Here is a 576,716-nt window from a genome sequence, read left to right on the forward strand (position 1 = left end):
TTACTGATAGAGAGTTCAATCATCCAATCCACCAAACAACTCAAAACAAGAGTCAATACCAACAGGAGAATACACTGTTTACCATTGACGGAGCATTTTGGAACATTTTTCTTGGGCGCTCCCCACATAATCAGCTGTGCTGCTCATCCCACAAATGCATGATCCTTACAAGTTGGACATCATTGCGAAGGTAAATAAACAGGCTTTCCAACCATGTAAAATACAATGCCAGTTAGCATTGTAACAACAGAGAAATAATCGACCAAACACAAGTTTCCGAACTTTGTTTTTCCAGTTTATATATATATATATATAGACTCAGAAAATGTCAGTCAATGAACGTTCAGCCGAAACCAACGTTGATATCTGAGAGTTTAAAAATCCAATAATGATTTATCTAACGAAAGTAGTTTTTTTTTTCATAAGCACATAACATAAACATACATTTTTGGTAAGGATCCTTTATATTCGATTTTTCAAAGACTTGTGACCAATATATGTAGTGAGCGGTGTAAAAATCAGAGTCCTCTGGTGGACAAACTATGTGCTTGTGATACTGTTTTTAAATGACCTTAAACATAATTTAGCATTTCTGTGGTGACATTTCTTGTTGTGTATCAACCTCTGTTGTAAGCTAATATCAGCTAATATATTGGTCTAGCTCTAGTGTCAGCCACTTACTGTGTGTATCATGTCAACCATACAGTATGCTTGTGTCGATGCATGTGCATCCTTGTGTGCGTGAAGGACAAAACGGGGCCCTGCTCACATAAACATGAAAAGCACCACTGATTGTCAAAAAGTCCACAGCGTCCCTTTAAGAATAAAATGTTGTCATCAGTATGTGTATAAGACAGATGTATATTATCCAACAAGGACCTTTACATTTTTTCAACACTCATAATAAGTTAACACATCTGAATGTTTAAATATTAGCTATTGACTTGAATAGATTTAATTCATGACATAATGATTGAGCTCTTCTGTTGAGGCCTGACTTTAACCCTTTAAAATAGACTTAACACCATTGGGCTACACTAATGATTTCATTGTCTAATATTACAACTGAACTAGAGTCGATGGTATACATCAATGATTTAACCTGACAGAGTTACTAGTCTTCATTAATTAGCTCATGCACTGTTTCACACCCAGCATTAAAATCTGTATTTGTGAATTTCAAATGACTCCAAAACCTCTGAAGGATGAGTTCGTATGACTTTAAATAGTTGCAGGATTATTCTGACAAAGCAGGAGCGCTCTCTTCTAATCTTCAGCCGCTCTTTGATATCTACCGTGCATATGGATCAGAAGAGAGCTCTAGCAATGAAATATTATCCATCCCATCTTTCCACCAATATCTTCAAATACGTACGCTCTACACATGGAGGAGAGGAAAACCTGCCACCTTAGGATGAAGGAAACAGGGGGTCGGAACCACGGATGTATAAAGAGGGCTGGATACAGCCTCGGAGTCAGGGCCCCATTCATTCCTATGAAAGCTGCTCAGTGGCGCACGGGTATAAATTTACCCGGATCTTCCAGCGATCTACCGCATCAGTTGGGCCCCGCCTACTGCCCTCGGTCCAGCCTCGGTCTGGTGCTCATTCACATGAACCGATGAAGGGAAATAACATATAAATAAAATATTTTACATGCATTTTATAACTTTTAGGACCTAATGATTAAATAAAGGCTATTCAAGTGTTCATACTGGGAAGTTGATTCACCTAAAAAAAAAAAAACTATCCTCTGAGCTACAGACGTCTCTTTCCCAATGTAAGTCTATGGGAACAAGTATTTTTGGGCCCAATGCATCACATGACAGACACAGAAGTTGTAGTACCCCTGTTTGGGCACTATGTAAAATCTGCTTCAAAGCCCAGCGCTCCTCCTGGGGGCATGGTCGAGACACAATGCTGGCTCAGGATGGAGGACAGCATTTAAAGAAAACTAGAATTACTGCCTCAGAGTTGTATGTCACCGCCAACCAGCTGAGTTGCAGTTTAAATGTCATCACCTCATCATTTCATCCTATTAGACATTTGACATGTTAAATTGGGATAATTAGCATATGAATTATTGAGTTAAGGTCAAAAATGTGTTTTGTGAGGTCACAGTGACCTTTGACCACCAAAATCTTCAGTCCATCCTTGAGTCCAAGTGGACGTTTGTGCCAAGTTTGAAGAAATTCACTCCAGGCGTTCCTGAGGTATCATGTTCATGAGAATGGGATGAATGGACAACCCAAAAACATCATGCTTCCAGCCGCAGCTATCGCCGGCACGGAGGCATTAAATGACACTGGCATGGAAGGCAGGTACATCAATAGGTGGGCTGCTTTAGTACAGCTCACTATCAAGCCTCCTGAAATACTATCTCATACAAAATCAATAAGCTCAGCTTTAAGCCGCTGGGAGAGCCTGATAACTATAGCAAAAACCAATGTAAGCCTATTCCTCACAAGAGCCCGTGCTTATTTGGGCCTTAGCAACACCATGCACGTGCCAGCCTTTTTCACTCTTAGTATGGCATGATGTTCTATCATTTCTCTAATTCATGAGTAGGCTTGTCGCAATTATTACATCATCGCCTCGCCTGATCGTGATTACTTGAGCTGACCACGAACATTTTGTATAATCTTTGGGTTCCACAATGTAAAGCCAATGTTACAATTGTGGCAACAAATACAAAGTGAATGAGCATATTCATCTGCTGGGTAAATAAAGTGTTTAACTGGTTGGTTGTCTAGATCTTACCGGACAGGTTCTTCTTTTTCAACTCATATGACCATATTTCTTCCAGCCAAGGCAAGAGCAAATGAAATGTCGGAGCTGGAAGACCCACCTGCGGGGTCCCAGTCAGCACCAACAGCAACGGAGCGAGAGTCGAGTATACAGGGATTAAAGCAACAAAAAAAAAATACAAATTCTGGCCAAGTCATATTCCCCATCTATGTAATTTGGCAAGCTATCCAACTAACATATCCACTCAAAAAGATCATATATTTTGTTAGCAATAATGTTAGCAAGCAAGCAAGCTAAGGTTAGCCTGCTAGCTGTAACTTAGCTCCGCTGCATGGATCTGGCGTTGGTTGCTTTTTATCGTTTGCTAATAAATTCATTTGCAAACGACAAGCCATCCAATTTACCAGTCAGACCAGCCCCGGGAGTCTGAATGAAACAGCTGACGTTACAGATGCCCACTGTTGGTGCTATAGGGGAGCTGAAGAGAGGCAAGGCACTTGGGAGTGCTCATAGACGTCACATCCTTTGGGTGTTCCCCGAAAAACCATCCCTAGTCCTTTACATAGAAATCAGTCAACGGGCTATCAGAAATCAGTCATCTCCTGTCCTCTCCCCTCTCTGATCACCTGTCTCTGTCTCTCCATCTCCCGTCCTCTCCCCTCTCTGATCACCTGTCTCAGTCTCTCCACCTCCCGTCCTTTCCCCTCTCTGATCACCTGTCTCTGTCTCCCATCTCCTGTCCTCTCCCCTCTCTGATCACCTGTCTCTGTCTCTCCATCTCCCGTCCTCTCCCGTCTGATCACCTGTCTCTGTCTCTCCATCTCCTGTCCTCTCCCCTCTCTGATCACCTGTCTCTGTTTCCCCATCTCCTGTCCTCTCCCCTCTCTGATCATCTGTCTCTCCATTTCCTGTCCTCTCCCCTCTCTGATCACCTGTCTCTGTTTCCCCATCTCCTGTCCTCTCCCCTCTCTGATCATCTGTCTCTGTCTCTCCATCTCCCGTCCTCTCCCTCTCTGTTAACCTATCTCTGTCTCCCCATCTCACGTCCTCTCCCCTCTCTGATCACCTGTCTCTGTCTCCCCATCTCCTGTCCTCTCCCCTCTCTGATCACCTGTCTCTCCATCTCCTGTCCTCTCCCCTCTCTGATCACCTGTCTCTCCATCTCCCGTCCTCTCCCCTCTTTGATCACCTGTGTCTGTCTCTCTATCTCCCGTCCTCTCCCCTCTCTGATCACCTGTCTCTGTCTCCCCATCTCCCGTCCTCTCCCCTCTCTGATCACCTGTCTCTGTCTCCCAGTCTCCCGTCCTCCCCCCTCTCTTATTACCTTTCTCTGTCTCTCCATCTCCGGTCCTCTCCCCTCTCTGATCACCTGTCTCTGTCTCTCCATCTCCCGTCGTCTCTCCTCTCTGATCACCTGTCTCTGTCTCTCCATCTCCCGTCCTCTCCCCTCTCTTATCACCTGTCTCTGTCTCTCCATCTCCTGTCCTCTCCCCTCTCTGATCACCTGTCTATGTCTCCCCATCTCCTGTCCTCTCCCCTCTCTGATCACCTGTCTCTGTCTCCCCATCTCCCGTCCTCTCCCCTCTCTGATCACCTGTCTCTGTCTCCCCATCTCCCGTCCTCTCCCCTCTCTGATTACCTTTCTCTGTCTCTCCATCTCCGGTCCTCTCCCCTCTCTGATTACCTGTCTCTTGTCTCTCCATCTCCCGTCCTCTCCCCTCTCTGATTACCTGTCTCTGTCTCTCCATCTCCCGTCCTCTCCCCTCTTTGATCATCTGTCTATGTCTCTCCATCTCCCATCCTCTCCCCTCTTTGATCACCTGTCTCTGTCTCTCCATCTCCCGTCCTCTCCCCTCTCTGTGACCTGTCTCTGTCTCCCCATCTCCCGTCCTCTCCCCTCTCTGATCACCTGTCTCTGTCTCCCCATTTCCCGTCCTCCCCCATCTCTGATTACCTTTCTCTGTCTCTCCATCTCCCGTCCTCTCCCCTCTCTGATCACCTGTCTCTGTCTCCCCATCTCCCGTCGTCTCCCCTCTTTGATCACCTGTCTGTCTCCCCATCTCCCGTCCTCCCCCCTCTCTGATTACCTTTCTCTGTCTCTCCATCTCCGGTCCTCTCCCCTCTCTGATCACCTGTCTCTGTCTCTCCATCTCCCGTTGTCTCCCCTCTTTGATCACCTGTCTCTGTCTCTCCATCTCCTGTCCTCTCCCCTCTCTGATCACCTGTCTATGTCTCCCCATCTCCTGTCCTCTCCCCTCTCTGATCAACTGTCTCTCCATCTCCCGTCCTCTCCCCTTTCTGATCACCTATCTCTGTCTCCCCATCTCCCGTCCTCTCCCCTCTTTTATCACCTGTCTCTGTGTCCCCATCTCCCGTCCTCTCCCTTTTCTGATCACCTATCTCTGTCTCCCCATCCCCCGTCCTCTCCGCTCTCTGATCACCTGTCTCTGTCTCCCCATCCCCCGTCCTGTCCCCTCGCTCAGCCGAGCCAACCAACCTTGTGACGTCACAGACCAGAGGACTACAACATGGCAGCTCTCTTGTCACAAAAGATGAAACAAAGCTTCTTTATTCACTTAAACGCTGACATTTGTCATGTTTGTTATATTATAGTTCATTAGAGTGGAAATCCATTTAGTAAACCAGCTTAACTTGGTTAAACGTTTCATTTCCTCTTTAAGGTCTAGGCAGCCAAGCTAGAACATACACAAATTATTATTTGATTCTGTATGACAATAGAAAAAGAGAAATGCATTAATAACCTCCAGACCTTCAGGCAGTGAGTCTGTACAGCTCAAATGAATCTCTTTTTTTTCTTTTATCTACATAAATGTATATTTGGTATTCATGACTATTTCAAATAGTCAATCCAAGGGGAGTTTGTGTTACCATGGAGATGACCTGGTTGCCATGGGGCCGTCTCACCTGGTGGGTAGCCAGTCCTGTCAGGTGGGATGCTGAGGAGGGAGTCGACGATGGCCGCCCTTCGCTGGAGGAGGGTGGAGATCATCTCCAGCCCCTCTGGGCCCAACAGCTCGAACAGCTGGAGGGAGAGAGTGTCAAAAATACAGTCATCTACAGCAGCAGCAAACATACCACTGCGCACACACACACACATCCAAACATGTATACACATCCTATGGCTCACCAATACCCCCAAACACACTGCTACTGCCAAGGCTGAGCACCTGGTAATTACCATCCGCCTGGTACAGAATATGCTCTGCCGCTTAGCCTCCCAAACATAGCCACCTGGCACTTAGCAAGTGACAGAAAAACAACAACAACTAGATATCCTGTGCACAGCAGCAGCAGCAGCAGCACACAATTAAAACCTTAGTGGGGACAGCGCTGCACAGACAGTCATCAATATCATTGTGAGACGGAAGTGATGATCAAGTTTGTGCTCTCTAATTGGAAAATAGTAGACCTGAAGGCCCAGGGTGTGTAATTTGAACCTGTAAAACAATGCAGTATTTGTTACCTCTCCTTTCAGGATAGAGGTTCGGCTTGCTCTTTCAGTCTGTCCTCCCTTGGGAAGGCAATAGTTAGCACAGCAGGGAACTAAAACAACAGACACACTTTGATGTCAGGTCAGCCAGCGTCTTTGTTGGGGTTATCTTTGTTTCCCTCGGTGGTCTCTTTTTTATCTGTTCTAAACTTCTATCGGTCTCCCTGAATGTCTCGGTTTTATTAGAGTTGGGTGGACTGTATGCCAGGACTGGGTGGGAGGTGTTAGGGAGGGCTAGGGTTTCACTTGCTCAAAGGGATTTATTTTTTTTAATGAACTCTCATGAATTCTGTCCTTGGAGTTGACTGATTAGGTGTGGGTTCCGCTGGGACGGAGAGGCAGAGTTTCTCCTTCAGATGGATTCTGTACAGTCCACCATCCTGCAGGCAAGCCCAGCTCCAAAGCATTAACTGTATAATAACTCCACATCGGCAAGGCCATAGGTCAGGAGTGTAAATGTCTGTGTCCTCTGCTCCTTCATCGGTGATTAAATATTCAGCCTTGCCTACTCAGTTTTTCAGCCGGTAAATGGAACGACTAAAGCATTATCTGAACTGAGTCCCCACTGGGCAGGGCTGTATCTGTCCTCAGACCAGTGCAAAATGAAACCCAACTTGGAAAAATGCACCTTAGATCCTTAATAAGTATTCAAATATTCAGTGCAGTTACATTCATGATACGCCATATGACGAGGCACAATATACTAGGATTTGGACGTCTGTGGCAGAGGAGGTAGAACGGGTCATCATTCAATCACAAGGTTGGTGGTTCGATCCCCGGCTCCTACTGTCTACATGTCGTAGTGTTCTTGAGCGAGACACTGAACCCCGAGTTGCTCCCTGGGAGCTTCACAGCAGCCCACTGCCCCTAATGCCTCGGGCACACAAGCAACGTCAGGAGCACGTGGCAGCTGCGTGATTCACGCGTCGGGCGTTAACACCAGCTGCATTTCAGCTGCTTGTCTGCTGCATTTCTGCTGCTGCAGCTGCTGCTGTCAGCCCTGCCTTTCTACATAAAGTTTGCCTTTTAATGGCCATTTCATTTCATTATAAATATCATTTATATTTATTTTAGACCGAGGAAGGTTAAGAAACGTGTGGTAATTTGTAAATAATAGTAATAATCCACAATTAAAACCCCGTACTAAATTCATTCATTGAGTTCTCCAAGTCACTCTATGTTCTAGAACACTGTCCGGCACATATTTCAGAATAAAAGCCTTGTGTTAACAAATGAAGGAATTTTGTCCACAGAAAAAATGCTTGAGGGCTTTTATTTCGAAATGAAAGCATTGATTTAAACCCCATACTTTATCAATTCATGTAGCTCTCTAAGTCACTGCATGTTCCACAGCACTGACTGCTCATATTTCAGAATAAAAGCCTTGTGTTAACAAATTAAGGAATTCTGTCCAGAGAAAAAATGCTTGAGGGCTTTTATTTTGAAATGAAAGCAGGAAGTGTTGATTTAAAAATAAGTCTTTATTTTTTTTCTCTCCGTAACATATTCTACAGATAGACATCGAGACTGTAGTAATGTAGCGGATATGATGATAATATACTGTCAATAGATCACCTTCACTGTCTGTTGCTGCTGTGAGACGTGCACGGCACGCGTCAAAAATAGGTGAGACCTCTATTCTCAAGAAGAGACGCAGCTGAGACGTGCGTCTCACGCGGGCAGTGTGGCTGCTCTAACCTGTTAACACGGACGCCGAAATAAAAAACAACAGGTAACACAGCCGCCACGCGCTCCTGACATTCCTGGTGTGTCCGAGCTGTAATGCTGAGGATGGGTTAAATGCAGAGGTCACATGTCACTGCGTTGTGCTGTGTACGATAGTGTGTTACCGTAGAAATAAAGTTTTCTGTTTTGTTTCTACCATGCATTGGCCAGTGTTTGTGAAAAGAAATGTTTAGGCATAAAGTACATTAAAATGGAAAACAATAATAACAAAAACTCAGTGTGGAATCTCATTATGACAGTATAAAAATAAATATATGAATAACCTTTTCAAACAGAGCATTTATTATAAATAATGGGCTACGTCTCTGCTCATCCACAGGTCCCTCAGTGCAAGATGCTGGTTACAGAGCTGACTACTGTCATATTTGAATGTCTTAATATTTCTTGAGTTGAGAGGAAACTAACTAGGCTTTTGACTAAACATGCCAAAATGTAATTACAACACTTTGTGATGAGTTATTAACATATCTTATACACACAATGCTAAAGCCCTTGTCCAACTCACTTAGCCTGCACAGTGACCCTGACCTTTGACCACCAAAATCCAAACAGTTCATTCTTCAGTCCAGGTGGATGTTTGTGCCAAATATGAAGAAATTCCCTCTATGTGTTTCACGTTCACAAGAATGGGCAGACGGACGGACGGATATTTGTAACAACTGTGCATTTTGCGATAAAAGCAATACATTTGGTACAGATGTAGGTTTCTGTTGTGAAAAGATATAGATATCGGGGCGCTGACAATTTGGCCCCTGAGGGCTGTGGCAGCCATATTTCGCTAAACATTCCAAAATTTTGCAGAATACTGATTTTATGACACTTGATGATGTCCAAGGTGTGTTCAAGCTGATTAGATCAGATGTTGAGAGATGATTCTATCAAAGTTCAGTATCGCTTTAACTGTGATTGGAGGTTACTGGAGACCCAGAAATTTATCCAGCAATATCTCTCTCGATTTTACTACTAATGAAAAGCTGAAGATCTTGCCATTCTAACGGTGTATTGGTTGTCATTCTATCATGAAGGTAAGCGGGTAAAGTTTGACCTTGAAGTGACCTTTCTCCTTTTATTTGGTTTTTGTGTTTTTTCTCAGGTTAAAAGCTTTCAACAAGCACTCCTAAAAAATAAAGAAGTAAAGAAACCTGCCCGTGATCTTCTGACATCCAATCTGATCAGCTTGAACACACCTTGGACATCATCAAGACTCATAAAATCAGTTCTCTGCAACATTTAGGAATATTTAGCGCCTATTTGACAGCCATTTTGAAAAATGGCTGCCACAGCCCTCAGGGGCCAAATTGGCAACGCCCCGATATCAATATCTTTTCATAACATAGAAAACCTACATCTGTACCAAATTTTTTTGCTTTTAATCGCAAAATTCACAGTTGTTATGCTTAACTGCCCCGCTAGAAGCCCTTTTTTCTTGTTTTGGTTTAACAAAAGAAGAGAGATGATTCAAATGTTAAATGTCTAAATATAAGCAACCAGCTGTTCAGTGTTGAGACGCTCTACACAGGACACTAATCAATCAGTCCATTAATCAATAGAACTGTCTATGAAGGCTTCACTTGCTTTTTTCTGTGCATAATACAGTGGTTGTGTATTGGTCTGTGAGTGCTCCTGAGTCCACAGCTGTCCTGTGGCCGAACACTTCCAGTGGGACCATGATGGAGGCTGACATGCTGCTTTCTCTATGCAGCCTGTGTAGATCAGCTGTTACTGACAAATGGGATTTTCCTAAAAAACTTTAATTTCCGATCATTTAACAAAATGAGCCAAACTTCTCAAATATTTCAGATGCAACACAATTTACAACAATATATGTAGTAAAAATGAACAAAATCGTGGCTTATATCAGATAATATCTGCTGAGAGCAGAACTAGAATTCAATTGTCATGTTAGCTACAGTATGTTTTAAAATGTTATACAGTATGTCAGGAGTCAGGATGAGGTTCCATTACCTGACTCTTATTTGGCAGATGCTTTTGTCCAACACAACTTATAATAAGTGCATCCAAACTCAAATATATGTAATAAAAAATTGGAATTGCAACCCTTCCAAACAACAAATAGGCCTTTTCCATCACAGGGCCTTGACGTGTCGTAGCTTAAGGTGTAGCCGGTCACGGGTTCTGCTGTTGTTTTCACTGTGCTCCCCCCTCTACGGAGGACAGCTCCTCTACGGAAATTTAAAGTCATGTACCTCCCTCCACCCCGCGGCGAGTCAGATTGCCTATAGACGATCTCGAATAACCACGATTGGCCGATATGAAATAGCAAACGATCGCCCAACCCCAGTCAGCAATGAGAAATAATAAGAAGCAGGTTGTCTCCATTCTCAGCTCTAATGGCACCGAGTTTACACCTTTACTCTCTACTGGGGACTCTGGAGTCACACAGAGGGAGATGCATGGAGAGTCTGCAGGTGCTCTCTGTCTCACACACACACACACACACACACACACACACACACACACACACACACACACACACACACACACACACACACACAGGGCATTCTACATCTAAAGATGTCAGTGGGAGAGTTCGCTTCCAAATGTCAGCTACGTGAGAAACATTGGAACGAACTGTAACCAGCTGAAGTTGTACAATTCTGCACAACTTCTATGTCTTTGTAGAGAGAGAGAGAGATGCTGCAGAGGAGCAATATGGACAATATAACAGCCTTGGAGTAAAAGGGAGACAGAGAATGGAAGTGGGTGAAAATGCAGGAGGACAGAATGATGGAGCACTCTCCTGATTCATAAGTAAATGTAAAGGATGGCAAATAACTGCTGGAGGTCTCAAGGTCTACAGTGATCCTGAGCCTGACCTTCATTTATATGTCTGTCTATCTGTCTGTTCTCTGTGCTTCACACAGGGAGATGATGGTGTCATTTTCGAGCATATGCAGATGTATAAAAAAAGCAATGCTTTATTGGTAGCTGTCCTTTTTTAAACTCACATTTGGCAAAACATATTTGTTCTTCCATTATTTTCTCCAGTCTGAAAGCTTCCTTGTGAGCTGCTGACTGTCAGCGTTGCCTCACCCAAAGACATATAAACATGTTATACTTATAAATATCTGGCATCCCTTCAGTTTTTCAAGATGCAAGATCATCGAGAGACACAAATTACCGGAGTCAAAGTCCTTGTTTGTGCATGTACACGTACTTGGCCAAGAAAGCTGGTTCTGATTTTTTCTTTTCTTGCATTTGTTTGGAATAATTAGACAATGTAAAATAACTCATAAGATAAATAAAATGATCATACGTGAAGTGATTAATATTATTGAATTAGCACCCAGCCCTACTCTATCCAGCCCCAGCCCATCTCACTGCCCACTCCCCACAGAGTATTAACACCATCTCATCTTACCTTTCTATCCTCGACACTGTCTTCAAGGTTGAACTCTGCTTTTATGTGTTCATGTTGTTGAGTTGCTAATAACCCCAAAGGTACATTATTACCAATGAAGGTCAAAGCCAGGCAGGACGTTGGATGTCTAAAAAGGTCTGGAGGTAAAGGCCAAGGATGACCAGGACATGATAAGTCCAGCATCTGGATCAAACCCAGAAGACCTGCTGTTGAAGGTCAAGGTCACCGAATCAATAGGGGCCATTAAGACAGGTCAAACTTCAGGTCATAGAAATACCATGTGAATAATTGATTCCTCATTTTTAAGTTCAATTTCAAATTGATCCCTAAAGTTCTTCCCAAGGTCTTTATCAGAAGGAGGGCTGCCCCCTCAACGTTGATGATTCCAGAATCAATGCAAGGTTTGTTCACTAACAAAGGATAACAGCACGGCTATAAACCTTTACAAACCAAGACTTAGACAGAACTACTTGACTGCAAAACTAACTGTAATGGAAATAGAGAGGTGTGAAGGAAACAGAGGGCAGCATGTCTCCTTTCTGTTGGCTGCTCCAATTCTCTCAACTCGTTGTTAGCCATGGTGTTAGCTAAACCACTTCTGAACTAGACCCTGGTACAAACTCCTCCACTGCAGTCCACACAGGGCTGTCCACAGCCAATCAGCCAGGAGATTTTAGAAGTGAACTGAGACCAGAGCACACACTTTTTACTTCTCTGACTGCCTGGAAATCTGATGTTTTCACATCACAGATGATGAGCAAAGGCATTAAAAGGTGAGTCTTACAGGTAGAACATGAGACTTGATTAAGTGTGGAGCTGCTGCTCTGCAGGTGTGCTGGGCTGGACTGTAACTGGGCAGATGAGTGACATTAATAAAATGTAAAAACAAATCAAATATATCTATAGATAGGAAAAGGCAAGAAGCGCAAACACATGACAAATTAAAACACAGACATTTTGAAAATTGGAATATTCAGCCAAAAGCATACTTTGGTACAGCCATCTTTCTTTCCCATCAAGATTATTTTATCTATGATTCTGATTCAATTCACTTATTCCAGTTTGTAATAATGTTAACATAAAGGATTATTGTTATTAAAAAAAAGTTATTAAAAACCTACACCCCTGTGTAAGTCGTGTAAATTCTGTGTCAGGAATTGATTTAAGCTATGATGTTTTTTTTTCTTCAATGTTACAGATAAAACAGGTGTGAGCCGCACTAAGCACATTTGAGCGTGTTTAACATGTGTAAAATGATTCCCAGGAATAACTTATCTGATACAGTATCTCTATATTAGATTGCATTTCCCAGTGACACATACCTCATTCTGCAGCTCATCGTCGCTCTTGTGAGAGGCCAGCATTTCAAACAGGGAGGTGCACAGCTCCTCTGGGCTGGATGAGATCATGTTTCCTCCATTCAGATACTTCTCCACCTCTGTTCTAAGGATGCCTCCATCCCCAGAGCTCAGACACCCTCCTGAGCTGGACACCCCCTCCTCACTGGCGACCTTCCTCCCACTCTGCTGGTTGTTGAGGAAGTTGATAAAGTCGAGACTCACGTCCTCCTCCTGGATGCCAGAGCAGGGCAGGTCCTCCAGCGGGTCCAGTGCATAGAAGTCATACGAGAAGGCGATATTGCGTCCAAAAGTAGAGCCTCGTTGGGGGTCGTTACGGGAGCACAGGCTCTGGATAAAGTTCTCAACTCGGGAGTCTCCGAGTGGAGCCACCAGCCGAGCGACACAGGCACAGGAGACTTCAGCTGCCGATGATGGAAAGGGGCCAAACATCTGTTTAATGGCCCGGGTCTCCTCTGTGCCCACATGGTCTTTGTTGTGGAAGGTCTCAAACAGAAAGACAGCAGCACTTTCGATGGCCGCCTGACCATGTTCAGTCCCCACTGTAAAACAAAACACAACCTGTTTACACTTTGAGGTCCTGATTGCAGCAGCCACAGGCAGATTTAGTGATTTGTGGGCTCTTGGCAAACCCACACATGGGGCCTCCCTCTGTGGCTTCTTCTCAGCCTTTCCCTAACAGCATCGCCCTGTCGGGGATTCTTTCACAACAATGACCGGCTCACTGTAAATTATCCCTTACGTACAGTATGCATCATGATGAAATGAAAGTAGATGAAGGAAAAGCGCATTATCAGCATCTTTTTAGCAACTGTAATACCAGCTGTCAGTATTCTTTTGTGCCAGGTTGAGAGGTCTAAAGAAGAATCCTACTTCAGAGTCAATAGTTTGGAACAATTTGGTATTTTGGTTTTAAAAATGGAACTCAAAGCTGAGAACATATTTCCTCCTCACTTTGGGACCTACAAAATAAAAAAAAATAGAAGAAGAAGAGAAGAAAGAAGAAAGGTACTTTATTGATCCCCGAGGGGAAATTCAATTTTCCACTCGGTTATTTACACAGTACATAGTACACACAGGCCCGAAATACACACACACACATGCACAAACAGGACCTACGTGCATTAATGGAGAGATGTCAGAGCAAGGGGGCTGCCCCTGACAGGCGCCCCGAGCAGTTGGGGGTTTGGTGCCTTGCTTAAGGGCACCTCGGCAGTGCCCAAGAGGCAAACTGGCATCTCTCCAGCTACCAGTTCACACTCAGTACTTGGTCCTTGTGGGGACTTTAACCAGCGACCCTCCGGTTCCCGAGCCAAGTCCCTATGGACTGAGCTACTCCCGCCCAGGTTCCTGAGTTGCAATGCAGTGATGATTTGATTATATATATCACATTTTCTATCCATTCAAAATGTACCTAAAGGGAGATTTGTTAAGTAAACTGGGAAAAAAAAGTTTGGAAACTTGTGTTTGGTGGATTATTTCTCTGTTGTAACAATGCTAATTGGCATTGTATTTTACATGGTTGGAAAGCCTGTTTATTTACCTTCACAATGATGTCCAACTTGTAAGAATCATGCATTTGTGGGATGAGCAGCACAGCTGATTATGTGGGTAGCGCCCAAGATTTGCCAAAATGCTCTGCCAATGGTAAACAGTGTATTCTCCTGTTGGTACTGACTCTTGTTTTGAGTTGTTTGGTGGATTGGATGATTGAACTCTCTATCAGTAACAAGGAACAAACAAGACATATTGGCTATTTTACACTTTATTTATTTAATACAGCGTCGGGAGCCTCAGTAGCGGTGGAAGATCCATACGCAGCCACAACAGCCTGGCACCTCCTCCTCATGCTGGTCACACGTTGCTGTGGGATGGCGTTCCATTCCTCAACCAGGATTTGTTGCAGGTCAGCGTGGTTGTGTTGGTCACTCTAACACGTACAGCACGCCCAAGCTGATCCCACAAGTGTTGAATTGGGTTGAGGTGTGGACTCTCGGCAGGCAGTTCCATTCTCTCTACTCCCACATTGTGGAGGTAGTCTGTGATAACCCTGGCTCTGTGGGGGTGAGCGTTGTCATCTTGGAGGATGAAGTTAGGTCCCAGATTGTGGAGATATGGCTGCAGAATCTCATCCCGATATCTCACTGCATTGAGATGGCCTTCAATGATGACGAGCCTTGTTTTGCCAGTTAGGGAGATGCCGCCCCACACCATGACACTGCTCCCACCAAAAGCTGTTACTCCATCGGTGCAACAATCAGCATAGCGTTCTCCGTGTCGTCTCCATACTTTGACCCTGCCATCCAACTTTCACAGACAGAACCTGGACTCATCACTGAACATGACATTGCCCCACATGTTCAGGTTCAATTGTCTGTGTTGTCGACACCAGTTCAAACGGGCCTGACGGTGAAGGGCAGTCATTGCAGGCTTCCTGGTAGCCTTATGAGAATACACTGTTTACCATTGGCAGAGCATTTTGGAACATTTTTCTTGGGCGCTACCCGCATAATCAGCTGTGCTGCTCATCCCACAAATACATGATCCTTACAAGTTGGGCATCATTGTGAAGGTAAATAAAAAGGCTTTCCAACGATGTAAAATACAATGCCAATTAGCATTGTAACAACAGAGAAATATTCCACCAAACACAAGTCGGCCCGTCGGGTTTCTAAGAGGTCAAATAAAAGTTGCAAGTTGCGTTAATGCGTTAAAAAAATTGTGGTGTTAAAACGACTTTGCGTTAACGCATTATTATCACGTTAACTTTGACAGCCCTAATACATAGATAATACACACAGACACACACATATACATACTGTATATATGTATAACAACAGTGCTGTTTGCATGGCCATTAAATCTGGGCTGTACACACTATTCATAGCTTCAGAGAAGAATCAGCAACCATTCCTCTGAGCAGTAACGGCTACAGCATGAGCTCACAATTTAGGGTCCCTGCACCTTATTTAAATAATATTCCAAACAATTCATGCTTAACCAGAACTGCACTTAACAAAAAGGAATACAGAGTAATTGTCCAATTATAGTAAAAAAATGTCAGAGAGACGGAGGGAGAATAGAGTGAGGAAGGTTGGAGAGGCAGAGAGAAGTGAAAACAGATGAAAGGGATTTAAACCAATTAAAATAGTCTAAAAGCATCAGACTGGTTGCTGCACGTAGCAGAGCAGAATGGCTGCTTTCATCCTCTCCAGAGTGTGCTTAAGAGTTACTTTTTATTTGGATCCAGCCGCATTGTCTGAGGGCAGGTTCAACAGATAAAGCATTGGTGGATCATCACAACACCAAACACTGTTACATTGACTGGCCAATGAGAAGAAAATATACTGCCATAAACGGAGAGGAAAGCAAACCAAATGAAAATCTTCACAGGCTTTCATGAGAGAGCTCCATAACTGACTCATGAACTTGAGCTAACACTTGAAGTGGTAGAGGGAGGATTGTAGCATGTAAAGCATGCTGTCAAACACCTGTTTCTGGAGGAAATCTACCAGATTTGCAATTGTTGGGGAGCATTTTCAAATGAGATGATACTTCTAAAAAAACACACATTTATCTCTGTATTGTTAAATACACATTTATGAGCAAATTATATGGACATCCGGTCTGTGCCAGTAGTCGCTGTACAGTCGTCCATTAAAACTATGCATTTTGTACTGACTGGGAAAAATGCATTGTCCTGCCAGCTGTAAGCCTACCTGGGTTACCATGTCCCATCAATGGCTGCAAGTACTTAATGGTTGCTTGCAAACATGATAAACATCATGGGTACTGCACTGACTGTACACACCAATTGAAAAAGTGTTACCTTTGTGCATCTGAGAAAGGGCAGGTGATATAATGAACTGGATTGGGTTGCATCAGCTATTCCTATATCCACCACTAAGGGTGTGTGTTAAGGCCTTCCTAAATTCTTAGCGACTATTTGTTAGTTTCAAACTAGTCATTCATTAAATCAGACAGCACCATTAAAACTGGTAAAAACTTTAATAATGTGTAAATCAACTGCTAGGAAACACCTTTAGGATCATGCAATCAAAAAGCAACCGAAAAGTCATTGTAGCAAGCTGTAGCATAACTTCCAAAAGAGTAATATTCAGGGGCCAAGCAATATGTTAAATCTTTGTAAATGGATCTCACTATGACTACAAACGCATCCATTTTCTAGATTTATGGATCATTAGAGAATATTACATTATATACAGATCTGTACTGCTAGAAATACTTTACTAAGTGTAGACTCTGATCATCCCTTACCATTACAAAAGTCTTCCTTTTAGTCAGTGTTGAAGATAAAAAACAGAAACCAGAAAACTGAGGATTTTGACAGGAAATGGAAAACTGTTTTCAACAAAGACGATACAATAAATCAGTCCAGACGCTGCCTCTGTTGTCAACTCAATGATGCATTCACAGAACGATTTCTCATGGTATATAAAAAAAGTAAAAACCCGAGAGACCACCTGGTACACACTTGTATTTACCGTCTCTTCAATCAGTACCAGCTCAAGCTACTTTAGCACCTATCCCTGAAGGCAACCGCCACTGTGGTTGCTGCAGTCAGTGTAATTATACTTACCGTTGGAACAGTTTTAAGCATCCCACATGGGTAAAGAGATCTCTATAAAAGGAATTATTTCATGTCACACTAAGTCTGTCATTTACCTCATCACTTGCCCTTGTGTTAAGTCATATGTTGGAAAGACGTTTAGAGCACTGAAAACTCATATCGCTGAACATAGATGTAAAAACATCAATTATCCAGTAGCAGCACATTTTGTTGAATTTTATCATTCTATTTCCTCTCTAAGATATATTGGGATTGAGGAGGTATCACTCCCCCTAAGAAGAGGTCATTTGGAAGTTTTACTTTCCAGGAGGGAACACTATTGGATCCATCGTCTGAGAACCCGTCACCTCATGGATTGAATATAGATTATGACTTGAGGTGTTTTCTGTAATGTACCTCTACTTATTAAATATTTAGATAAAGCTGTTTATGATATTCATCTAGAGCGGATGTTGAACTTTTGCAATATATCTATTAAAAATCCATTCAATGTGTTGTCTCTCAACACATTTTTGAATAAATCACCAAAAACTAGGATGTAAAATTGAAATCTCCATATGGTATGATGAGACATAGTGTCTCTTGTCATGTTGTTTGAAGTAGTTTGATTGGCTGTAGGTCCCGTCACTGTTTGTTGAAGGTTTTGATTCGCTGAAGGCCTCTTGCTTGTTTTTCCTCACCCAAATGGTGGAACATGATTATCTACTGACCAGCAGCTGTGTGACTGGGGTCCGTTGTAGAGATTTGGGGAAACAAGGACTGGTGCATAACAATATAAACCAATCAGCCATCACATTAACATCATTCAGACCACTGACAGGTGATGTGAATAACATGGATTATCTCGTTACAATGGCACCTGACAGTGGGGGGGGGATATATTAGACAGCAAGTGAACATTTTGAACTTTGAACTTTGTTTTGGAAACAGAAAAAATGGGCCAGCGTAAGGATGTGAGAGACTTTGACGAGGGCCAGATAGTGCTGGCTAGACGACTGGGTCAGAGCATCTCCAGAACTGCAGCTCTTGTGGGATGTTCCCGGTCTGCAGTGGTCAGGACCTACCACAAGTGGTCCAAGGAAGGAGAACCGGTGAACCGGCAACAGGGTCAGACCCGAGGCTCATTGATGCACTTGGGGAGCGAAGGCTGGCCCGTGTTGTCTGATCCAATAGAAGAGCTACTGGAGCTCAAACTGCTGAACAAGTTAAAGCTGGTTCTGATAGAAAGGTGTCAGAACACACAGTGAGGAGCATTTTGTTACGTATGGGGCTGAGTAGCCGCAGACCGGTCAGGGTGTCCGTGCTGACCCGTGTCCACCGCCAGAAGCGCCTACAATGGGCATGCGAGCACCCAAACTGGACCACGGAGCAATTGAAGAAGGTGGCCCGGTCTGATGAATCACGTTTTCTTATACATCATGTGGATGGCAACGAGTTCCAGGTGTTGATTCGGCCTCCAAATTCTCCCGATCTCAATCCAATCGAGCATCTGTGGGATGTGCTGGACAACTTAAAGGATCTGCTACTGACGGCTTGGTGCCAGATACCACAGCAGACCTTCAGAGGTCTAGTGGAGTCCATGCCTCGACGGGTCAAACAGCTTTCCAAATACATTTTATATAAATCATTTCAAACGCTTGTCTCTGAGTCTGACCAAAAGCAAACAAACACAGTAGTCCCCTGGAATAGCCATCATGGCTAACTGCATAGGGAACTACATCCAACATGGCAAGGCAATGTGCTCTGATGTAATTAATGTTAATTTCCCCTGTGCTTTTCCTTCTACTGTATGGCAAGTCAAAATATCTGCTGTGAAAAAAGGTCTTTGGTGTGTTCCTTTAAGGACACCAATCAGAAATGGGATTCATACTCAAGCATTTTCCTGGAGCCATACCAACTTTTTACTAAAATTCCTTAAACTCTTAATCCAGCAGATATACAGCATACTGTACTGTGGGTAGACTGGAAGAATGATCTGTAAGCCTTCTGTACTTCAGACGTCCACCTCTTCTACAGACCTGCTCTGCAGCTTGGAAGAGCTGAAGTTCAAGGCTGTAGACGCATTCTGAAACAAATTCACTGACTTCTTGTGCTGATGTGGACAGATCTTTCTGTTGGCAGCGTGTGCATGTGGCGAGGCTCAAGATTTTTAATTAAGAATCACAACTCTTCATTTAGCACAATAAATGTCATGTTTTCTTCGTTATCAGCCAACACATGTTGGTTGTACAACATTACATATGCTTTTGCATGATTCTTCAACAAATGTTTGAGTATGAAATACCTCAGATGATGGCAATATTGGCTTTATGTCCAACACACTTTAATGAAGTCCTACTGTTGTTATCATGACATGTTGCTACTTCTCTTTAAAGCCGTGGACACACATGGAACGTCAGGAGCGCGTGGCGGCTGCATTTCAGCTGCATGTCAGCTGCGTGTCTGCTGCTACTGTCAGCTCTTTCTTTCTACATAGAGTTTGCCTTTTAATGGCCATTTCATAATAAATATAATTTATATTTATGTTAGACAGAAAAGGTAAAGAAACGTGTGGTAATTTGTAAATAATAGTAATAATCCACAATTAAAACTCCGTACTAAATTCATTCATGGAGCTCTCCAAGTCACTTTATGTTCTAGAACACTGTCCGGCACATATTTCAGAATAAAATCCTTGTGTTAACAAATGAAGGAATTCTGTCCACAGAAAAAACGCTTGAGGGCTTTTATTTCTAAATGAAAGCAGGAAGTGTTGATTTAAACCCCATACTTTATCAATTCATGGAGCTCTCCAAGTGACCGCAAGTTCCACAGCACTGACTGCTCATATTTCAGAATAAAAGCCTTGTGTTAACAAATGAAGGAATTCTGTCCATAGAAAAAACACTTGAGGGCTTTTATTTTGAAATGAAAGCAGGAAGTGTTGATTTAAAAATAAGTCTTTACTTTTTTTCATCTCCGTAACATTTTCTACAGATAGACATCGAAACTGTAGTAAAGTCTTGCTGGTATGATGTCAATATACAGGCAATAGATCACTTTCACTGTCTGTGACATATTCTACAGATGTCTAGACATGGAAACTGTATTAATGTTGCTGATATGATGTTAATATACTGTCAATAGATCACCTTCACTGTCTGTTGCTGCTGTGAAACGCGCGCGGCATGCGTCAAAAATAGGCGAGACCTATTCTCTAGAAGACGTGCGTCTCACGCGGGCAATGTGGCTGCTCTAACCTGTTAACAGGGACGCCGAGAAAAAAAACAACAGGTAACGCAGCCGCCACGCGCTCCTGACGTTCCATGTGTGTCTACGGCTTAAGGTAGGTCACTGACACTCAAAGGTTGGTATTTACAGTATATAGAACGTCAAGTTCATTTTCTCAGCAGTTTGTAACATATCAACACATTAGTTTTATTTTTTCCTTTTCCAATGTCCAATCCAATGTTTTTGGTTGTTACCAGATCATTACTAATGCCAAATGTCAAGTGCACCGTTATAATTTAGGTTTAATAGGGTTTCTGGTTAACATCATTGACTCAACTGTCACTTTGTAAGTTGCAGAAATGTGTGTCTCACTCCCATGGGTTAAACATTGGGAGTAGAGAGTGGGTCAGTGCCAGAGACCTACTGGATGCCAAGAGTGTCCATATAGATCAGACATAATTAAAACCCCTGATGATCTTTTAAAAGATTCCACCCTTTAAAGAAAGTGCTTTTTTAAACAGAATGGTTTATAACATACTGTCCCTTTTATCAATAATTCATATCAGTTTTACTCACTCGCTTAATGGTAGAGACACTGGGACAATGTGACCTTGCTAGACACGGCTTGGGGCATTATAACATAAGAAGATGAGGCTGTTTATACCCATATTACCTAAATTAAATATGGGAAAGTGAAAAGAAAGGTGAATGTATCAGTATTGTCCATTAATTCAATGATGAACCAGATAATAGCTCTGCACACCAAAAGACGTAAACATACATCTTTGTTTTCACTTAAGTGTTAAAGGGTCAGTTCGCCCAAACTATGAAAATCACATACTGATTGTCATGCAGGATGTTTTGGTTCTATTTGTACAGGTTTTGAGATGTCTGTCTCTGAGACTTCATTGTAGAAACAATGTCCAAGTTATTCTGGACAATCTTGAGACCTCCCTGAGAGGTTTTCATAGGAACTCAGCGTTCTTGCACCATTTTTAATTTAAAATTCCATACTTTTTAAGACCTTTTTAAAACCTCAACAAATATAATTTATGACCAAAAAATATCAAAACAATTTAATTGAGAGAAAAAAGAAGAACTTCTTAAATTGTTGTGCAATCTCATCATCTGCATTGAGAAAAACACAAGCACCTTATTTGTAATATTTTCCAATTAAATCCATTAGCTCTTGTAGGGGTGGGGAAAAAAATCAATTGACCTATGAATCAAGATTGTTGTTTTTTTTCAAATTTGAAATTGATCCATTAATGCCAGAATGGATATATTTGCTTCATTTGAGTCTATGTGGAGGTAGAAGGAAGTTACTGCATTTATTGTTGTAGTCTGAGTAATGTGACATCATATCTGTTCCGTATCCGTCAACCAAAACAAACCGTAGCCAGCAGCAGCTAGCCAAAACTAGAAAGTATAAAACGTTGGAGGTTCAGCGTGGATACGACCTGCACCCTCCCATGTTAAATCCAGCGTGGTAAACACTACACATCCAGTAAAGGATGGAAACACTTTGGGTTTCACACATTGACAGGAAAAGCAGAGCTAGACATCATGGCTAAAGCTGCATGCTAACTCTGTCACGGACAGGAAACGTTATGGTATGGCGGTAACGTGGCGGTGGAGCCGGCCGTCGCTCTCCTCTCCGTGGTCAAATGGGCCGACGCTACGACTGTAGAACACCCATATACTGCCATTTGTGTTCTCTGCATTCAAATGGCCCCGATGGAGCTGACCATGGATGGATAAAGAGAACAGAGCTGACTGGAGAGCTAGAGACCACCTTGGAGAAGTTAGAGGAAGTAGACACGTGGGACTACGTCCGCTTTTCAAAATAAGGTGTTAACAAAAGGAACTGTATATACAAAATACATCTATGGAAATAAGATTGATTGGATTATATTCAACATATATATAAAACATTACATGTCCCTTATAATTTAAAAAGAAAATACCACTAATCTGTGAGGGAAAAATCAAACACACAATAAATCGTAATATCGAATCGCAATACTTGTAAAATCGCAATACATATGGAATCGGCACTAGGCTTGTCGCAGTAGTCTGTGTTACCGGTGTTACACGGTGGTCGGGCACACACCGATTACATTACGTACCCACCGTCATTTTGCTTCTTTTACAGAAATAAAACCCATTTCGACAAAACGATGGCAGAGGATTTGGTGTCGAAGCGAAAAGCAAAAGCGCCTATTTGGCAATATTCCAGATATAAACCCAATGCTATAAGGGAACCATAATGTTTATGGGGTAATCGCCATGAGGAAGATGGAGCGGTCCCAGCCGGTGTGCGCAGCGGGGCAGCGCCGGGTGGAAACCTGCAGCCTCGCAGCGAAAGCTCTAACAGAGAGCCCAGACACACCGCCATCCAACGTTAAAGATCAAAGTAAGCGCGCTACTCATATTGACCACATCTTTTTTTGTAAAAGGTCCAGTGTAATCGGTAACACCGGTGTTGTCACAAGCAACGCTGTCGGTGTGGACACTACACGCATTAGAGACGCAGCGGTTCAGTGAGGTAGCCACCACGTGCTGCTCAGGCAGGCATTGTGGCCCGGGCATTAGTCAACTAATAGCCATAGAATGTCTTTGACGCTGAATATTTGTTATCCAGTATTATATTATCCATTAATAGATGTATGGAGTCATGTAGCGCAATCGCTTGTGCAAAAACAAGGACAACTTTTTTTTTTCCAGCAAACAACCAACAATTAACAAGTAAACAGATTCACTTAGGAGGGGAGGCCCATTATCAGAAGAAGGGCTGTGTGTCATTTGAACATCTTTCATACCAGTGCCTAATACAACACTTGACTTTTGGTACTGACACTGAAATGATGCTATTTTTGATAATGTGCTTTTCACATTGTAGTTACACATGCATCCTCAGTAGTTCTGTAGAAAAGTCAGTGTTAATAAGAATAACGTTTTTTATGTTCTGCCATTAAAGCAGTGAGGTATTAAATCTGAGCAGGTCTGACAGTTCAGGCTCTGAGGTCAGGAGAAGCATTAACACAATGACTCCATTACAATCCGCATCTCCAACACAAGCTGAGAGATAATCTCAGAGTGACTTCAGACATCTTTTCCCTGGAGAAGCACTTTTTATGCTGAGAGGATTTAACTGGAGGTGAGCCTGGTAAAAGTGAACGGCTGAATATGGCTCCCAATTTCATTTCAAGTCTCAGGAAGAGGCAACTCATCTGAGAAACAAATCACTGACACGGAGTGAAAAGATAGGATATGAGCAAGATAGGATAATGACTGGCAAGGTGGTAAAATGGCAAAAGCCAAAAAAGGGTATGAAACAGGTAAAAACCTCTGAAAGCAAACCATTAAAAATGGACCAAACCCAGAAGAACCTCACCCAGATATTGTCCATCGGCAAGCAGTGGACATTGTGTGACAGGTACAAGATACAGGACAGAAAACTGAGCTGAAAGGAGAGCAGCGGCGCTCAAACCTCCTCCTCACAAACAGTCTGATGTTCACCAAATACCCTTACACCCATTCTACTAACATTTTTGATAATAATACTAATAGTAATAAATAAACAGCATATGAGGGCGCCTGGGTTAGCTCAGTTGGTAGAGCGGGCGTCCATGTATCAAGGCTTGGTCCTGACTGCGGCGGCCCGGGTTCGAATCCGACCTGTGGCCCTTTCCGCATCCACTCTCTCTCTCCCCCCTTTCCAAGACTCTATCCACTGTCCTCTCAATAAAAATGGAAAATGCCCCCAAAATGAGGAAATGTTGGGTTTTCATCAGCAGCAACTTAACACGACTCCTATGCAGCTGAAAAGCGAAACGGTATATATATATATATATATATATATATATATATATATATATATATATATATATATATATATATATATGTATATATACATATATACTATATGTGGACATAAGAAATGAACAACTAGCCTGATGTGTAGCATAGGCCAGGGAATCTTTGGGCACCTTCTCTAAATGTTATCTTGCTGCTTTCCTCAATGTCTTTGACTAAATTGATTATTTTAATCAAGAAATTGCCATATTTTAGATGTCAAGTTATACTAGCCTATTATATTGCAGTTCAGCATCCAGTGTTGAATTTTATCATTGAAAACATAGACTAGTACGAGTCGTAACAAAGGTCCGTAGCCCTAACATATGTTCTTAGACATAATAATTAAAATATAGTTAGAAATCTGAGATGATTTTTCCAGAGCATATAGAAAATAAATCTCATGTGTAATTTGAGTGACCTGTCCTTTTAAGTGGACCATTATTAAAACCAGACGAAGTGCTCTTCCTTTAAACTCACAATGATTTCTAATCCCGATCTACCAGAGGCATAAAACAATAACATGATCATTTCAGCACCTGCTAAGTGTATCAAGCAGTCTAAAAACAGAAAACGGCAGTCTGTTATTTTTAACCGTGTTAAAGTGAAACACAAACACATGAAAATAGATTGAAAGAAATGAAAATGGATTTGAGGCTGAGGAGTTAATTACCAATTTCCTTGGCTGCCAGAAGGAGGCTCTTCAGTTCCTGACTGGCAGCTTGCTGTTCAGCTTTGTCCTGATGCTCAGAGCAGAAATGGACAATCTTCTGCCACGTCAGACCCTCTCTGGCAAACAGCTCCTGTCTCTTCAGTCGTTTGGTCTAACATGAGCGACAGAGAGAAATACAATTACATTTCAAGAAGGAGAACAGCAGCACTTAGTGCTCTTACAATCACAGGCATTTCTAATGGCCCACATAGCCTTGGATAAGACTAATGTTCCCCGACAGTTTGCCAATGTATTGTGCAGATATTTTACCAAAGCAGGACGTGGTGCTGTCAGTGTGATAAGTCAGTGAGATAGTGTAGTTCATCTGACATGTATTCCTGTCAAATTAATCCAGACTACACCTGCTTTCTGTGCCATGTATTCAACCCAAAATGATTCTTGTACATCATTTTGATCACACTGAAGAAGTTTTGTTGCTGTTTATACCACTTAATTCATTCATTTCATGTCTTTATCCATAAGGACAAGGCACAGCAGCATTTCTGTAAATGAGCTGGTGTTAGCCAGCCGGCAAATTCCAGGCTTCAAAAACACTGGATGCTTTCCTATAATGCAACTCAATAGCCTCTTTTCATTAGACCCCCAATGCCTGGTAAATGCTGAAGTCTTCACTAAACTCTACACCCCTCTGGCTTTCTGTTAAAACTTTGAAACAGAACCTGGTGACATCATCAGGGTTATTTTCTCAGACATGACAAAGGTCATCCAGAGCCACAGAATACATTACATAACTGCTTTTACAGGTTGAGTGGTACACACTGATCATAATGTGTAAAATTGGTGGAGTGCTCCTAATACGCCCCTATAAAATTGAGCTTTGTTGTCATTGAGGGCAGATATTCATCCCAACAAACCTAGAGAGCCCCTGATGGGACTGAAACGTTAGGGGCTCCAAGGAATAGAAGTTGGGTCTCATATGATTTGTGTTAATGTATTGATTTCATTCAAACATGTCTAACATGACAACTTCTAAGGATAGATGTTTAGTTAGTATTATCACAGTTAACCATTTGTGTCAATATGGCATTTTTCTCAGGCAGAAAAGGGGAGCGCTTCAACCCAGGCCTTCATCAAAAAGCATTCCCACTGCGCGTGGGTTTTGTTTCTATGACAACAATATCTTGACAACATATCACCACTCTAACTGCCATTGTGTGATAGACTAGCATCATCCCTTTGCTGTAAATTATGTATTTGGGCTATTATCTTTGTTTGACATTGTTTTTTCACCATGAGCATCAACCGGAGGATTGCCTGAAAAGGAGCGTCGGTGACGACACCAGCACCTTTCTGAAAAGTTCAACTAAAGTTTCAACAGTTTCAACTACAAGCGGTCAGAGCAGACGCACAAAAAAGTTGGAGCGCACTAAAAGAAGACGATGGGTGCAGTGTTTTCTCTCTAGGCGGCCACAGCATATGCCCAGTGCGTGTACATTGCGGAACCTCTTCTTTTTTATCTCGGCGTCCATGTTAACAGGTTTGAGCAGCCACACAGCCCACCTGAGCTGCGCGGCTCAGGCACAGCTCGGCTGCATGTCAGCTGCATCTCTTATAGAGTTTCGAGGTCTTGCCTACTTTTTCTGTGTGTGTGGTGCTGTGGTTCACAGGTTGACAGTATATTCACATTACTACCAGCAACATTACTACAGTTTCAATGTCTATGTCTGTAGGATATGTCACAGATATGAAAAACAGTTACAAATGTATTTTTACCTCAACACTTCCTGTTTCTTTTTCAAAATATTTTTTTATAGACAGAATCCCTACATTTGTTGACACAAGGCTTTTATTTTGAAATATTTGCAGGACAGTGTTGTGGAAAATGCAGTGACTTGTACGGCTTCATTAATGAATAGAGATGCACTGATCCACTTTTTTCAGTTCCGATCTAATTCCGATACCTGAATTTGGATATCTGCCGATATCAGAGCTCTTTTTGCTTAAAATTTGCATTGCAATGAATTTTGTATTAAATGTATTCCAAAGCAATTTATTTGAACTGTAGGTTGAGAAGGCTTCAAATACAAACAGGTGTCGGAGTGCTCTGGTAACTCCTTTAATGTTTTGAAAAGCTTGAACAAATCAAGTGCACAGCAACTATCAACTACTAGTAGATTTATATATATGAGTTCAAAAGTCATAAGAGAATTTCAAAGAAGAGTGCAATGGCAAATTGACAAATCCTTCATAAGGTTTTCAAAGGGAATATTTGAAATAAAAGTAGCTTACAAGAACTGTGTAGAGAAATATACTGTATATCTACATTAATAAGTTCAAAACAACAATGTGTGTGACTGCTTCTTCAATCTGCATTGTGATGTTTTTATACACACAAATTCATTTTGATCAAGTAATAAAAGGCGAGGCCAGAGGTCTGTTTGTGTCAGACGTTGAATAGAGGATGTGGTGAGAGGTTGCTATGGTTACCAAGCAGAGTAAATCAACTGGAATAGTAGTACGACCAGCTAGATTATTAATACCTGCTAGAAGTAGCCTAAATGTTGAATGGTTCATTGAGAGCACCGCGAGTGACTCTCACCGTCCGTTCAACGAGCTGACAGACCGTCACTGTGATAAAACAACCTTTACTGTGAAAATACAAACGATAGTAAAGTGTTGTATATAGGGCTGTTAACGATTAATCGATGATCGAATTTGATCGAGCACATGAAATTTAATCCATCTACTATCAAATAAAAATCTGAAATATAAACAACGTGTAATTACATTCTAGATATCAGTTAGGAATGCTCACTTACAATTTTTTTTCAGACCGATAACAAACCCCTAGTTAACCGATTATTAACCGGGTTATGCATAAGTGCTGTGGTTGTAGTGTCTAACAAGCCGCCCAGCTGCAACGATAAGCCGATACACAAACAGGTTAAACCATCATTTATCACCAGCTACAGTGTTTGAGCACAACAGACAACCGGGAGAGTTCACCTGTCCGGGAGAGTTACTGTAGCAGCCATGATGCTGCGTGAGGTGTCGTGGACACATGCAGCCTCTTTCCCAGTAAAAGTGTCCACCGCATCATTTAGTTTAGCTGCCAGGTTGTCAGCTGTGTGTCAGCCCAGCGTAATGTTAGCGAGAGACAGAGCGCGTGTGACGATGGTGAGTATGAAGTTATCAGTAACGTTATAGCTGTGAACGTAGCAGTGCAGTGTGTGTACAATTTATTTGTCGGTGAATAAATGCTACAACTCCTCAGACCCGAGCCATGCTCCTGAGTCTTGCTGGCCAGCCAGCAGCTCAGGCTCCCTTAAGGTGGGCTGTTAAGGTGGACCAGTTATTCTCCTGTAAGTGACAAGCTGCTCCTCTGAGTTTCTCCTTATTAATACATTTTTAATATTTCTTTTAACCGTTTAAATGATAGCATTTATTGGTCAAAATTCTTATTATCGGTTAATGGTTAAAGGGTTAATTATTAACATCCCTAATATCAGCTGAATGGTGTATTTTCAAAGCATGTTTCAATGACTCGTACTTGCAACCAGGGGGCGCTGGGTGAGGCGGTGCAGGTGGCCTCCCCGAACCCACATGTTGAAGGTGATGCGCCCGACAGAGACGCTCAGTGAGCAGCGTCGGGAGCTGCATCTGTGCATCAGGCCTCCGCCATGGCTCTAGCTCTGATAAATAAAACAGGACTCCCACTTCTAGAGAGTGAGTACCTGTAATGGGTAATTTTAACTTTCAATTCAGTTCAATTCAATTTATTTTTATATAGCGTCAAATCATAACAGAAGTTATCTCGAGACGCTTTCACGTTAATGATGCTACCTCTAAGGCTGCATCTGAATTTCTAGATATTACTAAGTCTTTTAACTTTGTACAACATGTTTCTGGGTCCACACATACAGCGGGGCATACTCTGGACTTAGTTTTTTCACATGGTCTAACTATTGGTAATGTTAGCCTGGCAGATTTCCTTGTCAGCGATCATAAGTGTGTTCTTTTTGATGTTTCTTGTAATTTGGAACTTCTGCCCGATAAACGTTTGTCTTGCAGGCGCAAGGCATCTTTAACCATAGCACAGCTGAAAACTTCACAGCTATGTTTGACCCTGATGTGCTGTTAAACTGTTTTGATGTGGAGACCTTGGTCCAGTTATTTAAAGAACAATGCTCCTCTGTATTGGATATAGTGGCTCCCTTTAAATCCAGACAAGTCTCCAATGTCAAATCCTCACCTTGGATTAATGAGTCAACCCGCAGTTTTAAGCGAAAATGTAGGAAGACAGAGCGCTTATGGAAAGCCACCAAACTAGATGTCCATCGGCTGCATCTTAAAGAACTTTCAATCAATTTTAATGAAATGATGAGGGCTGCTAGGTCTACTTATTTTGCCAATCTTATTTCAGTTAAAAAGATAAATTCAAAATTTCTCTTTGAGACTATAAACACTATTGTCTCTCCTACCGCCCCACAAATGCCGGTGTTCTCTAATACTGATTGCAATAACCTTCTTAAATGTTTTGTGGAAAAAGTCAGCGATCTCAGAGCAAACATCCTCCCATCATCAATCCATCACTCCATTGGTGCTTCCTGCTCGATAATCCTGAACTCCTTTTCTCCTGTTTCCTTGGAGGATATCACTACATTATTGCACAAAATTAAGCCTCCATCTGGCCCCCTGACATTATTCCCTCATCTTTGTTTTTAAATGTTTTTAACTCAATTGGCCCCGCTATTGTAGCCATGATCAACCTCTCCCTTTCAATTGGCTCTGTCCCTAGCCATTTCAAACATGCCATTGTTCAGCCTTTGCTGGAAAAAACTAATTTAGACCCTTCCCTCCCAACTAATTATAGGCCTATATCCAAGCTGCCTCTTATGTCCAAACTGTTGGAAAAAGTTGTCGCCGAGCAGCTTACAACTATCCTAGACACACATAGCCTGCATGACCCCTTTTAATCGGGTTTTGGTAAACTGCACTCAACAGAAACACCTCTTATTAAAGTCACTAATGACATTATGATGGATGCAGATGATCGGAAATGCTCATTTTTGGTGTTACTTGACCTCAGCTCTGCCTTTGATACCGTCGATCAAGTTATTTTATTAAATAGGCTAAACCAGCAGGTGGGTATTTCTGGGTCTGCCTTGGACTGGTTCTCATCCTATCTTGCTGATAGGAGCTTTCGGTCTCAGTGGGTCAGACACAGCCCCTCTGTCATGCAGTGTCCCACAGGGTTCTGTTCTGGGTCCTCTGTTGTTTTCTTTATATATACTGCCTCTTGGACAGATTATTAGCCAATATAGCAGCATCTCTTACCATTTTTATGCCGATGACATTCAACTGTATTGTTCTTTTAAACCTGAGGAGAGAAACCAACTCTCCATTTTAATTGAATGTCTGGATGTCAGGATGGCTGACAACTACCTTCAGCTAAATTCAAAAAAGACTGAAGCACGTATAATTGCTCCCGAAAATCTTATTCCGGATATAAAGCAGAATATGGGGTCTTTAAGTGCTTGTGTCCAGCTTAACCTCAGAAATTTAGGTGTCATATTTGACCAATCCCTGTCGCTGGACAATCATGTCAGCCAGCTTATTCGCTCTTGTTTCTTCCAACTGAGGAACTAAATTAAGATCTCTGGTGACCAAGGCTGAGATAGAGATGATCATTCATGCTTTTATTTCTTCTCGTTTAGACTAATGTAACGCTCTTTTTACCTGTTTAAATCAAACTTCTTTGAATCGTCTTCAATCGGTCCAAAATGCAGCTGCTCGGCTTTTAACTAGACATAACAAGAGATCCCATGTCACCCCTATTTTATCCTCTCTGCACTGGCTTCCAATGCAATTTCACATCCATTTAAAAATGGTTCTAACCTTTAGAGCCTTGCATGGTCAAACACCCCAGTATATCACTGACCTCCTCCTCCCGTACACACAAAATCGGGCTCTTAGGTCTTCTGACCAAAAATTACTGGCAGTCCCCCAAAACCACTACAAAACCCGAGGTGACCGTGCCTTTCAAGCTGTTGCACCAAATTATGGAATGCCATCCCCCTATCGCTGCGTTCCCTAGAGTCCTGTGACATTTTTATGAAGCAGCTGAAAACATTTATATTTAGACTATATATAACTGCTCCATTTTACTTATTGCTTTTATTGGCCTTTTATTGACTGTTTTCTGAATGTGTTACTTGTTTATGTGTCTCTGTCCTCATTTGTTTGTTTTGCTGTGATTTTAGTTTGTCAGCCCTGCGCTGTCATCGCGACTCTTAAAGGGACTATTTGTAACTTTCAGAAATGCTTGTTAACAGCGACACCTGTGGCCTTGAAATCAACGAAAGTCAGCGTCGAGCTTGCGCTTGCTCGCTCTAAATAGACATGAACGAGCATCGCTCAAAACAGTGAGGCGACACACGTCAGCTAAAAGCACAATATCACTCTATATTTCAGCTGCTTGGCAGTAATGTTAGCTGACCAGACGAAGGTCTCTCCATGAATCACTGCTGATACTGTGTTTGCTTCTCCTGCCTCAACGCAGGCTCAGGCAGCGGGGCTCCTCAACGAGTTACGTTATCGCCGGTACCCGGTCGGTAACGAGACGACAACGTAACACGTGGAGGAGCCCCGTCACTTCACAAGACACGGAAAACCTCTGTTGGTCTGGAGGAGCTGCAGCATTTATTTCTGCACAAACGTCCCCTGTACATTCACTAGATATTCTCAGAGCTAAACCAACTCTTCTGCAGTGTGGCGTAAGCGCGCGTTCACGTCTAGTGGTGGAGCGAGTACGCGAGAACGCGCGCTCTGTCTTGAGTGAAGGTAAGCAGGCAGCGGAGACGAGGCTCCGGCCACACGCGAGCGCGCATATGCGAAAGCGCATGTGTGCCGACCCGCTACATTTATATGCTTAATAAGTTACAAACAGTCCCTTTAATATTTGATGTATTATTTTTATTAATGTAAAGCACTTTGTGATTTTAGTTTGTCAGCCCTGCGCTGTCATCGCTTTAAGCCATATTTGTTGGTGTTTCGTTTTTCAAAAACAACATTCACTGTGGTCAAAAACTGTTTTCTACCAGTACACATCTGCATTAGGGATGTTAATAATTAACCGTTTAACCGTTGACCGACATTAGGAATTTTAACCGATTAATGCTATTGGTTAAACGGTTAAAACAAATATTAATAATTAATTAAAAAGCTGAACAAAACTTAGAGGAGCGACTTGTCACTTAAAGGAGGAAAGCTGGTCCACCTTAACAGCCCAACTTAAGAGAGTCTGAGCCGGCGTTGCAGATACAGGAAGTCAGCTCGTGTCTTGAGCTAAGCAGTTGTAGCATTTATTCACCAACAAATAAACTGTACACACACAGCACTGCTACACCAACGTCCACAGCTAGAACGCCACCGACAAACCCACACTCACCGCCGCCACACACACACAGTCTGGCGGACACTCGCTAACATTAGGCAGCGCTGACAGACCATATGTATTTGACAACGGCGGGCACGAGGGCAGGAAGCCACAAGCAACACTACATCTGTGAACGTAGCACAAACACACAGGGTCTGTCGAACACTCGCTAACATTACGCCGGGCAGACACACAGCTGACAACCTCTTAACTAAACTAAATAGTGCGGTTAAGTGGCCGCATGTGTCCTCGACACTACACGCAGCACCGTGGCTGCTAACTCTCACGGACGGGTGATCTGGAGACTAGGTTATCTGTTTTGCTCATACAACACTTGTTCGTGCCACACTTATCTTGTCGGGTAACGGTTAATAATAGTCTAGCAGCAATCTAACAGCACCGTCGGGACACTGTGAGTCTGACATATTTGTTAGGTTCTACTCTCTTGTTGCAGTGTTACATTTAGTTGTTTTTGAGCAGCTCTTATAAAACTAGGCAAGGATGTTAGGGTAGATTACTTTTATGAGCGCGCTCCGCATGTAATCTGATATTCAATCTGTTTATGTGGAAATAAGGCTTTGATTGAGGAAAAAAAACGCATCTGGTATTGTGTGGTATACGCACAATTTGTAAAAAAAATTTAATTACGATTAATCGATTGATTGATCATTGGTGTTACCAATGATTGATTAAGGAAAGGGCTTAAAATTTCTATCCCTAGTAGACCTGCTGCGGTGGTCGGTTGTACCGGTGTTACACGGTGGTCGGGCACACACCGATTACATTACGTACCCACCGTCATTTTGCTTCTTTTACAGAAATAAAACCCATTTCGACAAAACGATGGCAGAGGATTTGGTGTCGAAGCGAAAAGCAAAAGCGCCTATTTGGCAATATTCCAGATATAAACCCAATGCTATAAGGGAACCATAATGTTTATGGGGTAATCGCCATGAGGAAGATGGAGCGGTCCCAGCCGGTGTGCGCAGCGGGGCAGCGCCGGGTGGAAACCTGCAGCCTCGCAGCGAAAGCTCTAACAGAGAGCCCAGACACACCGCCATCCAACGTTAAAGATCAAAGTAAGCGCGCTACTCATATTGACCACATCTTTTTTTGTAAAAGGTCCAGTGTAATCGGTAACACCGGTGTTGTCACAAGCAACGCTGTCGGTGTGGACACTACACGCATTAGAGACGCAGCGGTTCAGTGAGGTAGCCACCACGTGCTGCTCAGGCAGGCATTGTGGCCCGGGCATTAGTCAACTAATAGCCATAGAATGTCTTTGACGCTGAATATTTGTTATCCAGTATTATATTATTCATTAATAGATGTATGGAGTCATGTAGCGCAATCGCTTGTGCAAAAACAAGGACAACTTTTTTTTTTCCAGCAAACAACCAACAATTAACAAGTAAACAGATTCACTTAGGAGGGGAGGCCCATTATCAGAAGAAGGGCTGTGTGTCATTTGAACATCTTTCATACCAGTGCCTAATACAACACTTGACTTTTGGTACTGACACTGAAATGATGCTATTTTTGATAATGTGCTTTTCACATTGTAGTTACACATGCATCCTCAGTAGTTCTGTAGAAAAGTCAGTGTTAATAAGAATAACGTTTTTTATGTTCTGCCATTAAAGCAGTGAGGTATTAAATCTGAGCAGGTCTGACAGTTCAGGCTCTGAGGTCAGGAGAAGCATTAACACAATGACTCCATTACAATCCGCATCTCCAACACAAGCTGAGAGATAATCTCAGAGTGACTTCAGACATCTTTTCCCTGGAGAAGCACTTTTTATGCTGAGAGGATTTAACTGGAGGTGAGCCTGGTAAAAGTGAACGGCTGAATATGGCTCCCAATTTCATTTCAAGTCTCAGGAAGAGGCAACTCATCTGAGAAACAAATCACTGACACGGAGTGAAAAGATAGGATATGAGCAAGATAGGATAATGACTGGCAAGGTGGTAAAATGGCAAAAGCCAAAAAAGGGTATGAAACAGGTAAAAACCTCTGAAAGCAAACCATTAAAAATGGACCAAACCCAGAAGAACCTCACCCAGATATTGTCCATCGGCAAGCAGTGGACATTGTGTGACAGGTACAAGATACAGGACAGAAAACTGAGCTGAAAGGAGAGCAGCGGCGCTCAAACCTCCTCCTCACAAACAGTCTGATGTTCACCAAATACCCTTACACCCATTCTACTAACATTTTTGATAATAATACTAATAGTAATAAATAAACAGCATATGAGGGCGCCTGGGTTAGCTCAGTTGGTAGAGCGGGCGTCCATGTATCAAGGCTTGGTCCTGACTGCGGCGGCCCGGGTTCGAATCCGGCCTGTGGCCCTTTCCGCATCCACTCTCTCTCTCCCCCCTTTCCAAGACTCTATCCACTGTCCTCTCAATAAAAATGGAAAATGCCCCCAAAATGAGGAAATGTTGGGTTTTCATCAGCAGCAACTTAACACGACTCCTATGCAGCTGAAAAGCGAAACGGTAAAATAAAGCAGAGATACAAACAGGAAGCAGGAGATTCAGTTAGAAGCTACAAAAGTACTGAAAGCTGAACACACAACGTCTTTCTCTCTGGTCTCCTGCACACTGGTTGAGGGGGAGAAGGGGGTCGTTGGCTATTCTTTAGTTTTAATCCAAACAAAAAAGGAGAGCCGGAGAACATGAATGAATGAAGTGATTTGTAAACTGTGTGATAAACAAGTCAGGACTAAAGATGGAAATGCCACAAATCTCCGCTCATCTTAAAACTCACCACCCAGAATACGCTAGTCTGCCACTGACTCCCTCCACAGAGGGCAGCAGGACCAAAACTCCTCCCACGGTGAGCAGTCAGCCCTCAATCAGAGGTAACAACATATAAACGGTGGAGAGACTGTACGAGGACAGTTACTAGTCACCAGCTGATTGATCTGAGTTATTAATCTCAGCATGTTATTGTGTAAAATAGCGCTAGCTGTCTATGCATTGTGGCTACTTATGTACTGCAATGTATGTGTCTCCAGTCCATAGATATTTATATCTACGTTCATCTCTCTTAAGACAAGTTTAATGAAGAGTGCAAACATTTTTAAAGCTCATTAGTCTTTTAGCTTTGACATGTGTTCAGAGTTTAAGTGTGTGACTTCATAGAGGTGGCAGACTGTTGGCTTTGGCTGGAAAATGCATCACGTTGTAATGTGTATAATAATTCAGAGAAAAATAAGATAAAGTCACTAACAGGTGTGCAGAATCTCTTTTGTCATGATCCCCTGCAGCGGATAATAAATCCAGTATTGACACAGTTTTGTATGAGTTGAGCTTTATATACACTTCAGGCATCTAAGAGAGAAGGAGTTTTTTCAATAGACATCTGGCATACATTTAGTGTCTGATATATTTCGATCACCAACAGCAGGAATTTTCCAGAATATTTCCAACCCTTTTCAACCCAAGTCTGAACTGCTTCTCCGATGCTTGAATGGCTTCAGAAACCCCACACCTGTGTGGAGGGGTCTGTGTCTGACCATTTCTGTAACTCTACCAAACCAACGATCCGACATTCACACCCACTTCACGCTGTGATTGGTCAACTGTGGGGAGGTGAGGAAGGAGCCAGGGTTTGAACTTCTCCCTCAGCTCTTTTTTCAGAACTACAAAAACTTGATGTACTTCAGTTTAGGGTTGGTATTAAATATCACAACATATATTGTGAGGTAATAGAAATTTGTCAACTGAGATTTTATCATATCTCTTTATTCCTAAAACACCTCAACATTAGCCATTGCCTGCAATGGTGAGGTAAAGGGCAAGCAAAGATGAGCAAGCAATGAGTAGTGAAACAATTCCTGTCATATATTTCTAAGAGATTATGTTTGAATAAATTGGTATAATGGTGAATGTAATCAATTTCATACACCTTTGGTTACCTCCATCCTGCAAGGAGAAATTAAATTCCAGCATCACATCCAGTGGCTGTTTAGTGGTGGAACAGAATTTTAACATAAAAGTAGAATAAAGAAACAACACTGTACTGCTGTGAAACGTTATGTTGTTGTTTTTTTCTTTGGGGGGGTTGCAAACTAAACTCAACATTGAAATCAATGTTGTGACAATATGAATTCCCAATGATCCACTAGCTGGCCTCACCTTCAGATCATAGAGCTGCTCAGTAAAGTCCTCCTTCTTGCTGACATTGGAGAAGGAGCGCAGTGCACCTGTGAGACGGGGAGGAGACATTGTTCTCTGATGCTCTCATCCACACACGGCTTCTCCAGCTTCTTTCTATGGCAGACACATACAGTTACAAATAGTGAACGGAACTTTCATGGCAATATGGTTTCTACATGACAAGCCTATCAATTTCACAGCACGTGTCTATCTAAATACATGCTAAAAAGCTGTCAGTTTAAAGTTGTCTTTCTAAACGAGTCACACACATAAGGTAGGACATGATTAGCACGTTACACATCGTTGGGGTCTTGTGTTGTATTTGGCATACAATGAACCCCTCAGAAACACCTAACATGAGTTAAAGATCTGAGTGGACTAGCTGGAAGGCTCACTGCGAGGAGGAGAGTTCACGTTGTGTTGGTTGAAGAGTAACTGGGATATCTGGAATAAACGTCGCATGACTTGGGACACAAATACTGCTTGGTAGATTGAAGACTGGATACTATCGATTCATCCAAGACCCCAAATCATCTTGAAAAACAGAATCTTCTAGTATGCAATGATGTGATCAAACTAGCTGCTTTTAACCACCATTCTCTCGACAGAGCTAATATACCACGACTTACTATTATTATTATTATTATTATTATTATACTAAAGATTGGATTATCTTCCGCCACTTTTACTAACTTCAAACATGAGAACATGAAAGATGCTCACTAACGTTGGAGAAGAGTCGGTGTTGTTGCTAGCTAATGTTAGCTGCCTTCCACTTCCCTAGCCGTAGCACTGTATTACTGTACTGTTAGCTTTGGCACTGTGAGGAACTGTTCATATGAACGAACAGCGACCATGAGGAGATGTTAAACTATAGATATATATAAACTATATGTCAACAGTGTACTGAACCTTCAGAAGCTTCCGCAGAGTGGACTCTGAGGCGCGTGAGACTGGCCTACCGGCAGATGTCAACAGAAGTCGCGTGTAACCTAGGAACTATGGGTATTGTAGTTTATACGACAAATACATGTCTCGATTCAGCCTAAAATGACTACATTACCCATGTATACACAGGAGTGTTACGTCACACAGTGAAACGGCGTACACCGGAAGCAGACAGGCGAAGCCGCTACATCATGGATGTATTAAATGAAAACAGGGAACGCCAGTGGTTGCTGGAGTTGATGCGGTGCCACCAAAACTGGGTTTTGCGCGTCGAAGTCTTCTCCGTGTTGTGGAGTTGTTCGCAGCCCCAGGGTCCTTTTACACAATCCTTAAAACTACTAACTCCACACAGCCCGAGCGCCCCTGTGGATATAACGAGCGCAACCACAAAGTGCTGTAGGTGCTAGAAAATGAAAGTTATTGAGAGCGACTGCTGCTGATGATCAGGCCAGTAGGCCAGTAGGCCCCTACCTGTTGAACATACTGCAGTCATATACGGTACATATGCTGAGATGATGTTGCATAAATGTTTTTCATGAATGTTGTAATACCTTATCCACAGAGGATGTTGTCAGTCGTTTTACAGAGCAGGGTTGTGCAGGGATAGTAATCTGGTTTCATGATGAACTTTATGCTACCAGCAATTTAGAATTTCTCACCAACATATTAATTCATGACAAGGTATTTTATAAGTATATTGGTGAATTTTCATGAAAGAGGACAATAAATATCCACAGCACTACATCTTTACTGTCAGACCAAACTCTTCACTTAACATAAAATATTAAAATCCACTGAGTTGCCATGAAATGTATTTTCCTCCCATAATATGCTATTTGCAGCCGACCCGCGGGCACATATTAGATACTATGTGTGTAAGTACTGTAGCCTATTTTTACTAAACCTAACCAAGTAGTTTTGTTGCCTAAACCTAACCAAACTGAAAATAATAATAATTTTTAAAAAAACAGAAAATAATAAGTCAAGTGTAAAAACAGGCATTTTATGAGACTCAGGCCCTGGATTTGTGGGTGAAAATCCTGAGTTTGACTCAATACTCCACCACGACCTACTCCCTGCACATACTTTGTCACTCTTTATATTACTAATACTATTACTTACTACTACTACTACTAAATCTTTCTGCTAGTAAGGACTTTCTGGCAGAAAACCCAATTTGGCTCCTTGCATGGCAGCCTCTGCCATCAGTGTATGAATGTGTGTGTGAATGGGTGAATGCTGACGTGTAAAAACTTTGAGTGGTTGGAAGACAAACATTTACCATTTACCTTCGGCTAGCTATTGTTAAAGGAGCTCAATACAAGATTGGGAGCATTTCTATTGCGGACAGCAAGCTGTGACCCATATACAGTACCCGCTACGGTATTCAATCATTTAAGTGGAAGTAGACAATATGCAACCCCCTATTCCCCAACTTCCCATCTTGTTCCCTCGTAGCCTACGTAGGACTAGACCTACTGTAGGCCTACTCGTAGGCTTCACCATTAGTGTAAAATGTTTACTGTAAATTGGGAAGAATTATACTGCAGCCTACGTAGGACCCACTGTAGGCCTACTCAGGCTACACCATTAGTGTAAAATGTTTACTGTAAACTGGGAAGAATTATGCTGCAGCCTACGTAGGGCTTACTGTAGGCCTACTCAGGCTACACAATTAGTGTAAAATGTTTACTGTAAACTGTGAAGAATTACGCCTTGGCCTATGTTGCGTATCGTATTCTAAAGTGTTGCCACTAATTTATAAAAAAGTTTGGTGAGGCTGTTTATTTGATCAAATCAATCCAACGCTACTTCAGTCATAATTCTACTGTGTCTCATGTTGTAGCTACATGATCACATCATATTTTAAAATGTGACAGCAGCGTTTGCTTCGTAATGCATTTCAAGAATAAAACATGAGGCACTGATTTTCTTTTAAAGGGACCGTTTGTAACTTTTTAAGTGTGTAAATGTAGCGGGTCGCCACACATGCACGCTCGCATATGCGCGTTCGCATGTGTCCGCTACCTCTCCTCCTCTGCCTGCTTGCCATCACTCAGACAGCGCGCGCATTCTCGTTCAGCTCGCACCACCTCTAGACGTGAACGCGCGCTCACTCCACACTGCAGAAGAGTTAGTTTAGCTCTGAGAATATCTAGTGAATGCACAGGGGACGTTTGTGCAGAAATAACTGCTGCAGCTCCTCCAGACCAACAGAGGTTTCCCGTGTCTTGTGAAGTGACAGAGCTCATCAGCGAGTAACGTTATCGTCTCGTTACCGTCTCGTTACCGTCTCGTTACCGTCTCGTTACAGTCTCGTTACCGTCTCGTTACCGTCTCGTTACCTACCGGGTGCCGGTGTCTCCCTGCTCTCTCCGGCTGTGGGCGGAGAGAGCAGGGAGACATGCTGCAGAGCCCCGCTGCATCAGCCTGCGCTGAGGCAGGAAAAGCCAACACTAGGATCAGATCTAAATCATGTTCATGGAGAGACCTTTGTCTGATCAGCTAACATTACTGCCAAGCAGCTGAAATATAGAGTGATATTGTGGTTTTAGCTGACGTGTGTCGCCTCACTGTTTTGAGCGATGCTCGTTCAGGTATATTTAGAGCGAGCAAGCGCGAGCTCGATGCTGACTTTCGTTGATTTCACGGCCAAAGGTGTCGCTGTTAAGAAGCATTTCTGAAAGTTACAAATAGTCCCTTTAAGTAAGAAAGGAGGCTGTGACACATAGAACACACACATTGCGCCTGATCAGGTAGCTCGCTGCCATCTGTGTAGCCGTGCGTAATGGCACTGCGCTTTGACGCAGCACTTCTCAAATCACAGGCTGCAGAGTTATCAATGTAGCCTATCTGTTCTGCTGCCTTCTGGCTGCAGGGATTTAATGAACTGAAGGAGACATTTTTCATGTAGTTTGACAATGGTATTTTGGTGGAAAATTAAAGCAAGTGTGAATAACAGACACTGTAAGAATCACTCATGTTAATTTATGTTTCCTGCTTTATCTACATTAAATGTTTCTTCATGCTGATCCCTGGCTGTACTGTCAAATGACTTTATTCACGTGTTGAGCATTATTCTGTGGTTGCTGCACACAAGTAGGCTGTTTTGTGTGCTTTTGTCGATACTGCTACTGTATATTCACTTGCTACCTGTTCTTGCCTCTGCCCGAAAGCTTGCTTATTAAAAAGATTTCTGCACAGATTTGACTATTATTTACTGTGCGGATACTTTTTCCATTAAGTTTGCTCTTGTTGACAAAATCATCAGCAGATTGACACTGTCAGGAACGGGCGTGGTTCTGAGATGGCTATTCTCAGGTTAAGACCCATTTTCCACCAAAATACCAATAATTCACTTTGTGGTGCTTAATCTGAATGCACCGCCAACCACCTGTTTACACCTCTCCTCCCACTTGAGCATTATGCACTCTGCACTACGCAAAATACCACATAGACGGACAAAGCCATTAAGAAGATCAGGAAAATGCCAGACTGTCGAAGCGCTGCTTGTGCTGGTCATTGCACCACCATGAAAATAGGGCCATATCTCTCACTGTCTTACAGGCAGATCATCCATACTGTGGGATGTAATAAACATTGCAAATTATAGAGGCCATTAGCAGATATTTAGTAACATGCATTTCAGATTCTCAAAGGATGCTACATATCCTTTAATAATGTATTTTGCCACACATTGATGATTAAAGGGACATATCGTGAAAAACTAGGTATCTGGAGTCTCTACCAACCCACAGACTGTGAAATAAGACAACCAGTCAGTTTATTATGGACTGTCTAGATCAGGAAACGTGATTCAACTAGCCAATCAGATGTGGCTCCCCTTCCTATGTCACACTATGTCACATGCAGCCTCATTAGAATATACCGCCCACAGCGGAGAGAACTACCTTTACAAAGGTGAACCATATTGTTCTCTAAGCCAATCAGAGCCGACTGGGCTTTTTCAGGAAGGGGTCTTAAAGAGACGGGAGCTAAACCGGAGCGTTTCAGAGGGTGAATACAAGAATATTCCGACAGACAGGATGAGAGAAATAATGTGTTTTTTGTACATTAAAGCATGTAAACATGTTCTAGTAGAAACCAAGTATGAACCTGAAAATGAGCATGACATGTGTCCTTTAAAAGCAGCCTTTAATCTGCATTCAATTAGTCAACCTCATTGTAATTCATAACTCACCTACTGTGACTTCAACCTGAGAAGAAGGTGTCTTATCAACTCTCTCACTTCATTTGCTTTATTCCTCTCTGCGATTTGTCCTCTTGGCCAGGTCCCTCCCCCTCCACACACACACACACACGCCACTTCATGCACTGTATGCATGAGTGGTGTCCACTGAACTCTGGGTATGCCGCAAGAGAGCTCTGCTTCAGAGAATAGTGAGAGTGAGAGAATGATTCACTCTCATTTTGTGTGTCTCTCTCTCTCTCTCTCTCTCTCTCTCTCTCTCTCTCTCTCTCTCTTCTCTCTCCTTTACACACACACACATGCTCTCACACACATACACGACAACAACACACATACACAAGTCCCTGAGGCCACACTAAAGGGCATGACTTGTAAAATACAATGCATCACTTTGAGTTTTATCTATGTGAATTTCTCATGTTTGACTTGTCATCCCTGATATTGTTGTATCCAACATAAACCACATTCCAAGTGAATATTTTGTGGATGACATTACCACGGGCAAAGACAAAGTCATATAAACCAAACTGCAAAGAAAAACCACTGGATCTACATGTCATGTATAGAGCATTACTGAACTAAGAAATGCAGTGCTAATATAAGCTCAGCAGTTAGTGGTTACATTGGAAACAAACGGACATCATTTTGTTAAAAAGTGAATGAGAAATTTAATGACAAATAATGAATTCTGCAATCAGGTTTGGGTACACTATATTTACATGCTATTATGCTGAAAATTGTTATATTCATAATCATTGCAGTTTATTCTGTAATAATACACATTTGTATCCAATCAAGAGTTGAAATTGTTATTAGTCACCATAAAATGCTTTGTCTGGGGATTGTTGCAAACAGCAAACTGAACAAATGTTTTTTTTTAAAATCATTTTAAAATATCTCTTTGATATAAAAACCTCTCTTCACACGATCCGCTCCAGATTGCTTGGCACCTGCAGGGTCCATTGTTTAGCAGGGAAAATGTTTCCAATGTTCAACATCACAGTTTAGCATGTTAGTATGCATATTCACTAAAAAAGACCATGCCAGTAAGGGTATGGGTCTGGAATAGTTTATTACATACTGAGATGGAGGGGAGCAAGGAGGATGTAGGAGGAATGGGTCAGGAGGGAGGATGAGGGAGGACGGGTGAGGGTCGAGGGATGAAGGGGGAGGGTCGAGGGATGAAAGGATGAGGGTGGAGGGATGAAGAGTGAGGATCGAAGGATGAAGGGATGAGGGTGAGGGATGAAGGGTAGGGGTCAATGGATGAAGGGACGATCGGATGAGGGTTGAAGGATGAAGGGATGAGTGGATGAGGGTGGAGGGATGAAGGGATGAATGTTAAGGGTCGAAGGATGAAGGGTGTGGGTCGAAGAGTGAAGGGATGAGGGTCGAGGGATGAAGGGATGAGAGATGAAGGGATAAGGGATGAAGGGTGAGGGTCGAGGGATGAAACGATGAGGGCGAGGATCGAGGGATGAAGGGATGAGGGGATGAGGGTCAAGGGATGAAGGGATGAGGCATGAAGGGATGAGGGTGGAGGGATGAAGAGTGAGGATCGAAGGATGAAGAGATGAGGGTGAGGGATGAAGGCTAGGGATCGAGGGTTGAAGGGATGAGGGATGAAGGGATGATGGGATGAGGGTCGAGGGTTGAAGAGATGAGGGTGGAGGGATGAAGGGATGAATGGTAAAGGTCGAAGGATGAAGGGATGAAGGGTGAGGGTCGAAGGGATGAGGGATAAAGGGAAGAAGGGATAAGGGATGAAGGGTGAGGGTCGAGGGATGAAGGGATGAGGGTCAAGGGATGAGAATGAGGGTCGAGGGATGAAAGGATGAGGTATGAAGGGATGAGGGTCGAGGGATGAAGGAATGAGGGTCGAGGGATGAAGGGATAAGGAGTGAAGGGATGAGGGTCGAGGGATGAAGGGATGAGGGTCAAAGAATGAAGGGATGAGGGTCGAGGGATGAAGGGATAAGGGATGAAGGGATACGGCTGAGGGATGAAGGGATGATGGGCTGAGGATTGAGGGATGAAGGGTCGAGGGATGAAGGATGAGGGTCGAGGGATAAAGGGTGAGGGTCGAGGGATAAAGGGATGATGGGATGAGGGTTGAGGGATGAAGGGTCGAGGGATGGAGGATGAGGGTCGAGGGATGAAGGGTGAGGGTCGAGGGATGAAGGGATGATGGGATGAGGGTTGAGGGATAAAGGGTCGAGGGATGAAGGATGAGGGTCGAGGGATAAAGGGATGAGGGATGAAGGGTGAGGGTCGAGGGATGAAGGGTGAGGGTCGAGGGATGAAAGGATGATGGGATGAGGGTTGAGGGATGAAGGGTCGAGGGATGAAGGATGAGGGTCGAGGGATAAAGGGATGAGGGATGAAGGGTGAGGGTTGAGGGATAAAGGGGTGAGGGTCGAGGGATGAAAGGAGGAGAGTCAAGGGAGGAAGGGATGAAGGGTCGAGGGATGAACGGATTGAGGGATGAGGGTCGAGGGATGAAGGGTGAGGGATGAAGGGATGAGGGTGAGGATCGAGGGATGAGGGTCGAGGAATGAAGGGATGAGGGTCGAGGGATGAGGGGATGAGGGTCGAGGGATGAAGGGTGAGGGTCGAGGGATGAAGGGATGGGGGATGAAGGGTGAGTGTTGAGGGATGAAGGGTGAGGATCGAGGGATGAAGGGATGAGGGTCGAGGGATGAAGGGTTGAGGGATGAGGGGATAGGGATGAAGGGATGAGGGTCGAGGGATGAAGGGATGAGGGTCGAGGGATGAAGGGATGAAGGGATGAAGAGTGAGGGTCGTGGGATTAAGGGATGAGGGTGAGGATTGAGGGATGAAGGGATGAGGGTGAGGGTAAGGGATGAGGGTCGAGGGATGAAGGCTGAGGGTCGAGGGATGAAGGGATGAGGGTAGAAGGATGAAGAGATGAGGGTCGAGGGATGACGGCTGAGGGTCGAGGGATGAAGGGATGAGGGTCGAGGGATGAAGAGATGAGGGTGGAGGGATGGAGGGTGAGGGTCGAGGGATGAAGGGATGAGGGTAGAAGGATGAAGAGATGAGGGTCGAGGGATGAAGGGTGAGGGATGAAGGGATGAGGGTGAGGATCGAGGGATGAGGGTCGAGGGATGAAGGGATGAGGGTCGAGGGATGAAGGGTGAGGGTCGAGGGATGAAGGGATGGGGGATGAAGGGTGAGTGTCGAGGGATGAAGGGTGAGGATCAAGGGATGAAGGGATGAGGGTCGAGGGATGAAGGGTTGAGGGATGAGGGATTAAGGGATGAGGGTGAGGATTGAGGGATGAAGGGATGAGGGTGAGGGTTGAAGGTTGAGGGTCGAGGGATGAAGGGATGAGGGTTGAGGGATGAAGGGATGAGAGTCGAGGGATGAAGGGATGACGGGTGAGGGTCGAGGGATGAGGGATGAAGGTTGAGAGTAGAAGGATGAAGGGATGAGGGGATGAGGGTCGAGGGATGAAGAGATGAGGAGATGAGGGTCGAGGGATGAAGGGATGAGGGGATGAGGGATGAAGGGATGAGGGGCTGAGGGGATACGTATGAAGGGTTGCAGGTGTATGATGAGGGGAAGAGGTGTTGTAGAAGGATGGATGGAGGAGAGTGACGATAGATCGGTGTCGGCTCGAGGCGGAGGGAACCGGGGGAGTCAAGACTCAGAGAGGGATAGTCGTCTCAAAGCCCCTAAGAGTGCTCGGGAGGAAAGGTAAGAGTAACCCTCGGGAGGAAAGGTAAGAGTAACCCTCGAGAGGAAAGGTAAGAGTAACCCTCGGGAGGAAAGGTAAGAGTAACTCTCGAGAGGAAAGGTAAGAGTAATCCTGAGAAGGAAAGGTAAGAGTGACCCTCAAGAGGAAAGGTAAGAGTAATCCTGAGAAGGAAAGGTAAGAGTAACCCTCGGGAGGAAAGGTAAGAGTGACCCTCGAGAGGAAAGGTAAGAGTAATCCTGAGAAGGAAAGGTAAGAGTAACCCTCGGGAGGAAAGGTAAGAGTGACCCTCGAGAGGAAAGGTAAGAGTAATCCTGGGGAGGAAAGGTAAGAGTAACCCTCGAGAGGAAAGGTAAGAGTAACCCTTGGGAGGAAAGGTAAGAGTAACCCTCGAGAGGAAAGGTAAGAGTAACCCTCGGGAGGAAAGGTTCTGTGTAAGCGTTTCCGATGTCGTTTGAATCATTGCGGGTGTATGAGAGGTATGCTGGAGAGGACCGGCGGCTAAGACGTTTAATGATGTGGACGCAGATTCCATGACTAGAAATGGAGGAGGCTGCTTGGATGTAGAAGGAATGCCCGCCATATAGTTCAGGGGATATTCCAGATCTGGATAAGATTTAGATTGCGACGGTCTTTATGACCGTTCGTGTCCCCAAAGAATGGCACAAATGTTTTGCAGATGGTGGAGGAAGGAGTGAGATATAAGAACTCGGGCGACCACCAATCGGAAGGTCGGCGGTTCAATCCCCAGCTCCTCCAGTCCACACGTGGAAGTGTCTTTGAGCAAGAAACAAGCAAGTGTATTAACGTGTATTTAGATTAGATCCTGATGGGCAGGTTGGCTCCTTGCATGGCATCCTCTGTCATAAGTATATGAATGTGTGTGTGAATGGGTGACATGTAGTGTAAAGAGCTTTCAGTGGTCAGAAGTAGGAATGCTCATTTTGAAAAATGTTCTTAACCGATAACCGACCCTTGTTAACCGATTATTAACCGTTAACCGACAACATTTGTGCCTCGCATGCAGCGGTGTACCAGCTGCAGGAGCTCAACAGATATTGGTTGACGGGAGTCTCCAGTTCAGCGTCCGGGAGCGTTAACTTAGCAGCTACGATGCTGCGTGTAGTGTCGCGGACATGCAGCCACTTTCCCAGTAAAAGTCTCCACCACACATTTAGTTTAGTTTAGCAGGTTGTCAGCTGTGTGTCTGCCCGGCTGTGTCTGAGTGTGAGGTTGTTGGTGGTGTTCTAGCTGTGAACGTAGGTGTAGCAGTGTGTGTACAGTTAATTTGTCGATGAATAAATTCTACGAAACTAAAATTCCTTCACTCCGTTCAAGCGAGCCAGAGACCGGAGCCGACTTCCTGTATCCTGCAACTCCGGCTCCGCCTCTTAAGGTGGGCTGTTAAGGTGGACCAGCTTTTTCTCCTTAAAGTGACGAGCCGCTCCTCTGAGCCGCTCAGCTTTGGAGTTAATTATTAGCATTTCTTTTAACCGTTTTAACTGATAGCGTTAATTGGTTAAAATACTTAATGTCAGTTAATGGTTAAACGGTTAGTTATGGACATCCCTAGTCAGAAGACTAGAAAGGAGCTATATAAATACAAGTACGTTTACCATTTACCATTTCTTGTGCAGTTGTCTAAAAGAGTGCAGCTGCTCATTGGAAATAATAACCTTGCTCTGTGCCAAACTTGGGAATGAAAGCATTATTATCTGTAGTGTAACTACCAGTAATGTTTGCATTGGAATACAGTGTTTGTCCTGGGGGTCCCTGTGACGGAGTAGCCGTCACTGACTGTGGGCAGCGCACACACATCACCTCAGGCCGCACACCAACATTTCTTTGCCGCTGGCCCACTGGCTGCAGGCAGCACACACATACACACACACACGCGCCAAACATTTCTCCGCTCCCTTCCTGATTCACTCCGAAGTTAAAATACATCGCGACATATCCCTCTCCCCTAAACTGTTTGTCAGTAATGCGACCAAAGGTGCACACTTGATTGTTCTGCTGTTTCCTATACGGATATATTCACACAAACATTATTCTCACTCACCAGTTGCTGAAACGCTGCCTGTCCATCCTGTCATGTCCCATTCATGGGTTTGACGAGCGAAACAGGGCCGTAACAAGTCCCCCCATTAAAAAAGGCGATCTCGCGCGTTTTTGAGATCATGTGATCAGTTTAAATATGTTTATTATTTTTAATTGTGATTTTGTTGCAAATTGACTTGTTTTGGTTGGGGGGAAATGATTAGACAGAGGTATAGAATTTATATGTAAAATATGCCTAGGTTAAAGGGGATATAAATATCTTCTCGGCTGAAGAATGTTGTTAATTGTTATTTTTCTATGTAAGTAATACGCCCAGGGGAGGGGCTATTAGTTTAAAAGGGGGTCATCTTGGCCTGGTGAAGTCAGTCTTATCTTGAAGTGGTTACAGAGAAGGTAACACTCAGTGAATGTACAGATTGCATTTTGGATTGTTTTTTTGCCTGTTTCTGACAGAAAAGTATGGAGTTATTGAAAAACTAAATTTTCAGTGCTATTTGATGTTTTTGTACATAGCTTATTTTCTATTTTTTCACCTTTTGTAAATATTAAGCACTGAGTGCACTTTGGGAGGCCGACATCATAAAAGGGACTAATACAACGTTTTCCGACTACACCAGTGTTTTCATGTTGTACGGCGTTTTAAAGTAGAACCCCGCGACAGTCCCGAAAGGAAGTAATGTGTCAAGTAAAGTGTCATTAAAATCAAAATTCAAAGCAGTCTTCCTATTTACAGCCACTGGGCGAGCAAAACTGCTATCTTAACCCTGAAAATACTGAGGGGGTCATCTGAAATCATCCTCTGAAACAAACATCATGTCAATCTAGCCAGTTGTTGTACAGTACTAGATATCCTAGATAGCTCAATAATAATGAGAACAAGCGGATATAAAATTGTGTCTATTTCCAGGTGCAAAGTTTTCCAGTGGTGTGTATTTACAGTCCTGCCTACTGTACAGTCCTATTATTTCTCTGTGTCCCACAGACACAAAGCGCTGTGTGCAGGGCGTGCAGGGTATGTGGGCACATTAAAGGAGACTTGGTGCTATAGAGTCTAACAGAGAAGCACTTCTGGCTCTCAGCAGAAACAATAAAGGAGCTCCTCGGTATCTCCTGTGGCATACGGGGGCCATTTGTTTTTGTCAGAAGGCTGCTCGACACCCTGCTAATGTGCTTCCAGGATGCTGCTACCGGCTTCTCCCTCAAGGCGGAAATCCATCCTAATTATTCACATTTTGAAGTGAGCTCCATGGTGAAGACCTTCTCCCACGGTGCAGCCAGCGTCACATACATCTTAATAACTCACCTCCCTGAAAACTGCAGCCAATCTGCCACACACTCCCAACAACTCTTTACAGTATGTGTACTGTCTATTTATGGATGTGTGTGTGCATGTGTGTGTGCGTGTGTGTGTGTGTGTGTGTGTGTGTGTGTGTGTGTGTGCATACATGCATGCATGACAAATTGAACAACCTAGTGTGCAAGAGGAACTGGGTAAGTGTGTGTCTGGCCACATGTATGACAGGTCGTTCAGCCATAATTCATTCTGGGCCTCTCATGGCAAACAAAGTCAAGTATCTACAGAAATAGACATAGAGAGAGGACTTAGCAAAACTGATGATAAGATCACATTCAAACTTCTTCTGGAATGTCAAACTCAAGATTTGATCAAAACAATAGGCAAACTGTCAACACATTGGAGTGTTTACTAAGAAAAAGAAGCAGGCCTGAGAACAGTTCAGTCCTGGTGTCTCCATCTCTCTTGACATCTCAGAAGACCCTGATACAGTATCTCACTATCTCCTCCTTCCAAGGTAACTGGACCAGAAGCTGCTGCGGCTTCACAGCCTCTGTTTCTTCTACTGTACTCACTCTGCTTCCACTATCCTCTCATAAACGTTCATTAGTTTACATACATATGTATTATATTCATGAATACATACATTCTTATCATACTTGCATATTGTCGCTGTCCAATGAAAACCAAGTATCTCCAAGGAAACAGGAAAAAGCATTCCTGGTTTTCCATTACAGTAATGTATATAGTAGTAGTAGTAGTAGTATCCAATCTGCTCAGATTCACATGTTAAAGTTATCACAACATAAAAACTAATTTTGCATTTACATTGTTAAAATGAACATACTTGGTTTGCAGATGTGAAATGTGGACATAAGTGGTTTAATTACCATGAATCATAATGAGCCGCAGTGAATTGTTACCTCCGCCAAGGCCGAAGGCCTAGGAAGGAGGTTATGTTTTCACCAGCGTTGGTTTGTTGGTTTGTCCGTTGCACTTCTAGTTATTACATTCAAGGTACGATTAAAGTGGTTCAGTTACCCATTTGTTGGAACTCACCATTCAAGATGGTGGCAATGACAATGAACTACGCTTCCCGGGATCCTTGAGTCCTTAACCTCCACCCATGGACTCAGTAACCATGGTTACTGTAGCTTATGACTCATTCACACCTACGTGTGAAAATGGATTCAATAAAAGCAAAAGGCACTCCTTTGTTCTCTCTCTCTTCTCTTCACCTCCAGACCAGAAGCTGTTGTCCTGTTACCAACAGACATAGAAACACAAGAACTTCTCTTCTCTTCTCCGAAGGCCTGCCTGCAAGTTTAGTAACAAGTTTAGCGACCGGGGCTACAACAAAGTCTGCCAGCTGACTTAACAAGCACAGGAACAAAGCAAGTTAGTGACTAGTTTCCCTCCAATCTGCACAACAGCATTTGAACACAGCAAAGACTGCATCCTTTGACACCGGAACTTTAAACCTTTATTATCTTGTAAATAAATGTTTGTGGAATATACATGCTGGTCTGTTTAATGTTGTACAAGAGTGAATAATGCCAACCTCTGCTACGAAAAGAACCACAAAATCGTTCAACTTTTACGAGCTATTGATATGGTGAATTATGGTTATAGTTATTGATTTAATTATTAATCAGAGTTCCAAATTGATAGTTCAGTATATTTTACTTATTTATAAGACTGTATTAATTAGCAATCATTTTCTCTTTCTTTCAAAGAGTGGTGCCCCGAGGATGATTTGATATACATTAAATCATATTATTCAATATAATTAATAATTATTTTGAAAATTATTAATTACTTTTGATAGCAATTTTAATGTCTTTTGTGCATATGGACCAACATAATTTGGTGCCCCATTATTATGAATATATATTGATAATTTATTAATATTAATTTTATTGATATTAATAATTATCTTTCATATTTTCTAAGAACTAGACTAGCTCCTATCTGCGTCCCCAACACTTTATTAGAATAGCATATCACAGGAGAGGGAGGAGCGGGGGGGGGGATCTGCATGGAACAAAACTGTTGGAGGACCCTGCAGCCAGGTGGATCATGTTGATAAATGCTACTCATCAGACCCAGTTGATCAGTCCCCTCCTGTAGGGGTGGGGGCTGTTCTAAAGTAGATCTGACCCGCAACAGGCCAGCCCCCTCCTATGGGCCTAGAGACAGCCTAAAGCAGAGGACATCAAAGAAAGAGGTGAAGGAGCAAAAGAGGGGAAAGGGACAAAAAAAATTTATTAATCAAGCAGACAAAAAGAAAGAAGTAATAAATAGATACATAAAAGTCTTCCATGGCCCAGTTGTCCTGGTCACTCCCAGATCCACCCCGGCGCCTCAGCCCTCAGGGACCAACCAATGATATCTTTCAAGAGCATTGTAGCTATGTTGTTTATTTATTCACTTATTAATTACTTTCATTTCTCTCTTCCCATTTACCTTTGATTATTGCTGTGCCCCAACCCCCTGTGTTCTATTCTGACACTTATTTATCCACTTATTCTGTCATCTCTCTCTACTATATCCTTCTCACACATGCGCACGTACGCGTGCACGCACACACACACACACACACACACACACACACACACACACACAAACACACTCACACATACACGCACACACAACTTAACACTAGCGTACTATAATAAGGAAATTGAATCCCTATTTTGTTGTTGTTGTTATCTGGATGCTGTTGTCTCAAGTCATTGTTGCCACTTCCTTTTCTGACTAATGTGATTCTAGTTCACTGGTTTGTCCTTTGCTATATCAGGTGTTTGTTTGTGTTTGTTTTTTTTCTTTCCATGTCGATCACTTGTACTGCTCTATTTGTAGGTTGCGTGTAATGCACTATTTGTTTTCACTTTGCCCACTTGTATTGCACTTTAACTTAAAAAGTAATAATAAAAAAGGAGATGGGGACCATGGGGGGTTGGATGGATCTGTATGGAACAAGGCTGTTGGGGAACTCTGCAGCCAGGTGGACCACCTTGGAGATGGGGACCATGAAGCTCACTGTAGGAGCCAAATATTGAGAAAGTATTAGTTGAATTCCTTATTATAAGAGAAACATTATGTTGATAGTAATTGGTATTTTTGCCCCATGTGGCCAACCACAGCATTGAATTGTTTATAAATTTGGCACCAGTTGATGCCGTCATCCTGTTGCCGTCATCCTGATTTAGTATCAGCTGTGGAGAGCGCAGCTGTTTAAGGACGCCAAGAGCCGAAATAGTTTTTTAACGGGCTTTAATATAGTTTGTTCATTTCAATAAGACAAAGTTTAAGTTAATCTTTTTTCTTTACTTTGGGTTGCCGCGGCATATCCTGTTTTGGGTTGTTTGGGTTGGTTTATGTAGTTTAACACACACGCACACACACACACAAAGGCTGCAAATCAATCATATGCATCCAATGACAGAAAGGACATCTAACCGTGAGTAAACCCATGAATGAGCGCAACTTTATTTAGTAGATGCCTTGTTGACACGTTTTCTTGGCGAAAGAAATATGGCTTAGAATAGAAATTAGAAGGAAGCCATAATACTCACAAAGTGGGGAGGGGGATTCTGGGAGGTGTGGACATTGAAGGGGGCTTCCACCAAGCTGCTGGCGATGCAGGTATGAGCACGACTGGTTATTCACAAATATTAAAGATAGTTATTAATATCAATAAAAATTATATTAATACAATTATCAATATATATCAATAATAACAGGGCACCAAATTATATGGGTGCAATAGCTCAAAAAGGCATTTAAATGGCTATCAAAAGTAATCAGTAATTAGCAAGATAATTATTAAATATCTTGAATAATATTATTTAATTAGCATCAAATCAACCTCAGGGCACCACTCTTTGTAACAAAGAGAAAATCAATTAATGTAGTCCCATAAAATAGTCTCATAAAATATGCTGAACTATCAATTTGGAACTTTTAATTAATTATTAATAATTAAATGAATAATTATAACCAAAAATCATCAATAGCTAAAGTTGAAGGATTTGGAAGTTCTTGTCATAGCTAATTGTTGCTAATGCCCAGTTAACGTTACGTTAACAGAGAGATGTTACATTACATGTAACCTCTGTTAGCTTAGCGTCAGCTGGCATAGCTTCTGTCGTTGTGTTAGATGAACCAGCAGAGAAGAGTTGAATATGTTGAGACAACATGGTTGCCGGAGATGGACACTGGCCCTGGACAGAGAGCTGCTGGATCTGCCCACAGATCAGAGATGGGCCTGTACCGCCAGTTGTTTTGTGCACCGGATTGGAGTCCTCTGGGTCCTTACTGGCCAGTTTGTACTGTAACAGCTCAGCAGAGAAATAGCTTTGAACCCAGATACACGATTAGGAGACGGACTGGATATGTTCACGTTTACTCATGGTCTGGCAAAAGTCAAAACCAGGCAGGAAGATGAAAACAATAGACTTATCCAAAAGGGGTCAGGCTGAGGGGTAAAAGTCAGATGGGCAGGCAGGGGATCATGCAGGGAAAGTCAAACAGACAGAACAGATGGCTGGAAAGGTAAGGAAATCTGGAAAAGAGTGAATGGGAATGGGCCACTATTTACATTGCAGGGCTGATGCAGAAAGAGGAAACAGGTGTGCAGGCAGGCGGGGGAGGTCAGGTGATGGGGAGTAATGGTAAAAATGGGTTACTGCAGGACTATATATAACCAGGTATACCATCAAAAAACAACAACAACAAAATAGTAGTAATAGTGTAGTATAATCGTCATTTTACATGCATAAAATCTAGATTAGATCAGAACCAATTCATTTAAAAAAAAAAAAAACAGAATCACACTTTTTTTTAAATTTTCTTTGGGATGTATACCAATCCAACTTGTTTTAACCTGGTACCAATTTTAGTGTCATAACTGAGAATATCCGCTAATACTGAGTGTCCATCTGATATCAGTCCACAAATTAAAAACTGCATAGAACTCAATAGGATATTTGTTATGTAAGGCAACACGAGACCAGGGATGCTGCCGTCCTAAGAACTGAGTCATTGGACTGCTGTGATTGGACGAGTGTAACTGACAGCACAACACAGAATTGAATAATGGCACCGACAATGAAACTGAATCAGATGTGGATCAGTCACATCTGGCCTCACCGGATCCTCTTACTGTAAAAAGGTGTGTGTGTGTGTGTGTGTGTGTGTGTGTGTGTGCGTGTGTTTGTGTGCGTGTAGAGGAATGTAGTATCATCCAGCTTCTTCTGTTTCATTTATTTTCCTCTTCTACATGGTTGTAGTCAGCAGCATCCCATATACTGTTAGGTCATTTAGGTAATGTACAAAAACACATTCAAAGTACTGCACTGTGATACCGGATCACTTATCACAGCTGAACTATGAAGTAAAGGTGATAATGCTGAACATCAACCAGGTTTTATGCTACTGTATGTGCACAAATGCTGTATATCTTTGGGGGCATCTTTGTGTGTGTGTGTGTGTGTGTGTGTGTGTGTTAATTCTCTCTGACTCTGGACTCTCGGTAATTTGTTGGCAGCTTGTTCAAAAGAATGGGCTCTGAATTATTCACTTTTTCTCTGTGAAGAGGGATTTTTTTCCCACTCCTGGCTCTTAGTTTCCAAATTGAATTCTCTGTGGGAGCACTTGATTCGACTGGAGGATATTTTAATATATTGGAAAATCTATTTCAGATAGAACTTAATATGACAATCAGTGCAGTAAAATAAAAAGGAAGGCAATGCGATATGACTCAGTGTGCCAGAGCTTTGTGAGGAGACTCTTGGTGCTCAGTCCTCATCACAGACACACGGGATGATAAAGGTATTCTTAATTTAGCTCAGCCTCCAACGACAGACATTTCAATAAGGGAAATCATATCTTCAGTCTTCCAAAATGGAAGATCAATTACACAACGCATCATATACTGTGTACTGAAAGCTATAGGCCTTAAAGTGCAAGGTTTTGTTCGTGGACTACTGTACTACTACTGTATGCTGTGGGTGTTTACTGCTTTGAATTATGTTTTTATATTCATTAATTTACTTGCACTCAAGTCAGTTTCACACCGCCGGAGACGGAGATGTAGCTGAAAGAAGGCTGAAATAGTCACACACGCAACATTGTTGTTTAAGGACATAATGAAGTGTAATCCATTCACCCATTACAATAGTAATAGCTATTTATATATCACTGCCCCATCTAGACGACTATATCTGACTTTTGAGTATTCCGTTAAAGTCTGTTAATTTACACATTCACACATCTGCAATATTTTCTTTTGCCAGCTGTTCTTCCTGCATTTGGCAGCCTCAATTGTGTTACTATTAGTGATTATGTGTTTAACTTCTTCATATTTGTCTGATATTATAGTTTGTTCTTGGTTTGTGGCGCTCTGCTGAAAGTAGACTTGTCCATGTCTGTGATTGGTCAGATGCTACAAACACCGCCCCATTTATGTGAACATGCTCATATCCAGATTGAGAAACCTTACCGAGTTGATAACCACCGTCGTAGGACCGCTTAGCGAGATCTTTGTTGTTAGGGTAAGTTAAGCCAGATAAGGAGAAGATACCCTGGGTATGTTGAACTCGCTTCGTAGTACAGGCCTCTGGTGCAGTCTATAGACTGGGGTAAACTCAAGTACAGTGTGCAAGGTCAAAATATATGCCTTTTAGGACAAAGAATATTTGATGGCCGGTTTTTGTATTGTACATCACCACTTGATTGAAGTTCACTTTTGTTCTCCGTTTAGTCTCATCGACATAGAATGCCAGTTTATGAAACCAAACAAACTACAACAGTGAAATGTACTATATGGCCACATGTGTCCACATGTGTCTAAGCATGAAATTCCTATTCTACATCCACTTTTTAGCTTTTTCTGAGCTTTCAAGTAAGGCTGGGAGGTATGGTCAAAAAATAAAGTTCTTTACAAGCCTGGAAAGAAGTTAATGGAAAGCCTGGTGCATCTCATACCGATGCTAAAGGGTGCCTTGTGTGTCGGTATCACACGCCGACGGCCTTTGAGAGGAAGGGTTAAACCCTCACAGGTAGGGTTTTAACCCTTCCTCTCAAAGGCTTGATGTTGATTATGGACAATCACAGGAACCTTCATTTACTCATAAGGTATTTCTGTCCAACCTACATGGACATCTCACCCTTGTGCAAGATGCTTCCTCTCTCACTTTGGGCCAAAACATTGCCTCATTGCCATCTGCTGCTCACACACAGCCATCACAGCTGCAGCACCACTCCGCTCCACGTACTCTCATACAACAGTTCGTATGATATCTTCAGAAGTTATTCCTCATTTTTCGTGTGATTTCCTATGAATGTCCAGCGTCAATTTCCCGCTCCAGTCTTTTCAAAATAAACGTACATCTTCACAGGAATCAACTTGATTAAATTTAGGCAACAAATCGACTTAGTTAGGTTTAGATAAAGATTGTGGTTCAGTTACGCCACACTGGAAGTGGCAAAACGTAAGTGGGGAACTTCCGTTACAAAAACGACTTAGTTAGGTGTCGTAAATGATCATGATTTGGGTTCAAATAACACTGGAAATGGCATAACTTTAGTACGGAAGTTACATGACAAATAAATCAACGTTGACTTCTGGTTTCACACGGGACAAGGACACTGGTCTCATGGGCAAAGGTCCGGTATTTCTTATGGCTTGGCTAACGTGAGCAAGTCATTTTGAATATACGCATCCAGCAGACACAGAGCAGCATTAGCTCCAATCATTTGGAGTTGTGTTTCTGACCACCAGATAAAAGTCAGTCCGATATTCACTCTACTTTTAGCTCTGGTTTGGTCTCTACCAACTCCTGAGGAAAATATCTGTGTCTTTAGCTGCTAAATGCTCCACTATGTTCACCAGCTAGTCTCACTGTCTATCTGCTGTGAGCTGCTGAGGAGATTTAGAGTACAGTGGGTTTATCAGAGCTATTTCACTCAAAACAGCTGCCTGCTGCTGCTGTTTCACCAGGTTGATGAGGCATTGGGAATTAACAAAAACAGTGATCAAAACAACGAGCTAAACGAGGCTAGAAAGCTCTATAGAGTGGGTTCGTTGGCAACGATGTAACAACCCGTCCTCATCTGTCAAATACGGCCACTTTGTATCTGACAGATCTAAAGGGGGACTTGTGCCTCGGTATCAGACACAGAGGGGCGTGACAAAGCAGCGGTATTTGACCACCTGAACGGGCTGCACACCCTGCGCTCTGTTATTGGCTGGGGGTTACACCCCCACATGGAGCCCAAAGGCTGTTTGCTGAAGTCCTGAAACGTCCCAAACACAGCAAATGAGAAGAAAAGAGAAAATCCAAGCAGAGGGCTGCAGGTTCTCCTAGTTGTTCATAAGTGATGACTGAGAGGGATTATTTTAGTATCAGTCTATACATTGTTTTTTTTAGGAAAACCCTGCATATTATATCTGTAAACCCCAAATCTCCAGGAAGAATAGAGGACATGATGACCTTGGTGTCCTGCAGCTGAGGTCTGTTTGCGTTACTGCCCAGTTTAAACAAAGATCTTGATTGATGGATGGCCAAAGGAGAAAAAAATTTATTCAAAATGACCTTAAATGTAATTGATTTGCAGCCAAGACAAAAAGCCTGGCATCAGAAGTTTTCTCTGTGCTTATCTTTTGTGACAGTTTATCTGACATATTTAGCGTGACTGCCTCTGAAAGCAGAGGTAGCGCTGTGACGCTAGTCACCGTGCTTGTGATTTAATAGCAATGTATTGCTGAGGAGAAATCTGTTTGCATTTTCAGATGATCAATTTGACAGAGACTAAATAAACAGATTGAGCCAGACACCACTGCACTGAGAAACTTCATCCATCAACGGGCACAATTGCTTTCTTTGCGTGTCGCAGGTAAGACACACTCCATCACCTGCCACAGAGAGAGCAGTCACACTATCAACTGCAGGCTGGTGCACCCACTCCACACTGCCCGATACTGGCTGGGATTCAGACAGACTGCACAATCAAAGCAATGTCTGAGTCATTCATTAAACCACAATTTACAAAGATTCAAAATATCACTGACATTCGACCATGGGAAGGCACGCATTCAAAATGCTCTGTTTTGTATGGTGAAACCAATACATGGGGGTGATATTGTGCCAATATGGGGCCTTTTATTGAAATTTTCACTTGCATTAAACCATCAGGATGCTAATTTTACACTTGCAGCTCTAGGGATTTCAATGTTAGTGGTTAGTTGGTCAGCCCACAAGATTGAAGTTGAAGATCTCAGCAACTAATGGGTTGCTGTGAAATTGTATACAGACATTCATGCTCATGGTCCCCAGAGGACTTTGGTGATCCCCTTAACTTTTCAGTTAGCCCCATCTTTGTCATTATAAGCATGGTAGCATGCTGACACTAACATTTAGCCCAAAGTGCCACTGTACCAGGGCAGCCTCACATTATGAATACTGAATTTTCCAGTTTAAATGTGTCACTTCCCTGCCAGCACACTAAGGGCTGGATAACACGTAGGCATGGGGTAACTGTGTGGGTCCAGTAAAAGTAAGATCCAGGTCCCATTTGGGTTCATAATGACTATATTATCAGCACTTTCAATTCCTTAAATCGGGCCAATCATAGCCTTTTGGGAACTTATTTCATCAAGCACTAAATGGATCAAGCTAACACATTAGGCCAGTTACATATCCATATAAAGCCTTATTAGAAGTGGGAACCAAACGTGAAATATCTTCCACAGATATAAACAAAACATTAATTTTGGACCCACCAAAATTCTTAAAATGATTAATTCACCAACATAATAAGCCATATTTTTATTTGTCACCTTTCTAAAGGCTCCGTGGATGTATTATTTAAAAAAAAATATTCATCTACATAAAACTTTTATCAATAAGACCTTTAACCATTTTTCTGTGATTGGATGGCGAGCACTTGTGTTGTGTAAACTGCTCAGAAACCCCCTTATTGTCAGTCTAGCTAGGAAAGCTATCCATCCTCTGAATGCTCTAGGTCTCTAGTTTGATCCCTCCATCCTCTGAATGTTCTAGGTCTCTAGTTTGATCCAGCCATCCTCTGAATGCTTTAGGTCTCTAGTTTGATCCCTCTATCCTCTGAATGCTCTAGGTCTCTAGTTTGATCCCTCTATCCTCTGAATACTCTAGGTCTCTAGTTTGATCCAGCCATCCTCTGACTGCTTTAGGTCTCTAGTTTGATCCCTCTATCCTCTGAATACTCTAGGTCTCTAGTCTGATCCATCCATCCTCTGAATGCTCTAGGTCTCTAGTCTGATCCATCCATCCTCTGAATGTTCTAGGTCTCTAGTTTGATCCAGCCATCCTCTGAATGCTTTAGGTCTCTAGTTTGATCCCTCTATCCTCTCAATGCTCTAGGTCTCTAGTTTGATCCCTCTATCCTCTGAATATTCTAGGTCTCTAGTCTGATCCATCCATCCTCTGAATGCTCTAGGTCTCTAGTCTGATCCATCCATCCTCTGAATGCTCTAGGTCTCTAGTTTGATCCATCCATCCTCTGAATGCTCTAGGTCTCTAGTTTGATCCATCCATTCTCTGAATGCTCTAGGTCTCTAATTTGATCTATCCATCCTCTGAATGCTCTAGGTCTCTAGTTTGTCGCTGTAAAGTTTCATGAGGCTGTGATTATCCTAGAGGTCACCACAGGTCATTTTATATAGGGAGGTCAAGTTTCAATCAAGATTCGGTCAAAACCGAGTATATGTCTGGACCGTGTTTGGTCGGTCTGTGAATTTGTGGCTAAATTGTTACACAAATAATCAGTGGTCATGTCTATAATGTTAAATCCAGCCATACATGTCCACCAGGTCCGGCGAGGACACTAGGGGACGCGTTAAAACACAACCTCAAAGCTTCTTTTCTAAAAAGGCCAAATAGGCAAACTGTTAATGATAAAAATCATTTTGCATTGACAAAATAAGAGCTGGTAGCTACCACCTCTACTAGTGTGTAACTTCTACTACTGAACTCTATTAGCATTTTAAGCAAGGGAGATGGACAACCTGGGAGACGTTAATTAACAGGGCTGTTACCTGGGCGGATATGTGGAGGATGCCTCAAGCAAGGCTCAGCTTGCTGATCAGGGCCACGTACGATACCCTTCCCAGTCCCCAGAACCTGCACCTCTGGTATGGCTCAGAGGAGAACTGCCAACTCTGCAACTCCAAGAACCCGAGACTACAGCACATCCTCTCCGGGTGCAAGGCAGCCCTGGCGCAGGGCCGGTACACGACGAAATCCTGGAGGCACGCAGGCTGGAGGCAAACGGGGCCAGCCCAGTAACATCACAGCAGCTGATCCGGTTTGTCAGACAAGGGGGCTAGGCTCAGAGCTGCAACACGAGGGAGTGGTCTCTCGTCACCTGGAGGCGAGTGGAACATGAGAGCTGACCTCGACCGCCAGTTGAAATTCCCACAGGAGATCACCACAACCTCCCTACGGCCTGACATCGTGCTCTGGTCCACCCCCACCACGACGGTCATCATGGTGGCGCTGACTGTCCCATGGGAAGAGGGGAAGGAGGCTGCCTTCGAGAGAAAGAAGGAGAAGTAACCACAGCTGGCAGCTGTGTGCTCACAGGCAGGGTGGAAGGCATTCATCTACCCAGTGGAGATTGGCTGCAGAGGCTACACTGGAACATCCACCCAGCGGCTCCTTAAGTCGCTGGGGATCACAGGCTCCAGGCTGAAGAAGGCTCTCAAAGACCTGGTGGAGGAGGCAGAACAAGGGAGCTTCTGGCTCTGGCTCTGAAGAAAGGACAAGGCGTGGGGAAAACAAGGATCCTAAGGCCGGCTGCAGAGAGACATCCCTGCCGCTGCTCCACCACCTCGAGATGTTCTAAATGGACTAAAGGAGTGAAACATCAGTGAAGGGTGGCTCCCGGCTGACAACCCTGCAGCCGGCACAATGGCACCGTCGGAGGTGCGTCAAGCAGAAATGCCCAGCAGGTAAACCTACCTGTGCTTTACACTGAGTACACATGGGTTTTATACAGTCTATAGTTTCTTTTCTTTATATTTGACTTAACTACTGAACTGCTGTGCAACTGAGCACAATTTACAGCTGTCAATCACAAAAATATCAATTTCAACATATAATTTGGCCCTCAGATATGTGTACTCCTCCTGCAACAAATTTGTAATGTGAGTGACTGAACACAAGACTGAATTTATTCTAGATTAATAATGTTTCATGTAGCAACTGTCATGCATCAGTTGTCACAGTGAGTCTCCCATCTGCATAAACAAAATACCCCTGCCAATTAGATAGACAACTGGCATTTCTCCCTGCAGCCATCACTGTGAAGCCCTGCTCCTTCCAAAAACAGAAAATACTAGAATTCTTCTACTGTATGAAAAGTGTATCACATGCCTATGAAATATAATAAAACTAGATTAAACTTGAAAGAATCCTTTCCCCAACATTGCTCTTGTTACTAGAATTCAAATTTGACATGGAAAGTGGTAATAGTATAACAGTTTTGGACTGAGTATATATTTATATATTTTAATATCTTCTAGAGTGATGTGAATGTGCGTGTGTGAGTCATTTGATCTGATTTTCTTTTCTAACTTTTATGAAGATATATAAAATGTACACCCATAGGGCTGTTAGCTTTTAACTGCTGCAAGTATAACTCACTTTGAAAACAAAATTGTTCTTCCAATGACCATTTCCAGCATCATAAATGTTTAAGGGAGTGGAACATGAACCAACTTACAGGTCTGTTGCCTGTACAACGCTTAGCGTTGGGACGTGTTTTGCAAAGGTGGCAGGGAGAAAAGAAATGTAGTTGGAATTTTAAGTGACACAAAGTAATACTGTAAACTCAGTAGCTACACAGCAGGGCAGGTAAAGCAGCACACAATACAACAAAGTCTCTGACTACCCGGTGGGCTCATCAGGCCGAACTGGAGCGAGAAACAGGTGAGTGGGCGGTGACGTTTGCCCTCACACACACACACACAGTTCAGTTCAGGTAAAGATACAGTACCGTAGAGGAGCAGGCAGGAGACGTAGTCGTGGAGGCCGAGGATCTGAAACCAGGTCAGCAAACAGTCCAGCAGACGAAAAAGTAGGGGACAGGCAGAAGGTAAGTCGAAGCCAGGCAGAGGATCAGGAAGCCAGCAGGTAGGTACTCACAGAACACACACACATGATGACGAGTGTGGTGAAATGGTGAAAGTCTCTGGACCTCCGGGAACCACAGGTAAGTAGACGGGAACACTCACACTGTAGCGTCGTCGTCGGACGGGAACACCGAGCAGCCACAGGCAAACAGGAACCAAGAATACAGAAGCAGATCTCACGGTCGGGGTCAAAAGACTGGTGGGTTTACAGAGAATCAGACGAGGCAGGTCGGTCAGAGGCAGGCAGGGTCGGCAACAGGAAATCAGTCTGGAACGAAGTGCTGGAGAGTCTTGAATGGGTGGTGAGGGACAAACTGGCAAAGTGTATCTGTGAGGCTGGAGTATATACAGTATATACTGGCTGTGAGCAATGAAGATCAGGTGAACAGAGTTGCCTTGATGAGGTGGGCTTGACTGAAGCTGAGGAGCAGGAAAACCAGGGTGAATGGAAAATGACTGAATGGGAGGTGGATGACATGTAGAAATGAGCAGGTGACTGATAATGTAGAACTGTGACAAATACAGAGTGTACAGGGTCACACTGGCCTTATACAAGTCAAACTCAAACTTTTTCTGCCATTCCCCCTTTGTAGGAAGAAAGATGTTCAAACCCTAAAACTACTGCCTTGTACAATCCCAGCAAAAACACACAAAGACACTTTTGTTTTTCTTTTTGAACAGGATGGGACAACAAATCAGATACACTCTACGGCAGTGAGAGACAGGACACATGCAATACAAACAAGGTAACACAATTATATGCTTGACCTTTAGGTCTAGACAACTGAGACTGAGATTGATAAAAAGAAGTCAATAGAAAATAAATATCTTCATTGGTAAACAGCACTGAAAATACTGGCAGATGAAGAGGTCATAGAGTATCACATGTCACAGGTCGAGATGATTCTTACGCCGGTACACACAGGGAACGTCAGGAGCGTGTGGCGGCTGTGTGGCGTGGTGGCTCCGTGATTCATGTGTCAGGTGTTAACACCAGCTGCGTTTCTGCTGCTGCAGCTGCTGCTGTCAGCCCTTTCTTTCTACATAGAGTTTGCCTTTTATTGGCCATTTTATTTCATTATAAATATCATTTATATTTATTTTAGACAGAGAAAGGTTAAGAAACGTGTGGTAATTTGTAAATAATATTAATAATCCACAATTAAAACGCCGTACTATATTCATTCATGGAGCTCTCCAAGTCACTTTATGTTTTACAACACTGTCCTGCACATATTTCAGAATAAAAGCCTTGTGTTAACAAATGAAGGAATTCTGTCGACAGAAAAAACGCTTGAGAGTATTTATTTTGAAATGAAAGCAGGAAGTGTTGATTTAAACCCTGTACTTTGTTAATTCAGGGAGCTCTCCAAGTCACTGCATGTTCCACATCACTGTCCTGCACATATTTCAGAATAAAGTCCTTGTGTTAACAAATGAAATAATTCTGTCCACAGAAAAAACGATTGAGGGCTTTTATTTTGAAATGAAAGCAGGAAGTGTTCTACTGATAGATATCGAAACTGTAGTATTCTTGCTGGTATGATGTTAATATACAGGCAATAGATCACTTTCACTGTCTGTGACAAATTCTACAGATGTCTAGACATGGAAACTGTAATAATGTAGCTGATATGATGTCAATATACAGTCAATAGATCACTAGATCAACGTCTGTTGCTGCTGTGAGACGTGAGCGGCATGCGTCAAAAATAGGCGAGACCTCTATTCTCTAGAAGAGATGCAGCTGACACTCACGTGCGTCTCACGCAGGCAGTGTGGCTGCTCTAACCTGTTAACACGGACGCTGAAATAAAAAACAACAGGTTACGCAGCCGCCACGTGCTCCTGACGTTCCGGTATGGATGAGGCTTTAGGGATCTGAGCCAATATCATATCTGCGGACAACTCATTCTTATCCCAACTCCTTACATACCACTCCTTGGCGTGGCGCCCCTTGGCGTCACTTTAGGATTACACAACAAAAGCACTACAGTTAGATTTAGGAGAGAACTACATGGTTGGGCTTAAAACTACTACGTTTGAACAGTGAAAATGAAACTGAACGTTTGAACACGGGACATGAACGAACAGCTGATTGTAATGTGACACATGGGAGACAAACTGCTGAAGAAAGCCTTGTGTTTGTTGGACCCACCTAACTCCCCTCCCACCCATCCTATGTGTGTCTTTTAGCTCTCTAAACTACATCACCACAGTCACTCCCGGTGCACTTTCTCTGAGTGTTTACTGTTGCTGCGGATGGGTTTACATCGTAGTTAATGGAAAGCCAGAACTAGAACCACACCCTTGCTGGTGGTGGGGTGATCGCCTTCCACTCTGTGTCTATGAGCCTAAGGGATGTCTGGACCTAGTCCGCCTGCGCTGCAAGGAGGGCTTTTAGAGGGAGAGGACCACTCAGAACAAACAAGCTTGGGCAGAATGGGATATCGAATTTAAGGATCAGTTTGATATTCTCATGAATAGATCTCATAAGGCTAATAATGTATATGTATTTTATTCTGTGTGCCAGTGCCACGTGCACAGATTTGTTCAGGTGGGATATGACTCAATCTTCCTAATTCAATATACAAACTGTGTGATGACAGGCGTAACCTTGTAAATGTAATTCCCAAATAATCTTCAATATATGATCTACTATTTGTATATGGCGGATGGATAGTTAGTTCAGGGTTTAGCTACAATATGTCTTATATTTGCTTCCCTCCTTTCTTGCACCTTTTTTAAGTAGTTGATCATCTCACCTTGGACAGCACTGATATAATCTGTCACTTCATGACATGATTCTGAGTGCATAACCCAACAGATCATCATGCATATCAATCTTCCTCTTAAATAGGTTTGTTTTTCTCGTACTACTGCACTGATGGAAGCTCTGCCTCTAATAAACAGGTCAAGTTGGGTGTGGAGGTCCTCACTCCACACAAAGCTTTTACCCCTGCCATGTAGAGAGTCTCAATGGATTTTAGAGACAATTGAAGCCTAACATCCAATCAAAACAGCACAAGAGAACGCAGCTTTTCTTTAATGACAAATGGTGTGTGTCGTAATTTATTGTCAAAAAAGGTGAGTTGGTTTTGCTTTTTCCTCTACATGTAGTGTCAGTGAGATCAGGGTACTTCCATGGAAGGTAAAGATAAGACCAAGATCACAATGCCTGCAAAAAAATCTGTTACGTGCTGTGTTGCATGTTTGTTGTGTTTTTCTGCCCTTTCCTCTGTCTCCTCAAGTGCCGCCCTCCTCCCCTGTGCAGCTGCAATCCAGGGAAGTACACGGCTGCAGTTGATCAGTAATCAAGGCGGAGAGTATAAAAGAGCAGGAGAATGGAGGAGAAGTTGCCCAGTGCCAATCTGCGGTATCTCCGAGACTGTGTGTTGCGTGTTTGCGTCTGTGGAGCAGTTGATTTAAGTTGAGTACCTTCGGGTTGCTTTGCGCTGCAGTTTTAAGCAGTAGCTTTAATTTGATTGTTTTATTCTTGGTTACGGCCATAATTATTTAGTTGTGTACTTACCTCCCGTTTTTGGTTAGAGAGTAGTTTTCATTTGGTGTTTGTACATTTTTGTTATCATACTTTTTATTAATAAATTGTATGATTATTTTTCACACAATCCTGTTGCCAGCGTCTCTCATTCCTGGGTTTACAAATTTATTTAGTTACTCCCTCCATCCCCTGGACCTTAAATGGCGGAGAACGTAACAGAATCAAAGTCAGTTTCCTTCTGATCTCCATCAGAACCCATGAACTTGGTTTTCTTTACACAATGTTTTCTACAATAAGCTTCAAGGTATTCAAGTATTTTCAGTGAATTTTCCTTTTGATGTTGCCAAAATGACAACCATTAGCATTAAAACATGATGCCATTACAGGAAACCATCTTCTCTACATCCTTGTTTCAGCATCCTTATTAGTATGTATGTCTAAACACGTGGTTAATTGAAACAAAACAAAAAAACTCAACATCACCACTTCATTAGGTTTAGGAAACAAAACTTCCTGTTTAGGTTTAGTAAAAAAACATCATGGTTTGGCTTAAAATGACTACGTATGTTGTGTTATTGATAATAAGTGTACGTTGACTTCCAGTTTCCCACTGGGCATGAACAGCAGCCTCTTGGGGGAACGTCCTGTGTTAGTTTGTAACGTTATTATACCACGTCACTTTAATCTGCAACAAAATACGTTTCCCTCCAAACATAACTGAGGATGCAGTTTAGTTGTATGGGGCCGTATTTTTTACTAGACAGGGCTGTCCTGCTGGATTCAGAACAGAACAGAACCGCCACTCCCCCTGTTCGGCTCTTATGGCTGTTTTAACTACAAGAGGGACATCATTCAGTCAGGCTCTTGTGATCTCTGTCAGCACCACTATATCTTGGTCTTTCTCCATCGCAACACCTTCTCCTGTTCAAGCTTACTCAGGAGCCCATTGATGTTCTAAGCCTAATGCCAGGTACACACTAAACAAGAATTAAGCCGATTTTTGGCCCGGTTCCCCCCTCCTGGCAATCGTCAGTAAAGCCATGATTTTCTGATGGTTCTACAGATTATGTTACCAGATGTTCTTGTGGTGTGAGGTATGTTAAGAGTGTTTTTTTACATCCACGGATCTGCTCTGAAGTCCATCCTGGTCGCACTGATTTCAAATCGTAAATATTAAACATGTTCAATATTTACTATGATTTGATGTCCTGTTGTGTGTGGGGAACCCCGAGGACAGCCGATGACGCAGTCACGTGGTAAAGAACGATAGCCAATAGAGAACCAAGCTGACTGAAGAAGGAAGGACAACCATCGCGGTTATGGCGGCCGCGGCTAATGCATGTGCTAATGCTAAACGCAAAGCATAACATAGTAGTAACTGCCCGTCGTCCGCCATGTTTATTTACACTAAAGTCACGTTTGATCGCCAGACATTTTGTGAGATTTCTGTTTTATTTTTTAGTGTGACTCTTGTTGTTGATGAATGAATCTGTTCTGGTGTTTTGGATGTTTGGGCCAAATTGTTTCTCTCCACACACTACAGGAACAAAACTGTTAAATTGATCATAACATGTCATTATGTGTGGGCTCTCACATTTTACACATCTGTTAAGATTCTCCAGTTCCCCCTCAGGTTAACACTGTTAGCTCTCTTAGCACTGCTAGCTGCCAACCGCCGGCTCAGTCATTGCCATGTTGAGAGCTGTGTGGAGGCAATAGAACTGCTCCCAATTTCACATTTAGCACCTTTAATAAATATAATAATAAAACTGAATTTCCCCAAGAGGAATTAATAAAGTTCGTCTTCTTCTAATTGAATCTATTGTGTGTAGCAGTGGTAATGAATCAGTAGAGATGTTTGTCGAAGGCATTTAATATTTGAAATTTACTTTTTACTGCAGCATATCTGCAAATTCCATTGCCCCATCAATAAATAATGTCCCAACCCCAGTCCTAGCAAAGAAAAGTCTTTGAACGCATAAATAAATACCTAGACCAGGAGTGTCCAAACCTTTCATGCCCGGGGCAACACGGAGAAAAAAGCACATAGTAGGGAAACTCACTTCAAATAAACAATACATGCAAAGAAAGTTTGTTCCTGGCCAGGCTTTTATAGACAGTTAATGTTGCTGTGGTCAGTATCATATAAGAAGGAAGTCAATATAATCTGTCTATAATCATTTTACTGAGCTTGGATCAAATGTTAGGTATTACATTTGTCTCTAAACACCAGCAGTTGACTTTGCTCATGCACTGGGGAGCTCCAGTGTAATGCATATAACCTTCATTTGACTGGAGGATTTGCTGCCTGCCAACTAAAAGGGTATTGTCACTGACTGATATTCTGCTCTGTCTGGAACTGAGTCCATTGTTACGTCAATACAAGGATATCTGTGGAGGATTGATCAGTGATCTCACTCCTTCATCCAAAGCAAACTTTCTGTGCCTGGAGGTGAATTGTAATTACACAAAGAAAAACAGAATCTGTACCAGTGGACCTTTTGGGATTACGGTTAGGCTCATTATTACAGCTGTACTGAGCTCAAGATATTTGTGGACATTTCAAATAGTGGCTATTTCCAGAGAACCATTAAGCCCTAGTTGCCATAATCATGAAAGGATAATCACAGGGTGACATGCTGCTCTCTTGTCAGAGCAATTTCTGGAGCAGTATGATGCTAATTCAAACCCTCAGAAGGGCCCTATATAAGAAAAGAAATGGAAACGTAGTGAAGAGGAGACAATAGGGAGTGAGACGAGGAAAGTTAAGGACGAGGAGGACTGTATGTGCCAAAAGTGAAACACAAAAAAAAACGTAGCAACTAGAGCTGTCAAAGTTAACGTGATAATAACAAGTTAACGCCAATTAGTTTTAACGCCACTAATTTCTTTAACGCATTAACACAATCCATCTTTCAGAGGTTGTAACAGGCTCAGTTTTAAAGCGAGAGTGAAGATACTGGTATCATATGAAACTAGAAAACTTAATGGCTGGGCCAGACATGCGTGGAGCCTGCAGAACCTGTTGTTCTTTTATTTCGGCGTCCATGTTAACAGGTTAGAGCAGCCACACTGCCCACGTGAGCAGCGCGGCTCGGCTGCGTCAGCTGTGTCTGTTCTAGAGATTCGAGGTCTCGCCTATTTTACTGCAAGCGTTCAGAGCAACAACAGACAGTGAAAGTGATCTATTGACAGTATATTGACATCATATCAGCAACATTACTACAGTTTTAATGTCTGTATCTGTAGAATATGTCACGGACATGAAAAATACTAAAGATTTATTTTTAAATCAACACTTCCTGCTATCATTTCAACATAAAAGCCCTCAAGCGTTTTTCTGTGGACAGAATTCCTTCATTTGTTAACACAAGGCTTTTATTCTGAAATATGTGCAGGACAGTGTTGTAGAACATGCAGGGACTGACAGGGCTACATGAATGAATATAGTACAAGCTTTTAATTGTGTATTATTTCTATTATTTATAAATTACCACATATTTCTTAACCTTTCTCTGTCTAAAATAAATATAAATGACATTTATAATGAAATGAAATGGCCGTTATGAAAGGCAAACTCTATGTAGAAAGAAAGGGCTGACAGCAGCAGCAGAAACACAGCCGGTATGGAGACCACACGCGTGAGACACGCAGCAATTCAACGAGGCAGCCGTCAGGTACTGCTCATACGGGCAGTCTGGCCCAGGCGTAAGGAATAAATAACGCTCCAAACTTACACTAAATTTTGGCGAGGAAAAACTGGCATGTCCATTTTCAAAGGGGTCCCTTGACCTCTGACCTCCAGATCAGTGAATGTAAATGGGTTCTATGGGTACCCACGAGTCTCCCCTTTACAGACATGCCCACTTTATGATAATCACATGCAGTTTGGGTCAAGTCATAGTCAAGTCAGCACACTGACACACTGACACACTGACAGCTGTTGTTGCCTGTTGGGCTGCAGTTTGCCATGTTATGATTGGAGCATATTGTTTTATGCTAAATGCAGTACCTGTGAGGGTTTCTGGACAATATCTGTCATTGTTTTGTGTTGTTAATTGATTTACAATAATAAATATATACATACATACATTTGCATAATATTGCATAATATTAAATACTTGACAAATCTCCCTTTAAGGTACATTTAAGAACAGATAAAAATGTGTGATTAATTTGAGATTAATTGTGATTAACTATGGACATCGCGTTTAAATATTTTAATCGATTGACAGCCCTATTACAAACATACGTACAAACACAAGAGTAAAAACCATCATATGTATTTGAACCTAAAATGCTATGTTATACTAATGTTATATTCATTCATTGAGGAGAAGGTTTTGCTATAGTATTTAGACTATCATTTAGGGAGATAAAATGCAGAAAATAAAATAAAACAACAACAGGGAAATAAATCAATAACATGTAAAAATATAATAAAATAACCAGAGAAATTAAACTCTATGGTAGTCAGACAAACATGTCTTGGTGTTGAAGTTCCACTAAAGTAATTTGGACACTAACTATAGCCCTGAGAGAGATATGTCTCTCTCTACATCTCTGCGTCACTTTATGAATGTATTTTCTTACTCTTAGTAACTTTTTTACTCCTAAATTGGCTTTAGTATATTTGTAGTATATTTTTTTGATAAACACAGGCCCTAGTTGTGTAGGAAGCAGCAGCTCTTTGTAGTGGTTAGATCTACAAACTGAATGACCAGCACAATCCTCTGATTTTGGCCTCCTCCTCCTCCTCCTCCTCCTCCTCCTCCTTGCCCCCATATCTCATCTCTGCCTGTTCACAGCATATAGGCCTGAATTAAACATGGCTTCATATAATGTAAGAGGCGATTGCACAGGCCGGTCGATAGGCTTTTAATCCCTTTCCTGCTCTCCTCTCATCCCCATTCTGTAGTTTTAGTCTCCCAGCTAAATACAGGGTGACTCTCATCTCAGTGTCCTTCAAGCCTTCTCTCTTAGAGCACCACTTTGGCCGGCTAAACACTTTCTTTCTCTCATCCTTCCCTCGCCTCGGCCCCTCTCTCTGCCACTGCTGGGTGTCGTCCTGTTCTCCCGAGGCGGCTGCTTTGTAGTCGCTGTTATTCAGCCTCTGTGTCTGTGTTGTGTGAGCTCCACGTAGCGTGTACTTAAAAGGACACCTCAGACTGAGAAACAGTGTCGGTGTGCTCGCTCTTGAACTGCAGTCTGCCTGCCTACCGTGTTTACTTGTACGCAGTCGTGGCCGGCCTCTAGAGTCGCTACCTGAGCCACTGCTTCAGCTAACCAAACACCCCCTGGCCTTGTTTTTATATGAAAGGTAGAATAAATAAGCATAATTTCCCTGCTGCGTGGTGGGAAATGGCTGAAGCAGATGCTGTACATTCTCAGTGTAGCAGAAGCTAATAACTTCATGCTTACTATGTAGGTCACTGAAAAGGTCTCTGTCGACCTTTTTGCTTAATGAAAATACTCCATAAAGCGGTGACTTTCACACTTTGAACAACGTTGTGGTAGGGTGTAAAGCTGGTCCTGGCGTATCACAGTAATTCTTCCTCAGTTGTATGCAGATACATAGAAATTCCTTAAAGCTCCTGAAAACTTTTCTTCTCTAACATTAAATATTCATTACTAAATAAGCAACAGTCAAAGTTATGGCTTTGAAAAAAACAACACATCCTTAGTTATTACTTACTGAGAATAAACCAGGGATGTGTTAAAAGAACTGGACTCAAAGATGGTGTCCACTCACTGAGGTCACAAGCCAACAAAGTTTCCCAGTTTACAGCCCACTACTCATACACATTAGTGTTTTGTACTAGTAGACTTTCCATTGGGATGATGCCACTTTATAATAGCTGATCTAGGCTCTGGTAAACTTTTACAAATATAAAACCTCCATGGACTCAAATGTCATAATACAAAGAGTAATTGACGTTGCAGTTAAAGGTCCTATCAACTGTGTGATGATTCTGTTATTTTTTGTTTTAGGTTGTTGAATTTTTGTGTAGCTTGCTCTCTCTGTTCCCTTCCCCTCTGTATTTTACTCATGGCAGGGCATGTGTGTGGCAGGGGGTGTGGCTGGCTCCGCCTTCAGTAGCAGACGAGGCACACCAGGTTCCTATCACCTCATCAACCTCCCCATAAAAGCCTGGTCATCTCTCCACTACGTTGACAGATAAATCCATCTCGTTCGGTAGTGCACCACGTTCCTCCTTCTGAGTGTTGTTTATAGATTGAGATTTTTCTGGTGTTCGCTTGTGACTTACCTGGGTTTTTTGTCCTCTTGGCAGATCTTCCGGTTTGCCTCGCTGCTGTTGCTTCCGCTTCCGTGTCTCCAGTGACTGAGATTTCCCATGTGCTCGTGTTGTGCCCTGAATAGGGGAATATTTGTAGTGAGACTCGTGACACGATGCCTACTCTCTGGTAGTCTCATGAGAATCTTTAATTCACTTAAACAATATTAACAGTGACATAAATTCTTATAATTTATAATGCTTTGCATTTATGTTTTCACACTAGATCAAATTAACAATACCAATTACTTCTATTACTTAACATTTCTTTAGATAAACAAACAATAAACAAATTCACATCTGTCACTCTTTCTATCAAACAGGATAAATTCAATATAACAGATTAAATATTACTGCAAACAAGTCTATAAATCAATAACCATTAAATATCTAAGCAAAAATAATTAAACAAAAATATCCTATAAGACATAAATTACTCTAAATTTCCTCTGTCAATTTCTTGTCTTAAACAATCACTTTATAATTAACTCACAAATGCATCATCTTTACGTTTAAACACACATACACTTCACTGGCTAATACTACAGGTGCAGCTCAAAAAATTTGAATATCGTGAAAAAGTTAAATATTCTTCGTCAGTTATTTAAGAAAGTGAAAATTGTATATATTCTAGACTCATTACACAAAAACTAAAAAGTTTCAAGCATTTTTTTCATTTTCATTTTGATATTTACAGCCTACAGCTCTAAAAAGAAAGAAAAAACTATCTCAAAATATTAGAATATTTCATTTTGAGTTTGAGTAAATTACTATTCGTACAGTAGAAATACAGTGTATCTCTCAGTCTAGTACACGTAACTACAATCATCGGGAAGGCTGCTGACTTTACAGTTGTCCAGAAGACGATCATTGACACCCTCCACAAGGAGGGTAAGCCACAGAAGATCATTGGTCATGGCTGTTCGTCGAGTGCTGTATCGAAGCACTATCGAAATTCATGGAAAGTTGACTGGAAGGGAAAAGTGTGGTAGGAAAAGGTGCACAAGCAACAGGGATGACCGCAGCCTTGAGAAGATTGTCAAGAAAAGCCGATTCAAGAACTTGGGAGAGCTTCACAAGGAGTGGACTGAGGCTGGAGTCAGTGCATCAAGAGCCAGCACTCTCAGATGTCTTCAGGAAACGGACACAGCTGTCGCATTCCTAGTATCAAGCCACTCCTGAACCAGAGATAACGTCAGAAGCATCTTACCTGGGCTAAGGGGAAGAAGAACTGGACCATTACTCAGTGGTCAAAAGTCCTCTTTTCAAATTAAAGTCAATTTTGCATTTCATTTGGAAATCAAGGTTCCAGAGTCTGGAGGCAGAGTGGAGAGGCACAGAATCCAATTTGCTTAAAGTCCAGTGTGAAGTTTCCACAGTCGGTGATGATTTGGGGTGCCATGTCATCTGCTGGTGTTGGTCCACTGTGTTTTATCAAGTCCAAAGTCAATGCAGCTGTCTACCAGGAAATTTTAGAGCACTTCATGCTTCTGTTTGCTGACAAGCTTTATGGAGATGCCGATTTCCTATTCCAGCAGGACTTAGCACCTGCCCACAGTTCCAAAACTACTACTAACTGGTTTGCTGACCATGATATTACTGTGCTTGATTGGCCAGCCAACTCGCCTGACCTGGATCCCATAGAGAATCTACGGGGTATTGTCAAGAGGAAGATGAGAAACACACAACCCAACAATACAGATGAGCTGAAGACCGCTATCAAAGCAACCTGGGCTTCAATAACGCCTCAGCAGTGCCACATGCTGATCGCCTTCATGCCACGCCGCATTGATGCAATAATTTGTGCATTTATTCACTCAATACCAAGTATTGATTGATACCTTTTTCTTTCTTTTTTGAGCTGTAGGCTGTAATTATTGAAATGAAAATGAAAAAATGCTTGAAACTTTTTAGTTTTTGTGTAATGAGTCTCGAATATCTTAAATTTTCACTTTCTTAAATAACTGACGAAGAATATTGAACTTTTTCGCGATATTCTATTTTTTTGAGCTGCACCTTTATGTCTTCACACATACACACGCGATGAGTCGCGCTGCACTGCCATCCTGTGGCGCTATTAAAGCGGCAGATCAAACAGAGCTAACTAGCTTGAACAGTATTTCACTTCACGCTCGTAAAATGACAATAAAACGTACAAAACACTCCACATTATGTTAGCATATTAATAAAACAGAACTCAACAGCTTAGTAAACATATCTGAACGTTTTGAGTATGAAATACGTATTTCTGTACCTGAATAGGGGAATATTTGTAGTGAGACTCGTGACACGATGCCTACTCTCTGGCAGTCTCATGAGAATGAGGCACTGTAGTCGCGAGCTTCCCATTCAGGCCTCGGCAGGTATCACTAATCAATCTCAGAACAGACTTAGCAGGTAGAGCCCAGATGAGCTACTGACAGGAGATATTCTGACATTTAAAGAGGTTTTAACCAAAATAATGTTTTTAAAGTGTTTTTAATCTTTTTAAAAATACGTTATTTTCAACACTCAAACCTTTTAAATGTTTTTAACCCTTCATGGATTTCAGTTATTTTTATGACCCATTTAACAATGAATTAATCTTTTATGTCACTATAACTGTTTTTATTACTAGAAGTTTATTTATAGCTGATCAGCTTTCTTCAATCAAATTCTACCTATCACACTCGGTCCTCGTGTTCCATTCTCTACTAGCCACGAGCTGGCCAGCCCCCTGCACCTCCTGCTTGGGTTTTTTCCTAGTTGTTAGCAAATAAACTTTGTTTAATTTTTTACTTGCCTTTGCCAGTCTCTGCTTTGGGGTCCAACCTGAAAAACAAAAACTAACAAACTGTTTTACAGATGTCTCTTCTACACTGGTGGAACAGCCTACTGTAAGAGGCCACTGGGACGAACGCTGTATCCAGCTCTCTTCTAAATCCACAAGTTTAACACTCAAAAACTCAGCTCAGCTGCTTCATCAGGACTCTGTGGGTGTGTTTTGTTTTTGGTACTGGCTACATAAACTAACAACCTCACAACTTTCATCACATTTTGATTAAAGTGTTGCTCTGATTAGTGCATGGAAATACATGACATCAGCTTTTTCCAAAAGAACAGAAATACAGAAATCTCATTAAAATAATGAAAACTATTCTTCTTGTGTGCTCATGCATAATCCATAGACATATATAAGAAGAGGATGTAGTCACTGTGACATCACTCATTGGGTTGTGGACTGCCGTTTTGAATCTACGAGTTTGTGATTTTGGCCGTCGCCATCTTGGTTCTTTGCAACCAGAAGTAACAGAGAGGGTGGAGCTAAGTACAACTGAATGCTGAATAAGACATTTTCAGGCAACCTTAAATGTTATAATTAACTCTGATGAACTGAAAACACACTGTAAAGGAGATAAGTTGTAAAACAGAAACACGGACAACTGCGAGACCGGACAACGCTGTGGTAGCGACCTGTCAATCACAAGGTAGCCCTGCCCTAAAGCATCCCCTGCTTTATGGTCTATCTGACTCTAAATGGGACCATCATTTACTAAATGAACATCATGCTGTATTGAAGGAGACTTGAAACTAGAGATTGAGACCATAAACTCATGTTCACAATATTTACTGAGGTCCTCCTCACCTACAATGCGCTAAATGGTAAGGCCCCATTATATCTTAAAGGTCACATATTATGCTCATTTCCAGGTTCATAGATGTATTTTAATGTTGCACTAGAACATGTTTACATGCTGCAATGTTCAAAAAACCCTTTATTCTTCTCATACTGCAGCCTGAGTCTGCCTGCCTCAGAGCCTAATTCAGCCTCTGTCTGAAAACCACTGATTCACAGCCTGTCTCCTCCCACTCTGCTCTGATTGGTCAGCGTTTTCTGTCAATCAAACTTCCTCAACAACAACAGCGTCACCCTCCCCCTCCCTCCCGGAGAAGCTCTGGAGAGAGGAGTGGAGGGAGAGGCAGCTAGAATAGAGCTTATAAACCACTTTAAAGTTTATAAACCAGAAACTTCACCCAGCGCACGTTACCGGAGGAATCTGATCAGAAATCGGCGACACATGATGAACATCTGCGGTCCAGATTCCAGGTTTTCCTGACGGTTTCTCTCAGGTAAATAATACTATTTATAGCTCTGTTAGTTAACTCAGTGTTTACCTTATGCATCAACTCTGTAAACCGTAAACACACACTCTGTTTTACGTCTGTCTTTACAGATCCATCTGTGAGAAATGACCGACAGAATCATCCCAGAGGAGAGCAGATAGCTGAAAGCAGATGGGAGATACAGAGCTAACCCGTTAGCATGCTAACGGGTTAGCTACATGCTACCGCTATGAGACGGTGTGTAAACACAGCGACCATCAGGGTGGAAAATAGAAGATGTGAAACAGTAGTCAGTTCATTATTTCTGCTAAAAGATAAATGTATGGAAGATCAGAGTAATGGTATATTATTTACAATAGTAGCTGTCTCTGTGTTACCATGACTACAGACCACCGGAGCTTAGCTTACCATAGTTTACCAGAGCTGAAGACTTTCTCCTGTACCATGTCACATAACTAACTAACAGGTGAGATGATTACAAATGCTGTGAATAATTAATATTGTCATCTGTCAACTCAAATAAAGTTTGACTGTGAAACAGAAATGTGTTGTGTTGCTTACAAGTCACTATTTACTACCTGTACTCTGCTACATGCATGACATCAAATATATATAATATATAAATATCATCTGTTTAAACAGTGTAATTTACATAAAGCCTTTGTGAAAGAACATGTTATATTTAGATGATGGGAGTACATGAAGCCTGTTCTGCTGGTTCTTGCAGACTTTGCTCAAGTTAGGTTGAGGAGGAGAGACAGTGACGCGCTGTGGGGCGGGGTCAGCTACTGAAGGTTCTCTCTGGTTCGACCAGGAAACCCTTACATGGCTTGCATTTCTCTAATGACGTCAGAAGAGAAGGAAAAAAAGCGATTTTTTTTTCTGCACGCATTTCCGGACAAACGGAGGAGGAGAAAAAGAGAGAGGATGGTCTTTTATGATACTATGGTGGCCTGTAGACACACTGGGGACAGATATTGATGTTTAAAAGACATGGAAAAGTGCATTTTGCATAATAGGTGACCTTTAAAGAGCTCATAGTACCCTATTACCCCACTAGAGCACTGCGCTCCCAGAATGCAGCAGGGTTATTTGAGGTTCCTAGAGTCTCCAAAAGTAGAATGGGAGCCAGAGCCTTCAGCTATCAAGCTCCTCTTCTGTGGAACCAGCTCCCAGTTTCAGTCCGGGAGGCAGACACCCTCTCCACATTTAAGAGTAGGCTAAAGACTTTCATCTTTGATAACGCTTATAGTTAGGGTTGTCTTGGACCAGCCCCTAGTTAAGCTGCTATAGGCCTAGACTGCCGGGGGACTTCCTATGACACACTGAGCTCCTCTCTCCTTCTGGATATATTCATGTCTCATTCATTGTTACTAACTTAATTTCTTCCCCGGAGTCCTTGTGTTTTCTTGTCTCGCAGGTAACCATGGAGCGGGGTCACACCTGGAGCGAGGTTATACCTGGAGCAGGGGTACACTTGGAGCGGGGTTTTACCTGGATCTGGATGTCACCGGGATTGTGGCTGCATCTGCTACCGCGTCCACTGCCTGCTTGACACCAACTGCTACCATCATTCATTAATTCCGTCTGTACGAGGGACTACCAAGGCTAACGAGGGACTACCAACACTTAGTGACAAAGTGGCAGCCTGGAGAATGAGACTTCTCGGTCACTGCCAAAGACATCAAAAACTCCCAGCAAGCATGCTGGTGCTGCGGGAACCAACGCACGGGCATCGATCACAGGGACGTCCCACACCAACATACATGGACGTACTGAGGAGAGATGCTGGACAGTGCTGGCGAGCTAGACGGATGTATGGAGGACTGAGACAGCTGGAAGCTCCGCTTGAAAGCCCGTCTGAGGACGACCCAATGATATTAATTCCGATAGTTGTATTATCACTCTTTTACATCCACTACTATTGGTTTTTGTTATTAGTCCTATTTGTATTAGTTATTACAGCTGCTGGGCTATTATTGTGGTTGCCTCTCTCTCTCTCTCTCTCTCTCTCTCTCTCTCTCTCTCTCTCTCTCTCTCTCTCTCTCTCTCTCTCTCTCTCTCTCTCTCTCTCTCTCTCTCTCTCTCTCTCTCTCTCTCTCTCTCTCTCTCTCTCTCTCTCTCTCTCTCTCTCTCTTGAATAAATCAAGAGAGAAGTAGGCTCATTTTCTCATAGACTTCCATACAACCAGAGGAGTCGCCCCCTGCTGGCTGGTAGAAAGAATGCAGGTTTAAGGCACTTTGGCATTGGCTTCACTTTTCAGACGCGGAGGTTGCCCACTGGCTTACTCCCATCAGTCAGAGTAAGAAACTGAGAAAATACATATGTTTTAAGGGTTTTCTAATGTGCTGCATTGGATAGCCTAGAGAAGATGAATTAGATGAATGGTGAAATGTTATTGTTATTTTGGCAATGTAAGAAGCAAAGCAAAGAGATAGTTCTTCTGCATATGTTTTGGCCCTGTGGCTATTGTGACATTTTATCCTTGTGCATACGTCATGATGCCGACTTGGTAACATTGTATTGTTCTGTTCCCATTGGGTTACATGTATTTTGGACTGAAATGTCCCTAAAACAACTGGAAAAGTCTTTCTCAACGAGGGTATGTACACAGCAGGATTCACTTCAAAACTGAAGCTCAGCGTGTCTGTGACTCAACTTTAAACCTGGAAGTTGTAAATTTTTCCATGTTATGTTGTTTTACTGTTTATTACAACCTCATTCTGGATTACTGTAGAGTAACATTTTGATCTTCAACATCAGAGTGGCAAAGGCTTGAGAAGGGAATCATAACTGGCTACACCATCTCAGTCATCCTTTTCGCCCTCGCCATGAATATGGTGGTCAAGTCAGTGTGTTGAGGACCCCTGACAAAGTCTGGCGTGCAGCAGCCACCAATCAGAGCCTACATGGACGATCTGACTGTTACAACATCATCAGTCCCTGGCAGCAGGTGGATCTTACAAGGACTTGAGAAGCTCATCTCATGGGCAAGGATGAGTTTTAAACCATCAAAGTCAAGGTCCTTTGTGCTGAAGAAAGGGAAAGTTGTTAAGTTCCGCTTCACAATTTCCGAGACAATCATTCCAACATTGTCAGAACAGCCAGTCAAGAGCTTGGGGAAACTCTTCGACTGCAGGACACAGCTGCCATCCACAAAACCAGCAGTGACCTTGAGGCCTGGCTTGCCAAGATAGATAAATCTGGGCTGCCCGGTCGTTTCAAGGCGTGGATTTACCAGCATGCCATTCTGCCCAGGGTTTTGTGGCCGCTGCTACTGTATGATGTTCCCATGACAACTGTGGAAGCTCTGGAGAAGAAGATCAGCAGCTATCTGCGAAGGTGGCTTGGCTTGCCAAGGAGCTTAAGCAGTGCTGCTCTGTATGGGTCCACCAACACCTTACAGCTCCCCTTCAGCGGCCTCTCAGGAGAATTTGTGGAGAAACGAACAAGAGAAGCCATGCAGTATAGAGACTCCAGGTACCCCAAAGTAGCAGCAACTGGCATAGAGGTCCGCACAGGCAGAAAGTGGAGTGCTGCTAGAGAGTTGCAGGTGGCGGAGGCACGGCTAAGGCAGAAGGCCCTTGTTGTGACAGTGGCAACAGGGCGATCACGCCTGGGCTACTTTCCAAGCTGCCAGATCAGCAACACAAAAGGAAAGGAGCGACAACAGCTCCTCCAGGAAGAAGTGCGTGCAGGTGTAAAATGGTGGGACTCAGTAAGCAAGGAGCCTGGACAAGGTCGGAAAACACACTGAAGCGGAAGATCACTTGGTCGGATTTCTGGCGGGCTGACATCTACCGCATCAGATTCCTGGTCCAGGCGGTCTATGACACCTTACCAAGTCTGGTAGACCTTCAAACATGGGGCGAAGTTGAGCCATCTTCCTGCCCTCTGTGTGCTGGTAGAGGATCCCTTCAACATCTCCTCAGCAGCTGCCCTAAAGCCTTGGCTGATGGACGTTATCGCTGGTGCCACGACCGGGTGCTCAAGGCAGTTGCAGAAACAGTCACCACAGCCATTCAGTCCAGCAACACAGCCCCAGGAAGAAAACCATTCCGTTCCTCAAGGCTGGAGAGAACCCCCATTCCCTACCACAGACAAGACCATGCCGACTGTCCACAGCCCCAGACTGGCAGCTGAGAGTGGATCTCGGAAAACAACAAAAATTCCCCGATCACATCATACACACAAGACTCTGCCCAAACTTGATCATCTTGTCAGACTCCACCAAGCAGGTGATATACACAAGTGTCTATAAGTAAGTAAGTATCTGGATGGTGTACTCATAACTAGGGATGAGTGAGTATACCATTATCTGAACCTGTATCTGTTCATCCAACTAGATTATCTGTATCAGTATCTGTACTCAGAGTGGGTGGGGTTTGAACAGGACGTGGGTGTGGTTTGTATCGGAAGTTGTTATTTTAATCCTGAAATTGATCTGGGTTGATCAGAAGTTGCTATATTTATTATTTATTCAACAACTACTTACAGAACTCATAATTCAGCTTCAGGTCAATGTTTTTATCACAAAAGTAAGAGAAGTATTTAAATGCCAGAGAGAAAAAGACGGAGCGATAGTGTGTGTGTGTGTGCGCGCGCGTGCGCGCGCGCGCAGTCAAATATGTAGGCTATGTAACAGTTCAATATATGTATATAAAGTCTATAAATAAAGCCTTTATTTAAAGACTTAAACCTGCAGTAGTCAGTATATTTTTGTTAACATTGGGCAAAAATCCCATAATAACCTTTCAGCATATTGTAATTCAAGTGTTCTGAGAGAAAACTAGACTTCTGCTCCTCCTCATGGCTCTGTTTTCAGGCTTTAGAACATCTAGCCCGTGACGGGAGACTTTGACCAATCACAGGTCATTTCAGAGAGAGAGCATTCCTATTGGCTGTTCATTCAACGGAGGCAGCTGTCAATCACTCGCAAACTCTGATCAAACGGTCAAACTAGGCAGTACTGATTAAATATGAATCAATATTCTGTTACTGTAATGCCTGAACATGTTGTAGTGTACTGTTTAGCTGTAGAATGAGAATGTTTGCTCCGGCTGGTGGTGCTATTTCATCAACTGGTCTCAACATGGCGGCTGGGTCACTCTTCAGATGACTTCTCCTGATGGCATATTGATGAGCTTGCAGAACTGCTCTTTAACAAAGTCTTGTTCCACTTATTGGCATAGTGACCACAGTAGAGAAATATTCAGCTCACCCTAATCTGAAGTGGCAACGTGCAGAGCATTTCTAATTGTCAGGGTCAGCTAATTATAAATCAGCAAAAACCTTTGATTCCTCACAAATGAGAGGGAAGAGCAGGGGACAAATGAAGACAGGTAACGCTGGTAACAGCATCTTTCTCTTTGTCCATTTTGTCTCTCTCCATTCAACCTTTTCCCACCTCTCCTCTATTATTCTCCCTCTTTTCCCTTTTTTGGTTGCATTTCATCCCGTGGCTGCTTGATATTGTCAGTTGGGGACAAAGCACGGGTTGTGTGGTTGATCTGCTCTGGTATTTGGAAAGCTAACGTCAGATGCATAGCGGTGGCCCTCTGTCTCATTAAGATGGAGCCGGCTGCTCGGCTTGAACCTCCTCTGGAGAACACAGCAGTAATTGGTAATCAAAGAGGGACGGGGCACAGCATTCCTCGCCGGCTGCGTGACCTCTCCCTGCTCCTGGATGCCAATGTATGTAGACTGCTACACCTCGCTGTGAAACATGAATGAACATTGTACTTGACAAGTGGCTGGTTGTGCAACTAGAGCTGCTGGCCAAGGTTCCAGTATGGGCTGTTGATGGTCTACACAAATCAAGTCTTTTGTAGTTATTACAGTTGTTTTAATTTCCATGTGTCAATGCTCCACATACAGTTTATTGTGAGATGCTCAGTGTTGAAGGGCAGAAAAGCCTACCAAAGCCTAACATTTGCTAACCCTCATAGCTGACCACTAAAACAATGTCAAATGTTTAAAATGAGCTATATTCCTGCCCTCATTTTCTCTTTATAGTCAGGGAATATTGCTAAAATTAGAGAACAAATCTGTACCAAGAAATTTCTTCACAAATGTGTTTGTAAAGGTGACTACTAACACATTTCAGCCCCTGTAGGGTAATCCGTGACAGCTGCTGAAAGTTGGGATACTCAGAAGTAAAGTATGATTCTACCTTAAGTAGCTTCAAGGGTCAATCTAGTTTTTTTTTTTTCATGATTCTGAATCGATTGCGAGCATTTGTTTTGTACCAAAACTACTCCTTGGTGGAAACGTCCACTCTTCCTGCTCGTCGCAAACCCTTTTTGTTTGTGAGATTAAATATTGTTGGGTGCAAAAAAAAGGCAGCTTTATTATTTTATTTACTAATTTATTTGCTATGGTAACTACTTATTATTCCTGGTAACTGTTGTAGTTTTTTTCCTTTGTGGGGCATTACAGTCTAACATTATGGACGTAGACATTTTCTGACGACGCCAGCTCAGAAGCTCTCGCAGGCAGCTCCTAAAGGCCCCAACCCCAACCTGTTGGCATATGAAGAAGTGGATGAAGGAGGCATGGATTATCATAAGGCTGACATACCACTTAGAGTATAAACGTGATTTGTACAACAAGTCTGTCAAGGTCACCACGATGTCAACTGGTGAGTGTGACCTGTTTTACTGAGCAGGGAATAATGATTCACTGACCGGAACATTCGACTTTAAAATACTGGTGATATGTCATGTGAACAAACTTATAGAATAATTCACATTTCATTTATTGTAGGTGCAGCAGATGTGGAGAAAGAGTCACCACAGATGAAGAGATGACACATTTTATCTGGTGCATCTACTGCAGGCAGTTCTACGAGTTTCTGTTTTGTTCAGCTGCGGTATGACAATGTAAAGCCCGCTCATCTCTTCCCAAATCATCCAGGTTAGGTTGAAAGGTGTAACAATCATATGCAGAGCAATAATCCGTGCAACTGGTGATATTGTATGTGATGGGTATATGGGTAGTGATGAATCAATACAGTTATTATTATAAGTAGTCACATTTAGTATGGGATGGGATCACATGATCTGGTATTGAGCCCTCTCCACTCCCTGAGAGAGACTGATAGAGAGAGATACAGAGTTCCTGATAATTTGACTGTGGATGGAATGAAGACAAGCTGGCTGAAGACAGCACAGGGTCGCTAGGACGATTGGGCCAATGAAGTCACTGGCCGCCTGGAAGGGATCGATGACGTGCTAGCAGAGGAAACCCTCATTCATTTCAAGATGGTTGGTCACTACTCCGAGACTAACACCGTGTTCTAACTGGATGCATCACGCAGCATCGGACGCTCTCTGTCCACACTGAATACGTTAAATTATGCACTTCTGTTCTACGTCATGTAAGCAAACCACGTACATATCAGCTGTGTGCTCCATATCAGACTGGAGCTGGAGAAGTAACCATTTCAAAGATTGGTTAGTAGTACTTGCTATCTATGTTTGTAGCCTACTTTTGAAACAGAAAACACATGTTTTATATTATGATATTTAATAGAAATGATATAGAATATAGCTCAACGTGCGTCTTGCTCGTGTCTGGGACAAGATGCCACAGGCAGTGACACAGACAGGTTCAGAGATGCAGTAAACAGGCTGTTAAACAACACATTAATCTCACATTATCACTGATGTCTTCATAAAGTTAATAAAGACTAAATGTGGATGTTCTTGTCCTTGCTCAGCCTGCTGTATTGTGTAACATTAGTCCATTGTGTTTTCAACAATACTGAACAAAATAATCCAAACAGGTAGAAGAAGTGAGATGTAAGAGGATCACAGGATGCTTTTCTGACTCTCTTGGTCCTCTGTTGTGTTTTAATACACCCAGTTTGTAGGCCAACTTTCTCTCAGTTTTTTTTATTAAAGGTCACATATTATACTCCATTTAAACTAGTTATTATAGGTCTCAGACACCTCCAAACCATGTCTCTGAAGTTTTTTTTTCAAAAAAACAATCAGATCATGCATTCCAGCATGTCTCTATAACCTCTGTTTCAGCCCATTTCCAAAAGTGCTGATTTCTGTGTCTGTAGCCTCTGTCTCCTCCCACTCTGCTCTGATTGGTCAGCGTTTTCTGTCAATCAAATGTCCTCAACAACAGCGTCACCCTCCCCCTCCCCCTCCCTCCCAGAGAAGCTCTCTCTCTCTCTCTCTCTCTCTCTCTCTCTCTCTAGAGAGAGAGAGAGAGAGACGAGTGGAGAGATAGCAGCTAGAATAAAGTTTATAAACCACTTTAAAGTTTATAAACCAGAAACTTCACCCAGCGCACGTTACCGGAGGAATCTGATCAGAAATCGGCGACACATGATCAACATCTGCGGTCCAGATTCCAGGTTTTCCTGACGGTTTCTCTCAGGTAAATAATGCTGTTTATATCTCTGTTAGTTAGCTCAGTGTTTACCTCATGCATCAACTCTGTAAACCGTAAACATACACTCTGTTTTACGTCTGTCTTTACAGATCCATCTGTGAGAAATGACCGACAGAATCATCCCAGAGGAGAGCAGACAGCTGAGAGCAGATGGCTCTGTTTACATGGAGATACAAAGCTAACCCGGTAGCATGTAGCTAACCCGTTAGCATGTAGCTACATGCTAACGGGTTAGCTACATGCTACCGCTATGACACGATGTGTAAACACAGCGACCATCAGGGTGGAAAATAGAAGATGTGAAACAGTAGTCAGTTCATTATTTCTGCTAAAAGATAAATGTATGGAAGATCAGAGTAATGGTATATTATTTACAGTAGTAGCTGTCTCTGTGTTACCATGACTACAGACCACCGGAGCTTAGCTTACCATAGTTTACCAGAGCTGAAGACTTTCTCCTGTACCATGTTAACATAACTGCAGGTGAGATGATTACAAATGCTGTGAATAATTAATATTGTCATCTGTCTACTCAAATAAAGTTTGACTGTGAAACAGAAATGTGTTGTGTTGCTTACAAGTCACTATTTACTACCTGTAATCTGCTACATGCATGACATCAAATATATATAATATATAAATATCATCTGTTTAAACAGTGTAATTACATAAAGCCTTTGTGAATGAACATGTTATATTTAGATGATGGGAGTACATGAAGCCTGTTCTGCTGGTTCTTGCAGACTAACTGTAGGAGCTACTTTGCTCAAGTTCGGTTGAGGAGGAGAGACAGTGACGCGCTGTGGGCTGGGGTCAGCTACTGAAGGTTCTCTCTGGTTCGACCAGGAAACCCTCACGTGACTTGCATTCTCTAATGACGTCAGAATACAAGGAAAAAAGCGAATTTTTTTTCTGCACCCATTTCCGGACAAACGGAGGAGGAGAAAAAGAGAGAGGATGGTCTTTTATGATACTATGGTGGCCTGTAGACACACTGGGGACAGATATTGATGTTTAAAAGACATGGAAAAGTGCATTTTGCATAATAGGTGACCTTTAAGCTAACGCTAGATTAAAAACACAAACGTTTAACGGGAGCGGATCAAAACGAGGCTCCGTACTGAAATACTGTAGTGAGGGCTCATATTCCCATAGTTCCATAGTTGTCTCTTTTGTGTGTTTGTGTTTAGTTTGAACCATTAAAGAGGGGGCTGTTACATTCTTGACATCAGGTAACTCATAATAATGTTTCTCTGGTGGACACTACACACATTACTACGAGTATCAATGCTTGTGCTCAAAGTGACAATAATCAAGTTAATATCCTCATCTACATCCAGGACAACTAACCCGGTTTCCTCCGCTGTCGGCTGACGGCTCATTTTATCTAAACTAATCAGCCGTTCATCGTCCATGTAGCGGCGTCCTCAACGCCAGGGACAGGAAAAATAGGAACAGGGCGTCTGACAGAAGTTCAGCTCAAAACGTCGCATCAGCGTAACTCACGGCCAGTTCACTCCACAAATAATATATAAACCGGAAAAACAAAGTTCGGAAACTTGTGTTTGGTCGATTATTTCTCTGTTGTTACAATGCTAATTGGCATTGTATTTTACATCGTTGGAAAGTCTGTTTATTTACCTTTACAATGATGTCCAACTTGTAAGGATCATGCATTTGTGGGATGAGCAGCACAGCTGATTATGTGGGTAGCGCCCAAGAAAAATTTGCCAAAATGCTCCATCAATGGTAAACAGTGTATTCTCCTGTTGGTGTTGACTCTTGTTTTGAGTTGTTTGGTGGATTGAACAAGGAACAAACAAAACATATTGGCTATTTTACACCTTATTCATTTAATACACCGTCAGGAGCCTCAGTAGCGGTGGAAGATCCATACGCAGCCACAACAGCCTGGCACCTCCTCCTCATGCTGGTCACCAACCTGGTCACACGTTGCTGTGGGATGGCGTTCCATTCCTCAACCAGGATTCATTGCAGGTCAGCCAGCGTGGTTGTGTTGGTCACTCTAACACGTACAGCACGCCCAAGCTGATCCCACAAGTGTTGAATTGGGTTGAGCTCTGGACTCCTGGCAGGCCGTTCCATTCTCTCTACTCCCACATTGTGGAGGTAGTCTGTGATAACCCTGGCTCTGTGGGGGCGAGCGTTGTTTCTTTGAGGATGAAGTTAGGTGCCAGATTGTGGAGATATGGGATCGCCACTGGCTGCAGAATCTCATCCCGATATCTCCCTGCATTGAGATGGCCTTCAATGACATGCCTTGTTTTGCCAGTGAGGAAGATGCCGCTCCACACCATGACTCTGCCCCCACCAAAAGCTGTTACTCCATCGATGCAACAATCAGCATAGCGTTCTCCGTGTTGTCTCTATACTTTGACCCTGCCATCCAACTTTGGCAGACAGAACCTGGACTCATCACTGAACATGACATTCCCCCACATGTTCAGGTTCCATTGTCTGTGTTGTCGACACCAGCACAAACGGGCCTGACGGTGAAGGGCTTGCAGGCTTCCTGGTAGCCTTATGAGAATACACTGTTTACCATTGGCAGAGCATTTTGGCAAATTTTTCTTGGGCGCTACCCACATAATCAGCTGTGCTGCTCATCCCACAAATGCATGATCCTTACAAGTTGGACATCATTGCGAAGGTAAATAAACAGGCTTTCCAACCATGTAAAATACAATGACCATTAGCATTGATACAACAGAGAAATAGTCCACCAAACACAAGTTTCCGAACTTTGTTTTTCCAGTATATATAGAAATAGATCACAAAAAGAAAACAGTGTAATCAAGCTGATTTTGTCGCAGTTAGGACATGGTGTAAAGATATACAGTAAGTGATCTAAAAGATTCAGACTCAGTGAGCAAATTCAAATTCAATCATTCAAAGTTGGGGCATATTATCAAACTCTGGTACTTGAAAGTTAACAATCAGAACAATCTTTTATCCTCAGGTAGAAATGAAAGCGGATGAGGAGCGAGTGGCTGTTTTCTATGACCTCTGTGGATGGAAATACCATGACACTGGAGAGGAGGGCACATGTGATCTGTTTCAGAGATAAGAATCATTAAAGGGACTGTTTGTAAGAATCAGAAATGTCTTGTTAACAGCAACACCTGTGGCCGTTAAGTCAACGAAAGTCAGCGTCCTGTTGCTCGCGCTCGCGCTTGTGCTCGCTCTACATAGACATAGCATCGCTCAAAACAGTGAGGCGACACACATCAGCTAAAAGCACAATATCACTCTATATTTCAGCTGCTTGGCAGTAATGTTAGCTGACCAGACGAAGGTCTCTCCATGAATCAATGCTGATCCTAGTGTTGGCTTTTCCTGCTTCAGCCTCCCGACCGCGGCCGGAGGGAACAGGGGAGACGCTGGAGTTTTGGTCAGAGATGATAATGTCTCTCTCTGCGGAGCCCTGTCACTTCACAAGACACGGGAAACCTCTGTTGGTCTGGAGGAGCTGCAGCAGTTATTTCTGCACAAACGTCAACTGAACATTCACTAGTTATTCTCAGAGCTAAACTAACTCTTCTGCAGTGTGGAGTGAGCAGCATGCACGTGAGGTGGAGCGAAAGAGTGAGAACGAGCGCGGTGTGTGAGTGAAGGCAGGCAGAGGAGCAGAGTACAGCAGAGACTCCGGTCCTGGAAACCAAAGCTACGGTCTCCCCTGCGTCCTCCGACCGCGGCCAACACTGTTTAACAGACGGGCTTCACTAGATACAACCAAGAGGTTTTGGTGCTTCACTGCAGTTTGTGTTGGAGTCTGAGTCTGAACAGCGTAGCCACACGCGAGCGCGCATGGGACACCGACCCACAATGATTTATACGTGTACGAAGTTACAAACAGTCCCTTTAATGTTCAGTTTGGAGATGAGAAGACTCAGATCATAAATCCATGGCCTGATGGCACAAAAATCTGACAAAATGACAGCTGGTAACCAGAAGCTTGTCAGAGTCAAACTCAGATGTAAGCTCCTGCCATTGTGCCCTCAGGCCTCTACAGGTTACGGCTGTGTGTTTGTGATCAATTTCCCCATGGGTATTAATAAGGTAGAATTCTATTCAATTTTATTATTTTATTCTAGTATAACAGGGGTGCAAACTCATCAGGGGTAAAAAAAAATAAAATAAAAGGTGACAAAGATGCGAACCTGCATGTGGCTATTATTGCTGATCTTTGTGAATTGGAGTTTTAGCAATGAGGCTAATTTGCATAGAAAGGGGACAATTTTGCGCCAAATATCTGTATATTACCTAATTTAAATAGTTAAATAGCCCAGGAGCACCGTAGTTAGAGGTGCATTTCACCCTTTGTTGGTGTTTTGAGAATTATACAGTTTCTTTTTGTCTTATTCGTGCAGATGTAGTGGCCACAAAAGCCGCACAACCATTTTTGTGAATTTGCCTCTGAGTAACTGGAGGTACTTCCACCTGACAGGGAGCTCCTACAGCTCTTTATTTTCAATATTATTTTATTTTTATTTATCATTATTTTATTATTATTTCCATGCATTCACATCTCCCACTTTCCTTTGTCACGATTAAGTGTTTTCTAAAAGAGAAGGCACTTGTGATATTACGATGTTCTGAGGTTGTCCTGCCTACATGTTTTTTTTGTCCCTCACTTGTGAACACATCTGTGATATTGCAGCATTTAGCTGCACTTTCCACCAGGTTTTCCATCCAGGTCCACATGGACATTGTTTCTCACACACTGACTAGTGTGTGCTGACAGACAGAGATCATCCCATCAGATTAAAAGCAGGCAGGGGGCTGACGGTGACTGGAGCTGCCCTGTGTTACTTTCACTTTGATTTAACTCTTCCATTGTGCATTTTTAACGCTGGTCTCCATTATGGTGTGGTTTTTGAATGCATCAGCAGTGTCTTCACATGTTGGACTTTATCACAGCATGCTGAAATGAGTTACCAAATGAAAACACTCTGCTGTCTACCTACATTGACTGAGTCAATCATATATTTTTATTCTTAAAGCCACTCTGGGCAAATTGACATTATATACAGTATCTACAAACGTATTTCACAGAGTTCATCTTGTGATCATTATCTCAGATCACAAGTCATATGCAGTATCTGTTGTCTGGTCCTGATGTAAGAACAGAGATTCATTTTTCCGCTCCAGCCTCTTGGAAAAGTCTGCGAAATGAACTGAATTTGAGGAATTTGATATCTCTGGCTGAACTGAAAACTATTGTAAATGATATGGTTAATGAGTCCTTTTTAAACTCTCTGTGTTCTTAGTAACTTTTTATCCTCTCATCTTGGCCAGGTATTCTTTGCAAAAAAAGCTTCCAACCTTAGTGGGACTAGTGAATAAGTGAAACGTAGTGACTGTTGTCTCTCTGAAGCAGTAGTGGAAATAGTGGGACATTGACACAGGGCCACAAAAACTCCTCAGGAGGAGGTCGTGGTGGACGGTTGGGTGTCTGACTTTGACGGTGGTGACGGCTCGTCTCCCACCAAAAGTCAAAACTGGTTTCTTTTAACCGTGACCGCCATCTTTCCCTCACTGTAACCAGATACTAACCAAACCTCAGCCATAGAGGTGGCGGATCAGAAAACGCTGGAGGTAACATCCTTTTTAGTCATCTGGATATCTGATGACACCACACAGCTACTGCTAGACACCTTCACAGTTGAGTGCATGAGAGCAAGCAACGCAAGCAATCCAACATTCAGACACATTAAACAAGCAAAATAAAAGCCCTTAAGCGTTTTTTCTGTGGACAGAATTCCTTCATTTGTCAACACAAGGCTTTTATTCTGAAATATTTGCAGGACAGTATTGTAGAACATGCAGTGACTTGCACAACTCCATGAATGAATAAAGTATGGGGTTTTAATTGTGGATTATTACTATTATTTACAAATGAGCACACGTTTCTTAACCTTTTACTGTCTGAAATAAACTTAAATGACATTTATAATGAAATGAAATGGCCATTATGAAAAGCAAACTCTATGTAGAAAGAAAGGGCTGACAGCAGCAGCAGCAGAGACTTGCCACGTGTGTGGATGCCACACAAAAGACTGACAAGCAACATCTTCAACCATCATATTATTTTTGGGGATTCTTAACCAACACCATTATCGATCTGTTATATCAGTACAATTATATATTAGTCTGACTGCCATGCTAGCTACAATATTTCACTATTGTATATGTGTAACGACGGCTCGCCGTTACGGGAGTAATATAGTATGTGTAACTATAAATACTATACATATGGATTATTGAATATACTCAATGAACACACGGAGGTATTAATTAATTAAAACAGTCAATAACATGCCAAACTTACTACTTCCGGTTTCCGTCTCCCAAGGTGCGCGGGTGAAAGAGATCCCCGGGGACTCGCGCCCTATTAATAGTTCCGGGAGGGCGAAACCAGTGGGAAATGGGTGGAGGGGAGTTCGGCGGGACTGTTTTGTGTGTATTTGTGAAGGGGTAGTGTTTATGGATGTTTATTGAGGATAGTTGGGTGTGTATGTATTTGTTAAGAGGATTTATATGTGGGGGATGGATTTATGTACATAAATGTGGATGTTTTTGTATGTTGGTGTGGTGTTGTGTTTGGGAAAATGGTATGGGCCAATTGAGGGGAGTATAAAACCCATGAGTTTGGGTCCATTTGGGGGGAATACTACGGTGGAGGCAACATGTGTGACGGGTGTGAAAGGAAAAATAAATGCTTCTATGCTGAAATGCCATCCAGTTGTGGACTGATCCTCATTTCCTCCATGACCGCTCGGGGATTCTAACAAGTGGTGTCAGAAGAAAAGGCCGGACAACATATTGAGGAGAGCATGATGACTAGAGGCACAAAGAAAGATCCTCAGGAGGAGCCAGGCAGTGGGGAAGCAGGTACTTCAGCTGACCAGCAGGGGGCAGCGGCTGGTGGAAATCCTGATAAGCTGGAGGAGCTGACTGGCATGATGAAGTCTCTGGTCCGCTCCCAAACATCCAGAGATCAGCAGTTGGAAAAAGAGTCCATGCGCCAAGAGCAGAGATGGAGGAGCATGCAACACCAGTTCCAACGGATTCAAACACAGGTGACAGAGATGAGAGATGAATATGACAGCAGAGGGGAGCGCTATGAAAGTGTTGATGGTGCAGACGGGGAAGAACCGGAGGTGATGGCCGGCCAGTCCAGTCAGCGGGAGTGGTCGCCACCACCACAGAGGACCCCATGCATAGAGACCCCAAGTTGATACCACTCACTCCGGAGGATGACATCGAACACTTTCTGACAACGTTTGAAAGAATGGCCACTGTCTGCCGTTGGCCAAAAGAGGAGTGGGCCATTCATCTTGTTCCTCTGCTCACAGGTAAGGCACGTAGTGCCTATGTTCTCATGGACATCACAGACTCTGAAGAGTATGAAAAGGTTAAAGAGGCTATTCTAGCTAAATATGAGATCACAGCCGACACCTATAGAAGGCGGTTTCGTGCACTGAACATTGATCAAGGAGAGACCCCACGTGAACTGTATGTTCGACTGAAGGACATGTTTAACAAATGGATCAAACCACAGAGCTCTACGGTGAAAGACATGGCCGAGCTGATGATTCTGGAGCAGTTTTTGAGGATGGTGGACCCGGAGTTGGAGGTCTGGATCCGTGAACGGGACCCAAAGTCTGCAGAAGATGCCGCCCGGTTTGCAGAGGTTTTCCTGTCAGCCAGAACTGGGAGCAGAAGAACCACCTTCGGCCGGGACAGCTACTTCACCGGGCGCAGTAAGTCCAATGGGGGTGAAAGGGGTGGTCAAACTCAGTTTAGGCCTCAGAACAATGCTAGGCAGTTCCCTCCCAGTAAACCTAACAGTAACAAGCCCTTTTCCAGCTCTAAGCAGGACATCCGCTGCTATCAGTGTAATGCCTTAGGTCACACTCAGTATACATGCCCCGCAACCAGACAGAGTAAGCCTTCCCTTTTGTGTACAGTACCCAGACCCGCTAACCCAGTCTCTGTGCAGGCAGAAGCGCTCACAACACCGGTGTTAGTGAATGGTCAGTGTGAGAAGGCCCTCTTAGACTCTGGCAGTTTTCAGTCTGTGGTGCTGTCCAGCATAGTTCCTAGAGAACTGTGGAGTGAGACCACTGCCAATATTAGTTGTGTACACGGTGATGAGAAAAAGTACCCCACAGCTGAGGTTTATCTTACGGTTGGTGGCCAGACTTACCTCCTGCCAGTAGCGTTAGTGCCCAGACTACCATATCCTGTTATCCTTGGCCAGGATGTCCCCACACTGTTAGATTTGATTGAGCAGGCAAAAGGTAAGAAGCAAGTTACCAGTGAGGGACATGTAGAGGGCACTGTTGAGGCACCAGTTCAGGAGGTTGAGCAGCAGTTACAGCTCCAACCGGCAGTTAAAGCATGTAACGTGGTCACAACTAGAGCACAGAAGGCAAGAAATACACTTGAGGAGTTACCATTTTACCAGGTTGAGTTGGAGGCAGGTCCAGTCAAGCAGCTGAAGTCCAGAGCTCAGAGAAGGAGGGAAAAGGTTTTGGCTACGGCCAGGGAAGAGTTTGAGGGAGTACCTAAGCCCAGCCATCCTTTAGATTTTCACATTCCCCCCGACATAGCAGCAATACAGCGAGCTGATCCAACGCTAAAATCCTGGTTTGACAAGGTGACAGAGGTCGAAGGTGAGAAACAGGGAAAGGTAGACTGTTTAGCTGATGCTAGCTATGTGGTTAAGAGGGGCATTCTCTACCAGCGTCAGGGAAAGGATGAAGCCTTAGCTTTGCCACAGAGCCTTACACAGAAAGTCATGGAACTAGGGCATTCTATCCCCTGGGCGGGTCACCTAGCATTTCAAAAAACCCTCAGCAGGATTGGCAGGAGATTCGTTTGGCCGGGCATGTACACCCGGGTTAAGAATTTTTGCGCTTCATGTGAGACGTGTCAGCTAACTTCACCTAAGGGTGTAGCCCGAGCCCAACTTCAGTCACTGCCCATCATTGATACACCATTTGACCGAATAGGCATGGATGTAGTGGGGCCCCTTGAGAAAAGTTCTTCAGGAAATCGGTACATCTTGGTAATTTGTGATTATGCCACCCGTTACCCAGAAGTCTTTCCCCTCAGGTCTGTTAAAGCCAGACAGGTTGCCAACTGTCTTATACAGCTATTTTCAAGGGTAGGCATACCTAGAGAGGTCCTGACAGACTGTGGGACAAACTTCCTGTCCAAACTACTGCAGCAAGTTTATCAGTTGTTAGGTGTGAAGGGTATTAAGACCACCCCATACCACCCCCAGACGGACGGCCTGGTGGAAAGATTCAATCAAACACTTAAGAACATGCTGCGAAAGTTTGTCTCCCACACAGGCTCTGATTGGGACCAATGGCTGCCATACCTGCTGTTTGCCTACCGGGAGGTGCCACAGGCTTCAACGGGATTTTCGCCCTTCGAGCTTCTCTATGGTCGCCAAGTGAGGGGGCCACTGGACCTCCTGAGAGAGCACTGGGAGAATCCAATTGCAGATCAGGAGAATGTTGTTGCCTATGTCGTGAAGATGAGAGAGAGGCTGGAACAGATGACGGCTCTAGCACAGGAGCACATAAGGACGGCGCAAGCCAACCAGAAGACCTGGTATGACAGAAAGGCCAGAGACAGGACATTTCATCCAGGGCAGCAGGTGATGCTGTTGCTCCCAACCAGTGACTGTAAGCTGTTAGCCAAATGGCAGGGGCCTTACCAAGTCACCAAGCGCCAGGGTAAGGTAACCTATGAACTACACATGCCTGACAGATTGAAGAAACATCAGTGTTTTCACGTGGACCTGTTGAAGGAGTTTCAGGTGCCTTCACTGCCGATCCAGCAACCTGCCCAGCAGCAACTCTTCATCCGTGCTCTCGATGAGGAGGAAAACAGAGAGCAGTCGTTCCCCACCAACTCTGAGCCGACTTCAGCGGATGTGTCCCATCTCCAGCCAGCCCAGCAGAGGGAGATAAAAGCCTTGCTGGATCCAGAGCTTTTCCAAGAAAAACCTGGCTTCACAACTCTGGTCCAGCACAAGGTCCATCTGAAGGGAGAGGCTGCTCCCCGCCGGAAGAGCTATAGGATCCCTGAACGTTTGGTACCAGAGTTCAAGAAGGAGATTGAACTGATGTTGCAGCTGGGAATAATTGAGACATCAACCAGTGAGTGGTGCAGTCCTGTTGTGTTGGTACCTAAAAAAGATGGCTCACTGAGGTTCTGTATTGACTTCAGGTACCTCAATGCAGTCTCAAAGTTTGAAACCTACCCAATGCCCCGCATCGATGAGTTGCTGGAAAGAGTTGGGAGGTCCACGTTCATCACCACGCTTGACTTGAGTAAGGGGTACCGGCAGCTGGCCCTGGCACCTGAGTCCAGGGAGCTGACAGCATTCAAGACGCCCTATGGCATGTTTCAGTTCAGGGTGATGCCGTTTGGTCTCCATGGGGCGCCAGCAACCTTCCAACGACTCATGGACCAAGTGTTGAGGGAGGTGCCACAGTTTGCAGCCGCCTACTTGGATGATGTTGTCATCTTCAGCCAGACATGGGAGGAACATATGGCTCACCTGCAACGGGTCCTCCACCTGATCAAGACAGCCGGGCTAACCATCAATCCAAACAAGTGTGCTTTTGCACGGGAACAGGTGGAGTACCTGGGCCATGTCGTTGGACAAGGGGTGGTCAAGCCTCGAGTGGGGAAGGTGGATGCCATTCACTCGTATCCGGTGCCCACCACCAAGAAGAAGGTGCGTGCCTTTATGGGGCTGGTGGGTTGGTACAGCAAGTTCATCCCCCACCTTTCTGAGAGGGCAGCTGTCCTTACTGACCTCACCAAGGCCTCAGCCCCAAACAGAGTGAGATGGAATGAAGAGTGTGACAGGGCCTTCAAGGATCTCAAGAGTGCCATCACAAGTGAGTCTGTTCTACACACTCCTGACTTCTCTCAGCCATTCACACTGCAGACGGATGCTTCTGGTGTCGGCCTTGGAGCAGTGCTGCTACAGGAGGCTGAGGGGGAGAGGCGTCCTGTATTGTTCCTGAGCCGCAAACTCCTGGACCGGGAGACAAGGTACTCCACAGTGGAGAAGGAGTGTCTAGCCATGAAGTGGGCCATTGATTCACTGAGGTACTACCTGCTGGGACGTCACTTCTGCCTTGAGACGGATCATCGGGCTCTGCAGTGGCTGAACCGGATGAAGGACTCGAATACACGTATCACAGGGTGGTACCTGTCCCTGCAACCCTACGACTTCACAGTCCAGTACCGGGCAGGAAAGGCCAACCTGGTAGCAGACTGTCTCTCCAGAGTACATGAAAATTGAGGTACTGTACTCTTTGGAGAGGAGGGGAGGAAATGTAACGACGGCTCGCCGTTACGGGAGTAATATAGTATGTGTAACTATAAATACTATACATATGGATTATTGAATATACTTAATGAACACACGGAGGTATTAATTAATTAAAACAGTCAATAACATGCCAAACTTACTACTTCCGGTTTCCGTCTCCCAAGGTGCGCGGGTGAAAGAGATCCCTGGGGACTCGCGCCCTATTAATAGTTCCGGGAGGGCGAAACCAGTGGGAAATGGGTGGAGGGGAGTTCGGCGGGACTGTTTTGTGTGTATTTGTGAAGGGGTAGTGTTTATGGATGTTTATTGAGGATAGTTGGGTGTGTATGTATTTGTTAAGAGGATTTATATGTGGGGGATGGATTTATGTACATAAATGTGGATGTTTTTGTATGTTGGTGTGGTGTTGTGTTTGGGAAAATGGTATGGGCCAATTGAGGGGAGTATAAAACCCATGAGTTTGGGTCCATTTGGGGGGAATACTACGGTGGAGGCAACATGTGTGACGGGTGTGAAAGGAAAAATAAATGCTTCTATGCTGAAATGCCATCCAGTTGTGGACTGATCCTCATTTCCTCCATGACCGCTCGGGGATTCTAACAATATGTAAAAATAAAATCCCTGTAACATTTTCATAGACAACCATAGCCATACAGTTTACCACTTACACACCTGTCAAGTGCAGGTCTGGGTTTGCTTTGAAACAGAACAAAAGATTTGACTCCAGGAGGAGACTGTTTGTATTCTCAGTGGCAGTGACTCATCAGCTGAAATTCAACTCCCAAAGCACCGTCTATTTGTCTGTCTGCTGATTTGCCTTTACGAAATGAGTGTTGTGTGCCTGAAATGACATGACATGTCTGCAATCAGCAACAACAAAAATATATTTTTCACAACCTGCAATTTCACATAATTATTTTGGCTGAAGGGGCCGGGATGTTGGTGTTGTGTGTTAAAATGGTGTGGGTGGTGGTGTGGGGGCAGCGAGAGCCTTTCATCCTGAATTTCTCTAAGGTAATCTTTTCTCTGGCTCTGGGTGTTCAGGTCCTCCTGTAATCGCCAAGGCTGTGCTCCAGGCCTCATTACCACCTATGATAAGAGAGGAGAGACCACCAGATTGACAAGAAAGAGAGAGAGAGAGAGCGAAAGAGAGACATAGCATTTATATGTGATGGTCCAATTTGCTTGGACTCCATATGAAAATAATATATATATTCTTCCCTCAATCCAAATGTCATCTTGTTTATTGTGTAGTTTATTAGCATGGAGAACAAAGTTCAAGGAGAAGTTGGTACAGGCGTAATTGGAAGCAATGTTACCTTAAACACAGGTAGTTACAGCCTTGCTAGTGGCTCTGTGAGGCTGTACTTAGGCACATTAGTGCTTTGAACCAAATGCTAACACATCATATCAGAGCATATCAATTGTAGATATGCTCTGAATTTTGAATTTAGCATCTTTAACCATGACCATCGATTGAAATGGAGCAGAGCCAGCTAGTGGTCGGAACCTGGTCGAAGCTGGCCGATGCTACGCTATGATTGGCCTGTCTGCGTTTGAGGGGCGGGAACTAGCAAACGGGGAATTGTCATTTCACAATATCAGTTTGTCATTTCAATGTCCAATTTGCCTTTTCTTTTTCACATTTAATTATGACCTGATTATCCTAAGTAATACATTTAACAACATTTTCTCTTTTAATCTTCCTGTTGAATTTTAATTCTGGTTAAAAATGATCCTCAACACAAGAGTGGTAATGCTTTAAAACAGCACATTCATCATCATGGTGCATGCTCCAGTCAAACTCTTTGGTATTGTGGGATGTAACAGATACTGTACTCACTAGGGGAGTCTACTGGGGTTTTATTCTAGTTCCATAGACAACTGACACCCCTCAGTCTGCATTACAGTAAACCCACAAACTATCAAAATATCAAAACTGTCTGGGAGGCTCTGAACAGATGACTTGGCAGTGAATTTGCAGTGACATTGAGAAACCCTCCAGAGAAGAAAGACACAGTTGTTTACCTCAGTATTGGGGCTGATTTGTATGGTCACTGAGTATTTGTTTCCTCACTGATGGGCTATAAAAGCCCAGTGTTGGGGACAGTACGGTGTCGCCGCAAGCACAGACGTGAGTGTCATCAGGAGTTTGCTGTTAGATGTTGGAACAGTCAGCGGGGACAGGCCTGACTCCAAGGACATGAATGGATGCTGTCTTTGTTGTGAGACACACCAGATATACGTTCTTCATATGGAATGAATAGGGGAACAGGACAGCGAGTCATTCTAACTTTTGCTGCAACATTCCTAAATGTCATCATTTCAGCAAACTGGACTTTGATGTTGAACTATAATTGGCATCCAAATCTCAGAATAGTTCGTGGATTCACTGATGTGAGAAGGAAAACAAACAAGCAAGACAGAGTGCCCTGAAAATAGCCCTACTTTTATACTTGCATGAATATTGCACGATGCACCAGCAAGAGCATGATTAGTTATTCCAATGTACCTACAGCCAGATTGTTACTGATGATGGCTTGTTGTACTTTACCTGAGAATACCCCAAGGACTGTTCTAAGTGAGTGCTTCACACTTATCTCTAAATTTAATTGACATACTGTATGTTTACAGTGATTCTGTAATGATGTTATAGTTGAACTGACCATTGGTAGATGTCGGTGCTAAATTGATTTGATCTTTTTCTAGCAGTATCCATAGTTGCAATGGTAGTATGACAGTTTATGTAAATTTTGATATCATTTCTAGTATTACCTTGTCTATAAACAGTGTTTACTGTTGTACTGTTTAGTGTTACCATTAAGTAAGTCCAGTAAGTCAGTCACTGCGCACGGCTGCTGGTCGCAAAAAAATAGTCCCAGCATGAACTCTCTGTAAAAGCCCAACATCTTGTTTTTACACTTCAGTTTGTGTACAGATTATGTAAATGAGATACAGTCGTGGTTTGGTTGTCCAACCCTAACCATAGTTTACTCTCTGCTCCTTTACCCGAAGCTTAATCATTAGTTTGCCATGCACTGATACTTGAGAAAGAAAGAATTTCAAAAATGTCGCTGGATGTAAAAGATTTATTATTAAAATCGGGAGTTTTACAGAACCACCCAACATCGCTGTTCACGTCGGTTGAGCACATGTGGACCTTTACTCAGCCTTGTTCTGAAGCAGGTTGTTCTCAGCTCATCATTTAACCTGCAGCTGCCTGCTATCTATACCTCAAAGCTGCCTCAGGATCATCTGAAATGTCTTTGGAAAAAGTGAAATTTAAGTCGATTTCATTGAATAAAGAACTGTGAAGATCCCAGCTCCATTTAGTGGTCTGCTTACTTCATTAGCTTCTTGATTTGTTTTCAGAAACAGTAAATCACTCTCAACTACGGTCTTTGGCAGAATGGACTCTACAGGGTTGAAACAATGATTCTATTCCGTTTCTACTTCCAGCTGTGAGAGTTTTTAAAGCAATTATAAGAGTACTTTGACAGCGCCATGGACCAATTCTGTGTGCAGCTGAATATATTAAAAAGTGACCCTTTTAAGTCTGACACTTGATGGTTTTTACATGTCAGGGTGTCAGCTTGAGAGAAGTGCACTGGTGACTGCAGCAGTGACACGGCTGAATCAGAGATGGGCTGGAAAGGCGTGCAATAAGAGCACTTAACTGGCTCATTCCTCTCTGTAAATACACACCAGCAGCATTTCATTTCCACTACAGCACACCTCCATCACACTGACACACAGAGAAGGAAGAAGGAATCAAACCGTTTTCAATGAGTCACAATCATTCCATGTGTGTGTATGTAAGTGTATTTTCATGCAGTGTGTGTTAGCATTTACTGTACATGTCCTGTGTGTGAAACTGACCTTGACTGGGCTCTAGTCCCCTGCTAGTGGCCCCTTCATTCAAATGAATGTTGCTCTCTCAGAGCGGTGAACCTCACAGCAAGCAGGTCCTGGAGCTCAAAGTGCTGACTTAGTGACGTTTCCATGTTGTCCTCGTGCCTGTGAGCTTTTCTCTGGGTGCTCTGGTGTCCTGCTACAGTCCATCTGTCTCTATGTGTCAGCCCTGTGATTTGATCGACTGGTGACCTGTCCAGTTTGTACAACACCTCTCACTCAGTGTGATCATCTGACAGGCTCACATCAATCCAAATGGATGCACAGTGCAGCCCAACCCCTGTGGACTGAACATTTATCTTCCCATCAGGGGTGGCGCAGGCAATCAAAACCTGAAGTACTGTAGCAATACCCCATCACAGGTAAAAGTCCAAAATTAATAATAATTAATAATGTTAGTCTTATTAGCAAAATTGACTGAAAGTATCAAGAGTAAAAGTACTTGTACTAATGCAGATAAACTGCTCCTATTATACATTTATTATATGTCACAATTATAAGCTGATTTTAGGCTTTGTATATAAAATCTTGGTCATAAAAGATAGTAGCAGGGTCTGAGATTAACTTTTTACACTTCCTGCCACTGTGGCAGGCTAGTATTTTTCTATTTTTTGTCTGCCACTCAGAAATTGTATCTGCTACTTTTGACATCTCTGCGCTAAATGAAGGGATAACATTTTTAGATCTGATGTCATTCAATGTTCAATACATTTTACATAAAAAAACATTAAATGCATGCTAGATTACAGTGTTGGAATTACACCGTAGTTTCTGGGAGATCCCTATTTTTCTGGGGAGGGAGGTTACTGTACACAGTACTGTACTGTGTTATTGTCATCTATAGTGGTTATTTGCAGAAAAACATACAATTCAAATGATTATGATCATTTAAATATTTGCTATGATTAAAAATCTTGGCAATGTCACGGTTATGGTTTACAGGGTGGACCCAAACGCAGAGTGACTGGACAGACAGATAAATTCAAATAAGAAGCAAGATTTAATAGTGACGCTGAAGTCCAAAAACAAATCCAACAGGCATAAAAAAAACAAGAATGCAGGTAGGGAACAGTACAAGTACAAAGTACAAAGGAAAAAACACCAAAAAACTAAACTGAGAACAAAAAATACTGAAGTGGTTACAAACCAGAGAACATGAGGAACACGAGGAACACTGGCAGGACAGCAGGAGACACAAGAGCAACAAGGCAGCATGAACAACAGAACCACGGCAGACAGTGAGGGGAACACACAGACTAAATACACCAGGGGGATTAGACACAGGTGGAACAAATCAGGGCAGGGCAGACAATCACAAAAAGGTGGGAAACAGACAAAGGCAGGAAGACAAAGGCAGGAAGTAAGACAAGACACAACAGGAGTGAATTTTCACAATAAAACAGGAAACAAACTACAAAAACCCAGGAACGTGACAGGCAAGCTGCTTAGAGCTAGTGTTAGGAGGTTAAACAGGTCATAATCTATTTTATATTACTGTGAAAACGTTTCCGTCAAACAACTGGATTTATTCAAGTTTCTTATAAAAACTACATTTTACGATATTACATTTCAACACATCATGATAACGTTGCAATATACCTTCACCCAATGGTCATTTTTACTGAGCAGAGCTAATTTAACTCAGTGGAACCTCCGTTAATGTTAGTAGCTCCGGTATTTATCCAGTCAGGACTGTGCTGCCCACCTGCTGCTAACAGCTAACGTTACGAACTCTCCTCCTGTTGATTTCAACACAGATTTGTTGTTCACAGTGTTACATTTGCAGGAAAAAATAGGGTGCGTCCCCTCAGGTTTAGTAGTAGTAACGCCATGCTTTTGAGCGCTTTTTTCCCCCTCTGTGCATGCATAACTGTTGGAAAGCATCAAAGAGGAAGTGATAGTCACAGAGGCATGAGATGCCAAGGAATCAAACAACTAAGAACCCGTTCTTAACGAGAGCCGGTTCTCTATTCCCATCCCCAGTGTTTTCCAAAGTGGTGGATGGCCTGACGATTTTATCCGCCACTGCCAACAAGTTACCTGAATTAGGCGGGTGGCGGGTGCTAATTTCAGGCCCTGGTTATTAGTGTTCTTCACTGGAAAAGAGTCGGCAACACTGGGCTCGGCTTTTCACTTGGATCATTTTTCCAATCTAGTGTATACTCTTGCTAGTTTCTCAACATTACCAACCCTAGCTTTAAATAAAGCTGTCAGATAAATACAGTCAGTCTGAATCTTTCTAGCTAAGTGTGAATGTTATACTTATTTGTGGGGGGTGGGCATGTGCAGTATACAGTATTTTTTATGCTAATATTGCACCGTGATATTGCAATGTGGGATCAGTAAGTTAAACATGTCTTTTTCTGTTTCTTGTCTTTTCACATTTAGAACTTTAGCATGAGCTGGGAGTACATTTTGGGGATTATGGGATTAAAAATGCATATGTATATATATATATATATATATATATATATATATTATTGTAAATCAATGAACAACACAAAACAATGACAGATATTGTCATTGTTTTGTTTTGTGTAATGCTACTGCATTTAGCATCAAAAACATGGGGGAATAAGGTCCAGGTTGAAAAATACCAAAGTTAACCTTTAAAGAACTGACTCTTTGTTTCAATTAATGACTTCAATCTTTGATATGCTGACCTTTATGACAGAATTATAACCTCTCCTCAAAAATCTCCCATTTCTGAATTATGTCTTTCTATTATTATTATTATTGGTATTAATCTCAAACTCTTTTCACCATGTGCTCCAGATCACCATTACAAAGTGAACCTGGGGCAGTGGTGGCCTAAAGGTTAGAGAAGGTCGCTGTTTCAAAAAAGTGAAAAGCAGCTTGCCCCGCTCTCATTACCACCACTGAGGTGCCCTTGAGTAAGGCCCTTAACCAGTGGAGCTGCTCAGTGGCCAGCAGATCAGACTGTGGTGGTACTGGGCAGCTTCCAGGTGTGAATGTGTAAGCTCTCAGTGAACTTCCCCCTGAATAAATAAAAACAGAACAACAGTAGGATCTGCATTAGGAATGTATTCTGTCTTGAAAAGGTCTTTATTAGACTCTGTGGAACAGACAATATGTTTGAAATCAACTCAAAAACCATCACCAATCCACATTTACATCACTCACTCCCAGTCACACCGAACAATTCATCTCTAAAATGTCTTATGTTATTTTAGCTTATGTTATCTTATCTTCTTATCTTATCTTATGTGTACAGGGATTTCAGCCCCTTTTATGTCCCGTGGGTGAGAGTAGTAGAGCTTGTTGAATCACAGAGCTGTCATTGACTATTTATTTGTAGCCCCCACAATTCAACTTTTCATGCAGCACACTGTGGGGATGGGGTGGTGGGGGGGTGGGTGCGATCAAAGCTCCCTTTCATTTCAGATCCAGACTGTGGCCTCAGATCAGGCCTCCATTACTGCAGGGATGTGCTCCTTCACCACTAAATTGTAGATCTCGTTGCAGCTCCTTCTGTCTGATGGCCTCACTTTTTCCCCGTATTTCTGATCCTGCCTTTTGATTGGCCCGATATGCTGAAACAAAAATGAGAGGAGTGTTCGTGTTTAGTGATGAACTGCAAAAATAAAGGCTTTCTATCCTAACAAGCCACTTATTCAGGCATTGAATCTGAAGAGAAGTGAATTTGCTAGGAGATAATTTCAGTTGTTTCTATGCAAATCAAGATGTGTCAAGATTATTCAAAATTGAAAGACATTATCTCAGCTAATGTCAAGATATTGTCACCTGCTTCTCTAATTGAAACAGAGATAAGCTTCTTACCACACAGTTTCTCACTGGTTCTGAGGAAACATTTCTTACATGTTATGACAAACATTGGTTCGACTAATTCATGTATTGATATTAGGCTTTCCTATTATCCAATCATCTGCCTCTTCCTGCCTGACCACACAGAAATTAAATCAGTATGGAGAGACATTTCATTTTCTTTGCATTTCCAGCAATTCTTTTTTAATAATTGTGTTCTATTTATGTAATATTTAGGTTACAGTAAAGTTGCAGTTGAAAACCCATTAAAGTTGGACACCTTGTTTGTGATGGAGAACTGGCGATAACACATGTTCCTACAACATTAGCCACCGATTTATATGTATATTGTATGTCAGGTGGTTTGAGATAAATCATAATAACAGAGTACAACATGAAACACTAACAAATATGAGGACTGAAATCTTCATCTAGCGATACCAGCACATCATCAGATATAAGCTACTGATAGTTTAATGCTAGCTATGAAAAAATGCATTCTAGCGCCACCTTCTGGCCAACTGTAAGGAGCTAACAGAGTTGTCTCTCTATTTTATATCCATTCAAACTATTTGAGTTTAAAAAACAACAACAAAACAAATCGTAGTTTTTTAAGTAACATTTCTCCATTATGATTGGATATTTTAAAGGCCCCATATCGTGCTCATTTTCAGGTTCATACTTGTATTTTGTGTTTTTACTAGAACATGTTTACATGCTGTAATGTTAAAAAAAATACTTTATTTTCCTCATACTGTCGGCCTGAATATGCCTGTATTTACCCTCTCTCTGAAACGCTCCGTTTTAGCGCATTTCGACGGAATTGCGACAGAATTGCAACAGGATTGCGTTGCTAAGCAACAACTTGGGTCCATGTGTACTTCCTGTGTGTTGATGACATTCACATACAATGCAACCAGGAATAAACTGGGACACATTTAGAATGTTTATGTTTAAAACTGGTAAAGGGTCTAAAATATTTGTGACATCACAAATGGACAGAAATCCTGACAGCTTCAAATGCAGAGTTTCTGAATACGGGCTGTGTGTATTTCCCTGTGGATTGAGCGTTTAGATACTTTCACAGTATTAATATAGAACTTAAGCCTGCTTTATAATAAAAAAAACATGAAAATCTCACTTTTTTATAATATGTCCCCTTTAGGAAACATCTTGTGTCCGTGCCTTTGCCCCTGTACTCTGTATGGCCATATTTTGTCATTCTGACATCATCTTGCTTCTTGGATGTTGGATGTTGTGATGATGTACCAAAGTTTTAATGTATCCCTGAAACTGAACAGGTTAACCCTGCCCACCATGAATGAAGCTTCTGGTGTCCCTTAATGGTCTAACTGTTGTTTCCACCCTAACAGGAAGACAGTTCTGAGGGAAAGTTGACAGTTAAAGAATCAAGTTTTAACTCTAAGAGTTTCTAACTGTCAGCTGTGAACACCATCAGTACACAAACACACAACAACGTATTGATATTTGCATTTGCTTTCAAATACAAAGGCCTGTGTGTACCTTCGATCAGACCCAAATATCAGTTCTATTTTTACAATGCTGTAATGTTCTAACTGTGACATTCTTAGAAAGGAATGGCATACAGTCTGTACATTTAATATCATTTACCAGCAAACATCTCAGCTCTGCTTACAGCTTGTACAACTGATATGCATGTTCTTTGGCGTCTGTTTGCTTCAAATCTTCTGACAGGAAAGAAATAGTCTGAAAAACAAGTTGCATCCAATTCACTTCATAAACTGTGAGTGAATTGCTGTTGTCACAAATGCAAAATGACCTGCGTCCTGTGTACACTGATTCAGTCTTCAGAGGGAAGACGGCTGACTGAGCAGATAGTTGATAAAGATCATTAAAAAGCCATTTTCAGAAGCAACATTGATCCTCCTCTCAGGTTTATTCTCTGCTACCTGAGCATGTTTTCATCTCATAATGTTCCCTTTACGTTCTGACAATATGGGAACCTGTGAACTGCAACATTCATACAACGTTATTAGCATTTCAAAGAGCTCTCTTGCATTATTTCATTTTTTTTACAGAAATGTTCTGGATGTGACATTCTAAGATTGTTTTAATATTGAACATGAGTGATGGGAAAGAATATATCTGGATTTACAGAGGCCCTTTATTTCCCGCTCATATAAACATGAATTAATAGTTCTAGAACAGTTAACTACTAAACCCCCAGCACTGGGAGCTGTGCTCACACCTGTACGTTTTATCTGAGCCACCAAGCCTCTAAAACTGCACACAGTTTGGAGAACTGACAACACCTCTTGCTTCTCTTTTGACACAATATTGACTTCATTACTTCGGTAAACTGTTTTCAAACTGCTTTCGAACACACTACATAAACTGTGTTTCACAGTCTGTAGCTCACCACAGATGCGTCCTATGTAGAGTAACAGTCAGTAGGTTCTGATGTGATCTGTTACTTTTAATATCATTTACACTGAACCTCTCCGGACATCCCGGTAAACTCTGTTTAAACGCTTATTTGACTTGTCACAAATGCAAATTAAACTTCTGCTTATATTAAATGTGTAAAATGAAATCTGTGGCATGACCACATTCCTGTTTGATAAAGCTCATCTAATAGAGGGAACATTGATCTTATATCACACAATGTGGCGTATTTATTCAGATTCCTGACAGATCAGATCAGCTCGGGGCTCACCCGGTCTGTACATGGACAGTAGGACACTTTTACACCCAATTAGCGCTTCTGATTAACACATTGTAATGGTGCATTGCAATGGTAAAGCCTACCAGGAGCCTGTTTACTCGGAGTGCAGATGTCCACAGGGCTGTCGGTGCTGAATAGGATTGTAGTGTGCCTCAGTCCGACCTGAGACCCTCCGCCGGGGAGAAGTGCAGATTGGGTGTCGGTGAGTCCCCTGGTCCGGTGTGTGCCCCCCTGTTGCTTTAAGCAGTGCGTCCTGCCGTCCGACAGGAGGCGTGTCTCCCCTACGGCCGGAGCGGAGCGCAGCGCAGAGCAGCGCTACCAGATGCAAGTGCGTGGGAAGCGCCTCGGCTCCTCCACAGAAACAGAAACAAATCAACTTCTTTGTGCTGCTCTGGTGACTCTCCCCGGATCCAGCTCTACCTATGGTAAGACCATTCTTTAAAACTTTACATTGATTTGCATGTTTTACTTTTCTTTTTTTTTTGCGAGTTACATCTTTTCAGGAACATGTTAGAAGAGGCCGAAGTAGGAGAATTTTTTAACATCGTTTCCAGCCGGCAAAACGCGCAGAGAACACCGTTACGCACCGCACTGGGTAGGTTTGAAGTTCATCCGTGAGTTTAGGGGCAAAGCCGTTTTGAAGCTGCGCACCCAGAACCTAAATAACATTTAGGCTAAATGTGTCAGAAATAAGCTCCGACTTGTGATTTAATAAGCCTGGGAGATGTGTGACCTCCCGCGTCTTTGCCCGACCTCTATTTGGAGACGCTTGTCACCTCTTCGGGTCCCTCCGCCTTCTCCTCCTCCTGATGCTGATGCCTTCACTGTTGGCTTGAAAGACATTATGAGGCTCGTTAAATGCCACCGTGATCCGCTTTATGAATGATCCGTAGATAACGTCTCTAGTTCACGGGGCTGGACGGGAACTCGCAGAGACGAGCCGCGCATATACATTCCATAGTTGATGAGCACATTAGCTTTAAATCAACTTTATCATCAGGCAGTGGTGCTCGGTGGAGGGGCTCCGCTCAGCCGCTTTAAAGCCCTCTCACATGTTCACAGGGGCATTTGTTGAGCTGTAGCTCCATCTGTAAAAAGAGCTGAATATAAAGAATCCAGATGAGTGTATGCACTGGGGCCAACTGTGATTTTACTCCTGCCCGCCCCGTACCTTTTTGGCCGCTATACACGCCTATCCGAACTGCGGCTTGGTGTTCTGGATATTAGATATTAGATATCTTATTATGACCTCTGTGCGCCTTAAAATAGTGCGCCGATTTACTGATTGCACTCGGAGAGACAAACCAATCTCAGACGTGTGTTTTTCCGTTTTGTTCATTAGTCACATATTGGCTCAGGAAACCTACTGACAACCTCTACAATATGCGTTTAATATAGAAGAAATCAAAGTAAACCGTGTTTTAGAAACCGATAAATCAACTTGTAAGTTGTGCTGCATGTTGTGCAGGTGTGAACTGTACCCCATTATAAATGTCCTCACTATTTAATTATAATTATGACCTTGGTTCATTTTTAAAATCATATTTAGCCTGTGTATACACTTTACTTATTAGTTCATTTTAGCTTTCCAAAAATGTTGAGAGGTCAGGGGAGTTATTTGGATGGTGGCCACAAATAAGCAGGAGGTATAGTGAAGCAATATTTAACCTTTAGGCATAAACTGTATCATCTCATGGAGTCGGTCCAAACAGAATGCCCCGCCGCTAATTAAGGAGGCAAGAGCACGAGAGCTGGCAGAAGACACAGGACCATACGGGGCCGCGGAGTCGCTGTCTGTGGTGCTGAAATCTCCTCAATACTAAGACTTAGTTCAAATAGAGTCACTGTCTGTGGTGCTGAAACCTCCTCAATACTAAGACTTAGTTAAAATAAAGTCGCTGTCCATGGTGCTGAAAAACCCTCAATACTAAGACATATTTAAAATAGAGTCGCTGTCCATGGTGCTGAAAAACCCTCAATACTAAGACATATTTAAAATAGAGTCGCTGAAAAACCCTCAATACTAAGAAATATTTAAAATAGAGTTGCTGTCCATAATGCTGAAAAACCCTCATTACTAAGACATATTTAAAATAGAGTCGCTGTCCATGGTGCTGAAAAACCCTCAATACTAAGACATATTTAAAATAGAGTTGCTGAAAAACCCTCAATACTAAGACATATTTAAAATAGAGTTGCTGTCCATGGTGCTGAAAAACCCTCAATACTAAGACATATTTAAAGTAGGATCACTGTCTGTGGTGCTGAAACCTCCTAAAAGCAAAGACTGGTTTAAAACAGATTCCATCAGCTGTGGCCTACATGTGAATTGTCCATTTACTCCTTCAGTAAACGGCTCTCTTAAATCTCAATAACACAGCTGACGATATTGTTCATGTTTTCCTGAAAATACTGTTAATATTAATTTAGTGCTGACAACTTGCATTATAGACTCTTTTTATTGGCTCAATGTTTAAATCCGCTTGACCTCCATGTATGCAATATCATTATTGACCCTGTCTAAATTGTGAAGTTTAGAAAATATATATTTTTTTATAAATTTATAAATAGTTGAATAAATAAGATTTAGAAATGATGCATCAGACTATAACCAACCAGAATTAGGCGGAAAACTCTGCACGCACATTTAGCGACTTTGGAAATAATACACAAAAATCTGTGCTTTTATATCTAGAAATCCAGTAAAACAAACCATATATATACAGTATATATAAAATCCTTATGGAATTTATTTATTTGTAACTATCAGATGAAAGGCCACAGTCCAGCCCGTGGGAAAATATAGAATTTGACAGTTACATTTCTCCGCCTTTCAGAGCGCGGTCAGTAATTCAATAGTCATATAAAGGAGCCGATAAGGCACTTCTTCTTCTTCTTCTTCTTCTTCTTCTTCTTCTTCTTCTTCTTCTTCTTCTTGCGATTACAAGTCACACACATTAAATTAGAATGTGATGTTTTTGGGTTGGCTCTTATCGAACAGGCTGAGCAGTCTCAGTCGCAGGAAAAGTGGGAAATCAAAAAGTCATAATTGAGAATAGAGAGCGGTGGTGAAATACAACCGAGGCTATTCATCATGTTGAGTGTACAGTGACAGCTTTGCTTCACGGAGCCCTCACACGAGTCCAAGCTTCACTGACTGCGATCAAACACAGGCGATCTGTTCAGATTCATAGCTCGGCTCTTACACGGCAGTGCACGGCGGCGCTCCGCTGCCTGGAACGGCCATTGAACCGAACCGAGGGACAATCTGAGGGAGAGCGAAGAGCGGCGGCTAGCTGGCCGGGGACATTAGGGGAGGAGAAGGGGGGAGGAGAGCGGGAGGCAGGAGATCTAGATGAAGGGGCGAAGTGTGGTCAGCAGGAGCCGAGAAACAGAGAAACATGCCCGATCCAGCCCGTGCGCTCCCCCACTACTAGTGTTGGCTCGACGTCAGATACTGTGCGGCAGTGCAGCAGGAGGAGCTCGGGCTGGCGAAGCTGCTCTCACCGCCGCTTCACTCACTCACACTCTCACTTGGTCACGCTGGATCTCACCCTCTCACCCCCCCCCCCCCCCCCCCCTCTCCAATCTCTGCCTGTGTCTTTCACTAGATGGATCTCTTCGTGCTCTGCCCTGCCTAACATGGATGCCCAGCCACTTCCACCAGCACCACCTCCACCATCATCTTCCTCAGCTGAGTCGGAGGGTTGTTTCTTCTTGGCGCAGTGATCTGGACACGCAGTGTTTTTTTTGCTAAATGGATGTGGGGAAACCGTTGCCCAGCCCGCCGGTGGTGCTCAGCCGCCTTGCTTCACGTTAAAGAGAAAACATTTGTGGGGAATATACCGATTCAGGGAATAAAAATCCTGTGCAGCACACAAGCACCATGAAGATCACCTCCCTGCTGATCCTCAATTCGAGAGTCAGGTGCACCGTCAGGCTTCTACTGCTGCTATTACACTGTGTGGGATATTCTCATGGGATGCCACACGTCCTGAGATTTGGTGAGCTACTTCTTCTTTTTCCCCCTAAAAGTTTGATTGGTGTGTTTTCGTCCCCACGAAGTGCGTTGCTCTCACCCCGACCTGTTGGAGACTCACTTTGCCTCCCGTTCCTCACTTGTAGGAAAGTTGCTGCTCCCAGTGGTATTTGCGGCGTTTTAGGAGCAATAGCACGAGAGTTCTAGTGTATCCAAAGAGTTGGCACAGACCGGCACTGCTAGAATCCAGAGCTGCCAGAAAGACAGATGAATATAGGAGTGATCAGTGAGGAGGCAGCCTGGAGACTTGTTGCTATTTGGAAAGTTTCACATTTTAAAGGTTTGCAGACATCACACTATCCCGTGTGTGTGTGTGTGTGTGTGTCTGTGTGGTGTACAGTATATTTGGTAGTACTTTATAATAAGGGTACAAATTATATACTAAAGTAATGCTCAACTAGCGACAGGAATTCATGCTACATCCTGCATTCATTCATTAAATCATCATGAGTCATGCATTAAATAAGCATTACTTAAGTATATGATTTGTACCCTTATATAAAGTGTTACCGTATATTTAAATGTGGTAGTGTGTGTGTGTGTGTGTGTGTGTGTGTGTGTGTGTATGAGAAAAACAGAGAGAGACAGTTAAATGTTATTTATTACAGCAGCTTCATACAGCTAATTATTTTTAATTTTCAAAATAATTAGCTGTATAATTTTTCCTACTCTTCCTACATGCCTCATCCATATTTCAGAAACGTGATGAATATGCTTTAAGGGAAATTTTGGGATGGCCTTTTGAACCATAATTTTCCTCTTTACACTTCCACTTCCAAAAAACATATTTCATCACAATATGGGGATACGGTATGTTCGTCCCAACACATTGCAGCTATATGATGCTTATACAGGAATTGTTCCACCCCAGCTCCACATGTTTTCATAGCGCCACCATTTCATCCAATGGAAATATTCCAGATGTCTTACATATCATTTTATACGCAATTTAAGGTCGGTGGGTTTGAATAAGTGGACGTTTGTAATGCTGGGGCTGGCGGTTGGCTAGAGGTGAAGGCCACTGACTTGTATGTCACACAGTGGAGCTGCAACCACAGAGTGGAACAGCAGAAAGAAGGAAAAACGCTGTACAAACAAAATCATTAATGTAAAATATTTGATTTAATTTATCCTCTCAGTCATGTATTTTATCAAGAAAACATATAGTGATGCGGGCACACAAACACACATAATGCACAGATCCAGTATGCAGATTGCTGCTACTATGAACAGCACACAGATACATTCATATCCACAGACAGACTTTTTGTTGAATAATCCAACGTTGTAGAAGAAACAGTACTGATACTGCAGAGGAAAAATCCTCATTAATTAAATCCACAATGTACATTTCTTTAATTCATGAATGCAAATTGATGAGCTGCATATTGATTTTTGCGCTGATGGAGCGGTAGGATCTGAATCAAAGTGTAGAGGGATAGAGAGGTGAAATCCTCTGGCCTGCAGGGTGCCAGTAAAGCCGTAGTCGGTGACTGGCTCCCAGCTTAGAGACATTCAGTCCATGTGTGGAGGGGAATACAGTGTGCTGAGGGAAACACCCTGTACCCCATTACATCCCATCATTTCATCACAGTCGGTTAAATAGGCCCGTATTTGACAGCAGCACAGTCAGAAGGCTGACGCTGAACAGTTACAACCTGAATCAGTCTGTCGGACAACATGTCTGGTGATTCCATTTATTCCTCCTCTCTTCCTTTGCCAAGGCACTTTTATCAGCTACCACCACTTGTGTGTTGACAAATCTGTTCAGCGGGCGTCTGTGGGCCTTTAGTGTGTGTGTGCTTTTAAGGTTTCATCATAGAATGTGACAGATTTCACTTTGAATTGTGACAACATTCACCAGAATCAGATCAGTGTCTCAGGAGAGGACTCTATTGATGGAGATCAGGCAGATCACAATATAAACACGTGTAGATATTAAAGGGGAAACTTTGGAGAGACAGATTAAACAACGAAGAGGCTGAGATATCCTGACATGTAGTCCCTAGTATGGGTCAAACTCCAAAAACACTGGATCCTACACTTACCATAGTGCAACTCAACAGTATCTTTCACTAGACCCTCCCGCCCCGGTAACGGCCAATGTCTTTCAAACTCCACACGCCCAGTTTGTATGTCAGATTTCTGTTAAAAATTTGAATTCTTACGACATCATCATGCCCTGGTGACATCATCGGGGGTATTTTCTGAGACACAGAAGACACAGAATACTCAGTACTCAATAGTACTCCCTGTGACGAGTAAAGTGTAATACTGTAGTGCTCTTTTAATGACTGCTGTAACCATGGAAGGTCAGCAGGCAAGGCTACATTAAGTAGCTAATGTAGACAATTAGCATGGCTAATATGAACACTTTAAATTCTCTTTTAGTACTTTAGTATGAAATCTTTAAATCCACAAATTTCAGAAATGATTGAGTGCTATAATGAGATCAAGAGTGTATCTTTAAACAGGAGCAAGTATACACAATATACAATACTATGCAATGAGACAATGTTGTCAATCAATTCAAATATTTAATCTATTCTTAGATTCTAATCATATCATATAATATATCTAATCATATTTAATAATTGTCCATAGTTAATTGATATTAATCACAAATTAATAACACATTTTGTATCCGTTCAAAATGTACCTTAAAGGGAGATTTGTCAAATATTTAATACTCTTATCAACATGGGAGTGGACAAATATGCTGCTTTATGCAAATGTATGTATACATTTATTATTGTAAATCAATTAACAACACAAAACAATGACAGATATTGTCCAGAAACCCTCACAGGTACTACATTTAGCATAAAACAATATGCTAAAATCATAACATGGCAAACTGCAGCCCAACAGGCAACAACAGCTGTCAGCTTGTCAGTGTGCTGACTTGACTATGACTTGCCTCAAACTGCATGTGATTATCATAAAGTGGGCATGTCTGTAAAGGGGAGACTTGTGGGTACCCATAGAACCCATTTACATTCACATATTTGGAGGTCAGAGGTCAAGGGACCCTTTTGACAGGTTTTCCTCGCAAAACTTTTGCGCAAGTTTGGAGCGTTATTTATCCTCCTTCGTGATGAGCTTGTATGACATGGTTGGTACCGATGGATTCATCAGGTTTTATAGTTTCATGTGATACCAGTATCTTCACTCTAGCTTTAAAATTGAGCCGCTATAACTAGATTGCGTTAATGCATTAAAGAATTTAGTGGTGCTAAAATGTTAATTATTACCACGTTAATGTTGACAGTCCTAAATACAATACAATTATTCTTTATTGTCTACAAGGGTGGAAATCGGCCTTCAGCTCACCAAACACAGGAAACAACAACATAAAAAACAGACAAGCAGTTAGTAAAAACAAACGCAGAGACAGGTCATATTACACATTAAAACAGCTCATGTCCGTGTCGGTGGCTTAGATCTATCTAATATACTTATTGGTGATGTCTTACACCTGAACTTGTCCACTATCAAAACTGTGTTTCTTTAACTCCACCAATTGAATTCTGACTTCACAAATAGGATTTCCTCTGCTTCTGGAGCAGCTTTGATGCCGGGAAATGACATGAAAAGAGCTCTCTATTAATGCAATAATCCCAACATTAAATTTCCGGATGTGTGTTGGCCAATCATTTGTAGTAGCTATTCTTCAAAATAGGAGCTTGCAAATGGTTCAACTAATTCAGCCGTTGGAAGAATTATAGTGCAAGAGTGATGGATAGCTAAATTGGATTTTCATTTTGAAATTCAAGCACAAGAAAAAAAAAAAAAAGCTCAGAGTAAGACAGCCACAGCTGTTGTTTTTAATCCACCTGACCAGGTCCTGTGATAAAAAAAAAGAAGCTTTTCACAGATTCCCATTGTAAGTTTTTAAAAGGGCTTTGGAGCAGAGATGGTTAAGATGATATTTTGAAATAGCTGTGCATGAAATAAGGACATTGAAGCAGGGTAAGAGCTCACATGGTGTGATTGTTCAGCAGTTGTGTTTGTTGAAGACAGAGGCTCACATGCTAACATCCTCTTATGATAGAAAGCACATAACTGAATTCTCCCACGGCCCGTTGAAGATAAAGCTTGATACACATCAGCTGTAAGCAGCGATAGACTGAACCACCGCAACATGTGACCTGCCAGCTCTGTAACTAGGACTCTAGCCTGCTGGGTCTGCTGAAATGTTTGGCTTTTTGAGGAGTCGTATTGCAGACAGGTGAGGTCAGGAAATTGGATTACTTGTGTGGAGGAGAAGCCATATTCAGGGTCACTTCACAGGAATGCAGCAGAATGTATTTCACACATTCACTGCATGAGCTGGTGGTGGAAAGCAGACGGTTCCCCCCTTTAGAAAAGTAGCATTAGCAAAAAAGTTTAGGTCAAGGAAGTGGTCCAACTAACAGACAGTGTGGGAAGTCATGGATTAAATACAACATTTTTCATCAGAGCCACAGAGTCACGGACATCCACGAGTCTCCTCACATCCAAAAGAAGCGATTTTAAGCAGTAGTTGTGTATCTAAAAATGCATCAATTCATACTGGCACTTAATGTCTCTGTGCTCTCTGCAGAGTGGAGATTGAATCAGGTGCGTTGGCGCTGGCTGCCATGGTCTGCATTAGTATAAAGGTCACCGTCTAATGGGGCAGACGAGCTAAATGTTGCAGGTCAAGGCCAGAAAAACCCTCTTTGGAAAATAACTGGCTCTCTGAGAAGGCAGCCTGTCAATAACTGAACAGAAAAGTTGACATTATCCTCCAGGCTCCGGCCCCCGCCGCACTGATGACTTGAAAATAAGGAGATTTGCAGAGAAACGCGAGCTCCTTGGAAACAATGAGTGGTTAAGCGGATCATTGCGCAATATGATGGGAGGCGATAATCATAACATCCTTCAATGAACAAGCTAATTTCCCTATTTGCTTTCATGTTTATCAATGTAGCTGTAGGTGTAAGAGTTTTCTGACAGCTTGGAGATGTTACAGATTATAGTAGCATGAAGTGACAAAAGACAAAACTAAATGTGTATTAATCCACAACTGAAAATAGTCCCCAACAAATGCACTATTTCTACTTGTGTGACTGACGTTTGCTAAAAGCTTCAGGGGCCAGCTGCTTTAGGAAAATACTGAGCCATCTTTGTAAAAGAAACTGTAAACCTGTATTTAAAGATTGAAGTGTTCAGTAGAAACTAAATGGCTTGGAGCTGAGAGCCACAGACTGGGTGGGGGAGCCAAGGGGGCTGGAGCCGATCACTGACGATGACACTGAGTGAAGGCTTGCCATATACAGTATATATATATATATATATATATATATATATATATATATATGACTGATGCTGCAATAAGAACAGTCTTTCTGGACACTCAAACTGTACCAAAAATACTGTCATCAAAGCAATATAGAAATACAAAACAATATGTTATTTTCTCCTTCAGAGGCATGAAGGTAAGTCTATAACTTAGACTTACAAACCAAGAGTTATAAATTGTAGAACTATAAGGTTAAGTCCATAATTGTTCCCTGGTTGGATTTGGAGGGAAATTTGCTGGTTTGCTTTACGGCCCAAAACAGTAAGAGGGCGCTATCCTGTAAGCGCAGGCGTAAAGCTGAAGCTGTCAGAGCGTCTGGCAGTGACAGATGGTGGAGGGAGAGAAAGTCTGATGGAAAAATCACTTCCAACAAGTTGATCCACTTCAATACAGACAAAGAGGCTGAGGAGTGGAGGGAGAGGGGTGTGGGAAACAACATGCAGCCATTAACATGCACTGTTGTGTTTATGTGCACTTTCTCCTTTCTGTGCAGACACATGTGCATGTGTGCAAACATTTGTTTTATTCAATATGTATTTTCTGACATAACTTGCTCAAAACATGCATCATATGAAATGTTGTCATTGCTCAAACAATAATGTTTATTATGTATATATCTATATCTATATCTATCTATATACTGCATATCTATATAGATATATACTGTATCTATCTATCTATCTATCTATATCTATCTATCTATCTATCTATCTATCTATCTATCTATCTATCTATCTATCTATATATATATTGCTTATTTTGTGATGAACTCATGAAGTTTAGGCTCGTATGTCATCTTGACACAGAAATGATAAATATGTTTGAAGTATTTTAGAAAGAAAAGTTGCCATTACATAATATACATAATATACATAATATACATAATAATAATAATAATAACATAATTTGTTCACCAGACAGAACTGACAATGTTAATTTTACACTGTAAATGTTCTGCATTGTACATATTTTGATCAGTTTAAAGAAAACATCAAATTCAAAGGATCCATCAAAAAATTTTATGTCATGTGTTTATTAAAAACAACAACAACAACAACAACAACAAAGAGAATGTTATTATCAGATTTTTTTAAGCTCTCAAATATTTACCTGTAATGGCCAGTATCTAAGCTGAGCTGTTGCCTAAACTTAGTTCTTTGAAAATAAAAAGAAGACCTTTTGTCTTCCTTCTTGTGCCTTTACATTATGTTACTTTACAATAGTGAAGTTGGTCAATGTTAAAATGACACATTGGAGCAACAAACTTAATTTAGCTGACATATAAAATGACATATTTTAATTGCATGATGTTTAAATTGTTCAGAGTATAAAAACCAACTGCTTTGAATTTGCCGCCGTTCATTTATCTCACAGATGGTTGACTGTGTAATACAGCATAAAGAGTGTTGGCACCTGGTAACCCTACCACTATCTTACCATTATGTGCATTGGAACTGAGCTACCATGCTGTACCAAACAACACCAACTCTGTTGCGTAGCAATAATAGAGTCTGTTGTATCTCAACCCGATGAAGTTACATTACAGTATCATGATCATTTGAGACCGTTAAAATATTGGTGGGGACAATTCAGTCACCATTCAGACTGCCTGCAGCCAATTCTCTGTCTATGGTCTACGATGGCTGAGAGAAATGAAGTGAACCTTCCATATTTTACACAAATTCAAAATGTAATGCAGCACATTTTATTGACTGATAATACTGGATATTTCTCTAGCTTCAGTTTGTCAGTAGCGCTGCTGCACGGTAGACTGTGCACGGTAGACTGTGCACTCACCAGCAGAACGCTCTGCAACAAGAGAATAAAAGTGACAATAACCATCTCCATGTTTAATATTTGGACTGCCACACTTGCCGGACTGCCGTTATGTTTACTGCCTGTGTTGTCACACTTCCTAACTTTCGCCACATGGGAGGTGAAACACTGCGACATATCTTCCTTGTATTTCCCACGAGGATGATGACATGAACACCTTTTCCCAGTCAGACCTTGTTTACAGAAAATCCAATATGACATGGATGTAGCATCAGCTGAGCAACGAGCAGCCGACTAGCCCACAGTGGACTTAACACTGAAAATATACACTGTTCACTATACAGTGGCTAGTGGGTGTAGAGCAGTGTTTCCAGTCAGCTGAGATTAAATCTTGAACATAATCGATACTCATGATGGAAGAACCCCCCCTCCCCCTTTCCCGGGAGACAAACAAACACGAAAATAAGGTCTAGGTTGGGTTAAAAATGGAGCAGGTTATGGATTATGAATTGCAGTCCAGTCAGAAAGGCTCAGAAAAAAGCTCTGTGGTTGAGCATGATTATAATATGAATCCAAGCATGTTAAAGATTCAGCAGGGACCGTGATAGAAACGCTTTGGGGTATAAAAACCCAGCAGAGACATCGCACTGAAGACACACAATGCACAAGGCAAAAGATGTAATAGTAAAGTGATTATTAGTACAACATTTGGGGAAATATGGTAACAAGACAAGAGTCAGGACGAGGTTAGCCGAGTTTAGCATACAGAACAGCTAGCCTGGCTCTGTCCAAAGTGACAATATGTGGCCTACCTTCCTGTCTAACTCTAAATCGTGTTTGTTTATTGTGCAGTTACGTGATGCTGCTACACAACAGTTTATCCATCCACCCAGCAGATCTCTGGTTTATGCTGGGCAGATTAGAAATCAGTCGCCCATGAGTAATTTAACAATCGGGCTGAATTTCCTGTAGTTCTACAGTTGTTTCGCGTTTTGATTTGTTGATGCAGCGTTTTTTCAGTTTAAAGCTTCGGTCTTGTTGTTATGACAACGATTATCCGCGGGAGTAAAAATGTCGGCACAAGGTAGAGTACTTGCTGTGGCCCTTGCTCTGGATGAAGGGAAGGTTGAAGCACGTAGGGAGAGGACATATATGTGGGTTCATGAGATCTTGTGGGCGAGGAAACATCACGGCGAGTACCATCATTTGGTTCAAGAGCTGTAGTTGGTATCTGTCCCACCCCTCCTCCACTGTGATTGGACGGCTGGGTAAAAAAGTGACAGCACAGCGTTTTACCCAAAATTGTAAATTTTTTCAACTCTAGGTGCCCAGAAAATATACGCCAAACATGCACCTCTCAGCGCCTCATCATGCTGCTGCTGTTTGTAGCATAGTGTAGCCTCAATACGCAGCGCTAATCAAAAAATACGCTGGCCTCAGGAAAAAGCACTTTGAGCGAACTCTACCAGTGACTCCTGCTATTTTTAGAACGTGATGGAGATGGAGGTTGAGGTTGTGAGTTGAAAAATCCAACTGCAGCATGACTACCGTACAGTTAAACTGTGAAAGTTAAAGAGCCCTTCATTGTCTTTATGGTCACACAATCTCCGATCACATTCAAACTACTGCAGTGCTTTGCCAAAATGTGATGCTCCATTCAGCATGCACTCGATGCAGCAGACAGTCAGATCCTCACGCTCAAAATGCTGATTTTCTGGTAATTTGTTTACCAGCTCCACATCTTCCCTACTTGAATTATCAAGCTGAATCAGAAGAAGTGTTAGAAGTCAAGGTTATCTGGAACTAGCAATGGAGCTCAACATATCAAGAATCATTCAATTAGAAGCGTGCTGGTTGAACTACATTTGACCTCAATCAGAGGAAACTAATCTGATTTGATGGAACCGTGTTAAGGAGGATATTTTTTTATAGGAAGATAAAAGAGGAAATCAATTGGCTGCACTTTTTCTGTTTTGAATGGGGAACAGGTATTTGGTGCTTGAGTTATCAGTGTAAGACCAGGACACAACATATATTCACAAATGCCATGATTGTAATCTAAGAATCCCCCCAGAAAAATTAACTGAGCAGAACAGATTCTCCACTCTTTAATATCTTTAAAGGTTCTCTATCTGATATCCAGAGCATCAAGCTTAGCATAGCATCAACTATTGCCAGAGGTGGAACCAAGTCATTGTTTTTCAAGTCACAAGTAAGTCTCAAGTCTTTGAACTCAAGTCCCAAGCCGTAAACTTTGAGTTTTGAGTCTCAAATGTAATGCCATTTTAAAGGGACTGTTTGTAACTTCTTACACGTATAAATCAATCCGGGTCGGTGTCCCCTGCGCGCTCGCGTGTGGCTACGTTCTTCAGACTCAGACTACAAAACAAACTACACGGAAGCACCAAAACCTCTTGGTTAGTGAAGCCCGTCTGTTAAACAGTGTTGGCCGCGGTCGGAGGATGCGGGGGAGACCGTAGCTTTGGTCTCCAGGACCGGAGTCTCTGCTCCTCTGCTCCTCTGCCTGCCTTCACTCACAATCCGCGCTCGTTCTCGCTCCACCTCTACACGTGCATGCTGCTCACTCCACACTGCAGAAGACTTCGTAGCTCTGAGAATATCTAGTGAATGTTCAGTGGACGTTTGTGCAGAAATAACTGCTGCAGCTCCTCCAGACCAACAGAGGTTTCCCGTGTCTTGTGAAGGGCTCCACAGAGAGAAACGTTATCGTCTCTGACCAAAACTCCGGTGTCTCCCCTGTTCCCTCCGGCCGCGGTCGGGAGGCTGAGGCAGGAAAAGCCAACACTAGGATCAGCATTGATTCATGGAGAGACCTTCGTCTGGTCAGCTAACATTACTGCCAGGCAGCTGAAATATAGAGTGATATTGTGCTTTTAGCTGACGTGTGTCGCCTCACTGTTTTGAGCGATGCTCCTTCATGTCTATGTAGAGCGAACACAAGCGCGAGCAACAGGACGCTGACTTTCGTTGACTTAACAGCCACAGGTGAAGCTGTTAACAAGACATTTATAATTCTTACAAACAGTCCCTTCATCAACAGAGTAACTATTGCTCAGTGACGTAACGTTAGTTCTTCATAGTTTTCTCCTGTAGCTTGATTGGATGCTGTTGGATCGGTTCAAACTAAGTGGATCTGGAGAACTAAGTGTTAACTTGCTGGGAATGAATAGCGTTAACGTTAGATGATTCAATAAAAGAACTGATTCATGGTGGAGCAGATTGCCTATATACTGTATGTTCTTGGGAGCCAGCTAGAGTTTCATCCAACAATTTAATGTTTGAGATTCTTTATATGGTCAGTCGCCCACATGGACACATGGATCAGTGCTCCATACATTCTGTCATGAACCCACTTCTCTTGAATCAGTACCACCAAATTATCGATAATCAGAGCAACAATGCAAACTCAGTTCAATATGAGACAGTGTAGGCCTATTGGAGGTATAACATAAACCACAACCAACAAAAGAAAATGTCCTTCACAAGCAAGTCCCAATAATATGCACCAAAAACAGACTCCAGATTCAGAAATAAACAACAACAGATAGAAATTCCGTTTGTTCCGTTTTTTCCCCATGAGAATATTCTCTTCCCAAACAAATAAAGGCTCTCTTAAAAAGTAAATGAACCCAACATCTCTGAGGCTGTTGGAGTTACCTCCGGTACCAGGCAGTTGTTTGTCTTCATGCAAACACAAGTCCAAGTCAAGTCACGAGTCACTGGTGTTTAAGTCCAAGTCGAGTTGCAAGTCTCTTTGGATTTTGTCAAGTCAAGTCTAAAGTCATCAAATTTGTGACTCGAGTCCAAGTCATGTGACTCGAGTCCACACCTCTGCTATTGTCTCTGTAAAGATATAGAGGAGTAATGTCTGCCTGAGCAGAGAATGAAGTCTCCCTCCCCCTCTGTGTGTTGGAATCAACACAATCATTCTTTGTGCTTTGTTGACGTAGCCGACTACATGTGCCTTTTAGTGCATGTTAGTGCATATGAGCGTGCCCCATTGGCTAGCTCACGGCCGTCACTCTGCACTGCTCTCTTATACGGCGGTTGCAGCTGGTAACCCCGTCCCGACCGACGGCGTCGTCATGGGAGCGTAGCGCCCACCCTCTGGTTCCCCCCCACGCTCTGTCAGCACTGTTGCCTTTGCTTTCACTGTTAGCGCTGTTAGCACCATTAGCTGCGAGCCACTGTTTCAGCTGTCACCATGTTGAGAGCCCTGTGGAGGCAATACATATGCTCTGAATATTGAATATAGCACCTAAAAGAAATACATCCTCGGACTGTTGCAGATTAATGGTAAACATTCCAGCTTTTACAATCAAATGAAATTTTTTCCTATTTTAATTTGTGTCAACTTCAAAGCTCAGACTGATGGTCACCCATGAGCTCTAATTTCTAGTCTTATCTCATTGTAAAATGACAGATACAGAGATCAGACAAAAATCTGCTCTCACTTTCCAGAGAGAATGAGCACCTGTACAAAAAACAATAATGCTGAGCATAGGTCTTTTATATATTCAGACTGAAATTCACTGCTGTTCTTCAAGTGCCTTTGTGTTCAGTATGCCTCTCTGCAGTGTAAATGTAGTTTATGTACTCCGCCATCAGCACTTCTTCCACCAGTAAGTGCTCTGCAAGAGAGGTCTTTCACTCAAAGTGGTATTACAGTTTATTATAAAACATGTGTATGCATTGTGACTCAATCAACAGCAGGCAGTGTCGGGCAAAGGCAAAGGCTGCTTCATGACACTCAGATGAGGACATCAGTACAACCTTTATCTGTTGCCAAAGCGTTTAGCTAACATGTTTGGATGTCATGCTGCAGTGATGGCAGGATGGTAAACCTGCTGTAAACCCAGCTCCAGCCCTAAGTGGCATCAAGGACTCAGCTTGGGTGATAGCCTTAGTGTTTGCCTTCATTTTCCAACCTGTCTGATTGTCGACGACTCATGTTTCTTGACCCGTTGAAGCTAATTTTAGTGATGTCGCCATGCTTCCAAATCTCAGCAATTACCTCGGTGAGTTCAATGTTATATTAACTGATAGAACTGATGGCAAGAGCTATGAAAATAAAACCCAAGTCATAATAAACCAAAGTTTCTCTTTAAAGTCTACATTATATAACAGCAACAACTATTAGCTATGTGATGATATAGAGGAGTAATGTCTACCTGAGCAGAGAATGAAGTCAGTCTCTCCCTCCCTGTGTGTCGTATTCTTAGCTTCTTTGTGCTTTGTTTACATAGTCTGGCTGGTTGCGCGTGCCTTTTAGTGAATGTGAGCGTGCCCCAATGGCTAACTCATGGCCGGCACTCTGCACTGCGCTCATGCGGTGGTTACAGCTGATTACGCCATCTCGACCGACAGCACCGTCAAAGGAAGCGTAGCACCACCATCCGGTTCCCCCTCAGGTGAACACAGTTATCTCTGTCAGCGCTGTAGTGAATGTTCTGAATTTCGTGTTGAGCACTTTTAAAGCTGAATAATACCTTTTTATATTTGTATTTTGACATACCGAGAGGCCGGGCATCATGGCAGTGGATGGAATGAACAACAGGTTGATGATTTGCTGTGCAGGTCAGAGGGTCACCAGAAGCACTGAGAATGATCCAGGGACCATGCCTATCCAACTTCATTGGAATCTGACTAAGCTGCGGACCCATCTTGCTTTGGAACAAAGTGTTCAGATTGATAACTAGAGAAGCAATATTTATATTGATATTTACCTATTTGTATAAATGATGGACATCTCTAGACCCTGTTCACTAAGTGGAACACATGGTAGACAGAATGTTACTGCCTTCAACAGAAAGAGAGCAAGTGTACATCCCTTATTATACAGTCCTTGGGAACCTGCCTTCAGCCAGTAGGCATGTTTGCTGAGACGGAAAGAAGTTCAACGGTTTCACAGAATGGCAACACTCATTGTATCATCCTTCATTGAGGGTAACTCAAGCATATGATGTGTCAGTGACTCTTTTTATGCCCTTGGCAGCAGAGCACACATTCCACCATTGCAGCACTTCCCCTTCACTTGTTCTTCCAGTTTATGATGATTTCCTACTAAGAGGTGCAGCTTTACTGGCCTTATTTAAACAGATGCAGAGTGCAGTGCTCATGTTTTATAAGGTTGAGGGTGTTCCCTGCCAACCGTATGTGATGAGGAGAATGAGGATAACACTGCTTCTTGTCACAGATAATGGGGATTCAACCATGTTATAAACCTCCAGCTTTACATTGTTATAAACACATAGTTCTTGGGAAAAATGATTGCAGTGGCTAGTTAGCAAAAGCATCATAGCCATCATGGCTTAAACCTGCAGTAGGCAGTATATTTTTGGCATCACTGGGCAAAAATCCCATAATAACCTTTCAGCATATTGTAATTCAAGTGTTCTGAGAGAAAACTAGACTTCTGCACCTCCTCATGGCTCTGTTTTCAGGCTTTAAAGTCAGTGTAGAGCAAAAACAAATCTGCATTCTGGGTTTGTCACACCACAGACAAATGTGTTACTAACCACCCAGCTCAATTTGAATGATTAAAAAAATCACCAAGTATATAAAACATTTGCTTTCAAAATCATGGAAAAATCAGCAGTATTCTATAATATAATGGTCCCCGTCGTGCTGGGGTCCGGTCTTCTCGGAGTCGGGTTGTTTGGGAATGCAGGGCGTGAAACCGTTGAGAGGTAAATGGGTGGGATCCGCGCAGTCTGCCCGGGGGATTCAACTCGGCGGGTTAGGGACGGCTGCTCGGTGTGGGAGGATCCCCTCGCGGGACCTCCCCCCATTGCTGCCTGGACCCCGCCGGGCGCATCTCCTCCGAGGCAGTGCCGTGACCGGCTCTAGGTCCGTTTGGAAAGGCTCAGGGCGAAGGTGGCTTGAGGCTTCGCGGCCGCAAGCTTTACAGCGTCCCCCGCCCGGACCTCGCCGCTACCCAGGGCCGTACACAAAGTGCTTGCTTTTGTGGTCCTGGTAGTCTCAAAGACATTCGTGGCCCTGGTATTCCATACTCTGACACTTTGTCATTTTCCTGGGTTTCTCTTTTGCCTTTCAAAAACCAGGTTTGTGAAGACGGGGTCATGTTAAGGATGACTCCAGTGCATCATCGAGCCATGGTTTCAGCCCCGCCCAAAATATCCTGAACATAAAACTGCCAAAATCAGTTTAACGGACTAACTCCACAATCCAGAACTACAATGTTCACAGTCTTTTCACATGTCTTCAGACATTTTCCAACATTTATAATGTGTCTAGAAATAAATTTCTGAATTTCCTTTACAAGGCCTTTAGAACATTTAGCCCGTGACGGGAGACTTTGACAAATCACAGGTCATTTCAGAGAGAGAGAGCGTTCCTATTGGCTGTGCTCCGGCTGGTGGGCGTGCTTGGTTTTTCTTCACCAGATCTCAACATGGCTGCCGGGTCACAAACTTTCCCATTCTACAGCTAAACTGTACACTACAAGATGATTCTGAAAACATTTGAGAAGAGAAATAGGCATTACAGCAACAGAATATTGATTAATTTCTACCCACTGCTGCTTTAACAGGCGAAAGAAGAACAGCAAATTACAGAAATCTCCAAAAGTCAAAGCTTAACAAATCCAAGTAAACTGGTTTGTAGTCCACATTACACAAAACAACAAATCAGAGATTGCCTATAGCACAAGTGTAATGTAACGTGAGTGTGTAAAGATTTTAAGTGGAACTGGTTGTTGTGCTAATTTTCACATTGCAAAGGTCATTTTGGAACTGTTAACTAGTTAAGACCATTCTTGACCAATAGTAGTTTGCCAACTCAAGCTCCATTCACTAGCTATTTTGGGAGTTTTCAATCATATCAAATGGTCTTCATCTGCCTGTTCTCATTCCCAGGGCGGCAAATACCGACGCTTCAGTGCTCCTGGAGTGTGGTGACGTAGTTTACAGACTGAAAAAACACACATAGTGAAGGGTGGTGGTTTGGTCAAACAAACAGAACTTTCACTCAGGAGGATTATTTATCTTTGTGTTCACAATGTTAAGTTTCACTTTCACTTTACAAACGTAGTCATTTTAAACCAAATCATGATATTTTTTCCTAAACCTAACTAAGTGGTTGTGTTGCCTAATCCTAAGCAAGTGTTGTTTGAATTCACAACATTAAGCACGTGATTTCTGCGACCGTAGTGGAGCGTCATAGTTTGATGATCTGGGCTACCCAGTGCGTCAGTGTGTGATGAGTTGGGATGAAAACGTGTTGTCTTCATCAGCAGATGGAGTTTGCTCAATGGGTGAACTCTATCTGCAGATAATAAATATGTGATATGGTTGAATAATGGTATGTGGTCCTTGAGCTGGGATTGTTTTGTCAAACTGGACTGGACTGGATCACATGGCCTTAGGGTTGTCAAAGTTAACGTGATAATAACACGTTAAAGCTAATTTAATGCTACTAATTTCTTTACCACATTGCACAACTTGCAATTTTTAGGTTGTAGTGGGCTCAAAGCGTGAGTGAAGATACTGGTATCATATGAAACTAGAAAACCTGATGAATCCATCGGTACCAACCAGGTCACACTAACTTATTAGGCTAAATAACGCTCCAAACTTTTGGGGTTTCTTGGCCTCTGACCTCCAGATATGTGAATGTAAATGGGTTCTATGGGTACCCACGAGTCTCCCCTTTACAGACATGCCCACTTTATGATAATCACATGCAGTTTGGGGCAAGTCATAGTCAAGTCAGCACACTGACACACTGACAGCTGTTGTTGCCTGTTGGGCTGCAGTTTACCATGTTATGATTGGAGCATATTGTTTTATGCTAAATGCAGTACCTGTGAGGGTTTCTGGACAATATCTGTCATTGTTTTGTGTTGTTAATTGATTACAATAATAAATATATATACACATTTGCATAAAGCAGCATATTTGTCCACTCCCATGTTGATAAGAGGATTAAATACTTGACAAATCGGCATTTAAGGTAAGGTGTTCGAAAAATTTGCGATTAATCGTGATTAAATATTGTAATCGATTGACAGCACTATATCAGGAATTTGCACAGTTGTCATGTAAATGTAGATGTTCCAACTTTCCGTTGTGTGTGAATTTCGTTGGTATATACATAAACATTTCAACATGTAGCATCTCATGGACATATTTTTTTGGCAAAAGCTGTACAAAAGCGCTACATACCCTACTGTGTATTGCACCAATTTCTATGTCAAAGCAACCAGGTTTAGTGCATGCTTCAGGAAATTGCATGTAGCTCTTATCCTATTATTTGCAATAACCATATTCAGTATTACTATAATGGAAGATGGTCATATTATTGTGTACATATAAACATAGCCGCTGACACACCACACTTGTCTGGTAGTTGTTATTGTTGCCTAATTTCCTCTCCGCCATGTTCTCTCCATGTCTACTCATATCTGTGTTATTCTCCTTGCTGTTTTTACAAAGCATGAGAAAATGAAATATTTTACTTAAATGACTTTATTTGCCTTAGCGCTGCCAGTCTGAATTATCAGCTTTCTTAAATTGAGTTTAGCAGTGGTGGCTTTGTGAGCATTACACTGTGTCTTGGCCCACAGCCAACACACTGCTGGTAAATATATTTAAATCAGTGCTAAGCTGCTTAAAATATTCATATTTCACTCATAGCTAGTTTATAGAAATTTGAAACTATCTCAGGCTGGCAAAATCAGTTACATGGATAAACTATATATATCATTTCACATTTTCGGGGAACAAAGAGAGCTGGAGCTGGTGAGCGGCGGCGAGGCGTTAAGCCCCCGTGCACAGTGTGTGTTTTTCTGATATGGCTGGCTTTAGATGCTCTGTCTCTCCCGGCTGAGAGAGGCAGGAGGACGCATGCCATGTTTCTCTCAGGCTCATGATACTGCCACGCGTGAAGACGGTTAATGTGCCACGTGAAATGATTATTCTAAAAGCAGCTTCTCTGCATCTTTCCCTCGGCTCGAAACAGAAAGTCTATGTTGGTTTTGCCAAATGCGGCATGTATGTGGATGTAATTAGCTGAGTCTTAGATGCTGACTGGGCTGAGCTGGAGGTGACTTACCGTACGGACTAACAGTGACAGAGACGCTCTGTTCCTGCTGTACTGGAACACACTGAGAACATAAGTGACCAGATCCATTCCCTGTATCACTGTAACGGTAATACGAACCAGGACTTCTCATGATACACTGTCCTCTGCTCTGACTATTCTATCCTCGTGGTTTTGTCCTACACTTGAGGCACTAAGAGCTGCATCCTGGTGCCACGATGACTCTGTGCGCTTCAGGGCCAGGACTGAAATGAATTACATTTCCACAATCCTCTTGTTTGCCTGATTCAGAGTCATCTCTGCAAATGTATTAACCTGACCCTGTTCTTAATTTACACAAGAGCAGAGCTTTAAGAATCTGTAAAGGCATTAAAATGATCTTTTCCATATTCAATGTGGCTTCAGTAAGGCTTCTCTGCTGTCAGTCTGCTGTTCCTGGGGTATACATACATGCCAAGGCTTCGTCAGTGCTTTCCAAATCAACCCATATGACCGTTACAGAAATGACCATCTGATCTACCATCCTTATGATTAATGTTGAGTTAGGTTTAGGCAACTAAGACTACTTGGTTAAGTTTAGTGAAGGATCCTGATCGTGGTTAAAATAAACCAATGTTGACTGTTTGTAGGATCACAGTCTCCAAAGTAATACTACCATTCATCACTTGCATGACAACAAGAGGTTGCTTGTCAGGAAAACTTAGAATTAGGTTGTTTCAAGCATTTGAAGAAGCAACCGATGTTGTTTCTCAGGTAGGGGAAGTCTTAATCGAAACAGGAAATGAAGTGATGAGACATAAATCACAGCTGGTTATAATCATGGCTTCAATTCAAAGACATGTACATGACTGTATATAAGAAGTGGACGTAGTCACCGTGATGTCACCCATTGGTGTGTGGACTGCGGATTTGAAGCCTTGAATTCTGCCGTCACCATCTTGGTTTTTGGCCGTCACCATCTTGGTTTTTGGCCGTCGCCATCTTGTTTTTTTGCAACCAGAAGTGACAGAGAGGGTGGAGCTAAGTACAACCGAATGCTGAATAAAACATTTTTAGGCGACCATACTTTGATGAAGTGAAACCACACTGTGAAAGGGTTAAAGTTGTAAGACGAAAACACGGACAACTCCCAGACCGGACAACGCCGTGGTAGAGACCTGTCAATCACAAGGTAGCCCCGCCCTAAAGCATCCCCTGCTTTATGGTCTATCTGACTCCAAATGGGACCATCATTTACTAAATGAACATCATGCTGTATTGAAGAAGACTTGAGACCATAAACTCATGTTGACAATGTTTACTGAGGTAATAAATCAAGAGAGAAGTAGTATAGGCTCATTTTCTCAGAGACTTCTGTAGAACCAGAGGAGTCGCCCCCTGCTGGCTGGTAGAGAGAATGCAGGTTTAAGGCTCTTCTGCTGTCAGTACCCAGAGTGCCTTGCCTTGCTCCTACTCTGCCTCTGATTGGCTACTGGCTTCTAAAACTAAACGCTAACGGCAGGTAGCCTCGGTATGATGCTAACCGGAGTGCCTGAGCTGAGCAGAGCGATGGCAGCTCCGTGTCCGACGGTAGGTTACCCGGTCTGACCACCGTATGTTGTGCCATCATTAAAATCATTTCTGAAAATGTTTGAGGCGAGAAATCAGCTGTGTAGATTTTTAATATTATATATAGCCAACAGACTAAAGTAAGCTTGTGAACCTGTTCAACATTATACCTGCTAAACATCAGCATGTTTGCATTGTCATTCTGAGCATGGTAGCATGCTGACATTAGCATTTAGATCATGTGTCTTGAGACTTTTGCTCATGACTGCATGGCAGATGTATTCAAGAAGCCATATGAGTGTACTGCCCAGTGTGTTAGAGTTTTCCTTCAACCTAAATAAACAGCTGGTTTAGCACTCATTGTTAATATTACACTAACTGCTGACCCTATTGTAAACTGAAAACATCATTTATGGTGAAAAACATGTTAAACATGCCGACAGTCTCCTGCACAACCAGCTGAGCATAAAGCAAAACCTCTGGGTCTCCAGTATAGCTGCCAGAGGGGGCGTTCCATCACCTGCAAGCCCTCTATTTCCATCAGAGTCCTCCAGATGTCTCTATCTTTCCTCCCGCTGCCTGGGAGACAGGTGTTTGGAGACCAGAGCTGTATATATTGTAAGTAAAAGCCTCTGATTGCAAATGGCAGAGAAGCATCTCCAAGTCAATAACTCATTTGGAGAGGGTCTTGAATTAGAATGATCTTGCTAAGGGGAAGGTAGACTGCAGCCCATATCCTGCCTCGAGTCGCTGAAGAAACTGGAATAATAATCCTCCAGGAAAATCGATGGCAGAACGCAGCGCCACGGGGACAAATACCAGCACCGGCCCCTTTCTGCACCACAAAACTCTTATCTGTCAATCGGCTGAATTTCTGCTGATACGCCATAAATCTAATTCCCTAAAATGTCATATTAAAATTTCAGGCCGTTTAGATTAGCCTGTGGCTGGAGAATGATGGCTTCCCTCTCCCAGGGGCTGGGATTATATGTCAATAATGTCCTCAGTGCCAGGGAGGTTCTTTCATTAGCTTGTATTTAGATTGAAGTGTCATCCACATTATAAGAGCCTGCTACTGCGTCTCAGCAGTGTGTGTGTGTGTGTGTGTGTGTGTGTGTGTGTGTGTGTGTGTGTGTATGTGTGTGTGTGTCAGTCAGTCTTTCTCCTGCTCTCAACCTTAATAGAGTCGTCAGTCCGATAAGTCAGCAGCATGACGTGTTGGGAGATACACAGTGTGTGGAGCGGCAGTATTACAGTGTAGTGGAGGTTACAGACACCAAACTGAGACGTTACAGGCTGCAGGTCAGTTCCTCTAACTCCAAACCTGTCTGATTTACACGTCTTTAGTGACAACTAGGAATGTTCACAAGCACATAATCCATAGTTGTCCCTGTGAAAAAGTATATTTTTACACATTTTTGGCCCATGGTCTTAATTAGTGCTGAACTGTAAAAAGGGTGTGTCTGAATATCTAATATGTGATTCAAATTGAGTTTATAGTGTTAGTTACATAGCAAGCAAAATGAATACATATTACAACATACGTTTGTTCAAACTACAATCCTATTTTTAGCCATGCTAGCGGAAAAAGTTTCATATTTTCTTGAGTAACAAATCAGATCCAGAAATCGCTATTAATCACATGATGGTCCATAGTTAATTGCAATTAATCACAAATGAATCACATTTTTTATCTGTTCAAAATGAACCTTAAAGGGAGATTTGTCAACATATTTAATACTCTTATCAACATGGGAGTGGACAAATATACTGCTTTATGCAAATGTATGTAAATATTTATTAATGTAAATCAATGAACAACACAAAACAATGACAGATATTGTCCAGAAACCCTCACAGGTACTGCATTTAGCATAAAACAATATGCTCCAATCATAACATGTCAAACTGCAGCCCAACAGGCAACAACAGCTGTCAGTGTGTCAGTGTGCTGACTTGACTATGACTTGCCCCAAACTGCATGTGATTATCGTAAAGTGGGCATGTCTGTAAAGGGGAGACTCGTGGGTATCCATAGAACCCATTTACATTCACTGATCTGGAGGTCAGAGGTCAAGGGACCCCTTTGAAAATGGACATGATAGTTTTTCCTCCCCAAAATTTAGCGTAAGTCTGGAGCGTTATTTAACCTCCTTCACTACCAGCTAGTATGACATGGTTGGTACCGATGGATTCATCAGGTTCTGTAGTTTACTATGATACCATTATCTTCACTCTAGCTTTAAAACTGAGCCGCTACAACCTAAAAATCACAAGTTTCTTTAATGTGTTAATGTGTTAACGCGTTAACGCAAATTCATTTTAACACCACTAACTTCTTTATTATCGCGTTATCGTTGACAGCCCTACAAAAAACGCAACAAAGCTACTTTGTTAGGTTTAGTAAAAAACATCATGGTTGGGCTTCAAATTACAATGTTTGTTACGTTATTAAGCTACGGACATAAATTTAAATATGTGAACGTTGATTTTTAGTTTCACATGTGACATGAACAGCTGTCTCCTGGGTGAAAGTCCTGTGTTTGTTTGACCCATCCACCACCCCGACCTCCTGCCTATGCAGACGTCTGCAGACTGTTTACTGTTAGAAACCTATTTGTGATATGTGAAAAACAAACGTAATCTTTTCCTTTGAAACGTAATTCACACATTTTGTTGTATGGGAAAGTTATTTTTAGGAGACAGGGCTGTTTTTCTTCATATTATGAACAGATATTGAACCCAAGTGCTGATAAATCGAGGGCAGTACTTGACAGTAGACACTCCTGGTGTTTCTTGCCTCATCAGACCTATTGTAGTCATGTTGCTGCAGTCCAAGATCCCAGCTATTACTTTGGTGAGCGTAACGTTATTTCAATCAATAGAACCAGAGCTAAAATAAATATGTTGGTGTAGTTTCTTCTTACTTAACTTATTATCAGCCTCCATTCCTGGCGGTGGGGCCCGTGTAAAGCAGCGTGGATGCTGTGCTGCTGTTTAAATGCATTAATAGAGTTACAGAGCTGGTGACTGGTTGCCCTCCAACTGAAGTACCCCACAACACACCGTCATGTTTCCTGGGTCAGTGGAGCGTTTGGTATATGTATCCCTTTGGGTTGCTCTCTCTGTTTGTGTCATATCTGGGTTACAGGTCAAAGAATTTGGGGACCTAGTTGTCTGCCTCAGGGTGCTTTGGTGCTCGATCACCCAGAACCTCCAAGGCCATGATTTCACTGCCAGAACGCTGCTGTTTTCAAATATCTTAGCTTTCAGAATATCTATACCCTCTGTTTAAAATCATACTGTTGGATTTTCTGTAGAGATATTGTTTGAAAAAATGTGAATTTATTACCCCTGGATGGGGGTGACATGCACCTTGTCCCAGGCTGGAATCGAACTGGAGGAATCAACATTGCAGTTATGTGGCATGTACTGTAGTCTGATTCACTGGATCTAGACTGTGGGTATAAGCCTGCCATTGGCAGCGTTTTTCACGTGGCATTCTGTTCCTCTTCACCTATCTGCACTATCTATATTTTAAAAGCAAAGTCTCACTATAGAGCACCAGATATGTTGTAATCATCAGCTGAAAATAGTCCCCAACAAATGCACTGCTTCCACGTTAGAGTAACGTTTGCTAAAAACTACAGTGTGGGCTTGTTTTAGGAAATGAACAAGCCTTTAGTGAAAATAAAACTGTATGTTCATGATTCATTTTTAGATTCACATCTTCAGTAGGAACCAGTGGGCTTGGTGCTGAGAGCCACAGAGTAGACAAGTCAGAAAGTACTGCGAGACAGTCTAAATGGTAAATGGACTTGCATTTTTAGTCTTCCGACCGCTCAAAGCTCTTTACACTACATGTCAACATTCACTCATTCACACACACATTCATACACTGATGACAGAAGCTGCCATACAAGGAGCCAACCTGTCCATATAAAAATACCCATTCACACACCAATGGCTCAGCCTTCAGGAGCAGTTTGGGGTTAAGTATCTTGCTCAATGACACCAACATCGACATGTGGACTGGAGGAGTCGGGGATCTAACCACCAATCTTCTGATTGTTATACGATGTGCTCTACCTCTGAGCCACAGTCTAGTGTTGGTTGGTGTCTTTTCATGGGATCTGTTGATAATGAGAAAAATCCAGATTAACAGCAGCTTGATCCTTTAAGTAAAGTGTTGATTCTCCCTCTGTACATAAGGAGACGGTAACCAGTGGATGCCTCCAGTTAGGACATTAATCTAAAAACTGAGGATGGTAGGCTTCTGATAAATGGTCAGCAGTAGATGTTTAAGCAATTTCAATTTAATGTAAATGTTGATTTATATCAGTCAGATTTTTTTTTCAGGCAAATTGGATGAATTTCAGTTTGTGAGAGGTTGACCACTAATGCCACATAACTCCAATATGGGGTTTCTAATGCTTCAGTGCGTATTCAGTGCAGTGTTGTCCCGTTACTCGGTGATTGTACCGCCACCATTCAGAGACGTGCACAGAGAAAGTTGCTCTCTCGGAGGAAGTGTCTCACACTCTGCTGACTGGAGAATAAAGAAACACTTCAGGCATTTCTTGGAAGTGCTGCGACATCACAACCAACAGGATCACTGGTTGTGGGTGGGTATTTTATCTGCACTTCTACAGGCTGTGTGTGTGTGTGTGTGTGTGTGTGTGTGTGTGCACGCTATCTCTTGCTGTTATCTTCACTCTTTGAAACTTTGCATGTGAGATTTTTCTTGTGTGTGTTTTGTGTCTTTTGCCCCTGGTTTGCCAGGCTTTTGTCAGGTTATGATTCTCCTGATCTGTTCTTAACTCCGTGCCTCTCAAACACCCCCATCAGTTCACTGTGACTCCTCATTGTCTGCTAAGGTTTTGAGTTTCCACAAAGTGTTTGTGCGGGCTCGTATCGGTACAGTGGGAGGGGAGCCGCTTTGATTTCCCAAGACGTGTCGGTCAGGCCTCATCGCTCTCAGACAGCAATCTCTACTTAAAGAGGAGGGAAAAATGTTGGGAGGAGTGAAAGGGCAGAGAAAAGAGTGTGTGCATCGTTGCGTGTGTGTTTGAGGCAGAGCGATAGAGAGAGAGAGAGGGAGGGAGAAGATGGGATGAAGGTCAGTTGGGGAAACTTTGCAGAAAAATATGAAGACACTTTAGAGAGGAGGGAGCAAATAAATAAAGGATGTTTCCTTTGAATTAAACATGACTGTAAACGGCGATGGGGATAGGGACCTCACAGTTAGTTCATCTGAGCTGGTCAACACAACACTACGCCTCACGAGCCTGTTGGGACACTGAAGAGTTAAACACACTGCTGGCCTGGGCCGCTCCGCTCTTCTTTATTTCATGCTGTGTCTTATATCTGTGTCTGCTGTTTGTAGTGCAGATGCACCTCGTTAAAAGATTCTTTAGGTTTAGGTATCAGAACCAGCCGGGCTCTTGTTTGTGCAGTTTAATGCCATCATTCCTATTGGTATTGATAACGTTGCAGTACATTTAAATGATCTTCTTTTTCCTCTTTATTTGTTTCTTGTCTGTGCGCCTTGCCTTTCCCCCCATAAAGCACTTTAAATTACTTTTGTATGAAAATAGGCAAATGATATTTAACTAGAACTTTGGTAAGTACAACTGTTATTAAGTAGTAGAGATGATGGGTAGTTATCCTTTATGGGATTTAGGCCACAGCAAATTACATCCAAGTACATCTTTAAAACATCTGAACTTTGTGAACAACTATTGAAAACATCTTGAACTGCACAGGCTATTTCTCAGATCACATGTATTCAGACACTCAGAGAAGTGTTTTTCAGTTGGAAAACTGACCCACAAGCTCAGCTCACGGTGTGGTATTCAAGCAGTAGTAAGGTTCCATCCTTCACTCGGGTCTGAGGGGACGAGAGAACTGCCAGTCAAACTGATCTCATTGCTTTTACTTTTATCTGTTGGTTGGATGAAAACAAACTCCTAGCCCTGCTACACACTCACAAACATACACACATTCACACCTGGAAGCTGCTCAGTCCAACCACAGTCTGTGCTCCGTCACTTCCTTGTCACACGTTTTGGCCGGCAGGATGAATCTGCCATGACCTTTCAGTCTTAACAGAGAGGCAAACATTGTAGGATAGCTTACAGTTTGGGAGGAAATGTGCAACATTTGAGCATCAACATGATCTAGTCTCTATTAGCCTTCCGTAGCTAATGTCGGTGTACAGGCAGAAACATGCATCTTATTAGCTTTATACACATCAAACAGCATCCTTCTGGGCTGAATACTGCTCTGTGTGTCAACTGCTGTACTGAACATCCATCCTGTGTTGCTCTTGAGAGGAGGTCTGCTCAGTTCCTCCACTAGCATCACTTCAGAGCTGTTAGGGGCTGCAGAGGAAGTACATTACAACATCCTGAGCTGCAGATGTGCTCACCGTGTTTCAGTTTCAGCCTGGCTCTACTTCCACATTCTGCTGACTGATTGTTGGATGTATGTACTAAGACACCAATGTTACGGTCAACTGAGGTCAGGGGTATAAATATAAATAGTATTAATTGGCAAATGTATCCAATGATTTGAATCAGGGAGGTATGTTCAACAGTAAAATATATGGAAAAGGTCTAATTTAACAAGCAAGTGGGCCATTTCCCTGTGAGGGTTACAATTACCCTAATTGAAAAAGCTGGACATGGATTGAAACTGGCAGTCTAATTAATGGACTCATTTACAAGCTTCCATAGAAGCCTCTGTTCGGTACATTACTTACACACATGGGTGGCTCCATGGTAAATCTCTATGTATTCCATATTTAGCTGACATTTGTTGCTATGTATAATATGGGTGTTTTTTTACAGATATAACGATTGCATTTACGGACCTTTCTTTGTATTTATGGAGCCCCAAATGTTTAATATTAAATCAAAAAAATTATATCATGAAATAAATAATCAGATGATCACTTTGTGTAAAATATATAATCAACCAATAAATTGTGTTATTTTTTTTCTTTAGGCAATTCTTCTTCAAATTTTTAGGGGCATGTGATTGGCTGAGTAACTGATGACAACTTACAGTGAAAAAGATGTGGCATGAAATAAAAGTGTATGTAACCATTATGAGATAAAAAGAGAGATAACAGACTTCTGAAACATAGAACTAGATTAGTCAATATCAAAATCTGCAACAGTAAATATGTTTTTTAATAGGACTTGTTGGGGCTCCATATGTTTGGGGTTAAAGTTTAGAATTAAAGGTGCTAAATGGGAGATTGAGAGCATTTCTACTGTTCCATTTGGCTCTCAACATGGCGGCGGCTGAGCCGGCGGCTAGCAGCTAACGGTGCTACGGTGAAAACAAAGGCAACAGTGCTGACTGAGCTAACAGTGTTAACCTGAGGGGGGAACCGGAGGGAGGGCACTACGCTTCTGCGACGACGCCGTCGGTCGGGACAGCGTTATCAGCAGTAACCTCCGTATGAGAGCAGTGAAGAGTGGCGGCCGTGAGCTAACCAGTGGGGCACGCTCACATGCGCTAACATGCACAAACATAGAGGGGCGCCAAAGATCACAGGGAGTGACCCAGGATTTGTCTGATCTGAGGTTGTCAAAATTAGATTTGCACATATATAACTAAAATCATAATAACACACTTACTGAATAATTTATTGAAAAGTCTGTTTATAAAACTATTTAAAATGAGCTACTTAGTAGGACACGTTCTGTTTGAACCCCGTGTTTGTGCACAGTTTCAGATAAAGATCAGGTTACATCTATATTATTAGTGTTATACTATTTGTACAGTTATATTCCAGAGGTGGCTGCGTAGGATTGTTTCCAACTCCAAACATTTCCAATAACTCCAGAGCTTTCTAAAGTGCAAAAGTCAACATTTATTGAAAAAATATAGATTCAATCATTTACAAAATTCACAACGAAATATTCTGCTTCAATATGCTTTTCTCTCCTGCTTGCTACACACAAAGGGAGGCATAGCAACAATCAGTTTCAGCTCTAACACTATTAAAGGAAAATTAGAGCAGTTGTTAAAAAAAGATCATTTTATGTGTCTGCATTCACGGCAAAGACGTCATCACTTTACTGACGAGTTCTATTCATTAAAACAACACTAACACATTTACACTGTATCACCTCATTCAAATTGAGGATTCTTTTTGAGGATTTGTAATTTTTTTAAGGGTGATGACGTAGGACGTGGGGGGGAGTTATATTTTTTATTCTGTCTCTGTGTCATCTGTCGACTCCTAGTTAAAGCCAAAGGAAACTCTCAGTAGGTGTTAATTGTTTTGGTGGCCTTTTCATCAGCTCCCAGAAATGTCATCAATAATGGTTAATGGCTTCCCTGTTGTTTTTAATTTTTATGTTATTATCTTTATTTCCTGGCTCCGATGCTCAGCTCTGAGTTGTTATGCAACTGACAGTGTAAGGTCTAATTATGAACTGCTGCTCTTCCCTCAGCCTTCTTTCAGTGACATATCATGGACATATTCATAAACATACACTCTCCTGTACTTCAGATTTGATATTGTATACCACTTCTCATAGATATCTATATGCAGCCCATCGAGACCGATCCTTACTATTAACCTGATTATATATTTTTAATCCTAACTGGCAGTTTTGGATTTTGCCCTCATTGTTTTTCTGGTTTGGGGTGAAGACTGAAACACATCCATGTTTTATTTCTGTTTTACTTCTGGCTGCTGCCAACAGAGGTACATTAGGGCTGTGTATTGGCAAGAATCTGGCAATATGATCCAGGGAATACCATTCAATATGTTGTGATACTGTAAGCAAGATGATATATTGCAATTTCTTTTAAATTAAACTTTAGTATAAGTATAAAGAACACACCTCCATATGCACAAACAGTCCCTGTAACATCAACATCACAGCACTACTTTGAGAGGACAGACACACTGAGAGGACACATACACTGAGAGGACACATACACTGAACATATTATTGCGATACTTGATATTTTTGATATTTTCTTACACCCCTAATGTAAATGAATGGTGACTTAAATTATAATGAGGTCATTAAAGCTTTACCATGTACAATCATTGTCGGTGTCTGCTGTAATTTAGTTATGATTCTCTGTATCATATGGGTTCACTTTGTTTAGAATAAATAGAAGAACTCATAATAGGAGTACTAATTGTTAAGAATTAAAAAGCACCACTATTAGGAACAGTGTGTGTGTGTGTGTGTGTGTGTGTGTGTCTTGCACATACGTCTCTTTTTGAGCTGAACAGTGATAGTGTGAGCACGGGTGAGTGAGCATTTACATATGTCTGTGACTAAGCCCATTGGCACAGTACAGTATGATGCAGTGCTCCTTGCCTCGCCGTGCTGTCTGCTGTGAGTGTAGTTCTCCGTGTCCTGGTTGTAATCCGCAGCACTGTCCCCGGGGGAAGCTGCTGATGCTAACAGCAGCCAAACTGCAGGTTGCTGCTGGAGAGAACAACAGGTCAGTCTGTCCTTGCTTCCCCACGGGTTGCCACAATACTACAGCGCTATCACAGCAGTCGGAGTGATGCGGAGCACTGGGGATTCATGGGGAACACAATGAGCAGCTTCAGAGTTAGTTGTTGTTGGTTAGGTTGATATACGTATCCACCCATAGAGGATTTAATGTTCAACTGGGAAATGCTTAATGGCGCAAACAACACATATTTATTTCATTTTACCTTTATTCTACCAGGAAGTCCCATCGAGATCAGAAATCTCTTTTACAAGAGAGACCTGCAAAGTAGCAGCCATACAACACAATAAAATACAACATATACAATATGATATAGAAAAAAATCACAATAAAACAGAAGAACAGCAGAGTGGCCCCTCAAGAAAAACAACCACATGCCTCCATCACCACGCTCTTTACGAGGCTCTTTAATTTTACATCTTTTCGTCGATTATTCCATGCTGAAGGTGAAAAGTCTGAGAGATCTGTCCCAGGTAACCCGGGCTACATAAAGCAACCACTTGGAGAAGCTCAGAGAAGGATACAGAGGGAAGCTGGAAGTTTATCGCTTTGTAGATAAAAATACACTAATGCTGTAGTCTGTGAGTGGTCAATGATGTCTAACTCATCAAATCATATTGAATGCAATGGTGAGTGAGTAAGGGATGCATGGAAGCCGACACTGAACCAAGACCGCATGCATATACAATATGTCACCGCCATAAACCATAATCACAGACAGAAAAGTAGCTTCCACAAGTTTTTAAGAAAGTAAAGCTAGATTTATTTCTAAAATAAAGGACAATCTTCACTGTGAGCTCCCTGATTCCCTGACTCCCGGTCTGTCCAAACAGCGTTTGAATAACACGGTAATTTCACGTCATTTTGCGAGCAATAACAACGCCTTTGTTGCTTTGTCATGTGTACACCATGTAAACACATCTGTGTGAAGATGCTACGCTCAGAGCTAGTAATGTAGAATAAAAAGGACCACTGTTTTGTTTAGTAAATTACATTAGTGACGTTTGTCAGGTGTTTTATTTATTTATTAAGCAAACCATGTTTTTCCTAAACATAACCGTGACCATTTCACTGTAACAAAGTGGCGTTTAATGACACGCAAAAAAAATAAAATGCATTATCATGACACACGGGTTGTCCTTAAAATGTTATGTTCTTTATACACCTTCCATGAGATCAGGTTACCTAACTAGATCACCAATGTGTACATTAAATGAAAGCTGGTCGTCTCTTCATATACCTCAGTACTGGTGCGGGGGCTCCCTTTCAATGAATTTACCATCGATAAATTAATTACTGACAAATTCTATATTTTAAGAGTGCACATGGTATTGCATGTAAGCCATCACTTATGATTAGTAAAATGGCTACTAAATTATGAGCGAGAGTGCTCGGAGCGAGAGCGCAGTAAAGCTAGCGTGTTTGTAAAGCAATGTGGTGCTGAGGCACATTATCACAGGTACAGATATACTCTCTGTCAGTGCTGTGAGTGTTTAAAAGCCCCTATCATGCAACTCCAGTCTCACTGTCTTCTCTCTGACAGCTCCATTGCACAGACCTCTGCCCTCTAGTCTATGTCTTCCAATGAATCAGACAGCGTAGTACTACACAGGTCACTACACGTGGGATCTTATCTTATTCATTAGGAACATGGATCACAATTGGACACTAAATTATTCATTCAAAATTAACAAGTAGGAGAATCTCTGGCATGCGTCTCTTTCTCTCTTTTACATTCACACCCCCACGTCACGCAGTCCTGTTAAGGAAAAGGCTATTAAAGCCAGTGAGCGATACACAGTGGAAGCAGCTTTGGGGATTCTGTATGAGAGATGTGCATGGGCTCTCTACCTCATTCAGAGGTGAAAATAGGCATTGTGGATCCGCTGAGAGACAGAGTGTTGGCAGGTGTCCCATATCGAGGAGTGTGAGACAACCTCATGCTGCATGGCAGAGTGAAAGAACTAACAACAACACAGCTTGGATGAGTACCTGCATAGATCAGGGACTAAAATGTGACACGGAGGTCAGAGAGGCAGGTGTGAAGCCACTACCTTCAATCCCAGCACCAACTGGGAAAACATAACACAATACTTTATTGAGTGAAGCATTCAGTGGTCACCAGTAGACCACTGGAGCTGGACTGGGCAGGTCCTGTAATGGTTGTGTGGTTTTGATTTCTAAATACAAAAGGTAACTTTTACAAGATACATAAGGCTGAAAATATAATACCTGCTAGCAGCATTTCCTGGGGCCGAGCACAACGCATCAAGCACAGCAGGTACTATGAGGACACGTCTACCCTCCGAGCAAGTGTGATCATGATTGGACAAAGCATCACAGAGATGTGGCCACTCCCTGGCTGTTCCTACCAACTCTGTCACAAGAGGAATGGTCTGCAATGAATGACTTGTTAAATGATAAATAATAATAAATAAATGACTTGTTAAATGAAATGACAAAACAGAAAGAATGATAAGATAGTTTACTCACAAACACAGGAAACTGTTTCTGCCTCTTCATCAACAAATTTATATTTGAATCACTGCCAAACAATTTAAATTCTGTTAATAGCCATAATCAAGACATGTAATAGACGCTTCATTTTGCCCAGAGAACACTTTAGAGCTGCATGCTAGAAGAGAGGGAGATAAAAGTATGCCCGCCTCCACCACAACTCAGACCCCAACACAAACTCCACAGAAGCACAAAAAGACCAAAAAAACAGGAATGTGACCGACGTCTGGGTTATCATCAGTGTCGGGTTAACTCTGGAGAGAGCAAGCCCAGGGACACACTGGGAACGTCAGGAGTGCGTGGCGGCTGCGTGGCAGCTGCATGGCGTGATGGCTGTGAGATACACGCGTCGGCGTTCACACAGCTGCGTTTCTGCTGCTGCTGTCAGCCCTTTCTTTCTACATAGAGTTTGCCTTTTAATGGCCATTTCATTTCATTATAAATATAATTTATATTCATTTCAGACAGAGAAAGGTTAAGAAACGTGATGCAATTTGTAAATAATAGTAATAATCCACAATTAAAACTCCGTACTATATTCATTCATGGAGCTCTCCAAGTCACTCTATGTTCTAGAAAACTGTCCGGCACATATTTCAGAATTAAAGCCTTGTGTTAACAAATGAAGGAATTCTGTCCACAGAAAAAAACGCTTGAGGGTTTTTATTTTTAAATGAAAGCAGGAAGTGTTGATTTAAACCCCATACTTTATCAATTCATGGAGCTCTCCAAGTCACTGCAAGTTCCACAGCACTGACTGCTCATATTTCAGAATAAAAGCCTTGTGTTAACAAATGAAGGATTTCTGTCCATAGAAAAATGCTTGAGGGCTTTTATTTTGAAATGAAAACAGGAAGTGTTGATTTAAAAATAAGTCTTTTCTTTTTTTCATCTCCGTAACATATTCTACAGATAGACCTTGAAACTGTAGTAATGTGACGCGCATCTCACGCGGGCAGTGTGGCTGCTCTAACCTGTAAACATGGACGCCGAAATAAAAAACAACAGGTATCGCAGCCGCCACGCGCTCCTGACGTTCCTGGTGTGTTCACGCTGTAACGTTAATGACTCCGGCCCAGGAGTCTCCCCTGGTCCTTCTGTTGATGGTCGGGAGGCTGGAGCAGGAAAAGATAACACTAGGATCAACATCGGCCGGGCCTTCCGCTTATGGAGAGACCTTCGTTTGGTCAGCTAACATTACTGCCCAGCAGGTGAAATATGTAGTGATGTTGTGATTTTAGCTGCTAATGTTGCTAACGTTAATCAACATGATGCCTGTAAATCACGTTCAGTCTCGTGTGTGGCGCCTCTCTTGCTCTCGTCTACGCAGAGCGAGCACTAGCGCGGGTGCGAGCTACAGGACGCTGACTGTCGTTGACTTGACGGCCACAGGAGTCACTGTTTACGAACAATTTTTGATTCTTACGGAGAGTCCTTTTAACCGACAATAAGACAGATCCAGCTTGTCACAAGTGATTTCACACGGCAACAGCTACATGGCAACTTATCAACAAAGATGGACCACCGCATTGTCTGACAGCAGCCTGCACTCTTTGATTCAATCCAATGCACTTCATCTCTATCATTCTTACCCGTGCTGTCTACCTGTCTCATAGTTTAGGTAGCTCGGTACATATTCCTAAATAAGGTGGTGCATTGGTCAGCACTGTCATCTTACAACACGAGGGTTCTGGGTTCCCTTCTGTGTGTTTGTCTATGAGTTTGCATGTTCTCCCTGTGTCAGCGTGGGGTTCCTCTGGGTCTCTCCCACGGTCCAAAGACATGTGGGTTAGGTTCATCTGGTTAATTGTTGACTGTAATTGCCGATAGGTGTGAATGTGTCTCTATGTGTCAGCCCTGTGTCAACTGGTGACGTGTCCAGGGTGTACCCCGCCTCTCGCCCAATGAGTCAGCTGGGGTCGGTTCCTGTAAAGAAGGATGGATGGGTCTTCCAAAATAAATGTATGTTTAAGGGGCTCAGCAGTTTCCTGCAGGGTGCTATCAGTAGGTCACTCTTCTCTAACCAACTTCTGGCTGCCATAGGCTTCCATGGAAAGACAGGAAGGAAAAAAGACTCTCTTACAGAGATTGCCCTTTAATGAAGAACAACTAAAATCTCACATAAGCTTTGAGGGATTTTTACACTCATGAAAAAGTTCATTTTGGAAATCAAAGTAGTGTTTTTTCTTCAGTCTATCTTCTTCCTCGGTTTGCCTCCCTCTCTCTCTCTCTCTCTGTCTCTCTCTCTCTCTCTCTCTCTCTCTCTCTCTCTCTCTCTCTCTCTCTCTCTCTCTCTCTCTCTCTCTCTCTCTCTCTCTCTCTCTCTCTCTCTCTCTCTCTCTCTCTCTCTCTCCTTGCTTCATGCTCTGTAAGCCGAACCTCTGGAGGGCGACGGGCTAAAAAAGGAAACAGACGGTTTGGCCCTCGGCTCTTTTCTCTTTTAATAGGCCTGGTATTCCCGGTGGAGCAGGCAGGAGTTCACCTTGATGTCACATATCAGCGGCATGCTCAGGGCTCAGGGCCGGCCATCTCTCACTGGCTCACCGTTATAAAGGACGGAGGTTTGGGGAGGGAGGTGAAGAAAGAACAAATTCTTTGACCTTCTTTTATCTGCCAGGTCTACAGTGAAGGGGCACTGAGTGTGTGTGATTGTATTTAATTGTATACTGTATGGTTGTTGTCAGCCTATTGCTAAGACACACTTCTATTTCTTTGGTGACATGTCAAAGCGGTCATAAACTGGAACCTCTCTTTGGTTTGTATTGTTTGGTACTGCTGGCTTATTGCTGCAGGATGCTTCCTGTATGTACTGTTCTTCTAAGAAATCACTCAGTCAAACCAGCCATTGGCTCTGAGTATCACCGCTCATGCCAACTACTCACTTCTCATTCTCGTCATTCTAAACAAGAAAAGGAAACTTGCAGCACTTCATTGATCAGTACAGGAGTTCTCCAAGGAAATGACAACATGTGATACAGTTGTAAATAAAATGTCATAGTTTACTCTAATGGCAGAAACAAGTGATCTTGGCATAACCGCTCAATTCAATTCAGCTGCTAATGCTGACCAATCAGAGAGACAAGCACACATCTCATATTGGGCAGGGCCGAAGGAAAGCTCAGAGTAGTCAACAGAGCGCTATGTGACCGACTCACAGACACTCACAGAGTAACGGATGTAGTGCAGATAATATACTAATGTAAAGCCATGATGTCTAAGCAGCCAAATGAACTCCAGGTTAATATCTGTAGCCCTTTCTTTTTTGCACTGTTTATATATGGACAACGTTTCTGTGGGCTGGAGGTTCCCGACCAAAGTAAAAGATGGATTCCAATGTTAGGCAGCTCAACAAGCACAATAAGTCTTTTAGCTGCCAAACCCTTGTCCACACAAACTCTCCAGCTGTCTCAAACTTTCTATTCTTTTCATATTAGCTATCTCTAACAATATAATACACACAGGTCAAGTATAGAAGTGGGTATTGATGGATTGGCCACAGCAAGTTCAAGGGAAATACCACAGAAATAGTAACGTTACATGGCTATTCAGATTTTTGAAGAATCATATAAATTCCGACAGCAGATCTAATGTGCCACAACACACGAGTTAAGATTGTAATGTAAGTTACATAATCCTTGGCTGCACTATATTCAATTTTCCATGCTTCTTTGCAGTTAAATAAACACAGGACTTTCATTCAGGGGACCGGCATTCGTGTCCCGCATGAAACCAAAATTTGAGCGATCATGTGACGCTACGCCACCGTTGCAAACGGTAATGCCGGAGTGCATGTTGAAGTACATTTATTGTTTTACTGTTGTTTTTGTTCTTGGTATTTATTGGGTATCGAGAATCGTGGAAATTCACTGGTATTGGTATTGATTACTAAATTTCTGTTATCATGACATCCCTAACCAAACCAAGATGTTTTTTCGAACCCTAACTGATTGGTTTTGTTGCTGCCACGGTTTCACATTAACAACATGTTACAACGTTAGCTCAAAAAGCTGTCCCCGGCGTCGTTATAGTGACGGAAAAATATGGCGAGTATCCCGATTTAGGAGGGTGAGATACCATTGACATTGGCGTTCCTCTGCATAATGCTGTGATGATGTCTCTGTTATCTGTGCACATAATGACAACATACTAGGTAACAAAATACATATTTAAAAGCCCAGTGTACCGTAGAACATGTGATGTGTTTAATAGTTCATGAACCAGCTTGTATTGTGGTGGCAGCTGTTGGCAGCAGCAATATCAGATAGGAGCATTAGCAGTACATTGGTGAAGCAGATGATGAGATGATCTGATGTGGGTGGGACTAAAGACTTCATGCTCTTACCTCTAAGCTTTATAGGAGACTGACTTACAGTACACACATATTAGTAAGCAGGAAACAAAACTAGTTTGACTTGAACTTCCAGACAACAACAGAACTTTACTTGTGACTGTTACTTTAAGTTAAGTGAAGGTGAACCCTTTAGTGGGCTTGAGGTTTCTAAGGGGATTTTTATGGTGTCATAATATCATATACGGACCATTTTTTTCGTGTTTGTCAAACTTTCTATAAGCATATGTCAGGGATCATTGCTCTAGGACCTACTGTGGAGGAGTGCACATACTGTATGTTACTGAGTTAATCTGGACTTATTCGCCATCATTTCCCTGTCACTGTCTCTCTCTCTAACACACACATGCACGCACGCACGCACGCACGCCGCACGGCGTGTGCGCACACACACACGCGCGCGCGCGCGCGCGCGCGCGCGCACACACACACACACACACACACACACACACACACACACACACACACACACACACACACACACACACACACACACACACACACACACACACACACACACACACACACACACACACACACACACACACACACACACACTCTCTCTCTCTCTCTCTCTCTCTCTCTCTCTCTGTTATTCAGTCTCTTGCTGTTTGGACAAACACTTGACCGGAGCGTCCAGCAGGCCAGACAATCGATGGCAAATGCCCATGGCTAAATCAAATTACTTCTGCTCGATTTGTAGCCGGGGACAAAAGAAAGAAGAGGAAAATATGAAACAGTGTTATTTCCAGGGTCAGTGGCTGTCTGAAGATTTTTTTTTTTTTGTCTTTCTCAGTCTGGAAGGACACAGAGCTTTGAGTCGAACTTGAGCTGTGTAGAGAGGATCACTGCTGTGAGCGCTGTGGAGTCTGCTGGTTCTGAGCTGATGAAGCTGTAGGTGTGCAATGCACTGTGCACAGTTATACTGTCATTTCTCGAATACAAACTAGCAACAATGGTCTCAACTTATAGTCAGCACTAACAAATAAAGGCGAGTTACGCTCCAGTAAAACAAACCTGCAATGTGTATTACGTTTCGATTGATTTGACGTATCACAAATACGTTTGTTATGACAGTCTGCAGGATTTAGCGTAGGGAGGAGGTCGGGGTGGTGTCTTTGTGTTTCTAAAAAACCTGATGAATCCATCGGTACCAACCAGGTCATACTAGCTTATTGGGAAGGAGGTTAAATGACGCACTGACAGCTGTTGTTGCCTGTTGGGCTGCAGTTTGCCATGTTATGATTGGAGCATATTGTTTTATGCTAAATGCAGTACCTGTGAGAGTTTCTGGACAATATCTGTCATTGTTTTGTGTTGTTAATTGATTTCCAAAATAATAAATATATACATACATTTGCATAAAGCAGCATATTTGTCCACTCCCATGTTGATAAGAGTATTAAATACTTGAATAATCTCCCTTTAAGGTACATTTTGAACAGATAAAAAATTTGATTCATTTGCGATTAATTGCGATTGACTAGTTTAATCAATCGTCATTTCCTTGGAAATATCTAATTTGGCACAGGAAATGGGAAACAATTACAGGTGTTACTAATAAGGTTAAGTCATGACAGGTTGACAGTGAGCCAGCATGAACAACACCAGGACCCTGAAACTGAAATGGTTAAATGGAATTCAGACACCAATCATTTGATTATTTGCACTGCATGTCTTCAAAAAGACCTTTTAGAATTATGACTTTGCACATTCAGCTGAGCTGCTGTTCACTAGCTATAAAGGTTTTACATCATATTAGTCATTTATTTATTGGAATGCATTAATAGGATGTGACTCAATTGAGCATCTATTGTCTCTAGGCTTGTAAGTACAGTCCAACACATCTTTAATCCTTTGACTGATCCTTCATTCTTCTCTTTGTCTGTCCTTGTCATCATATTGTATCATCATTATTCTAGTCCATATTCTGCCTGTTTGCCTCCCTCTCAGTCCTCTCCTTCCTGTCTGCGCCCCTCACCCCTGCCTCCAGGGCCACTTTGACAATTCTTGATGCAGGTGTCGGGCTGCAGATACTAAGCTATCCATTTCTCTGTCTAATGGAGTTACGGCTGGCCTCTGTTGACCCTTAAACAGTTTGCGGTGGGGGAGGCAGCCACCGGCGGTCTCTCTTTGCCGCCTGTTTGTTCTCTGCCAGCTGATCTCATTTCACGGTGAAAAGCTGGATTTGACAAAGAAGGACCTTTAATGCAGGTGACTGATTGATTTGCGGAGAGATCTGGAGGTGAGTTTGTCGACACACGTCTTCAGGCAGAGCTGGGGTTTCCATCCTGGTTGTGGCCTCTGGGCTCAGCCTTCTAGCCACCAGCTCTGTCTCCTCTCTGATATCTGGCTGCTTTATTTTCTCAGCCACTTCCAGCTGGAAACAGAAAGGTAGTTCACATTTGCTGCATCATGCCTCTGCTTGCACCATAAAAAGTTGCTTTGTTTGAGTCATCAAACCGTCTGATATCTTTTAGAATCTTGTCAGAATTTAAGATCAAGCCTTCCTGAAGAACATTCAGAACGTGTTACACTATTGATCTCTTGTAACCAGAGGAAGAGCACAGCTTTCACATCTTCTGCAAAGGTCATGAGCAGCTTAAATCTGTCCACTGGAGTGTGAGGAGGGGTGGGGGGATCTCTGAGCACACTGGAAGGTAGTATCCTAAATGTTAGGAAAGCATGGTTAAGCTGATTTTGACATACTGTATATGCATTTACTGTGATAATTATATCCCACCTTGAATCATATATTTTAAGTTTGTGTTTCATTTTTTACCATTTCATTTTCTCATTGTATTCACCAGAGTAGTGTCTGAGATCTGGCAACATGGTGACATTAGACAGGTTGTAAACAGTGGCCAACCACGCCGTTGTCCGGTCTGGGAGTTATTGTTGTACAATTTTAATCCTTTCACAGTGTGTTTTCACTTCATCAAAGTAAATTATAACATTTTTGGTCGCCTAAAAATGTCGTATTCAACATTTGGTTGTACTTACCTCCACCTTCTCGTGTCACTTCTAGTTACAAAATACCAAGATGGCGACAGCCAAAATGCCAAACAGTTGGTGGTTGTTAACAGAGCAGACTGCTTACGCTGGGCGAGTCAAACAAACACAGGACTTTCAACCAGGAGATTGATGTTTGTGTCCCAAAGTGTTGTTGTTCTGTTGGTGACGTTTGTGACGTATTTCCACACTTATGTTACATTAAACACTAACTAAGTGTTTTTGTTGCCTAACCCTAACTGTGCCCGTTACCATAGTTTTGTTGTATAAACATAACCGCGTCCGTTTCACGGTAACGATGTGGCGTTAAATGACACGCGAAAAGCCGTTTCACAACATTAGGCAGGAAATGACACTCAAAAAGCCTAAAATGTGTTATCATGAGACACATCGTGCTATTTATAAGCTTGTCCATGAGATCAGGTTGGGTGATGAGATGCTTCACTGTCGTCTGGAAGGCTGGGTTAGTAAGGAAAGGCCTCAGAAAGATGGAAACAAGATTCACTGACCTAGCAATAAAGTGCTTAAAACAGACAAAGACAAGGCCTGGTATTGAGACTTCATGTCTGTCTCTTACCTGCAGATTCAGCTGGAGCGGAGTCAGTCTGGGCTGCAGAATGGCCTGCTGCTAATTGTGTTATTTCTGGACAGTTGAGACTTTATCCTTGCAGGGCTGCAACAGTTGCCATCTTCGGCACCTGTATATTCTCTCCCTCATTCGCCTCTTCCATAATAACCATTACATTTGGTGTTAAAATGCCTTCCCTCCTCCAGTCTAATTATCACCAACCTGTTCCCTCTCTCTACATAATGGATGCCAGGAAACATTAAGAGCTCCTGTGCAGAAATTAGCGCTTGACCCGCAGCCTCCGAACTGAGATAATGTCTGTGCGCTTATAGTAGAGGGAAAAAATCGGGGAGTGGGTGTGCTGATGGGAAAGGGGGGTTTGAGGTGGAAGACTGTGATCTCTTCTTTTGCCTTTTAAGTGCTGAGGGAATTGAGAGATAAAGTCTAACTCAAAAAGCTTGGTGTCTATAATCCAGACAGAGCGAGAAATGCGACGCAGAGACACTGAGAAGGAAAGGGATCAAGAGGGTAGGCGAGAAGAAAAAGCTGCTCTCATCATCCCTCTCTCTTACCGTTCAGCGACCGTCATTACTGCAAAATGCCTGTCTTCTTCTTCTTCCTCTCAGCATCCAGAAACACTGTTCCATTGCTCCGATAACTACTGCTATGGGAACAGGGCTGTTTCATATGGAGAGTAGGCATACAGAGAAGAAGAGGCAGGAAAAAGGAAGGCATTTACCAACTTTTAACATGAGAGAGGGAAGAGAGAAGGGGCTGCTTATACTGCAGGCTTTCAGAGTGACGCCAGTCATGATATGGGAAGTTTTCAACGTTTGATCATTTGTGACAATTACCATGCAAAAAATATTTTTAATGTTGAAAATATTTTTTAAACAACGTGCCAATAATTATTGATTTATCTGATTCATAATTTTTATAATTTAATTGATTATTTGTTCTATAAAATATTAGTGAAAAATGGTCAAGTTGACATATGCAAAATGATGAACAGTCCAAAAGCTGAAGATATTCAGTTTATCATTATAGAAGACTAAGAAGACAAACATTCAAATATAAAACTACTAATTATTAACTAATTGATTAATCAATGTATCATTTCAGGTCTGTAAAGTGTTGCACAGTGTTGATTTTTTTCTATTCTTGCCCTGCTTTCACACCAACACACAGCCTTCACATTGGAGGAAGGCTATTATTTTTAATTACGAGTGCTGCTGGTCACAACTTTGTGCCTTTCTGGTGGATAATAATGTCCTTCATCTACACCAGTCAGGCTTGAGGCCCGGACACGGTACAATAACTGCTACAGCTGCTGTTGTGGATGGTCATTTTGTCAAATATTCTGGTAGCGGTAGTAGCTCAGTCCATAAGGACTTGGCTTGGGAACCGGAGGATTGACAGTTCAAGTCACTGCATGGACCAAGTACTGAGTGTGTGCCCTTGAGTACCGCCTGTTAGGGGCTGCCTCCTTACTCTGACATCTCTACATTAATGCATGTATATAGGTAATCTTTGTGTATGTTTGTATTTTGGGCCTGAGTGTATGTTCTATGTAAAATAACAGAGTGTAAAAAATATAATTTTTAATAAAGTGCCTTTCTTCTTTCCATGAGCTCAGTTTACAGCTGGGTCAAATTTTAATAGAGTTCGGACTGTTGTTACCAATGGTTTCAAGTTAAGTCTACAATTGGTTGATAAAGGTGTCCCACATGGATCAACAATAGGTCCCCTGCTATTTACTCTCTATATTAATCATTATTTTTCATCTCAGTCTATTGTTTTTTCATCTATATCTATTGTTATGCTGATGATACCATCTTGTATGCCATTAACTCCACTGCAAACCAGAACTTCTCCAGCTGACAGTCTGTATTTGACGACCTCTAGACGTTTCTTACTAATATATTTATAGGTTGTTTTTAGCTTTTGAATGAAGACAAAATACATGCCTTTCATAAGCTCATTAAAGCCTTTTAATGACAGTACATGGGAGTTATGACAATGCCAATTTTACTGTAGAGAAGATCAAGAAGTTTGTGTGTCTGAGTTCCAGAAGTATGTAACTCTCTCGATCTTACTGAGGATTGAGTAAAAAAGCAAATCTCAACAATGACTAAATAACAAAGATTGGGGAACCAGGTTAGAAAACTAATAATGTGACTGTTTTCATTGCAATGTCATTGCATTCCATTCTAGTTAGCTGTTTTGTAGGATGGGCAATGCTTTACATAATGGTCGTCATTCTATGCTTTACATACTATGTGAATTATGAAAGATGCTTTAGAGCCTCGTTAGTGGGCTTAACATCTACAGCTACAGACACAGGGTCATTACAATCAAAAGGCTTCATCCTCCAGGTGAGAGGGTTGTAAAAAAAAAGTGCATATTCTCTCAGATTTGGCTACGGGGCACAAACATTCTTCCTTATCTTGGCATAATGACATGCCATTATGCCAATATGTTGGAGCTGGAGGCCTTGGATTCAGCAGGAAGTCTTATTAGCATAGCTTTGGCTGCAGGACATTTGCCTCACACTTGTTTAAAGGTAATGAAGAATCATCTGAGAGAGTGCGTGCTGCGATCAGGCTGCCATCTGTTACCTGCTAACACTGCTCACCCTGACAATGAGGAAAAAGCTGGAAACACTACACAGCCACACTAAGCTGTGTGTTCATATGTGAGCGCTTGTTTTACAAATGGTCTATTATCTCTTTTAAAAGGGGCTGACATTCTGTTCACTCCTCACCGTTGGCCTGTTTTTCCTGTCTTCCTATGACACTCTTTTCGTCTCTCTGATTCACTGTTACTGTTTTTGTTGACTGATAGTGAGTTTTAGATTGATATTAAGATTAAATTTGAACATTTTTATGTCAAACATCACGCCTTAAGCAATGATTTAGATCATCAAGGGACACAGGAACTTGACTAATAAAGTTCCTTTATATATTTGGTTTTAGGTATCACACGTTTATGTTATGGTTGAGTCCGAGCCACTCTCCGTAACTGTTTCCAACAGCAATAGGTAGTTGCTCTTAGCATAAAAAGGCTCTGATAAACCATCATAAATGCATCACCTGCTATGTACCAAATGGCAGACAAACTGAATGACTAGCTGGTGGACAAAGTAAAACTTGTACAGCCACATATTTTTCTCAGGTGATGAAAAGAGTTACATTCATAAGGTGGACACAACCACAACGTGGATAGGATGATAAATGTTGCCCTGTGTCTGGTGTGATCCACATTGAATATAGTTTCTTTGTCAGTTCCATGTTTTTAGTCTTCAGTTATATTCATTCAGTCACACAAGGCTGCGGAGTCAGTTTCTAGTGTTGATACCTGAGTTGGAGGACCAGAATCTGTATCTTAAGATAAGAAGACAGAAAATGCTGTGGAATCATTAAAGAGAACCTATTATGCTTTTGTGCTTTTCCCCTTTCCTTTTAGTGTGTTATCTCATTTTTTGTGCATGTAAAATGTCTGCAAAGTTACAAAGCCCAAAGTCCACAGCAAAGATCGACAATCTGTGTGTAAATGTGTAATCTGTGAAAGTAAAACACCTTCCACAAATAGATTTGTAAACTTGTAAAACATATTGTGCAAATACAGAAACAATTCCACAAATAAAAAAAAAATATCTGTGAATACATTAAATTCATTTACAAATAAAGGAAACACATTTATTTGTGTGTGAATGTATCTTATCTTATCCTAACAATTATAACTTTGGAACATTTTAGATTTGTGAATCCAGTTTTTATTTGTGATCGAAAAGGCGTTTGTGGATCTCAATTCTACGCTTGCCGATTTTTATTTTACACACACGGAGTTTTAAGACACAACTCTCCGCCCGCCTGAACAAAAAAACACTTGTAACACGTGATCGCCTGCCGATGACGTCATTTCCACATTTCAAAGTAAGAGCACTCATTCTTCTATGAGCATTTAAAAAAACAAAAACAAAAAACAGCGATAAGTAATGTAAATGCATAAGGCTATTTTATTATGTTAATGTGACACAGTGTGTGAGTATTAGTGTGTGTTTATTTGTTATGTGTATATTCTCTGGCACACGTTTTTGCATAGCTTATATGTGTGTTTGAGTAGCTCGATTAAAGGCAGGATGCTCGTGGGCAGTTGGCAGTTATCTAGCCACTGAGGGCCAGATAACTTTATATTTTTCATGTATTCTTTCAGGTGGGTAGGGTTAACGTCACAAAGCACTTCATATCTTATTAGTAGTGTACCCCTAGTGTAATGTCTGTGTAGAACTGCACCGCTATGTTAGCCTCCATTGTTTCAGTAAGTGGCAGCTCCCTGGTGAACGTCTTTGATAGTATGCTTGTTGGTGCTCATAGTTGTTTTTATTTAGAAATGTTATTAATGTAATTTAATGTTTTATTTTAATTTTATTTTGTTTATTGTAAATAATTAAATAAAGTTATCTACATACTAAACCGGCATCTGTTACTATGGCGACAGTAAACATTTATGTTGTGGACTGGGAGAATGAAAGGGTGGGGGTGCAGGGTTTTATACATTGATATGATTAAGATACATTGTAAATAAACCAGAATTCAGACCCATCAAACATGTAAAGAGAGGATTCACTCACCATGTATGGGTTTATTCTAATCATTCAGTCCATTTGCTGTTTTCAGCATCATTGCTATTTGAAGAACACTGAAGAAGCAGCGCAAGTCTAAGTCCTAGTTTGGTTCCCCCACAAACCCTCAAACAAAGCGGGTTAGAACGGAGCTGGAGCAGAGTCCAAAGAGTTTGGTTTGATTAACCAATCACAATAGAGTGGGCCAGCTGACCAATCAGAGCAGAATGGCGTTTTCATGGGTGGTGGCGGAGGGTGAAAAGAGGTGCTGCAGGACAGCCAGCATAAGAAAAGTAAAGCATTTTTGAGCACTAACGTATCTAAACATATTCTAGTATAAACCCCCAAAACAAGTATGAAGCTGAATATGAGCCTGATAGGTCCCCTTTAAAGAGGAACTTAACACAAGGGTGTTTCCAGGCCCTCTCTGGTTCAAGGTGTGGTGGAGTTGCTCTTTTAAAAGGTTTATCCCCTCAAGAGCATGAATAGTAGTTTCTGAGCTATCTTGTGTGTGATGGTGATATTGTTGCCTGTTGGCAGAATTGCAGAAAATGTCAGGGGTCACAAATACATCGGGGTTCATCCTCTGGGAGGAATGATTCAGAACACGTGATATTCAGCATTTGGTTTTGGAGATACTTGGTCATGGGCCAAAATTTTGGTCAGTGATTCATTTTGGCCCGGTGGTGGCATAGAGGAAAACATGCGATCTGGACAGAGTATCATGATATTGTACTTTGTCGTGCATCGCTATCGTTAGTCCCGGTAACAAAATAACCCAACAGTCAGCAGAGAAACAAAAAGAGGTGTTGCTTATTCGTAACCAAGAGCCTATTATTTTTTATAGAAATGTGTTACTGTGCTTTAAACAGCGAGAGGTTATTCAGCTTACTCATTTATATTTAACTAAATGGATATAATAAATCATTTTCTGACCTGATGGTCCTCGTGGTAGACCTGAAGCTGCATGGCACCGATCACATCGGACTGATTTCCATTCTGGTCTCTTAGATGTTTGTTGATGAAAGAGCATCTTTCTCTTTCCTGGCTGCTTCTTGATAATGCACCGTGGACTGAAACTGTTCTCTGGATATTTATTCATTGCTTCAACAATACTGCATACAAAAGAGCTCATCTGGTGTGATTATCATAATTATCATAATAATTAAAGGAAGAAGAGAAAGCCTGAAATATTATTACAATGAATCAACCTCTAACTGTGCTTTGGCCCGTGTGGTTTATTATTGTTTTATTATTTAGCGTCCAATCAATCGACTGAGATGAACTAACATGAAAAGTATTGTTTCTGACATGTTAATGACCACAGATCTACTGTGGCCACAACACAGGGGGGAGAGGTTGCTTCCCCACTGTTTCTTTCATTTGTGTTTGACACACCCCAAAAGACAACAGGGGAAGTGGAAGCATAGCGGTGTTTTTATGGAGGAATAGTTAGTTGGTGGGTACTTTTAGATTTTGTTGCTGTTTGCTTTGTCTTCATCCTCGGCGTGTCGTTATGGTAGATCCAATTAAACCTGCTGCAGACATGAGAAATGAGCAAAAATGAAATCAATACCATATTGAGTGTAAATTCTACCCTGCTCTATTTTGGTCTTCCTTTCAAACACGGCTGCATGCACACAAACACACACACACACACACACACACACACACACACACACACACACACACACACACACACACACACACACACAGAGCCACGGAGCAGTGAGACTGTTAGTTAACAGGAGGCTGGTATCGGGGCAGTGGGGTGGTGAATATTGATGCCAGCAGTATTGATTGAGGACCTGTAGGGTTTGTCTTCTTTTATCCAGCGAGCCGTCTGCCTGCCCAGCAGACTTTATGGAGCATCATGTCTATGCCTGGCTGCACATTATGAGAGGTGTGGAGGAAGCCCATTAAAAGAGCCGAAGAAACACACTTATACACACAGCACAGTTCAATCATAGCAAGACACTGCGTAACAGCATATAATGAGCCACAACTGGCTCACTCGTCATCATATAGACTCTAGCTGAGCCAGATACTATATCAAACTCTTTGTAACCACTATACAACCACACAGTGACAGAGCAATCACCCAGAAACAGTTAATATCTGCCATGCAAACATTGCTTGTACCCACCCAGCGACTCAGTTACTACTAGAGACATCATTATCTCTCTCTATATCTGTTCAACCAACAAAATAACCCCCTCGGTTGGATGGGTCAAACAAACACAAGGCTTTCAACCAGGAGACCGCTGTTCGTGTCCCGTGTGAAACTAAAAGTAACGTTGACTTATTTTGTCACGCCAGTCTTTAGTCACGTGACTCGTCGGTATCGTCAGTCATGTGAGTCACGTGAGACACTAGTCAGTGAAGTTATCGTCAACCACGACCGTTTCCTAACCCTACATAAGTGGCTGCGTTGCCTAAAGAAGTTTATTTTGAAAGGACACTATGCTTGTAACGAGCATATATTGACACGCCGTCCCTGGTTCGTCCAAAAGTAATGCAAGAGAGTACCCTGTGTATCGGTCTCCGATGACGAGGGGTGCTGACCAAGCGGCGGCATTTGACGAGTTTGGAGTGAGAATGTGTTGACAAAGCATCAAATTGATTTAATATTGGCATGTAAATATTTATGAAATATATTTCTACATCCTCATCCTGTACTTTTCATCTCTTTCTCTCTTTTTTTTAGGATCTAAGCTTCCCTTTGTTGCGGTGGTTTGAACGAAATCCAGCTGGGAATGGTCAGCTGTCACTCAGTGGGGGTCGGGGGTCATAATATGGCGACCGCTTTCAAATAATGTGTAGTTAATGAAACGACTAGTGAGTGAAATCAAACAGAATGAGCATTTTTATCTTTTGGCCACAATGATGTGAATGGATTTGAAGAAACTGATGCACAGACAGTAATTCATGTCCAATATCACTGTTCTTGTCTGGTGATAGGTTTGATAATTCAGTGAATCCTCCACCCAAGACCTAATGTGATTCCCTTCATCCACTGAAAATATACATGTCTGTAGCCAACATATCTCAAAAGCTAATGGCTGGATTAGCATTAAATGTGCTGAACACATCAATGCTGCCAACAGGAGGACACATCCTGATCTTACCTCTAGCATCACCATCAGGCCAGTACTGATTTAAAAACTGGTACAATTTACTAACAACTAACAGGAGATTATTAGACCCTGGAGGGAGGTCAATGCTACACTGAGTGCTTCGTGCTGCCTAAAGATACAGTTTACACTGATTGTATTATAGTGTCCAATAGTTCCTCCATACCCCAAATTTCCTCCCAGTTGTTGATGTTTTAAACTCAACTGTGAACTGTGTTGACTGTGGGGATGTGGAGGGTCATATTATGCACTGCAACTCCACCCTTAGTTGCTGTAACCTATATCATGCATTACCCGTTACATTTTCAATTTCAACATGGGCTTTGATCCTGTCAGTGGAGTATTGAGATGGGAATCATTTAGATTTAGAGACACAAAAGATAGTGTTCCTGCTAAATGTTGGACACGCCACAGTAGTTTCTGGCCATGCTACTGTAGTTTTCAGGCTTTTAGAACTGCTCCATTGTGAAGTGCTCTTTGTGGCCCTGTGGGTTGGAAGCCTCTGGATGTTTGAAGCCTTATATAACACCGCCATTCAGCATTGAGTGGTACTTATTCAGATTAGTGCAGCGCTCAGCTGAATCACCTGTTTTCACAACACCAATACCAACTGAGTGGAGAGCACCTGGGCTCTGCCAAACAGCCTTTGCATTATCTACTGATTTGCGATGTAGATTTTCTGTGATCTTAATGGCCACAAACCACCTTTTTAGCATTTGTGTTTATGTGTGTGATAGGAATGAAGTGTTTGTGTGTGCCAATTAAGGATGTAAAGATAATGTACATTCATCCAAGTATTCACTTGAAAAACGCTACTGGCAACTCAAGTTCATGAGAGAAACATTTAAATATTTTCACCTCTGTAATGTAACATTTTAAACATAATGCAAACTTAATGCATTTCTTGTTTTAGTTGTTATTTGTACAGTCGCCTTTGAGGTTTGTGGTTATCGAGTCATATACCCATTTTAATATGGTTGCTCTGGCCCAACAAGCAAAGCTCTTTCATCTGGGAACCAATCAAAAATGCCAATAAAATCATGCAAATGTGCAAACCAGGTGGAGTGCTTTGTAGTTATCGAGCAGCGTATAGCATTGCCCTAATTTCACTCTTTCAATCATTGAAATTAAACCAGATTCAGTATAAAATCCTGTCTGAACGGATTCTAAACTGTTGTGTCTTAACCTCTGATGAGCCTTTGAACTGGACTTCCTGGTTTGTATTTCATCGTCTGCCCAGTACCTGTAGCAACATGCCTACACCAGCATAGCTCCTCCATGTTTTGTGGTTATGTGGTGATGCCCCCTTGAGTGGCAACCACACTTCAGATACAGTACCACACTAAATGTTGGCTTTAATAAAATATTCCAGACTGCATTTAATCCATTCAAAAAGCACCATCAACTCTCTCAAAATACAAATTCAGTAACAAGAAGTTAGGAAACCTAACCAAGTAGTTGCATATGGTTGAATGGAAATAAATAAACAGTCAATGTAAACAATAAACGGTCAAAACATTGAGAGCGCCTGAGTATATCTTTATAAAATGGTATCATAAATGTTGTATGTTTGTGTATTTACATCAAATTTATAGTCACAGTTATAGTCAAAGTGTAGTAGAATACTTTCATTTGCATCATTATCTTTGGGATCTTTGTTATGATGGTGATATTGCCTTTGAAATTAAGATTTTATATCAGGCGAGGATGAAAATCTTATTTTTTCTTATTTTTATTGCTTCTCCATTGTAATCTCCATGGTAACATAGTTTAGTTTACTTAAAATGGATTCATATCCCTCAGCTTCTTACCATTCAAAAGAGACCAGTTATATGCATATAAGCCTTCTGTTTGAGGCGTTTCCGAGGGTTAGGGCTCAACAGGCTAAACTTGACCAAGTAGTTTCCTGTGAAAATGGAAGTTTATTTTGAAAAGACAGCGTATGCATGCACACAGTGGAAAGTGACACATTCCAAACTGACGTGAGGGGTACGTAGAGCGTCATAGGTTGAAGTCAGGGCCACTGACCAAGCTGCCTTATTGGACAAGTTGGGAGTGAGAAGGTGTTAGTGTGTCAGGGGAATATCATTAGGATGATGAGTAGTTATTAGGGTTACAGATCTCTCAGTGATCCCAGCCCATTGTATGGAGACGAGGTTTAGAGTAAGGAGTTAATTGGAGAACATGTTCAGACCCTCATTTAGACCTCGGACCTCATTAACCTGCAGCCTGTGCAATGCGGTAGGTGGACAGGAGGGATGGCTGAGTGGTGAAAGGACAGGCACTGACTGTCAGTGCAAGATGTAACAGACACTACTGCCATATTCTTCTGCTGTCAGAATTACCATACATACCGTTCATTACAACCTTGTAGGACATGTGGTATTGTTTGCTCCGACATCTCCTGCTTGGTGTTGCTCGTTCTGGAAACATAACCAGCTTCCATTGAATTCATACATTGATGATGTACATGATGATAATAGTGATATTTTGGAGGCAACATAATTCAGATTTCATGTTTTATCAGCATGATGACAAGATGTCTATGATGAATGCATCCATCCAAAGCTCCTCCTTCAGAAATAAGGTAAAGCATTGCCTCAATTTTACTGCTGGACTGTTGGTGTAGTCCGTGTTCAAACAGCCAATGTACAAACTGAATAGACTTGATGATCAGCTGTAACGAGCCAGCAACGTGCACACCAAACACATGATTGTTATTGTGTATAGAAATTTATTATTTAGTCAATGGAGGTGAATGGATATGTGTCAGTAGTGCTCTAAGCATTGTGCAATTGCATAAACGCAGCAGCAATGTGTCCTTCAAGGACAATTGATGATGGCGATACACGCACAAACACACACACACACACACACACACACACACACACACACACGCACACACACACACACACACACATATTTGTCCATCACCCAGGAGTGCAGACTTTATTTGCATGCTTGCCTTGTTAATGTTTTGTTTCCACGTATGCAGTTCCTCCGGCTGGTGAACAGGGTAGAAAGTGGAATTGGTAATAAAATGGTTGAGCCTGTAATTACTTCCTGAATTATTATACGTGCCTAATGTTGTTGATGGTGCTGCCTTCCTAAGCACCCACAGGCTTAGAGCTGAAACCACCAAAGCATAGAAGTCACATGCATGTTTTCCCCTCATGTTAAATACAGACAATGGATAACTGTAAAGTATTGATCAGATGAAAATCTGTTCCGTAAACACAAGCATTGGACAATTTACTAAATAATTAATTTTGCTGATTGGAGTTCTCTGGTAGCGTAACATGGATCCCTTCTGATTGGTGCACTGCTCAACCACCTGCTGGGTTCAGAGTACATGAAACCTGCTTTGTTATTTTGGGTCTTTAGGTCTGGCATTATATTTATATACAGTATATAAGAACCACTATACCAACCCAGTTGTCAGAAATTATTTTGTTATTGTACATTTCTGCAAACTACAGGATACGTTGAATGTCGACATTTCTGAACCAAAAAAAAGTTTCATAAATACATTTCATATCAGCCTCGTATCACGCCTGCAGAAACGGACTATGATAGGTCGTTAATATTGTGAAATGATTGGTTGGTTTGATTTAAGCAACGAAACTACTTCGTTATGGTTAGAAAAAATATCATGGTTTGTGTTAAAATAATAATGTAAGAACGAACGTTACATTAAACAATGTTACGTAAAACTCTACATTAAACAACGTTACATAAAACAACATTACGTAAAATAACATTACGTAAAAGACAACCTTACGTAAAAGAACCGTACGTAAAACAACCTTACGTAAAACGGCATCATGTGTAAAACAACCTTACGTAAAACATTACGTAAAACAACGTTATGTAAAACAACCTTAAGTAAAAACAACCTACGTAAAACAACCTTACGTAAAACAACCTTACTTTAAATAACCTTACGTAAAACAACCTTACGTAAAACAACCTTACGTAAAACAACTTTACGTAAAACAACCTTACGTAAAACAACCTTACGTAAAAAAACGTATGAAAAACAACTGTACGTAAAACAACCTTACGTAAAATGGCATCATGTGTAAAACAACCTTACGTAAAACATTACGTAAAACATTACGTAAACAACGTTACGTAAAACAAACTTGAGTAAAAACAACCTACGTAAAACAACCTTAGGTAAAACCACCTTACTTTAAATAACCTTACGTAAAACATTACATAAAACAACGTTACGTAAAACAACCTATGTAAAACAACCTTACATAAAAAACATTACCTAAAACAACGTTACCTAAAATGACGTTACCTTAAAACAATGTTACGTAAAACAATGTTACGTACAACAATGTTACGTACAACAATGTTACGTAAAACAACCTTACATAAAAACAACATTACGCAAAATAACATTACGTAAAAGACAACCTTACGTAAAAGAACCGTACGTAAAACAACCTTACGTAAAACGGCATCATGTGTAAAACAACCTTACGTAAAACATTACGTAAAACAACGTTACGTCAAACAACCTTAAGTTTAAACAACCTACGTAAAACAACCTTACGTAAAACAACCTTACTTTAAATAACCTTACGTAAAACATTACATAAAACAACGTTACGTAAAACAACCTATGTAAAACAACCTTACATAAAAAACATTACCTAAAACAACGTTACCTAAAATTACGTTACCTAAAACAACGTTACGTTAAACAACGCTATGTTAAACAATGCTACGTTAAATAATGCTACGTTAAAAAATCGCTACGTAAAACAACGTTACGTAAAACGACGTTACGTAAAACAACGTTACGTCAAACAACCTTACGTAAAACAACGTTACGTAAAACAACGTTACGTAAAACAACGTTACGTAAAACAACGCTACGTAAAACAACGTTACGTAAAAAAAACTTACGTAAAACAACCGTACGTAAAACAACCGTATGTACAACAACCTTACGTAACACAACCTTTCGTAAAACAGCGTCAGGTAAAACGGCGTCACGTAAAACCACCTTACGTAAAACCACCTTACGTTAAACAAGGTTACGTTAAAACCACCTTACGTTAAACAACGTTACGTTAAAACAACGTTACGTTAAAACAACGTTACGTTAAAACAATGTTACGTAAAACAACCTTACGTAAAATGGCATCATGTGTAAATCAACCTTACGTAAAACATTACGTAAAACAACGTTACGTAAAACAACCTTAAGTTTAAACAACCTACGTAAAACAACCTTACTTTAAATAACCTTACGTAAAACATTACATAAAACAACGTTACGTAAAACAACCTATGTAAAACAACCTTACATAAAAAACATTACCTAAAACAACGTTACCTAAAATTACGTTACCTAAAACAACGTTACGTTAAACAACGCTACGTTAAACAATGCTACGTTAAATAATGCTACGTTAAAAAATCGCTACGTAAAACAACATTACGTAAAACAACGTCACATAAAACAACGTTACGTAAAACAACGTTACGTAAAACAACGTTACGTAAAACAACGTTACGTAAAACAACGTTACGTAAAACAACGTTACGTAAAACAACGTTACGTCAAACAACCTTACGTCAAAACAACCTTACGTAAAACAACATTACGTAAAACAACATTACGTAAAACAACGTTACGTAAAACAACGTTACGTAAAACAACGTTACGTAAAACAACGTTACGTAAAACAACCTTATGTAAAACAACCTTATGTTAAACAACGTTGCCTAAAACAACGTTACCCAAAACAACCTTATGTAAAACATTACATAAAACAACGTTACGTAAAACAACCTACGTAAAACAACCTTACATAAAAAATATTACCTAAAAAAACATTACCTAAAACAACGTTACGTTAAACAATGTTACGTTAAACAACGTTACGTTAAACAACGCTACGTTAAACAACCTTATGTTAAAAAACCTTACGTAAAACAACCGTACGTAAAACAACCGTATGTACAACAACCTTACGTAACACAACCTTTCGTAAAACAGCGTCAGGTAAAACGGCGTCACGTAAAACCACCTTACGTAAAACCACCTTACGTTAAACAACGTTACGTTAAAACAACGTTACGTTAAAACAACATTACGTTAAACAACCTTACGTAAAACAACCTTACGTTAAACAACGTTGCCTAAAACAACCTTATGTAAAACATTACGTAAAACAACGTTACGTAAAACAACCTTAAGTAAAAACAACCTACGTAAAAACAACCTTACTTAAAACAACCTTACGTAAAACAACCTTACGTAAAACAACCTTATGTAAAACAACCTTATGTTAAACAACGTTGCCTAAAACAACGTTACCCAAAACAACCTTATGTAAAACATTACATAAAACAACGTTAAGTAAAACAACCTATGTAAAACAACCTTACATAAAAAAACATTACCTAAAAAAACATTACCTAAAACAACGTTACGTTAAACAATGTTACGTTAAACAATGTTACGTTAAACAACGTTACGTTAAACAACGCTACGTTAAACAACCTTACGTTAAACAACATTACGTAAAACAACCTTACATAAAAAAATACTTAAAACAATGTTACTTAAAACAACGCTACCTAAAGCAACATTACTTAAAACAACGTTACTTAAAACAACGTTACTTAAAACACCGTTACGTAAAACACCGTTACGTAAAACACCGTTACGTAAAACACTGTTATGTAAAACAATGTTACGTAAAACAACGTTACGTAAAAACAACGTTACGTAAAACAACGTTACGTAAAACAACGTTACGTAAACAACGTTGCGTAAAACAACGTTACGTAAAAACAACGTTACGTAAAAACAACGTTACGTTAAACAACGTTACGTAAACAATGTTACGTTAAACAACGTTACGTAAAACAACGTTACGTAAAACAACGTTACGTAAACAACGTTACGTAAACAACGTTACGTAAACAACGTTACGTAAACAACGTTACGTAAAACAACCTTATGTAAAAAAAAACGTACACAAAATGTTACGTAACAAGTGTAAAGTCAATGTTTACTTTTGGTTTTACACGGGACACGATCAGCTGCCTCCTGGGTGAAAGTGTAGATTTAAATATTTTAATATTATTCGTTGAACTATGAAGCCTTTTGTAAAAAAAGTAATTACATGTTCATAAATGAATGAATCTGAAAACTTTTCACGGACCCCCTGGCAGAGTGCCACGGACCCCTGGGGGTCCCTGGACCTCACTTTCGGAATCACTGTCTTACAGTATATTATTGTAGTCCTTGCATGTTAAATATGTTGGTAGGATGAGGATAAATAGAGAGCTGATATGTAAATCTGATTATATTTGCATCAAAGGGTATTTCTTTGGTAAGAGAATAGTATAATTACACATTGTCAACTGTCAGTCAACATATGGATTAAAAGAATAATTAAAAAAAAAAAAAAAAAAAAAGATTTTAGTGAGTAAGTCAAACTGATTATATTGAGCTGAGGGTGTAGGAGGGCAAACAGAGATATTTTTTACCCTTGGTTTAAACTGATGATAGTTAATATTTTATGCTGCACTAGGCAAGAATAGTAAAAAAAAAAAAAAGAAATCAGTGTGTAGAAATCTGGATGTAGGAGTGCAATAGCAAAAAAACACCCCATCTACTGTAATATAGTTGCCTAGGATTTACTGCATTCCTCCAATATTTCTGCTGTTGGTTTGGTCACTCACAGGATATTGTCTCCACACAGGAATTGATTCCTTTAATGACTAAAAATGTTGGAAAAATGGACAAATATTTAGTGACTTTGTTGTTCTCTCTGGGCTGCTGCATTTGTGTAATCGTTTCTCTTCTGCCAAAGATACAATACATTTCTAGAAAGTGCATCCACGACACCACGGTGTTTTGTTTTTTACACATTTCATAACTAAACCATGTCCAACTGTCTTCTGTTGTGTTTGTGTGTGTTTGTGTGTGTGTGCAACTCATATCTGATTTACTGAGCAGAGAGGAGACGAGCATGCACAAGCATGAAACCTCAGCGTTCCACAAACCCCCGCTGGTGAAAATCACTTAGACGAGCATGTTTTCTTGGATATTAAGTATTGAAGACAATTATATTCTTCACTCAAGCTTCATCACTCTCCTCCTCCTCCTCCCTCCCTCCCTTGTCACCACATGCTCTTTGTTTTCTTCCCCTTGCTCTCTTGTATTCTGTCAAAAAGGAAAAGCACATGCCTGTTCCTCTGCTGAAGGGACTGTTTAACTCAACAAGAACAAAGAGCAGCAGTCTCGTCTGCATTCTGTCACACAACTCTTATGTCGATTATTTTTACCTCCTCTATTTATAATCTTTCCTCTGTCCTACATCTTAGACAACTCTCCTGGGAGAGAAAAAAAAGCCTGTTGCTCTCTTTCTGTCTGCACCTTGTGAGTAGGTCAAAGAACACAGCATCAAAAGGACTAAAACAATGTTTCTCCTTATTTCATATTAAATGGTTTCATTAGTTTGTTTCGTGCGATTAGTGACTAGAGGTGTCAGGATTTCGATTCTAAATCAGAAATCGATCGAACTGAGGTTTCGATTTCAATCTTCGAAGTCAGAAACAGGATTGGTAATTCTCCCAGTATTTGTTTTCTTTCCACTCTGCCTACATTACAACACAGTGTAGCTTAGGCTGCATTCACACCAGATCAGGTGATCCACCACAGGGTTGTGCTGAGGTCTGGGCGAGTCACTTTAATAGCCCATTAACTGCACTGATTAGCATCTCTTGTTCCCTCGTGGCTGGGTTGTGCAGCTCTGGATCACCGGCAGTGGTGGCCAATCACGTTACCGGCGTGCCGCAGCTGAAACACACTACTATAACAGGTTGTAGGCTCTCAGGAGATTTTGGAGACTGCAAGAAAACAGTGCTCATTGGACTCTTTGACGAGGTCGCGCTATCTTCACTTTCACCGCTTTGTCAACACCTTCTCATCCCAACTCGTCACATACTGACACTTTGGACCCCTCAGACCCCTCGGTGTCACTTTTAGGTCTCAGTAAACACGTTCTTAATGTCGTGAATTAAACAAAAACACTTGCTCAAGTTTAGGCAACAAACCCACTTAGTTAGGTTTAGGAAAAACAACAACATGGTTGGGCTTAAAATCACTACGTTTTTCAGTGAAAATGTGACTGGACGTTATGAACACGGGACACAAACGATCAGCTGATGTAACATGAAAGTGAAACTTAACACACGGGACACGAACGGCAGTCTCCTGGATACTGTTGCCGCAGATTGGTTTACATTGTAGTTAATGGAGAGCCCGGAGCGTCTCATACCGCTGCTAAAAGGTGCCTTGTGCGGTGGTATGAGAACGGGCTGATTTTGTACAGCAAAGCATGTGGAAGCCAACAGGGACTTTATGGTGCATTCAGGTATACCTTGTAAACTCTGAAATGCTCAAGCTGTTGTTAAAAACAAAGGCCTTAAACCCTTTTTACTGGTAGATGTGTTTTCAGTCATTGTTCTAACATTCTCACATTCTAACGCGCTGGGTAGCTCAGAGCGTCCAACAAGGACGTTCCATTACGGGCATAGTAAACACGTGGTTAACGTTCTGAATTCAAACAAAAACACTTGCATTAAGTCCACGGTCCCAGGACGCAAAGAGGTCCGGGCGAGGGGTGCTGTGAAGCTCAAGGAAAGGCGGAAATTGTGCAGCCCTAGTAGGTGCATCTCCTGAATAATGCGCCCTATAAATAGCAAGAAAACGCTGCACCATTGACTTTAGACGAGGTTGTTGTTGGTCAATGGCGCAATCGCTTTCTGCTGCTGGCCATTATGCGCCTGACCACACCTCATTTTAAAAACCAATACACCCATGGGCGCACAGTTGGCCGCAAGGACATGTTCTGTTTTCACAATGTAGGCGCTAGGTGTGAAAATGACAACTGCTTTGGTCTGATACTAGCAATGAAACATGGGCTGTGCACTGTTTTGCGCCGGGTGTGAGATGGGGCCCAATGGCCTTTTTAAGCATTTCAACAGCAGCTGCTGCTGTCGTCTTACGTCAGTGTTCAGTCTTAATTGAACTGAGGATTGAGTTTGTCCGTCCCCATGTGGTCAAAGTTTTGGGGGGCATGAAAAACAAACATTTAGATTTGCACGAAAGAGCCTCAGTCATAGTTAGAAGCTGGTTAACTAGATCCCATACAGCATGATGTGTGTGTGTGTTTGATTTTGGATGTTAAAGCCACTGAGACGTGTTGGAAGCTCTGCCGTGCAGTGTAAGTGGATTGTGGATGGGGTGCCTGGCTGCTGGCTGCTTTCTTTGTGTGGCCTCCATTCAGCTGGTGGCCCTGTCCCTATGCTCCGTATCTCTCCATTGTTGAACTACCCCCCCCTCACCTGGTAATCCCCTCTGCCTGTACCAGCTCCCACAAGGAGCTCCTGCACGTCTGCCTGCAGGCTTGGCTGGCTCTGATTACACTACCTGTGGATATTCATGCCACATTCTCCTCACACTCAGCCATTTGAGGCGTCTACATCTCACAGAGAAAGTGAGAAATATTCCCACCTCTAGCAATATAACGTTTACACCCCTCTTACAGCTTCGCACACGCTCTTTTTGGGAAGGGTGTGTGTGTCCGACGAAAGTGTTAATTTGGCTTTTGAGAAAAAGCCACTGCTGCATGTGTGTGTGTGTGTGTGTGTGTGTGTGTGTGTGTGTGTGTGTGTGTGAGTGTAAGCGAGATGGTTGTAGTGTGGCGGGTCCAAGCGGAGGTGTAATGGAAAGCAGTGGTGGTATTAGTGTGGAGTGTGCGTGGGAATGCTACTCTACGGGTTGTTGTTGGTGGCTCATGTGAGACGCAGAGATGATCCTGGGTTTGTGCCACGCTCAGGCTCACTGCTGAACCGCACTGTGTGGGAGTATCGTCATGTCATCCAGACTGCTTCACTGGGGCTTCTTTGAGGGACTCACCTCCCATTAGCCAGGTGTAGATAAATAGATTTATCTAGAAAGCTAACTGTACATGGCAAAGAAAGTGAATGAATAGACAGATGGTGACCACAGAGACTCTCTTGTTCTGTATGAAACACAGAGGGAGACGACACATTCTCTCTCCCAACTCATCAAATACGGAGGCTTGGTCAGTGGCCCTAAACTTCTAACTGTAACACATAGGTATCCTTCTATAGTGTCAGGTTTGGACGTGTCAGGGACAGCGTGTCAATATACGCTCGTTACATGATAGTGTCTTTTCAAAATAAACTTCACAGGAAGTTTAGGCAACAAAAGTACTTAGTTAGGGTTAGGAAAAGATTGTGGTTGATGTTAACTTGAATGAATCACGTGATTTACGACTGACTTGACAAAATAAGTCAATGTTAACTTGGTTTTACACAGGACACAAAGAGCAGTCTCCTGGTTGACCCATCCACCTCCTCTCCCACCCATCCCAAGCAGACTTCATTGCTCTTTATTAGGGCTGTCAATCGATTAAATTAGTTATAATCACGATTAATCACAAATTAATTGCACTTTTTTATCTGTTCTAAATGTACCTTAAAGGGAGATTAGTCAAGTATTTAATACTCTTATCAACATGGGAGTGGACAAATATGCTGCTTTATGCAAATGTATGTATATATTTATTATTGGAAATCAATTAACCACACAAAACAATGACAGATATTGTCCAGAAACCCTCACAGGTACTACATTTAGCATAAAACAATATGCTCACATCATAACATGGCAAACTGCAGCCCAACAGACAACAACAGCTGTCAGTGTGTCAGTGTGCTGACTTGACTATGACTTGCCCCAAACTGCATGTGATTATCATAAAGTGGGCATGTCTGTAAAGGGGAGACTCGTGGGTACCCATAGAACCCATTTACATTCACTGATCTGGAGGTCAGAGATCAAGGGACCCCTTTGAAAATGGCACTGACAGTTTTTCCTCACCAAAATTTTGCTTAATTTTGAGCATTATTTAACCTCCTTCACGAGAAACTAGTATGACATGGTTGGTACCGATGGATTCTTTAGGTTTTCTAGTTTCATATGATGCCAGTATGAGCTCGCTACAACCTAAAAATCACACAAGTTGCATTAAAAATTAGGTCCGATTAAACAAATTTGCGTTAATGTGTTATTATCGCATTAACTTTGACAGCCCTAACAATAAGTAAACGCTGACACGAACAGCAGTCCCCTGTTTAAAAGTCCTGTGTTTGTCTGACCCATCCACCCCTCCCTCCCACTCAACCAAAGCAGACTTTATTGCTCTTTCTACTCAGTTGCTGTGAGCATCTGATAATGACATGGTTGGTTTACATTGGAGTTAGTTGAAAGCCCGGTGCGTCTCATACCGACGTTAAGAATGCGTCGATATGAGACATCGAGGGGCACTGAGCGAGTGAACGGGTGAAGGAGAAGTTACCAAATCTGCTGACCTCTGTGACCTGGTGGTATGTGTGTGTTCAGTTACTGCCAAGTGAGTGATTGTGTTCTGGCCTAATGATTCAAAATGAATGTGGCAATGATTTATTCATGTGAAAATGCTACACACTGCAACTCTAAACCAGAATCTCTACAAGAATTTAATTATTGTGAATTTCAAGAGAAAGTGTTGGTGTCCTTAATGGTTTAAATGCTGTTTCAGAGGCTTTTTCACCCAGAGTGTGATAGTAGGGTAAACATCAAATGAACATTGAGTAGATTTCCACACATACTGCTGTTGTGATAGTTAGGTGCCTGTCTTGGTGAGTTAGCATGAATACCACTAGTAAATACTCCCTAAACCACCACCACCATCATTATCAGCTCCCACAAATGCAATCAAAACATGGGCACACACCATAAAGCCACTCTCTGTCTCTCACACACTCACACACACACACACACACACACACACAGACACAGACACACACACACACTGTACGTATACCCCAGTCGCGTGGCAGCTGGCTCAGTATCCCAGCTAACTGCAGCCAGAGGTACAAGTTCCCTCAAACAGGGAACAATTTCCTCCAAATGCATGGTAATGTTTGAAATAAATAAGCTACATTATGCATAAAAGGGAAAATAATTACCTGCTTTTAAAAGCCTTCATGAATATTTATAAAATGTTTCTGTCGCAGCTTATTTGCCTTCCTTTTTGGATATCCAGTCAGGAGCAGCTAATAGAGAAGCCCGTGTTTCCACATGAAGCCAACTGGCACATTAAGGCTTTAATGATTTGGCTTTAAATAAAAAATCGTACCTTTGACTGCTGATTGAGTTTCATTCGTTATGGTCTTTTTTGTGTGCTTTCATGCCTTTTGTGTGCTTTTACATGTGAGCCTGACTGTGCATCTGTGTGAGCGTCTTTTATGTTTTAAAGGAGCCTGCAGGCATGAGGCTGTGTAGGACAGCTTTTCCCTCCCGGTAGCTGTGATTGTCAGGGTTAGTTAAAGGCAGAGGGTCCAATGTTCCCGTGGCTTTAAGGACAGTGTGATCTGGCAGTGGAGAGATGAAAAGATAGAGGTAACTCTTCCACCCATCTGAGGGGATTTTCCCTTCAAGGGCTTCGTCACGATCTCTCCAAATGAAACCATTATCCCAACATTTCTGCCCCAGGCGCTCTCACTCTGACTATTTTACTCTTTCATTCTTTTGCACACACATTCACACCACATCATCTATGCTCCCCTGAACTTTTTCCTCTATTTGGTGCAGTATTTTGGAGATGTGAAGGGAAGATGAAAGATGGAAGGTGACAGCTGCAGAGAGATGGTGGATGGTGGGAATGGAGAAGGGGGAGTGAAAGGGTGGAGGTGTCAGGGGAGGAGGAACCAGCAGGGAGGGAAGTGTCAGAGATGGAGGAGACGGTGGTGGAGTGTGTGTGACTGGAGGTGACTCCTAATTCATCCAGGGAAAGCTGAGATTTGGTTTGCGTGTCATAACAGATGCCTCAGCCTGCCCAGAGGGAAAGCTGTTCTCCACCTGCCGTGATTCAGTTTGAAATGTCTCTTAATGTATTAGTCGGCCATAATGGATCCCATGGCTCATACCTGCAGACATGCCTGCCTTTTATCTCCATGCACACACTGCAGCCACCCACCGACCCCCAAAGGAGGGAAGGGGGTAAAAAAGGAGGGAAAGAAACGACAGAGTGAATGAGAGAGGGCAGTGATCATGGTGGTAACGGAGAATAATGGCATGGCCGCAGGGCTGAAACAAATCACCTGTAGATGATTCTATTATGTGCAGCCACAGAGGAGCTGTTCACCACTGCTTGCTGCTGGGAAGCCTACTGAGAAGCTGTTCACTCAGGACACAACCAATGAAAGAATCTAATGATGTTCATCATCGAGTGATGGACATCAGTGCTGAGACATATCTCTCTGACTATTGAGAAATGATCTGGATTGGAACGTGGTTCAGAGCGGTCTGGAGCTGGAGATGTACTCTCTCGTCTCAGAGTACCTGGGTTACATAAACCTTTATTTTCTATTGTGTCTCTCTCCCCAACCGACATATTCCATATGTAGGGAACTCAACAGGACACACCAGGAGGAAACCAAGCAGACCCAGCTTCTCCTCTGGAAGCATGAACTGGCAGTTGAGACTTCACCACCACCAGATCACTCACTCATGTGCTCAGATAAAGAAACTATGTGCACACATGTCCTATAGGTGCAAGATGCCAATAAGGCTCAGCTGGCCTGGCGAGATGCAAATGCCAACTCTAAGCGGTAGAGGTGCGTTGGGTCCATCCCTAGTAAACGGGTGGAAGGCCACTCAGTCCGCCTGCCAGTTTGCACGGTTAGCTTTGAAAGAAAATTACATCACACCAAGCCAGGGTGCATTCTGGTAGGAGCCTTGGTCCCAGAGGCATGGTATGTTAACCCATAGCCTGCTGTGCTGAGCCCAGCACATGTTCAGAGAATGGACTGCCGGCTGCCACGTTCATGCAGTAGAACTTGGTGCAGGGTTGACCAAGAGGCCGTCTTATCAATCTCAGATAGAGGGGCGCCTCGCGATAAGGCCCATGAGGTAGTGGGATGCACACGCCGGCCTGCCATCTGATACACATGTTGGATTACCTCCAAAACCCGATGAGAGAGCCTAGTCTGGTTGACTGTCTGTAACAGACATATGTGTCTGATGGAGGTATGCTGTTACGGCCCTGAGGAGGCACAGCAGGGACTGCCCACTCAACCCTGCTTTACCATTCTGAAGAGGTTGCCCCTGGGTTGCCACAGCTCCATGCATTGTGGTGAGCATGGCATCCATCATTGGAGTGGTTCCTGCTTGGTTAGCTCAGCCTCGCCAAGACAGACTTGGCAGAGACGCCAAGGCCCCTAAGGCCTGATCCATGGGAGGAAGTGGTCCACGGCCAGCCCTCTCTCGTCCATGCACACATGCTGTCCATCTACATAGACCTGACCAGCTTCAGATGGTTAAACACTTTAATGACTGCATAACCAAAAGTGCTAATTGTACATACAGAGTGTATCTGGAAAATGTTCACTGTCAACATATGAACGTATAGTTTTACTACAGTGTTACATCGTGGTCACTAAATCATCATTCGTGTTTTTATGGTTCTGTTTTGGCAACTCAAGGCTCTTGTTTAGGTACATTTTGCAGTCTTAGTTTTAATATCAAAAATGTAACAGTGACAAAAGGCAGGACAAAGTTATTTTATATGTATTTAACCCAAACCACTATGTCTCTCTAACCTTAAAGGTACAGTGTGTAACATTTAGGGGGATCTACTGGAAGAAATGGAATATAATATTAATAAGTATGTTTTCTTTAGTGTATAATCACCTGAAAATAAGAGTTGTGTTTTCGTTTCCTTAGAATGAGCCCTTTATATCTCCAGAGTCCGCCATGTTGCACCTCCATGTTTCTACAGAACGGAGAAACCAAACTCTGTTAACTTTTCCTGCTAGGGCTGGAGTCGATAACGCTACTCTGCAGATAGTCCACCCTCAGTGTCGTTGGGATTATCAGGTGATGCATGAAACTGCCGAGATAATCATTTTCAAGGGGACACTCGCTGAATCCTGTCTTCAGCAACGAAACAGAGGAGCGTCTCTACTTTGTCACTTGATTACGGCGTGGTTTTGCGAGCAACCACTTTTTAAAATCTGGGTCGAGTGACTAAAAAAACTGCGGCCATTATATCGATGGTTGCTTGGTTATTTAAAAAGGCAGATTTGTGCAGGATGACCTGTGTTGTGCAAGTGACGATTCTCTCTGACCAATCAGTGGTCTGTAGCAGGTCCATTGTGTGTTTTAGTTGTGCCCTGGACAAGATGATCTCCAACGTTTTAATGCACCCGATTTATACTTTCTCTCAATTTTACCGCCTACCTCGATAAAAAACAACAACAAAAAATCCTGAAAAACACACACAAACATTAAATGGGAGCAGATCACATTTCCCATCATGCCTATTGCTGGACTGAATAGTTTGTTAACTGTTCGTGTTTCATGTGTCTGTTCAGAACATTGTGGTTTGGTATTTAACCATTAGGTAGGTGGCTGTTACATTTCTTGACACCAGGTGGCTCGTCACGCTTTTTGGACACACTTGGTCCCTCCGCTCATGACAGCGAGCATCAAAGTTCGTGCTTGGCATTTATCGGGCTGATACTTTCATTTGCAATGCGGGCCCTTTTGGGCCCTCCCTTGACCCAGTGCCTGGGAAAACTTCCCCCGCTGTCTCTGGCCCCGGTCTACTCTACTGCGTGTTAACTCCACCTTCTAGTATCGGCTCAGCTCGCTCATACCAAAAGAAGCAGCAGGTACCAGGTACTATCCACAACTTTGTCTAATGGCAAACCAAAGAAAGAGTGAGTTGAGTAAAGCTGTGCCGTACCATGGAGGGAAAATGTGGCTAAAAATGCAATTACATTTCCTCCAAAATCTATTTGGCATTTAGTCGTATGAAATGTATTTAATATGAGACAGGAACAAAGGTGTTGTTATAAGTACTGCAAAACCTCTTAGAGAGGAGGGTTGGGGTACGTTGTTAGTTGAACAATACATGTGACTTGCACACACTGATAACTTCCGATTTTTCAGCAGGCAATGTTGTTTTCTTTTAACCATGATTGTTTCCTACCCTTAACCTAGTATATCTTTTCCTCTTTTCCTTTAATCATGTTGTTTTTGTGCTTAAACCCAACCTTAGAAGATCAGAAAATGATAACATGAAGCAGTTTGTAAAGGCCATATGTTTTGGAAGGCACTGACACACAATGTTATTCTGCTGATAGGAACGACAGATTGAGACACTTGTGTAATTTTAGAGAGCTACAGTATGAGAAACAATGCATTGTGTGCTCGGCAAGCTGTAATGAAAGGAGGAAAAATCACAACTGTGTTTATCCTTTGAGTATAGAGGTCTCAGAAAGCAAGAGAGGTTACTGGAAATGTGGTCATAATTCTGAGAAACATTATCACTGACAAAGCCACTGGTATGCAACTTAATAGCACCATACACCTCTTGATTTATTGATTCTATGCCTGGACTTTGATCAACTCACAGGCTATGAGGGTTGCAGTGAAGAAAGGGTTAACTCTCACCCCCCGCTCGGTTCCGTGCGGCGGATCAAATGGAACAAGTTCATTACAGAGACGAGGCGAATCGTTCCGCTGCATCCATCATCCTTCCATCAGCCGTTGGTTCTGTCTCCCAGATTCCCAGAGAACCTTTTGGGATCCGGGAGATGAAACCAATCAGTCTCCCTCCCCCCGCTCCTGAAAGAGAATCGGAGAATTCCATGAAGCTGACCCAGCTGTGACCTTGAGGCTGCTGCGTGATTTCATTACAGGAGAAGCTGAGACAATAGAGGCGAGGCGGCTTAGGAGAACAGGGAGCCGCCCGCTAAATGGGAAGTGCACTGAAACATGATGATTTCAATGTGTTGGCGCTTAGTGAAGACGTGTACAGCAGTTGGAAACAGAAAAACACAATGTGTGCACATGGCAGACACACAGAGGTGTCAGAAAGAATGTCCCATAAACTGATAAGATCCCCAGTTCAATAAACACAACAGTCTTCTCAATTACTTCGTAAGAAAGAGACTGCCCTCCACCTTTCTTGCTCATTGCAATGAATAAAGCCGTTTAATCGGTCTGTTGAAGTACTGGCTATCAGGGTATCAAACCACCCCGTTCTCATTCCAAGGGCGTCAAATACCGAGGCTATGTCACGGCCGTCGGCGTTCTGTCGGCACAACTGCACAAGACACCCTTTAGCGCTGGTATGAAACACACCCGGTGTTCCATTAACCACAATGTAAAACTATCCGTGGCAACAGGAAATGCTCAGAGAAAGTGCTGTGGTGATGTAGTTTGAAGATTGAAAAGATACACATCAGGAGGGGAGGTGAATGAGTCCAACAAACACAAGGCTTTCATCCAGGACACCGCTGTTCGTATCCCGTGTTCACCATGTTTTAAAACCAACCATGTAGTTCTTCCCTAAACCTCACTCAGTGGTTTTGTTACGGAAATCTAAAGTGACGCTAAGGGGTGTGATTAAGCGGCAGTATGTGATGAGTTGGGATACGTTTTTTGAAATGCTCTGTTTAAATAATCAAATGAGGCATCATCTAATGCTGACTTTGGTACATTTAGGAGAAATCTATAGACGCAAATAGAAAAGTTTGGTAAAATAAACACTTAAATGTGTATTTGGGTTTTCTTTCTAGTCTGAAAGAAGAGATGTTATGGATAATATGTTTTTGCCTGGGGTGTCTCCTTTTGCAAACATTACCTGGTAAACAGCAGCATGTTAACATCTCCATTGTGAGCACGTTAGCATGCTGATGTTAAAACATTGTGGTGCAGCCAGAGTACAGCTTCACATAGCTGCTAGTATGGCTGTAGATGTTTTAGAGTGATCGGACATGACAAGTATGATGAAACAAGCTGTGCACTGAATAGCTCTTTGAGTATAAACTAGTCCCTGCTGTATCGCAGCATTCTGATATTGCTGTTATGCCCTCGCCATAGAAGTTATTCAGACATGAGACCGACATGTAAAATTGCCAGCACATTTACATAATAAAGCATGTGTCTGAAAGTGGCTTAAAGCGCCTGGTAGACATCTAAGTTGTAGTTGAACATTCTCCCTTTGAATAGCCTTGCAGTGTGACCCTGAGAGCAGCTCTAGATGAACGATGCAGCTGTGAGGAGATCAGTTTAAAAAGCCAGGCGTCCCATTCTCTGTGTTATCAGCGCGCTGCGCCGTGCTCTCCCACCTTCTGAATTATCTTTTCTTGACATTATAATTCAGTGTACACTTGACAGCGCTGTTTTCTTCCTCAGAATCTAATTTCTGTACATTTGATTTGCTCCTCTTTTTGTTTTCTCATTATCTGTAAAACATGTTGTGTACCTCTCCACCCATTTCTAACCCTCTACAGTTTCATAGAGGAACTTGCAGAAAATGAAAAGTCACGCTGCATATCTTCATATGAAAGTGCCCAGGTTCAATTTTCCTCTTTCCCCTTTTTCAAAATATTTCTAATAATAAATAGGTCTTGGCTGCAATTCTCTGGAAAATGAATTCAGAACATGATGATAAATGTGTGTAGAATAATTCCCTGGATGATAAAAGGAGGGGACTTTCTTTTTAGTGGTGTACAGAGAGCTGACTCTTTTTCCTCCATGTAGCCAGCTATTGGGTTATTGGAGAGACTCAGAGATTGACAGCATGAAAGAGTTCAATTTTTCCATTTCTCTCCTTTTAAATCATCTGTAAAAGATGTGGTGATACAGAATATTCTGATCACACTGGCTTCTTCCTTTATTTATTTATGGGCTACATCAAAGACAACCCTTCATTTCTTTATGATGGACAATGACATTTCTCTGAAGCTGAATTCATGATGCAACCTAAAGCTGCTCTATTCAACATTTATACATTAACAATGGATCAAATGACTGTGTGAAAGGGGTTATAGTAACAAACCCGCACAAAATCCTTTCACCTCATTGTTTTAGTTTAACGACCTACGTTACCGTTTAGTGTCAGCGCTGTCATCGGCCTGTCTCCAGCAGCAGCAGACAGCCGATAAAACTACTGTTAACTAACCAGCTGCTCAGCAGCAGACAGCAGACAGACACTAGCTGGACTAGTGAAACATTTAGCAGATAAAGAGACAATAGTTTTCTGAGATTCATAATCAAAGAGTGTGATATAATAATGATTTTAGATGAGAACATCAGGGTATTGTAAAATCACCATGATCTGTAATTATCACATGTACATTTTCATAATGAAAATGAAATGAAAATTAATAAAACAAAAATAAATAAAAGTTTGTAAACAAAAAAGAACCAAATTTAGTTTGAGAAACTATGAGTGAAAAGACATAAACTCAACTAAAATATTTTTGTTTTATAACACATGCAGTTTGGGGCAAGTCATAGTCAAGTCAGCACACTGACACACTGACAGCTGTTGTTGCCTGTTGGGCTGTTGCCTGTTGCCTGTTGTTGCCTGTTGGGCAACAACAGGCAACAACTATGGACAATCATACAATAATCGTGATTGAATATTTTAATCAATTGACAGTCCTAATAATATAACACAAAAGACCAATTGAGCCAGAACATGCATTTCATTTGATATTAAAACAGGAATGTGTCATTTGAACACTAAAATGTATTAAATTATTAACTCACTTTGCTGAAATTTTTTTGTATAATTAAAGCTTTTCAGATATATTAGTAAGGTTTCATTTTCATAACAAGTTTATGATTATCACTTAAAAGTGTCTTGGTAGTGGATGGGGAGGAGAACCTCACAGATCACAACACTTGTAGTGCAGAAAGTGTACAAGCAGCGGAAACATTGTGGAGCACAATGTAGAACAGAATGAATCTATTGCCTCCGTGCATGCTGGGACACACCTACCTCATGGAACCACAGTCACATGATCGGCTCTCAGACGATCATATGAATGGTGTTCATGGTTTCAGCTCTCTCAAATCAATCTGAAAACTTCAAAGAACTCAATTATTATATTATATATACACAGTATATATATATATATATTCCCTATTGTCTATATGTTGTAGTTATCTCTATCTATAGGGATTGGTGGAGGCCCAGTTTTACTACGAGTCTTTTAGGGAAACATATTTCGGGGTATATAGCGCTTCGTTGGGAGGGAGGAATAGAATAAATGAATAACAGTTTTCTTTGTGGATACTCTTAATGGAGCCTTCTTTACAACTCTATTGATCATTTTATTTTTGATATTATTTGGTGTGGTGAAGACAGTTTGTCCAGCTGCTGTCCATGTGGCCTGTCGGGACCTGCTGATGACAGGACAGCTGGTTCTCTGAGGACAGTGATGGCCGTAATGGATGTCAGTTGAATTGAATGCACCGCTGACGTCTCCCTTCTACTGTGTAATTGGGGTAGGACTGTGCTCAACAGCTTATTGACAGTTTCTGTAAACACTTAAGTCTTTGTTGGCCACGAAAAGGGAATATTGGCACAAACAATTGACTATTGGCAGCTTAAATTCTAAATCTGTTGGTCAAGCCATCAGCAGTACCGTGGAGAAAATGTGAGATATAAACGACAGAAAGGAAAGGAGGATGGATATACGAGGGAGGAAAGAGGGGGCATGTAAGATCCAAGACTCCTGTGACCTGAGGAACCCCTATTCAGGGCATTAAAGATCCATTATTGATCCCATTATGGCTGGGAGACTTTATAGACAGCTCTGCATTGGAGCCATCAAGAACTGTATACCTTAATTAATCAGAGAAGGAAGGTTGTGTTTGTGTACCTGGTCGATCATTGGCTGATGTTTCCTCCTTCATAAAATCAATGTGTCTGTCGAGACTCCTTCATATCTCATCAGAGCCCTGGCTGATCCCTTAAACGGACCGGGATCACATCACAATGGAGGGGTCAGAGGGCCTCATGCAGGTGCACCAGGAGTAAATGGCCATCTCCCTCATATTCCCCCTGTACTCCAGATAATATCACATACTCGCCTCAGCACAGGAAATCAATATGCCTCAGCTAAATTCAAAACCAGAGCTGCTCATTAAAAAGAGAGGGGGCAAACACGTTGTTGGAGTATTGGTCCAACCCGGGCGAGTTAAGCTGCAGGGATTGTTATCATTGTTAAGCAAATAGATCCACAGAGGGAGAGATAAAGGAAAGAAATAATAAGATTTACTCCCTGTGCTATTAGCAAACTGTATCTGCTTGTAGAGCGATGGGGGGAGCTGCCCCCTCGGAGCGACTGAATGCCCACCTCAGCACACAGGGAATTAGCTAACTGTTGATGTGGAGGAGGTTGAATTGTAAAGCAGAATAAAGCTGTGCTCTCTGGCTGTCCTCTATACACCTGGCTCACAGTGTGACTGGGGCAATGTTTGAGAAATAAAACGTGGTGCACTGGAAGGCTAGAGCAACCATTCTCTGGGGTTAAATTTATGACACACTTACATTTAAGACAACAACATTCTGTTCCACAAGGGCAGATTAGGGGCGGCATTAGCCCTGATCCAAGGCTGCCATAGCAGTGCTACTCCAGTTAGATGGCAACAAAGAAATCAAGCACCATCTTGGATTTGACATGCATGTGACGTGTGTTCAGAGTAAAGTACAAATATTTTTGACTTGGGTCAGTCTTGACTTGGGACAGCCAGTCTTGACTTGGGACTTGACTTGGCACTTTTCAGTCTTGACTTGGGACTTGACTTGGGACTTGTCAGTCTTGACTTGGGACAGTCAGTCTTGACTTGGGGCTTGACTTGGGATAGTCAGTCTCGACTTGGGACTTGAGTGCAAGGGGTAACACGCTTACTTGTATTAAATACACATCTGGTCTCACCTCTGCCCTTCAGTAAGTGGGATGTTGAGATTCCAGGCTAGTGGGAAGCATGACGTTAAGTGAAAGAGATGCTCACTGGTCCCTCACTAGAACACTAGAACACTAGAACCTACTGGCCCTCTCTAGCAGCAGGAAGTGTAGATGATGTGGTCTGACTAGTGAAAGAGATGCTGATTGGTCCCTCACTAGAACACTAGAACACTAGAACCTACTGGCCCCCTCTAGCAGCAGGAAGTGTAGATGATGGGGTCTGACTAGTGAAAGAGATGCTGATTGGTCCCTCACTAGAACATTAGAACCTACTGGCCCCCTCTAGCAGCAGGAAGTGTAGATGATGGGGTCTGACTAGTGAAAGAGATGCTGATTGGTCCCTCACTAGAACACTAGAACCTACTGGCACACTCTAGCAGCAGGAAGTGTAGATGATGGGGTCTGACTTGATTCTCTCTATGGGGATGAGATTAATCTAATGTTTCATTTGTTCACAGTGATTCTATCACAATACATTTGACATTGATGTATTGATCGTAAGACCTGCATCACCTTTAACACCGAACCCATTTCCATTACCCATGTGGCCAAATTTACCATATAAATGTGTGTGACCTTTGCCTTGTACGGGTGCTGATATGGGTCACAGGTCTGTAGCAGCAGAGTGGAGGAGTTTCTCTGACTCTACAGTAGATCTTTCTAGTGGATTGGAGTGTGCTGTGCTTTCTGCCTTCCAAGAACCCGCTCCCTCCCATTGTGGTTTGCTCATTGACATTTCCAGATGTGAGCAGTTCACAAAGGCTGTGACTGAGGAGAGAGGCTGACATTTTGTGTCTCTGCGAGTGCCTGACAATGGCTGAGAAGCATTGACATTTGTGAAAGTGCCGCGAGGAGCACTCCTAAGATTTTCTATTATGAGAAAGAGAGGAAAATTACACATTACACACTTATATCTGTTGCAGTAATCTGCACTCACAGGATGTCAGATCAAAATGAAACAGAAAAAGATGTGTGGTAGGGAAAGAGGAGAAACAAAGTAGACGAAGAAGGTAACAGAAATAGGAGAGACAGCTGAATAAAGGACAGATGATAAAATAAATACAACAACCTAGTTGTAATTCTCTAGTGGCTCACTGTGTCTTTTCCTTCTAAACCTCCCTCAACTGCTGCAGACAGCTCCCTGAAGTATAGAAAGCATTCTGCTGTTGATCTTGTATGAAAAAGGTACAAACTGTTCTGCACAAACAGACCATTGAATAATAATGACAACGCTCTGGGAAACAAATTCACAAGTGCCTGTACACGATTTGCACGGGCTCACAGAGATAGAACACATACTGAATAAGGAGAGCTGGAGAGTACATCTGATTATTGCACCATTCAAATGTTCAGTAAAGGTTTTAATGCTCTCCAGACCCTATTTCTCACACACTACCACCAGCGCTGGTCCAGTTACACCAGTTACACCAGTTACAACAGGAAGCCAGGCCTGTTCTAACCGTGTGTATTGTATCCACATTCAGAAATAACTATCTTATGGGACTCAGATAAACCTGGATCAGACACAATATCAAATTGATAATGTCCCTGTCCAACAGGCATGGGACATCTGGAACAAAAGCATCAGAACTTTTAGTTTTGTCCTCTGTGATGTGTTGCAGTTGTTAGACCTTCAGTAAAATTTCACCCAGTGATTTATGATAAGACCTTCATGGGGTGTAATTCATCAGGTACCCTACCTTCAGCTGGTGAAGGTTTGAGGACCAAACTGTCATGAATAAAGTCAGTACCACGTGATCAACAGTGTGCAGGATTATTTGTTTTCCTCACAGTCAAGAATTTCTGGTTCAAGGCACATGTCAAGGTTCTGGTGTGCAGGACTTTACCGTGATTTAATGAAACATTATTTTTTAGGAACTTGCACCATGTGGGCATAATATTAACTGCAATATTGATCAGAAAGGCAGGCTCTGTTCTGGAGCTGTTATCTATCTATCTATCTATCTATCTATCTATCTATCTATCTATCTGAGAGAACTACATAGTTGGACTTAAAACCACTACGTTTTTACAGTGAAAATGACCCTGAATGCAATGAACATGGGACACAAACGAACAGCTGATTGTAAAGTGAAAGTGAAACTTACAGTCACTTTGGCTCATTTTTTGAAACATTCTCTAAACTGTAGGTGTAATTGTCACTGCGTGATGGGACATCACACCTCTACTGCATGCTTGCAAAAGGTAGTAACTCACCCAAAACACTTCATTCATGCTAAATTCTCAAAGTAGTTTTGTCATGGTGTGAGCCGTACTGGTCAAATTGTTCACATCTTTTTTCACCATGACACTCAACCCTGGAAATGTTTCTTATATACAAATCTCTGTTTTGTTCTACTTGTTTGTTGACACTGACTTCTTACTGTACTATACCAGAATGTCAGTTCTGTCTAGCTGAAGGCTGTTGTGTATCGTTCTGAGCTTTTAAGATTCCCCTTTCAACAGTAGGTCAAGGTTTAATGAGAAAAGTCAATACTGTAGTACACAGAAACAGGATATGTACATGTGTGTTTATACAGTAAATGTATTTGTGTAGCAATATGTTACATGTATTTTATTACACGGCTGTGTTGAATACTTGATTCTGATTGGTCAATCACGGCGTTCTACGGTCTGTAATTTCTGTATAACAGACCGTTGCTATGTATAACACACCGTTGCTATGTATAACGGATCGTTGCTATGTATAACAGACCGTTGCTACGTATAGCAGAACGTTGCTATGGGCACAGCTCTGATGTCAGACTCTGGTGGACCGTTTTTGTGTAAAAATATTGATTTATTCAGTAAGTAGCCGTGTAATAAGCAGGATAATGTACAGCTAGCAGGTCATTGTTGTGAAAGAATCCCCTTCAGGGTGATGAGAGACCCCTCCATTGCCCTGTCAAGGATTCTTTCAAAACAATGACCAGCTCGCTGTACATTATCCCTTACATAAACAGAAAATTCACCTTTGAGCTTTCATGTAAAGTCATGTACAGTGAACAGAAAATTTACCACAAAATGACATCCATGCCAGAAACCAAACCTGCAACAGTTCAGTTCAGTTCAGTTCAGACAACTTTATTTATCCCCAAGGGGGCAATTCATTTGTACCATTTGTACATGGATGTATGGACTGGCCATACATCCATACATACAAACAACAGACAACCAATAATTAGTTAAGTCAAAGGAAACATATTAAAGGCATGGGGCAGTTGGAGTGACAAGTTACAAGTAGAACCATATAAATACATAGGATACATAGGAACAATTAAAGAAGATGCTGTAGTTCAGTAAAAGACAACTAACTGTACCGCCTCACACTTCGTAACACCATGTCATAGATATTTATGGAATATACATGTATGTCCGATGGATCATTTTGCAACAAACTAATTGTTCAGAGCTTTGAGCTTATTGATTTGAAAAAAATAATTCTCATTCGACAATTGAGCCAAATCGAATGAAAGAAACTGTAACACACAGGACAGCTGTCTCCTGGATGAAAGTCTTGTGTTGTTGGACCCATCCTGCTCCCTTCCCACCCACCCCACAGCTTCCTGGCGCACTTTCTCAGAGCATTTACTGTTGCCGCGAATGGGTTTACATTGTAGTTAATGGAAACCCTGTTGCGTCTCATATTGGTGCTAAAGGATGCCTTGTCCCTGACTCTCCATGATGTCTCCGACATGCTCCATGATGCTATAGTTGTTAACATTCATGATTCTGGAATAATGTCAGTCACCTTCTATGCGATTACCTTTACACATGATGCATGTTGTTCAAGACCACAAGCTCATATTAGTTTGGGGTAAATGTGTAGACAGAGATGTGTGGATCATGTATGTACAGTATGTACTTGCTGTCTGCATGGTTAGATCTGACAAAACTATTAAACTGAAAAGAAGTGCTGTGACTTTGAAGATTAACTGTATCCGTGGGGTTCTGAGGATTACTGTAATGCAGCCTACGAACACAAAGAATAACATCAGAGGATCTGTGCTATCGAAATTAATCCTAATCACTTATACCACATGGGAAACATCTAGAACAACATTTCTTATATTGCTGAGATCACACTATCTGATTCACCCGTCAGCTAACAACAGCACTACTAGCGATGAGTACAAGAACCCAACAGGAAATAGGTAGGTATAGTTGACACGGTGAAGTTGCACTAACAAATCAAGTATTAGATAAACCTGTATAATATCCAGCCATTTCTGTCTCAGCCAAATATTCCTTGGTGTATACACTGTTTGCCTCCTAAAGCTCCACAATCCATCACGTTTAGTCTCAAAACTAGGCAGATTTCAGTGGGAGCTCAGAGTAGAGACGCTGCTCCTTCCCATTGAAAGGGGCCAGCTGAGGTGGTTCAACATCTGATCAGGATCCTCCTGGACGCCTCCCTTTGGAGGTTTTCCAGGCACGTCCAACTGGTAAGAGGCCCCGGGGTAGATCCAGAACACGCTGGAGAGATTATATATCTGGTCTGGCCTGGGAACGCCTCGGGGTCCCCCAGGAAGAGCTGGAAAACGTTGCTGGGGAGAGGGACATCTGGAATTCCCTGCTTAGCCTGCTGCCCCCGCGACCCGGCCCCGGATAAGAGGAGGAAAATGGATGGATGGATGGATGATGGATGGATGGATGGATGATTGATGGATGGATGGATGGACTTCAGTGGGAAGTTTAACCATCCGAGAAGCACTTTGGAGTATACTGGTGCCTAAAAAGGCATACATGCTTTCTCTGCCATTACAGGAACCGCCTCCTCCTCAGAGGTCTGTGTTTGATGGAGGAATACATCATAACGGGTCAACAATGATTCTGTAAGGACATAACTGATGCAGGCTATGTGTTGTGGTCTTCAGGGTCCCTAAATCTCAAAACTGTTGCGGGAAAGTCTGACATAGACGAGACTACCCTTAAAGGATTCAATATGTGTCATAGCTCGTCCAACCAATAAACAGTATATAAGAAGTGGATGTAGTCACCTTGACGTAACCCATTGGTTTGTGGACTGTCATTTTCAAGCCTTCAGTTCTGCATTTTGCTGTCGCCATCTTGTTTTTTTGCAACCAGAAGTGACACGAGAGGGTGATGCTAAGTACAACCGAAAGCTGAATAAGACATTTTCAGGCGACCAAAAATCTAACTCTACCTATAGTATAATACTAACAATATTAGAGTAGCCTGATCTTTATCTGCAACTGTGCACAAACACTGGGTTTAAACAGAATGTGGCCTACTAAGTAGCAACAAAATACATATTTTAAATAGTGTTTTATACAGACTTTTGTATAAATTATCCAGCAAGTGTGTTATTATGATTTTAGTTATACATGTGAAAATCTAATTTGGACAACCTCAGATCAGATAAAACTTGGCGCACCACCAGAGGGGTGCCTGGACTCCAGGTTGGGAACCCCAACCCTAAAGCATCCCCTGCTTTATGGTCTATCTGACTCTAAATGGGACCATCATTTACTAAATGAACATCATGCTCTATTGAAGAAGATTTGAAACTAGAGATTGAGACCATAAACTCATGTTTACAATGTTTACTGAGGTAATAAATCAAGAGAGAAGTAGGCTCATTTTCTCATTAACTTCTACACAACCATTGGCTTCACTTCTCAGACCCGGAGGTTGCCGCCTGGGCCAACCATGTCTGGTGTTTTTAGCTGTTCTGAATGGCAACTCTGAATGGCGGAGTGAAGTCTGCCGTCATCTCTTCTGGCTGCATCCCACCTCCGTCTCCTTGATCTCGCCAAGAGCTCTGTGCATTTTGTTTGCCTTTGTAGTCTTGATGCGTTGAATCATACAAATGAGGATAACAGTGCACACCTTTGGACAATTTCTCCCCGAGGGCATTTACTTTGTACAAGCCAAACGTGACGGAAGTAGTTGTGTGAAGAATCAAAAAAGAGGGCTCAAGAGAGAAGTTCAAATCCTACTTACTTTCTCACCTTTGCACACCTGGTCAGTTGCTGCATAAATTGAGTTTGACTGTCGAATTGTCTGTTTCCAAAAGTTACAGGATGAGTTACAGTTACGAGTCCTCTCATGAATATCACTGCACTTTTCCCCGCTTTTATCTCATCATTCCCCATACTATTCACTTTGCATTCATACATCGCTCATTGCCTTTGCATGTTTTATTTTTCTTTATCACCTCCATCTGGCCCTCTTCCTGCCCTCCAACACTTCCTCTCTCCCCCCAACCCTGTCTACTGCAGCAGAGCCTCAGCTGTGATAAAGATGGAACATGCTCTCAGAGCTCGTCATGCTACGCTTCCCGTTCTGCAGCACTGATATTCTGACACTGATCACCATCAAACTGTCAACAACAGACAGGGAGTGAGGGCTGAGGTTGGGTGGAGGTGCCGGGGGAAGCTAACATATTTTTCCTCATAAATAATTTTCACTCAACAGAAAAGATGAGCTGAAGCAGGATTTATTATTAATTTCTGTCTTTTTTTGAGAGAGAGAGAAAATTGAGATGGATGAAGCCTAGTGTTTGCTGGGGCCTGCTGGAGAGACATGGGAAAGGCCAGCCTATGGCCTTGCAGGGCCCTGAGTTAAGTCATAGCCCAGTGAGGCGGGATTAGATAGGGCCTTTATTCACTTCATGGATAAGGATTAGGCTGACATGTTGTTCATGAACTCACTCGAGGGGTTCAGAGGAGTACAGAAGTCATCTTTGCATTTAACACTGTCCAGGCAGTAAACCAATCACAGCAAATACAAGGTGCTCATCTGTCCTTTGCTGTCTCTTTGAATGTAGCAGGAGATTTGTTTGCAATTTACTGTGACATCCTAAGTATTGATCTCGATGCCAGTAGTGGCACAATGGCTAGTTTAGGGAGCTGTAGCATTTATGTGGGAACAAATGTGTTATTTTTCAATGGCAGATTTGCTAAGCTATGAAAGTCCAGCATTGCTCTTGTGAGAAAATCAATTTGAATCGGGAACGCTGATATTTATATACACATTCTGTGTAAATCTGTCTTTGAACTGTGCTGAGCCTCAGAGTCTGTCAGTGTCTCAGCTCAACATGGCCTTTACCCACTGAAGGAGGAGGAGCAGGACTGCAACAGACAAACATTTTTAGCAAACAAAACAGCATTCATGCTACCAATTTGACTGGTTTACTCAGCACATTCATCAAATGGGCTGTACAGCCTTATTCTCCATCCATCCATCCATCCGTTTTCTTCCTCTTATCCGGGCCGGGTCGCGGGGGCAGCAGACTAAGCAGGGAATTCCAGCCCTCTCCCCAGCAATGTTTTCCAGCTCTTCCTGGGGGACCCCGAGGCGTTCCCAGTCCAGACCAGATATATAATCTCTCCAGTGTGTTCTGGGTCTACCCCAGGGCCTCTTACCAGTTGGGCGTGCCCGGAAAACCTCCAAAGGGAGGCGTCCAGGAAGATGTTGAACCACCTCAGCTGGTCCCTAGATGTGAAGGAGCAGCGGCTCTACTCTGAGCTCCCTCCGGATGTCTGAGCTCCTCACCCTCTCTCTAAGGCTGAGCCCAGCCACCCTACTCCTCTTGACCACATGTGTGTCCGCGATCTCATTCTTTCGGTCACTACCCAAAGCTCATGACCAGAGGTGAGGGTTGGAACGTAGATGGACTGGTAAATCGAGAGCCGCCCCTACAGCCACCCCACACCAGTGGGGTGGCTGTAGGGGCCACACTAGTGGGGTGGCTGTAGGGGTAGCTGGTTGTTTGGTCCATCACTTTAATATTTCAAAGGGTTGCCAGGGACATTTTGGACCACGTGAGGATGAATTCACTAAATATCGAACCATGTAGAGATTTGTACAAACTTGTGGACATGCATTAATGGTTCCCAGACAATACATCATTGGTTACTGGGTTTTTAAAGTGCCACCAGCAGGATGACATTTGTGCCTACCACAAAGTGTCCTGACAACTTTTGGATGGATTCATATGAAATTTGGTTCCGACATTTATGTTCCCCTCAGGATGTGCCATCATCAGGTCAAATCAGTTTGTCCGATACTTTGGTTTATGACTGAATACAGACATTAATAATAATAATTATGATGACATTTCCATCAGCCTCAGCTGTACTTTGTGTTTTCCATTAATGTTCTAACCTTCACATGGTGAACAATTAAAAATAATGACACTATATTTCCTTAATAACACTTTATAACCAGTAAGTAAGTTAAGATACTCATCTATGATTTTGTACTTGATTTACAATCCCCCTGTTATTCCCATGTAGGGATGAGATATAATTTTTTTTAATTTTAAGTATGTATTTTGAACCAAAGATAAAAGCCTTACTAGACACTGTGAATGTTCTATATACTTCTTAAAATCTTTAAATTATGACTAATAATGTACTCATGTCCTATCTGCTTTTTTATGTCCATGTCATTGTCATAGTAATGCTTGACTGCAAAAGACTGCTTCAACAGAGCATAGTGAGGACGTATGTAGCCTCCAGTGGCCATCAAGATTGAGTAAGCTCGGCTCAGGAGAAATGTGACATTGTTAACAAGTTGATTAAAATAAAAATTAAACAGTTTGATTATTGGCAAAGAACACATTTCACTGAAGGTGTGTTCAGAGCCAGTCTTGATGAACTTTGTTACAGTGCAATCTGTCACCAGATGATTGAACTGATGTCCAAGGAAAATAGGTTTACAGATCAGTTAAGACTGACTGAAAGGACTGCAGATGTAGACCCGTAGTGATTCATTCTGTCTCTACTGTACCACATACTGTGTTGTACTTTCTTGTGTAACATGAAATGCTCCTGAAAAGGAAGTACGGATTTCTGCTAATGCCAATACCCCCCTGCCAGCTCTGACTGTTATTTATGGTTGTAATGATTACACTGACTTCAATGCTACTACCATTGTCATAATTAATCGTTTATAACTTCTGAGGGGGTTCAATCGATTGAGGAGTATGGGGTGGGAAAAGGGTTTGATGCATGGCCTGATTAAGACATGGCTGTGTGCTTACAGGACATATGTCCATACAGACAGGACAGGGACTTAATGGATTCATCTCAACCGTGTTTGCTGTTTATCTTGGAGCCACCAGGGACTCAATATTCTGTGGCTCAGGGCACCTGTCAGTCACTGTGCTCGCTGGATACCAGAGTAAAGTGATATTCTGCAGACTACATCATCATTACGGCTTTAATAGATACAGGAGCCTTGTAAATACCATAGACTGCATATAAGAAGTGGACGTAGTCACCCATTGGTTTGTGGACTACGGTTTTGAAGCCTTGAGTTCGGCATTTTGGCTGTCGCCATCTTGTTATGTGGCCTTCGCCTTCTTGTTTTTTTGCAACCAGAAGTGACAGAGAGGGTGGAGCTACGTACAACCGAATGATGAATGAAACATTTTTAGGCGACGAAAATGTCATAATTAACTTTCATAAGTGAAAACACACTGAAAGGGTTAAAGTTGTAAGACGAAAACACGGACAACTCCCAGACCGGACAACACTGTGGTTGCTACCTGTCAATCACAAGGTAGCCCCGCCCTAAAGCATCCCCTGCTTTATGGTCTATCTGACTCTAAATGGGACCATCATTTACTAAATGAACATCATGCTGTATCAAACTAGCGATTGAGACCATAAACTAATTTCTACAGTGTTGTAACTCCAGAGGAGTCGCCCCCTGCTGGCTATTAGAAAGAATGCAAGTTTAAGGATCTTCTGCATTAGCTTCCTTTTCAGACCCAGAGGCTGCCACCTGGTGAATACAGATTTTTATTAAAAAAACAACGGGTTTCGCAGCCTCCATTACCAGCTGAAGTCTTGCTTTTGAAAGATTGTAAACATATTTATCCACAAAGTGATTGTCTACGTCAGAGAAATATGAATAATTGTGAGTGTAAACACAGTGATCTGCTCTTAAATGTAATTATTTAAAGGTAGAAAAATACAAATAGTTTGCAACGATACATGAGAAAATGCAATTTGTTCCTTTACACCTCTATCAATAACTAAGCCAAATTGTATTGAACTATTTGTGACAAGAGCAGTAAGCTTCTTGAACATTTGTGTCCTTTCTATATTGATTACTTTCTTGGAGCAGTCGTTCATTTTTGAGCAGCAGTTTTCCTCCACTTGGCATCCTGCCTAACATCTCCCCTTAGCATTTTTAAAACCCCTGAGGCGCTCGGTCCTGAGTGGCTTATTGCTTAAGTACTCTCTCTGATCAATCAGGGAGGCAATGTTTTGAGCGTATACGTTTAATTTTCAGAGAGTTCTCTGTCTGTTGGGATGGTTATACTTCAACAGATCCTGGGGAGAAGTAAAGAAGGTGGTGACGGCTGCGAGTGCTGTGTCCACTGTGTGTCCACTGTCATTTGATCAGATTGATGAAGTGCTGATGGATTTCTCTCTTGACTGATCACGGCTCTCTGGCTCCGGCTCGGCAGCATAAAGGACTGTTACCGTAGGAGGTTTAACATGCACTCACACACACACACACACATACACACAAGAGTAACTGACTGTTCAGCTTATTTACAGTGCCAAGAAAAAGAGAGTGAACCGTTTGGATTTACTTGCATTTATTTATGAATATGTCTTAAAATATTATCTTCATCTTACTTTCAACAATGAACAAACAAAATCTTGCAAAGCCCCCCGAGGCAAATTTGTGATTTGTGATTTTGGGCTATACAAATAAAATTGACTTGACTTGACAAACTCTTTTAACCAATAATACAAATTATTGTAGTGTACTTGTCCATATTTAATATGCCATTAAAGCGTGGTAGTTGTAGGTTGAATGAGCTTTTAGGTTAATCAACTCAACAAAAGCTTATTTAAGTCAGTAATTTGCAAACTTGATGTCAAATCAATGTAGATTACAGTTACTTTAAAAACACCATTTTAACAACATTTAAAAATGATCATTTCTTCTGTTTTATTAGCTCAAACCTACTGTGTTTATCTGTACATACATACATATGACCAATTACAGCAGCAAACCAAGTCATTTCAAAGCGTTCACTCTCTTTTATTGGCACTGTATTATACTGAACATGTTTGGATGAAGAGAGTTTCTGTAGCTGGAGCTCTTCTCTTCATTTGTTCAGCCATGTTGGCTGTTGGTGGTAACAACCACAAAAAAAAATGGAATTGTGAGATCACAGGAAAACACAGATTTAGCACCAGTTCATACGTTTCATGAACATGTTTCAAACCAGGGATACGTTTCATGAATATGTTTCATATTAGCGTCGTATCACGCTTGCAGAAATTAGGCAACAAAACCACGATAGTTAGGTTTAGGAAAGAACTCCATATTTAGGCTTAAAAATACTACGTTTGTAGAGTGAAAATGAACCTGAACGTTGTGAACACGGGACACAAACAAACAGCTGAGTGTAACGCCCGATCTGTCTCTTTTCGCTCTTTATACTACGTCACTTGTTCTGACCGAATACAAAATCATTGACATTCAGCGTATCCCCAGTTTGCAGAAACGTAGAATGCACATATTTCTTCCTAGCAACTGGGCTGCTTAAAGGGTAACGTTGGTATTTTTTTTTGCAATTTTTTAATTCAGTCCAGTATTGAGGGAGTACGTTGCAGCACCCGGCTGCTAAATGGTCTGTAATGTAATTATTGTGGCAACCTGGTGCTGTCATTTTAGGTTCACTAAAAGTGCTTGTTGTTGTCACTGACGGGCTCAGATTATGTGTCTGACAAAATTTACTTTTTGCATTATTATAATGATTATCTTTGGAAACATTTGTAAATGAATCCCAGAGAGAGGTTGGGAATAGAATTTCTACAGAGAGGTTTGGAATAGAATAATTTGGATTTTAAAACTAATCCCAATCCCAACCCAAGACTAACTCTAATTAAGATGAGAACAAGCATTGGAGGATTTTCTCTCTTTCCTTCTACACTCATCTCACTACTTCTGCTTCATTTCCATATCTCTGTGTCCATGCAGACAAGCGAACAACTTTCTCATTAGACTCCATGTGTATTCATATTCAAACTTACCTACTTAGACAGTCACCTCTCTAACACAGACTCACCTGTCTGCAGTGATTCATCTCCACACTTACAGGCCAAATTCCTTTCAATGGAGCTGCAGAGATTCTCAGCAGGAAGACAGCGTTCCTCGTGTGTGAACGGACCCATTCCAAACGTTCAGCTTTCCAATTATAGTACATCCCGCTTAACTGATGCTTATTAATTCCTTCAAACTCATTATGGCAAGCAAAATAGGGCTCTCCCACGAGATGAATACTAATGAAAGCAGAAACTTCTCGACAGTGCTGCTGCTGTCAGAGGTCTTTCTGTTTAGATGTTTGCTTTAAGCTCCAGCACACAGGCAAAATAAATGCTCCTGGAAAAAGAGCATTTCTAAAGAGTCCACTGGTGAAATCACTGTAAGAGAGCACTGATCAGAATCAGCCTGTCCTGTGGTAATCGCTTGTGACAGGAAGGACCTGCAGTACTCGTGCAATGGTGTGTATGGATTACGTCTAGACTTCAAGAGGGTCCTACAGTGCTTGTAGTTGGACTAAATAAAACTCCCTCTGACTGACACTGAGCCAGCAGGGCCAGGCCATAGGGCCAACCCAAACAAAACACTTCAATCTCTCACCGTTGCTCTCCACTGCTCCCCGAGGGCTTGATTGATTGATTCATCGGCCAATCAGAGTACATTGATCTAAGAACCCGACCCCCCCCCCCCCCCCCCCCCCCATCACCTTCAACTCCCCAGGCCTCCTCTCTCTCCATTCATCTGCTGGCTGTCAGAAGTATTCACTGGAGGGCAGTAGCTGTGGAGACCCGCACTTTTAAACACACATCTGCGGCTTTTTGAAGGAAACACTTTAAAGCGCCTCTTACTGTTATTCAAGCTTCAGTGGATCCGGTTGCTTTGCTATCATGAGGCTCATTGGTCATTCATTTATTGTGTCAGGATAGTAAAAGCTTGCTTAGTTAGACTCGAGCATATGTGGGTTTTACCTTTTTATATTTCCTACATAGACATTGTTGCTGGTTGGAACTCTTTCAAGGCTTGGATGGACATAGAACTAAACTGATTGAATGATTAGCACAAAAGTGAGCAGCTGGATTGAAAAAGAACAAGTCAAAAATAAAAACCTGTGTACTCAAGGAGAGCAGTCTAGTACCATGCTTTTTGGTAAAAAATAGGCACACTGTATAACCTCAGATGCTGGCTTGTAATCATCATTTGTAATACATACCCATACATTTATACTGTATATATATGTGTGTGTGCTGTGTTCCTGCTGTTGCTTGTAATGAGTTATTAAAGGAGGGTGTGGAGTTTTAGCGTCTGTTGTAACTCGTTTCAGTCACTAGGAGCAGCAAACTGGAATGAGTGACGACCAAAGGAGGTGCAGACTTTGAGAACGACCACACTGATGAATTTGCTAGAACATAAATTGCGGCTACTGTTGAAGATATTGAGTAGTGAGCGGAGATATGGAGGATGGTTTTGCCGATGATATTTTTATAAATGAACTGGTACCAGTGGATCTGACGCCTGGTATGGAGTGATGGCCAGTTGACTAGAGAATACAGGTTACAGTGATGAGCGTTGAAAGGGGCACCGGTGACATGGCATGGTGAATGGCAGTATGGTCGATGACGTCCAGTTTATTGAGGAGATCTTTGGTCGCTATAATCCAGGATTGGGAGAATTGTCATTTTAACCAAGGTGTCTTTTGCAGAGTAGGTAAAAGATGCTTTATTACGATATAGGAAACCAATTCTTGCCCTGTCTATATGTATATATATATATATATATATATATATATATATATATATATATATATATAAAGTATACATTTATATAACAAATTCTAAGCATTCATTAGAAATGGAGAAAGACAAAGAATGATTGTGACAAATCCTTAAAAATTTAGTGTAAAGTCATAAAGTTCCTACACTGACACACAGACACCTACCTCTATCCATTCGTATACATATGTCTGTTGTGATTTTTGCCTGTATGTCCCAACACACAATTTCAAATTCAAATAACAATCATAACAATATGACGTGCCTGGCACATTTAGTGACAACGCTACAAGCCTGTAAATTAAAAGAATATAAATCAAGAAAAAGCAGCCCAGGGCTCAAAGGGTTAAAATTCTGCCTCTAACGGTGACCTAATGTTATACACTACAGAACCCTGATCAGATATTTCTGGATTAAATAGTCAACTATTCCACAGTGTTTGAGTTCAGCTCTGACTGCCATCATGGCTAAGAGTCATTGGTGTGTGAGAGCCATCCGATATCGGGACAATGTCTGTACTGGATGATTCTGCAGCGCACAATTTACTTCCATAACCTTGATCATACCATAGTTGCCATGTGCAGAGAAATGATTTAAAAATATTGGCATAGGCATTATTAAAAGTTGGCATTGAGTGTAATTTCAGGGTTCTGCAGTATTGTCCAATATCGACGATCTAACTGGTGATAAGGTCATAAATATCACACACATTAAAAACAGTGTCAGAAAAGATGTTGAAATTCTGAAAACTAAATGGACTTGCATTTATACAGCGCTTTCCTAATCTTCCGACCACTCAAAGCTCTTTACACTACATGTCAGCATTCACCCAGGGCGGCTGTGGCTCAGAGGGTAGAGCAGGTTGTCCACCAATCGGAAGGTCGGTGGTTCGATCCCCGGCTGCTCCGGGTCACATGTCGATGTGTCCTTGAGCAAGACACTTAACCCCAAATTGCTCCCGGAGGCATAGCCATCGGTGTGTGAATGAGTATTTAGATTAAATCCTGATGGGCAAAGTTGGCACCTTAGTAGCCTCTGCCATCAGTGTATGAATGTGTGTGTGAATGGGTGAATACTGACATGTAGTGTAAAGCGCTTTGAGTGGTCGGAAGACTAGAAAAGCGCTATATAAGTCCAAGTCCATTTACCATTTACCCATTCACACACACATTCATACAACCAACCAGCCAACCTGCCCATCAGGATCTGATCTAAATACTCACTCACACACTGATAACTCAGCCTTCAGGAGCAGGTTGGGGTGAAGTGTCTTGCTCAAGGACATCCTGATTGGTGGTGCTCTACCGTCTGAGCCACAGCCGACCCAGAACTGATGATTACACCACTCCCATGTTTGTATGTTGATGAACATGAACAAAAGGGAAATTATAGTGAGGACAAATACTCCTCCCACTTCACAACTGTACTGACAATTCATTCTCCCAAACGTATTTACATGAATCACAGATTAAATGGCAAATTCAGGCTTCCTGTTATCAGTTGTGACTTTCATAGTGCAACCAGTCCAGGGTCCACAGCACCATGGGCAAACTGGACCTGCACTGAGTGCTTGGCTACTGAAGCAACAGTTGCATCAGACTTTAATTTATAATACTACAATTATTGAAAAAAGGGTGAGTTCTCTGTGCATCTCCCCAAAACCTGTAAACATCATTTACTCTAACATGGTTATCTCTTGAAAGATCTCAGGAAAGTGGTACAGCGCTCATAAATGGCAATCAATAATAGAGTAGTGCATCTTAGCAGGGGAACATCTTTGAGGTAACTGAGGGAAGGCATGTGCAGAAAGAATGCAGATATTCCAAAAATAGAAAGTAATTAGGAAAAAAATCTCCTTTACTTCATATATATGTTCTCATTATCATTACTAATATTGATAGAGTGTTTATTCAGCTATGTGTTGGCTTTTTTAGTAACAAGTTGTGTAAAAGATTACAGAAATTTAGTCACTATGGTTATTAATCCCAGTAACCCTTACGCCCGGGCCACACAGCGCGCTTCAGGCTCGCCTGACGGCAGCGTCACGTCGTGGCCGCGTCATGCCCACCTAGTGTGTTCACACTAGACGCGAGTTACCCACGTCTCGGGAGCGTCTCGGAGCTACCTGTCAGCTGTGTTTTTGCTGTTGCTGACAGCCCTTTCTTTCTACATAGAGTTTGCCTTTTAATGGCCATTTAACTTCATAATAAATGTGATTTATATTTATTTAAGACAAAAAAGGGTAATTTGTAAATATTATTAAAAACAAGCAAATAAATTCATACGTAAATATTAATATATAGCCCATATAAATGAAGAGGGATTTATATATATATAAATCCCTCTTCACTGACAGTGAGGAGGGATTTCTATGGGCTATATATATATATATATATATATAAATCCCTCTTCATTGACAGTGAAGAGGGATTTATATGGGCTATATATATAGAAATCCCTCTTCATTGACAGTGAAGAGGGATTTCTGTGGGCTATATATTAATACAAAAAAATAAATAAATACATTAGTAGTAAGAGAGAGCCTACAGCAATCCCTCTTCACTTTGACTGGCAGTTTTAAAAAAAGTTTCCAGGGGGTTTCGGGTTCCTGTTCTACAGCATTCCAGGTTGCGGCTTTTATCGAAAACGACTTAATTTACATCTGGGGCGGGACAGCAATTTACATTATAAATGCTGATGTTCCGACATCTCAGGCAACTTGGAGCTTTTCACCACCTTGTTGCTGAACTGCGCCTTGATGGAGAAAAACACCTGAAGTATTTCAGAATGATAAATATAAGTAAAGTGGGTTTTTTTTATTATTATAAAACAAAGCAAAATAAACAGTTTCGTTATTTGTTAACCTTTAGAAAACGAAAATTATTATTAAATATCTTTAAAAAAATTAAATAACACCTCTAAAAGAAAGAACAATAAAGTTACGTGGTGTTTGTTGAGAGAGAGAGAGAGAGAGAGAGAGAGAGAGAGGGAGAGAGAGAGAGAGATTGAGAGAGCGCATCGGAAAAATACTGCCCATCACCTGATGTTCTTATAACCTATTAACCCAGTCTATTATATTTATAGCATATGTAGGGTTTCTGCTATGACTACTACAGTGTTTACATAATTAAAAGCCTGTACTATATTAACTTGATGGAAACCTGCAAGTAGACAACTGCTTTATTTAGAGTATTTCAGAATAAAAGCATTGTGTTAAAGGTCACCTATTATGCAAAATGCACTTTTCCATGTCTTTTAAACATCAATATCTGTCCCCAGTGTGTCTACAGGCCACCATAGTATCATAAAAGACCATCCTCTCTCTTTTTCTCCTCCTCCGTTTGTCCGGAAATGGGTGCAGAAAAAAAATTCGCTTTTTTCCTTGTATTCTGACGTCATTAGAGAATGCAAGCCACGTGAGGGTTTCCTGGTCGAACCAGAGAGAACCTTCAGTAGCTGACCCCGCCCCACAGCGCGTCACTGTCTCTCCTCCTCAACCGAACTTGAGCAAAGTAGCTCCTACAGTTAGTCTGCAAGAACCAGCAGAACAGGCTTCATGTACTCCCATCATCTAAATATAACATGTTCTTTCACAAAGGCTTTATGTAATTACACTGTTTAAACAGATGATATTTATATATTATATATATTTGATGTCATGCATGTAGCAGATTACAGGTAGTAAATAGTGACTTGTAAGCAACACAACACATTTCTGTTTCACAGTCAAACTTTATTTGAGTAGACAGATGACAATATTAATTATTCACAGCATTTGTAATCATCTCACCTGCAGTTATGTTAACATGGTACAGGAGAAAGTCTTCAGCTCTGGTAAACTATGGTAAGCTAAGCTCCGGTGGTCTGTAGTCATGGTAACACAGAGACAGCTACTACTGTAAATAATATACCATTACTCTGATCTTCCATACATTTATCTTTTAGCAGAAATAATGAACTGACTACCGTTTCACATCTTCTATTTTCCACCCTGATGGTCGCTGTGTTTACACACCGTGTCATAGCGGTAGCATGTAGCTAACCCGTTAGCATGTAGCTACATGCTAACGGGTTAGCTACATGCTACCAGGTTAGCTCTGTATCTCCATGTAAACAGAGCCATCTGCTCTCAGCTGTCTGCTCTCCTCTGGGATGATTCTGTCGGTCATTTCTCACAGATGGATCTGTAAAGACAGGAAAACCTGGAATCTGGACCGCAGATGTTCATCATGTGTCGCCGATTTCTGATCAGATTCCTCCGGTAACGTGCGCTGGGTGAAGTTTCTGGTTTATAAACTTTAAAGTGGTTTATAAACTTTATTCTAGCTGCTATCTCTCCACTCGTCTCTCTCTCTCTCTCTCTCTCTCTCTCTCTCTCTTTCTCTCTTTCTCTCTCTATGGAGTATAATATGTGACCTTTAATGAATGAATGATTCTGTGCACTAAAAACGCTAGAGGACTTTTATTTTGAAATCTAGATAGGAAGTGTAAAATATTGATGGTCAGTGACATATTCTACAGATGTCTAGACATGGAAACTGTAGTAATCTTGCTGGTATGATGTTCATATACTGTCAATAGATCACCTTTACTGTCTGTTGCTGCTGGGAGACGCAGCCGAGAGGTAAGCGGCAAGCGTGAAAAATAGGCGAGCCTTCTATTCTATAAAATAGACACGCGTCTGACGTGCGTCTGACGCGCGTCTGACGTGCGTCTCATGCGGGCAGTGTGTCCACTCTAACCTGTTAACATGGACGCCGAAATAAAAAACAACACGCGACGTTGCCGTCACGCGAGCATGAAGCGCGCTGTGTGCTCCAGGCTTTAGTCTTTGACATTTAAGGAACCGGGACGCTAAATTACGAATCATACTATGGCGAAGGCATGTCCCGCCCTACTCGCCTCTGATTGGTTAGTACTCGTTGCCTTCGTTGGTTGGTTTAGGCATGAGGAGTAAGATTGGTTAGGGTTTAGGTAAAGCCTGGAGCACACAGCGCGCATCATGCTCGCGTGACGGCAACGTCGCGTGTTGTTTTTTATTTCGGCGTCCATGTTAACAGGTTAGAGTGGACACACTGCCCGCATGAGACGCACGTCAGACGCGCGTCAGACGCACGTCAGACGCGCGTCTATTTTATAGAATAGAAGGCTCGCCTATTTTTCACGCTTGCCGCTTACCTCTCGGCTGCGTCTCCCAGCAGCAACAGACAGTGAAGGTGATCTATTGACAGTATATGAACATCATACCAGCAAGATTACTACAGTTTCCATGTCTAGACATCTGTAGAATATGTCACTGACCATCAATATTTTACACTTCCTATCTAGATTTCAAAATAAAAGTCCTCTAGCGTTTTTAGTGCACAGAATCATTCATTCATTAACACAATGCTTTTATTCTGAAATACTCTAAATAAAGCAGTGGTGTACTTGCAGGTTTCCATCAAGTTAATATAGTACAGGCTTTTAATTTTGTAGACACTGTAGTAGTCATAGCAGAAACCCTACATATGCTATAAATATAATAGACTGGGTTAATAGGTTATAAGAACATCAGGTGATGGGCAGTATTTTTCGATGCGCTCTCTCTCTCTCTCTCTCTCTCTCTCTCCCCCTCTCTCTCTCTCTCTCTCAACAAACACCACGTAACTTTATTGTTCTTTCTTTTAGAGGTGTTATTTAATTTTTTTAAAGATATTTAATAATAATTTTCGTTTTCTAAAGGTTAACAAATAACGAAACTGTTTATTTTGCTTTGTTTTATAATAATAAAAAAAAAACCACTTTACTTATATTTATCATTCTGAAATACTTCAGGTGTTTTTCTCCATCAAGGCGCAGTTCAGCAACAAGGTGGTGAAAAGCTCCAAGTTGCCTGAGATGTCGGAACATCAGCATTTATAATGTAAATTGCTGTCCCGCCCCAATTGTAAATTAAGTCGTTTTCGATAAAAGCCGCAACCTGGAATGCTGTAGAACAGGAACCCGAAACCCCCTGGAAATGTTGTTTAAAACTGTGCCAGTCAAAGTGAAGAGGGATTGCTGTAGGCTCTCTCTTACTACTAATGTATTTATTTATTTTTTTGTATTAATATATAGCCCCCTCTCCGGGAACCATCACCTTAACGTGGTGGAGAGGTTTGTGTGTCCCTATGACCCTGAGGGCTGTGTTGTCTGGAGCCTCGTGCTCCTGGTAGGGTCTCCCATGGCAAATTGGTCTTAGGTGAGGGGCCGGACTAAGAATGGTTCACAAAAAACCCAATGACGACACGAGGCAGAGGAGGAGTTACCCGGCCCGGAGGAAGCCCGGGGCCCACGTCTGGAGCCAGGCCCAGACGGAGGGCCCGTCAACGAGCGTCTGGTGGCTGGGCTTGCCACGGAGCCCGGCCGGGGATACCCCGAAAAAGGAACGTGGCACCCCCCTCCTCTCCATCCTGTGGGCTCACCACCTGCGGGAAGAACCGCTTGGGTCGGGTGCGCTGCCACACGGGTGGCAGTGAAGGCCAGGGACCTCGACGGACTGGACCCGGGCGGCAGAGGCTGGCTCTGGGGACGTGGAACGTCACCTCTCTGTGGGGGAAGGAGCCGGAGCTTGTGCGGGAGGTGGAGCGCTACCAGTTGGATCTGGTAGGGCTTACCTCTACGCACAGCCTCGGTTCTGGAACCGTACTCTTGGATAGGGGTTGGACTCTATTCTTCTCTGGAGTTGCCCATGGTGTGAGGCGCCGGGCGGGTGTGGGGATACTCACAAATCCCCGGCTGAGTGCCGCTACGTTGGAGTTTACCCCGGTGGACGAGAGGGTCGCCTCCCTACGCCTTCGGGTTATGGGGGGGAAAACTCTGACTGTTGTTTGTGCGTATGCACCAAACAGCAGTTCGGAGTATTCGGCCTTCTTGGAGACCCTGAATGGAGTCCTGTATGGGGCTCCAGTAGGGGACTCCATAGTTCTCCTGGGAGACTTCAACGCGCACGTGGGCAACGATGGAGACACCTGGAGTGGCGTGATTGGGAGGAACGGCCTCCCTGATCTAAACCCGAGTGGTCGTTTGTTGTTGGACTTCTGTGCTAGTCATGGATTGTCCATAACGAACACCATGTTCGAACATAAGGATGCTCATAAGTGTACGTGGTACCAGAGCACCCTAGGCCGAAGGTCGATGATCGATTTTGTAATCGTATCATCTGATCTGAGGCCGCATGTTTTGGACACTCGGGTGAAGAGAGGGGCGGAGCTGTCAACTGATCACCATCTGGTGGTGAGTTGGGTCAGAGGGTGGGGGAAGACTCTGGACAGACCTGGTAAGCCCAAACGCGTAGTGAGGGTGAACTGGGAACGTCTGGAGGAGGCCCCTGTCCGAGAGATCTTCAACTCACACCTCCGGCGGAGCTTTTCTGGCATCCCTGTGGAGGTTGGGGGCATTGAACCCGAGTGGACGATGTTCAAAGCTTCCATTGCTGAAGCTGCGGCGGTGAGCTGTGGTTTTAAGGTCTTAGGTGCCTCAAGGGGCGGCAACCCTCGAACACCGTGGTGGACACCGGTGGTCAGGGAAGCCGTCCGACTGAAGAAGGAGGCCTTCCGGGATATGTTATCTCGGAGGTCTCCGGAGGCAGTTGCAGGGTACCGACGGGCCCGAAGAGCAGCAGCCACTGCCGTGACGGAGGCAAAGCAGCGGGTGTGGGAGGAGTTCGGAGCAGCCATGGAGAAGGACTTTCGGTCGGCACCAAAGTGCTTCTGGAAAACCATCCGGCACCTTAGGAGGGGGAAACGGGGAACCATCCAAGCTGTGTACAGTAAGGATGGGACACTGTTGACCTCAACTGAGGAGGTAATCGGGCGGTGGAAGGAGCACTTTGAGGAACTTCTGAATCCGACCAATACGCCCTCTATGGTAGAGGCAGAGCTGGAAGCTGATGGGGGACCATCATCAATTACCCTGGTGGAAGTCACTGAGGTAGTCAAACAACTCCACAGTGGCAAAGCCCCGGGGGTTGATGAGATCCGCCCAGAAATGCTGAAGGCTCTGGGTGGGGAGGGGCTGTCTTGGATGACACGTCTCTTCAACACCGCGTGGAAGTCGGTGACAGTGCCTAAGGAGTGGCAGACCGGGGTGGTGGTTCCCCTTTTCAAAAAGGGGGACCAGAGAGTGTGTGCCAATTACAGGGGTATCACACTGCTCAGCCTCCCTGGTAAAGTCTACTCCAAGGTGCTGGAAAGGAGGGTTCGGCCGATAGTCGAACCTCAGATCGAAGAGGAACAATGCGGATTCCGTCCTGGCCGTGGAACAACGGACCAGCTTTTCACTCTCGCAAGGATCCTGGAGGGGGCCTGGGAGTATGCCCATCCAGTCTACATGTGTTTTGTGGACTTGGAGAAGGCATATGACCGGGTCCCCCGGGAGATACTGTGGGGGGTGCTGCGGGAGTATGGGGTGAGGGGGGCACTTCTCAGGGCCATCCAATCCCTGTACGCCCAAAGCGAGAGCTGTGTTCGGATCCTCGGCAATAAGTCGGACTCGTTTCCGGTGGGGGTTGGCCTCCGCCAGGGCTGCGCTTTGTCACCAATCCTGTTCGTGATATTCATGGACAGGATATCGAGGCGTAGTCGGGTGGAGGAGGGTTTGCAGATCGGTGTGCTGAGGATCTCATCGCTGCTTTTTGCAGATGATGTGGTCCTGTTGGCATCATCGGTCTGCGACCTCCAGCACTCACTGGATCGGTTCGCAGCCGAGTGTGACGCAGTCGGGATGAGAATCAGCACCTCTAAATCTGAGGCCATGGTTCTCAGCAGGAAACCGGTGGTTTGCCTACTCCGGGTAGGGAATGAGTCCTTACCCCAAGTGAAGGAGTTTAAGTATCTCGGGGTCTTGTTCGCGAGTGAGGGGACGATGGAACGTGAGATTGGTCGGAGAATCGGAGCAGCAGGGGCGGTATTGCATTCGCTTTACCGCACCGTTGTGACGAAAAGAGAGCTGAGCCGGAAGGCAAAGCTCTCGATCTACCGTTCAATCTTCGTTCCTACTCTCACCTATGGTCATGAGGGTTGGGTCATGACCGAAAGAACGAGGTCGCGGGTGCAAGTGGCCGAAATGGGTTTCCTCAGGAGGGTGGCTGGCGTCTCCCTTAGAGATAGGGTAAGAAGCTCAGTCATCCGTGAGGGACTCGGAGTAGAGTCCTTGCTCCTTTGCGTCGAAAGGAGCCAGTTGAGGTGGTTCGGGCATCTAGCACGGATGCCTCCTGGGCGCCTCCCTTGGGAGGTGTTCCAGGCACGACCAGCTGGGAGGAGACCACGGGGAAGACCCAGGACTAGATGGAGAGATTATATCTCTACTCTGGCCTGGGAACGCCTCGGGATCCCCCAGTCAGAGCTGGTTAATGTGGCCCGGGAAAGGGAAGTTTGGGGTCCCCTGCTGGAGCTGTTGCCCCCGCGACCCGATCCCGGATAAGCGGTTGAAGATGGATGGATGGAATATATAGCCCACAGAAATCCCTCTTCACTGTCAATGAAGAGGGATTTATATATATATATATATAGCCCATAGAAATCCCTCTTCACTGTCAGTGAAGAGGGATTTATATATATATATATATAGCCCATAGAAATCCCTCTTCACTGTCAATGAAGAGGGATTTATATATATATATATATACATATATATATATATATATATGTATATATAGCCCATAGAAATCCCTCCTCACTGTCAGTGAAGAGGGATTTATATATATATAAATCCCTCTTCACTGACAGAAAAGAGGGATTTATATGGGCTATATATTAATATTTATGTATGAATTTATTTGCTTGTTTTTAATAATATTTACAAATTACCACACAGTTCTTACCCTTTTTTGTCTTAAATAAATATAAATCACATTTATTATGAAGTTAAATGGCCATTAAAAGGCAAACTCTATGTAGAAAGAAAGGGCTGTCAGCAACAGCAAAAACACAGCTGACAGGTAGCTCCGGGACGCTCCCGAGACGTGGGTAACTCGCGTCTAGTGTGAACACCCTAGGTGGGCATGACGCGGCCACGACGTGACGCTGCCGTCACGCGAGCATGATGCGCGCTGTGTGGCCCCGGCGTAAGAATATCAGGGTAAGCGACTCAGAAGCAGAGTAGGGCGGATTATTCCTTTGCCATTTGGACCGGTACAGTGGAGGGTTGATATCAATTTTATGTGTTAGCTTGGACAGGGAGGTAGCTGTTAGCTTCCGCCAAAGGAGGAGGAAACACCAACTGGTACGTCTTGTTAGCTGACTTGCCAGCCACTGGTCTACAATCAGGAATCACCTGTTTTTGTTATTTTACAGAGCAGGAAAGTGAATTTTAGTATGATGTTTTACATGTTTTGTCTTCTTAGGTGTCTTGCTAAAGGGAAAATTTGCCACCTTTTATGGATGTTCAATCAGTGCTGATGGTAAATGTAGTCCACTGAAGGTATAAATTCCCCAGTGTGTGCTATACTGACATAGAAAGCTGATCTCTCTTGCTGCGGAGCCGGGCCGGCTGTGCCTACATGTACCAGGATTAGGGTGACCATATTTTTGAACCCCCAAACTGGGACCCTTAAGTGTACTGCACGTTCATGCACAGGCACGTGCATGCGGTAATATGCATGCACCGTAGGCGTTTCATTAGGTTGGCTAACTTGGCGCACCTGTGGCTCTCTCCCCCTTTAATCACAGACTATCCCCGTCATGACGCACTGACAGTTTGGGAGTCCTTTAGAGAGTTTCCCTCAAAGGAAACTTATTGTTTTCTGGGCCTACGAAAATTATTTTTCAACTTTAGTTTTGAACCCGCATCATGTTGCTCTCCACAGCCTCACATCTACATGTAGGCTATTAGAATTAAAATGTGGAGCTCAGAGGACATTTTGTTCAGGATGGAGACACCGTGTGAAAAGGTTCACAATTTTTTGCCTACATACCTGTTGAAGGCAGAAGGAACTGTGTAGATTAATTAATCAACACAACTAATTTGATGTGCACATAAGTACGGAGAGTTCTGTGGTTATTTTACAACAGTCTGATGCTGGTTGTACAAAATGTAAAAAGCCGTGCTGCCGTGTGTAATTGTAGCTTGACCGAGCGCAACATCACTCTAGTCAGAGACTGCAGCGGTGCGCTGTGCTGCCTCTCTCTCTCTCTCTCTCTCTCTCTATATATATATATATATATATATATATACTTATCTTGTGTGCATAAATTAAATAATGAGTGGAACAGAACATGGTAAACATCTATGCAAGTATAATACTGTCATTATTTTAATTGTGGTGAAAATTTAGACAATTTGAGTGTTTTTGTTGGGACTCAAGACACCCAGCTTGAAACCGGGACATTCCCGGACAAACCGGGACGTCTGGTCACTGTAACCAGGATGCATTTCGGCGAGTTTGCTACGTCTGATAAATAAACAAAATATACTAACCAAATGTCAATGAAGGAAATATTCTTACACCTAAACAGAAAAATACAACTGTACACCTTCTGAATTCATGTTTCTCTCTTACACCGCACTAACACAGGCTTAACTTGGTCAACACGGTTCACTTGTCGTTGTGTGACTGTTTGAGGAAGACTGGTGTGCAGTTGTTATGTCTCGCTCTTGTTTTTAATCATGTAGCCACTTTAATAAAAGCTTCTTAATGTTTTGCACTGTGGCTGTTGTTAAAGCATCTTTTCCAATCAAAACAATTCAATCTGGATACATCACTAATCAGATGTGTCTCTTTCTTTGACAGGGGGGATATTTGAGTCCATTGAAAGTGGCCCGTCAGGTGCTGAGGAACTAGCCTTTAAATTTGCTTTAAACACAATCAACAGGAACAGAACCCTACTGCCAAACACCACGCTCACCTACGACATCCAAAGGATAAACATCTATGACAGCTTTGAAGCCTCCAGGAAAGGTATTTATGTGTTTGTGATTGGAAGATTTGCCTCCGGTTGTTGGCATGCTCTCGGCTGTGTGTATATATGTGTGTGAGTGAATGTGTGTGTGCACATATGCTGTGCCGTAGCTGCTTTGCATTGTAAATGTATTCCCCGTTCGAGGCTTGCGAGCTGCAGTGGCTTAGATTGTGACAATTATAATCAGGCAAGGGAGAAATGGCTGAGCACTTCAAATGTAAACAGAGAGAATTGATTGGTTCCAGGTAATGACTCAGCGGCAGTAATTCAAAGACCTGTTTGGCCCCCAGAGACAGCCAATAAAGTGCTATAATCTATCAGTTTTGTGTGTGCATCAGGCTGACATTTCAAGTCTCTTATCAATTACGGGCCATTATATCCTGTCTCAGTGATTTAGCCAACTCCCTTAAAAAGGTGATTAGAGTGCACAGTCGAGCTAATACAAAGACGTGCGGTTGTTTGTATGTCCCCGGAATACAATTTCATGAAAGCAAGCTCAAATTGGTCACACCTTTCGCTTCAGCTTTGTATTGTGGAAATGTGATGTAGTAGACATTGTGTAATCAATATCAGTTTACAGTACATATACATTCATACATTTTTATACACTACAACATGGCAAAAAATGCTAATTTTTTCAGCCACATGAGCATTAATGAGGTGGACCCCTGATGTATGAATGTATTATGTTACATATTTGTGCTACCTGTTTTTAAATGTTTACTTATGTTTTTGCTCTTTATCTTGGCCAGTATACTCTTAAGATAGTTATCATTTGTCTCAATGTTGCTTTCCTGTTTAAAGGATGAGGCTGGTGTTATTCTGTAGTTTCATGATTGTCAACAAATCCCATGACAAAACCAAATCCAAAAATACTTTGTGACTTCCTGTCTGTGGCTGTCAGATCCAAGGCCACTGAAGATATACATCTTTCATTTGGCTCACAAATGTATATTTTCATTAAATAATAATAATAATAATAATAATAATAATGGAAGCAGTTCAGTTGTTGGGGACTGGTGGAGGATTATTCCACATTTAGTGCTGTTACACACACAAGTACACAGTAGGGTTTAATCATGGGAAACGGGATTCCCGGGAATACACATCCAAACTATTTCCCATTTCCCCAGAAATACATTAAGGGGAAAATTGTAAAACTAGTTCGGGTCTAGGCGTAAACCAATATGATAAATATAGGCTACGTATCACTACAGAAATACCCAATGCCTTTACATCCTCCCGTCTGGATGCAATTCATGGACTTGGCAGGGATGCAGAACTCAGCAGCACAACAGTAACTTCTATTTGGCCCACCTAATGAATCTATTGTTCTAACACTGACTGAAGTAGGCTGCCCTGTTCTTAAAATCAGCAAATTGATGAGCATTTTGCACATTAAGCGCGCCATGGAGGCTGCTGGGATTGTTCTATATTTAACCAGATGGAAACCTCCGGTTCTGAATGTATCCGAGTTTATGGTTAATCGCTAGTTTCAAGTCTTCTTTAATGACGCATGATGTTCGTATGGTAAATTATTAACCTGGTCTCATGGGAAGGCGTATAAATACCACGACTTTATACAGACAGTCCGCATGTCATGGGTATGCATTTTAGCCTATACGTGTAGTATTTTTATGGCGCTTTTCGCATGTCATTTGTACGCCGCACAAATCCACAGTCTGTTTTAGGCAAGAAAACCACTAAATTAGGTTCCAGCAAGAAGAACACTTAAGGGTAAGGGAAAACGTCATGGTTGGGCTTAAAATTAGTACGTAAACTACGTAAAATACGTGCAAAAACAACGTAATCCAACTACGGAAAACACCTGACAAACGTCCATAATGTAACCTGCAAAACAACATGAGTCAACAATGGTCTGGAACACAGGCCTCCTGCCTAAAAAAAGTCCGGTATTTGTACCCGTCCACCATAAGTGGTCTTTTTGCTTTTTATTCTACGTCAGTAACTCTAACCGTAGCATTTATACGCAGATGCGTTTACATTACAGTCAGTACAGGATACATGGCGTACACATGACACGCAGAAATCAAGAAAGACATACTTATGGCATGCTTAACGCCTTGTGCATTATTGTGGCATTTATACGCCTTTTTGTGCAAACGGGCTGAAATTATGGTCCATTTAGAGTCAAATAGACCATAAAGCAGGGGATGCTTTAGGGCGGGGCTACCTGGTGATTGACAGGTCTCTACCACGGCGTTGTCCGTGTTTTCGTCTTACAGCTTTAACCCTTTCACAGTGTGTTTGCACTTCTTCAAAGTTAATTGTAACGTTTGGTCGCTTTAAAAGGTCTTATTCAGTGTTCGGTTGTAGCTCCACCCTCTCTGTCACTTCTGGTTACAAAAAAAACAAGATGGCGACGTCCAAAAATGCTGAACTCGATGCTTCACAAGCGTAGTCCACAAATCAATGGGTAACGTCATGGTGACTACGTCCACTTCTTACATACATTCTATGTATTTAACCAACTGTTTTGCAAATCTCACAGTATTTGAAATGCTAAAGTAAATATACAGAAATGTCCTGTTAACTTTAGTTTAAGCAGTCATCTTTATTAGCCGTCTACTATATCTCACATTGCTTGGCTATGACAGAAGGCCTGCACCAGCAGCCTCTGAATGCTAACATAAAATGGAATCCGTGTCAGCTTGATAGAATTACTTTTAAAACGACAAAATGCTTGTTTTAACAAACTTTGTTTGTTTATACAATGAAAAATTGTCAAATATCACTTCCATTAGGCTTTTCTCAGCAGACAGATCACAGACAATGACCTTGCCATTTCATATTCCTCACAACTAGCGAATGTAGGAGCCATTTCTGGAGTTTAGTGTATGTAGGACACAAATGACCCAGTTGGTGGCCCCCTTGTGTTGGGTGTTTCTATAAAGGTAGGAACTGTCATGCAGGTAATAGGTGTTGCTAGATGGAGAGGGAGCAGAAATAGTTTTTTGACCATCATACCAGGTGAACGCTGTGGTAGTATCAGTGAAAATGTTAACCATATGGAGTTTTTGGACATCGCCGGTTATGATTGCTTGCATGTAATTCATTGAAGACACATAACAGTGATAAATAAATATTCCAGCAAAAGCAAGAACAGGAGTTGGACTCTATTATTTCACAAGACACTACTAAGCGTCTGTGGCTCAGAGGGTAGAGCAGGTTGTCCACCAATCGGAAGGTCGGTGGTTCGATCCCCGGCTGCTCCGGGTCACATGTCGATGTGTCCTTGAGCAAGACACTTAACCCCAAATTGCTCCCGGAGGCATAGCCATCAGTGTGTGAATGAGTATTTAGATTAAATCCTGATAGGCAAAGTTGGCACCTTAGTAGCCTCTGCCATCAGTGTATGAATGTGTGTGTGAATGGGTGAATACTGACATGTAGTGTAAAGCGCTTTGAGTGGTCGGAAGACTAGAAAAGCGCTATATAAGTCCAAGTCCATCCATTTAAGCGATGGTGCAGTGAACACATCAATTATAAAAAAGCTGTCTATGCAGCCCCTCAGTGAGTTTGAGTTTTAGGCTTAGCTGCTACAGCAAAGTTTGTTATGTTCATTCTAATGTTGATTAAAGGGACTGTTTGTAAGAATCAGAAATGTCTTGTTAACAGCGACTCCTGTGGCCGTTAAGTCAACGAAGTCAGCGTCCTGTTGCCCGCGCTCGCGCTTGTGCTCGCTCTACATAGACATGAACGAGTATCGCTCAAAACAGTGAGGAGACACACGTCAGCTAAAAGCACAATATCACTCTATATTTCAGCTGCTTGGCAGTAATGTTAGCTGACCAGACGAAGGTCTCTCCATGAATCAATGCTGATCCTAGTGTTGGCTTTTCCTGCTTCAGCCTCCCGACCGCGGCCGGAGGGAACAGGGGAGACAACGCAGTTTTGGTCGGAGACGATAACGTTTCTCTCTGCGGAGCCCCGTCACTTCACAAGACACGGGAAACCTCTGTTGGTCTGGAGGAGCTGCAGCAGTTATTTCTGCACAAACGTCCACTGAACATTCACTAGATATTCTCAGAGCTAAACTAACTCTTCTGCAGTGTGGAGTGAGCAGCATGAACGTGAGAGTGGAGAGAGAGAGCGAGAACGAGCGCGGTGTGTGAGTGAAGGCAAGCAGGCAGGCAGAGGAGCAGAGGAGCAGAGTACAGCAGAGACTCCGGTCCTGGGAACCTTCATGTATAAACGGTGCGCACATACTAAAATGTTGCATACGCTGTGCTTCACGCTCACGCTGGGATGTATAAAAAATCAACGTGACGTGAGAATGTGCGGACCGTGCCGCAAACTCTAGACCAGTCGTGAAAATGTGCAGGTCGTCCTGCAAACTCTGTCATCTGGCAGTGTCAAACTATAAAGTACTGAAACTCGACAAATGTGTAAAAATAATTTTTCCACTCAACTTACTGAGCTTTATTTATGATGTGGGATAAAAAACAAACCCATATATTTCTTACATTCGCATAATGTTTAACATCAGAGAGGCACAACAAAAACACATTTAAACTAATGTCCCAGAGATGACATGCCTTAACCACCGGGCCTCCGGGAGCGCACGGTCAGCTGCTGTGGAGACACGTTGCGTTTGTTACTGATTCCTGATGAAAAACCATCAAATAAAATATGTTTTCTAGCTTCCACCTCAGTAACAAACACTTCAATTTCACACTGTGAAATTCTTCTTTTTTGTTGCTTTCCCAGCCTGATGTGCCATCGTTATTTGGACAATAGGTGACAGCATGGCGCGTGTTTATAGTCATTTACATAGTTATTAATAGGAGGAGACAAGGCGGACCAAGCGGCACGTGCAGCTGCGCTCAATTTCACGTTAACTGGGATGTATAAAGGAAAGGTGTGCAGGAACAGGCGTACGCACGGTTTTATACTGGTGGAAATTTCTGTGCTTACGTACTTTTCCAATTTTGTGAGTACGCCATCTTCCAGTGTGAAAGCTGCGCAGTCTTTTATACATGAGGCCCCTGGAGACCAAAGCTACGGTCTCCTCCGCGTCCTACGACTGCGGCAAACACTGTTTAACAGACGGGTTTCACTAGATACAACCAAGAGGTTTTGGTGCTTCACTGTAGTTTGTGTTGGAGTCTGAGTCTGAACAGCGTAGCCTCACGCGAGCGCGCATGGGACACCGACCAACAATGATTTATACGTGTAAGAAGTTACGAACAGTCCCTTTATCATAAATGGTGTTCTTTTGTCTTAATAATTATTACAGTAATGCCACTAAATAATACACTGTAGCAGTCAGGTTGGGAACCCATAGCTTTATGCATATTTCTCCTTGTTGCATTTAGTGTTGTTTGAACTATGACCAATGACTGTAGCTGCAGCTGTATCTTAAAAACAAGTCACTTTCCTGGGATTCCCATGATAGTGTGCTTCTGCTTCCAGGACGGAAAATGTCTCATTTTCAGGAATCCCTAGTACACAAGTAATACTAATGAGATGCTTTGTTGTTAGGTCTCGGGGATTTAATTACCACTAAGCCTTATGTCCTAGCTGCCATCCCATCTCATACACTTAATGCCTTCATTGCCAACAACAAGAAAAGTTGGCTTTACCTGAACCCTGGAGTGCTCTCAGTCGCTTTACATGTCTCCTGCAGCTTCGATTCACTGGACTGGGTGAGCGGGTCAGCCCAGTGCTCTTCTTGTGTCGCCTACCATACACTGACCTCGGTCGGTTTCAGTTCATTAAGGTTCACAAACAGACAGAAACAACAGAAACTGAACCAGAATACTTCATCATTCGTTGTCTGTCATGGTTTCATCAAAAGGGTTCCTTGCTATCAGCAACATGCCGCTGTCCTCTCGTCTTCCTTTGCGCTTTGTCTCTGTCAGACTGGGTCATGTTAGGTAAGACCCACCTTCTCCACAACTACGAACCAATCATCGGAACAAATGACAAACTATGACAGAGCTCTAGTGAGTATTGTTGTCAGCAGGATGGTGTGTGTGGGGTTGAGTCAGAATAAAGTCCAGTGTCTGTGTTCATGGTGATGAAGGAACATGTCCGCCAGTGACACAGTGAGGCTCATTGATGTGTTTTTAACAACAATGGAGCTCTATGGCTCAGAGGAAGAAGAGATACAGTATCAGGCTGCATGGCTTGGTTGGTAGGAAACATCCATTGTTGGTTGGGCTCTGCACATGGGATTTGTTGACAATTATAAAAGTATGGAATGTTGACAGACTTATATTAATAATAATAATAATAATATAAAGATTTAAAAAAAACAATGTAACTAATAATCAATCCTATTAACATATGGTTTATCCTTAATGCTGCATTGTTGCATACAGACCTTGTTTACATCCGACAGTGTGTCCTGTATGGTGGTCATCATGAACATACGCTGCATCACAGTAGGAGGAAGCTAACTAGTCAAATACCCCCCCCCTCTCTCTCTAGCCTGTGACCAGCTTTCTCTGGGGGTAGCGGCCATCTTCGGTCCTTCTCACAGTTCCTCGGCCAATGCGGTCCAGTCCATTTGCAACGCCCTGGGGGTGCCACACATCCAGACCAAGTGGAAGCACCAAGTATCGGACAACAGAGACATCTTCTATGTCAGCCTCTATCCAGACTTCTCGTCCCTCAGCCGGGCCATCCTGGACCTGGTCCACTTCTTCAAGTGGAAGACGGTCACCGTGGTTTATGATGACAGCACTGGTAAGACCACAAGCACGTCCTCTACTTTGACTACGGTTGTTTCATTTCATCTGTCCACTCCTAACTTGTCCAGCAGTTACCAGAAGGTTTTTATTCCTGAACCATTTTTATATAACTGTTTTTAGTGTTCTGCTGACTTCAGTCTACACACATTGAGTTGTAGCCTACATTTTCACATTTAATGTATCTCTTTATGTACTGTTTGATATTATTCTTGAATACTATTCCTACATGATGATTAGGGATGTACATATCCAACTTTTTCAGTCCCGATACCGATACCTGAGAACATGTCCAAGCCGGGTTTGAACCTGCGACCCTCTTGCTGTGAGGCGACAGTGCTAACCACTGCACCCTTATGCAGCCCTAGAATTCAGTATCATCTCTGTAAAGGCTCTCATTTCTCCGGGTCACTGTATATCTTATAGTCCTGAATTTTGTCACACAAATTTGGAACTGATTGATGATGTCCTCAAGACCAAATTATTACACTATGCACTGAATTTATAAAATTATTCTTTTTTTTTGTTTAATTTTCTTGTTATGTAATAAGTTAATACAATATGCATAAAACTGTTATTACGTCATGTGCTCATAGTTTTCTTACATTATGTGCTGATTATTACATCATGAGCTTTTATTACATTTAAATTATTACATTATGCACAGTTATTACATTATGAGTTGCTACATGAGCTAAGTGTTAATATCAGCAGTGCAAAATGCTCACAATAACAATGTACATGCTGATGATTACCAGGTTTAATATTTACCATAATCATCATCTTACTTTATCGTGTTAGCACACTAACATTTGCTAATTAATGCTATATACAAAGATCACGGATTTGCAGATATTTGGCCACAAATCAAAGTATTGCTCAAAGTTAGATTTTGACCTAATGATGGGGCTAGATGAAAGGTCAGACGGTCAGCAAAGTTATCACAATTCATCCTTACAGGAAAATCATATTTAATATTTCATGGCAATCCACTCAGCTGTTGTCAAGACATTTGACTTAAAACCTTAAATGCCAATCTCATGGTGGTGCTATAGAGAGAAAGTCATGGGATCAACAAAGTCAGGACTTTACAGACCATGAATGTCTGTACAAAATGCTTTGCCAATCCATCCAATAGTTTTAGAGATATTTAGTCTGGACCAAAGTGGTGGACCAACAATCAGACTGACCTTTCCATACCTTGAACCATGCCTGGCTAAAGGTAACCGTATTTAAAGGCTACATGCCTTAATGAAAGTCTTTTTCCACACATTTCTTGCCCATTTTTTTCATTTCATATAGCAAAAGCACATTAACCACCAGATTAAGGACTTGCAGCACCACTATTTGTCTACTGTGTCTCCCATTTTGACATGCACATCCATTGTAATGGAATAGATGAATACTGTAGGTTTCCTACATGTGCTTGTGTCTTCTTAGTTTTTTGTATATTCTCAAGATGAAAAATAGATTAAATAAAAATGTAAGTTTGATATATAATGATGTGATTTTGCCAAGGTATAGCCAAGGATTGTTACCATTGTAGATGCTCCATAATTCATGGGAGTCAGACAGCTTGCAAGGCTGCAGAAGACATGCTTTCCTTGTTACTCAGGGAAGAAGACCTTTTTCAAACCCTGCTATTATTGCAGTCCAGGTCACCGGGCGACAAATAAGCCAGCAGGCTGGGTACATGTACCATATGCCAGGGGTCAGAGTGTGTGCCAGCCTGAAGACAGGCTGCCAGGCCTCCCAGAGCTCCATCCAACAGACACACGGGGACCAGTTTGGCCTGGATCACAGTACTGCAGTGTGTGTTCACTGTGTTTAGAATTCAGGCCAGCTAAACCCTGCTTTTTGGAGCCATCATGTGCTATATTACAAACAAGCCAAATTATCAAGAAAATCTGCAAGCAATGTAGAATAATGCAGTTCGTGAACTCGTTCACTGTCTGTTCACAGTTATTTCTGTCATCAGGGGGCTGGAGGCTAGCTCAGCATGATGCTCTCCAGTCCATCACAGGGCTAACACACACAGGCATATATACTATATAACCAATGTGTTTATGATTGTATGATAATTGAGTACAAGAGCACACGGTTCTTCGTAGATCTAGCCTCTTAATTTTGTTCTCAAAGTGCACCAGATTGCTGCTTTTAACTTTAAAATGTAGGCTACAAAATTTCTTTCTAAATGCATGATGTTTCCAAAGTCAATGAGTAATCATGTTAACTGATCGTGATCTCAATATTGACCAAAATAATGGTGATTTAGATTTTTGCCATGATCGAGAAGCCCTAGTGGAAAAGGTCACGGAAGACAAGACACACGTACATACGCTTGTGTGGTTATTTACTTAAAGTCCCATGTGTGTCTGTATTAGATGAGCCATATTGGCCAATATCGTTTTTGTTGTTGTTTGATATAGTCATCTATAGTGTTCACATAAAAACACACAATTCAAATGATTAGGAAATAAAAGATTGTATTTTTATTGATAAAGAAATCGTGATATTAGTAGTTCTAATCATGTATTATAAGCTGCTTAGAGCTAGTGTTAGGAAGTTAAACAGGTCATAATTCCCTCTCTAAGATCTATTTTATATTGCTGTAAAAACATCTCCTTCAAACAACTGGATTTATTCAAGTTTCACACCAAAAACTACATTTACTAAGATTACGTTAGAATTTACCTTCGCCCAATAATAATTTTACTGGATAGAGCCTGAACGCACCATACTGTAACTCAATGGAACCTTTGTACGTTAGCTGCTCCGGTGATGCCAACATTACCAGCTCTCCTCCGGCCAACACAGATTTGTTGTTCACAGTGGAGCATTATCAGGGATCGGAGACAAGAAAGCATTAATGACCATCTCAAGTTCAAGTTCAAGTTTCAAGTTTAGTTTATTGATCACATACACATTGCATTGACATTGCAGTGAGATTCTTTGTTCCTGTTTGTTACTCTCTCATCCCCGTATAATAGACAATCGATCAATCAATCAATTGAATAACAATAATGAAGTAAAATATAATCATCATTATAAACATTGTAAATATAGCAGCAACAATAGAAAATTGTTCGATAAAAGTTATAAAATAAGTATAAGAGAATATACACCCACCCGCACACACGCAGGCATGCACACACACACACACACACACACACCACACACACACACACACACACACACACTCTACTCACTCACACACACACTCCCCCAATACACACATACTTATGAAGAGCTTCACAGTAAATACATAGAATTAAAAACCTTGCAAGTGTGTGGTGCAATAAGTGAAGTGTAACTGAGGATGAGGAGGTGGGTATGAATGAATGAATGGATAGAGACAGGGCTTTAGTGGGTCAGGGTTAGGGTGTGAGTCTCTAGTGAGTGTAGTGGGTCTCTAGTGGGTCAGGGTCAGGTGTGAGTCTCAGCTCAGAATCCGGATGGCCTGGGGATAGAAGCTGTTTCTGAGGCGGTTGGTTTTAGCTCTGATGCTGATGTAGCCAGGCTTCCTCTTGGACTGCTTCCTGATAAAGAGACCGTGGCTCGGGTGGCTGGGATCAGCAATGATCTTGTTTGCCTTGGTTATACATCTCTTAGTGTATATGTCCTCCAAGTTAGGCAGCACTCCACCTGTGAGCCATTGGGCCGACCGCACCACTCTCTGAAGCCGCCGTCGATACTGCTCGGAGCAGTTGCCATACCATTTGGTGACGCAGCCGGTCATGATGCTCTCAATAGTGCACCTGTAGAAGTTCCTCAGTACAGGTGAGGACATTCCAAATTTCTTCAGCCTTCTTAGGTCGTAAAGGTGCTGCTGGGATTTTTTCACTAGCGTGTTCACATGCCGAGACCACTTCATGTCCTCCAAGATGTGGACACCAAGAAACCTGGAGCTCCTGACTCGCTCCACGGCCGCACCATTGATGGTTATGGGTGTGTCCTCAGCCCTCTTCCTGAAGTCCAGGATCAGCTCTTTAGTTTTCTCTACATTAAGCTCCAGGTTATTCCTCTGGATTACCGTGTAATCCGTGGTGTTGTTGTCGGATATCAGACCAATGAGAATTGCGTCATCGGCGAACTTGATGATGGCATTGGAACTGTGCCTGGCTGTGCAGTCGCTGGTGTAGATGGAATATAAGAGTGGGCTGAGCACACAACCCTAGGGGGCACCTGTGTTGAGGGTCATGTATGATGAGATGTTGTTGCCCACTTTTACTGCCTGAGGTCTCCCCGTCAGGAAATCCAGGACCCAGCTGCAGAGGGAGATGTTCACACCTAAGGCCGCCAGCTTGGAGATGAGAATGGAGGGCACTATTGTATTGAAGGTCAAGCTGTAGTCTATAAACAACATTCTCACATAGTTGCTCTCTTTCGCCTCCAGGTGGGTCAGTGCCTTGTGCATGGCAATGGCGATTGCGTCGTCCGTGGACCTGTTGGTGCGGTATGTGTCTGCCTTGGAGCTTGGGTCAAAGGGTGGCTGTGGTGGGGGGTAGGTCGTAGGCAGGGGGGTTGTGGGGCAGCGGGTGCAGGGTTAGCTGTGTTAACCTCAAATCGACCATAGAAGGAGTTGTGCTGATCAGGGAGGAAGGTGTTGTTATTTGCCTCACAGCTTATTTTGCCTTTGTAGTTAGTGATGGACTGTAAGCCTTGTCACAGGCTTCTAGAGTTGGAGTCCTTGAATTGGTCTTCCAACTTGTCTCTGTACTGTCTCTTAGCCACAGTGATAGCCTTGCAGACTGAGAATTTGGTCATCTTGATCTCAGTAGGGTCTCTGGTTTTACAAGCCCTGCGTCTGTCCTTAAGTGCAGCCTTGACAGCTACATTTTTAACCCAGGGATTGTCATTTGGGTAGGAACGTACAGACTTTGTTGGCACAAGAGTGTCAGTGCAGAACTTGATGTAGCCCAGGACTGTTGATGTGAATTCCTCCACATTGTTGTTGGTTGTGTCTTTAAACATGTCCCAGTCTGAATCCTCCAGACAGTCCCTGAGTCTGTCCTCTGCTTCCTCTGACCAGCATTGTACTACTCTAGTAGCGGGAGCCTGTCTCTTTAAGAGTGGGCGGTACTTGGGTAGCAACAAGATGACGTTGTGGTCGGATTTCCCCAGCGGCGGACGGGGGAACGCCTTATAGGCATCTTTCTGCGTGGAATAACAGTGGTCCAGTGTGGCACCGCCTCTTGTGTTGCATTTGACATGTTGGTAAAACTTTGGAAGTACGCTCTTCAGATTCGCCCTATTAAAGTCTCCGGTTACTATGACAGCAGCACTTGGATGTTTTGATTCTATTGCTGAGATGGTTTTGTGTAGCACCTTCATAGCTGACGTGATGTTGGCGCATGGGGGGACATACACAGTAGTCAAGGCAACAGCGCAGAATTCTCTGGGGAGGTAATGAGGGCGGCACATTAAAATCATGAACTCTAGGTCTGGTGAACACATAGTCGCCTTGATAGTAACATTACTACCGTTGCACCAGGAAGAGTTGATCATCACACACAGACCACCTCCTTTAGATTTCCCACTGTCCAAAGTCCTATCATGTCGGAAAGGTGAAAAGCCCGTTAATCTGATGGCTGCATCAGGAGTGTTTTCATTCAACCAGCTCTCTGTGAAACACAGAACATTACAGTCTTGTGTTTCCCGTTGAAACTCAATCTTGGCCTGCATATCATCCAGTTTGTTGTTCAAGGACTGTGCATTGCACAAAAATATGCTTGGCTTTGCGGTACGATGAGGTCTTGTTTTGTTCCTCACCTGGACGCCGACTCTCTTACCTCGTCTCGCCCGGTGTCGGTGTTTGGTATACAATGGGACAAATGCAGGCAGACCGCATTGGGTAGGCAAACTGTTCCTTCCAACGTCCAGTAAAGTTTGTCTATCATAAGTGATGACTGTAGGTTTAATACACATACTGCTATGAAGAAAACAATCGAAAAGACAATCCAAAGACTAAAAAAAATCTAAAACAGCAAGAGAGCCGGTGAGAGTAGTCAGGAGGCGTGCTGCTACTTTAAGCACTACCAGGGTTTAATTATTATATATAATTATTATATAGGATTTCATTAATGCCCATCTCCTGATCGCATATTATTACTGAATATCGTCCGATAGCGATCGGCAGTAAAACTTTATTTCACACTATGATGGTTAAACTGTGTAATTAATCCGCGGTGCACATGCGTGCCAAACCATTTGTATGTATGTGTGTTTTTTTTTATATTATACATACATGTACACACACATAACATAACGATACCAAGAAGGAAAGGAAAAATAAATAAATAAAAAGAAAAGAAAAAAAGGGGCAGGGAGTGCAGAGCAATCACAGGTTACAACAAACATTTGAACTTATATTACCGACTGACAGCAGTCGCACAAAAATAGCCATTCCACATTTCATGTCATTTCAGCATAAACATAATTTACTCATGGACAGTCAGACTCCACAAGAGTGTGTGTCTCGCTAGTGTGTTCAGGAATGACCTGATTGGAGTCCGAGGACCTTCGAGCCCACTGTCCAGTTTTTGAAGAGTCGTGGCCGCTTGTTCCATTGAAACCAAGTCCAGCTATTCCTTAAGCCAATTGTCCAAACTGAAACAGTTTGGTTTCCTCACTTTACAGTTTATGAGTATTGTCCTCTTCACTGAGAGACATGCTCGTCCAATCAGACGTTGCATCATATTAGAGTCAATTCCATCTACCTTACTGCCCAGTAAACACAATGTAGGGGATATTGGAATATTTACACATAAAATGGAATTTAAAAAATGTATAACATCAACCCAAAATCTTTCCACTGCTGGGCAGTGCCACAATTGATGTATTAGTGTACCTGTCCCACCACAGCCATGCCAACATAAATCTGAAACATTTCGATTCATTTTCTTTAACCTTTGTGGAGTTAAATATGATCTAAACAATATTTTCAACTGAATAACTTTGTATCTCACACAATTTGATGAATAATTAGTTTGTCGCAAAATCTTTTCCCATTCCTCTGTGGTAAAACATACCTCTAGATCTTTCTCCCACTGTAACTTAATGGTTGTACAATAGTTAAAGGTGGTATGGGATAATAATTTATATATCTTAGAAACCATTCCTTTGCCATTGACTGCCTCAAACAATTTCTTATCAACAAAATCTTTATGGCCCAGGATGATGCCCTTAGTCATGTAACTCTTTAATATGATTTTAAGCTGTATATATTACAAAAAAAAGTTGTGATCATTTCATTTGTTTTTCCTTTTCAGTTCATTGAAGTCAACAATCTTTCCATCATCTATCAATAGGCTCAGTGTAATAATGTTGTTTTGCTGCCACACTTTGCTGACAATAGTTTTTTCTCCAGCAGTAAATGAGGGATTCATCCAGATTGGACATGAAGGGAGGGATAAGCCAGAGATGTTAAGACGCCTATGTAGTTCTTTGACAACCTCACATGTATGGAGGATCAGGGGATTATTAATATTTTTGTTATATTTTGGATAATACCAGAGGGAGGCTAGAGACACGTACTTATTATTTTCAGCTATAATTTTTCGTTCTAACCACCTCCAACTACCTTCTTCACAGTGTTTTGAGTACGCCCAGGATAGTGCGTATCTGCCGTTATAGTATAAATAATATGAATAAACGTCGGGTATACCTAAACCACCCAGATTTCTACGTGTTTTAAGTTTTTCAGACTTATTCTGGGTTTTCTATCATTCCACAAAAACATATTGAATAATTTGTTTATTTCCTTAAACCACTGCTGAGGAATCTTGAGAGGAATTGCAGAGGTGAGGAAAGATATTCTCGGGAGTATATTCATTTTAATTACTTCTGCTCTCCCCCACAATGAGAAAGGCATAGTCATCCATCTCTTAAGATCTTGATTTACAGTTTTCAGAAGCTGCGGTCCATTCAGGTCATATATTTTTTCAACCGGAGATCTGATAATGCTACCGAGATATTTCATCCCCTGTCTCTTCCATACAATGGGAGTAGAAGCCAAATCTGCTTGGTGTGTAAGATGGTTAAGCGGAATGGCCTCACTCTTACCCCAGTTAACCTTATAACCAGAGTACCGGCTGAAATGATCAATTACTTTCAGAAGGTGTGGGACTGAGTCATCTGGGTTGAATAATGTTAAAAGAATGTCGTCAGCATAAAGATAAGTTTTAAAATCATACCCAAAAAGGCTGATACCAGTTATGTTTGGGTTGGCTCTGATGGAACATGCTAAAGGTTCAAGTGCTAGTGTGAAAATAGACTTTTAATAAATAATCACACAAGCATATACACGTGCATCTTGTCCTTTCACGGAAAACTATGCATGTACATCCTCGACGCGATGCAGGAGACAGAAGCCCGTTCATGAGTGCCAAGTTCATGACATTAGAACATTTTGACATGTCACAGTAGGAAAAGCACCGGGGGTATATAATCAGATGTCTGAATTCCATTTAGCTGTTTCAGTTTCAGGGTCCTGGTATTGTTCATGCTGGCTCACTGTCACACTGTCATGGCTTACTGGGACACTTGAATAGAATGAAGCCATCATTCATAGTATTAGTAACACCTGGGTTGAATAGTCCTTTTTGCTTAGGAAGGTTCCTAACAGAGTGAAATGACCCGGAAGTATCTCAGTAGCAGCCATGACGAGAGCTGTTTGAATCCTCTAAATGTTGAGGAAAGGAGCTTTAATGTTTCCTTTATTATCTCCTTTAGCAGAGGATATACTGGACCAAAGGAAAGGAGAGAAAAACTTCCCACAATTCCTTGCGGCCGCAGCATTTAAAGCGACGCACCATTTGGCTGTTCATAATACCAAACGATATGCTGATCTTTCATATTATTTTCATAAGCTCATATAGTAATTGGGATTCATGTTTACAGTTTTTCTCAATTGTTTACACACAAATACTGGTACTTGACACACAATGACCACAACATGTAACTCATGCACCAACCCCCTGAACCAATTCTGCTAAACTACAAGCACAATTCCTGCTTTACACTCAAATTGCAGTTCTAAAACACACTTTTTTCAGAACACTACACACAATTCTCTGCATTTGGCACAATTTTCATGAAGAAAATCTCGTTTTCACAAGGAACACACTGTCATTCAAAATTCTAAAGTCAATTGCCCTACTATGCACACTGACTCATCACATGGGCAAACACCTGTCACACAGTGTTACAATTAGCAATCAGTTGATGCTTTTCATGGCTGGATTCGACATGCTAAGCGATATTTCCCCCGCTGCTTGGCCAGGGAAAACATTGCTTGTGATGTGGATGAGGTGCTGTGGCCAGACCGAAACAGAAGAGAGGATGCAGCATAGTTTTTTTTTTGTTTTTTTTACTGTAACTGTATACAGTAAATTCTTCTGTTGTTTTGTATGTAGACCACTGTATGTGCAACTTTGTGTTGGTTGGGATGTACACTGTGTACATTGTTTTTGTGGGGAAAATAAAATATATTTGTTACCATGTATTTGTGTGTTCTGAGTATAAAAACAATATTCTAAAATATTTTACAACACACTTATGTATGTACTGTCTGTAGTAAGTGTAACACTGAACAAAAAAAGGGCCTACGTCATTATGATGAATGGAGAAGAAGTGTTTTCCATTCATCATAGTGTTTTACATTGAGCACATCAGTGTTCAACTGGTTCTTATAAATGTCTATTCATATGATGGTTTGTGTGTGTCATTTGAAAACAAAATACCATTTTGAGAAGAAATAACATTGTTTTGAATGTAAAGTTTAATTTTGCAGGAGAATTGAGGGGTTTTGCCCATTGTGTGTGTGTTTTTTGATTTGTGTGTAGAGTTCTGAGAGTATGAGGCATGCTTTCAGAAAATGTGTGTAAACAATCGAGAAAAACTGTAATATGAATGGACAGTGACAGTCATTTGATTTCACTTTGGTTTCACTTTGTTTTTAATTAATTATTTATTTCAAACATGTAACAAATACCTCAGTAAAACACAAAACAAGAATAACTAATAAAATGAACAGTAAACAATCAATTAACAAATAATCAACATAAATAAATATTATATGTCCCAAAAGAAGTTGGAAGAAGTATATGGTATACGGTGGAGAGGGAAGAGGAGAGAGAAGATGAGAGGGAAGAGGAGAGGAGAGGGATGAGGAGAGGGAAGAGGAGAAGAGAGGGATGAGGAGAGGGAAGAGGAGAGGGAAGAGGAGAGAGAAGAGGAAAGGGAAGAGGAGAGGGAAGAGGAGAGGGAAGAAGATAGAAGAGGAGAGGGAAGAGGAGAGAAGAGTGGAGCGAAGAGGAGAGGGAAGAGGAGAGCGAAGAGGAGAGGGAAGAGGAGAGAGAAGAGGAGAGAGGAGAGAGAAGAGGAGAGGGAAGAGGAGAGAGAAGAGGAGAGAGAAGAGGAGGAGAGAGGAGAGAGAAGAGGAGAGGGAAGAGGAGAGGGAAGAGGAGAGGAGAGGGAAGAGGAGAGGGAAGAAGATAGAAGAGAAGAGGAGAGAGGAGAGGAGAGGAGAGAGAAGAGGAGAGGAGAGCGAAGAGGAGAGAGAAGAGGAGAGGGAAGAGGAGAGAGAAGAGGAGAGAGAAGAGGAGAGAGGAGAGAGAAGAGGAGAGGGAAGAGGAGAGAGAAGAGGAGAGAGAAGAGGAGAGAGGAGAGGAGGGGGAAGAGGAGAGAGAAAGAGGAGAGGGAAGAGGAGAGGGAAGAGGAGAGGAGAGGGAAGAAGAGAGGGGAGAGGAGAGAGAAGAGGAGAGGAAGAGGAGAGGAAGAGGAGAAGTAAAGAGCAGCCTCTGACGGGGCAGAGAGATTCCTGCTGAGACAACATGACCCTTTTTAACATTCCTGTAATATCTGGAGGGAGATTAGTCCTCTGTTTAGTTGCTGGAACTGAAAAAGCAGTTTGAGTAACGTAAATGTTGTGGATGAATATTTTATATTTCCCGTCTCCCCTCGTTGATGATCCTGTTTGTCTGACTTCACTATGAGCTGTTAGAATAAATAGTTTAAACCTGCAGTATCTTATAAAGTAAAATAACAGAACAGAACCAACTAAATCAAAGTTATATTTTTTGATAATATTGTAATAGTGGTACGAGTTACTTTTTTTGTCCAGTGCTTTAAAAGCTGGTTTAAAGGCTAAAGCCTGGTCTAACATACTGCAAATACATCACTTAAACCGCCGCCTACTACATACTACTGACGAACGCAGTATGCAGTATACAGTACATACTGCATACTGTTTTCGTCAGTAGTATGTAGTAGGCAGTGTTGAATACAGCCCCAACCGACGCTGACTCCAGTGACATCACTTGAGGACATTTATCAGAGTTCACACAGCTCCCTCTGGAGACACTACAGACTTTATAGACCATTTCACAGTTATAAACGTAAACCTTCCAAATGCGTCCCAGTTTATTTCCTGTTATAGATGACAGAAAGCAAACATGGACCCAAACTGTTACCTATCAATGCAATTCGGTTGAAATGGTCTATACAAGTTATCACTACTACTCCCATGTGCTGTGGTACTACCCAACACAGCCAACACACTGGGCTCAGTTTGTCCTGAGGTACATTTCTGAATGCAGGACTTTTCTATTTTTATTTTGTTGTTGTGACATTTTTACTTAAGTATATAATCTGAATACTTCCTCCTCCACAGCACATCTGTACTTATACAAACCTAATTGTCAGGAAATGTGTCAGATGGAACAATACAGTGGTTCTTAATGGGAAGTGGAGTTGTCACCTTTAACCCCTCGCCAGCAGGTGACATTGTACCAGAACCCAAATTCAAAGAGAAGACTGGAAACCAAACCTGCTTTAACAATGTGTACACATTTGATTGTGTTATTAGTAAGAGTGTGTGTGTGTGTGTGTGTAGGTCTTTGCCCTGCAGGTCTTGTAGGCAGCTTTAGAGAGGAATTGATTGGAGCTGATCCCGCCACCTCTGTTAATTAAGTTGTGAAGTGGACATAGCTGGTTCACTATGGGGTTAATAGTGGCTTGATTTTCTGTCTTGGTGATAGGAAATGAGATCCTAGCTTGACCTGCAAACAGCTTTACCTTCTCATTGTCGCCATTTACACGGATGACCTGATCGCGAGGACAGATAGCATTGATGGTGGACACTGAGGGCAAACAGACATCTGATCTGACTGGAGTTCTTGAAGAGGATTCTATTTCATTTGAATCTTTTCTATTCTTGTTTCAGTACGAGAGGCACGTTGCATGATGTACTGAGCAAAGTCAGTGCAGCAGAACATTTATATTATCATATAATTCTCATGGGTTCTCCCCTGACCCCCCACCCGCTGTTCTAAATCGTGTCTGCTTTTCGGGAATGGGATATAAAGGGGGTAGGAAACAACCTCTCTCTTTGTGCTGTTTCTCCACCAAGCGGGGAGCAAACAAGCAAATCAATAACCATAATGGGACTCCTCTAACGGCTCAACTTTATAATGGCAAAACTGAGATGGCAGCAGCATGTGTTATAGCTCTCCCAGCCAGCCATAACATCCATACAACTACCTGGAACACTGCTGCCGTCACTACTGCTGCTGCTGCTGCATAGTTTGATTAGGCCATAAGGGAGAACAGGCTACTATACAATAAAACACTGGCTCAGATATAACTGCTTCTCTCTGCTGTTCACAGAATGGAGTCCATACATACCTCCATTTGTCAGTAAGCAAACAATGCAGTCGAGGCTTTCAGCTTCTCAAATGAGAGGATTTGCTGCCTTTCTTTGTCATAGATGACAGTAAATAGAAACTACAATAGACGGAAATACAAATACAAATTAGGTTTTGGACTGTTGTCCAACAAAACAAACAAATGGAAGACATCACATGGGGGGAAAAAGGCATTTTTTCACCATTTTAGAACATTTTATTGACTAAGCATGTATATTGAGGACATTCTTGAAGAGATCATGTCCTTGTTATTAGGCTGATTACAGTATTTTTAGACTGATCGAACAATAAGGTCAATAAGAAATAAAAAAATATGAATCAGAATTCAATTCGGAAATACTTTATGATGCAGGTTTATAACTTCCTAATAATTCCTACAAGATTTTTTGGAAAGAACTGTGTAATCTCAAATTACAGGGACAAAGGGACAAAGTTCTATGACATGTTAATGGTTTAGATGTATAGAGTTCATTTCGAGACAAAATTCGGCCCCGTTGAAATAAAATTTGCAGAAAATAACGTTGAACAGCTAACTGAGTAAATGAACAATGGAGGTCGACCGCTGATGTTGGGTGATGAGGTCTGGCTCACCAGTGGTGTTTCAGTTCATTCCAAAGGTGTTGATGGGGTTGAGGTCAGGGCTCCATGCAGGCCAGTCAAGCATTTCTTTATGGTGCTGGCTTTGTGCACGGGGACATTGTCATGTTGAAACAGGAAAGGATCAAACGTCTAAAACACCATTGTATGCTGTATTTTCTTTCATTGGAAGAAAGGGGCCTCGACCAAACCAAGTCAATCAACATATCTTATTTCAGATGTCTGGCCTTAAAGATCACTACCTTAATGATAATTCTTCATGGAAACATTTTGTTTTTCTTCTTTTTTCTTCTTCTTCTTCTTAACGGATAATGGAATAGTATCTCATTATGATCTGATATTATATTTTGGGATTATAATTTTTGGACATTAAAATTTGGACTACATTTCAAGTTAAATTGCTTCAATTCAATGACAGACCAATGAGGAACATGTTAAAGGTGTTGCTGTTCTAAAAGCCTTAGTAGTGGTGGGGCTATCCCCATGGCAACCAGTCGTATGGGCTTGAGTGCAAAGCTGACATTTTGTCTTCAGAGTGGCATCAAAGGAACGGCTCTAAAATGGGCTAAAATTAAAAAAGAATTCATCTTCTGGGGAGCATGAATGTGTTCAGTAAATTTAATGGTCATTTGTTTCACACATAAAAAGACAATAAAATACAATTCACATGAAAGGAATGTAAAATACGTGTGAGGGTAGAAACCTATAATGGCTTCTATAAGAAAGAAACACACCCAAATGACAAACAATAGGCAAAAATACTATCATGACAAAAATCACCAGTACATTTGAGATATGAGTGTTGAAAGCAGTTCACATATAAAATGATACAGTGTAAAGTGTTGGAGTAAAGTTCAAACAAAACAACAAAACACAGAGAAGCAGGAGTAATCGCCATATTTACAGTTTCTAAGAGTCATCATATTATCCGAGGTCAAATGATTTTGTCAGCAGAGCATTTCTACGTCTCTTTTTATACACAGACACAGAGGAATCCATTAAATGGACATTTTAATTCCATAAGATAACTTCATGAAATATTTTATACGGAGGAAGATGACGATTCTCAGCCTGTCTGGTAATTATGGAATTGAGAGTTGTCAACAAAATGACAATGAGGTAAATCTGCATTCATATATCTCGCCTTAAAGACAAATGTTGATGTTGATGTCAAATATAGACAATAACATACAATTTGACCCTTTCTAACCCATCCTAAGCATTTTAGGAGCAGAAGGCTGCTGTAACAACAGCAGAGTAACACATTCCTGCCCTGCTAAAAGTACCTCTGCCCAGTTTGTTTGGTGTTTCCTTTGGGTGAGTTGTGAGATTAAAAACAGATTAGCTGTCATTTCTGTGTATGCTTGCTGCAGAGGAAGTAGTTGCTGCAGTAGTTGTGGAAGATTTGGCCTGGTGGTTGTGCTAGTGGAACGATTGGGGGTCAAGCTGATTTTTAGTAATGCTGCTAGAAGTGCAAAAACATCTCAAAAACAGTATCAGCCTACTCAACCCCTTTCTGTTTATAGCCTGGTTTCTATGGCAGCAGCATCCTGAGGCCGTCCTTGAGGTGGCGGAGGAAAGAAAAGAGATGCTGTATTACCCCGGCAAATCACATCGCCATTCACTGTGACTCAGCTCAAAGTCATTTTTAATTTTTCTGCAGTGTTTTACTCCTCGCTGTTTTTCAGCCTTGGAAACTTCTCGTGAGGCTCTGCCGCATGCTTTCCTCAATTAAATGATAACTTACGGTGAATCTTTATCCCTCTTCTTTCTGGATGTGGTGGGGGCTGTGGGGCTTGAAGAAAGGTCAGCTTGACGGCATGTTCACTACAAGTAATATGGATGACTGCATGGTGTAATTCCAAAGTGGTCATTTGAGAGAGGCACAGAAATGATTAAGAGCCATGTCTGACAAGCTGAGTTGGTATTTAGAGGGAGGGCATGTCTGATCTTTGTACATCCTGGTGGGACCTTAATGGGAATTAGAAGGCTTGAAGCAGTAACAGGGACACTAGTAAGAGTAGTAGGTCAGTTAGTAAAATGTATTTATATAGCATTTTTTACAGACATACGTCACAAAGTGCTTAACAAGAGCATTAGTAGTAGTATTGCAGTAGTATAAAAAGTATTATTATTAGTAATAGTAGTTGCATAGCACTAGTTCAGACAGAGATACTTAGGTCAAGACATTTACCGTTTGTAGCAAATGGTCATACAGATTTTGGGGGAAAAGGCTCTCAATGGAATCAGAATCCAGTTCTCAATGGATCCAGGCTGGACAAGGTTTCTGCTGAGAGAGCTAATCCCCAAAACACAAAAGTATTGCTTCCTGCTTATTAACCGAGAGCGCATGAGACCCAATCAACAGAGCCACTGCCATCTGCCATCATGAATATATGCAACAAGCATGTTGACATTTCCCTTGAATGCTAGCAACACCCTTCTCATCTGAGACGAGCTCAGAAAACATCCTGGCTAGACTCAGATTACAGCCTGGTCTCCTAAAAGATTATGTGCCCATACAACGAAACTGCATTGTGAATTACATTTTGGGGGTAGCATATTTTGTTGTGGATTATGGAAATATTCTGAACTATAATGTACCCAACCTACCCAAGTACTTTTGAAGTACTTTTATATTAGCATATGGTAAGACACTAATAGTATCATGATACAAGGGATCTATTCTAAACTAAATAGACCTAATATGAAAACAATAAACCAGGTTTGGGTAAAGTATTGTTCGGTGATCAGCGGAAGCCATACCAAGAATTCATACTTGTTACAAATGGAATCCAAACAGCAACCACAGAGCAGCAAGGCTGAACCAAGGAATAGCCAAAATAATGCAGCCTCATAGCTTACTGACATCGACGAGCAAACACATCCTGTACTTAGCCAAAAACATGCAATGTCACTAGCAATAAATGAAGGAAAGCACAAGCAGCAAAGCAGCAGATGCTCAGCTTGGACCCCGACATAACGGCGAGTCAAAGTCCGGTGAATTGACCATCTTAACAAAGCTCAAAAGAACCAACCAGTTCTCACTCTCCACTCGTGAACTACCACCGTTCGGTCATCGGAAACCGACGCACCCTTTAACAGCAGTATGTGACGAACCAGGCTTTCAATTAACTCCAATGTAACCCCCCCCCCCCACAGTGGTATTCGACGGTCAGAGCACCTGACCTAGTATTAATCTGCTAAGGGTGTGTGGAAGTTGTGGTGGATGGGTCAAACAAACACTTCACTTTCAACCAGGAGACCGCTGTTTGTGTCCTGTATGAAAATAAAAGTAACGTTGACTTTTTTGTCATGTCAGTTTTTAGTCATGGGCCATCCAATGTACGCCCAAGGCGAGAGCTATGTTCGGGTTCTTGGCAGTATGTCGGACTCGTTTCCGGTGGGGGTTGGCCTCTGCCAGGGCTGAGCTTTGTCACCAATCCTGTTCGTGATATTCAAGGATAGGATATCGAGGCGTAGTCGGGGGGAGGTGGGTTTGCAGTTCGGTGTGCTGAGGATCTCTTCGCTGCTTTTTGCAGATGATGTGGTACTGTTGGAATCATCGGTCTGTGACCTCCAGTACTCACTGGATCGGTTCGCAGCTGAGTGTGAAGCGGCTGGGATGAGGATCAGTACCTCTAAATCTGAGGCCATGGTTCTCAACAGGGAACCGATGGATTGCCTACTCCGGGTAGGGAATGAGTTCTTACCCCAAGTAAAGGAGTTCAAGTACCTCGGGGTCTTGTTCGTGAGTGAGGGACTATGGAACGTGAGATTGGCCGGAGAATCGGAGCAGCGGGGGCACGGTGTTGCATTCGCTTTACCGCACCGTTGTGACAAAAAGAGAGCTAAGCCGGAGGGCAAAGCTCTCGATCTACCGGTCAGTCTTCGTTCCTACTCTCACCTATGGTCATGAGGGCTGGGTCATGACCCAAAGAACTAGCCTACAGGTACAAGCGGCCGATATGGGTTTCCTCAGGAGGGTGGCTGGCGTCTCCCTTAGAGATAGGGTGAGAAGCTCAGTCATCCGTGAGGAACTCGGAGTAGAGCCGCTACTCCTTTGCGTTGAAAGGAGCCAGCTGAGGTGGTTCAGGCATCTGGTAAGGATGCCCACCCCCTGGGCGCCTCCCTTGGGAGGTGTTCCAGGCATGACCAGCTGGGAGGAGGCCACGGGGAAGACCCAGGACTAGGTGGAGAGATTATATCTCCACACTGGCCTGGGAACGCCTCGGGATCCCCCAGTCAGAGCTGGTTAATGTGGCCCGGGAAAAGGAAGTTTGGGGTCCCCTGCTGGAGCTGTTGCCCCGTGACCCGACCCCGGATAAGAGGTTGAAGATGAGTGAGTGAGTTTTTAGTCATGTGAGTATCATCAGCCCTGTGAGTCACGTGAGTTGCTAGTCAGTGAATTTAACGTCAACCACGACCATATCCTAATGCTAACTAAGCTGTTTTGCCTAAACCTAACTTCCTGTGAAAAGGTTATTTTGAAAGGACACTATGCATGTAAGAAGCTCATAATGACACTCCGTCCCTGGCCTATCTAATAGTAACACTAGATGGGTACGTCGTACGTCGGTCTCTGATGCTGAGGGGCACTGACCAAATGGCGGTATGTGACGAGTTGGGAGGGAGAACGTGTTGAAAGAACAGCAACGTAGAATCGACTGGAATTAATGAGTCAGTGGAAACAGTATTTCTTAAAATGAGAAAGCCATAGCCATAGGAGTTGTAAGTATGATATAATTATCTTGCTCTAAAGGAAAAAGTGCTGTGGGTGTGTATGTTATACTGAAAATATCAAGACAACAGATTAAAATGGAGGAATTATTGAATTTCCATTACCAGTAACGTCACACTTATCGGATGAGTAGCAAAGTAGAATGAAGTGGATCTAATTAGTGACTGATAACATTATTTTTTACTGAATTTATCGAGACATTATGGGGGACTGCATTAATGGCAAACGGCGTAAACAGCAAATTAACATGGAGCTGCTTGATAAAATATAATTAAATATATAAATTAGAGACAATTAGGAATAAAAGCCTGTCTCTGATATAAAGCTGTTTTAAATAAAAGCCCGGTTCTCTCTGCAGATCCTGAAGAGGTAAACACAGGCTGGTCACTATCTGACAATGTACTGCAGTATAGAGTGGGCCTGTTCTTGTAAAGAGAGTATATATAATATACATATACTCTACGACTAAGAGTCCTCTCAGAGTACTTCAGAGTCAGTGTCCCAGGACCCCTCCAGTAATCTGTTTCAATTTGATGTGTGTGTCTCCACACCAGCAGTCCCAGTCCCATCACACGCTCCACTACCACTCAACAGCCTGTTTAGTGAAGGGCTCACTGACTCTTACTGTTCACCATGCTAATCCCACTGTTGCTGTGCTGGAATGCTAATGGCAGCTGCAGTGTTTTCCGTGCTCTGATCTTTTTTATTATTGTCTTATGATTTTGTTATTTTGAGAGAGTGGGGGTGGTATTGTCAAATCAGCCTTTTTTCAGCTGTTTCTAACCAGAAATGTATTTGGTCACAAACAAAATCCGTAATAATCGTACCAGTATGAAAGAAACGGACATTAAGCAAGTCAGAACTAAAAGTCTACCTTTTAGTGATGAGTGACCCAAGTATTGCAAGAATATTGACTGATTTCTAGCAGAAATATGAATAATTAAGTCACACAACAGACTAATTACAGAAGAGGTCCAAAAGAAACAGCTTTAATATTCAATAACTTCAGTCTTATGGAGTGTAGTGCCACCAAAATCATTTCACACATTGATGGTCACTTCATGGTTATACTTCATCATTTGTTTTGGAAAAATTTGATTTTGCATAATTTTGGTGATTAATGGAAAAAATATTCGATAACTTCAGTCTTATGCGGTGTGGTGCCACCAAAATGGTCTTTTCCTGGTTATACTACAATCAGTGTAGTTTATACAAAAATGTGCCCGCTACCATGGTCTCTATGGCAACGGTACACATTAAAATGTAAGTAAGTAAAGCTTTATTTATATTGCACCTTTTAAAACACGCCATTACAAAGTGCTTCACACACAAATGAAACAAAGAAAACAAAGAATGATTTCATTATGAAACACAGAAACAATGAGAGACAGACCAGACTGAAACAGACAAACACTCATGTGGATGAGGCCTATAGAGATGTGCTTGTACATCTATGCTATAATGACATGCATATGTACATAGACACTGCATGTCTATGCATATGTATACCTATGTGCACATCAAATAAACGGGAAAATAAAAACATGGATACAAGTCAGTGGTCTTCAGGAATGTACCATCTTCCTTGAGAGGGAGGATACAAATAAATTAGAGGGTTCAGGCATTTCCTGTCAGAGGTCTCTTGTGTCTTTTTGGATGAAATGACTCTGCATCGAGTGCTGACGAGTTGTGAGGACAACACACGCCATGCCAGATTAATGATGGGGGTGGTCTCTCAGTTTCACTCATTCATGAAGGTACTGGAACATTTAGGTAAAACTTAGAACATTATTTTTAAATGTTGTTCACTCCATCTCTTTCCATAATCACATCACATTTTATTCCTTTTTACAAAGTCTGAACACAATCTCTTCCAATGAGCATTTTCTTTCATATTCCATAAAAAAGTCTTTGCTGATTGGCTGTTGCTTTGTTCTGAATGAGTGAAACAGCCAATCACAACACTGTCTCTGCTGTTGTTTTTATTGATTATTAAATGAACCCCTGGCACTCATCACAGTTAGATGTGCCCGTTGCATCTGTGGCCTTTTGGTCATTTTGTGGCAGGCTTGCCGTGCGCACCTGTGGCACACTTGGGAAGGGGATGGGAACTGAAATAATACATTATCATAAAGTATAGATGATCGTGTTAGAGGTTGAGACATTCACTTACTGTCATCCCCTTTAACCACAGGTCTCTCCCCTTCATGACATACAGTATACGCTACTGACAGTTTCAGACTCCTCAGAGGAAACAGATCATTGTCTGGGACATGCAGGTTGTCACATATGAATACAGCAGCTATGTCCTTCCAAGAGCAGATATATCTCCTTTATCACACTGATCCCTACAATAACCATCTGCCCTGAAATACCACCATGGTGCCAAATACAAAATAAAAGTAGAGTAAAAGATGTGGTCTAGTTTTTTCCATGTTGTACTTTGATTCAGTTACATTTGATTTGTACATGCTGACAATAAATAGCTGTCAGCTCAATCTTTATATTGCAACATAAATATAACCCTGGCAATGATCATGAATAAATTAACATTTTTGAAAAATCATTTTATTTCAGGGAACATCATTATTATATTCTCTCTATGACATTATGTTGCTCATCACAGCCACATGTCTACATGTCTATCTGTATTGTGAAGTGCGTAAAGACACTTTGACCAGACTGGCAGTCCAGGATGTTTCGTGAGTTGAGTTTTAAAATATAAATGGATAATTTCATGATAATATCATCATTTATTCATTTATTAAGTTTTTTTGTGCTACACCCCTTTTTTTAGGACGACATATAGTAACCGAAGGTAATTGCTCCCATTCCCACATGAATTACTTTGAACTCATTTTGTGGCAGAAGAAGAACTTTTCATGCCCACTGTACCGTACCATGTGGCAGAGTAGATATGTGAAGGGTAGAGTTAATTGAAGAGAAATAGAGTGGTGGTTCAGGCAATGGACTCTTTTTAGCACAAATGATTTAGAGCAAGGAGAACTTGTGCAGCTAATAACAAAGACCATTTTTACTGTTGTGACTGGCCCACATTCACACACGGAGGTTTATTTATAGCGAGGGAACAGCAGCATGCATGTTCTGCCTCCACATTCCTGAACAACTGGGAGAGCCTTTGACTGCAGGTCTGCTTTAATCTTTCTCCAACGTGTTACATGCATTTAATTGAACATAAATAAGCAAGCCGATGTGGCGAGGGTCACATTAACCTTGACCCCAGGAGTCTGCAGCTCAGTGACTGATCAGCCATTACTCCCATCATGCAGCGCTGCGGATCGGCCGTCTGGGGGAATCACTTTAACGTCTATGTGACCGATAATGATTGAGCAGCCCAGTAGAAGGAACTCTTCTTCCTTGTCGCGATGCACTCGGAGGGGAGCTGGGGAGGGAACGCTTGAGGGGCCGTTTCCTTACAAGGATATTTATCACAGGCAGGCCGATCTGTTTTACGCTCAGGAGACTCCCAGACGGCCCCCTAATAAACGCTTAGAGGGGATGAAATATTCATGCAGAGTTAAATATGGATCCTAGAGCAGTCGCTGCACATTAAACACTGTCAATACTGATCAGCGCTGACACCCCTCTTTTCTCCCACTTCAGTATTTTTACCCTCTAGATTTCTCGACTGTGCTTGTAGATTTTGGAAAGGTATGAAGGAAGATTCAGCCACGCAGAATGGAGAGCAAGACGTCTTCGGGGTGAGAGGGAGAGCTAGAGAGCTCCAACATGTGTTTATGATGAGCGAGTGCAGCAGTCAGATGTGTCGGGCTGCTTTTATTGATGTTAACTAACTAACCGTAAAACAGCGATCGCTGCTCCAGCAGAGGAAGCTGTTTTTCTCCTAAGACAGCTCATGCAACATCAAGCCCTCATATGAGATTGGACTGGAGTCAAATATAACACACAAACACACACACTTTAGCTGTCTCATACACTTGTCTACATGCAAATGAAGCCAGGTAAAATGTTGGAGGACATCCACTCATACTACTTTGGCACATCACAAATTTGTCAGGCGTGGTGGCAACCCCAGTGGAATCATGGGAGGGACTAAATGGATCAGCATGGGTCCATCTGTCCATGCGTCTCTCCATCTGTCATGTACAGTAAATCAGATGCCACTCGCTGGATCTGTTTTTAAGATTTAAAGAAGAACTTGTGCCAGTCCTTTGTTCAAAATTCTCAAAATTCATTGGCCTACCGTGGATCAGATCTTTCAAATGTTGTTGGAGTTTACGTCTAAACTGAGTTGCAAGTCTTTGTTGATCATTTGGACTGTAGTCATCAGATTCATGTGAGTTGAGTCTACAGCTCTGGCCCTTTGCCCACACTGAGAGATATTTCTTCATGCAGCACAGAGAGATGAAGGGTGCCAAGAGACAAGTAGCTGAATGTGTAAGTTAATAGTCAAATAAGAACAGGGCCCTGGCGTATTGTTGACAGAGAGTTCATTTCCTCCGTATTGTTTCTGGCAATTACAATTACACATTTACACAAGGCTGACATTTAGAGTCACTATCTGCTTCACGCAGAAATATAGAGGAATTCAATTGATCGGGGTAAAAAGTACATTAAAATAATGTCATGTTAAGCACATGATGAGATCTGAGCCACCTCCATTATGACTGAAAATATTGTACTACCTATTCCACTCCACCCAAACCCACCAAAAACCCATGTTTGTCCTTCGGGTTGACAGAGGATCCTTAGAGGGAGATAGCAGGTCAACACTATACTATATGTCACAGAGAAAGCTGGAAACCTGAAGATTAGATTGAGATACAGCTCAGCACGGTGTGTCAAGTTGTTCTAGTCTTAAATCAGAACTAAACATGAATTAATTCATTAAAATGAATAGTGAGAGTCTACCAGGGCCTAGAACATTATGATAGAAGTATGTGATGGTCATTCCCATCCTCACTTATGTCTCATAAGTTGTTGCAGCAAATTTTTGGTTTGATACCATTTGTTACACAGATTTGGTGCTAAATTTAACCATTTTTCTTACCACTGGAGAATTGATAAAATTATCAATAATCCCTCCAAATACCACATTAAGACACCGAGACCTTGAGGAACACCACAGAAAAAGCCATGCTGTGATTTGGGATCAAAAACTTTTGACATTTGGAAATTTCAAGAATTTCATTTTTTGCCGATTGGATGGCGAGTACTTGTGTTGTGTAAACTGCTCAGAAACCCCCTTATTGTCAATACTAAAGCAGTACCCGTTCTGAGCATGTGCCTGCCCGGAAAGGGCCGATTGCTTGGCCCCCAGTAGTGCTGCTTATACCCGCCCTGTAAGTTGATTGGCTGAACTGTTCTCGAGATATGTGAATGGCAGTCATACATACATAAAAACAGACAGACAGACTGAGAATACTTCTTTTATAGTTAGATGCTGCTGCTACAGCATCACCTATTGGCCAAATGGCACCACATTTGCCATGGTCACTCAGGTATCATATCTACACATGTCCACCAAATTTGGTCGCAATTGCACAAAGCATTCAGGACATTTTTAATATAAGCCCTGCCCACAGCATTTGAGCTAACTTTGAGGGCCAGCTGTAGCAAAACTGTATGAAACATCAAAAATCTCAAAATGGAACTTTTCCAAGGCTTGGTCCAGAGATGTTCTGTTCCAAACAGGAAAAATAATTTTAACCCCGAGACTTACGGTTCAAAGGTTACAGGCTAAAAGATTATAACGATAGTTCATTGTTATAGCGCCACCATCTGGCCAAATTGCACCACATTGGACACTGCACCTCTTTGAGTCCCCAACAATACACCCGCAAACTGTGAATTATATCGGATGAGGGGTTCTCGAGATATGCAATAACACACAGAGGGACAGACAGACAGACAGACAGAGATTCCTTGCTTTATAGTTAGATACCTAGGAAAGCCATCCATCCTCTGAATGCTCTAGGTCTCTAGTTTGATCCATCCATCCTCTGAATGCTCTAGGTCTCTAGTTTGATCCATCCATCCTCTGAATGCTCTAGGTCTCTAGTTTGTGGCTGTAAAGTTTCATGAGGCTGTGATTATCCTAGAGGTCACCACAGGTCATGTTATACAGTGAGGTCAATGACATGTCTCCTATGGGGACTAACATCATCACACATGAACCCAGTTGGGCTCATTGGATCCACCAGAGTCTCAGCTTTACAGTGATACCCAATTTATGGAATTCAAGACTGTTTAGGGACCCCAGGATGCAGAAATATTCAGATACACCATTTTAGAATAGGAGAAAAAAATAACATATCTAAACTGCATGTAAAAAACTGCATGTGATTATCATAAAGTGGGCATGTCTGTAAAGGGGAGACTCGTGGGTACCCATAGAACCCATTTACATTCACATATCTGGAGGTCAGAGGTCAAGGGACCCCTTTGAAAATGGACATGACAGTTTTTCCTCGACAACATTTAGCATAACTTCGGAGTATTATGTAGCCTTCTTCCCGACAAGCTAGTATGACATGGTTGGTACCGATGGATTCATTAGGTTTTTCTAGTTTCAGGTGATACCAGTAGCTTCACTCTAGCTCTAGCTCTAGATGTAGCTCTAGCTCTAGATGTAGCTCTAGCTCTTGATGTAGCTCTAGCTCTAGATGTAACTCTAGTTCTAGCTCTAGATGTAGTTCTAGCTCTAGATGTAGCTCTAGCTCTAGTTGTAGCTCTAGCTCTAGATGTAGCTCTAGCTCTAGATGTAGCTCTAGGTCTAGCTCTAGATGTAGCTGTAGCTCTAGTTGTAGCTCTAGCTCTAGATGTAGCTCTAGCTCTAGTTGTAGCTCTAGCTCTAGATGTAGCTCTAGCTCTAGATGTAGCTCTAGATGTAACTCTAGCTCTAGCTCTAGATGTAGCTCTAGCTCTAGCTCTAGCTCTAGATGTAGCCTGCTACAGCCTCTGAAAGACAGTAAAGTTGGCGTGGAAGAGGTTAAAGAGGAATTACAAAGATGTGACCTCTTCACACCTTTAACCTCTTTTCATAACAAGTAGCCATTCTATTTTTCTAGTGTACATATACATTTGGTGCACTGGTTGGTGCATACAATCCACGTGGTCATACATCTTGGCCACGGTGCAGTCATGCTTTCTCAGGCAAACATGGGAAGTATATATTTGCCTTTTGTTGATATTTCCTTTTTCTATGTTTTAACCAGTCTTAATCCTTCATTCATAAAAAGTTTTTTCTGCGACATAACTACTTTTATTTACTTAAAGTATGCAAGAACCAACTATCATTATCACTATCGCATATAATAGACATATTTGTGCACAGCTATTTCTCCAGTAGCCACGGTTACTGGGAGCTCTGTGACACATCTTCATTGTCTGCTTGGTTTCTATTATCCATAGTAGTGTTTCTGAGATGTTGTGAGCCACAGCAGAGGAGTCACTTTGTCATGAGATGGTTAAATGGAACACTGCCAGTGTCTCACAGGTCAACACTCTAGGGATATCCTCATCAGTGTGCGACAGAGTGTTTGATTTAATGGAAACCAGCGACTGGCTACTGAAGCTCCAGCAGACTGCAGGCTGGTTTCCCACAGTGCAGTGCACTCATCTGGAAGCAGGAAGTAAACAAATAATGCCACAGGCCAAGCAGCTGGGGACGGTGGGCTGCGGGCAGAGACACAGGACTGCTGCGCCGCTTTAGACCCATGTGCCTGTTTGGAGATGTGAAGACTGATGCCTGACTGGTATTTAAAATAGCATTTGGTCCAGTCAGTGTGAATTCACATGTGATAAATATAGTTTGATTAATTACCTGTGATCACTTTTAGTTTTTAAATTACAGTCAGAGTAGAATGGCAATAACTCGGCACATCTGTTTTTCATTATTTAATATTACGAAAGCACATGTAACTTAAAATGATCTTATTTTAAAATGTCTAGTGTGAATAAAAAACACGACATGATGTTATTTAAAACAGAGTAAGTTGGAATGGATGTGGAGGATTTAGAAATGGATGAAACTTGAGCACAACTAACGCAAAATATTAACAAATAAACCGTTCACTGTTCATTTTTAGACAAGATATTATTAATTGGAGTTATATTTCTAGAGATTCACTTTATATAAACTAGGTGGTATGAAGTCTGTCTGGTTTCCTTTTAGAGGCCAGTTGTCTATGTGAACTTTTTTCATTGACACTTTCAGGGGGGGGCACAGAGAAAATCAGGGGGGCCTGTCCCGTCCAAGACCAAACATCTACTTATAAGATTCTGAAAGGCAGATGTTGACCAAAATAGTTTAATCCTACCAGCCTTCTACATCGTCATCAGAGGTAATGTTACTCCTGACATGCATATTTATCTTCTCTCTTCACTCTTGTTCAGATTCGAACATAAAATAAACCCAACAAACAATAATAATGAAATAGGCCATTAGTCCATAACTGTACATGATCTTACTGTTGATGATTCCAGCGGGAGACAACGGGGCTTCTTGGTGTTGAACACTGAAATTACTTCATAGTCTCTTTCAGAGGTGAGCAGGGACAAAGAGTGATGATGTGATGCCCTGATGCCAGTCTTCCACCAGTAGGCCTTGTTATGGGAGGGGGGATGAGGGGCCTGTTACGCCCCCGCCTAGGGGGTAAAAGGACGTTCCCTCCTCGGTCCCCAAACTACAGTCTCAGGACTACATTTTAATTTTAGTGAAAAAGATTTATTACTAAAAATCAAGTTAACAAACAATAAAATGAAACAATATAACTCAGGGTGAACAAAGGCCAAAACAACAAACTAAATCATTTATCTGACTAACCCTGAACAGAATGACAGGTACTAAACCTGGCTCCCTAGGATACAGCAGAAACAGGAGAAAAGAGGGCAGTTCACCTCAACCACTGAAGTCTATCTTTAGCAACAAAGAAAACCTTCAACAAGTTACACAATGACGAAGCCAACCAGGGCTCTAAGGCTACTGATTCAACTGTAGATCACAGCTTTAAAGGGACTATTTTTAACTTTCAGAAATGCTTGTTAACAGCGACACCTGTGGCCGTGAAATCAACGAAAGTCAGCGTCGGGCTCACGCTGGCTCGCTCTAAATATACCTGAACGAGCATCGCTCAACACAGTGAGGAGATACACGTCAGCTAAAACCACAATATCACTCTATATTTCAGCTGCTTGGCAGTAATGTTAGCTGACCAGACCAAGGTCTCTCCATGAACATGGTTTAGATCTGATCCTAGTGTTGGCTTTTCCTGCCTAAGTGCAGGCTGATGCAGCGGGGCTCTACAGCGTCTCCGCAGCCGGAGAGAACAGAGGAGACACCGGCACCCGGTCGGTAACGAGAAGACAACGTAACTCTCTGAAGAACTCTGTCACTTCACAAGACACGGGAAAGCTCTGTTGGTCTGGAGGAGCTGCAGCATTTATTTCTGCACAAACGTCCCCTGTGCATTCACTAGATATTCTCAGAGCTAAACTAACTCTTCTGCAGTGTGGAGTGAGCGCGCGTTCACGTCTAGAGGTGGAGGACGCGCACGCTGTCTAAGTGAAGGAGAGCAGGCAGCGGAGACGAGGCTCCGGCCACACGCGAGCGCGCATATTCGAACGCGCATGTGTGCCGACCCGCTACATTTATACGCTTAAAAAGTTACAAACAGTCCCTTTAACACAAAAGTTTGGAGGCCGAGGACAGAACAAGGCTGCTGTCCCACTGATGTCAGACTACCTGAGCATTTTAAACTGCAGAGATTATGGTTGGACCAATCAGCAGCCGACACACCCCAGACCGATCCCACACCTGCAGCCAATCAGAGAGAGAGCACCTAGATGGGAAACAAAGATCCTCACCAGACAAAGACACTCACTCTCACACAAAACACAAACACATTTCAATATACTATATATACTACATTCTATACTGACTGTGACTGATAGCAGTTAGCGTACATTTTCAGAATTTCAGGGTTACCAACGGTGTTCGCCAGCAGCAGTAGTCTGAATCCCTTCAGCGGCTGTGTGTCTCAAATAGTCGCTGCCTTGATAACTAGCTGCACACGGACCACAGAGAGATGTGCCCAGGCTTTTCAGGTCGGTAGAATCTAATGTTAACGTTTTCTCTGTTGATCCAGCTGGTTAGCTTGCTTCCATGGCTGCTGAAGGCTGTGTAGTGCTTGAGTGCCAATTTGTTGCATAATGTGGTAATAGGGGTGTTGAAATGGTCAGTGGACGGGATCATACCGGCCACAACAAAAACAGACGTTCCGGACCGGAATGGAAATGTCAAAGGAGAACATACTGGCTGAAGCATTGTTGTCGGAGAAGCCACTATTTCAATTTAGCATGTTTGCTTAATCTCTGATGACATATCATGGTCATTTTATGATTTATTACAGTAAATATATGACACATTTGTCCTTTAATGCATAAACCATTAAATCCATTCTGAATAACCTTTCAGAAAGTATATACTGTATATGTATATATTCTTCTGCTGCAACACAAAAATGATTGATCAGGAAATGCTCTGATTGAATATTACCGTGGACATGTATCTGTCAAAATTAAGATGTTTATGATTCTGTTGAAGTCCCAGTCAATTTCTGCAGCATGCTTGACTTCACAAATATCCTATTCACAACAGTGAGTGGCCTATAGAGGAAGAGAGGGATCAATAGTGAGCACACAATCAATGTCATCTATGATGAATGATGACTGTCAGGTAATGTACAGTATTGATATCTTTCTGTTGTGTTTCTAAGAATATTTGTATAGTTGGATCAAGGTTTGCTGATACGAAGGCAGACTGTTAAGATGTGCTGTGGATAATATGAGAGAGGAAAGAGGAAATAGAAAGACACTGAAAGAAAAAGATTGTGTTTAGGACAGAGAATATAGGAGAGGGTCGGGGGGCTGTCGAAGAGAAACGGATTTCATTAGACATAAAGTGACAACAGGAATATATCCCTGCAGCTTTCTTATCCTCACTCTAATTATAACCACCACCGCCAAATGAATCAGGAGGAGCTGTTACCTCAATTACTGTGGAAATGTATGTACATATATTTGAAATTTCTTATTAGGAAATTCATTGCCCTCACGGGAGCAGGACTGTAGCCTACCAGTTGTAATCGGGTACTTTCCAAACAGCAATGACTCTTCAGGCAAAATAAAACTTTTAAATGTTGTTTTTCTTTGTTGTTTTCCCTACAGGTCTGATTCGGTTGCAAGAACTTATAAAGGCGCCGTCCCGGTACAATATCCGGTTAAAGATCCGGCAGCTGCCTGCAGAGACCAAGGATGCTAAGCCGCTGTTAAAAGAGATGAAGAGAGGGAAGGAGTTCCACATCATCTTTGACTGTGGCCACGAAATGGCTGCTGGGATTCTGAAGCAGGTGTGTGTGTGTGCGTGCGTGTGTGTGTGTGCGTGTACATATTTGTGCGTGTAGCTCTACACACGTGTGTTCTTACATCCTTGTGAAGGTGGGAAATACAGCAGGAGACAGTTGTGAGGGTCTGAATAGAAGCAAAGGGCCAAGAAGACAGCGTCATCTAAAGCATACTTCCCTGTGATGCTTGAAACTGCAGCTTTACACGTGTGTTAACACATTTTGTACCAACAATACATGCAATTGTCTGTATGATTATGTGGGATATGTTTCAGTCCTTAGGGTTCAACCATAGAGATACAATAGGAGTAGAATGGATGTTGAAATGTTTTCCGTGGTCATTCGACTAGTACAAAAGAAAATGGCAATTGTTGTTAATTGTTATGGTGACAACAGAACACACATCAGTATTCACACATCAATTTTGAACGACTCATTTTATAGTCGGACCGAATTTCAGCTTCTTCGGGCGTCGTTTGCCGTGCAGTGTACGGGGGAGGGACCGAGGACCGATTAACTCCTCCCGACCAGCCGTCAGACGGTCGAATGAATTTCTGACATGTCAGAACTTTTGGTTGGCTGTCCACAGGCTGTCACACAGTTGAAGCAGAGCCACAAGCTGCCTCCCCAACGTGTCTGTTTTTCTGCTTTTCTTACAATAATTAGAGCGTAGCTATCAAGAGAACAATGTATAATAGATATAGCTAGTAAAGCCTAGCTAGGTTAACCTCCAACTCTCTGCAAAATGGAAAAGCCATACTGTCCACGTCTTCCTCGCCACCTGCGAGTCCATATACGCCGGCGCCTCTTTTTTTCACGACGTGTCCACACAGGAAACGTCAGCAGCGCGTGGCGGCTGCGGAACCTGTTGTTTTTTATTTTGGCGTCCATGTTAACAAGTTACAGCAGCCACAAAGCCCGAGTGAAGGTTAGAGTATTTGTGATGCCCTGTAGCTTGTCTAGAGTGATGTACAGTATTAACATATATGCAGGGTAGCCTGCAAGGAAAAGCTTGTACATTAGACTTTAGCTTTCTTTTCACAATTCTACACAAAGGCTTTTCCATGCAGCCCAAGAATGTCATCAAAAGAAGAACTTTGCTATGAGTAACTCAATTAGCAAGCATTCATATTTTTTCTGCTTGCAGGATTTATCAAATATTAAAGACAACATGATTCACCCCCAGGACTCTGTCACTCTCCTAGGGTTTTTAATCAATGCCTGAGTGGTAGATTGCTGGGGAAGGTCAAGGACTATACTCTCATTAATAATATCAGAGAGAAACCCTACTAATGGGTGCTAATGAAAGACTTGACTGTCCTGCTCTGATATTCTCATTACATGACACACCCATAACTTAGAGATTGTAAGTACTCTTCATCAGCTAGCAGCCTTTACCCCCAAAATGTAGAAACAACAAGGAAGAAAATCAGACTGAGAATCAATATTAATGTAATTTCTGTGTAGCCTACACAGAAATTACAGTGTCTGGTAAAGAGATTGTAGCACAACGACTAGCAGGGGAAATACTGTGAAATATTCAAGAATTAGAAAATGGTCTATTTAAATGCGTTATATTTAGGGTTCACACATCACAAAAAGCGAGAAATGTATTGAAAATCAATAAGGAAGGTAAAATACAGCGGAAAATTGGAGTGAACAGTCAGGAGAGAACATAACCTTTTGATAGTGAGGACATATCATTTGCGTAAAACAATTTGAACAAATCTGCTACAACCAAAAAAGAGGTAAACGTTCAACATTTTGGGTGTTTACAGCTGCATCCAAACTGAGAGCATAACTTTTCCGATTTTTCACTGCGTCCAGTTGTTGTTAAAAATATAGTTCCAACGCTAACAGTTTACAATGCTGAAGGAGGCTTATTAACCAAAACGTACAGTCAACAATGAGTGTTCGATAATAATTCGATAAACAAAAGAAGGCTTTTCATTTTGAGCTAATGACCAGGGAACTGGTCAGCTCAGAAGATGACTGTCTCTTGTTGATTTCATTATCTGTAGCTAGCTGGTGTGAGCTTGTGTTGGTTGAAAACTGTCCCCAGCTGACTTCACTTTTTAATGATTTCAGCTGCTTTTTTAAAAACAAAAATCCTATTACATGGTTTTAAATATGCACATGATGGCACACAATACCGTGCTAAAGGCTGAGGCTAAAACCGCATGTCCCAGCCAGAGAGTCAGCATGCATCCACCAGCTACTAATCCCTAGAACATAGTAATAAAGGAGAAGCATTGTTTCTGTGTTTCATGGTCAAGCTAGTAAACTCTATTATAGTACAGTATTATAATAATAATAATAATAATAGTAATAAATTGCGATGTAACCTGGATGGTTTGGATACTGCTTACTATTCACCTCATTCCACACTGCCCACTTTCAATAGTTCCCCTGTTCCTCCGTCTTTCATCTGTCACATCAACTAGGTTAGCTAGGTAGTTAGTTAGCTAGGTAGTTAGCTAGGTAATTGGTTAGGTAGTTAGTTAGCTAGGTAGTTAGTTAGCTAAGCAGTTAGCTAGGTAGTTAGCTAGGTAGTTAGTTATGTAATTAGCTAAGTAGTTATGTAGTTAGTTAGCTAGGTAGTTAGCTATGTACTTAGCTAGGTAGTTAGTTAGTTAGCTAGGTAGTTAGGTAGTTAGTTAGCTAGGTAGTTAGGTAGGTAGTTAGCTAGGTAGTTAGTTAGTTAGATAGGTAGTTAGGTAGTTAGTTAGCTAGGTAGTTAGGTAGGTAGTTAGCTAGGTAGTTAGTTAGCTATGTAGTTATATAGGTAGTTAGTTATGTAGTTTGCTAGGTAGTTAGTTAGCTAGGTAGTTAGCTAGGTAGTTAGTTAGCTAGGTAGCTTAGCTAGGTAGTTAGCTAGGTAGTTAGTTAGGTAGTTAGCGATCTAGTTAGCTAGGTAGTTAGCTAGCTAGTTAGCTAGGTAGTTAGTTAGCTAGTAAGGTAGTTAGCTAGGTAGTCAGCTAGGCAGTTAGTTAGCTAGTTAGTTAGCTAGGTAGTTAGGTGGTAGTTAGCTAGGTAGTTAGTTAGCTATGTAGTTATATAGGTAGTTAGTTATGTAGTTTGCTAGGTAGTTAGTTAGTTAGCTAGGTAGCTTAGCTAGGTAGTTAGCTAGGTAGTTAGTTAGGTAGTTAGCGATCTAGTTAGCTAGGTAGTTAGCTAGTTAGCTAGTTAGGTAGTTAGCTAGGTAGTTAGTTAGCTAGTAAGGTAGTTAGCTAGGTAGTCAGCTAGGCAGTTAGTTAGCTAGTTAGTTAGCTAGGTAGTTAGGTGGTATTTAGGTAGTTAGTTAGCTATGTAGTTAGCTATGTAGTTAGTTAGCTAAGCAGTTAGCTAGGTAGTTAGCTAGGTAGTTAGTTATGTAATTAGCTAAGTAGTTATGTAGTTAGTTAGCTAGGTAGTTAGCTATGTACTTAGCTAGGTAGTTAGTTAGTTAGCTAGGTAGTTAGGTAGGTAGTTAGCTAGGTAGTTAGTTAGCTACGTAGTTATATAGGTAGTTAGTTAGGTAGTTTGCTAGGTAGTTAGTTAGCTAGGTAGTTAGCTAGGTAGTTAGTTAGCTAGGTAGCTTAGCTAGGTAGTTAGTTAGGTAGTTAGCGATCTAGTTAGCTAGGTAGTTAGCTAGCTAGTTAGCTAGTTAGGTAGTTAGCTAGGTAGTCAGCTAGGCAGTTAGTTAGCTAGGTAGCTTAGCTAGGTAGTTAGTTAGGTAGTTAGCGATCTAGTTAGCTAGGTAGTTAGCTAGCTAGTTAGGTAGTTAGCTAGGTAGTCAGCTAGGCAGTTAGTTAGCTAGTTAGTTAGCTAGGTAGTTAGGTGGTTAGGTAGTTAGTTAGCTAGATAGTTAGCCAGGTAGTTAGTTAGGTATTTAGGTAGTTAGTTATCTAGGTAGTTAGCTAGGTAGTTAGCTTGGTACTTAGGTAGTTAGTTAGCTAGGTAGTAAATTTGGTAGTTAGTTAGGTAGGTAGTAAATTAGGTAGTTAGTTAGGTAGTTAGCTTGGTACTTAGGTAGTTAGTTAGCTAGGTCATACATTTGGTAGTTAGTTAGCTAGGTAGTAAATTAGGTAGTTAGTCAGATAGGTAGTAAATGAGGTAGTTAGTTAGGTAGTTAGCTTGGTACTTAGGTAGTTAGTTAGCTAGGTCATACATTTGGTAGTTAGTTAGCTAGGTAGTTAGCTAGGTAGTTAGTTAGATAGTTAGGTAACGGAACTGTTTCCTAAACCGGACTGTTTTCTGCTAACATTAGCGTTATTCTGTTAAGAGTTATAGTAGAACTACAAACATAAGTATTCATGATTGAAATGGTGCATTGTTTTTAATCAAAAGACACATGACTAGAGCAAATGATTGAAAAGAGGATAAAAAATATTTATTTAAAAGCAACAAAAATAAGATAGAACATGTAAAAAATTAAAATACATAAATTAAAAATTAATTTAATTAAATATCTGGACACAAATTACATTTAAAATAATCATAATCATCGTCATCCAGCTCCTCGTCCCAGTCCACGCACATGGTGTGAAACCATGTGTGGCAGTTGTCGCACTGGACCCACGACACCAATCCCTCCGAACTCCCCGGAGGGTCAGGTTCCCTGCACGGGACCGTGGGAGGCACAAGAGGGGGCAGAGGTGGGTGAGGGACCGGCGGTGGAAAGGCCGGAGCTGGTGGCTGGAGCAGCCCGAGGGGCACTGTTCTGCTACGGCTGGGGCCGCCAGGCAGGGTAGAGGAAGTGGTTGCTGGACTGGTGTCTTCGGCCCGCTGCTGCTGTCTTCTGGCCAGAGCTTGGGCCTCCCGACTTGCAGCACGGTCCTCCGCCTCCTCGATGACGTCGGACATCTCCTAAGCCGTCAGTATCTTGGCCTCGGTGGTGTTCCTCCTGACCTTTCCGGTGTTTCGATGGTAATTTATTTCGGCCACGAGGTGGGCCAGGTCTACTGTGATTCGGCCTGATGTTACCAGGGGATGGGTGAGGTAGGGATTGGGAGGAGGAGGGGCAGGTGGCGGTGGGTTCTGGGGATTGGGGATAGGGGGTGGTTGACTCTGGGGCTGGGGGGTCAGGACAGGGGCAACTGGGGATAGGGGATGTTGGGAGGGGTGGGTAACATCAGGCACGGCTCAGGAAGATGCCGATGGGGTTGGCGGAGGTGGTGCGGAGGAGGTCCCACGCCGCGGCCCGGACGGCATGACCCGTGACCAGTCGATGGCCATTGGGTCCAGAGGGTAGAGGCCACACCTCCTGAACCCAGCCACCACCATTCTCCGATCCTTCACCCTCTTGTAGGAGTCTCTTAGGACCCTTGAAAACTGTGGCTCACTGCTGACAGATCTCCTGCAACACCAGAGAAATCTGTCTTCAAGGGTCTAAAGAAACTCACATCCAGAGGCTGAAGGATGTGAGATGTACTGTATGGGGTAGCAGACACAGGAGGATGACCCCCTCCCTCTGTGCCGCCCGGACCACCTCTGGATCCAGGTGGATCCAGAGGTGGCCTGCCTATACGCATGTTTGGTCCCCTGGGGCACGATGACCTTTTTATTCTTGCCGAGTCCAGCTGAAACCCTGTCTCGTTGCAGTTGTATATTTGACGGGGTTTCTCCCTCAGCCCATGCTCCTCCAGGGTGGTGGTGAGGAGCCTGAAGTACTCCTCGATGGCCCCCTTCTTTGCACAGGATGCCCTCCCACAGTCAATTATGTCTGGGTACTGGGCTGTAAGGCGATGGTGGTGCCGCTCCCTGAAGTTTATCCACCACGTCTGGCCAAGTGGGGTCTTTAGTGCGTCCTGGTAGCAGAGGTTGTATATGGCCAGAGCGTGGGCCAGGACCTGAGGCTTGAGTCAGTGGAAACCCGTGACTGGCAGAATACAAACAGTATTCTACCAGGGAATACTCATCTGCAGGGGTGAGGAGAGTCCTCTGACCTTGGACACAGTCAGATGCCACCCTTCCACTGACTCGCTCACTCAGGCTGGACTTCGGGACCCCAAACATGTGGGCTGCATGCCGTATACTCCGCCTGCCTGCTTCCACCTCCTGGCGGGCCTGTTCCATGGCCTCCTGGGTCAACTTCCTCGTCTTCCTCTCCCTCTTCCGGATCTGCCGGATGTTGGGCATCTGCAAATGCACATTAATTTTTTGCACAGTCAGATATAAAATTCAAAATTAGGTTTAAAGGCAGATTTCATGTCTTGAATAAGGTTGATAAATTCTATAAACTGTCACATTACCACATGTAGACATGCATATTTACCACAGGCATGGACAAATATATACTGGAAAAACAAAGTTCGGAAACTTGTGTTTGATGGATTATTTCTCTGTTGTTACAATGCTAATTGGCATTGTATTTTACATCGTTGGAAAGCCTGTTTATTTAACTTCACAATGATGTCCAACTTGAAAGGATCATGCATTTGTGGGATGAGCAGCACAGCTGATTATGTGGGGAGTGCCCAAGAAAAATTTGCCAAAATGCTCCGTCAATGGTAAACAGTGTATTCTCCTGTTGGTGTTGACTCTTGTTTTGAGTTGTTTGGTGGATTGGATGATTGAACTCTCTATCAGTAACAAGGAACAAACAAGACATATTGGCAATTTTACACTTTATTCATTTAATACACCGTCAGGAGCCTCAGTAGCGGTGGAAGATCCATACGCAGCCACAACAGCCTGGCACCTCCTCCTCATGCTGGTCACCAACCTGGTCAAACGTTGCTGTGGGATGGCGTTCCATTCCTCAACCAGGATTCGTTGCAGGTCAGCCAGCGTGGTTGTGTTGGTCACTCTAACACGTACAGCACGCCCAAGCTGATCCTACAAGTGTTGAATTGGGTTGAGGTCTGGACTCTTGGCAGGCCGTTCCATTCTCTCTACTCCCACATTGTGGAGGTAGTCTGTGATAACCCTGGCTCTGTGGGGGTGAGCGTTGTCATCTTGGAGGATGAAGTTAGGTCCCAGATTGTGGAGATATGGGATCGCCACTGGCTGCAGAATCTCATCCCGATATCTCCCTGCATTGAGATGGCTTTCAAAGCTGTTACTCCATCGGTGCAACAATCAGCATAGCGTTCTCCGTGTTGTCTCCATACTTTGACCCTGCCATCCAACTTTGGCAGACAGAACCTGGACTCAACACTGAACATGACATTCCCCCACATGTTCAGGTTCCATTGTCTGTGTTGTCGACACCAGCGCAAACGGGCCTGACGGTGAAGGGCAGTCATTGCAGGCTTCCTGGCAGCCTTATGAGAATAAACTGTTTACCATTGGCGGAGCATTTTGGCAAATTTTTCTTGGGCGCTACCCACATAATCAGCTGTGCTGCTCATCCCACAAATGCATGATCCTTACAAGTTGGACATCATTGCAAAGGTAAATAAACAGGCTTTCCAACGATGTAAAATACAATGCCAATTAGCATTGTAACAACAGAGAAATAATCGACCAAACACAAGTTTCCGAACTTTGTTTTTTCCAGTATATTTACCTTAGCCACAGCAGCATTACAATTTCTACATCCATCTTTTCTTTTTGACATCTTGATGCTCCTGTAAAGGAAATTAAAAACTCTCTCCCACACAGACACACATGTTACCTACCTTCACTTACATTAACTGTTTCTTTTTCTCTGTTCTGCTTTTCTCTGTCTCTTTCTCTTTCTTTCTTTCTTTCTGACTCTTTTCCGCTTTTCACTGTCTCTTTCTTTCTTTCTGGCTCTTTTTTGCTTTTCTCTGTCTCTTTCTTTCTGTCTCTTTTCTGCTTTTCACTGTCTCTTTCTTTCTTTCTGGCTCTTTTCTGCTTTTCACTGTCTCTTTCTTTCTTTCTGGCTCTTTTCTGCTTTTCTCTGTCTCTTTCTTTCTGGCTCTTTTCTTCTTTTCACTGTCTCTTTCTTTCTTTCTGGCTCTTTTCTGCTTTTCACTGTCTCTTTCTTTCTTTCTGGCTCTTTTCTGCTTTTCTCTGTCTCTTTCTTTCTTTCTGTCTCTTTCCTGCTTTTCACTGTCTCTTTCCTGCTTCTTGCTTTTCCTTCTTCTTGCCCTCTTCCTTCTCTCTCTCTCTGTTCTCTATTTTTTTAGCCAGGAACATAAACCATACAAGAGAGAACGTTGAAAGGCAAAAACACAAATATATATATATATATATATATGTATATTGGAGGTTAATCTATAACTAATATTTCCAATCATAAGCTTTCAACACATGTACAGAGACAGTTAGTCAGTCACTCTCTCTCACACACACAAACATTATTTGCATTATTTATTGGATCATTATGCATAAATATACTTCATGTAGCCTGGCTTATGAACAAGAAAAATGTTAATGTTATTTATGTCTGCTGTCATGTTTCAGAGCTAAACACACAAACAAAACAGCTGCCTGCCTTCACTAATGCTACGGGATCCTTTCTTCGTCTTTTCCCGCGGCCACAACTTTTTTTTCAGACATCCAACATTTCTGCCACTCTTCACTTGACAACAGATTATGTCACACATGATCCTCTATCTTCATTGGCTAGACAAAGCAGGGTAAAGCTAGCTACGAATTGCGCTCATAAGCTAACTCATATTAGCAGTACAGTGAAAATACAGACACACTTTTCAGGGGAAAGATCGTCGCCCGAGCGCAACTAAAGTGTTCTTACTGCATTATCTCATCAAAGTCACTTTCCTGTAGTAATTCAACATGTAAACGGCCATACATATAGATGAAATTTGACACATAGACATTTGGATATTTATAAATTGATTATACTTACACTTCAGTTGCAATCTCCGAAGGAAATGACCGCGAAAAGACCGGAAAATGGTAGTTAGCTAGGTAGTCAGCTAGGTAGTTAGCTAGGTAGTCAGCTAGGTAGTTAGTTAGGTAGTTAGCTAGGTAGTGTAGTTAGCTAGGTAGTTAGCTATGTAGTGAGGTTTGTTTGGTAGTTAGCTAGGTAGTTAACTAGGTAGTTAGTTAGCTAGGTAGTTAGGTAGGTAGTTAGCTAGGTAGTCAGCTAGGTAGTGTAGTTAGCTAGGTAGTTAGCTAGGTAGTCAGCTAGGTAGTTAGCTAGGTAGTCAGCTAGGCAGTGTAGTTAGCTAGGTAGTCAGCTAGGTAGTTAGCTAGGTAGTGTAGTTTGCTAGGTAGTTAGCTAGGTAGTTAACTATATCAGAATCAGCCATTATCAATTATTGGACAAATGAACACCCCGAGAAAGGGCTGGGCTACGATGCTGCGCTAAAGAAGTCCCGTTGTGAGGTTGTCAGATTCAGGTCATTGCTGGTTATAGCTTTGTGTTTGATGACTTGTTAGCTAACGCTAGGGGTGACCCACAACAATCCACTAGTGTATCTAAGGAGGCTGATTCCACTGTCAATGGTTAAGAAACAAAGGATCATTCCATTTGGGCTCTATGGGGTTAATGCATGTCTGATTGGACCAAAGCACCAATTTCACGAGCTAGTTAGCCAACAAGCAGTTGAACACATAGCTAGCTAGCTAGCTTACCTGAATCTGACAACATCTTCATCACCCGACGTGACTTCTTTAACGGAGCATCATGGCCGAGCCTCTCTCATGGTAAAGGTGTTCCATAGCTATTAGAACTGAACAGGATGCAAGTTATCTATTGATTTGTTTTCATTGCCCATAAGACACATACAAAAAATCGGAATATAAGCTCTGAAAGGTTTCCGGCACTCTTCTGTTATCACAAGGTCCAGGAAATGGCACTATGTGAATCACTAGTGAGTGGGCTGCTTCTCAGACAGAATGCTGGGGGCTTTCTCAAGGTTTCCCACCTGGTAGCAGCAGCCATTATCACATCCTGCCTGTTTAATCATCCTTTCCACACAGTCCTAATCTGTGATTCATATTGATTTAGTGAGTCTCAGCACGGCAGGCAGGACTTTGACACCACCATATAGTGCCATACATCTGGAATGGGGTAGCACACAGCCAGCACACACACACACACACACACACACACACACACACACACACACACACACACACACACACACACACACACACACAGTCTGGATGATAATAGAATAATGTCGAGAAAGGTTCCACTTCAGAATCTCATCTCAGAGGTGCATTTTTAGAGACAGATTGCCTTGGTAATAGTGCAAATGAGTACATATTCCTCACTTGGTAAGATGGATGGAAGTAACAGACAGATGACTAAAGTGTGACTGAACGTGAACAGGGAGGCAGTCATGTAAAATTACATTGATCTAATCAGCTTAAAATAGAAAATGAAGTGTGAGTAATAGTAGAGTATAATAGTGTTGAGTATTGAACCTCAGTACTCTTTTTGTACTGACTCTTGCCATACCAAGAATCAAAAACGTTTGCCACGATTGCCACCCCGACCTCCACACCCTTACTTTCCGTTTCCCTACATAAAGGACGTACTACTTCCCACGTTGGCACTGCATGTAAATCGTTATGTGCAGAATTGTCAAATATTGACATAATTCCTAGGATAATGGGCTGCATTAACATATCCATCTGTGTGGTGATCTAACACAAAACACAAACCCTGGCACATTTACAGTGATTGTTGCTATACATACCACTCTGGTGCGTGCACTTTTCCTGGTCGACATTGCCAATAAAGTCTGTTCCAAACAGAGCCAGCACTGGAAGCATCATATTACACACCATGCTTGTATTTTCACACATTCAAATCAACAGCATAAGTATCACACCTCACTAGCTGTTTTTTTAAATGTTAACACCAGCTTCCAAACAATCTCCACCGTGGACCTCATTATTGTAGGATGACTTCCCTATATGTGTTTCCCAGATGTCCCACATCTATATATTATCCTCCATATTTCCTTACATATGCCAAGTGATGAGACTGAGCTCTGTCTTTTGCTTTATTTAGCTGTTTTTCTTTCTGGTGGGTGTTTGTTTCTTATCTGTGAGCCTGTGGCTGCAGCAATGGAGCAGAATGTATGCCTCTTCACATTACATGGTACTACAGCCATTAATACAGCCACACAAACAGACACGTCTCTGTGTGTGCATGTGTGCAAAATATGACAAAATATTGTATCTGCTTCTCTATTCATTTATAAATCTCTCCCTCTCCCAATCTCTCTCTCTGCCTCCTTCTGTCACTCTCTTTCTTAGGCTCTCGCCATGGGGATGATGACAGAGTATTATCACTATATCTTCACCACACTGGTGAGTAGAGAACGAGGCTGTGCTGCACAGTCGCTTTGTCATCAGGTCTAACTCAGAGCTCCACATTCCCATGAAGATTTGTTGCATCCCAAAGAACGAGATTACGCTGCTCTTCAATCTTCATTTTCTCAGCTATTCATTTTATATCTATTACCTTGGATCGTTCTTTTTTCCCTTTAATGCCTTTTCCAGAGTCTAAGATAATAATAGCGTGGTACTTTGTGACATCAAGATAACTGGTATTTTTTTTCTTTTTTTCTTTTCGTCTCCTTCCTTTTCTTAAAGTTACTATGAGGAACTTTTATCTGGTTATGGAACAGTCTCAATTTAATACCGATGCTGCCTGTATATGACCTATATAAGCAAACGAGACCATCAGTGAGACGATTGAATATTTCTACATAATTATTCTTAAAGGTACAGTGTGTAAACTGAGTGCATATATAGCACATTTATATAGCGCTTTATTCAATGCAATTCATGCCAGGCACTGGTCTTACTATCAGGAGCAAATTGGGGTTCAATGTCATGCCCAAGGGCATTTCCACATGTGGACAGGAGTTGGGGTTTGAACTGTCCCATGTGATTAATTCAATTCAATTCAATTCATTTTTATATACAGTAGCAGTTATCTTGAGGGAAGTGGATAAACAATTAGTGGACAAACTTCTTGACCTACTGAGCCACGGCCACCCTTTTCCCGTAGAACACCATTATAAAAGAGACAGCTGTAAAATAAACAAGCTCAATTGTTACTCTTTGTTACCTCCATAACCTCCTTCCAAGGCCAAGAGCCTTTTTCACCGGGGTTGGTTTGTTTGTCTGTCTGTCTGTCTGTCTGTCTGTCTGTCTGTCTGTCTGTCTGTCTGTCTGTCTGTCCTACTGTTAGCAGGATTACTCCAAAAGTTTGCGATGGATTTAAACGAAATTGTTTGGAGGGGTGGTGTGTGGCACAAAGAACAATCCATTAGGATTTGTTTAAGGAGTCCGATCAGCCTGAGCATTAAAACCACAGGGTATAACACATGCGCAGTGTAACTGATGATGCGTTGATGACACGTGACCCAGCCTCCTTCTGAGAGCAGAGAGACATGTGTGTGGATGTGTGTGCGGAAGCCACTGTTCGTCCGCGGTGAGAAAGAACAAAGCGGTAGATGACGGGATGAGAGACAACGTAGTGTAACGTTATACAGACATAACAAGGCTGCTGAATGAGAGAGGCATCCGCCGACACGTTACACAGAAACACACCGTGTTATCAATAAGCCGACCACCCCACGGTACCGCCAGCTGGGAGCTGGGATCTGTTTTTAGAATCAGGCACCTTGGCGGAGGTCTGCGCTCTCAGAGTGCCATTCTAGTATTATGATTTTTTTTCAAACCATGAAGCTTTTATATCTGTAACATAAATAATATTTTGATGTAAAACATTTTTTGTCTACGTGCCGAGCAGGACCGAGCAGGAGAGGCCAGGGAAAGAGACACTAGTGAGCATGTGCAGCAAAGTAGGAAAAGAGAGAACTTGTTAGAGTATGTTGTATGCTGAGGAAGGGTGAGAGTCATGTGTTTGACAAAGACAGCTGAAGACGACAGCAGGCTAGCCCTGCTAGGTCATCTACTTGTATTGTAAGAAGTTAATTAGTGAAGAAGCTCATAACACAACTGTCCTTGAAAAATGAGTCAAACTCCACAGCAAAGGGACATTTGTAGTCAAGCTTTTAATCAGCCTGCTGTGTTCTTAATTCTTTCACCTCTATTTAGTTTTGACAAGCCAAACTCCCTCCAACATATGATATTATACCTTTATGAATATTCAAGCAAACATAACTTCTACTTCATCACTCTGAGAACGCAGACCCCCCCCCCCCCCCCCCCCTCCCCTCTCCGTACAGCTTGCGCCATCATCCACGTGTATTTCTGTTTATGCTGAGATCAGCTGTACGTAGCGGAACATCGTAAAACACTTCATTCAAACTGGACAGAAACAAAATAAAACTCTCCTAAACCATCGTTAATACTCTTTCCAACATTCACCCAGTGTGCTTTGGTTCAACTCAACTGTAATTTCACCGAGTTAAATGTGAGAAAACGCCGAATCTACAGGTGTCCATCCTTCCCTCCACCCCCCGCTCTCTCTCTGTACCTCTGCAGGCAGAAGGAAAGAGGCTGGTGACGCGTCATGAACTCATCATCAGTTACACTGCGCATGTCCTAAAGCCTGTGGTGTTAATGCACAAGCTGAGCGGAGTTATTAAAAAAAAATTCCCAAAGCCGGATCAAGATCCGGATCGCCACCAAAATCTAATGGATTGTTCATTATGCCACACACCACCCCTCCAAAAAATGTAATTCAAATCCATCGCGGAGATTTGGAGTAATCCTCCAAACGCACAAAACAACAAACCAACAAACAAACCAACAAACCAACGCCGGTAAAAACATAACCTCCTTCCTAGGCCTTCGGCCTTGGCGGAGGGAAAACAAAACACATTGAAGCACCCCTTCAATGTAAGTTATACCTTCCAGTTTCTGCTTTCCATGTCCAATATCCCAGAATGTTTCTTCCATCAGCTCAGTTTAGAATGAATAACTGGAGAAATTTCACATAATGAGGAGGGCAAAGTTTAATACCATAATAGACAACAAATATGTTACAAAGACAATAAGTTCATAATTTAGGTTGCACCAAACATCAACAGACCACCTTCTCTGGTACATCAGGAACAATTAATGCTGAGCATCATAGATAAAATGAAAAATAAAAAATAAATGAATGATATAGATTTCTCCTCACTAGTCCAGGGACGTTAATGAAAAACCTAATTATCTCTCGAGTCACTGTTCAAGCATATTCACCAGTCTCTTCCAAAGACGTTTGGAGGTTCCCATCCCACATCTATAAGAGGACATTGTAATAATAGTGTTCTAGTGCACTAATTTTACTAATATATTAGCTAGCTCACTAGCAGGCGTGCTAACTTGGCTACCCCCATCAGTCACATGACCATTTCCTTATAGGTCAAGTTCTCAAAATACTTCCATGGTCTTCCTTTTCTCCCTGCTCTTTATCTCCTCTCCCTTTGTGTCCTCCACCCCTTCTCGCTCTGCCTCTTGTTATTACTATTGTCAATATTAATCAGCAGCAGTAGTATGGAGGACGGAACCTGCCAAAATAAAAAATCAATCAATAAATAAACAATGATAAATAAATAAATATTATTAAATGCAGCTAAAATAATATTAAAAATAAATGTAGCAATTTATCAATTGATAAAATGTGACAAAATAAATGCAAAAATCAATCAATATATAAACAAATGGCTTGATAACTAAATAAATGTCATAAAATGTAGCAAAAATAATATTCAGAATACATGTTGCCATTAATTAATTGATAAAAAGTGACAAAATAAATGCAAAAATAAACAAACAAATGACTCGATAAATAAATAAATATGTAATTAAATGTAGCAAAAATAATATTAAAAATACATGTAGCCATTAATTAATTAATAAAATGTGACAAAATAAATACATAAAAGAATCAATTAATAAATAAATGACTCAATTAATAAATATATTATTAGATGTAGTAAAAATATTATTGAAAATAAATGTAGTCATTAATTAATCGATAAAATGTGACAAAATAAATAAATAAATGCCAAAATAATAAAAAATTAGTTCATGCAAAAAATAATAAAAAATACATACATGAATAAATAAAAGGGAACATTAAACAGAAGAGTAAATAAATAAGGGAATCAATACAAAGATAAATAAATAAAGAAGCAACTTAAAACAGAAATATCAATTTATGTCACATTTTATCAATTAACTTATAGCTAAACTTATGTTTAATTTTATTTTTGCTACATTTAATGATATATTTATTCATTTATCGAGTACTTTATTTATTGATTGATTGATTTTTTATTTTGGCAGATTCCGTCCTCCATACAGTAGATGCCATAGTAGTACTTATAGTAGTGTTTCTTTGTCACAGTGGTGACAGACAGTTTGAAATCTGTTAATACAGAGTGTCATCCACAGACTGATAGCTGGCTGAACAGCATCACAATGAAAGCATAAAGAGTAAAGAGAGGTGAGGCAGAAAACGGTGTCACTATTTATTTTTCACCTCAATGTGAAGGGCTGATTCAGAGTCTGTAGCTCTTCTGATATTATGTGGCTGTATCAGTGACCTTGCCTTTAGTTATCTTAGGATAAAGTCCCCTTCAATATGTAACACAACACACATCTACATACAGTATGTACACACACTAGTGAGCATTAAGTCCGTGCATCCAGTCAGTCCATGTTCCACGTTAAAGACTTGACTCTTATTGAAGTCCCATCCCACTCTCATCCTGAAGAGGCTGCTTGTGTTGCCCACGATCAAAACTCTGTCTCTCTCTCTCTCTCTGTGTCCCGCCTCCTCCCCCCCCCCCCGACCTTACTTTTTTAATGTCAAGTTCCTTTGAAAACGGAATAATTTCTGTGCTTTCCATCATGACGGCTAAAAGGCATTATTTTCAGTTTGAAATGAAACATCTAAATGTGCATGCTTTCTGTCTGCAGCCACTCGGTGTGGACCAATTTACGTGAGATAATTAAATGTCCCTGTGGTGTTTTCAGGAGGATGAGAAGTAAAATAGAAACATGAAGGAGGCAGGGGAGGTACAGTAGTAGTTGTCATTTCCCACTGTTGTGTTTGGCAGACAGAGTCCAGCACTGACAGCCTGATTCTCCCAGCAGAGTGAACAAACCAGCCATACTGAGGCTACATATGGCAGCCATTTCCCTGCCAGATTTATTTTCTCTTCACTTACCATGTGTTAAGTGTTTGGTCTAATACTGTATGGAAGGTTTTGTTCAGTATGTGCCTGACTAAAGGCTCACCACTGCCATGTTTAATGCAATCTGCTAGTTTTCATTTTATAAAACTCATATCACAATTGACTATTATTATTCTAATAATGAACATAGTACGAGATATTTAACAAACACTTATCGGTTCTTTGTAACATGAAAAGATGGATGTCAATGTCATGTCATGGTAAGTACAGCGCGGGAGTGTAAATAACAGATGAAACAGCTATAGCTTATCTCTATCCAACGTTCAAAAATCAGCCCTGTCTCCAAAAAATTACATTCAGGGAAACGGCATCGTAAAATGACGTTTTGACGTTTGTCTTGACATATCAGAAATACATTTCCAGTGACATACCGCGGAAGTCCACAGGAGGTCGGGGTGGTGGATGGGTCAATCAAACACAGGACTTTCACCCAGGAGGGCGCTGTCCGTGTCACATGTGAAACTAAAAGTCAACGCTCACTTATTTTAATTTATTTACATAACTTATAATAATAACGTAACATACATAGTCACTTTATTCCAAACTATGATGTTTCTATTAAACCTAACCAAGTAGTTTTGTTGCGTTTTTGTTTGTTTAAAACTGTGTCCATTATCAGGGAGAGAATTGTTTTTTTCTTGAAACAGAATTGAGAATGCAGTTTAATTGTATGGGAACTAGGGCTGTCTATCGATAGAAATATTTAATCGTGATTAATTGCATGATAGTCAATGGTTAATCGCACATTTTTTATCTGTCCAAAATGAACCTTAAAGGGAGATTTGTCAAGTATTTAATACTCTTATCAACATGGGAGTGGACAAATATGCTGCTTTATGCAAATGTATGTATATATTTATTATTGTGAATCAATAACAACACAAAACAATGACAGATATTGATCCAGAAACCCTCACAGGTACTGCATTTAGCATAAAACAATATGCTCCAATCATAACATGGCAAACTGCAGCCCAACAGGCAACAACAGCTGTCAGTGTGTCAGTGTGCTGACTTGACTATGACTTGCCTCAAACTGCATGTGATTATCATAAAGTGGGCATGTCTGTAAAGGGGAGACTCGTCCGTACCCATAGAACCCATTTACATTCACTGATCTGGAGGTCAGAGGGTCTGAGGGTCTCTGACCTCCAGATATGCAAATAAAAATGGCCATGCCAGTTTTTCCTCACCAAAATTTAGCACAAGTTTGGAGTGATATTTAGCCTCCTACACAGCAAGCTAGTATGACATGGTTGGTACCAATGGATTCCTTAGGTTTTAAAACTGAGCCCACTACAACCTCTGAAAGATCGATTGCATTAATGCGTTAAAGAAATGAATGCCGTTAAAACAAATTTGTTTTTAACGTGTTAACGTGTTATCTTTGACAGCCCTAGTTTTTTTTAAATGATTGTGTTTCAATTTACAACCTTGACCACGTGTTTAAAACTGTTTACAACTGCAACCTTAATATATATGTTTCCCTCCAAACGTAATTAAGAATGCAGTTTAGTTGTATGGGACCGTAATATTGTATGAGACAGGGTAGTCAAAAATACACCTACCAACACCTTTAATTTAAAGCGGACTGATTAATATTCTGTATGTTGTTGAATCAGTGTATACAACAGAATCTACAAATAACAGCTTGTGATTTTAGTAGAGTTATGTGCTCTAACACAACAGGTCATCATTCACCCAGTACAGTCTCTGCTATAGCGCCAGCTAACCCTAACCCTAACCCTAGGGCCCTAACCCTAGGGCCCTAACCCTAGGACCCTAACCCTAGGACCCTAACCCTAGGACCCTAACCCTAGGGCCCTAACCCTAGGGCCATAACCCTAAACTTAGGACCCTAACCCTAGGGCCCTAACCCTAGGACCCTAGCCCTAACCCTAGAAAAAGATCTATACACATGCATTAATGGAGAGATGTCAGAGCGAGCTTCACTTGATACTGCTTTGACACTTTGTTGTTTGCAGTTGTGAACAAAACACATTTTATCAGGTTTCTGCAAAGTGTAATCTTTAGCTCAAGCTCCATGTTGGCAGAGAACACAACAGAATTTGAAGTTAAATGACTGGATGTTTCTCTTTTGGAGTCGTAGCTATCTTCTCTTGTTACGTTTTTACGTCGACAGGCTGGTACCTTTGACTTCTCTTATCAAATAACCAGATATGTTCTAATACAGTTGTTCATCCTTTGTACTGACTATTCAAACAGAGATGGGGAAACTGAGGAGATGATTGGGACTTTTCCTTCTGAAATAACACCTCCTACTTTGCTAGCATGTACAGAGTAGGTGTTTAGACATTACCATAAAGCTCCAGGCCTTGCTATGTCAAAAGTTATTAAAAGCCCAAAAACGTTCTTATCTTTGTGGGGTTTTAGATTTTTCTCAGTAACTTTCAAGTACATAGCTGTTGATTAATGGAATCATAGTGTGTCTGTCTCTCCTCTCTCTGATGTATTTTCCTTCTCTCCAGGATCTGTTTGCGCTGGACGTAGAGCCTTACCGATACAGTGGTGTGAACATGACGGGCTTCAGGATCCTCAACACTGAGAACAGCCAGGTGGCCTCCATCATCGAGAAATGGTCCATGGAGCGGCTGCAGGCTCCACCCAAACCTGACTCTGGTCTACTGGACGGCTTCATGACCGTGAGTCTCTGGACAACATGAATGAGTAGCGAATGAATGAATGAATCCCTCCGTCCTCTTTGTCAGATGAGTTTTCATGACATGGCATTCATCTGCTCAGTGGAACAGAGGTTGTTCCCCGTTGGTCTGATGAGAACACACTCCAGTAACGTCAATTTGCTCCAATGCTTTGTCTTCTGAGGATTGTTGCCTTTGAGTTCTGGTCCATTTCGTGTTCACACCGACTTATCACAAATGAACCAAGAGGTATAACCTGACAGATAGACTTGGTGGCTTCAGTGTGCCTCATGGGTTTATTCATCTTCGTGGTTGTTCAGGAGCTCACAAAGAAGCTGGTTAGAAGACATAGTCAGAGAAACTGCATCCAGACCACATATGTCACAAATCTTTTCTTGTCTTTATTCTCTGTAGTTTCCTGGGGCAGCATGTGTCTCTGACACTTGATATTCACTTGAGAATGTTTCTAAATGCCTATATTTATATACAATTGCCATAAAATTAACATTTGATGATACACTTTATTTTTTACCTACTTAAACATTTTTACTTTTTAGACAAAATCTGTGAAGCAGGAGAAGGAAGGCAGCAATGTTCCCTCTACTATTCAGGAAAGAAGCAGAGCAGAAACATCAGCGCCCAGCGGCAGAGCTATGCGTCCGCCATTTTGGACTGAAAGCGACTACCAGACGCCAGCAACACCTCCGCCTACAAAGTGCCGTACAAAAGTAAAATTAAATTATTTCTACTCATATTCTACCGACATGGCTGGTGTTGAACAATACAAATATTATAATAATATAAAAACACAATAAGTGTTTTCAGTATAAAATGGTGGCAACAGCTGTTGTTAAAAAACACCGTCGTTTTGTCTCTTTGATTCTATACTCTTTGGTTCACTTGCTTCCAAGATGCATGGAGAAGTGAAAAAGTCTGAAGAGGTCAAAACTCCAGCAACACTTAGTATATAGTATAGAGAAGAGTATAGTATACACTAGTATATAGAAGAGTATAGTATATACATAGAACAGTAGAGCATTTACTAGTATATAGAACAACTTTACTGGGTTTAACTATGTAGTAGTAGCTCAGTCCGTAGAGATTTGGCTTGGGACCGGAGGGTCACCAGTTCAAGTCCCAGACGGACCAGGTACTGAGTGTGGACTGGTAGCTGGAGAGGTGCCAGTTCACCTCCTGGGCACTGCCAAAGTGCCCTTGAGCAAGGCATCGAAGCCCTAACTGCTCGGACCCATCATTCTGTCATCTCTCAATGCAATGTGTGTGTAAATCAAGAAAAATAACAACGGAATGAAAAAAAATAAAATAAATCATTTCCCCAAGGGGACAAATCAAGTACATTATTATTATTATTAATTTTAAGACCAACACGGCCTTCATCAGAGTCATCATGAAACACATTACAAACAGCATTTAAATAGGGTAAGTATAAAGGAAAAAAATTCAAAGAGGTAACAAAATATGAAAGAAAGACAAGCAATCATAAACATCTACACACATATCAGCCAATGGCACACCTACCTGGTCATGAGAGGCATGGGGAGTGTCCAATAAGAGACATGGGTGACACCATTTTGGTAAATAAAAGGAGAAGTGCAACTAAGGGGTGGTACTAAGTTGGTACTGAAGAGGCCTTAACACAAAATGTGTCTATTTTTATGTAGCAGACTTTAAAAACACTTCAATTAAAAACATTTGAATAAAGGGATATATATATATATATATTACTCTTTCTATATATATATATATATATATATATATATATATATATATATATATATATAGAAAGAGTAAAAGGAACAACAATATACATCATAAAAAACATACACCATAAGAAATACATTACAACAGAACATAAGAGAGCTATTACTAAACAGTGATCAGTGAGAGATATTAAAGTACCACTATAAAAAGTCCTCATTCATGCCCCCTGGAAAAACACTTTGGAAATATAAAATCCCAAAAGCTTCTCTGTTTTTCCTGATAAAATTGACATTACCTCCTCTTTGGCTTGATTAATCCCCTCTATGCCTATACAATATAAAGATGCAACAGGACTGGTTACATCATTCCTCTTAACGGAGCTCCTACTGTATGTCAGTGAGATGCTCTTTAAGGTAAAACAGGATGTGTCACCTATATACAATATACTGTACGTATAATAGATAATATAATAGAAATGACTATATAATATATGCATATATAATAGAAATAGGAAAGCTTGATGTTGTACAGTGATTACACTTAAGTATAGTATAGTATATAAAATTGTCTGTTACCAGATGAATCATGAATGAGCTGCAAACATGTGTTCAATATGTTTATGAAACATATCATTGTTAAAATCATTGTTAGTTTCAGACCGACACAATTGTCCTATTCATGCGTTGTGTAAGTAGCAAATACACTTGCGCCCATCTGTGCACCCATGGGTGTGTTGGTCTTTAATGAGGTGTGGTCAGGTGCTTTGTTGGTGCATTGCTATCTTCAGGCAGCACAAATGATTGACCAATAAAAACCTGGTTTAAGTCTGCTGCAGTATTTTTCCTGTTATTTAAAGGGTTCATTATTCAGATAGTAAGATGCGTCTACAGGCAAGTTCACGATACGCGTACACTCTGTTACACACACAGTTCAGCACAGTGTCGGCTCTAGAACAACGTTTTTATTTATGTGAAGGAAAACACTAAATTCAGGCGGCATGTGATGATTCAGATTATAATGAATATAATGAAGTAAAGCTCTCAGACATTCTGTAGTACTCAACTTGCAGCGCTCTCAGTGCTCCTCCTCTGAGACCACAGAGATCACCGCCAGCGACAGAGACACCAGCAAAAACCCGCTCGCTTCTCCAGTTTGCAGAATCTGCCATTTAAATAGCGATGTGCTAATGCGCAGGCACACCAGGCTAATAAAGGGAATGGAAGAGGACCCTCTGATTGGTTTGATTCCTGTTACGCTCAAAACACACCTATGATTGATTAAGAGACTAAATACAACCCCTTTTCCCCTTGCGCCTCACTTTGTGCCCAGATTATGAGCCGTTTAATTAGCAATAGTGGAGTTGGACACGCCCTAAATGTACTTTAGACCATGCACTATAGATCATTTAAATAGGGCACAAAGTGTGTCAGTAAAACAACTCCAAATAATCCTGGAAATGTGGCTGTTAGAGAACAGAGTGCTTTAGATAATCTGAAACACTTTCAGAGGACTTTGGAACCGTAACGGAGAAGTGACGCAGCCATCAGCCGCTGCAGCCGCGTCCAGTGGACATGAGGGGTAACCATGCAAAGGAAACAATGTAGAATTAGAGCATAAACAAATGGAAGGGCTGGTGTAGTGTTTAGTGTGGAGTCAGTGTAGATTGATGGATGTGTAGAAATAGAAGTGTATCTATCCTCTGATGGCAGTGTTAGTGGATCAGAACCTTGCTGCTTAAACCCGCTGAAACACTGTCAGTGATATGAGGCACATGCAGTTCTTATTGAAACAATCCACCCAAAACTTTGTGAATTTCCAGTTTGCTTCTCCACTTTTTCTCTGCTGCTTGGCTGTTTTCTCTAAACATAAAGTCAGTGAAGATGTAAAGCACTGTTCTGGACATAGCAGAGCTGTTACAAAGGGTGTGCTGTGGCATCCCTAACTGGAACTCTCCAGTTGTCCTGTGGGAGTCAAATGGAGAGCCTCGGTGCCCAGAGTTGTGAGCCCCGGGTGTGATAAGAAGAGTCTCTGTCACTGTGATCTGAAACCTCTCTGATCAGAGCACACTGCCTGTAATAACTGTTCCTCCACGCTGCTTTCATACTATCTCTTATCTGGGAACCTTGCCAAAAAACGTCAACCCACCAGAGACATGGAATGGGAAGGAAAAGAGAGTAATGGAGGAGATAGGAGAAATGAGATGAGGGGGATGACTGAAAAAGAGAAGAAGGAGAAGGACAGCGAGTGGGTGAAGGGGAGGCAGCAGTGAAATCAGAGTCCTTGTGTTTTATTCCCAGATGGAGTGTTGAGGTGTTAAACGTTAGGCCGATGCAGCCGCTTGGTCTCATTCCAGTTGGAAAGCACTGGCGGCGGCAGCGGCAACATGTTGGCTGCTGATTGAAAACAGTGGCTTACCTCTGGGGAATAACAGATTCCTTTTTTTCTAAAACAGCGAGATCTTGCTGAGTCATGTTTCTGGATTGATATCGGAGAGTGGGTGTTACTCAGTTTAAGCCCCTTTTGTTAGATTTGTGGCTCAATCAATACTGTTCCCACTTGAGACCTGAAATGGACTGTGTGTGTAATAACTGTACCCTTTCAGAACACAAAAAGCTCAGAGTGCCTTTATAGCTACGAGCTTCCAGCGCAAGCTGCTACATGGAGTCTGAGACTCCAGTTGATGTCTTAAGTCCACATACAGAAGAAGAAACCTGGCAAAGTAAAAGATCTGTCTCGTCGTCTTTGTGTTTTATGCACCTCTTTTCCTCTGTTACGTGCTGAGAGAGTCATCAGAGCTGGCTGGTTATTTTTGGATCAGCGACAGGCGAAGATTTATGTGTGTGAGGAGTGTGCTGTGACCCTGCTCATCAGTGAATTAATGGCATATGAGTTTGAAGGTGGGGATTGATTAATTAGACAAATGGCAATCAGTCAGCAGCTAATGCATATTGACATGGTGAAAGGTTCCGTAAACGTTTGATTAACGGCTTAATTTGTGTGCTGTATTTACGGTTTTGTGTGCTGAAGTAGTGAACTGCTGATGTGCTGTAACTTATGAACTCGCAGATCATGACAGATTGCACTGAGTGAGCAGTCCAGAGACTTCACTTTCTCACACTGCTTCTCCATTTAGCACCATTCTCTCACATTTAGTGGTTGGAATAGCAGTTTGAACAGAAGAATAACAATAATGTGTTTGGAGCCAAAGTTGCTGCAATGTTTGAATTTAAAACAAACAATTAAAAGTTGCTATTTCCCCTCAAGTTGTGTTCTTGGCAGCTGGCAAACACCTCTGGAATAACATTTAGTTCTACAATAAATAGCCTGTGATGATACGACTCAAATGACTGTAAAATCAGTGTGTTCGTCTGAAGGCTCGGTCAAACCAGCATTTCATACTTAGTCGCTGCAATCAGTGGACTCCAGTTCAAATTTGGTGAACCTTGAAATGAGTATAAGTGTTGTTGACCAATTGCAGTGTCACAAGAGTGCTGACCTTTGATTGAGTCCACAATGGAGGATGCTATCTGTCTGTCTATCTGTGTTTCATCGTTCTATTTTAGATACTGCTCTAAAACTATAAACTGCTCCACAAAAAAACATGACATGACTTTGTTGTGAAAGGTATAATATGCAAAAGCTGTCAGTTGTTGTTTGTTAACACACAGCATTCAAAGTTGGCTCCTCATCCTCAACTCAACTAGAGAGAGAGGGAGATTACATTTCACATTTGCAATATATTGTTGTTAATTTGTTTTTTATTTGTTTTGTTTGTTTGTTTTATTGACATAAAAACATAAATTATTTCAGTATTGTTTTAAATATCTACATATTGTAATTTGCTTAATGAATTGTATATATGTATATACAGTATATGTTTTTGTTTTTTTTCTCATTATTGAATTGACGCTTTGGCAATATTGTTCACCTAACAGTCATGCCAATAAAGCATATTGAATTGAATTGAATTGAGAGAGAGAAAGAGAGAGAGAGAGAGACAGCAGCGATGGTGGAGCAAGCTATAGAGTGAATGAAGAGAGGGAGCAGCGTTAGTTAGAACAAAGCAGTGGATCAGAGAAATAAAACGTTATTTTTTTATTGTTTCATGGCGGTTACAATCTAAAACACACACACAACTAACGCCGCACAACCCTGAGGGAAGGTGCCGAGTTGCTGCATTTTGAATGAATGCAGCCAAAAGGCAGGCTGTCCTCTCTGCCTGGTGCTTAGCCTCGGTCAAACTGACACAGTGATAGCAGCACACAGCAGAGGAGAGACGGAGGAACAGGGGAACTCACAGCGATGTAACAAACCCGTTCTCATCCGTCAAACACGGCCGCAAAGCATCTAAAGGGGGACTCGTGACCGTCGATTTATAATGTTTCTGCCTCAGTATCAGAAGTCGAGAGGCGTGACACAGCGGCGTCATTTGACGACCTGAACAGGCTGCACACCCTGTGAGCTGTTATTGGCTGAGGGTTACACCCCCACATGGGGCCCAAAGGCTGTTTGCAGACACCCAGAAACGTCCTGAGTAAAGCAAAATAAGAAGAAAAGAGAAAATCCAGGCAGAGGGCTGCAGGGTCTCTGCAGATACAGAAGCCACACTGCTAGTGGGGCATAGTGATGATTAAGAGGGATTGTTTTAGTATCAGTCTATACTTTGTTTTTTAGGAAATTCTTACATATTATACCTTTAAAGCTGCTCTATACGATATACAGAGCATTAATATATCATCATCAACTATTGTCTATATAAAGATATAGAGGAGTAATGTCTACCTGAGTCTATGATATCAGTATTAATATATCATCATCAACTATTGTCTAAATAAAGATATAGAGGAGTAATGTCTACCTGAGTCTATGATATCAGTATTAATATATCATCATCAACTATTGTCTATATAAAGATATAGAGGAGTAATGTCTACCTGAGTCTATGACATCGCCAGCCGGCAGGGCATTCCTCAGTGCATGTTAGTGCATGTGAGCGTGTCCCTCTGGCTAGCTCACGGCCGTCGCTCTGCTCTGCTCTCATACAGCGGTTACAGCTCATAACGCCGTCCCGAACTCATAACACCGTCCCGAACAGTAACAGTAGCACCTTCCCTCCGGTTCCTCCTCAGGTTAACACTGTTAGCTCTGTCATCAGTGTTGCTGTTGTTTTCACTGTTAGTGCCGTTAGCTGTGAGCCGCCGGCTCTGCCGTCGCCATGTTGAGAGCCACGTGGAGGCAATAGAAATGCTCCCAATCTCCCATTTAGCACCTTTAATAAGTCATAAGGCAAGAATGGATGGTACAAATGCTTTTCAGTAACTGTTGACGTGTTGCACGGTTGGTAATGGAGAGCCCTTTATTTACTATCACTCCCTCCTTCACTCATTCAGTACTCCCTCTGTAACAGACACTCAGCAGTTTCTCTATAGCGAGCAGTAAATTGAGATTTCAATGTCTGAATCATCATCATCATCATCATCATCATCATCATCATCATCATCATCATCATCACAGGTGATTTTTGCATCCATAAAATGCAACGGATTGCATTGTGGGATTGTTAGCAGAACGTACTGTACATGGACTCTATTGTTTTCCTTGGCATCGAAGGAATCTTTATAAAGAGCATACATTTCATACTCAAACTCAAAATGAGCCGATAGTGCACAAAGTAGTAAAACGAGTGATTTCAGACTTGACCTATATCACTAATATTCCTCTACCTGCCAGTTTGTCTCACTTTCTCACCAGGCACTAATCCTTGAAGTTATTTGGAGAGATCAGCAGTTTATGTATCAGTGGACTTTGACTTTAAATTGTGTCCAAGTCCATTTTTGCTGGCTAACTGCTGACTTCATATAAAAGCACAGGTTGTGCTGGGCAGTTAGTAGTAGAATCAGTACTATCGTACTGTATCATGCTATTTTCAGGTTCATACTTGTATTTTGGGTTCCTACTAGAACATGTTTACATGCTTTAATGTTCAAAAACACATTCTTTTTCTCATCCTGTCTGTCTGAATATCCCTGTGTCTGAAACGCTCCAGTTTAGCTCCTGTCTCTTTAAGACCCCCTCCTGAGAAAGCCCAGTCTGCTCTGACTGGCTAGAGAGAAACATATGGTGCACCTTTACAAAGGTAGTTCTCCAGCTGTGGGCGGTATATTCTACTGAGGCTACATGTGACATAGGAAGGGGAACCATTTGTCTGGCTCATCTTTCATCACACCAGGTAGCTCATCATGTCTGTTGTACTTGTGTCAAAGCTTGTGCGTAGCGTGGCTATTAGCGAGGTAATATCTTCGTCAACTCTTATTCCTTAGACAACTGACCCCGCTGTCTGCGGCCCTGGATATCTGATTTGCTTGTTGAATCCCATGTTTTCTGATCTTGGCAGCCCACAAAACACTGACTGGATTGTATTATTTAACAGTTTGTGGGCACTGAAAAAGTGAGTTTAAGTGTGTAGCGAGGTGTTGTTAAAACTTCTGCTGTTGCTGATATACTGTATGTATAATTAAACTAACACCCTGATTTTTGATATGACAATCTGACACCATCCCAACACCCACTGCTGAAGTTTTGAAACTCCCGCTGTTCACTGCTGAGTTCCAAAACGGCAGTGAGTTGGAAGCGTGTGGGGGCACAGTGACAGACCATAACACAGCCAGGAGGTATATCATCAAGGCTTTGTGAACACATGATTATAGGATCTTTGAAATTATTTTAATGGCTTTTTTTATTTTTTTTATTTTATTGTGCACAATTCTCCAACTGGAATTGCTAAACTGGATGTTTATGATAAATTGCATGGGGTTACTGAATTGAATATTTTTTTGTTAATCCATGCTATGTGAAAATGACCTTAGTGTTCATTAACACAGCTCTGCTGAGGGTACAAGTTCATTTTTAGCTTGACAAGATCATTTCTAACTCAATAGTTGTTTTATAGAGATTCTCAACCACATCCCACATTAGTGAAGACCAGAAGCCTGAAGACATGTAGGATGTCATCCTTTCACTTGTACTGTTTCATTCTCACCTTGCTTACCTGCCTGATCAGCGAGTCTTCTCACACCCAGCCGGCTGTCCAGCTACAGCTTTTCTGCCTGCAGCCCCAAACTGTATCAAACCATGAAAATGATTCAATAATCCTCTGAAGTTTGGTCCAGATACTTTTTTCTATTTTCCAGAACATGTTTGTGACAAATCAGGTAAACTAATTCTGCACCTCATTCCTTTATGCGGCCTTCAATTAATGTGGCGGTGGCGAGTCCCTGCCCCGAGTCGTGGCTTAACATGCACGACGAGAGTGACCTTACAAGCTCCACGCTCTCATTACCATAATGTCTCTCCTTGTTAATTGCTTAAGCTGCTGTCTGATTCATTGTGGGCCCTGCTAAATTGAAACAGGTTAAAAAAAACACTCAGGCAGGACTGTAATTTCTGCATTTATCTCTTTGTCGTAAGTTGGAAAGCCGGAGACGTTAACTTTTACCTTCGTCCGGGCAAACGGGCTGACCCTTTAGTCATCAAGGTCGTCTCTTTGTTTGTTGCAGCTCCAAAACACAGTTGGTATTCAGAGCCACAGCACTGCCGCCGAATCATTTCTATTCCCATATTACCATAAATATGCTACACCTGTGGGTACATTTAAATGGGGCAGTGATGGAAAGCTATTTCCTTTTTGACAGATATCATTTAAAGTCGGATCCAAACAGAGTTATAAAAAAGTGTCACACAGACATCAGACATATTCCAGGATTCATATTATCTGAGCATCACTCAAACAGGCATATGGTGGACACCGTGGAAGGAGAGGATGAGTCACATGAGGAATATGTTATTAAATAGCAGGAGGCTCTGCTGAAGGCGTACCCGCCAGAAATCTGTTAGCACTTTGCAATGATGGTGTGGCTGCCAATAAACTTACTTACATTTACCTATACATATTTTATATTCATTTCATTTTGATCAAGCATTAAAGACCATTCATAACATAAAAATGTCATCTGCACAAGAATACATACATGGCATACAGTAGGAACTAATCCTCTCCATTTAACAGTCTATGTATTGTCTGTCTGCAGAAAATGAGCTGTTTCTTTTCTAGTTTTGGTCTAAATTTTGTATTTTTATTGTATTTTTTTGTCGCTGAAATGTTTCCTGCTATATAAGTATATATTTTCCTGCTATGAAAAGTACATTAGAACTGTCACAGTGAGAAAATATTAGTTTAACATATCACAAAGTCCACTTATTTAGTGCCCTTCATCAGTGCCTGTATGTACGTCAGCTACCACTGATATTATGTAATCATGTGACCAAAGTATGGAATTTCAGTCACATGATGACAATGAAACAAGCCATATTTATTATTATATGATGTCACATGTATGACAATGTCTGGTAACACTTTATAATAACCATCATTTATATGGTCAATTAATTAAAAAGTTGATTAATGATTAAAGAAATAAATTTTTAGTAAACGGTCACTATATCCTGATAGTAGTGCATGAGACAGGTAATCTGAAAAACAAATCCTCCGGTGTCCTCCGGTGCTCCTAACGGCATCTGCAAGATTTCACAGACCGGAGGAAAACAAGCAGTCAGAGCTGATCTGGAGTCTGTTGTCTCTGAGCAGCTGTCAAACTAGGCAGCGCTGATCAAAATTGAATCAATATTCTGTTACGTTAATGTCTATTTCTCTCCTCAGATGTTCTCAGAATCATCTTGTAGTGTACTGTTTAGCTGTAAAATGAGAAAGTTTGTGACCTGGCAGCCACGTTGAGATCAGTTGAGGAAACATAGCCTACTTTAACAGTGCTTCGTTTGTAAATAATACTTACAAACTGATAAAAACAAAAAAAATTAAAAGTTATGTTAAATCTTATTTCAAACATTCTACAATACAAGTAACCCAGAATTAGAGGCATCCTCTGCAGGATGTTTGCCTGTCACTGTGTTTCCAGGATCTCTCCTGTTTGCTCTGGCAGTCCTCATGAAGAGATCAATTGTTAAAGAGCAATTTATTGGCAGAAAAAGAGACGAGTGAAGTGGAATAAGACGAAGCCGGAGGAGGCATCCAGAGATGGGTTTTTCTTCTCTATCCTGCCTGTTCCTGTTCCAACCTGTCAGTCATGCTGTCTCGCTGGAGACCTCCCTGAGTGGCAGAACATGCAGGGAAACATGGCATGGCTGGTTTAAGGGGCGAGTGAGTCAGTGGGGGTGCAGGCTGGTCTTGGGGTTGGGAGGGTTTGTGGGTGCTGACCCCGGGCAGAGTTCAGGTCTGGAGCAGTGGGGGCTGTCAGAGCACACAGCAGTATACAAACAGCCAGCACAGGGCAGGGACCTGCCTGCTTGAAACCCAGATCATGCTCCACTCTATGGCCTCACTGTTATCCAAGACGCACAGTCTTTGTGCTGCATTATGGGATATGCCCTGATGAGGCTGGTGCTGTGTCTTTGAAAGGCTTCCAAAGCTGTTGTCTGGAGTTGGAGCTGTTTGAAGGAGTTCTCATTAGGAGGAGGCTAATATTTGGTTATTCCACATTTTGGCTGGGGCCCCAAACTCGGCGCTGGGATGATGCCGTTGGACCATGCCCTTCTCCGCCTCTTAGATGGGGCTTCTCTCAGCTTAGTTTATGCCATCTGCTTCTCTGTGTGCATCAAGCCATCACTCTGTCTCCCCCTCTCTGGCTCACAGACTTGGATCTGGCTCTGGTATTGTCCAAATGTTGGGGAAGGAACTTGGCTGTGACGTGTTGCTGGGACATGAATCCGGCAGCTGGCGTTACTTGTGCAGAGGCTGGCGGTGCTTGGCAGAGCTGGGGAGGATGAGGAGCGGTGACTCCGGGGCCACAGAGTTCACCCAGAGAGCCACTTAGTGTCTGCAGGGGTTTCTGAGAGCCCAGAGGACTGTGGCAGACAAGTCGCTCTCTTCAATGCTGACTTGAAGGGGTTGAAGTTTGCACTTTTTCATTTATTCACATGACGGGATCTAGGTTTTCATTTGTGCAGTTTGTACAGCAGCATGTAAGAGTTTCTTGGCAGGCCTGTTGGAGTGGCTGCTCTGCCTTTGTAGCCATGCTGTCAGTCTAAGGAGTAGTACCAGGTGATATTTTAATTCTGAGCAATAGAACGCTGGATACAGTGTTCTATTGTGTTATGAAAACAAGCATGGGGAGGGAAAGTGCTACATGCATAACTACAGTAGACTAGCCGATGAGAAGCAACTGCAGTACTTTCCCCCACTGGGAGTGGGACTCTGAGGTGATGTTGGTGTGACTTCCACGCTCAATGAGGAGAGATCCATCATGTCTTTGGTCTCATTAAAGGTAAAGAATTAATTTTCAGTTGAGTGGACTGGAATAGCAACATCAGTTGTAGCTGACAGTCAACATACATATGGGGATTACATAGAAAGAAACAGTAACCCATGTCCTCACAGGCCACCATTGATGTTTCAAAACGTTGGCTGCTATTGGGTGGTATGACAAACTCTGAGAGGGTATGTTTAAAGGACCAGTATGTAACATTTAGAGGGATCTATTGGTAGAAATATAATATAATATGAATACGTATGTTTTCATTCACCTGATAATAAGAATCATTGTGTCTTCGTTACCTTAGAATGAGCCCTTTATATCTACAGAGGGAGCGGGTCCTCTCCACAGAGCCGTCCACCATGTTTCTACAGTAGCCCTGAACAGACAAACCAAACTCTGGCTCTAGACAGGGACATTCACGTGCTCACGTCGGCCACAGTAGTTCTCCTACACACTCGACACACGGGAGAAGTTTCAGTTGGTTGCAATCTGCAACCTCACCACTAGATGCCGCCAGATCCTAAACACTGCTCCTTTAAATAGTAACTATAAAGTATCTGAATAGTTGATATGAGTAAAGAGTAACACGAGAACACAAGCAATAAAAGAAGAGAAGGAGATGATTGGCACCACACTGTATTGGCTTTATCAATGGTTCATAAATCCTTCATTAATTCTTCATAAATCAGTTAGAAAAGCAGTTAACAAGAACAACTTTTTAGAGCTACCTTTATCTTCCTTCACTCTTGTTTGGTCTGTTTAAACCTTTTACCCTCTGGGGAAGTTACACATGTTTAGACTTGGTGGACTGAAACCCTTTTCTAACAAGGCCCCCCTACTTTACAAGTAGTAATGGCTTCATTCATTTATAATAATTCATTATTTCTCGATGATAAATAATTTCTAGTGCTTAGGACGGTGAGAATGTGAAATAATCTATTTATGGATTACCAACATGTACAACTCCACTATTACCAAACACAAAGGATAAGCACCAGCTAATGTCAATTAGGTTCTTGTCTAGACGGCCGTCCCCTTAAATGGGTCAAAATACAGCCATAATCTGGCAATGCTGATTTACAACGCCTGTCAATACACCACCACTGCTGCCATAATGCCTGCCCACCTCCTCTGCTGCCACATTCTTTAGTCTTTAACATGTAAAAAAAACGGTCCAAACCCATGGATATTGTATATACAATTATATAAAACAGAAAAAATCCAAAGAAAATCCTCAAATAATGTGGATCCAGTAAATGTCTGGCGTTTTGGCTTGACAGATCACTTCAATGATTGATCAATTATTATATTTCTCTATAACTGAGTGGTGCATTGTTGATTATACTGTTTATACAATGACCTAACCATCAAAAGTTTGATAAAAGTTTTTATATTTTGGGATGGTAGTATGATACGTTGTTGGCCCATTCAGCAGAAGACACTGTACACCATCCACTGTACACCTCCAGTTACCTTACAGCTGCATGGTAATGGAATTTAAAGTACAACCTCATATGCAAAGCCCATCATTAATTACATCCTCCAAGAGCTTATGTGTTTTCAGTTTGGTTTGTTCCTTTGTCTGTTTGTCAGCAGGATTATGGAAAAACTAGTGGCCCGATCATCATGAGGCTTGGTGGGCCAAGGAAGAAGCCATTACCTTTAATGGTGGAGCCCAATCATGGGACCGATTATTATTTTTCACTTTGGTTAACATTGTGTAATAAGGCATTTGACCTTGGCGGAGGTCGGCCCTCTCTGAGTGCCCGTCTAGTTTATAATGTGTTCTTGTCAATGAAACTGAACTGGTCAGAACATGTAATGCTGTGTTTACAACAGCACAGTCAGGTTTATTCTTCCTCGGGACACTTACAGCATATTGGGTCATTAGGAAGCTTTAAATGTTTCCTATCCAGGTCTTGTGGCCAGTGCCGTGTTCAGGTATTATGCTGGAGATGAATGAATGATCAGAATAGGATTCAAACAGCAGGTTCTATACTTGGTTTTACACCTGATTCATTCACTAATCTTGGAGAAAAGAAGCGGGATGCTGTATGGTACGGTGTTTGTAGTAGTTTAAAAACTGTTGAGCGAGTTAAAGACGCCCAGATGTGCGACAGCGAACAACTGTATAACAAAATTTAAGACACACAACAATATTTTACAGTATCCTTCAATTTCCAAACATCACCTGAGCTTACAGTCGATGATTTAAAACTCAAAATAAAGTTGGATTTTGGAAATTTGTACATCAACACATCAGCAGTGAGCTGAGGGGAAATAGAAGATTTGTTAGGTACTAAAGCAAAATCAGGGAATGAATGTGTCTTTGTTATTGGACCATTAGTGGGAGTGTCGAACACACTGACCTCTGATTTTATCTCCAACAAACACAAATCCTTTCCCTTCCATCACAAACCCTACTATGCACACAGTTAAATACATTTTCACTATTGTGAGACCTATATTGTACTCTTGGCTTTTAATAGAAGATGTGTTGGGTAAATGGGATCTTATGGCCAGTGGACTCATCTTTTAACTTCTCCTTTCCAGCGGTTATGGGAGTGACATACCATACTGTCTGTAATGAGCTGGTTTCAGCTTAGTCATTGCCATGAGCCATCATTAAATCTGTTACCCATGGTGCAATGCTCCTGCCTGTGTGCAGCGGCGGTCTGACCGAGCTCCATGCAGTGGATCAGAGGTTACTGACTCACAGTGGTGGAGAGGGTGAAGGAGTGGTGGTGGTGGTGTCATGATTGTTAGGAAGAGAAATAAATTTGAGAAATATGTTCAGTTCACAGAATGTTTTTGTGCCAGCTAGATGCACACTAGAATCGGACTAACCTTCGGTCTACTTGTCCACAACCTCTGGAGAGTGTTGGAAGCTGATGAATGGCTGCTGGACTACGCAGCACTATGTCTACTCTGGCTTTAGGTCACTGTGGGCTGCATTTCAGTAGTGTCTGTTGTTTCACTCACATTCAGATTCTAGCACACTCGCCATAATAAAGCCTACAGCTAATTCTTAACTCCTCTCATCACACAGTGTACACACTGCCAACGTCCTGATCCTGCCCAGGCTGAGAAAGTTTGCAGACGTTCCGAGGGTCCTCATAGCAGATTCCTTTCTCTGCTCATTATCTGCTTGCTGGGAAAAACTCATCAGATTCACTTGAGTGTTAAGACTATTAGTCCTCCTGACAGTGTGTCTTAGTCACGGGACAGTGCCTTCTGCTACTAAAGCAATATGGCAGAGCTCTGCTCATAGTCATGTCTACAGTCCATTCAGGGCTTGGGCATTAGTATGCCTGACAGAGTAGGAGTCGTTTTAATTAGCAAAGCTCCGCTTAAAGACTTAAACTCATTTGTGTTGCTTTGAGCGAGATCAAATACAACACTCTGGGTGTTTTTCTTTGTCTCTCACCGCGTTTTGCAGTGACAGAGACAGACAGGTTTGATAGACTTATCATCTCACAGATGGTGGTCCGATGCCCTGCTGTGAGCCCCCCCCCCCCCCCCCCCCCCATCACGCCATCACCTCAAAAGAAAAAGAAAAATCATCAATTTCAGTAAGGTGATACAGTGTAATAAATGAGTCTTTTTTAAAATCAAATCACCTTTCATTAATAAATATAACTTGTCAGTTTTGTCAATATGAATAATGTGATGACGTCTTGATGGATTTGCCAAGTGACTTCAGATACATAATATGGCTCATTTACCATAGTAGTGTTATAGTAAAATATAAATATAAATTGTGTTATTCTAGATATATAAATGTAATTCATGGTACTGCTAGATTGCTGTTAGACCGCCCCACTATTAGAGGTGCGTCCTTTGTGTGCAGCGAGCGGGAGAGCAAACATTTTTTTGACCGCAGTGAAAATGTTGTTTTTGAAAGGCTAAACACCAACAAATACAGACTGAAGCAGAATATTTCATTAAATAAAAACATGTACATTTTGGAAATTATTACACTATCTTTTTTACTGACTTTACAACGCCCTGGAGTTATTGGAAATGTTTGGAGTCTGAGACAATCCTACGCAGCCACCACTGGAATCTAATTCTACCTATAGTATAATACTAACAGTATTAGTGTTATAACTGTGCACAAACACTGGGTTCAAACTGAATGTGGCCTACCAAATAGCAAAACAACATCATAGTTTCATCTACAGACCTTTTCATAAATGATCCAGTGAGTGTGTTATTCAGATTTTAGTTCTCAGAGCAGATAAATGCTTGCACACCCTGTGAGGGGTGCCCGGACCCAAAGTTGGGAACCACTGGTGTAAAGGACAGGTTGTGTAAATGCAGTGGTCAGTGAATTTATCAGAGAAGCAAAACTAAAGTTCCCTGATGCAGATAATAACAGTCACCACTGAGTCATCATAAGGTCACGCTCATTATTACCCGAGTCGTGGTGCATTGTCAGGGGACAGATCAAACAGTGTGGATGAGTCAGACTCAGGCCTGAAGACGTTCAGACATGCTTTAACACAAAGGAAGCTCAAACCCAAGGCCCCAGGGCTGCTGCTTTCTTACCTTAAAACCAGAAAGACTCCAAGCAACCAAGGTATTCTGCCGACATGTTCCCTTTCTACACTATTCATCCCCTCACTGTGAGAGACTCTTATCAAAGGACTCCCTCACACCTTTACTGAGGCTCTTTAAGCAGATAAATAGCTGCTTCCTCGGTCTCTGGCCTCAGGGACTGTCGCTGAACCTTGTGGACCTGGATACACAATAAACAAGGTCACTGTGAGGTATTATTATGGTCTGTCATCACCACTTCTAATTCTCAGTTTTTATCAAGTACGTTGCTTCATTGCCTGTTGAATAATACACTGCCTGATTTGTGTTTTGAGCTCTCTAGCGATGCAGTCCTCACTGACAGGGGTTGGATTGGTCGTATGTGAAAGTGGATGTTTTTCATGTTTTTCACTCTTAAAATCTTACTGTGAGATCTGTTAAGGCATTGGTGAAAAAACATAGTCAATGTTCTGCAGAGGACTAAATGTAAAATGTTGTGTAGTAACTTAGACCTAGCCAGTATTGGTTTTCAGATCTAATTTACATATGATTATCACAACTTGCAATCCATGATTTTTTGCAGTATAATCAGATGGGATACATAATTTAATGACGATTAAGGAAGAGTGATGTTGCAGTCTGTCATAGGTGGAGGTGACATGTCCATCTGTTTCTGTAGGAAAACATGTTGGCTTTGTACGTTTCTGCAAATCCCAGATACGTTGAATGTTGAGGTTTTTTTTTTCAATGTGGACGTTTTTCTCATTCAGGCAGAGCAGGTAGTGAGCAGCCATTATTGAAAGTTATGTGGTATAATAACGAATAAATAAACAGAGGACTTTCAGCCAGGAGACCGCTGAACATATCCCGGGTGAAACCAAAAGTCAATGTTGACTTTCAGCTTGTTACGTGACCATGGCCCTGTTCAGACCTGGTTTTAACATGCAAGGCAAAGCAAGGCAAGGCAGCTTTATTTGTATAGCACATTTCAACAACAGAGCAATTCAAAGTGCTTTACAGAAACATTCAAGAACATTGCGACAAAGTGCAAAAGAACATTAAGACATAATTAAAACAGATATAAAAACATTAAAGATTAGAAAATAAAAACAAGTTAAAAATAAAAGCTATGATAGAAGCTAAAATAGAATATAACACACAAGAGTAAAAGCTCTAGTGCAGTATATAAGATCATTATCTGGTTTAATTAAAGGCAGCAGCAGCAAACAGGAATGTTTTAAGCTTTGATTTAAAAGAACTCAGAGTTGGAGCGGTCCTGCAGGTTTCTGGGAGCTTGTTCCAAATATTTGGTGCTTAAAAACTGAACGCTGCTTCTGCATGTTTAGTTCTGATTCTGGAGACACTAAGCAGACCTGATCCAGATGACCTGAGCTTGTTCCAAATATTTGGTGCATAAAAACTGAACGCTGCTTCTGCACGTTTAGTTCTGATTCTGGAGACACTAAGCAGATCTGATCCAGATGACCTGAGAGGTCTGGATGGTTCAGAACATAGCAGAAGATCAGAGATGTATTTTGGCCCTAGACCATTTAGTGCTTTGTAAATCAGCAGCAGTATTTTGAAATCAGAGACAGGGAGCCAGTGTAGAGACCTCAGAACTGGACTGATGTGATCCACTTTCTTGGTCTAAGTGAGGACTCTAGCAGCAGCGTTCTGAATCAGCTGCAGCTGTCTGATGAATTTTTTAGGAAGACCAGTAAAGACGCCGTTACAGTAGTCAAGTCGGCTGAAGATAAATGCATGGACTAGTTTTTCCAAATCCTGCTGAGACATCAGTCCTCTAATTCTTGCTATATTCTTCAGGTGATAGAAGGCTGTCTTTGTAATTGTCTTAATATGGCTATTAAAGCTCAGGTCAGAGTCCATGACTACACCAAGATTTCTGGCTTGGTCTGAGCTTTTTAACATTACAGATTGTAGGTGAGCACTAACCTTTAATCTTTCCTTTTTGGCTCCAAAAACTACGTGACAAGCACCCTGAGTGATCCGATCACAAGTGGACAGCCTTAAGTACGTCTGTTCACACCTGGCATTTGAATGCGTCTCCACATGCGTCAAATAAACACATAGTAAACACACGGCTAATACAGCAGACGTTGTGACGTAATATTACATGAATGTCAGTAGTAATATCCTACATATTCATGAACATTTTATTAACATCAAAATATAAGGTTATGGTTTACCGGCAGTCCCTGGGGACCTCCCTGCCACCGGGATGAGCGAAAGCAGGCGGATATCAGATCTGTGCCGAGCGCCACAACAAAAACACTGACACATCACCGACAATATGATAATAATGGACTTCACATGCCGAATCTCTCTCTCTCTCTCTCTCTCTCTCTTTCTCTGTCTGTTCTGTATTTGGGAAAAATACAATGCCAATTAGCATTGTAACAACAGAGAAATAATCGACCAAATACAAGTTTCCAAACCTTTTTTTCTGAGTTTATATATACAGTATACGTATATATATATATATATTTCAAAGATTGCAAAATTTCACATTTAAAGAATGAGGCCATTGTAATTCTATATGTTTCATGTTACCAAAAAATCCCATGAAACCAATAATGTCTTAATTTGTCTCTCACTTTCTGACTTTACATCGTCTCTGGTTCTAAAGCCATCGGTACTTGTTCTGTTAATATCTATAATAATATGTTAGAGTTTTGATGTCTTGTTTCAGTTTTCGGCTGTATTTTTAGGTGTTTCAGTATTTTGTTGTGGTCAGTTTAAGAGTCATAGGAGGTCAGCAACCGGTTGCTATGTCATGTGACCAGTAATGAGGAAGTAAGTGAGCATGGCTCTGAGTGCTGTTGATTTATTGCATCCGAGTTAATCCAGTGACATCGGCATACATCTTATGCCTATAGTAGCATCGTGATGATGGACGACGGTCTTCAGAGTCTTGATGTTACGAAAGTGTTTACCTGACTGTCAAGTTATATACAGCACATATAGCTAGGGCAGCACAGTACTATAATTATATTAGTAATAATAATGAAGATTTCTGAAATAAGCTCACAAAACACGTTCTCACTCCCAACTCATCAAATGCCGCTGCTTGGTCAGAGCCACTTGGTCAGAGCCGACGCACGGGGTACCCCTTTTGCGTTACTTTTGAACGGACCAGGAACGGCATGTCAATATACACCAGTTACATGCATAGTGTCCCTTCAAAATAAACTTCTGTTTCCACAGGAAGGTAGGTTTACACAACACAACCACTTAGGTAGGGTTAGGAAACGGTCGTGGTTGACGTTAACTTCACTGAGTACAGACTCACGGGACTGACGATACTGACGAGTCACGTGACTAAAGACTGACGTAACAAAATAAGTCAACGTTACTTTTAGTTTCACACAGGATACGGACAGCGGTCTCCTGGTTGAAAGTCTTGTGTTTGTTTGAAAGCTGGTGGGTTTACATGGGAGTTAGTTGAAAGGCCAGTTCATTACATACTGTTGCTAAAGGGTGCCTCCCTGCATCGGTTTGCGATGCCGAGGGGCTCTGCCCAATCGGAGACAGTCTAGTGTTTGTTTGACCCATCCACCTCCCCTCCCGCCCTGAGCAGAACGGACTCTCATGCTATTAATACTACGTCACTGCACCGTCGAATAACGTCCCGGGTGGGTTTACATTGGAGTTAGTTGAAAGCCCGGTTCATTACATACTGTTGCTAAAGGGTGCCTCCGTGTGTCTGTTTCCGATGCCGAGGGGCGCTGACCAATCATGGGTATTTGACGAGTTGAGACCAGTTTGGCTCACAAATCTATAGTTTCATTTTTTAAAGCAGTTCACATTTCTTAAAGCAGCTGGTCACTGTAGTTCTCATCAAAAATCACTCAAACAGGAGGATATAGTGCATTTTTTAGGGACTATTTCCAGCATTGGGTTAATCCACATTTGGTGGTGTTGGGGCAGTAGGACGAGGGATTGAGTGAAAATAACCCTCAGTGTGCTCATAGTAATGAACACAGTGCAACAGTGGCAACAGGCTCATTAATATGCTTGTAATAGTTTTTGTAGAACAATGGAGATCTATGGCACAGAGGAAGACAATATCCGGCTTTGTGCGCACACACAATGCCAACCGTATCCTCGACAAAAACATTGTCTCCTAACTCAGGCCCAAAAGTTGGATTCTTGCTGTTGACGTCACGGACGGGGGTGGGTGGGGGCTATAGCACAGTTGGTGGAGCAGGTCGTCCTTTAATACATCCCTGGCTCCTGCTGTTCGCATGTCGAAGTGTCCTTGAGCGAGACACTGAACCCCGAGGTGCTCCTCAGGCGCTTTACAGCAGCCCACTGCTCCTAATGCTTACAATGGGTTAAATGCAGAGGTCACATTTCATGTATGTACCTGTATGTATGACCAATGTAATAAAGATTTAGGATGCTGTGTATCTCACGTTTTTCTACAGTCTTGGAAATGAAATCGCTAGCTGAAGTTAAAATAGATGAGGCAGGTCGAGGGAAATTGCGTTCAGCAAAAAACTACAACTGCAGCACTTAAGAACAAAGAACTCTTGGAGTTCATTATTGCATGTAACTTAGTCAGAGGATAGAAGAGGTGATGCTGTTTTCTTTAAGAGGAGAGGAGTCGTGGCATTCTGTTCCTCCACTCCCATAAAACACAGGGAGAGTATGGAGGATCAATTAGGAATGTGTGTGCTGCTAGCTCTGGCTGAATCACAAACTCATTCAAGCGCTTTGTGCAGGAGAAAGGGTCCGACTTTATGGCTGTGTGCTTAATTCACCAGAAATACAAAAAAAAACAATCACAAATCGGGAACTTTTTTTAATCAGCTCAGCCTCTTTTAAAGCCACAACGCTTGATGACTTTCCTCATGAGTTAAGCCATTAACTGAGGCTGTAAATGGATGAGTTCATCTGTGTCTGGTGATGGGGTGTTTTCCAAGTTTGAGGGTTGTCTCCGGTCGTCTTGTCAAATTGCTAATGGAGACGTCCCACTGAGAGACGCTCCGAGTGTTTCGCAGAAAGAGACGACGTGATTGCACGCGGACTGAAATTGCAAACCCAAATGTCCCGTTGTGAACATGAGGCGTAAAACTGCCCATGAGGTAACCTAAGGGCCTGCAGGGGCTACGATTGAGGTAGAGGACAGAATGGAGGGATGGCTGGGAAAGAAACAGAAAACAGAATCAAAAGTAGACAGGCAGGAGAAGACTGCAAAAAGAAGGGAGTGTGACATTTGGACGTGCAGAGTTGGGGGGGTTGGACAAAAACAAAACACAGAAGTAAAGAGACGCAGGAGGGGGAGACAGCAGCGAATGAAACAGCAGAGCGCAGCAGAGTGAGAGCAGCAATGACATTAAATCTGTGGCTGAAAACAGATGATTTCCCATTTAACACTCCATTGAGTTCTCCGTTATCCTGGGTCCTGCCTGGCACTGTGACGGCGCCACTGCTTTCCTTCTGTTTCACAATAACAACCCCTCAAACCATCCACACACACACACACACACGCACACACACACACAGACATCCTCTACATAGCCCTCCCATTGTTCATCTACTGTACTGCTCAATATCCCTACCACAGAGGCTTCCAGGACATTATTAGACAGCCTACAGGATACCGGGGGGTGGAAATGGGGTTTGGGGGTGGGGGTGGATGGTGTCCAAATAACAACAATCTACCACCCACGCCTCTCTCTGTAGCTCCAGTAATGGACCACGATGGACTCAATGGGAGGTATTGTCAACAGATGTTTTTTTTGTGGGGTAAATGATCAGGCAGCAAAGTGGTGAGGATGTGCTCAGTGTTCCACACAGACAGCATCAGAGGGACACGGGGGGTGGGGGGGGGTGGGGGGGAATAAAACACTGCACATGTTCTTCACTGTGTTGCACCAAACAGGACATTTAGGGATGATCTAAGATTTGTTGATCCACCAGTCACTTGTCTGTATTTGTATTCTTATACACCTCTCACTGGTTTTAAGAGGTCAGGACTAAAGGTGATGTCACAACCTTCTATGCACCAATCAGGATGTCACTAACAAAGACCGTCAGCGGGCCTGGACGCTATTCTGTCGCTAAATAATGCTCCAAAATTCTCAGATCAGACTAGAGACCTAGAGCATTCAGAGGATGGATGGATCAAACTAGAGACCTAGAGCATTCAGAGGATGGATGGATCAAACTAGAGACCTAGAGCATTCAGAGGATGGATGGATGGATCAAACTAGAGACCTAGAGCATTCAGAGGATGGATGGATCAAACTAGAGACCTAGAGCATTCAGAGGATGGATGGCTTTCATAGCGAGATTGACAATAAGGGGGTTTCTAAACAGTTTCCTGAATGCAGTTTCCAAAAGTTCAAACCTTTTTGGTACCAAATCACAGCATGTCTTTTTCTATGGTGTTCCTCGAGGACTTTGGTGTCTTAATGTGGTATTTTGGAGGGATGGAAGAATTTAGCACCAAATCAGTTGTATAAATGGTATCAACCCAACCCATTGCTGCAACAACTTATGAGACATAAGTGAGGATGAACATTCTAACATAATGTTCTAAGCCCTTATATACTTACACAATTTATTTTTATTATTTTTTAAATATTTCTTTATTTCTGATTTAGGATTAGAAGAACTTGTCCCACTGCTGAGCTGCATCTCAGATTAATCTTCAGGTTCCAGCTTTTAGATGATGTACACCACTTCTATGTGACATCTACTGTTGACCTGCTATCTCCCCCTGAACATCCCCTTGAGAGAGGAAAGAAAAAGGGTTTGGGGTGGAGGGACATGAAAACCCAGTCAAAGGGTGAATGGATCAGGTGTGCTTAGATACTTTAGTATGGAAGTGGGATGTGTTTGAGGCGTGGTCTGGGCTCCAGAACCTAGTTCTAAAACTTCATGAAGCAACATCTGAATCAAAATGCTGAAATGCTCCAGTGAAATATCACAACAGCTACCAGACTGATTGTTACAGATTGTACAGAGAGCCATCCATCCATCCATCCATCCATCCATCCAGAGTACAGCATGTACAGAGAGCAGCAAACATAAAAGATTTTATGACATGGCTATCATTTATTTCACTGTTGTGTTATATCAATTAGTAATGATTGTAGCAAAACAGGTGTTCATTTCAAACTGTTATGAGTTTCTACTTTAGTGAAAACCTGAGAGAGAGGGTGTGAGTGGGATGAGGAAGAGAAGGAATATGGAGGCCAGACGGAGAGATGGTAGGAGATGGTTGGGCGCTGACACCGATTCTGGGTGTCGGTAATGAGACACAGTGGCAGTCTTGGCCTGCTTTAGGAGTGTTTGCCAAACAAAAAGTGTTAACTCAATTAAAGGGCAGATTTCCCCCAGGAAGAACGGAAAAGTGAAATTATCCCTGCTTGTTAAACCTGCCACTTAATTTCACTCAAATTATTCCTTATGATCCCAAGGACCCCTAGGCTAATTGTTTCTCTCTCTGCCTTCCCCTCCTCCTTCTGCCTTCTGCTTAGTTTGCAGTGACAGAAAGAAGCTGTTCCATCAGCTCTGGTAAATGGCTTCATCAGGGAGAAGCTGTGAGCTCCCTCTGCTTTGGAGACTGTTGCTGGAGTCATCTGAGCAGCATCGTGTCACTTTGTAAAATGAGCTCAGACTCTGGAAAGCACATTACGTGTTGAGGACACAAATCAAAATGATTTTCATCACAAGGCACAGATAACATTTTGTGTTTTCTTCTGTTTGAGTCACATTAACAGATGAGCACTTTGTTTCTCTGAGCCTCCAGATTCTCAACATCTCATTGGTTATCCACACCTTCAGTCACGAGTGTCTATGCACTTCCATATGAGAAGGGTACATTGTTCTTAATATAAGAAATATACTATAAGATCATTTCAAATGCATCATACAATCATGTCCATGATGTGGTGTTTGGGGTGGCTACAGGTGAATGATTACTCTCCGCTCAGTCTTCCAGGGTAATATATGAGGGTCGTTGTGTTGTTAAATGTTACATTTAAATATGTGTTTGTTGAACACAAGAAGAAAGCTGAATGGCTGAGCAGTTCTGAATTAAGATGGAAACTGAGGAACTAGCAGAAATGAACGTAGCAACGTCGGAGAAATGGTGATTTCACAGAAACTCGATGAGAAGCGATTTGGATTTTAAACAAACACAAGACTTTCACCCAGGAGACCGCTGTTTGTGTCCCGTGTGAAACTAAAAGTCTACGTTGACTTATTTTGTCACGTCAGTCGCTAATCAGTGAAGTTAACGCCAACGCCAACGTCCAAAACTGACGTTAGAGGGATACCTAGAGTGTTATAGTTTGAAGCGTAGGGCTACTGACATTATTTTAAAGGTAGAACATCTCACCGTTGTCGGTTACATGACACTACATTCACAGTTGGCTCCTTCTCGGCTCAATGAGCGAGGGAGAGAGAGAGCAGTGATGGTCGAGCAAGCTATAGAGTGAATGATGAGAGGGAGCGGCGTTAGTGAGAACAAAGAAGTGAATCAGAGAACTAAAATGTTATGTCCTGAATATTTCAGGAAAATTCGGTTAAAATTCTAAAGCACAAATAAACACACCCACACCTCCACACACCTCCACACAACCCTCTGAAGGTGCCACGTTGGCGGATTTTGAATGAGTGCAGCCGGAGGGCAGACTGTCCTCTCTGCTCGGTGTGTGTGGTTCAGCGCCGCTCTCGGTCAAACTGACACACTGAGAGGCAGAGGAGCAGGGAGACGCTGTCTGGAGCACACGCCGACACACCCTCACTCCCAACTCGTCAAATACCGCCGCTCGGTCAGTGCCGACACATGGGGTACCCCTCTTGCGTTACTTTGGACAGACCAGGGACGTACGCCCGTTTTATTCATAGTGTCCTTTCAAAATAAACTTGTGTTTTTACAGGAAGTTAGGTTTAGGCAACACAACCACTTAGGTAGGGTTAGGAAACGGTTGATGTTAACTCACTTACCAGCGACTCACAGGGCTGACGAAACCGACGAGTCATGTGACTAAAGACTGGCGTAACAAAATAAGTAAACGTTACTTTTAGTTTCACACGGGACACGAACACCGGTCTTCTGGTTGAAAGTCTGGAGTTTGTTTGACCCGTCCACCACAACTCCGCCCTGAGCAGAGCGGACTCTCATGCTATTAATACTACGTCACTGCTCCGACCGTCGAATAACGCCGTGGATGGGTTTACATTGGAGTTGGCTGAAAGCCCGCTGTTCGTCACATACTGTTGCTAAAGGGTGCCTCTGTTTACCGGTTTCCGATGCCAAGGGGCGCTGACCAAACAGCATTATTTGAAAAGTTGGGAGTGAGAACGGGTTGCACATGCACATAAGAACACACAACCCGTCCTCATCCGTCAAATACGGCCGCTTTATATCGACCAGAGCTAAAGGAGGACTTGTGCCTCGGTATCAGACACTGAGGGGCGTGACAAATCCCTGCAGAGGGCTGCAGGGTGTCTGTAGATACAGACACCACCACACACTGCTAGTGGGACATAGTGATGATTGAGAGGGATTCTTCCTGTATAAGTGTATGTATTGTTTTTTAGGAAATTCCTGCATATTACACCTTCAAGAAAACTAAGACAACTAAGGCTTTGATTTAGAGTAGACAACAAAAACTATTGGTTGACATGAGAGTTGATGTTCCTTATAATCTCATCAGGTAGGGAAACATTTCTCTGACATCACACACCAGTCATCATCTCACAACAGTTCCTGAGACTAGGCCAGATATATGCAGATGGACACTTTATGTTCTCATGACCTGTGCAAGTCTCTCCGTTTCCTTTTTGCTTCATCACTCAGGTTCAGTGGGTTTTGCTGCACGGAGATGGTGGACTGCACACATGACGGACAACGAGCAATCATTCAGCTCAGCTCTAATTAAAAGCCTCTCTAATTACATGCGGAGGAAGTGGATATCGGTTAGTGTGATGAAACGCAGCTTTGACATTGAAAGAAAGGCTCATCCTGATGAAACGGTGCTCTGACATTGAAAAAAAGGCCCGTCCTGAATGTCACCCACAGCTACGCCTTCTCAATAAATCACCATTTCAAGGACTGCAAATGAAAAAGCGTGTTGGTTAGATTTTCACAAGAGCACGCAGTCACACATCCATATATCCACCTGTACTCACATCTCCCTCGTTTTGCACACCAGTACACACACACACACACACACACACACACACACACACACACACACACAGTGATCTGACCTAGATCACTGGAACACATGCCTCCATACGCCTGCAGAAAATTCGTAGAGCACAATTTTCCTAACATGCTCCCTCGGCAGAGTCTTCAATCTTCCTACCCCGAGGAAATCTTAAGCAGAGGATTAGCTTTTCCAATTTGTGAATTGAAACTTGCATCATTGTTCATATTTAATCAGGCGCTTGTTTCAAACTGACAACAACAAAAAAAATGCTTGAGGAGGGGAGAGTGGGACATTGTCACGGTGTGCTTTACAGAGAAACTGATTTCAAACTAGTAGCATATCAGCAGCTGTAGTAATCTCACAGAAGAGAAAGAAGGAAGACTCTACTGAATAGAGGAATAATTAAGAAAGAAAATCTATTAGGCGTTGCTAATGAATTTAAGGAGTGAGAGATCTGTTCCTCTGAGGTGAAGATGCAGTCCAAGACAAGATCATGTAGCAGCATTGCTTTACTGCTGGATGGTAGGGCTGATGTGGCTCTAGCTGCTCTGTTATTGTGTCTTATTGTACTGCTGAGTTTTGTGGCATTTTATACTCCTTTGTACATTATTTTTCTTCATTAAAGGGACAGTGTGTAGGATTTGGTGGCATCTAGTGGTGTGGTTGCAGATTGCAATGAACTGAGTACCCCTCCGCTCACGCCTCCCTTCCCAAGACTACGTTAGCGTGAGCCGCCGAGTGTTAAACCGTTGGAACGCCGTTCACCTCGCTCAGAGGCCATCCATACCATAATAACACTACTTTAGGAGCAACAGAAGTCAGACGGCGGCTGGCGGTACCAAGGTTTCACACTCTGCAGCTCACGTTGCCGCAGTTTCACAAGCTTGTAGGAGAACTACGGTGGCCTTCAGGTAATGTAGAAACATGAAAGGCTCTCTATGGAGCCAGTTTGGTTTGTCCGTTCTGAGCTGCTGTAGAAACATGGAGGACTCTGTGAAGAGGACATGCTCCCTAAGTAGATACTAAGGACTCATTCTAAGCTTATGAAAACGCCATTCTTAGTTTCAGGTGACTTTACACTAATGAAAATATAGTTATGAATAGTATATTCCATTTCTGCTAATAGATCCCCTGAAATGTTCCATACTGTTCCTTTGTTTGGGGTCTATTTTAGTTTTTATTATCGTTTCATGGGATTCACTTCTCCCTATACTATTTAGCGGAGATCTTCACTCTCACTGGTTTGCAGATATTATAGAATGACAGATTCAGCTTGAGTAGAAACTAAGCTGTCTGGTTACTGACGACTTTCAATTTGTTTGTCTCTGTTGACAGCATTTAAAAATGGAACGATGGTAGTGGTGAAAGTTTGACAAGGACCTAATAGAAATATGTGCCATGCCATTAAATGAACAATTCGGACGAACTGCAATTGAATTTTAAGTTTATTTTGGTCTATTTTGGGGTATTTATTGAAGGCAGGAGAGGAAATGACGGGAAGAGAGGTGCAGCGATTGTCCCCAGCTGGACTCAAACTTAGCTTGGACGTTACAGTATATCGTCTGCATTTGAACCACTAAGCAATGTGGACACCCCACCTTTTCCTTCTTTTGTTGAACACACGCATGCCTTTATGTTATTTATGAGCTGAAAGTAAAGTTGCAGACTCTATTACATGATAGGAACAAGACTTTCTATTATGGTCTGTGTGGTACAATGACTCAGTGGTTAGCACTGTTGCCTCTTTGCCATCAGCCAGCGTCTCCAGGTCTGCAGTTTTCAGGGCTACTTTTTTTTTAAAGATTATTTTTATGTCTATTTTGCCTTTATTAGATAGTGAGAGTGACAGTTGTGAAAGGGTGAGAGAGAGGGTATGACATGCAGCATGGGGCGCCCGCTCTACCAGGTGAGCTACCGGGGCATCAGAGCTACTTTTGAACTGTTGCTGTGGATTGAATTTTTTTGTCAGCTGGATGGGTAGACCTATTTTGCACGCAAATTACATGACTAATATCCATCAATCCATCCATCCATTTTCTTCCTCTTATCCGGGGCCGGGTCGCGGGGGCGGCAGGCTAAGCAGGGATTTCCAGATGTCCCTCTCCCCAGCAACGTTTTCCAGCTCTCATTTCGTCCGCTTGTATCCGCTTCTCCTTCTTTCGGTCACTACCCAAAGCTCATGACCAGAGGTGAGGGTTGGAACATAGATGGACTGGTAAATCGAAAGCTTCGCCTTCCGGCTCAGCTCCCTCTAAACCACAACGGTCTGGTACAGTGTCCGCATAACTGCAGACGCTGCACCGAACCGCCTGTCCATCTCCTGCTCCATTTTACCCTCACTCATGAACAAGACCCGAGATACTTGAACTCCTTTGCTTGGGGCAAAGACTCACTCCCCACCCGAAGGGAGCAGTCCACCGGTTTCTGGCAGAGAACCATGGCCTCAGACTTGGAGGTACTGACGCTCATGTCGACCGCTTCACACTCAGGTGCAAACCGCCCCAGTGCTGCTGAAGGTCACGTTCGATGAAGCCAACAGAACCACATCATCTGCAAAGAGCAGAGACGCAATTTTAAGGTCCCTGAACCGGACACTCTCGTCCCCCGGCTGCGTCTTGAGATCCTGTCCTTGAAAATCACAAACAGGATCAGCGACAAGGGACAACCCTGGCGGAGGCCAACACCCATAATATCTGTATGAATAAAAATCAATCAGATCAGCACGTACACACATAGACGTCACACGCACACACACACACACACACACACACACACACAACGGGCACTCTCCGCCCGCCTCTCAATCCCAACTCTGCTAAGCAAAGCAAACATGTTAACCCCGGGGAGAAATGATGCCTGGTAAGCGGGCAAAATACAGGAAGAAATATACTAAAGAATGAGAAAACTCTGTCACGGCCTTCGGCAGTCGATACCGCCGCTCAAGGGTGTCTTATGCGGCGGTATGAGAAACACCGGGCATTCCATCAGCTACAATGTAAACCCATCTAGTAAACGGTCAACGCTCAGACAAAGTGCTGTGGTGACGTAGTTTAAAGAGCGGTGGGGGGGAGGGGAGGTGGAGGGATCCAACAACACAAGGCTTTCATCCAGGAGACTGCTGTTTGTGTCCCGTGTGTTACGTTGCACTTTCACGTTACAACCAGCTGTTTGTTTGTGTCCCGTGTTCACAACGTCCAGTCACATTTTCACTGTGCAAACATTGTAGTTTTTGCCTAAATCTAACTAAGTGGTTTTGTTGCCTAAACCTAAACAACTTTAATTCACATCATTAAGCACGTGTTTACTTCAACCGAAAAGTGATGCCGAGGGGTCTGACAAGGTGTCAGTACGTGACGAGTTGGGATGAGAACATGCTGTTAATACACACTGGTAGCCTACTTACACATCTGTATTGTATTATATTTCATTTGTTGTGAATTAACAGAATACAGTGTATCAGCTGAAATAAAGTAAACAAAAATGCAAATCTATTTACTGCAAGTATATGAATAAAATATAGTGACACACATGACAATGATTACAGTAAATGTATATGAAGTAAAAACAGTAGCCTACAATTCCGTTGTTAGGAAGGGAGGTAGAGGGAATGAGGAAGAGAAAACAACAGATTAGGATGTATGTCAGTGAATTGTTCTTTACATTCACAGAGCTTTATTTTATTTATGATAATAGAATATATCTATACACAAGGCCTTTTTAGGACCTGTAGGTGAAAGAAGTGTGGGGAAAACTGCTTTTACTGCTGGCACACTAACCATTTATGTTTTGACTTTGTAGGTATGACAATACATGACCTCTTTGGGTAGATGAGCCATGAAAAACACTGGAGAGTAATTACATCTTAGAAGGGTTGACATGCATTGATGTGGTAGATGTTTGACAGCTGAGTTCATCTTTGTGTCAGAGCTTCTAACTATTGATGATTCAACTTGTTCAACATTAATGTGTTCAGGCACACGACTCATATGATCTTGTTCGTTTTCGCCGCCATGCCGGAAACCCTGTGCGAGTTCTTGCCTTTTTGTCTTGATTCCTTTCAAGGATCCCAAAACAATGCTCATACCCAGCCTTGCTCTGGGATTTAATAGGTTGTAGTGATCCTCTAGTTGTCACCTCTATCACTCTCATTGGCAGCCAGCAGTCATCTTCAGGACTCATTTCCTGGTGTCATTTTAGGGGCGTGTACGCTGATGGGATGTTGAGAGACACATATTGTCATTACAAAGGAAAGCCAGCCATAGTAATGATTCAGTTTTACACAGTCAATTTCCTCTCCTATTGAGGCACATTATTGTGCCTCAATAGGAGAGGACATTTTACGGCGTAAATGGTGAGGCACTGTCATTCTCTCCCTTTTTTTCTATTGTAAGTTCCTGCTTCTTTTGACTCAACATTTTATCTCCCCGACGCAAAATTGTTTTTAATTGAACAGAGCTTTTTATATATGAAGGGAGTGGTCACTGGAGCCAAATGTTGAAGGGAAAAGTGGTTGCCATGGGAAAGATTTTGGAGAAAACATTTGATTTCTGTGAAGTGAAAGAGTATAAAAGCCATCTGGAATCTTAGCCGCAGGCAGAGTTGCAGAAATAAACAAGAGCCTGGAGGCAGTCCGCTCTGCTCCCATCTCACAGTCTGCTCCTTTATTTCCAAAAGGTTTTATGTTTGCTTTGCAAGTTGATGATGTATGAAGGCTTTGACTGATATGGGGCAATATCTATATTGTGTTTTTTGGTAAGAAGCTGCCAAAAGCAGCTATCTGAGTTGGAGCACTTTCTACCACAATTCTACAGTGTACTGCAGCAGGCACAACTCACTGTAACAAAATAGAGATTCTTTCTTTTGTCTTCCAACTACATGAATTCATAGAAGCATATTGAGCAAGATGTTAAAAATGTTTCACAATGGTTTCCATCCATGCTGGCTCCACAGCATCACACAGGTCCTTTTGGGTTCCATCACGTAGTCTCTATTGTGTTGAATTGAAACAAAATCCTTGCCATCACTATAGAAATCCTGTGAACAGGTTTTTCAAGAGCATCATTTTTTAGCAACGTTCTGTTGCTGAAAGCAGGCCAGCTAGTATCTCTATAGCACATTTAATACAAGGGGAAACACAATGGGCCTAATGCAACAACATTTATTATCCTAAACCTCTTTTTTGTGAGGTGTGGCGTAAAGCGGTTACGACGGGCCCCAGTGTATGCCATTATGACGGGCCCTGGTTACTTACTGCCGCTTTTATGTTTGAAAGGCATGACTGCTCGCTCGACTGCAGATGTGCTCAGCCTAAACTAGCTACCGTATATCATATCGTCTTGTCACATGATCAAATAGAGACTTGACATTGGACAACATCAACATACATATTACCCAGTAATCATCATTTTATATCTGTATATGATTAATCAAATCAGAGTTTATTTAAACTGGAGCAAGTAGGTTGGGTGTGAACAATAACAAGAGACAGAAACATTGCCTCACCATTAACCCAGATTCATTAGAGCCAGAAAGGTCCAGTTCTGAGGCTCATTTGCCCACTGTGGTGGCTTCATGGTCCTGTCTGGCCCCTGCTGCAGTTCATCCATTCCAAGACTGCTTTGGGCTGAGATATCCTTGTGCACATCCCATCTTTCCCTTCTCCTCTGACCTCTGTCATCAGTGAAGCATTTGGGCTGACTGGATTCTTCAGACACTGTGTGTGGTAAAATCCCAAGAGGCACTGAGCATCACACTGCATTCAGAGTTCCATGAATCAGTGTCTGGCCCATTCCGACACTGAAGTGAACAGGAAGAACCGCTCCCCCTACCCTCAAGCTTCACACATCTACTTTATTTAGAACAGGAAATGTGCAGGAGGGAGTTGTTGTTCTGAGTTAAGTGGCCACAGTGAGTAGAGATAGTGGTCTATCTCTTAATACATGAAGTTGTCCAATAAGCAGACACCATTCATTTAAGCACCAATTAGTGGCATTAGTCCTGTCTCATTATCTGGAGAGAGTCCTCAGGGAGACTCGAGTGTAACCCTTGGTTGGCTCCACACCCCCACCTCCTTCCTCAGCTGTGTCCCACAATGCACCAGTGACTGGCAAGTGTAACAGGAGAGTGTACATCTTTGTCACCTTCATTTGCCCCTTTAGCTGTCAGGGACCCGTGACACACTCCGACACAGTCCAGAGTCAGGAAAGTTGTATCATTCATTTAAGGTCATAAAGGCACATTATTGAAGTTTATTTAGATATTAATAACACTCTGTCAAGACAGATGCAGAGTTTGAGTGTTTCATGCAGGTCTAAATGCTGTTTTCAAGGCCTTCTCAACACCATTCCTTACTCTCTTATTAAATGTCGGCATGGTCAAGGTCACATTTAAATGATATTTGTTTTGAAAAATCCATAATGGCAGAAAACTCACGGCAGAAAAGGCAGTGACAACAAGCTCTCTTAGTTTCTCTGGTGTGTTCAGAGTCTGCTGCTGAGCTTACTTACTTACATCCTGATACACAACCCCACTATTTGTGTGCTTTATTGTCATTTTCTGGTGTATAGCTATCATTTTTTTAGGCATATCATCAACATTTAGAAGAACTGTAGGTGGTAGCCATGCACACGCAGAGTTGTTTGACATATTGGGAAATACATATATTTGATTTCTTGTCTGAGAGTTAGATGAGAAGATCAATATCACTGTTATATGTGGACACTAAATATGAAGCTCCAGACAGCAGAGTGGAAACAGGGAAGCCTACCAGCACCTGTAAAACTCACTAATTACCATGTTCTATTCTGTTTGTTAAATCAAGACAACAACAAGGTGTAAACAAAGGATTATGTACTGGACTATTTTTTGACAGGGACCAGTAACCTCCTGGAGTCTCTGCTGGTCGCCTGGCAACTGGCGTTGGCCAGTACATAGTTAAATCTCGTTAAACAGCTAATTGTTTTTGCACAGATGGAATGAGCAAGCTACAATATGTTAATTAGTGAGCTTTAGATGTGTTGTTGGGTGGATTTGTTCCCCTTTGACAGAGCCGGGCTAGCTGTTCCCCGGCTGCTGGCTCTAGCTTCATATTCACCGGACAGACATGAGAGTGGTGTCAGTCAGTGTTTACACACTGGATTAGAGCTCCTAAATACGTTTCAATCCTACTGACCCTTCATCAGACAAATGTCAACATGACCAAGAGCAGGGTAGTCTATATATAGAAACTAGGGCTATCAATCACGACTAATTGCAAAGTGATCACACATTTTTTATCTGTTTTAAATGTACCTTAAAGGGAGATTTGTCAAGTATTTAATCCTCTTCTCAACATGGCAGTGGACAAATATACTACTTTATGCAAATGTATGTATATATTTATTATTGTAAATCAATTAACAACACAACACAATGACAGATATTGTCCAGAAACCCTCACAGGTACTGCATTTAGCATAAAACAATATGCTCCAATCATAACATGGCAAACTGCAGCCCAACAGGCAACAACAGCTGTCAGTGTGTCAGTGTGCTGACTTGACTATGACTTGCCCCAAACTGCATGTGATTATCATAAAGTGGGCATGTCTGTAAAGGGGAGACTCGTGGGTACCCATAGAACCCATTTTACATTCACTGATCTGGAGGTCAGAGGTCAAGGGACCCCTTTGAAGATGGACATGACAGCTTCTACTCGCTAAAATGTAACGTAACTTTGTAGCTAGTATGACCTGGTTGGTACTGATGGATTCATCAGGTTTTCTAGTTTCATGTGATACCAGTACCAGTACCAGTACCAGTACCAGTACCAGTACCAGTACCAGTATTCACTCTAGCTTTAAAACTGAGCTACAACCTAAAAAATGCAAGATGCCTTAATGTGTTAGTTCTCCATACATCAAGGTAAAATACATTTATCAGAGCTGGAACGATGTTACGACCAGTGAGGTTTTGGACCCAGATGCAGACACAGACAACGGCGTGGAAGTAGAACAAAGGCTTTATTGCCAAAAGCATGAATGGAGAATGGAATGAGGGAATGTCGAGGCTGGAAATGAGCAGGGCAGGCAGGCAGGCAACAGGCAGGCGGTGATCCTAGACACAGGAGAACAAACGTTAGGGAACAAGAACAAGATGGAAAACTAGGAATGAGAAACTCAGTATATAATAATGCTGAACGGCCAAGGTGAAACTACCACTTGGGTTGAGTCAACGATCTGGCGACGAGTGACTGGAGAACCGGGGTATTTATACTGTGGTTGATGATTAGATGGGAGGCAGCTGTGCAGGTTGATCAGGGGAGTTGATTTCATCAGGAAGAGAGAGAGAGAGTCTGCTGGGGAGAAGAGCCTCACACACACACACACACACACACACACACACACACACACACACACACACACACACACACACGAGACAGACAGGGAACTGGGCACACAGGGAAAAAGGGAAAAGACACACTAGGAAGGCTGATGGCACGGATGGAAGCATGATAAATGAATCACAAAAAAACAGAATCCTACAAGATATATCCAACAAATCTATTTACCAGCAGTCGCTGCAGAGTGTGGTGTTGTTTTCACCCTGTGAGTCTGTGTGTGAGTCATCATGGTAAAATGTGGTCCTGGAGACATCTACTGTAGCAACAACTACAGAGGAGGTTTGTTGTTACAGTGATGGCATCACAAGATGCAGTCAGGACACTTTACAGGTGTGTAGCTGAGACCCAAATGAAGGCTGAGTCTGAAGATGGGCGTGGTCTGAGCAAGGGGGCTGAAGTCGGGGGGTAGGAAGTGGGGAAGGGGGCACTGGTTCCCCCACTTTACGCTCCTGGTCCGATATGCCGTCGTGGCTGGTGTGATTCCATCACAAGTTGGCCTCTAGTTTGACATGTTTTTAATAGGGCTGTCAATCCCTCAAATATTGAATGGATCTTTAAGGTACATTTTGAACAGATAAAAAATGTGCGATTAATCACGATTAACTATGAACCATCATGCAATTCATCTTGCTTTAAGACTGAGCCCACTATGTGCTATTAGTGGCGTTAAAACTAATTTGCGTTAACGTGTTATTATTGCGTTAACTCTGACAGCCCTAGCTTTTAATACTTTGTTGTGGTATCAATCTTCTCATCTAACTACGGACAAGAAAGCAAATAAGCATATTTACCGAAATGTCAAACTTTTCCTACAAAATCAAGTATATAGTGCTCCAACTACACCTCGTCAACACCGGCACACTATGTAGCAAAAGCAGCAGAGCAGCAGCTTCACTCCTCCGTCAGCGTCTACACTGGATGGATATGGATGTGTAGCTGCAGTACGACTGTCGGCTCAGGGCTGTTCTGGCAGCCATTAGACTGCAGTACGTAAAGACGCTGCAGGTTGCAATAATGCTGCTACACTGCTGGTGTACAGTGAGCTCATGTGGTGATTTGTAACCTGTTTATGTTTATGTATAACTTATAATTTGGGTGGACATCAGGTGTGAATAGAGTCTTCAAGGGTAGATGATCAGTGAGAGCATCTACTGACATTCAGATCCCTTGGTAGACAACAGAAGCAAATTTAACTTAAACAGAAATATTTGAATGAAAATACCATGTATAATGAATCAAATAAAAGGCATTACATGTACTTAACATTGCATTATACCTGCCATCATTCCGATTTTTTTATTATAAAAATACGTCTGATAATTATGAATTAGTTTAACTGTCAACTGTTACTGTTGCTAGCCTGCATCTTGTGGATGGACAGCATTCATTTCACACCCAATCAACAGCGCAGGAGAACAACAGATGCAGGGTAGCCAGCACGTGCAACAAAATATGTTGTGAAAAGCAAATTTCTCAGTAGAAATAAAGAATGTGATTATGACGGTGATTATGACCGTCAGTAGCTCAGTCCATGGGGACTCGGTATGGACACCAGAGGGTTGCCGGTTCAAGTCCCTGCACGGACCAGGTAAAGGGTGTGGACTGGTAGCTGGAGGGGTTGCCGTTGACCTGTTGGGCACTGCTGAGGTGCCCGTGGGCAAGGCAGCGGACCCCCAAACTGCTCCCTGGGTGCTGTACAGCAGCTTCCCACTGGATGGGTTACATGCAGTGGCTACGTTTCACTGTGGGCGTTGCTGTGTGACGATAACAGTTGGTTTACATTAAAATATCAAGACCTATCACAGGTGCATGGTTAGCAGAATTATAACTCTGGCAGATTAATGCTGACCAGTCTCTCCGTTTGATGAGAGATGATGATGTCCGTTTTACAGCTAACAGTTCTGTACTTTGAAAGCTAAACTGTTTCTGGAGCATTATAGAGTATTTCTTTCTATTTTTACCTCACCTTTTCACCAGCGTTTTTCTAACACTGGATAGTGTACAGGTGTGTGAAGTGTCTGGCCTGAATTTGTCTCTTAAAATCCCTGGCACCGCACTGAAACATCATGTGGGATGGGAAGTGAAAGCTACACGGTGCTGGATGGAAATGAGAGGGGGGCGTGAGGGCATCCAGACTGAGGCTGGCTGGTGAGAGCACATTTTAATCAGAGAGGCTGGTAGCAACAGCAGTGCGGCCCCCGAGGGCCCAGGCATCACATCACATTATAACCCAGCCCTAACAGAGGCGCCAAAATGGCCGGGCCTGAAATAACAGATAACCCTGCCAAATCGCATCATCATCCAACCCGCTGCGGTCTTAATCTGCCTCATCCTCCCGCACTAATGAAGCTAATGGAGGGAATAAGTGACATGCTCTTTCTTCTCTCTCTCTCTCTCACTGTCACTGGCGTCTCTTTAATGGCAGAGAGAAGGAGCAGCTCTGCTCTTCCCTGCCTCTGTTTATTTTAGGGGATGAACATGAAAAAGAAGAAGAAAATAAATGGAAGCAGATATCTGGAGCATGGCTGCATATAGACATTCTTAACCAGTAGAAATGTGGTCATTTTTACTGCTATAAACTTTAATGCTCTGTAGCTGTAATAGGCTTTGACTGGTATGCCTAAGACAGGCAGCAACACAAGTAACATGGTTGCAGACATGAAAACAAGCATATAATTGTCAAAGTCAAAGCCACTAATTTCTTTAACGCATTAACGCAATCCATCTTTCAGAGGTTGAAGCGGCTCAGTTATAAAGCTGGAGTGAAGATACTGGTATCATATGAAACCTGATGAATCCATCGGTACCAACCAGGTCATACTAGCTTGTGAAGTAGGCTAAATATTGGGGGGGTCCCTTGACCTCTGACCTCCAGATCAGTGAATGTAAATGGGCTCTATGGGTACCCACGAGTCTCCCCTTTACAGACATGCCCACTTTATGATAATCACATGCAGTTTGGGGCAAGTCATAGTCAAGTCAGCACACTGACACACTGACAGCTGTTGTTGCCTGTTGGGCTGCAGTTTGCCATGTTATGATTGGAGCATATTGTTTTATGCTAAATGCAGTACCTGTGAGGGTTTCTGGACAATATCTGTCATTGTTTTGTGTTGTTCATTGATTTCCATTAATAAATATTTACATACATTTGCATAAAGCAGCATCTTTGTCCACTCCCATGTTGATGAGGGTATTAAATACATACATACATACATTATCTGTAACCGCTTATCTTATTCAGGGTCGCGGGGGGGTTGAAGCTGATCCCAGCTGACATTGGGTGAAGGCGGGGTTCACCCTGGACAGTTCTCCAGAATATCACAGGACTGACACATAGAGACAGACAACCATTCACACTCACATTCACACCTACGGGACATTTAGAGTCAACAGTGGACCTAACCTGCATGTCTTTGGACTGTGGGAGGAAACCTGAGAACCCGGAGAAAACCCACGCTAACACAGGGAGAACATGCTGTGAGGCGACGGCGCTAACCACTACACCACCGTGCAGCCCCTATTAAATACTTATTACTACTAATACAAATCTCCCTGTAAGGTACATTTTGAAAAGATAAAAACTGTGGTATTAATTTGTGATTAATCATGATTAACTATGGACAATCATGTGATTAATCGCAACTACATTTTTAAATTGATTGATAGTCCTATTGATAAAATTATTATACCCGAAATCTAATGTAAATGTCTTTGTCTGAAAATACTGCAATCAGCCCGTCCACCATGAAAAGTGTTTTATCCAAACACTGCTGAAGCCAGCTCAGAGCTACGGCAGCAGACTGCAGGTAATGGTATCAATGTTCTCGTCTCAAAGAGAGCAAAAACGTGTGTTTTTCACACTTTACACCCAAACAATAACCATCTCATATTGATTTTCAATGAAATACCTGCCGTTAAAATTGGCTATCTAATACATGAACATGACAACATGAGTCTGCCAGCCTGTAGAGACAGCTGTTTGCCACATCACTGCTGGTGCTAATGTAAAAATGAAAAACTCATTTCCCATAAATCCTTTGGGCTCATAAAAGCTACTAAAAGGTGCTCCAACTTCAGAAATGTGGTAACTGGATTTCATTGTTATCTTCTCTGTCCTTTTGTATGTTGCCTTTGCTTTGAGTCAGTGTATCGAAGCTGTTCTGGACTTGTATTGTTCTGCTGCTGCATTGTTGCAAGTCAAGTCAAGTCAATTGTATTTATATAGCCCAATATCACCAATCACAGATTTGCCTCAAGGGGCCTGCACTCTCAGGCTGATTTGTGTTTGTTGCTGCAGTTGAAATGAGGAGAATAATGATCTTATTGCATGTCGACGTGGTGCTGATTATGCATGTGCGCTGTAGCTGCTCATTGTGTGCTTCAGTCCAGTGAGTGCTCTCTGGAGTGCACTATAACAGGTTAATTCTCACATGATGATTCACACGATGAGCAGGTAGATTTGGATATGGAGTTTTGATTACTTATGAAGTGCAAAAAAATCTATCATGTTGTCATGCACAGCCAGTGGGTATCTTCTTCGCAATTAAACAGTTTCTGTTAGAACATAATCTTGTCACAAATCTCTTTTGACTACATAATGCTGTTTGAATTAAAGCAATAAGGCATTACATCATTTAAATTAAGTTGTGTTATTAATTTTGTAAGTTTATTAGTTCATTTCAGCTGCAGGAGCTGTCCGACAGTCTGCGGCTGACCATGATGATACAGCATTAGTGTTTGGAATGAATAGAACAGAACAGGGCAGCAAACGTGAGCACAAATAGCTCCCACAAAAATCATCATCATAAATATGCAATTCAAAAAAGAAAAAAAGAAAGTGGCCTCTCTGTGCTATAAATAGAGTGAACACCTACAGCACATTGCCTTTCAAAGATGGAAATCACTCCAAGATGACGACAGACAAGGAGGAATGACTTGGATCGTCTCTTTTCTCTGTTGGAATAGGTTTCCTTATCATTTATTGGCTGAGGTCTGTACTTCTGTGAATATCTGCAACAATATGTTGGCTGGTTTCTATAGGAGTTACAGCAGGATGCACAGTCAGCCTCCATCAAATCAAATCAAAACTAATAAATAGAAAATAGAAGTAAACTTTGCTTCATCTCCAACACTGTCTTTGTTAGTAAGTTCAACACATGAAACCACTGAATCTCCTACAAGTAGTCCTAGTATGGTTCAGATTGCTGGTTCCATTAAGGATCCAGATCCAGGTAGATCTTCTCTCTGGACTTACCTTATATAACATTTTACAGCAGAGCTAAAACAAATCAAACTTGAATCAGCTCCTTTTGCCTTTTAATGAACACAATATTGTATTGTTTTGTGGCATCAGATAAAGACATCACTATAAAAACAATACTGCTACAGTTTCAGTTATAAAAACAAAAATATGAATTAAACATTTAAAAATACAAAAGAGATAATGTTTTCAGACTAACAGACTGGGTGTATGTAAGTAAACGTATTAAACAAAGGATTATGGACATGCAGTTATACTAATTAGTTTATGTATTTATAGAAGTTTTTTAAATGTTTTAACAGAGAAATCAGCATCAGTTGATTTGATACGTTCTTTGTAGCCTAGAATTTGAAAAGCCTTGGAAGTTGCTGACCATTACTTGAAGATGTAATGAAGACTTCTTGTCTTTTTTCAGGGTTGATTGAGTGTAATTTGTGCTCATTAAGGACGTCAGAGCATTTCTATTGCCTCCACACGGGTCTCAACATGGCGACGTCTGAGCCAGCGGCTCGCAGCACTAACAGTGCAAACAACGGCAACAGTGCTGACAGAGCTAACTGTGTTGACCTGAGGAGGAACCGGAGGCTGGGTGATACACTTCCGCAACGACACCGTCAGTTGGGTCGGCGTTATCAGCTATAACCACCGTATGAGAGTATAGCAGAGCAGAAGACAGAGTTTATTTGGAAAGCTTTAGGAGGCTGGCGACGCTCAACCCACTTCCTTTAAATAAGGATTTTATCTGCATCTCAGCAGCTTGGTGATGATGTCCGCTGATCAACATAGTTTCTATGAGCCGTGATCAAATTTCATACACTGTCTGACAACAGAAACAGAAAAATGTGTAAATGAGAACAGCTGTATTGTGAATTCAGCTGCATTAAAACACAGTAAAGGTGAGCAGGTGACACTTTTGTGAAATGCACTATAAAACAATACAGTGATGACCTGTAAGCACAGCAGGTGTCACTGCAACTTTCTCTGATTGACGTCACCAAAGCTGCAGAAAAGTCAGTTGTAGGTTGATTGAATGCATGCGTCTATTTCACTCAGTTCATCAGGAACATGCTCTGACCTGCAGGCTGTACTTTAAAAGCTCCACAGCTCATCCATTGCTCATGTAGGTGTTTAGAAGTGTTATTGTGAAACTATGAATTTTTACACCTTAGCTGTGAAATTCCACACTAATATTCCCCAAAAATACCAACCAAACACTTTGTTTTTGAATTCACTTCAAATATTTGCTGTAAAGGATTTTTAGTGTAGTTATCTGTTCTTATTTTTGTATGTAACACCTGCGTATGTTTTTTTTTTTTTTCAGATTTTTGTAAAGATCTGATTTCCTGTAAAGTATGGATGCACGAGGTCTTTCAGTCACCAGAGCTCTGCAGCATTAGTTCATTCTTGTATCTATGCGTATTCGTCTACATACACTGGTGCTGACCTTACAGTACACACTGAATTCACAGAGCCATAGTTACATACGTAACTCTCATTTTCAGTTTGAAACCTGAGCTGTTACACCACCAGCGTACACATATTTATTTTATTTATTTAATCATTATTTTTATAGGGTCAAGTACTGTATATAGCATGAACCGATGCCATCTACCATTTACAATTTACAACAACGCTACAATAAATGATATGTAAGCTAGAGGAACACCGGAGCAACACACTGTGAGGGTTGTGATGGGGTATCAGTGAGGAGGGGGACATTAACTGGATTTAATCTTTATATCTTTATTTTGAATATTCAACCTAAAAGAGGATGTGAGGTTTAAACTGAGCTGATTTGTTCACAGTGAAGCCGAGAAGTTCTCTCATGCCAAATGTTTAGCACTGCTGATTTAGGAGCCAGCACACGTTTATAGACCGTGTCAATGGACTTGCACACGGCAAAGAGTATAGAAACAAAGAGATGAAACTCTGGTGCTTTTTTGACAACAGACGCTGGATGGCGCTGCGGCTGTGCTGCCGCCATTTTGGACCGAAAACACCTGTGAGTCTGTGTCCATGGATGTATAAAGAGACGTCTGGAAATAAGAGGATTATTTTTTTTAGGTAAATCAACTTGCAAGTAGAAACCCTTAGATAGCCCTCATTTAAATCATTTTGTTACCCACGTTACCCACCTTACTAAGCGCTACCCACATTACTCCAGTTACCCACCTTACCCACTGTTACCCACGTTACCCAACGTTACCCAACGTTACTCATGTTACACACGTTACTCACATTACCCACGTTACTCAAGTTACCCACGTTACCCAACGTTACTCATGTTACACACGTTACTCACGTTACCCACGTTACTCACGTTACCCACGTTACACACGTTACCCACGTTACCCACGTTACTCACGTTACCCACGTTACCCACGTTACCCACGTTACCCACGTTACTCACGTTACCCAACGTTACTCATGTTACATACGTTACTCACGTTACTCACGATACCCGACGTTACCCACATTACTCACGTTACTCACGTTACACAGGTTACCCACGTTACACACGTTACCCACGTTACCCACGTTACTCACGTTACCCACGTTACCCACGTTACTCACGTTACCCACGTAACCCAATGTTACTCATGTTACACACGTTACTCACATTACTCACATTACCCGACGTTACCCACATTACTCACGTTACACAGGTTACCCACGTTACACACGTTACCCACGTTACCCACGTTACTCACGTTACCCAACGTTACTCATGTTACATACGTTACTCACGTTACTCACGATACCCGACGTTACCCACATTACTCACGTTACTCACGTTACACAGGTTACCCACGTTACACACGTTACCCACGTTACCCACGTTACTCACGTTACCCACGTTACCCACGTTACCCACGTTACTCACGTTACCCACGTAACTCAATGTTACTCATGTTACACACGTTACTCACATTACTCACGTTACCCGACGTTACCCACATTACTCACGTTACTCACGTTACACAGGTTACCCACGTTACACACGTTACCCACGTTACCCAACGTTACCCAACGTTACTCATGTTACATATGTTACTCACATTACTCACGTTACCCGACGTTACCCACATTACTCACGTTACCCACGTTACCCAACGTTGCACACGTTACCCACGTTACACACGTTACCCAGGTTACACACGTTACCCATGTTACCCACGTTACAAACGTTACTCACGTTACCCACGTTACCCACGTTACTCACGTTACTCACATTGCCCACGTTACACACGTTGCCCAGGTTGCACACGTTACCCACGTTACTCACATTACCCACGTTACACACGTTACCCACGTTACATACGTTACCCACGTTACATACGTTACCCACGTTACCAACGTTACACACGTTACCAACGTTACACATGTTACCCAGGTTACACACGTTACACACGTGCCAACGTTACACACGTTACCCATGTTGCCCACGTTACCCACGTTGCCCACGTTGCCCACGTTACCAACGTTACACACGTTACCCAGGTTACCAACGTTACACACATTACTCACGTTACCAACGCTACCAATGTTACTCACGTTACCCACGTTACCCACGTTACTCACGTTACCCACGTTACCCACGTTACCCACGTTACCAATGTTACTCACGTTACCCACGTTACACACGTTACCCAGGTTACCAACATTACACACGTTACTCACGTTATCCAGGTTACCATCGTTACCCACGTTACCCACGTTACCATCATTACACACGTTACCCACGTTACCCACTTTACTCATGTTACCAATGTTACCCACCTTACCCACGTTACACACGTTACCCATGTTACTCACTTTACTCATGTTACCAATGTTACCCACCTTACCCACGTTACACACGTTACACACGTTACCCAGGTTACCAACATTACACACGTTACCCATGTTACTCAAGTTACTCACGTTACTCGGGTTAAATAGCGGTCCGCTTCCGTGTTTTGGTACTGTTGGCTTTCACACCTTATGCAAACCGTATTCGAGTACACATGATCTGTACTTGAGACCACCTTTTCAAGTGGACTGCAGTACGCATCGAGGGACCGTGCCCGAGTACAGTACGGAGCGTTAACACTAATCTAACAAACTGGATTTGGGGTCAAGTGTACTTTGATCTGGGCCCGTGTCCCTGAGGTGAAAGCCTCCTAATCTGGTAGGACCTGTCAACAGTCTGGTGCTGAACGAGGCCCAGTATCAGTCTGCATACCTAGTTGCTGAATCAGGGTTATTTTTAATTGAAATGACACACGCTACCTCCAAACTCAGCGTGTTATTCCTTAAATCAGGATGCAAGTGGAGATATTAAAAGGTAACTGTCTCATTTTGAGTTGCCTGACACCAGAGAATATGCCGGTATGCTCTGGATAAAATAATTTGTGACATATCAGTCCAGTTTGTGTGCACAGTGCTGAGAATAGCAAGAATAGCTGATGGCAGTGAGTGACCTAGTCATGACTAAGGCCTCTGAGAGATTCCAAAAGAGTACAGAACATGCTCAATTTTTAATCCCTTCAAGTAGCAGGGAGGAGGGGCCTGAGTAGCCACAGAGGAGGGAGGGGGAGGCGGGGGGTACTGAACTGCTTTGGGCAGTCGGCCTCGTGTTAAACCTTCCTCCCACACACACACAAACACACACACATACACACTACCCCCGTACCTACTTTGCCCTACTTGATCCCGAGTGCGCCCTCATCTCTCAAGGTGTTTATGTTTCAATCAAAAGAGCCAGAGCAGCGTGACCACAGCTTTCTGCGTGTCCAGCTGCAGCCACCAGCCGTCACCGCTTTAGGAATCAGCCATAAAAACGCCACCTCGCCAATCCCATTTCCCCCCATTTTTCCTGCTATTACTAACCTAGACTCCGTCCCGCTTTGTGAGAGGAACTTCAAAATAAATCCATCACTGTCCCCCATGGCGAGATTCTACAGTAGGAAGGGCTAGGATTGACCTCTGTCTGTTTGTTCCTTTTGTTTGAACATGTGTCACATGCAATATCACTGATACAATTGTGTGAAAAAACGTGGGCAGCAATGCATCTCATCTCTGTGTTCCATAGTTATTCTAGAAGAGTTAGATCAACATATCGGGTCGGTATTATTTATACGCCCTCCGATGGTTCTCCAGCTATGTACACAGTCAAAATCAGTTTACCTACCGACCTCCTACTAACATTGAATCAGGTGTGCCGCAAGGCTCAATTTTGTAATCAGGCCTGGGCATTTGAACAATTCATAAAACTGTTGAAATCAATCTGACTTTAGGAGATTTAATAATCTCTCTAACTCACTCTGTTAAATGAGCAGGAGATAGAGAAAGAGAGAGAGAGAGAGAGACAGACAGACAGACAGACAGACAGACAGAGAGAGACACACAGAGAGAGAGAGAGAGAGAGAGGGAGAGAGAGAGAGGGAGAGAGGGAGGAAGAGAGAGAGAGAGAGAGAGAGAGAGATAGGGAGGGAGAGAGAGAGAGAGAGAGAGAGAGAGAGGGAGAGAGAGAGAGATAGGGAGGGAGAGAGAGATAGGGAGAGAGAGAGAGAGAGAGAGAGAGAGAGATAGGGAGGGAGGGAGAGAGAGAGAGAGAGTGAGAGAGAGAGAGAGATAGGGAGGGAGAGAGAGAGAGATAGGGAGGGAGAGAGAGAGATAGGGAGAGAGAGAGAGAGTGAGAGAGAGAGGGATGGAGAGATAGGGAGGGAGAGAGAGAGAGAGAGATAGGGAGGGAGGTAGAGAGAGAGAGAGATAGAGAGGGAGAGAGGAGTCAACAATGAGGCAGAAGAATAGACAGCGTCAGGAGTAATGCTCATATTGGCTGACACAAGGGAAAAGCAGCTTTTAAAGCATTTAGCTTTAATTTCATTCAGGAGTGACATAATTGATTTTAATGAGATGTTTATAGAGTGAAGTGCCGGTGTTGCTAAATCATTTGCGACTGCCTGACGGGTACTTGTGAGGCTTCCACCGGGGAGAAACACAGACACACACACACCTCTGCTGCCAGAACTCCTCCAGCTTCACTCCCACACACAGCTCAACACATCTCACTGCTTATTCTAATTAAGAGCATATTTAATTCATGAAATACTTTCTTAACTTTGACACCATATTGACTGAAATGCTTAAACTACAATACCTCTTAGTCAGTTTATCGTGAGCTGAGGCTATGCCAGCCAAGTCCCAGCCACAAGTTTACAAATCCCACTGCCTTGTCCTGTGTGAAGTATCAGAGCTGTGACTGACAGGGTGTCACATTGCTATTATGAGGTCCCCGGGGGCCTGTGGGCTTTATAGTGGAGAGAATGGATGGCAGTGTGAACATCACAGAGCTGCAGCTCCTGCCCTCAGCACTGAGAGAAAGACTGGGTGCGGCTAGCAGTCACACTAAAGTACCCCCCCCCCCCCCAGCGCCCAACAATCAATGTAGCGTTGAACCAAAGTAGGTTTGTGAAGGCCGATATCTACGAAGGCGTATTATGAAGCCAGGGGTAATTAAATTACGAGATCAAAGAGGCAAATTTATGAGAAGAAAACTTCCAAATTTGCAAGATTATAAAGTCCGTAGTATGAGAAAAAAACTTTGAAAAATAGTGTGTGTGTGTTTGTGTGTGTGCGTGTATGTTTGGGGGTGTGTTTAGGAACCATGTTGCTTCACTTTGCGAGGTTGGATCAACCTCGTCAGACTACATACACCACCGTTAAACACAATGGTAACATGAGTTACCTCTCCATCCATCCATCCATTTATCCATCCATCCATCCCTCCATCCATCCATTTATCCATCCATCCATCCCTCCATCCATCCATTTATCCATCCATCCATCCCTCTATCCATCCATCCATCCCTCCATCCATCCATCCAGCAGCAGTTTAAGTAGGATATTCCAGACGGTCCCTCTCCCCAGCAAACTTGTAGGACTTCATTCATAATCTGTGGTTCAACCATAAACTGTACATAAGAAGTGGACGTAGTCACCGTGACGTCACTCATCGGTTTGTGGACTGCCATTTTGAAGTCTCAAGCTCGGCATTTTGGCCATCGCCATCTTGTTTTTTTGCAACCAGAAGTGACACGAGAGGGTGGAGCTAAGTACAACCGAATGCTGAATAAGACGTTTTTAGGCGATCAAAAAGTTCCAGTTAACTTCGATGAAGTGAAAACACATTGAAAGTTCAGCTCGTGGTCCCTTAAAAGCAGTGTGTGACTATGATGCTGAAATAAAAGACACATCGTTTTCATGTAGATAGAAGTTGTTCATATCTACTTTCCTGTAAGTTCTACAATATTAGTATTTACTTATGTTCATAAAAGAACAGAACAGAAACATGTATATGTATCTTACAGGACCTCGCTCAGAGGCCATCCTTAACATAATAACACTACTTTAAGAGCAACGGAATTCAGGCGGTGGCTGGCGCTACCACAGCTTTGCATAAATGTCTTCCTCTCCCCCGGCTCTTTAATTACTTATTTTTAGTTTTTTTTACCTACAATGGCCCTAATACGATGTCATAGATAACAGAGAGTGTCCTCACCAGACACTTACACCTGTTTACATGTCCTTGACAAGGACCTCTTACAGTCATGCTAATGATGACTGTTGTCTGTCATGCAAAGGGTCAAGAAAAACCCTAGGAGAAGGTCAGGGTGGATAATCGAGACTTTGACACTGGAGACTGCTGTTCACCTCCTTTCTCCTACCAACAGTCAAAGATTGTTTCATTTAAACATGAGCACAATCATTCTCTGACTCCAACCAAATAGTGTTTGTTGTCTGAACCAAACCAAACCTCACCCTTAGTGGCACACGGAACAGTTATGTGAATCTTTTGTGCAACAGTCTAATGGTTTTTGGAGGGAGCTGACAATTGATGTTGGTCGTTTTGGAAGACAAAAATGAACAACCTACTCTATCGTTTTGGTTGGAAGATTGATATCAAGCTTAAGTGAGTGGTCACACCAGAGAGTTGCACATCCACTCTGCGCATCTAGAAGCTTGTACAAGTAGCGACTACATGTAGGTCATGCTGTGGCTGGTGGGCTGGTGTAAACACATTCAAACCCGTTTGATATTAAGCCACAACACAAGATCGGACCGGTATAACCAATTTCACCACTAGCTGTTGGACTTGACTCAGCAGCCGCTCCACCAAATCTCGGAGGAGCAGCTTGTTACTAAAATGAGATAGCAGGTCGACCTTAAAGGTCAGTCCACCTTGTCCACCGCCTGATCCTACCGACTCTAACAGTGGCAGTTGTTGGTTTTGGCTAGTTTTGTTTGTTTTCAGTCAACTGAGCAGGGTTAATTAAAAATAGATACTGTAACCTAGCTAATATGATGTTATTCTATCCAGTCCCTCAACATTCAGTCTATCAAGATGGCTGAATTGATCAATGCTGTATTTTTTTTTCAAAGGTTCACCAAAGTTGAACTCTATATATAAAAGAACCATGCAAATTGACTTTGCCTCTGTGAGAAGTAATTCGGTGCACATGCACTAAATAGGACAATGAGAGACGACTGCAAGAGAAAAGGTCGGTGCACAGTGGTCATGCTGTTTTACATGACTTTTATGATGACATTGGCTAGACATAATCAATGACCACAACCTGCCAATACAATGAGAGCTAAACAGCTATTAGCTAATGAAGACATGCTGTTTCTTGAAACATTGGTGCCGGGGGGTCGGGCTGGAAATACAACAAACGAGGTTCGGAAGTTGTTAAGACATTGCAGGCTTTGCTGTCTTCATAGCAAGTATTGCCTTGTCCATTAAATAATTGACTGATGTCAGTCTGTCCATTCATTCAGTACTCTTCAACCATCTTCATCAGATGCTCTGAGTATATTCAAGGTCCCCAGATGATTCTTACTGATTTTGATCTTTTTGACTTTGACCTGTCCTCTTCTCCCATCATCAACCTATAATGTTCCCTCGTACCCAAAAAATATAAAGATGTAATGAGCAGGTTCCCATGAAATCAACCAAGCACATTCCTGCTCTCCAGAATGTGAAGTGAACCATTTCCATCAGACACTCAACGAGCTTTGGGAGGTTTGTCAAGTATTTAATACTCTTCTCAACATGGGAGTGGGTTGAGTGAGTTGGTCGGTACCAATGGATTATTTAGGTTTAGGTCTAGTTTCATATGATACCAGTATCTTCACTCTAGCTTTAAAACTTTAGGTTACCTAACGTAACCCCGGTTCTTTGATAACAGAGGTGAGGTGTTTCACTATGGGGGAATCGCCTCGGCGTGACCAACTACGGAAGCTCCAATGACACCACGTCTGTCATTGACAGACAGGTCGAACTGTGTTAGGGCTACGCCCCCTCCTATTACCATAGTCGACCGCCCCTCACAAATCATTCTAGACCGTTTTCTTTCCGTGTCTATGCAAGGAACACCTCACTCTGTTATCGAAGAACCGGGGTTATGTTAAGTAACCTAAAGTTCTTTTGCTAACTTTGTTCAGTGTTTCACTATGGGAGATATAGACCACTCCCGTATTGCATACATTTCCCAAAGCCATAAACAATAAGCCAGACAGTGAACATCACACCGACTCTGGCCTGTTTGCATCTAGCACAGCCTGTGCCAATGATGGCTCCGAGACATCCAGCCTGTAAAACCTTAAAAAAGTGTGAGGCGTAGCCCAGCTCGCCGCAGCATTAATGTCCTGCACCGAAACTCCCTTGAACAGGGCCCATGAAGTGGCCATACTCCTTTTGGAATGAGCCTTCAACCCCTGTGGAGGTTGCAGACCTCTACAGCTATAAGCCAGAGATATGGCCTCCACAATCCAGTGGGATAGCCTCTGGCGGGACAATGGCTTGCCCTTGTGGTAGCGATTTATGTGGGCCTGAGCCACCCTCGGGTCCCAAATGCCATTCACTGCTCTGCCCAACATGGTCTCTCCCCACCCTGACAGGGTTGCATCCATTGTCATCGTTACCCTGGATGACACCACCCCTAGCGAGACACCTGACGCGAGAACCGTCCGTAAAGGAGACAGAGCTGCCGCCACACACTTGCTGAACACCCTCGGTGCAAATGACAGACCGAACAGGATGGCTTGGTATTCGTAGGTTCTGCCTTGATAAGCAAACCTGAGAAACTTCCTGTGTGCGGGATGAATGCCGATGTGAAAATACACATCAGAGAGATCGATTGTTACAAACCAATCTCCTAGATGAATAGACCGACAGAGCACTTTAGGTGTTAACATACTGAAAGTGTACTTTCGTAGGTGTCTGTTTGGGTTAACAGACGGAGATCTAAAATGGGATGTAAGGCTGAGCACACCTTCTTGGAATAAGGAAGTAAAAACCAGCGGAGCTTCCTCGCTCGGGACGGCTCTGATTGCCTGTTTGTTTAGCAGGGATGCTATTTCGTCCTCTAAGACTCGTGCTGAATCCCCCCTGGCTACTGAAACTAACACACCGTTGGATCTAGGTGGTTTCATAGCAAACTGTAGTCTGTACCCCTGAGGAACAGTGGACAGAACCAATGGGTGAACTGCGCATGCGCGCCACTGGTCTGTCTGTGCAGTGAGATGTCACCTCCATCACCTGAAGGGAGAGGCCTCCTTTAATGGTTTTGGGGGGAGCATTTCGCCCTCTGCCTTTGGCCTGGCTGCGAAAATGCACACTTTATTTATTTTAATGTTGAACTGGGTACAAGTGCTTGGTGACATTGTGTTACCTCCCCTTAAACGTGAGGGGAGAGAAACTGAGAGAGGACCTCTGGAAAACTGGAACCCACCAGGGCCTCTGAAGCATGAACTTGGGGGCTCTGTTCCACCTCCATTCCCTTTCTTTTCTTTGTGGGAAGGGAAAAAGAGAAGCAAGGGGGTCGCACCCTTCTTCTTCCCTTCCCTGGGATGGGATGGGCGGTTTCTTGCTGCAACTGCAGCGGAAGAGTGTTTGCCCTATGGCTTAGGTTTTTCTGACCGAGGCTGCTGGCTAGTCTGTTGACCAGCTGCCTGTCTCTGCGGTCTGGCCGACCCCTGTCTCCCCCTCACTGCTGATGCTGCAGCAGCAAAGCCAGCCCTTGGCCCCTGAGGGGGGCGAGAGATGGGTCGTCGGGGTAGGCAGAGGTCAAAGGCTTCACCTTCTTGTTTTCTGAGGGTTCTGGTCTCCCTCATTTTCTCCAAAGCTGGACCAAAAAGACCTTTGGTGGGGTCATATGCAGCATCCATAACCTCTGCCTTCTGAGCATCACTCATTCCTGAGATTCAGCCACAGGGCCCTCTCACTTGAGAGTCCCATTACACAGCCCTGCACTGCGCCACGTGAGGAGCGCAGGATGAGGTCGTTCACCACACAGATCTCATCCCTGAGAGCAGGGTTAGGTGCCCCTGAGTCCAGCTTTCCACCCATCTCCTCTAGGATTTCCGCCTGGTACGCAGATAGCAGTTTCATTGCATTAAGAGAGCACACTGATTGCGCTGCGTACTTATACATCCTTTGGAAAACAGAGGCAGTGAGGCTCTCCATTTTACTAGGTAGAGAGATGTTGGAGGAAGCTGAGAGAGAGCGATGGTTTGGGTGGAGGTGATAAGCCATTGAAGGCTCCACCACTCGGGTTTCGGCCAGCCCCGTTCCCCCATTCCGTGGATCTCCAGCTTTGAGTAGCCTTTGGTGGGAAGCTTACTCTTAAATGGGCTGGACCAGTACCTGTTCATTTCTTTCATGCAGGCAAGCACTGCTGGCAGGAGTTGTTTAGATGGTGGTTGGGCTGGTGGGAGCCTCTTATCATCATATAGATCTCACTCCGCCCCTGCGGCGTCCTGGGCTGCAGGCCATTGAATCCCCAATCTGGACACGGCCCGTTTGCAGACCTCGTATAAGTTGCTGTCCACTGTGGGAACAGCATCATATGCACTGGGGGGTCTGGAATGTTGAACAGGAAAGGTAGAGTCATCCTCCTCATCCTCCATGTCATCCATGTCGAGGAGGTCAGAGTTGGCATTGCCCTCTGCGTCCTCACAACCTGGCTCCACCTCGAGGAGCTCCTCGAAAAGTGGAGGCATGTCCGAGCAAGCATCGTCCATCAAATCCCAACCCACTGAGGCTCGCGGCTGATGGGTGCTGGTTGTGGCTTTTGAGATGGCTCCTGACAGGCAAAGGTCCTGACTATTGGTCACTGCCAATCTCAGTCTCCTTTCCAGGATCTTTTCTGGCATTGACGCACAGTGGGAACATGACTGGGGGTTAGCCAGCGATGCTTGAGCATGTTTAGTGCCCATGCATGCTATGCACATGGGATGAGGGTCCCTGCCCGAGATGGACGCCCCGCATGGCGTGGGGCACAGGCGGGATGCAGCCTTTTTAACCTTCGGTTCCGACCTTTTGGCGGGGGTAGCAGCTGAAGACATCTGGAAAAGAAATTAAATGTATAAATATTTAATCGTACAAAGCGCACCGCAACGTGTTAACCTGTCGTTAAGTAGCGCTAGCAAACGGGGTTTCGCCCGAGCTAACAGCGTACCGTTAAGAGTCTGCTCGCCGTGACACGTTAGCTGAACTCCGGGTACTCGGCTCGGCTAAGAAGCTAATGCTAACTGAACCTAGTAGGCTTGCCTAACATGTTAGCCGTAAGGTATAATGTCACATAGTCACCGGCTACACCGATAAACAAATACAGCTTGCCTTAACGTGGACACTGCTCGGAATTATCCTGTGTAACACCAAAAAATACACTTCTTGCGAAGTTCTTACTCAGCAAATCTAAACTAAAGCCGGTAACTGCGTTCGGTGACGTATTCCTTAATGGGTTGTCTGTGAACTGTTGAGCAGAAATCCAAGCTAGCCTAGATGAGCTGAGGGAGCTTATAGTTTCTTCAAGGGGAGAAAGCGAGAATAATTAGTGAAGGGCGGTCGACTGTGGTATTAGGAGGGGGCGTAGCCCTAACACAGGTCGACCTGTCTGTCAATGACAGACGTGGTGTCATTGGAGCTTCCGTAGTTGGTCACGCCAAGGTGATTCCCCCATAGTGAAACACCAAACCAAGTTAGAAAAAGAACTGAGCTACAATCTCCGAAAGAACGATCACGTTAATACTTTAAAGAAATTAGTGGCGTTAAAATGAATTTGCATTAATGTGTTATTATCGCGTAACTTTGACAGTCCTAATAAAAATTAAACAAGAATGTTTCCATTAAATGGAATTCCCTTCATTTGAACATAGGCTTTCCTCTTGTACCACCCCCAGGAAGAACTACATCCTACACAACATATTCACTGACTGGATTTATATGTTTTTGTGTGATGTTGGTGATCCATATTCTCCTTTATGGTCCATACACCATCTTCACTGGTCATGTTACATGTTATACTGATAACATGTAACATGACCAATTGTTCTACAACCAGTGTAGCATTGATTATTTCTAAAATGACTATGAAGTCAGTCAAAGTGGGTCATATCCGTCTTATCACTGCTGGTTGACACCCGTATCTGCAAAACGATACTGCATAACCCCCCCCCCAACACACACACTTCACAGCCTCCAGGTGACACCCACACTGCAATACATTCACACTCCCTTTGCTTCAACACCTTCTTCTAACACAGATTATTAATACCTCACACTCCTGCGGGCACTCACTGAAACCAGGCGGAATTTCTAGAAGGCAAGCTTATTGACAGTGATCGATTTTGAAACATCTCTGGTCATCTCCCATGCATGTGGATCCAGCTACACACACACACACACACACACACACACACACACACACACACACGTAGAATAGCCACTGGAGTGTCTTCACCCTGCTATTACAACCAAACTGGCAACTTAAGCTGCAACCTTACGATGCTCAATCAGGGCTCAAATGGAAGAAAATGACAGGTTTGGGAGTGATTTCTTCCTGCAGGACAATGCTTTCCAAGGCACCTTAGGGCACAATTTCCATGCAGCTACTGTGGAGAGCTGTTTTGATTGCTTTTCAATCAAGCGAGACAAACACTAATTCGATTTTTCTTTTTTGAGGAACTGCAGAATTACAGGCTTCTTTCATGAAGCGTGGATGACTGGCACTTCTCTGATAGCTTCGGCGTCACTCCTGTGTTTGGACTGTTTACTGTCATATATATATATATATATATATATATATATATATATATAGAGAGAGAGAGAGAGAGAGAGAGAGAGAGAGAGAGAGAGAAAGAGAGAGAGAGACATTCTTGCAGCTCACAGTCAGACTAGGAAAGGGTCCTTTTTGTTTGTTGTTGATTGAATTTGCTTGCAACTCTCTTGTTGCTGTACAACAAAAGACCATCATTGACACTATATCTTATTTGATACGGAAAAAAATGCTTGTTGAGTTGACTTCAACTCCCTGCTCCTGGTGTCTTCATGTCAATGTATCCTGTAAAGAACCCCTGAAGGATCACGGTGGCAGTTTTCTTTCTTCCTGAAATTATTTTAAACTTGTAATTATATAAAAGAATAACTATAATAATTATTAAGGCTGTCAATCAATTAAAATATTTAACCACAAATTAATTGCACATTTTTTATCTGTAAAAAATCTTTGTTAAATAAAGTTTCCAATAATACATTTATGATGAATAATATACTTTAAATAACTGTCTCAAAACTGTCTATATATCTTACTGGGGCCAGTAATCAATTAAAATATTTAATCATGATTAATCACATGATTATAATAGTTAATCACAAATTAATCGCACATAATTTATCTGTTCAAAATGTACCTTAAAGGGAGATTTGTCAAGTAGTTTTTAGTTTCTCAACATGGAAGTGGACACATATGCTGCTTTATGCAAATGTATGTATATATTTATTATTTTGGAAATCAATTAACACAAAACAATGACAGATATTGTCCAGAAACCCTCACAGATACTGCATTTAGCATAAAAAATATGCTCAAATCATAACATGGCAAACTGCAGCCCAACAGGCAACAACAGCTGTCAGTGTGTCAGTGTGCTGACTTGACTATGACTTGCCCCAAACTGCATGTGATTATCATAAAGTCGGCATGTCTGTAAAGGGGAGACTCGTGGGTACCCATAGAACCGAGATTATAATGCGTTAATGCAATCCATCTTTCAGAGGTTGTAACCGCTCAGTTTTAAAGCTAGAGTGAAGATACTGGTATCATATGAAACTATAAAACCTGATGAATCCATCGGTACCAACCATGTCATACTAACTTGTCGTGAAGGAGGTTAAATAACACTCCAAAGTTGCACTAAATTTGGGCAAGGAAAAACTGTCATGTCTATTTTCAAAACCTGATGAATCCATCAGTACCAACCAGGTCATACTAGCTACAAAGTTACGTTACATTTTAGCGAGTAGAAGCTGTTATGTCCATCTTCAAAGGGGTCCCTTGACCTCTGACCTCCAGATCAGTGAATGTAAATGGGTTCTATGGGTACCCACGAGTCTCCCCTTTACAGACATGCCCACTTTGTGATAATCACATGCAGTTTGGGGCAAGTCATAGTCAAGTCAGCACACTGACACACTGACAGCTGTTGTTGCCTGTTGGGCTGCAGTTTGCCATGTTATGATTGGAGCATATTGTTTTATGTTAAATGCAGTACCTGTAAGGGTTTCTGGACAATATCTGTCATTGTTTTGTGTTGCTCATTGATTTACAATAATACATATATACATACATTGGCATAAAGCAGCATATTTGTCCACTTCCATGTTGATAAAGTATAAAATACTTGACATATCTCCCTTTAAGGTTAATTTAGAACAGATGAAATATGTGCGATTAATTTGTGATTAACTATTATAATCATGTGATTAATCATGATTAAATATTTTAATTGATTACTGGCCCCAGTAAGATATATAGACAGTTTTGAGACAGTTATTTAAATTATATTATTCATCATAAATGTATTGGAATCTTTATTTTTTGCATACAATTTATGTATTTGCACAATTTATTTGTCATTCATTCGTCAAATGTGTTTAACTTTTGTCTGAATGTCCTTTCTTTTCACATTTTATTTTCCTTACCCTTTTACCCGTTGTCTTATGTAACATGTAAATCTGCACCACTACTGCAGAAGACTGCACCATTTTTGACACACTAGTGGCCATTTTGTGACGAGAGCACACCAGCCACGACGGCAGATCAGACCAGGGGAGTAAAGTGGGGGGGCCCTTCCTCACTTCCTACTCTACTACTTCAGCCCCCTTGCTCAGACTACACCGATCTTCAGACTCAGCCTTCATTTGATCTCAACTACACTCCTGTAAAGTTTCCTGACTGCATCTTACACGGTTGTGACGCTATCACGGTGACAACACCTGTCCACAGACAGACAGACAGACAGACAGACATATAAACACCTGTGAGAGTCCTGTAAACCTGATCTGTGGTAGTTGCTGCTACAGTAGGTGTCTCCATGATGACTCACACACAGACTCACAGGGTGAAAACAACACCACACTCTGCAGCGACTGCTGGTAAATATGCCAAAATTATATATATTGAGTCTTTGGCAAATGTATTTTCATGCGCCACCCAAATGATGCATATAGTGTGCATATATTTCCCTTTTTCTCTCTTTCCTTTATTTTTCACAATTTGTCTCTCTCTACATTTCCATAATAAATCGATTACACTCAGCAATCCATACTCTGAGGAGCCATACAACTGGGTTTTAATGTGAGGCTTTGATTGTGCCATCATGATATTGATATTTCTCTGATTCTGAACAGATCCAGGCTGCCGGGGCGAGCCGCTGTGTTCCATGTTAATGACGCTCTGTTTCTCCCCCCTCTGTCTCGGCTTGCAGACGGACGCCGCGCTGATGTACGATGCCGTGCACGTGGTGGCCGTGGCTGTGCAGCAGTCTCAGCAGATCACTGTCAGCTCATTACAGTGCAACCGACACAAGCCCTGGCGCTTCGGGAACCGCTTCATGGCCCTCATCAAAGAGGTAGATGCTTCTCTACCTGCTCCCCATTCTGTGTTCCTCCTCCATGTACACGGCACCTTCACACAGAAACACCTGCTCTCAGGAAAGCACACAGAGATGGAATGCAAATAAAGCAGAACCAGTCAAAGAAGGGAATATGAATAAATAGAAATTATTTATCTGTCTATTTATTTATATGGAAATATTAATTTTTTCAGTTTGTGTGCATGCAAACTCCCCCGAGGAGGGCAGCCATCTTGAGCCTGCGCTCTGAATTTCAGCATTAATCACCCATGCAGAAATAAAAACACAACATTATCTACATTTTTGGTAATTGCCCCACAGTTCGCTGCATTTGTGAAGCTGGCACAGTTAATCCAGAGCTTTCTGTCTCTGGAAAGATGGGGATTAGGCAACCTATATTTAGGGCTCTCTAACCCTCTGTGGATCATGAGAAGACTGCAAATAATAAACTATATGGTGAGGGATTGTATGCAAATGAGAACCACATATATTTGGATGTATTTATATTAAACTCCATGCAAATCATATCTTTTCTTCCCTGACCATTCCCTCATTCCCTCTCTTCTCTCCATCTTCACTCAATCTGCTGCTTTTGGGCTGTTTTTGTCCTCTTGACTTGAAGCTCTCTGTGCTCATAGTCGGCCCAGAGGACGGCCCTTTGCTCTGATTGGGATTGCACTGCAGATTCAGTGACAATATCAATACAGCATGGAAGACACATGTTGCCTGCTGTCTAGATAGTTAGTTGACAACTTAAGATAAGAAATAAAATCATTTGAATAGATATGATTTATTTGATAATTTGAACGTTTGAATTTTTAAGTTCATTCTTTGAAACAAGCAAAAATAATATTAAAGGTATAATATATTACATTTGTCGGTTGCTGTTTGTAAACACACTATATTCAAAGTATATACACCGATCAGCCAGAACATTATGACCAGCTGCCTAATATTGAGTAGGTCCCCCTGACCCGTGGAGGCATGGACTCCACTAGACCTCTGAAGGTCTGCTGTGGTATCTGGCACCAAGCCGTCAGTAGCAGATCCTTTAAGTCCTGGAAGTTGCGAGGTGGGGCCTCCGTGGATAGGACTTGTTTGTCCAGCACATCCCACAGATGCTCCATTTGATCAAGATCTGGAGAATTTGGAGGCCAAGTCAACACCTGGAACTCGTTGCCATCCACATGATGTAAAAGAAAACGTGATTCATCAGACCGGGCCACCTTCTTCCATTGCTCCGTGGTCCAGTTCTGATGCTCACGTGCCCATTGTAGGTGCTTTAAGCGGTGGACATGGGTCAGCATGGACCGGTCCCCATACGTAACAAACTGCTCCTCACTGTGTGTTCTGACACCTTTCTATCGGAACCAGCATTAACTTTTTCATCAGTTTGAGCTCCAGTAGCTCTTCTATTGGATCAGACAACACGGGCCAGCCTTCACTCCCAACGTGCATCAATGAGCCTCGGGTCCGACCCTGTCGCCGGTTCACCGGTTTTCCTTCCTTGGACCACTTTTGGTAGGTCCTGACCACTGCAGACCAGGAACATCCCACAAGAGCTGCAGTTCTGGAGATGCTCTGACCCGGTCGTCTAGACAGCACTATCTGGCCCTCGTCAAAGTCTCTCACATCCTTACACTGGCCCATTTGTTCTGCTTCCAACACAAAGTTCAAAGTTCAAAATGTTCACTTGCTGTCTAATATACCCCCCCCACTCCCTCAGATCATCATAGTTAGCAATAATAGGAATCATTTGAAGTGGACACAAGTCCAGTATATTCTTGTTTTACTGGGTTGCTGTGGAACACCTCCGTGGACCTCTTGAGGTCAGTTGACCCCAGTTTCAGGCCCCCTTTGCTGGTTGAAGTGCAGTCCTTTGTATTAGCTCTCACCCTCAGTGCCTCTATTTTAGAATCTTTAGTTCGGCCAAAACCTCCTTGAAAGCCGCTGCCTCCCAGTTTTCAACAGTTGAACCACAGGGTCACTGAGCTGCTGTGTATTGGACAGTTGCTGCTTTGCTGTTGGGTGAGTCTGCACAGAGGATTGAACTGTAACTAGTTTGAATCAGCCCCTCTAAAGTCAAGGTCCCACTGTGCCTGTGATACAATACTATTCTTCACTTGATGTTCATGCTTTTTTACTGGTTCCGTCCAACAGTAGCTTTCCAGCTATGTTTCAATCAAGCTGTAAATGAGCTTTTTCTGACAAATGTTGTCTTCTGCAAATAAAATATTTCAGTAATTTTAGGCTTCACAGCAAGAAACTAAGCCCTTCATTAAATAAAAGATGGCAAATCTAAATGTGTCTAATAGGGGAATTATTAAATCAATATCTGCAGACAAAAAAAGGTAGACTGACCATTGTTGTTGGAGGCTAACAACAATTCTAATAATTTTTGGACAATCATTTCAGAACCGATGTATATTTAGCTGATATTAGGCATATCACAGCCTAAAGAACTATTAACAGCCCCCATAGAGGCACTGATGGCCATATCTCAGAGTACAAAAGATGAAACAAACACTGATGATATATACTTAAAGGGACTCTATGGAAGAATCAGAAATTGCTTGTTAACAGCCACACCTGTGGCCGTTAAGTCAATGAAAGTTTCTCTCTGCGGAGCCCCATCACTTCACAAGACACGGGAAACCTCTGTTGGTCTGGAGGAGCTGCAGCAGTTATTCGTGCACAAACGTCCACTGAACATTCACTAGATATTCTCAGAGCTAAACTAACTCTTCTGCAGTGTTGAGTGAGCAGCATGCACGTGAGAGGTGGAGCAAGAGAGCGAGTGAGAAGGAGTGTGTGAGTGAAGGCAGGCAGAGGAGCAGAGTACAGCAGAGACTGCGGCCCTCGAGACCAAAGCTACGGTCTCCCCTCTGTCTTCTGGCCGCGGTCGGGAGGCTGAAGCAGGAAGAGTTAACACTGTTTAACAGACGGGCTTCACTAGATACAACTTTGCGGTTTTGTTGCTTCTGTGTAGTTTGTGTTGGAGTCTCGTCTGAACAGCGTAGCCACACTCAAGCGCGCATGGGACACCGACCAGCAATGATATATACGTGTAAGAAGTTACAAACAGTCCCTTTAAAGCCTTGTTGTTGGTTTAAAGTTGTTTTTCTTACATTCATTTTCTCCTGTTTATTCGGGACTGGGTCGCAGGCTAAGCAGGGAATATGACGATATTTGTCATGGCAATCGGGCCAAACAAAGCAGGCACTGCCCTGGCAACTCAGAACTCCAAGGGTCCTGAAAGCTTGAACTCTTAAACATCTTCTGTAAATGTATTGAAGATGTTTAAGAGTACGCAGCACTAGGCTCTAATATTAAATGGTATGATAGAGGTCTGTGTAAAGCAAAAATAAATATGCATTATGGGTTTGTCACACCACAGAAAAATAAGTTACTAACCACCCAACCAAATTTGAATGATTAAAAAAATCGCCAAGTATATAAAATTATCTTTCAAAATCATGTAAAAATCATCAGTATTCTCTGCTCTGGCTTGTCGCTGGGGGCGTGTCGCTGAAGACACTGAGCGCTGGGCGCATTTCATCCGAGGCGGTGGGTTGGCTTGGAAAGGCTTGGGGCGAGGGTGGCTTGCGGCTTCGCGACCGCTTTCTTTACAGCGCCCCCCGCCCGGACCTCGCCACCGGGGCCGTGGATAAAGTGCTTGCTTTTGTGTTCCTGGTAGTCTCAAAGACATTCGTGGCCCTGGTACTCCATACTGACTATTCATTTTTAGTTTAGTTAGTTTACAGAAAAATAATAAATATACAGAGGACATGGGATGGATTACAATCATGAAAATACAATACAATACAAAATCAGTGATGAAAATGCCCGTAGTGGGACTTGAACCCATGATCATGTCTATATGAGACACATGCTCTACTGACTAAGCTAACCAAGATGTCTTTGACAGAAGGCAGGGTTTGTATTTTTCCTTTCAAAAACCCCGTTTGTGAAGACGGGTGGAGTTATGTTAAGGATGACTCCAGTGTGTCATCGAGCCATGATTTCAGCCCCGCCTAAAATATCCTGAACACCAAACTGGCCAAAAACAGTTTAACGGTCTAACTCCACAATCCAGTACTACAACGTTCACAGTCTTTGCACATGTTTTCAGTCATTATTTTCCAACATTTATAATGTGTTTAGAAAGAAAACTCTGAATTTCCTTTACACAGCCTTTAAGGTGTGTCCTGCTTCATGACCGGACCTTGAGATCCTGTCTTTAAGAGTATCCTCGTGTCAAGATCTTGTTTAAAGGCTTCAATTATTTCACTTTAGCTCCTACATGCCAAATATTTGGGGCCAGATCGACTCACATCGACAAACTGTATATATTGGACAGAGAGTGGGAGAAAGGTGAGGTTAATATCAGGCTAGCAGCTCATTTTTGCCTCAGAGCCCAGGCCAGATTCAAAATGGAAAGGGTTCATCCTCGGTGTAGCATGAACGTGCTGAATAAAGTCCACAGCAATCTACCAAAGAGGTTTTAATACTTTTTTGTATACAATTTCAAATCTCGACATGCAGGTTGTCACAATGACATGATGGAAGGACACCAAAATCTGCAGAAGTCCTCCTCCATTTGGGGACCATGAATATCCATACCAGATTGCCAGGCAAAATGGTCAGCAGTTGTGAAATATCTTTGACAGACTGTTTGTTGAGTAACAATCCACATACTGTTAGCTTATCAGATACACATACCACATTCCTTAGTGATAGTATTCCATAATAATCTCCACTGGAGTATCTGCTAACAGCACTGGTATCAATGGATAGCTACTCCGACACTGAGTCAAAGTAGTATGACAGATGCTTTCTAGCACAGTTCACTGTACTGAGTGAGTGACTTCTAGATCTGTGACTCCCACTCATCTGACTAAAGATAGGCCCTGAAGTCCCCGGCTTCCAGTCGGAGCAGCACTGTGATGATTCGCTGTTCCTGAGAAAAAAGTCTTTCCTGCTCTGAACCACTTTCATGCTGCATTGTATCCTATCACATCCCTAAATATCTGTAAGGATCGGGTAATTGCCTTCCCACTGTTACAAATGCAACCTCAGAGTCTGTGTCGGCATTTTGATGCCAGAGAAGACTGTACAAACAGAAAGAGGGTGTGACAGAGGTAGAATAGAAATAGTGTGTTCTCACTCCTCGGCTGCTTAGCCTCGAACACTGACATCAAAAACATTTCAGAAAGCGGAGACATAGACTTGATGCTGATGGTTGAATGTCTCTTCTGATATCTGTCTCTCTTTAGGCCCACTGGGATGGCCTGACGGGGAGAATCACTTTCAACCGGACCAATGGCTTGAGGACAGACTTCGACCTCGATGTCATCAGTCTGAAGGAGGAGGGGCTTGAGAAGGTAGTGTGTCTTTAATGTGTTTGTGCACTTATGCGACAATGAGATGATGAGATAAAACATGTAGAATCAATGTAGCAGTGATTCATGAAAGATCAACACACACAAGATCAATCTGCTGTAATGCCCCATTAACATAACAGATGTATCTGCAGTCCATTAATTAAGGTTTTTCACGTACAACGTTGGACGTTGGACGTTTCTGCAAACTACAGGATACGTTAAATATCCACGTTTCTGAACCAATCATAAATACGTTTCATATCACGCTTGCAGAGACACACAATGCCACATGGCTAACATTGTGCAATGATTGGTTAGGGTTAGGCAACAAAACTACTTGGTTAAGGTAGTTTAAGCATAAAGTATTGACTCTTGGTTTCACATTGGACACCAACAGTGATCTCCGAGGTGAAAGTCCTGCATTTGTTATGCCCCTGGTCTAGGGGAACCTAGACATAACACAACGACTCCAGCGACTCCCACTCTTCCCACTCTTCCCACTCTCAAGTAAGGCCAGCTACACAGGGTTTCAGAACATACAAGGAGCAGTTTATTTTCAGCTTCAGAGTTGAGCCATGCCCAAAACAACAAACAAAATATCTCTTTTTAAATCTAACCTTCAGATAAACCAAAATAAAAGGTTAAACAAAAGACAAGTCTCTAACCTAAGCTCCTACCAACAAAACAAGAGAAAAACAGCCACTTGGCAAGTTCCTACCAGAACTGCTTTAAGAAGCTTTATATTTACAGTGACTAAAAAACACAGTTTCAACTCTCAAACCCTATCAAATGGCTTGTTAACAAACAATTTACCAATTTATACTACCAACTAACAAGCTCTCAAAAGAAAACACACTAAGCCGCAGTTCCTACAGTTGTCACATACACAGACTAGCTGCTGGCTTTGTTGGGAGTGGTAGAGGTGAAGAGGGAAGAGATGCTGGCAGCTGGAGTTTAAAAAGGCTGATGTCATCAAGTCAACCAATCACCAGGCAGCAATCTCCTTGAATGGACCAATCACCAGGCAGCACATGTTTCTCATCACTCAAGACACTCTCACACACACACACACACACACACTGAGGGGAGGAGAAAACAGCTGAGCCATCACCACAAAATTAGTCAGGCACATCCATACAAAATGATCCAGGGTCATAACACCCGTCCACCCAACACATTCTCACTCCCAACTCGTCAAATACCGCCGCTTGGTCAGTGCCCCTTGGGGAACCCATGGGACCTGATTTTGGAAAATATATATATACGTTGGTCAGCGATGAGAGACAGATTATTTTTGATCCCGTTTGAATTGCACCATGAATCACACATATGATGTTTGTCTATTTAAAAGATCATTTTGCAGGTCAAGAAAGTCTCAGTTTGTCGTTGTATCATTTAGTTTAGCGTGAAACCGTTCAGTGAACTACATCTCTTCTCTCGTACCGTTTACGTCACCAACACTAGCTAGCTGGCTAACGTAGCTATGTTCCAGGCACAGATGAACCATTATCTGACCTGATGTGTTTTATCAGTGACTCCTGGTCTTCTTATCAGCCGGGAAGAGAAAGAAGCATCAGACCCGTTGCTGGTGTGAGTTCATCCCAGTAGAAAAACACATAGACATTGTAGCTTCAGAGAGAGGGACGTCACTTATGGGACTTCTGGCTGTGTCGTCTTTCTAATGACATATTGAGTTACAAAATTATCTTTTAAATTGACAAACATCATATGTGTGATTCACGGCGCAATTCAAACGGGATCAAAACAAATATTTCTCTCTCTCTGTTGACTACCGTTCATATTAATTCTGAAATAAGGTCCCATGGTGGTCCACTGGAAGGGGCGGGACATTGCTTCTATTTGTATTAATATTTAACAACATCATCATTAACTTTGACATCTGCTTACCTTATTTTTTAGTCTCGCTAATACAGTACATCACATTTGCCCAGTGGTTAATATTAAAACCCCTGTGTAGAATTTGAAAACTTCCCCAGTGCACTGCTATACCAAATTTACACCTCAATACTTCAATGGCTCTGTGAGCTCATCACGGACCAGCATGGAAGATGATGTACCCGACTCTGAACAAAGGAAACCTCCATCAAGAACCGTATGTAGACTGGTAGTGAGAGCTTCCAGTCCATGTAGGAAGGATAAGCACAAAGTATATGAAGGCAGAATGGAGATTGTTTTCCATATGAACTGTTTGGAGACTGACGTTGTTGTTATCCAGTGAGAGTGGAGCAGGAATCTGGAATATATACATAGCTAAGTAGACTGTCTCATGAGATCCAATGCGCCTCGCAAGACGAGTTGAGATGCTTTAGCACCTCCTTTTGCTCAATTAACATACTGCCAAGTCAGCTGCAGACGCAAACAGTAAAAAAAAAGCAGTTTGTTTATGAAAATTACTTTTTTTTTAGTATACAGCAGATCGCCCAAATCCACAAAATATTGTTTTGACACTTAGCAGAGTTCACAGTATTGAAACCAGACAGTGTTTGAGAGTTGAAATGAGTTGACAGTGTCAGAGTGCACCACACCATGACTATCTGACTATCTGACTATCTGTTTCAGATGTGTTTCACTTGTTCTATATTTAGCCGTTGGTTGTGCAAAGAAAATTTGATGAAGATTTGGACTGGAAGTGATAACAATTTGCATTTTGACAAGGGCAACAGAAATACCATCTAGATGTGTATACTGGTCACACATTTTAATAGTTGTATAGTGCATTTAAATCAAACTCAGCTTCATCAGATCAAGACACAGTATGAATATGAGACACATTTCACACATATCTGACTGTATGGCTTAGCTGTTGATGGTTGTAATCATCCTTCCCGTCCATGCTGGCCATGAAGAGATCCCTGGCTGAAGCAACTAAAAGAGACGGACAGTCAAAACCAATCCACAAACTAGAGTGCTGAAACTCCAACTAGTGATGTCATCGGGTATAAAGAGTGGAACTGTTTTATAGACAATGAATGGGGAGAGGTGTTCTAGAGGACACTGAGAGCACCCAGAGGACAACACTACAGTAGAATAAAGAGAAAGAAAACCTCCCATTCATTGTCTATGGAGCAGCTCCACACGTTATACCCTATGACATCACCAGTTTGAGACTTACTTCTCTGGTTTCTGGCTTTGAGAGAGAGGAGCTCATGTTCAGACACATTGTCTTTCCTTGGCCATGGGAATAACATACTGGAATCCTTAACGCAGGTGGTGTTCTCCTTTAAAAGTTTCTGGACAATATCTGTCATTGTTTTGTTTTGTTAATTGATTTCCAATAATAAATATATACATACATTTCCATAAAGCAGCATATTTGTCCACTCCCATGTTGATAAGAGGATTAAATACTTGACAAATTTCCCTTTGAGGTACATTTTGAACAGATAAAAAATGTGCGATTAATTTGCGATTAATCACGATTAACTACGGACATTCATGAGATTGATTGTGATTAAATATTTTAACCCTCTGAGACACAAAATAGACCAGTTTTAGTCTTTTTTAGGTGAGTCCAGGGGGTCTTTAGGGGGAGATAGCAGGTCAACAGTAGATGTCACATAGAAGTGGTGTACATCATCTGAAAGCTGGTAACCTGAAGATTAATCTGAGATGCAGCTCAGCACTGAGTATCAAGTTCTCTAGTCATTAATCAGCCATAAACAATAAGTAATTAATGAATTAATTATTGAAAATAAATTTTAAAAGTAAGTGAGAGCATAGAATATTATGATATACGTTTATGATGGTCATCCCCATGCTCTATTATGTCTCATAAGTGTTGATACCATTTGTTACAAAGATTTGGTGCTAAATTTAACAATTTGTTACCACTAAAGAATTGATAAAAATGATCAATAATCCCTCCAAAATACCACATTAAGACACCAAGACCTTGAGGAACACCATAGAAAAAGACATGCTGTGATTTGGTACCAAATACTTTTGACATTTAGAGATTTCTGCTACAATAGAATTTTTTCATGATTGGAGGGCGACGTCTTCTGTTGTGTAAACTGCTCAGAATGCTCTAGGTCTCTAGTTTGATCCATCCATCCTCTGAATGCTCTAGGTCTCTAGTTTGATCCATCCATCCTCTGAATGCTCTAGATCTCTAGTTTGATCCATCCATCCTCTGAATGCTCTAGGTCTCTAGTTTGATCTATCCATCCTCTGAATGCTCTAGGTCTCTAGTTTGAGCCATCCATCCTCTGAATGCTCTAGATCTCTAGTCTGATCCATCCATCCTCTGAATGCTCTAGGTCTCTAGTCTGATCCATCCATCCTCTGATGCTCTAGGTCTCTAGTCTGATCCATCCATCCTCTGATGCTCTAGGTCTCTAGTCTGATCCATCCATCCTCTGAATGCTCTAGGTCTCTAGCCTGATCCATCCATGGGGATCAGGGGGTGGCTGTGGCTCAGAGGGTGGTTGTCCACCAATTGGAAGGTCGGTGGTTCGATCCCCGGCTGCTCCAAGTTACATGTCGATGTGTCCTTGAGCAAGATACTTAACCCCAAATTGCTCCCGAAGGCATAGCAATCGGTGTGTGAATGAGTATTTAGATTAGATCCTGATGGGCAAAGTTGGCACCTTAGCAGCCTCTGCCATCAGTGTATGAATGTGTGTGTGAATGGGTGAATGCTGACATGTAGTGTAAAGCGCTTTGAGTGGTCGGAAGACTAGAAAAGCGCTATATAAGTCCAAGTCCCAAGTCCAAGTCCATCCATCCTCTGAATGCTCTAGGTCTCTAGTCTGATCCATCCATCCTCTGAATGCTCTAGGTCTCTAGTCTGATCCATCCATCCTCTGAATGCTCTAGGTCTCTAGTCTGATCCATCCATCCTCTGAATGCTCTAGATCTCTAGTTTGATCCATCCATCCTCTGAATGCTTTAGGTCTCTAGTCTGATCCATCCATCCTCTGAATGATCTAGGTCTCTAGTCTGATCCATCCATCCTCTGAATGTTCTAGGTCTCTAGTTTGATCCATCCATCCTCTGAATGCTTTAGGTCTCTAGTCTGACCCATCCATCCTCTGAATGCTCTAGGTCTCTAGTTTGTGGCTGTAACGTTTCATGAGGCTGTGATTATCCTAGAGGTCACCACAGGTCATTTTATACAGTGAGGTCAATGACATGTCTCCTACGGGGACTAACATCATCACACATGAACCCAGTTGGGATCATTGGATCCACAAGAGTCTCAGCTTTACAGTGAGACCCAATTTATGGAATTCAAGACTGTTTAGGGACCCCAGGATGCAGAAATATTCAGATACACCATTTTAGAATAGGAGAAAAAATAACATCTAAACTGCATGTAAAAAACTGCATGTGATTATCATAAAGTGGGCATGTCTGTAAAGGGGAGACTCGTGGGTACCCATAGAACCCATTTACATTCACTGATCTGGAGGTCAGAGGTCGAGGGACCCCTTTGAAAATGGCCATGCCAGTTTTTCTTTACCACAATGTAGCCAATCTTTGGAGCGTCATTTAGCCTCCTTCCCGACATGCTAGCATGGTTGGTACCAGTGGATCCTTTTGGTTTTACAGTCTCATATGATATCTGTACCTTCACTCTAGCTTTAAAACTAAACCTGCTACAGCCTCAGAAAGACGGTAGGGTCTCAGAGGGTTAATCAATTGACAGCCCTAATAAAACTTCTGATAGAGGAGTGCAGACCTACATGTCTGTAGACCGTACTTTATTTTACTTTTATGCCCTTTACCTTTTTCTGCTGCAGCTCAGCAGCAAGTTACACTAGACTGTACATTTAAAAGAAACCCATTTGATTTGACTAACATCCAGACAAAATCCAAACCCTCCCTTTAATGTCAGTTAGAATGCATCATGGCATGGCATGGCATATGTGTCAGTATGTGTTTGTGTACTCATATGATAGGTGTACATCTTTCCCTCAGAATAGCATCTCCAGTGTTCAGCAGTCAATTTAAGATTCATGAGATTATCAGTGGGGAGATAACCTGCTAACATCGCAGATACAAATAATATTCTCCAAGCAACCGCAAACACTTCACACTTCAGCATCCTCACTGGTGCTCGCTTCTCAGCAGCTCCTGACCTCTGGTCTGTGTGCGCCTGCACCTCCATGAATAATTTACTCTATTAATAAAAACCCCTTCAGAAGCCCTCCAGCCTCATGAAGCCTGAATTAAAGAGTTGATTTACAATTACAAAGCCTATCTCTGGCCCTCGTGCATCAGAGGAGCCCTGAGGAGTGTGTGGCTGGTGTGGGTTGTTGAGTGTTTGTGGTCCCTGTGCTTAGGCCGGTGGGGTTGGATGGGGTGGGGGGGTGGAGACTGGACGGAGAGCTGAGAGAGGACAAGAGAAGCCTTGAGAAACGATCCTATAGCTTCACCATCCTCTGCTTCCTACTTGCTTCCCCAGGATGCTCCCCTCTTCCTTTCAGCCCTCCTCAGTGTTGTCCTCCACCAACCAAAAGGCCAGGGGGCCAGTCCAGATCCTGGATCATCTCTGACATTATGCCTGTGGGGGTATAGAAGAAAGCACCCCCTAACAGTGTTCAGGGTTCACATAGCTGTCAACTGTGTCCTCAGGGTGCTACGCATTATCCCCTGTATGTCCAGAATAGAGAGAGGGGGAAGTCTGAGTCCAGTATATGTCTCTACTGTACATGTGTTACCAATTTAAACTATTTAAAAGTTAACAAAAATATCTTATCTTCTGTTAAGACAAACTTATCAGTCTTTAACAGCCCAATGTCCCTCACATTCATAATGGAATATTTTGCACCTCACAATTTATGTCCCATGTCAAGACAGGAAGTAGTGTGTCCTTCATGTGGCAAGACAGAAGTTGAGCGTGTGGAGGTTTGGGTGGTGAATGGTCACATACAGTAAGGCCAACACAGTCTCACGGTAGAGTCGTGAAATAGTCACAAAATGTAATCTATTTGATTTGTGCACATAGAAATAAATTTGCCTGATGATTAGATGGGAGGCAGCTGTGCAGGTTGATCAGGGGAGTTGATTTCATCAGGAAGAGAGAGAGAGGCTGTATTTGAAACTGCATCCTATACTAGTAGTACTATACTACTAATACTATACTAGTAATACGTACTGATTTGGCCAAAATGTAGTATGTAGTATGTAGTATGTAGTATGTAGTATGCAGTATGTAGTATGCAGTATGTAGTATGTAGTATGCAGTATGTAGTATGCAGTATGTAGTATGCAGTATGTAGTATGTAGTATGTAGTATGCAGTATGTAGTATGCAGTATGTAGTATGTAGTATGTAGTATGCAGTATGTAGTATGTAGTATGCAGTATGTAGTATGTAGTATGTAGTATGTAGTATGTAGTATGCAGTATGTAGTATGTAGTATGCAGTATGTAGTATGTAGTATGCAGTATATGCGAACAAAAGCAAAATCTACAGTATGCCAAAACTACCTGGATGTCGTACTGATTTAGAAAAAATCTCCAGTCTGCATCAGACCAGTCTACCTCGCCTACTGTATCCTACAATGCAAAGCGCTGGACCGCTACAGGCTACGGTTACATCAGCAGCCAAAAACGACTCGTTTTTAACATTTTTTGTAGCTATTTCATCACAGCGGGCGATTGTGGAGCTTTTCAACTCCATAAAGGCAGATAATCACAGGTTCCTGTTAATTTATAATGGACATCTGTGTTGTGATATTTAAACAAACTATCCGTCAACAAGGAAATAAAAGCCTTTCGTCTACAGACCGGTCTCTAGAGAGCTCCAGTCAGCTCATAGCGGTCTGTGAGCGTGACTACCCGGCTGGCTGGCAGCGACCCCGGCAGGCGCTAGCTAGCTGTGACGGCAGTTTGTGGAGCTTCTAAACTCCGACAACGGTGGAATAAATGTTCGATTCACCATCTAGCTTCGTAAAACTGACGATATTCTAAATCTACACAGTTGATTTCTCGCCTCAAAAACTTTCAGAAGTGAATTTCGTGATGAAATAGCTACGAAAAATGTAAAAAACGAGCCGTTTTTGGCTGCTGTTGTAACCGTAGCCTGTAGCGGTCCAGCGCTTTGCATTGTAGGATACAGTAGGCGAGGTAGACTGGTCCGATGCAGACTGGAGATTTTTTCCGAATCACTACGACACCCAGGTATCTTTGGCATACCCTAGATTTTGCTTTTGTTCGCATATACTACATACTACATACTGCATACTATATACTATATTTCGGCCAAATCAGTACGTACTACTAGTATAGTGTGACGTTTCGAATACAGCCACACACACACCGCCAGACACACCCAAACGAGACAGACAGGGAACTGAGCACACAGGGAAAAAGGGAAAAGACACACTAGGAAAGCTGATGGCACGGATGGAACCATGACAAGATGGTGGTTTGGGGTTAAAATAACACAACGTAATTCAAGTACGGAAGTTACCTGACAAATGAATCGACTTTGACTTCTGGTTTCACACGAGACATGAACGCCGGTCTCCTGGTGAAAGTCTGGTGTTTTTATGACCCACCTATCCACCCCGACCTCCTCTCTACACAGTGATCACTGCTCTTTATACTTCCTGGTTCACAATTACGTTGATTACAATAATTGATTTTGTGCTGAGATCAGCTAAAAAAGAGGAATTTGTGTCTATGTACACAAATCAATACATTAAATTTGGTGACTATTTAATGAACTGTTGTGCGACTGGGCTGGTAATGCATATGACATCAATGAAAAGGACACAGTTTGCGTCCCATCATAGACCTGCGGTTAAAGTTTGCCTTTTCATTAACCAAAACCATGATCTTCCCCTCACCTCAAACGGTTGTTTAAATTGCCTAACCCTAACCACGCCGTAGCTGCCATATACATTCTATTGTAGAAAGCGGTGTGTTAAAAACAGTAGCATTGGATGTAAATAAAAGAGTGTCACTGAACGTATGTCAGTCGTATGTCAGAGTTGTCCATTAGCCACATTCCTTTCTGGCAATAGGGTTGTCTCTGCAGATCTATGCAGAGAAGAGTGTTCAGGGTATTCTTAAGTCGTACTGGGTTGCAGAGGAGCTGATAACATTTCATTTAATGGCCGTGTGCGTCAAAAAATGCTGATTGGTTGATCCAAGACATAATGTTGCAACCAAAACGTGTACAAGTATAAAAGAAAAGTGTCATGTCCAATGTCTCCAATGTTCAGGATGTTCACTGACATCCTATTCACTATTGTTATAGATTTTTATATTTTTTTTGTATGGCAACAATTACATTTTCCAATCAAAAAACAGAAGTTGTTTCTTTGGTTACTTTGTAGATATCACACTGAAACTGAAGTGTGTCTTGCATTTATACTTTTGCTTGATTTGAGTTGCACTTCCTCTCACAATGAGCAAGCTTTCATGACAAAGGGTAGAAAATTCAGATGATTCTAAAGCAAAGCAGCTCAGTTTTTAAATGTTAAAGCTCGGAGTACCCACTACTAATGGTGCTATGATGCCTGTATAACTGGATTTTATGTGGATCTCTGTCCTGGAACTTTTAAACTGAACATGTAAAAGTGATCTTTTGTTTTACAGATCGGTACATGGGATCCTCCAAGTGGCCTGAACATGACGGACAACCAGAAAGGGAAGACGACAAATGTCTCTGACTCCTTATCCAATCGGTCCCTGATCGTCTCCACCATACTGGTACTTCAATTAATCTATTTGTTTGTTTTCAGAACTCTTCCTGCAGCAGTTCAACCACCGTTTAGCAAATGGAGTTGCTCAGTTGTGGTAGAGCAGTAACACACAGACCTGCTCTGTGCAGTCCACTAATGTTATCTAACAAGATTTCTGAGTAATGCATCTGCAACATTCAAACAGTTAGCTCACACTGACATTTTGGGCTGACAATGTGCAAATTAAATATTGCAGCTTTAAATGTCGGTTTATAGCCAAATCAAATTGTAATGGTGCTTTATGTGGGACCAATTATAGAAGGCTAGAACAGCTCTCAGCCATAACAGACTCCCTCCAAAGATGTCATTATTTTTAAGCTTTTCCTCTTGAAAAATCCTTCACTGCTTTGCCTGGGCTGCCCTTTCTGTTTAGAGCACTTTCTGGGGATGCTGCTCTCCGACTCAATTGAAGTAGAGTACCCCAAAGCACTGCACTCCCAAATTGCCAGTTGACTTCACTACTGTGGAGGACTCCAATTTGGTGGGAGCAGGCTCAGGCAGGGAAAATTGACTGATTGATTGTCCAATAAGATTTCATGGTTTACGGCTCTGCCTCCTACCAACCAATTTATCAGGCATATTGTGTTATTGTCTCTCTTGCCAGTGGTGCCAAAATCCAAAGAATTCAGATCTAACTTTGAGAAAAAGCAGTAAAATCTGTCTATTCGGTATCTTTATAGCAATATTTTCCTCTATTGATACTGAGCATGAAAAGAATGGTGCATAAAAACGAATGAATCTAGCTACTGTGGAGGTCATGTCCTTGTGTTTTTTCTGGTTGAGTTTAATGATATAAATCAAAGTTTACATTCTATCCTGTGTGACAGGAGAATTTTAACTGAAAATTCAAGTCAAGCCACTTTTATTTATTTATATAACCAAAAATCACAAATTTCTCTCAGAGGGCTTTACAATCAGTACAATTAATGGCATCCTTTACCTATCAAGGCTGGATTAACCCACTAGGTGGTACCACGGCAAATATAACCCATGAGTCCCTTTTGACCCCAACGTTTTATTCAATAACCCGGCTCTTCTGTACAGCGTCTGACTGCTTCACAGTGACGAAAAGTCTCCAGGAAGCCACTGCACACAGCTGTTGTTTACTAGAAATAGTACCTGCATGTAACTCCCTCAACAACAGATTAAAAAAAGTAGACACATTGTGTTAATTACTGAGTTATTCTTGAATTTGGATAGGGCCAGGCTAGCTGTTTCCACCAGCCTCCAGTCATTATGCTAAGCTAAGCTAATCAACTCCCAGTTCCAGCACCATACTGTTCATGTTAATGTTGAACTATTCCTACCATATAGGGCCCAATAACTTCACAAAGATACCACTAAATTGACAAAGTGCACACAGTATTAAGAAAGAAATGCAATTAATTAAATTACCACAAACTTATTACCAGGTGGAGGACCTGGATCTGTCTGTGTGTGTGTGTTTGTGTGTGTGTTTGTGTGAACATATGCATGCCTGTACTCCTCAGACTGTGTGCCATGTGAGAACCGTGACAGTGGAGGAGAACTTGTAGAAGCAAGCCAAATTAAAGCCATTTATGATCCTGTTATTGAGGAGGCAAGCGTAAAAATAACAATATCAAGTAAATTGCGGGTTGTCATTATTTATCGTGGGCCTTCTTTCCTTCCGCGCACGCTGTGAAGTGATTGGATTGCAGTTATTAGCAGAGACTCTCCACGGCTGTAATTGCCATATCAGGACTGAGTCATGGAGAGATGTGTGATGGCTGTGAGCAGCGAGGAAAAGAAGGGAGGGCTGACAATAATTGGGTTTGTTACATTTGATTGATGCACACTTTCATCCAGCTTCTCATCATTTTCTCAGGGATTATGTACTATAAAACATGATGTAATTACTGTTGAGATCTTGGCCTATCAACAGTTTATCTACTTTGGAAATCACTCCCGTAATGTTGCGGTGGAAATGAAGTACCTTTAGGCTAATGGCTGGAGCTGCAGATAATATACTGTGTAATGTCTTAGAGAGAGCAAGGAGCAGGCCTGCTTCCACTTCCACAGAAACAACCCATCATTGCCGGAGAACAGTAGAGCTACCTGCAGACTGCTCTAAAGTACAAAATAATGGACAAACTTAGTGTTGCAGAATATTATACTCTACATTTCATTTTCTCACTTTTGCAATGCAAAAAGGCCAAATAAGATACGATACGGCTATTGCCTCATCATCATGTTAAACGATTAAACATTTGTTGTTATGTCAGCTGTTGAAAGTCAGCCCAGTTGCACAGCAGTTTGTGAAATAGTTACCAAATTTAATGTATTGATTTGTGTACATAGATTGTGTACCAGGAAGTATAAAAAACGGCGAACACCGTGGCTGGAAGAGGTCAGGGTGGATAGGTTGGTCTAAAAACACCAGACTCTCACCAGGAGACCGCTGTTCATGTTCTGTGTGAAACCACAAGTCAACGTTGATTTATTTGTCACGTAACTTTTGTACTTAAGTTACTTCTGGAGTTATTTTAACCCAAACCAACCTAACTAAGTAGTTTTATTGTGAAAAGACTGGGCAGAAATTGACACATACATCAAGTGTTGCTGGACATTTGTAGGAAAAAGCACGATGTTGTTGAAAGTCGTGCTGAGCGTCACAAAAAAAAGTGAAATGTGTGTCTATGTACACGAATCAAATAGATTAAATCGTGTGACTATTTCACAAACTGCCGTGAGTCAGTGATGTGAATTTACATCATATCATATTGCTGCTCAAACTAAACAACTAAATATATTGTTTGTCATTGCCTTCCAAACTGAACCATATTCTTTCTGATCTGATGCCCCCATCAGCACGATGACACATGCCATTTTTCTATTGCACGGTACGGCTCTGCTCGGCTCAGGCTCACTTTTGGTACCAGATCCTTTTCTCTAGCTGTGTTTCCACTGAAGATAGTACCCCCTCAGTGTAGGAGGGATTCTCACCTGATCGACGTATCGGCAGCACGTGAAACCATACACATATAGACGTTGACTCCTGGAGCGTACGTCAACGTGGGCATCATATTGGACCTGGCAAGACTGGCCTGAAAACATATACAAGTGAACGGGGCAGCTGCCGTTTTTCTGGATAAAAAGCACTTTAACATCTACATTTCTCAACCGATTCCAACGAGTTGTTTTATATTCAAACATTTATGATCTACGAGGAGTAACGTTAAGTTGACGTTTGATTTTTTTTCTTTTTTTAAGTTTTTGGTGAAAAACTGTTAAATACGTTCATGGATCATCAGTCTGTCCTTCGATACGGTGAGATTAAGTTAATTAAAAAGTAATTATTAAACAGTCGTACTGTCATATTACATCTTTCTTTAACAATTTTTCACATTATCAAAACATTTGCATATGTAACTTAGCTCATCAGATAAGAGCTAGCTTGCGTTTGTTATTATTAAGCTAATGTCGTTTATAGATATTATGTTATGTGTATTATAATATTGTATTTAAAACATGAAATGTACAATAACGTCACAAGTCTAATATCGCAAAAAATAAAGTAGATGTCATGTCTGAACAGTATCTTAACTCTCAGCAATATTTAACGTTAGCTAACGTTTTTGTATTCAACGCTCTCTTAAGTGACTCTAGCTGCGCTAACATGTTGTGGAGATTAACTAGCAGCTAACGTTACACAAATTAAACACCATCAATTGGTATTGATGTTACAATAGTTTAAGTCATTTTGCCATGTGTAAGGTTAACTTTAGACACAGAGGTATTTACTACTATTAGCCTCTTATTCTGATTGCTCGTATTAGTATGATATTGTCTGAAAATGAACATAATAGTAATTGCAGGAGCAGTGTTAGTGGTAATGATTGATGATGGCTAAAACAGAGGAAGACATTCCAATGTACATTATTTTATCCATCCATCCATCTGCAACCGCTTATCCCGTTAGGGGTCGCGGGGGGGCTGGAGCCGATCCCAGCCGACATTGGGCGAAGGCAGGGTACACCCTGGACAGGTCGCCAGTCCATCGCAGGGCTGACACATAGAGACAGACAACCATTCACGCTCACATTCACACCTACGGGCAATTTAGAGTCCACAATTAACCTAACCTGCATGTCTTTGGACTGTGGGAGGAAACCGGAGTACCCGGAGAAAACCCACGCTAACACGGGGAGAACATGCAAACTCCACACAGAAGGGTCCCAAGCCGGATTCGAACCTGCAACCCTCTAGCTGTGAGGCGCCAGTGCTAACCACTGCACCACCGTGCAGCCCCTCATTATATCATATTATATTATATTATATTATATTATATTATATTATATTATATTATATTATATTATATTATATTATATTATATTATTATATTATATTATATTATATTATATTATATTATATTATACAGGGACCTCTCTACAATTATTAACCTTCAACAAGGAAAATAATCCAAAGCCATACTTGACAAATGTGAGTTTTAACAATTCCTTCTGATAAATGAAATATTTTCTATCAGGTCAGTAACTCAGTTCATGCCAGCCTGCGGTACACACTCGTCTTCTTAGTGTCTTGCAGCAATTAGAGCTCAACTATCCAGATTCTAAATAACTGGAGACTAAACTTTATTTTTCTACACCACGTAGATCATAAAGCCTTTAATATAATAATGACTCGTTGAAATCGGTTGAGAAATGTAGATGTTATAGTGCTTTTTATCCCCCGTTCACTTGTATAGTGTTACAGGCCAGCCTTGCCAGGTCCAATATGGCGCCCACGTTGATGTATTGCTGCAACGGGCTGAAGTGTCCAATGCAGCGTCTATGTATATATGTCTATGGGTGAAACTGCTGTGACATCATCTTCGATGGGACACTCGCTGAATCATTTCAACGGCAACCAAACCATTTTTAAAGATCTGGGTCGAGTGTATTAAAAATTGTGGTTGCTATTGACGGTAGCTTGGCTATTTAAAACTGTCCGGTTTGTGCAGGATGTCCTGTGTGACGATTCTCTCTGACCAATCAGTGGTCTGCAGTGTTTTAACTCCACCTTCTAGTATTGGCTCAGCTCACTTGGAACCTCGACAACTTTTGCTTGGAAACTTGGAAATAACCGTTCTAATGTGTAACGAACTGAACTGAACTGAACTGCACTGATGGGTGGAAACGTGGCTATGGACTGTCAGTGCCTTCCAAAACTATAACAAATATTATTCATAAGGTTTGTTAGGTTTAGGCACAAAAACCACTTGGTTATGGTTAGGGAACCTTTGTCGTAATTGTCAATAAACTCATGAGAAGACCAAGCCAACGTGTTAGTCCTTCTCTCAGTAGAGTGCTCCTGGGATGACATATATTTGTAGGCCAACCAGGAAATTAGCATTGCCCTGGTTCCCTCGACAAAGAGCCAATGGGATTGTTGCATTGGGTTTTGGATTATTGCAGAAAATAAACTCTGTGGCAAACACACGTTTATGATACTGACACATTTTGTTCAGAAAGATAATCTTCACAAATGAAAACCACTTTGATGATTTTTGATACGTAAATGTAATCGCTAGAAGTAAAAAGCTAACCACCTTTTTTAAAATACTTAAAGGCTTCGAAATTCACTATTGGAATATTTACTGGCATCTTTTATATCGTAGAACAAAAACCTCAAAATCTCTTCAGCTTGTGTTAATCACAGACCTTATTTCCGGCATCTAACTAAAAACCCATTAAAAAAAAACATTGACTTCCAGACGAGGGAACCGGAAGTGCTCAAATGCTAACTCATTTCCAGGTTTTAGAACTATTCCTGTAGCAATCTATTGACGGTGGCTTGGCTATTTAAATTGTCCGGTTTGTGCAGGATGTCCTGTGTGACGATTCCCTCTGACCAATCAATGGTCTGCAGTGTTTTAACTCCACCTTCTAGTATCGGCTCAGCTCACTTGGAACCTCGACCGAGGTGGTACCAAGAATGGAGTGGTTCTATTGGTATCATCCACAACTTTTGCTAATGGAAACGCAGAAATAATTCTTATGTGTAACGAGTTGAACTCAACTGAACCGGACTGCTTGGTGGAAACGTAGCTATAGACTATCAGTGCCTTCCAAAAACTATAACAAATATTATTCATGACATTGGTTAGGTTTAGGCGCAAAAAACATTTGGTTATGGTTAGGGAACCTTTGTCGTTATTGTCAACAAACCCATGAAAAGAGCAAGCCAACGTGTTAGTCCTTCTCTCAATACTTTCTGACCTCTCCACCCTGTCTAAGCCCCATTGGTAAAAGGCTCAGTAATCTCCTAGAACATCTGGTCTCTGTAGTTTTTATCAAACGTTACCCAAACAAGAAGAAATAGTGCTTTTGTTGGGGACTATTTTCAGTGGCGGATTACTCCATATTCTGCAGGATGGTGTGTGTGGGGTTGAGTCAGAATAAAGTCCAGTGTGTGTGTTCATGGTGATGAAGGAACATGTCAGTCAGTGACACAGTGAGGCTCATTGATGTGTTTTTAACAACAATGGAGCTCTATGGCTCAAAGGAAGAAGAGATATCAGACTGTGACACACACACAGTACTTGTTAGGAGATACAGTCACTGTTAGTTTGACTCTGCACACACTTGGTCTTTATTCAAGATATTAACTGTTAATTGAAACCGAATTAGTTATGTGACTGTTATTTTCTTCCACTGTGCAATCGATCAGTCACCTATGAGGATTTCTGAAATAGTGCATATCAGTGTCTTTTCTCTTCAGCACATCCGGACTAAAAGAAAAGAGAGAGCGACAGTAAACCCGATGATTAAAACGTTTGGCTGAAAAACAAAACAACCCCTGGTCTCAGATCAGTCTCATTTCCAGTCAGTATTCAGGGCAACTGTTCTTGGACGAGACGTGAGGAAATGCAAACAAGCCGGTGCCAGAGCACACAGACCTTCCAGGATGTTATCACGTTCAGGAAAGAGACAGATGTGGAGAGATTATTAATAAATAGGAGCAGTTGAGTTAATCACTAGATCATACTGACAAATAAGTACCGTAAAGGATCATTAAGCTAAATGCCGGAGCTATCAAACATATGTTGTTAGTGTAAAATATCCTCGCGATTATCTGTCTCTATATGACCTGTATAATTAAACGAGACCATCAGCAAGAAGATTGACTATTTCTATGTAGTAATTCTTCTCCGGTGGGAGGTGGAGAGCTCGGCGCCCGGCAGCAGCGGCTCCACCTCCGGTCAGGAGCAGAGCTTCGCCTCGCTGCTCCGCCGGTCCCCACTGGGAGCCAACACCGACACCATGCTGCTGGACTGGAGACCCAGGTTGTATTGCTGGGCCCGCTGGAGGGAAAGGAGGCTCGGACTCGGATATATATGAAATCCCAATTTCTTTCCAGTATCTTCTTCTTTTGCTCAGCCAATGGGCAGAAGTCTAACATCTCATCACTTGCTAAGAGCACCTGGATAATTGGCTTTGTTCTCCTCTACAGCCACACGTCATTAAAGGGAATCAATAATACTAAAATAAATGTTTAAAAATGACTCAAATAAGGCAGTATCATTTGTTTTTGCCGAGGAACACAATCCTTTGTTTTTAATTTGTTGGAGAGGATTGGGCTTGGTTCTGTGGCTTAGGAGAGGCTGCAGAGAGGCGTGGATGTGGTGGAGCTTTAATTAGGTTTACTTCACAGAGATACTCAGCTTCTCCTTCACTCTATCTCTTTAATTAAAGATGCACCGGCCTCCGTCTGCAGGAGGCAGGAGGGACTGGCTCTATTTGTGTGTGTGTGTGCGTGTTACGTGTATTCAGGGTGGAAGGTTATATAACCCCCACCATATTTGTAAATGTGTTTTACCACATTTTATAAAAACAAAATGTATACCAGGGTGTAGACTATTTGAAATGCTTTATTACACACTGGAAATGTGTTAAAAGCCAATAAAGAAGTATCTTCTGTTTTAAACTTATTTTTAACTATTGATTATTATTATTTCTTATTTTTAAGGACATTATAAACTACTTAAAATGACACACAAAATACATCAAATTACATCAAATTGTTGCAAGCAATGATAAATATGTTGACCAAAATGAACAAAATGTTAAATTAGTTCTATCTCCAAGTTTTTCTGGACCTTCTGGACATTTCACGCTTCTGCAGATGGAGCAAGCTGAAGACACACTGAAAACAAGACAAAAGGATCTATGGTATATGGAATATCAAACTGAAAGCCAAAGCACTTCTCTGATTTCATGTTGCACATTTGGTGACTCACAGTTGAGAAATTTACAAAAGAATTTTGATGCAGAAAAAGAAAAGATATCCGTCTTTTTTGTATATATCTTTTAGGATTCTTTTGCCGAACACCTGAGCTACTACTACCCATGATGCAAATGGATAGTGTCTTTGTGAAGATCAACACAGGCAAATGTGGAGTTTGCAGCTGGGGGGACTTTTAGTGAGAGGGAGTTCTATAGTTACAGAAGATGATTATGTGTATGTTGCATGGAGGAAATGTAAAGTCACAAATAGATAGAAAGGTAGGTAGATAGTAACTTGATTGATCCAGAGGGAAATTCAAGTTTCCAGCATCACAGTTCCATAGTGCAAACATGTTAGTAAAAAGGCGCAAGTTAGTAGTACAAAGTATAAAAAATATACCAGATACAAAAATACCAGAAAACTGTTCACAATGAGTATAGTGCAGGGTAACAACTGAGATACGGGACTACTCAAAATGTGAATATAGTGCAAAAAGTGATATAGTGCTGGATAATAAAATATAGGAGATATATAGACCAGGGGATTACGAAATCTGAAATATGGAATATAATGCGGGATAAGAACTGAGGTAGAGAGGTTTTTTTTAAACATGTATGTAATCTTATTGGGCAATGTGCTCATGTGTCAGATTATGCATGTCACTGGGCCTGTGTTGATACGATTAATTGGGATTAAAGCATGTGTATAGCAGCTGGAGAACCACGCTGGTTGAATCAAACCATTCCATTAAAATTTCTTTTGAACAGCATCTCGTTTGAAGCTGAGATTCATAAATGACAGACATTGCTAAATCTCTGTTGGTCTGTGTTGGCATTAATCAAACCAGAATAAACAAATTGCATGAATTATTGCATCATTTCAATGATTGGAGGTGAAGAGGAACTGATTAATAATCCGATTTGGGTCAGTTCAACATATAAACCGTATTGTTAGTTACCGACTCTTCTGCCATTGGATCACAGTGTTCCAACAAGTCTCCTAATTTACAAGTACAAGCTGTTGGGCTCAGTTCTGGTTCTGGAGTAGTTTGTGAACTGCGTGAAGAGTGAAAAGTAACATTTCTCTCATGTTCTAGCTACTTGTCCAAAAAGATATTAAGACCTGTTAGTGTGTTGTTTCCAGTTCCACAGATGGACAATGAGAAAGAATCAGGTATTGCTGACTGTGTCGGTGAGAGGTGCTTTCTGCTAATGTGCCCGGTGACGGTTTATGATAATTACAATCTTTCACAGTTGACAGAAGGTGAGAGGTCATAAGCTGCTAATGGGCTCACAATAGCTTCTTTGTGCTCCACATGCTAGATAACAGTTGTTCCACTAGTTAACATGGCAGCAAGTAGAGACTGGGAGAAAATGGTCAAATTATAAAGAGAAGAATTAAATTATAATTTGAAGGGGCTGAGGAGGAATTTACTCACCATGTTCAAACGGGCCTTTGAGAGAGAAAAGAATAAAGCAGACATGTTCATCTATGTTTAAGCCTCTCTGTATATGAGGTATGTGCATGTATATGTACACTGTCAGGATGGGTGCAGAGCACATTGCAGAGGCAAAGTGTAGTGTTGGTTTACATCACCAACAGGCGGCAGGTATACTAGAAAGTATCAGGGACTTTGATGACGGGCCTATCTATAGAATTTGGGATTTGTGTCGATATGTGAGCTATATTTCATGACAGGAAACACCAACAGTCAGGAAGGGCTTTTCATCCATCAGTGGTACATTCATCTTTCATAGACAGCGGCCATTTCAGTGGTTGTGCACTTAAAGGTCAGAGACAAATACAGTCACAGTTGAAACACTGGCGTGGCCCGTTCTCACTCCCAACTCGTCAAATGCCGCCATTTGGTCAGCGCCCCTTGGCATCAGAAACAGATGTACGGAGGCACCCTTTAGCAACAGTATGTGATGAACCGGGCTTTCAACTAACTCCAATGTAAAACCCCCGCAGGGGGGTTTTACATTGGAGTGAGCAGTGACGTAGTATTAATAGCGTGAGAGTCCGTTCAGGGGGGGTGGATGGGTCAAACAAAGACAAGACTTTCAACCTAAAAGTAACGTTGACTTATTTTTTCACGTCAATCTTTAGACACGTGACTCGTCAGTATCGTCAGCCCTGTGAGTCGCTAGTCGGTGAAGGTAACGTCAACCATGACCGTTTCCTAACCCTACCTAAGTGGTTGGGTTGCCTAAATCCAACTTCCTGTGAAATCTGAAGTTTATTTTGAAAGGACACTACGCATGTAACACGCCGTGCGCGGTCCATCCGGAAGTAACCCAACAGGGTTACTCTGTGCGACGGCTGAGGGACACTGACCAAGCAGCGGTCTTAGCCAAGTTGGGAGTGAGAATGTGTTGGTGTGGCATAAAAACCCAGAAAGATGTTTGGCTGTGCCAATGATTACACGCAGAGGGCCTAAAACATTCAACTAAAAATACACGGATCAGCCGTAACATTCAGACAACTGACAGGTGAAGTGAATGACATGGATTATCTGGTTACCATGACACCTGACAGTGGGGGGGGGATATATTAGACAGCAAGTGAACATTTTGAACTTTGAACTTTGTTTTGTAAACAGAAAAAATGGGCCAGCGTAAGGATGTGAGAGACTTTGACGAGGGCCAGATAGTGCTGGCTAGACGACTGGGTCAGAGCATCTCCAGAACTGCAGCTTTTGTGGGATGTTCCTGGTCTGCAGTGGTCAGGACCTACCAAAAGTGGTCAAAGGAAGGAGAACCGGTGAACCGGCGACAGGGTCAGACCCGAGGCTCATTGATGCACTTGGGGAGCGAAGGCTGGCCCGTGTTGTCTGATCCAATAGAAGAGCTACTGGAGCTCAAACTGATGAAAAAGTTAATGCTGGTTCTGATAGAAAGGAGTCAGAACACACAGTGAGGAGCAGTTTGTTGCGTATGGGTAGGGTGGTATCAGGGTGCCCATGCTGACCCGTGTCCACCGCTTAAAGCACCTACAATGGGCATGTGAGCATCAGAACTGGACCACGGAGCAATGGAAGAAGGTGGCCCTGTCTGATGAATCACGTTTTCTTATACATCATGTGGATGGCAACGAGTTGGAGGTGTTGACTCGGCCTCCAAATTCTCCAGATCTCAATCCAATAGAGCATCTGTGGGATGTGCTGGACAAACAAGTCCGATCCACGGAGGCCCCACCTCGCAACTTCCAGGACTTAAAGGATCTGCTACTGACGGCTTGGTGCCAGATACCACGGCAGACCTTCAGAGGTTTAGTGTAGTCCATGCCTCCATGGGTCAGGGGGACCTACTGAATATTAGGCAGGTGGTCATAATGTTCTGGCTGATCGGTGGAAGTGTTCAGCAGATTGAACAGAAGTCAGTGTGTTAGCTGTAAAACTGGGTTCACACTTGATAGAAGGGGTTAACGGCAGCCCTGCTGTAGATACCTACAATGGTGTTGTGCTTTAATTACTGTATATTTCAACTGTGTTTAATTTATTGCATTTCCATGGTGACATGGAGTGAAGGTGGGCCACACTCATAGAAATACACATAACATAGTTACAGCCGGTCTGTTAGGCTTGTTTCACTACTAAATAGGAGACTACTGTTATTTCATTCACTGTGATAGAGAGTGGGGGTCATGGTGAGCACTAGATTTGTGGTGGAGATTCCTTGTTAGGAAAGGAGATTACAGAATCTTTCTATTAGTCGCCGGCATCAGAAACCTGTAGGAGGAAACACAAACAGCCTCAGCTGACCAATCACAGCTCTTGGGTGCCGTAAACCTTTGACGCACAACTATAAATATATAAAGTCTCTGTAATGTCCTACAGCAACAGCTACACACTGGATGTGATAGGATTTTTAACATTAACATCTCTTCTGTTATGTTACATCAGAGGGAATTCCAGTAATGAATGTGAGTTGGGAGGTTTCACTTTACATCCACTCGTCTCAAAGCAGGACTCAAGAAGTTAGCACATTTGAAAATGAAAAGATAAAATCCCCTTTGAAAAGATGATACCCCTCTTCCTTCATATTGGTAGTAGTCCTTCAGCACACAGTATTCTAAGTGCCTAGAAAACTACATGTGAGGATTTAAAAAAACTGGCATGCTCATCACCTCTGAAACAGTTACCATGGCGATGGGAAGAAAGGAAAACACTGCTCCTACCTTGGATTGTTAGATGTGTAGGGGGAAAAAACTGTAATATAGATATATTATACACATTATCACCTGCACAACACACTGCTGCCCCCCCCGTCCATGTGCTGGTGTTGTCAACAGTAGCTGACCTACCATCTCATACAGATCCGATATGTGTGCCTATTCTCAATGCCAGCAGAGAGGTTATGGAGGTATTTGTACATTTCACCTTCAATGACTGTACAAACCAGTGCTAGTGTGTTTTGGAGTTAGTACTGTACGCCTTGACATTGCAGCCGCGCTGGCATTGATCTGTATGTGGACAGTGCTTTCTGCTCTTTCATCAACGTTACATCAGTATCTTTCAGTTCTGCAGCTGCTGAGGTATAATGTAGCAGCACATGAGCAACAGTAGATATAACATACAGTACGTGATGATTGATGGTTGCAGTGTGCTTAATACTGTAGCTGCTGATCCAAACTGATATCCTGTTTTTATTTTTGGGTGGAAGGCAGTGATAAAGACTTACGTTCTTACAAATTACAAATGATCACACCGAGATGGTGAGCTCCTGATGGTGACTACCACTGGTGCTAATGATTGTAGTTTGCTCCATCAATAAACATCTACTGAGCAGTGGTCTTGGTCTTGGAACACCATTCAATGTGATAAATGCATATAGTTCACTTGTGAAAATTTTCAATGTGATTTTTGTCACAATAACACGTGAAATAACAATTAATGTGTGATACATTCACACATATTTCACATATAAAGAGTAAGATATCATTTGTGAAGGCACCGATTTCGAATTTTTTTAAGGGGCCATAATTTCACAGCATTATACCAGCTGGCAACCTCCGGTTCTGAGAGGTGAAGCCAATGCTGACGAGCTTTAAACCTGCATTCTGTCTACCAGCCAGCAGGGGGCGACTCCTCTGGTTGTATAGAAGTCTCTGAGAAAATGAGCCTACTTCTCACTTGATTTATTACCTCAGTAAACATTGTAAACATGAGTTTATGGTCTCAATCTCTAGTTTCAAGTCTTCTTCAATACAGCATGATGTTCATTTAGTAAATGATGGTCCCATTTAGAGTCAGATTGACCATAAAGCAGGGGATGCTTTAGGGCGGGGCTACCTTGTGATTGACAGGTCGCTACCACGGCGTTGTCCGGTCTGGGAGTTGTCCGTGCCTCCGTCTTACAACTTTAACCCTTTCACAGTGTGTTTTCATTTCATCAAAGTTAATTATAACGTTTTTGGTCGCCTAAAAACGTCTTATTCAGCATTCAGTTGTACTTAGCTCCACCCTCTCTATCACTTCTGGTTGCAAATAACCAAGATGGCGATGGCTAAAATGCCAAACTCAAGGCTTCAAAACTGCAGTCCACAAACCAATGGGTTTCACATTTCTAGTGGTGTAATGTAACAAAGTAATAATACTTGGTTGCAAAACTTATGTATTTTTTGGGAGTATCTGTACTTCACTTGTGTTTTTATTATTCTGTCAACTATCACTTAACTCCACTACATTTCCTAAATAAAATGTATACATTTACTCCGATACATTTCCCGTAAGCATCTTCGTTACTCTTTACTATTGTAAACAAGCAGGTTTGGTGAATCGGTGGTCTTAGCAACACGTGAATAAGAGAGTACGAGCACTTCTTTTGTTCCACTTCAAGATCATGCTACCTGCTACATGAAACCACCAGAAGAAAACTGGATTTTATTCTTTAAATCCTTAAGACCTTGTTTTTCTTCAAGTGTAGTGTAGCCTCCATTTTAAAGGTGGTGTTCCCCTTTAAAGGGACTGTTTGTAACTTGTTACACGTATAAATCATTGCGGGTCGGTGTCCCATGCGCGCTCGCAGATGGCTACGCTGTTCAGACGAGACTCCAACACAAACCTCTTGGTTGTATCTAGTGAAGCCCGTCTGTTAAACAGTGTTGGCAGGAAAAGCCAACACTAGGATCAGCATTGATTCATGGAGAGACCTTCGTCTGGTCAGCTAACATTACTGCCAAGCAGCTGGAATATAGAGTGATATTGTGCTTTTAGCTGACGTGTGTCTCCTCACTGTTTTGAGGGATGCTCGTTCATGTCTATGTAGAGCGAGCACAAGCGCGAGCAACAGGACGCTGACTTTTGTTGACTTAACGGCCACAGGTGAAGCTGTTAACAAGACATTTCTGATTCTTACAAACAGTCCCTTTAAGAGGAGCAAACTTAAATTTCAAAATCCTTCCTTTTTTATTAAAAGCATTTACTTGTACTTTTGATACTTGAGTACATTTAATATCAGAAAATGACTTGTGATACTTAGAGTACAGAAAATGTCAGATACTTTAAGACTTTTACTCAATAACATTCTAAAAGGTGATTTTAACTTCTACTAAAGTCATTTACTGGTTAGATATCTTTACTTAGTTATATTCAGTACTTCATCCACCACTGCACATTTCACATATAATATCATTTGTGGAACTGTATTTTACATGTGAAACCTTCTCACATAGATTTTTGGATATTTCAAATGTGATACTGCACATGAATTTCACGTTTTTTTGTGTATAAGAAAGAAAAAGTAAATAAGTGGGCATAAAGTATGAAGGAAGCTACCTGTTTTCGCTCCATGATCTACCTAGCCTCGCAATACTGTGCAAAAGTGAGAAATCATTATCCTCAACATCTGTCTAGCATCACTGCAAGGCAAATTTATGATATACTGCGAAAACAGCTTGTTTGTTTGGCCTGTCACTACTAGTGAAAAGAACTTACTGTTTATTTCCCCCCATGCAAACATATTACAGCCTGCATACTGTTAAAACTCCAGCCAGTGAAATGTGTCAAAGCTGTTAGCAATCTTTAATGCTTTTTTTTGTTTCAATCACGGCACAGTTCTATTACAAACAACACCTGCCTGATGATATATTTTTTGGATTTATTTGTCTGAGAGAGTCAAGGGAGTCGTAGAAATGAGGGACGTGCGGTGAGAACGAGCGTCTTAGGCTAACAGAGACAGATGGTGCATGGAGCAGAGGTAGAGAGGGGAGGAAGCCGGAGGAGGAGGAGGAGGAGGAGGAGGAGGAGGAGGAAGAGGAGGAGGAAGCAGCGAGTGAAGCGTGGAGGGAAGAGAAGAGAAGGACATGGTGGAGGAGATGCTCAGTAGGCGGGAGGGAGGAAAAAAGGAGTATGAAAGAAGACATTAGTAATCTCCCCAGCTGTTTGTGCGGACAGAGGGGATGTGCCGGCTCGTGCTCTCTCTCTCTTTTTGTGTCCGTCTATCAGCGTCGCTTATCTTATTGACAAAGCATGTGGAGTCCTGAAAGCTGGGCCTGGGCCCAAAGCCAGCCTGCTGAGCCTGAGAGGAGCACAGAGTCATTGATATGGGGGATTATCTCTTATTATGGTCATGCCTCACTTTGCACCCCCCCACCTCACATCACAGGACTGGGACTGCTGGCAAACACACACACACACACACACAGCAGCTTTACACATGCTTTACTCGTCGAGGCAGTGTGTGTTTGGGCTCGATCGGCTCAAAAGCCTATCTCACACATCAGACACCCTCTCAGATAGGCCTTATCAGTAGGTAAAAGATGCCAAGTGCTGCAGAGACTCATCCTTCCTCCACTATTTCACCTGACAGGAAGAGCCATACGTGATGTTCAAGAAGTCTGACAAGCCGCTGTACGGGAACGACCGCTTTGAGGGCTACTGCATAGACCTGCTGAGAGAGCTGGCCAACATCCTGGGCTTCACTTACGAGGTTCGCCTGGTGGAAGATGGCCGATACGGTGCCCAGGATGAGAACACGGGCCAGTGGAACGGCATGGTGAAGGAGCTAATGGACCATGTGAGTCTCTGAATATCATTATGAATGATAATGCATGAACAGATGTCAACTTATTCTTAGAAGGTCGTTCCAGTTGAACTTCTTTAAGTTCATGCCAATGGTTCTTTTAGTTACGATGGCATCACATACACAAAGTTAATTGCTGGAATTTGGGGAAATTTGCCCCAATCTGACTTTTTTTTAATATTGTGATCTTTCCAGATCTCAGTAGTTAGCTTGGAAAGTACAATATTAAAATTACTGGAAGGAATGCTGACCAAAACTTACAAAAATGAAATTTGAGTTGTAATAAATCTTAATTGTTCATACAGCATTGTGAGCAAGCAGAGCTGAACAAAATAGTAAAAATCAGCCAGTATGTTTCACTTGATCTCATAAACAGTAGGATGATGGTAAATGTGGTATGTTTGGTATCTATTACAGCAACTATTGGTCAAAAACTGCATTCAACTTTTCTGGAGAGACCGTCATGTGCTGTAAACTAGTTGGACAAAACAAGCAAATCAAATGTACGATAACTTTATTGATCCAATGCAGGGAAGTGTCACAGCAAAAAAAGTACAAAAACAGATGCATATGAATAACAGGTGGAGCCTAAAAAACTAGCAGATGTCACACTGAGATGTTGAATCGATTATTGAAAAAGAAATATAGATTAAGATGAATAGATCATGACAATAAGAAGACCAGGTTGTGAGATGTGCCACGTTCTAAATCTGCTTTCATTTATTTTCATGTTATTTTGGCTTTAAGGCTTGTGCATGAGTGTAAACTGTCATATGGACCTCTATTACCGTCCAAATGTTGGTTAAAAATCACCAAAAATAAGATGTAATGTGTGTTTCACTGAAACACACACAAGAGGGAGAGAAAGTAAAAAACAGAAATAAGAGGGAGGTTAGAAGTAGCACTATTTGAGAGTACAGTGATGCGTAGACTCTGTCGGGCTGTGTTTCCCCTACAGAGCTTATTAAAACACACACACAAGCACACACAATCTGCTCACAGTGTAGATCATTACTCCCGACAAAGTCACAGTTAGGATAAACTGCATGGGCAGAAAAATAGCAGGCACCGCACGGCCAATAGTCAATATGTGACCCAAGAGGGGTCGAGTCTCCCTTAACTGCTTCTGCTGTTGATCAGTGCAGTGATTGGCCGTCGTGACGGATAGTCTGGTCCTGTCGTGGGTGAAGGGCCCGATCCCTTGTGAGATGATGTTCAGCGTGGGTTTGCCCCACTTCTTACAGACTGTACACAAGGCTCGACTTAGACAGATGGTGATTGCAGCAGACAGGCCCTCAGAGACTGGGGAGTGTGGACTCACAGAGAAGAGGTTCAGTTGAAGAAGACATGCTGAATTGAGCTGAACAAGTTGGAAACATCCTGTCAGAGGAATTTAGCTAAATGATCTTTGGTCTCTCTAATGCTCAAAGTGGAGTAAACGCATCCTGATGTGTTTATATTGTGTTAGAGTAGTTTGGGTGAATTCAGATATGCCTGGTATCAGCAAGACTTTATATGTATCACAGCTGTGAGCAGGAAGCTCAGTCAATTCATCCTCAAGTGATATATGGCAACCTTCATAAGACAAAAAGGATATATCTCATATATCTTTGAGAAATGAACCACTTGACCTTGCTGTGGATGTTTAGCAGTTGCAGTCACAATGCAGCCCGAGATCTATTAACTGTCAACAGCACAGCATGGTTTTCACCCCAGATATGGTAACATGACTTCCCCAGGCAGGCTCTATACATCCCTTCTCTATATCTCTAAAGCACACGTCTCACATATAAGCACGACTTCTGTGCTTGCCAGAGAAGGGATTATGCCATATTATAAATAACTCTATAGAAAAGTCATGTTAATGCTCAGTGTGTGGTGCAAACAGCGGCATGTGTTCAGAGCAGAAACACACTCTGGAAGCAAACCTTTTTCCCCTGCAGGACCTGAACAAAACATCATGCCTTACTATTGACAAACTCAACCTAAGACATTGTCACCGGTTCGGCTTTTTACCTCCACCAAGGCCGAAGGCCGAAGGCCGAAGGCCTAGGAAGGAGGTTATGTTTTCACCGGCGTTGGTTTGTTTGTTGCTTTGTCCGTTTGTTGGATTACTCCAAAAGTCTGCGATGGATTTGAACGAAATGTTTTGGAGGGGTGGGGTGTGGCACAATGAACAATCCATTAGATTTCAGATCATGATCCGGCTTCGGCAATTTTTTTTTAATAACTCTGCTCAGTCTGTACATTAACTCCAAAAGCTTTAGGACATGCGCAGTGTAACTGATGATGAGTTTTAAATAAACCATGAAAAGAAAAAAAAAAAGAAAGTTCATGACGCGTCACCCAGCCTCTTTCCTTCTGCCTGCACTTCATGTATATCTACCAGAACGCCAAATAAATCACAATAAAAAAGGAAATGGTGTAGGAACATTTTAGGAAAGAAACTACTAAAAAAAGAAAGAGCCATGAAAAACAGAAATGTTCAAGTCCTCATTAGCATTTGGGGAGAGGATCCAAATCAGTGGTTAGAAATTCAACCGAAATACTGCAAAGTGGTGCGAGGCAAAGGATTTGATTTGAGCCACTGACTGGCAGAGCCCTGCCTTGGCATATACAAGTGTGTCTCATGCTTATGCAAATGTGAAAAAAAATCAATAACAATAATGGCATCATTTCTTACATTGTTGTCTGACACATAACCACTTACTTCACCACCAAACAGTGCAAAAAAAATGATGTTGTCAGTCTGGCTTTTGCCTTTTCATGGTGTATCCAAAGTACAGTGGGAATGCAAGGAAGAACTTAGTACCAAAGTCTCACAAGGTTCTTAAAAGTTCCTGTTATTGGAAGCCTGGGGAAAAATTGGGTTGTTAAGTTCTTGCAATTGAAAATGATTATAGGTGTCCCCAGAACTGCAAATACACAGTGACACAAAAAGACACAAACTACAACCTTGTGAGGCCAGGTCTCACGGTAACGGATTCAGGACATTCTCCACCCTCATTAACTGCCCACAGTTTCAATGTCAGACGTATTCTCAGGCTGTCAGATGACAGATGCAGAGTTATTTCCAGTCTGCTTGGCAACAAGAGTGGCAACCAAAACAAACTCCTTAACTTAAAGCTGTAAGAACATGAGCATTCTGACTGACAGAGAATCTCAGGAGTCCATTCAATTTAATCCCTGAAAGATGCTTCAAAATGTGCTTTGAAACAGTAGCGGCTATAAAAGCTTTTCAAAAAAAAGATCTCCTTGCCTGTTCAACCAGCCCATTCTCACTCCCAAGAGTTTTTCAAATACCGACGCTTGGTCAGCGCCCCCCTCAAGTATGGGACGCACCGGGCTTTCAACTAACTCCAATGTAGACACATCCATGTGTGAATGTGAAATCAAGTCAACGGGTACCTTACTTACTACCGTGGCCAACAGTAACTCCTAAACTAACACTGCTCATCAAATATACTTATTTCACGTTAACAGACATACTTATAGTAAAGTTACTGTGAGGAACTTTTAACTGGCTATGAAACATTCAATTTAATCCTGAAGCCTCTACATAAGCAAACCAGACCATCAGTGAGTTGATTGGCTAAATGAGACGAAATCATGCAGGTTCACCAGAAACTCTTTCAGCTCAGACTCCAGCGGGGCCACCGGCAGCAACCCAGATCCGGCTTCGCTGCCTTCAACCTGCAGTGGAGCTCGGGTGGCGGGTGGAGGGCTCTGCACCCGGCAGCAGCAGATCCTCCTGCGGTCAGGAGCAGAGCTTCGCCTCGCTGCTCCGCCGGTCCCCAACCGACTAGCACCAACACCACACTGCTGGACTGGAGACCCAGGCCATGTTGCTGGACCCGCTGGAGGAAAGGGAGGCACGGGAGAACCCGAACCAGGACTGAACGGGGCAGACTGTCAGACCCTGCTGCATTATAATGAGAGGTTTTCTAAAGGGACTCTGGTGCTGGGAAACACTACTGCTTTTATTTACAGGGACCGCCAAAATCAACACTAAATTAAAGTTCCTTGTAGTAGTTTTAAAGTAAACCGCAATGTTTCCCTAAGCCTAACCAAGTAGTTGTGTTGTGTAAGTAAACCTACATTGGAAGTTTATTTTGAAAAGACACTATAAACATGTAACCAGCAGAAACTGTCACGCCGTCACTGACATTCCCAAAGCTGACGCTAGAGGGGAACCTAGAGTGCCATAGTTTGAGGTGTAGGGCCACCGACCAAGCGTCGTATTTGAGGACTTGGGAGTGAGAATGTGTTGGTTTAACAGAAGGGCAGGAGAGGTACGGTATGTCCTTGAAATGAATGCTTCTTCTTTCTAAGTGGATGAAAGCCCTTACTAAAATGTCTGCCTTTTTTCAGGGTTTTTGGTGAAGTTCTAACAATATCACTAAGAGCTTGCTGAACAATTGTACCATTGAGCAGTAAAGGGAAGATACCCACTGGCTATATTGCGTAGACTTGCATGATTGGATGCCCATTGCACAGCCAGGATGTGACATGCCACTGACATGATATCATGACATAACATGTTGACATGACCTGTTGATGCTGCTTGTGTGTGGGCTTGGAGGAGTTTGATGCAAGTCATACGCCACCAGTGTGTGTACTGTCCTAAGCACTGGAGCTTGATGTAGGTCTGTCTTTGGGAGTACCATTTCTCAAATGAATGCTGCATGACAAAATGCCAGTCAAACAGTCAAAGCACTGGGCTCTTATACACAATAAAAACTATGTGCTAATAGTCAAGAGTGTGGTTATACAGGTGTAATCATAGGATCCTAATAGCACTCATTTCCTCCTACATTCCACCAACTGCACATCAGAGTAGTGTGTAGTGAATTATCGGTTCAAAGAGGTCTTTGTTCTTGTTGGGTTAGTCCTCTATATGTCTCCATACATCCCAGGACATTATATAAAGTATAGTGCTATGCTCCCAGCCATCCCAACAAAAGGAGGAAGTAGGTAAAGAAAATAAATGAATGCCTTGATTTAGGCTCCGAGGGGAAGGGTGAGTTTAGTAGTGGGAGTATACTTGATGGGTGGAAAGAGAAAGAGGGCTTTAAATTTCTTGCTAAGTGCCTTGGGACAGACTCTGTAGTGTGTAAAGACCCTGTTTTCTTAATTTGATTGCCTCTAAATGCCTCCTGTGCCTGTGACTTATAGTCTATCTCTCTTCCCTTTTATGTTTGCTGTTGACAGAGAGCTGATCTGGCAGTGGCTCCCCTCGCCATCACATACGTGCGCGAGAAGGTTATCGACTTCTCCAAGCCCTTCATGACGCTGGGTATAAGTATACTGTACCGCAAGCCCAACGGGACCAACCCTGGGGTCTTCTCCTTCCTCAACCCCCTCTCGCCCGATATCTGGATGTATATTCTGCTGGCTTACTTGGGTGTCAGTTGTGTGCTGTTTGTCATAGCCAGGTAACATGTCACCTCCAGTGAACACAGCCTCACACACAGTCAGAAACATGCTTAGCTTCCATTGCTCAGCCTCGCCCATCTGACTAACAACAGGCCAATCTCTGTAATTACACGGTCATAGTACAAGCCTACCACTCAGTGACAGTGCTGACACTAATCAACGGTCAACGCCATTGCTGTGTAATGTGTTCAATGCCATTTAAGCATGAAGGATCACATGACTATTTGTCCTTTTCCACCATTAGACATTTATAAATAATTGATTTAGCACTTGGCATGGCTGCTAGGTTAGTCCTGGTCTGCTTCTACTCATAATGGTATCAGTAAATAAAACCACAGGAGGTTCAGACACACAGAGCTCAGATAGAGAGGTTGTAGGCCGATCACCCGTTTGAGGGTTGTGTGTATATGTCTGAGCGAGTAGCAGAAAGGTTGTGCACTCATATGGATATGTGTGCGTAAGTGTGTGTGTGTGTGTGTGTGTGTGTGTGTGTGTGTGTGTGTGTGTGTGTGTGTGTGTGTGTGTGTGTGTGTGTTGGATGAGTCAAGCTCGGTGTGAACACTGCTGCCCCTCTCCCACCTTTCCCTCACTGTCCCCACTGTCTCTGAGTTCATGCTGTCTTTTCTTTTCTCTTGTTTCCTTCACCTTGCTTCAAGCCCAACTATGACTCAGAGATAAAGTTCATCACTTCTTTCTGCTTGTTTTGGTACACACGTTCTCCAGTTAGTAGAAAAACTAATCAGCCTCACAAGTAGCTGGTGTATTAGAGCCGTCACCTCACCAGATTAAGCATGATTCTAGTCCTTGTAACCTTTGCTGTGGATAACAAACGTATCTGTATTCTGTCATGACTAACCTCCCCTGATGTTCATAGCAGCTGCAAATCTATTAACACATGGCCAAATGTATAATGTATGTCCAGGCTACTTTGCTATGCTATGCTTTCAAAGCACACAGAATGTCAACATCTGTCTTTTTACCATAGACTGTGTATAAAGATGGACGACATGACAGCTCCCCTAAAGTGAAGCCAAAACATGTGGATGGCTACCGGTAGCTCAAAAGCTACTTGTTGGAGACCCCTGCTCTGAATGTACGAGCGAGGAGACGTAATTTTAACTTTCCATAACCATGATTTTCTGTTTCAAACATATACAGTCACTGACCGCGTCAATACCTAGCTTAGCAACATTTCCACTGACTTAGTAAGGTTAGACAGCACTGTCGGACCGTCATGTGTGTTCATATCCACACGCAGATGATGTTTCTGAAAACAAGAATCACAAGTCTGTGTAATAGAATATGCAACAATTTGATCATAAATGTAGTTATAGAGATATTATGGTTAGTTGTGTCTTTCTAGCCAAACAGCTACCGTGGTGCTAACGTCAGTTAAATACAGTAGCTAGGTGGCTCTCACGATAACAAGCTGAGTTTGTGGGCTCCAAATGACATTAAAATCTCAAGCTGGTAGCTCCCATATCCCGTATTGGCTTCATTCTTGTACAGTGGGAGGAAGAGGAGACAGAGAACGTATATCGCCAAGACCTGAGAGTCAATTGTTTGTTCCTTTGCAACATCAGCGCCCAGCAGCAGAGCTACACTTCTGCCATTTTGGACTGAAAGCGACTACCGGATGCCGGTAACACGTCCGCCTACAAAGAGCCGTACAAAAGTAAAACTAAATTATTTCTCTTCTTGTCATATTCTACTGAAATGATGTCGTCCATCTTTATATATTGTCTGTAGGTGCCTTGGCTTACTTTCTGTCTTCTGTACCATAGTTCTCTTATAAGTGAGGCTACGACCTGCATTTTCAGGTCTCTCACTGCAGTTAATCATGCCACCGAAGTTCAAATGGCATCGCACTTGTTCAAAGAAACTGAACCCAAGGAGGGAGTGCTGCAAAGTTGAAATGCATTATTCCAAATATGTTTGTTATGAACATTTGTGAAGAGGTACAAGGTTCAAGAAGTCATTTGGAGTTGCACTAATGGTGTTGGCAATTGAAAGTAATAACACGTAAGTGATAGCACGCACTATGTTCAGTTGGTGGGTGCAGTCGTTCTGTAGAAGGTAAGCGTAGTACGGGTACGAGTACTGTACTGAGTTGTAGACAAAGCCATGATAAAAATGCCTATTATATCGGTGCTTTAGATACAAACATTCTATAAATAATCCAAAATGTTTTCATCAAGTTTTAGTAAGAGCTTCTACATTGCTCTGCTGGCATCACCGACACTTGATGTGACCTCACCATACTGTAAGGACATCTTGCATGGACTGGTAGTACACCAGCAGCTCTGTATTACATTACTACTCCACAGTTTAGTTTGGTGATGCAGCTGACATCGAGGATGCTTTGGCTGGTGAACACATTACAACACATTATTTGTACCGGTTGTCTTTCCTTTTAGTGTCATAGCTCAGACAAATTCTTTCTCTTGGATGAAACTAAGCCGATGTTTTTTGAAGGCTTGCTCATTTGATCTAGTGGCTCTTACTTGTGGCGGCCATTTGAAGCATGTTGAAGAAAAAAAGAGAGAGAAAAGTTAATGTTAACCCTAAAACTTTTGGCAGACATCGGCTCTCTTGCAGCCGTGACCCAACAGTTTTACCGTTAATGCACATGTGTTTTCCGATGTTACTGGCGATATGATCACACGAGAGAATAAAAGGCGGCAACTGTCATCTAAGTTGGCTCAGAATATGCACCTATCTCTATTTAATATCATAATAAGTAAGTCTTTGGGTAAGTGTGTAAATCCCCCCCTCACTTTATTCCTTCTTTTCTCCTGTATACACAAATGCATGCTGGGCAACAGTTGCATGTTTTTTTTGCTGTAGAGTGTCACGCATAACAGTCTCACAAAATGTCATGAAATGAGAAGTCTAAAAGGCAGATTACGTACTGTGAACAGAACATGTGGAGACTACGTCCCTCCACCATGACAGAGTTATGGTAATGTGGTGGTATGTAGCCATGCAGATGTTCCATCCACTCGAGGTTATTGTTTTTGGAAGTCTACATTACAAACCCTTGTGTCTGTTAAACAGCTGGACTTAAGATAGGGCCCTGGTTCCCCCTCTACTCCTCCAGCACAAACCAACTCTGGTCAGAATGTTTCATTGTAGACCAATCAGAAGACATGCTTATAATGTACTGTCTGGTGAAAAGAGCCTGTGCAGTTGAATTATCATTGTAGTGTATATCTCAATTATCCTTTCACTTTCCTCCCTGTGGTATGTAGCCATGCAGATAGTTTGGATTTTGCTGCCTTCGCTCCAATACAATGGAGGTCAACAGAATTTAGTTTATAGTGCTCAGTACGGATATTCAGCAGGCACATGTCCTACCAGAAGAAAGAAGAAGAAGAAACCTTTATTAGTCATATTCATACAGGTACATACATGAAATTTGACCTCTGCACATAACCCATCCTCAGTATTTTAGGAGCAGTGGGCTGCTGTAAGCACCCGGGGAGCAACTTTGGGGTTTAGTGTCTCGCTCAAGGACACTTTGACATGCGGACAGGAGGAGCCTGGGATCGAACCGCCAACCTTGTGGTTAAAGGACGACCCCACTCTACCCACCGAGCTCCAGTCGCCCCTACCAGAAAGAGTGTCCTTGTTGTTCTAGATAATCTAAAAACCTAGCTGTTAACAGTTTTCACTGAAGCTACCTTCTACAGAAAAATAGCCCGTTTATACTAGAAACAAATCCAGAGACAGATATCTCATCTGCATGGCTACACAACAGGAAATTCATGGACCCTTTTAGAATGTTCATGTTGTCGAGTTTGAAAGGTCTAAACTTACCTTTTGGTATTAACATGAAATACTTTATTTTCTCCCAAATTAAACGACAAAATGTGATTTTTCATTGCCGTCAAAAATGACCCATATTAGTGTTTCCTGATCTGATGCTCCTCTTGCAGGAAAGGTGCCTTCTAAACCCTCTACACATCACAGTAAAAGATGTACTTCTCCATCTGTCACCACTTTGGTCAGAGTTCGGTTAGGTTTAGGTTTAGCTCAGTGGGTGGAGCTGGTTGTCCTTTAATCGGTGTATGTGACAATTAAAATTAAAAAATATAATAAAATAAAAGTTTAGTGTGTTTTACATACAGTATCTACTTGGTTAAGCATAGAGGAAGATTATGGTTTGGATTAAAAACTACTCAGTTCAGGTTAGGAACCGTTAATGTTCTGGTTAAAAGAACTACTTAGTTGGTTTATTTTAACCCGGACGTTGACTGTTGATAGGAAATGAGACATGACCAGTGCTCTCCATGTCAAAGTCACAACCTGTGTTGACCCTTTTAACCACCCCGCCTGACCCCGACCAAGTTCCATGGCCCTCCACACCTTTGCTCTTGACCTAATTCATGTGGACATAAGAGGTTCCTTCTGAACGTTTTAGGCATTTGCATAAAACCAAGAGACGCTCAAATTTTTCTTGGGACAGTCTCTGCTTATTCTATACACCCAGAAAAAGCGTCCTTTGTCCCATGTCCCCCACGTAGTCCTGTCATGGTGGAGGAATGTCTTTCTTTCACCTTCTGTTCACATACATCATTTGTATAGTCACACTCATTTCACAAAGGTTTGTGAGACAAAGCTGTCTAGTAATACTTAATACTACAAGGTTTACATTGATATACTGTTTCTATATGTGTGTGTACACATTACACATTTGATCTATGTATGCTTGTGTTTGTGCTGTACCGTATGACTGACTGTTTGTATGAGTGAGAGACTGACGTACACAGTGCTAGAGTCAGAGCAGCTTCTCTTTGCCATGGTTAGGCCTATTCCACATGGGTGCACCGCTAAAACCACATGATTACTCTGTTGTACCGCCACCAGCCCTGCTAGCTCCGTCACTGATGTCAATGTCACCAGTTGTTATTGCTTTAATGTTCCCTCTAATGGCATCAATAGCACTACTGCTGCTTCTGGCGCAGGTGATGAAACAGCTGGAAAAACAAACAAAACCTTTAGTATAACACACCTCTGCTAACGCCTGTGCATTATCACCTTGTTTCACTTCGGGGAATCAGACTCCCTCCATCGTACACATCAAGCTAAATGTCTTAAGATAAGTGAGAAGCAGAGGTAAAGCTTAGTGACAGTAATCGATCACATGTGCAGAATATTCCTTGTCTTTCCCTGAATAATCATGACTCATGATACTGACGTGTAGTTTTCACCTGTCTTTCTCAAAATATCACATCAACGTGTAATCTGTCTGTCCTCAGTCTTTGAATGAAAGACCTGCGGTAGAGTACGTGCTCATATTAAAGGCGCAGCCTCATCATGTGGTTAGAATTCTCCTCTGAATCCCATACAGACCTCTAAGTAGGATGTTGTGGATGTATGCTCATCAGTTTTATGCCTCGACGCCGGCGACAGCCACGTTTTGGGTTGTCCATCTTTCCGTCCGTCCATCCGTCCCATTCTCGTGAAGATGATATTTCAGGAACGCCTGAGATTTCAAGTTCTTCGAATTTGACACAAACGTCCACTTGGTCTGGAAGATGAAGTGATTTGATTTTGGTGGTCAAAGGTCAAAACACAAAACATGTTTTTGTCCTTAACTCAAGAATTCATATGCTAATTATGAAAATTTCACACAAATGTCCAACAGGATAAAACAATGTAGTGATGACATTTTGGACAGACGTGGATGTAAACTGCAACTTAACTGGTTGGCGAAGGCGTACAACCACGAAGCAGTAATTCTACTTTTTCTCAATATCGTGAGACAGAAAACACAACTTGGGTACTGAGTCTTAATGAATAAGAGAAGGTTCACAAAAAAGATATAATTGCATTGGACCTTTAACCCTCTGACACCCACAATAGACCAGTTTTAGTCTTTTTTAGGGAGGTACAGGGGGTCTTTAGGGGGAGATAGCAGTAGAGGTCACATAGAAGTGGTGTATATTATCTGAAAGCTGGGACCTATAGATTAATTTGAGATGCAGCTCAGCACTGTTTTCCAAGGCACACCATCATGTTTTAAATGTTTCAATGGGCTCTGCCTCTTCCTTCCAGACAGCCATTCATTCCCATTATTTTCTGTATAGAATGGAAATCACCACATAAAGACATGGAAACTAATTAAACACAACGAGCATCATGTCTGTTTTGCAGGTTTCAAATCAATGTGTTTTCCTCATTCAAGCAACTTCCAAGTCTCTTCTGATTAATATTGAAGTAAACCGATGGCTGCCTGAAGGGAAAAAACAATGCAAAGCAAGGCAATACAAGTTTAAAACATTAAAACACAAATTAAAAGGTAAGGAACCGACCTGAGAATATAATATTTCACTTTTTCTGCTTCTTTGTTTCAACTGTGGCAGCAGCATTCTGAATGAGCTCTTTTGGCAACCTCACTCCCAACTCGTCAAACACCACCAATTGGGCAGTGCCCCTCGGCATCGGAAACCAACGCACGGAGTCATAATTTGTGAAGAACCGGGCTTTCAATTGATATCATTAATAGCGTGAGAGTCCATTCAGGGCGGGGGGGAGGGTTTGGCTTCCCCATGCGTCAGTTTCCGATGCCGCGGGACACTGACCAAGCGGGGGTATTTGACGAGTTGGGAGTGAGAACGTGTTGGTCGTGGTGTCGACTGTTCATAGACCATTACAATAGTCAAACTTGCTGGAAATAAAAGTGTGGAAAATCACTTCAACAGTCAGGCAAACTGATCTGGTCCTTAACAGCACACTACAGAATTTAAGTGTAGACATATAAAGTGAATCATTCTGTGACAGAGCAACAGGATCATTCTGTTTCTGTTGATTCATCTCCCCTGACATTGGCGTTATCGTGCGTATCATCGCTGGAGGTTTCTGCTGGGTGACCCTGCCCCCGTACAAAGATAAAAGCCTCACATTGTTTCTGCGCTGCTGGTGAATTCCTCGCTTTTATCTCTGCACTGACCTTGCTCAAAGTTTCTCCCTCTGCAGCGCAGATGATCTGAGATAATGTAAGGGCAGTGTAATTGGATCAAAGTGACAGCACCCGGGCCAAACCGTGCTACAGTGAGAGACAGGTTAAGCTGTGTTTTCTCCTTTAAACGGCATTGGTTTAGCATTCCCTGACCCAACCAGCAGCAGCGGCAGCAGCAGCAATCCAGCCAGCCACTCCCATGATGTAGCACGACGCTGACGACTTTGCTCACCCGTGTACATGGCGAGCGGTAATTGGCTTTTCACAACATGATTGGAGGAAACACACTCGGAGACCTCTGCACAAGTCACATTGTCACATATGCCACGGCAAGGTCGCAGTTCAGCTGAACTCAATTTGGCATTCCAAATTGACAAGCAAGCAAATCTGGGTTAAATTGAGTGAGCGGACGGATTGATTTAAGGCCAAGGATTCTCTTAAAGCAGAAATAAGGGGGACATTCAGAGGTCCTTGAGCTATACTACACAATATCCTCCTGAGTGTTGTCGGGGTGAAAGGGAACACCACTGTTAACCACATTCTAATGGTAAAGCCCATTAGTTAATGATAGGGTACAGTTATGATGCTGTCATTTTATCGACATAGCCATACGTCTTTATATACAGTCGCCTATTACAATATTCAACCCAGTACTGCTGTATTAGAGCCAGAGGACCATCAAAACCTTGACACACGCTGGTGTAGCAGTTTCATCTGCATTATCCTCCATGCAGATGTTCCATCCACTCGAGGTTATCGTTTTTGACTTCCAGCGCAGTGAGTCTACATTATGCATTGCAATTTGATTAGTCAAACCCTTGTGTCTGTTAAACAGCTTGAGTAAAGATAGGGCCCCGGTTCCCCCTCTACTCCAGCACAAACCAAATCAGGTCAGAATGCTTAATTGTAGACCAATCAACCTTTACTAATGTAATGTCACTTTTATTTGATATGAATAAATGAGAAATCTCTCTGCTTGAGGAGTGTGTCGAGTGAGGGGGAGCGCCGGGGCCGGCGTGGGCATGATGGGAATGAACCGCTTGATCTGCTGAATATTAATGCTCCTCTAAGATTATAAGGATTATTAGTTCTTTTCTCGCCTGACAATGGAGTTATTTTCAGACCCCATCGATTAAATTACTGAGGGAAGTGCCTTTGATATGAGCACTCCCACACGAGGAGCCACCTTTGGAATATGAGTGGTGTTAAATCGAGCCCAATCCCCAAGTACTGTATCTTATTAATATTTAAAAATATACAAGAGAGATTCAGATGAGCAGTCATTTTTGCAGCTTTATTTTGACTAATAGATTATTCAGTTAATACATTCTAATCATCATTTTACAATAATTCATGTAATAAACTCTTAATATACTAATCCAGTTAACATTTTAGCAATCTGAGGTATGTACATGAAGGGACATGTCCTCAGGCATGATTTGCAGTGTCTCATCTCTGGACATGACTAAGTAACCTTTGTTTTCTTTCTCTCCTGTCTCCCCAGGTAGGATGACAACTCTTGGTCTCTTTTGTTGTTTACGCTTGTGTCTTTATGCAACTGCAGTAAACATGTGTGTGTGTGTGTGTGTGTGTGTGTTCTCTGTTAATTGTCACAGGTTTAGTCCCTACGAGTGGTATAACCCCCACCCATGCAACCCTGACTCGGATGTAGTGGAAAACAATTTCACCCTGCTAAATAGTTTCTGGTTTGGAGTTGGAGCTCTCATGCAGCAAGGTAGACGCCTCTGCCTGCCCCCCTTTTTTTAGCACAAGTCCCACTGTTTTGCTGGGGGTCAACCTTGCTCATTGACCGGGCCCACGACCATGCATGGGGGCCTCTGTGCATGATGCTAGATGCTTCACTGGTAGAGTCCAGCAGGATGGACTGAGTGGGATTTGAGTGATGTGATCAATGGATGAAGACGGTGCATGCTCCCTTACCCCCCCCCCCCCCTTTTCCCCACCTATTCACAGCCACCTGAACAGGTAAGAGTTCCCACCCAGAATACCTGAGATGGATCAAATGGGTGAGATTGAAGGGGAATGTGAACTCAGCAGCTTACCCTGCCTGTTTGGGTTTGTTTCCTTCTACCAAACCAATGCCATATCTTCTCAACTAGTTGGCATCTTTAGACTGAGAAAAAAACAAACGTGTAACGTTTATTCATGTGGCGTATATACTTTACAATGCATGTCACAACGGGAGATATGTTGCATTTTTAAATTAGCATTTCTTCCAAAGCAACTGACAATGCAACATATTTACAACAGGTAGTGATGACTGTAGGGCCTGGAAAGCATGGTACTGTATATACTGTATATGTCTGTTTGTGTCCTTGCATCTGAACAGTGCAATGGAGCACACAAAGAACTAGCTGCTATAGTCAAAGCTGTAAAAGGGTCACTTCACCCCCATTACAGGACACTAAAAATAATCCCCTTAACTCTAGTGGTATCTAGCCATGCAGATTGTGTTTGGGTTTTATATGTCCAGGTTTTGAATATCTGTCTCTTTTATTTCTGTCTCCTGTCTAACACAGGAGGAAGGTACTACACTTGAAATAATATGAACCCAAGTAATAGCCATAACCACTTGAATCAACTAAATACTTTATTTTGAAATTCAACCTCAAATGAATCATTAATGTTGACATTTAGACATCACTGGATTTTTTAATATACAGCACTGAAATATTTTACTTTGAAAAGTATCCATCTGAATTTATTCATAAACAAATATACAAGATAAAAACATTCAAACTTGAAGTACTTGGGCTTTAACGTTAAAAATCAAGGCGTTTTTCAAGAGCTTTCAGCCATATTTCATCCTCAGCGACCGTAATATAGTACAGTAGACACCACATGTTAACACCAAGCGGCAACGTCCGGTGCATAAAAAACAAGCCAACGCGGAAGTGCCAACAACTGCAGTCCTTCAAATGGCCACTTGTGGCTGGCTCCAAAAGGCAGTTGATCTCCTCCGAGCCCCGTGTTCAAATTCCCAACTTCATAGCAAAAATAAACATGTTTACAGCCTGGTACAAAAAACGGTGTTGGACTCTACAGCTAATTTCCACCCGTTTAAATTATATTAAGGCTTAAAGTTGTGCATTATTAAGGGCGTGGACACTTTGAGTGACAGGTGGGACTGTTAGCTGTTTGCAAGGTGTCACCTCAGTTAATTCGAGTCACTTAACTTGAATTTTTTGTAATGTTGGTGCCTTTTGGAGAGACTTTCATGCACATATCAGACAAATAATATGTCTTGCTGTGCGGTTAATTGTATGACGGGAATCCTCAACTCAACAACGCTACCTCATGACCAGTAACCGCGGCAGTGCTACTGCAGGGCTGACTTTTCTCTTCCATTCTCCAGGAAACGTGCGGCGGCGACGCGCTTTGAGTTCAGGCCGGTGCACGCCAAGGGTAGAGTACGAGCAGGGAGGCAGTGAGGCATCTGATTGGTTCTTTCTAAGCGGACTGCGAGGCAGTGATTGGTAGACGTTTTTACAGGATTATAGCAGCTACAGATGACGGCTCTTTTCCGGTCCTTTTTCAGAGCTCATCAGTAATGGATCTCTGTCGGGGTGTAAAGACCATTTCAACCAACATAACACATAGTGTAAACTGGAGAACATCGTCAACCCTTTACTGCACAAATTGAAGGAGCTGACGAGATTACATTTCACTGGAGTTGTAATATCACCCTGTACGATTTCATGTGACCAATAAGTTGATTGACTGATGGAAGAAGTCTGTCAACAAGACCACGGGGTTAACATTAGCCGGCTACACAGAGAAGCATATATCCCGTTCTCTTCCATGATATAGCCTAGCTTCTTAGCCTAACCTAGCTCAATCTAGGTGGACAAATTACCAGGCTTCATTCGGCCCGCCTCAGCTCCATTCACGCTCCACGTCTTTACCAATTTTTTGATTAGCCGGAGTCGTCACTGCCAAGATGGCGATGGCTGGAGCCGCCCACTTTGAGCTTAATTTTTGCGCTTCAGAAACCTATCAGTGATGTCACGGACACTACATCCATATTTTATACAGTCTATGTTTAACCCAAGTTCCACACTTAGGTCGCATCCTGACAACTGAGTAACTCCAACTAGGAAATGTGGTTGGAAGCTCCAGAAACAAAAAAAATTCAAGGCCCATTTGCTGTTTTCTTGAATTTTGAGAGAGAAAATATATCAACAGCACTTTAAATCACTTACTGGTGCATGTTTTCAACTAAAATATCTCAATAAGGATTAAGTAGTGGTTACATTTCTAGATATTCAGTTTCTGAGAAGATTCAACATATTTTCTGTTATTTGGTTCTGTAGATTACATAAAAAAAAAGAAAAAGCAGCCAGAAACATCTCTTTCCAGACAACAGTGTTGTCAGGTCCTCTGGATAATCCACAGAACACATGTTGTCATTGTTGTTTTTTCACCCGCCACCATTGTATTAGGTGGAGGGTGAAATCTCAGAGACAGATATCTCAAAATTTGGGCACATAAAAGCAAAATAATCTGCATGACTAGATACCACCAGAGGTAAGTGAGAAAATATGTTTGTTGTTTTTGATGAAGTGACACTTTAGGTCGACAAACATCTCAGTCTTTCCTTGATTTAGCAGCTCATAACGTGTCCCTTGCTGGCTGGTTGCATGTTTATTTATACTGCATGCTTACTAATATACCCAAATTAGCTACTAACGTTTTCCACAGATTTGTATTTATTTGAGTGCTAAAGTGTAAAATATTATTTAAATTATTTGAGATCAAAATATGATGACTGGTTTGACTGTAACCCTACAAAAAGACACCCAACAGATTTGATAAACATTGAGCATACAACATGTTTAGAACTGAGGGATTTATGTTCACATGTGTGTAAATGTCATTCATTTTAGCTACTAGATGTAGATGTTGTTTGTTTGAAAAGCCAGCAGCACAGATGTGTAGGGTTGACCAGTTGAGAAGATGTGGCTGAGGGCCAGAAGGCTGTGGGATTAGACTGAAGGAACGCACAGTGTCTGCATGGCACCGTGCTGGTCTGCACTGTAGAGAGGCTCCCCTGCCCGGCGGCTCGCCCCGCCCCCCAGAAAACTGTGGGATGTGCTGTTTGGTCATGACGTTACCTTGGGTACATGACAGTCAGCCCCAACCAGGCTCTGTTTGGGTCGACTCGCCCCTCTTTTCTGTTCTGGTTTCTGAGGTGAAACAGGAAGAGAAGCTCGGAGCTGGTAACATGTTCCACTTTTAAACAATCCTGCATCTGATAGCAGAAGAAGCAGAAGCCACTGCTGACAGTACTGATGAATATGTGTTTGTGTTCATGCCTGCTACCTTGATTTCTGTTCTTGGTTGTGGTTTTATGAATGGGCAAAGTGGGTGGCTGGTGCCCTGCGCTGGGTGACTTTGATACTGTGGCTGATGGCTAATGAGAGGTTAAAAACACAATGTGTTTTAGAAGACTTTACCACTGGTTAACTTATGTTTTCACTGTTAGACACTGAAGTCATAGTTTTGTTGCTCGGAGCAGGGTGCTCAAATCATGCAATTACCTTATTACCTTTAAATAACCTTCAATTAGTGTATTTTACATTTTTTAGATGATAAATTTAGAGCTATGATCCGTCTACCAAATGTATACAAATTAAAGGGATGTAAATGCAAGTTCTATATCACCAAAGACTCTCAATGATGGCGACAACTGAAACTGTTCCATATACATGTGGTTCATCATGTAGCAGCACATCTGAGATGTATTGTGGCTCTAACCTTTTATAAATCAATATTAGTGTAAAATCATTTGTAAGCAGAGGCCAAATCTTGAAAGCAGGCAGAACCCTCAAAATGATCAACCTGGGAAGGGTTGACGCCTTCATGATGATGTTTTTTAGGGTTTTCGCGTGTCATTTAATGCCATGTTGTTACCGTGAAAGGATTATGTTTAGGCAACAAAAGCACTGAGTTAGGTTAAGGAAAAACATCATAGTCGGGCTTAAAATACGTATAAGTCAAGACAATTTTATTTGTATAGCCCAAAATCACAAATCACAAATTTGCCTCGGGGGGCTTTACAATCTGTGCAGGATCCAGACCCTCTGTCCTTTACAGTGCGACCCTCTCGTTGGATAAGGAAAAACTGAACCAAAAAAAAACTTCTAACAGGGAAAACATGTTAGAAACCTCAGGAAGAGCAACAGAGGAGGGATCCCCCTTCCAGGATGGACAGACGTGCAATAGATGTCGTGTCTACAGAGTAACAACATCATGAAAATACAATATAGACAATCCATGACAGAAAATAATACATATAATGTGAACACATGTGAGAAGGTGGATCCAGAAGGATGTCAAGCAGCTTCCAGGCGTCGCCAAACAGATAGAGTCAGAGCAACACGACCTCCTCTCCTCGCCAAACAGATAGACGGGGCAACACAACTTCCTTTCCACGCCATACATGTAGAGCCAGAGCAACACAACCTCCTCTCCAAGCCAACCAGATAGAGCCTTAGCAACACAACCTCCTCTCCATGCCAGATAGATAGAGCCAGAGCAACACAACCTCCTCTCCACGCCAGATAGATAGAGCTAGAGCAACACAACCTCCTCTCCACGCCAGATAGATAGAGCCAGAGTACAACAACATAAGTACGGAAAACACGTCACAAACGTCACTAAAAAAACTTAAATAAAAATTATAATAATAATGAATAAAATAATTCAACAATATACTTTGTGACACGAACATCGGTCTCCTGGTTGAAAGTCCTGTTTGTTTGACCCATCCATGGTGGATGATCCACCCCCTCTCCCGCCAATCGTAAGCAGTCTTTCTCCCTTTTTATTCTACGTCACTCTGAGCGCAGCATATTCACACGGATGTGTTTACATTGCTGTCAATACAGACGGCATGGTGCTAAATGACACGCAATGTGGTGTCATTCATATGCCGTTTATATATATATATATATATACAATCCTGTAAGGTTAAGGTAATGAACAGCCATCAGCACATTTGAATGAAGCACTAATGGTCAATGTTGCTGATCTGGGAGATGAGGCTGTGTCTCATCTCATCAGCTCCTATTTGTATCCAAATGCACACACACTCTATATTTTCAGTATTAACTCTTTAACCAGCAGCCACATGGTGGATGTTAAAACACACACAGCGGGGTGAGGACTGTAGAATGCACGCTCCAGAGCACAGAATCGCCATCTGTGAGCGTGTGTGCGTTTTGACCTACAACACAGTCAACTACAGACCCAGTTTACTAAAGACAAGTGACAGAGTGAACCTCTGTTCATCCCCCAGCCTGTTCCTGTGTTCATCAAGACTTCACACGATGCAGTGAGTGATGATGCAGAGGTCTGCTGGTTCTGTCTGTACTGATGAATATGTTTTAAAACACTGTGGTATCAACATACTGTGTGTGTTCTAGGCTAAAGCTGCATGACAATATGACTTCAACACCCCATATTTAAAGTGGCATCATGGTGCTACAAAGGAGTAGGTGTAGATATGCTGACAGTAAACACATTCAGCTACTTGTGAAAAGACACAATTACTATTAATTTAACCAACCGCTGTTATTTTTATGAAAGTCAATATAGTGTAAGTTTACCAATGAGATAATCTCCCAGAAGCCTGATGTACTCCTGAGTGTAGCGGTAAGGGAGGAACCCTGGGAGAGATGTGCCCCCTCCAGTTCCCTCTCCATTGCAGTATCAATAGCGATGGGCTCCAGCTGCAGTCAGCTGTCATGTCTTTCTCTGCGTGCTCCCTTTACTAGACAGCTCACTTGGGGGACTGCAAGAAAGAGAGAAAGTTTGATGAAAAGTGAGTCTCTTACAAACGGAGTGGAGCACAGAGTTCTTAACCTCCTATCTCTCTGACTCTTTATCAGCTTTCCCTCTGAGTGAATGTGCAAAATCCCAGCTTTCAATTGCTTAAGCCGCTTGAGGAGAATAGTGTGATATAACCCAGTCCCACCTTCTCTCACCCGGACAACAAACCTCCCTCCCTCACTCCCACTCTACCCACGCACATATGCTCTGCATATATTCTGCATAAAACTTCAACGTAAAACAGTCAGATTAACGGAAGATTTAGTGCACTCTAATGTAAGAGGTAAAAAATAGTGACAGTAACTGACGCTGGGCTAAGCTAAACAACTCTGCGTAGAAAGAGCACGGGTCAGACCAGCGTTCACGGCAGAAACTTTTCTCAACAAAATCAGTTAATTTCATAGGAATTACCTCAATCAGTACATTGAAGTAAATGTGAGCAGATCTTTATGTAGAGTATAGCTTTTGACAACTTTGACGGGCAATTTTGAGTTATTGACCGAATGCAAACCAGCTTGACCAGCTGATTAGACTGTTGTCAGGATATTAAAAAGACGTTATCAGTCGCTATAAGCCCCATAGATGTGGGTCAATAGGGGCCTACTACACCCACTAGTAGGTATCCCCAAAAGAAGGTATAAAAGAACATGACAGCGACCTCTAGCGACCGTAGTAATTATTACAGGAGCAGAGGCGGAAGTCAGGCGCTGTAGATAGACAGAGTAAAACTCGATAATGGGTGGAGGCTGGAGATGACGGATGGGACACAAAACATAGGGGGTTTTCAGGGTTTACATCTCGTGTGAAACCAATAATGTGTAGTTGTCTTTGTGTTCGTAGCTTTTTCAACCAAAAACACAATGTTTTTCCCTAAACTTAACTGTTTTTTTTGTTGCCTAAACCTAAAGAAGCCTTTTTGTGTTCAAAAGGTGACGTTTCATTCAGTTTTACATGTTAGAACATGTTGCTTTCAAATTTCACTTACACAACGTAGTAGGCGTAGTAGGCCCCTACTGACCCACATATATGGTGCTTATAGCGACTGATAACGCCTATTTAATGGCCTGATAACAGTCGAATCGGGTGGCTTGACAGGGTTGATCTGTTGATCTTTGAGGGACCAGAGAGCTGAAGAGTCTGAAATAAGGGAAGGTATCATTTTTAGCTGTGTGCAATCAAATTTCATGAAACCCTGTTATACCGTAGTGTAATATACCATACACAGCACAGGTAGTGCTGATAAAATGATTGGTTGTTTGGTCTGGGGTATTAATTGCCACTAAGCCTTATGGCTGTACCAGCCACTAACAGGCCACATATGCTTAATGCCTAGAATTCAACAGAAAATGTATGCAGGCCTTAACTGAAGTCCTGTTGAGGTCGACTAGTTTTAAGCAGTCACTCCACTCTTTGCCCACAGTGGTGCTCACTCAAATAGGGTGGTTAGGCCGTCCCGTTCCGATCTGGTACTCTTCTTGTATTAAGAACCGTGCACTGAGCTCAGAGTCTGTTTCAGTTCATTTAGGTTAACAAACAGAAACTAAACCAAAATACTTCAGGGTTAGGGGTTAACCTTCATCGTCCATCACGGTCTCAACAAAACTTACTGATTGCATTCATCTGCAGCACTCCACTCTCATGCGTCCATCTCTCTACCCTAGCACTCTGCCCTCAGGCCAGCTCATATTACGTTAGGCCTGCCCTCTTGAACCTTAGTAACCAATCGAAAATGATAAATGACAACCTGTGACCGTGACAATACGTTGCTTCACTAAAGATAGTTTGCAGACATTTTCAAGACAGAAGTCTCAAATGATACAAATAGTTTGTCTCCGACAAACTGCAAGCAACTGGCGAGACGGTTTGGTTGATAACCTGCTCAAATATAAGTTGTTTCCTACCAGCTAACATGTTGGTGGTTAGCGTGCCAGCTAAGCCAGTGCCAGTAGCTGTCCCCCCCCCCCCTCCCCAAGTAGACACTATGTCACCAAGTTTCCAGCAAGAACGTGCAAATTCATTTTCCTGGGCCACTTTCTGGCAGAGGGAGAGGTTTGTTTTCCTGTCACATTTTGAATATAAAGAGAGAACTGATGGAAAATGTTCTTAGAAATGTTAGTTGTAGAAGAGACAGTACAGACAGACTAAATATCAATCACCAGGCTGCCCACTCTGCCCACTTTGTGTGTATGTAAGTGTGTGATTCAGGCAGGAGATGCAGAGGCCTAGCCTGGCCCGGCCTGGTCTGGTCTGGTCTGGCCTGGGTGCTGCCCCCTCCCCAGCCTATTGCTTTACCAGGCCTCACCACCCTCCTCTGCTCCTCTCGTTCAGGATCTGAGCTCATGCCGAAAGCCCTGTCCACCAGAATTGTAGGAGGAATCTGGTGGTTTTTCACGCTCATCATCATCTCCTCCTACACGGCAAACCTGGCGGCCTTCCTCACCGTGGAGAGGATGGAGTCGCCCATCGACTCTGCTGACGACCTGGCCAAGCAGACGAAGATAGAATACGGAGTGGTGGAGGACGGCTCCACCATGATCTTCTTCAAGGTTAGTCACAGCTGGATATCATTAAACCAACTACAGTCTTTTCTAGTGTAGTGCTTCACTGTTCTGTACCGCCCAGCCATTTAAACAACATGTGTATAGCTATGCTAAACTTTGAGATGGTTGTTGCAGCAATATTCAATATGTCAAATCTGCATGGTAAATATTATAGACTAATGCAGTGGAGTTTTTTTTCTTGAGATGGAAAAGCGTTTTTTATGGGACACTAACTCTTCACTTCAACTCACCCTAATGAAATGCTAAAAGGGTTAGTGGCAGCCAGCCCATTCTCATTCCCTGGGCGTCAAATACCGACGCTTTATCAGGGCCGTCGTCGTTCCATAAACCACCGCTAAAGGGGGCCTTGTGCGACGGTATGAGACGCACCGGGCTCTCCATTAACCACAATGTAAACCCATCCATGGCAACAGTAAACGCTCAGGGAAAGTACTGTGGTGACATAGTTTAAAGAGCAAAAAGACATACAGGGCGGGTGGAAGGGGGAGGTGGATGGGTCCAACAACCCAAGGCTTTCAACCAGGAGACCGCTGTTCATGTCCTGTGTGTTACGCTTTACTTTCACTTTACAGTCAGCTGTTCAAGTCACATTTTTACTGTACAAACGTAGTTAACTACAGTGGTTTTGTTGTCTAAACTTAAACATTACACGTAACTGTTTTTGTTTAATTGACAACATTAAGCAGGAAAAGTGATGCAGAGGAGTCTGATAAAAGCTTCAGTATGTGACAAGCTGGGACGAGAACGTGTCGTTCCTGCACAGTGATCAACCTCATAACTACCGAATTAATACAAAAATATTTATATTTGACATTAAATAAGATACAAATATCAAACTCTAACCCACTTAACCTTTCTTATGTCTGTTGGTCTGAAAGTTTACCAGCAGTCGCTGCAGAGTGTGGTGTTGTTTTCACCCTGTGAGTCTGTGTGTGAGCCATCATGGAGACACCTACTGTAGCAGGAACTTCCACAGAGCAGGTTTACAGGACTCTGCCAGGTGTCATCTGAATGTGAATCCATGCTGGAATAATACCGATACACCTGAGCACAATATGAACTCCAATAATAAAGGTGTTTGACACAGGGCCACTCCACAAGACATGGCCTCAAGATTACGTTATAATGCAGAATCTAATGCCTGAATTGCCTTAATTGATGCAAATATTTAATTAATATAAGTAGCAAACATCTATTGACACACAATAAACCGGGAGCCTTTGGGACCACTCCAGTGTCTGGGCCCCAGACACCTCACACACTGGAGTGTCTGGGGCCCACTTTGCCTGGTTGTCCTGCCTTGCCTTTAAGAATAATTTGTAGCTATATTAGTTAGTTATTACCAGCCGCAACAGTGGCGCTGGTAGTGTTTTCACCCTGTGAGTCCGTGTGTGAGTCATCATGGTAAAACTTGGTCCTGGAGACACCTACTGTAGCAGCAACTACCACAGAGCAGGTTTACCGGACTCTGGCAGGTGTTTATATGTCTGTCTGTGGACAGGTGTTGTCACCGTGATAACGTCACAACCGTGTAAGATACAGTCAGGAAACTTTACAGGTGTGTAGTTGAGTCTGAAGATGGGTGTGGTCTGAGCAATGGTGCTGGAACTAGGGGGGTAGGAATTGAGTTTAGTATTCTGTACCGACTTATCCTGTTCAAGTTCATCAGGAGCTGGAACCTGTCTAGATTGGCAGCCCAGTCGCACAGCAGTTTGGAAATAGTCACAATATTTAATGTATTGATTCGTGTACATAGACACAAATTTCACGTTTTTTTCGTGATGGTCAGCACGAATGGGTGGGTCAAAAAACAATGGACTTTCGCCCAGGGGACCGGTGTTCGTCTCCCGTGTCAAACCAGAAGTCAAAGTGGATTTATTTGTCATGTAACTTCTGTATTTACTTACTTACAGCACTAACAGAGTTCTTTTTAACCCAAACCTAACTAAGTAGTTTTATCTTGAAAAGACTGGAGCGGAAATTGCCACGTGTCATGTGTTGCTGGACATTCATAGGAAAACGCACAAAAAATACGTTTTTGAAAGTCGTGCTGAGCGTCACGAAAGAAAAGTGAAATTTGTGTCTTTGTACACGAATCAAATAGATACAATTTTGTGACTGTTTCATGAACTGCTGTGAGACTGTGTTGGGATTGGTCACCAATCTATCACTGGACTGACACAGATAGATGGACTAACACACTTAACGCTCTGGCCACACAGGGAACGTCAGCAGCGCCTGCGGAACCTGTCGTTTCTTATTTCGTGTTAACTGGTTAGAGCAGCCCCACTGCCGACCTTGTTCACAGCAACAACAGACAGTGAACGTGTTCTTTTGACAGTATATTGACATTATACCAGCACCATTACTACAGTTTCATGTCACGGACATGAAAAAAAGTAAATTTATATTAAAATCAACACTTCCTCCTAAAAAATAAAAGCCATCAAGCGTTTTTTCTGTGGACAGAATTCCTTCATTTGTTAACACGAGGCTTTTATTCTGAAATATTTGCAGGACAGTGTTATAGAACATGCAGTGACTTGCAGGGCTCCATGAATGAATAAAGTACGGGCCTTTAACTATGGATTATTACCATTATTTACAAATGAGTGATTTTCTGTCTAAAATAAATATAAATGACATATATAATGAAATTAAATGGCCATTATGAAAGGCAAACTCCATGCAGAAAGAAAGGGCTGACAGCAGCAGAAACGCTGCCAGTGTGTACGCCACACGCATGAAATACGCAGCCAGCTGTTCAGCAAGGCGTTCCCTGTGTGGGAAATCTTGGTAGATATCTTCAGTACGTGTTTGGGAATACACGTAGCAAAGCATTTTTTGCTCGACCCATAGGGGGTGCCAAAAATATCAAAAACTTGTACCTCAAGATCCGGGGGACAGAATTTTATCAAGTTTGGTGCACATGATCTGGGGGCAAATATTAATCAAGATCTGAAGTGTCATATTGATTGGTGCATGTGGGCATGGCCTATGTAGCATTATATGCTAAATTATGCCTTTGCTCAATTTGCTGTGAAAAATGTCATAATGCTTCACTTAAAATATGATCCCAATTGGCCTGATGGTGGAGCTACAACATTTTCTAAACTTTTAAAGACCGGCCCCTTCACACCACAAGTCAGATTGACTTGAAGTTTAACACACATGTCCAGCTCCGTGTGCTCTACAAAAAAGCTGCATGGACCAGTAAAGTCCACCAACTAGATTTTCCTCCATTTTGAGTAGTTTGAAAAACATATTTTTGACATCTCCTCCTAAATCAAAGCTCTGATTGCTGGCAAACTTTCTGTGGCTCATTATTGGACCAACCTCATCAAAAGTTCTATAAAACTTGTTGATATCTGATTTCGTTTTCAAGATGTTGACCAATGAACTTTAAAAGGGCTTGGCTCAGCACATCAATAGACCTAACTCCACAACCTTTTGGCCTATTATCTCCAAACCTGCAGGATATGTTCACAAGAGTACCTGAAACATCATGAAAGTTTCATTCAAATCGACCACTAGGGGGTGCTACAAGTCACAGTATACATAATAAATTGTAAAATCAATTCATCTAGGCTTGTCGCTGTAGTTGGTTTTACCGGTGTTACACGGTGGTCGGGCACAGGGCTGGACTGGCCATCTGGCATACCGGGCATTTTCCCGGTGGGCCGACGCAGTCTTCTTTTTTTGGCCCATAAATAAGTAAATCGGCCCATTTATTTTCCTTAATTGACACTGGGCTGGCCCAATCGTTTGTGCCGGACGGCCAAAGTGAGGAGGAGAGGGAGAGAGATGATGGAGGGAGTGTAGAAATTGCGGTAAGCAGTTCTGGGCTAGCTGCCTGGCTCAACATGTCATGAGAAATGAACAGTGCTCGAAGTGGGCCGGTACGTGGCGGTACGCAGTATTTGACTCATTTTACTCCTTGGCGTGCCGTGACTTTTTCATGCGTACCGGAGCTTCTTGCAAGCTGTCGGTACTCTCCTCTGCCCTCTCCATATCAGGTTCTTTAGGAGATTCATAATGGTGATACATAACAGCGCAGCGTCAGCGTATTTGCGCCGCGTGGGTTTATTGTTTTAAAGTCACCAGAATTCAGGAAACAAAGTCTCTGAAACAAACTCACATTTTTCTGGGGGAGGACCCCCCCGCTTTGATTTTGAAATCCTCCCTATTTATGAGGTATCAAGGTTGGCAAGTATGCAAAACAATCACAACCACATTTGAAGGTGTTTCCTCGAACAGAGCCTTCAACAAAACGTGGTACACACAGCACAAATGGCCGGTGTTGGGGCTGGTCTGGGCCAAAATGTCAGGGCAGATTTTTTGTCCCAGTCCAGCCCTGGTTGGGCACACACCGATTAAATTACATACCCAGCGCCCCCATCGTTGTTTTTGCTTTTTCTACAGAAATAAAACCCATTTACTTCATTTTGGCGTATCAGTTATCAATAGATTGGCGGATGACGGATTTAACACAGTGACGGTGAATGCATCAGCACCGAGCAGAGAGTGTCAGATTTCACTCACAGAGGACGAGTCGGTTGCTAAATGTAGTTTGTGGTGGACAAGGAGAGGAAAACACAAACGTGTTCTTCATACAGAGTTGTCCTCTATCAGCCATCCAGCCATGTGTGTATTCAGCAACACGTGAGTACAGTGTTACACTTGGCGCCTTGAGTTTATATTGATGTTGTAATGTGTTCTTATAGTTAGCATAAAGTCTGCTAGCCACATGCTAATGTGCTAACGGTTGCTAACATACTCAGATGTGTAGGCTGCTCTGAATGTCACTCTGTTGGAATTAGTATTTTTAGTATTAGTATTAGTATAGTAGTATTGAAGTGCCTACAATGACGATGTCTCAGGCTAATGCTCATTTTGTGTTATAGTTCAACGTTCATGCACGCGTGCACGTTCATTAGGGTGGGTTAGGGTTAGGGTTAGGGGTTATGGGTTAGGGTTAGGGTTAGGCCATAAATGGCCATGATGTCCTAATGCTTCCCATAAAATATGATCTCAGTTGGCCACATGGTGGCGCTATCACTGACAGCCAAATGAGTGAAAAGTTTAAAGGCCAGCCCCCTCACACCTAAAGTTTAATTGACTTGAAATTTGACACACTTGTCCAGCTGAATGTGTTCTACAAAAATGCCTCTTGGACCGCTAACGTCCGCCAACTAAATTTTTAACCATTTTGAATTTTTTGAATATCACATTTTTTACATCTTCTCCTAAACCACCAATCTGATTTCTACCAAATGTTCTGTGGATCAATATTGGACCAAGCTTCTGAAAAGTTTCAGAAAGCTTGTTGATATATCATTGCATTTCGAAGATAATAACCAATGACTTTCAAAAGGGCTTAGCGCAACACATAATCAGACTTAGGTCAACAACCATTTGGCCCATCATCTCCAAACTTGCACGATATGTCCACAAGAGTACCTTGAGCGAAAAAAAGCTTGAAACCACGAACTGCCGCTTACGGCTGTAATTTTTGTTTTGATTTTTTTTTCTCTTGCAATCCGTCGATGGCTCTCAGACAGCTTTGAGATTTAGCTTTTTTTCACACCTCCTTTTCATCCATCTGCGTAATTGGCACGCATGCATTTACAGGTACTGTTCACACACAAGGACGCGGCTGTGATTAATATGTTTGTGTGTGTATCGTCTTCACACTGGAACATACTCACACAGATTCATTAGATAACTGCAGTGGTGATAGTTGCACAGCCTCTTTATCATTTCACCACTAACATTACTGAAAACAACAGTTGGTGTAAGACGCAGCATATGTGCTTGTTAATCATCCTACCTATGCTGAGGTCCCTCTGCAGCCATCATTCACAGCCTCGGGTCACAAACTGTTAGTCCATGTCATCTGTGCGTTACGGGTTATGGTGGTATGCATACACAGGATAATACAAGTGCTCATTACAGTTTTTCGCTTTCACGTTTAATGGTGACTAAATGTTTTTGGCAGATTGGTAACTACCTCAATATGTTTCCTTTCATTTATCTCAGGTGGCTGATATTATCCACATCACACCTTCCAGGCCCAACACTTTACATCTGCACTCCATGTCTGCCCTTATGCAAACTGTGTTTGTGAAAAGACTTCTGTGAAGAGAACCAAAAATCATTAAAGGTTCAGTTCACAGAAATGTCAAAGTAGCTATAGTTAGCTAGGTAATGCTGTCATTCACTCTTAGCTGTGACTCCTCCTCATCTCTTTATTTCCTGTGTGGTTTTGGTCTCTCCTTTCCCCTGCAGCTGTCCCTCAGACCTTCAGGCTGCAGCTAAAAGTCCTCTCTTTTCCCTTGCCTACTATTATGGACCTCTAGATTCAAATATCGAACACATTTGAAATTTAATTTACGTGGTTCTGATCCTCAAGCTCTTTTATGATATGTGGTGGTTCAACATGTTCTCACTCGTTCAACACGTTCTCTCCCAAATGCCGCTGCTTGGTCAGTGCCCCTCGGCATCGCTCTTGTGCCCCTCTTTTGTTACTTTTGGATGGACCAGGAAAAGCGTGTCAATATACGTTCGTTACATGCATAGTGTCCTTTCAAAATAGCCTTCCGTTTTTGCAGGAAGTTTCAGGCAACACAACCACTTAGGTAGGGTTAGGAAACGGTCGTGGTTGACGTTAACTTCACCGACTAGCGACTCAGGGGACTGATGTGACGAAAAAAGTCAATGTTACTTTTAGTTTCACACAGGACACGAACAGTGGTCTCCTGGTTGAAAGTCTTGTTTGTTTGACCCAATCAAGTTGGTTAGGGCTGTCGAAGTTAATGCGATAACGCGTTGATGCAAATTCATTTTAAAGCCTCTAATTTCTTTATCACATTAACACAACTTGTGATTTTAGGTTGTACTGGCTCAGTTTTAAAGCAAGAGGGAAGATACTGGTATCATATGAAACTAGTAAACCTGATGAATCCATCGGTACCAACCATACTAACCATACTGTCATACTGGCTTGTTGCAAAGGAGGCTAAATAATGCTCCAAAGTTATGCTAAATTATGAATGTAAATGGGTTCTATGGGTACCCACGAGTCTCCCCTTTACAGACATGCCCACTTTATGATAATCACATGCAGTTTGGGGCAAGTCAGCACACTGACACACTGACAGCTGTTGTTGCCTGTTGGGCTGCAGTTTGCCATGTTATGATTGGAGCATATTGTTTTATGCTAAATACAGTACCTGTGAGGGTTTCTGGATAATATCTGTCATTGTTTTGTGTTGTTAATTGATTTACAATAATAAATATATACATACATTTGCATAAAGCAGCATATTTGTCCACTCTCATGTTGATAAGAGTATTAAATACTTGACAAATCTCCCTTTAAGGGACATTTAGAACAATCAAAAATGTGTGATTAGTCAAGATTAACTCAGGACAATCATGTGATTGATAACAGCCCTAGTTAAAATCTCTTCAGCTGGCATTAACCACAGACTTTATCTCACTAAAAACCCATAGACTTCCAGGTGAGGGAACCAGAAGTGCTAAAATGCTAACTCATTTCTGGGTTTTATGACTCATTCCTGCAGCACTCTATTGGACTATCTTCCCTGGATTAAATGTCATTAGAAATGTTTTAACAACTAAAGCACGTAGCTGTTTTCATACATGAACATTAATGCGGGTGCTGACAACGCACAGCACAACTCAATATGGTGAAATCCTAACCTAGCATTAGGAGCAGTGGGCAGTTACTATACAGCTTTCCAGGATGCAGTTTGGGGGTCCGGTGCCTTGCTCAAGGGCACTTCAACAGTGTCCAGGAGGTGAACTGGCACCTCTCCAGCTACCAGTCGACACACATACTCGGTCCATGTGGGGACTTGAACCGGCGACTCTCTGCCATGGACTGAGCTCCTGACGCCCCGTTTCACTATTAATGAGTCCAGGCAGATGCAGAGGGGATTTGTCCTCCACTGAGTAAACAGATTCTGTCTGAGGTGTTTAAAACACACTGTTGTGATGATGGATGGAGTGTTTTGATTATCATCAGTGTTAGTTGTGCATGCATCACAAACACTATTCAAACCCAGGAACAAAAAATACTAAATACCTACTGTTTGGGTAATTATTAACTTCTGCTGTAAAATACACGTCTAATGGTGGCTAATTATGTAAATGTCTGCACGGGATGGTCTCTGAAGCATTGAGGCGTGTCACTCGTCTTCCTAGCAGGGACATTCCCTATGGACTGTCGCTACAATAACACTGAATAATTTAATAAGCAAACACGCACCACTGCTGTGTCTTGCTTGTTGGCCAATAAAATCACATCTTATTGAAGGCATTGCTGCTTTTCCACATTGTGTGTATAATGTGGTGATGACTGGCAGAGACAGTAGCCCTTTACATGGCCGTGGTGCTGAGCTCCATGTCCCCAGGCTGTACAAGCCTGAGTTGTTTTGCCTCAGCCATAAGACAAATGGGAGGAACACCTCCAGCATGGTGATTAAATCACGCAGATGACGCTTATTGGGATGATGTGCTCGTTACCTGACAGAGGAGAGAGGTAGGGAAGACAATACTGCTCCAGTTCATGGCTGTATGATCCAAAGTGTTTATGATCACATGAATAAATTCATAAGAAAATAGCAGCATACTGTATATATTTATAATGATAAGTGCATAGTTTTACAACAACATTTTTTATGAATCTACTACTTATTTTTCTCCACTGTGAATTCCCTTTTTTTCCACATGCTCAATGTGACTTATAAAGACATAGGAGTCTCCTGTGGGAAAAAAACAAACTCTAGGCTGATGTTATGGCCATCAATATAAAAGTATAATATGCAAAACATTCCAAAAAAAAACAATGTACAGACTGATACTAAAATAATCTCTCTCAATCATCACTATGCCCCACTAGCAGTGTGTGCTGGTGTCCCTGCAGCCCTCTGCCTGGATGTTCTCTTTTCTTCTTATTTTGCTTTACTCAGGACGGCTCTGGACTTCTGCAAACGCACATGAAACCTGCCTTGGAGGAGGTCTGCGCTCCCCGAGTGCACTTCTAGTTTGCCATAATGTAACCCTCCGAGGTAGACTCACCATGCGGGACTAATAATGGAATATCTTATCTTATGAGCTGAGAGATTGTGAAATGATGGTATATGCTCCTGTAGTAGCCACATGTCCGTATGACATCAACCTTGTTTTAAGAAAACATTTTATTCACAATGTCATGGAGCTACACGTTCTCACTCCCAGCTCATCAAATACCGCCGCTTGGTCAGAGCCCCTCGGCATCAGAGACCGATGCACGGGGCACCCTCTTGCGTTACTTTTAGACGAACCGGGGACGGTGTGTCAATATACGTTTGTTGCATTCATAGTGTCCTTTCAAAATAAACTTCTGTTTTCACAGGAAGTTAGGTTTAGGCAACACAACCACTTAGGTAGGGTTAGGAAATGGTCGTGGTTGACGTTAACGTCACTGACAAGAGAGTCACTTAGCTGACAATACGAACGAGTCACATGACTAAAGACTGACGTACCAAAGTAAGTCTACATTACTTTTAGTTTCACACGGGACACGAACACCGGTCTCCTGGTTTTCATTTTAGATCAACAAATTTTAGTTCAAACATTTTTCGGGAGTTTCCAGTGGTGGCGAGTCTCCGTTACTCTTAAAATAATTATGTGCACAATCTTGTACCCTTGCCTTTTTCCCCCTTGTTTTCCACTGTTGTTTTTGCTCCGAATCAAATGTTTTATGGTCACAATTCCATCTCATAGCTGGTTGGTTTGGTTCCATGCATAAAACTCTTTATAAAGATTGTTTTTGAAACGCCATTGGAGAGAGGGAATGGGAAATTCACCATTCAAAAAGCGGGCGGTCACTGTTGAGCTTTATGGAGAAGGAGCCAGTCAGGTGTATACCAGAGCTGGAGCTAATTCAGAATTGTTTTAATATTTCAATCTGAAACAAAAAAAAAAAACTGCATCAAAGCTGCTGAATCCAAAATGAATCCCAAATGTGGAAGTGAACTGATCTAAATGTTTGACGCGGACCAGGTGTAACCCAGAGTTAACTGACAACATTACGAAAATTTAAATCCTAATTCTCCCGAATGGAAAAAGAAAAACTGTAGGAGTGACAATCTATGAAAATTACAACCCAGTTGACAGAAAAAATTTTGGTGTTGTACGTTACTGGTTTCTGAACCAAAAACACATTTCATAAATGGGTGTTTTCTGCAGCTATGGGCATTTTCCAATCAATGAAATTTTGGATTTTTGTTAAAATTTGCAATGCAATGCTTGATAAATACAGTATATACACAGTGTTAATACCCATCTTGACATAAAAAAAAATAATGCGGTTTAATACACAGCAGGATGAATTCAGTGATTTATTTTCAAAATAAGGCTTAAGCCTGGAACACACCAGGAACGTCAGCAGCGCGTGGCGGCTGTGTTACCTGTTGTTTTTTATTTCGGCCTTCCGTGTTAACAGGTTAGAGCAGCCACACTGCCCGCGTGAGACGCACGTCTCAGCTGCGTCTCTTCTAGAGAATAGGGGTCTCGCCTATTTTTGACAAGTGCCGCACGCGTCTCACAGCAACAACAGACAGTAAAGGTGATCTATTGACTGTATATTGACATCATATCAGCTACATTACTACAGTTTCGATGTCTATCTCTAGAATATGTTATGAAGATGAAAAAAGTATAGACTTATTTTTAAATCAACTCTTCCTGCTTTCATTTAAAAATAAAAGCCCTCAAGCATTTTTTCTGTGGACAGAATTCCTTCATTTGTTAACACAAGGCTTTTATTCTGAATTATGTGCCGGACAGTGTTCTAGGACATGCAGTGACTTGGACAACTCCATGAATGAATATAGTACAGAGTTTTAATTGTGGATTATTACTATTATTTACAAATTACCACACGTTTCTGAACCTTTCTCTGTCTAAAATTAATAGAAAAGATATTTATTATGAAATGAAATGGTCATTAAAAGGCAAACTCTATGTAGAAAGAAAGGGCTGACAGCAGCAGCAGACAAGCAGCTGACACACAGCTAAAACGCAGCTGGTGTGAACACCCGAGGCGTGAATTACGCAGCCAACATGCAGCCGCCACACGCTCCTGACGTTCCCTGTGTGATCAAAAGTCCAAATGGCAGTGGGTCCAGCTGACAGATAACGGACAGGCAGGATAGCAGGTAGCAGGCAGGTAACAAGGAAGTGCATAGCAATGAAGATGATCTGACAGAGAACAGAGGGAGGTGGACTAGTGTTTCTGGAGTGTGGCTGACGAGTGAATGAGATTCAGGTGAGGAGCTGGGCGGTGAAGGCCAGGCAGAGCTGATGAGGGAAATAGCAACAGGTGAGCAGAGGTCTGGTGAGAGCAGGGCTAACAAGGGACAGGTGGAACTAATCAAAGAAGCAGGAAACACACGAGGGCCGGAAGTGAAACGACAGAAGAAGTTAAGTCTTTCAAAATAAAACAGGAAACTATGAATACATGACAAGAAACAAGGACAACATAACTTAAAGTAGAGCCAATCATGACAGCAAAATAATAATTAAAAAAAATAAAGTCCACATTCAACATATCTGTGGTTTGCAGAAATGTACAATCCCAACTTTGTTTCCTGGGCTGGAAAATGACATTTAACATCATACGCTTTGATTGGAGGACTTGTTGGCCTGAGAAAACTCAAAGTATAAGTAAGGAATAATGTAAAGCTAGCGGTTCATTGTTGTGAAAGAATCCCCGATGAGAGCGAAGGGGATTCATTCACCATAATGACCCGCTAGCTGTTCATTATCCCGCTTAATACACAGCTACTTACTTAAGAAATCAATATCTAGACAAAAACAAGACAATTTTTCAGTTTATTAAATATCTGAAGCGATCCCACCACAACTGAAAGGATAAGAGTGTCTCCCCGTTAAGAGAGATGCTGTGTGCAATAACACACGAGGCGCAGCAGCATAACTTCAGTGATTCTCATTTTGTTTCTCATATATTTTTAAAAATGACATACAGGAGAGCTTTATTCATTTATTTTTCATAGCTGCGTGTAGCTATTAGCGCTGATTTTCGTGAACCTTTTTAAAATGAGACTCATTTGCATAGAAAGGGGATGATTTTGTGCAAAAGTTCTGCCTAATTTCAATGCGTGCAAATAGCTCAGAGCACCGAGACGCTGTTTGCGGTTGCACATGTGTAGCTGCCGCACAATCCCTTTTGAATTCACCCCTCAATGTGATATCCCTTGGATGTAAACTAGGGCCGTCAATCAATTAAAATATTTAATCACGATTAATCGCAAATTAATCACACTTTTTTTATCTGTTCTAAATGTACCTTAAAGGGAGATTTGTCAAGTATTTAATCCTCTTATCAACATGAGAGTGGACTTGCTGCTTTATGGAAATGTATGTATATATTTATTATTGTAAATCAATTAACAACACAAAACAATGACAGATATTGTCCAGAAATTCATCAGGTTTTATAGTTTCATATGATACCAGTATCTTCACTCTAGCTTTAAAACTGAGCTGCTACAACCTAAAAATCTAAAGTTTTGTTAATGTGTTAAAGAAATTGGAGGCTTTAAAACGAATATGCATTAATGCGTTATTATCGCTTACGGACGTAGAGGATGAAGCAAGTAAAGTCTGTGGGACAGATCATAAAGCTCTGGGTAGCCCTGCACTAAAATGATTAACTTTTCCATATTTACCACACACTGATATATACGGAAGACAGAAAAGATATTTGCTGGCTGTGATTGGTTGTTCCTCGTCACATGACATGCCGTGCTCGCTGCAGTGTTCCAAAAGTTGAACTACTTTTATCTCAGGACACCCGTCTACATTGACAACAATGGATTTAGAGGTGCAAAAAGCGGGTCATGTGACAGCCCTTTAGAGTGTCATTTAGTACAACCGAATACTGGACAACGCTGTAGAGACCTGTCAATCACAAGGTAGCCCCGCCCTAAAGCATCCCCTGCTTTATGGTCTATCTGACTCTAAATGGGACCATCATTTACTAAATGAACATCATGCTGTATTGAAGAAGACTTGAAACTAGAGATTGAGACCATAAACTCATGTTTACAATGTTTACTGAGGTAATAAATCAAGAGAGAAGTAGGCTCATTTTCAGTGGACTCGCCGCCGGCCGGCAGCCTAATGCCAACGGGGGGGCTCTGACAGCAAGAATACTGAACCTTTAAAGCCTTGTTTTATCATGAAACAAACCCCCTTTAGTTATTAAAGTGCTTGGTATTCCCTCAACATGGCTGCCTGGTCACAAACGTTCTCATTTTACAGCTAAACAGTACACTACAAGATGATTCTGAGAAAAATCTGAGGAGAGAAAAGACATTAACGTAACAGAATATTGATTCATATTTGATCAGCGCTGCCTAGTTTGACCGTTTGGTTGGAGGTGATGAGTGGTTGACAGCTGCTCAGAGACGGCAGGCTTTGACTGGTTGTTTTCTCCAGTCTGTGAAATCTTGCAGATGCCGTTAGGAGGACACAGGGGGACATGATTTTTTTCAGATTACCTGTCTCATTCACTACTGTCAGGATATAGTGACAGTTTTATAGAAATAACTTTTTTGAATCATATTTGCTCCATTTCTACCTACTGCTGCTTTAAAGGGCGTGGGGTACACGGCGTCTTGCAATGCAATTCATTAGGAACAGAATGAACTGATAGCAAACTATGTGCAGAGTCACTTTATTATACTAACATCAAAAGGTGGATTTAGTGGTTACTCTTTAAAAAAACACAAGCATCATCATATCATTTATTCAAATTCCAAAATGGAGCAATGACTTTGGTGACAATGTGATCAAGCTATTGGTTACATAGCCTGACCTCTACAGTGATGAAGTGTTTTGAGAAACTGATCAAGACCTTCATCACCTCCTCCTTGCCTGCCACCCTGGACCCTTTACAATGTGCATACCGCCCCAACAGATCTACAGATGACGCCATAGCCCATTTACTACATTTACATTTACACACCCCCCTTGCCCACTTGGACACCCGGAGAGGGGCTTATGTTAGACTGTTGTTTATTGATTATGACTCAGCGTTTAACACAATAGTCCTGTCGTGAGGTGAGTCTTTAGAGTGAACCCAAACGCAGAGTACAAGCAGGACAGGAAGATTTAAATAAGAGCGAGCTTTAATAAAGCTGACAAAATCCAAAAATCACAAAACAAGGAGGGGAACAAAGTACAAATGAAAACACACCAAAACCAAACTGAGAACAAAAACAAAACTACAAACCAGAGGGTGCGAGAGTCACGGGCAGGAGGAACACTAGGAACGCTAGGAACACTAGGAACACTAGGAACACGGAGGACAAGGGACTGGGAAGACAAGAACGAACCAACAAGGACAGAGGGGAAACACACAGGCTTAAATAACAGACAAGATTACACACAGGTGAAACAAATCAGGGCGGGGCAGACAATCAACCAAAAGGCGGGAAAACAGACAAAGGAAGGAAGTAAACCCAGACAAGACACAGGAGGAGTGAATCACCAAAATAAAACAGGAAACACCGGAAATATATACAAATAAACCACATCCAAAATTACAACAGTTCATAACAATAAGCTGGCACAGCCAGAACATAACATAGCCCCCCCCTCAAGGGACGGATCCCAGACGTTCCACAACCAGAACCGGGTGGGCGGAGGGGGGTCCGGAGGAGGGACTCCAGGAACCTTGGGCACCGATTATCTCAGGCGGACGGCCCGAGGGCAAAACCGGGACAGAGCCTGGGAACTCGGGCGGACGGCCTGAGGGCAGGGCAGAGACAGAGCCGGGAAACTCCGGCGGATGACCCGGGGGCCTGGCAGAGACAGAGCCGGGAAACTCCGGCGGACGACCCGGGGGCAGAACCGGGACAGAGTCTGGGAACTCAGGCGGACGACCCGGAGGCAGGACAGAGTCCGAACCGAGAAACTCCGGCAGATAACCCGGGGGCAAGGCAGAGTCAGATCCGGGAAACTCAGGCGGACGGCCCGGGGACAGAACCGGGACAGAGTCTGGGAACTCGGGCGGACGGCCCGGAGGCAGGGCAGAGTCCGAACCGAGAAACTCCGGCAGATGACCCGGGGGCAAGGCAGAGCCAGAGCCGGGAAACTCGGGCGGACGGCCCGGGGGCAAGGCAGAGCCAGAGCCGGGAAACTCGGGCGGACGGCCCGGGGGCAAGGCAGAGTTAGAGCCGGGGAACTCGGGGTCTTGGAACTGTGGCCCAGCAGTCACAGGAACAAGGTTTTTGGGCTGAAACCCAGGCGAAACAAGAGGTGACGGTTGCGACCCAACCGGCGAACCAGACGGAACAGCAGGTGGCGGTTGCGGACCAACCGGCGAATCAGCCGGTGGCGGTTGCGGACCAACCGGCGAATCAGACGGTGGAGGTTGCGGCCCAACCGGAACAGCAGGTGACGGTTGCGGCCCAACCGGAACAGCAGGTGACGGTTGCGGCCCAACCGGAACAGCAGGTGGAGGTTGCGGCCCAACCGGAACAGCAGGTGGAGGTTGCGGCCCAACCGGAACAGCAGGTGGCGGTTGCGACCCAACCGGAAAAGCAGGTGGAGGTTGCGGCCCAACCGGAAAAACAGGTGAAGGTTGCGGCCCAACCGGAAAAACAGGTGAAGGTTGCGGCCCAACCGGAACAACAGGTGGCGGGTGCGACCCAACCGGAACAGCAGGTGGCGGTTGCGACCCAACCGGAACAGCAGATGGCGATTGCGGCCCAACCGGTAAAGCAGGTGGCGGTTGCGACCCAACCGGAACAGCAGGTGGAGGTTGCGACCCAACCGGAACAGCAGGTGACGGTTGCGGCCCAACCGGAACAGCAGGTGACGGTTGCGGCCCAACCGGAACAGCAGGTGACGGTTGCGGCCCAACCGGAACAGCAGGTGGAGGTTGCGGCCCAACCGGAACAGCAGGTGGAGGTTGCGGCCCAACCGGAGCAGCAGGTGGCGGTTGCGGCCCAACCGAAACGGAGGTCGACCCGACCCCCGACAGGAGACGTGGAACGGAGGTCGACCTGACCCCCGACAGGAGACGTGGAGCGGAGGTCAGCCGGACCCCCGACAGGACACTTGGAACAGTAGTCGGCCGGACCACCGACAGGACCCTTGGAACAGGAGTTGACCGTACTGCCGACAGGCGACATGGAGCGGAGGTCGACCGGACCCCCGACAACACACCTGGAACGGGAGTCGGCCGGGCCCCCGACAGGACACTTGGAACAGAAGTCGGCCGGACCACCGACAGGACCCTTGGAACAGGAGTCGACCGTACCGCCGACAGGCGACATGGAGCGGAGGTCGACCGGACCCCCGACAACACACCTGGAACGGGAGTCGGCCGGGCCCCCGACAGGACACTTGGAACAGAAGTCGGCCGGACCACCGACAGGATACTTGGAACAGAAGTCGGCCGGACCACCGACAGGATACTTGGAACAGAAGTCGGCCGGACCACCGACAGGATACTTGGAACAGGAGTCGACCGGACCGCCGACAGAAGACGTGGAGCGGAGGTCGACCGGACCGCCGACAGGACACATGGAACAGAAGTCGACCGGACCACCGACAGGACACGTGGAACAGGAGTCGGCCGGACCGCCGACAGGACACGTGGAACCGGAGTCAGCCGGACCGCCGACAGGACACGTGGAACAGGAGTCGGCCGGACCGCCGACAGGACACGTGGAACAGGAGTCGACCGGACACGTGGAGTAGGAATCGGCCGGACCGCCGACCGGACACGTGGAACAGGAATCTGCCGGACCGCCGGCAGGACACGTGGAACAGGAGTCGACCGGACCGCCGACAGGACACGTGGAACAGAAGTCGACCGGACCGCCGACAGGACACGTGGAACAGAAGTCGACCGGACCGCCGACAGGACACGTGGAACAGAAGTCGACCGGACCGCCGACAGGACACGTGGAACAGGAGTCGGCCGGACCGCCGACAAGACACGTGGAACAGGAGTCGGCCGGACCGCCGACAGGACACGTGGAACAGGAGTCGGCCGGACCGCCGACAGGACACGTGGAGCAGGAGTCGGCCGAACCGCCGACAGGACACGTGGAACAGGAGTCGGCCGGACCGCCGACCGGACACTTGGAGCAGAGGTCGGCCGGGCCTCCGACAGGACGCTTGGAGCAGAGGTCGGCCGGACCTCCGACAGGACGCTTGAAGCAGAGGTCGCCCGGACCTCAGACAGGACGCTTGGAGCAGAGGTCTGCCGGACCTCCGACAGGACGCTTGGAGCAGAGGTCGGCCGGACCTCCGACACAGGAGTAGGCTTGGTTTTGGATGGAACACTGAGCAACTTAGGAGAACGCCGCCTCTGAGACCCACGCTTCCTTCTAGGGGCTCCAACCCCTAGCAGGTCCAAGCTAGTGTCCTGTATATTAGCATGGCGAGCAGCAGACTGTAAACTTAGTGGGCCTCCCAGGGCAAGGCGGGTTCCCAAGAACAGATCCGGGGCTGATGCTAGCCTAGAGCTAACTGACTGCTGGGGCATGGGCCGGAAGCTCAGGAAGCCAACGCCAACAGCCTGGAGTGGAGAATGGTGACCCGTAGGCAGGGAGACCTGATGGGTGAGCATGAACTGGTTTAGTCTTCTTGTCACAATGTCTAATTGGGGCACAAAATGGCTCACCCATGGCTTCTCCTTAAAATATAGTCTCTGTACAGCAAGCTGTTCTAAGATGGGACTCCAAGCCTTAGAACCAGCAGAAAAGAGTTTCTCCACAGTCTTTTCAAAAATTCCAACCTTCAAAACAAACATTTGCAGCTCTGCTGGGTCCATTTTAAAAGGGTTGGTTCGTTCTGTCGTGAGGTGAGTCTTTAGAGTGAACCCAAACGCAGAGTACAACCAGGACAGGAAGATTTAAATAAGAGCAAGCTTTAATAAAGCTGACAAAATCCAAAAATCACAAAACAAGGAGGGGAACAAAGTACAAATGAAAACACACCAAAACCAAACTGAGAACAAAAACAAAACTACAAACCAGAGGGTGCGAGAGTCACGGGCAGGAGGAACACTAGGAACACTAGGAACACTAGGAACACGGAGGACAAGGGACTGGGAAGACAAGAACGAACCAACAAGGACAGAGGGGAAACACACAGGCTTAAATAACAGACAAGATTACACACAGGTGAAACAAATCAGGGCGGGGCAGACAATCAACCAAAAGGCGGGAAAACAGACAAAGGAAGGAAGTAAACCCAGACAAGACACAGGAGGAGTGAATCACCAAAATAAAACAGGAAACACCGGAAATATATACAAATAAACCACATCCAAAATTACAACAGTTCATAACAATAAGCTGGCACAGCCAGAACATAACAAGTCCCCTCCAGGCTGGCCACTAAATTGAGAGATCTCAACCTGCACTCCTCCCTGTGCAGGTGGTTCCTCAGTTTCCTGACTGGTAGACCACAGGTAGTACGAGTGGGACACCATGTGTCACCCCCCTCACCCTCAACACCGGGGCCCCCCAGCGCTGCGTGCTGAGCCCTCTGCTATACTCCCTTTACACCCATGACTGCGTGTCCACCTCTGACTCCAACATCATGGACAAGTTCGCTGACGACATAGCCGTGGTGGGCCTGATCTCAAATAATGATGACACCGCCTACTGCTCTGAGATCAACCACCTAGTAGACTGGTGTAAGGACAACAACCTCGAGCTGAATGTCAGCAAGACTAAGGAGCTGATAGTGGACCCCACCAGTAAGCAGCAGAGGAGCTTCCACCCTCTCAGCATGAATGAGTCCCAGGTGGAGAGGATGGATAGCTTCAAATACCTCGGTGTTCACATCACCCATGACCTGTCATGATCCTGCCATATCAACACCCTGGTGAAGAAAGCCCAGCAGCGCCTCTTCCACCTCAGACGACTGAGGGACTTTAAACTCCCACTCAGGGTGCTCAGGAACTTCTACACCTGCACTATAGAGAGCATCCTGTGTGGGAGCATCACCACCTGGATGGGAAACGGCACCAAGCGGGATCTCTTGGCTCTTAGGAGGGTGGTCCGCTCAGCTGAGAGAACCATCAGGACCACCTCCCTCCCTAATCTGCAGGACATTTACATCAAAAGATGCAGGAAAAGAGCGAAGAGGAGCGCCGGGGACCCCGGGGACCCCAACAACGGACTAATGTCCCTGCTGCCTTCAGGGAGACGCTACCGTCTGCTGAAGGCCAATACAGAGAGAATGAGGAGGAGTTTCTTCCCTCAGGCCATCAGACTGCTAAATGAGCCTAACACTTAAGCCCCCCCCCCAACATTTGTTATGTTGGTTTATTAGAGAGGTACATAAGCATTTCACTGCACATTATACTTGTTAAATGTGTATGTGATGAATAAACTTGAAACTTGAACTATACAGTGCGCCACCTCCTTTTCTATGTAGTAAACTTCCCTGACATTTCGTAGTTATTCAACATGAAGTTTCTGACTTATTCTTCATGTCAGACAGAAGGCCTAAAGATCTGCAACCAGCTTCACAGGAGGTAATAAATACCAACTTGAGCATTACAGACCACCTAAACACCCTGTTTTAGCTTGAACACTTCCCCTTCACAAATGAAATGCATTGTGAACCCCAACACACACTGCCCCCCCCCCTCCCCATCACAGATCAATAAAGTGACTGTACACGTAACTTACTCACTAAAAAAAACCTCTTTAAATAACTTTTGAAATGTTAACTTTGAGTCTCACAGCATCATGCAGTAGTCTACTCTACACTTCATGAATATGTAAGTAAATATAGTCTGCGTCTCTAACAACATTATCATGTTAAATGAGTCTGCCCTCTTTAAGTCTGCTATTTGATTTCACAGAACCGGGATGATTACTGTGCACTTTAGTTTCCTGCTCCCCACGGTCCTGGAGCGCAGCTTTAGTTTGATTTCTTATTTTGTTGACTCTGCACTGTTGGCCAAAATGGGCTCCTTAGCTACTGTAAGCTGTTACGTGATGTTTCAGCTTGCTGACCAAAACCCACTCCCCTCCTTTACTCGCACTGCTCAGAGAAGTGAGGCAAATAGAACAATTAATGTCTGCTTTTCAGACGAGAAGCTGCATTTACTGTGGAAGGGTGGTAGAGCGGTCTGACGGGGCCTGCAGGGGATTTCTCTCTCTCTCTCTCTCTCTCTCTCTGTCTTTAGGTTTGTGTTTGGAATTTAAGCTTGTATTTTCTGCGTAAAATAGAAACTCAGCAGAGTGCTGTGTCAAGACCTTGTTCTCTGAATGCTTATTATGTCTTATATAATGTATTCATTGTTCAATAACTAGGACATAAAGACATTTCTATAAGGTGGACAAAATACCGGAGAACCATAAGAAAGTCACTCAAAGAAGCTAAACGGACCTGACAACAAGTTTAATTAAAAGCAAAGTGTCAGTTTTACATATCGTACAATCACACCTTGTACATTTTGATAGCAACTTATAGAAACTAACACAGCAATAAACAGGCAAATTAATCACCAATCAGTGATTTCCAAGAGAAGAGATATTATGGCAAACAACAAGACCAGTGCAGCTAGAAGAGGATCCAACAAGTCCTCTTACCCAATGACAAAACGGCTGTTCTGTAGATGGAAATCACAAGTAAAGTTGCTGATTAGAATAGTTTTGTTCCGTTCAATTTAAAGCAGAATTAGGTGAGATCGGAGCAAATATGATTAAAAAGAAGTTATTTTTATAAAACGGTCGCTATATCCTGACAGTAGTACATGAAACAGGTAACCTGAAAAAAATCATGTTCCTCTGTGTCCTCCGGTGCTCCTAACGGTATCTGCAAGATTTCACAGACCGGAGGAAAACAAGCAGTAAGAGCTGATCTGAGGTCTGCTGTCCATCTGCTGTCTCTGAGAGCCGTCTGTCATTCACTCGCGAACTCCGATCAAACGGTCAAACTAGGTAGCGCTGATCAAATATGAATCAATATTAAAACTTAATACATACATGGAAAAAACACAATTCCAAACTTTCAATTGGCAGCCATGTTGAAATCTGGTGAAGGAACGCCAAGTTCCGGTCACTTGACCGGAGCACAGCCAATAGGAACGCTCTCTCTCTCTGAAATGATCTGTGATTGGTGAAAGTCTCCCGTCACGGACTAGATGTTCTAAAGCCTGAAAACAGAGCCATGAGGAGGAGCAGAAGTCTAGTTTTCTCTCAGAACACTTGAATTACAAAATGCTGAAAGGTTATTATGGGATTTTTGCCCAATGATGCCAAAATGATACTGACTACTGCCACTTTAAAATCACTCAGTCACTAACAGGCAATAGTGAGTCACTGTAGCATCAAGTCTGCCCTTAGTCCAACATGAGAGGATGAAGAAACTGATATTGTCTCCGGTCTGTGGAATCCAGCAGATGCCGTTAGGAGCACCGGAGGACACAGAGGAACATGATCTTTTTCAGATTACCTTTCTCATGCACTACTGTCAGGATATAGTGACTGTTTTATAAAAATAGCTTATAATCATATTTGCTCTATTTCTACCCACTGCAGCTTTAAGTACATTAAACATTAAATCATTTGCCTTAACAAACTCATACTGAACTGACCAAGTATGCATTGAAAGTTGATATACTTCTAGGCTAAATGATCAGACGCAATATCCTGTCATCTTGAATGTGTCTCAGTGTAAGCAATTACATGACACAAACCAGTTAATACTCAGTGTAAATATTCACTCAAGCAGTAATAGAGAGGATTACTCCCTCAGCATGTTGATCGAACTTAGGCTGATGTTTGGTTTCGGCTGCTTCTTTTCACCCCAACATACAGCTGGGGGCCTTTCAGCTCTTGTGGACAGTGATTTAGTGATTTACAGAACTAAATACATGGCTAGCATTGCTAATCTACAGCCACTTCAAATTGATGACAGGATTAAGTTCATTTGAAGATATAGGAAACTGAAAAAAAAGAGGACAGCATTCTTCAACGGAGGCAGGCCCATTATATCTTATATTATAACGGTATCAGGCAGGTGATGACTTGAGAGGATCAGACAGCGGAGAGCATTTTTTGGACCGGGTATTTTTATATTATTGCTAGAATATTCAGATTCAGTTTGACTGATCAAAAATTATGTCACACCTTCTGCAATGCTTTAGATGGACTATTTTGGACTTGTTTACTATGTTGGTTTCACACCTATTCATCGTGTGTACCCGTTGCTTTTTCCAAGATCTCTCGTATGGTTTAAGCACAATCAGCTCTGGATCCTGGTGTGGAGGCTCTGGGAAGCCCTCCTCGGCTCTCTGCCTGACTTGGAGTGTAGGTGGTTATCTGACTCTCCGTGTATTCACAGCCACTGCTCTCGCCTTATCAGCAGTCTGAAGCTTGCATGCTCAATCACCTGATTTGTCAAGGGTGACTCCGAAAGATTCTGATAGGCACTCCGCAAATCACCCAGTTGATCTAAAATATCGACCAGCCACAAAAAGTCATTACACACAATAATGGCGGGCAGGACCTTGAAGATGTGACTTAATTAGGTTTCAAATGGCTTCAAAAATGCCTTCAAATCTGCTCCCCTTGAGAGTAATGTGCTTTTGGATTTTTCCCCATGATTACAGGTGTAGAAAGTGAGGCACAGTGCTCCTGACAACGCCACTGCTGATCCTAACTATAGGTGATAGCAGCAGCACAGAAAGCAGAGATGTGCGCTCGTACGGAATCACACTACTGCTGCTATTTAACATGCTCGTCTGCTTCGGCCTATATTCTCCTCACAAGCGATAAGGACTGAGACGGACAGAAAGCACATACTGCTGCTGTAGCGGCAAAAAAAGGTGTGCTGAAGCAAATGACGTGTTTTCCTAATTACATTTGGAAAATAATTGAATGCAAAGGGTTTTGCAGGCCTTGATAGAGCTGCGTCCATTGGCAGTATTTAAATGAGTGCTCTGCCTGTCATTGTTTCAGAACATTAGAACTGCTGAGAAAAAATAATTCTTCATGAACCTCCAACCTAGAACTTCACATTCATCAAAACACAGTAGCCTATAGCTTTTACAATGAATAAATGTGACAACGTTCTGTGTCTAAGTAGTTAGAATTTCTCCTCTTACTCATGATACCATCCCGTGTTCCCTCACAGAAAACCAAGATCTCCACGTATGATAAGATGTGGGAGTTCATGAGCAGTCGGAAGCACTCAGTGATGGTGAAGAACATTGAGGAAGGCATTCACCGTGTGCTCACCTCGGACTACGCATTCCTCATGGAGTCCACCACCATTGAGTTTGTCACCCAGCGCAACTGCAACCTCACCCAGATTGGAGGCCTCATTGACTCCAAAGCCTATGGGGTTGGCACCCCAATGGGTATGTATGCTACACTTATAACACACCTAATCATAAACTGTTTTGCCTGTAACAAACCCTGCAAATGCAAAAACTAGTTATTGAGCTGTGAAATCAGAAATTCTTAACATGACAGAGTGTTAGCTGCTGTTTTTAGTGGTGCAATGAAAGGTGCTGTAGCAGGCAACAAGTGGACCAAGCTGTCATCTTTTATTACCCCCGCCAAGGCCAAAGGCCTAGGAAGGTCATGTTTTCACCGGTGTTGGTTTATTTGTTTGTCTGTTAGCAGGATTACTCCAAAGGTCCACATTAGATTTGATTGAAATGTTTTGGAGGGTGTGGCACAATGAACAATCCATTATCATCCAGATCTAGATCATGATCCAGATTCAGGAATTTTTTTAATGATTCCGATCAGTCTGAGCATTAAGACCACAGGGTATAACACATGCGCAGTGTAACTGATGACGCGTTGATGATGAATGACCCCGCCTTCGTCCTCCTTCTTTGAGCAGAGAGATACGTCTGTGGATGTGTTAGCGGAAGCTGCTGGCCTTCCGCGGTGAGAAAGAACAAAGCGGTAGATGACGGGATGAGAGACAACGTAGTGTAACGTTATACAGACATAACAAGGCTGCTGAATGAGAGAGGCATCCGCCGATACATTACACGGAAACACACCATGTTAATAATAAGCAAACCACCTCGCGGTATCTCCAGCTGGGAGCTGGGATCTGTTTTTAAAGTCAAGCGTGGGCCGCGGTCTGCGCTCTCCGAGTGCCATTCTAGTAATGCTTGCTTTTGGTCCGTCACAGCTGTCAACGTAGCCAAGTTCAACCGCTGTCTTGTTGTGTTACCTTATGGTGCGCTGAGTATGTACAATCTCATGAGTTTGCAATGCATAATTGCTGTGGTGCCCTTTGTTTTTGCATAATGTACTGACGTATGTTTCAAGTTTAAATGCACTGAATGCAACATTCAAACCAACACATTTGATGTGTAAGGTGAATATGGCTTTATCGATGTTTACTGCAAATATGTTATATTCTACTAATTAAAGGGGAAGTAGAAATGTCCTTGAAAGAAAAGCTCAATTTAAACCCACAAAAATATATATAACTATATAACTATCAGGGCACTGAGAGAGTGCGGACCTACTCCAAGGCAAACACATTCTTACTCCCAACTCATCAAATACCGCTACTTGGTCAGAGCCCCTCGGCATCAGAGACCGACACACCCTTTTGCGTTACTTTTGGACGGACCAGAGACAGCGTGTCAATATATGCTCGTTACATGTATAATGTCCTTTCAAAATAAACCTCTGTTTTCACAGGAAGTTAGGTTTACACAACACAACCACTTAGGCAAGGTTAGGAAACGGTCGTGGTTGACGTTAACTTCACGACTAGCGACTCAGGGGACTGACGATACCGACGAGTCACGTGACTAAAGACTGACGTGACAAAATAAGTCAACGTTACTTTTAGTTTCACACAGGACACGAACAGCGGTCTCCTGGTTGATAGTCTTGTGTTTTTTTGACCCGTCCAACACAACTCCCGCCCTGAACGGACTCTCATGCTATTAATACTTCGTCACTTGCTCCAACTGTCGAATAACGCCGTGGGTGGGTTTACATTGGAGTTAGTTGAAAGCCCGCTGTTCGTCACATACTGTTGCTAAAGGGTGCCTCTGTGCATCGGTTTCCGACACCGAGAGGAGCTGACCAAACAGCGGTATTTGACGAGTTGGGAGTGAGAACAGGTTGCCAAGGCCAATCTGCTCCAAAATGAAAAGGGTTCTTCCTTGGCCCATGCTACTCCCTTCCACCAAGTTTCATGAATTTCGGGCCAGTCATTTCTCCGCACTCCTGCTGACAAACAGACAAACTACATAACCTCCTTGGCAGAGGTAACAATATAACAATAGGAACACTGTCTCTATTTGTCCTATCATTACAGTCCTTTCAGGAAACAAAATTACAGAACCGTAAGATAAAGCGTTAACAATGAGCCTGTTCTACCAAAGGTTTGTGAAATGTTATGGATGTTTTGGATTATGTGAAGGAAGCGTGTAGAAACAGGAAGTACTCTGACCTTCACCTAGTGAAAGGTGAAGGTGTGGAGGTCAGAGCTTGTTTTTACTTAGATTTAGTTTCCAAATCATGACAAGAATTTTGGAAGTTATGGTTTAAGTTCAAGCCTTTTCTTATTTAATCACAACCGTTGACGCTATTCTTTCCTCAACACCTGTGTTCTCTGCAATCTATAATAATGTATTCACTAGCAAGGACCACGCCATCAACGAGGTATGATTTAACAATTTTATTGAAGGAAAACACAGATGCTGCTTGTGGTTCGTCCACTTAGTCAGATGCGGTTTGGGGAGCTCCGATCGAGGATCCGCCGTAGAGTCCGGGCACAACGGACCCCCTCGGGGCCCTACAAAGAGGAAACGAGGAGATTAGGAGAGAAGAATGGGGTGGGGGGGAGGGTTGCAGAATACAAGAGCGAAACATGAGGAGTGGGTTAGGCGGGTATTTATAGGAAATATGGGAAGTGGCACATTGAGGCGTGGTCCTGCTACCAAAATTCTACTGATAGCTTCAAATAATGTAGTCGTGGATCAGAAGGTGGAATAAGAATATGATCCTACCTTGATGTATATGATGACGTACGTCATTTGTAGTTCTATGAAATGTTCAAAACTCTATTGCAAATTAAAAGCTGTATAAACTGTATTGTGGTGCGTTGACGCTGTAGTACATCCCTTAGGGGAACCAATGTGGAGGAATACTTAGCAGGGAGCATCCTGGGGCTATCTCCAGCAGGCAGAAGAACAGTGTTACATAAATAGAGGGATGAATGCGGAGGGTGGCACATTACACTGTGTGTTTGGAGGTGCAACATTTGATTACGGGGCTCAGCAGCAGATTGTCATAATCCTGTTAAATGCAGTGAGAAGAAAACCTCCGGTTAAGAACCCACAGAATTATAACTGGCAGACAACTTCACATGATGACCTCATGCAAATCCCTTTTATTCACAGAGAGGGGTTGTAAACTAGTTCCTAGTGTGTTGAGCCTCCTGCAAACAGGGCTTTTGAGCAACATGCTTTCTCAATGAATGCCAGTCTAATGAATCGAGAGCTGGCTACATGAAAGACATGTCGAGAAATGCTTCTGGTTTATTTAATACCGGGAAATCATTAGATACATACTATAGGAAATAGAAGATGACGCTAAAGTTAAACTAATAATCGTGTTGCCAATAGTATAGTATTCTGATACAGTCTGCAACACCTGCAGTGAAAATGTCTTGTCACGTGTTGCCTACTGAATTGACTTATTACAGAATGTTATTAAACAGATGTTATGTGTACAGATCATTTTACATTGCAAGTAGGCTGTTCAACAGATGACATGAACCCTTCCTACACTGGCTCGGACGCATGCATCACTCTCTGCTGTCATGGCTCTTTGATTGTTAAAATCATTGTCAAATTGTGATGAAATTATCTAAAGAAATTAGTTTCTCAATACATTTGAGATGGGAAATAGGCCTAGAGTTGTAGAATCACGCATCATGCCAAAGTTCCAGAGATTAACATCATCATGTGATAGTAGTATCTGGTCGGGTTCAGTTGATTCTCAGTGGATGTTTTCTGGCCTTGAGTCAGATCTTTGTACAGTTATGGATCCTTTATTAATGTCTCTCCAACCATTTAAAGGAGAAGGCTCAAGTTGTTCTTCATGTTCCTTATTGTGAACGAATCCCACGAAAAGACCAAAACCAACAATATTAATAATTTTAACCAATCGGTAAAACGATTAAAAGAAATATTAATAATGAATTAAAAAGATGAGCAAAACTCAGAGGAGCGACTAATCACTGAAAGGAGAAAGCTGGTCCACCTTAAAAGTCCTCCTTAAGAGAGTTGAGCCGGCTATAACGCCACTGATAACCCCACAATCACCGCCGCAACACACACGGTCTGTCGGACTTGCTAACGTTACGCCACGCTGGCAGAGCGTATGTGTGTGGCGTTGGCGAGCACGAAGCCACCGGCAACACTTCAGCTGTGAAAGTAGCACAAACACACGCACTGTCTGTCGGACACTCGCTATCGTTACGCCGGGCAGACACACAGCTGACAACCTGCTAAGCTAAACTAAATGTGCGGTGGAGACTTTTACTGGGAAAGTGGCTGCATGTCCGCGACACTACACGCAGCATCGTAGCTGCTAAGTTAACGCTCCCGGACGGTGAACTGGAGACTCAGTTGTCTGTTGTGCTCATACACTGCAGCTGGCACACTGCTGCATGAGACGCACTAATCTTGTCAGTTAACCGTTAATAATCGGTTAACTCAAACTTGTTAAATCAAAATTAGCACCCCTGGTCTAAATAAAGTCCAGTGTGTGTGTTCATGGTGATGAAGGAACATGTTAGCCAGTGACACAGTGAGGCTCATTGATGTGTTTTTAACAACAATGGAGCTCTATGGCTCAGAGGAAGAAGAGATATCAGACTGTGACACACACACAGTACTTGTTAGGAGATACAGTCATTGATGGTTTGGGTATTTTCATTGGATTTGTTGAAAGCAATAAAATGTTGGATTAAAAGTGTTGTGGTGGATCATCCTATAGTCGAGGTTTCACTGAAAGATTTTGGGGTTCCATGATTGTGTGCTGTATATGCAACTTTATCCTTAATATCCAATTTTAGCCCTTTTATTTGACTTTAAGTAGCTTTAAGGCTGTCAAAATCCTCTCATCCCCCACTGTCTGAGGGTACCACACCGTGCCGGCTCTTCATTGAAGCTACATTGTGTTTACAATGAGTGAGTTATTCAAACCCAAGACTCCTTCTTGTGCCGGTGGCACGCTGTGTCATTAAAGGAACACTTAGATTAACAGCAAAATATGACAACTAGACTAGATTGCATTAAATACGTGGTATTCAAATGCTGAACCAAAATTCTTTCAAGTTCTACAGCGTAGGTCAACTTGAATTAGCAGCAAAAGCAAATTATTAAAATTAACACCTTAAAGGCTTAAAGTGTTAATACTCAAAATCTCTCAAATAACAATTCTAACCACAATATACTTGTTTAAAAGTACAGCTGGACTTCTACTCCTGTGGAAGACTAGTGGTGTAGAATGTAAACACTTTTGGTTTGTTTAGAAGTGGAATATGAATTTTTGTTTTGACCAAAAATTATGCTGAAAATTAATATTGCACAATTATGAACATTTGCCAACAAGAATACTATGCCTCACACGGGGCACCATTATGTAGGGGTTCTACTTAAGTAGGTTTTGGTTATTAGCAAATTAATTAATAAATAATAATATAATTATTAATATTAATAAAGATTATCAATAAACATTAATAATAAACGGGGCACCACCCTGGAATCAGGGACCAATGACCAAAACGTTAATATAGTCTCATTATATATGCTAAACTATCAATTTGGAACGTTGATTAATAATTAAATTAATAACTATAACCAAAATAGATAGTAAAGGTTGAAGGATATCGGAGTTCTTGACATAGCAGAGGTTGGCAGTATTCACTCTTGTGCAACATTAAAAAGACCAGCATGTATATTCCACAAACATTTATTTACAAGATAATAAAGGTTCAAAACACAATATTAATCTAACTAAATAACTAAACTAAACAAACCAAACACAGTGTGTGTGTGTGTGCGTGTGTGTGTGTGAGAGAGAGAGAGAGAGGGGGGGGGGGAAACAAGATGGCGTCTTGTTTCAAAATGTCTGTATTGCCTACAAACAAAATGGCGAGCACTGTAAAACTACAAAGATGGCTGAATCAAAGATGGCTGAATCAAAGATGGCGGAATCAAAGATGGCCATCAGCATGTCATCACATGACCTCTTTGTTCTTCTGAGAAGAAGGACAGAGAGGGGGGGGTGATGTGGGGTTAAGATTATCTGAAGCTGTATGTTTATGTTTAACTAATTCACAGTTTCTGTATGTGATCTTTATGTGTGTTAGATATGCAGTGGGTTAGAAAAGATGGTTAGTTTGCATGCAAGACCTTGTCTATGTGAAGCATAAACTAAACACATCAGATGTGGCGAAGCCAGTTACCCAAAAATCAAATACAGATAAATCAACACAGTCAAACTCAATGAATAACATTAAACCAAATCAATACAAGTACTTTCTAGAAATCAAAGTTGAACAGTCTTGCTCAGCCCTGTGCGATTGCTAATGCTAAGGCCCAGTACGTTACCAATCCATGGAAGAAAAGGGTGATTCCATGTGTTGAAGTTGTGGTTCCAAGTCAAAGAGGTCGTCTTTGCTGTTAGTTTGGTGCTAACTTCTTTGCTTGATAGCTTGAAGTTAGCTGGTGGAAAGGGCAGAGCACTCGCGTCGTCTGCCGTTTGGTTCCTTGGTTGCAATGGATGTTTCCTAACAGGCCATTGATCAGAACCAGAAGTGTTTTGCAAGTTCTGGACTTGAGAGCCGTTCACCTCAACCAGGTCAGCCTGGGTTGAGTAGATGAAGAGCAGAGAGAGCGCAGCAGCTCACCTCTCACACGTCAGGAGAGATGAGCAGATGAGAAGAAAGAGACGAAAGAGAAGGAACAAAGAACATTCCTCTGGTTTTGTTCTGTGTGAATTTCACACCTAGGTGTGAAATGTTACTGTAGCCAATGAGGACTGAGATGAGTCCTGTGGTCAAGGATCAGGTTACTGAGGTCATGAGGTCACTTGAAACCAGCCAGATGCTGGGTCCCTACATCCCCCCATTTGGTCTTTAAGATGTGTAACATCCTTCAAGAGCAAATCAGAAGGTTGAACAGTTCACAGATCCTTGGAAACAACCTGGAGGTTGTACAGTCCAATCCCTGGGGACAACTGAAAAGTTGTTAAATCCATGATTGAAAAAGTTCATTCAACAGTTCATTCCATTTTGTAACGTCTGGGCAGTTCATTAACCAATTGGGCATTGGTTAAGACTATCTATCCTGGCTAAGCAAGAACAGTCCCTAAGTTACAAATAAAACCAGATAAACAAAAACAATAGCATTGTATAAAATACCTAACTATGTTTCTCTGTTATTTATAAGGTTAGTGAAGAACAGGAATGTTAGAGGTGTTAAGTTGTTAAGGTGAGATGCGGAGAGTGTCACCTAAAACAATGCGGACAGGTGTATGACTGGTTCTGTACAGTCATAATGTGGTGTCCTAAGCTAGTGTGTGCACTAGTGATCTCTAAACAAGATACTACTAAGGAGTTGGTCCAAGTGTACTTGTAAAGTTGGACAGTGGTGTCTGAGTTGAGTTTTTGCTGTTGCTAACAAACTCTAGTTTTCCCTAGTAAAAGAGGAAAGGAAAATTAAGGCACCGTTATCTAGCGTCAGTCTCACTGTTAGCAAGGTGTAGCTAGTACCGTGGGAAGGTAGCTCTGGATCTCTCGTGCTGAACTCGTGGCTCAGGGCTGTAACGCTCCAGGTAGCCAGAGGCAGAGAGGCACTCAGAGTAGCTATCACTATATGCTAGATTATGTCCATGTTCTGAACCTTGTTCAGAGTCTGAAATGTGGTCAGAGATGCTGTGGTCATCGTCAGACCGGTCACGCCAATTCTGGGACAGAATTTCAGCGTATGGCTTTCTAACACTTCTGTTGTGTGAATGCCTATCTCTATGCAAATGGGGGACATGGCGGTTACGCTCAGTATCCCTATGCAACCTCTTCTGACCCCCCTTCGACCCGTTGTGAAGGTGGTCTTTTGAGGTGGCAGATCTGCTTGACACGTCAGTGTTTGAGCTGGTGGGCTCAGTTAATTTACCCCCCTTTTTGGAAATGACCAGAGTTTCCCAAGCTATCTGTGTCATCTTCCTTATCTCACACAGTGAGGGGTTACCCTCATGCGTCCTTAGTACCACGTGAGTACGTACGCAGGGATGCAGATTCTGCAGAAACAAGGACTTGAAGAAGGAGTTTTCTTCTAAGCCTGGCGCATTCTTACCTTGGAAGTATGCATGCCTTAAACGTTTGTAGTAATCTCTAGGATTCTCACTACGTGAATGTTTAATCTGAAGGGCTGCACACATCGCTGAGGTCTCGTCAGCTGTGGAAGAGAATTCTTCTATCAGTGCATGACGAAGCTTACAATAGTCATTTCTGACACTGGGAGGTTGTGACTGTATAAACTTGTGCACAGCTTTAGAGCTGGTTTTCCACACAAGTTTAACTTTCTCCCTTTGGGTGGCGTGTGTTAAGTCAATTAGATTGTGATCTAATTCCTTAAAATAGTCATCAATGTGTTGATCACAGTTGCCTGGATCAAAACATTCAATGTCCTTAGCTATGAATTCCAGCACTTCATGGCGGGGAGTCCTTTCTGCTGAAGGCAAGACTAAATTAGCATTACAATGCACTGGTGCATCACATGCTAATGTTCTCTCTGGCTGAGAGGCAGAGGCTGGACAGCTGTCATCACCCTTGTGACAGAGTGGGAAGCAGGCTGAACTTTTGGAGGGAGGAGCACAGAGGAAGGTGTCATTTCTCTGTGGCTGAGAAGAACATGAGGCAGGATATCTTCTTGAAGATAAACTACATGTGTCTTCACTGTCAGTTTCAGAACAATAAGTAGTCAGGTAGCTGTTCACTCTTTCTCTCGGCGGAGGTTGAGGATCTGACTTCATTCCCAAAGATTTTAAGTCGGTTGGAAATCTTTCACTTCTGAGTGGAGAGGGAGTTAAACTCTCATCACGTGAGGAGAGTGAATCTGAGTAGCCAGAATCACAGTGACTGACAGACTGTGGTGGGGAAAGACATTCTAGTCTAAGCCCTAACAATTTTTCTTTATATTGAAAAAGAGCTAACTCTGCTGAATGCAGGTCTTCTAAGTAACGCATGGATTTCTTATCAGCTGTCTGAACTTCATGGAGGAGACTAGCACTTTGCGTTCTTAGGCTATCTACCTCTTTTTCCAGGGCTACTTTACTCTGAATGGCAAGACTGGTTTGCCTGTGAAAAATCAGAAGTAAGCATTTTAACAATGAATCTTTGGATGCAGTCTGCGCATCAAACCTGTCTGTGAGGAGCGATTCCATTTCTTTCCTGCACTCACTGAAACTCAACCTGCTGATGAGTTCAGGGCAGCCAGGGTTTAGGCTCAGTGCTAGGGAAGAAATAAAAAGCTCTACACAGGGGTTATCCATTGTTAAACCTGGAATTAGAGGGTGAAACTAAACAGGATGTCTAGTAGAAAACAAAACAATGTTGTTGGCTATGGTGTTGCGCTGGCAGACACCTTGTGGTGTAGTTTGGGAGGTACACTAGCCTAATCAACAATACACTGGCCTACACTATGGGGGGTAGCTCCCTGTGGAGTAGCTCCTGTGGAGGAGGGGACCAACTAGTGACTCTAGTGGGCATCAAACAAAAGGCCAGTAAAGTAAACAAAGGTTTATAAAATAAGTTTGCTTACACACAACATGCACTAACTGAGATGCAGGGCAGTAACAGTTGTGATGATGTTTCTTAAAGGTGACTCAAGCTGGACACGTGGAAGTAACAGCTAGGTTGCAAACTTATATCACAGGGCTGGTAGCACACTGTGGCTCTTATCTTAACTCAGGCTGTGGAATGCTTGGCAGTTACACAGCAGGGTACAAGCTCTCTATGTTACACAGGGCCGGTGGCACGCTGTGTCATTAAAGGAACACTTAGATTAACAGCAAAATATGACAACTAGACTAGATTGCATTAAATACGTGGTATTCAAATGCTGAACCAAAATTCTTTCAAGTTCTACAGCGTAGGTCAACTTGAATTAGCAGCAAAAGCAAATTATTAAAATTAACACCTTAAAGGCTTAAAGTGTTAATACTCAAAATCTCTCAAATAACAATTCTAACCACAATATACTTGTTTAAAAGTACAGCTGGACTTCTACTCCTGTGGAAGACTAGTGGTATAGAATGTAAACACTTTTGGTTTGTTTAGAAGTGGAATATGAATTTTTGTTTTGACCAAAAATTATGCTGAAAATTAATATTGCACAATTATGAACATTTGCCAACAAGAATACTATGCCTCACACGGGGCACCATTATGTAGGGTTCTACTTAAGTAGGTTTTGGTTATTAGCAAATTAATTAATAAATAATAATATAATTATTAATATTAATAAAGATTATCAATAAACATTAATAATAAACGGGGCACCACCCTGGAATCAGGGACCAATGACCAAAACGTTAATATAGTCTCATTATATATGCTAAACTATCAATTTGGAACGTTGATTAATAATTAAATTAATAACTATAACCAAAATAGATAGTAAAGGTTGAAGGATATCGGAGTTCTTGACATAGCAGAGGTTGGCAGTATTCACTCTTGTGCAACATTAAAAAGACCAGCATGTATATTCCACAAACATTTATTTACAAGATAATAAAGGTTCAAAACACAATATTAATCTAACTAAATAACTAAACTAAACAAACCAAACACAGTGTGTGTGTGTGTGCGTGTGTGTGTGTGAGAGAGAGAGAGAGAGGGGGGGGTGAAACAAGATGGCGTCTTGTTTCAAAATGTCTGTATTGCCTACAAACAAAATGGCGAGCACTGTAAAACTACAAAGATGGCTGAATCAAAGATGGCGGAATCAAAGATGGCCATCAGCATGTCATCACATGACCTCTTTGTTCTTCTGAGAAGAAGGACAGAGAGGGGGGGGTGATGTGGGGTTAAGATTATCTGAAGCTGTATGTTTATGTTTAACTAATTCACAGTTTCTGTATGTGATCTTTATGTGTGTTAGATATGCAGTGGGTTAGAAAAGATGGTTAGTTTGCATGCAAGACCTTGTCTATGTGAAGCATAAACTAAACACATCAGATGTGGCGAAGCCAGTTACCCAAAAATCAAATACAGATAAATCAACACAGTCAAACTCAATGAATAACATTAAACCAAATCAATACAAGTACTTTCTAGAAATCAAAGTTGAACAGTCTTGCTCAGCCCTGTGCGATTGCTAATGCTAAGGCCCAGTACGTTACCAATCCATGGAAGAAAAGGGTTTGTGATTCCATGTGTTGAAGTTGTGGCTCCAAGTCAAAGAGGTCGTCTTTGCTGTTAGTTTGGTGCTAACTTCTTTGCTTGATAGCTTGAAGTTAGCTGGTGGAAAGGGCAGAGCACTCGCGTCGTCTGCCGTTTGGTTCCTTGGTTGCAATGGATGTTTCCTAACAGGCCATTGATCAGAACCAGAAGTGTTTTGCAAGTTCTGGACTTGAGAGCCGTTCACCTCAACCAGGTCAGCCTGGGTTGAGTAGATGAAGAGCAGAGAGAGCGCAGCAGCTCACCTCTCACACGTCAGGAGAGATGAGCAGATGAGAAGAAAGAGACGAAAGAGAAGGAACAAAGAACATTCCTCTGGTTTTGTTCTGTGTGAATTTCACACCTAGGTGTGAAATGTTACTGTAGCCAATGAGGACTGAGATGAGTCCTGTGGTCAAGGATCAGGTTACTGAGGTCATGAGGTCACTTGAAACCAGCCAGATGCTGGGTCCCTACAGTAGAATAAAAAAGAAAGTTATGAAATACCCAGACATCTATAATCGGCAACAACAAAATATCATCAGCGTCATCTGCCTTCAGAAATCGGTCTACGTGGAGAATAGATGATATCCAGCGGCTGCATCGTCCTGACAAATCAGGGAAATGTCCTCTGGGACTGTGAGTTCTGGCAAGGTCGTTGGCTGTTTGTGTATGCTCTGCTGGTCAGCCTCACAAGGTAATTTGAGTGACTGTTTTGCTGTGTGTGAAAACAGTGGAGGTAGGCTATATTTGCTTTGGCTGATTGCATTTCTTGACTGATGTGCTCCTTTTGAAGGTTTGCTACAGTACGTGTGCATCGGCCTGTTTGCTTTTGTGGGTCTACATGCATGACTAGATGACTGTATACATCTATTCATATTATACACGTGCATGTCTGCATGTCACTGGAAGAAAGGGAGGGAGCTTAAGAGGGTGAGGGGAATGAAGGGGAAGTGAGTGCTCGCCTCCGGCATCTTGTGCACCACACAGATTGTCCGTAGTGAGGAAAGGAGGGGTGTTCGCATCATTACTCCCTGGTGGCCCATTCACAGGCAGTCAGAACAAGGTATTTAAATTGCTAATCCTACCCTTTTAGTACCCTTTACCATATGCAGCCTGTATTCCCATGTAGCCGGGCCATTTAACATATATCTCATTGACTTCAACAGAGAGTAGGTGTCGGCCTGAATTAGAACTCGGGCCCTGATAGAGCCACAGCACTCAGCGCGCGGCCCCTTGGCAGCTCCCTCAGCTCTGTAATGGACAGACTGAGTTCACCTCCCAGCTGTTAGTCATAGCTCATTCTAATGGTGTGTTTACTACATGACGCCTCTCGTGGCAACTTCTGCTGTTTCTCAGGGCAACGTCTAAACAGATAAAGGGCGGCTGTAGAACAAACATGGATCCCGTGGTTGTCAGGAGGAGTTATTTTTTTATTTTGTTGAGGAGAATTATGGACCACCTTTCACATTATAATTTGCTATATTAGCATGTTGCCGACGCAGAAAGTTTTCCAGCCCAGAACCCACATAAAGAACCTTTAGATGCTTTACGTGAGGCCGTGGCTCAGCAGAAAGAGAAGGTTGTCCATTAACTGCAGGGGTCCTACCGTCCACATGTTGAAGTGTCCTAGAGCAAGACGGTGAACCCCAACTACTCCCAATGATTGGGCCAGTACCTTGCATGGGAGCTTGCAGCCATCGGTGTGTGAGTGAGTGTATGAAAGGGTCAATGAGAGGCAAATTGTAAATCACTTTGGATAAAAGCACTACAGAAATCCATTCACCATTACCCGTGATGACATTACACCAAGTGACATATTCAAATCCAGAGAGACTCCATGTTTGCTTCCTGCTGCACCAATATGTCCGTCAACTGGACATATTCCAGATGTCTTGTTTATCATTACATACACATTCTACCTAAATTCAGTCTCTTATATTGGATATCTTTGGAAACGTTGGGACCTCCACTGAATTTCAAAATTACATTGGACAATGTTCTGCTGCACAGCATACATCTGTAAGTTTTAAAACAGTCCAGGGGTCCCCAGCAAAAAGGAATCATTTATTTTCACGATCTGTAAGTAAGTAACACAATGACAGAATGTCATGGGTTTCATACACTTTCTGTAATAGCACATCTAAAAGCAAAACAACTATCAGATGGGGGACCCTGGGACAAGATCTGATCAAATAGGACTCTGTGGTCTAATTTGTGTCAGTTTAGGGGTCCTTGATGTGAAAACGTTTGGGAACCACTGAAATAGTCTATATACAGTAAATCGAAATAACCCAATGACACAAATGCAACAGAATGCAAACATAGTGATGATGGTTATTCAGCCTGTCTGTGTATCACTTTGATATCTCATAAATTATAGTGGCCAGATTGTCATGAAATGTGCTGTGAATATTTACAGTCCCCAGACAATGATAACAGTACAAGAAGTCAGTGAGTTCCTTTCAAAATGCACGGAGAATATGGAAAGGTCCAGTAATCAGGCGCAGCAATGGTGCAAAACTAAGACATAGGCTGCATTCGAAACTGCCTACTACATACTACTGAGGAACGCAGTATGCAGTATACAGTACATACTGCATACTACTGAGGAACGCAGTATGCAGTATACAGTACATACTGCATACTGCGTTCCTCAGTAGTGTGTAGTATGAAACAGTTAAAGTGATGTATTTTGCAGTATGTTAGACCAGGCTTTAGCCTTTAAACCAGCACTTAAAGCACTGGACAGAAAAACTAACTCGTACCACTATTACAATATTATCTGAAAAAAGACATCTGTGTTGTGATATTTAAACAAACTATCCGTCATCAAGGAAATCAAAGCCTCTCATCTAAAGACCGGTCTCTAGAGAGCTCCAGCCAGCTCACAGCGGTCTGTGAGCGTGACTACCCGGCTGGCTGGCAGCAACTCCAGCAGGCGCTAGCTAGCTGTGACGGCAGTTTGTGGAGCTTCTCAACTCCGAAAACGTAGCAGCAAATGTTCAATTCGCCGTCTAATATATTCTAAATATTCTAAATCTACACAGTTGATTTCTCGCCTCAAAAATGTTCAGAAGTGAATTTCGTGATGAAATAGCTACGAAAAATGTAAAAAACAAGCCGTTTTTGGCTGCTGATGTAACCGTAGCCTGTAGCGGTCCAGCGCTTTGCATTGTGGGATAAAGTAGGCGAGGTAGACTGGTCTGATGCAGACTGGAGATTTTTTCCAAATCAGTATGACATCCAGGTATTTTTGGCATACTGTAGATTTTGCTTTTGTTCGCATACTACATACTACATACTATATACTACATACTACATACTACATACTGCATATTGCATACTACACACTACATACTACATAATACATACTGCATACTACATACTACATACTTTATACTACATACTACATACTATATACTGCATACTACACACTGCATACTGCATACTACACACTGCATACTATATACTACATACTACATACTGTATACTACACACTGCATACTGCATACTGCATACTACACACTGCATACTGCATACTACATACTACATACTACAAACTGCATACTGCATACTAAATACTGCATACTACACACTGCATACTGCATACTACACACTGCATACTATATACTACATACTACACACTGCATACTACACACTGCATACTATATACTACATACTACACACTGCATACTACACGCTGCATAGTGCATACTACATACTGTATACTACACACTGCATACTGCATACTGCATACTACATACTACAAACTGCATACTGCATACTAAATACTGCATACTGCATACTAAATACTGCATACTACATAATACATACTATATACACTGCATACTGCATACTACATACTACACACTGCATACTGCATACTACATACTACATACTACACACTAAATACTGCATACTACACACTGCATACTGCATACTACATACTACATACTATATACTACATACTACATACTACATACTATATACTACATACTACATACTACATACTGCATATTGCATACTACACACTGCATACTACATACTACATAATACATACTGCATACTACATACTATATACTACACACTGCATACTATATACTACATACTACACACTGCATACTACACACTGCATACTACATACTGTATACTACACACTGCATACTGCATACTACACACTGCATACTACACACTGCATACTACACACTGCATACTACATACTAAATACTGCATACTACACACTGCATACTGCATACTACATACTACATACTACATACTGCATACTACACACTGCACACTACATACTACATAATACATACTATATACTGCATACTGCATACTGCATACTACATACTACATACTACACACTGCATACTGCATACTGCATACTACACACTGCATACTACATATTACATTTTGGCCAAATCAGTACATACTACTAGTATAGTATGAGGTTATACTACTAGTATAGTATGAGGTTGTACTAGTATAGTATGAGGTTGTACTACTAGTATAGTATGAGGTTGTACTAGTATAGTATGAGGTTGTACTACTAGTGTAGTGTGAGGTTGTACTACTAGTATAGTATGAGGTTGTACTACTAGTATAGTGTGAGGTTGTACTACTAGTATAGTATGAGGTTGTACTACTAGTATAGTATGAGGTTGTACTACTAGTATAGTATGAGGTAGTACTACTAGTGTAGTGTGAGGTTGTACTATTAGTATAGTATGAGGTAGTACTACTAGTATAGTATGAGGTTGTACTACAAGTGTAGTGTGAGGTTGTACTACTAGTATAGTATGAGGTTGTACTTCTAGTATAGTATGAGGTAGTACTACTAGTATAGTATGAGGTAGTACTACTAGTATAGTATGAGGTTGTACTACTAGTATAGTATGAGGTAGTACTACTAGTATAGTATGAGGTTGTACTGCTAGTATAGTGTGAGGGTGTACTACTAGTGTAGTGTGAGGTTGTACTACTAGTATAGTGTGAGGTTGTGCTACTAGTATAGAGTGAGGTTGTACTACTAGTATAGTATGAGGTTGTACTACTAGTATAGAGTGAGGTTGTACTACTAGTATAGTGTGAGGTTGTACTACTAGTATAGTGTGAGGTTGTACTACTAGTATAGAGTGAGGTTGTACTACTAGTATAGTGTGAGGTTGTACTACTAGTATAGAGTGAGGTTGTACTACTAGTATAGTGTGAGGTTGCACTACTAGTATAGTGTGAGGTTGTACTACTAGTATAGTATGAGGTTGCACTACTAGTATAGAGTGAGGTTGTACTACTAGTATAGTGTGAGGTTGTACTACTAGTATAGTGTGAGGTTGTACTACTAGTATAGTATGAGGTTGTACTACTAGTATAGAGTGAGGTTGTACTACTAGTATAGTGTGAGGTTGTACTACTAGTGTAGTATTAGGTTTAGAATACAGCCATGTATCTATCTATTTATGTTTATCTATTCACATCTCGACAATTAATGCATCATATTTGAATAGAGATGTCTGAAAGTGCATATACATATCAGAGGAAAACAGGGGGTGCATCTATATGGTCATGTTGTAGTATGGAGATGAAAAAGTGATATCAAGCCATCCCTAATTCTAAATGTACAAAAACAAAACAGTTAAGATAGAAATATTCATCATGGCAACTCCAATGTCTCGCATCTGCCCAAGCGACAGCAGCGTGTCTGTCTGCTGGGATGCAGGCAGGGGGGATGTCTGCTCTCCACAGTCTCAGAGTGTGAAGCTAAGATGACTTTTCTTCCCTTCCTCTCTTTAAGCTGGTGTTTCTGGCAGGTTGTACTGCACCGGGTGCTCTGTAGTGGAGAGAGCTTGGCCCCAAAGCTGGGACGCTGTGTTTCAAATGTGTTCCCACCAACTTTAGTTCTTTTCTTCTGATCATTTGCCGTGTTTTTGTTGTTTTTTTGACAAAGAAACCGTGTGTGTTTTTCTGTGTATTTGTCATTAAATGCAGTCTACTACCATCACAGGTTGTATTTGCCCATTTTATGCAGGCGGCTTGTGCAGCCATGTCGCCTCCTCTGCCCCGACTGAAGTCTCAGGAGGCTCTGCATTATTCATCATTCTTCTTTTCTCTTTGTCTCTCTCCCTGATGAGTATCAATCTTCATTTAGCTTCATTAGGCTGCATTAATCAAACAGGGAAAGGGGGAAGTGTCTGCGCTGCTTGTCAGCAGGCTGCTGTCCTTCCAGTCGCCCGCCGGGCTGTTCAGCTTCGCCTCGTAAACAGGAAGGGTCCTGAATGCATTTCTGTGAGATAGAAGATCTCCAATGCCATGACCTGCGGCGATTTAGCCCAACTCAACCCCCCACCACTTTCACCACCACCCGAGCACACTCTGGGATGTGTGTGATAGAGAGAGAGAGAGGATATTAGACAGAGAGCGCACACAGAATGAAGATGCAGCAGAGACATTGGTTCTCTGAAGGGCCCTGGGTGATGGTGATGGTGATGGTGATGGTGATGGTGATGGTGATGGTGATGATGGTGATGGTGATGGTGATGGTGATGGTGATGGTGATGGTGATGGTGATGGTGATGGTGATGGTGGTGGTGGTGATGATGGTGGTGATGATGGTGGTGATGATGGTGATGATGGTGATGATGGTGGTGATGATGGTGATGGTGGTGATGGTGGTGATGATGGTGATGATGGTGGTGATGATGGTGATGATGGTGATGGTGTTGATGATGGTGATGGTGATGGTGATGGTGATGATGGTGGTGATGATTGTGGTGATGGTGATGATGGTGATGGTGGTGATGATGGTGATGATGGTGATGGTGTTGATGATGGTGATGGTGATGGTGATGATGGTGATGATGATGGTGGTGATGATTGTGGTGATGGTGGTGATGATGGTGGTGATGACCTGAAGAACACTGAGCCTTCATCTTAAAATCTTAATGGATGTGACCAAGAGCAGATGAGGAGTTGAGATGTAGAAGAATCATTCTTTCAAAGGTGCAAAAGGATCAAAACATAGAGAATGTATTATAAAAAGGTCCACATTTTTATTTTATTTATGTTATTAGGTGTAAGGCTCCGGCAGTAATCGTTGAAACAGATGAATACTTAGAATGTTGAGAATAATTTAAAAAAAGAATAATATTTATTTATTAAATCCAAATGTAAAAGTAATAAAGACATTGGAGACTCAGGCTTCAGGGTACATTGATTTTCTCTTTCTCTTAGAATAACGATTACATGCAAATGTATGTATATATGTATTATTGTAAATCAATTAACAACACAAAACGATGACGGATATTGTCCAGAAACCCTCACAGGTACTGCATTTGGCATAAAAATATGCTCCAATCATAACATGTCAAACTGCAGCCCAACAGGCAACAACAGCTGTCAGTGTGTCAGTGTGCTGACTTGACTATGACTTGCCCCAAACTGCATGTGATTATCATAAAGTGGGCATGTCTGTAAAGGGGAGACTCGTGGGTACCCATAGAACCCATTTACATTCACTGATCTGGAGGTCAGAGGTCATTTAGCGTGAGTTTGGAGCGTTATTTAACCTCCTTGACTACAGGCTAGTCTGAAAGCTGAACCAGTTACAACCTAAAAATTGCAAGTTACGTTAATGCGTTAAAGAAATTAGTTGCGTTAAATCTAATTTGCGTTAATGTGTTAGTATCGCATTAACTTTGACAGCCCTAGTTATAACACATCTGCTGACTCCGTTCTTTACAGGGATTGTATGAAGGTGATGAAGTATGTCCGTGAATGTTTGATATAAGATATGAGTTTACAGTTAATGATAGTTCCTCCTCGATATAGAGAAGTTTCACCCGTAATACTCGTTGACTTCTTGCTTCTTAACTGAATATTTTGTTTGTACGCCCCCTAACGTTAAAGAGAACACTGCAATGAACAACACGTTGAGCATGAATGCCTTGCCATCTGTGGAGGCCCACAGTGTATCTCTCGTGCGAGCATAAACAAGAATATAAAATATATTTATAACACAGAATCTATGATGCTTTCCAGTTCCAGAATATAATCATTTGAAACCCGTACACATATTTATTTGCTGCTCTTTGTGTTTGTTCCTAGTCTTAAAGAGAGCAGCACTTGATGGGCTAAAAATACACATCTTCAGAGTGTAAGGCATGCAGCAGCACATTTACATTTCTCTTTCTTCATTGTGAGACAATGCAACAGGGATCTGTGTGCTATTACACTGCTTTGATCTGGCAGATTACATCTATGTGTTGTATTCTGTCACTTTGCTCTACTCGTCCCTGAATTGGAGGATTAAGCACCTCTTTTCTGGTCACACATGCAGCTCACAAATTAACATATTGCGAGGGAGAACAACACATTTCTACATCTATCCCACATCCAGACTGTCATTAGAGGTTCAGTCCCAGTGAGATGTGATTGATGTTATGCAGAGCTCACCTTGTTTATTAACACAGCAATGTGTGCAGCATCATATTTACATTCACGCATCAACTACGTGTCCTATTTCAGTTTCAGATTTTTCCTTATGTGATCACATCTGATGATGACTACTCAGTGTGAACATTGAAATTAGAAATTTCCATCAGAACTAAAAGGACATAATTAGTGAATCAGAGACTGAGAAAAAGCAACTTGCATGAATATTTGATTTAAACAGGAAGAGAAGTTTAAAACTCTCTCTTGATCAGATACACAGTAATCAATCAATAAATCAATATTCAGTGAAGGATGAAGTCGTCCCATTTGTGGTGACAGTCAACCGGATCACACCCCACCCAAACTTTAAAAGTTTACATTTTTTAAATTCCTTTTATGCTTGAGCATAGTTGGCCCATAAAGCTTCTTCTGATTCTCACAATAACACTTTCATACTGTATCTCTAGCCAGCATTTCTCATCAGGTTCCTGTGTAGTGTAGCAACACTCAGAACCTGCCGGAGCAAAAAACATTGAAATACTGGAAAAAGACCAAATAATAATACATGAAGGGAAACCAAATCCATACATATGAAATATTAGATTGTTACATATAAACCTTTAAAGAAAAATCATAAACCAACTCATGCACCCTCGAACAACATCTGCACGACAATTCAGCATCACCTCCATAATTGTATACAAGTCGTCTCAAAAAAGCTCCAATTATGAAATACTGTACAGGGGTGTCAAATGTTGCTGCCTGTTTAGGTACATTTTCCTAGTAGCAGGAATCGTGTATTCAAGTAATAAGCAAGTTAAATAAAAAAAGCATGCAGAACTAAAGGCATGAGGTAGCACAACAAATAAAACATTAAAAGCTGTTCTAAAAAGATGAGTTTTGACTAACATCTTGATTATTAACACGTTGGTGTAGTCACAGATGTGTTTGGGGACAGTTCCAGCAATGGAGAAGGTACCTGTCATCCCAGGTGTGGTTTTTGGTCCTGGATAATGGGACAGGAAGTTTCAGAAGGTGGAGTAGAGCGGTGAGGTCGGAGGAGGTCTGATTGTGGACGGCTTTGTAAGTAAAGAAGCACTTTGAATAGAATCAGTTGAGAGACAGGGAGTCAGTAGAGGTGCTTTAGGACAGGAGTGGAGTGGTGTGGTCACAGGAGTGGTGTGGTCACAGGAGTGGTGTGGTCACATGAGTGGTGTGGTCACAGGAGTGGTGGGGTCACAGGAGTGGTGTGGTCACAGGAGAGGTGTGGTCACAGGAGTGGTGTGGTCCCAGGAGTGATGGGGTCACAGGAGTGGAGTGGTCACAGGAGTGGTGTGGTCACAGGAGTGGTGTGGTCACAGGAGTGGTGTGGTCACAGGAGTGGTGGGGTCACAGGAGTGGTGTGGTCACAGGAGAGGTGTGGTCACAGGAGTGGTGTGGTCACAGGAGTGGTGTGGTCACAGGAGTGGTGTGGTCACAGGAGAGGTGTAGTCACAGGAGTGGAGTGGTCACAGGAGTGGTGTGGTCACAGGAGTGGTGTGGTCACAGGAGTGGTGTGGTCACAGGAGTGGTGGGGTCACAGGAGTGGTGTGGTCACAGGAGAGGTGTGGTCACAGGAGTGGTGTGGTCACAGGAGTGGTGTGGTCACAGGAGTGGTGTGGTCACAGGAGAGGTGTAGTCACAGGAGTGGTGTGGTCACACCTCGTGGTGTGGTCACAGGAGTGGTGGGGTCACAGGAGTGGTGTGGTCACAGGAGTGGTGGGGTCACAGGAGTGGTGTGGTCACAGGAGAGATGTGGTCACAGGAGTGGTGTGGTCACAGGAGTGGTGTGGTCACAGGAGTGGTGGGGTCACAGGAGTGGTGTGGTCACAGGAGAGGTGTGGTCACAGGAGTGGTGTGGTCACAGGAATGTGAGTGAGTGAGTGAGCAGGCCAGCGGCAGAGCTCTGGATGTACTGAGTTTATTTATGCTTTGGATGTCGTACCATAAAGAATACTATTTCAGTAGTGGCATCTAGATGTGATGAAGGTGTCAGAGCTTCATGGGAAGAAACAACCTGTTCTCACTCCCAACTCGTCAAATACCGCCCTTTGGTCAGCACCCCTCGGCATCAGAAACCGATGCGCGGCGGCACCTTTCAGCAACAGCATGCGATAAACCGGGCTTTCAAGGGACATCACTCATTGGTATCAACAGTCCAGTGAGTCACGAGTCGCTAGTCAGTGAAGTTAACGTCAACTGTGACCGTTTCCTAACCCTACCTAAGTGGTTGTGTTGAGTAAACTTAACTTCCTGTGAAAACATAAGTTTATTTTGAAATGACACTATGCATGTAACGAGCATATAGTGACACGCCGTCCCTGGTCCGTCCAAAAGTAACACAAGAGAGGTACCCTGCGTGTCTGTCTCCGAGGCCGAGGGGCACTGACCAAGCGGCGGTATTTGATAAGTTGGGAGTGAGAACGTGTTGCAAGAAAAGGAGAGGGATGGGCACTGATTTATTGAATCAGTGTGTATAACTGTTGATGTTTTTTTGGTCTGAACCAAAGTATTGGACCGATCGTAGGATACTGCCATCCTTAGGCCTCGTGACTAGACAAACATATCAGTTATTTGTAACTGAGTATGAAGGCCTGTCGCGTTTATGGAGCCTTGAAGTATCAGAGTCGAGCCCAGCCTCGTAATACCAACCGGTTCTCTGCATGACCATGGTGGAGGATAACTAAGGAAACAGCATGGCTCTATTTTCAACTCATGAGGTCAAGAGGCATCAGACCCATTTCATGCTCACGTCAATGTGGGTTATGACACTTGCCAAAACCGTGGCTGGCCCAGTGCAGCGCAGGTCCTGACTGTATGACACAGTGCTCATGTTCATCTCATTCATGATATCACAGCTGAGGTCTTTCCATTTGTTTTGATCGGGCAAAGCTGGCCTAGTTTCAAGGCTGCCTGTTTCTTTGTCCTAACAAGTGATTTATGTGACACACACTGGCTTGTTGTTCCACTCCGGAGCTGAAGGGAAGGTATCTACTGTAGATGGCAATGAATAACTTGGACTGGAGTGCGATTCACATTCACCATCACCATGGTGATAGATGCTTTTGAAGCATGCTGGCCGGCTTGCTCTGAAATAAATAGTCAGATAGCAGAAACCCTTGGGCAGAGATGAAGGACAGAAGAGATATTAAAGAGTGTGAACACAGCCTTGTGACTGCAGCCACACCGCCACGAGGCCCGGGGCTGCTGCTCAAAGCTCCACTGCAGTCGGGGAGCACGGCTGATCGGTGTCACTGTTTAGGCTCTTCTGGGTCCTCTACATAATACTGTTGCTAAACTGCCTCTGCATACTAACGACTAATCACAGAGATCACTACTCCACTGCAGCCAGCCAGTTGATAGTGTTTTCTAATCTAAACATGTTCTCCCTGCTGTGCTCCAGGGAGAGTTCATTCTAAGTGTTTGCCATAATAGGTGTTATTAGTTTTTTAAATAATTCAAGCTGCATTAACATCCTGATTGCGGCGTACTGGCTGTACCGCAGGGAGGGTTTGGAAGAGGGAGGGATTTTTTTTAAACAAGGCTTCACCCTTCAGGTTTAATCAGGGATCTCGACATGTGACTGGTTTTGATCAGCAGAGCGGGGGGGTGATGGGGGGTGCTTTACCTGAGTGGAGAGGGGAGGTGCAGGAGCTGCTGGGAATGGGCAGGAGGGAATATCTCAAGGCTCGCTTTGGGGACGTTAATTTATTAAGCCAAGGTAACGGCTCACAGTGAAAACATTAGCACAGATTAACCATGGCAACTGGTTTTAATTAGACAACTATAGAGGCAGAGTGAGTGGAGATATGAGCCCCATAGATGTGTTTTAGGTTTATTAGTTTAGTGTTGTTGGGCCCGTGGGGACAATGAAATGGTAATGCTAGACATTAGCATTAATATTTTACAATGTTAAACATGCACAATGAAATACACTGGAGTGGAGACTGGAATATACTGAATGCTCACTGGAATATAATGGGGTTTTGATTGAAATACTCCAATACACAGCAATGTGGACTATTTCGTTCTCATTCCCAGGGCGTTAAATACCAATGCTTTGTCCCGGCCGTGTGCTTGTGATACAAACACGAGGCTTTCATCCAGGAGACTGCTGTTCGTGTCCCGTGTGTTGAGTTTCACTTTCACGTTACAATCAGCTGTTCGTTCGTGTCTCGTGTTCAAACATTCAGTGTCATTTTCACTGTACAAACGTAGTAGTTTTAAGTTCATCCATGTAGTTCTTTCCTAAACCTAACTAAGTGGTATCGGTTCCTAAACCTAAAGTGACGCCAAGGGGGCGGGATGTAGCGGCGGAATGTGACGAGTTGGAATGAGAACTTGTTGCCTATTTGTAGAAATGAAGGGGCTTTCCAAAGGTAGGAAATAGGACAGAGGAGGCATGAAATAAATAAAGCAGTTGCACACTGTGCACACACTGATTCATAATAGTAGAAAAATAAGAATGAAAACCTGACTCATAATAAAATAATAGAACATACGTAAGTTTTGACTTGCGTAGGAACAAACTCACAAATAATAACATTGCTGGCAAATATGGGCCATACGAAGCCATACCAAGTAGCCTCTTAAACCCCCCCTACCCGTCGGTGGGTCAGGGTGAGGGTTAAATGATGATCAACAATGTTTTCAATGATGGTAAAAAGTTTCATAGTCATCAAAATGCTTCGGTATGTTTTTAGTGTAACAGAGGTGAGTAAAAGCCATCGGCACACACATAAAACCTGACATTGACTATTCTTAAAAGTGTCATTTTTCATGTGATAAAATTTCAAAGTTATATAGTTCAATACTTTCAAGTATGTCCGTACCAGATTTCAAGACTTTAGACCAATCAGAACAAATGTTGTGGCATTTTTCCTCATCATACTAAATATAGTCTTGTATTATATATTCTGAGGCAACGTGCTGAATCAGAGTACACCTACTGTACAGACGGAGGCTTCAATGAGCGTCTCTGGTTAACAAATAAAACACACAGCAGACACATTCACAAAGGAAAACACATTCGTCAACTTCTGTTTGTATTATTCTGCTTAAAATATATCCAGTACCTGTATTATAAATACTAGTTCTTCAAAATTAAAGGGGACATATCCTGCTCATTTTCAGGTTCATACTTGTATTTTGGGTTCCTACTAGAACATGTTTACATGCTTTAATGTTCAAAAAACACATTATTTTTCTCCTCCTGTCTGTCTGAATATCCCTGTGTTCACCCTCTGTCTGAAACACTCCGTTTTAGCGTTTGTCTCTTTAAGACCCCCTCATGTCATGTTGGTTGCTCACGCTGACTTCATGTCTTTTGGTCCTTCAGGCTCTCCGTACCGAGATAAGATCACTATTGCCATCCTGCAGCTTCAGGAGGAAGGGAAGCTGCACATGATGAAGGAGAAGTGGTGGAGAGGAAATGGCTGCCCGGAGGAGGAGAGTAAGGAGGCCAGCGCCCTCGGAGTGCAGAACATCGGAGGGATCTTCATCGTCCTGGCCGCTGGACTCGTCCTCTCTGTGTTCGTGGCCGTGGGAGAGTTCCTCTACAAGTCCAAACAGAACGCACAACTTGAAAAGGTAAGAAATACCTCTGACTTCCATCTCTGCTTTGTTATTTACAACAATGATAGCAGAATTTCTTACTATAACCACATATGCTATGAAAGGCAGTCTCATGGCAACTACATAAATCTATACATGCTAACAAAATGAAACAAAATATATGCTAAATATATGTTCTGATATATAATTTAAAGGAATCATTTGTTTGCCAATTTGCGGAAACTCACACTATAATGACAGTGCTATATCATATGCAGTAAGATAAGGGTTGGTTTCTTTGCATTTATTCACTTAGGCCCAATGGCGACAACGAGATAAGAAACGTGAGGAATTCTGCTGTCACCATGGATCCAAGCTAGACTTTAACCACCATCTCAAATGACCTCAAGAAAAACTCCAGACACTTTTTTCTGTTGTAATCTAACATGATCTAAAACTTCCCAAAACGATTGAACTGTTTTTATTTGTTTTTCCTGACACTCCTGAGGCAATGGGAACACTAAGAGCAGTTAAATAAAACATCTGGCAGTAATATACAGTTGGATCACAGGTTTGCTCTGCTGCATGACCCATCCACTAACACACACACCCCCACTTCAGCTGTCCATTTCCATTCTGCTTATAATGTAACTATTCTCACCGATCCTACCTGTGGCCTATTTAGTTCATACATAGCCTTTCTAGATCAGTGCAGTAACACAACACAAAGTAAACACTGACACTGAATAGTTGCTGATATAATGGCCTGCACCATCGGAGAAACACTTAGGGCAAGTGTAAATACATAAAACATGACTGAAATAGTGAAATATCATCATGAATATAAGTACCTGGTTTGTCTGTGTTCAGTATCGACTCAGTCCGGTCATAATGCTCAGTTTCACTTTGTCCTGTTCAAAAACTTGAGTCAGTTACTAACTCGTTATTAATCCAGACTTATTCAGCTGCCGTACATATTCTAAGTGCTTTACTCATTTTAACATAGGTCAACTTTAGGCTAGATGCAGCTGTAACTGTTTAAACTGTATTATGATACACAAGTATGTCCAGTGACATAAATAATTATGTATATAACATAGTATGTCCTTTGTACTTGACATCATAAATGCATCTGTATTCATTTCAGTCACAAGTGGTGGATTGTACAATGAAGGTTATATTTACTTTTGTAATGTGTTTGCATTAGCAGACAAAATAGCAGTAATGAGTCATTTCATACGCAGCAGTCAGCTGCAAAAAGCCAGTTAGCTAAAAGTTAACATAAAAAATTATGCAGCTATGACTAGCTAATAAATAAGAGGGAAAAATATGTGACACATATTGTATGTCTAGTTTTTTTTATCACCATTGTTAGTGCAAGAGCTGACAGTGAAGAGGGAGGAGCCCCAATACTGTGGACTGATTTATCATAGTGAGAGGTGGAGAAAGACATGTTTCTTCAGCAGTCAGAAAAAACACAACAGAAGGAATTGTACATTAAGAAAAATCTGATTATTCCTTTTTTATATTTAAATGGGGGGGGGGGGGGGGGGGGGATTTTTGCCTGATATTTTTCAGTCACCAAAATATGTTTAATACTATTTCAATGATCAATAAATTGCATACTGAGATTATAACTGAACTACCAATTTCCACATATAGGTACTTGCCAAATATACACAAGTTGTATATATTATATAATATGTTGTGACCCAGTGTAAATACTGCACCACAATGAAACAATGACCACAGTCATTCATACATATATGCAGATCATTTTGTAAAACTTAATGAAAATGAATTCAAAACATTCTAGAAAGCTGTTGGAATATATTATAATGTCCCACTGTCAGAATTCAGTATTGACTAGGTTGACGTATCTAGTGACTAGGTTGACGTATCTAGTGACTAGGTTGACGTATCTAGTGACTAGGTTGACGTATCAAATGACTAGGTTGATGTATCTGGTGACTAGGTTGACGTATCTAGTGACTGGGTTGACGTATCTAGTAACTAATTTGACGCATTTAGTGACTAGGTTGACGTATCTAGTGACTAGGTTGACGTATCTAGTGACTAGGTTGACATATCAAATGACTAGGTTGACGTATCTAGTGACTAGGTTGACGTATCTAGTGACGGGGTTGACGTATCTAGTAACTAATTTGACGTATTTAGTGACTAGGTTGACGTATCTAGTGATAAAGTTGACATATCTAGTGACTAGGTTGACGTATCTAGTGACTAGGTTAACGTATTTAGTGACTAGGTTGACGTATCTAGTGACTAAGTTGACGTATCTAATGACTAGGTTGACGTATCTAGTGACTGGGTTGACGTATCATGTGACTAATTTGACGTATCTAGTGATAAAGTTGACATATCTAGTGACTAGGTTGACGTATTTAGTGACTAGGTTGACGTATCTAGTGACTAAGTTGACGTATCTAATGACTAGGTTGACGTAACAAGTGATTGGGTTGACCTATCTAGTGACTAGGTTGATATATCTAGTGATTAGCTTGACGTATCTAGTGACTAGGTTGACGTATCTAGTGACTGGGTTGACGTATTTAGTGACTAGGTTGACGTATCTAGTGACTAAGTTGACGTATCTAATGACTAGGTTGACGTAACAAGTGATTGGGTTGACCTATCTAGTAACTAGGTTGATATATCTAGTGATTAGCTTGACGTATCTAGTGACTAGGTTGACGTATCTAGTGATTAGGTTAACGTATCTAGTGACTAGGTTGACGTATCTAGGGATGAGGTTGATGTATCTAGTGACTAGGTTGACGTATCTAGTGACTAGGTTGATGTAACAAGTGATTGGGTTGACGTATCTAGTGACTAGGTTGACGTATCTAGTGATTAGCTTGATGTATCTAGTGACTAGGTTGACGTATCTAGTGACTAGGTTGACGTATCTAGTGATTAGGTTGACATATCTAGTGACTAGGTTGACGTAACAAGTGATTCGTTTGACGTATCTAGTGACTAGGTTGACGTATCTAGTGACTAGGTTGACATATCTAGTGACTAGGTTGACGTAACAAGTGATTGGGTTGACGTATCTAGTGACTAGGTTGACGTATCTAGTGACTAGATTGACGTATCTAGTGACTAGGTTGACGTATCTAGTGATAAAGTTGACGTATCTAGTGACTAGGTTGACGTATCTAGTGACTAAGTTGACGTATCTAATGACTAGGTTGACGTATCTAGTGACTGGGTTGACGTATCATGTGACTAATTTGACGTATCTAGTGATAAAGTTGACGTATTTAGTGACTAGGTTGACGTATCTAGTGACTAAGTTGACGTATCTAATGACTAGGTTGACGTATCTAGTGACTGGGTTGACGTATCATGTGACTAATTTGACGTATCTAGTGATAAAGTTGACATATCTAGTGACTAGGTTGACGTATTTAGTGACTAGGTTGACGTATCTAGTGACTAAGTTGACGTATCTAATGACTAGGTTGACGTAACAAGTGATTGGGTTGACCTATCTAGTGACTAGGTTGATATATCTAGTGATTAGCTTGACGTATCTAGTGACTAGGTTGACGTATCTAGTGACTAGGTTGACGTATCTAGTGATAAAGTTGACGTATCTAGTGACTAGGTTGACGTATCTAGTGACTAGGTTGACGTATCTAGTGATTAGGTTGACGTATCTAGTGACTAGGTTGACGTAACAAGTGATTGGGTTGACTTATCTAGTGACTAGGTTGACGTATCTAGTGACTAGGTTGACGTAAAAAGAGATTGGGTTGACGTATCTAGTGACTAGGTTGACCTATCTTCTGTAGTTGAAAATATGTTCTAAACTCTTTGAGGGTGATTACCAATTTAACCATTATCCAGTAAGTGACTAGAGACAGCAGAGATCCTTTAACCGAGTCCTCTGCCTGTGTTGTTTTGCTTTAAAAGTACTCGACTACCGGAGGAGGAAAGAACCATTAATCCCATTGTCTGGAGTGATGCAGTACTCATCCTGGAAGAGTTCAGTAACAGCTTCCTTCAACATTTGATTGTATTGATTGTACAGTGTTTTAGGTTCCCCCAGTAACCCTATACCGAGGAGTCAGACACCTGTCATTCTGTTAAGTAAATACACTCAGAACACCCAAATATGTTATAATCACATACTGTACATATAGTGGAAACACATACACACCACAAGGCTAGGCCCGTGAATAACAATACATTATAGTGTAAAAGCCATGGCAACCAGGGTCACTAATGTTTCCCTTCTAAAATGTGTTCATGACTTGCAGTCATACTGCCTCCTAGAGAGCATTCCATTACAACCACACATACTGGAAGGGACTATGAACAAGCAAACACCGATGAAAGAAAAACACATTTAAAGCAACTTCTGCTAGTACGAGTATTTGCCTCTACACATGAAAGCTACTGAAAAATACATTAACATTAACGAGACAAAAAATAGTAGCTGACCAAATACAATATCGACTATCAAAAGAACTACAGATGTCAAACGATTAAAATATTTAATTGCGATTAATCACATGGTTGTGTATCATTAATTGTGATTATTCACAAATTAATCACACATTTTTTATCTGACAAAGGGAGACTTGTCAAGTATTTTATACTCTTATCAACATGGGAGTGGACAAATATGCTGCCTTATGCAAATATATGTATATATTTATTATTGTAGATCAATTAACAACACAAAACAATGACAGATATTGTCCAGAAACCCTCACAGGTACTGCATTTAGCATAAAACAATATGCTCAAATCATAACATGGCAAACTGCAGCCCAACAGGCAACAACAGCTGTCAGTGTGTCAGTGTGCTGACTTGACTATGACTTGCCCCAAACTGCATGTGATTATCATAAAGTGGGCATGTCTGTAAAGGGGAGACTCGTGGGTACCCATAGAACCCATTTACATTCACTGATCCGGAGGTCAGAGGTCAAGGGACCCCTTTGAAAATGGATATGACAGTTTTTTTTGCCAAAATTTATCGTAAGTTCAGAGCGTTATTTAACCTCCTTTGGAACAAGCTAGTATGAAAACTGAGTCCGCTACAATCTAAAAATCGCAAGTTACGTTAATGCGTTAAAGAAAGTAGTGGCGCTAAATCAAATTTGCGTTAATGTGTTGTTATTGCGTTAACTTTGACAGCCCGAACAAAAAAGCTTACAATATACTGTATGTTATCATAGTAATGAAAAGGATGTATCAGTAATGGAAAACAAACAGATTTACCAATTAGCATCATGTCTGAAACATGGATTTAAATGTTATGGACAGAATTTATGATTTATGATTATATTCCCCACCACAGTTTAGGTTATTTACAATAGCACAGATTTGACATACTATTACAACATGTATTTTAAAAGAGACTAGTTAAGGTTAGGGAACTAAAACAACTATGTTTTTGTGTGAGGCTAAAGTTAAAGGATAGTGTCGGTCATTTTTTTTTTTTTTTTTTTTTTTACCATTATCATCTAAATCCCTTGAATAAAACAAAACTAATGAAGACTTTGTCCGTGTGGCATAAATGCTGAGCTGAGATGAAATTTAGGGATGTCTGGACACTCTTCTATAACAAAATTAGAAAATGGTATATCTTTAAGGTCCAATGAGTCAAATCGGTTGGTTTTATTGTTTTGGTATAGCTGTAAAGTGTAAAAAGTCAAACGCAAAATTTCAATCACAATAGAAAATGAAAATGAATGAAATTGGAATTGTTCTCTTGGAGTTCATAGTGAAATAAGAATTCAGATCCGTACAACACATGCCACATTACTGCAACATCTCCATCCCTGCCTCTACACTGTCAGATAAAAGGAGAAAATAGACTAAAAAATAATCCCCAAAAAAAAAAGAAATTAGATCCTAGTAAATGTAAAAGCAAAGGGTATGGGCATGATGTCAATGTTAGCGAGATCTCCACGTTCAGGATAGACATTTTCCATTGTGTGTTCACATAGAAGAAACACGTTGCATAAATGATACAAATAGGTGGTGTATTCAACTGCACAAACAGATTCAGAATATATTCAGAGATGAGACTAAATAGAAGATTGGGAAAAAGTAGCGGTACAACCCAAAACATAACATCAACACCCAAAACAGATTTCTGAATGAAGCATGTAGAACAACCAAATATAAATATTATCAAACCTGCCCACAGACACCCACAATATAAGTCAAAGTTCTCAAACTTTACATCTACTTTTAAGTATGATGCTGCATACCGTTGGCATTAAGGCTGCCAGGAGGACTGACAGCGGTGCTGGCATACATATTTGAACCCTGCAGGCTGTTCTCATACACCGTTCTTAGCTATACCTACAGAAAGTAATGCACTGTAATGCTTATATATCCCACAAAATCAATTTGTATGTAATCCACATAATTGTGAACCGGGAAGTATAAAGATCAACAAACACTGCGTAGGGAGGAGGTCGGGGGGGGAGGGTTCGGTCAAACAACACGAGGAGACCGCTGTTCATGTCCCCAATTGTAATGTAAATGTAATTGTAATGTAAATGTAATATAACTTATTATTTTAATGGAGCTTACCAGCAAAAAGTATTTCACACATTTGTACCTGTACGACCGGCGTGACAATAAACATCTTGAATCTTGAAAATGTGAAACCAGAGGTCAGCCTTGATGTATTTGTCACATAACTTCCAAACCACGATATTTTCCTAAACCTAAGTAGTTTTGTTGCCTAAACCTAACAAAGTTGTTTCCTGTGAAGACAGCAGTTTATTTTGAAAAGACTGTTGCTGGACATTCTTAGGAAAACACATGAAAAATAAGGAATAACTTTTGGTAATATATACAAACCGTTGTATGAGGATTTGTTGAACCCTGGCAGCCTTATTGTCTGAGGTACATTACATGTTTGCAGGATCCTGGATAATGAACCCCATGGAACAAGGCTGCCATGGGTAAATTAGTTGGTGCTCTGCCTGAGGTAATGTACCCTGGGCAATAAGGCTTCAAGGGTACATTATATGGTGTTCCAGGGGTGCATAATATACCCCTGAAAACTTTACGGGTTGGGGTACAATGTATGCCAACACGTTCTCACACCCAACTCGTCAAATGCCGCCGCCTGGTCAGTGCCCCTCGGCATCGGAGACCAACAAACGGGGTACACCTGTTGCGTTACTTTTGGACGGACCAGGGACAGCGAGTCAATATGTATGCGTGTCGTTACGTGCATAGTGTCCTTTCAAAATAAACTTCTGTTTTCACAGGAAGTTAGGTTTAGGCAACACAACCACTTAGGTAGGGTTAGGAAACGGTCGTGGTTGATGTTAACTTCAGTAACTAGCAACTCACGGGGCTGACGATACCGACGAGTCACGTGACCAACAAATGACATGACAGAATAAGTCAACGTTACCTGGTTGAAAGTCTTGTGTTTGTTTGACCCATCCACTCACCTCACTCTAGTAATACTACGTCACTTGCTCCAAATAACGCCGTGGGTGGGTTTACATTGGAGTTAGTTGAAAGCCCGGTCCCTCACATAAACTGTTGATAAAGGGCGCCTCCGTGCGTCGGTTTCTGATGCCGAGGGCTGCTGACCAAACAGTGTGTATGCAGGAGGCAATTAGGTGCTGCTCTGCCTTATTATCAGGGTTTATATACCCAGTCTACCCCAGAACTACATTATATGATGCTACTCCATGAGCACCATATGATGTGCACCATATACACCATATACCACTAGTAGCCTCATTGCCTGGTACACATTACGTGTAGGATCTTGCATAATGTATGTGGGCAATAAGGCTGCCAGTGGTATATTAGACACTGTTCTGCCTTATTGTCAGAGGTAATGTACCCTTAGTAAGCCAGGAGAGCATTATATGGTGCTAGAGGGGTACATTATGTACCCCCTGTAGCCTTATTGCCTGGGGCACATTACATAAGTGTGGTATATTAGATATTGCAGTCCCCATAATTCACAAAACACCACAGGTAAGAAATATGGGTGATTTCTGACATCAACTTTGTTATGTGTACCAGAGCACTAGTCAAGTCCAACTTAATCGAGTCCAAGTCAAGTCAAAGAACAGGTCCAGTGGAGTCCAAATCAATACCAAGTCCAGAGCAAATTAAGTCATGTTCAAGACCATAATAGGCACCAGTGTCTTTCCAATGCTAATATAGTGATTAAGGTGTTAGGATGGACAGACATAATCCATAAACAATATTGATCTATCCTCTATCGTCATACTAATCAATGTATAGAATTAAGGTTCAAGGACCGTTACAGTCTAACGCTACATTCAGAAATAAACCTTGAATTTGATCCGATATTTACGTTTCTACCACGGGACCACCCCCAACCAGCAGGGACAAGAAGGGACATTTTCATTACATTTTCATTTTCAATTTATTTATTGAGATTATTATTCATGCAGATAGCAGGGATGAGGAAGTGTGCTAAAACTAACAACCATCAATTGATAAAGTTTAAAGTTAGTGATAAAACTACAGTGTTTTCCCCTTTCTTCCTGGGACACAGGCTGTATGGGTGGTACACAAGTAGGCTGTTTGTGGTGGGGAAGAGGATTGTTTTTCATCTGTTTATTATCATATGCATTAGTCCATTATTCCTCGTGATGTAGACTCGATCAGGCACGACGACATTCAGGAGAGAGAGAGAGAGAGAGAGAGAGAGAGAGAAGACAGAAGTGTAGACGTAATACAGAAACTTTGTTTGATCATGAAGCCTGGTTTTACTGTAACTACTCTACAGACTGAAGTCTCTACTAACAGTGACAAACAGAGTGACAGCTGACTCACATGAACGGGTGCAGTGCGGGTTGAATGCGTGTGAGCAGGTCCGTGTTATACAGTACGTCTGGTGTATGAAACGGCTGTATCGTCACTGCGCTGCATTTTTATTAACTATGATAATCTGGTCACATCTCACGGCCAGGCGCCGTCTCACTCCCTCTTCCTCTCATTGCATTTCTCACACTCATAGAACTAGTGGTTCGTTTTCAGTCGTGGCGGCCCAAATTGCGTTTGAGGATATTTTTAGCAACAGCATTTCACTGCTGTTGAATGCATAGCCAATAGGGGAACCACAGTCAGAATCAGGATACATTCTGTACAACTGATCTCAAATCAGCAGCCAGGAACAACTTGACCAGTTCTCAATAGCTGAGCCCCAGTCCACAACAAGTCCGAGTCTAAGGCATGGGTCCAAGACAAGTCCGAGTCTAACAAGGCACGAGTCCAAGACAAGTCCGAGTCTAACAAGGCATGAGTCCAAGACAAGTGCAAGACTTCAAAACAGTGAACTCAAGGCTCAAGTACTACAGCCCTGATCAGAATCAGAATCAGAATCAGAAAGGTGTTTATTGCCAGGTGTAAGGGGTATACACGAGGAATTTTCTTTGGCTTTTTGGTGCGAGACAAACAGTATAATAACAAAGAATAGATAACACGTTAGAATAAAATAAGAATAAAAATGTACAATTTACAAAATAAGCTATAAAAACAAACATGATATAAACAGATAGTGCAAATATTGCCGGTGTGCAAACAAAACAATCAGGTATCAGAGGGAGAGAGAGGGAGAGAAAAGGATACTGTAGGGGGTGGTATTGAGAGTGTATGAGAGAGGGGGAGAGTCAGTGTCGGGGTAGGGGGATGGGGGGGGGGGGGGTGGGGGGGGCAGTAGTGTGTGTGTGAGGGGGAGACAGTCACAAGGGGGCGGATGGGCTGTTGGAGAGCCCTACTGCCATGGGGAAAAAACTGTTTTTGTGGCGTGAGGTTTTGGTCCTGATGGACCTTAACCTCCTGCCAGATGGTAAAGTCTGAAAGAGATGGTGTCCAGGATGGGAGGGGTCGGCCACAATCTTCCCTGCCCTCCTTAAGGTCCTGGAGGTGTACAGCTCCTGGAGGGAGGGAAGGTTGCAGCCGATCGCCCTCTCTGCAGCACGGATGACCCGCTGCAGCCTGGCCTTGTCCTTGGCGGTGGCAGCGGCGAACCAGACGGTGATGGAGGAGGTGAGGATGGACTCGATGATGGCCGAGTAAAAGTTCACCATCATGGTCTGTGGCAGGTTGAATTTCTTCAACTGCCTCAGGAAGTACATCCTCTGCTGGGCCTTACTGATGAGGGAGCTGATGTTTAGCTCCCACTTGAGGTCCTGGGCGATGGTCGTGCCCAGGAAACGGAACGACTCCACCGCGTTGACTGGGGAGCCGCGCAGGATGAGGGGGGGGAGAGGGGCTGAGTTCCTCCTGAAGTCCACTGCCATCTCCACTGTCTTCAGAGCGTTCAGCTCCATGTGGTTCTGGCTGCACCAGGATGCCAGATGGTCAACCTCCCATCTGTAGGCAGACTCATCACCCTCGGAGATGAGGCCGATGAGGGTGGTGTCGTCTGCAAACTTAAGGAGCCTGACAGATTGGTGTCTGGAGGTGCAGCCGTTGGTGTACAGGGAGAAGAGCAGTGGGGAGAGAACGCAGCCTTGGGGGGCACCGGTGCTGATAGTCTGGGTGTCGGAGACTTGCTTCCCCAGCCTTACGTGCTGACTCCTGTCTGTTAGAAAGTCAGTGATCCACATGCAGGTGGAGTCAGGCACGCTCAGCAGGGAAAGCTTGTCCTGTAGCAGAGCTGGGCTGATGGTGTTGAATGCGGAGCTGAAGTCCACAAACAGGATCCTGGCATAGGAGCCAGGGGAGTCCAGGTGCTGGAGAATGTAATGAAGGGCTAAATTTACTGCGTCGTCTACAGACCTGTTGGCTCTGTAGGCGAACTGCAGTGGGTCCAGCAGGGGGTTGGTGATAGTCTTTAGGTGGTGGAGCACAAGGCGTTCAAAGGTCTTCATTATAACGGAGGTCAGGGCGACGGGTCTGTAGTCCTGAAGACCTGTGATCCTTGGCTTCTTGGGGACCGGGATGATGGTGGAGGCTTTGAAGCAGGCCGGCACCCTGCAGTTTTCCAGGGAGGTGTTTAAAATCCCTGTAAACACTGGAGACAACTGGTCTGCACAGTGTTTCAGGGTTGCAGGTGAGACAACGTCTGGGCCGGCTGCCTTGCGGGGGTTTTGTCCTTTGAAGAGCCTGTTGACTTCCCCCTCTTTGATGGACAGAGGTGTGAAGGGGGGGAGGGGTGTGCACAGGCTCAGTGCTTGTGGAGAAAGCTGGGGGGGGCTGGTGTTAACAGTGTTAACTGCTGATGGCTGATGTGTACTACTATTGATATTTTCTCAGGTTGGTGCAGGCAATCATGTTCGCAATCAGTATTCCAAATCAAAAAGCTTATTGGGATGATGTATTCATATTGTCATAAATAGTGCAGTTGAATTCACTGTGCTTTTTTCAGAGTACAATCTATCACGCTTTGAATTCAAATAATACATTCATAGCCTGTTTCCCCAGTTTGTACATCTAACAATGTAATGAGTGAGTACGCCAGGTTATAATGGAGCATATACTGAACGGTGTGAGTGTGAGCTCCACCACAGCATTAATTCCTGAACAAGGTTATTCATCTATTCAGAAGCAGGTAAATAAAGACAGACAGGTGTGAATAGACCCAACAGGCACCTTGCAGGCTGAACAGATAGTCTGACATTTTATTTTACAGTCAAGGTTTCTCCATTCAAATGACAACACACCACCCTATTTTAAACCTCACATTGACAGCAAATTGCTTGCAGTCTTGTTTCATGCACAAATGTCACCACTGTCACATGTTATGCACTCTATGTGGACATGCTCTTCATTAGAGCACATGAAAATGTGCAATAATTGACACATTGTCACTCGTTCGCTTGGGATTGCACACAGTGATTGCCTAGTATGTAGATGAAATAGGATCACTAGACTACAATAAAATAGGGTTTGACTAATATTGGTTTGTGAAGGCTGTTTAGAAGCTGCCTGTAGCTCGTATGTGTTGTTTTTTTATGACTGAAACACTTCTGAAACAGTATTAAGACCATCATGGAGAACCAAAGCTCTCCACTGGAACCCAGACAAATGAAATGGTTTGAGGTGGGAAATCAGCTATTTGAAGGAAGCTTCTGATTTCTTAATTTCGGACTCTGCTCGTGGTCTATGTAGTCCCAAGTCACTTTCACTTGGATGCAGTCCATAACAAAACCTACTGTTTTCTGCTCATAGAGCCACCTAGCCCACAATATTTTGGTTTTGACAAATAAACCATGGTTAAAGGAATATTTCACCCAAAAAATTACCATTTGTATATAGATATCTATATATATATATATAGATATCTATATATATATGTTATCTTGAATTCTTGAAGAAAACACAGTTTTTCTCACATGCCTTCACAGTGAACGGAGAATCCAAAAAATGGAGTAAATCTGATGAATGGAGAAACTATATCAATTCATCCATTTACAAACGCCCACACAAATTCTTGCAGTATAATCCAAGTTTCATTTATCCAGTCACATGCTCAGTACTTCCTAAACACATGCATCTTTGCCCAAATCTTACTATTCAAAACACTTCCTCCACTGTTGTCTCATGATTGCTCATGCACGCTGCGAGTCCATGCATGAGACTGTAGTAGAGGAAGTCAAGGATTCATCAACGATTTACTCCGTTTCCAGCCGTTTTGGGATTCTCTGTTCACCGTGGAGGCATGCGAGAAAAACAAAGTCTTCTTCAAGATTTCAAGGTATCACGCGGTGAGTACTTGATATACAAACGGTAATTTTAAGAGTGAAATATGAAAGGTATAGTTAAGATCAGGGAATTAAAATACTTGTTGAGGTTAGGGAGAGGTCATGACCAGAGTTTTCAAATGGCAGACATTATATTGTTGGATTGAGACAGGACATGGAATCTTGTGTCCACCACCCCAACGTCAAAAAAGGAACACTACTTCCTGCATTGGCACTGAATGTTGGTACAGGACTTAATTCGTGCACAGCAGAATTGCCAAATTGGAGAACAATTCTAAATCAAAGTTGGTGTCCAATCAATATGAGCATCCAGAATCAAAAGCAATGCTAGCCACTTTTAGCATCTACAATATAACAACAGCTAAGGAATTATTATTGCCATTTCGTCCATATAAAAATAAAGAAGCTCAATACTAACCACCTCTCTTGTTTGTGTCGGCACTGGTTGTAACTTTTGTAAGTTTGTAAGGTGACCACAGCTGGATACAATGATAAATAAATTAGTAAGTACTGTGGACATTAAAGACATGCAACCACTATTACTAAGTCAATAGAATAGGATAGGGTTTAGGGTTAGAGTTAAATTTTGGTAAAAAGGTTCATAGTCATCGAAATGCTTCAGTAAGTTTTCCAGTGTCACAGAAGTAAGTATAAAGCCACTGGTACATACTGCAGACTATAACACCTTTTACCATCATTCAGAACATTGTTGATCATCATTTAACCCCAACTCTAAACCTTAATCCGCCGGTGGGTTTTAAAAGGTTAATAAAATGAAGATCCACTATAGCAATCCAGTGCTAATTAGTAGCAGGCTAATCTGTGAAAATCAACATATATTTTGTTTCATTGCTGCAGGCTTCTCATACGATTGAATACCACCTACTTTTACTTGTTTTCTCACCATGATGCTGAAAGTGTCAAGTTGAAAAATGTGGTGCTTAGCATCTCTTTGTTGTGTTTCACATGCTTGACAGTGCACACCCTGCAATTTGCATTTTATAATTACTTCTGTAACATTAGAAAGGAGATAAAATAGCAGCTAGTCATTTCTAGAAATGGATGAGCCGTACACCTTCTTATACGATAGAGGACCTGTTAATAGTTTTTTAAGGGTTTAATAGACATGTTAATGCCATAAGTATGTGTGTTTGAGATTACTGCATTTACTAAACAGATGTGATGGCACCAGATGAGAGCATTGTCAGAAGAAAGCTTACACTTGTTAAACATTTTAATAAAAATATGAATAAACATTTGATAACTTTACAAACTAGAGACCTCTGTAGGCTTGTCATTTTGATTCATCTACCAAGCCTATGAGACTTTCCTTTTCGTGTGTGTTCCCTTCACATTATTCCAGTTCATTCCATCATCACTGCTACATGACAACTTTTCCACTTTTAAGGAGCTCTCCAAAAGTTTTGGAAATATGTTTGTTTGCCTTCAGATCTACAGGCAGGTAAGAAGAAAGATCAGTTCAGTAGGAACTGTTTAGCCTAGCTGAGTACAAAGACTGGTGAAACAGCGGTAAAAAGCTAGCTCCCATCTAAAGTAAAACAAAAATCTGCTTTTCAACATTTCCAAAGCTGTCTTATGCACACTTTGGGCAGGAGTCCAGACGTACTGTAGATGTAATTTTCCTCAGTTACTAGGCAAATTGCGGGAAGTGGATCTTCATTAGACAAGGATATTATGCAAAACAAACTGAAGTGATGGCACAGAAAGTGCAGCTCTACAAAACTCAAAAACACACTTTAAAATGCAATGTGTCTGCCTGGACATCTTCTTCAGTACATTGTGTACTAAGTTTGAATTTATGTTCTTGGGAGTCCAAACTCACAAGAACGGAAGGCAACAGTGCATTCAATTAGCTATCAGGACAAAAGCATTCTGGCTGGCATCATGAGCTCAGGCAGGCTCAGGTGACACACCTGTTATCATCACTGTAATGTATAATTACAATAAAACTAAATTCAATATTACTGGACTAGGCCATATGGAGTTACATATCAATTGATTTCTACGGAGACCAAAGTTTAAAGACATCATAACCAGATGCTGAGATCCACCTTTTCTCACTAGTGTTGACCATGCACATTGACCTCACAGCCCTGGAGATGATCAGTGTTATCCTGCTAGCAGGCCATCACAACTCCAAAAATGTCAGATTCAATTTTCAATAAGGATGCCCCGATTGATCGGCTGCTGATCGTTATCGGCCGATATTCAGTAAATGTATGTGATCGGGAGATCGATTGCGGCGGAGAGTGGACGGACAAAAATTGGTTTGGTTGCATTGAAGTTGCGTTCAAGCTCAGTAAAAATGAGTCAATTATAACATTATCATGATGTTCAGATGTAATCTTTTAAAATGTAGGTTTTGGTGAGAAACTTCAATAAATCCAGTTTGAAGGAAATGTTTTCATAGCAATATAAAACAGATAATAGAAAGGGCATTATTCAACTTCTTAATACATGTTATCTCTAAGCAGCTTATAACACATCATCAAAACTACTAATGCCAAGATTTTTTTAAAAATCAAGCTAAATAATTGAACATTAATATAATCATTTATTTCCTAATCTTCTGAATTGTGTGTTTTTATGCAAATAATGACTTCAGACTTTTGAATTTTTGACAGTTTAACTGACTTCAGAACGGTTGACATTATTTTTCAGGATGGTTCAAAGACAGATGTGAAAAAAAGGTATTGTGGAGCCTCATATAGCAGATATAACCAAACAAAACACCAATATCGTATCGGCTGTGTGGCCCATATGGCTCATCAAAGATCGGCATTTATGACGGCGGCCAAAATACGCAATCGGGGCATCTCTAAGTGCATTACAAAATAATTGATTACTAATATAAATCTAAATGGTTAATCTCTCACCTAAGAAACGTCAAAATAAAATTTGGTAACAAAAATAACAATTGCACAATTAAAATGATGAAATGTGTGTTTTTGGCTGTCCTCCACCATTTCTACTGGTTGATCTGCTCCAAATGGGGCTTTATTTAGGTCATGTATCTTGTTAGTGAGCTAGTTAGCTGTGAATTCAGGAGTCACTTTAGTTTCTGCTTCTACAACCGTAATGTCTCATTTGCTGTTTGTGAAGGTTTGAACTAAACAAGCATGTAAAGGCGACAGCAGTTTCCTCCTGCTAGCCTAAATACATCCTGGACCTCTATGTATGAAACCTATATCAATCTTCTCAGCTGACTGTGGGTAAGATGGCAAATGAGGATTTCTAATAAATGTCTTTCTTTTGTGTGTATAGTCTAGTGTACAGTAAGTGCCCTAATGTTTCTTTTACATTTTGTAATATCTATGAATCTCATACAGTAATGCCTGGTTCATAGGAAGATTCTTTCCTCCAAAGAAGATGCAAGTGTGTATTAAAATACGCTTCAGGAAATGATTCTTGCTAATTTAACCTCAGTTAAATCTGTCAGGAAACTGATTTTGGACTCCATAATTTTCAACTAAATCACTGCCTCATAGCCTTTCAATGGAGCATTTCTTTGTCATCTCCATGCTAGTCTGTCAGATTTCCATGATTACCATGGTTGTCCCCTTCCTCCCTCTCCTCCTCCTCCTCCTCCTCCTCCTCCTGCTCCTTTCTCTCCTCTCCTGCCCCTCCCTCCCTCAGCTCCTCCTCCGCTTCCTCCTCCCGCTCCTCCTCCCGCTCCTCCTCCTCCTGCTGCTTTTTCCTCTCTTCCTGCCTGCTGCTGAGGCTGCCGCAGACTAACCTGGCTCTCGGGGTGCGGGGACCACCAGCTGTGTGTGAGCAACCCATCTCATCAACCCAGCACACACACACAGGCCTGCATGCATATGGATGCACATACACATGCACACGTAGCGATGCCTGTGCTCAAAGGAAAAGTCTGTTCAGGTGGTTGGTCTCAGTTACATGGCGGTTTGGAGTTGTATAACTCTAAAACGATTTGTCAGAGGCAGAGCGGCGTTTGTGGTAGTTCCCTCCTAGAATCTGTAGCTGAGTCCAGATCAGCATCCACCTGACATACAGAATGTCAGAACAGACCAACGGGGCTGTCCCATCGCTAGACAAGAATGACAATATTGGACTTATTTTTGATTCTAACATTATAGACACATGTGTATAATATCTGCCCACAGTGGCTAAAGCGTGGTTAACATCAGGTAAAGATCATGGTTACAGTTGATAAAGAGGTGGATGTTACTTACAGGTCTGTGACAGGAAGCAAAATCTTCTTCTGCATCAAGGTCAGACATGCTAAACCCCCATACACCATCCCGACCTCCTCACCCTTACTTTCAGCCTCACTACTTGAAGGACAGACACTTCCTGAATTGGCACTGGATGTTGGAATTGTATCATGAGGTGCAGAATCGTCCTGATTCCTGGGATACAGCTGCATTATTCCTGACAAATGTAAATTGAGATTTATTTACCATTAACCTGGTATATGGTTTGCCAGTGACCAATGACAACTCACATGACATGAGTAAAACATTGTCATTCAACAACAGCTTCCATGTGCTACATTCGGCAATGTCAATTGAAGTCTCTGTGAAACTCCTATAGACACATCTGGGCATAGGCCACATCATCCCAGTCTAAGAATAAGCACATCTCTCTTATGAATTCCATTCATAAATACATATTCATCTCTTTTAAGCTCTTTTGAGAGACTCTGAAACTATTTGATGACAGGTTCATAGTGGGTGTGTCTGAATAATGGGATACACATACATTTGTATATTTGATTATGGTTTTTATGTCTGATATTTCTGGACAAAAATAATGGACTTGGAGGGCAAAGACATGTGGACATGGTCTAAATCTCTAAAGGGCTTTTCAGTTCAGAATTATTCATTGATACAGAAAAAATATGCAAATGCACACTGACACAGAATCTGACATGAGGAAAACAACAATCAGAACACAGGTCATCCACGAGCCAAACGCAGATTGTACTGCACCAGATGTGGATGACAGCTCAGAGATTAGACAAACCCTCAAAGCAGCTAATCATTTACTGCCCACTAGGGGCCAGACACGCAGAGTAAAGTGAGGATTACAGAGCAGCCGTGCCCCGTCCCATCTGCATCACAGCTTCACATCTGTTCCTTCTCCATTCAAGCTAAACGGAGCCCATTCGTTCATTCTCACAGGTGAAGGACCTTTATATGTTGGACTTAGAGAGAGCTGAAGAATAGACCAACGGTGCTCATTTTGAATTGATTTATGTTTACCTGCTAAACATGTATTCCATTAATAATATTAGTCTGATTACTTTTGGATTATTGCACCTATAAATTCCATACAGAATGAGATCAAACCAATAATATCCCCCCTGGAAATGTCTTCATGATATACAGTTTTATGAACCATTATTCATTTGTATCAGATCAGGCCTGTGTAAATAATCGCTGGACTAAATGCACCTTTTTCCTTTCAATGTGTGCTCTCAGCGTTAGATTTATGAGCCTTCCATGCTCCTCAAAGCGGGCAGGCCCTTCCTCTGAGCAATCCCACATTGCTGCAGCTGACTGTTGAGCGTCATAAAAACTCTGTAATCCAATGACCCTAAGCAGCCGCCATCAATCCAGCATGCCAGCAGCAGGCAGCCATGATGGCAATGTGTCCCCTGAGAGCGAGCAGAGTGGGCCCAGTGTTCCCCAAAGCCTGGAGCTACATGGCTTTAGCTGGTGAAAACACTGCCATGCCATTTCATTTTACAGGGGGGATCAATAGTTAAGAAAAGCTAGCATGTTTCAGAGTGGCTGAGACAATCAGCAGGTACAGTGCATGTCTGTTAGCTGCAGGTGTAACATATAGTAGTATTAACTCTATACAGCAGAGATGGCACTTTGATATGATCGACATTATTGCAAAGTTGTTAACTTAAAGGAGTTAAATGAAGCATTTTAACATCATCAGATTGTCAGATCTAAATGTGATGACATGCAATAATTATTGTATCCAAATCAAACGACTTCACACCCCAATATTACTCTTAAAACTCCACTAATCATTATGTTACAAATGGATCAAATGACTATGTGTATTATGAAAGTTGCATGAACCCACAGATAACTGTCACAGAGAATTATTTCACTTTGCAGCTTTTTAGCCTCTTTAAGCTCATTGCTGTGATTTTCTGGCTCAAAAAAATCCCTCTCATCATCCAGCTCTGATAAACCCACTGCACACAGTAAGATTGATTGATTGATTGATTGATTGATTGATTGATTGATTGATTGATTGATTGATTGATTGATTGATTGATTGATTTTTTTTAATTTTATTTATGGATTATCAGACAAAGAAAACAAAAAATATCCAAAGGATAACATGTTAAAGTGAGAACAGTTATTTCCAACATGGTCCCAGGATAGCGACTAGCTGGTCAACATAATGGAGCATTTAGCAGCTAAAGAGACAGATATTTTTCTCAGGAGTAGGTGGAGACCGAATCAGAGCTAAAAGGAAATATTTCGTTCACAAAGTTGACACAAACCCTAAATTAATGCTAATGTTACTCTGTGTCTGCTCAAACTGCACCAAACTACGAAGTATATACTGTATACTATACACCGATCATCCAGAACATTCTGACCACTGACAGGTGAAGTGAATAACATGGAATATCTGGTTACCATGGCACCTGGCAGTGGGGGGGATATATTAGACAGCAAGTGAACATTTTGAACTTTGAACTTTGTGTTGGAAGCTAGAAAAAAATGGGCCAGTGTAAGGATGTGAGAGACTTTGATGAGGGCCAGATAGTGCTGGCTAGACGACTGGGTCAGAGCATCTCCAGAACTGCAGCTCTTGTGGGATGTTCCCGGTCTGCAGTGGCTAGGACCTACCAAAAGTGGTCCAAGGAAGGAAAACCTGTGAACCGGCGACAGGGTCAGACCTGAGGCTCATTGATGCACGTGGGGAGCGAAGGCTGGCCCGGGTTGTACGATCCAATAGAAGAGCTACTGGAGCTCAAAGAGTTGCTGCTGGTTCTGATAGAAAGGTTTCAGAACACACAGTGAGGAGCAGTTTGTTGCATACGGGGACCGGTCAGGTTGCTCGTGCTGACCGGTGTCCACCTCCAAAAGTGCCTACAATGGGCACGCGAGCGTCCAAACTGGACCACGGAGCAATGGATAAGGTGGCCCAGTCTGATGAATCACGTTTTCTTTTACATCATGTGGATGGCAACGAGTTGGAGGTGTTGACTCGGCCTCCAAATTCTCCAGATCTCAATCCAATAGAGCATCTGTGGGATGTGCTGGACAAACAAGTCCGATCCACGGAGGCCCCACCTCGCAACTTCCAGGACTTAAAGGATCTGCTACTGACGGCTTGGTGCCAGATACCACAGCAGATCTTCAGAGGTCTAGAGGAGTCCATGCCTCAACAGGTCAGGGGGACCTACTCAATATTAGGCAGCTGGTCATAATGTTCTGGCTGATCGGTGTATATACAGTATATAGTATACATATTATGCGAACCAGCTAAATGTAGTATCAGCAAAACCTAACAGCAAATAGTTGAAAGTGGTGAAATGTAGCATAAAGAATGCATGCTACATTTTACTTGGTGCACCTGCAATAATATAATCATTCATACCAATTAGGGTGAGAGAGTTTGTGAAGTGCTGGTCTAAAACAACTGCAGCCAGTCAAGTGTGGTCACACTTGTTCACTGTAATTGTACTAATGTCTCATAATCAATGTGGTATAGATTTCCTGGTTTTAAAATGCTACAATATCTCCTCAGAATCAATATCATTTGACATTACACAAAAGTGTTAATTTCCACCATTGCTTCATCCATGAATAGCATTATCAATGTCCACAGAGGACGATTAATAGTAAGGATAGGACTGGCTGAATTAGCCTCTGAGTGATTATAATACACACTGGAAGACCTCACACCCAATCACATTCACTGTGTCTTCTTCCCATTTGTATGTAAATATAATAAGGCTAAGTATATACTGGGCCACAGTGCTAATTATCGCTTTCAAATACAACTGCACACTTTGTTCGTCACAATAAACTGCTTTTATAACTGGGAGCACACACACGCAGTGGCTCTGCTTGTAGCGTCTCCAGGAGCAGGACTGTTCCGTTCCCAGCTGCTGGTGTTGTTTCACGCAGTATTTGCAGATGCCACAGTCACTTACGACAAAAGAAGAGAGAATGTGAAGAAGCAGCCATTTAATTGGGCATGCAACGACAAGGAATTTCAGTGCGATGAGATGCAATGTGCATCAATAAGTGATGATGTTCTATGGGTCTGTAAAACCCACCGTGCTCACTGAGATTGTGTTTACGCACATGTGGAGAGGCCTGTCGGGTTTGTGTTTGTGCACAGATTGTGTTCTGCACAGTCCTGTGTGACTGAGATTCTGCTAGCATCTGTTTCTGAGTGGATGTTTATGTGAATCCCTCTACCACAAAGCAGACTGGTCCCTGTGCCGAGTTAATGGGAAACCCAGTAGGTTACATCCACATGTTCAGCCAATCCTGTCATTTCATTAAAAACTATTTTAAAAGAGACGCTGAAAATACAAGATGGTTGTCCACTGATTTAGAAACTATGAGGAGCAACTGGAGGCTTGTTCACAGACAGGGCATGAATTATGAACAGAACCCCAGTATCCCTAGTATTATGTTCATTTTGGACCATTCAGTGTCAATGCATGAAGTAATGTGCCTTTTACGTTGTGGTGATGGATGGGCCCATCCCACCTTGGAGAGACCACAGTTTGTATCCTATCACAATCCAAAAGTTAATATATCCTTTTGAATACAGTAACCATAATCTTCCCCTCACCCTGACCAAGTGTTCTAGCTGCCCAACCACAACCACGCCTTAAACAAATCTATCGGCTACTGTAGCAAGAAGGAATTTCTTCAGAATGTTGTCCTTGAATGTAACCAAGGGTTTTGCAAAATCATGTAAAATCAATGTTCTTGTCTGGTTCTTGGGTTGGATTAAATGCACCATCCTATAGGAGCTCACTGTAACACTGACAGGCAGCAACACAGCCTTTCTAGAGACAACCCTTTCTCCTAACAACTATGTTGATATGCTGCTGGAAACATAATGCCTGCCAGATGTTATTTTTTCTTAATCAACTTAATGAGAAAACTTTTAATGAATGTCTTCAAAGTAGATAACTGTAGTCGTAGTAATTGTACGTACTGCAGAACACTCACTGTTTCATTTGTTTTCCAGCAATATTCACTTCTGACAAATGAAGCTTGATTAACATTTGTATATGTAATTTGGGGACATTTTCTGCCATTATTAGACAGATGACAATAGAGCGATGGCTATGACATGTAACCAAGGCCATGGTAGGCCCTATAGGCTCTATAACATTTTTATGGTTGAGTTTAGGCAACTCAAAACTCTCAAAACTCAAGTCTCCCGGTTTGCTATATAATGCCATTTGTTTTATTTCTAAAACATAGAAATAACTCAGGAAGGTAGTTGTGTTGTTGCATGCTGAGGATGACCCTGCAACATGTATGCGTTTAAACATGTATATCTGTAGATTTGCAGCATTTAGCTGCACTTTCCTCCAGGGTTTCAAAGGCAGAGATCACACCATCAGGTTAAAAGCAGGCAGGGTGCTGAGGACGCACCTGTGTGAGTGACCTGTGTTGATTTTTCTTTGATTTACACATTTCATTTTGCATTTCTAATACTGGCCTGACTCTCAGGGCCAATCAGCTGGTGCTGGTGCTCCCGATGGCCAATCTGGGCCTGTATAAATGATATTCTTCGGAAACGAGGTTGCCAGAGACTGTTAGGCAGACAGTTATTTGTATTCATATTCATTTCATAAAACATTTTGAAGATGTGTTTCATTCTCATGTGTTGTGGAGAGAATTTAGACTCAAAAGTCTGCACATCACAGCTCTAACATTCTTTTAGAGCATCCCTTTAATGGGTCACACAGTATGTGGATACATTTAATCATTCAATTATGTATGAATCTTTGCAATAATTACATATTCATGTTATTCATATCCAGTCAGGCTCTATACAGTGAAATTGTTTGGCATGGTGTCCAGATGTTCAGCTATAGTTGTGATAATCACAGTATGTGGATGAAGCTTCATTTGGCATGATTTGAATAAAACCAGAGAAATCCAGCTGTTTGATCAAGTGAAGTTACAAAGTGGGGCTCGGTGTGTCATCCCCACTGGAGATTGTGCTTCTTTTTTTCCAAATTCATTGATCACATTCTACATGGAGATGTCTCCTCACTGTACACCCACCCTGTTGTAATCCACGTGATGCAGGATCCTGATTAGTACTAACCAACCAGTTAACCAGCCAGCTGTATTTACTGTCATCCAAAAGGATCTCCTGAATTGGAGCAAGTCAGGAAGCCATCCAGAAAAATCTGCATGAAACAACATTAGACCTTTTGCTCCACATAAAACAGAAGTAGTAGCATCGTAAACATAAACCTGTATGGGATTTTACTGCCATTGGGATCTTTGTATTTTTGCTGGGAAGACTTTTGAGACAGAAAAAAAGAACAACAGCATTAGTGGTTTTAGCAAGAGCCTTAGAGTGATATACATTCAAGTGACAAAGCCCTCTAATGGCCCATCTAAAGGAGGAAGTCAGGTGACGTTATTATAGAGTCATTCTGTTTATGATGGATGGATGGATGGATGGATGGATGGATGGATGGATGGATGGATGGATGGATGGATGGATGGATGGATGGATGGATGGTGGCTATAATTGTCCTGCTTCAAATCGTCAGTTAAAGTTTTTTGAAAAGCATGACTGCGATTGTTCCATAGTCTTAACCCCATTGTTGTTACCATGACAATGGAATAAGCATTTTAACCCAAACCACGATGTTTCCCGAACCTGACCAAGTCGTTTCTGTGCCTTAACATAACCAAACCTTAACCATAGCGTTGTCACATCATGAAACAGATTTATTTCTCAACATTTTAACAATAACAATGTTCAACAGTTTATTTATTTTAATTTGACCTTGGTTTAACCAGGAGAGTCCCGTTGAGATTAAGAATATCCTTTCCAACGGCGACCTGGCCAAGACAGGCAGCAGCATGAAAACACATAGCAACAGACATAAAAACACAAAGAAAGACAGAAATCATAAGGAACTAAAAATCAAGCATAGGGAGCTCATATTTCAAAAGAGCAATTTAAAGGAGTCATCTACCTTATTTTAAAACATCAAGGGGTCTGAACCCTGATTATTCTTTGCGAGATTTAAAAGCTTTTAACAAGATTAATTGAGTTTCAAATCTTTCTGCAACATATTAAATGCCCCTTTTCCAATTTACAAACACAACTTATTTTGAAAATAAAAACTCAGTTTTAGCCTCAGTTTTTTTCACCAGATATACTGCATATGTAACCTAAAAGTGAGGGAGTAATCAATCAAAATACTCAGATATTTAACAGTTAACAACCTCTATTTCACTTCCCTCAAGAGTGTCAGCTGAAGGGATATTTTGGTGGCCTATTCCTAGAGTTGGTCTTATCTGCATTAAGAACAAGTTTCAGTTGAAATAGGGTATTCTGGACAACATTAAACACATTTTGCAAGTATGCACAGGCCTGCACAAGAGTTGATGCACAGCAGCATATACCAATGTCATCAGCATATAAATGAATAGCATCTGACACATTTGGACCCACAATATTTCTATAAATAGTCAATAAAAGTGGACCTAACACAGAGCCCTGTGGCCCTTGTAAACGGATACTATATCAGAACCTAGACAATCATATCCAATGCACTGAGACTATTTCCAAGGTAGTTTGAGAACCAGGGGCCATTAGACCATTAGATCAGAAAATACCTCCATGCGTTGTTCCAGAGGACATGGACAAACAACGTATTTTGTCTTTTAATTGGAGGTTTTGTTGAGATATTTTCCTTTCCTCCCTCTAGGCAGCTAGCGGTTTCCACTCAATTCAATAAGAAATTAACTTGCAGACACTTGGATTTTACTTAATACTGTAATAAAGTAACATCATATCTTCTTTTGGTCTTGTCAAAAATACATTATTGTTTGACAAAACACTCTTCACTGAAGGCCACTCAGGTTTTGACTGTATCACAAGGTCTTGCTTAATTGTCATGGAAGCCTGCATATTTATATTTACATTATTCTGGACCTCTTATCTATGTTAGTTTAAACTTGTGGCTTGACAGTTAATTCTTTACGAATATTTAACCTGTTTCCAAGGTTCATTCTTGCATAATGGAAGGATAATTGATAGTTGTTGCTGGAAGTTTCATTAACTGTTAATTTCCAGCCATTTCAAATCAACCCACCTGGGCAGCAGTATCATGCAGCAATGACAAACCTTTTACAACCTTTTTACACAAGCCTCAAGCCTCTCGGCAGTTGATTTTCATAGCAAACTGAAATGAACTAAAACTACTGGATCCAAAGCATGCATAAACACTGGCATGGTCTAAACACTGAAAAGAACATCACTAGATAAACAGAAATGAATAGAGAGGAACGTTGTTGGCTGCCAGGTGTGTACCCATTGATCCTTAAAGTAGTTTCTGATAGTCAAACATACAAAGTTGCACCAATTCAGCCTGAATTTACGACTAGTATCCGGGTCCAAGCCCTGGTGAGTTGGCCCGTATTGAATACAGCTGGGAGAGTTGGTTGGTGGGAAGCCAGTGAGGGATCATGTCCTTATGGAACTTGTAACTCCAACTGGTTGGCATCTACATTCCTCCTTCTCCCGCTGTCTACACCCTCGTCTGTTCAAGATGGGGAGTTAACAGCAACAAGGAATTGGACAATCTAAATTGGGAAAATAGATAAGGAACAAAGGGAATAACCTTTTTAACCAGATGTCTTGGTAAAGTGAAGTGCAGCCACAAGACACGGTGTGTGAATGTAGGACTAACCCCCAATGGCAATGCTAACATGCTGATGCTAAGCAGGTAGAATATGTAGCATGTCACCACCTTAGTTTAGCATACAGGCTTATCGGAACAGTTTTGCAGGTATTTGGTCATAAAACAAAAAAAAGAAAATTGACCAGACGATTGGCACTAGATGAAAAGTCAGGGATCACCAAAGTTATTAAAGATACATTGTTCTGGGCAGCATGGATATATATACCACATTTAATGGCAATCCATCTTATAGGTGAAATATTATATCAGACTGACGGTGCCATCCCTAGAGCCATGCCGCTAGCATGGCTAAAACTCACTGACTGTAATCTTGCAGAACTGTATTGACATTTTGTCTGGAGATAGAAACAACTTCACACCCTTCTCTGAGATTGTGGAAAGGAATTATGGGACAAATTTGCCATCACTAATGTAGAAGCAGACAAGAGTGCATACACCAATATATGTAAACATTACTGCTGAAATGTATTAGACATTATAGATTGATCATGTAAAGGTGTGAAGTTTGAAATGTAGAAAGTCTTACAATGCATCATACACTGTATGCATAAAAAGCCCTGCATGAACAGTAACAACCACAAGTTCACCACTGATGTATTCTGACACTATGTTGAGTAATTCCATGCCTTTACACTTTACACTCTAATACACAGCCTATGGACCTGCACCTCCCTCCATCCAACTTCTTCCCCTGTTCCCTTCCAGTATTCCCTCCATTCCCAGCCTGCCACACTGTATATTTCACCATTTTCCCCTATGGCAGCTCAAAACTGCAGTGTTGGGTGGTGATGGGGAGGGTGGGGGGGGGGGTTACAAAAATGAGGCTGCCCACAGGGAGAACAGGCTTGTTCACTTGCCCATAATATTTGGACAGGGGGAGCAGTCTGAAACCCATTCTGTTCTCCTTTTTTTGTTTCCTTCTGCAGAGGTCCTTCTGCAGCGCCATGGTGGACGAGCTGCGGCTTTCCCTCAAGTGCCAGCGCCGGCTCAAACACAAGCCCCAGCCGCCCGTCATGGTGAAAACGGAGGAGGTCATCAACATGCACACCTTCAACGACCGCAGACTGCCAGGGAAAGAGACCATGGCCTAAAATGGGAATCGCAATCACTTTTTCACCCTCTCTCCTGCAGTGAGGAGGTGTGCAGAGACACTGGGGAACAGGGTGGGGGTAAATGGTAAAGGGGGTGGGGGGAGGGGGAGGTTGTAATGGGTCACAGTTGTGTTATTTCAAAGGTAGTGCAGAGGTGCTTGATGAAATGTCATTCTTGTTTCTTTATAAATAGCTAGGGATAAGAGATTCAACAATATTTCCTGTGGAAATAACTTGGACCTGGGTGAAATCACAGCGAGTTACCTCAGTACTCTTACCACCTTGGCAAGGCCCCGGGATTTTCAAAATCCAGGAGTCGCAGAGAGAGAGGGTCTGGAAATAAATTTAAGGTGGTCCCTTAAGAGAAAAAGAAAAAGAATGGGACCTGTCATCTTTAGCTGCTGCTCAGTCAGTCTTTCACTGCACAGCTCAACAGAGGCTGGACGAGCAACATCGAGAGCATCTCAGAGATTAGGAGTGAATATAGAGATGCTAACTGGGGAAAAGGGGAGACAAGTTTGTAAAGGATTGTTTATTTTCAAAAGTTGTGAATAGAATGAGCGCACAGGTTCTCGGCCCTGAAGATGAAGGCGAGCTGCTGCTCCCAAAATGTACAGAGAGGCACTGCTTAGTCATATATGATACTGATTGACATCTAAATCTGATATACTGTATATCATCCATCAGGCAATAAGTGATATCATTTATTTGTGTTTCAGAGTACTAACACTTTTAGTCTTTAATGTAGGGGGGGGGGGGGGGGGGGTTAAATGGTGAAGTACAAGCTGAAAATGGAGCAGGGGCAATATAGTGAGCTGTTGATGTATCAGCCAGTAGTATTATACGATCCTATGGAGGTACACACTCTTAATAATGTCAATAAGGAGGAACCTTGGGATGGCGTGGGCGTGACTCACCAAGTCTAAATTCATAGCAATCACACCACAACACACAAACTCTATTTATTCAAAGTATTTATTGTTTTATTTATGAAACACCTTATTTATTATCTCTACGGACTGGACTTTCACTACTGCCGTAAACACACCTCACTTCAACTCTGTATGGGTACACACACTTTCTTTCCATTTGCTCTGTGTCAAGTCTCCAGTTTCATTTTGTACTCCTGTGGCTTTTTTTCCTTTCTTTGGCAGTAAAGCTCCACATTTATTTGTGCAAATGCAATTTCTATGAAAAAGTGTTTTTGTACGAAGAGAATCAAAATTTTGTAATGATTTTTATCAACACGAAACGCACCATGAGGAGTGTCATCCACAGCAAGAGGGGTGGTACTCCAGGCCCGTAGTCCAGGAGGCTTTCCTAGACACCAGACACACACACGCGCACACACACACACACACACACACACACACACACACACACACACACACACACACACACACACACACACACACACACACACACACACACACCCATCCTCCATGGAGCAGATTCACACCAATTAGTACTATTATAGTACTACTATTAATACAGAGAGTTCTGGTAAGCATCAGTGACATAACGCTGTTTTGGAGAACAAGAAAAAAGAAAGTATTTTTATCATGTAAAGGAATCATATTTAAAGAAAGATATTTTTACTTCACATGAAAGAAGAGTAATGGTAATACTGGTTAGAGCAAATATATAGTGTACACACACACACGGGAAGGGAGGAAGACTGCTGATGATGCCTATCATTCTACAACCCCGATTACTGATAGACTGCTAGAATCCAGTGCTGAGCAATCGTGTGTAAATGGTTTTAAAATGGAAAAAGATGTATTAAAAAATAAAGAACACTTAACTAATTTTTAACTTGTTGTGAAAACAAAATGGAGTGCTCACAGTTTACCCTTTGAAGTTGATGCACAAGTTTAAAGAAAATAAAAAAGTATTCACAACTTTCACCTCATCTTCCTCTTCATTGAATGTTATTGCATGAATGAAACATGGCAAGAATAGAGTGAATGTGACAGAATGTCGGCTACTGTAGAGAGCTAAAACTTAACTGCATTCTCAGCTAGGCTTAGAGGAAAACCTACTTCCTCCCGGATCACGGTCGCAGTTTTAAACATGTGGCTAATGTTGTGAACTGAAACAAAACAAAACAAGAAATGCAACAAAACTACTTGGTTCGGTTTAGTAGAAAACATTATAGCATCAACACATTCTCGTTCCAACTCTTCACATATCGCTGATTTGTCACGCCCCTTGGCGTCACTTTATTTTTTACAACAAAACCACTATAGAAAAACTACTATGTTTGTACAGTGAAACTTAATCTGAACGTTGTGAACACGGGACACGAACAGCTGTCTCCTGGATGAACGTCTTGTGTTTTTTGGACCCATCCACTTCCCCTCCTCCCCGCCTGTGTCTCTTTTCACTCTTTAAACTAGGTCACCAGAGACTTTCCCTGAGCGTTGACTGTTGCCCTGGATGGCTTTAAATTGTAGATAATCGAATGTCAGGTGCGTCTCATACCGGCGCTGAAGGGTGACATGTGCGGCTGTATTGGACGCCGACGGCCGTAACAAAGCCTCGGTAATCTACAAAAATATGGTTTTGTTGTCATTTACTGTCGCACTGCATACAGCTGTAATTTCCCTTTTTACACATGCAAATGGGCGGTGGGAGAATCGTTGATGCTGCTTTTAATTTCGATGGTCGAGATCGGAAGCCAATTTCAATCAATTTCTGATTTAGAATGAAAATCGTGACACCCGTAGTAAATCCTGATGGGCAGGTTGGCAGCCTCTGCCATCATTGTATCATTGTGTGTGTGTGTGTGTGTGTGTGTGACTAGAAAAGCACTTTATAAATGCAAGTCCATTTACCATTTGCAGACAAACATGTTGGTCAAGGCCCTTTCCCCTATGACCCAATGGTAGGGCTTCCAATGTTCAAAGTATTGCCAGCATGCCCAGGCCAGTCTAAACTTGACTGACATCTCCCAGTTAGCTTTTCTGCACCAATTATAGCGAAAACATGACAACTTCATTCTGATTTTTACATGGAGCCCAGTGTAGCTCCAACCACCTTCTAATGAGCCAGAATGTCTGGAAGCACCTGTGTGCCTGTACAGACCCATACATTCAACAACTATAATACATATTCATGCCTTCAACAATTCTTCAGACAATTCTTGACATGCAAGTGCAAATAAGTTCAATCAACGTTTCACCTGTGTGTGATAAAATGGAGCCCATATGAGCAATCATTCTCAAGAAGCATGGGCCCCGTATTGTTTTCATTGACAGTATGTGGGCTAATTATTGGCTCAAGGTGGACAACAGATGGGCCCCAAGTGGGATATCTCTTAGACGTGTACACAGTTAAATAATTAGCTTGTAGCCCACGTCATTAACACAAATAAATGGATACCAAAAGGGCCCATGAGGGCCTCAGGATGATTGCTCATATCAGTCCCACTTGCATCTCTTTATGGCTCACAATGGGTGTTGAGTCTGTTACGGGCAGTTTGGTACATTCTTATTCATGTTTCATTACTTTATTCATTTTAGAAACTGAAGCTACATCTGAAGCTACAACTAGAATGGCACTCGGAGAGCGCAGACCGCCCCCCTCTCCGCCCCCCTCTCCGTGCAGCTTGCGCCATCATCCACGTGTATTTGTGTTTATGTTGAGATCAGCTGTACGTAGCGGAGCATCGTAAAACACTTCATTCAAACTGGACAGAAACTAAATACAACTCACCTAAACCGTCGTCGTTACGCTTTCCAACAATCACCAAGTGTGCTTTGGTCCAACTCAACTGGAATTTCACCGAGTTTAATGTGAAAAAACGCTGAATCTAGTTGTCACTATTAATCTGTTGATTTTTGACTTTTGATAATTTTTCTGAAGAGTTTTAAAACCAGATGTATTCCACCATCTTTTCAGCACTGTGAACTGGTTACATGGTTGGAAACTGGCTCATAAAACCACCTCACTCAGCAGATACTGAACCACTTGACAAGGTTACTGCCTAACCAATCCGTGACCTCTGTCAGGGACTCCGGTCAATGCTAGCCCCAATGACTCAGCAGAATGACAGCCAATGAGATTAAAGCGCCCATCCTCCTCGCCCTGACCCCCCCGAGGCGGCACAGATCCGAGGAGAGGAAGCTGTGGGAGATGCAGCCAAAGATTACATTACACCCATTTGTACTTAGTTGTCTGTCCTGCTGGTCTGGAGAGGACTGTGCCCTTATCTGCTTGACCTCAGAGTTTGGCTGTTAACTTCATGTGTGTCTGGCAGCAGAGTGACCCTGGCATTAAAGCTCCATCAGTGCATATTTGTGCTGCTTACAGCTGAAGGTGCTCACTGACCTCTATGATAATGCTAGACTGTTGGTGAGAGAGCAGGGCTTCTACAGGAGCTGCTGTATTTCATGTTCACCTCCCACTGAAATTAATGACTTTTTCACTCTCAATATTTCAAGACACAAATGTGATTATTTATTTTTTTTGCATTATTGTATTTTTACATCAAAATCAATTACTATTACCTTTACATTTCAAGTGAAATTGGATTGGATCAAGGCAGGGGCATATTGTAAAAGAGATGTTATTTCAAAAGTGAAACACACAATTTCCACCCATATGAAGTACAGGTACTCGATAGGATGGTAATGGCTTGTAATGTTTCATATATCTCTTCACCAACTGTGCTGTAGTAATATCAAACAATACCCTAAAGGACAAACGTTTAAAAAAGCAGACCTGGACTTATGAAACCCACGGTTTTATGGCTTATTTAAATGATTAAAATGCAGTCTTTAGTTTTTTTATGAAGATGATAAAGTGGTATATTTGTGATTCCTTTAAGAAAGTATGAAAATAATTTAGCTACCTTTTTGTGCAGCGTGCAAAGCATATTCCCTCCATAAATGGCGGTTGCCTGGATACAGGCAGGCGTTAAAATTAATATCCCAACAAACAACTATAGTTTGGTAAAAATGATCTGGGGCACGTTTACTCTGGCGGTCATCCAGAATTCATAGAACCATACACATGCACAGGGTTTTAATGCATTTTTTTATTTTTTTGAACATGTGAATGAGTTTATGCTTAAACAGGTTGTTATATGCTCATGAAGGATTTACATCGAAGAAATATGAGTTTAACCATTTTCTTGGTCCTCTAGTTCTCTCATTACATGTCATGAATACAGGTGAGGTGACATGTTCTTTAACTTTTACTGCTCTTTTAAAATGTAAAAAATACATTTGTTCAGTGGAACTTCAAGCGCTTCTGAAATACAGAATCCATTAGTAGTTCAATTGTTACGATCAGTAATATGTTGGACTCAAATGCAGACACAGACAGCGGATTTGGCGATGTAACAAAAATGCTTTTATTGCCAAAAGCAGAAATTGTGCATGGGCAGGATAAGGTTGAGGCTGAGGTGGAGCAGGGCAAGCAGGCAGGCAACAGGCAAACGAGGATCCTGGAAACAGGAAACAAAAAACACATTAGGTCTTGAGTGAAACGAATCAAAACTATGAACAAGATAACTCAAGTAATAGTACTGAGCGGCCGAGGCGAAACTATGACTTGGGTTGAGTCAACGATCTGGCGAAGAGTGACTGGAGAACCGCGCTATTTGAACTGGAGTGGATGATCCTGATTGGAAGCAGCTGTGTCTGATGAGATCAGGTGGGTTGATTGTCTTAGCAGCGTGGGAGAAGCAGAGCCTGCTCCAAGCAGTTGTGAGCATACTCCACCCAAGAAAGGTGAGTACTCCAAGAAGAGGTGGTCACACAGCGAAGTGCAGCTCCAAGGTCCTGATTGACCCGCTCCGTCTGTCTGTTACTCTGTGGCTGATATCCTCAGAGGATAAACTGACAGATGCCCCCAGCGCCTTACAGAAAGCCCTCCATACCTGAGATGTAAACTGAGGTCCTCGGTCGGAAACAATGTTGGCTGGAATCCCATGAAGCCTGACCACATTGTGCACCAGGAGGTCCGCTGTCTCAGATGCTGTGGGAAGTTTAGGCAGAGGCACAAAATGCACAGCTTTAGAGAATCGATCCACTATAGTGAGTATAGTGTCATTACCTTGCGAGACAGGAAGACCAGTAACAAAGTCCACTCCAATGTGGCTCCAGGGTCAACTTGGGACAGGGAGAGGTTGGAGTAGCCCCCCAGGGGGGTTGATGTGAGGACTTACTGCGGGCGCAGACATCACAGGCAAGCACGGGAGTCAACCTTCATAGAAGGCCACCAGAAGTGTCTCTGTAGCAACGTCAATGTGCGATTAATGCCAGGATGACAAGCGAAGTGTGAAGAATGAGTCCAGGAGAGCACTTGTGAACAGACTGAGTCAGGAACAAACAACCGATGAGCCGGAACGTTCCCTGGATCAGGGTGCCTCCCTCACCAAACTCTCGATCTCCCAAGTAACAGCTCCAACAATGCAGGTAGGTGACCGGATGGGATCCGGAATGGTGGGACCATGGTCGGGCTCAGACTGCCGGGAGAGAGCGTTGGGCTTCAGGTTCCTTGTACCAGGACGGTAAGTCAAGGTAAGGTTGAATCTTCCAAAAAGCAACGCCCAGAGGGCTTGACGAGAGTTTAGTCTTTTGGCAGTTTGAATGTACGCCAGATTCCTATGGTCGGTCTACCCGATGAATGGGTGTTCAGCTCCCTCCAGCCAATGCCTCCACTCCTCCAGCGCCAGTTTTACTGCCAGCAACTCCCTGTTACCCACATCATAGTTCCTCTCTGCAGGAGACAATCGTCGGGAGAAGAAAGCACAAGGATGGAGCTTGTGATCCGTAGCCGACCTCTGGGATAGACACTCCTGTGTCTGAAGCATCCACCTCTACCACAAACTGGAGCGCAGGTTCAGGATGAACGAGGACTGGAGCTGAAGTGAAAAGCTTCTTTAATCTTGAAAACGCTGCATCAGCCTCAGGAGTCCAAGCAAAAGACATGGTGGTGGAGGTGAGTCGTGAAAGAGGAGTACTTGTAGTTGTAGTAGTTTGTAGTACTTGCTGCACATGAAGTGTGTGTTCCTCCAGAGAACGGGAAAATATGAGGATGTCATCCAGGTAGACGAAGACAGAATGATTCAGGAAGTCACGGAGAATGTCGTCCACTGGCGCCTGGAAAACAGCGGGGGCGTTAGTGAGTCCAAAGGGCATGACCAAGTACTCACAGTGTCCAAGAGGGGTGTTGAACGCTGTCTTCCACTCATCTCCCTTGCGAATGCGGACCAGATGGTAGGCGTTCCTGAGGTCAAGCTTGGAGAAGATGGTGGCGCCATGCAGTGGTTCAAAAGCGGAACTGATGAGAGGGAGTGGGTATTTATTCTTCACCGTGATGCTGTTGAGTCCTCTGTAGTCAATACAGGGTTGGAGGGATCCATCTTTCTTAGAATCAAAAAAAAAAAACAGCTCCAACTGGAGAAAAGGATGGCTTGATTATACCTACAGCCACAGACTCCCAAATGTATTTCTCCATAGATCCACGCTCAGGTCTGGACAGGTTGTAAAAGCGACTCGATGGAAGGGAGGCGCCAGGAAGGAAGTCTATGGCGCAGTCATAAGGTCGGTGGGGGGGTAGTGAAATGGCTTGCTCCTTATTAAAAACCTCCGCCAAACTATGGTAAACTGCTGGAACCGAAGATAAGTCTGGAGGCTCAGGTTCTTTGGGACTGGCGCTGTCTGCTGGAGAAAGGGCAGATTGCAGGCAACATGAGTGACAGAAGGAACTCCAATTCTTAATATGACTTTCTGACCAGTCAATGTGGGGGTTGTGTAGTTTTAACCAAGGTTGGCCAAGAACTAAAGGTGAGTGAGGGGAATCAATGATGTGAAGCTTGATTTCTTCGTTATGATTTCCAGAGAGTACCAGGTGAAGGGGCTCAGTGATATGGTTGATAGATGCCAGGAGTTTACCATTTAGACCTTGTGCCTTAAGGGGAACTGCAAGAGGCTGAATGGGTATACTGGCTTTAACAGCAAAATGTGAGTCCAGGAAACTTTCATCAGCTCCACAATCCACAAGAGCCGACAGGGGAAGGGAAACCGGACCCAAGCGTAGCGTGGCATCGAACATCATGCGCTCTGGGGAATTTACAATCATCTTGCTCACCAGCATCCCCACGTTCACTGATGAGCATTCTCTTTTGGCCAGTGGGGGCACTGTGCGACGATGTGATCCTGTTGTGCACAGTACATGCATAGACCCTCTCTCATCCTCCGGAAACGCTCTGTGGGAGTGAGGCGCGTTCTACCCAGTTGCATGGGCTCCCCTAGTGGTGTGGAGGACTCCTGAGATGGGCTGAACTCAGAGCTTACAGGAACGCTGAACCTCGCGAGAGGAGGAACGGAGCGAGAAGGGAGCAAGGGAGCAGGGATGATGGGCAACTAGCTCTCTCCCTACGGCGTTCCCTAAGGCGTTTATCCAAACTGATGGCTAAGGACACTAAATCGTCTAAGTCAGCTGACTCTTCTCTGACTACCAATTCATCCTTGACTGCATCGGATAACCCTTTAGTGCTATATCATTCCACCCAGAGTCTGCTGCTATAGTACGGAATTCTATTGAAAACTCACCTACACTGCAGGAGCCCTGTCTCAACGCTAGGAGGCGCTGAGTAGCGTCTCTACCGCTAACCGGGTGATCAAAAACTTTTCTCAGCTCAGTAATAAAGTCAAGAAACAAAACAAATGGAGGATTGGCTCTCCCACACCGCTGATGCCCAGGCTAATGTATTCCCTGTAAGTAACCCCATGACAAAAGAAATCTTCGTCCTATCATTAGCAAATGTCTTAGGCTGTTGCTCAAACATTAAAGAACACTGCATCAAAAATGACTTACATGTCCCTAGTTTACCAGAGTAGTGCCTAGGTGGCTCTCGGTGGGAAGGAGGAGGGGGAGCTGCCTGGGCTGGAACGGCCGCTGGTTGGGGTGGGGTGGGGGGGTATGACGGGACTGCAGAGCTTGTAGCGGCAAGATGTTGTGAAACCTGGTTTATCTGCTGTCCCATGATGGCCATGAAGGTGGAGAGTGTCTTGAGGTTTTCCATAACGTCACGTAGAGCCTGTTCATGGTGTCCCACGAGGATTCCTTGGGCAGCGAGGGCTGAACGAAAAGAATCCGCTGAGTCTGCTGAGTCTGCTGAGTCCATGTTGGCCAGATCGTTCTGTTACGATCAGTAATATGTTGGACTCAAATGCAGACAGCGGATTTGGCGATGTAACAAAAAGGCTTTTATTGCCAAAAGCAGAAATTGTGCATGGGCAGGATAAGGTCGAGGCTGAGGTGGAGCAGGGGAGGCAGGCAACAGGCAAATGAGGATCCTGGAAACAGGAAACAAAAAACACATCAGGTCTCGAGTGGAACGAATCAAAACTATGAACAAGATAACTCAAGTAATAGTACTGAGCGGCCGAGGCGAAACTACCACTTGGGTTGAGTCAACGATCTGGCGAAGAGTGACTGGAGAACCACGCTATTTGAACTGGAGTGGATGATCCTGATTGGAAGCAGCTGTGTCTGATGAGATCAGGTGGGTTGATTGTCTTAGCAGCGTGGGAGAAGCAGAGCCTGCAGGAGAGGGGAAGCTCACACACATAGACAGCCAGACACGCCCACACTTGACAGACAGGGAATAGGAAAACACAGGGAAAAAGGGAAAAGACACACTGGGGGTCTTTCCCATTAGTGCTTTTATACGGCTTGACTCCTCTCCTCGACTCCTCTCCTCGCGTCTTAGTCCCGCCCACGGGAGATGCAAGCGGAGGAGGCGAGGAAACGACTCGAGGAGAGAGGAAACGAGGAAAAATGTTTTTAGAGACATGAGACGTCCTTTCCTCTGAAGCGTCACGTGAAGCGACGTCCGTTTCTGATGACAGCAGCAGCTGATCACAGCTGGATCAGCTGTCAGTCAGCTTCAACAGCTGTTTATGTCTGAACTGATCTAATACTAATAAAGAAACAGAGTTATCAGAGCAGCAGTGTTTCCTCTCTGTAGCCTGTTACCTGTTTAACAAACACCTGCACATGAATAACAGCTGCAGTCTGTATTTATACTGGGGACTGAGTCCTGCTTAGAGGACCAGGAACCATCTCTACTGGATCAATATCTTTATATTATTTATTCATTATTAGCGTCTGTATTTATTGATATTCTGACAGTAGAAGTTATGTATTAGGCTGAATGTTTCAGGGAAAAGTGAAATGGTAACTCATATCAAACCCGACGTTCAGGAATTATCAGCCTCATGTGACTGAATGGAAATGAGGATAAATGATGTTAAAGGTGTAAAAGAGAGACTCTCCTTCTCTCTCTGACTTTAACTGTATCCATAATAAAAGTTAATGGGGGAAATAACAGATGATCAAAAGAAAACTCTTTCTAATAAATGAAGAAAGTTATTTTAAGTCTGTTCGTTGTCAGCTTTTATAAACCCCTTTCAGTGTCAGACTCCTTCAGTGACGGTGTGTGAAGCAGAGCTCCTGCAGGTCCTTCTGCTGCTGGAACACTTCACCATCAACATGGTCCGTTTGTTGTTCACACCTACAGTTAACACAGATTATAACTAGATGGTGAATCAGAAGACAACTAAACTATAAAACTGTTAATCTCTGATCTGTCTTCACTCTGGTATAAAACTGCAGTGATGTTGATGTATCTGATAAGTCTGATCGGCGCAGCCTCCAATCAATGACTGATATCCAATAAGGGGGCGTGTCGGTCGGTGATAAACTTCCGTGGAGGAAACACTGGAGGATACACTGGTGTATCCTCGCTCATAGCTCCTCCAGCAAGCCTCCTCGCTCCTTGATCCTCGATGCGCATTTTATGAATTGGGACGTCCTTCAAGATGGAGGACTGAGATCGATTTCCGGGTCACAGCCGGAGGATCGAGGAGCGAGGAGACGAGGAGGCAAAAAATTACGAAATGAGAAGCACCTTAGGAAGGCTGGAGCCCTGGATGTGACCATAACATTAATATAACGATGCATCACATTTTATACGTCGACCGTATGTTTTTTGAGTAAAATCTTTATTGGCAATTTAACTGTGAAATATCATAGAACTGCCAAAATACACTGAAGGGTTTTTTAATGCAGTATCTAGGTACATAGATACCTTCCACCACTGGAGTATTAAAGGATAAGACATCAATATCTGATGTCGGGGATATTTATCAACAAATCCATTAAAAAGACCAAAACTAACTAAAAAAATTCAAAAACTTGTGTTTGGTGGATTATTTCTCTGTTGTTACAATGCTAATTGTCATTGTATTTTACATCTTTTGAAAGCCTGTTTATTTACCTTCACAATGATGTCCAACTTGTAAGGATCATGCATTTGTGGGATGAGCAGCACAGCTGATTATGTGGGTAGCGCCCAAGAAATATTTGCCAAAATGCTCTGCCAATGGTAAACAGTGTATTCTCCTGTTGGTATTGACTCTTGTTTTGAGTTGGTTGGTGGATTGGATGATTGAACTCTCTATCAGTAACAAGGAACAAACAAGACATATTGGCTATTTTACACTTTTTTCATTTAATCCACCGTCAGGAGCCTCAGTAGCGGTAGAAGATCCATACGCAGCCACAACAGCCTGGCACCTCCTCCTCATGCTGGTCACCAACCTGGTCACACGTTGCTGTGGGATGGCGTTCCATTCCTCAACCAGGATTCGTTGCAGGTCAGCCAGCGTGGTTGTGTTGGTCACTCTAACACGTAAAGCACGCCCAAGCTGATCCCACAAGTGTTCATTTGGGTTGAGGTCTGCAATGATGACAAGCCTTGTTTTGCCAGTGAGGGAGATGCCCCCCCCCCACACCATGACACTGCCTCCACCAAAAGCTGTTACTCCATCGGTGCAACAATCAGCATAACGTTATCCGTGTCGTCTCCATACTTTGACCCTGCCATCCAACTTTTGCAGACAGAACCTGGACTCATCACTGAACATGACATTCCCCCACATGTTCAGGTTCCATTGTCTGTGTTGTCGACACCAGCGCAAACAGGCCTGACGGTGAAGGGCAGTCATTGCAGGCTTCCTGGTAGCCTTATAAGCGCTGAGATTGGCTGTGCGCATTCTGTTCCTGACCGTCTGATCAGAGATCTTTATGCCATAACGTCCTGCAAACCTTGCCTGCAAATCTCTAGAAGACAGCGTACAGTTCCTCAGTGCTGTAAGGGTGATGAACCGGTCTTCCTGGGGTGTTGTGTTCCTGGGATCCAAATAATCAGCTGTGCTGCTCATCCCACAAATGCATGATCCTTACAAGTTGGACATCATTGTGAAGGTAAAGAAACAGGCTTTCCAACCATGTAAAATACAATGCTAATTAGCATTGTAACAACAGGGAAATAATCGACCAAACACAAGTTTACAAACTTTTTTTTCCCAGTTTATGTTAGTCCATCTCTCAATACTTTCTGACTTATCGACAATGTCTGTGCCTGTAAGCCCCAAGCTTAATAAAGATGTAAATATTTAAATTATTTTATTTTTAATAGCCCGTTTGTTGGGGACAATTTAAGGAACATCATTGATGTATGATGTGTTTTTAATGGGTAGGATACAAACTCTGCTGGTTTGAGTCAGCACATGTGATTTGTTAACAGCAATAAAATATAGAATATCACCAGACTTATCAATAACATATATCCTGCTATCTGAAGCTGAACATGCCAGCTATATGTATTGTGTGTCTGGTGGGGGGGGGGAGAACCTCTTAAACACTGTGTTTTTATTCCTGACCTGCTGTATGACACTGATTGGCTCCATTCTAGTGTGTCTGTTGAAGCCAGCACACATACTGTACACCCTGAGCGGCTCATACTCTATTAAAGGTCTTCATGAAAACGTTCAAGGCTCAGGTTGAAAAATGACAGTAACGTCAGCAGTGTTGGACAGCAGCCTGTACTGCTCCACAGAGCTCAGCTGCAGCTGTCTCCTCCCTGCCCAAAGGTGGCAGAAAAAGCTAGAAAAAGGTTCCTAATGCTCAGTCCATGAAAGATAAATCAAATGTGCTCTTTGTCTCCCCGAGTGTGTCCAACTGAGCGGTAGGACACACAACACTCACAACACACCAAACACTCTCCCTTGTTGTGTAAAGCTCATTACAATGTAGCCTGTGGTGTTTGTCTCCTTTGTGTGTATGTGTGTAAGTGTCAGCCTCTCCATTATCACATTGATATTTTCACACACAGGTACACTCAGATGGGACGTTAATCTTGGTGTCTCAGCTGGGTCGGGGGGGGGGGGCAAATAACCAAGTCACATGCCAGATCCCATTAATTGGCTAATTATCATGGCTGGTGAGGAGTGGCTCTGATCTGGACATAGGAGACAGAGACTGTGTCCCTGCAGCTCACATATCCTGTTGATCAATCAACGGTTTTAATGAAGCCTTTAACAGAGCTGCAGCAGGAGGACATCTTTAAGACGTTCATGTCTGATGTCCTCTGTAGTCCACGTTTGTCTGTAGATAAAGCAACATTACAGCATAGATACCTCTTTGATTTTTCCCATCTTCTTCCAAATCAGTTGTTTTGGTAGAGACGACCAAACATTTTTATTCATATGAGTCAAATGAGAAGAGCAACATTAAATTATGTTGACAAGTCATCCACAGATAACTGTTGCAGGATGCGATTAGCTTAGCTCAGCAAAAAGACGGAGACACAAAATAAAAGCTAATCATACAATGCAAGGGAATTGTTATATGCATTTCTTTTCATGTTTGCATTTACCCTGTCATAATTAAATTAAACTAGGGCTGTCAAAGTTAACGCGAAAATAACGCGTTAACGCAAAATCGTTTTAACGCCACTAATTTCCTTAACTCATTAGCGCAATCAATCTTTCGGAGGTTGTAGCGGGCTCAGTTTTAAAGCTGGAGTGAAGATATTGAAACCAGAAATAACGCTCCAAACATTTTGGCGAGGAAAGACTGGCATGGCCATTTTAAAAAGGGGTCCCTTGACCTCTGACCTCCAGATATGTGAATGTAAATGGGTTCTATTGGTACCCACGAGTCTCCCCTTTACAGACATGCCCACTTTATGATAATCACATGCAGTTTGGGGCAAGTCATAGTCAAGTCAGCACAATGACACACTGACGGCTTGTCTAGACCGCCCGCATGAGCAACGCCTGACGGCTGCCTCGCTTATCTGCTGCGTGATTCACGCGTCGGGTGTTCACACCAGTGCGCTGCGTTTCTGCTGCGGCTGCTGCTGTCAGCTCTTTCTTTTCTAATGGCCATTTAATTTCATTATAAATATCATTTATATTTATATTAGACAGAGAAAGGTTAAGAAACGTGGTAATTTGTAAATAAGTAATAATCCACAATTAACACCTCATACTACATTCATGGAGCCCTGTAAGTCACTGCATGTTCTACAACACTGTCCTGCACATATTTCAGAATAAAAGCCTTGTGTTAACAAATGAAGGAATTCTACCCTCAGAAAAAAATGCTTGAGGGTTTTTATTTTGAAATGAAAGCAGGAAGTGTTGATTTAAAAATAAATCTTTACTTTTTTCATGTCCCTGACATATTCATGTCTAGACATTGAAACTGTAATAATGTTGCTGATATGAAGTCAATATACAGTTGTTGGGACCCACCAATGTGACTGGTGGCAAGTGACCACATGAACTCAGTAACATGATCCTTGACCCATGGACTCAGCTCAGTAGTCATTGGCTGAGGACTCAGCTCAGTAGCCATTGGCTACTGTAGCATTCATACATAGGCGTGAAATTCACCCAGGACAGAACCAGAGGAATCTCTTTGTTCCTCCTCTTTCTTCACCTTCTCCTCACCTCGGCTGACCTGCGGAGGTGAGCTGCTGCTCTCCCCACCTAAGCTCTCTGATCTATGGCCTGTTAGGAAACATACATAGGAACACAAGGATCTTCTAAGCAGAGGACGCGAGAGCCTGCCTTTTGACCAACTAACTTCAAGCAACAACCGCAAGGAAGTTAGCACCAAGCTATCAAGCTGCTGGGAAGAAAGTATTGGAGCGATCAGCTTCCTCCAATCTGCACAACTTGATTTGAGCACAGCAAAGACGACATCTTTGACTTGGAACCACAACTTCAACACATGGAATTACAATCCTTTCTTCCATGGATCGATAACGTACTGGGCTTACCTTAGCAGTAGCAATTACACATGGCTGAGGAAGACTGTTCAACTTTGACTTCTAGAATGTACCTGTATTGACTTGGTTTAATGTTATTCATTGACTTTGACTGTTGTGATATTATTTGCATTTAAGATATTTGGGTAGCTCACCACATCTGATGTGTTTAGTTTATGCTTCACATAGACAAGGTCTTGCATGCAAACTAACCATCTTTTCTAACTCACTGCATTATCTGACACACATTAAGATCACATACAGAAACTGTGAATTAGTGTTAAACATACACATACACACACACATTCAGTTAAGCCCTCAACCCCCACATCAACCCCCCTCCTTGTCCTTCGTGAGCACATGTGCTCCGAAGAATAAAGAGGCCATGTGGTAATATGTTGGTGGCTATCTTTGATCCCGCCATCTTTGTAGTTTTACAGTGCTCACCATTTTGTCTGTAGGCCATGCATACATCCTGAGACAAGTAGCCAGCCATCTTGTCTCTCTCCCTCTCTCTTACTCACTCACACACACACACACACACACACACACACACACAAACACACATGCTCACACACTTTGTTTGGTTTGTTTAGTTTAGTTATTTAGTTAGATTAATATTGTGTTTTAAACCTTTATTATCTTGTAAATAAATGTTTGTGGAATATACATGCTGGTCTCTTTAATGTTGTACAAGAGTGAATAATGCCAACCTCTGCTATGTCAAGAACTCCAATATCCTTCAACCTTTACTATCTATTTTGATTATAGTTATTAATTTAATTATTAATCAACGTTCCAAATTGATAGTTTAGTATATTTAATGAGACTATATTAACATTTTGGTTATTTTTCCCTGATTCCAGGGTGGTGCCCCGTTTATTATTAATGTTTATTGTTAATTGTTATTAATATTAATAATTCTATTGATATTATTAATTAATTTGCTAATAACCAAGCCTGTGCCTGTCAAATCCCTACACAGTCAATAGATCACCTTCACTGTCTGGTCACCTTCACTGTGGCGCGGTAAAAATAGGCGAGACCTAGAATCTCTATAAGAGCCGAGCTGCGTGTGAGCCGTGCGTCTCATGCAGGCTGTGTGGCTGCTCTAACCTGTTAACATGGACGCCGAAATAAAAAGCAACAGGTAACGGAGCTGAAATAATTACAGGACAGTGTTGTAGAAAATGCGGTGGCTGCATGGTGGTTCCATTAACAGTGCATGGCAGTCTCGCCTCTATTGTTTGAGTCTGTATGTGTGAAAGGGGGGTTAGTTTTAGAATTGTGAAAAGGCAAAGGTCACAGTAAAGGCCCAGACACACCAACCCGACATCAACTAGAGGGGATGAAGGCTGCCTGTTGTGTCGCCTTTGTTTTGTCTGACTAGTTGCACTTGAACACGCCACAAAGACTATAGCCGACGGCCAGTTAGCATGTACGTTCTGTCCCTTGTGAGAGGAAATAACTCTCCACTCCAGCAGGCAGCGGTAGTCTGTATTCATCATTCAGAAAGGGAAACAGGAAGAGCGAGGACGGCGGATATACAAGCTGTTGTCATGATACGTACATGAACCATTTTCACACCACTCTCACTCACCACTTAGCTTCATTCCAGATGTTCATGTTGTTGTGAAAATATCCGTGTGTTGGAACGATCAGATGAGATGAAGATGAAAAATGAGAAGAGTCTTTTGTGTGTGTCCTCTTGACTTTACTCGTTGGTGTCATGGTCTGGCACTGTGCCAGAGGACATCGGACTTTTTTCTTTTTGTTAAAAGTTAAGACTATCTTGTGTTATCCTTTTAGTGCATTATTGGTTCTCTTTTTGGTTTCTGTTATGTTCATTCATTTTGATTTTCTGTCATAGTTTGTTTCCTGTTTTATTTTGAAAATCACTCACCTTTTATGTTATGTCTAGTTTTACTTCCTCCCTTTGTTTGTTTTCCCGCTTTTTGTAATTGTCTGCCCCGCCCTGATTTGTTCCACCTGTGTCTAATCACCCTTGTGTATTTAAGCCTGTGTGTTTCCCCTGTTTCTTTGTCAGTTTGCCGTCGCTCCTGGTGTGATGTGTTTCTCCTGGTGTTTCCTCCTTGAAAGTTTTTTCCTGGTATTTTTGTATTCCTAGTTTACTGCTGGTCACTTTACTTTGTGGATTGTTTTTGTTGCTACCTGCCTGGATCAGCCATCTTTCTACCTCGTTGAAAATTAAATTTTTTTGATTAAAATAATCCTGCTGCCATCTCCTCCTCCCTTCACTGCGTTTGGGTCCTCACTTAAACCTTAGACCTGACAGCACAAACTGACCCAGCAGAGCTGATCCTTTTTCGGAAAAAGGTTTTTGATTTTGACTGTTGAGAGACTGATTTTTGCTGATTATGGAATTCCCTCTTGGAGCTCCCAGAAGGAAGCATGGGTCTTAGAGGCGGTGTTTCTCTGGGCTGCCTGGTGTCCCGGACGGCTCCAGGTCCGTTCCTGTGTCGGGGGTCCGGCCGACTCATGCCACACGTCGCCTGTCAGGTGTCCGGCAGACCTCTGCTCCACGAGTCCTGTCGGCGGTCAGGCCGACCCCTGCTCCACGTCTCCTGTGGGGGGTATGGCCGACCCCTGCTCCAGTTAGGCCGCAACCACCACCTGTTCCGGTTGGACTGCAACCACCTGCTGTTCCGGTTGGGCCGCAACCACCACCTGTTCCGGTTGGGCTACAACCACCACCTGTTCCGGTTGGGCTGCAACCACCACCTGTTCCGGTTGGGCAGCAACCACCTCCTGTCCCGGTTGGGCCGCAATCACCTCCTGTTCCGGCTGTGTTGCCGCCACCGCAGTCACCTCCTGTTCCAGCTGGGTTGCCGCCACAGCAGCCAACTCCTGTTCCGGCTGGGTCGCTGCCACCACAATCACCTCCTGTTCTGGCTGGGTTACCGCCACCGCGGCCAACTCCTGTTCCGGCTGGGTCGCCGCCGCCGCAGCAATCACCTGTTTCGGCTGGGTCATCTCCACTGCCACGTCTAGTCCCGCCTGGGTTTAAGCCACGCCCTTTCCCACTTCCTGTTGGGCCGCAGCCCAAAGACCCTGTCCCTGGTGGCTGTGGCTCAGAGGGTAGAGCAGGTTGTCCACCAGTCGGAAGGTCGGTGGTTCGATCCCTGGCTGCTCCAGGTCACATGTCGATGTGTCCTTGAGCAAGACACTTAACCCCAAATTGCTCCCGAAGGCATAGCCATTGGTGTGTGTGTGAATGAGTATTTAGATTAGATCCTGATGGGCAAAATTGGCACCTTAGCAGCCTCTGCCATCAGTGTATGAATGTGTGTGTGAATGGATGAATGCTGTCATGTAGTGTAAAGCACTTTAAGTGGTCAGAAGACTAGAAAAGTGCAATATAAATGCAAGTCCATTTACCCTTTATCATTTACCTGTCCCTGCTGGACCGCAACTCCAAGACCCTGTCCCTGTCTCTGCCCTGCCCCCAGGCCGTCGGCCCGAGGTTTCACGGCTCTGCCTCTTCCCTGCCACCAACTCTTCGGTTCTGTGCCCTCTTGTCCCGGAGTCCCTCCTCCGGACCCACTCCACCCACCCGTTTTTCAGTTCTGTGCCCGCTTGTCCCAGAGTTTGGTTTCTGTTATGTTCATTCATTCTGAGTTTCCGTCATAGTTTGTTTCCTGTTTTATTTTGAAAGTCACTTACCTCTTGTGCCAAGGATCACAAGTCGGACTCGTTTCTGGTGGGGGTTGGCCTCCGCCAGGGCTGCGCTTTGTCACCAATCCTGTTCGTGATATTCATGAACAGGATATCGAGCGTAGTCGGGGGGAGGAGGGTTTGCAGTTCGGTGTGCTGAGGATCTCATCGCTGCTTTTTGCAGATGATGTGGTCCTGTTGGCATCATCGGTCTGCGACCTCCAGCACTCACTGGATCGGTTCGCAGCCGAGTGTGACGCAGTCGGGATGAGAATCAGCACCTCTAAATCTGAGGCCATGGTTCTCAGCAGGAAACCGATGGATTGCCTACTCCGGGTAGGGAATGAGTCCCTACCCCAAGTGAAGGAGTTCAAGTATCTCGGGGTCTTGTTCGCGAGTGAGGGGACGATGGAACGTGAGATTGGTCGGAGAATCGGAGCAGCAGGGGCGGTATTGCATTCGCTTTACCGCACCGTTGTGACGAAAAGAGAGCTGAGCCGGAAGGCAAAGCTCTCGATCTACCGTTCAATCTTCGTTCCTACTCTCACCTATGGTCATGAGGGTTGGGTCATGACCGAAAGAACGAGGTCGCGGGTGCAAGTGGCCGAAATGGGTTTCCTCAGGAGGGTGGCTGGCGTCTCCCTTAGAGATAGGGTAAGAAGCTCAGTCATCCGTGAGGAACTCGGAGTAGAGTCCTTGCTCCTTTGCGTCGAAAGGAGCCAGTTGAGGTGGTTCGGGCATCTAGCACGGATGCCTCCTGGGCGCCTCCCTTGGGAGGTGTTCCAGGCACGACCAGCTGGGAGGAGACCACGGGGAAGACCCAGGACTAGGTGGAGAGATTATATCTCTACTCTGGCCTGGGAACGCCTCGGGATCCCCCAGTCAGAGCTGGTTAATGTGGCCCGGGAAAGGGAAGTTTGGGGTCCCCTGCTGGAGCTGTTGTCCCCGCGACCCGATCCCGGATAAGCGGTTGAAGATGGATGGATGGATGGACTTACCTCTTGTGTCATGTCTAGTTTTACTTCCTGCCTTTGTTTTTTTTCCCGCCTTTTGTGATTTGTTCTACCTGTGTCTAATCACCCTTGTGTATTTAAGCCTGTGTGTTTCCCCTGTTTCTTTCTCAGTTCGTCAGCGCTCCTGGTGTGATGTGTTTCCTCCTTGTAAGTTTTTCCCAGTATTTTTGTATTCCTAGTTTACTGCTGGTCACTTTACTTTGTGGATTGTTTTTGTTGCTACCTGCCTGGATCAGCCACCTTTCTACCTCGTTGAAAGTTTTATTTTTTTGATTAAAATAATTGAACTCTGCCTGCTGCCATCTCCTCCTCCCTTCTCTGTGTTTGGGTCCTCACTTAAACCTTGAACCTGACAGTTGGCTTGCTTACCTCACGTACATTTCTCCTCTTGTGCACCGATTGGTTTAAGCTTAGCAGCCAATCAGAGGGATTTCTCTCACCGATGACCTCCACCGCCGATTTAACATGCTGAATTGGCCGAAAAACCTCCAGACTAGAGTCAACGGTGAGGGACACACCACAAAAACTAGACGGACGCTCGCCGATGGCCGACCATCAGCTTGGTGTGTCAGGACCTTAAAGGATGGGATATGCTTAAAACAAACGATGCAGTGTCAACAGACGGTGTCTAAAGGCAGTTTGTGTTTATATCGGATCAAAATGGCCACACTAAAGGCAAGGCTGCTATCATAGAGAGGGGGAAGACTTGATGAATCAAACTAAATGGGATGGCGGCCAAAACGTTTAGTCTCACCTCAAAGGCATTCATGTTGTAGCACTGCAGAAGTGTTTAAGTGAGGAAACAAAAGAGTGTTGCCTGCCTGAGCATCTTCCAACACCTGGCAGAGAGGGTGTGACTGTTGGATTGTCTTTTTCAGAGGGTTATGTAGGGTTAGGCCTGCTTTTAGGGTATAGAGTGATCATTCATTTTGTGTTATTTTTAGGATTGGGTTAGGGTTAGAGTTAGAGAGCTAAGTCTACATAGGTAAGCAAATCACAATTTTATCCAGAGTGAGATATGCAAATAGAAACAGTCTTTTTTTAAATTGCTTCTTTTTTCCCAGAGAGAAATCTGAGGACAAGAAAGGGTAAAGCTGCCATCGGCTACTGGTGAAGGAAAAGGTCTGTTTGTGGTTGGAGGGATTTGGCCACGCGCTGGAACAGAAGGTCTAGCCAAGCCTACCGTGTAACACACACAATGGCAGCAGCTTGGACTCTGTCAGGAAATGGACATGAAACACAGTTAAATCCTTACACAGCTGTCAGGGATGAAAAAGTGTCTAGGATCAGAACAAAATGAAAAATCACACCATGTGGAATATGATGCTGAATCAGATGACAATATATTTCTTCCCTGTGCTATTTAGGTGGAAATCTAGTCTTGAAAAAATAAAAGGGGTTAGGCCGTGTCTCGGTCTGTGTACTACTGGAGATTATTGGCCCAGTAAACACAGGGTTGAGCGGTGAAAAGGGAAAGTCACAGGCGTTTATCCGCCTCTGATCCCCACCACAGGAGCTTTACAGACATAATCCCAAATTCCACTGAGGAGCCACACGGACCTTAAAGACCATGACCTGATTACACAGATTGAGACCCACGGAGGACTAATGGAGCGTGACCAGATTACGGCTTCTGAGATCCACCTGTGGTGAGAGTCCCTCCGGTAGAGAGCCTTTATGGAAGTGGTGCCATGTCGCCTATTCTTCAGTGGAAGATACAACTTCCCGGTGTTCTCGCTATACCCATTTTGTTGAAGTAGCTCTGGGGAACTTGGGGTAGACAAGTATCCATTTTGCACATAGACTCACAACTGTCATAACTTAACTGGTGTTATTGTGTCTCAGGCAATAAATTAAACTTTTAGATTGAAAATATGTTGTCTATCAAAATAAATCCTACTTGAAAATTTGCTTCAACATTTTTAGAGGTGTGAGAATCTGAAGAACTATTTACCCTGAACGATGGCTTTGAAACAATGGACATCCAAGCACAATACTCACCGAAATAACCACTGCAGAATCAGCGTCAACACAAGAAATACACGACAAACTGTTAACCAATCAGCTCTCAGGATCCCGGAGGAGCCCCCAACTGTTACGTTCCCCCGTTTAGGGTCCGGGGGATGGAGGGAGTAACAATAAATGTTTACCCAGGAAAGAAAGAGACTGGCAACAGATGGGTGTAAACAAGTATTATACAATTTATTAACAATAATTGAAAAGTGTACAAACACCAACTTAAAACTACTTTCTAACAGAGAGCACAATTTAAAGCACTACAGGAACAATAAACACACTCGATTCACTTAAAGCACTGCCATCTCCGACACACACGTTTATCACTAACGCAAACAGTGTCTGAGACACTGCCGTTTGGCCCACTGGCAACTTCCACGCCTCTCTCCTGGTCTTTTATCCACCCCGACCATGATGGGTGATTTGGTGCGGCCGTGTACATCCATTGATTACAGCTGCACAGCGGGGGAAAGGGCGGCACCTGAGGAGACACAGGAGAGGGCACAAAAACCCAAAACATACTACGGCACGTAACAAGGGTTGACACTAGATAGCAGGACTACTTAAACACACCAACTATTAAAGTCAAGATTTTGTCTTTGATTTCCTGACCCATCTTCCATTTGTAAGTCCATAGAGGATAACAAAACTATTGCCATTTAAGCACACAGGAGGATAATTCTAATGGTCCAACTTTGTCAGACAGTGTGCAACATCCAATAGTATGGATGTAGTAGCTTAACAGTTTCCATCTTTGTGATACTTCAGGCCTTGTACCTGTTAACATTATCCGTCCAGTGGATCGGTCTCAGTCTCATTGAATCTGTTAAGCCTAGTACTGTAGCCCTCGTTTGTCCTGCTGTATACTGTATACTGCAAATCTGAAAGCCACTGTATCTCTGTCTCTAACCCTCTGTTTGTGTCCCACAAGCACGGCTGTGTCTGTCTCTGTCATGCTGATTGTCCATACTGTAATTTTAACGGTCCAAATCTGGAGACACAACATCTATCACATGTCTGTCCGCCCTGGGACAGGGATCCCTCCTCTATTGCTCTTGCTGAGGTTTCTTCCAGTTGGTTTCCCTGTTAAAGAGTCTGTTTTGGGAGTTTTTTCTTATCTGAATCAAGGGTCTCAGGACAGAGTTGTATGCTGTGTAGATTTTAAGGCCCCTTGAGGCCAATTTGTGATTTGTTATATTGGGCTGTATAAATAAAATTGACTTGAGCTGACTTGACTTGTAGAATCATTAGAATCACTGTAGAATAAATTCAGGCTTTGTTTAAAATGTATGTTTACAGGTGCTCCTCACAGCCTTGTAAAAGACTTCTGATATACCCGTATTCCTCCAGGTCTGTGCATTGTAGAGCACACAGAGTGATATTCCTTGTCCCACTGGGTGGCAGGTGCTGTGCTACAGGGACAACAAACAGCAGCAGCCTCACATTGTTTGTTCTATTAGCCAACAGCAGTTACAAGCAAAGCTACTAAAAATGGGAAATCCATGTGTAAATCACTTCTTCATAATCTGTTACTGCAGCAATGAGCTCAGTGTGCCGCCGGCTGTGGGCTGAATGAAAACAAGCTGAAGCCATCAAGGTGCTTCATCTGTAATCCTTCTCCAGGATCCAGCTCAAATAACAACACAGAACTACAAATGAAACTCTTTGTTCTATTGAAATCAATATGGCTAAGGAATGGTATATAACGGTGCAACGTTACTGTAAATATAAAGTGGACGGAAGGTTGGTTCAGGTCCCCTCTCAGATCAATGCAATTAAACTTAGACCCACAACTTTTAATAAGTCTAGAGCTCAAGCACTTCAGCAACTTCAAAAACAAACTAATTTGGTAATTAAGAGCAGTCATGTTTTTTTTTTGTATGGCCCTTAGTCACAGGTACAGTCTCAAAGGGCATCAGGATGGACAAATTATTTCACATCAAACATAAGAAACCTTGAAAGGGGTGAATACTCTGCAAAAAGCTGTTCGTTGACAAGTCATGTACACTCAATTTGAACCCACCTTGAACAATGATTATTCATAAAACAAGAAGCATAATTTGTCATTGAGGTAGGACAACTCCACCTGATCCCACTGCAGTTTCCCTTTATGACATTTCTTCACATGGTAGTGAAACACACTGAAGTGTAAAATGTATTAACATTAACATGTCATATTATATGGGGGGTGTCCTGGTGGTACACTGCGTAAGACACACTCCTTATAACCCCTCCTATAAGACCCCCTGTCGGTCTATAAACTGTTACTATCCCAACATGTTCTCATCCCAACTCGTCACATACTGACGCTTTGTCAGATCCCACGCCGTCACTTCCCGGTTACAGCAAACATGTTTTTAACGTTGTGAATTAAACAAAAACACTTAGTTTTAGGCAACAACACCACTTAGTTAGGTTCTGGAAAAAAAACAACATGGTTGGGCTTAAAGTGGAAATGAAACGTTCAACTCTAATGAACCATTATATAACAAACATTTAAAGCATTTAAAAGAAAAAAGAAGATTCATCTTTTGTGACGAGCGCCGCCATGTTGCAGTACTCTAGTCTGTGACATCACGGCTTTTTTCGGATTACCTGTCTCATGCACTACTGTAAGGATATAGTGACCGTTTTATAAAAAAAACTTTTTTAATCATATTTGCTCCAAATGGAGCATAAATCATAAACTACAACAAGGGGCCGGTCACACATGCACAAATGCAAACGAGTGACCATCACCTGCTGTAGCGATTCACTCTGGAAGTTCCCCAAAGTTGAACTCTACGCGAATGCGACGGTGTGAATTTGCTTCACCACCGGAAGCTAATCGTTTTTCGCCCCATTTGCTCCCATAGACGTGAACGAGAGGCAAATGTTAATTTTGTGCATGTGACCTTTTGCCTTGAAAATGCAATCCGGTTGTTTTATTAAGTGACTGATGATGACCTCATACAACTCCATAATGCATTTTTTTAATTGCATCAGGAGGAATGTAAACAGCAGAAACAAAAACAAAAGTGGTGAATTCTCTGGACAAATTAACATTTGCTAACATTAGCATCAGGGAAACATTGTCCATCATCTTTATCTATGTTTGAGTCTTACAGGAGTTGTGCGTTCTATCAGCGCAGAGCACAGTCTACCCGTCAAGTGCAATAGCTTGATCCGGGATGGTATGGTGAAGTTGTCAAGTCAAGTCAGTTATATTTATACTAACGAATATCACAAATCAAAATGTACAATCTGTACCGCATTACGACACCCTCTACCTTTGACCCTTGATTCAGAGGAAAGGAAAAACTCCCAAAAAAAACATTTAATGGGAAAAAATGGAAGAAACCTCAGGAACTGAGCAGTGATCTCTCTCCCAGGACGGAATGACATGCAATAGATGTCGTGTGTACAGAATGACGGCACAACAGGGCTTTTCCTGTTGCTGAGTTAGGCAGTCGTATTCCATTTTATTTTCCTGTGACTTTGCTGGGTAGTTGAATACCCTTAGGTCCAAGCTGGGTTAGCTTAACTCCTGTCCTCGCTGTCTTGCCCCTCTCCTCGGGGCGATCACACCATGTTCGGTCCAGCTGGTCTGGATGGGTAGTCGGAAGATGTTGTGGGCAGTGATCTTCTCAAGGTCCACTTAATCCAATTCCCGCGCTTCCTTTTCCAATGTTGAAGTTGAGTATTTCTGGCTATATTTGCTTCAATCTCTGGCATCCTTATGTCTCGGAAGACAATGGAGACAGTGGCTTTGCAATCCAAGTCTGGAACGACAGACTCTGTTACAGTTGGCGCAGGTATATCCTGCGCTTGGCTCTGTGGGTACTGTCTTTGCCCTCTGCCGTCTGCTCTATCTCCTCTCTTCCCATCGTTCCTCTCTCCTCTGCTCGCTCGTCCTAGTGCCTGCCTTGACAGCGAGCCTCCAGCTGTTGCGGTCTACAGCTTCCCATCCTGCTGGGTTGATGTTGGCTGCCTTCAGGACACGTTTGCAGACGTCTTTGTAACGAAGGACAGGTCCACCTGCAGGTCTGGTGCCAGTGGCGAGCTCGCCGTAAAGCATGTCCCTGGGAATTCGGCCATCCTGCCATGCAGCACACGTGGCCGAGCCAGCGCAGGCACCTTTGGGTGAGCAGGGCGAACATGCTTGGTATCCCCGCCTGAGCCAGGACTTTTTTGTTTGGGATGCGGTGTTGCCAGGTGATATCCAAAATCCGTCTGAGGCAGCGCAGATGGAAGGCATTGAGTCTGCGTTCTTGACGGGAGTACAGGGTCCATGTTTCACTGCCGTAAAGCAGCGTACTGAGCACGCAGGCTTGATACACCTTCATCAAAGATAACAAATTAAAGCAAAAATGTAGCAACATTTATGGAAGCTATTGGCCACCTGATTAACATGATGGTAAAGCATGCAGCACCTTAATGCCTTTTTTATTTCTTAACCTTGTCCAAAAAAAATATACAAACGCATACCTGAGTCAGTAAAACATATTAGCAAAAGTAAAGCAGTGACTCACTGAATCTAACCCAACCAGATAAATAAAAGTAAGCAGTGACAGGCAGGATAACTCGCATAACTTTGATCATGCATTATGAATTCTGGATGTATTATTCATACGGGCGGAGAAACACAGCTCGAGGATGTGGCCTTTTTCCCCTCTCCCTGGTGCTTACTCCTACATGAGGTAATACAGCCTTGTTTTCTCTCCACTGCTTCGTCTCCACCTGCAAATCAGAAAAATCTCTCCCATCTCCCCCCCGAGGCCTCATGCTCTCCACTTATCCACCAACCGGGGCTCTGCAAGGGCTGAGAAAAGATTCAATGCAGAGGAGGAACTGTTGGTTAGGCAGAAGAACCGTTACAACATATCATTTGTTCCACTGTGATGTACTTTGAGTCAGCTGAGGAAATCGGCTCTGGGTTTAGGTGATCAGAAAGGGGAGAAAAGGTTTGTGTTTGATCACAACACTTTTTCTGGTATGAAACTCCAGCTAACCAAATAAATTAAGGGGACCTATTACATTATTTTCAGGTTCATACTTGTATTTGGGATTTCTACTAGAACATGTTTACATGCTTTAATGTTCGGTCGGGATGAGAGTCATTACCTCCAAGTCTGAGGCCATGGTGATCTGCCGGAAACCGGGGGACTGCTCCCTCCGGGTGGGGAGTGAGTCTTTGCCTCAAGCAAAGGAGTTTAAGTATCTCGGGTCTTGTTCAAGAGTGAGGGTAAAATGGAGCAGGAGATGGACAGGTGGTTCGGTGCGGCGTCTGTAGTTATGTGGGCGCTGTACCAGACCGTTGTAGTGAAGAGGGAGCTGAGCCGGAAGGCAAAGCTCTCGATTTACTGGTCCATCTACGTTCCGACCCTCACGTCTGGTCATGAGCTTTGGGTAGTGACCGAAAGAATGAGATCGCGGACACACAAGCGGTCAAAATGAGTTTCCTTCATAGGGTGGCTGGGCTCAGCCTTAGAGAGAGGGTGAGGAACTCAGACATCCGGAGGGAGCTCAGAGTAGAGCCACTGCTCCTTCACCTCTAAAGGGGCCAGCTGAGGTGGTTCAACATCTGATCAGGCTCCTCCTGGACACCTCCCTTTGGAGGTTTTCCGGGCACGTCCAACTGGTAACAGGCCCCGGTGTAGACCCAGAACACGCTGAAGAGATTATATATCTGGTCTGGCCTGGGAATGCCTTGGGGTTCCCCAGGAAGAGCTGGAAAACGTTGCTGGGAAGAGGGACGTCTGGAATTCCCTGCCCAGCCTGCTGCCCCCGTGACCCGGCCCGGATAAGAGGAAGAAAATGGATGGATGTTCAAAATACGCTTTGCTTTTCTCAGAGCAATACTGCTATCAGTACCAGAAATGAAAAATAACCCTAGTCAGTAAGAACTTTTTCCACTCGATCGTGTTTGGCGTCTGAGAGGACTTCAGTCTGCAGCACAGAGAAGAGTGTTGCAATGCACTTAGAATATGTGAGGTGAAAGGCGTAATAACCGATATGTTTTTAAGCCTTAGAGTTTATACCCTTTTCTTGTGATGCATTATGAATAGAGGAGACAATAACGTACTTGTTCCCGAATTGACTCTTTGATTTGAGATGCTCCCGTTGTGCAGCGACATCTCGTGGCCACGGTGGTCAAACAGCATCATCAGTAATTTAATACCTGTAAGATAATTACTGCATTACTGCTGAGAGAGTATAGTGACCAACCATGGATGTAGCCTATCAACTCTTTGTGAATCAGTTGTGTTTGTGACACCGAGTCCCTGATCACCACCAAAACAGACTGGCAGCATCATGATCACACACAGAGCCACACTAGAAGGGATTATTCAAATTACACCAACTAGCAGTTGTCTCTATGGGGATCATATGAGGAAAGTCTTCCGGGAATAAGCAAAAATTGCTAGTTAGTAAACAGAAATTAAATGTTACTACTTTACAAACAGGCATTACACACACACACACACACACACACACACACACACACACACACACACACACACACAGGCAACATATAAGTGAAAAATCCCCTCCCCCTCAAAAAAAGTGATACCTCTGGTTAAACCTCTGGATATTTCTAGTCTAATAACGTCTGTATGATTATTAAGCCGGCTACAGGCCATCTGTCAACACTGGTGAACTGGGTAGTAAGGCTAATATCCATCATAAACACTAAATCTCCTCAGAAATAATTCAAATGACAGAGTATTTCACTCTGCAAGGTCTTGTGAGGTGTGTGCAGCAGTGACTTTCAGCGCATGTGCACGGTGAAAAAAAGTAGGAAATCCAAATATCTGGTAAAATCTCAAAAATAGAAATAACATTTGTGTTTTGGTCCATTTTATTTAATTACCCACTTCAATATGAAAAAGGAAAAAAACAATGTTATTTTCATTTTTGATGCCCACAAAAAACTAAATTTTGACCCTGATTCTGTGTTTTTGTTTTCTGGTGTTACAACTCGGCTCAAAGGTTGCAACAAAAATGGTAGACCAGATGAGTTTTAAAATAGTAAAAGGCATTTATTCAACCAACTAAACTTCAATTAAATTTATTTTTGTATAGCGTCAAATCACAACAGAAGTTATCTCAAGACGCTTTATATATAGAGCAGGTCTTAGACCGTACACCATAGTTTAGAGACCCAACAAGCGCACTGTGGCCAGGAAAAACTCTCCAATTACTGGGAAGAAACCTGAAGCAGAACCGGGCGCAGGGCGGGCGGCCATCTGCCGAGACCGGCTGGGGGGATAGATAGAGAGAGAGAGAGAGAGAGAGAGAGAGAGAGAGAGAGAGAGAGAAGCAGCCATAATAACAGCCCAGCAGCTGTAATAACTAATACAAGTAGGACTAAGAACACAAAACCAATAGCAGTGGATGTAAAAGAGTGATAATACAACTATCGGAATTGATGTCATTGGGTCGTCCTCAGACGGGCTTTCAAGCGGAGCTTCCAGCTATCTCAGTCCACCATACATCTGTCTAGCTAGCCAGCACTAGCGCTAGCCAGCACTCCTCAGTACGTCCATGTATGTTGGTGTGGGACGTCCCTGTGATCGATGCCCGTGCGTTGGTTCCCGCAGCATCAGCATGCTTGCTGGGAGATCTTGATGTCTTTGGCAGTGACCGAGAAGTGTTATTCTCCAGGCTGCCACTTTGTCACTAAGTGTTGGTAATCCCTCGTTAGCCTTGGTAGTCCCTCATACAGATGGGATTAATTAATGATGGTAGCAGTTGGTGTCAAGCAGGCAGCGGACGCGGTAGCATATGCAGCCACAATCCAGGTAAACATCGCAACCACTTCTCCTTCTCCCACGTTATACTAACCATGACCTGGTATTGTCCGCACATGTCAGGATACTACATATAATGTCCACTTTTTTAGGATCTGACAACACAGGCCACTGCTTTTGTGATAAATGCCACAACAGAGCATAGCATTTGGTTAGATATATGATGAAGAGCATTTTGTCACGGTTCAGTGATGGTTGAGTTCATTCTTAATGCTAGGTTGTCCACCTTACTATTGGTGGTTCCCTATGTCCTTAAACAGCATCCGGTCAACTTGGAAAAGCTGCAACATATATATGTGATCATATCATTGATCCTTTTGCTTTCGACAGGACAGTGTTATTTAAAAGCAGTTTAGATGTTTTGATGCAGAAAAAATTTCAATTGCTACCAGATGCAGGATGAAATCAAAGACAAATTATTTCATTATGTTCCATTAATCAACAGTAGAACAGTTCTTGTATGGTTGTCAAAGGACCCCAGATATGCACGGTGCAAGGTTTCTTTCATGAAATGAAACCAAATGCATTGCAGATTGTTCTGTACACTGATGAAATAAGAGATATGTAAACCACAAGAATCCTTTGCATCAAAGAACAAGTTCTTAACCCCAGGAAATATGAATCCAAATTACAGGTCTGAACCAGCTGCTATCAGGCTACTTGCCATGGCTAGATCAGCAGACCTCCGTCAATCTGGTGGAGATGCATTACTGAATAGAATCAAGGAACACAAGGATGCATTGTACACTGGTTAAAATGCAGACTATTAACGGAGAGAAAACCATATATGGTGCCATGGTCTCTCTCTGTGGAGACACCCTGAAGACAACATGAACTATCAGGGTTCAAAGAGGGTGTGAGCTTTGCCTACAGTAAGTGCAGACACTGTGAGTGTTCTTTTGGGGACATGCAGTCACACTTCAATGAGGATGCTTTTACTAAAAGGACGTTGGAGAAGCACATCAGACAGTGTGATTAAATAGAAAAGGCAAACACAGACTTGCTTTGCAACAGCCTGAGAAAAACATATGGGATCAATAGAAGGAGCAAGTTAGTTGAATACACAAGGCTTTCATTCAGGTGCTGTTTGTGTCCCTTGCGTTACGTTTCACTTTACAATAAGGTGATCGTTCGTGTCCCATGTTCACAACGTTCAGTCACATTTTCCCTGTACAAACGCTGTAGTTTTAAGCCCAACCATGATGTTTTGTTCCTAAACCTAATTTACGTGGTTTTGCTGCCTAATCCTAAAGAAGTGTTGTTTTTTTAATTCACAATTCAGCCAGATCATCAAAGATCCCTCTGAACCTTGCCACCTGTAGCTGCACCTGAACCTGTATCTATAGCTGCCTGCCTGCCAGAACTTGTTCCTGCCCCATTCCTGCTATCCTGTGTACTCATTATTTAGGGCTGTACTGAATAACTTTGAAGTTTCATTCATAACGATGATATTCAAATTCTAAATCAAAAACTTTTCTTTCTTTTTTTTCTGAATACCTCAATCAAAGCTTTGACTGTAAAACATTACATTAGGTACAGCTCTATCATCTGTTTGGAGTTGACAGTAAGCTCATGTATCATACCTTAAATAAAACCCTGAGCTGTTCCTGGCTCGATTGTCTTCATTTCCATCCAATTCCATGTCGCCCTGCACTCACCTGTGTAACAGGAAGAGAGGGCAATGAAGGGAAGGACAGAAAGATGGGTGTAGGCTCCTGTATCAGAATGTTAAAGAAAGGGATAAATATGAGACAAATAAAGGGAACACGGATGGAGGAAAGATGATGGGAAAGAAGGGGATAAATGAATAAAAGGGTTGAAAGAATAGATGGAAAGTGAATTGATTGGGTCCTTTTGAATTGGGTTAATCCCCATCCAGCAAACAGTCAGCCTCCCAGCCCCACAATTAGAGGCAGCTGTAGCTTCAACCATCATCTTGATATTCACTAACTGTCCAAACACAGTCATTAAACTGATGGATCCACCTTTATGCCCAGCATTTGCATTCTCGTCAAAGACGATGTTTACTGCCATTTGAGGGAACAGATCTAATGGTGGAAGTGCTGCTGCATTAGTACTCGCACCCTCAGAGGTGAGCACCACCTTGAAGATGGAAAACAGACTGATTTGTTTGACTCACCTGTGCAAGATTATATTCATTAGTATTTATGTAGCATTTATCTGGCATTATGTAGCATTTATGTAGCATTATATATATATATATAACTATATATATATATATATAGTTATATATATATATATAGTTATATATATAAAAGTTTGGAAACTTGTGTTTTGTCGATTATTTCTCTGTTGTTACAATGCTAATGGTCATTGTATTTTACATGGTTGGAAAGCCTGTTTATTTACCTTCACAATGATGTCCAACTTGTAAGGATCATGCATTTGTGGGATGAGCAGCACAGCTGATTATGTGGGGAGCGCCCAAGAATAAGTTACCAAAATGCTCCGTCAATGGTAAACAGTGTATTCTCCTGTTGGTATTGACTCTTGTTTTGAGTTGTTTGGTGGATTGGATGATTGAACTCTCTATCAGTAACAAGGAACAAACAAGACATAATGGCTATTTTACACTTTATTCATTTAATACACCGTCAGGAGCCTCAGTAGCGGTGGAAGATCCATACGCAACCACAACAGCCTGGCACCTCCTTCTCATGCTGGTCACCAACCTGGTCAAACGTTGCTGTGGGATGGCGTTTCATTCCTCAACCAGGATTCGTTGCAGGTCAGCCAACGAGGTTGTGTTGGTCACTCTAACACGTGCAGCCCGCCCAAGCTGATCCCACAAGTGTTGAATTGGGTTGAGGTCTGGACTCTTGGCAGGCCGTTCCATTCTCTCTACTCCCACATTGTGGAGGTAGTCTGTGATAACCCTGGCTCTGTGGGGGTGAGCGTTGTCATCTTGGAGGATAAAGTTAGGTCCCAGATTGTGGAGATATGGGATCGCCACTGGCTGCAGAATCTCATCCCGATATCTCATTGCATTGAGATGGCCTTCAATGATTACATTGAAGGCCATTGAAATCATTGTGAAGGTAAGTAAACAGGCTTTCCAACGATGTAAAATACAATGCCAATTAGTATTGTAACAACAGAGAAATAATCCACCAAACACAAGTTTCCGAACTTTGTTTTCCCAGTGTATATATAGTGTACTGTTTAGCTGTAAAATGAGAAAGTTTGTGACCCGGCAGCCATGTTGAGATCTGTTGAGGACATACCAAGCACTGCCCACCAGCCGGAACACAGCCAATAGGAACGCTCTCTCTCTCTCTGAAATGACCTGTGATTGGTCAAAGTCTCCCGTCACGGGCTAGATTTTTTAAAGCCTGAAAACAGCCATGAGGAGGAGCAGAAGTCTAGTTTTCTTTCAGAACACTTGAATTACCATATGCTGAAAGGTTATTATGGAATTTTAGCCCAATGATGCCAAAAACTACTGATGCTTTAAGTTACAAGCAGAGTTGGAGAAATAATTGGCTGTGGAGAAGATGCATCAGCAGACCGAACAGGCCAAATTGGAAATGGAGCAGTCTAGACTGGCATTGATTAAGGAGGGCAAGCTGTCAGCTGTGGCTGAGTTGAGTAGGAAGTCGTCGTCTTTTTCCGAGCAGTCTGCAGATAGTTTTGATGTCTTCGGAATCTTACGGCTCTTGCCAAAGTTTTCTGAAAGAGATTCAGAGATTTTCTTTTCCGTTATTTGAGCGTGTTGCTGATGCGCGTAACTGGCCAGACTCCGCGCGCATGCTGATGTTGCACTGCATGCTGATGGGAAGAGCACAGGAAGCATACTCATTGTTAACTGATGCTGATAGTCAGAAATATTCGTCTGGGAAGTCAGCTGTTTTAAAGGCCTATGAATTGGTTCCAGAATCCTACCGGCAACAGTTTAGGAACTGGAAAAAAGGAGAGAATCAGTCATCTTGAGTTTGCACGTGATCTGACTATATTCACTTGTTGGTGTTCTGCCTCAAGTGTGTATGATTTTGAGGGATTGTGTGAATTTGTTGTTCTGGAGCAGTTTAAGAATTCTGTTCCTGTACGTGTGGCGACATACGTAAGTGAGCAGAAAGCAACAAACGCAGCTGCAGCAGCGGCTCTCGCTGATGATTATGTGCTGAAGCACAGGAGCAGTTTTGGAGAGCCCAGGGCTGGTACGTGTAACAGACTTTGGTGTTGCCAGTGGTGTGGAGCCATTTGGGCGGCAACGTAAAACTTTTCAAGGTAAAGGTAGCAGTAATTCACGTGATCCAGAAAAGGTTTGTAATTACTGTCACAAACGGGCACACTGGAAGGTAGACTGTCTTTTGTTGAAGCTTCAACCTAAAAAGGCTGCTTTTGGTTCCCATGTAACAGGGGTTGGTTTAGCCGCACCTGTTCCCCAGGTCTTCACTTCTGACGGTCTTAACTCTGATTTACATGTAAAAGACTCTGGTCCTATGGATTTGGATCCCTATTGGCCATTTATCCATAGAGGTTTTTGAATCTTTCATTCAGGCTGGAGTTCAGCCCTTATCCAGAGAGTCTAAAACGGGCAACTTTGTTCCTGTTCATGGAATGGATTTAAATATTCTGTGGGTTTCATCGCACAAGGTGATGCTCCACTGTGATTTGTTTCAGGGTGAGGCAGCAGTAGCTGTGGGTGCAACGTATGACCGTACTTTAAGACATTTCTTTTGGCCTTGCATGAAGAAAGATGTCTCTGTGTTTGTTAAAACATGCCATACATGTCAGCTTACTGAAAAAACTAACCAGACCCTAAAACATGTGCCATTGTGCCCCATTCCTGCAGTCAGCCAACCGGCTTTGAGCACTTGATAATCGACTGTGTGGGTCCTTTGCCGCCCTCAAAGTCAGGTGCAAATACATTTTTGACTGTCATGTGCCAGAGTACCCGCCATCCTGCCGCGTACCCTCTGTGCACAATAACCACTAGGAGGCAATTATGCGCAATGTTGCAAGGAGTACACTGATTTGTCAGGTATTTCATTCACTAAATTACCACAAAACTGCAACCAGTCACTAATGTCTGTTTCTTTGTGCTGTTTTTCTTTTGAACAGAAAGGCAGCCAACTGGATTTATTCATTCTTTACCTTATATCTCCTGCTGAAGAAAGGAGCTTTAAATATTCAAGCAGTCTTACTATTATCAGCCCTCTTCTCCCATGCATCCACTGTTATCTTTGCTAAGAAGGAAATTATAGCTCTATCATCATGGCCCAGAAGCTGTGTCAGCCACGAACCTCACCATCCCAACGCCTACTCCCAGCCAGCCTCTTTATTATTATATTATTGTACAGGTTTGGGGCTTTCAGTACATCGCTCCACCAGCATATTATAACTGGATGATCCTTGTTCCTTTCTTTCTGAGAGTCAAAGCAGGTCAACATCGGCAGTCCAGTCCGGAGCACCTCAGTTAAATTCAAGACAGTCTAAATGGGATGAAGAGCATGGCATGACCAGACCAGAGCAAACTGAGTCCTATTCACCAATTCAAGAGGAAGACTGGAATAGGCAAGTTTTTTTATGTGTGAAATGATGTCTGCGGAGTTCCTGTAGATCTGCCTGAAGGAGCTGTGGATAGCACTCTAGCATTCAATAATCAATATAGGAAGTGACTAAACAGTTTTTCATTTCATTCAAAGCCTATCGCTCCTTTGTGGAGCATAGGCCGTTGACCACAGTCCGCCAGAGTCTTTTGTCCTGGGCTTTCCTCTCCAGTTGTTTCCATGTCAGCCCGCTCTGTTTGATGTTCATTTCAAGGTCCCTGCGCCAGGTGTTCTTGGGCCGGCCTCTCATTCTTGGAAGTGAAAAATAAACCAAACATCAATAAAATGATGAGCTGTGTGGCTGCTCTAACATGTTAACATGGGCGCCGAAATAAAAAATCAAGAGGTTTCGCAACGCACATGCGCTGCTCATGTCTCCAGAGTATCCCGCCTGTTAGTGCGTTCAGCAGGTCCTCATCAACACATGACACTGAAAATCTCCCTCTACCTTCGTTTAGCCTACTATCAGGAAGTTGGACTGTTGACTTTAACGAATGATGGAGAACTACTCTTTATTGTTGGATAGACTGTTCCAGAAGATAGTTGTGCTGATGTACAACTATCTTTGTAGTACATTAACAGCATTCCATACATGTAGCTTGTCTAAAATAGTTTCATATGTTGAACAACGAGCAACTTGTTATGATCTTGTTCACAAAAGCGTGGACTCAATTGCAGGCACAAAACACAAGTCTCTTGAAGGTGTAATAAATATAAATTTATTACAATAATATAAATTGGAACTGTGAACAGGGGCTGGAGTTCCTGGAGGTAAAGATCCAGGTCGAGGAGGAGCAGCGTGCAGGAGTGAGCAGGCAGGTTGGTTCCAGGAAGCAGCAACAGCTGACAGGTGAACAGACCTGAACAAAGGACAAAAACAGTGTGAATCCAAAAATCCAAAAACAACACGAGCATGAGCAAGTCCAAAAGCCAAAATATAAGGGAGCCTGAATATGTCATGTACCACTGTGGGTGACGGAACGATCTGGCGATGAGTGGCAGGAAGACCGGGGTAGATATACTGCAGGTGTGTGTGATGATTGGTTGATTACTTGATTGCTGTCAGCTGCTCCAGCAGTGCCTGCCCAGGAGGAGGGGGAGGAGGAAGGCCACACCTCCCAACACACTGACAGACTAGACACACAGGGAAAACACACAGGAGACAAAAGGGCAGGGAAACAGAGGAAACACAAGGAAAAACTAGTCTGCCAAGATGATAACATGACACAACTAAATGCAGCATGTCTAACTTTTTTATAAACAATATGTGGTTATTGTTTTCTATATTTATTTATTATTGTCTTACCGTAACCTCGACCCAACAGGTCCTCCAACATCACAATGACAATGTTATCATGCTAATGTAAAGCAGGTATTATGTTTACCATGTGTACCATCTTAGTTTAGCATATTGGCATACTAATTAGCACTGAACACAAAGTACAGCTGAGGCTGATGGGAATTTCACTAGATGAGAGTTGATGAACTGAAGACAGATTGAGTCACACTAGTGTTATATTGATCAGCCATAGAGAGTAGCAAGGCAGACTTTTTTCTACCATGGGAATGTCACTGATTAATTGTTGGAGTAATCCAGCTGAGCACTTTACATAGTGACCCGTCCTGTGTGGCTCTGAACACATCAAACTGAAGACTCACACAGACTTGTCCTTCCCGACCGCATACATCCCAAACAGGACGGGACACATGTGGTGTCAGAGGTCTAATCTCCCAGCAGACCACACTGGGGAAAAAATGCTCAGCTCACAAATTAATCAATAGTGCTGAAGCCCAGCTTCAGGCAATGCCAAGTGGGGGGGGGGGGGTCAGTGCCAGGGGTCTGGAAGAGCCTCTGTATGCTTCTCTGTGTCATTTAGACAGGGTAAGCAAAACCTCAAGGGAGATTTCTCTGTTGCTTTCTTTCTCTTAACCATCAGCAATTAAACTGAGCAGGTTTTCCTTTCTCCCCTAATAAGAAGGGATGATTAAGAGAGTGCTGGCAGGAGGGTGCCTCCCGAGCCACAACAGACAACCACAGCAGCTCAAAGTGTCTACAGAGGTGTCTTTTAATGTCCGCCATACACAACTAACCAATGTGTCAAATCAACCTGGTCTCACTTCCAACTCGTCAAGTACCACCGATTGGTCAGCGCCCCTCGGCATCGCAAACCGACGCACAGAGGCGACCTTTATCGACAGTATGTGACGAACTGGGCTTTCAAATAACTCCAATGTAAACCAACCCGGGCGTTATTTTACGGTCGGAGTAAGGGACATAGTGCTAACAGCGCGAGAGTCCACTAACGGCGGGCGAGAGGGGAGGTGGATGGGTCAAACAAACAAGACTTTCAACTAGGAGACCGCTTTTCGTGTCCCGTGTGAAACTAAAAGTAACGTTGACTTATTTTGTCACGTCAGTCGTAAGCAGTGTGAGTCATTAGTCACGTGTATCGTTAGTATTGTCTGTCCTGTGAGTCACATGAGTCACTACTCACATGTATCGATAGTATCGTCAGTCCTGTGAATCACGTGAGTCGCTAGCCACGTGTGTGCCGTTAGTATTCTCAGTCCTGTGAGTTGCTAGTCATGTGCATCGATAGTATCGTCAGTCTCGTGAGTCACATGAGTCACTAGTCACATGTATCGATAGTTTCTTCAGTCCTGTGTGTCGCTAATCACGTGTGCCGTTAGTATCGTCAGTCACATGAGTCAATAGTCCCTGTATCAATTGTATCGTCAGTCCTGTGAGTCACTAGTCACATGTATCAATTGTATCGTCAGTCCCGTGAGTCACTAGTCACATGTATCGATAGTATCGTCAGTCCTGTGAGTCACTAGTCACATGTATCAATTGTATCGTCAGTCCCGTGAGTCACTAGTCACATGTATCGATAGTATCGTCAGTCCCGTGAGTCACTAGTCACATGTATCGATAGTATCGTCAGTCCCGTGAGTCACTAGTCACATGTATCGATAGTATCGTCAGTCCCGTGAGTCACTAGTCACATGTATCGATTGTATCGTCAGTCCCGTGAGTCACTAGTCACATGTATCAATTGTATCGTCAGTCCCGTGAGTCACTAGTCACATGTATCAATTGTATCGTCAGTCCCGTGAATCACATGAGTCACTAGTCACCTGTATCAATTGTATCGTCAGTCCCATGAGTCACTAGTCACATGTATCAATTATATCGTCAGTCCCATGAGTCACTAGTCACATGTATCGATATCGTCAGTCCCGTGAATCACGTGAGTCGCTTGTCATGTGTGTGCCGTTAGTATTCTCAGACCTGTGAGTCGCTAGTCACGTGTGTCGTTAGTATCGTCAGTCCTGCTACTCACGTGTGTCGTTAGTATCATCAGTAACGAGTATCATTAGTATCCTCAGTCCCATGAGTTACCTGAGTCGCTAGTCAGTGAAGTTAACATCAACCACGACAGTTTCCTAACCCCCTGTTGTGTTGCCTAAACCTAACTTCCTGTGAAAATGGAAGTTTATTTTGAAAGGACACAATGCATGTAATGAGCGTCAATTGACACGCCGTCCCTGGTCCATCCAAAAGTGGCAAGAGAGGTACCTGGTGTGTTGGTCTCCGATGCAGAGGGGCAGTATTTAACGAGTTTGGAGTGAGAACGTGTTGATCATAGGCTATAGCATCTTCCTGAATCCAGAGATATGATGCCGAGAACAGGTGAGCATTAAAAGCATTCTGTTTCTCAGGTGCAAGAGATAGGCCAAGCAGGGGAATAAGTGGAAGTAAATGGTATTCAAAAACGTCTGTATACACACAGCAATAGCTAGAATTCTACAATTTCATTTAGCAGACGCTTTTGTCCATAGTACATCTGAGAATTCGTACATACCAGTAAGGATCTATATAGGAGAGAACAACGTGAGTAAGTACCAACAACAACTCCAAGTCCGATTGGAAACAGGTGCCGACAGGCAGTGCACAGAGAAAACGCACAGGATGGGTAGAAGCAGATTTATTTATTTTATGTCATCATCATCATTAATAGTATCAATAACATCATTAATGTTATCATCATCATGATTATCCTAATCAACGTCAACAACATCTTCAATATCCTCAATATTATCATTATCATCATTATCAACATCATCAATAGCATCAATGTCATTAGGTGTGGAGGTGCTCAAGAAAGAGCTGTGTCTTTAGCTTTTTCTTAAAGGTGGAAAGATTGAGTAGGAGTTTGGTAATTCATTCCACCATCAGAGGACTACCGAGGAGAAGAGTCTAGCTAGTCTAGCTAGTCTAGGTATTGGTAGTGGGCCGAGAGTCCAACAGAAGCTTGGAGACTTCGTCCTCGGTTAGACGGGAGAATAAGGTGAGTGAGGTACTTTTAGTTGGTGACTGCAGGCTGAGTTGGTCTGGCTCAGAGAACTGATTGCTGATGGCCAAAACCTTCTCGGTAAAGTATGAGGTGAACATGTCTGGAGTGAGCAGAGTAGAGGTTGGAGGAGGAGGTGGATAGAGGAGTGAGTTAAATGCAGAAAACATTCTCCGAGCATCTGTGGCGCCGCAGATCTTGTTTTGATAAAAAGCGGTCTTAGCAGTTTTTAAACTGGAGGAGAAAGACGCTAGTAGTTGCTGATAATCGCTGAGCTCTGTGTATTCTCTGGATTTACGCCATTTTCTCTCTGCTGCCCTGAGCCCTGCCCTTTGCTCTCTGATGACCTCAGTGAGCCATGGGCTAGGGGGGGTGTTACGAGCAGGATAGCTCTCTATTGACTGAAACTGATTCCTTTTTTTATAGAAGAACTCCCATCCTCCTACAGTCTCTTTGTGTTTATTGTAGGCCCATGGTGTCTGGGAGGCAGACAGAGAGAGACATGCTGCTACTATATTGGGCCATCCTTTCCTTAATATATTAGCTCATATAAATTCAATTTCCGTCATCCAGTTCTCTAAACTGCTTATCCTATTCAGCGTTGTAGGAGGCTGGAGCCTAGGCTGCAGAATTGAATTCCTCCCAGCCACTTAGCTTTTTCTTTTCATATATTTTTAGTCAACAGGTTGGTGAAGTATAGCGGCCTGAACTGAGCGGCCCCGTAGCAGCGAGCACCCATCCTGCTGACATGACCTTGAGGAACACACTGAATCTGCAGATAACCCTTTGTTCTGACCTCCCTGTGGAAACACCAAGCAAGAGAAGAATTATGTTTCTTTACCAATGATGAAATAAAAAACTTTATGATCTTTGCATTCTCCAGTGTGTCTGACCAGAGTTTTCTCTCCAGAATACACTCAACACAGCGAACACTAGCATTTATTTTGACTCTTGACCCAGGTAAATGCTGCAGGCTACATTATTTGATGAGACTGAAAAGTTTTATTATTAATTATTAATGCTTTTGGTGGAGATTATTCCAAAGATGCAGGGCTCTTTTCAAGGGAAGTTGAATAACTAAGCAATAGCCTATTTTTTAATGTTATCTGTTCTATCATTCTTTTATTTCCCATTGAAGTTACTCATGAATCACTTGTTGCCTATTTTGGATGCATTTTAACCTGCAGCACATCTCCGAGTGTATACCTCAAAGTCAGGACTCAGCCAGACATTTCCTTGTTCGCGGCTGAGATGGACGGCATATTGCTGCAACACGTCTTTCAGTTTAATTAAAGCCATTCATTTTTAGGGATTCTGTTATAGTCAAATATTCGGGTCCAGCCCTAAATATAGCCTACAGTATACTATAGAAATTCTAGGTGGCTGCATCTGTAGGTGAGCAGGAATGACAGAGAGAGCAGCACGAGTTTGGAAATGAACACTGGATTTACTGAGGACAGTCGGTACAGGTTAACCCTGCATTCTCCAGTAACTTTGAAAACAGAGCAGACTGTTCTTCCACGCTCCTCAGGAGACTCAGATCTTTCAGTGTGTGCAACAGACTCCTGAAGACCTCCTACAGTCTGTAGTAGGCAGTACATTCTTCTTTGCCAAGGTGTGCTTGGGGTGATGGCATCAAGGCTGGCGAGACCAACAGACTTAACTAGCTGGTAAGGTAGGCCAGCTCTGTGGTCGGGCTGGAAGTGGACCGCCTGGAGTCAGTGGCAGAGAGGAGGATGAAGGACAAGACCTAAGCCATCAGGGTTAATCCCTCCTATCCCCTCCATGACGAGCTGTGGCAGTTGGTGGTTAATTCAGCCACCACATCATCCTACCCAGGTGTAAATATTAAAGATTACCAAAACTTTTTTTGAATTAAGATGAATTAAAACTCAGCCTGCATGGTAACAGGGATGTGATCAGCTCACAGGAAACATCCTGCTCACCAACATCTGCTTTACTGAAAGTATCTGACATGTTCCCCCTTCACTACTGACTTCTAAATGGAACCACCTGCCACATTTGATTTTATTGGCAGAGCCAGGACTCATGTACTGTCTGTTCTGTAAAGCATGCACAAACAAGCAGCATGTATCAAGAATGTGTTTACTAGTTGTAGATACCAAGGAAGTGATTGAATTGATCATTAGCTAAATAAAACATCAGGATACAGGTAGCATTTTATCTGCTGCTGTGATTGTGTCTGTGTAGATTTTAGGAGAGTGAGGATTAGGATGAGGACAACTCCAGACAACAGCAACAGGTTCAATGGAGTACAGAGCTTTTTATTCTCTGCCAATACAGAAAGGAGCAAGAGTTGAACAAAATTGTCAAACTGTCCGCTGCAGGCACTACTTTGGTTCAAGCACGTGGACAGGAATGGCATGTTGCCTGGTTCAAGACCTGTGTGGTTTGCCATCTAGGGACCAGGCTGGTCTACAAGTGAACAGAAAGGTCCCCCACAACTTGGCCAAATAAAGACAACCTCCATTTTCTGCTGGCAAAGTTCAGTTCAGCAACCAAGTGGACTCAGTTGGGCTGATTGTTCACTGGTGCCAGATGTTTTAGGCAACCCCCTGGTGTTCTGTGAGCCAAGGCCAGAGCTGGCTCCAGTGCCGAGCTTGGATATGGGTTGCTGCCAAAAGGTAATCCTAAAGCATGTGTATGCAGGGGAGATATTCTGTGTATGTATATACTGTATATATCTGATACTTCAGGTTCTCCAGGCATCAGTGTAATGTCAGTAACAAGAGTGTCTGAACTCAGGTGCACAATAATTTATGAAACATTTTTGGCTGTGGCTCAGAGGGTAGAGCAGGTCGTCCACCAATCGGAAGGTCGGTGGTTCAATCCCCGGCTCCTCCAGTCCACATGTCGAAGTGTCCTTGAGCAAGACACTTAACCCCAAACAGCTCCTAAAGGCTGAGTCATCGGTGTGTGAGTGAGTGTCTAGATTAGATCCTGATGGGCAGGTTAACACCTTGCATAGCAGCCTCTGCCATCAGAGTATGAATGTGTGTGTGAATGGGTGAATGCTGACATGTAGTGTGAAGAACTTTCAGTGGTTGGAAGACTAGAAAAGTGCTGTATAGATGCAAGTCCAATTACCATTTTTGGTGTCTTTATGCATTCAAACTCATAGATCTATTACTGGAAATGGACTGCCAGGATCATATATCTAAGGCTGTTGCGGTGAAGGAATTACCTCTACGGTGACAATGATTCGCTCAGTAGCGCAATTTGCAGTATTATTGCATTTTCCTATTTGTAAATCACTCTGTTCATCCTGATTTTAGTGCTATATAAATAAGCTTTAACAATAAAGATATTATTAGGTACTGTATATTGTTGCTTTTTAAATAACAAAGATTACAGTTTTTGTATTTGATTTGATTTGGTTTAAAAGGACTGTGTGCACAGACATTAGTTATTTACATAGAAACAAAAAGATGGCTGCACCAGATTTAGCAGGGAGGCTAATTTCCATCTGTAGTCCTAAACACAGACACAATAAACACTACATAACATCACAAGATCACAATATAACATCACAGTGTCAAGTACAATCCAAAATACAATAAATACATAACACAATAACAAATATGACAGACTTCAGTCAAGCAGCTTATCACATTAAATACAGTAAAAATACCCCCTGCCCAGTATACAGTGCATAAATTATTCCCAGTGAGAGGGCCATGCAGTCACCCCTTGAAGCAGATCTTGAGGATCTGGTCGTCAGTGCAGAGCGGGGCTGTACAGAGTTCTTCAATGGGGGAGGGGCAGCATTGTTTATTATCTTTAGAGCCAGCCGGATGTTAAAGAATGTGATGAGGTTGTCAAAGCTTAATAGTTTATATTTGGAGAGTATGTTACAGTGGTGGTACTGGAGAGAGCCATCTTATTGGGTTTAATACAGTTTTATTTGCTGTGACCAGCATGATATGCAATATTGAATACAGGATAGGATCATGGCGTTTAGGTATGTCTTGGCAGCTTCAGTTGTCAATGAGTTTCTAATGTGACGGAAATTGGCAACATTATATTTTAAAATATGACACGTTTTTGATATGCTTTTTGAAGGTCAGAGTGGAATCTAAAATGACCCCTAAGTATTTGAACTCATCAACATTTTTTATTGCTTGCCCACCTACATAAACGTTGGGATGTACACTCTGATTTTTCTACATTTAGAAAAGAACCTAGTTACAGTCTTCTCCGTATTTAAAGTTAGACATGATAAAAAACAAATGATTTTATATGTTAAATGCAGAACAAAGAATAAGGTGCAGTGTTCTTTTTCAGCTTTGCTTTGGTTGCGTATGGTTGTTATGATACGGAATATCAAAATGTCGGCACAAGGTAGAGCACTTGCTCCGGATGAAGGGAAGGCTAAAGCCCGCAGGGAGAGAGGACGGACCCGCCGGTCTATGTGTATTCATTTCTCCTCCATTGTTGTTATTGTCCACCACTTGTAGCTACTTGTAGGATGTGACGGTTGGTTATTGTGGAGTTTTACCCGAAGCTGAACAAAACTGAACTCTTGACGAGCAGAAAAAAAACAGCACATGTGCAGCGCTCAGCGCAGCATAGACGCTCAGCACCTCGTCACGCTGCTGTTTGTAGCAAAGTGTAAAAATGCTGTCCCATCCATCCACCCATTATCTGTAACCGCTTATCCTATTCAGGGTTAAGGGGGGCTGGAGCCAATCCCAGCTGACATTGGGTGAAGGCGGGGTACACCCTGGACAGGTCACCAGAAAGAAAGATACGTGAACATAGCTGTTGTGGCGGTTGGCTTGTCAGTATTGCGGTTATTGCGACAGCCCTACATATTTCACTGTCTCATCTGTGCCTGTCTGTACCTGAGCCCCTAACAACGCAGCCCCTTTAAAGCTTTTTGAACAGAGCTAAAGACCCTACTGTTCTGGCATCTCTCCCCTCATATAAACAGCAAAGGAGACAGGTTCCTGGGCCGTCCTGCCTGCTGTGCCATCATAGTGCCGTCTCCTTCATGATCACTGCTGACTGATGTCTTATTGCTGCTTCTCACCTCTATCACACTAATGGAGCAGCTGCAGCCCTAACAGCCCTTCAGCTGACAGGTGCACATTAGAACATACAAGGTGCTGCTCTCTTTTTCATTATTCCATGATAATGCATCCAAAGCTGCACACACTAACACTGCCCCCATCACATGCACACTGTACTGTACATACACACATCATGCCACATCTCCATCATCAACAAAACATTTAACCTGTCCTTTGGGAATATGACCAGCAAGGAAGCTCATCTGTGATAGAGTCGGAGCCACTTGCACCGTCATGTACACCACAGCCAGGCGTCTAATATGTAGATTTATCATCCAGTTCAGCAGCTTTCACATTAATCCCTTGTCAGGATGGCAGCCACTGGGCCTGCACTGAATCCATCTTGTCTCCACAATAGAGCTAAACATGTCGGTTTCTAGATGCACTGAAACTCGACTACAGACACATACTTTTGTTACAGTATAATATAATAACAAACACCTGAATTATTTTCAGTTTATAACGTGCCATTAAAGCTCAATTTTAACATAAAAAATAGGATAAGTTATATATTATCAGTGTGTGTCTTTGACTTTGAATGACCTTTTTTTAAAATGTGTTGTTATGAAGCACAGGGTGTTTGACCTTGTATGCTCTCTATAAGTTGGACTCCCACTACAACATGAATGAATTTACATTTATTTGTGAAAATGTTTGGCTGCTGTTGATGTCAAATATTGAACTTTAACAGGTCCATGACCTTATATGTGTGAACATTTTCTGGGGGTGTGCTGCTTTGGCTATCAGTTTGAATCGAGCAGCTGCAAAGCAGGGAAGTCATAGTATCAACAACAGTGAAGGAAAGTAGAGCTAAGAAAAGAAACTAAAGGTGCATCAGAACTTCAAGGAGACATAAATGATGAAGGCCAGCCATGTGCACTGCCAGACAGGGAAGTATGTTTTCTGGTACTCTGCAGGCGAGCAGTGCTACAGTCTGACAGATGTCATACCATTCATCAGGATGACTGACAAGTGCATAACATAACATATGAACTCACCCAGCTGAGGGTAAGGGTGAAGGACTTGCTTCACTTCACTTTTGGCTACCAAAGCTGCATATCATTGTTGTCCAGATGGGTGTAATGAGCAGCATGAACTGCTAGCAGGGATTGTAGACTCTTAGTAGTGCTAGGTGTTGTCGACAGACAGCAGTGTCGACGGTAGAGCCAGGAGTAACTGACGTCTTAATAATGTCCAGTGACATTAGCTCCTGATATCATGAATCTTTATCAGTTTACTGATCTGACAAAAAGTAAGTATGTTATGTTAGAGGACCAATGTGTCATATATTTACTGTAATAAATCATAAAATGACCATGATATGTCATCAGAGATTAAGGAAACATGCTAAATTGAAATAGTGGCTTCTCCGACAACAATGCTTCAGCCAGTATGTTCTCCTCTAACATTTCCATTCCGGTCCGGAACGTCTGTTTTTGTTTTTGCCGGTGTGATCCCGTCCACTGACCATTTCAAAAACCCCGTTGTTAGCCATGGAAGCAAGCTAACCAACTGGATCAACAGAGAAAACATTAACGTTAGATTCTACTGACCTGAAAAGCCTCGGCACATCTCTTTGTGGTCCGTGTGCGAGAACGAGGGTGTTGTAATGTATCGATACACAGATGTGAACTGTCTCTGATGCAATGGTCACATCCTGCAAAAATCTGTACATAATCTCAGCGATGAGAGAGAGTCATTCTGTTGGAACTGGTTGGTTAGTAATGCGTGATGATAAGCATTGTTAAACGTTAGGTAGTTACTGAATAGGTACAAGAAGACTGTCACTGCCTGTGTTATAAATGTTCATTTTCTATACACTGTGAATCCATGATAAGGCCTCAAGTAATATTAAGGTGCCCCTGGCTATCAGTCACAGCGGAGGAGCCGGCTGGCGGACGGCTCCAATGTTTTGAATTTGGACTGCTGTTACCCATTTTAAATGCTAGTTGTCAGTGCTACATATTGTTCCTTTAAGGTTAGTTTAGTTTAAGTTCACTGTTTAAATCCATCGGCCTCCGACAAAATAAATAGATGTCTAAACCAAAGGGAAGAACTGGATCCGGTATCACATTCCAAACTGACACTATTTTAGTTCTATTTTCAGTATTTTCTTAAAAGGGGGACCAGCCGCTATTCTGTCTTTCGGAGGTTGTAGCGGGCTCAGTTATCAAGGTATTGGGAATATACCGATAACACATTAAACTAGAAAACCTAAAGAATCCACTGTTACCAAGTCATAGGTACCATGTCATGCTAGCATGTCGGGAAGATTGCTAAATAATGCTAAGAAGTTATGCTAAATTGAATAAAGCTATGCTGAAGGTCAGATAAGAAGCTAGGAGTCATCTGTGCTTTAAAGGCAATCACTAAAATCTTTAAACCTTGATTTTAAAACTCTCAGGTAACCAGTAGAATGATGCAAGGATTGCCGTGATGTGTTCTCATTTTTTAATGCCATGTAAAACTATTTCTGTTGCAAGTTGAAGAGTGCAGAGAATGTGTACTAACCCATTAGTCATTTGACATCCAATGTAAAATCTTCAAAAATTAGATTATTTGAGTGATCGGTGATGGATGAAGGTAATGAGAAATGTTGCTGTGAGATCCAGAGCTTCCAAATGCCCATGCCAGTCATATGGATTCCTAAGCCAGTCTTCAATCATATGCATTTGTGATTTACATCCCCTGCCAATAGGGGTGCTGGATGGATATATACAGCTTTGAACTTAAATACTGTGGGCCCGTGGGCCAAACCTGGCTTTCCAGCAAAAATATTTGGCATCTAACAGAAGCTTTTACATTATTTTTTTTAATCTAATGTAGATAATAGTGCACATAAAAGGATAATGTAAATCCCAACAAGTATGAACTCATGACATGTAATACTGCCCCATGTGAAGAGAGACATGCAAACTGCAGCCACTGTTCCCATTCTGCAGCTGCAGCTCATGTTGTTGAAATAAAGTTTCATATACTTAACAGATCAATAACACATTCATTAAAAAATTTAAAAAAATGCCCTGTGAATCAGTACACATCTTGAATTCCTCAGTTTGAGTCTATTTGAACAAAACGGATTTGTTTCACACGAAAAAAATACAAAAATGGTAGTCTATTGGGCTGATGACAACAGCAACACTTTTAGGCAACCATAAATTAAGCAAAGATAATTGAGAGTACCTGGGGCCCAATTATTAGACACCTTAACTCTCCCATTGGTTAGCTTAGTCGCTACTGTGTGATACCTAGTTTTGCTATTCTTAACCATCTGAAACATAGTTGTATTTATCTCATTTTGTGGTTGTTTTTAATACCTTTGTTCTGTTTTTGAATGTGAGTTCGGTCTGTGGGTAAGTTTGTTTGTAAATGATACTTTTTTGTGTGATGAAAATTACATTAAAAAAAATAATTAAACTAAGCAAGCCACTGATTATTTTGTGGGTAACCTTTGACATTAACGTTTGACAATAAAGTCATACAGAATGTGTTTTTGTGTAATTCAGCACGTCTTTACTGCATTGGGATGAGAACGTGTCGGAGGAGTACAAGTTTGAAATCAAAACAAAATGTGGATGTGTGTAGTTATAAGGAAGTGATCTTACCAGACCTCTGTAGCCTACCACTCCTCTCTGCTGCTGGCTACATTAGCTGCTATGAGCATAACACACTGGCATCTCTGACCAAACCGTCCGCAGTCCAGTTGCATTGTGAGTAATGCAGGTGCCAGATTTTGACAAGATATCAGAGTGTGTTGATCAGAGAGCATGATATTAGAGTGTGTTGATCAGAGAGCATGATATTAGAGTGTGTTGATCAGAGAGCATGATAATAGTGTGTTGATCAGAGAGCATATCAGAGTGTGTTGATCAGAGAGCATGATATTAGAGTGTGTTGATCAGAGAGCATGATAGTAGAGTGTGTTGATCAGAGAGCATGATATTAGAGTGTGTTGATCAGAGAGCATGATAGTAGAGTGTGTTGATCAGAGAGCATGATATTAGAGTGTGTTGATCAGAGAGCATGATAGTAGAGTGTGTTGATCAGAGAGCATGATAGTAGAGTGTGTTGATCAGAGAGCATGATAGTAGAGTGTGTTGATCAGAGAGTATGATATCAGAGTGTGTTGATCAGAGAGCATGATAGTAGTGTGTTGATCAGAGAGCATGATAGTAGTGTGTTGATCAGAGAGCATGATAGTAGAGTGTGTTGATCAGAGAGCATGATATTAGAGTGTGTTGATCAGAGAGCATGATACTAGAGTGTGTTGATCAGAGAGCATGATAGTAGAGTGTGTTGATCAGAGAGCATGATAGTAGAGTGTGTTGATCAGAGAGCATGATAGTAGAGTGTGTTGATCAGAGAGTATGATATCAGAGTGTGTTGATCAGAGAGTATGATAGTAGTGTGTTGATCAGAGAGCATGATATCAGAGTGTGTTGATCAGAGAGCATATCAGAGTGTGTTGATCAGAGAGCATGATATTAGAGTGTGTTGATCAGAGAGTATGATAGTAGTGTGTTGATCAGAGAGCTTGATATCAGAGTGTGTTGATCAGAGAGGATGATATCAGAGTGTGTTGATCAGAGAGGATGATATAAGAGTGTGTTGATTGGAGAGCATGATATCAGAGTGTGTTGATCAGAGAGGATGATATTAGAGTGTGTTGATCAGAGAGCATGATATCAGAGTGTGTTGATCAGAGAGCATGATAGTAGAGTGTGTTGATCAGAGAGCATGATATTAGAGTGTGTTGATCAGAGAGTATGATATCAGAGTGTGTTGATCAGAGAGCATGATAGTAGAGTGTGTTGATCAGAGAGTATGATATCAGAGTGTGTTGATCAGAGAGCATGGTATCAGAGTGTGTTGATCAGAGAGTATGATATCAGAGTGTGTTGATCAGAGAGCATGATAGTAGAGTGTGTTGATCAGAGAGCATGATAGTAGAGTGTGTTGATCAGAGAGTATGATATCAGAGTGTGTTGATCAGAGAGCATGATAGTAGAGTGTGTTGATCAGAGAGCATGATATTAGAGTGTGTTGATCAGAGAGGACAGAGAGCATGATAGTAGAGTGTGTTGATCAGAGAGTATGATATCAGAGTGTGTTGATCAGAGAGGACAGAGAGCATGATAGTAGAGTGTGTTGATCAGAGAGGATGATAGTAGAGTGTGTTCTTATAAAAGTTAACGAAATAAGGAGAGAAACAGAAGACAACTAGGAGCTACAACTAAAGCGGATTTTACTGGACACTATAAAACGTCAGTGGTCGCTGGTTGAAAGTAAATACAGGTGAGTTAGTCAACTGGTTGTTGTTGTTAGCTGCTAATTAACCGCGCGCTAACTGCTCACGCTAGCTTGGCAGTGCGGACCCCCCCCACCCCATGAATTTCCCTCGTATACTGCTTCAAGAAGCCAGGTCATACAGACGCTCCATGAACCATTTCTTTCATTGTGTTTTCATCCCCAATGAAAGCTCATTTATCTGATGTGATTTGAACAGTAAGAAAAAGGCATTGAAGTTACATTAGCTTCATTAGCCTCCCAGACACCTCATGGTTTTCTGCCTGGACGCCGTCGGTTCGTTGCTTGTCCAGCCTTCTCAGCACAGAGATTGGTGAGCATGATCATTTCATTTCAATGAGGGATTTCATTTGATCTTGCACTAATGGAGTCATTGTACTGAATTATTGTGTAGGTACAAGCTGTTTATTTACAAAGTTATTCCATGAATTTTATTTTGCACTTTATGTAACTTTTTGTTGATATCTATGGCAGCTAAACTGTTTTGATCTATAACTTGCCATGTTAAAGGGAAAGTACAAAATAGAATGGTTTCATTTAAAGTTGTGTCAATGCAGATTACATGATGTAACTACAGACAAAATAGATAGATGATTGATACTCATGATATTTCTCTGAGCCTGTCTGTTGACAGGTCAAGTTTTTTCTTTTGGTTTGTTTTGTGCCTTGGACCTTCCAGTGATGTAGATGGCGAGCTATCCCACCTAGATCTAGAGAGGAGAGACCTAAGAGATCCTGTGGTCCCTGGACAGATCCTGCTGCAGTCTGCGATGTGGTAGGCCCGGTATCTGCAGACACCCTCACACTCAGCCCTATCAAACAATTCCCTCTCTTTCTCACACACTTGCCCATGCCCTGGAACTCTGAACTCTGAATACCCCAGACTTCATTTTTTCCTAATTTGTGACCCGCTCTATCAAAATGAGTCGGAAGTAGTCAGCGCATTCTTGTAAAAACACGTTTTTTTATGAAAAAGTGTGTTTTGGGTTGTTTTGTTTTTTTATGCGTTTATGAATAAATAAAGTCTCAGCTTTCATAAAAAGTAAGAATCGATGTAAAATTCAAATGATAAGTCTAGTTTTGAAGCTCTTAAACATAACGTTGTCGTAAAGTTTTTACCGGAAGTCCGCTGTATTGACGCGGCTCAATAGAGTTGATTGACAGATTGTGGTTGACAGAGGAGATAGCTGGCTTGACAAGATGAAATCACGTGAGGAAAACATCGCTCGACTTTTAAATTAAATTCCTGTTAGAGGTGCTACATCTGACGACAACTGGACCGACTTAAATTCAGATTATTTCACCGCACCGGGTGATGAGGACAGCGGGTGCGCCGAGTTGGGTCGGACGCCCTGCTAACGCTAGAGGCTAGGCTAGCTCTCAATCCGCTGATCAGGACGGAGAAAGAGAGTTGGAGGAAGACGAGGAGGAAGATATTCCACTCATGGCTGAGCCGATGATGACACACAGTGTCTCTGATTAAAGTTATTAAATCAGGACAGTGTTAAAGAGACTGAGATCGCCCGGCTGGGAGTACCAGTGTAGCTGCAAACTGTAAAACAGCGCCGCCCTCTACACCGGAGGAGATGGAGAGAAGACCCGACCAAACGAAAGAAATGACTAATGGTAAGTTCTTATAGTTAAACTACACTATCCTTGTTTTATCTGTTTGTTTTAAAGACTTTTAAATCACTAAAATCACTATAGAGCAGGCTAAGAAGCATTAATAGCAGCTACTAATGTGTGTGTCAGTGTGTGTAGTCTATAGGTGTCTGTCTGTCTCAGGTGCGTCTCTCAGGTGCCTGTCTCCTATACATTATTATTATTAAAGAGGAAATGTTGTGTAGTGTTTAATTCATTCAAAGAAGTACTGTATCTAATCCAGGCAGCTGTTACCTCCTCACAGGACCAGGTTTTATGAAAACAATATACAAACGTAATTTCTAGGGGACAGGGACAGACAGGGTTGCTGTGAGAGACACAAAAGGTGAGGATATCATTTTAAATAGCAAAAGAAATAGCTTAACATATAGTAAAATGATATGTTGTATATTAATCTGATATCACATGGTGAATAGGCTATGTTGATGAATATAGGGCTGTATTAATATGATAATGATCAGGCCTCATTCAACAATGATTCAACATGATTTAGCCAGCCTAAAATCAATGATTTTTCACTTTATGCTTTTCACTTTATGTCATTTTGTAGATGAGAAACATCTGGATGTCCTTGAGAAGATCAGCTCCCACATGACCCTTTGAAAGGATACAGTGAGCTCCAGGAGAAGCCAGCAGAACGAGCACAGGCACCACATTTCATAGTCTTTCTATTATATCTATATTTCTATTATATATTATATTATATAATATTGTACATACATAATATGTACATAATATTTGTTCATATTCTATCCATTTTCTAGTATGTTTTTTTATTGTTTGGATATGGACTTGTACGTTTGTGCATGTACCTGTGTGCACATGGCTCCATATTTAATATTTTTAATCATGTATTCTTCATATAATTATTATTATATTGAAATAAACATATATATATATATACTATATATTATATCATATGTACAGTATATTTTTTTTAGATTTTATCAATTTTATTCCATACATTTTGGATTATTTTCTACATGGACTTCTAGCCCTATCTACTGTACTGCTTGTGGTCATACGCGTGCACGTGGCCACGTGCACATCACGTGCTCGTGACTATGTGCACATGTATGCATGAAAGTATGTGTAGGCTACATTATGAAATGTTGGGTGTCACTTTTGACCAAAACATATTGTTTTCATTTAGACTTGAGTCTTAATAAATGTGTTTTAATCAATGCAAAAAATGGCTGAATATGAATTCTTATCTTTAATGCCCTTTTTCTCAAAAGTAATGTTTCATGACAGTCGAACTTTGAAAGAGCATATCTCATTGAATATTTGTCATAGAAAGATAATCTTAGTATTGCCATAAAGCTGAGACTTTCCTCTTTACAGTCAGACAGATAACTCAAAATGTGTTTCGGGGTCAATGTGACTCATAATGATGGAGCAGGTCACATTTATGGAACTCTGAGCTCATTCCTATTTTTTTGGGACCCCTTTTTATTGAACTTCGACTTGATTCAACACGTGAACTTACCTTTTCATTCCAGGAACTGTGCGTTAGTGGCCGGGTAGTAGGATATCCTCCTTCAGTGGATGGTGTTTGTAAATTACTATGATATTATTATTTTTATTTTTTATCATGAATGATTGAATTGGATTTAAATTTGGAAACCCAAACTTGAATTTAAGGTTAATAAGGAAAATTCAGGTGACAGGGTGCACCCAAGATAGAGTTGAAATATTGTGAACTTGATACTGCAGTATATTTGTGACGTCAAATCTTCTCTCATATTTCTATACTACTAAAGCCGGTATATTTTTACATTTAAATCCCTGCATCTGAGTCTTCTTTAAACGTTCCACTGTGCTCCAGTAGTCGAACAACAGACAGTGAAAGTGACCTATTGACTGCATATTGACATCATACCAGCAACATTACTACAGTTTCAATGTCTAGACATCTGTAGAATATGTCACGGACATGAAAAAAAATTACATTTATTTTTAAATCAGCACTTCCTGCTTTTGTTTCAAAATAAAAGCCCTCAAGCGTTTTTTCTGTTTACAGAATTCCGCTTTTGTTCTGAAATATGTGCAGGACAGTGTTGTAGAACATGCAGTGACTTGCAGAGCTCCATGAATGAATAAAGTACGGAGTTTTAATTGTGGATTATTACTATTATTTACAAATTACCACACGTTTCTTAACCTTTCTCTGTCAAAATAAATATAAATGACATTTATAATGAAATGAAATGGCCATTAAAAGGCAAACTCTATGTAGAAAAAAGGGCTGACAGCAGCAGCTGAAACACAACTGGTGTGAACACCCGACGCATGAATCATGCAGCAATTCAGAGAGGCAGCCATCAGGCGCTGCTCATGGAGGCGGCGTGGACACGCTGTAAGGAATCCATCGGTACCAACCATGTCATACTAGCTTGTATTGAAGGAGGTTAAATAACGCTGCAAACTTACATTACATTTTGGTGAGGAAAAACTGTCATGGCCATTTTAAAAGGGGTCCCTTGACCTCTGACCTCCAGATCAGTGAATGTAAATGGGTTCTATGGGTACCCACGAGTCTCCCCTTTACAGACATGCCCACTTTATGATAATCACATGCAGTTTGGGGCAAGTCATAGTCAAGTCAGCACACTGACACACTGACAGCTGTTGTTGCCTGTTGGGCTGCAGTTTGCCATGTTATGATTGGAGCATATTGTTTTATGCTAAATGCAGTACCTGTGAGGGTTTCTGGACAATATCTGTCATTGTTTTGTGTTGGTAAAGCTGCAGTAGGCCAGATTGGAGCAAATATGATAAAAAAAAGTTATTTTTATAAAACGGTCACTAGGTTAATCTGAAACAGGTAATCTGAAAAAGATCATGTTCCTCTGTGTCCTCCGGTGCTCCTAACAGCATCTGCAAGATTTCACAGGCCGGAGGAAAACAAGCAGTCAGAGCTGACCTGGACTCTGCCGTCCAGCTGTCGTATATGAGCAAATGAATCTCGATTAATCATGGACAATCATGTGATTCATAGTGATTAAATATTTTGACAACCCTAATTTCAATATTTCTTTCTTAAACTGTCTAACATTGTTAAAGGAATCCAATGCTAAACTGCAGGAGTCCTGTTTAAAGTTCTATATCAACTGAAAGCAGTCATTATTGTGTGGTGTAATTCATTACTGGAAGCAGGGAGATCTACCATGATGTACATTTTGCTGTGGATTTCAACCTGTAACAAAAATGACCACAGACTATCTCTCATGCTAAATGGGAGCTAAGATCTAGGACAGGTGAGGACAGATTTCCAAGGCTGGCTGCCTCCAACCACAGCTGTCGCCTGTGCAGAGGCATAACAACCTCCTTCAGGAAAACAATATGAAAAATGCCAAGACATCAATATTGAAATGAACATGTTTGTCTGCTTTAGGCTTCTACTCCAACTGCATACTAGTGTGATTTTTCTGTCAGTTTCTTCCAAGCCAACAGAGCACTATTATATTTCTTCATAGTCTAAAATCACCATGGTGCCCCATTTATAAGCTGCCATATTCTCCATCAGTAATTCATGTAAACACTGCGAGCATGTATGACAGAGAGTGCAGCCATTTATTCTGGTTATATATTCACACAGTCAGCCTTCTTTTGTACCATAATACATTGTGGCTGAGCGCAGCATTTGTCATGCACACACTCTCAATCACAACACCTAGCCCCAGTCTTTGATCACAGTCTGTGACCAATTCAGCTCAGTCCCCACGCTTAGTGCTAATTGTCAAGAACGCTGTGTGGTCTTTTGTTTACTTGTACAGAAAATCAGAAGGCTTTTTAATGACCACAGGTTTACACATTGATTCAGCAGTGTGGTGCCATTAATAATCCGGATGACTTGGTGCAGTTGCAGAGTGCTGAGTAAAGCAACACAATGAAGGATCTAAAGAAAAGGTGTCTGTGTTTTTTTTCACAACAGAGCTGTCTTGTTAGCTGTTGTACTTCACATTCACGAGGTAAATGTTTGCTTGTTATAGACACCTTAGACATCATACAGGAAGACGGATGTGCTGTTTGGTGGCAGTGAGATGATGAAGTGGTCCATCTACAGTGACAGTACAACATGCAACGCTGCATACTGATGACAGTGTCAGTGAAGTGGGGATGGATACTGACAGTTAAAGGAATATTCACACATTTGAGAAAGTGCCTGTTTGTTGCTTTACTTTCAGCTTTACAGCCTTTTTCACAGCAGACATTTCCACTAGGGCTGTCAATCCATTCAAATAGTTAATTGTGATTAATCGCAATTTATCGCACATTTTTTATCTGTTCAAAATGTATCTTAAAGGGACTGTTTGTAACTTTTTAAGCGTATAAATGTACCGGGTTGGGACACATGCGCGCTCGCATATGCGCGCTCGCGTGTGGCTGAAGTCCCCGCTCCTCTGCCTGCTTGCCTTCACTCACACGCCGCACGCGTTCTCGCTGTCTCGCTCCACCTCTAGACGTGAACGCGCGCTCACTCCACACTGCAGAAGAGTTATTTTAGCTCTGTGAATATCTAGTGAATGTACAGTGGAAGTTTGTGCAGAAATAACTTCTGCAGATCCTCCAGACCAACAGAGGTTTCCCGTATCTTGTGAAGTGATGGGGCTCTGCAGAGAGAAACGTTATCGTCTCCGACCGGGTGCCGGTGTCTTCCCTGTTCCCTCTGGCTGCAGTCGGGAGGCGATAACTTTACTCGCTGCGGAGCCCCGCTGCTTCAGCTCCGACCAAAACTCCGGTGTCTCCCTCCGGGCGCAGTCTTGAGGCGATAACGTTGATCCTTCCTGCTTCAGCTGAGCAGGAAAAGCCAACACTAGGATCAGCATTGATTCATGGAGAGACCTTCGTCTGGTCAGCTAACATTACTGCCAAGCAGCTGAAATATAGAGTGATATTGTGCTTTTAGCTGACGTGTGTCTCCTCACACATTTCTGAAAGTTACAAATAGTCCCTTTAAAGGGAGATTAGTCAAATATTTAATACTCTTATCAACATGGGAGTGGACAAATATGCTGCTTTATGTAAATGTGTGTATATATTTATCATTGTAAATCAATGAACAACACAAAACAATGATAGATATTATCCAGAAACCCTCACAGGTACTGCATTTAGCATAAAACAATATGCTCCAATCATAACATGGCAAACTGCAGCCCAACAGGCAACAACAGCTGTCAGTGTGTCAGTGTGCTGACTTGACTATGATTTGCCCCAAACTGCATTTGAGAAGTCCCTTAACCTCTGACCTCTAGATCAGTGAATGGGTTCTCTGGGTACCCACGAGTCTCCCCTTTACAGACATGCCCACTTTATGATAATCACATGCAGTTTGGGGCAAGTCATAGTCAAGTCAGCACACGTTTGCCATGTTATGATTGGAGCATATTTTTTATGCAAAATGCAGTACCTGTGAGGGTTTCTGGACAATATCTGTCATTGTTTTGTGTTGTTATTTAATTTCCAGTAATAAACATGTATACATTTGCATAAAGCAGCATATTTATTTATTTTATATAAAGCGATTTGAGTGGTTGGAAGACGAGAAAAGTGCTATTTAAATGCAAGTCCATTTACCATTTCCCCACACCCATGTTGATAAGGGTATTAAATACTTGACAAATCTCTCTTTAAGGTATATTTTGAAAAAAAAAAGAAAAGTGTGATTAATTTGCGATTAACTGCGACTAAATATTTTAATCGACTGATAGCCCTAGTCAACACAAAGTTGTATATTCTGCTTTTTGCTTTAAGTTTGGGGGACTCAGCGTATTTTGGTTTAGGATTGGGTCATGGTTATTTTACAATAGAAATCCATTCTGTTAGAAATAGCTAGATTATATAGTTAAAGGTGCTCAATACATAATTCAGAGTATTTCTATTGCCTCCACACGACTCAACATGGCGACGGCTGAGCCGGCAGCTTGCAGCTCACGGTGCTAGCCAGTGGGGCACGCTCACATGCGCTAACATGCACTAAAATGCACACGTAGCCGGCCGGCCATGTCAACAAAGCACAGAGAAGCTCTGATTCCAACGCACACACTGAGAGAGACTCCATTCTCTGCTCAGGTAGACATTACTCCTCTATATCTTTATATACACAATAGTTGATGATGATATATTAATGCTGATATCATAGACTCAGGTAGACATTACTCCTCTATATCTTTATATACACAATAGTTGATGATGATATATTAATGCTGATATCATAGACTCAGGTAGACATTACTCCTCTATAACTTTATATAGACAATAGTTGTTGCAGTTGCAAATGTGGAAATGCACACTGCACTACGCCAGAAACTACACTAAATCCATCCAAAGTGAATTAAGGTCCAAAATTGTTTATTGGTCCAAAATTGTTTATTGTTCCAAAATTGTTTATTATGTATATAAATGACATAGGTAGGGTATCAAGGACACTGAATTTAGTTTTATTTGCAGATGACACAAATATTTTTTGTTCTGGGGAAAATCTGCAGCAGCTTTTGGAGGTGGCCACAACAGAAATCAGAAAATTGCAACGGTGGTTTGACAGAAATAAATTGTCATTAAATTTGGACAAAACTAAATTTATGTTATTTGGAAACCAAAAAATAGACATACCAGTACAAATGATAATAGATGATGTGACTATTGAAAGAGTATATGTAAATAAATTTCTGGGTGTAATACTGGACCACAAAATCTGCTGGAAACCTCAGATAAATTATGTAAGAACAAAGCTGGCAAAGAGCATAGCAGTCTTAGGGAAAACAAGACACACACTGGATCATAAATCACTGCACATTCTGTATTCTTCACTTGTATCACCATATCTGAATTACTGTGTAGAAGTTTGGGGTAACACTTATAAAAGCAACTTACAACCATTATGCATACTACAGAAGAGAGCAATCAGGATAGTAAATAATGTGGGATATAGGGAACACACGAACACACTGTTTTTGAAGTCACATGCATTGAAATTTATGGATTTAGTCAAATTTAAAACCGCAATAATTATGTTTAAAGCAAGACATAATTCACTTCCGGGCAATATTCAAAAAATGTTTTGTGACAGGGAGGGGGGTTATAATTTAAGAGGAAAATTTAATTTTAAAAAGCATTGTGTTCGTACAAAAAAGAAGAGTATGTGTATTTCAGTCTGTGGGGTGGATTTGTGGAATGGGTTAGGTGATGGGTTGAAGGGGAGCACAAATATAAATCAATTTAAAAAGCTATACAAGAAAGATATTTTTGGGAGGTACATGGTTGAAGAAGAGTTGTGTTAAAGGTTGGTTATATACTTTTTAACTGCGGATGTATTTGTGGGTTGTAAATAAATTTGGGATGCTGTTAAGGTGAAATAAACATCAGAGATGCTTTGCTACAAGCAGAAACTGCAGGAGCAACTTAGGACATGGTGTTGCACGTCCTCCTCTAAATAACATTCATTGGTGGCAAGGTGGTCAGAGCATTCACATTGATGGGAACCCTTCTGCATCTTCAGCAGGTATCTCAGGGTCATAAGCGTTTCGCCCCTTAGCCTGTACGCTTCACCAGAGTGGGGCAGTGGAGACTACATTAGCCTTCACCTGCAGAAGGGTTCCAACTGCGGGCTCTTGTCAACCAGAGCCACCTTGAGCTACTCTCGGCTACCGTGGCTATTTCTCCAGTGGCTTTCTTCAGTTGTTTGGGTTCTAAACCAATCTTCTGTAAGAAGTAGCGCACTGATGTTGCTGGGAAACCGCGGCAGCCAACTTCGATGGGGAATAAGGCTGCATACCAACCTTTGACTAGGGCCTCATCAATCAAATCCTGGTACTTGGCCTTTTTCAGTTGGTGAGAAATGGGTAGCCTGTCCTCCCAGGGCACTGTGAGTTCGGCTACCAAGATGGTTTTTGTGCTGCTTGATAAAAGAATCATGTCCGGTCGGAGTGAGGTTACCGCCACCTCTTCTGGAAAGACGAGCCTCTTCTTGAGATCCACTTGTATCTCCCAGTCAGAAGCTCGATGCAAAATGGATGGCGGGTTCTTGGCAGTTGTTCTTGTCTTAGTAACCTTATCTCCTTCTCTTTGGAAACCGATGACTCCGGGTGGTGGTGGTGCCTGGTGTGTGTTGGCTTTAACCCTCTGTAGGTCTGCCCATTTTGCAATTTCTGTAAGGACCTTATCATGCCTCCACCTGTAACGGCCTTCACCCAGAGCTTTAGGACATCCAGTCAAGATGTGATTCAGGGTACAGAGGGTTGCTCCACACTGTTTGCAGGATGGGTCCTCTTCTTTGCCCCAGATCTTTAGGTTGTTTGGGGTTGGCAGGAGATCGGCCACAGCCCGCAGGAGGAAGGACAACTTGCCCTGGTCGGTACCCCAGAGTTCCTTCCAGGACAGCGAACGCTCGAGTGCCTGGTCCCACTGCGTCCACCGTCCTTGGGAGGCGAGCCCTACCGCTTTTACGCGGCGGTCTTCTTCTGCTGCCTCTCGGACTCTTTGCACCACAAGACCTCTCCTGCCTTTGGCATTGGCCTTACTCCACGTCTTGGCGTTGTAGTTTCCAAGTCCTAACCTTCCTTGACAAACCACCCCAACGATTTCCTGATGTTTCCAGTATTCTTCAGCTTCCTTTACCGCTTCCTGAGGTTTCCACTTCCTGCCACACTTGACGGTCTTGTTGGCGTGTCTGACTTTCTCATCCTCAGACAGTAGCAGTGTGCTGACTGCTCTTGCCTTGGTGGCTTTGAATTCTTCCACCACTGATGAGACTGGTAAGCGGAGCTTGGAGGTCTTGCTGTACAGGTTGACCGAGCTGAAAGTCGGGGGAACACCCAACCATTTACGCACAAATTTACTGCACAGTCTCTCCATTGCCTCCACTTGAGTCATGGGGAAGTCGTATAACAAGAATGGCCACTGTAGTCTGGGTATGATGTCATACTGGAAGCACCATACCTTAAACCTTCCAAGCAGCTGGTTGTTGTCAATTGCCTTGAGCCAGATGTTTAGTTGGGCTATGGTGTCTTTAAGGTTGCCGCTGTCCTTCAGGGTGCAGTCATAGTTCTTTCCAAGGCATCGTATTCCTTGTTCTTGAATTGTTGGAATCACAGACCCTTGAATACTGAAGATGTTTTTTGTCAGCTTCCCTTTCAGGATACTAAGGCTCCTAGATTTTTCTGGTTTGAAATGCATACGTGCCCATGTAGCCATCTTCTCCAGCGAACTTAGGATCCACCGTGTTCCCTGAATCGATGGAGTCATCACTGTAATATCGTCCATAAAGGCTCTGCAGGCCGGATGTCTTGTACCGTCGTCCGCCTTAGGTCCTCTACACTGCATTCCTCCTGCTTTGAGTAGTAGGTTCATGGCAGCCACAAACAGGACCACCGATATTGTGCATCCTGCCATGATGCCTTTCTCGAGCCTCTGCCATTTGGTGGTGAAATTTCCCACGGTGAACCTCATCTTCAGCGATTCCATGTGTGACATCACAAGCTTGGTAACTTCCGATGGTACATGGTAGTGCTCCAATGCAATTCGGATCAGCTGGTGAGGTACACTTGGGTAGGCTTTGGCGAGGTCTAGCCATACAACTGAAAGTGTGTTGTTGTTCCTTTTTGCTTCCTTGATGACCTGGCTGATCACAGATGTATGCTCCAAACATCCGGAGTACCCCGGGACTCCTCCTTTTTGGACACTTGTGTCAACATACTCATTAGTGAGTAGATAAGATGTTAGTCTTTTAGCGATGATTGACCAGAATATTTTCCCTTCGACATCTAGTAGGGAGATCTCTCGAAACTGGTCTAGTCCTGATGAGTTCAGCTCTTTAGGGACAAAGCAGCCCTCAGCGAGTGACCATAGCCATGGTTCTTGCTTCTTCTTCCAGAGTGTCCGTAACAGCTTTGATAGCCTCTTCAGTAGCTGCGGGCAGTTTTTGTAGATCTTGTAAGTCGTGCCTGACGGACCTGGAGCCGCTCCCGCCCGAGCTTTTTCCACTACTGCCCTTACTTCGTCAAGAGTGAAATCTGCCATGTTGAAAGGGGTGTGTGGCCCAAGTGTTGGCAGCTGGGAAGGACATTCCCCCAGTGGAATGTCTCTGTTGGGATCACCATGTGCTGCTGCCACACTATCCTCCACTTCTTCCTGAGAACATAACAGTCTTCCACTTTTAGGCTTTCCAAGGAGGTCAGCTGTGAACCGGAAGGGGTTGTTAAAAAAAGGCTTTCCTCTGTCGGCGCTTCTCATTCTGCTTTTTTCGGATTGTCTCTGTCCTGCGAAGCTGAAGTAAATTTTTCCGCAGCTCTGAGCTTAGTTCGTTCAGGGCCTCTTTTTCCCTTTCGTCTGCTTTCTGCCACCTTTTCTTGAGCGTCCTTAGTTCTTTCCGCAATTCTGTGATCTGGCGCTGCCTCCTACTGGGACCTGCTGCAGGCTTGGGAGTTTTGCCTTCCTTCACCCCAAAGGTATCTTGGCATGCCTGATACACAACTTGCACCATGGTCTTTATCTTCTTAGTTGCATCTCCTTTCAGGATGTTATCCAGGGACATGCATAGATCGTTGTCCAGTTGTGCCCATCTGCGATCTGCTGCTGGTGGTAAATTCAGACGTGGCTTCTTCCCGAAGCCCTTGAGGCTTTCGGATTCACCCCTTCTTCTTGTGCTCTGAGCAGGTTGAGCAGAGAGGCCCGGGGCACTGTGGTTTGCCTCCTGGCCCTGGTCCTCCACCGACTGACAAGCTGTGCTAATAAACTCAGAGATAGCTCTCTGGGTAGTATTACTTGCTTTGCGTTGCTCTAGTTGCTCTTTACACTTGGACTTGCCTTGGTGAATTTTCACGCCACGCTTGTTCTTGAATAGTCCACCGCAGACGGTGCATCTTCTTTTGTCTTCACCATCCTGTCTTGCCGTATCCAATCTCGTAGTCCTTATATCGTTGTCCGGGTCTGTGGCCGTGTGATCCGTCCTTAATGGCAGATTATCCTCCCCCCCTCCTCGGTCTGCCTGGGGGTATTCTCTCTGTTTAGCACTTGTAGCTTGATTGTGCAGTGCTTCAGGGTGCTAGCCTTGACACTATTGCGTGCCGTCTTTCCGAGCTGTCGTCCATTCTTTCATGGATGTCCGTTCATATATTCAACTTGGGATGTAAATAAATCTGAGATAGTTTTTATATTATATTATATTATCATTCTATGATATATGAGTTAATAGAGGAGAAGTGAGAAAGGGGTAGGGTAATATAAGTTTTTCTTCTACCTACTCCTTTTCGGACACTATAACTCTTGTTTTGTTTGTTATTATTTTGTATCTGTTTTTATTTATTATATGTTCGAAATAAAGTCTTTCATTCAAGAGAAATCTTATGTAACTGTGATTTTGCTATAAAGACGACCTAGTATAACCTCATTAAGGGATCGAGATGAAAGTGAAGTTAAATTCTTTAAGTCTGTTTGTTGGAAGCACCTTTGTGTGGAAAGTGGCCCCTGAGATTCTGTGAAGTAATTGTCATTCTATGAAAACATTAAAGCTCTTTATCTAACCCTTGGGCCACAAACAGAGTTGAAAGAATGGAGCACTTTATTTGCATATATTTACCCTAATGGTTTTTCCATTAGGATGAAACACTCATCAGCATAATAAAATTGCTCTAGCGGGAAAGAGAATCAGTCACATCTGGAGATGGTCGCAGAGAAGCCTGAGCCACTAATGCAGGATTACCCGGGCCTGCCTCCAGCCCCTGCATTATGTTGTTTAAAGGATCTATAGGTAGTGTTGCACTACACCGTTACTGGCAAAACCTGCAACCTTACAAGTAGGAATGCAATATTATTTAAAAAAAAATGGTGGATGGAGAGCTGAACCCATATAAAGCCATTGTAGTATAGACAGAGTCAAAGTCCATAAAGGGTGGAGGTTGGAGAGATGGATGGGACAAAAAAAACAGGCTTTTCCCCCAGGAGACTGGAGTTCCCATCCTGTGTGAAACTAACAATGTGTAGTTGTCTTTGTGTTCGTAGTTATTTTAACACAAAAAAACACTTTTGCTGCCTAAACCTAAAGAAGTTGTAGTTTTGTTGCCTATACCTAAAGAAGTTGTAGTTTTATTGCCTATACCTAAAGAAGTTGAAGTTTTATTGTTGAATCGGGTGAATATATGGACACATAAGACTCAAAATTGCAAGAAATTTCAGGAGCTGCTCTTTCACCAGGATCATATGTGTCACGGCTCTGGCCTTGACTCCAGTAGTTTTCCGGTGTTCTGCTTCCCCTGGGTCTCCTCCTCCCCTGCCTGTCTGTGTGGGTGTGGCAGGGGCGCGGCTTCCTCATCAGGCACCTGGGCTGCGTTCCAAAGCTCTTAATTTTCATTTCCTCGCTCCTCGCTCCTCGCTTGAACCGGAAGTTGTTCTGGTGCGCCATTTTGAAGACCGTTCCAAAGCCCTTATTTGTGCATCGAGGAGCGAGGATCGAGGATCGAGGAGGCTTGCCGGAGGAGCGATGAGCGAGGATACACCAGTGTATCCTGCACGGAAGTCTTTTACCGACCGACACGCCCCCTTATTGGAGATCAGTTACTGATTGGACGCTGCTGCTGATCAGACTGATCTGATAACTTTACCTCTCAACATCACTGGAGTTTCATACCGGAGTGAAAACAGATCACAGATTAAACGTTTTATAGCTTAGTTGTCTTCTGATTCACCATCTAGTTAAAATGTGTGTTAATTGAAGCTCTGAGCAGCAGCAGAAGGACCTGCTGTATCTCTGCTTCACACACCGTCAGTGAAGCAGCCTGACAGTCAGAGGGGTTTATAAAACCTGACAAACTGACTTAAAATAACTTTATTTATTTATTAGAATGATGTGTCTTTTCATGATCTGTTATTTCCCCCGTTAACTTTTATTAATGAAACTATTAAAGTCAGAGCGAAAAGGAGAGTCTGTCTGTCAGCAACAAACACCTTTTACATCATTTATCCTCATTCAGTCACATGAGGCTGATAATTCCTGAACGTCGGTTTGAGTTACATCATTTACATTTTCCCTTTAGCCTAATAAATAATGTCCAGTGTTCAAAAAAACACCGTAGTCATATTCTGGGTTATGAAATAATTAACTCACAATCAGAATATCAATAACTACAGACGTTAATAATTAATAAATAATATAAAGTTATTGTTCCAGTAGAGATGTTTCCTGAGCCTCTAAGCAGTCCACAGTAGAAATACAGGCTGCAGCTTGCACTTGTCTTTAGTAGTATTAGTACAGTTCAGACACAAACAGCTGTTAAAGCTGACTGACAGCTGATCCAGATGTGATCAGCTGCTGCTGTCATCAGAAACGGACGTCGCTTCAAGTGACGCTTCAGAGGAAACGACCGTCCCATGTCGCTTAAATCGTATTTCCTCGTTTCCTCTCTCCTCGCATGGTTTCCTTGCGTCTCTCCATGCTTCCCTGGTGGGAGGGACTAAGACGCAAGGAAAAGACGCAAGTGAGGGAAACAGGGATGCAATTAAGAGCTTTGGAACGCAGCCCAGGTCTCACTCTCCACTCTGCACTCTGCACCTGTCAACAATCACCTAATCAACCCACAGTACAAGAACACCAGCTTTCCTGCCAGTCCTCGCCAGATTGTTCTGCCTACCAGTTGGTATTCTCTCGGCCACTCTGTATTATAACTACCAGAGTTATTCTTGTGTTTCCTAGTGCTTCTGATATCTAACATTGTGTTCTCCTGTGTTCTGGATTCCAGTGCCAGCCTCCCATCGAGCCATCCTCACGCCGCCTCAGCTCATTCCTCCAGCCACTCCACCCTGCTCAGCAGCCTGCCTGTCCCCTGCCTTCTCCAGCACCCTCACCACCTTTATTATAATAAATCCACCTGCTTTTCAACCACCATCCAGCTGTGTCTGTGTCTGCATCTGGGTCCTAACCAACAGCCCTCACAATATGCATCTGAAGCAAAGTAGAGATCTCCGTTACAACATCACCTGCTTCCAAGGTACATAGAGAAGTGACAAATCTGTAGAGGTAAAGCTCCAGCAACACTTGTACTATATAGAACTTTATTGTTAGACCAACGTATTACATCCCTGACTCTGATGAAGGCCACAAACTGAAACGCATTGATCTAACAATAAAGCTCTTCTGAATACTACAAGTGTTGCTGGAGTTTTATCTCTTGATATGAATCTGAACACAGAATTAATCAAATTATCATAAGCTTGGACATAACAGAGATGTTATGGTTGTTATTAGTCCTACTTGTATTAGCTATTACAGCTGCTAGACTGCTATTGTGGCTGCTTCTAGCTCTCTCTCTCTCTCTCTCTCTCTCTCTCTCTCTCTCTCTCTCTCTCTCTCTCTCTCTCTCGCTCTCTCTCTCCCCCCCAACCCAACCCAACCGGTCTGGGCAGATAGCCGCCCATTCAGAGCCCAGTTCTGCTCTAGGTTTCTACCCGCTAAACGGGGAGTTTCCGTGGCCACAGCGCGTTGCAATGCTCTTGGTGGATCTTGTTGGGTCTCTAAACTATGGTGTACGGTCTAAGACCTGCTCTATATATAAAGTGTCTCCTAACTTCTGTTATGATTTGATGCTATATAAAAATAAATTGAACTGAACTGAAATGAATTGAATTGTTTTCTAATAACGCCTCAACACGCCACAACATGAAATGCACACACAGACCTGGTTCACACGTGGCTCTTCCACGCATCTCATATTCGGATTTGTTGCTATATTTGATTTAGCTATTTGAGTACACCTGGTACTAATACACATCCCTAATGTTCACATTGACATGGATGATTCTCTCCCTGCAAACCACATACAGCTGTGAACACTTCTACTTTAAATTTAGCTTTGTCCAGAAAAAAAACAAGCCCAACTATTAAAGCAATATGATAATATAAACTTTTGATCTCACAGGGGAAAATTAAACTAGCATATAATAGTAATATATACAAAATAAAGTATACATAAGACACCTCTACCATCCTTGATAAAGTTAATACCAACACAAAATATGCAGCAAAATGAGCATATGTACAGCATTATTATATTAAAATATTAACAATGGCTACAGAAATATAATGTCTAATGCTCCATGTCTTTGTTTTGAACATCCTGTATTTGCTCTTTCAAAATGAAAAGGCGGGAACAGTCCTTTAAGCAAATGAGCCCGTCCAGCGCGACGCGTCCAGCTCACGAATCTTGGACCAAGCATTCAAACTAGGTGAGTTCTAACTTGAAACCAGGTTCAGCAGTGACATCATCGCCTAGTTCTCACTTGGTGGATTGTTTACACAGAATAACAGAAAGTTTTTGAACAGGCCGCCATGTTGTTTCCTGTTTGAAACGGTGAGCAGAAAACCAGGAACCAATCAGGTGCATTCCACATCACCGCTTGAACGGCCAGTTGAGTGGAGCAACGCGTCCCCTCGTGTCCTCGCTGGACCTGGTGGACATGTCCTGCTGTATTTAACATTATAGACATGACCACTGACTATTTGTTTAACAATTTAACCACAAATTCAAAGACTGACATAAACGGTCCAGACATATACTGGGTTTAGACTGTGTCTTGTTTAAAGAGGGGGGGGGGGCTCCAAACAGTTTCAGGGAATGGAAGTGAAACAATATTACATTAGTTATGACATCAGTTATCAAAAGAGGCTTACATAGAATATCCTAAATGTGTGTGATTATCTGATAGTTCAGAGATACATTAGTTTTAGGGGATTTTTCCCACTGCAGAGTCAGAAACGTATACATGCCTTAGGACAGACCTTTTTTATGCATTTTGTGTAATCTGAAGTTATCTTAAACAACAATATCAGGCTATCTCGGTCAGCTGTTGAGTGTGTTGTCTAATTCCTGTTAGTGAGTTCTTATATGGAAGCATGAACTGTAAAACAGAAAAGGGTTGCATTTATATTTTTTAGCATCATTGTCATTTTCAGTAGTGTAAGATGTTCCATTATCCATTACATTGAAGGAGACACAGAGATTTATCCATGTGCTTAGACCCACTATAAATGCTGCTCTGCTAATTGGATTATAAGCCAGTGGAAAATGTAGGTTGCTGTTGAACATGTCGGAGATGTTTCCTTTTTCCTGTGGGGCAAAATGAGTTTTGCTGACATCAATCAGCCCCACAAATTAATTGTTATTCCCTCAAAACATTAAGCCACGATTCAAAGCCGCCTCAGAAATCAATGCCAATAATTATTAAAAGCTCACCAACATCGGAATCATTTAAGTGTGATGGCAAGTGTGAAATCCAAAATAAATCCTTTCACAGTGTGTGGTGTTGTGAAATGAGTTGGGGACAATGTACTAATTTCCCTCAACAGTATTTATGAAAACTTAAAAGCAGTATTCATCATACTCATTTTCATAATGTCTTCCTGTCTGTGTTTTTTCAGTATTTCAAGATTTGTAATCAGTGCCCAATAAAATCTAAACCGGTTGTAATAACGCACTTCAATAAAATAGTTTCATTAGAAACGCAGCTGGTGTGAACACCCGACACGTGAATCACGCAGCAGTTCAGCGAGGCAGCCGTCAGGTGCTGCTGGCGCGGGCGGTCTGGACAAGTCGTAACCCTGAAGCCAAGCAGTGCTACTGGCCACACCCGTTAACGGCAGCTCTCCTCTATGATCTGAGCACTTGGTATGGTGGCTAGGATAAAATTAAGAAACTTGTACAGCAAGTCCCAAGGGTCTGTTAATATTAATTTTGGCTAGAGTAACCTGTAGGATCCTTGTAAGATGTTGAGCACACTATACGCATTAAGACCAGAAATAATAAAGAGGATGCTGAACACACTTTACAGTGACATGGTGTAAATAACTGTCTGTAAGCTGTGCTATTCATTATTACTATTATGAACAAAAACAAAAATGTAATGTGGTTTTTGGTTCCTCCTGCAGGTTCTGGAGCTTTTCCAGATGTTCTCAGCCTTTAAAGGTGAATAGGAGGCACTCATTGATCTACAATCATTTAAGTATCTTAAACCAGACGGGAAAATGCATAAATCAAGTCCAGGGTTGGTTAACACAATATTCCATACACTTTTGTTTTCATCACATCTTCTTTGATAGAATTGACAGAAACGTATGTGCATAAGAACATTTCAGAGTCTATTTTTACTTATAGCAACAGAAAGTGTATCCTTTAAGCTTTCCCGGCTTATTCTTGCACACTCTGCTTTGTTGAATGTGTTATATTTAGTCTAAGAAGTAATAAATAAATAGGCCTTGTAAAACTGCAGGTAGCCAGGTCCTAAGGTGATATAACACAAGCTTTGCACTTACTGAAATGTGTGTGTTTGAGAATGTGGACTACTCAGTTCATTTGGCTGGGAGTAGGGTGAGACCACTACAGTGACTTAATGCCATAGTATTGCTCTAAGTGACAGCTGGAGAGCACTTTAAGGTCCCCACATGGGCCCATACAATATTAACGTTGTCTTAGTAAGCAACAGAACACATGAAAAATACAGCTGTCACCGCCTCAACAGCCCAGTGGGATTTACATACAGGTCAGTGTGGAGGCGGCCGCTGCTGAACACATTCATACAGGATACAGTGCAGAGCACACTTGGTTTGTTGTATTCACATGAATTTGAACGTTGACATTTTGTGATTGTTTCTTTTTAACCACAAAAACATATTAGTAAGTGGTGACAAGTATTTAAAATATGCAATGTGTGCAATCTTTCTGTTTTATTTCCAGAAACTGCTATATGTACATTAACATAGCTCCTCTCACCCTGAGATGACTGTTGATCTTCACCAATTGATCTGTGGAGAGTTAATATTGCTTTTTAATATTGTTTTCCAACTGTTAAGTACTGACAATAAACCCGTCATGCCCAGCACAAGTGTTCCACATCCAAAGTAGAGTTACTCAAGTATTGTACTCAATAGTTTTGAGGTAATCAATCACATGGTTTTATTTAAATACGAACAGTTCAAATAGAATAAAATAAACTCAAATACACTGTTTGATGCCCAGAGAGGTAAAATGATCCAATAGGGATATTTCACAAAAAAAAATATTAGATAATTTATGTACTGTTTTTTTCTTCTTTCCTCTCCCAATAATCATCGGATTGACCCCTCAGATTTATCTTATGACCCTTTAGAGGGTCCCGAAGCCTAGGTTGGGAACCACCAACTGTATATAAAGTAGTTTAAACTAGCTCCACCTCCAATATCTATATATATATACATATTTATTAATCTGTTCAAAATGTACCTTAAAGGGAAAGTATTTAATACTCTTATCAACATGGGAGTGGACAAATATGCTGCTTTATGCAAATGTATGTAAATATTTATTATTGTAAATCAATTACCAACACAAAACAATGACAGATATTGTCCAGAAACCCTCACAGGTACTGCATTTAGCATAAAACAATATGCTCCAATCATAACATGGCAAACTGCAGCCCAACAGGCAACAACAGCTGTCAGTGTGTCAGTGTGCTGACTTGACTATGACTTGCCCCAAACTGCATGTGATTATCATAAAGTGGGCATGTCTGTAAAGGGGAGACTCGTGGGTACCCATAGAATGCATTTACATTCACTGATCTGGAGGTCAGAGGTCAAGGGACCCCTTTGAAAATGGACATGACAGTTTTTACTCGCCAAAATTTAGTGCAAAATGGAGCGTTATTTAACCTCCTTCATGACAAGCTAGGATGACATGGTTGGTACCGATGGATTCCTTCAGGTTTGTTCTGTCATATGATACCAGTATCAACATTCTAGCTTTAAAACTGAGCTGCTACAACCTCTGAAAGCTTGATTGTGTTAATGCTTTAAAGAAGTTAGTGGTGTTAAAATGAATTTGCATTGACGCGTTATTACCGCGTTATCTCTGACAGCCCTAGTATATTCCTGAGGCCAGACACAGTTTGGTGAACTTGAACATTCTCACTCTGAGACCATAAAACCAGAAGTGCAATGTGATTAAGTAGTAAAGACTGAAACTGCTGCTCTGTCAGTAACACAGTTCATGAGTCTATGGTCTGGATTTACCCAAATAAAAATCATTTCAACTAGTAAATAATTTCACTTATATCCCAAATACTTATTCATTCAACTGAGCAGAGAGGATCGATAGAATACTGTCTTTTGTTTTATTCTCTTTTTCCACAAGGATATGTTGTAGTCAGTGTATTCCTATTAGTTGTTATATTTCATATGACTTTGTGCTTAGGACGCTGCACGACCTTGAGATTATAATTGCCTAGTGTAAGTTATCTGTAAAAAGATAAGGAATAAATCAGTGCTGTGCTTCAGACAAAAAAAAAGAGTCAATGTTTGACCCACAGAGGTGGTTTATTGTTTCCCATCCGAAGGCCTCTACTGAAGCCTTGATCAAGAGCTCCGTCTCCTAACTTGGTTTCCAGTTTTCCCCACACCTCTTCTCTCAGTAGTTTGAGATGTATGTTCAAGTCCTGCCACTGAAATTCAAACTGCATCGGTGCTCCATGGCCAGCCCATTCTCATTCCCAGGGCGTCAAATTCTGGCGCTTTTTTCACGGCCGTCGGCATTCGATGCCACCTATAGCGCCTGTTTGAGACGTAACCACACAAATCCACTTTCTCTTCCTCTCTGGGTTTTCGGATTCAGTCGGATTCTGTAGAAACAGAGCCCAGGCTTGTCTCCTCTTCCGTTTGTGCATCCAATTGAACAACAACTATCTAGCATTTTGGCTAACAGGGTGATAAAAGCTGAGCTGTCGTTGGCGGGCGTCCCCGTTGGGCCGTCACGTCATCACGTATCACATATTGAAACAATGAATATGTAACGGTACTGCGTCAAGCTGTCGGAGCTACCACTGAGACCACGCTGTCACTAACTGCACTCCCTGAATAAATAAGATCTAATTTTTTAAATGAAAATAAGAAAACGAAAAAGCAATTTCTGAAAGAAGCAGTCAGAAGGCGTTTGAAGGAGATATCCAGGGTGTCAAACTGAGGTTCAAAAGATAAAGATAGAAACTAACTAAGGCCTACAGATCAGCTGGCGATTGAGACAAAATACAATGAAATGAATGAACAACACTCATCCTGTAAAACAGGGTAGGTCTTTATTCACTGTTACAATCATTCAAAACAAAGTAGAACTGATATTAGACTGATGCAGTAGCTCTGTAGGTTTCTGCAGCCTGTAGGAGATCAGAGAGGGAAACTCATCCAACCAACTGAACCATCTCAGACAAACAGCAGGGAGTCCTGGTTCAGGGAAACTGTGAAGCATCAGTAGTCACATCACATCATTGTGTTCCAACTGCAATTTTCAGCTGCTGAGTGTTGGAGAGTGCAAATAGAGACAGGGAGAAAATTACAGTAGTCACCTCTGTGATGCAGCCAGTCTAATGGAGTGGAGGCAGCAGACACACCCGCACAATAACCCAGCAACGGAAAAAGAATCCTACATGGGACTGATGATAAAATAAAGTTGTTAACCAGCAATGAATGACAAGGAGAGGACAGCCAGAAAACAATGGAGTCTATTCAATGAATCAAACATATCAGATAGCCTACTGTTACCTGTTACCTACAGCAACAAATTTAGTTTAACCTCATTAATGATACCGTTGATAACTGGTTGTTGTTGAGAATACATTTATTTATGCAAGTAACATCAGCAGCAAACTGGAGCTCCAACAGACCAGTCAATAGGGCTGCATGATATATCGTTTCAGCATTGACTTTGCGCTGTGCGCATGTGCAACGTTATCTCATCCCTACTCGTCATATTTTGCCGCTTGAGCCCCCTTTTGTGTAGTATCTTGACGCAGAAGTTTCGCTTGTGGTTAACGTTTGTTGTCAAACGATTGCAGTTAGGTTTAGTTGAGAAAACTACTTGGTTAGGTTTAGAAAAAACATCATGGGTTGGGTTTAAATTAATACGGAACCCATGAGAAAAACTATATATACTGTATGTTGAGACCGTACTTACTAATTTGTGCACACAAGGTATAGGCTAATTTGTTCTCTCAATTTAATTCAATCATTCCCACATTTTGATTAATTTGTGCACACAAGATAATAATTCGTGACCTCAATTTAATTCAAATGTTCCCACTGTACACCAACGTACACACGGCTGATCTGCTAGTTACATTTTACTAACGGCATCAGACTGTTATAAAAGAACCACAGAACCGTCCGTGCTAATGTTCACATCAGATGTGTCGTTTTGATAAGTTATTCCACACAGTTCAGTCCTTTAACAGGCGTGTTGGAGACTGAGTTCACACAGTTCCACGCACAGCACTTTCATCAGGCTGTTCTGAGACTGAAGGAAAGGAATTGACTACCGGAGGCAGTGACCCATTCGCCCAAACACAACTGCCAGCCAAGTAGTTACCTTAAATGATGTCGATTCCGTCCACCGGTAATGCCGGTCTCACACAAATATGCACCTTGCCCTGCACCAAGCCACAAGCTAGGCTCATCATATGCACCGGGAGAGGCAACAACCTCAACCCCATTCCTCGGAAAAAATATTTCATCCCCAGTATCAGTCTCCTCAGAAAATGGCAAAATGGACTCCACAACATAAGAATTGTCCGCACCCGTATCTCTCAAGATCTTAACATGCATCTTAGTGTCACTACCAGCCTGTGTCACAAACCCTTCTGAGATGAAAGGCTGATAGGACTCACCAGGGCCACCAGTCACGCCGGATTCTGCATGCCCACCTTGCCTCTGTCCCACATCCTCAGGACTAGGAACCCTTGCAGCCAGCGCAGAAGGTTTTACCCTCCCGCCTCCAGCATGCTGCTTCCTAGCCCAAAACATTGGGCAGTTTGACTTCCAGTGGCCTGCCTCACGGCAGTAATGGCGCACATTCTCACCTCTATCAGGCGCTCCCCGGGACCCCTTACCTGACAACCCCCCAAAGTAAACAGGTGACTTACTACCACTATCTTTTTGTACAACAGGCTCCCGTACTGGCTCACCGGGTCGGTTCTTATGAATGAGTAGATACTCATCAGCAAATCCCGCAGCCTCAGGGGCAATCGTAACCTTAAGCTCAGTTTTTAAACTGTTCCAAGATGATCAAATTGCACAAACTCTCAAAATCATCAACATCAGAGGACATACACCAACAGTTGAAATGATTAGTCAGCTCCCTCGCAAACTCCATACGTGACTGGTTAACCCTTTTTTCCAACGTCCTAAAACGCTGACGATATGCCTCTGGGACCAACTCATACGCTTTAAGTACAGCAGCCTTGACTGATTCATAAGTTAGGTTGTTATCACTTAAAGACGCATATACCTCCTGTGCTTTTCCTGACAACACACACACTGCACACAATTATTCACAACATCAGGAGACCTCGACAACGACGATGAACCTTCTTCCCCTCGCAACACATCCCCAGGCACGCTGTTAAATTAGCGTTGGTAAATGTCTGTGGTGCTGATCTAAAGTTCGGGCTAGCCTGCCCGCAGTGATTGACGGCTGCATCGCTGAACTATTGCGTGTCCCACGCGATTGTCCACAGCGACAGCGTTTCTGCTGCTGCCAGCCCTTTCTTTCTACATAGAGTTTGCCTTCTTGGTCAGGTCTGTGTCCTGTTCAGTAAGAATAACACACAGTTGTACTCATAATAACCTCCAGGCACTGTTTAGTGCAATCACACAGCGGCATTGCTCTTCCAAACAGCACATTAATCTCAACTCAATGTGCCAGTTGTGCCACCTGTGCATAACTGCACAGAATCGGAACAGCAATGGCACAATAATTAATAATTAATAATGGTAATTCAAATAAGGTTAAAGTTTTTTTTATTGGGGTCTGTGTATTGATTTAAAGTGACTCCATCCACAGTAAATGTGTTCTCTGTTACGGTGTGAAGCCAGGACCCATCAACTCCATGGTCTTCACCAAGCCGGTATCAAACAGAATGGTCCATACTGGAGTAAGGTCATTTGAGCTGTAACATTTTGTTTCCTGCATTACAAATGCATATTGCTCTTCTGACGTGGTATTCCTTACCTTTATCATCCCTTATTAATGTATTAATTAAGTATTGCCTTAACAGTTCTTTGAGTGGATTCTACAGAGGCATGGTGGGTCCATTACCAGATCCCTGCATGTTCAGACGGAGGTGTGTAGTATCGAGGACAGGCTACTGGTTACCATGATGAACATGGGGCCTGAAAAGCCGTTTGTGGAAAGTGCCTTTGTGTTGGTATAGTAATAGAAGCTTGCTTTGACATCGGGCTGCATCATACTACACCATGAATGAAAGGCTTTTCATCAATTTTTAAAACATGTTAACAAAGCATGCGGACACTACATTTCATCTATAGTTTAATCAGTTGCAAAAACAGCATTGAGCACTTTATGGGCAATATTGTTCAAAACATAAATGTGTGTATAGTATTTAATGTGTACTTTGTGTTTTGGTTTTGTTTTTTCCCTTAGAAAATGCAGTGGAAAAGGAAAAACGTATCGACCGTGCTGCAGGTGTCTGCAAGACACCCACCAGCCGGATCTGGGACTTCTTCTCTCATGAAAGGCCAGAGGTGCTCTTGATAAGGCCCAGCAGGAACTCAACCTACCATCACATTCCCTCGTATCAGAATGCCAAACAAGATGGGATCCAGAAAGGTGATGATCAGCAGGATACTAGAGCAGCAGAAGGCTTTAACTCAGGTCCATGGCAAAATATAGATGTCCTGGAATCTGTTCAGGATTCAGGTGGTCAAATACCGCCGCTTTGTCACGCCCCTCAGTGTCTGATACCAGAGGTGGGGGACTCGAGTCACATGACTTGACTCGAGTCAGACTCGGGTCGCAAATTTGAGGACTAGAGACTTGCTTGACTAACATTGATAAAAGACTCGACTTGACTTGACTTGGTATTCATGACTTGAGACTTGTGACTTAGACTTAAGACGGATGACTCGAAAGGACTTGACTTTTTTTTTTATTAAATATTTTCATTTTTCAAGATATTGAGAAGTTACGTTTTGTGTTTGAAACAGCGGGTGATTTCTAGTGTAGTGCGCGCAAACCTGGTAACCTACTAGTATGCAGCAGAGGCTACCGCAGCAGGCAGCGAGCTGTCATGGAGGGGCCGAGTATAAAAATAATGAAATTTGGATTCAATGATTATGTTGTCGATGACGGTAGTAAGAAGAGAACAGGGGTATGTAAGGTCTGCAGCTCAAAAATCAGTGACACGACCACCACAACATCCAACTTCATCCGTCGCCACAAAACCCACAAAGTTAGGCTACGTGAGTCTTTTTAGCTAACTTATAGGCTGGTCAAATGTTAGTTTAAGCTACGTTAAGTTTAAGCTACGTTAGACTTGGCTTCGAATCGATTATGCATTTTATTGAGAAGACATATCGTTAATGTAAAAGACAATCGGGGGACTGATTCGGGGCCATATACCCAGTTAAACTATGGGGACACGTTAATTGCTAACACAGCTGCGTGCTCAATTTCACAGGTTATCAATGTGTGTTTGTTTAAGGTGACCAGACGTCCCGGTTTGTCTGGGACTGTCCCGCTTTCAAGCTGACGTGTCCCGAGTCCCAACATATATCTGTAAAACACTCAAATGTCCCGATTTTCAACAGTCACTAATAAATTGTCCCGGTTTTCACTACAATTGAAATAACAATATTATACTTACATAGACGTTTATCATGTTCCACTCATAAATTAATTTGTGCGCACGAGATCAGAGAGCCAGCACAGCGCACCTCACTGCTGTTAAGGCACAATTACGCACGGACACCAACAGATCCGCTGGTTACATTTAGTGTAGTTTTGAACCACAGAACCCTCCGTGCTTATACAGTATGTGCACATCAAACATGGCGTTTTGATTAATTATTCTACACAGTTCCTTCTGCTCATCAACAGGCATTTCGCTCCTCTTATAACTCCCTTAGGACCGTCCGTCCTGTCAGTCTTTCACCCGGACGGTGTCTCCATCCTGACCAAAATGTGGTCTGAGCTCCACATTTATAAAATATTATAATAGCCTGACGCTGTGGCAAGCAACATGATGTGACAGAGATGGTTCGGGTTCAAAACTCAAATTGAAAAATAATGTACGTAGGCCCAGAAAACAATAAGTTTCCTCTGAGAGAACCTCTCTACAGGACTCCCAGACTGTCAGTGTGTCATGAGGGGGACAGCCCTGTGATTAAAGCCTTGTTAATGTTTCATGTGTTTTCAAGGTATTGTAGCGCTCGCGGCTCCGTAGCACGGCTGGCTAGCTAGCTAATTGATGAGGACAAGGTGGCTGAAGTTTAACCGGAGAACCGGGTTTTATTACCCTATGATACAGGCTAACCCCGGGGTTGGAAGAGTGCCCAAAACAACAAAAAGGCTGGTAGCCTAAACTAGCTAATCAGCTAAAACTCCGTAACATACGTGGCGTGCTCCTGCTGCCTTTCTTCTTCTGCCGCCTCCTCCTTCTCCCACACTCCTTTGCTCTCTCTGCGCCCTCCCTTCCTAATGAACCTGACCTATCCAGCTTAACTAGGGCAACATCTCCCCCCCATGAACTCCCCAAGTGTCTCTCTTATGTTAGTCCTGCAGGGTCGCTACATGGCCCCCCCCCTCTAATTCCTCGTCCCCGAGGAAGAGCAAAGTCTTGAAAGCGACCTGGCAATCGCTGTTCCCTCTGCGACCTCCGGACTCCATGATCCCCCAGAGGAGCTCTGGGTGTGGCAGAGGCATTCCTTGGCACTACGGCACCAAGCGGTGTCACCACTTCTTCTTGAAGAACATCCTGCTGCTGCATGGGTGGGTCTCTCCGGCGGCGAGGTGGCCTGGCTTGCGCTCTGGTAGGTGTCCCTGGGAAGGCTGGCTGCTGGTCTCCCCGGTACGGTGCCATCCTGTCCCGGTGCAGTACCACTGTGCGTCCTCTGGGTGCCAGTTTGACACGATAGACAACCTGCCCCACTCTCTCGACCACGTAGCAGGGACCAATCCATGCACTGTCCAACTTGGGGCAGCGGCCCTTCACTCTCTTGGGTCCATACACCCAGGCAAGGTCCCCAGCCTGGAAGTCCTGACCTTTGACATAGCCGCGCTTTTGACGGACCCCGGCCTGTTGTAATTGATGCCGGGCAAAGCTGTGGGCCGTTTCCAATCGGTCCTGTAACTGGCTGGCATATTCTGGCCCAGCCATGGCATCCGGTGCATCGGGCGGTCGACCATAGGCCAGCTCGGGTGGCGTTCTTAGCTCCCTGCCCAACATCAACAATGCAGGAGTACAGCCGGTGGATTCCTGGACTGCACTGCGGCATGCCATGAGGATGAGGGGTATCTGCAGGTCCCAATCACCCTGGTCTGGGGCAGTGGTGAGGGCCAGCTGGGCACTCAAGGTCCGCATGAACCGTTCCACTAATCCGTCGCTTTGTGGGTGAAGCGGGGTGGTCCTTGTCTTCTGGATGCCGAGCTGGCTACACATTGCAGTGAACACCTGTGATTCAAAGTTCCGCCCCTGGTCTGAGTGGAGCAGTGAGGGCGTTCCAAAGCGGCTGAACATTCCTTGCACCAAGGCCTCAGCCACGGTCGTCGCCTCTTGGTCAGGAAGGGGATAGGCTTCGGGCCACTTTGTAAAGTAGTCAATGGCGACGAGCACGTACCGGTTCCCTCTACTGGTACGGGGTAGTGGTCCCAACACATCGACTGCCACTCTGTCCATTGGTGCCCCTACACAATGCTGCTGTAAGGGTGCGCGAGACTGACCTTGGGGGCCTTTACGGGCAGTACAGGCATCGCAGCGGCGGCAGTAGTCCTCAACATCCCTCCTGCTCTGGCCCCAATAGAATGTCTGTCTCAGCCGTCTCAATGTCTTTGTCACTCCAAAGTGACCAACTCCAGGGGATCCATGATGCATCTCAAGAACTCCCTTGCGGAGATTTTTGGGTACAACGTGGATTTTTGGGTACAACGTGGCTCTCCGGTGGCGGGCTCACGCCAGCACCTCTTCAGGACTCCTTCCTGCAGTTCCACTCCAGGCCATTGAGACCAGAGTCCTCTGACAGTGGCAGACTGGGCAACCACATCATCCCAGGGTGGCCGGATGTCTTTCTCCAGCCACGTTATGACCATTTCAAGATCAGGGTCCTCGAGCTGCAGTTCTCTCCACCCTCTCTCATTGTCGGGTAACAAAGCCCGACAGATCACCTTTCCAGTGTGTAGGTTTGCCGCTTCACGTTCTTCGGCCTGGTTGCAGTGGTGACAGCCCGGGGCACACGGTCGACGGGAGAGAGTGTCTGCATTTGTGTGGCTTTCACCAGCTCTGTGCTGTATGGTGAACTGAAAGGCCTGGAGTTGTTCGATCCATCTGGCTACTTGCCCTTCCGGCTCTTTGAATGACATGAGCCACTTCAAGGCAGCGTGATCCGTACGGATGGTGAACGGAAGACCACAGAGGATGTGTTTGAAATGGTTCACTGCGTCAATCACCGCTAACAGTTCTCTGCGAGTGACACAGTAGTTCTTCTCTGGCTTATCGAGGGTGCGGCTATGGTAAGCAACAACACGCTCGCCCTCCGGGGTCAGCTGCGAGAGTACAGCGCCCAGGCCCGTGTCGCTGGCGTCTGTGTCAAGGATAAATGGCAGCTCTGGGTCGGGTGCAACCAGCACCGGGTCTTTACATAAGGCCTGCTTCAGCTGGTGGAAGGCCGCATCCTGATCTGGTCCCCACTTGTAGGGTGTGTCCTTGCGCAGTAAGTTGAACATGGGCGCAGCCACAGTAGAGAATCCAGCCACAAACCGCCTGTAGTAGGACGCTAATCCTAAGAAGGATCTCAGCCGGTGGACATCAGTGGGGGTAGGCCAGTCTCGGACAGCCGCCACCTTGTCAGGCTCTGTCATAATGCCAGCTCCACTGACTCTGTGACCCAGAAAGGAGACCTCCCGCTGCAGAAGGCGGCACTTCCCGGGATGAAGCTTCAGGCCCGCACACTTGATCCGCTCCAGTACCTCTCCTAGGCTCTCGAGTGCAGCATCAAAACTGGGCCCATGGACAAGGAGATCATCGAGGTAGACGAGGCAGCGCTCGGGGGGCACACCAACAAGGACCTTTTCCATCAGCCTCTCGAATGTTGCTGGCGCGTTGCACAGCCCGAACGGCATGGTGGTGAACTGCCACAGGCCACGTCCCATGGTAAAGGCGGTCTTGGCCTTGTCCTCTGGAGCCATGGCCACCTGCCAATATCCACTCCGGAGGTCCAACGACGAAAACCATGCTGAGCCAGCCACATAGTCCAGAGACTCGTCTATCCGCGGCAGTGGATAGGAGTCCTTCACTGTTTTGTCATTCAGGGGTCGGAAGTCGACACAAAACCTCAGTTTCCCATCCTTCCTAGGGGCCATAACGACTGGTGACACCCACGGACTTTCTGATGGCTCGATAATGCCAGCATCCTTCATCTCTTGTAGCATCTGGTTCGCTGCAGCTTGGCAGGCATAGGGAAGTCGCCTAGGCCGCTGGCGGATTGGCTGTGCATCCCCAGTATTGATGGAGTGCTGTACCAAGTGTGTGCGACCCACATCGTTTGGGTTGGTGGAGAAACTGTGTCGATACTCATGAAGGAGGTTCCAGAGCCTATCCTGCTGCTCCGAGTGCAGACCCTCACGATTCTTCTCCCACAGGTCTTTGACAGTCGTAATGGCCACTGACTCTTTCTCAGACATGGGGGCCACAGTTGCGGCCTGTATGACTGCAGGTAAATGTGGCTTGGTGTGAACCGCTGTGTCTGTGGTTGTGAGGTTGTCTTCGGACAGTGGCAAAAGGCTTTCTGTGAAAGGGGCCTCCCACTGAGGAGGTTCAGGAGAACATGGTGGGTCCCATTCCATTCCGTCGTCCCCAACTACCTTCTCAGTCATTTCAGGAATGAGGGAATCGTTCAGAAAGGGGATGGACGTCCCGTCCGGGAACGTAATGGTCCGTTTGTTGAAGTCCAGTACTGCCTTTGCACTACGCAGAAAGTCTAGTCCAATTAAACAGTCCTCTTTAACTTCGGCGACCCAGACTGGCTGGCAGACTGAATAGGCCCCCAATTGTATCTGTGCTTCACACCTCCCCAGCATGGGAGCTTCTCCCCCGGTGACTGTGATTAGCGGAAGATTGGTGGCTTGGGGCTGAGTTCCAGTCGGCAGGAGATCAGGGTGAAGGAGAGTTGCAGTCGAGCCCGTGTCGAGCAGGGCGTGAGTCAACCGACCATTAACCAAGGCGGGTACTCGGCAGCCATCAGTGTTGGATGTGTTAGGGGGGAAAAGGGCGTGAGTAACAGGGAGGTTGAGCGCTTTTATCACCGGTTGAGTGTCACAACCTGTGGGGAGAGAAGGGTGGCTCGGGTCGCTCCCCTCTAAACCGAGCCTCGAGCGTTTCCCGGCGCCGATGCACCCAAGGCGGAATCAGGGACTGGACAAAAGCGCCGTGAGTGGCCTCCCTGGTTGCACCTCCAGCAGATTTGGCTCTGTCGATCTTCTGGTGACATTGGTGGGCGTACTGGGCCCATCGGCACGGAGGTTGGTCCAGGAAGCTGAAAGGCTTGAGTCTTGGGGCGTGTCGACACCTGTCTGGAGTGAGGCTCGAAACCCTCTATGAGGATGTCTTCCACTGCCAGTGCTTTCTCTAGAGCTGCCTCCAGGGTCTGAGGGTCAGCCAGCCGGATCTGTTGCCGTAATGGGAGGGGTAGAAGGCCACGAATGAATGCCTCCTTGGTTAGCACCAAGCGTATTGCATCATCAAAATCAGGGAATCCTCTTTGGGCGAGGTAGCGCAGCTCTGCCGCAAACACTCCCAGCTTTTCTCCAGGTGCCCGCACTCGTTCGTTGAACCTCTGCCGCATCACAACTGCGGGGGTGGTGTTCCCAAAGCGCCTCTCCAGGGCCCTAGATATCGCTTGTGGGTTCTCCAGGTCGGCCACAGTCACATCCAGCAGTACTTTCCTAGCCTCACCCTCCAATGCCGAGATTAAATGGACAGCTCTCTTTTCAGGGGACCAGCCGTTGGCTGTTGCTAGAAGACAGAACTGAGCCCAGTACGTCTCCCATGAAGTGAGTCCATCATAGCGCCCAACGCTCAGGAGGCTGTCTCTGAGGGATGGGGCCGGGGCCATTTCTTTAACACTCATCAAGGCCGTAGTAAGCGCAGTAGTCAGAGCAGGTATCAGGTCACCTGGCTGGTTGACGGCAGCAGGTGAAGTAACTGAAGCCGAGGTAAGGGAGCTACACTTGCCAAGTCTCTCCACAGGGTGGGTATCCACAGTGGCGCCCTCACCGGGAGGTTGGATAGTTTTTGAACTCGGAACGTCAACAGGAACATTAGCGTCACGGATATTAGCGACAGTAGCATACTCATCCTTAGCTCTGACAGTTTTGGTACGGGCTTGGTTGGTGCCCACATATGCATTATTTGTGTTAGCCGGTTTAGCATGGCTCTCTGACTCAAGAGGACTAGTCACACGACTCTTTGGTTCTCCTCCCATCCGGGACATAAGGCTGCCTCTAGAATTATTTAGGAAATGTCCAAAAGCACGCTCCATTGCAATGCTCATTCTCTGCATAAAGCCATCCTCAATTGTAGCTGTAATGTCTTTCTCTAACTCTGGGATAGACTTTGGTTGGCCACCTCTTTTACCTTCGGGAGCCGTCAGAGTGGTGACGTCATCGCTTTCTGATTGGCCGATGCGCGGTCTGCATGCGGCTGCATTGTTTACATTTGCTCCTTCAGAGCATGGTCCGGGATTTGCGGCCAACTGGAACGGACTGTTTTCCATCACAGCAGGGACGTCAGTCAGCAGTGTAGCGAGCGGCGAGTGAGTTATCTTCACCACTTTTCTCCTTACAACCGGGCCATCATCTGTTGGCTCTCTCATTGGTGTTTCTGGGGGGGTGTATGCGGCGTAGAAGTCCGACTTTTCCATCTGTTCAGCCATCTCGTTCCTCCGGCGGTAGCTAGCGGTGGTAGCCAGCTGTCGTGCGGGGAGTGGGGGCGGGGAATCCCACTTCTGACACCAGTGTAGCGCTCGCGGCTCCGTAGCACGGCTGGCTAGCTAGCTAATTGATAAGGACAAGGTGGCTGAAGTTTAACCGGAGAACCGGGTTTTATTACCCTATGATACAGGCTAACCCCGGGGTTGGAAGAGTGCCCAAAACAACAAAAAGGCTGGTAGCCTAAACTAGCTAATCAGCTAAAACTCCGTAACATACGTGGCGTGCTCCTGCTGCCTTTCTTCTTCTGCCGCCTCCTCCTTCTCCCACACTCCTTTGCTCTCTCTGCGCCCTCCCCTCCTAATGAACCTGACCTATCCAGCTTAACTAGGGCAACATCTCCCCCCCATGAACTCCCCAAGTGTCTCTCTTATGTTAGTCCTGCAGGGTCGCTACAGTATGTTTCGTTTGATTTGTATGTTAATTCAATAATTTATTTGCATTCAAGTTACGTTAATGCTAGATTTATAATGGACAGGAGCTTCTTATGCATATCTGATTGAGGTTATTAACAGACTAACGTTAGTACGTTAGCTACACTGTGATAATACCCTAACTAAATGAACTCTGAGCCCGTTAGCTAACGTTATGTAAAGTAATCTATAGTGTTTGATATGGTGACCAGGCGTTAGGTAGATTAGCCACAGCACCAGACAGATGGGATTAAAGCCCAGGTGTTGATTGCTTCATTCATAATTACGATGCATTATTTTCTGGTGATCAAGTATGTTGTAAAAAGTTTTTCTAAAAGTTTCTGAAATGTATGCCTATGTTGTTTTATAGCTAAAGGATAGTTTATAAGCTACCAATGCACAATTAATAATCAAAGGAGGTTTGTAAATGTTTCATTTGAATATGTGATATTCCCATAACATTAGCTGTTATTATTATTATAATTATATTATTATTATTATTATTATTAGCAGCCTCCGGATCGAAATAAAAGGAAGAGAGAAGGAATGGAGAATACAGATTTTGTGAACAATATTTATTTATCCCTAACTCAATATTTTCAAGGGACTCTTCACTTGCAACTTTTGTTTAATTTGCCATGGTGAGCATTTTAATTTGACTCGCCATGAGCCCTGTTGAGTATGTCTATAATCATCTTTTCATGACCACTGTCTTTGAACTGATTTTAAATGTGGAAACTGGGGTAGATCATCAGAATTTCGTATGACTTGACCTGTGACTTGCTTGACCTTAGCAGTGACTTGACTTGCTTGACTTACAGCAGTGACTCGACTTGACTTGCTTGATTCTCCCCACAGTGACTTGGGACTTGCTTGAGACTTAAAGGTTACGACTTGAGACTTGTTCGTGACTTGCAGACATGCCCACTTTATGATAATCACATGCAGTTTGGGGCAAGTCATAGTCAAGTCAGCACACTGACACACTGACAGCTGTTGTTGCCTGTTGGGCTGCAGTTTGCCATGTTATGATTGGAGCATATTGTTTTATGCTAAATGCAGTACCTGTGAGGGTTTCTGGACAATATCTGTCATTGATTTGTGTTGTTAATTGATTTACAATTGTAACATGAGGGATGGTTGTGTGGTGGTGAATCACTCTTTAGGAGAATAAACAGCAGGATGGAGACGGATAACTTTTAAGCAGTCATTTTACTGTTCTTCACACTTCATCTGTTTCACAACAACCACACTTCCTTGTTCCTAACTCACATGTCGTAGAACTAACCAATCAGAGGCCAGAAGGACCTGGACAAAGGTAAATCTCAGGAAGATACTTACAAGAAGATTCAAGATATTATTATAACTATTTCAAAGATTCTGCTAAATATTTGAACATGTAAATATGTAAATAATAATCTTGTAAACATAAATATGTAAATAATTAACTGTGTAAACATATAAGTATATTTTTAGTAACTTAACTCAAATATATGTATTAACTTCTTAACCTTACACAATAATACATTTATACATACATTTGCATAAAGCAGCATATTTGTCCATTCCCATGTTGATAAGAGGATTAAATACTTGACAAATCTCCCTTTAAGGTACTTTTAGAACAGATTAATAAATATTTAATGAATACACAGCCCTAATATTTATACACGCAAGATTTTCTTCTCTTTTGGAGGGAATATTCTGAACTAACTACGGCATCACTACGTTAATATACTACGTCACGATGGACTCTAACTCACCAAAGACTTCACTCTAAATGAAGTCTCCTGATTGAAATTCTTGTGCTTTACAACTTGTTAAGACCATTAATTATGTTGATTTCAATTAAAATCGTGGCTCTTTAACTTTAAAAGTTACACACTTTGATGTCAACATATTTCCATATTCAAAATGATTATTTGCTCAGTACTACAATAAATGTAACAGCATGCATTCAAACTGTCTGTGGATTATGTGATACAAAAGAATGTCAGTTGCATATATTATTAACAACTGATAGTTAAATGGGATAAGTATGCCTGCTCACACATTAAAAGCGAAGGCCAAAAGGAGTGTTTGACAACACACTAACCCTTCTTTAACATCAGGAATGGATGCAGTTCATTACTGATACAAAAACATAGAAAGGAGTTATTTACTGTCACAGGGTGTTACAGCTCCTGCTGTACAAATGCTACCTGACTGTGCGGACTAATGTGTTTGCAGCAGAGTAGCAGTGACTTTATTTGAATAGACTGTATACGCCATCACTGCATGTTGTCTCCTCTGCAGATCAATGAGGCTCATAATAGGAGCTGGTCTTCACTGCTGTGATAACTGGATGAAATAATTACACTGGAAAGAATGATGATAACAAGAAAGGAGGAATGCATTCCATTACAAGTTGTTTGTACTGATGTATACAGTAAAAGTCAGATCAAAGCTGTGGAGGAGATGCATGATGGAGGTAGCAGCTAAATAACAAGACTCGGTCAAAACCGAGTATATGTCTGGACCGTATATGGTCAGCATGTGAATTTGTGGCTAAATGGTTACACCAATAGTCAGTGGTCATGTCTATAATATTTTTTTTTTCCACTTATATCTGAATGTTTGATTGAAAGACAGCTTATAATAATGCAAATGACATTCAGTAATAGTAAATGATAACATTTACTAGTCAGTATATTATACATTTTATATTAGGTGAAATCTATTAGCATGACATACAGTATGCAAGGTTAAAAGTATTTTAGTTTTTTATTAAAGCATGTGTATCAAAAGCATTCATCATATAAGTGGTGTGTAACAATATATACATACTTCACTAAAGTTTATCAGCGTTGAGATATTCCCGCTGTCATCACTGACCTTGTTGCTGCCGTATTTATTCCTAGATGGAGTCTTCTCTTAATACATCCATGAGTGTTGATAGAGTAGCTACAATGTTAGCATAGCCTGGCACTGACCGATCCAAACTCCATTCAGAAAACAAGCATTTTAAAAGTTGTTTGCTTGTCGTCTTGCGGACAGACTCGACAAAGCATGAATTTTTTTTCTTTTTTCTAATCAGCATCCTTATGTCGTTATTTCGGCACACTTTTGATCTGTTTACAACAACGTTGCTACCGTATTTATGCCTAGATGACGTTATGTTGAGTGTTGATGGAGCAGCTACAATGTTAGCATAGTCTGGCATTGATCGATCTGAACTCCGTTCAGAAAACAAGCATTTCAAAAGTTGTTTGCTTGTTGTGTTGCAGACAGACCTGACAAAGCATGAATTTGGTCTTTTTACAAATCAACATCATAATGTCGTTATTTCGGCATCATTTGATCCGTTTATTGCAATTACATCACAGCACAGTCTGTTTATTTTGGGTTCATACGGCAGTAGCAACGTGTGGCTGCTAGATACAGATACAGTATGTGAATACAGCTTGCCACCAGGTGATGTTATGAACCCAGACACGACGGCATTTGGTTTTCTGACATATCTGGGACTTCCACAACATGTACAAAGCACCAACAGTGGTACATCATAGCATATGTACAACAACAGCACTCTGTAATGATACATGAACCTCTAACACTCTGCGGTCCAGTCAAAAAGGCATTCAAATAGATCAGGATGCAGTGTTAAACTGGGTAGGAATAGTGCTGCAGTCACATACAGAGTAACAATTGTTTAGTAAAGGGACTACCTGTTATTGACCTACGATTGGTGAGCATTTCAATGCATTTTAACCAAAACAATGATTTTCCCCTATAACCTTAAACGTGCCCTGTGGGAGTCCTGCATAGTTTACAACCATGTTTGCTACCTTGCAGGTTTCTTCTTCTCTGCCTTTGTTGGTTCATGGCTACATTTACGTTACCACTGCCAACAGTCGATCAGTGAACCAGTGTGAAGATGGCAGTGGGAAGGTGTATCACCTCACCCACATGCTGGCGCTCGTGCATGTGCGACCTTGTGTGCATGCATGATTCTGACAAAATGGGGACCCACTTATAAAACCATTGCTCCATAGCGCTACTAGTGGTCAATAACTCCACAGGGTACTTTGAACCAAGTTGTTTTAGTGCCTTACCCGAACCATAGAGGTGGAAAAGTGCGTGGCGGCTGCGTGATTCACACGTTGGGTGTTCAGACCAGTCTGTCCTGAGAGATTCAGTAAATATATGGCATTTATTTGATAATTTATTGTAATATAAGCATCATACTAACATACACATTTAACTGATACCAATACTATAGTTCCACAACATATACATGTAATAATAATATTAGTTATATCTCCTTTAGTCATTTCAGCTATCTTCCTCCACAAATTGATAAAAAGCAATAAAATCCAGTCAAACAACACTTCTCAGTACTTAGCTGGCCAGTTTTGACACCATGATGGACGGTAATGTTCACACTCTCTTAGATTTACAATATCGACTCATGTAGCCTGAATTATTCTTGCCCTTCAAATGCCAAGCACCTTCCTGTGATGCAAGACTCCAGCCAAGGCTTCATACACACCCACTACCTCCAAATCACCATGCTGTCAGACCTGAAACCATGGCAACAGGCATCGCAGTCTCCCAACACACTCAGTCACATGTGCAACTCGTTGAAATGCATTTGCATCCACATTAACATTCTTATATGTATAGGATTATTCACATTATAGTGATTATATTAGTCACATATACAAATACATAGGACTCATTATTGTTGGCTTTTATGAATAAATAATGCAGGGCTTTATTGGTGTTGATTTACATTTTTAAAAATAAATTAGGACTATGTTTATTGTAAACTGCAGTGATCAGTCTCTTCAGGCAGGAGCAAAAATAACAGCTGTTGGGTGTTCATAAAGAGCAGAAATGATTTTCACCCAGATCAAGTGAAAATCGGGCTAAATGGTCTCCTTTTTTAATAAAAGTATCTGGGGATTTTTTGGTGAAAATTGGCAAATAAATGATGAACCAAGAAATATTATACAAAGTAGTAGGTCCATTGTCCATGGAAAAAGATCAAGGATAGATAAAAAGTCGTACTATTTAAAAAATAATTTCATAAGAAAAAATATTTTGAGATAAAGTTACTAAAATTATGACTTCTTTACTAAAACATTACGAATAAAACATACTGTAAATGTGCATGAACTGACATGTTATAAATGTAATTGAATGTGTTTAGGTGAGGTAATCTTAATATATACTTGTTTTATATTTATTTTACCGATGTTACACATAGATAAGTGGCTACTAGGGATGCACCACTTGAAAAATTCTAGGCCGATAAGATATTTAAAATAACAATTTTGCCGATAGCTCATTCTGATACCGATGTTTTGTTTATGTTCTAAGTTTATATAAAAAATATAACTGAGCTGTTTTAAAGTCATTCAGCATTTCACTATATTGTCTTTGAATGAGCACAAATTCAAAAATACAAATTTATGAAACAACCTTTAATATAACCTTCTTTCACATGACAGTCTTTTTTTTTTAAATAACTGCTTCAAAAGCCATTTCAGCTGCTATACATCTACCTAATCAACGAGAAGTATGTTTCAGTACACAGCCCAACAAAAATATTTATTTTGTGAAACACTTCATTAAATTAATATATAAAAGTGATTAGAAACATAAGCAGTGTTTCCCACACAGAGACTGTAATTGCTCAGCTTGCTCTTACATACTTATCATATACATACTCTCATATATTAACAGCCGCCCAAGTATATTTGACCCATTTTAGCATTTTTCATTTTCATTTTTTGATCTGTCCGAGAGAACGACGCAATCTGCGAATGATTAAAGGTCACCTATTATGCAAAATGCACTTTTTCATGTCTTTTAAATATCAATATCTGTCCCCAGTGTGTCAACAGGTCACCATAGTATCATAAAAGACCATCCTCTCTCTTTTTCTCGTGCTCCATCTCTGGGTCTTAAAAAAACGCTGATCAGTAGTTCCTTATACTGGTGACGTCGGTGATATTTTTCTGGCCATATAAGGGTTTCCTGGTGGAACGTTAGAACAACGTGAACAACCTGTTGAATCTCTGCTGTCCGCCATTGTTTTCCTAACTATAATCACAGTCCTACGAACGGGACGAAAAAAACATGCTATAACTTCTGTTAGTCTGCAAGAACCAGCAGAAAAGTCTTCATTTACCTTTTTTAATTTACAGAGTTTTACTTTAATTTGATTTTGTATTCTTGATTTTAGGTTTCTTAATTATTTTATTCATTTTCAAACGTTTTTATTATTTTTTATGCCTCACTTCTTTCAAAATATATTTTAATATTTTAGGCACATAGGAGAACTACGCTGGCCAACGTGAGAACGTGAATGTCCCTCTCTAGAGCCAGAGTTTGGTTTGTCCGTTCTGGGCTACTTTAGAAACATGGTGGACGGCTCTGTGGGGAGGACCCGCTCCCTCTGTAGATATAAAGGGTTCATTCTAAGGTAACGAAGACACAACGATTCTTATTATCAGGTGATTATACACTAATGAAAACTAATTAATATTATATTCCATTTCTGCAAATATATCTCCCTAAATCCTACACACTGGACCTTATTGCCAGATGAGGTAACACCATGGTGATTGAGCCTATGGTCCACTCATTAGAGCCCTTGCATTTGCAGTATATCGCATTTGATGTCTGTGGCAACATTCTTGGGAAAAATTGCAAGCAGCGATCTCTGGGAAGTGAGATCCAAAAACGTACATGCAATCACTGCTTTCGCCATTGGTGTCGCCAAAGACAATGAAACCTTTTTCTGATGAAAACAAAAGAACAAAAACCTTTCAGTCATCTTTGATTTTATGTTCATCCAATTGGCTTTAGGCATCCATCTCTGACGCCGTGGACACACTGGGAACGTCAGGAGCGCGGGGGCTGCATGATTCACATGTCGGGTGTACAGACCAGCTGCGTTTCTGCTGTGTTCTGCTGCAGCTGCTGCTGTCAGCTCTTTCTTTCTACATAGAGCTTGCCTTTCTAAATGGCCATTTCATTTCATTATAAATATAATTTATATTCATTTTAGACAGAGAAAGGTTAAGAAACGTGTGGTAATTTGTAAATAATAGTAATAATCCACAATTAAAACCCCGTACTATATTAATTCATGGAGCTCTGCAAGTCACTGCATGTTCTACAACACTATCCTGCACATATTTCAGAATAAAAGCTTTGTGTCAACCAATTAAGGAATTCTGTTGACAGAAAACAAACGCTTGAGGGCTTTTATTTGGAAATTAAAGCAGGAAGTGTTGATTTAAAAATAAGTCTTTACTTTTATTCTGTCACGGTCTGGCGCTGTGGCCAGAGGCCGTTGGACTTTCCATCTTGTCTTATCTTTTTAGTGCATTCTTGGTTCTGTGGTTGTGATTTTGGTTTCTGTTTTCATTCATCCTGGGATTTCTGTCATAGTTAGTTCTCTGTTTTATTTTTGAAATCACTCACCTCTTGTGTCATGTCTATTTTTACCTCCTTCTCCGTTTGTTTTCCCGCCTTTTTCTGATTGTCTGCCCCGCCCTGATTTGTTCCACTTGTGTCCAATCACCCTGATTCCCTGGTGTGGTTAGTCTCTGTGTCTCGCCTGTTTCTTTGTCAGTTTGTCGTCGCTCCTGGTGTGTTGTGTTTCTCTTGGTGTTTCCTCCTTGTGAGTTTTTCCTGGTATTTTTGTATTCCTAGTTTACTGCTGGTCACTTTACTTTGTGGATTGCTTTTGTTCCTACCTGCCTGGATCAGTTACATTTCTACATCTTTGTAAGTTTAATTTTTTGGACCATCTCCTCCTCCCTTCTCTGCGTTTGGCATTTTCATCTCAGTAAAATTTTCTACAGATATAGACATCGAAACTGTAGTAATGTTGCTGATATGATGTTAATATACAGTCAACAGAACACTTTTGCTGTCTGTTGTTGCTGTGAACCGAGCGGCTCGCGTCAAAAACAAGCGAGACCTCGAATCTCTAGAAGAGACGCAGCTCACACGCAGCTGAGATGCGCGTCTCACCCAGGCAGTGTGGCTGCTCTAACCTGTTAACACCGACGCAGAAATAAAAAAACAACAGGTAACGCGGCCGCCACGCGCAGCCACCACGCGGAGCTGACGTTACTGGTGTGGCCGAGGCTTTAAACATGGAAAAATCACTGATATCAAGAAGCTCATTGGGTCCGTATAAACTATGATGCTGCACATCATTGTTTGAGGTTTTGTTTAAGTGTGAGATGAATAAAACATCACAGGTAATACTATTGATCTGCTATGGGTGCATTTAAAATCCTTCCATTTCTGTCCTCTGTTTAACTCCCTTTTGTTCTTTGTGACAACACTCCGTCACAGAGGAGATGAGACTGAGACTTACATTAAACAGGATTAAATGCCCTCAGAGTACATTATACAAAGCCCGATCCATCCACTGGAGTCTCACAAGATTAATTTGGGTTCAATAATAATTCCAAACGCCACTAAATGACTCACACAATGTGAGCACAGGACAGTATCGACAAGGGGGATGTTTAATTATGATAAGCAACGAAAATCAAATTTCATCATTTTAGAATTTTAATTGATTAATTCAAATCCCCCCCTCCCCCTCTTTATTGTCAGAGATAGAGAATGAGTGCTGAAAGGAATATTAGGAGAATTATGAAATGAAGCTCTTGCATTTGAAATGAATGATGTATTAGTTTAGAGGAGATTGGAAAGAATCCTTTGTCCTCATAGAGCCACAGTTACCAGCAGTAATTACACAACCATTTGCATGACAATCCATCCTCCTTCCTCCCAAGTGCAGTGTTTATCATCTGCATTTACTGTACATACAGTCATTATGAAAGGGTCATGATTTAGGGAACATAATCCGCTGCCTTTAGAAACCTCCTCCAGCTCAGCAGTGACTGATGAAATAAAAAAAACACCATCTATAATCTGACATAACTATTGTTTTAGACACACTCAGATTTAATGTTAAAGCAAATAAATAATACATCTACTGTAAACAAAGACTATCTCCTGCCGTTCCTCGAGGATTTCTTCATTATTATGGGCCCAGTTTCCCCGAGTATATATCTTCAAGGAAAAAACTGACTTTGTTGGGCACTTATCGCTTTACCACAACACCGCTCACTTTAAACACACTTTGTCTTTATTCCATTCCGCTCATTTGGCAATGGTAAATAAGACTAAAGGGTTTAAGCCCTGCCAGTATTCTCTGGAGGCTGTAATGTTCATAATACCTCACAATAATAAATTTTTGGATGGAACAAACATTACACTGATGATTTTCCTCTTCATACATACTCACCAGTAGTGGAACTAAAGTGCCAAGTTTGTCCTGTTTACATGTTAAATTATGGAAAAAGATTGTGTCAGTTTAGATATTTCCTTTATAATGGCTCAAAGAACAAGCTCATGGAGTATCCAAGAGTCATTCTCTGGCATAAATATACCTGGTAAATACATTGCATCTCCATACGGAAGTTTTGGCCTGAAGATTGCACAAGAGAGAAAGTCAGGACTGGGCCCTAAAACCATTTGGATTTATCATAAATATCCACAGTCAATTCCATGAAGTGTTTATTGAGGTAAAAGTTTTGATCGATGATGGTGCTAGAGTAAAGACTGGGTTACGCTTGACACAAACTACTTAAACATGATTCTCATACATTATGTCTAAATTGTTTGACCAATAGAAGCCCTTAGGCAAGTCACAGACGACCTTGACAAGGGCGTAGGTTTCGTTTCAACATTGTTGAGGAAATTCTGAGAGTGAAACACTTCACAGGGAATTTGTATGCATCAATTTATGGGGGAAATGTTTGTATTTATGTAAAGGTAAACACAAAATTCAGACGTACAGATTATAATTTAAAACATCAAAATATAAAGGAATATAATGCAGTAAGGCTCTCTGGCATTCTGTATTGATTGTTGGCAGATGAATAGAAGAATGCTGATGTGTTTAACAAGGGCCGTTTACTTCAACAGGATGCACATACTATAAAAAATAGTTCTCAGTAGCTGGCACAGTAGCATCGCACCGTACATTCAGTAGTCACCATCTCTACTCTCTTACTGTCTATACTCACAGTCTCAACAAGTATCTGCTTTATGACAGTGCTGCCTAGTGGTAGCAGCAGCAGACATATAGAACACAACACCTTATTTCTCTGTAGAAGATTACGCACTCAAATAAAACAAGTGGCAGCAGTAAAGAGCAGATCAAAATGAGACTGTAATTGTCTTATGGAACTAAACACAAACACTGATATTATCGTGGTGATATGAACACAGAATAATGAGAGTAAGGTAGCTTTACATAAGGCACATTGCTCAACACAGTGAGGCGACACACGTCAGCTAAAAGCACAATATCACTCTATATTTCAGCTGCTTGGCAGTATGTTAGCTGACCAGACGAAGGTCTCTCCATGAATCAATGTTGATCCTAGTGTTGGCTTTTCCTGCCTCAGCCTCCCGACCGCGGCCGGAGGGAACAGGGGAGACACCGGCACCCGTTTTGGTCGGAGACGATAACGTTTCTCTCTGCGGAGCCCCGTCACTTCACAAGACACGGGAAACCTCTGTTGGTCTGGAGGAGCTGCAGCAGTTATTTCTGCACAAACGTCCACTGTACATTCACTAGATATTCTCAGAGCTACGAAGTCTTCTGCAGTGTGGAGTGTGCGCGCATGCACGTAAGAGTGGAGCGAAAGAGTGAGAACGAGTGGTGTGTGTGAGTGAAGGCAGGCAGAGGAGCAGAACACAGCAGAGACTCCGGTCCTGGAGACCAAAGCTACGGTCTCCCCCGCGTCCTCCGACCGCGGCCAACACTATTTAACAGACGGGCTTCACTAGATACAACCAAGAGGTTTTGGTGCTTCACTGTAGTTTGTGTTGGAGTCTGAGTCTGAACAGCGTAGACACACGCGAGCGCGTATGGGACACCGACCCACAATGATTTATACGTGGAAGAAGTTACAAACAGTCCCTTTACTGAGAATAAAGTCACAATAGTTGTAACACAATAATGTACTGCTGTGCATTACATTATTCAGACGGTCTGACAGACACATAACCCTGTTTGGGACTCCACTTGGTAGAGGGCTCCGCCTGTGCTTATAGAACTAAGGTTACAATATCGTAACCTTCTTTCTAACTCACACAGGCGGAGCCCTCTGCTGGACTCTATAGGTACAGTGGGTGGAGCCTGATGGATGTACACCCTGCCACTAAACCACATCGACCTAACCACACTGATCCAGACCGGCTAAGGATTGGAAGCCGCAGCTCACCCACTTCTTTATAACCTAAGCTGCCACAGTGGAGAAGTAGGAGGCCCTAGCCACCTCAGATAGTTCGCAACTGAGCACCTTCCGCTCTCACCAGGCAGGCACCTCCCCAAACCGTCAGTGTTCCCTTCATCATTTGTTGTGGGGACCCCCAGTAGTGCAGGTCGTTCTGTGCTGTGGGGAGAATGGTAACCAAGTGCCACTTGTGCTTCCTGGCATTCAAGCAACAGCTGGCAAACCACCTCTGTAGGCGCCGCATGTGTAGGAGCCCGGGCGGTGGATGGGCAGCAGTCCCAAACCCCAGCGCCTGCATGACGGTCAACATTGTCACTGATGCACCTCGCCTGAGTTGCAAGCTGCCTGCAGCAGGGCCGTCCGTCTGTGGACAGAGCAACCTGCAGCCTGCACACATCAAGCACATCCCCCAGACACTGCATCTGTTGGTGTGGCAGGGGGCTGCTCCTCTTTCAGTTGATCGTGAACCCCAACTAGGTTAGGTGTAAAATCAACTGGGCTGTGTGGAACATACCATTCTCTGGACTTGGCGATGACGATGAGGGCTTTGAGATTAAGGAAGACCCACATGTCTCAGTCACACAATGACTGAAGCTCCGTGTCCACACATTGGCTGAATGTGTAGGGAGCCAGGGCATAGCCTAATGGCAGGTTGTTGTACTCGTAGGCTTTCCCCTGGAAGACAAAACTCATTTTCCTGTGTTTCTTAGCCACCTTGAACGGAATTATGTGTCCTTTAAGTCAATTTTGGCAAACCAATCCACCAGTCCCAGTAACTGTGTGATGGTTAACAATACAGAATGTCTTGCGGGCAATACCCCGGAATAGGATGCAGGGATCCAAAATGGTTCTGAAATCTCCTGTCTTCTTGGAAACCAGGGAGTGTACAGGTCCTGGATCTCTGCTGAAAGGTAATCCGTCTCAATCTGGGACACCAGATTTACCTCCTTAATGCCTATGAATGGAGGACCTCTGTAGAACTAGAAATAAAATTAACCCAGTCTCAGGGTCCCGTCCATCCACTCAGTTAACACACAGTCGCTACACCACTCCTCATAAAACTGTGATAACGGATGAGCGACCAGCTGTGATATCCTGTCTCTGCCTGCACCGCTGCCAGACCTCCATAAAGGAAAGGCTGGACCACAGGAAACCGATATGGAAATGTCCGAGCAAGAGATGAGGTCCTTGAACGCATCACCACTTGGCCGGCTTGAAAATGTTACGAACATCTTATCAAAGATTCAGGGTTACAACCTCGTAACCCTCGTTCTGTCCCCTCGTCTCCCGTGTGAAGATTGATGAGGGAGAAATAGACACGTATACTACCCCCCTCCTCCTGGGTTAAGCTGGAGTGCCAGACCATCCACCGTTAACACACGGAGGGACTTGTGCGCATTGATCTGTAATGACACAGTAACCAACCAAAACGATTCTGTTTACATTCTGTTAACGTGCACTTGTGTCACCACTTCCTGTAAAACTGTGTTGGCGGATGAGCGACCAGCTATGGCACAGCAGCTAGAAAGCTCTGATATTGTGTCTAAGCCCTCACAGCCGCCAAACTCTCCATAAACGGTAGGCTGGCCTGAATGGGGTCAACATGGAAAAGGGCTGAGCCGACAGTGAAGTCCTTGAATGCACCGCCAGCTCGCCCACAGCAGTAGACTTTGTGTCACTGTGTTTCCTATCTGTTTTCTCCTGTGTAGGGGTAGCTGAAAGAAAAACAGACACGAGAGTACTCCCTCTCTCCAGGGTTAAGCTGGACTGATCTGTATTTTCCCCCTTAGACAGACAGACACCCAATTGTTAACCCGGGAACGACAGCCAAAACGAGGGGTAGCAAGTGAAACACAGAAGCTGACTTTGAGGTCTTTGAACGCCTCATAAACAGCTCGTCTGTAACATCATTCAAAGCCGCGAGGAAGAGCGCCGGTCGTTGATCCCAACTTTCGTAGTGGCCAAACGGTGGTACTGCAACTTCTGTGTCCGTCACGTGATGCACTGGGCCCAATAATACTTTTTCCCATAAACTTCCATTGGGAAAGAGATGTCTGTAACTCAGCGGATTTTTTGTTTGAGGTGAGTCAACTCCCCAGTATGAACACCCTTGTAGTCCTTATTTAAATCATTAGGTCCTAAAAGTTGTAAAACACACTAATAGCTGAATCCAGAGTTATTTCCCTTCCTCCGTTCATGTGAATGAGTCCCAGACCGAGGCGTCCTGATTGGCTGGCTACGTTTATGCAAATGTCAGTGGGCGAATGCGTGCTCCAGGTTGGAGAAGAGTATTACACATAGAGTCCAGTAAAGGGCAGAGCCTGTGTGAACTAGAACTAACTGAAAACACTGTTGTTCAGGCATAAATATCCCCATTGTGTGACTTATTGTCCACACAAATATTAACTTAACCTCCAATAAGGTGAAGCTCACAGTCGCCTCCCCAACCTTTTCAGTGGGAAGCATCCTGTACTAGAGAGACAGTCCCAAACAGAGTAAAGCTGTCTCTAAGGAGAGGGACACAGAGACAGAGACACCAGTTAGAGGAAATACGGCACACTGCAGTCCAAACTTTTTACAAGTTGAAATAACTGAAGCACACTGATAGTTCTCGCCTCCTCCACGTCTGTAAGTACCATATTTGCATGTTACGTGAGCCTTCAGATAGCCCCCTCCTTTTCAGCCAGCTAAATGCTAGGTCATCTCGGAGACATAGCCTCTGGGAGATCACATCAAAATGATCTAATATAATATCACTCCAAAGGTAATGCCAATGAGTTCTCTCAAATATTGGTAGGGACATGTCCTTACCGTCCATATGCAAACCTACGCCATTAAAACCTTGAGGTGCTTTAAAGCACTTCTATGAGGGTGGCTGGAAGTATACAACCATTTCCTGTTGTCAGTAGGTGGCGCTATGACTTTCACTCATAATTGCACGTATATGTCTTCAGGCCTGGACTCTTATAAAACATGTCAAATTTGGGGAAGATTGGACAATGTATAGTCAATTTACAACAATTTCCTGTTTCCTGTAGGGGGTGCTATGACTTTCACTCATAATGGCACATATATGTCTTCAGGCCGGGACTCTTATCCAGCTTGTGAAATTTGGGGCAGATCGGACTATGTAAAGTCAAGTTACAACAGCATCCTGTGTCATGGCGAAACATCAAAATTCGCCACGCCGCCACAAGAACGCCGTTACACGAAAACACAAAAGCTTCGCAATTTAGTATCATGAAGGTGTTGAGATTCTGCTGCCCGACTTTGAGATGGATCGCTTGTATCCTCTAGGAGGAGTATCGCAAAGTTTCATACTTAAAAAGTGACAAAATGGCGTCTTCGCACATGACGTATGACATCACCGTTCGAGCGATCAAATATTTCTTCGCAATTTAGCATCACGGTAGTTTGAGGGTTATACCACCCAAATTTGACGTGGATCCGATAAACTCTCCAGGAGGAGTTCGTAAAAGTATGCATAAAATACATGAAAAACGCACAAAATCCAATATGGCCGACTTCCGGGTGGGCGGGGCTAATGAAACCCGATGAGGAATATGTTTCAAATGATGAGTGGGATATGCATACCAAATTTCATTAATATAGGATCAACTTTGACCAAACTATAACCTTACACGCGTTAGGGGGCGCTAGAGAGCCGGCTAAATGCACTGAACCTAATGGCTGTACATTTACATAAAGTTCACAGGTGTCCATCATTTTGCCAAGTTTCATGAGTTTTCGAGTACCTCAAGGTATGTTCCATCTCTAAAAGACATAAGGGGGCGCTAGAGAGCCAACATGCCACGCCCATGCAAAATGTTACCACTAAAATAAAGTAATTACGAGTTTGGATGTGCGTGTAAAGTTTCATGAGTTTTTGTCCATCCTAAAGTCTTCAAACATGTGTTCGTAAATTTTAAAATCACGCAGGAAGTCCAACATGGCTGACTTCCTGTTCGCCAAAAAAATCTGCAAAATATTTAATCCAGGTATGAGGGCGTGAGTTATGACATACTTGAATTTCGTGAAGATCGAAGAAACTTTCTCTGAAAAACTGCCTACATTAGGGGGCGCTATCTCGCCCCCTGGAGACACCCGAGCCGGGTCACTACAGAACATTGAATTTCGCGCCACGTCTGACGCATATTCCACTTATGGTGAGTTTTTGGGGATGGGAAAGGTCCCAAAAACGCGATCTCCGGGCAGAAAAATAATAATAACAACAATAATCCTTAGAAAAACAATAGGTTTCCTTGCACTTTCGTGCCAGGACACCGTTGGGGTCCTGGCACTTTCGTGCTCGGGCCCTAATAATATGTTTTCTTTAGTGAATAATCACCTGATAATAAGAATCATCGTGTTTTTGTTACCTTAGAATGAGCCCTTTATATCTCTATAGGGAGCAGGTCCTCTCCATGATGCTCCTGCATGTTTCTACAGTAGCCCAGAACGGACAAACCAAACTCTGATATATTTTCCTGTTTGGGCTGTAGTTGATACTGTTACTCACTGCTGTCGCCGCCGCTCTCTCTCGCTCTCTCTCTCTCTCTCTCTCTCTCTCTCTCTCTCTCTCTCTCTCTCTCTCTCTCTCTCTCTCTCTCGCTTCACCACTCACTTCTCACATACACACACTGTAAGCACCGGCTCTGCTCCAAATGACCGACGCTACTTTTTACAATAACTGGCTGTAGAGAGGGCCATTCACGTTTTCACGTCAGCCACCGTAGCTCTCCAACACGCTTGGCACAGAGAGGCTTCAGTTGGTCTCCTCACCTCACCGCTAGAAACCGTCAGATCCTACACACTGGACCTTTAACTGCTAAATGAATCATCAGTAAGACAGAGAATAGAGTGCTGCAGGAATGAGTCCTAAAAACTGGAAATGAGTTAGCATTTTAGCACTTCAGGTCCCCTCGTTTCAAAGTCAATGGGTTTTTTGAATGAGTTTTTACTTAGATGCTTGAAATAAGGTCTGTGGTTAACACAAGCTTGAGAGATTTTAATGGGTTTTTTACTACAATAAATTATGCCTGTAAATATCTCACTCGTGAATTTTGAAGTTTTTACGTATCTTAAAAAAGGCGGTTGCTAACAAGTGGCTGAATGAGACGACTAAACGTCATCACGCTGACTCATCCTCCTTTAAACCCAAGACATACAGGGAACGTCAGGAGCGCTTGACGGCTGCTCATTTCTGGTGGCTGCGTGATTCACGCGTTTGGTGTTCACACCAACTGCGTTTCAGCTGCCGGTAAGTTGCTGCTGTCGGCCCTTTCTTTCTACATAGAGTTTGCCTTTTAATGGCCATTTCATTTCATTATAAATGAATAAAATGTATTTTTTCTGAAGATTTTCAACCCCTTCTCCACTCTATCTGTGATGTCACTCACTCCGCAGTGGCAGAATCACAACATTGAATAAACTTGTGAATCCAAGCAATGTGAGAACTCATATTTGAATCTGCTCTGTTTACCTTTCCCATATTGGAAATGAAGCACACTTTATTTGCCAGCAGAGAGCTGAACAACATTCAGGCAATCAGGCCCTCGCAGGAAGAAGACAGACACCATGGCAACAGCAGAAAGTTTGAGAAGTTGTGAGCTGGGAGCAGCAGCGGTGGTGGCAGCAGCAGTGCTTGTGTTGAGTCGTTGGACTGGAACAGATATACGTTAATTGGAAGTAAATCTGACAGCTCTGGGGGAGAAATGAGGTACGTCGAAGAGAGGGGGGAAGCAACACCATCAGCAGACACCTAGACCCAGGAATACATTACGCAGTAAGCTCCCAGATCTGAAGAGGGTACTTCAAACATCTTGTCCTCATTATGTATTTATTGTTTGTATTATAGCCTGTATTTCTCCCCACTTTGTACATGGAGTCTGAGGAAGAAGCAGGGGGTGCACCCAAGGTCTGCATTCACAATTATTTCCAGAGAGGTTTTGTTTCTAAAAAATAGTTAGGCCTATAGTTATTTTGTTTGCCTTAACTTTGAACTTGACAGCTGGTGATGCTAATTAGGAACAAACAGAATAGAAGAGTGATGGTTTTAGACAGGAGAGGGACAGGAGCGGGGGCGTGGTGGTGATGATGGGTGGGACGGGGAGGCTGGAGCAGGGGAGGGCAGGGACACTGTAGAATGAAAGGGATGCTTTAGAGTTATCAGGTCGGACTGGGTGTTTTTGAAGCTGACAGCTTTCCCTGGCATCTGAAAGAGCATGGTGTGAAGTCAGGGGAAAAATATGGGCTATGAAAGATGGATAGGGTCCTGCATTGAAGCCTGCTGCCAGGAAGAGAGATAATACGGAAATATTAGAAGTGTTTGGATCTTTTTTAAGAACGACGACTATTTATCAGAAAGCACCTTTGAGTTAATAAATAGTTCTAAAGGCAACAGTGGTTATCACTTTGCTGGAGAGAGATACAGATGAACGGATAAGTCTAGTGTTAATGAGTGAAGATAATATTCAATCAAATAATTGGTTAGCATTAAAGACACTTCAGTAACAAGATCTGATGCCATGCAAGTGACTCCTCAATGCTGTAATGTTCATTACATCCCGCAAAAGGTGTTGGGACGAACACACATATAATGATTATTATTCTCGCAGCCTTACCAGAAGTGTGGCTAAAAATGGTGGCGCTGAAAAGTCACAGAATCACTCAAATCTAAAGGGCACCTCTATAATTTTCTGAATCAAGTTAATCTTCTGGAGAGCAGGATTTTAGTTATCAATACACAGGGAGAGTTGCCAAAGTTGGGTGAGTGTCATGATATCACTTTGGCAGTCTAGTGTTTCCTTTTGTTTCCTCTGTTTCCCTGCCCTTTTGTCTCTTGTGTGTTTTTCCCTGGTTTGTCTAGTCTGTCAGTGTGTTGGGAGGTGTGGCCTTCCTCCTCCTCCTCCTTTTCCTGGGCAGGCACTGCTGGAGCAGCTGACAGCAATTATCCAATCAACACACACCTCTGCAGTATATCTACCCCGGTTTTCCTGCCAGTCATCGCCAGATCGTTCCGTCGCCCTCAGTGGTATTAAACTAAATCAGGCTCCCTAGTATTTTGCTCTTGTCTTTGCTGTTGCTCTTGTTTTTGATTGTTTGGACTCACCTCGTTTTTTGCTCTGTGCTCAGGTCTGTTCACCTGCCAGCTGTGGCTGCTTCCAACCTGCCTGCTCACTCCTGCACTCTGCTCCTCCTCAACCTGGAACCCATGCTGTAGTTAATTCCTGCCATTTCACTCTCTGACGCCATTCCACCGCTCGGAGCTGTTGTGGATTCATCTGTTCCTCCGGAAGGATTTCTGGACACCCCCTCCCCGTGCCCCTGTTCCGTATATTAAGTATTGACTTTGTTTCTGCATATTGCGGACCACCAGGAACCAATTAGCCCTGTTCATTGAACATTTATTATCTGTGTAAATAAATTATCTTTGTTCACCTTTAAAGAATTGAGTCTGTGTCTGCATTTTGAGTTCAAGCTATTGTTGTAAACCAGAACATAACAGTGAGCATTTCTATGGAAGCCCATATTCATGTGAAATTATATTTTAACCTATCATTAGACTCTTCAGTAGACTCATCATAAATCTACTGAGCCCTCTAACACCATTCTCTAGCCCTGACCTAATCATACCTTCATGCAATCATGCAATCACCCAAGCAAAGAGCAGATACTCAACGGCTTGACCCGACATTACATCTACATTGTATCTGGTACCATGGCTGGCCCCACTGGCTTCATAGGTAGTTTCACCCGAATGCCATGTAGTCCAGCTGTCATCCCTGCTTGACTCCACTACTCTTCTAATTAGTTCCTAATTCTAACTTTTCCACACTGTTCTCTGACTTTATGCACCTTTTACACTTCAAACTCTCCTCTCACCCAAACAAAGAGCAGAATCTCAGGCACTTAATCAAGTCACATATCTTATCTACTTAGGCTAAGCTGCAATGGTTGGTCCAACCAGTCCTGGCAGCATGGATGGGCATGGGGGGTCTGGGTCTGAGTCACCTGTACCCACCCTGGACGAGCCTCCATCCCCAGAGACGGACTAGTTAGAGGGTAACTTTGGTATCTTTCAACCTGGACACTATTTTCCTATGTTTTGTGTCAAAGTGACTAATGGGGACAATTGGTCCAGTATTGAGGGAGAATGCTGTAACTAACCAGCTGCGAGGGCAGTGAGCAATGTCAATGTAATGCTACGTTCACTAAAAGTGCTTGTTTTTGTCACTTTTCTACCTCTCTCTTGATCCGGTCTTTTTGTTTTGAGTCCAGGTTCCTCTCAAGGAGAAGTCTGATGAAATCTGAATATCCGTTTACTCTGGCTCAAACAAATACGGACGTCCATCGAATTCAGAGCTCATCCACATTGAGGAAATCATCTAAATATTCAGCCATGACATTGAAAACATTTTAGATAACACTGAGCTGCGTTTTCTGTACTCCAACACAACAAACTCTGACTGACCGGGATTCGTTTCCACCATGGATGTGTTCCACTATTTCACCGTTGTCTTCCGGCAACACGTCACCTCGACAGATTTCAGAAGGAGACTTCTCCTTGAGTGAGACTCTTTCCACGATGTCAGACATTTCTAATAACAATCAGAGCCTGTCATGGCAAAAAACAGCACTTTTAGTGGACATAGATGACAGTGCCAGCTTGCCCCGATAGGATTACATTGTGTGTACACTGTGTGCATGTGATGGATATGTCATGCACAGTGTTGCCAACTTGACGACTTTCTCGCTGGATTTAGCGAATTTTCAGACCCTTTCAGTGACTTCAGAGTGAACAAAGTCAGTGGCTCCTCTGGCAGCATTACTATGGTTATGGCCCTCGGTGTCGCCAGGTCATTTTGCTGCGGTTTCACCCTGAACATTTTGAGTGATAGCCCCGTGCGGGCGGGCGGAGGGCGTCTGATGGCCATGCGCTTACTTACAGTAGGAGAAATGGTGGAGCATAATTGGTTTTATGTAACAATTCATGATAAATCTGGAAAGTAAACAACAGGTTTTGAGGAACACATTTATTTTTTTAATTAGCCTTTTAAGACGTGTAGCCTACTTTGAATGTAGAGCTAAATAAGGTGCATAAAAGAACATCATAATAGAGCTTGTTTATCAAAATAAATTCCAGGTGGAAGATCCCCCCAGACACTAAAACAGAGACCCGGGCTATGCCCCAATGTTAATGTCATGTTTACTGGTATCGCTCTGCTTCCGTCCACATGTAGGCAGCTCCCGTGTGTTCTATCTCTTAGGCTGCAGCCCAGGAAGGCTGCATTTCCACTGACCTGCTAAATATATTAAGTGGCAATGACTACACCTATGTTGTTTCCAGATAAGTGAAAATTCAGCCTACCTGGGATGCTGCCCAGGAGATGGAATACGGTCCTTGCGCAATGCCTATTTGCTTCGTATAGATCGCCAAAATTTAGCGCAAGTTTTGAGCGTTATTGACGGTTGGTACCGATGGAATCCTTACATTTTCTAGTTTCATATGATACCAGTATCTTCACTCTAGCTTTAAAACCGCTACAACCTTCAACAGATCGAATGCGTTAATGCGTTGATTTATTCTCTAAGCAGAATCTTCATTGCCGCACAGGTTCTTTAAAAGACACTAGGTTTATACATCGAGATTAGCCTAGCAGTCTTGGGGAGTGCTACTCAGCCTATAAAAGCAATTGTAGCTCTGAAGGAGCTTTGACTGGGAAAACTAACACTGATGAGGTCACAGTGATGTCATCACTTCATCTCGGTGTTTCATCGAAAAAGCGTGTTTGAGCGTTTCTTTTCTATGACAAGAATATCTTGACAACATTTATCATTTATATATAGTATATACATATATATATATATGTATATACTATATATATTAGGGGTGTAATGATACATTTTTCATATCACTTTCCATGGATCCGATACGATTCACGGACGACATTTGGCTCATCTAGAGCGATACGATACGATTCAATGACTTGAAATCGATACAGCCACTTTTTTGCCAAAGATTCAGTCAGTGTGACTATGAAATAAATATTGGATACTGGACAGTGCAAGTCAGGATTCTTCAAAGTTTTCTTGTGAGGGAATCAGGGATAAATTAATAATGGATATAAAATAAACATAACAATTAATGGCAAATACATACAGCTTTTATTTGGAAATAATAAAAAGTGCAACTTCAGGACCTGCTGATTCAGTTCTCAAGATACAAGGCAGTGCAATATTTAACAAAAAATATAATAAACCAACTTCTATTCAAGTTAAATGAACAGTGTAGAGCATGATATTTAACAAAAAATAAAGTTCAACCAACTTCTCCTCAGGTGGAATGAAGAGTGGTTTAACCTAGGCATTGTGCACAATGGCTAACGTGGTGCATTTGTGCATGGGGTGGGATCAAGAGGAAGGTATTATTATAGGGGGGTACATTAGAGGCTGTAACAATCACAGACTATCCCATCATGAGTCATGACGCACTGACAGTTTGGGAGTCCTGTAGAGAGTTTCCCTCAGAGGAAACATTTTATTGTCTGGGCCTACAGGGAATTATTTTTCAACTTTAGTTTCTCAACTGTACACAGGTGTTAGCCACCCGGGGCACATGTTTATGTCATCTGCTGTATGTTTCTGTTATATTGTATGTTTTATTGTGTTGTCATACTTGCTGCGTTACAACTCGGGACAAATACGTGACTTGAACTTTGTTGTAGTCACGTAGTCCCCAAATCTCAACAATTACTTTGGTGAGAACAATGTTATTATAATTAATAAATAATGGACAAATAGGAGGAAGAGGAAGAAGAAAAGTAAAATAAGACCCAAATTGTAATTAGGTGAAATTAAGCCTTAACAGATCTAGGAGCAACCCAAATAAAACAAGCTTGAGCCTCTGATTGTTTTTTGAGATTGCAAAAAAGAACAAATTAGTTTAAGACAGACTGAAAGATCATGTTCAAATAAATTATTTTAATCTACAAGAACATTTGTAGTAAGTGAAGTCTCAATAATATTTTATGTGAAGAAAACAAAAATTACATCATCCCGTTTAACACAACAGATACAATGTTCCTAAAAACCAGTGAATATACAGCTCTGGAAAAAATTAAGAGACCACTTCAAAATTATCAGTTTCTCTGGTTTTACTATTTATTGGTATGTGTTTGAGTAAAATGTACATTTTTGTTATATTCTATAAACTACTGACAACATTTCTCCCAAATTTCAAATAAAAATATTGTCATTTAGAGTATTTATTTGCAGAAAATGACAACTGGTCAAAATAACAAAAAGGATGCGGTGTTTTCAGATCTCGAATAATGCAAAGAAAACAAGTTCATATTAATTTTTAAACAACACAATACATAGTTTTAACTTAGGAAGAGTTCAGAAATCAATATTTGGTGGAATAACCTTGATTTACAATCACAGCTTTCATGCGTCTTGGCATGCTCTCCACCAGTCTTTCACATTGCTGTTGGGTGACTTTATGCCACTCCTGGCGCAAAAATTCAAGCAGCTAGGCTTTGTTTGATGGCTTGAGACCATCCATCTTCCTCTTGATCACATTCCAGAGGTTTTCAATGGGATTCAGGTCTGGAGATTGGGCTGGCCATGACAGGGTCCTGATCTGGGGGTCCTTCATCCACACCTTCACTGACCTGGCTGTGTGGCATGGAGCATTGTCCTGCTGGAAAAAACACTCCTCAGAGTTGGGGAACATTGTCAGAGCACCAAAGAAGCAAAGAAGAGCCAGGCTGAGGTTTGCAAAAGACCATAAGGATTGGACCATAGAGGACTGGAGTAAGGTCATCTTCTCTGATGAGTCCAATTTTCAGCTTTGCCCAACACCTGGTCGTCTAATGGTTAGACGGAGACCTGGAGAGGCCTACAAGCCTCAGTGTCTCGCACCTACTGGGAAATTTGGTGGAGGATCGGTGATGATCTGGGGGTGCTTCAGCAAGGCTGGAATCGGGCAAATTTGTCTTTGTGAATCAAGCCAAGTACAAACCTCAGCCTGGCTCTTTGCTTCTTTGGTGCTCTGACAATGTTCCCCAACTCTGAGGAGTGTTTTTTCCAGCAGGACAATGCTCCATGCCACACAGCCAGGTCAGTGAAGGTGTAGATGAAGGACCACCAGATCAGGACCCTGTCATGGCCAGCCCAATCTCCAGACCTGAATCCCATTGAAAACCTCTGGAATGTGATCAAGAGGAAGATGGATGGTCACAAGCCCTCAAACAAAGCCTTGCTGCTTGAATTTTTGCGCCAGGAGTGGCATAAAGTCACCCAACAGCAATGTGAAAGACTGGTGGAGAGCATGCCAAGACTCATGAAAGCTGTGATTGTAAATCAAGGTTATTCCACCAAATATTGATTTCTGAACTCTTCCTAAGTTAAAACATTAGTATTGTGTTGTTTGAAAATTAATATGAACTTGTTTTCTTTGCATTATTCCAGATCTGAAAACACTGCATCTTTTTTGTTATTTTGACCAGTTGTCATTTTCTGCAAATAAATGCTCTAAATGACAATATTATTATTTGAAATTTGGGAGAAATGTTGTCAGTAGTTTATAGAATATAACAACAAATTTCATTTTACTCAAACACATACCAATAAATAGTAAAACCAGAGAAACTGATCATTTTAAAGTGGTCTCTTATTTTTTTCCAGAGCTGTATATACAGTATTCAAGACAATAAGACATATTGTAATATGTACTGGTAAGTCACTCAGAGACCTGAATATTACATTAAAATATCCATTTTTAGAAAAATACATTATCCTTTTCTAAAGTTGAAAGATGAAAGCTTTTGAAAGGACTTTGATGTAACTGTTTTGAAGACTCATTACTGCACAGATGGAGAATGCAGCAGATTTGTGTGTGTGCATGTTAAAGAGGGGAGAGTGAGATCGAGGAAGTAGAACTGAGTGTGTGTGTGTGTGTAGGGGAGGCGTCTCCGTGTTACAGATAAAAAGAGAAAAGATGATTTGTTTGGCTGCGTGCTGGACTGAAAGGTCAATCTCTCAGCCTCCATCGGCAAGAGTGGCTCTTTAGAGGAAAAAGGCAAAGGTTGTTAATCAATAGTACTTCAGATTGGTCCCAAAAGTCTGTTGTGAGCCTGGAATACCGCTGCCAATTTGATTACCCCAATGATTAATTAAAACTCATGTATCCTGCAATCAAACTGAGCCTAATCAATACAGCGCCTAGCTCATATTTCACACTTTCACTAACAAATATCACATCAAACTTTCTGCTATGAACTGCACTCCCACCTACACCGCCACAGGTAAACACAGAGCTGCTCAGGGTTTAAGGGCTCTGCTGTGTTATACTGCTGGCTCCAGTATGTTCTCAGTTACAAATTAAAGAATTAAGCTCTGAAGAACTTTGAGTAGTAAAAAGTAATCAATGCCTTGTAGAAGCAGTTTGAATTTCCAAAACACTGTGAAAACCTGTCTCCTACCACAAGTATGAAAAAGCTGCCCCTCACCATTATTACCTGTCGTATCATAATGTCATTGGGATTGATGAGAAATGTCATCATTAGGTGTGTCTCACATTAGTCCCTGAACTAGTAGGAACTGTACATTACATTGGATTTTGGGCACAGATTCAATTAAATTTATTTTTATATAGCGTCAAATCACAACAGAAGTTATCTCGAGACGCTTTATATATAGAGCAGGTCTTAGACCGTACACCATAGTTTAGAGACCCAACAAGATCCATCAAGCGTGCTGTGGCCAGGAAAAACTCCCCGTTTAGCGGGAAGAAACCTGAAGCAGAACCGGGCTCAGGGTGGACGGCCATCTGCCGAGACCAGCTGAGAGAGAGAGAGAGAGAGAGAGAGAGAGAGAGAGAGAGAGAGAGAGAGAGAGAGAGAGAAGAGAGAGAGAGAGAAGAGAGAGAGAGAGAGAGAGAGAGAGAGAGAGAGAGAGAGAGAGAGAGAGAGAGAGAGAGAGAGAGAGAGAGAGAGAGAGAGAGAGAGAGAGAGAGAGAGAGAGAGAGAGAGAGAGAGAGAGAGAGAGAGAGAGAGAGATCTGTAATAGCTAATACAAGTAGGACTAATAACACAAAACCAATAGTAGTGGATGTAAAAGAGTGATAATACAACTATCGGAATTAATATCATTGATTAGTGATTAGTACACAGATAAAGCTTGTTACGTTAGTTCCGAAAACAACTAAGAATGTTCATACACCTACTCAGGCTACTACTCTAGTTATGACTTCAAAGGGGATGAATGCTACAACAGTGACGACATCCGTGGCATCTATGACATTTGTAAATACAACGCAGACATCTAATATGACATCTTGGACCTTTAAGGATGTGATTAATGTAATCCAGAAGCAAGTGTCAAAAATAGAGCCTAGCGTGAACAGAAGTAATGACATTGTTGAAGTTAGAGAACAGAGGATAGAAGAGAAGTATGTAGAGTCATCTATGACAGCTCAGAGGACTATTTTAAACATAGATAATAACTTTGCTGACTCTGATCAGACACCAGAGTACATGATGGATCAAGACCATACAATACAAAAGAGAGACACTAAATGGAAGGCATTTGGGTTTGATCCTTCAGTGTTACAAATCGCAGACCCTTGGGCAGGTAGGAACTTATGGTTTCAGCAGGTAACCCACTCCGTAAGATCGGTTGTGAAAACGGGTGGTCCGTGTCTGGTGAAAATCCGATCGCCGAGCTCATGGCCTTCGATTTTAGAGACTATACCAGAACCACTAACCACTAGGTGTCAAAGTTATGCATTATCATGGCTGTTGTATCACCAGCAGTCAGCAGGAGATACACTGATGTCTTGGTCAGTGCATCTGTTTAGGCCTAGATTTACTTGTTCTTGGTTGAGGGAATTACCATATGTAAATGTACTTGACCAGCATGAAGATATCAGAACAGCGGTCCCTGATATAATGGAGGTGACAGCAGTGGGAGCTACCAGCTGTTTTTGTTCAAATACAACTCATGAAGGGCCGGGAACGTTTATGGGGTTATCAAAGTGTGATAAATATATGATGGACTTGGGTAAAATGGAACGTGGGAATAGTAATGATTCGTATGAAGCATCTTTTCAGGCACCACAACACAAAAAGAAGACAATTTTAAGGGTACATAACCAGATATTGCCGGGGAATGTGACTATAGGGAATTTCAAGGATATTTGGTGGGTCTGTGGTAATAAGGCATACATATTTCTACCATATGGGTGGACAGGATGTGAGGAAGCAATCCCTTTTAAACTATATAAAAATGTGATAAACAATGATAAGAGTATTAATCCTATTACACTGTTTTTACTACTGAAACAGCATACAATCATAGTGCTGCTGTATTGATCCCAGTGCTGTAATACTCACACTGGCCACTGTAACTCACAGCTCTAGTGATGTAATGCTGATCCAAGCAACCTTGCAGCTGCAGGGGGCCCAAAACAGGGAATCTGGTAGAGGAGGTACCAAGATCATATGTATGGCAGAGGTCATATGCTGATTAGTAAGACAGAGACCAGTAGAATTGAGGAATACTACGATTTATGATGACAGGAAAAGAGGGGTGAGTTCTTTGTCCCAAGTATATAAGGTTATGATCTAAAGACTGCGGGGAGTTGCGTCCGGACAGACGTGTCCGGACCTGCTCGGGTTTTGGTTGTGTTTATGTCTGTTGATATTAAACACCATGAAAACTCTGCTTTTTGCAAAATACTTGTACAGCATTATGTGATTCATTTGAGTAACCTGTGTTGACTTTCTGACACCATTAAAATTGAACTTGAAGAATATTGAGCTGGGATCTCTGCCGTTCTTAGCCCAAGGCTTGAGATTTCCAGACTCAACATTTGGCGAGCTGAAACCAGGAGGGTCGGAGCTGCCGGGGACCTGAGGACCTGGGAAAACCACGCCTGCACCGAAACACACCAGTTTTGTGGCCACTAAAAAGGTAAAAAGAGCTTTTTCTTATATCTTTGACTGTGTGTTTCGGTGTGAGCGATGATCCACCCAGGTTTTTAAAGGTACCTCTGCAGCATTCTACCAAAAGAACCTATTTAAGTTAAAATTGATAACACTTAAATAAACAAATCACACATAAATTGTCTAAAGTATAAACTAATCTCACTGGCTAAAAACAAGTCCATTGCAAATGCATGCGCTTTGTGTTTTATAATTTACTATGGTGTGGAAAGTATGGAGGAATGAATGTTGAAAGTAAATAATTAATGGAATATATGTCTGTGGTGCATTAAACTAATTTGAGCCTATTAGAGAATAGGTTGAGTGAGGGTAAAGATAAATAGATTGGGGATAGTGACAGGTTGTTTAAAGGTAAGAAGGGCTTGTATATTGCATTTGTGTTGTTATTATTGTTATAATATAGTTATGGTATTTAAATAAAGTTTGGTTTTATTGATTAGCCTGTTTGAGCTAAGAGTAGATAGAAAGTAAGTGAATAAGCCACATAGTTTCTGCGGATACCGCGTTCTTTTTTCTGCATGAGTTCTGGCCATTTCCAGGATTTTGTCAGATCAAGCAACGGACTGAACGGGTAGATAACTAGTACAGTTTGGTTTTATTGATTAGCCTGTTTGAGCTAAAGAGTAGATAGTTTCTGCGGATACCGCGTTCTTTTTTCTGCATGAGTTCTGGCCATTTCTAGGATTTTGTCAGATCAAGCAACGGACTGAACGGGTAGATAACTACTAGAGAAGGAAAAAAAAACGTGATCACTGTAAATAATCTGTACAAATATACTTTAAACCATTTTTTCTATCAACTTTCTTTTGTTCATAGCCCCCCCCCTTTTTCTTTTTCTCACTCCAGCCCTCCCTGCTGCACCCTCCTCTCCCCTGGGGCCTCTTTACAAGCCCCCACCCTCTGTCCCCCTGGGCAATCCTCCGCCTCTTGTACAAGCCCCCACCTTTTTTTCATCCTACTCCCTGCTTCATGTCCTCTCCCATTTGTTCACCCTCTCTGTCTTGTGTAAAACAGAGAGTGTGAGGAATATAACTCGTGTAGTAGAATAAACACTGAGAAAATAGCATCAAAAGAAGGAAAAGAGAATAATAAATTGGAAAATAATAAAGTAATATAAGATAACATTATAAAATAAAAGTACTGTTACTAAAACAAGTATTTAAAGAAATAAAATAAGAGTACCATTTATAAAACTGACTATATAATAAATAAAAAGTATTTAAAGAAATAAAAATTGAGCAGACTGATCCACCCGGTGACTGCAGAAATAGAAAACTAATTACACGGCGGGCGTAGTATATTCTGTGGGGGAAACATAAGCTGTTGATTGTGGGAATTTCTCTGGATCAGAGATCGAAGCGCACCCTCTCTGGATCACTGTTGTCACTCACGCCGTTGGGCGTGATGACACGGCCGGTAGGAGTGGACGCTTGTTTTCTCTGCAAAAGAGGGATTTCCGGGAGATACAGTAAAAAGAATGAAACGATGAGCCACTGAAATGAGCCTGGTTACGATAAACGCATACACATAAGATAAATAACTATAAACCAGGACAAATAAAGTGGAGTTGTGTAACTGCAGTACCCGTATGACCCTCGGAAAAGAATAGAAATATATAATAATAATAATAATAATAAATAAAAAACCCTAATAGATACTAAGATAAATACATATATAATAATAAGATCGGTTACCGTGGTGACCTTTCTCAGAGAAAGTTGAAATAAAATCTAACTAAACTCTGCTAATAAAAGCCCACATTCCCAGAAAGAGTAACAGATACTAATAAACTATATATTAAGGGAAGTGCAAGAATTTATTTTGGGCATTTCCCCCTTTTGAATAAAACCTTTTAAATACCTTCATAAGCCCTGGCATCACAGGATACACAAGGCTTCATGGGGACCGAGCAGGGAAAACCATATAGCTCAGAAAAAAAATCCGGTAGAACCGATTATATCACGTCATCCGAGTCACAAACGGTGTATTCACCAGTGCATGACTAAGTGGTATAGGAGGACAGCAGGTAACTCCCGCTGGCCTAAGGAAGGAAGTTTCGAAATGGCACGTTGTGAAGAGGTGGAAACACAAATTAGAAACAAAGAGACCCAAGATAATAAGAAAAAAGAAAAACAAAAGAACTAACGGACGAAAGAGAGGCAGGTGCTAAGCTGGTTTAAACAAGAAAGCTACAAAAGATAAATGACGCTAAATAAAAGACAAAGAGGAAGAACAAAAGTGACCCCCACAGCACCGCCCTTGCCCGAGCATCCTCCTCCTTACAAAAAAAAAAAAAAAAAAAGTCAAATAAAAGGACTGTACCCCGTGAGGACACCGAACCCAGATTGCGAAGACAGTAACACAGTAGGGGAGATGGATATGGCAGGAAACATGTCCGGAAAATTCACCATGAAACTTAAACTATGAAAGAATGATGACAACGATGGAAGCGATGGCAGACCATCCCCTAGGACCAGCAGAAGCATAGAAAGGGAGGCGACTAGAGAAGATACCACTGAGTCAGAATCAGAACCCACTACTGATGAAGATACATCAGGCTTGGACCAGTTCCAAAAAAGTGACAGACAGCACTATAAATCACTTAGGCAGCAGAAAACCAGATCCCGCAGATCATCAAGAGACAACAAAAGCGCAGAGCGCCGCCAACTCCTTGAACAGTCACGACGAGAAGCAAAGTACCTGGAAACTTCCCGTCGACGTGTGATGGGAAAAAGCTACGAAGATAATGAAGACGAGTCCCTCTACGAAAAGACTAAAAGACAGGAGCGACGATCACACAGCACCCCCAATGTGCCCAGGGCACTACGTGAACACGACGCAGGCTCCCTCCGTGACGAAGAAGCTGCCACACGACCCAAAGAATCTTCATGTCCCGCCCCCAGGTCCCCAGACGGGCGGACTGAGCCCTTCCCCAGGGCTATTACAGGCCATGTCTACCTGGAGGAGGCAGAGGCCGCTCGCCTACGATATCAGAGATTGGGAAGAGACAGAAGCAACAGAATAGAGGACATCAATAATCAGATGGACCGCACAACAGCAGAGATCAATGACATGATGAAAACATACGAGGACGGAAAGCGTGCGGCTCGTGATAGAGAACGCCAAGAACAACATGCTCTACGAACCCGAAACCAATCATATCCTCGCGACCCACTAACACAGTCGCAAGATCAATTCCACTACGCTGGCTTCAAGAAGGACAAGAGGAACAGGCACAGGTGAGAATATGCCCAATACTGGACAAAACAGGTGGCGAAGTGTACGTGCTCTGGTCTTTTATGGACATGATTGGCTTGGCCAATAGACTGCCAGATCTCACTGGAGGAGCTAACAAGTGGATAACAGCTGTGGAAGAAAGTACGGTTGGAATACGACTAGCCCTAGGAGACCTCAAGGCTCTGCTGATGCACGTGTCTGTAAGAACCATCACAGATGAAGTACTCAACGGTGCAGGACTGACTAGAGCTGTGACAGGACATACGGCGGACAAAGTGGGATTCGATGGATTCCGAACAAAGTTATGGGAGCAACTAAGAAGCCAATACGCTGAGAAAATGGAAATGTCCAAACTGGAAGGAGAAACACTGGGAGATGAACAATGTCCAACCAAATTTCTACACGCTTTCCAGTGCAGATGGAAAGAAGAAACAGGAAAGTCCTGTTGGAAAACAGACCTAAAACACAGATGTCAGTAACAACAGAACAAGAACATTTGTTGGATCAAGATCCAGCGCACTTATGGTCACAACACAAAACTGACGTGGGTTTTGTAAAATCAGCAGCACCAGCTAAATTTAAGATAAAAACAGGGGCCAAGTTGCCCTGCCAAAAGCAGTATCCACTTTTACCACATGCCATTGCAGGAATACGACCTACCATTGAGGGGTTGGTAAAAGCAGGAGTATTGGTTAGAACCAATAGTCTGTGCAATACCCCAATTTTTAGTACCTATTGTTCCCGATCCACACACTCTGCTCTCTAACATCCCACCTGAAGCAAGATGGTATACTGTAATTGACCTCTGCTCTGCTTTTTTCAGCGTACCAGTACACCCAGACTCAAGGCACCTGTTTGCCTTCACGTACGAAGGACAACAATACACATACACAAGATTACCACAAGGTTTCTGTGAAAGCCCCACATTGTTCAACTGCGTGTTGATGCAGGACCTTCAAAATCTAGATGTCCCAAGTACCATCTTACAATACGCTGATGATTTGTTAATATGCAGCCCCTCAAAAGCTCAATGTGAGACTGACTCCATCGCAGTGCTAACTACACTGGCAGAAGGAGGAAATAAAGTAAGTAGGGATAAACTTCAGTTCTGCCAGCAGACGGTAGAATATCTTGGCAGACAACTAAGTGGGGAAAAAAGGCACATTTCGCCATCACAAGTGGAAACTATAACAAAAGCTCCACAACCTAACACTGTAGGACAAATGTTGTCCTTTTTGGGAATGACTGGGTTTAGCAGGCCCTGGATATGTGACTATGCGATAAAAACTACACCTTTAAGAGCTTTAATAAAAGCAGCTGGCCAAATAAATAACTCTGCCCATCTCACATGGACGGAAGAGGCTCTGGGTGCCTTTCAAGTGTTGAAAAATGACATGCAAATGGCACCGGCACTGGGAAACCCAGATTATACAAAGCCGTTCCATCTATACGTAACAGAGAGAGCTGGATACGCATGTGCTGTACTAATGCAAAATACACCAACAGCAAACAGCCATTAGCGTACTACAGTACTAAACTTGATAACATTGAAACTGGTTTGCCACCCTGCTACCAGGGACTGGCAGCAGCTGCATTTGCGTACCAAAAAGCTTCGTCACTCACTATGGGACACGCAGTGGTTCTGTATACGTCACATCAATTACATGCACTACTCACAAGTCTTCGATTTGTTTTGACGCAAGCTAGACGCACCGGATATGAGATATTGCTCTCCGTCCCAGAGCTCATCATCCAACGATGTTACACAGTAAACCCCGCAACAAAGATGGTTTTGCCAGTAGATGGTACACCACACGATTGTGTACAAACAACAGAGAAATTTATCCGAGCACGAAAAGACTTTCACAATCAGGCGATCCCAGCCGATCTCACATTGTTTGTAGATGGCTCATATTCTCGTGACGCGACCGGAACCCGCGCAGGGTGCGGCGTAGAGTAATTGAATGACCAAGATGGTACCTTTACCACATTGCAGTCCCGCCAGGTTGATCAGCCCTGCTCTGCTCAATTAGCTGAAATCAAAGCTCTTGCAGCCGCCTGTACCTTGACCGCTGGTAAACGTCTTAAAGTTTATACAGACTCTGCCTACGCTTACGGAGTTTGTCATGTTCATGCTAACATTTGGAAACAGTGAGGATTCTTCAGAGCAGACAGCACTCCGTTAACGCATGGAGAAGCCATTTCCCATCTTTTAGCAATAATCAAATGTCACGCACATCAAAAGACCAACTCTTTGATAGCTAAAGGAAATAATTTGGCAGATGAAGCTGCTAAACAGGCAGCACTGGGCTGTATAATAGCCCCGGTACTCATAGCAGATGACTGTGCACCCCTAACCAATCTTAATTCCCTAATATTAGCTCAAGATAGGGTAACAGATGCTGAAAAACGTTTGTGGATACACAGAGGTGACACAAACTAAGACAGGACCTACAGTCTACCCCATTATAATCACCTGATATGGTTTTGTTTGTAGATGGATCCTGTTACAGAGATGGACAGGACACTACTCTATAGTTCAAATGACATCCGACAATTGCCATATGCTAGAAAGTGCCCTATGTGATCGACCATGCTTAGCTCAGTTAGCAAAACTAAAAGCTCTAACTCAAGCCTACACCCTTGCGGCAGGTAAAGAAGTTGATATATACACTGATTCGGCATACGCCCATGGAGTATGCTATTTGTTTAGAGCAGTGTGGGAAAAGTTGTGAGTTCATTAAAACAGATGGCTCGCCTATTCAACACCATACACAAATCCAGTTCCTTTTACTGGCCATGATGAAATCGTAACAAATTGTAATCGTAAAAAACACAGAAAAGACTAATCATTTATTACGAAATGTATTAACAAAACCGATGTAACTGCCCAAGTAGCGGCTTTGGCCTTCCCCACATCTATTCTAATCCTAAATAACATCGGCACCAGGAAAAAGTATCCCGTGTTTGAATGCTGCCTTGAAGACAAGGTCACGGAAACTGATCTACGCGACCTACAAAACACTGTCTCACCAACCGAAAGGGATCTTTGGGTGTCAAGGGGGGCGTCAACTAATGTGAAAGACCTGTGTAGAAATCATGAAGGCCTCCTATTAGAGCCCTTTATTCTCTTGCACCTTATGATTCAGGATGCACATGGGTTTGCCCATGTGACAAGGGGGGAAGTAATGAGGAAAATCGTAATGAGGAAAAAATCGAAATAGAATTAAATAAAATTTCTGGGCTCTAAATTTCTCCAAATTGTCGATGCAGCCATCAGCTGATGCAAAATATGCTTTAAAAAGTAACATGAGATGAGGTATTACCACTCCAGCAGGACACATACCCACTCCTAAAGGATCATTCCAACACCTGACAAAGTATTTTTGTAGATATATTCAAACCTGTAGGAGGCAATAGATGCATGTCAGTGGTGAAAGACAGGTTCAGTAGATGGGTAGAAGTAATACCAGCCAGATAAAGATGCCAACACTGTAACAAAGTTCTTGTGCAGAGATCATTCCTAGATTTGGTATAAATCAACTCAGACAACGGGAACAGTAAAAAACAATGTTCAAGGAATGGTTGATGGAATGGTTGAAGAGAGCAAATGATGTGCTGAAAAGCAAGCTACTAACAATATGCATGTGCACGGAGTTAACTTGGGAAGCTACACTAACGCTTGCACTAATGGCAAACAGAGGATCTGCGCATAAGACCTCAAGCTTACGCTGCATAAACTGCTTACGGGTCGACCCATGCTTACGCCTGTATAACATACATGCCAAAGGCCCCTCATGGGATGTTTTTATGATAAATATGTAACTCTACATGAAACAAATGACTAATGTGCAAAGGAGTATCTATGCTCAGGTTGAATCATTACAGGAGGATGAGAAGGAGAAGGAGAAGAAAAAGGAAAGAGAGATCCGGTATACGTTAAAGTGGTCCTCCTGACGTCACCCACAGCAGTCACAGTTGACGGAGAACCATCCTGGCAGTACCTAGAGGCCCAGGAATGCTCAACTCCTCCCAACAGACCGCCTGGTCAGAATTCCACATATTCTGTCCAGTCGGGGAGCTCGGACAACTCAAGCTATGAGTGCTGGCCGCTGGACACGGTGTCAGTGCATGGCTTCTCATCTGAAGGCAACGAGGACGAGGACTACAGCCCAGCTGAACCGCAGCCGTCAACTTCTCAGCTGGTGTCATCATCTCGTCCAACCGACAACCGAGAGAGGGACGTGCCGACCCCGCCTCCAGAGGAATCACCCTTTGCATCTGAGGACATCATCAAGCTTCTTGAGGCTCTTGACGTTGATGAAGCCTGGCCCCAAACTATTACCCGCAAAACGCTCCAAATTGCCCTATGCAACTTGCCTACTAACAAATACAGAAGGCTGAAATACCAGCTGAAATACCCATTACGAGGTGTAGTGCACACCCTACGCGCTAGACAGATGAAGTACGACAAGAGTAGATACGCTAGAATAAGAAAATACCAACGAATGACTAACTTGACCTTTGAGGTTATGAAACTGACGACTGACAACAGAGTCCTCACCGACACCGTTAAGTTTCAGGAAACTGCCAATAGCGTACTCCGCAGGCAGATTCAGACCCAGGAGACTACCATAGCTGAGTCGACAGAGATAGCTCAGTTAAAAGCAGAAGTATTCAGAACAGAGACAGTGTTGACACATTACCGACGCCTGAGATACACCATGTCAGGAGCTAATGCTCATAGGTTATAGGAAATGAGTGGGAGTTACTGTAAGTAGTCGACAGTTCAGACTGAACTCTTAGACTTCCCGCCACTGATTTGGAACCCCTTTTATATGATAATAGAAGTAAATGTACCTGCACCAGGTCAAATTTTAAGCCAAAGAAAATTGTTCCATTTGATCCCCGGACTCCTTATGATAGAAATAAGTTACTGTAAACACCGTACATGGCCTTATGACTCAGGAAGTAGTTTATCTTGACACAATTACCATACGTCAGTCATATTCCTGTCCCAACGCATGTCTACACCAGTGCCAGTTACCCGCACTGCATCTGTTGACAGCCCGGCCCTGGAAAATAATGCCCCAGACCTAAATGAACTCATTCGGCTCATCATGGACTCTAGATCTCTGGATGATCCCTAAATTCCGCAGTTTGTCGTTGACACAAGCTGTACAGGACACTAAAGTAACCCCTCCAAAAAGAAGAGGAGGCGATGGAGACATAAACGTAAATGTCCTCCTCGCTGATCAAGAGACTTTCTACCAACTACACTGTCATCATGTGTGTGTCAATGTTTGCTTTTCACGAGCAACATCCCTTTCACAATGGACTTTTTGAGTAACTTAGATAATTATTCACATTTTATTCTTTTACGATATATTCTTATATTCAATGTATGATTTATATATTTTCCTTAGAGTAACTACATAAACCTTGGCAAGGTGCTAAGTATCCTCAGTTGTGTTTTTAACCCAATTGACGTATGATGTTGCATGCTTACACTTACACGTAGTATTTTATTATGTGGGACTTTATAGTCCCAAAGGGAGGAATGAGGAAGCAATCCCTTTTAAACTATATAAAAATGTGATAAACAATGATAAGAGTATTAATCCTATAACACTGTTTTTACTACTGAAACAGCATACAATCATAGTGCTGCTGTATTGATCCCAGTGATGTAATACTCACACTGGCCACTGTAACTCACAGCTCTAGTGATGTAATGCTGATCCAAGCAACCTTGCAGCTGCAGGGGGCCCAAAACAGGGAATCTGGTAGAGGAGGTACCAAGATCATATGTATGGCAGAGGTCATATGCTGATTAGTAAGACAGAGACCAGTAGAATTGAGGAATACTACGATTTATGATGACAGGAAAAGAGGGGTGAGTTCTTTGTCCCAAGTATATAAGGTTATGATCTAAAGACCGCGGGGAGTTGCGTCCGGACAGACGTGTCCGGACCTGCTCGGGTTTTGGTTGTGTTTATGTCTGTTGATATTAAACACCATGAAAACTCTGCTTTTTGCAAAATACTTGTACAGCATTATGTGATTCATTTGAGTAACCTGTGTTGACTTTCTGACACCATTAAAATTGAACTTGAAGAATATTGAGCTGGGATCTCTGCCGTTCTTAGCCCAAGGCTTGAGATTTCCAGACTCAACAGATGCTGTTATATGTCACTGTTGAAACTTCCATATGAGGTTCGTACTATCCAGAAGGGAGTAGGGCCAGATGGGGTCCAATCTGATGTCGCTTCACGTATGTGCTTTGGCACAGTTTAGCAAATTGGAATCTTACCATTGGAGAATAAGTTTAGGAGAGAAGTGGGGTATAGGATTATTTCCATGGTATGGGGTGACATTCTTGGCAGATCACATCGACAACATTACCTACACCTTGCAAGGCTTTGCGAACGAAACCATAAGAGGTTTCGAATTTTTGTCAAACACTCAGAGAAGTCACAGACTGACGTTGCTGAAACATGACATGGCTCTTGACTATATTTTGGCCAAACAAGGGGGCCTTTGTACGACTTTGAACTTAACAGGGGATGCTTGCTATACGTTGATTCCTGATAGTTCTGATAATATGACTAGTGTCGTAGAGGCATTGAAGCTCATAAGAGATGCGTTTGGCCCATCAGAAGACACGGGATGGTCTGCAAATGCTTGGTTGCAGGATAAATTGGGGCCACTAGGAGCAGTGTTAGTTCAGGTTTTGGTAGCGCTCGTTCTGTCGTTGTGTGTGATGTTTTGTTTTTGCACGCTGCTGTTGACCTTTGCAAAGGCTATGATAATTAAATGGGTTGGAGTTGTGCTGCCCGGCGATCAAACGCTGATGCCATTATTACACGAAGCTGACACGGACGTGGATGAGGATGACGCAATAAAGATCGAATTGGTGGAGGAATATCCATTTTAAATATCTCAGAGGATTATAATCCTATTATTTACCTCTGTTTTTGCTTGCGTAGTTTGTAGTGTTGATTTGGTTTTGCTCTTTCGAGACTTTGTTTAGTCTCGAAGGGGGGGTATGGCAACAAATGAACAATATGATTAATGGACAATATGATTTCTAATTTCACATTTTTACTTATAGAAGTGTTCTTATTCTGTGTTTGATGTTTTAATTTGTATCTGTTCTGTATGCAAAAGATACTGGTTTTCTTTTCTTTCATTCTAGAACATACTGGGGGAAGAACACTGTGAGGGTGGTGGATTGTCAGGGACTCCGATGGGCTGAATGGATTCAGACACTTCAAACATGAAAATACGAATGGCCTGAAGAACTCTGAACGTGGACTGGCGATACAACATCCAGAGTCAAGACGTCATCGATACTACACCTGAGTCAAGGCTGCTGAGAAACTGCAGCGTTATACAGTCTTATGTATTCTCTTAGATGTTACATTAGTATTATTAAAAAATGAATTTTCTTTTTTGTGTATTACATGCCTGGGAAGTGATGGTTTCTAAATATAATGGGACCTCAGATGTTTTCTTTTTCTCGATGTTTAGGGACAGTGGGGTAGGCAGGAAAAAGGTCCATAGAAAGGTGCGATGGGTCGACCAGCCTGACTTTGGACATTGTCTTGTTTTGATTTGCTGAGAGTTCCATATGTATTTGCTTAAGTCATTTCCATACACAAATTGCTAAAATTCCTCATTTCAGTGTTATGGAGTACTACGTATGGTCGCCTTGGCAGAGGGACCGTGAGAGAATTTTCCTGTCTACATTGTTTAATGAATATTTTAAGGAAGATTAGCTGCCTGACAGGTTTTTCACTCTCACTTTTATACTCCATGTAGTTGTTACAATGGTAAAAAGGACGGGTTGTTAAATTTGTCATGTTTATACACCTGTATGTCTCTTCTTTTATTTTTTCGAGACTTTGTGTAAGTCTCGAAGGGGGGAATATGTGGTATATTTTCAGGTCTTGCACAAGACAGCGAGGCCCCTAAATGTAAACATATGGGTAAAAAGCATACGTGGAGACACAGGGTCGGACTAAAGTCCAGGGGCTGAAAGATAAACATGTAGGATAACGGAGACACACATGGACTTACGCTCAGCTCAGATGTTGCATAAATTTGAACCCGATATAAGGAGGCGCGAGAGCCCCGAAGTGTAGGACTTTCAGATTTGAGTTGAGACCTCCGGACGTTCTAGACGTCCGTTATGACATTTGTTGCTTGTTTGTAATAAACTCTATTATACCAAAAAGAACAGTGTCCGCGGAGCATCCTTCCTCATCACTTCAACAGCACTGTCGCAGGAAAGATACGACACTAGAGCAGCTACAGAACACAGCAGCACACAGAAAGACAGGCAACCGGAAATGAGGCTTACCGCAAGCACGTCAGCACCTTGGCACATAGCTAAGTGAAAGATCGGCACAGTTTTTAAGGCAGTGCATGATGACAGGAGATTAATAATATTTCTTCCCAGAGTTAGAGTTACCCAGTTTCCATCAGACGCAGCTACATTTGGCTCCATTGCTGCGGCTCGATGAGCAGCCTCACAGTCCAAACACAATCTAGTTTTTCTATGTTCGTTTCTGTCACTTGTCCTCTGACGGCTCGGGGAAGGAATGCCTTGCATGTTGTCAAAGGTGCTAAAAACAGGATTGGGAGCATTTCCATTTCCTCTCAACATGGCGATGGTGTTCAAACAACGGCGAAAGTGCCAACAGAGATAACAGTGTTTACCTGAGGGGGAACCAGATTGTGGGCGCTACGCTTCCACGACGACGCTGTAACCCCCGTATGAGAGCAGTGCGGACAAAGAATTTATATTGATAAGAAGTTAAGGTCAATTGTTCGTTCCATTGCAACGTCGGCACCCAGCAGCAGAGCTATGCCTCCGCCATTTTGGACAGAAAACAACTACCAGACGCCAGTAAAACGTCCGCCTACAAAGTGAAGTACAAAAGTAAAACTAAATAATTTCTATTCTATTGTCATATTTAATGTCTCTAATGAAATGGCCTGTGTTGAACAATATACATATTATAAATATGCATACTATTATAACTATTCACTTACTTATTTATTAATTAAACTTGTTGCCCGGCTGCTTCCCAGTGGAGCATACAGTAAAGTGAGCGATGGACATAAATGGAAGTAAGAAAAATCCAGCACACAAATTGAGTCCAACAGACCACAGACCATGGATGTAGAAGAGGGTCCAATAGACCACAGACCATGGATGTATAGGAGGGTCCAATAGACCACAGACCATGGATGTAGAAGAGGGTCTAATAGACCACAGACCATGGATGTAGAAGAGGGTCCAATAGACCACACACCATGGATGTAGAAGAGGGTTCAATAGACCACAGACCATGGCTGTATAGGAGGGTCCAATAGACCACAGACCATGGATGTAGAAGAGGGTCTAATAGACCACAGACCATGGATGTAGAAGAGGGTCCAATAGACCACACACCATGGATGTAGAAGAGGGTTCAATAGACCACAGACCATGGATGTATAGGAGGGTCCAATAGACCACAGACCATGGATGTAGAAGAGGGTCTAATAGACCACAGACCATGGATGTAGAAGAGGGTTCAATAGACCACAGACCATGGATGTATAGGAGGGTCCAATAGACCACAGACCATGGATGTAGAAGAGGGTCTAATAGACCACAGACCATGGATGTAGAAGAGGGTTCAATAGACCACAGACCATGGATGTATAGGAGGGTCCAATAGACCACAGACCATGGATGTAGAAGAGGTCCTCCAATAGACCACAGACCATGGATGTAGAAGAGGGTCCAATAGACCAAAGACCATGGATGTAGAAGAGGGTCCAATAGACCAGAGACCATGGATGTATAACAGGGTCCAATAGACCACAGACCTTGGATGTATAAGAGGGTCCAATAGACCACAGACCATGGATGTAGAAGAGGGTCCAATAGACCAGAGACCATGGATGTATAACAGGGTCCAATAGACCACAGACCTTGGATGTATAAGAGGGTCCAATAGACCACAGACCATGGATGTTTAAGAGGGTCCAATAGACCACAGACCATGGATGTAGAAGAGGTTGTGTCCTGGTCTTTTGCCCTGCGTGTTAGTAGATAGCCTACAACTCCATTAAACTCTGTTGATGCCATGCTACTAGCACTACTAGCTACTGGCCGATAGCCGGTTGTTTGGGAACAGAAACGTTAATGCATCCACCACGGTACAGGCTTCCAGCATACAGCCCATGGGTGTATTAGAAGATAATAAAAGAGATGAATTACAGCCAATATATCTATTAATACAGCCACGTACAGCTAGCAGGAAGCTGTCATACAGCTAGCAGGAAGCTGTCATATGAGCATGCAGGGTGGTGTGGTCCCGTGGGTTTGATGCACGTTCATTATGCCGAGGAAAATAAGTCTGGATTCAGCTGTTAGTTCATTTTACTAATTGTAGGACATCATGATTTAAATGAGGGATATTGAAGTTTCCCTACTGGGAAGTTGATTTACATCCTCTGATTTACAGACGTCTCTTTATACATCCATGGACATGGACTCATTGCCGTTTCCAGTCCAAAATGGCGGCAGCACTACTGCAGCGCCATCTAACGGCTGTTTTCAACAAAGCACCAGAGTTTCATCTCTTTGCCTCTATTCTCTTTAGGGCAGAGCGGCGGTCGTGAGTGAGCCAGTGGGGCGCACTCACATGCACTAACATGCACTAAAAGCATGTGTAGCCGACCCGGCTATTTAAACAAAGCACAGAGAAGCTCTGATTACAACACACACTTCTGCTTAGGTACACATTACTCCTCTAATCTTTACATAGCAAATAGTTGTTTGATGCTATAATAATGTTCTGAACATCGAATTTAGCACCTTTGAAGGTAGCTGAAAAGATCAATTCAATCATTACTTTAATCCTGCATTTATACACCTCTCCATATATACAACCTACATTATTTAAGTTGTCTCGCAAACTCAATACATCTCTCACGTCTTGAAAAACCAGTGTGCAAGGTTCAATATCAACCCTCATAGCTCTATTCAAGGTGAAGTCATGATTTAACATCTCTTTATTACACATACATCTCAGCTAAGATTTTTGTATCCACCTCAAATAAAGTAGAGCACTAGCTCGTAGGACTGTTATCACCTAATGATGACCGTAGTGACCTCCATCATTTGGCAGGGGATACTACTAAATTAGAGCATCCTACATACCATCCTACCTACCTAACAGACCAGAAGGTGCTGAGCTTTAACTGAAATAGTCTGATAGGTAATAAATGCAGCCCAATTCTCAGAACATTTTAAATCATATTTAGAACTCATAGATTCATATTCAGGCCCATGTGTCATACCTTAGCTGGGTGTCTGTTAATGATAGTAATAAACTTATTATTGGTAATAATCCAGAGGACAATCTTGCTGTATGGTGACCCATCTGTCTGATTTCTTTTAAAATTAAACACAAAAACACTTGTATGAGGGATTTTTCTTCCACATTCTCCTTACTGTATATAACATTAGTTGTTTAGGTGCATTTGTGTTTGGTAGGTTAAATTGTAATTGACAATTTTAAAAAGTTATTTTTATAAAACAACTTTATCCTGACAGTAGTGAATGAGACAGGTAATCTGAAAAAATTCCTGTTCCTCTGTGTCCTCCAGTGTCCTCCGGTGCTCCTAACGGCATCTGTAAAATTTCACAGACCGAAGGAAAACAACCAATCAGAGCCGTGCTGGAGCCTTGTCCTCTCTAAGCAGCTACTAGCTAGTGTACTGTTTAGCTGTAAAATGAGAAAGTTTGTGACCCGGCAGCCATGTTGAGGCCAGTTGAGGAAATACCAAGCACCGCCCACCAGCCGGAGCACAAACGTTCTCATTTTACAGCTAAACCGTACACTACAAGATGATTCTGAGAACATCTGAGGAGAGAAATAGGCATTAACGTAACAGAATATTGATTCATATTTGATCAGCGCTGCCTAGTTTGACCGTATGATCAGAGTTTGCGAGTGATTGACAGCTGCCTCCGTTGAATGAACAGCCAATAGGAACGTTCTCTCTCTCTCTGAAATGACCTGTGATTGGTCAAAGTCTCCCGTCACGGGCTAGATGTTCTAAAGCCTGAAAACAGAGCCATGAGGAGGAGCAGAAGTCTAGTTTTCTCTCAGAACACTTCAATTACAATATGCTGAAAGGTTATTATTATCATTTTCTAGTAGGCAGAGCTACTGAAAAAAAAAAGTTTACTTATCAAAGGAAAAGATCAGGAAACAAATTAGAAAAGTCAAATATAGATCTAATGAGTGAGAGCAAATCTAAACTGCTATGAATTGAACAACTATATGTATGAGAGGGTTATGGTGAAACAGAAAACTAGTTATAAGTTAACAATGAATGAAAACTACTAACTAATCTAAAGAGAAGACTCAAATGTACTCTGTTTTCTTAAAGGTACTAAATGTGAGATTGGAAGCATTTCTATTGCCTCCGCATGGCTCTCAATAGAGGCAGGGCGCTACACTTCCACGACGACGCGTCATCAGCTGTAACCGCCGTATGAGAGCAGTGCAGAGCAGCGGCCGTGAGCTAGCCAGTGGGGCACGCTCACATGCACTAACATGCACTAAAAGCACAAAGAAGCTCTGATTATAACACACGCAGGTCTGCTCAGGTAGACATTACTCATCTATATATTTACATAGCAAATAGTGGTTTGATGCTATAATAATACTCTGGATATCGTACAGAAGAGATTTAACCAGAATGTTCTTACCGAGCTCCTCCACCAGTGGACAACAAACAGCCAGGTTAGAATTTAACAAAGGTCTCTAAAGAGAAATAGTTTCTTTCAATTGTACTTTCAAGAAGAGTAGAGGGTAACATATAATTCTTAATTCCTCACTCAGTATTTCAATAATTGGACATTCTTTAAGCAAGTCCAAAACAAATAATGCATCAAATAAATAGAAGAAGACTTCCCTGCCAGTACATGTTGAGGGAAACTAGCATGTGAAATGATGCAGCCCTTGTTATGACCAGAAACACACATCTCTAACCATTACACTGTCACAATCACAGCTGTTTGTATCAGTTATAACAATATTGTTGATGATCATATGAATAATACAAATGTACATGCTTTGATTTCAGCTTACAGTTAATGAAAGCTACAAATAATGATTTAAGCTGACATCGCTGGCTCAGAGAATGAATAATTCAAAGATGCAGATTCAGTCGGTGTCATGTGCTCAGGAACAGCTTGCCTGGGGATACAAACAAGGAGATGTAAGATAATAATAATAATAGCTTGGATTTATATAGCGCCTTTCATGAAACCCAAGGACGCTTAACAAAGACATAAATAAACACAACAAATGTAACAGAAGCTAGGGGCCATAGGCCTTGGTGAAGAGGTGGGTTTTGAGGAGTCTTTTGAAGGTGTCCAGAGATGGTGCGTTGCGGAGCTCTATGGGGAGAGAGTTCCAAAGTGTGGGGGCTGTCACACTGAAGGCTCTGTCCCCAAAAGTTCGCATTCTTGTGTGAGGGATGGAGAGCTGACCCGTGCCTGAGGATCTAAGGTTCCGGGGCTGTGTGTAAGGGTGGAGGAGGTCAGATAAATACTGAGGAGCCAGGGCATTGAGGGATTTGTAGGTGAGGAGGAGGATTTTGTAGGTGATGCGGGACTTGACCGGGAGCCAGTGGAGGTGGATGAGGGTGGGGGTGATGTGCTGCCAGGGCTTGGTGCGGGTGAGAACCCTGGCAGCCGAGTTTTGCACATACTGGAGCCTGTCCAGGGCTTTGCTGGGAACCCCGGACAGAACTCCATTGCAGTAGTCCAAACGGGAGGTGACGAAAGCGTGGATGAGGGTTTCTGCCACAGAGTCAGAGAGTGATTGCCGGAGACGTGAGATGTTTTTGAGGTGGAAGAAGGCGGATTTGGTGATGAACCTGATACGAGACTGGAATGATAGTGTTGGGTCCAGGATGACACCAATTTTGCGGACTTCCGAGGATGGGGAGAAGGAACAGCCGTCAACGTCCAGGTGGAGATCTCCAACCTTCCGGAGCAGGGCCTTGGGAGCCACAACCATGAGCTCGGTTTTGTTGCTGTTGAGTTTTAGGAAGTTAGATGACATCCAGATTTTTATTGCATGTAGGCAGTTTACAAGTGACTGTGGGGGTAGCTGGGTGGATGGTTTGGTGCTGAGATATAGTTGTGTGTCGTCAGCATATGAATGAAAGCTGAGACCGTGGTGGCGGATGATCTGACCAAGGGGGAGCATGTAGATGGTGAAGAGGAGGGGTCCCAGCACAGAGCCTTGAGGTACGCCATGGTTGACTGGGGCCGGGGTGGAACTGGAGTCTCTGATGGTGACAAACTGTTTTCTGTTTGTGAGGTAGGACTGAAACCAGGAGAGAGCTGAACTGGTGAGGCCAAGGTAGTCAGATAGGCGGGTGAGGAGGATGGTGTGGGAGACTGTGTCGAAGGCAGCTGAGAGGTCCAGGAGGATGAGGATGCTGATGTGACCAGAATCTGCAGCGATGAGGAGGTCATTTGTGATTTTGATGAGGGTGGTCTCTGTGCTGTGGTGTGGTCTGAAGCCAGATTGAAACGTTTCGTAGAGCTCATGGTTGGCCATATGTTGATGGAGTTGGGCGGCCGCTGCTCTTTCCAGAATTTTGCTCAGGAAAGGAAGGTTGGAGATCGGTCGGTAGTTGTTGCTGTCATCCCGGTCCAGACCTGGCTTTTTGAGGATGGGAGTGACTGATGCCATCTTGAGGCTGTCGGGTACAAGACCAGATGCCAAGGAGGAGTTGATGATGTTCACCATAATGGGGCACAGGGCAGGTAGGCACGCCTTGACCAAGGCTGTGGGTATGGGGTCCAGAGAACAGGTGGAGGCTTTGGCCTTAGTGACCAACTTTGCGACCTGAGGAGCACATACAGGGGAGAAGAAGGAGAGGGAGCACTGAGGCAGGCGAACATCCAAGGGAGCCACGCCCAGTGGCTGAGGTGTGTGTGGAGGGAGGTGGGCAGGCACCAGGAGCTGCTGATGGATGGACTCGACTTTGTCCTGGAAAAAGTCCAGGAACTTAGTGCAGAGGTCGGGGGCACCTGAGGGGAGGGGGGGGGTCGAGGGGGCGAAGGAGCCGGTTGATGGTGGAGAACAGCAGTCTGGGGTGGTTTTGTTGGTTGGTAATGAGGGTGGAGTAGTACTGTGTTTTGGCCTGGGAGAGAGCTACTTTGTAGGCCCTCACATGCTCTTTATAAGCCTCAAGGTGGACAGTGAGGCCAGATCTTTTGTAGCACCTCTCCAGTTGACGGCCGGTGGACTTCTGGGTGCGGAGTTCAGTGGTGAACCAGGGGGCGGGACGGGTATAGGAGACAGTCCGGGTTTTGAGGGGGGCAAGGGAGTCAAGGCTGCCGGATAAAGTGGCGTTGTAGTGGGCAACCAGCCCATCAGCAGAGCTGTCGTGTGGATCTGAGGCCAGATGGGTCGCTATCAGGTCGTTCAGAGCTGGTGTACTCACTGTCTTGATGTTCCTGTATTGGATGGTACGTTTTGTGCGCTGCCTGGGCAGGGTGACAGGAACAGTGCAGAGAACAGCGAGATGGTCTGAAACCGCGAGGTCCAGGCACTGCAGATGGGAGGGAGTTGTGCCAGTGGAGCACACCAGATCCAGCGTGTGGCCTTTAGTGTGGGTGGGACTTTTAACGTGCTGTGTGAAGTTGAAACAGTCCAACAGTGACAGGAATTCAGTGGCAAACGAGCAGCTGGTGGAGTCCACATGAATATTGAAGTCACCAAGCAGGAGTGTAGATGGAGACATGGAGCAGACAGAGGTGAGAAGCTCAGACAGCTCAGACATGAAGGTGGTGGAGGCTTTAGGGGGGCGGTAGATGAGGACAACCTGGAGCTGTGTACACCAAACCAGGGAGAAAATGACACACTCAAACGAGGTGACATTGGGTACTGGGAGGTCTTTGACCAGGATGTCAGCTCGATGTATAACAGCCAGC

At 42.6% G+C, this 576,716-nt stretch overlaps 2 protein-coding genes, 2 long non-coding RNA genes and 1 pseudogene across 8 annotated transcripts in view; 2 read left to right on the plus strand and 3 right to left on the minus strand.

Moving 5' to 3' along the window:
• The window catches only part of ascc3 (activating signal cointegrator 1 complex subunit 3), a 220,671-nt gene extending 182,935 nt beyond the window's left edge, over positions 1–37,736 (minus strand). The window contains exons 1-5 of the mRNA XM_074654885.1: positions 37,594–37,736; positions 36,661–36,795; positions 25,077–25,227; positions 12,709–13,286; positions 5,673–5,790 (exon numbers count right to left, since the gene is read on the minus strand). Coding sequence (XP_074510986.1) covers positions 5,673–5,790; positions 12,709–13,286; positions 25,077–25,227; positions 36,661–36,750 — 937 coding nt within the window. The 5' untranslated portion in view covers positions 36,751–36,795; positions 37,594–37,736. The remainder of the gene's footprint in view (positions 1–5,672; positions 5,791–12,708; positions 13,287–25,076; positions 25,228–36,660; positions 36,796–37,593) is intronic.
• LOC141779811 (uncharacterized) lies at positions 3,069–5,666 on the minus strand. Its single transcript, XR_012596440.1, has 3 exons — positions 3,551–5,666; positions 3,464–3,507; positions 3,069–3,418 (listed from the first exon to the last, which is right to left on the minus strand). It is a non-coding gene; the product is annotated as an uncharacterized LOC141779811 (long non-coding RNA).
• Positions 37,737–78,754: 41,018 nt separating the features above from the next.
• On the plus strand, positions 78,755–80,260 carry LOC141779862 (uncharacterized; annotated as a pseudogene).
• A 22,477-nt stretch (positions 80,261–102,737) lies between these two features.
• Positions 102,738–106,425, minus strand: LOC141779813 (uncharacterized). The gene is made up of 3 exons (XR_012596442.1): positions 106,285–106,425; positions 105,127–105,222; positions 102,738–103,262 (listed from the first exon to the last, which is right to left on the minus strand). It is a non-coding gene; the product is annotated as an uncharacterized LOC141779813 (long non-coding RNA).
• A 49-nt stretch (positions 106,426–106,474) lies between these two features.
• On the plus strand, positions 106,475–448,481 carry LOC141779802 (glutamate receptor ionotropic, kainate 2). 5 transcript variants are annotated; one of them, XM_074654832.1, is made up of 18 exons: positions 106,478–106,626; positions 109,813–110,205; positions 205,137–205,304; positions 211,762–212,019; positions 241,278–241,459; positions 252,584–252,637; positions 259,986–260,159; positions 317,400–317,543; positions 322,823–322,930; positions 332,506–332,619; positions 348,710–348,916; positions 354,134–354,357; positions 362,939–363,057; positions 371,505–371,722; positions 394,955–395,180; positions 420,078–420,328; positions 420,609–420,636; positions 446,887–448,481. In XM_074654832.1, exons 2-18 carry the CDS (start codon positions 110,088–110,090, stop codon positions 447,138–447,140), a joined length of 2,847 nt encoding a protein of 948 aa, XP_074510933.1. In that variant the 5' UTR covers positions 106,478–106,626; positions 109,813–110,087; the 3' UTR covers positions 447,141–448,481. The 5 variants fall into 5 exon arrangements, 4 of the variants coding, with proteins under 4 accessions (XP_074510935.1, XP_074510933.1, XP_074510934.1 ...); XM_074654834.1 differs by lacking the exon at positions 205,137–205,304 and having other exon boundaries at positions 106,477–106,626; XM_074654833.1 differs by lacking the exon at positions 420,609–420,636 and having other exon boundaries at positions 106,480–106,626.
• The last annotated feature ends 128,235 nt before the right edge of the window (positions 448,482–576,716 follow it).

This window comes from Sebastes fasciatus, chromosome 12 (assembly GCF_043250625.1).
Source record: "Sebastes fasciatus isolate fSebFas1 chromosome 12, fSebFas1.pri, whole genome shotgun sequence".
NCBI lineage: Eukaryota > Metazoa > Chordata > Actinopteri > Perciformes > Sebastidae > Sebastes > Sebastes fasciatus.

Bases quoted from the DNA above. Each gene is read 5' to 3' on its own strand.
- LOC141779802 (XM_074654832.1), top strand. From the start codon at position 110,088: ATGAAGATCACCTCCCTGCTGATCCTCAATTCGAGAGTCAGGTGCACC. The intron at 317,544-322,822 runs GTAGATGCTTCT...GTCTCTCTTTAG, and splicing joins TCATGGCCCTCATCAAAGAG to GCCCACTGGGATGGCCTGAC. The intron at 354,358-362,938 runs GTAACATGTCAC...TAATTGTCACAG, and splicing joins GTGCTGTTTGTCATAGCCAG to GTTTAGTCCCTACGAGTGGT.